The 536,423-nt window shown below is 56.6% G+C and overlaps 43 protein-coding genes across 75 annotated transcripts; 23 read left to right on the top strand and 20 right to left on the bottom strand.

The window, feature by feature from the left end:
- Positions 1-3,595: 3,595 nt before the first annotated feature.
- Positions 3,596-46,334, top strand: FASN (fatty acid synthase). Of its 3 annotated transcripts, none has more exons than XM_084218723.1 (43): positions 3,596-3,722; positions 9,563-9,709; positions 10,240-10,392; positions 11,927-12,100; positions 12,944-13,144; positions 13,578-13,700; positions 14,349-14,464; positions 14,703-14,837; positions 17,207-17,666; positions 18,024-18,211; positions 19,038-19,227; positions 20,666-20,760; positions 21,161-21,295; positions 21,581-21,784; positions 23,319-23,434; positions 23,878-24,053; positions 24,407-24,598; positions 25,498-25,578; positions 25,677-25,898; positions 26,164-26,343; positions 26,570-26,773; positions 28,000-28,310; positions 28,462-28,851; positions 30,581-30,745; positions 30,956-31,074; positions 31,179-31,333; positions 31,669-31,872; positions 32,859-33,009; positions 33,524-33,702; positions 34,242-34,361; positions 34,502-34,624; positions 35,435-35,658; positions 35,976-36,177; positions 37,231-37,382; positions 37,882-37,973; positions 38,119-38,270; positions 38,565-38,807; positions 40,334-40,522; positions 41,062-41,289; positions 41,682-41,902; positions 42,434-42,532; positions 42,660-42,911; positions 43,976-46,334. In XM_084218723.1, exons 2-43 carry the CDS (start codon positions 9,583-9,585, stop codon positions 44,111-44,113), a joined length of 7,581 nt encoding a protein of 2,526 aa, XP_084074849.1. In that variant the 5' UTR covers positions 3,596-3,722; positions 9,563-9,582; the 3' UTR covers positions 44,114-46,334. The 3 variants fall into 3 exon arrangements, with proteins under 3 accessions (XP_084074849.1, XP_084074850.1, XP_084074851.1); XM_084218724.1 differs by having other exon boundaries at positions 25,677-25,862; XM_084218725.1 differs by lacking the exons at positions 3,596-3,722; positions 9,563-9,709; positions 10,240-10,392; ... (3 more) ...; positions 14,349-14,464; positions 14,703-14,837 and adding an exon at positions 15,269-15,394 and having other exon boundaries at positions 43,976-46,333.
- A 2,325-nt stretch (positions 46,335-48,659) lies between these two features.
- Positions 48,660-69,134, top strand: DUS1L (dihydrouridine synthase 1 like). Of its 2 annotated transcripts, none has more exons than XM_084218582.1 (13): positions 48,660-49,033; positions 52,545-52,653; positions 53,542-53,592; positions 55,297-55,409; positions 56,172-56,254; positions 56,418-56,521; positions 57,448-57,592; positions 58,188-58,284; positions 58,653-58,741; positions 59,246-59,412; positions 59,969-60,006; positions 62,957-63,032; positions 63,359-69,134. In XM_084218582.1, exons 1-13 carry the CDS (start codon positions 48,797-48,799, stop codon positions 63,508-63,510), a joined length of 1,461 nt encoding a protein of 486 aa, XP_084074708.1. In that variant the 5' UTR covers positions 48,660-48,796; the 3' UTR covers positions 63,511-69,134. The 2 variants fall into 2 exon arrangements, with proteins under 2 accessions (XP_084074708.1, XP_084074709.1); XM_084218583.1 differs by having other exon boundaries at positions 55,357-55,409.
- A 150-nt stretch (positions 69,135-69,284) lies between these two features.
- Positions 69,285-78,545, bottom strand: GPS1 (G protein pathway suppressor 1). Its single transcript, XM_084218581.1, has 14 exons — positions 78,480-78,545; positions 75,923-76,015; positions 75,409-75,590; positions 74,457-74,621; positions 74,153-74,288; positions 73,921-73,998; positions 73,556-73,616; positions 73,090-73,175; positions 72,518-72,612; positions 71,323-71,428; positions 70,898-70,978; positions 70,637-70,774; positions 70,283-70,417; positions 69,285-69,554 (listed from the first exon to the last, which is right to left on the bottom strand). Exons 1-14 carry the CDS (start codon positions 78,510-78,512, stop codon positions 69,480-69,482), a joined length of 1,464 nt encoding a protein of 487 aa, XP_084074707.1. The 5' UTR covers positions 78,513-78,545; the 3' UTR covers positions 69,285-69,479.
- An 84-nt stretch (positions 78,546-78,629) lies between these two features.
- RFNG (RFNG O-fucosylpeptide 3-beta-N-acetylglucosaminyltransferase) lies at positions 78,630-86,574 on the top strand. The gene is made up of 8 exons (XM_084218292.1): positions 78,630-79,145; positions 79,976-80,024; positions 80,531-80,633; positions 81,030-81,183; positions 82,197-82,285; positions 82,376-82,541; positions 83,820-83,905; positions 84,134-86,574. Exons 1-8 carry the CDS (start codon positions 78,765-78,767, stop codon positions 84,198-84,200), a joined length of 1,095 nt encoding a protein of 364 aa, XP_084074418.1. The 5' UTR covers positions 78,630-78,764; the 3' UTR covers positions 84,201-86,574.
- Positions 86,575-87,035: 461 nt separating this feature from the next.
- Positions 87,036-91,236, top strand: DCXR (dicarbonyl and L-xylulose reductase). Its single transcript, XM_084218663.1, has 8 exons — positions 87,036-87,124; positions 87,217-87,314; positions 87,422-87,576; positions 88,803-88,845; positions 89,159-89,258; positions 89,406-89,470; positions 89,559-89,676; positions 90,141-91,236. The coding sequence occupies exons 1-8, from the start codon at positions 87,067-87,069 to the stop codon at positions 90,242-90,244; spliced, it is 741 nt and encodes a 246-aa protein (XP_084074789.1). The 5' UTR covers positions 87,036-87,066; the 3' UTR covers positions 90,245-91,236.
- Positions 87,674-95,554, bottom strand: RAC3 (Rac family small GTPase 3). 3 transcript variants are annotated; one of them, XM_084218665.1, is made up of 6 exons: positions 95,410-95,554; positions 93,325-93,396; positions 92,936-93,053; positions 92,241-92,303; positions 91,600-91,759; positions 87,674-89,087 (listed from the first exon to the last, which is right to left on the bottom strand). In XM_084218665.1, the coding sequence occupies exons 1-6, from the start codon at positions 95,442-95,444 to the stop codon at positions 88,969-88,971; spliced, it is 567 nt and encodes a 188-aa protein (XP_084074791.1). In that variant the 5' UTR covers positions 95,445-95,554; the 3' UTR covers positions 87,674-88,968. The 3 variants fall into 3 exon arrangements, with proteins under 3 accessions (XP_084074791.1, XP_084074790.1, XP_084074792.1); XM_084218664.1 differs by lacking the exon at positions 87,674-89,087 and adding an exon at positions 91,363-91,509; XM_084218666.1 differs by lacking the exon at positions 87,674-89,087 and adding an exon at positions 91,363-91,509 and having other exon boundaries at positions 95,431-95,478.
- Positions 95,555-96,164: 610 nt separating this feature from the next.
- On the bottom strand, positions 96,165-107,213 carry LRRC45 (leucine rich repeat containing 45). 4 transcript variants are annotated; one of them, XM_084218658.1, is made up of 18 exons: positions 106,991-107,213; positions 106,408-106,469; positions 105,498-105,568; positions 105,002-105,180; positions 104,257-104,385; positions 103,553-103,665; positions 103,030-103,088; positions 102,841-102,918; positions 101,770-101,905; positions 101,414-101,491; positions 101,129-101,240; positions 100,899-100,969; positions 99,931-100,023; positions 99,242-99,334; positions 98,155-98,328; positions 97,915-98,062; positions 97,284-97,523; positions 96,165-97,037 (listed from the first exon to the last, which is right to left on the bottom strand). In XM_084218658.1, exons 1-17 carry the CDS (start codon positions 107,208-107,210, stop codon positions 97,327-97,329), a joined length of 2,013 nt encoding a protein of 670 aa, XP_084074784.1. In that variant the 5' UTR covers positions 107,211-107,213; the 3' UTR covers positions 96,165-97,037; positions 97,284-97,326. The 4 variants fall into 4 exon arrangements, with proteins under 4 accessions (XP_084074784.1, XP_084074785.1, XP_084074783.1 ...); XM_084218659.1 differs by having other exon boundaries at positions 96,165-97,523; positions 98,155-98,325; XM_084218657.1 differs by having other exon boundaries at positions 96,165-97,523.
- Positions 107,214-107,259: 46 nt separating this feature from the next.
- Positions 107,260-108,646, top strand: CENPX (centromere protein X). Its single transcript, XM_084218667.1, has 5 exons — positions 107,260-107,370; positions 107,451-107,502; positions 107,586-107,639; positions 107,868-107,956; positions 108,091-108,646. Exons 1-5 carry the CDS (start codon positions 107,332-107,334, stop codon positions 108,103-108,105), a joined length of 249 nt encoding a protein of 82 aa, XP_084074793.1. The 5' UTR covers positions 107,260-107,331; the 3' UTR covers positions 108,106-108,646.
- A 238-nt stretch (positions 108,647-108,884) lies between these two features.
- ASPSCR1 (ASPSCR1 tether for SLC2A4, UBX domain containing) lies at positions 108,885-144,143 on the bottom strand (the record flags this gene model as incomplete). The annotated part of the gene is made up of 16 exons (XM_084218662.1): positions 108,885-112,083; positions 112,660-112,835; positions 113,174-113,243; positions 114,035-114,086; positions 124,079-124,131; positions 124,421-124,483; positions 125,220-125,286; positions 126,090-126,171; positions 127,486-127,625; positions 132,082-132,499; positions 133,288-133,361; positions 134,154-134,211; positions 139,301-139,401; positions 143,143-143,254; positions 143,906-143,961; positions 144,045-144,143. The coding sequence occupies 16 exons, from the start codon at positions 144,141-144,143 to the stop codon at positions 112,070-112,072; spliced, it is 1,635 nt and encodes a 544-aa protein (XP_084074788.1). The 3' UTR covers positions 108,885-112,069.
- A 5,243-nt stretch (positions 144,144-149,386) lies between these two features.
- NOTUM (notum, palmitoleoyl-protein carboxylesterase) lies at positions 149,387-155,980 on the top strand (the record flags this gene model as incomplete). Its single annotated transcript, XM_084218430.1, has 11 exons — positions 149,387-149,907; positions 150,165-150,217; positions 150,369-150,464; positions 150,996-151,056; positions 151,928-151,986; positions 152,989-153,091; positions 153,733-153,924; positions 154,258-154,358; positions 154,456-154,603; positions 154,854-154,901; positions 155,004-155,980. The coding sequence occupies 11 exons, from the start codon at positions 149,387-149,389 to the stop codon at positions 155,308-155,310; spliced, it is 1,689 nt and encodes a 562-aa protein (XP_084074556.1). The 3' UTR covers positions 155,311-155,980.
- A 2,947-nt stretch (positions 155,981-158,927) lies between these two features.
- On the top strand, positions 158,928-160,200 carry MYADML2 (myeloid associated differentiation marker like 2; the record flags this gene model as incomplete). Its single annotated transcript, XM_084218578.1, has 1 exon — positions 158,928-160,200. Exon 1 carries the CDS (start codon positions 159,292-159,294, stop codon positions 160,198-160,200), a length of 909 nt encoding a protein of 302 aa, XP_084074704.1. The 5' UTR covers positions 158,928-159,291.
- A 3,837-nt stretch (positions 160,201-164,037) lies between these two features.
- PYCR1 (pyrroline-5-carboxylate reductase 1) lies at positions 164,038-167,146 on the top strand. 2 transcript variants are annotated; one of them, XM_084218365.1, is made up of 8 exons: positions 164,038-164,135; positions 164,238-164,308; positions 164,404-164,583; positions 165,159-165,380; positions 165,810-165,902; positions 166,258-166,421; positions 166,518-166,587; positions 167,050-167,146. In XM_084218365.1, exons 1-8 carry the CDS (start codon positions 164,069-164,071, stop codon positions 167,095-167,097), a joined length of 915 nt encoding a protein of 304 aa, XP_084074491.1. In that variant the 5' UTR covers positions 164,038-164,068; the 3' UTR covers positions 167,098-167,146. The 2 variants fall into 2 exon arrangements, with proteins under 2 accessions (XP_084074491.1, XP_084074490.1); XM_084218364.1 differs by lacking the exon at positions 167,050-167,146 and having other exon boundaries at positions 166,518-166,776.
- Positions 167,147-168,968: 1,822 nt separating this feature from the next.
- On the top strand, positions 168,969-176,452 carry MAFG (MAF bZIP transcription factor G). The gene is made up of 3 exons (XM_084218552.1): positions 168,969-169,081; positions 172,670-172,731; positions 172,819-176,452. Exons 2-3 carry the CDS (start codon positions 172,696-172,698, stop codon positions 173,269-173,271), a joined length of 489 nt encoding a protein of 162 aa, XP_084074678.1. The 5' UTR covers positions 168,969-169,081; positions 172,670-172,695; the 3' UTR covers positions 173,272-176,452.
- Positions 176,453-176,637: 185 nt separating this feature from the next.
- On the top strand, positions 176,638-180,740 carry SIRT7 (sirtuin 7; the record flags this gene model as incomplete). Its single annotated transcript, XM_084218250.1, has 10 exons — positions 176,638-176,761; positions 176,837-176,974; positions 177,473-177,577; positions 178,405-178,475; positions 178,572-178,644; positions 179,089-179,187; positions 179,646-179,882; positions 180,126-180,206; positions 180,338-180,444; positions 180,530-180,740. Exons 1-10 carry the CDS (start codon positions 176,666-176,668, stop codon positions 180,738-180,740), a joined length of 1,218 nt encoding a protein of 405 aa, XP_084074376.1. The 5' UTR covers positions 176,638-176,665.
- Positions 180,727-191,255, top strand: PCYT2 (phosphate cytidylyltransferase 2, ethanolamine). 2 transcript variants are annotated; one of them, XM_084218251.1, is made up of 13 exons: positions 180,727-180,865; positions 181,304-181,392; positions 182,171-182,332; positions 184,078-184,144; positions 184,623-184,707; positions 185,707-185,751; positions 187,000-187,138; positions 187,732-187,814; positions 187,976-188,053; positions 188,649-188,714; positions 188,939-189,004; positions 189,405-189,493; positions 190,131-191,255. In XM_084218251.1, exons 1-13 carry the CDS (start codon positions 180,780-180,782, stop codon positions 190,219-190,221), a joined length of 1,146 nt encoding a protein of 381 aa, XP_084074377.1. In that variant the 5' UTR covers positions 180,727-180,779; the 3' UTR covers positions 190,222-191,255. The 2 variants fall into 2 exon arrangements, with proteins under 2 accessions (XP_084074377.1, XP_084074378.1); XM_084218252.1 differs by lacking the exon at positions 185,707-185,751.
- A 1,343-nt stretch (positions 191,256-192,598) lies between these two features.
- Positions 192,599-193,084, bottom strand: ANAPC11 (anaphase promoting complex subunit 11). Of its 2 annotated transcripts, none has more exons than XM_084218422.1 (2): positions 192,819-193,084; positions 192,599-192,726 (listed from the first exon to the last, which is right to left on the bottom strand). In XM_084218422.1, the coding sequence occupies exons 1-2, from the start codon at positions 192,996-192,998 to the stop codon at positions 192,673-192,675; spliced, it is 234 nt and encodes a 77-aa protein (XP_084074548.1). In that variant the 5' UTR covers positions 192,999-193,084; the 3' UTR covers positions 192,599-192,672. The 2 variants fall into 2 exon arrangements, with proteins under 2 accessions (XP_084074548.1, XP_084074547.1); XM_084218421.1 differs by having other exon boundaries at positions 192,627-192,818; positions 192,890-193,084.
- Positions 193,085-193,152: 68 nt separating this feature from the next.
- Positions 193,153-197,641, top strand: ALYREF (Aly/REF export factor; the record flags this gene model as incomplete). Its single annotated transcript, XM_084218420.1, has 6 exons — positions 193,153-193,380; positions 193,546-193,677; positions 195,445-195,592; positions 196,260-196,323; positions 196,441-196,618; positions 197,366-197,641. The coding sequence occupies 6 exons, from the start codon at positions 193,153-193,155 to the stop codon at positions 197,378-197,380; spliced, it is 765 nt and encodes a 254-aa protein (XP_084074546.1). The 3' UTR covers positions 197,381-197,641.
- Positions 197,642-197,876: 235 nt separating this feature from the next.
- On the bottom strand, positions 197,877-199,551 carry LOC311161182 (uncharacterized protein; the record flags this gene model as incomplete). Its single annotated transcript, XM_084218532.1, has 2 exons — positions 197,877-198,898; positions 199,098-199,551. 2 exons carry the CDS (start codon positions 199,549-199,551, stop codon positions 197,877-197,879), a joined length of 1,476 nt encoding a protein of 491 aa, XP_084074658.1.
- ARHGDIA (Rho GDP dissociation inhibitor alpha) lies at positions 197,933-205,385 on the top strand. The gene is made up of 6 exons (XM_084218481.1): positions 197,933-198,021; positions 201,910-202,119; positions 202,429-202,512; positions 202,962-203,038; positions 203,215-203,278; positions 203,754-205,385. Exons 2-6 carry the CDS (start codon positions 201,930-201,932, stop codon positions 203,951-203,953), a joined length of 615 nt encoding a protein of 204 aa, XP_084074607.1. The 5' UTR covers positions 197,933-198,021; positions 201,910-201,929; the 3' UTR covers positions 203,954-205,385.
- Positions 205,386-208,067: 2,682 nt separating this feature from the next.
- Positions 208,068-215,832, top strand: P4HB (prolyl 4-hydroxylase subunit beta). Its single transcript, XM_084218554.1, has 11 exons — positions 208,068-208,250; positions 208,510-208,716; positions 209,470-209,603; positions 209,805-209,942; positions 212,099-212,203; positions 212,482-212,607; positions 212,835-213,035; positions 213,267-213,387; positions 213,593-213,774; positions 214,190-214,276; positions 214,801-215,832. Exons 1-11 carry the CDS (start codon positions 208,094-208,096, stop codon positions 214,885-214,887), a joined length of 1,545 nt encoding a protein of 514 aa, XP_084074680.1. The 5' UTR covers positions 208,068-208,093; the 3' UTR covers positions 214,888-215,832.
- Positions 215,833-218,176: 2,344 nt separating this feature from the next.
- PPP1R27 (protein phosphatase 1 regulatory subunit 27) lies at positions 218,177-219,723 on the top strand (the record flags this gene model as incomplete). The annotated part of the gene is made up of 3 exons (XM_084218495.1): positions 218,177-218,390; positions 219,330-219,480; positions 219,600-219,723. 3 exons carry the CDS (start codon positions 218,177-218,179, stop codon positions 219,721-219,723), a joined length of 489 nt encoding a protein of 162 aa, XP_084074621.1.
- Positions 219,724-220,158: 435 nt separating this feature from the next.
- On the top strand, positions 220,159-222,117 carry MCRIP1 (MAPK regulated corepressor interacting protein 1). Of its 2 annotated transcripts, XM_084218332.1 has the most exons (5): positions 220,159-220,336; positions 220,408-220,526; positions 220,621-220,719; positions 220,828-220,928; positions 221,720-222,117. In XM_084218332.1, the coding sequence occupies exons 1-4, from the start codon at positions 220,329-220,331 to the stop codon at positions 220,890-220,892; spliced, it is 291 nt and encodes a 96-aa protein (XP_084074458.1). In that variant the 5' UTR covers positions 220,159-220,328; the 3' UTR covers positions 220,893-220,928; positions 221,720-222,117. The 2 variants fall into 2 exon arrangements, with proteins under 2 accessions (XP_084074458.1, XP_084074457.1); XM_084218331.1 differs by having other exon boundaries at positions 220,828-222,117.
- A 4,436-nt stretch (positions 222,118-226,553) lies between these two features.
- On the bottom strand, positions 226,554-235,769 carry GCGR (glucagon receptor). Its single transcript, XM_084218236.1, has 14 exons — positions 235,706-235,769; positions 229,759-229,917; positions 229,382-229,478; positions 229,130-229,237; positions 228,810-228,931; positions 228,606-228,712; positions 228,362-228,515; positions 228,070-228,229; positions 227,933-227,993; positions 227,630-227,699; positions 227,389-227,477; positions 227,154-227,292; positions 227,005-227,046; positions 226,554-226,938 (listed from the first exon to the last, which is right to left on the bottom strand). Exons 2-14 carry the CDS (start codon positions 229,825-229,827, stop codon positions 226,645-226,647), a joined length of 1,512 nt encoding a protein of 503 aa, XP_084074362.1. The 5' UTR covers positions 229,828-229,917; positions 235,706-235,769; the 3' UTR covers positions 226,554-226,644.
- Positions 235,770-237,662: 1,893 nt separating this feature from the next.
- SLC25A10 (solute carrier family 25 member 10) lies at positions 237,663-244,171 on the bottom strand. Its single transcript, XM_084218295.1, has 11 exons — positions 244,059-244,171; positions 241,213-241,332; positions 241,031-241,139; positions 240,904-240,952; positions 240,572-240,613; positions 240,274-240,317; positions 239,717-239,787; positions 239,524-239,616; positions 239,228-239,305; positions 239,064-239,120; positions 237,663-238,633 (listed from the first exon to the last, which is right to left on the bottom strand). The coding sequence occupies exons 1-11, from the start codon at positions 244,146-244,148 to the stop codon at positions 238,532-238,534; spliced, it is 855 nt and encodes a 284-aa protein (XP_084074421.1). The 5' UTR covers positions 244,149-244,171; the 3' UTR covers positions 237,663-238,531.
- Positions 244,172-244,757: 586 nt separating this feature from the next.
- Positions 244,758-248,058, bottom strand: MRPL12 (mitochondrial ribosomal protein L12). The gene is made up of 4 exons (XM_084218300.1): positions 247,774-248,058; positions 247,588-247,668; positions 247,355-247,489; positions 244,758-245,287 (listed from the first exon to the last, which is right to left on the bottom strand). Exons 1-4 carry the CDS (start codon positions 248,041-248,043, stop codon positions 245,171-245,173), a joined length of 603 nt encoding a protein of 200 aa, XP_084074426.1. The 5' UTR covers positions 248,044-248,058; the 3' UTR covers positions 244,758-245,170.
- Positions 248,059-248,359: 301 nt separating this feature from the next.
- On the bottom strand, positions 248,360-257,835 carry HGS (hepatocyte growth factor-regulated tyrosine kinase substrate). The gene is made up of 21 exons (XM_084218567.1): positions 257,707-257,835; positions 257,302-257,386; positions 256,859-256,934; positions 256,360-256,452; positions 254,458-254,581; positions 253,523-253,575; positions 253,007-253,075; positions 252,686-252,810; positions 252,375-252,453; positions 252,189-252,287; positions 251,886-251,981; positions 251,484-251,522; positions 251,257-251,400; positions 250,904-251,117; positions 250,550-250,722; positions 250,272-250,412; positions 250,023-250,194; positions 249,811-249,944; positions 249,508-249,624; positions 249,266-249,361; positions 248,360-249,175 (listed from the first exon to the last, which is right to left on the bottom strand). The coding sequence occupies exons 1-21, from the start codon at positions 257,741-257,743 to the stop codon at positions 249,071-249,073; spliced, it is 2,271 nt and encodes a 756-aa protein (XP_084074693.1). The 5' UTR covers positions 257,744-257,835; the 3' UTR covers positions 248,360-249,070.
- Positions 257,836-257,851: 16 nt separating this feature from the next.
- On the top strand, positions 257,852-259,130 carry ARL16 (ARF like GTPase 16). 3 transcript variants are annotated; one of them, XM_084218569.1, is made up of 5 exons: positions 257,852-257,958; positions 258,105-258,161; positions 258,247-258,360; positions 258,537-258,652; positions 258,804-259,130. In XM_084218569.1, the coding sequence occupies exons 1-5, from the start codon at positions 257,875-257,877 to the stop codon at positions 258,973-258,975; spliced, it is 543 nt and encodes a 180-aa protein (XP_084074695.1). In that variant the 5' UTR covers positions 257,852-257,874; the 3' UTR covers positions 258,976-259,130. The 3 variants fall into 3 exon arrangements, with proteins under 3 accessions (XP_084074695.1, XP_084074696.1, XP_084074694.1); XM_084218570.1 differs by having other exon boundaries at positions 258,567-258,652; XM_084218568.1 differs by having other exon boundaries at positions 258,247-258,652.
- Positions 259,131-260,647: 1,517 nt separating this feature from the next.
- On the bottom strand, positions 260,648-267,814 carry TMC6 (transmembrane channel like 6). 4 transcript variants are annotated; one of them, XM_084218549.1, is made up of 21 exons: positions 267,676-267,814; positions 266,946-267,211; positions 266,703-266,821; positions 266,278-266,409; positions 266,024-266,182; positions 265,809-265,914; positions 265,616-265,712; positions 265,273-265,527; positions 264,825-265,015; positions 264,606-264,744; positions 264,300-264,455; positions 263,928-264,103; positions 263,697-263,778; positions 263,279-263,376; positions 263,032-263,127; positions 262,818-262,893; positions 262,443-262,576; positions 261,928-262,104; positions 261,661-261,739; positions 261,446-261,524; positions 260,648-261,223 (listed from the first exon to the last, which is right to left on the bottom strand). In XM_084218549.1, the coding sequence occupies exons 2-20, from the start codon at positions 266,999-267,001 to the stop codon at positions 261,453-261,455; spliced, it is 2,400 nt and encodes a 799-aa protein (XP_084074675.1). In that variant the 5' UTR covers positions 267,002-267,211; positions 267,676-267,814; the 3' UTR covers positions 260,648-261,223; positions 261,446-261,452. The 4 variants fall into 4 exon arrangements, with proteins under 4 accessions (XP_084074675.1, XP_084074672.1, XP_084074674.1 ...); XM_084218546.1 differs by having other exon boundaries at positions 260,648-261,271; XM_084218548.1 differs by lacking the exon at positions 267,676-267,814 and adding an exon at positions 267,503-267,581 and having other exon boundaries at positions 260,648-261,271.
- On the top strand, positions 267,485-269,157 carry SYNGR2 (synaptogyrin 2). The gene is made up of 4 exons (XM_084218550.1): positions 267,485-268,017; positions 268,184-268,421; positions 268,682-268,821; positions 268,913-269,157. The coding sequence occupies exons 1-4, from the start codon at positions 267,913-267,915 to the stop codon at positions 269,108-269,110; spliced, it is 681 nt and encodes a 226-aa protein (XP_084074676.1). The 5' UTR covers positions 267,485-267,912; the 3' UTR covers positions 269,111-269,157.
- Positions 269,158-270,363: 1,206 nt separating this feature from the next.
- TK1 (thymidine kinase 1) lies at positions 270,364-273,196 on the bottom strand. The gene is made up of 7 exons (XM_084218561.1): positions 273,124-273,196; positions 272,817-272,848; positions 272,621-272,734; positions 272,449-272,542; positions 272,055-272,144; positions 271,851-271,970; positions 270,364-271,741 (listed from the first exon to the last, which is right to left on the bottom strand). Exons 1-7 carry the CDS (start codon positions 273,187-273,189, stop codon positions 271,586-271,588), a joined length of 672 nt encoding a protein of 223 aa, XP_084074687.1. The 5' UTR covers positions 273,190-273,196; the 3' UTR covers positions 270,364-271,585.
- A 331-nt stretch (positions 273,197-273,527) lies between these two features.
- Positions 273,528-276,266, top strand: AFMID (arylformamidase). 6 transcript variants are annotated; one of them, XM_084218432.1, is made up of 11 exons: positions 273,528-273,649; positions 273,746-273,836; positions 273,910-274,014; positions 274,086-274,134; positions 274,289-274,540; positions 274,777-274,874; positions 275,035-275,113; positions 275,262-275,391; positions 275,755-275,859; positions 275,963-276,013; positions 276,090-276,266. In XM_084218432.1, the coding sequence occupies exons 1-10, from the start codon at positions 273,572-273,574 to the stop codon at positions 275,990-275,992; spliced, it is 1,017 nt and encodes a 338-aa protein (XP_084074558.1). In that variant the 5' UTR covers positions 273,528-273,571; the 3' UTR covers positions 275,993-276,013; positions 276,090-276,266. The 6 variants fall into 6 exon arrangements, 5 of the variants coding, with proteins under 5 accessions (XP_084074558.1, XP_084074560.1, XP_084074561.1 ...); XM_084218434.1 differs by having other exon boundaries at positions 274,289-274,389; positions 274,468-274,540; positions 275,963-276,266; XM_084218435.1 differs by having other exon boundaries at positions 274,304-274,389; positions 274,468-274,540; positions 275,963-276,266.
- Positions 276,267-276,687: 421 nt separating this feature from the next.
- Positions 276,688-279,373, bottom strand: LOC311161108 (uncharacterized protein). The gene is made up of 7 exons (XM_084218404.1): positions 279,055-279,373; positions 278,803-278,886; positions 278,629-278,717; positions 278,181-278,366; positions 277,885-278,022; positions 277,534-277,726; positions 276,688-277,232 (listed from the first exon to the last, which is right to left on the bottom strand). Exons 1-7 carry the CDS (start codon positions 279,257-279,259, stop codon positions 276,895-276,897), a joined length of 1,233 nt encoding a protein of 410 aa, XP_084074530.1. The 5' UTR covers positions 279,260-279,373; the 3' UTR covers positions 276,688-276,894.
- An 11,413-nt stretch (positions 279,374-290,786) lies between these two features.
- Positions 290,787-293,211, bottom strand: SOCS3 (suppressor of cytokine signaling 3). Its single transcript, XM_084218299.1, has 2 exons — positions 293,140-293,211; positions 290,787-292,579 (listed from the first exon to the last, which is right to left on the bottom strand). Exon 2 carries the CDS (start codon positions 292,510-292,512, stop codon positions 291,883-291,885), a length of 630 nt encoding a protein of 209 aa, XP_084074425.1. The 5' UTR covers positions 292,513-292,579; positions 293,140-293,211; the 3' UTR covers positions 290,787-291,882.
- A 1,418-nt stretch (positions 293,212-294,629) lies between these two features.
- Positions 294,630-310,646, top strand: PGS1 (phosphatidylglycerophosphate synthase 1; the record flags this gene model as incomplete). Of its 2 annotated transcripts, none has more annotated exons than XM_084218392.1 (10): positions 294,630-294,790; positions 298,439-298,628; positions 298,998-299,075; positions 299,967-300,066; positions 300,709-300,898; positions 301,224-301,402; positions 302,299-302,832; positions 306,212-306,360; positions 308,392-308,534; positions 310,269-310,646. In XM_084218392.1, 9 exons carry the CDS (start codon positions 294,630-294,632, stop codon positions 308,509-308,511), a joined length of 1,701 nt encoding a protein of 566 aa, XP_084074518.1. In that variant the 3' UTR covers positions 308,512-308,534; positions 310,269-310,646. The 2 variants fall into 2 exon arrangements, with proteins under 2 accessions (XP_084074518.1, XP_084074519.1); XM_084218393.1 differs by lacking the exon at positions 310,269-310,646 and adding an exon at positions 310,207-310,248.
- Positions 310,203-342,868, bottom strand: DNAH17 (dynein axonemal heavy chain 17; the record flags this gene model as incomplete). The annotated part of the gene is made up of 79 exons (XM_084218533.1): positions 310,203-310,450; positions 311,191-311,416; positions 311,908-312,051; positions 312,251-312,433; positions 312,810-312,992; positions 313,318-313,497; positions 314,077-314,268; positions 314,794-315,021; positions 315,263-315,390; positions 315,496-315,644; positions 315,754-315,947; positions 316,083-316,205; positions 316,357-316,527; positions 316,668-316,808; positions 316,935-317,099; positions 317,427-317,631; positions 318,118-318,234; positions 318,535-318,770; positions 318,874-319,066; positions 319,332-319,447; positions 319,628-319,835; positions 320,039-320,256; positions 320,349-320,444; positions 320,539-320,703; positions 320,898-321,131; positions 321,647-321,808; positions 322,259-322,525; positions 322,944-323,135; positions 323,261-323,425; positions 323,516-323,677; positions 323,852-323,943; positions 324,046-324,193; positions 324,350-324,452; positions 324,535-324,700; positions 324,794-325,001; positions 325,557-325,730; positions 325,820-326,102; positions 326,216-326,364; positions 326,453-326,580; positions 326,764-326,896; positions 327,393-327,530; positions 327,677-327,904; positions 328,414-328,552; positions 329,001-329,158; positions 329,603-329,707; positions 329,973-330,129; positions 330,201-330,361; positions 330,655-330,786; positions 330,906-331,013; positions 331,158-331,283; positions 331,661-331,813; positions 332,032-332,158; positions 332,301-332,392; positions 332,472-332,819; positions 333,042-333,164; positions 333,393-333,641; positions 334,000-334,152; positions 334,376-334,462; positions 334,575-334,691; positions 334,772-334,994; positions 335,233-335,402; positions 335,509-335,757; positions 335,854-336,036; positions 336,207-336,350; positions 336,463-336,603; positions 336,707-336,810; positions 336,951-337,059; positions 337,173-337,755; positions 337,873-338,372; positions 338,626-338,793; positions 339,132-339,215; positions 339,293-339,448; positions 339,697-339,822; positions 339,940-340,025; positions 340,108-340,207; positions 340,282-340,474; positions 340,749-340,942; positions 341,627-341,999; positions 342,804-342,868. The coding sequence occupies 79 exons, from the start codon at positions 342,866-342,868 to the stop codon at positions 310,203-310,205; spliced, it is 13,827 nt and encodes a 4,608-aa protein (XP_084074659.1).
- Positions 342,869-343,195: 327 nt separating this feature from the next.
- Positions 343,196-358,835, bottom strand: CYTH1 (cytohesin 1). 3 transcript variants are annotated; one of them, XM_084218409.1, is made up of 13 exons: positions 358,739-358,835; positions 350,280-350,362; positions 349,562-349,626; positions 348,847-348,913; positions 348,564-348,682; positions 348,186-348,266; positions 347,988-348,100; positions 347,766-347,914; positions 347,558-347,670; positions 345,185-345,263; positions 345,015-345,086; positions 344,547-344,701; positions 343,196-344,324 (listed from the first exon to the last, which is right to left on the bottom strand). In XM_084218409.1, exons 1-13 carry the CDS (start codon positions 358,764-358,766, stop codon positions 344,246-344,248), a joined length of 1,203 nt encoding a protein of 400 aa, XP_084074535.1. In that variant the 5' UTR covers positions 358,767-358,835; the 3' UTR covers positions 343,196-344,245. The 3 variants fall into 3 exon arrangements, with proteins under 3 accessions (XP_084074535.1, XP_084074534.1, XP_084074536.1); XM_084218408.1 differs by lacking the exon at positions 358,739-358,835 and adding an exon at positions 354,841-355,593 and having other exon boundaries at positions 345,185-345,261; positions 347,559-347,670; XM_084218410.1 differs by lacking the exon at positions 358,739-358,835 and adding an exon at positions 352,697-352,813.
- A 119-nt stretch (positions 358,836-358,954) lies between these two features.
- On the bottom strand, positions 358,955-368,958 carry USP36 (ubiquitin specific peptidase 36). Of its 3 annotated transcripts, none has more exons than XM_084218356.1 (20): positions 368,844-368,958; positions 368,218-368,506; positions 367,928-368,152; positions 367,151-367,261; positions 366,781-366,883; positions 366,115-366,182; positions 365,675-365,745; positions 365,263-365,345; positions 364,846-364,966; positions 364,433-364,573; positions 364,003-364,103; positions 363,666-363,804; positions 362,809-363,453; positions 362,125-362,228; positions 361,024-361,530; positions 360,644-360,786; positions 360,159-360,323; positions 359,771-359,886; positions 359,559-359,691; positions 358,955-359,470 (listed from the first exon to the last, which is right to left on the bottom strand). In XM_084218356.1, exons 1-20 carry the CDS (start codon positions 368,844-368,846, stop codon positions 359,466-359,468), a joined length of 3,273 nt encoding a protein of 1,090 aa, XP_084074482.1. In that variant the 5' UTR covers positions 368,847-368,958; the 3' UTR covers positions 358,955-359,465. The 3 variants fall into 3 exon arrangements, with proteins under 3 accessions (XP_084074482.1, XP_084074481.1, XP_084074480.1); XM_084218355.1 differs by having other exon boundaries at positions 361,024-361,641; XM_084218354.1 differs by having other exon boundaries at positions 361,024-361,671.
- A 161-nt stretch (positions 368,959-369,119) lies between these two features.
- TIMP2 (TIMP metallopeptidase inhibitor 2) lies at positions 369,120-377,941 on the bottom strand. The gene is made up of 5 exons (XM_084218573.1): positions 377,628-377,941; positions 372,079-372,179; positions 371,887-371,995; positions 371,424-371,548; positions 369,120-371,037 (listed from the first exon to the last, which is right to left on the bottom strand). Exons 1-5 carry the CDS (start codon positions 377,752-377,754, stop codon positions 370,837-370,839), a joined length of 663 nt encoding a protein of 220 aa, XP_084074699.1. The 5' UTR covers positions 377,755-377,941; the 3' UTR covers positions 369,120-370,836.
- A 3,253-nt stretch (positions 377,942-381,194) lies between these two features.
- On the bottom strand, positions 381,195-384,781 carry CANT1 (calcium activated nucleotidase 1). 2 transcript variants are annotated; one of them, XM_084218639.1, is made up of 4 exons: positions 384,699-384,781; positions 382,569-383,208; positions 382,124-382,327; positions 381,195-381,712 (listed from the first exon to the last, which is right to left on the bottom strand). In XM_084218639.1, the coding sequence occupies exons 2-4, from the start codon at positions 383,185-383,187 to the stop codon at positions 381,342-381,344; spliced, it is 1,194 nt and encodes a 397-aa protein (XP_084074765.1). In that variant the 5' UTR covers positions 383,188-383,208; positions 384,699-384,781; the 3' UTR covers positions 381,195-381,341. The 2 variants fall into 2 exon arrangements, with proteins under 2 accessions (XP_084074765.1, XP_084074764.1); XM_084218638.1 differs by having other exon boundaries at positions 382,569-383,211; positions 384,699-384,749.
- A 677-nt stretch (positions 384,782-385,458) lies between these two features.
- C1QTNF1 (C1q and TNF related 1) lies at positions 385,459-390,282 on the top strand. Of its 3 annotated transcripts, XM_084218720.1 has the most exons (6): positions 385,466-385,587; positions 386,590-386,678; positions 387,843-387,979; positions 388,213-388,363; positions 388,478-388,620; positions 388,964-390,282. In XM_084218720.1, the coding sequence occupies exons 4-6, from the start codon at positions 388,227-388,229 to the stop codon at positions 389,512-389,514; spliced, it is 831 nt and encodes a 276-aa protein (XP_084074846.1). In that variant the 5' UTR covers positions 385,466-385,587; positions 386,590-386,678; positions 387,843-387,979; positions 388,213-388,226; the 3' UTR covers positions 389,515-390,282. The 3 variants fall into 3 exon arrangements, with proteins under 3 accessions (XP_084074845.1, XP_084074844.1, XP_084074846.1); XM_084218719.1 differs by lacking the exon at positions 386,590-386,678 and having other exon boundaries at positions 385,459-385,587; positions 388,193-388,363; XM_084218718.1 differs by lacking the exon at positions 386,590-386,678 and having other exon boundaries at positions 385,459-385,587.
- A 968-nt stretch (positions 390,283-391,250) lies between these two features.
- On the top strand, positions 391,251-395,458 carry ENGASE (endo-beta-N-acetylglucosaminidase; the record flags this gene model as incomplete). Its single annotated transcript, XM_084218427.1, has 14 exons — positions 391,251-391,375; positions 391,525-391,601; positions 391,721-391,922; positions 392,211-392,359; positions 392,446-392,603; positions 392,711-392,859; positions 393,001-393,166; positions 393,485-393,588; positions 393,791-393,899; positions 394,006-394,178; positions 394,403-394,557; positions 394,638-394,740; positions 394,832-394,946; positions 395,054-395,458. Exons 1-14 carry the CDS (start codon positions 391,263-391,265, stop codon positions 395,456-395,458), a joined length of 2,178 nt encoding a protein of 725 aa, XP_084074553.1. The 5' UTR covers positions 391,251-391,262.
- Positions 395,459-396,440: 982 nt separating this feature from the next.
- RBFOX3 (RNA binding fox-1 homolog 3) lies at positions 396,441-415,350 on the bottom strand (the record flags this gene model as incomplete). 3 transcript variants are annotated; one of them, XM_084218285.1, is made up of 12 exons in its annotated part: positions 396,441-397,541; positions 398,984-399,062; positions 399,351-399,412; positions 399,980-400,019; positions 400,567-400,699; positions 401,192-401,245; positions 401,492-401,552; positions 402,494-402,586; positions 403,090-403,143; positions 403,387-403,524; positions 404,172-404,423; positions 415,249-415,350. In XM_084218285.1, the coding sequence occupies 12 exons, from the start codon at positions 415,348-415,350 to the stop codon at positions 397,539-397,541; spliced, it is 1,071 nt and encodes a 356-aa protein (XP_084074411.1). In that variant the 3' UTR covers positions 396,441-397,538. The 3 variants fall into 3 exon arrangements, with proteins under 3 accessions (XP_084074411.1, XP_084074410.1, XP_084074412.1); XM_084218284.1 differs by lacking the exon at positions 396,441-397,541 and adding an exon at positions 398,126-398,204; XM_084218286.1 differs by lacking the exon at positions 396,441-397,541 and adding an exon at positions 398,126-398,204 and having other exon boundaries at positions 403,387-403,521; positions 415,249-415,329.
- A 113,910-nt stretch (positions 415,351-529,260) lies between these two features.
- CBX2 (chromobox 2) lies at positions 529,261-533,215 on the top strand (the record flags this gene model as incomplete). The annotated part of the gene is made up of 5 exons (XM_084218530.1): positions 529,261-529,335; positions 529,418-529,461; positions 529,981-530,046; positions 531,573-531,642; positions 531,860-533,215. The coding sequence occupies exons 1-5, from the start codon at positions 529,264-529,266 to the stop codon at positions 533,213-533,215; spliced, it is 1,608 nt and encodes a 535-aa protein (XP_084074656.1). The 5' UTR covers positions 529,261-529,263.
- Positions 533,216-536,423: the final 3,208 nt, after the last annotated feature.

Consider the following 536,423-nt stretch of genomic DNA (forward strand, 5'->3'; position numbering starts at 1 on the left):
ACTGATTTATTTTAATTATATATGTTAAGATGTTCTTACATCATGGATTTAGAAATGCTCAGTTAACACATCGGCAAAGCCTTGTGCCTTCAGGCAGGACTTGCAGGACTTCAGCAGATGTTTTGTTGAGAAACTGTAGATCTGATTTAAGCTTAGAAGTGGGATGCCTCAACCTACTTGTCTTCTAAATAACAATGCAACCGTTAATCCTGTGCAGCTATCTTTCTACTTGATAGAAAAGGGTTTCAAAAGATTGCATCTGAGTCTGTATTATTTATCATCTTCTGTAGCTCTTTGCACTTGTTCAGAGAGCATGAAAGAATATAAAATTAAATTTCTATTGTCACACCAGTGATTGCATTTTCCCTTGACAAGAGATTGTATAGACTTCAAAGCAGTGAGAAACACTGCTACAATGTCAGAATCATATATTCATAATAATACAGACATGTTGTAAGAAATAAGTCTTAAAATAGATGAAACTAAAAGACAACTTGAATGAGTTGGGATGTAAGAAAGGATAACTATGTAGTAATGATCATGCCAGGACACTTACAAGTAATCAGTGTATTTTTGTAGCATTTCCAGTAATGCTGAGTTGTCCTGGGATATTACAGAGATGAACTTTCATATAAGTAAAGGAAATGCACATGAAAAATTCAATAAAAATCTTTCAATTGTGGGGGTGATCAAGCACTGGAACAGATTGCCCAGATGAGTTATGAAGTCCCTGTCTATGGAGATACTCAAAACCCAGCTGGACATGGGCCTGGCCAGACTGTTCCAGCTGACCCTTGAGCTGAGGGCTTGGACTAAGTGATGTCAAGAGGTACCTTACAATCTAAGAGATTCTGTGATTCTGCAAGTGGTAGCACTGAAGTGAATAATACTTATCAGTTGCTGTGAAATATATAAAATCTAAAAAGGATAAATGAAGGAAGAGAGCTACTTGTTCATGAGTGTCATTTTTTGTGGAGTTTTTTTAGAAATGCTTGCCTGATACTCTCTGCAAAGAGGTGTTCTCTTCAGCACCTGATAATGTGGTAGTAATCCATTTGAGAATTTGAATAGTTATTTTGTACTACCTGCTGAAAATATTTTGCTTTAGTGCAAAGGTGCAGTGATATTGTAAACAGATGCTAAATCTGCAAGAAATTTTGCGAGATGTTGCTAAGCTAACATAAGGCCTGAGAGACCTTGTGAGCTTCTTTCTAATCATTTTCATTACTTGAAAATCCTGTCATTTGATTCAACATTGTTCATGAGCCAGGACAACATGATGCACTCCCTTGAACCAGGCCCTGAATGAGTTCTTTCTGTAGCACAAAGCATAGTGGTTTCTAACAACTACAGGAATTTTGGCCCAGATCACACCAGTTAAAGAACTCAGTGGTTATTTCTAGAACTCAATGTGTAAATTCTAGATTTTATAATAGCTGTTGATCATCCTGAAAATGTTTTGTTATTTACATATTTAATATTGACCTACAGAGATGCACAATAGTTAGGTGTTATGAGATTCTGTGCATGTGTTAAAAGCAGCATAAAAGAGCAGTTCATTCCAGGATATTGTAATACTGCATTGAACCTACACTGTGGGTGTAAGCTGATGGGCTGCAGACTTCAGAAATGTCATTCTGTACGTTTGTATGAAGGTTTCTGTGGCTTGTTTGTTTGTTTGTTTGTTTTAGGGTTTTCTGTTGTTTAGGGTTTTTTTTTTTGGGGGGGTGGGTTTTTTTTGTTTTGGTTTGGGTTTTTGGAGGGGTTTTTTGGGTTTTTTTTGTGGTTGTTTGGTGTGGTGTCCCACTTACTCCCCCTACCATGTCAACTGGAGTGCCTGTTCATGCAGACCTCTTGCCAGTAATGCAGCTTTAATTTATTCAGTTTCCCTGAAAAACAGGTTTCCTTAAGTCAACTGTAGGTAAGGAAAGATGCTGGCTGGTTTGTTTCATTTTATTTTACTTGTGGTAGAAAAAAAAGTAGTTCGGTTATTGAACATTTGTTTCAGAGTACTTCTGAGAACATAGCATGTAAGTATGAAAATTAACAAAATATGCATAATAATAAATAGTATGGACATACTCTGTGGGGGCAGTTGTGCTAAGGGTGTATTAATACAGCAGGAAAATACTCATACATTTCTCTTATGACCAAAATATTTAACAAACTGGGCACTGATTTCTAAGAAGCAGATTAGAAGAGTGGCAGCAAGGTACTAATGTGGATACTAGTGTGGATAGTATTGAATTGTACAAAGAAAGGAATGCCTACAAAGATAATTTAGGCAGATCACAGAGTACTGAAAAGGTAAAAGAGGACATTATTTATTGCTGTCCTTATCAAAGGTTTTTAAACCTGTTCTGTTGAGGAATATATAGATACAGGCGAAAAGTCTGCCCCGAGAAGGTCTAAATGGAGCTGTATTGCGAAGCGGCAGTGCAAGCGCGACCCGGGAGCGGAGCCAGTTCAAAGCCATGAAGGAGAGACAAGGCGGGGGGACTTTCTTGCATCCCCGTGTTCAAGCCCACATTTGCCGACCGAAAGGCTTTTTTGTTTAGGAGTGGCAGTCGTAGGCAATACAGAAGAAAATAGAGATTCGTTACTGCTCGGGTTTAACCGAAGGAGTGCAAGTTAAGGGAAAGTGGACGAGAGGTGCCCACACGCAGAGGGACCCGCCCCGTTCCGGTGGGAAGGGGGGCGTAGCAGGGGCACGGCAGGGAGGGAACCTCTGGCGCCCGCCCCCCGCCTCCGGACTCGCTCTGCTGCCGCCAGTGAGGGCGGCGCGACGGGTCTGGGCACGGGGCAGCGCATCCCTGGCCGGCGTGCCTGCTGCCCTGTGGTAACCCCGGGACTGCGCTCCACTGGGGTGAACGACCGCCGCCGCCGGAGAGCGACGGGCGCTGCTCGCTCTGCCGGCGGCCCCAGCCACCCCTCAGCCGTCACTACATCGCCTTATCACTTAGCAACACCGCGCGGGCCCCGCGATTGGCAGGGCCGCGCCCCCGCCCACGTGCCCCCGCCTCCGCATTGGGTGCCGTCCCGGGATTGCGCGTCCTGCCCCGCGTCCTTTCCCTTTGTGCGCCGCGGGTGCGCGCGGGCGCTGCGCGATCCGACCGCGCTTGGACTGGCGCCCTGAGCCTTCGCCTCAGTCGCCGAGCCACGGTGCCGGCACGGCGCGGTGGTACGCCCTACAGTGTACCTACCCGCGGGGAGGTGGGAGAGGGACAAGACAAGGTCCGCGTCCACGGGGGGTCGGCGCTGCCCCGTCCCCGGCCAGGCCAGGCCAAAGCCAGGCACGCCCCTAGCGCCTAGCCTTCCACGGCCTCCAGTACGGGGCGGGGCGGGGCGCGAGAGCTTGGCCGGGTGCCGCGGGCAAGCGGGCCAGCCTGTGTCTGCCCCGGCCTGGCCAGGGCCCCCTCCTCCCGTGGAGCGGCTCCGGCGGGCAGGGGTTGGCATCACCCCGGGTCTGACCGGGGCGGCCCTGCCCCGGCTCTCATTGGACTGCGGCGAGGCGTAAACTGTCAGCCCATGTGGCGTGGCCGCTGGAGGTGGCGACTGCTTAAATAGGAGTGGGAGCTAGAGGGAGATAGTGAGGAGAGCGCGGAGTATCGGCCGTGCGCAGACCGACACTAGCCGCCGCAGCGTCCACCCCGCATCATCTCGATCCCGCACTGAGCTGACGACACAGTCTTACCGACACGAAGCCATCCGCACTTGTGCAGGTATCGGCGGGACAGCGGGTGCGGCGTGGTCAGGAGAGCGGCAGCTTCTGCGCCAGGCTCCGTGGGCCGCTGCGCCCCGCGGGTGCGCTGGGGAGGCTCCATCTTGCCCTCTACGCCGGGCAGGCGATGAGGGTCCCTGGGGTCGGCGGGAGGCCGCGGGCTCGGTCCGCGCGACGGGAAGGTTCTGCTCCCCGGCCCTGGGGTCGCCGCGCCCTGTTGCTGCGGGTCGCTCTCCCGTGGCCCAGCGCGGTCGCTCTGGGGAGAGTCCCCCACCTCAGCGGCTGGTTACCGCGCCGCAGCCTCCCACTCCACCGCCCGGCAAGGTGGTTGCATTGTGGTGCTGGCGCTCGGCCATCTTGGCGGCGGGCGGGGACTGTCCCGCGGCCGCGACCCCTCGCAGCCGGGCCGAGCGGGATCGGGGACGCGGCCGCGCCCCGCTGCCCGCAGTCCTCGCGCGCGCCCGGCGGCAGCCGCTGCGTGAGGGGCCGCGCCCGCCGCGAGCCGGGCGGCCTCGCGCTGCCGCAGCTCGGGCGCCGAGCTCCGCACTGCCTCAGGTGGGCGCCACGGCCGTACGGGCCGCTCGGCCCGGGCAGCGGGGCCACGGCGCTGCGTTCTGCACGCCGTACCGGGTTAGCGCGAAGGCACGGTCGTGGCAGACTGAAGAAGCTTGTACGAGGGGATATCGGCGCTCGATATTGGGAAGGGAGACTCACCAATAGGCTCTGGGAATCCATCTGAGAAAACGTGCTGTATATTTTACTAAACTGTTTTTTCCCCCTTCGGTATAAACCAATGGCCCACACGAAGTAGGCCGGTGATTGTTCACCAGTATGGATTTGACGACGCGATTCTGTTAGTAATGTGATCATATTTTCTCTTTGGTTGTTTTTGCACCTGCTTGGTTCTTAGTCCACATTCTTTCTCTGGAATGCAGCCCTATAAGATACTGAATGCATATCGTCCTGGTTAATAGCTTTATTTGGATGCTTAAATTTAAACAGGCAGTATTAAGGGTGTGTAAATTAACTTGCCTACTCCATCAGATCACCTTTGGGGGCTTTGGAGCATCTCTTGTCTTAAAAAATGGGAGAAGAAACCTCAAGCCACATGAGCAAAGGATTTTCCTGCAGCCTCTATCCTCCTTGAAACAAAGTGAAAAGAATAGTACCTTGTTGAAGGCTGCATTTAGTGGGTGAATTAAGAGAATGAGAGCCATTATGAACAGTTATTTTACAAATGTGATATAGGCATACTGAGGACTTATATTTTTATGCGGATAACTTCTGACCACTTGGGAATCAACCATGGTGTGTTGATTCCATGAGTAAAGCCTAACTTACTATTTCTTCAGTAACAGATTTGAGCCAGATTGTGTTTCCCCCTAAGTAGTGCTTTTTCAATATATACACTGCTGCTTTTCGTTTGTGTTGTGGTTGACAGGACAAATACTTACCTGAAGCAGAGGCATTTGAAAGGTCTTTGTTAAATTGAATCTGTAACATACAGATTGATGGTAGCCAAATGCTGTCAAAACCATGAAAGCCAGACTTTTTGCCTCTATTCTGTGAATGGGGTTTTTGGAGGCAAGCATTATAACTCTTCATAAGTGAAATTTCCATGTAAGGACAGTTTATTACAAATTTTAGAAATGATAGCCAGAGATTAGGAAACCTGGGTTGTGGTGTAATCATACTGAAAAAAACCAAAGAAAACAGTCCATTTGTCAATATCTGTGCTGAGGAAAGCTATGGAGGAGTCGTGAGTGTTTCATTTTACAATAAAGAGAGATCCAGAGAAGATGAAGATTTGGACTGTCTAGAAACAATAGCACAGCTGACTTTAGGGATTCTGTCCCACCATGATGACAGCTATCAAAATAACAGTGAAGTAAATATTCTGATCCTCTCTAAAAAACCGAAATATGCATCAGGCAAAACAAGATTTGGGTTTTATTTGTCATTTCTTTGGAAACAGCTGTTTCTCCCTCCCTTTCCCTGTCCTTTCTACACCAAACCATAGGTGAACAACAGAACAACATTTACGGCAGAATAAGTGTGTCCAGTGGTTGGCAAGTCAGGTATGAGTGAGCAAAGGCATCAGATTTTACCTTCACTTTGTTTGTAGTTTGGTTTTGGATTTTTTGGCTTTTGTTTCCCTCTGTAAGCTTCTATGCTTAATGGTCAGAGGGTTATTTCTGTAGGGAAACAGTAGATAAAAGTATTGTAAAAAAGTTGTACTAGCTGCCAGGGATGGTAGAAAATGATGGTTAATACTTTTAAAATTAATTTTTGGTGCCAAATTAGTGAGGGACTGGAAAAAAATGTTTTAAATGCAATAGAAAACAGTATTTCAATTTAAGAGTAGCTTTGATACCAGAAGGGATTGTTAGTTATTACTAGTCGCAAACTGAATGAGTCAGCAACACAATAGAATTGCTAAAAAATATTGTGCAAATCCAGCAAGATGGTGGTTTAGGCTTAACTGAGGTGTCTACTGCACTGATACCTCCGCAGAGGGAAGAAGGTTGACTGTGTTGTGTTTGCTTCTTTCCACTCAAAAACACTAGCTGTCTGAGGAGAATTCATGCAACTCAATTTAAGCAAAAGCATAGGATAAACTGAGGAAGAAGAATGTTAGATGTCTGATTGGATTCAGAAAATACAGCCTTAAGAAATAGAAGAGTCCTGTTTGTCCCTCTTTATCTTCTTTGTCTCCTGTTTGGACCTGTTGCTTTTGAAGACTTCATTCATCAGAGGTAGTAGGAACAGTCTGTATGTTTTCCGTAGCCTAATCTCCTTTAAAACATCTCTAGAATTAAATGCTCTTTCTTGATCTGTGCTATGCCCTATACTTGAAAATCTGTCAATGTACTGCATATAGTCAAAAAGTGCTCTGTGGAAAACAGGTCTCTAATATAGTAAAATAATAATGCAATACACCATCTGGGGGCAAAGTCAATCAACGTTAAAATGGTTTACCTGCTTACTATCTGTCAAGGAAGACTGAAAACATTGTTGGTAGCTGTAACAACTACTGTAATCACTGTTTAATTGGGGATGGCTTAATATTCATGACTTTTCTTCGGACCACTATTGTTTTCCAACAGCATATCCTCTCTGCTGTCTGCTGCTTAATCCATAATTTGTATTTTATCTTAGATGTATGCATTTGGAGCTCTATGTGGCACGTCTAAATCTTTCTGGTTCTTTGTGTATTAGAATATTTTAATTTCTGGCTCTTCTTACCCAAGTTAAAATTATCTTCTTGGCTCTTATTCTTCTAATTTTGATTACTGCAGCATCTTTTTCTCCACCTTTGACATAGTCTTGCTCAACTACATTCATAACAAGTTGGCAAAAATTGTTTTGTTGATGAATTTCATTACTTCACTGTCTGAAAGCAATGTTTCGTCAGTTGGTTTTACCTGGATAGAGTTTTTCTGATACTCCAGGGAAAGAGATGTGGGATGAGAAGGAACAATCAAATAAAGAATGTTTCAGTCCCCTGAAACAGAAATTATATTTCTCTCCCTAGAGATCATCACCCAAAGAGCTGAGGTATAAAATTGAGTCATACTTAATTTATCATTTTTGTATCTCATGCCTTAAGCCTAAATAGTTAACTTTGTGCTTAAGATCTCTCTTTCCCCGCCCCAGCACAGAAATGCTGAAAGTGTAGTAGACTTGTGACCCTTGGTTGGTTTTTACAGGTACAGTGGTGAAGCCAGTAATAAAACTGACTTACTAGTTTTGTGTGAGTAGAAAAGCTCTTCAGCTCTGAGTGGACTGGGCCTACTTAAATTTTGGGGACTAGTTTCTCACTAAGGGCCTTGCTCAATTTGGCCCTTAATGTTTCTTTTTTTAAATGAAAAAAAGAGCAGAATAGACCTTCTGTTGTTTGGGTGTTTGACACAAGACCTAGAAATCCAAGATGTCCTTGTGGGAGCACTTCTGTTTCTGCTCCCAGAAGGAATGGACTGGGTGAAGTAATCAGCTCTTCTGCTTCAGTGTTAGGTATTGCATAATTGCACAATTACTCCACAGATCTGAATCAAGATTACCGCTGAAGGAAAGAAGGGTGAAAGAAATCGGGCAGCCTCTGTGGTTTTACATTCTGGCAGAGCTACACCTCAGCTGTGCAGAGGTGTAGGCTCTGCTTTCCTTCTGCACAGCCCAGCAACCTCATGCAGCTATGGGAAAGTGTCATTTTGCCTGAGTAATGTAGTCCCTGGGTAGAAGAGGGGCCTGTTTCTTGTTCAAAGCATCAGGAAGTCCCAAAAGAGGCTGCAAAACAATGCCCAAGTGAAACATCTTGAGTTGGAAAAACAGCCACTAAGCACTCATCAGAGCGTACCCATTAGTGCAGTATTTTGGAGAAGATGATCAAGCACCAGCAGCACTTAAGCAATGGGTTTGCATGCCACTAGGTAGCATAATACCTGATGGAAGTCAGACTTCAGGTGTTTTGTAACAAACCTTTTCCTTTAAAGTTATTAAGGCACACTTGTAGTTGTTTGAATGCCTAGTTTCCTTTGTGTTTAAAATCCCACACAGTAAAGAATATTTTGCCCCTGCTTACCAGAAAGATTATTTAAAGTACGGCGCATGCTTACTTTCTCTTTGGTTCCTTCAGCTGCAACTTTTATTTATTTTCATATTAAAAAAAAAACTCCCACCATATATATGGGTATTTCCCCTACTCTTTTAACTTGTCTACTTAGGATCTAAAATTATAATTTGAATTTGACTGAAACATCAAGTTTATTTGCCTCCTCTCTACTTAGTTGTTTATCTTCTACTACTTTTTTACTACAGTAAAAAATATATTAAGGAGTGTAGTATACGAGCTATCATTTGGTGCCGTGGTCTGATACAGGTGCCCTGCCATGCTATGTTACGTAGCATGATGCTCTCCTGTGGTATTTGAGATTGGGGTCTTGAATGCAAATTTCTTGGGACAGCAGCTGATGGTCTTCATCGTGTCTGTATTCCAGATCTGTTCTGCCGAAGCATATCTTAAAGCACCACCCTCTATTGTATAGTCAGTACCACATTCTCAGTTCTTTAAACGTCACAGTGCAGGGTCCAGTTAGGAAACACTTTAGATGTAACACTTAGTTCTTTGGTTTTAACATTTAAAATTTTGCTGAATTGTACTGTAATCTTTGTGCTTTGTGTGGGTTTTCTCCTCTGTGTGTGTATGGGGGGGTTTGTTTAGTTTTTTGTTGGTTAGTAGGTTTGGTTTGGGTTTTCAGTCAGGTATTTGTTTGCTCAGACTTAATGGAGGGGGGTTAGGGTTGTGTTACTTACTTGGGGGATGATTTTGTGCAGTCTTGTAGTTTTGTTTGGGGTTTCTTTTTTTTCACATCCAACAAATCTTTTGATTATTGATTCTTAAGTTAGCATCTAACTTTGGAATGATTGTAGAACTTGTTTTGCTACCTGTTAGGTTTGCCTTGTAATTATGTATTTTACTATGTGTATTTCATAATTTCTCCACCCACCTGTGCTCCAGCATGTTAATCTTTCTTTGCTGACTTCACAGAGGCTCTGCATTTAGTAGAGGTAGACCTACTCATTTTCTGGTTGTCGTATAGAAACTGGTGGTTCTCAAAGCGTTTTTTTTCATCCTTATCAACCCCGTGTGTCTTATGGTCCATTTGATTAGTTGGTTTTCTTTTTTTTTTTTTTCTTTTTTTTTAATAGTAGAGACTCCATGGGCTGTTCCTGTGTGGGTGTTCCTGCAAATATGCTTGTTTGTCACAACATGTCAGGAAGACAAGACACATATACTTTCCTCTGTGTGAAATCTTACTAGCCTTATTGCTTTGTGGATCTCAGGAACAGGGAGAAGTTAAGAGATGGAAGACGTGGTGATTGCAGGCATTGCAGGAAGGCTGCCAGAATCTGAGAACTTGCAAGAGTTTTGGGAGAACCTGCTTAATGGGGTTGATATGGTCACAGAGGATGATCGGAGGTGGAAACCAGGTGAGTTCTTATTGTCCCTCTTTTTGGAACCCTGAGTTCTGAGTGTTTTAGAGGAATTATCCTATGAAAAGAGAATTTGTGAGATTGAAATCCTTCCAGACCTGAATTAACTTCTGATGAATCATGAAGAAATTCAGTAACAGAATACTTTTATGAAGTGATTTGCAGGAGTCAAAAGCAGCTTTTCTTTTTCTTCTAGTTGGTGACTGACTGGAACCACCTTTAGACTATATGTGCTTGGTGCAATTTGCCAAAGTAAAAATGGTTAAACTAGATAGATGTCTTTTTCTGCTATATCCAGGAGAGTCCTAAAAATTACATTTGTTTTTGCTAATGCAGCATTCTCATTCCCAGATGAGGTAGGTTGGTAGATACTCATGCAGCCCTCTGAGTACTGCACAGGGAAGTGAGGTTTCATGTGCAATTGAAAATCAACTGTGGTCATTCTGGTCATTCTGTACTGTGTCTCAGCTTGTAGCTGCTTCGCCATTTTTGTATTTTGGGATTTAGTGTCAAATTTTTCTTCACAGGAATTTATGGACTGCCCAAGAGAAATGGAAAGCTCAAGGACCTAAGCAAATTTGATGCATCATTTTTTGGGGTTCACCCCAAACAAGCTAACACAATGGATCCTCAACTTCGCTTGCTGTTGGAAGTTTCTTATGAAGCTATTTTGGATGGAGGTAAGTGGATGAATGACTGAAGAGGGAGAATTAAGCTGTATTGTCTCTGTGTAACAAGTGTAGGCATGCACTTGTATGATAAGAACTCTAACAAGGGAAAGCCATCACATTAGAGAGGAGATCCAAGACATGCTATGGGGTTACCAGATCCCAGTACAAGGGTTAGAACAAAGCTGTTGTCTCTGGAATGCAAACAAAGAAATCAGTGCTGACTGCTAACAAATCTGTACCTGCATCATCTGGTACAACCGCAAACCAGTATGACAGAATCACTTCAACAGTCAATGGTTCTAGAGCTTTTCTATGTTTTGCTCTACCCTAACATTCTATAATAATTCCTTTGTAAAAGGAAAAGAAGGATGACTTGATGATAATTCTCATGCATGGTCTAAAAGAATGACAGATGGCCTGATGTATTCCTGTCTATTGCCCTGATTCTTGGAAAACCTGTAGCATTTGATCTGTTTCTAAAGAAGGTTTTCCTAGGAAATGTGCTTTCAGAAATAGGAGCCTCTCTCTTCTGTCACTGCCAGTGCTTTGAGATTTTGAGTTACTTGTCCACCAGGCCAAGAAGTTTATTCTTCATGTTGATCAGTTTCATGTCAGAATATAAGCAGATGGGGAAAAAGTTGGAACCACCTCACTAGTACTGACTAGTTACAAATTGAAAGAGGGCAAATTTAGGTTAGATATGAGGAAAAAATTCTTTATTTTTAGGGTGGTGAGGTTTTGGAACAGGTTGTCCAGAGAAGCTGTGGATGCCCCAACCCTGGCAGTGTTCAAGACTACGTTGGGTAGGGTCTTGAGCAGTCTGGTATAGTGTAAGATGTCCCTGCCTGTGGCAGTGGGGGTTGGGACTAGGTGATCTTTTAAAGTTCCTTCTAACACTTAACATTCTGTGACTTACAGAAATGAACTTTTGCTTCTCTGCTTCTAAGCCTCCATCTGGAGATTGAATATTTGTCTCCAGGACGCCTTAAGCACAGAGAAGAAACAGCAGAGATTTCTGACAGTTGACCTTGCTACGTGTTTTTTTTAGAGCAAAGTTGTTTCTTGTTCTGATTGTTTGTTGGCTGTTTTTATACTTAAGAATTCTCATTTCTGTCTTGTACTCCAGATCTCGGCTGGAGATAGATATTGATGTGCTCACATGACATTTCATGTGCCGTGATTTTTCTCCTATTCAGTCTGCTCCTTTTCTCTCTGCTGGAAATCAACTGTTAGCTTCTCCTGTCAGCATTTGTACTTTTCGTAGCCCATGCACTTTTTTACACAAGACTCTAGCAATGCCCAGCTAGGCTGAAAAGCTTTGTTGGGGCAAAGTATGTTCTGGCTGAAAGACAATACCAAACTTCTGATGGACTCTGAAGTAAGACATGTAAGGTCTGCAGTTGAAAGGTTAGTAAAGGTAAGGGAACAACACTGCAGGCCTGCCAGAAAGGGGCAATAAATAGTTCTTGGTGAACTGGTACCTGATATCTCCCCAGTTTGCCCTTCATTTTGTTTACTGTAATCTACCTTCCAATCCCCATAGGTATTAATCCGGGCACCCTCCGTGGCACAGACACAGGTGTATGGGTTGGTGCCAGTGGGTCAGAAGCTGGTGAAGCCCTTAGCCAAGATCCAGAAGAGCTTTTGGGATACAGTATGACTGGCTGTCAGCGTGCTATGTTTGCCAACAGGATTTCCTACTTCTTTGACTTTAAAGGTGAGTGTCCCCCAAACCTGTTGATGCTGATCAGCAATTGCAATTTCAACATGATTGTACCACAGTTGCTGTAGAGGACTGGATGGATATTATGGCACAGACCCCTTTTGGGAAGAGAAAATAGCATGTAACTGTTCTTAGGAGGCATGTGAAAAGTAAAAAAATACATAGTGACTATATGATAGGACTCCCTGTAAGGGTTTATAACTCAGCTGCTGCTGCTGGGCATAGCTGGTGTCAATTTGAAATTTGGTGATGTCAGGAAGCCTTTATGGTCTCTAGACTGCCGTTTGGTACCAAGATATGTGGAAGTTGGCTAGACCAGAGATAAACTGCTACTGACTGTAGCAGTTGGCTTTTTTTTTGAGTAAAGTGGAAGAAGTAGGTGAGCCGTGGAAATGATGTGATTGCCAGGATGGGTATGATTCAATCCATGTATGGTATTGAAGGGAATGGAGAAATGGTAGTTGATGTGGATTGCAGCAGAGAACAGAGATAATGACAAAGGCAGCATCAGGAAGGACGAGGGATTTTTATTGATGAGAATGGGTAATTAGATGAGACTTCCTGTAAAGCTGTGTTCTCTTTTTGATGGAGAGACAGAATTTTTAAAAATGCTCTTAAAGCAAATCTGTTCACAATTTTTTCCCATTTTTCTCATGCCTTACCTTCTAAGTAGGCAGAGATGGTGATTGTAGCCTCCCATTGCATCAGGCTTATGTGGTATGTTCCAAAGCAACTCTTATTTAACATTGTTTTTAATATGTTTTTTGTAATCCCATCCTGGTAGTCTTTGGAGAAGAATCTAGGAAATTAAGGTTGTTTTTCCTTATGTTTCTTAAGGACCGAGCCTAACTGTTGACACAGCCTGTTCCTCTAGTCTCGTTGCTCTGGAAAACGCTTATAAGGCAATTCGTCATGGGCAGTGCAGTGCAGCCCTAGTAGGTGGGGTCAATCTCTTGCTGAAACCCAACACATCTGTGCAGTTCATGAAACTGGGTCTTCTTAGTCCTGATGGTGCCTGCAAGGCTTTTGATGCTTCAGGTAAGGCATAAGTACAAAAGCTTACGTTGTATGAGAATAACTTACTGTACAATCTGTGACCAGCTACTCTTTCAATACAGCAAAGAGCTAACCTTGTCGTTGTTCCAATGTGCACTGTTTGGGCCATACCCTGATCTATGTTGCATCCTCCACTGAACCTGGAAAACTAACTGTGAGGAAGAAACTGATACCATATGGTTTGTCCCTCTGCCTCTGGAGAGAAAAATTAGCTGTCTCTTGATGCAAAATTTCTGTTGTGAAATTTGTGATGAGCACTGTGTCTTCCTAGGTCATGACATTTTTCTTTAAAAGAAATAGATATGTCAGATTCTCAAAACAGTCTGTTATAAGCAGTAATCTTCCTGCATGGTGTTTGGCAACATTTTACAAAGCAGAGCAGCAGTCGTGACTTGTTCTCTCTCTCTGTTCTCAGGAAATGGATATTGTCGCTCTGAAGCTGCTGTTGTTGTTCTTTTGACCAAGAGATCTATGGCTAAGAGGATCTATGCCACAATCATAAATGCTGGAGTTAACACTGATGGCTTTAAGGAGCAAGGTAGGTCTTGAGCTGTTGAAAAGTGAGATACCTACAGAACTGTTCAGTCTAGAGTCTTTGCCGTAAAGAATGATCTGTTGTAGGGTTCTTCAGATGTTTTAGAATGTTTTTTTGTGTTTGGGATTTTGGGGTTTTTTTTCATTTTCTGCTTTTGATAATGCAAAGTTCAGGACCCTGTTTTGTAAAGAACTTAAAGGAGAAAAGTGGTGGTTTTTACTGAACTAACAGCAAAGTTCTCTTGCTAGTTTAGCATTCCTCAGGACATGTCTGCAGTAGCTTCTGCAGTGATGGTAGAAATGTAGGTATGGTATTATGACTGTAAAGCTCTTACCCTACTGTTGTCCAGCTTCTCCTGCTCTCCAGTTGTGGTGACACAAAGCTTCACATGTTTTACTTAACCTAGACATCTAGTATTCTGTTAACCAGCATCTTTCCACCCTAGTCTAACTCACTGCTTTAGGTTAATTTCTGGTTCCTCTGCTCTTCTTAAAAAGAGCCTGAGAGTTTGGTGCTAAGAACATGGTGAAAAGGTCTTTAGTTTGATTTTTTGGGGAGAGACCTGGCTGCCCAAAGTAAATGAAAGGATGCTAAAATCAGAACAGGAAGCACCTGATAGGAGAGTGGAATTGATGGCAATTTTGATCCTAGGTGTGACATTCCCATCTGGAGAGATGCAGAATAAATTGATCAGATCTTTGTACAGCGAAAGTGGTGTCAAACCTCAAGAAGTGGAGTATATTGAAGCTCATGGGACAGGCACCAAGGTCAGCATGGTCCCTTAGGGACTGAGTGTTTTCTTCCTTTGCATTTCTTGCCACACTTTCCATTAAATTATTCTTTGTTTTCACAAAGTAAAATCCTTTTGCTTTCTACCAATTAGTAGAGTATATTCTGCTTCACAACTTTTGGGCTTTGCCCAAACACCATAATCTTTCAGATTTCTCTTTTGGGGTGTGTTTTGGAAGTGTTGGCTAATAGCCATCCTGATTCTCTTCATACTAGGTTGGAGATCCACAGGAACTAAACAGCATTACAAGTATCTTCTGTGACTGTGAGCGGGAGCCACTGTTAATTGGATCAACCAAGTCAAATATGGGTCATCCAGAGCCTGCCTCAGGGCTTGCTGCATTAGCCAAGGTAACAGGAGACTTGTGAAGGAAAATTTGTAATGGTGGGTAACACCAGTGTGTGGGGGTTTGTTTGCTTGGTTGGTTTAGGGAAAATCTTCATCGATTCAGGGGAAAGTGTTCACTGATGATATTAAGAACTCGGGTGTTTCTCATTAACTAGTTGCCTCACATGTGAATACTTTTAAAAGCACCGGTGGCTGTCCTGCAAACCACCAAATGTTCAGGTGGCCCTCTGCTGTGTTCACACAGACTTCAATTCCCGCTTCCTACTGAATTCTGTAGGAGTGTAGCTCTGCTCAGAATGAAGGCTTTGGGATCCTTTTGTTAATCCTTGTTGTTTACTTTGTCAGTCCTTACACTGGAACTTCCAACAGAGCTCTGCTGCAAGTCGTTTGAGTTTGAGGCATATACATGTAGAGGGATTTAGATGTTTGGAGTAGATGACAGTGACCAAAGATGAGAGGCAGTGTGGGCTTTCAGTGCCAAAAGAGCAGCTGATCTTCTGGCTTTCTGCCAGGGATGTATCATCTCTTCCTCTTCTCTCTTAGGATGGCAGGAAGCCAGGTGAGTTCTCTGGGATGAGGCTACCAGCATGAATAACTGTCTGTCTTAGCAACCAGCTTGCTAACTACTGCTGTAGGCAGACAGTCATCTATTGGCTCTGGCTGCTAAACTGCTTAGCAGAGAGCTAGCTAATGTTCACACTTGCTTGTAAGCCTATTACCATAGAACCCTGCAAACCAAAGTCACATATACTGCCACTGCTAGAATTTTAGACTCTTCAAAGTGGTTGCTTGTGACCCAAATACAACTCACTGTGTAGTAGCCTCACCTGCATGGCAATAGCAGTATCCACCTCTCTGTAGAGAAAAGTTTAGGGTTTTTTAGTGCCTTTATCTCTGACTGACACATTCTTCATAAAAAGAATGATAGCCTAGTCACAAAATAAGCTTCTCAATCCATACTGTGTTATATAACTGTTTAGTGTGGTTCTGTGATCTGTCAGGACAGGATCATAACTTTGATGTACTGTTGCCCCCCACCTCTACACCAAAACAAGTGTTTCTTAATAACTGTCTCAGTATGTCTTCAATTTGTGAAAGTGTTTTCTTCTGGAATTCCACAAAATGCTGCTATGTGAGGTATCAGGAAATTTGATCTTGAAAGTATCAGATTTCAGACTTGAAGCGAATCCATTAATTATATGGATAGGTAGGAATGAAACTAAGGCTTGCTGAGGCCTCTTCAGTCAAATTCTGATAAGGAAGGGAAAACTCACCCACATCTTTGAATTACTCAGCCAGTCTAATCACTTGCTTTGCAGCAAAGACAAAACTTGTTGGTGGCACTGGTGGTATGCTCACTGTACTGTGCTATCAAACCTAGGTAGAAACCATGGCAAACCTAAAGTACAGTATATATCAGTGTAAAGCAGCGGCACATTCAAAGAGCATAGTATTGTAGGTGTAGGACAGTGTGCATGAAAATCCTTACAGCTTTAAACATGTTGACCATGAGTTGAAGTTGTATATTTATACTGGTTGTTCTCCCAGGTAAGCTGCCATGTCTGATAGTCAACTTGAAAGAGCAGTTCCCAAGACAGTATGTCTCTCTGACCATTCTGGGGTGATGAAGGAACTGCTGAACATACAGAGCACACTGTGTTTGCAGCTGACCTTGTTGCTGCAATTTGCTGGGCTTGTTCTGCAGATGAATGTGGGCTTAGTGCTGTGAGCTGTATGTAGAGAGAAACTACTGATACTGATTGCTTTTTTTGGCATAGATATTTTGTTCCTCACACTGTTTCAGTACTTCCGTTTGGGTCTGCCAGTTCTGCCCAGTCTGCTGTTTCTGCTTTTTTGAATCAAGAAGACAAAAAATGGGTGTAAAGCAGCAAGCAGACTTCTTTACCAGCGCTTCAGCTTGATTCTTTTGCAGCAAAGCAAGAAATAGGAGCATTTTGTTGCAATAAGGAAGAGGATTTGTGACTGTGTGTGACTGGGGATGGATGAAGTGGGATGTGGTAAAGAGATGGGATCTGAAAGGGGAAAAAGATGATGTGATAGTCTTAGTACCTCGGCTGCTTTTCCAGTGAGACTGCATGGCTTGCCAGTTAGAAAGAGACTGGAAGCTAAACTCTATGCTACTACGCTCAACTTCCCTGCTGACTTCCTGCATGGTCTGAAAATTTCCCTAGGCAGTGCAGTTGCTACCTCAGTAACATCAATAATGCTGTTCTCTGAAATGTCCCTTCATCCAAACATAGAGAACTGCTTCAGAGTATGCTACATGGTCATTTGTAGTAAAATAAAAACAACAAAAGTATGTTTGTCATGAGACAATGTGGAGCACAGAGCACTCTGTTTTTTCTTTCAGGTCATTCTCTCTCTAGAACATGGGCTATGGACTCCAAATCTTCATTTCAATACCCCAAATCCAGACATTCCTGCCTTACAAGATGGCTCCCTGGAGGTAGTTTGTAAACCAACACCAGTGAAAGGTGGCTTTATCGGTATCAACTCTTTTGGTTTTGGGGGTGCTAATGCTCACGTCATTCTGAGGCCAAATAAGAACAAATGCCAACCTCTGGAGACTAGTAACATGCCAAGGCTGGTTCAGATTTCTGGCAGAACCCAGGAGGCTGTGGAAACACTAATTCAAGAGAGCAGAAAACATGGAGAATGCAGCCCATTTGTAAGCCTGCTCAGCGATATCTCTGCAGTTCCTGTGTCCTTCATGCCCTACAGGGGCTACACACTGGTTGGCACTGAAAGTGACATAAAAGAGATTCAGCAGGTTCAAGCATCTGGTAGACCACTCTGGTACATATGCTCAGGTAGGTGCGCAGCATTGAGTCCAGGCTTTTCTATTCCTCTTTAAGATCTGAGGCTTGAGCAATTGTATTCTGTGCTCTTATGTTATTTTACAGTGTAGCATGAGGAAATATTTTGCAACTCTGACATGTTTAGGAGTCTTGTGTTTTCTGTGTTTTATCAAAACCTTCCAACTTAACTGTCTTCTGATTACAGCGAAGCCCAGTAAATAACAAGCAGTTCCCGGTTTAAAGAATGTAAGAAATGTAAAATGCTTTGCTCTTAGTTAGAATTCTTTAACTGCCAGAGGAAAGTGTGTTGTGTCTGCTCCTGTTTCAGAGTATTACTAAAAGTTCACTTTCTCCTTGCCTATCCTGCAGGCATGGGAACACAGTGGAAAGGCATGGGCCTGAGCCTTATGAAGCTGGATCTGTTTCGCCAGTCTATATTGCGTTCAGATCAGGCTTTGAAGAGCACAGGCCTTAAGGTCTCAGACCTGCTGCTGCAAGCAAATGAGAACACTTTCGATGACACTGTTCATGCATTTGTTGGACTAGCTGCTATTCAGGCAAGACTCAATGGGCTAGGGGAGGGGGGTAGTGGACTCAATCTACATGAGCACCTTCTGCTAATGTGTCTGTTTGGCTGGTAACACTTTATACCAATTAATGGCAGCTTGTTTTGTGTAATCAGCAAGTGTCAGCTGTTGGAAATATCTCTCTGAGAGGAGGGAGCGCATTGTGCCCTTGACAGTTTCGGGCTTTGCCACTTCCAAGTACATAACAAACTTTTTGGTACAGATGGTCTTGGCTTCACTGCTTTTTTCTTACAAGATGTTTGGACTATTTGTCTAAACTGATTTGCATGTGTATCCATGTGTATATGTGGCGCAGTCTCTTCCATTAAGAGGTTTAGGAATGTCTTTTTAAGTTTTAGGCAAATGTTTGTGCCAAGGAGCAAGGTTCCATTTAATGTCTTCTAAAATTTGTTCTGCAAATGAACTAAGTCAAGCTGGATGAACATCTTCATGATTCTGAGTGTCAATGTGGTATTCATGGTTTCTTAATAAACTAGAGGCCAAGCTTTTAAAGTGATCTGGAAAGCTGGTCTTAGACTCTTACTTTGTACAGATACATTCTTGGCAGCTTCGTGTTGTTGGAAATATTTTCTTAGTGAAAAATTACATTGTGAAGAGGCCCAGGCAATACTGGAGTTGCATGATGATTCTTGGGATTGCTTTGAAAGGAGGATGGAGCTGTAGTTGTGGGGGAAAAAAAAGGCAGTGAGGCCAAGAATGTCTGTACCAAAAAGTTTATTATTTACTTGCTACTGCTGTGTACCTTTAAGGCCTGCTTGCTCTGGCATGGAATCAGTAATTTTACTTCTGCTTGCAGATTGCTCAGATTGATATGCTGAAGGCTGCAGGTCTGCATCCCGATGGCATTTTGGGCCACTCAGTGGGAGAACTAGCTTGTGGCTATGCAGACAACTCCTTAAGTCATGAAGAAGCCATTCTTGCTGCTTATTGGCGGGGACGATGCGTTAAAGAGGCCAAATTGCCACCTGGAGGAATGGCTGCTGTTGGTAGGTACACCCTTACCAAAAGAGTGATACAGGAATGTGCACCTAATCTCTGTTGTATGTCATAGGGATAAAACTGGTCTCTGATACTATCATGTCTGTAAAATCTTGGCCACTGTTGCCTCTTCTTTGTTTTCTTCTGATGTAGAACAAGTTCTTAAATATTTAGGTGGATAAAATGGTAGCGATTTCTGTCCTGGAATACATCAGGATTCTGGTAACCATCCAGAATTTAAGTAGAAATGGAGACATTTATTGTCAAGTGGCCAATGACAGGCTTCATAAATAATACCTTGAAACAAGGTAAAAATGTAAAGCACTGAGTTTTTTGGCTCTTGATAGATATGTATCATACACACACAGGTATGTGCGTGTGTGTGTGTATGTATGTTGGGGGTTTTTTTGTAATTTTTTTCAAAACGAGAGTTCTGATTGTCTGCAGGAGTAATGAGATGTGAAAACAGTAAGCCACTGTGATGTGGTGGGCAGCTGGCTAGTGGAATTAACTACTAATAGCCTAATAGCATTTGGGAATAAGCTTTTCTCCTGAACAAGCTTTACTTTGTGTTTGTGTAAGTCATATAGTTTTGCCCACTGTCATGTAAAATTTTGGACCCAGCAGTTTTGCTTTGTAGTGTGACTTTATAGTGACTTACATGCTTAAAAGTAAAATTATTCTTGGTAGCACTGTTGTTGTTCTGTTTCTTCTTGTACCCAGCGGTCAATTAAAACCACTGAAACACTTTGGAGAAAAGTTGTTGCAGGTATAATGCAGTCTGTTGGATTAGAACACTTGTTATAATCTCAGATTTCTTAATTTAGGTAATGCTACAAAGGACTACCTACCTAATTTAGCTTTTTTCCCCCCTTGAGATTAAATAAATTGCACTCTTATCATAGAACTTGGAAATCTGCATATAGTATGTTTTTGATAATCTGATGTTGAGTTCAAGTTCTTCCTGTGACTTGTATCTGTGTAATGGATGACCAGATGCTTCATATTTAACGTGGCATGCCACTAGAGTTTCTGATTTGTATGGCTATTTTGTGTCTCAGCAATCCAAGCTAGATGAGGGGAGAGAACACATGGGCTTGGCTCCTAGAAACTAATGGCAACATGAAACTAAACAACCACTTCTGTAGCTTCTTTGAAAGTGTGGGGGTTACCCGCACCTCATTCATTAATGGGATGGTGCAAAAATTTGGCCTTGTGTTCATCTTAACTGTGATACATGTCATGGTAAAACTCCAGGGTAATTATTCTTAGCTTTTTCAGAATTGCTTTGGAGGGGAGAGGGAGGTACCTGTCAGTCTCTTGCAAGTATTTCCCAATTTTGCAAAGTGCTGAATTGAGCACAGTGACTGTGCACTTAAGATTTCCTCCTCTTATGAGGCTCCTAACTGGAAACTCTTTTGTTGTCCTGTGGCCTTCCTTCTGCAGGTCTGACATGGGAGGAGTGTAAACAACGCTGTCCTCCGAATGTGGTACCAGCCTGTCACAACTCTGAGGACACTGTCACTGTTTCGGGGCCTCTGGTGAGAATGGAAGTGATACAGTGTGTACTGGGATTGTCAGTAGGATCTGTGAAGTTCAAGTTTGAAGAAAGCATGAAGCTTACTTAGAGTTCAGCTGCTTGGAAAAGGGAGCTGGATTGAAGTGGTGCAGTGGACATAAGACATTGTATAAACTTACACACTCAAATAGTCTGTGAGAGGAAATGATATTAGTGCCTCAGTAAGCTAGTAATACAATCTCTCATATCCATGGGCATAGAGGATGATAAATTATAAGACTGAGAGGGGCAATAACCTCATCGCTGCTGTGGCTCCCCTTAAATGGTAACTGATGAAGGGTATGGAGGGACTACAGTGGCTTGTACAGATACCTGGTATTTTCTGAGCTACTCTCTTAGTTCACTTATGTTTCTCTTCTTAGGACTCTGTAAATGAGTTTGTTGCCAAACTGAAGAAAGAGGGTGTGTTCGCAAAGGAGGTGCGCAGTGCTGGCGTCGCATTTCACTCCCATTACATGGCATCTATTGCACCAGCACTGTTCAGTGCTCTGAAGAAGGTAATATTGCCAAACCGTGGTTTGCATGGCTTATGCTCTGACACCTAGCTTGCCTATAGGTTATGTTGAGCTTAAGGGGACTCCTTTTTTCAGAAGGAAGAGAAAATCTCTTGAAGAGCATGTAGACCTCTCTGAGATCTAATGTTTGAAATCGCTTGGCCTGGAGCAGGAGGATGTCTTGAGCAATCAACCTGCGAAAAGGAAGAACTGCTTGCTTTTGCTAATCCTGTTGTTCTCTATGACTTGTAACTCTTTCTCCTGTCCTTCTTTCTTGACTATTTGTAGGTCATTCCACACCCTAAACCTCGCTCAGCACGATGGATCAGTACATCTATCCCTGAATCTCAGTGGCAAGGTGATCTGGCTAGGAATTCCTCTGCAGAGTACCATGTGAACAACCTTGTGAATCCAGTGCTGTTCCATGAAGGTCTGAAGCATGTTCCAGAGAATGCCGTTGTTGTAGAGATTGCTCCACATGCTCTTTTACAGGTATCATATTTGATTGTTACAGTATTACACTATATTGATAGCATCATGCTGTTACAAGGAGTTTAAGGATCTGATGACTAGGGAAGACTGCAGCTTTTTTTTTTGCCCTCGTTCTGAGAGTATTTGCTTCCCTCAGTACTTCTGAGCTTTTCCCAGTTTTAATGTTTGGGGTTTTTTTGTTTCTTTGTGGTTTTTTAGGGGGTAGTGTATGTTAATATTTAAAATAAAAAATCCCTAACACACTACCACTTTGTCACCCAGACATTCACATTACTGCTGCTATTTGTTCCTATGCACTTCAGATAACTGATAGCCAGCTTTCTGAACTGCATAATGAGTAAGGAAAGCATTTCATTGTTTGGATCTAATGGAGAGTGTGTGCAAAAATTATGGTGGAGTGAGACATGCAAAGACTTAACAGACCTTCTCTATGAAAAAAATCTTTTACCATCTGTACTCTAAATTTGGGTTGAGGTTTTGTCTTAAAAGGTGGTGGATAACAGTGGTGTTTTCCCCTCTTCTCCTAGACCAAGTAGACTGAAACCACAGGAGCTTACTTTCTTCTTAAACTCCTTTCTCTGTTGAGATCAGATCATTATTCTTTTCTCCCCGCCCTATAAAAATTGATTCTTGTGGAATTGGCTCTGTAGTAGAGAACATAGAACATGAGGTGCATTGGGAAATACTTGCTCCTCAGGATCAGTGGTGTGGTCTTGTCTCTGTTCTTTAAGTGTCAAGGACTGGTCATTTTTATTTGGTAAGTGGCACACAAGAGGAGAAGTCTTAGGAAGAATAATACTTACTCATGATCAAGATTAATAGTTACACAGTGTTTCTTAGTGTCAATCCAGTGTATTTTTACTATGTCATGTTAGTCTTATGCTTTGGAAGTGACTTGAAGGGAGAATCGAGAGTGCAGTTTTTAAATTGGGCATATATTTTTTCTATAGAGAAAACCTGTATGCTTCAGGTTGAAATCATTGAACAATTTTGGACTCTAATGCAAGTGACTAAGACTTCATTGTCTGGGTTTAAGTATGCTGATTTTCTCATGTAAAGACCACAGGATCAAATTGAAGAGAATATAAAAATTGGGTCAGGTGTTCAAGGCTGAGTTTTCTGGTCTAATAGCTTTTGCTTGAAAAATGCTCTAGGATACTTCAGACTATAAGGTGTTGCTCCTGGCAAGGGAGTGTGTGCAAGTGGGAGGCATGAAAAGGTGACTTAGCAGTTCTTCAAGTGCAGGTTTTGGTTTCACCTTACGGTCTGCTTGGGAAAGGGATATTTGTGTTTTGGCAGAATTACATTAATGTTCTGTAGGTTCTACTTTATTAGATGTGCAACAGCTTGGGTTGCCGGAAGGGTACTCTTCCCTGTTAAAGTGGTGTGTGTGCCAGCAGCTAGCACAGAACTCTTGGCACACACACCACTTCAACACAGATACGTAAGTGGTTTGGAACCTATAGACAAAAATTCAGAGACAAAGTAGTAATTAATGCCTTCCACCAGTGATTTATGGATTCTGCTTGACCAGGCTATCTTGAAGAGAAGTTTGAAACCAACTTGCACCATTCTGCCTTTGATGAAGAAAGATCACAAAAATAATTTGGAGTTCTTCCTAACACAGATTGGCAAGATTCATTTAACTGGGTAAGGAGACTAGGGGAGGAGGGTGAGTGGGATAACAGAAGGGAATTCAGGTCTCTTCTCTAATATGCATGTCTTCACATGGAGTCAAACACTCCTTCAAGAACCCTTGAAATAAATGGGATGTGCATTTGTGCTTTACATACTTAGGATGCTCACTTGTGAAGTGTTCCTGTGGGTTAGAGACTGCTTGGGCAGGGAAGGTGCCTTCTAAAGGGAAGTCCCATTTTAAAGGCCTAGGAACCTGGCACTAGCTTCTGGAAATAAATTTTGCATCTTATAGACTGCTAATTAAAAATTTGGCTGCAGTAAGTGTTCATGGTACATCTCAGACATGGAGTCTGAGACCAACTGCTGCCTGACCTCTTAAGTATTATAACCAATTTTTTTCCTTACTTTTTCTTCCCATCCCTTCCCCCATGTCTTGATTCTTTTTGTCTTTTTAGGATAAATGTTCTTGGAAATAATTTGTTCCCATCTGTGGAATACCCTGTCCCTGTGGGAACACCCCTTATTTCTCCATGCATCAAATGGGACCACAGTCAGGACTGGGATGTTCCGAAAGCTGAAGACTTCCCAGCAGGTTCCAAAGGCTCTGCATCTGCTTCAGTCTACAATATTGGTGTGTTGCTCCTTTGGGGTTTATTATATGTTTGTCACTTTCTTGCTTTACCTGTGTGTTTCCTTTTTTAAAAGTAAGAAAAGAATACTCAAAACAGCATCCTGGAAGCCATCCTCTGAAGCTTAAATATTTGGTCTGGATTGACAAAAACATGTATCTGTTTCTGAAGTGGGATGACAGAACATGAACAAACCAGGAACCTCTGTTGCTTTAGACTAAGAGTAATTCTAAGAGCTGCATATTGTCAGGCGGGATAGTTGGAGAAACTAGAGCCTCTTGTAGATAATTGAGGAGGAAAAACCTCTTTGTTAGTGTTTTTATTGGGTTTTTTTCTGCTTTTTGTTTTTTGACAGATGTGAGTCCTGACTCTCCTGACCACTACTTGATTGGTCACTGCATTGATGGCAGAGTTTTGTACCCTGCTACTGGGTACCTTGTGCTGGCTTGGCGAACACTGGCACGGTCTCTTGGTGTGGCCATGGACGAAATGGCTGTTACATTCGAAGATGTCACAATTCATCAGGCAACTATCATTCCCAAAAAGGGTGAGTGAGGAGTGCTGGTATTACTGTACAATTGTGTAGTGAAGTGTGGGAGCTCAGCGCACCTCTCCTGACACCCAGAGCTACTGAGAGAACCCTTGGGGGGCTCGGGAGCCTTGGAATGTTGCCAAAAGTACCTGGTGGCTCAACTTTGACCCTTCGAGAGATGTACCACCTGTATATGGGGATATAAGAATCACTGGTGTTTAAAGGATATAGAAATAGCACAATTACAGGTCAAAGCACAGATTTTAAGATTTTGGTACAGGGGGGTTGGAAAAACAAGATGGAGGGAGTTGGGGCCTGCCACATGGTTCTTCCTCCTTCTTCATGTCTTCCATTTTCTGTGTGACGTAGATATTTTTGATAGGTTCTTAGTAAAAGTACACTTAGTAATAAAAATGATAAGTATTGGGGACAAAAGATAAATATAGTTTACGTAGTCTTTGTTATAAAAAGATGCGACCACCCTGTGGGCAGTCAGAGTGCCTTTGGCTGCTTTGCTAGTCGGACCCCGGCTGGGCAGAAAGAAAAACTTTGTGGATAAGAAATAATAAACAACCTTGAAGACCGAACCTGAGAGTCCAGCCTCGTCCTTTGAAGCCCAGGGAGCGAACCCATCTCACCCTTGTCTGGGCAGAGACAAATAACAGCCGGCCCGGACAGTGAAGATGGAGGGAGTGGGAGGAAAGGAATGCATGGGAAAAGTGAGGAGGAATGCAAGAGAGAGACTAGAGAGGAGTGCAGCATGACTGAGCAAAGGAATGGATTCATACAGCATTATGGTCATCTTTATTATATTTGTGAGCAGTAGGTCTAGAGACAGTGAAAGAAGAAGTTCTGCTTGAGGATGTTAGAGATAAATAACCTCACAGTCCTGTCTTCCTCAATGTTTCTTGCAGGATCAGTACAGCTGGAAGTAAGACTCATGCCTGCTTCCCGCTGCTTTGAGGTGTCAGGAAATGGGAATCTGGCTGTGAGTGGTAAGTGAAGGAAGTGTAAGCGTATATACACAATCTTAGTAAATACATTATTTATAAATAATGATAATGATCATTATTCTTGTTTCTGTGCCCTGCAGGGAAGATTTCACTTCTGGAAAACACTGCTCAGAACAATTTCTGTAACCAGCCAGATGGCCTTTGGACTCAAGCAGACAGGACCTCAAAGCCTAGGCTCTTGAAAGATGACATTTATCAAGAGCTGCATCTGCGTGGATATAATTATGGACCAACTTTCCAGGGTGTTCTAGAATGCAACAGTGAAGGTGAATTTCCTCTCAAAAGAAGCACAATGAGCCTGGGTATCGTAATGATGAACTATTTGATCTTTTAATTCTATTGGTATTAACAGTTCACCTGACTGTGCCTTGTGAGGTAATTATGCTTTGTGTGATAAGAGGGAACAACCAAGAGCATTGAGAAAGCTGTTCTCTCCAATGTAGAACTGTGTGGTGGAGTTTACAGGGGAAGCTGGGTACATACACCAAACTTGGCATTTAATAAGCAGTGACATTCTAGCATCTGATGAGTGATGAAATAGTGAAATAGTGAAATCCTCTTCTGCAGCAAGTGCGGGAAAAGTTCTGTGGAATGGGAACTGGGTGACCTTCCTTGACACTCTGCTGCATATGCTGATCTTACCTGAGACTGGCCGCAGTCTGCGCTTACCCACGAGGATTCGCTCAGTCTGTATTGATCCAGTGCTGCATCGTGAGCAGGTGTGCCAATACCAGGACAATATAGAAGGTAATGTCTCTCATGCTTGAACTTCTGCTGGTTGCTTTGACTACTGGGTGAATGTGTGAATTCTGAAGTAGTAGGATGAACTTCGATGGGGGGCCTCTTAGTCTCCAAGCTCTTCTGCAACTCTGTAACCTCTCTGTGAAAGAGCCTGATAAAGCACTGTTCATCAAATCACCTTGAGCAAAATATTTTTTTGTTTTCCAACTTACATTTCTTTCCTGACTTTCAGCTTTTGAAGTTGTTGTGGACCGCTGTCTTGATAGCCTTAAAGCAGGAGGTGTTCAGATCAATGGTCTTCATGCTTCTGTGGCACCACGGCGACAACAGGAACAGATACCTCCCACCCTGGAAAAATTCTGCTTTGTGCCCTACACTGAGAGTAGCTGTTTGTCTTCGAGTGCCCATCTTCATGCCTATCTGGAGCAATGCAAAGGTAGAGTTAGGATTGCTTTCTTGTCATACTAGGAGAATCTTCTAGCCCGAGAGAAGCTGTTCATACTCCTTCAGAATATCCAAGATATTAAATGTTGGTCTATGTAGAAGACTTCAGCAAGGATTCTCTGTATGATTGCTGGAAGCTAAAAGCTAGTTCTGCCTGAGATCTCTAGAATGTGGGAAAAAGTAAAAAGCCATGAAGAAGAACATCTTTCCTTCTATAATAGTCAGATGTGGTGTCAGATGGCACAACCCCTTCTACAAGCAGAGACACAAATTGTCTTTAAGGAGAAATCCAACCTAGTTGCTTTAGACACTGACGGGAGAGCTTACTTAAGTGAGTTTTTAACCTTGGTTTGCTTTTCCCTGTGAACTGCTAAGATAGTCAAGGTTCCCATTTGATTGTGGGCACATATCCAAACAGGCAAAATTATTTAGTGAGGCAGACATCAAAGCAAATGTTTGCCACAAGAATAGAATAGGAGCAGTTCAGTCTGTGTGAAACTGGTGGCTAAATACATTGTTTTTTGATGGGGTGACATCCACTAAACTAATCACCTTAAGTGCCCTTTCATCAAAGAGAAAAATGTTACTTTTAAAAAAAATTTTACTCTAGTGGTGAATTTTGCTTCATCTTGAGAGAATATTTTTTTTCATTCTCTGTTGGTGGAGTGTCTTCATGCTCATCCCTAGATTTGGCAATAGATTTTAAAGATTTCCCCTTTTTTTTTTTTTCTGCTTAGTTTTCCCCTGCAGCATCCAAATACTGCCCCGAGAGGGTATTTTTTCTAGGCTGTGGTGGGAATATTTTATTTTTTGTAATCCAGTTCCTGATCCTCAGTCAGGATTAACTATTTCCCGCCAGTTTATAAAGCAAAAAGGCATTTTAGTATTTTTGTATCTTCAGAAACTTAAAATTTTCCTCCACAGCTCCCTAAATCAATCAGAGGTTTTCTGTTAGTTGCCCTCTTTCAGTCAGTCTTAGCACAGGATATTGAGGGGTTTAGTTTGTTTTACTACAAAGCCTACTTATTTGGGGCAACTACTGCACAATACATAATCATGTGAATGTAACAGGCTGCACTGTATCTGTGTGGCTGGGCTAATGATAAAGGATGCTGTAATATGTGGTGCTGATCAGCTGGTATAGCAAATGGAGGCAAAGAGGAAAAGAATTCTTGGAAAATCTTGACTCTTCCTTTTATTTCCCCTTCTATTCCAAAGGTCTGATCCAGAAGTTACAGTCTAAGGTGGCAGTGCATGGGGTCAAATTAGTCATCCCTGGACTAGAAAATGCAGTGGCTGCTACGGGGTCCTCGTCCACACAGAACGGCCTTCAGCATATCCTCGCTGAGATCTGCCGTCTGGAACTGAATGGAAACCTCCATTCTGAGCTGCAACAAGTTGTGATTCGAGAGAAAATGCACTTCCAAAAGGACCCTCTTCTCAGTGGATTGCTGGATTCTGCAGAGTTGAGGACTTGCCTGGATGTGGCATTGGAGAACATGATCAGTCATAGGATGAAGATAGTAGAGGTTAGTTGGAGGCCTGGGATGGGACCGTAGCTACTGTTTCTAGGCCTTACAGTAACCTGATTACATACTGCTGTTTTTCTGGTTATATTTCTGGATATTACTCATGTTTTGATTTGGTTTCTGCTTTTCTTTCCCCTTCTTTCTCTCACAGGCTGATGCAGGAAGTGGACAGCTGTTTTCTCGTGTGAAAAGTATTCTGAATGCTCAGCCCCTGTTGCAGGTGGACTACATTGCCACTGACTGCATCCTGGAAAACCTTTCAGCTATTGAAACAGAGCTACAAGATGCTGGTGTTGTCTCTAGCCGGTGGGATCCATCTAACCCTCCCTCTGGAAATCTGACCAATGCTGACCTGGTGGTATACAACTGTTCAACAAGTATTTTAGTGAATACCACTGAAATACTCTCTAATTTGGCAGCTGCTGTGAAAGAAGGAGGGTTTGTTTTGCTACATACTCTTCTTAAGGGAGAAACTCTTGGAGAAATTGTCAGTTTCCTTACAAGCCCAGATCTGCAGCAGAAACACAGCTTCCTAAGTGAGGTAAGCCTCTTGGAAGGACAGATACTTTCACCATGGATAGTCTGAGTCTGCTGCTTGCAGCTGCCCTGAGGGTAAATGTATAGTAGGCATTGCTTGCATGCCTTTCCATTGAGGACTTCTGCAGAAATATCTAATAAACACTTCTTAAGAAGAGAGGACTTGCAAATTACTACATATATAGGTTGAGAGAGTAAACTGTAGGTTCAATCAGGAAAGCCTTTCTTAATGCACTGAAAATTATTAATTGTCTTTTGTACATCTGTCTAATCTGTATGAAAACACTGGCCAGGACAATTCCTTTATCGTTAAAATCAGGTTGCTGGGTGGGGTATAGCTTTATCACTGTAGGATCCTGAAATGCTTCGGTATCAGAATATCTCTCTTACTTTTGATACTACTGCTTGGAGTGCGATTTTACAAGTTAGTTAATTTCTTCTAACATTAAGGTGCTCCCAGAAGGAAGGCTTTTCTCTTGTATTTTTCTTTTCTTCCTTTCCTCTTCCCTATGTTATCTGATCCCATAATGAGATACAGTATAATAAGCCCTGAGAAGCTGGAGGAGGGAGAGAAGACTGTCAGCATTATATCTTCAAACCAGTATGTCATACAGATAAACTAATGCCAAAGCTGGTGCAAGAGGAGGAGAGTAAAAGGCAAGGGTAAGGGTGGAAACTGGGGCATCATCTTCTCTTGGCATCTGTTGGACCAAGCAGTAATGGAAAAATGCGCCTCTACAGGGCTTACCTATTTTTCGTGATTTGAGGGGATGCAGCCTCTCAGCTCTCTTATTTTAGAATAAGACGAGAGTAGCAATTCCAAGAGTTTGGGTTTTGTTTATAATTCTGGGATGGGGTTGTTGGATTTTGAATTTTGCAATTACATGGATTCTAGCCCTTCACTTCCTGCAGACATTTTTTCAAGGGGACTGCAGAAGAAATATTAAGTTCTTTGCTCTGCATCTTTCCCGGCGAACAGGAGGATAAAGAGAAGGCACTGAGATGCTACTGGCACCAATAACAAAAACCATAAATCTTTCATTAGTATCAGTAGCCTGGTTGTAGCAAATCCCTGGGAGAAGATACCTGTCTGTTGAATGTTCCTTCTCTGAAGGAAATTATACAAGCCAGGCAAGAGTGTACAGGACTTATATAGTTCTCAAAGTTTTCTAGATACAGACACTGTCTCTGGCCCTTGATAGAAGGGATCACGCTGTAAAAACCTTCTGCTGGTCTGTGTCTGGCACAGGAAAAGCAAACAGATGCTTTTCTGAGAGCCTGCAGTCATCTTCATTTCATTCAGATAGTAATCCTTAAGTGTTTCTGGATATATCATACATGCATTTTCATTCTTTTATTTTCCTGAAATGCCATTTCAGTGTAGCTTAGACATATGGGTGCTTCTCCCCATCTTTGTGCAAACAGGGCTTATATGGCATAGGGTAGACACATTCAGATACACTGTGGAATTTGGTGGCATGGTCACAGCTCAGGTTTTTTGCACACCTGCTGGTGTGCCAAGACTGGTTCCCTAACCTGGACTTTGAGATACTTGTACTCGCACTTTTGGAAGATCCTTTGGGGAAGGAGTAGTCTAGATGTGGACAAAACACTGTTATGTTTATCAAACCTGTATTTGTACTGCAACAATACAGAGCAAGTTTTCAGGAAAAAGCAAGAAAAATTGACTTTTGACTTCGCTATTAATTTTGTTCCTTTGCCTGATTTGACAGGCACAGTGGGAGGACTTATTCAACAAAGCTTCATTGAATCTTGTTGCCATGAAGAAGTCATTCTTTGGCTCAGTTATTTTCCTGTGCCGTCGGCAAGCTCCTGTCAAAACACCTGTTTTTCTGCCAGTAGATGAGATGAACTATAAGTGGGTTGAATCCTTAAAGGTGAGAATTCCTGTGTCCTATGTATCTGAATTTCCAAATCATTATACTTTCTAAATGAGGTATTCACTAGTGTTGAAAGAAGACTCTGTGTGTGTGTGTTCAGTTACTTTTAATAAAATAGAAGTTACTAATCTCTGCCAAGGATAGGAGGGCTATTTTCTTTGTAGTTCCTAGTAAAACAGTTTGGGGTTTGTCCTCTTTGTCCGGTAGGAGATCTTGGCTGATCCATCAGAGAAGCCTGTGTGGTTGACTGCCACCAGTTGTGCGAACTCAGGAATTTTGGGAATGGTGAACTGCCTTCGCCTTGAAGCAGAAGGCCACCGAATCAGGTACGCAAGCATGCTCTTGAGTCACATTTGGGAGATGAGATATTTGTGTTAGCTTCTTCTCAGACCTATAGCAAAACAAACAAAATGACAACTCTTGTCTTCAGGTGTGTGTTCATTTCCAACTTGAACCCTTCATCTGCTGTCCCACCCACAAGTCTTTCTTCTCTGGAGATGCAGAAGATTGTTCAGAAGGACCTGGTGATGAATGTGTATCGTGATGGAAAGTGGGGCTCCTTCAGGCATCTTACATTGCAGCAAGGTACAGTCTTTGAGAGCTGAGGATCACTTGCAAGGCCTTGAATCTGAATGAACTTTGAAGAGAAAATGAGTAGCTGTTGTTCCTACAGTTACCTTTTATTATTATTTTTAAAGAACAATTTTGAATTCTGCTTCAGCTCAAAGTGAACAGTAGAACACTGTGGTGCTAGGAGGAGGGATAGGCTATTTAGGACATCAGTAGTATTGCAAAGCAAGAAAGGGCTCTCTGGATAGCAAATGGAGGAGGAGGTAGAAATTGCACAAGGAATTTACTTTCTTTGGAAAGCATGTACCTTTGTTAATGTGTGTAAGTTCTTACTGTGCCTTCTTCTGCAGCACAACCTCAGGAGCTGACAGAATATGCCTATGTAAATGTGCTAACTCGTGGAGATCTCTCATCTCTTCGCTGGATTGTCTCCCCACTTCGACACTTCCACACAACTGATCCAAATGTTTTACTCTGCAAAGTCTATTACGCATCTCTCAACTTCCGGGACATTATGCTGGCCACAGGGAAGCTTTCTCCAGATGCTATCCCTGGTGAGTTAAAGTTACACTAGAAGGATATGTATTGTTGTTCTAGAATTAATCTCTTGATTGTTAGTTGTGCACGGGCTAGATTGTATGCTTTTGAGAAGGAAGTACAGCTCTGCTGCAGGGCTGTACACCAAAAAGTTCCCAAGTTCTACTTCCAGTTACAGTTCCATTTTTTCCGATTAAAAAGCTCTGCTCTGAGAAATGTTGCTTGCCACATTGCACAGATACCAAGTGTGAGATAAAACATGTTGATAGAGGTTCCAGAGATGGGCATGGTAAATAGTAAGGTGAGAATGTTGAAGTTTCCTTTTGTCCTGCTGATGGACATGCTTGAATTTCAGGAAGAAAAAATGCACAATGAAGTAATTGTTTACAAAATGGAGGTGGTATTATCTTCATAGTGAATTAAGAATTAATGTAATGTGTATGAAATGGTTTTAAAATATGTATTTAAAAGAGAGGGGATGGAACATGTTAAAATTTAGTGATTTGAGTAGGGTTGGGTTCCCCTTCATGATTGAACCATCTGGCATAATGGAAGTTGTCCCTGTGCATGGCAGAAGGTTGGAAGCAGATGATCTTCAAGGTCTCTTCCAACACAAACCATTCTATGATTCTATGACTGACATAAGTGTCTGCCTAAAACATGAATTATCAAAAACTCATATTTTGCAGTGATCATCTTTCTAGTTTATGTATCATTCTTTTTCTGAGGGACAGAATTGCCTCTGAAACAAAGTGTTTTCATGAAATTTCTCAGATGAAAACTGGAAACTAATGTAATATCGTCAAGGATAAGTGCTTGTGATTTAATGAGACCAAGTCCTTTTCCACTACTCTTGCAGTGAGTCATTAACTATGACAAATTACGAATTATGTACAGAAGAGACAAATCTCAGAGGTTTAGACTTTCAGGGACTGCTGCTGTAGAACAAGAGTTTTAGAAGAGAATTTTCTTTTTTTTGTAAAAGGTGTTAATGTTCTTTCAGGTAACTGGGCTTTGCAGCAGTGCATGCTGGGCATGGAGTTCTCAGGACGAGACACGGCTGGAAGAAGAGTAATGGGATTGCTGCCAGCAAAGGGGCTGGCCACAGTGGTAGACTGTGAAAAAAGGTTTCTATGGGAGGTGCCTGAAAACTGGTAGGTCAGCTTTTGTTTTCTGGTTAAGATTTGCCTTCCTGCCTGAGGCTGATCAGGCAGCCCTGATCAAACCTGAGTGCTGTACAATGGCTAGATTCCCCTCTGGCAAATGTTAACAGGGCTATAGTGTCCGAAGCAACTGTAGGATTTTGGATTAGATTCACTGCAGGAGTTCAGCACTAGTTTGTGTACAGTGGCTTACACAAGGTTCTCATCTCTTTTTGGGCTCTTAGCTTCACATGTTTCAGTATACACTGGGATATCAGTGTTCATTATGTTACTGGTTAGTTACTGAAATATTTTTGCAGAATAATGAAACCTGGCTGTGTTTGGCAGCTGTGGTAGTCTGCTGCATGATTGACACCTTCTTATCTATCTTTTCTATCTATCTTATCTTACACATTCTTATCTGTCTCAGCAGTGGAACCTTTCCGTTGCAGAAAGGCGGATTTCATCAGGAGAATCTAGTAGTCTTTCTAAGGCTAAAGATACCTCTTCCACTTTTGCTTCTTAGGACTCTAGAGGAAGCAGCTTCAGTGCCTGTGGTTTATGCCACTGCTTATTATGCTTTGGTGGTTCGAGGTGGTATGAAGAAGGGTGAGAGTGTCCTGATTCACTCTGGCTCAGGAGGTGTGGGCCAAGCAGCCATTGCCATTGCCCTGAGCATGGGCTGCCGTGTCTTTACTACTGTAGGTGAGTACTGAGGGCCCAAACTCATGGGGAGAAAGAGATTATAGCTAATAGAGAAAGCATGTGTGTGTACACATATAGAAGGATATATACCTATTTAGGTATATACTTATTCCCCTCCCAATGTGATCTGCTGTAGCTTTGATCTAGTTTCCAGTCTGAGAACTGGTTACACAGTAAATACAGCTACCAACTCTGTGCTTGAAAATTCCACAGCACAGTCAAATTTATCTGTCTCTCTACACTATATAATCAAAAGTCCAGAAGAAGATCATGGCTTCCTCATTTTACATTTAGTAATATGAATCCAATGCCTGTCCATTGAAAGGCTCTCATCTGTTTCTGGTCCTTGCTCTATCTCATAAATGAGCAGTAGCAACCAGACAGCCTTTGTTCTAGAGTCTGACATCTTGAGAGACTGAAAGCTTGGAGATGGCTTCTCAGATTTACAATCCTTGTGGGAAAGATGTGCAATGGAAAATGGGCTGTTTCATCATAAAAATGAAATTAGTGACATCTTTCAACCTGTCTTCTACCTCCAGGTTCTGCTGAGAAACGTAAGTATCTCCAAGCAAGATTCCCACAGCTAGATGCTAACAGCTTTTCCAGCTCCAGAGATACTGCCTTTGAACAACATATACTTCGAGTTACCAATGGAAAAGGTGAAGTTCAATAAATATTTTTCCTTTTTTTGTCAGCTAAGCCACATTATCAGTTGTGCATTCTAAGGACAATGTGAGTCACTAGAAGACAGGGTTAGGCTCTCAGCAGAGTTAAGTAGGTGCTTCTCCTTTCATTGCAGGTGTCAACCTCGTGTTAAATTCCTTGGCAGAAGAGAAACTCCAAGCCAGTTTGCGTTGTCTTGCTCGACATGGGCGCTTCTTGGAAATAGGCAAATTTGATCTATCTAACAACAGTCAGCTTGGTAAGATGGGGCATTGGGAAGCACCTCTCATTAGATTTTAGCTCCTGCCCAGCACCCCTAGGTGCCCTTTTCTACAGGACAGCTCTCCAGCCTCCCCAAAATTTATACTTATGTCTGGTGTTACTAGGGCTCAGGTGCACAACTGACACTTGTTAAATTTTGTATCACTTATGATTGCCTGGTGTTCCAGTCTATCCAGACCCCTCTGCAAGGCCTCTTGTCCCTCAAGGCAGTCAACAGCATCTACCAGTTTTGAAGGCACAGGGCAAGATAGTCCTGATTTCTCTTAGATGGGGAAAAAAATTTTGAATGTTGTAAGGTGAGGTGTCAGTGAAAAATTACAGCAATGTTCTCCTGTTGTAGATTGATTGCATATAGCATTGACAGCCTGCTTCCTTATTCTAATTAAATTTCAAAAAATCCTATCATATTGGAAAACCTTGCTATGAGGAAGAGTTTCCTGTGGAGGTAGACATGATGTATGTAGGATTCTAGCTCTCCTGTGACTCTAACTCAGCTGTCACTAGACAAAAAGATATTCTTTTTAATATCAGACTGACCATGATATAGCTTGTCCTCTCAACACACAATTTTTTGGAGTGGCATTTCTGTGAAACTGGTCTGCTTGTAAGAGAACAACGTAATGTTATGTATTGGAGAATATATGCAAGAATGAGTTTGGGAAATGTAGAATTCAAGCATCTGACTGCTTTACTCCTGTAACCTGCCCAGAAATGTTTCTGAAGCTCAGGGTAGGCTCCATTTTGAGATGTCAGCAGCATCAGGTCATAACCAAGTTGCTTTTTCTAGGAATGTCTCTCTTCCTCAAGAATGTGGCATTTCATGGGATCCTACTAGATTCAATATTTGATGAGGGAAACCAAGAGTGGGAAGTGGTATCAGAACTGTTGCAGAAAGGCATAAGAGATGGTGTAGTAAAGCCCCTGAGGAGTACAGTCTTCAACAAAGAAGAGGTAGAAGCTGCCTTCAGATTCATGGCACAAGGAAAACACATTGGCAAAGTTATCATCAAGGTAATGCAATAATGATTTTGAGTCTCTGATGCCTCTGGCCATCCTCTGGTGACTATTGGATATTTTGATCTATTTTGAGTTGAAGGTCTATGAATAGGGCAGTACAGGGTCAATTTTTACTGCTGACACTGTCACAATTGTAACTGTCAAGTCTGACGCTGATTCTACAAATGCTCGTTCCCACTGACTGGAGGAGCATAGCATGAAAAGATAAGAAATGCATTATGTATCTGATTATCTAATTGTAACTACCATTTTTTTGTGTGTGTTTGTGTGTTGTTTCTGGTTCTTGGTTGTTTTTTTTTTTGTGGGGGAAGGTCCAAGAAGAGGAAAAGGAATATCCTTTAAGAAAGTCTGAACCAGTTAAAATCTCCGCAATCTCCCGAACCTCCTGTCCACCTACGAAGTCCTACATCATCACAGGGGGCCTGGGAGGATTTGGGCTGGAGTTGGCACAGTGGCTAGTTGAGAGAGGAGCACAGAAAATTATACTGACATCTCGTTCTGGCATACGAACTGGTAAGCAAAAATTGTAAGGGAGCAGGGAATATGACTGCTTTTCAACAGACCTCAGTTTGTAGTTTCTCTCCATTTTAAGTGTCCTGTTGGTGACTAATAATGTCTTGATCTCTTTTCTTTCCTGTATTATCTCACTTCAAGCTGTTATCTCCTTTATGGTAAAGGAGGAACAATCTTTTAGCTTGACCTTTTTTTCCAATTACTACTTTCCCCCTTTTATGCTTCCTATTTCTATCAACCCATTTTCTCTCTTATACAGGGTTTTTTCTGTAGCCTTTCTTTTACCTTTACGCCCTCTGCAAAGTCTGGCTACCTCACTGACTTGTCCACTGGCTGTAGCATGTTAGATCACATGCCGCAAGGAAGGGCCCATAAACTCCTTGTTAAAGATACTTTGTTCCTCAAGGTACATGTGTGGATGCTCACTCTTGCTCCTTAGATAGCTCATCTCTAAAGAGGGACCTTACTCTCTGATAGCATCCATGAACATTTTTATTCACATTCAAGGCATTAGTTTGATTACAGTGGTAGCATTGAGATTTATCAGTGATAGTCTTCAGTATTTCCTCATACAAATTCACTCATAACTCAACTTCTCTCTGTCTCTACAGGTTTCTTCTCTCTTTGGCAAGTTCACAATCATACCACTTGTGTGTACAAACCCATAGATCAAATACAACTTTTCAAGTTCTGGCTGTGCTACTATAATCTGTTGCTTTGATTTAATCTAGCTGATTTTCCCAATCTCAGTACCCAAATTTTTTTTAATTTCTCTTCACAGTTGTATTTTTCTTTCCTTCCTTCCCCCCACCACCACCTCAACCCTTAGGTTCTCCCAGTGCTGGTCTCCACTTGATCTATGTAGAATTTCTGAAATTCAAATGATTTCTAGCTGCTGTTCAAATTTTGTCCAATTTTTATCTTGTAGCTGAATCAGCAATTATTTAGCTATTCAGTCCCTCTCTGGTCAGAAAAGCATAAAGGAGCAGCTTAATCAAAGCCTTATGGCTGGGATTCTTCATCCAAGGCACTGTCTACCTTTATTTCTCCTAGGCTATCAGGCTAAACGTGTTCAAGAGTGGAAGGCACTGGGAATCAAAGTGCTGGTATCTACCAGTGATATTGGAACACTAGAAGGAACACAGCAATTGATAGAAGAAGCTTTGAAGCTTGGACCAGTTGGAGGCATCTTTAATTTGGCTGTGGTAAGTGACAAAAATGCCCAGGACTTGTAAGAAGCAACATCTATTCATGTGACATTTTTACTAAATGCAGTCAGGCTTCTTACAATTTTAGTAAAGTTCTCTGTGTTTCAAAGGACACTATGCTTCGGTCTTACCTGGTGACTAAAGGCTTATGGGTCTGTTCCCTTGACCTGAGAAGCAACACTATTTGGCCAGTGAGTTCAGTTTTGTGATAGGAAAAATGTTGTCCTAGCCTCCTATGGACAAGAAAAACCCCATGTAGAGCTTGCCAGAATTTTTGCAGTGTCAATGCAGAAAAAATACTAAAAAAAGCAGACTTGGCAAAATGCATGTTGTCATATTTTGGGATATTCAGGATATGTCTGTACTGCGAAGTTACGAAAATACATTGTGTAGTGATATCCTCTCATATCTCAAGCCATGTGGCATATTTAAACAGAGAAACTAGAGATACTGAAACTACACTTTCTTTTTTAATCCTTCTTCCCACCCCCCATAGGTCCTTAGAGATGGCATGATTGAAAATCAGACCCCGGAATTATTCTGGGAGGTCAACAAGCCAAAGTATTCAGGCACCCTTCATTTGGATTGGTAAGTGTCTGTAGAAGGGACAAATAAGAACTGTTTTTAAAGTCAAGGAACTGATCAAGCTTAGTTGTTCTAGTCTTGCACTAGCCTTTGACAATAATACACTTAGCAGGTTTTTCTGATGAGGTTTCTCCTGCTCTGTTCCAAGGGTGACTCGTAAGAAGTGTCCAGACCTGGACTATTTCGTTGTATTCTCCTCTGTAAGCTGTGGAAGAGGAAATGCTGGGCAAAGTAATTACGGCTTTGCTAATTCTACCATGGAGCGTATCTGTGAGCAGCGGCATCATGATGGACTCCCAGGTAAGATGATTTTACTCATTGCACAGTATAAACTATCTTGCCAAACATCCAGATGAGGACCACCAGAAACCTGTGCACTTATCTGGAGTGATAAAGTATGTTGAAGGCTGTTTTCTGCTCCTAGATGTTACCCTGAGTCATTCATGTGTGAATGAATACTCACCATTTAACAGTACAAAGGAAATGCAGGCCTTAGCATAGCTCGTTATTACGTTCCTTTTTTATTAACTCACTCCTGTTCCTGCCATGTGCTTTAGTTAGCTGCTTAGTGGGTTGTTCTAATTTCTTCTCCAGGCCTGGCAATCCAGTGGGGAGCCATTGGTGATGTGGGTATCTTGATGAAGACAATGGGAAACAAAGACATCGTGGTGGGGGGAACAATTCCCCAGCAAATGAGCTCATGCCTGGAGGTGCTCGATGTTTTCCTGAATCAACCTCATCCTGTCATGTCGAGTTTTGTCCTAGCAGAGAAGGTCTCAGCAAAAGCTGAAGGAGGGAGTCAGCGGGATCTTGTAGAAGCTGTTGCTCACATCCTGGGTAAGTGCTGTCACTCAAGCACGACTGGATGGTGCCTACTCTCTCATTACTTTTGAAAAGCAGTGGTGCTGCTGTAGGTCCTCTGCCCAGCATCTCTTCCCGATCTCCTGTGGTGTGGCAATGTTGCTGTTGTGAGACTGCTTTTTTTTTTCCCTTTACTCTGCTCCTTCTCTCAAATAAGGACTGTTTCTTTTATGGATTTTTTCCCATTACTGTGTTTACATAGATACGCATATATACTCCAGAGTCTTGGGTTTTATTTAGAGTGAGCTGGTACCTTTCTCCAAATGGAGAATCAACAGGAGCAATCCCCAAGAGCAAAATTCTGGGACAGGACGTAAGACAGAAAATACATAACTAACTTTCTGAGTACTGTTCCAGCTTTCAAACATTCACCTTGATATGTCCCCATGCCACAAAAAGTAGCTTTTCTCTACTTCTTGCTGGTATTTTCTCTACTTATTGCTGGTATTTTATTCACTTACCAGCTCTGTTATCCCAGCTGAGCATCTAGTAACCATAGCTTAGCTATGCATTCATTACAAGTGCCATGTCCTTCTGTCTGTCTTGAATCTGCTTTCTTTTACCATTGTGTCTGTTATTTTTGTGTTGGTACTGGATAATCGCTGTCAACTCTGTCTACTATGTCCCACTTCAGTTGTCTCTATTTCACACAGAACGGTCTAGTGACCCTTTGTTTTCTACCAAAAAAGGAACTGTTAAATGAAAGACAGTCTCCTGAGCGTTACTTAAGGAGTTGTGTGCAACTCACTGACAGCAAATCTGATCTCTCAGGGGAGATGCAGCTTTTAGAAGCAATAGGAAGGGGTCTGGGAAACCACACCAGCTACAGGGTTAGTTTGGAAGAAGAGAGTATGAAAGCAACAAAGGGAGGAGCTAGTAGTGAAGCCTAATAGTGGGAAGGGCGGCAACATGGGGCTGCAAGAGGTGGAGGAAGGGACAAAGAGCTGAAGATGCAGGTGTTATTATGAGAGACCGCCTACGGGTAAGAAAAGGGTGAGAGATTGAATAGTGTGAAAATTGAAGGGGAAAGGGGAAATGAAGCCTAAACATCTCACCTCCTCCTCCAGTGCCGTAGACATCAAGTGTTGCAGTCAACCATCACTGACACTGATAACTTTCATCCTTGCTGAGGATTAGGTCTAGGACTGCTGTTTCAATTAGAGCCTCCAGTGTGTGGAATCTGTCTAGCTGAGTGTCTGTTCTGTATTTGGTCTAGAGTTGATGTGAAAATATTCACAGCTATTTATTTGAGACTGACATATCCCCTGTCATAAATCTGTGCACATTAATATGTATTCTAAATACTAGATCCCATATGACAAGGTGGGAGTTGTAGAAGAGGTGGTTTATGAAAGTACTAGATGATCCTGAAAGGTAAACTGCAGTTCTACAGCTGCTGTTTATTGAGATTTTAGGAGATAGAAGAAAGTGGAGAAGGCTGCTAGAGGGGCCAAGAGCTGAAAAGAAATTGACCTTTTGCTAGTATGCTCTTTTGTTCTCAGGGGTCCGTGATGTGAGTAGTGTGAATGCTGAGAGTTCCTTGGCTGACTTGGGCTTGGATTCCTTGATGGGTGTGGAGGTGCGCCAGACACTGGAGAGAGACTATGACATCGTTATGACCATGAGAGAAATTCGACTCCTTACAATCAAAAAACTGCGTGAACTTTCTTCCAAGTCCAAGACAGCAGAGGGTAAAGTGTCTGGATTAAGGTTGCTACCAGTTACCTGAGTCCAAATAATTAGGCTTCCAATCTGTTGCTTTCATCTCTAGTGACATAAACCTCTATCAGATCACGAAATAAGGTTATAATTGAATAGCTTTTAAGTGACAGACATGTCACAGAAGTATATTGACCACTAGGACAGGCCCATCATTTCTGGGGGCAGGGTGTACAAGCAAGGCAAGTGTACAAGCTGCTTTCTTGCTTGGCTAATAGCTGCATGCATGAGTACTCTTATGTAGCTATTTGTGAGATGCAATTTGAGACCTTTTACTTGTCTGGGGAATAAACAATGTAATATCATGCTCACCGGAAGCTAAAAGCATATGCTGTTTCTGCAGAGTCACTGACAGTAGGAAGATTCCTGCTTCTATGACCTGATGATGTAGTGAGGCAACAGGCTAATCTAGGGCAGCCCTAGCCCTGAAGTTGTCCTTTAGGAGTATGGCTACATGACCAAGACTGACCCTGAAGCTAATTGGGTTTGTTTGGTGTGCTTTCCTTCAAAGAGCTGAAGTCATCCCCACTGATGAAGGCAGGCCCAGGTGGACCTCCAAAACTAGATTTGAACAACTTACTGGTGAACCCAGAAGCACCAACAATCACTCGTCTCAATGATGTTCAGAGCATGGAGCGCCCTCTTTTCCTTGTTCACCCCATTGAAGGATCCATTGCAGTTTTCTACACTCTGGCCTCCAGACTTCACATGCCCTGCTATGGGCTCCAGTGCACAAAAGGTATCTCAGTTCTTCAGGATCTTGAATTTACAAACATAACATTCTGAACTGTCGTTGCTTTTAGAGAGGGCTTTGTTTCTAGACTATTAATATAATAGGTATCAGGCCTATTAGTCTGCCGAGGGTCATGTCAAACATCCCCGGTATCAAGAGGAATAATAGATTAAATTTAAGAGTTTACGTATACAAAAGTCAAAGCATCCTGTTCAACCTTGGAAAGCAGCAATATTACTATTACTTGTCCTAAATGCAAGTTGTTAACAATAATTTAGTAATTTACCTGCAAAGTAACCTAGATGTTTCCAACAGGATTGTTTCTGAGTGCATGAAAACATAATTTGTCTCTGCCAGTGTCTTTTCACAAGTCTTTCTAACTCTCTTCTATGTTCTAGCTGCTCCTTTGGACAGCATCCAAAGCATGGCAACATATTACATTGATTGCATGAAGCAGATACAGCCTGAAGGACCTTACCGCATTGCTGGATACTCTTTTGGTGCCTGTGTAGCCTTTGAAATGTGTTCCCAGCTGCAAGCACAACAAAATGCTTCCCATGCACTCAACAGTTTATTCCTTTTTGATGGGTCTCATTCCTTTGTGGCAGCATATACCCAGGTAAGGGGCACAAAGAGAATCTTGTTTTTGGGGACCATCCTCTCTCATCAGGGCTCATTTTTCTCAAAGTTTACTATTCTGGATATGAGCAATCTGAAAAGCTGGCAGACTTTTATTCACAAAGATTTTGGAAGACAACTGTAGACAGTGGATGCTTAGAGATGGCTGAAGGGTAGAAGCACATGAGAGGTGATCTTCATTAAATGGAAAGAGTTCAAGCACAAATGCTTTTGCTGTGATAAATCATAATATTCATATGTCTTCTGGAAGAACCTGGTGCAAGTCAAGATCCTCTTGTAGTGGTGGGAGGAAACCTTGTTTAAGGGTTCCCTTTCATTTTCATTGTACTTTAGAGAATGCTAGGCTCTTGGCAATTGCCGCCTGTGGATTTGCTTTCTAATCTGTCTTGAAGGGATTTCCCCTCTTCCTTTTTTTCCCAGTTCACACTTTTGGTTCTATAATTGTTTCTATCTGACTTTTAATATCAGGCATATTCTTCTCATGTTCACATTGTATTCTTCTCTCTTCCAGAGCTACAGAGCCAAACTGACCGAAGGAAATGAGGCTGCACTGGAGACTGAAGCATTGTGTGCCTTTGTTCAGCAATTTACGGGCACCGAATACAATAAGGTACTGTTTCTTATCTTCAAGATCCGTATGTCTTGATATTGCACAAGAGGGTGTATGTTTTTTTTGTTTAATGGAGATGGATTCTCAGCTGTTGAGACTAATGTGAAAAAAATGTTATTATTTCCAGCTGCTGGAGGTTCTTCTGCCCCTGAAAGATCTGGAGGCTCGTGTGAATGCTGCTGTAGACCTAATAACTGAGATTCATACAAACATCAATCGTGAAGTACTCAGCTTTGCTGCTACTTCATTTTACCATAAGCTGAAGGCTGCTGACAAGTATATACCAGACTCCAAGTATCATGGGAACGTGACACTGATGCGGGCAAAGTCTTGCAATGAATACGAGGAAGGTCTGGGTAGCGACTATAAACTTTCAGAGGTCAGTCACAGCCCCACTGATGACTGTTGAATTTCTTCTGATATTTGGGGAAGCCAAAGGAAATCATCCTTACTGAGAAAAAAAGGACAAAACCAACCTGAAATAAATTATTCTTCTGCAGCTGCTGTACTCTAACAAGAATTAGAAGTCTCCAAAAGCAAATGAGTTAATTGGTTTCAGGCATTTTTTGTGGGTAGTGAAGGCCAGAAAGTCTTGCCTGTATATAGGATATGTTTTCTCTAGCTGATTTGTGCAGCTCTCTAGAATTCCAAATAGACTATTTGGATAATAATGATGTTAAAAGAGAGCAGTCTCGTTTCATTGTAGACCCTGAACTAATTCACGGAATGAGGGCAGCCTTCTGAAGAGCAAGTGTCAGTCTTATGACAATAAAGGCAGCTTTTTCTCAGTTACCTTTTTTTTCACTTAAAAGCTAGTAGTTAGAAGTGGGTTTCTTTTCAGCTAAAAAAAGTTGGGGTTTGGCCCATAGTACAGATAAGGTTTTTAAAGGTTCTTTAGCCCCCACTCACATACAAGGCTTAAGTTGGTGCAAATACCAGAGAAAAGGAAGTCATTGTCAGAATTCCCTTCCTGCTTCTGGCATCTCCTATCCTTTTAGATGTCTAGCTTAGTCATTATTGATTCCAGGCTAACTTATATATTATTGAAGTTACATAATGACCTTAAAGGAAGATTTCTGGTGGTAGGAGAAGGGGGTGATGGGGTGGGTAGGGGGTGTTTATTTTATTTACTTAAGGGCTTGGAAGTAGCTACTTTATCATTCATTCTTTGATATTGTTGGTTAACTTCCTGCCCAGCTTATATTTGAGTGAATCACCTGTCAGGCTGTCAGACTATTGTGCTTCAAAACACTGGTTCCAAACAGTGCACCACAGCTGATCTGTGAAAATGTGTCAGAGTAAAACCGGTGCCATTTTTAACTGAGTTCGATAGAGAAAGTGGTCTAAATTATGAGTAACTTAGATTAACAAACTCAAAATGGCTAGGGGACCAGCTGCTTGTAAATTGTGAATGAAAAGTTTTTCTTTTTCATACTTACGCAGGTATGTGATGGGAAGGTATTTGTCCACGTTGTTGAAGGAGATCACCGCACCTTGCTGGAGGGAAATGGTGTTGAATCAATTATTGGGATCATCCACAGCTCACTGGCAGAGCCACGTGTCAGTGTCAGAGAGGGTTAACTTCTACTTCCTCACTGTCGATGAAGAAAATGCCAACAACATTCCTAGTTATGACAGGCCCCAAGGAACTCTTCCTGTTCAACATCTCATCTGCTCTGCTGCCAGAACTGGGAAGTCCAGCTGGACTCAATTGGTCTTTTTCTGTCTCTTTCTTGCTTATCTTTTCCCACATTTATGGGTTCTATCTCCTTCCTTTCCTATGGCTGTTTTTCCCCCTAGTTTCCCTGTCCATGTTACCTGCAGTGCTGTGACTCTGTCACTGTGCACTGCAGTGAGGGTTCCCCACAGATGGTTGCTTCCTACACCCTTGGCAGTATAAAAAAAAACAAATTTAGGAGTAGATTTCTTGTGCTTTATATTGTTTTTGTCTTAACAAAAGTATTCCAAAGGGTATGTGTTAGCACTTGTTGACCAAGCCTAGTGAACAGGGAGAGGAGAGGAGCTGCAGCTGATTTTGGAGATACTTTTTATCTGTGAAGAATCTGTCTGCAGTTAAGGTCAGAAAGAGAATTCCATTGAGGGTTTTGTAACTATATTTTTTAATTTGCTATATTCTAAGTATTTATTGTGTCAAACCAGAGACTTCTTACTTGGTTTTAATTTATCGTGGGTTATAGGAGCAAAGAAACATCCCTTTTTGGAGGGGAAAGTTTATTCTACAAGGGAAAGTTGCCCATCTTTGAAATAATCTAATTTCTTGTTGGTTTTGTTGGTTTTTTTTTTTCTTTCTCCCACTGCCCTACCCTTTTCAGAAAGCATTAGGTAGAAGGAAGGATTCTTGCCATCGTGTACTCTTCAGGGGAGAGAGGGGCCTGGGGGATAGAGTGGATGGTTTGACAGATGCCGCTGTATTGAACAGCCATAACTTGGGCATGATAAAAACAGGCAAAGCTGTCCCTAGGCAGGTACTTTGTTTATATTTGTGCAAGGTTCTGTGGCCTGCTCTATCAGAACCTTAGTAAAGCATTAAGATTATTGCTTTACCTTATTCCCTCTCACCTCCAGTCTTGCCACCCGATTAAGAGTTTGGAATGGGGAGGGCAGGGAATAGAATTCCTTAACAATACTGAACAAATCCTCCCATCCCTGCTCTCCCATAATCAAAGCTCAGGCAAACATACAAATATTATTTACCACAGGGCTTGCTTAAGCCTTGTATTCATTTTCCTTTCAGTAATGAATCTGGAAATCCCACATAAGTTAGCTAAGTAATCAGTTTGATGGTCTGATTTTAAAATACAGTAGTACCTTTTTAAAGGAAATTTGCATAAAATTGCATTGAAAAATTTCTTGCCTTTGCTATGCTGGATCTGTCCTTTCAAAAATCAGTAAATCCTTGATACACTTATGATACAGAGGAGACCTGGGTAGCAACAAAGCACCAGCTAGGAGGAGCTATTGTGCGTCTCCAAACTGCTGTAAAACCCCTCTTCTCTCCATCCCCCAGTGAAGTATTCTGGTGGTACAGGAGCATTCTCCAGTGACAGGAACAGATGGCTCTTCACTGCAGGTTCTGACCTAGCGTCTTTTGCTTATACCACCCTCTGTTGATAGTGGCTGGGTTAACTGATTTTAGTTTTATAAAGTATTTCTTTTGTGAAATTGAAATAAAACAACATAATGTCAGCTTAAACCATTTTGAAATGTCTTGTTCTTTTTTCTTTTTTTTTTCCTTTTAATTAATACTTTTTGGTCTGAAGAGTGGTTTTTTTTGGTTTTTCTGGTATTAAACAGAATTCATCACTGGTTGGGTTTTGAATTATTTTCTACCATCATTTCTTAATCCCATGTTTCATCTGGAGTCTCTTCCTTCTTGGTATAAAGCAAAAAAACTGCTGCTAACATATCTGATTTGTAGTCTATAGAAATTATAATAGTAATAATAATAAAATAATAACAATGGAAGGCTTAGTATTCTGAAGCATGGCTTCTTGTTGCCATGATTTTGGTAGCTTTTACTAATTTGGTACCAATTTACAGCTATAATATTGAAGTGGGAACTTTTAGATGGGCTTTTATTTGCAGTATCGGACAAGCCATTAATACTCCTGCCTCAATTTCCCCATATGTAAAATGTGACAATAGCATCTGCCTCAGGGCCTGTCTGAGAGTTAGGCAATGGCTATAAATGCTCTGAAGTTTTAGGTATGATGTCTAAGTGTTAGACAGTAACAGGAGGAGGAAAGTGTGTGCTGTGTGAGGGATGCTGCATACTGATACTGGAATGGCTGTGTAAGCTGCGTGCATACACCACGGGACTTCATGACATCTACTGCACACTGTCCCTGCACGTGCTGGTGTTGGGTGCTACATAAAGCAAAACCAATGGGGACTAGTTGGTTTGGTTTAACTACTGGCAGTTGTAGTGAGCCTGAAAAAAAGGGGAAAGAATCCTACTTTTGTGTTGGTTATATTAAACTGGGAGGAATAAGAAAGGATTAAATGTAAAGCAAACAGGTACAATAGTGCTTTGCTAATGTGTGTAACATCTGAATGGACTGTGTGGAAGGAGCAAGGACTAATGCTGTCCCATCTGTTGAAGCAGGAGTTTGATGAGCTCTCTGTATAAACAAATCTGTATGGTTTCATCTAAGCCGAGCTTAAAAATACTGTTTTAGTCATAGAAGTTGCTGAAGAATAACTTACAGCTTATATACTGTTAATGTTCTTGTGGTTATTTGAAAAGCAGAAGGTTGTTATGTTTAGGGCTTTTTTTCCCCCATAATTATCTGATTATGAGCTGCTGCCATGTAACCTATTATAACTGGCTGCTGAACACAGTGTGCCAAAAATAAAAACCTTATTAGTGCTGTTATTGCTTGTTTCTCAGTAGCCCACCAGATTAGACAGGTAGAATAATATCAGAAGGCAAAATCCAATATTGCAGCTTCTTGTTTTGAGAAGACAAGAACAGAAGTGAAGTCCCTCATACCTACCCTTTTCTGTGAAACTGAAGTGGGGAATTCTTGTCAGCTGATGCATTCTATCCTTTTCAGATACCTTCTCACAGGCTAAAACCATGCTGATCTCAATCTCAAGACTGCAGAGTAGTTCTCTGATCGGGGAACTGTTTAGGGTCACAAATGCATATTGCCATTTTGAAATGATGGACCATGTACCTTAAATCTGCAATAGAAAGCATTCAAGAATGTATAGCACACAGCATATGTTGTCACCAGTATTAAAGCTATTATTTTCCTTTTCTAATCTACCACCTTAGAAGGCAAAGAAATGCACCTCTCTTGCTGAACATAGCAGTAAAAATAATGCAAGAAGGGCCACAGTTTAATAGAACTGGTTACATAAAATAGCATTACCAGAAAGCAGAAGCACTACCAGAAAGTGAAGTTCTCTCATGCTGAGATGGATAGAGGTCAAGTAAAACCCAAAAGATTTAAGGTAGAATAGGAAGCAGGTGTTTGTTTCTTTTGCATTTAAGTTACCAGACATTATGCCTGCAAATCAGGGTCAAAAGAAAGAAAAAATTACCCCTGGAGCAGTTTCATCAGAGGAAAGGGGAGTGCTGATAGCAGGGGGGCAGAGGCTGTATATTTAAAATAGCAACCTCGTTCTTTAGGCTGCAGAGAGGTAATAAAAGATGGGAAAAATCATTAGAAGCTTGAAACATTTATTGCAGCGAGCTCATCACAGCCATGAGTGCTAGAAAGCTGGAGAAGGGAGGAAATAGAGGCTTGGACAAGGAGCTTGCAATGTGAAGGCCTGTCAATGGATAGACTAATAGGCTTATTTTGAGTAATGGGAGTTTACATGTAACTCTGCTTAGGCTACGGTGCTTTGTTACATGATTTTGTTGGAGTTTTTCTCTTCTGAAGAAGTCCTGTAACTCAAGTTACATTGCTGTTTTGACTGGAGTAGAGGTGTAGCCTTTTTTATATGCTGGAAGGTATTGGCTGAGAAGCAGAACTCCTCCACTGTACTCATCCTGGTGATGATATGTAGCTTTATAATATGATGCAAAGTGAACGATATTGTCATGGATGCTGTTACATTTGGTTCAGTCATGTGGACCAATCCGACACCGAGGACAAGGCAGGCCTCTCACTTTGTCCGAGCTCTTGCAATGCTCAGTCACGGCGCTTCCGGTCGGCACCGGCTGCGGCGGAGGCCCAAGTGCTCAAAGATGCCTGGTTTATGCTCGGGGACCAAGGACGGGAGTTGCTGCCGCCCGGGCCGCACTGCGCGAGGCGCGTACCGGCCGAGCGCCGGGGCTCCGTGCGCCGCCGCGGCACTCGAGGGGAGACCGCCCACGCACGGCGCCCCGGCAGCCGCCCCTCAGCTGCCCTCCTGCGGCTGCTCAGCCGCCCCTCAGCTGCCCTCCTGCGGCTGCTCAGCCGCCCCTCAGCTGCCCTCCTGCGGCTCCTCAGCAGCCCCTCAGCAGCCCCTCTGCAGCTCCTCAGCCGCCCCGGGCAGCGCGGAGCGCCGCAGCTGCTGCGCCTCGCCCGCGCGCGGCCCCTGTTGGCAGCGCCTCGGTTTCTGGAGGGGACGGCGCGCGGCTGCACCGCTGAGCCGGCCGGAGCGAGATGGCGGTGGCACCGTCCGGCTGCGCCGGTGCCCGGCCCGGGCGCAGCGGTCGCGGCTGCCTGCGGGCCTCAGGCCGCGAGCCCCGGCGCGGCGGCGCGGGCCGCCAGCAGCCGCAACGCTGCACGGGCGAGCAAGCGGGAGATGCCGAAGCTGCGCGGGGAAGCCTTCTGGAGGGAGACGCTGCGGAGCGCCCACTACGTGGTGGCGCCCATGGTGGACCAGAGCGAGCTGGCCTGGAGGCTGCTCAGCCGCCGCCACGGCGCCCAGCTCTGCTACACACCGATGCTGCACGCCCAGGTCTTCCTCAGGGACGCCAACTACCGCCGCGAGAACCTCTACGACGAGGCCTGTCCCGAGGACCGCCCGCTCATCGTGCAGGTGAGCGCGGCCCCCGCCCCGGCTCCCCCTGTCAGCCCCAGCACCGGGAGCGACGGCGGCGGCGGCTGCCGGGAGCAGCTTCCCGGGGCTCCCCTTGCGGTGCCATTCTCGGGTAACGTTGAGGACGCGAGTCAGCGTTGCCAAACGCACGCGCACCTAACGCCCCGCTCGTGCTAACAAATCCAGGCGTTTCCCAAATGTGCATAAGTTGAAGGTAGTCAGCCTCATCCACATTTTAACGTGGTTATATAGGATGACAGAAATCTCATTTTCTTCATCTAAATACCGCTGATAGTTCATGAAGATGTGTGTTTTTCTGTTTATCCCATGTTTAGCAGAGGATTTGCTGTCTTAATCACAGGGGCCTGGAGCACTGGACTTCTCAGACGGTTTCAGTCCCCTGCACCTCATCTTTAGAAACAGCTTACAGTTGGTCTTGTAGAGTCAGGGTGTGTCCTGCATCTGGTGCCACTCGAGGATCACAGCTTTTTTGGGTAGTAATCTGAAACCCTGAGCTCAGTGTTCAGCTTTAGAGAAAGGATGCGAGGAAAACAGGACAGACTTTAAAGCATGTGTTGCTTCTGCTTCTGGACTACTGTGTGATATTATGGTATTTCACTCTATCCAAAAGAGGGAAAGTGGACCTGGAGAATAATGTAGGCAAAGACGATTGTGATGAGCAGAGGAATGACTGATTTCCATACATGGAGCAGTTAAATGGATGAGGAGTCTTTACCCTGGAAAAAAGTGTCTCTCTTGACTGAGGGGAGAGATAAGAGAAGCCTGTGGAAGTATTCCTGGCTTGAAGATGATGAATAGAACCCAAGTAAGCGTAGTGGTAGTTATAAACTGTGAAATTCATTGCTGTGGGATGTACTGGAACATTACATGAGTTTAGAAAGCAAAGGAAAACACTTCAGGGTCTCTAGGTGCAACAAACACACCTTCTGTTTCCAAAGTCCATAAAGACACTTTTTCAACTTCTGCTGTTCCGTAGACGTTTTGGTGTTGACCTTTGTTCTGTCTCAGTACAGCTTTCACAGAATCATGGAGTATTCTGGGTTGGAAGAGACTCACGAGTCCACAACCCACAAGTACGTTGAGACCAACTCTGAAGTGAATTGTCTATACAGGGATAGAACTCACAGCCTTAGTGGTTTTAGCTATACCATGTTCTAACCAAATGAGCTAATCTCAGCATCTGGTACATTCTTCTTCTGTGGGAGGTAGTTTCTTTTGACACAGAAAAGTAAAAGTGGCAGAAGTTCAAGTAATCTTAGAAAGCTGTAAGTCACAGATCTTCAGCTCAGTAAGCTGTGTGTCCTGGGTGACACTGCCAGAACAGGATCAGTTGCTGTGAGCTTGCTGTGTTACCCTTCTTCCCACTGACCACTATTGGATATAAAGTATGGAACTAACTGATCTTTAGCTTGATCTTGTGCAACAGTCCTTAAAGATTTGGTCAGAGACTTGGAATTAGATTAGACAGAGGTACACCTGAGCTCAGCCTGCTCTGAAGACTTTGCTTACTGTGCTAACATTCTCATTATATGACATGGTTGAAGGCTTTCTGTAGTTTCAGTTTTCTCAGAGAAAGCAAATTACTTTTTTATTTTAGTTGGTGTCAGTCATAATGTTATGTAGTGCTGTAGGGTTTAAGTAGCACCTTCTGCTCAGAAGCGTTTAAATTTTTTTTCAAGTTTATTAAAGACATGATGGAATTGGTTTTTCTGAAAAATGAGGTTCAGAAAATCTGTTTAAAACCATAAATGAGAAGAAAAGTCTGTCTCTATCCTCTTCAACAAAGAAGCTTCAAAATAACTTATTTTATTAATTTGCTTTTTGCACTTTTAAATATAGTATTAATTACATTCAGTTAAGACTAAGCATTTGACTGTAGCCCATGTGTCTGTTTCACATTTCATGGGAATTCATTTTAGAGGCAGTTGTGCTTATTGGTATCTACAATTTTGAGCTGTCTCAAGGCCCAGAGACATTATGGGTGACTCTTTCCTTAAGCACTGCCTTTCTATATTAAAATGCTATAGCTGTTTGTTCTGCAGAGGATTTTAAAAGTTGTTTCCACTTATTCTTGGGTACAACACGTGAAATACTCATCTGATGTTTCTTTGCCTCTTGAATGCTCATTTTTCTCATTTTGTCATTTGAAGGTTGAGAATCTTTAGCTGGTAAGTGTCACAGATTTTGTTTCAATTTTTTTTTAATAGAATCATAGAATATCCTCAGCTGTAAGGGATTCATGAAGTCCAACTCCTGCACAGAACAGCTACCAGAATCCCACCAGTGTTGTCCAGACGCTCCTTGAGTTCTGGCAGGTTTAGGGCCATGACCACTGCACTTGAGATCCTTTTTCAGTGCCTGACCACCCTCTGGGGAAGAACTTTTCCCTGACATCCAGCCAGAACCTCTCCTGGCACAGCCCAGGCATTCCCTCAGGACCTGTCACTGCTCACAGAGAGCAGAGACTAGAGCCTTCCCTCTGCTGCCCCTTGTGAGGAAGTTATGGACTTCTATGGAGTCTCCCCTCTGTCTCCTCTTCTCTAGGCTGAACAAGCCAAGTGACCTCAGCCACTCCTCATATGGCCCCTCCAGACCTTTCACCATCTCTGTAAGCTCCTTTGGGCACTCCCTAACAGTTTTGGATCTTTCTAATATTGTGGTGTCCCAAACTGTCCCCAGGACTTGAGGTGAAGCAGCCCCAGTGCAGAGCAGAGCAGGACAATCCTTTCCATGGCCCAGCTGGTGATGCTGGACCAGATGCCCCCCAAGGACTCAGCTGGCCTTCCTGGCTGCCAGGGCACTGCTGACTCATATTCAGCTTGCCATCAACCAGGACCCCCAGGTCCCTTTCTGCAGCACTGCTCTCCGGCCTTTTGTTCCCCTCTCTGTCCATACATGCAGAGTCACCCTGTCCCAGGCTCAGAATAGGCCGCTTGTCTTTATTGAACTTCATATGGTCTATGATTGCCTAGCACTCTGATTGTCATGGTCCTTCTGCAGGGCCTCTGTGCTCCCAGGGCGTGGACAGTTCTTTCCAATTTAGTATCCTCAGCAAGGTTACAAATGTCAGCAAGGTTACAGGTCATTTGTGAAGCTGTTGAAGAGCTCTGGCCCTATCTAAGATGGAGCCCTGAGGAACCCTACTCATGACAGGTCACCAGCCTAATGTCATCCCAGTTGCTATAATAACCCTTTGCACTTAACTCATTGTTGATTGCCCATCACACAATGTGTTTATCCTGCTGTGGGCTGGACATTTTGTCCAGAACCATCCTGTGAGAAACAGTATCAAATGCTTTACTGAGATCCAGAAAGATTACATCACATGGCTTCCCTTGATCATTTTGAGAAATAGTGTTTGGTATTCTTAACTGTGCATATTTGCCTGTTTTCTGTAGCAGGTAGTTGCTTCATAACTACATCATAACTTTTTGTCAGTACTTGAAGAAAGCTATTGTCTGATTATTCCACTTCTCTTTGGTTTTCACAGTTCTGTGCCAATGATCCTGAAGTGTTTGTCCAAGCAGCACTGTTGGCTCAGGATTACTGTGATGCCATAGACCTAAATTTGGGTTGCCCCCAAATGATTGCAAAGAGAGGTATGTGCAAATCTGAACCCTGGATAAGCAGAGAAATGGCAAATGGTGTTTCAAATGGGAATGTTGGCAGTAAAATATCAAGAGGGCTGAGTCATGCCTTGGGGAGGCTGCAGTACTGCTGAAGTCAGACTTAGGTATACCCAATGTAGCAGGTAATGCTTTTTGTAGTACCTAAAGCAAAAATTAGATATAATTAATTCTGATTTCTCTTAAGTGGCAGCTCTCGTGTCCAGAGTATCCTTCAGAAACATTATTTCTAGTAAGAGCTTGATTTTCTTTCTGATTTTTGCTCAAACAGCCTATTTTTGAAAAACTGCATTTTGAAAAACTTAACATTAGATCATTTAGACCCTTAGGATCTCCTTTTTCCCTGATACATGCAGAGTTTTTTCACAGTAGTGTAGAAGAGGATGACACCTACTGAATCCCTTAGATACTGCATGTTTGAAGACCAGAGGCAGTGTTTGAAAATTTTGGATCAGTTAAGGTGTTGAGGAAATATTTGTTCAGTAACTGTTCATTCTTTTTCTAAAATAGCTTTCAAAGACTAATAGGAAATCATTAGTGGTACAAATAGATCTTTCAGTCTGATCATCTGTTATATATCTGAGATAACCCCTTAGAAGCTGGACCTTGAGCTGCAAGTGTCAACACATAGCCTTGGGGAGTACCAGGGAAAGTAGGGTGTGGGTATTCCTTGTTTATCCTGTAAATTTAGGGTGGCAGGGAGAACAGAATGATCCCACTCTTCCAGTTGGGGCAGGACAGAGCAACTCTGTTTCTGCCACTGAGGCATATGAGTGTCTGTATCTTTGTGAGAGTTTATGAAAACTGTGCTTCAGGATCTTACTCTTCTGCACAAGTCTGTCATATGCTATTTTATCATAGGTCACTATGGAGCATTTCTGCAAGAGGAGTGGGATCTTCTTCAGAGAATGAGTAAGTATTTAGAGAGGGAATAGGATAAACTAATTATTGAGAGGAGGTTTAGGGATTTTGGGGGAAAGGAGGTGCATCATATTTCTTTGGGCAGAGTTGTGTTTGGGCTTTGAAGGGGCAGTTGTATTCTTTTTTTTCTTTTTTTTTTTTTTGTATTTCTTACTGTATTCCAGTGGCACCCTCAGGATACTTGGTGGTATCCCACTGCAAACTCACACTAGATCTGCTAAAAGACTTTTGTACCTGAAACAGACTTCAGGTGAAAGTGAGTCAATTAAGTCCCAGTTTCATATGATAGCTTAGTGTCTCTTCAGCTCTAGAAACAGTAGAAGTCCCAGTGCCTTACTTTGTCACATTGAAGTTCTCAGGTGCCAAGGGTCGTGTTTCTGCTTGAAGCCACAGTTTCCCTTTTCTGATCAACTCCCTGTACTCTTTTTGTCCAGAGTATAGCAAATTATTCCTTTCTTTTCCTAATTTGTGTAGGTTATTTTCAGGCTATCAGTTGTGAACAGTATCATATTTTTTTAAGAAATACATTTGTAACTGATACAAAAAGCAAGGTTTTGGTCATTTTGTAGAACTGAGACTGTGCCTTCATCCCACTTCAAAGCCAGTGTTGGAACCATGAACTTAGACAGTCCTATTTCTGTTTGCATTCCCAGTGGTCTGGGGAATCTTGAGTGATGTTTGGTACAAAGACACTGCTGGGAACCTGGAAGATAGGACAGTGCATCCTTGTCCAGCATGTAATGTGGCTGTTGAGAAATATGCAAATCAGAATAGCCTCAAGGTGTGAAGAGAACCCAGGTCATCTAGTTGGGTGAACCCAGGCTGTCTAGTAAGAGAGGTATCTTAGGCTGTCCTCTTCCTCCTTCTTTCCCCAGCTGCCTTTAAAATGGTGGAGCACTCTTTTCTGCTTGCACCTGTATACACCTTGCTTGCTCCTTTGAAAGGGTGATGGGAAGTACCTATCATTAGAGCTCATAGGATTTGGACTGGAAGACAGCAGGTGACTTCCTACATTGTATATCCAAGCTCTGGAAGAGAAGAGAATTTCAAACACAATATTGCTCAGTGTTTTCCTGTTGGTTCTCTTTGTTAGCTCTCTTTTTGGTATTTTTGTGATTCCATGTATTGTGTACTGGGAGTTTACCATGTTCTAGATTTCACCCTGACTTTATAACCTACATTTACTACTTGACTGCATCCGCAGCCTACCTCACTTGATAAGCCTCTGCTTGCCATGGATAAGACTCCACTTATAATGATTTTTTTGGCGATAATTTGCGAAGAAGTGAAGCACCTTTTTGTGGGAAAGACAGACAAGCAAGTGTTACTGTTGGAGGAGTACAATAGCCTGTGAAGATAATAAACTTGTATCAGTAATTAAGTTGTGAGGAGGTGATCTTTGAAAGTGATGGCTTAATGCAGTGGAAGCATTAGGGCAGTTAAATGGGTGACTATTTTATGCTACCTTGTTAGGATGCAGATTTTGTGTTTCATGTGTGTGTTACTGTTACATGATTAAACTATGCAGTAAAGATTGCAGAGGAAGGACACTGCTAATTTTTTAAGCTGTGAGAACTGCCTAGCAGTAACTTCTTAGGCTTTTTCCATACCCTACCCAGTATCAGATCTTGAGGAGAGCAGACACTTTTCATAGCATTGTGCAGCCCACTTACCTGTCTTTTCAATCTTTCTCAGTTTTACTGGCTAACGAGAAGCTCTCTGTTCCCATCACATGCAAAATCCGCGTTTTCCCAGACATTGACAAGACAGTGAAGTATGCACAGATGCTGGAGAAAGCTGGCTGCCAGGTAAGAAGGCAGCTGCTCCCTCTACTTCTGCACTGGACACGCATCATTGTGTAAAGTATCTGACGACCAGTTCTTGGTATGCTGTGGATATGAATAGGCTGCCTTATTTTGCAGGCAGAGCAAACAGGATGCAGACAGATCCTGTGTGTTTGCAGCCCTAGGCTGCAGATCAGTGGTGTGGTACGAATGACACAATGATTTCAGTCTCTTGTAATCACTGCACTGTGCAGCATCCTTCACTGTGGTTGAGCATCTCAATATTCATATAGTACTGCAGGAGGCAGGTGTGAATGCATGAAATCCACAGTACTGTAGAAGAAAAAGGGTTCAAAAGGTATCACTAGAAGAAATAGGCAGCCTTCTAGGATTTAACTCAAATTAAATTGGAAGAGATGGTCTATAGTTGGATACCGTACTGACAGTATTTGGACCTTCTGCTGAGGAGAAAGCTAGATCAGTATATCACAAATTCCAAAGTGAATCACAAATGGAATCCTGTAGGAAAGGGAAAGGAAACCTGTAAGTTCTCCCGTGATAGAATCTTGTCATGCCATGGAATAGCAAGATGAAAGGAGCCTAAGACCATACCACGGTAGGTGAGCTGCTGATACCTTTCTGTGTTCCTAAATTCACTGCGCTGTTGAAATAGCAGCAGGAACTCAGTGCCATCCCTGAAGTGTAGGGAGTGAAAGGAAGTATTTTTCAGTGGATTTATTCTAGTGGTTCATACATGTGGAAAGCAAATGTAATGTTGTGTTCCAGCTGCTGACTGTGCATGGCCGTACTAAAGAACAGAAAGGACCACTTGCTGGTGTGGCATCTTGGGAGCACATTCAAGCTGTAAGGTTAGTGAGCAATACCAGTCTTAGTGAATTCCTGCTAACACACTGGATTTTAAACACAGTGTACAGTGGCATTGAAGAGCAAGCAAATTTAGGTGACAGGAGGAGAATTTCTGGGTTGACTCTAATTCTCAATTTGATGCATCTGTTTTGTTCATTGGAATAGAAAAGCTGTAAACATTCCTGTATTTGCAAATGGAAACATCCAGTGTCTCAGCGATGTGGAAGAATGCATCCGTAAGACAGGAGTACATGGTGTCATGAGTGCAGGTAAAGAAAATTAACTTCTACTCTGATGAGAATACAAGCAGCCCCACATACATTTATTAAAAACTTATGTCAGATTGACTTGGTGAACAGCTTTGCTTAACAGCTGAGTGGCCACTCTCCCTTTTCTTACACTGGCCAGGTCATACCCTGAATAGGAATCCCTTAAGATTGGTAAGGGGTTGCTGTGTTGGACTTGCAATACCATTGACTCATTGAGCTCAAATGTAATTACTTGACATATGGGAGGCATATGGGGCTCCTGTGGTCCTGGAATATTTTTGTGACATCTGTTAATCAATGGAAACAGTTTTTGAATGGTTCTCAATGAACCAAGTGCATCTGTGGGTTAATATTCCTGCAGGTGGTTCATGTTGGGTTGAGACAAGAAAGAATTGACATAACTTCCTACAGGAAGAGCTAGGATAGGCATCAGAAAAGCTTCTAATCACTCACACACTTAAAGAAGGGTTGTAGAATCTTGGTTTTAGAAAATATTTGTTAGCAAAAGGCTTGTGAAGCCAGTGGAGAAAAGCACAGTGAGAAGCTGTATCTGTGAACGTGGGCCAGACTAATATCAATACAGACATAAGGCAAGACACCTGTCATTTCCATATTTAACCACTGGGCAACAAAAGCAGTGATTTCTCTAATTGGTTTACTGTCTTCCTGTCAAGGTTAGATGCCTTTCTAGAAATGGTACTTTAATTAGATATGAGCTGTTCAGCACAATTAGGAATTGCATAGTGAAATACAGTATCCCAAGGTCAGGCTGGAGCATTACGGACCCTGTGTTCCTTTTGAGAGTATGTGCGTGATGTGTCTGTAGCTGCAGAATCACAAAAGAGATGATCAAACTCCAGAGCAGAGATTTTGACCTTTGTTTCTATCCTGAAATGAAAGTTTGAGTATTTCTTTTTGTTCCCTAGAAGGTAATCTTCATAACCCAGCTTTGTTTGAGGGCCGGAACCCATTGGTGTGGGAGATGGCTGAGGAGTACCTGGAGATCGTGCAGAAATACCCTTGTCCATTGTCTTATGTTAGGGCTCATCTCTTCAAGCTCTGGCATCACACGTGAGTATCTCCATAGAACTCTTTAATGTTTTCAGGGCTCGTCCTGCTTAGAAAGTGTCTGGGCTTTCTGGACAAGGATTTGTTTGGCCAGAATGAGTATGCTGCAAAGTTTGCTTTCCTGGACCTGGCTGGAGAGTGTGTGGGCCGAGGCCTTTACCCTTTATTTCATATCTGGGAAACAGGGCATGGGGAATGAACAAGTTGCCACAAGATCAGCCAGGGTATGATCTCACAGCACACCAGTTGCAATGTGGTAATTGCCCATATGCACACACTTCATGGCAAACACAAGTTAACTATCTCCTTGTTCATTGTGAGGCAGAGTGCTGTAGCATTTATTGTGGAGTAAGAGCATAGCTATGGGCAGTTACTGAGAAGCAGCTGATGCACTGTACATTCATGTTAGCTTATGTCAAAGTACCTTGGTTGTGTGCCAAGTCTTTATCTGGAAGAGACATGTGTGCTTTTTTCTGGACTTACAGAGTAAGCTTCTACCAAAGGCAAATGAATCAGGAAAACTGTATAAAATGCTTTTATGCAGTTATTTTTAGTTGATTGCAGTCTAAATATAACTGATGTTTGGGCTTTGCCTCAGGCTTCAAGTTTACCAGCAACTGCGTGAAGAATTAGCAAAAGTGAAGACTCTAGAGGGCATTGTAGATGTCAACAGGGAGCTGAAACTGCGATGCCAGGTACCAAGATGGGCCCTAATCTCCCAGAACAGCACTGCCTGCACTTGGTGGGAATGTACCAAGTATGTCATAGAGTTGACATCCATCCATTAGTCACTTCTGTGGGATTTGTGGCTTACTAACCTTGATATTCGTAGCTTACTACAGTAGCATCCCCTTAAGCCTGGACAACTTTATGTGGGATGAAGTTGATTTAGGAGTTACAAATGTGCTTCAGTTCATCTGTCGTAGTAGATGGTTTTTTAGCCTACATGTAACTGTCAGTAATTGTTGCTTAAATTTCCATTTGTGTTTTCCTGGAGTTTGAAGTGTTATTTAGCGTATTTTCTGACAACTCCAGGAAGACTGACTGTAACTCTATGCTGCAGGAAGAAATAGCTAATCAGAAAGAAGGAGAAAAGCCAAAAGAAGGGTTGCCTTTTTTCCACTGGATCTGTCAGCCATACATCAGGCCAGGGTGAGTTACTTATTTTGATACTTACAGGTACTCATAGGCCTTTCCCACCCATTCCATTAAAAAAAAAAAAAAAGAAAGTGAAGACTGAAGAAGACTTTGGATTATTTGTATTCTAGTGTTTCCTTGTTATTGCTTTGTTTGTGGGAATGTTGCTCATTGTTTGCATCTTCTCCTTTGCATCCTCCTCAAATTTCTCTCTCTGTCTGGAAAGTAAAAATTAGAAATCCCACAGCAGCTGAGAACAAGAACCTGATGTGCATAATTTAGCTGACTAACTTTAATTGGCTTTCCAACTGATATATCTGATAGTGTGTCAGTTATTAACTGTCAGTATTAACCAAAACAGCTAGGTTTTTCTATCCCATTTCTAACGACAATGACACTTTTACGGTCATTGTTATGTTATGGTTTACGGTTTGCCCAGATTTCTGTAAACCAAAATAATGGTCAGGGAACAGCTACTTCTTCCCTCCAGTCAATTTATGATGAAATTCACTGTTTCAGGCCAAAGGAGAGATGCAGGGAGAATGGAGATAGTGGAACTGAAAAAGGTGTGCGAGGAAAACGTGCTCTGGAAGAAGAGGAAGATGGAAATTCTGATCTTCTTTCAAAGAATAAACAAAAAAAGAAGTTAAGAAATCCAAATAAAAGCTTTGATCCATCTTTAAAACGTAAGTTCCATTTATTGCCATAAATGTATGGAGATATGTTGATATCACCTTTGACATAACTTGCCACTAAGAATTTTCCTGGCTTGTGTACTTCGAGAAACTTCTTTGAAGAGAGGAGGAATTGTTGCTATTGAAATTTCAGTAGCAGGCAACATGATTCAAATAATGTTCACTAGTAAAGGAAACAAGGATGAAAGTAGTAGGTCACTGATTCTCTCTAAGCATCTTTTTAAGATCAAAATTATTTACCAACTGCATTATAACTATCACTAGCATTTGAAATGGAAATTATGTATGAATTTCAAGCTGATGTCCTCCTGTTTTATGTTTGACTTGAGGATTAAAATTTTCAATGTTTGGATTTTAGCATAGGCACTTAAAAATTCAAAGTATTTTTACCTTTGCACTGTTATTGGAGGTACTGTATTTTTATTTCAAAAAGAGTCTCTGGCTAGAAAAGCACCAAGCTTTTCCCGTTCTGATTTTTTTTTTAACTTACTTCTTCCACATAAAAGTACCATTGGTGAAATCAGGTTTCTCTCTCTCTCTTTCTCAGCCAAGTATGCAAAATGTGATCAGTGTGGAAACCCTAAGGTAAGTCAATAAAGGCATCTATCAAAGCATTTCCGTTAAATGGAAATAAAATGTCCATGTAAGGATCAGTCGTGCAGTGTCTGGATGGAGATCAGTGACACGTGGTGTCCCTCAGGGGTCTGTACTGGGACCAGCACTGCTCAATGTCTCCATCAATGATGTGCACAGTGGGATCAAGAGTATCCTCAGCACACTGGCAGATGACACCAAGCTGAGTGGAGTGATGACACACCTGAGGGACAGGGCCATCCAGAGGGACCTGGACAAGCTCAAGCAGTGGCCCGTGGGAACCTCTGAGGTTTAACAAGGCCAAGTGCAAGATTCTGCACTTGTGTCAGGGCAATTGTGGTATCAAATCCAGGCTGGGGGGAGGAACAGATTGAGAGCAGCCCTGCCCATGACTTTGGGGTGCTGGTGCATGAGAGGCTGGTCATGACTTACCAATGTGCACTCACAGCCCAGAAAAGCCCCTGTGTTCTAGGCTGCATCAAAAGCAGCATGGATAGCAGGTCATGGGGTGGGGGGATTCTGTGCCTTTGCTCTGGTGAGACCCCACCTGGCACTCTGCATCCTGCTCTGGGGCCCTTAGTGCAGGAGACACAGGGAGCTGTTAGGGCAGGCCCAGAGGAGGTTACAAAGATGATTGGGGATGGAGTCCCTCTGCCAAGGAGACAGGCTAAGGGACTGGGGGCTGTCCCGCCTGGAGGAGAGAAGGCTCTGGGGAGCCTCACTGCCCCTTCCAGTGCCTAAAGGGGACTTAAAGACAGCAATGGAATTTTTAGCAGGGCTTTGTTGGAGTAGGACAAGGGGCAGTGGGTTTGAACAGAGTAGATTCAGACTAGATGCGCCTTAGATTAGAAGTCATTTTTTATGGTGAGGCAGTGGCCCAGGTTTCCCAGAGAGGTTGTGGATGCCCCATTCCTGGAAATAGTCAAGGTTAGTTTGAACAGGGCTCTGAGCCTGCTCTTTGCAAGGGATTGGAGTAGATGACCTCTAAATGCCCCTTCCAACCCAAACTATTCTATGATTCTATTCTGTTATTCCAAATCCTGAGGTAGGTCTGTGCCAGTGCCCAGTCACACAGGTGCATGCCAAGTCCCACTGATAAGTGAGTGTGTGGGGAGGAAAGTCCATACTCGGGCAAAAGCTTTTTAACCATTAACTGTAACCAATCTTTGAGGTTGAAGACGCTGCACAAAAATCCTTAACATACATAGGTTCTTTGAGAGAATTTGCCTTCCTCTCCAAGAAAGTGCAGTCCTGCTGCTGCTGAGGGTATTTATTGCTGAGACAATTGAGTGACTTAATTGAATTTCTGAAGATATCTTTGAAACAAATCTCCAGACTTCTACACATGTATGACATGTATATTTTACTGTGAAATGAAAAACAACCCCCTCTTACTGGGGTTAGTGGTGGGTGGAATTTTTCTGCAAAGGGAAAATTTGAATAACTGGTGTGGTTCTTAGTTTAAAATAAAAATACTTCAAATGTCATCACAGTACAGCCTGCAGTGTCAGGCAGCACCTGCAGCTCTGTTTTGTGTTGAGTTTGGATCTCTGCCTTTATCAAAACAAGCCTAAGCACCTCCTCATCCTCAGTCCTGCCTTTGCAATAGATTAACATTGACTTTCACTATTAGCAAAGTGAAATGAGGTAGCTGGTTTTACAGGTTCTGTATTGAAATTTCAAATATTTTGATATTTGCAAAGAGTTCATTTTGCTTTTGCTTGTTTATTTTTTCCCTTGGGGAACATAGCTGTTTGCTTGACAGGGTATGTTGCTGAGCTGTGTAAGCAGAGTGTATTTATTGCTGCTAATATACCTGTAAAGTGGGGTGTAAGATGCAAGTAATTTTGTGTTCTAGCTTAAAAATTAGCATTACAGACACCTCAGGGGGCGGGGGAGCCTGCAACACAAGCATGATGTTGCTCCCTGTTGTAACACTGTTACTGCAGCAAAGCAGTGGCAGCCAGCTGGGGCTCAGTTTGAAGTTGCAGCTGCTGAAAAAAATGGATTTTTTTTGCTGTGTTCAATATTGGGAAAGCATTGAGCACTAGGCTGGCCTGCTTTCAAAGCCATCCTGTTTCATAGCTAATCCAGGTGACATTGCTTGGTGCATAAAGCAAGACTCTCTGCACCAGGGCTTAGACTTATTTTTGTTTTGCTGTTGCATCACTGTAATGTTGCAGGTAGCTCTTGAAATCTTCTGACTAGGCCTGTAATTATTTTTTTTCCCCTAGATTATGTGTTTCTGAGCTATGTCATGAAATGGGTTGGGGGGGGAGTGGAGAAGAAAAATGATAACTCAACTAAAGCCTCCCTAAACATGAAGGATTTTCTGACTGGGGTGAAGGGAACCATGGTAAACAGTATCAACCCCCTTTTCTAAACTGTGTGTGAGCAAAGCACCCCAGAGACCCAGGCTCATTCTGCTACCTCATCAGTTAGCCAAGACTCAGCTGCTGCTGTCCCCTAAGGGTCATACATTATACTTTAATAAATATGCAGGGGTATTTTAAGATGCAAGTAGGGAAGTAATTCTGGTGGTAACATATTGTAGGCATAGCTGCAGATGGTAGCACTGTGTTTCATGCTGCAGAGAACTAGAGCAAGCTCGCCAGCACCAAATGTGTTCATGCTTGTTCCAGAGGGCTTATGGCATGTGGCTGCTTGTGGTGGGTAACTCAGGCTGCCCAACAGGCTATGGGGGCTGTACAAGTTGAATTTGGATTTTTTTTTTCTGGTTGGTTGGGGTTCTTTTGTTCTTTATGTGCAAACAGCAGATAGCGCCCAATATGACATCAACTCCATCATCTTCATTAGGTTGAGTACATGGGTTTTTTCCCAAAGATCTGAAAGTGCAGAGCTGAATTGTTATTATTATAGTAAACAGTAATAATTTTATTTTCACTGACACAAGCTTCTTTATACCGCTATCCCAACCCAGGGCACTAAATGTGTGTTTAACATGTGCCGAGGATGCTGTAAGAAAAGAGCATTCAAGGAGGTAGCAGATTGCCCAGGTAAGTGCATCTGGCCTTACCAGGCATCAAGCAAACATCTCCCATCTATATTCATGACTTAATCTTTGGGTTATGGGGTGTAGGTGGGTGTTAAAATCTACATACTACTTAAAATGCTACATGCTATCTAAAAGTTTGTAGTACCATTTTAAAAGACTGCTCTTCCTTCTCTGTATGTCATTGCTCCTGCTTCCCAAGCCTCGGGATGCAGTTTCCGGTCTGTAAAGACCCATTCTTTATAAGGAAATTAGGTATTCTGCTTACCACTGTAGTCATCTCATTTCAGGATGTTGGTTTGGGGTTTTTGCCCCCTTTTGCTTTTTCAGGTCATGGATTACTTTTTAAGACCAAGTATGAAAAATCCCTTGCATGGCAGCACAGTCAAAGAGGAATTCAGACCCCAGAGATCAGTCAGAGAGGAGATGCAGAGGTAGGGGAGACAGCAGTGCTGAAGGAGGCTGGTGACAGTACAGGGTGAAGCTTTGGAAATGAACAGTCCAAGAGCTCCTACCAGACCACTACACTACTTCCCTGGGCCAAAGAATGTGTCATCTCCAGCTCCCTGTCAGCTGTGTGAACTTCTTCCACATAATTAAGTTCTGGAAAAGTTTTATTTAAGTAAAAAACTGCTTACTCAGGGAATTATCCTGCATTTGAAATAAAAGAGATGCAATTAAATGTCTAATGCTGTATTTGAAAGATGGAAAATGCTGCATTTTTGGGTGGAGACAATTTCTGTAAGCTGCCGTTACACTCTGCCTCCTGTATGCTTACTATCCCTGCATGTTCTGTTTTAAATACTAGCAACTAAATTTACTGTATTAGAACAGCCTTCTGGCATGCTAAAAATAGCAGTGTCAGTGACTTCCTCACTGCCAGAAAACGTGTCACATTTGTTAGTGTTTTAGTAGGCCACATTTTTAATGCAGAAAGGAAAGCAGCAGTACCTGGAAAATGTGAATGTAAAACTGTAAGATCTTGCTATATCCACATTAACAATTATTAGTTTCTTACAGTATGATCAAACTTAACAGTCTTCCATGAGCCAAAGGTTGGGGGAGGATGAAATCTCTATTTTAACACAGAGGGTTGTCTAAAAATATGTGGGAAGTTTGAACCAAGTCCATTAATATTTCCCTGCTCAAGGTCTCATACTTCATTATGTGGTCATTTGTCTTCACACGTGATAAATTCTGAGAGACGTGTGACCAGATGCAGGTCCTACACATGCCTTTTTGAAAGATGGGAACTTGAAACCACCTCTTCCACGTCATGTGAAAATAGTCCATTTCTTCCCTCGCCCAGGCATACATGCTAAAGCTGTCAAGTATTCTGAGTTTCCTGGTCCATTCCCCGCTCGTGTAGTAAAAACCTGAAATATTTATTATCCTAGAATTTCAAACAGTTTAATTGACCTCTCCCCATAAACAGTTTCCCAAAAAGAACAGAAAACTCAGTCATTCTCCTGCTCAAAGTCTTCAAAAGCAAAACAGCCAGTTCCGGCACAAGAGAACTGGGGCTGTGTGAAACATTCAGCTTCTTACTCACACAGGGAGATTTAGATCACACCTCCCTCTCATAAGTACAGTGTCATCACAGAAGCAACAGTCGGGAGGGGCCTTACATTTGAGAGTGCTAATTAGATACCTTTCTATAAAGAATTAGTATTTAAGGTATATTTGTCCCTCCCTCCATGCCAAGGCATTTCTTAACAAGCACAATGGAGAAATGCAGATAGACCTTATCTTGTCCACTCCTGTCCATGGCATGGCTGGAGGCTGCCACACTCCTGACACAGGGCTGAAAAACTGCTCAGTTTGGCACTGCAACATAGACCCACCTCTGTGCATCAAGCTACAAATCACCACACTAATGGAAAAAAGCTTCAACCTGAACTTTCAGCAGCCGTGAAAGAAGATGCCAGCATTGCAGTTATTACGGCAGAGCCATTCAGATGAGCCACAGCTCACTAAGCAATACTTGTGAACTCAGAGGCCAAATTACAACATAAGCAAAGCTAAGCCACTTACTGTTCACACTGAGGACACCTGCACTAACAAGGGATTACTTTCAGGCTAGGCAATATGCTAATTATTCTGTTTATCTCTAATCAAAAAATTGTAGTTTGCCAGCTCAGCAAGGTCAAGGCCTGTTTTGCTTCTGTTTCATAGGCCCTTAAGGAGATATACACTATTTAATTTTCTTGGAGTAGGGGGAAGAAAAGGTAGTGCCCTGAATGTAGAATGATGCTGAAAATGGTGCTCTGTCTTCAGGAAAATGAGTTCTCACATCTAAATTATTTTCAGAGGCAGACAAGAAAAAGCTGGGGTACTTCACCTGCCAAAAAAGAAAGCCAATTGCCTTTATTTGAGAAACAGGTTATGAAATGAGCTATGAGAAAGATCTAAAAAAAAAATTTAAAGACAAAAAGTGCATCAAAACAAAGACTGAAACTCTGAGATTTCAGCATGTATTTATGGGGTACAAACTTTGAAGTGCAGAGAGTTCACAGTTGTAGACTACAGGCACAGGGAGTACAATAGTCAAAGCTAGAGCTGAAGGCTTAGAGAACTGAAACAGTGGTACCTGTAGGGTCAGGGACAAAAAGAATACCCAGCCTGATCTACCACCTAAACCAGATTTTTCAGGACCCACCACTTGAGTTCTTGTTTGAATTAGACTATCTCTTGCTAATGCAGCTGTCCTTCAGTCTGTAGCTTTAGTAACTCTACCAAGGCCTAAGCTTTAATTATTTCTTTGATGTCAAGAGACTTAATTGCATTATGAATTTACCAAGCTTCTAATTAGTGAATCTTGTACATTTTCTCTTAGAGCTTGACATGACCTATTAGCCAGTTTCTGTTCCCCTTTCTAACTAATTTAGCCTAATCACGTTATCCTATGAGAGAATCTAAAGCTACACAGCAACCCTATGAAATGTTGAATGGAGTTCACAGATCCTTAAGAACACAGAAGCCAAAATAACATTAAGTATAAAGCTCATTTGCAAAGCAGACAATAATCCTTTCCCTATTCTCTAAAAGCATCAGAGGATGCAGAATTCAGTTCCACACCAGTTTGGTGTTTTTCACCCTACTGCAAATTCACAGCTGATGGAATACCAGAGAAGTGAAACACTGACTTGTCTCAGCCTCAGCTGTCACAAGCAGATGGTATAAAAAATACTTAGAGCACTGTCCCATGCACCACACTGCTGCCCCACTGCTATCTGCATGAAGATGGCAGAAGAATCTCAAATAGTCAAATTAATTTGGCTGAGACTTAAAAAGAAAAATGATTCAGTGCTTGACAAGCACTTTCTACCAATACACAATGGGTCTTCGTCAGATTGAAGTTTCCTCTTTTTTCTTTCCCTGAAAGTTTATATTACATAGCACATATCAGAAATAATACCTTATTCAGTGTCAGTTTTGGGAGTTATCCAGAGGATGAAACAATGCTGAGACCTTTGCTGCAGAGTCACGGAGAGATGTACAGGTCACACTCACATGGCCTGGGGCAAAGACTGAGCTCTGTTATTTTCTCCCTCACCCACTGACGCCTTTCAGCCAAAAGCAGCTCACAGATGATGCTGCACCAGCCATGGTCCATAATCACCTCTAAACAGACCTCCCCCTGCAAAACTTAGCAACACAGACCACTGTGTTGGACAAGTTCTGGGTAGATAATTACCAATCACCCCAAAGTAAAACAAATCTCACAGTGGCAGCTTCTACATTACCACTTAGAGTGACTTAGAGTGATTATGCTAATTAAAACTGCCTTTGCCAAAAGAACAAGGTTCTTTTCAACTATTTTTCCTATAGTCCATGTAAAGAAAGCAGGATTTACACTGCATGAGGAACCTGTCATGGCCTACCACTGGCAGTTCCTTAACAAAAAGGTGCTGCACAAGTTCATTAAATCCCTACAAATGGGCCCCTCCGATCATATCTTAGACATACCAACATGCTACACATTCCACAAAACTTCATCCACTGAATGGCCTTGGTGGTCACAGGGAATCCCTTAAAATTCAATCTATGTGGGTCACCATTTCTCTGTTTATTACTTGGGAAATTACATAGAAATTTAAGGTAAGATTCATTTTTACTGGGGGACACTGCTTATGAATGCAATTTACCTAGAACTATATCCATACTGTGTTGTATTTTGTGGGGTTTGAGACAGGCAGGCAGTTAGGACTGAGGCAGGTGTTGGAAAATGTCTAGAGGAAACATGCCTGGACAGCCCTGACTCCCACCTACAAGATCCAAAAGCAACAGGAGCTTCTTTCACAGGCTAAAGGAGAGAGTTACATGCCAGTAATTCTGCACAAAGCATCCATGATGCCAATGTAATAAAAGAGAAATGCTCCATCACTCCCAAAGAGGCTGCAAGCATTTTTGTCTGGGGGGATGAAAAGTTAACCACGCCTGCCAGCGCTACAGAATGGCCTCGGGCCATAGCCGGAGCTGGAAACTGCTGTTGCCACCTTACGGGCCCCTTGTGGCTGCTAAGGGATGTGTGATGCTGCTGGTGTCTGGAAGTACAGACTCCAGTCAGCTCAGGACACCACTGAGGAGTCCTGCAGCAGAAATCCTCCAGCAAGGCACTGATATAAATAAATAAAATAAAAATTCTGAAAGCAGGAGCACAGCCAGCCACCTGGCATGGTGCACTTCACTGGGATGTAAAACCATCTCCTGAAGAGCAGAGTGTAACATTTTTTCCTTATAAATAGTATCACTGGCCAATCTGGGGAAGAAAGCAAGAATATTTGAGTAGCATTTTAGGACTGAAAAGCTTCCCTTCAGCACAAACAAAAAGTATAACAGCACTTTCCCTGCATTTCTTATAAGGATGTACAGCAATTTACCCAAGGACTCAACTCGCCTTTCTCACTAAACTGGCCATTAGCAAACGCTTGACACTAAGTTCTTCCCTCAAAAATGGGAGAATTTTTCCATGCCAAATGTAACCAAAGATCTCACAGAAACTACTACTTCCATTTTCAGCATCTAAGTAATAAAAAGCATGGAAAGCCAGGAGAGATCACTGTTGCTACAGGAATTTTGCTGTTCAAATGCTCCTTCAAACTGCACTTTCTTTACATTTCATCCAATCTGCATCTCCAACCAGATCACAAAGCAAAACAATTGCCTAGGAAACATCATGAAGCTTAGCAAAAAATCAATGGCTTGAGATCAAAACACCTACTCCCAACTTTACCACAAAATTCCAAATACTCAGTAGTTTTTTAATCCTGCTGTTTAATGCACTAGATATAACAACTTATTAAAAAAAAAAAAAGCATGAACACATTAAAAGTAACATCTGTAGTCACTTGCTAGACCAGTCAGGGCTGGATCAAAATTCTCAGCTTGCCTTATGGATTATATGAATACAAGGCTGAAGTGACTTCAGAAAATTCAGTGCATATCTCTTTTCATTAACACAGGAAGAACACACACACACACACACACACACACACACACACACACACACTGGGCTGCCACCTTTAACCCCTTCATAAAAAGAAAAGCAGAATAAATGCACCTGGAGAGTGGGCACTAGACTGACTCTTTTTAGGGCTTCCACAAGACTTGAGTGGTGTTTTATGGCATTTATCCATTCTACCCAAAACAACTGTTGCACGTGTGGGGAAACCATCACACACTATGGCAGTAAGACTGGGCAAGCAGCAATATTTGCATGAAGTAGAGATTTACTGCTATGATAACATTGGAACCTAAAGCCAGGTCACACACAAGAGGGAAACATATCAGGAAACAGTTCTTTGAAAACAGAGACCAGAGAGAGAGAGAGAACCTGGCTGCAGGTAAACATAAAACCCTAAAATAAAGGCCTGTGACTGAATGCATGGAAGCAATGCCATGTTTTCTGGTACAGGTGAAAATTCTCCAAGAGTTTCTCAAAGGAAATCTCCTCCCCCATCAGAACTCTAGCTCCATAATTGAGAGCAATGCACTTGTAAGTTTATTTGGAAAACAGAAAGCTCAGCATTGCTCAAAATTGAGGCAATACTTTCGGGCCAGCAAAATTCATCTTATATTGTGCCTGTCCATTCAACTAACTATTTTTGCAGCTTTCAAACAAGAAAAACTATTAGCAGCTGAAAAACTCTCAACTCAGCATCTGTATGGATAACCTGAAGCTCTTTATGGAGTGGTGGAAGGAAAGTGAAGGTTTTCTACCAAAACTGAAATGATGACCCATTTGCAGGGATGCTGTTTTTAAAAAGAATTTCTTTTCAAGGAGAATTGAGTTATTGGAATATTCATATTATCCACCACCAACCCTGACTCTCTCAATCCGAGCAAGAAGTGAGGGAGATAGGGACAGTTTGTGAAGCTCAGCAGTTAGTGGGTGAGACACTGGGTACAGTCCTGAGGGACCATTTCTTTTGGTAGTGCACGAAGTTTTTCACATGTTGGTGCTCATTCTGGATTGGCTGTTAGCTGGAGTGAGCTCCCCTTGGCTACCTTCCCTCGGAGGAGACTGCAACAAGACCAAAACACATCCTAGTTAGTGATGTGTAAATATTCTGCAGCCTGCTTCCTGAGAGACAAAATAAAGCACAGGTGAAGCACAGCAGGATGGCAACAGGGGGAGAGCATACCCCCAGGTTCATTAATGATGGTTTTGTATTAACAACTTCTAGAGTTCACAAAAACTTTTTGTAGAGAAGTCAAACCAGAACTTTTAAGCCACTCTTATTTAGTATGTACAAGGTGCTGTTGACACCAGAAATTGAATCCTATCTGACATTTAGTAATCATGGGGATTAATATACTAGAGGAATTAATACATTTTGTGCAGATGGCCTATCCTCTCTAAAGGCATCCTTTTCAAACTGCAATCCAGCAGGAATACTCCTAACAATTAATGCTTTTTTTACTTCCTCTGCTGAAAAAATTACTTCAAACAATCTTTATTGAGAAGGTAAAATATATGTCTACCAAGGACTGGACCAAAGGAGTTATTCAGAGTTAACCCAACAACATAAACTTCAAAGGAGATTCTGAGCTGTACAAACAGGTTAATCTACAGACTAAAAACACTTGTTCCTTATATATTAAGTATTTACTACTGTAAGAATTTGTCCAATCAGGAACATGATAGATTCACTCCCTTCCAGAATCCTCCATTCACCAACTTTCACAGTTTTAGTTAAAAAAAAAAAAAACTTAACCCTGCCTTTAAGTCTCTGTTGAGCAGGGCCATACCTTGACGTGGATCTGGTTGCGCAGGACTGCGGCTCGCAGGATCATCGCTTTGGCACGGCGCTGAAACTCTTTGCCCATCAGTAAAGACTTCTCAAAAGTTGTGCTGCGCTGATCTACATCTCGAGCATACAGAATCTGTAACCAATACAGAGAACTGAACATGGTTTCCTGCTGTGCCAGGGTTCCACAGCAGGAAAACGGCTAAGGCATTATGGAGCCTGAGGTCACACACAGCTCACCCCTACTGAACACATCAGGCCCAAGAGATGAGTGCAAGTCCAAGTGTGTCAGGAATGGAGTTTCTAAACTTAGTAAACCTGTTCAGTCTCTAATCCATGGGTGAAATGCACTCACCTTACTGTGTGAGTCTATTCTGGCATTGATCAGGCCCTCCAAGATCAGCTGAGTGAGTTCATCTTCCAGAGCAGCCACTGTGGTGTTAAAAGCAGTGGCCATCTTGCGCATGTCTGCCGACACATAGGGGCTGAAGTACTAAGAAGAAGAAGAAAATATTCAGTTGCACACTCCACCCTCTAAGAAACTAGGGGAAAAGCAATTGCAAAGAAATGGCCTATCTCCCTGTTTATCCACCTCTGGGATGACAGGAACAATTACCTGGATAAGGGCACGATTTCGAATCTGGGTATAAAGTGTCCTCACATGAGGTGCAAGGTACATATCTAGCAGCAGGTTGTCCTGTGCAAAACAATAAACCACATCAGAAGCGGAGAAGCAATCTGGAAAAATATATTATTCCTGTGTTCTGAAACATTTATCTGTATATACTTCAACCTTAAGAATATTATACTACAGCAAGACAATACAATACAAGAAAAATGAATTAAAAAATTAGGAATATGTTTTAAATGTTTGTAATTTCTCTCTACAAATAAACTACTCCTAATTTCCATGCACCACACCAAGAGACACAGAAGAGCTGAACATTTAGTATCTACTTTTGACAATCACTGCTTCTCACAAAAGGCTAGGCAAAGGGAACTTTTAGGGTCTGCTCTGCATTGCTCTCTCCTGCAACTCACCTTCATCTCATCCAGCATCTTCAGGCATGAAGCATACTTAGATTCATAAAACTTGAAGATGATGTCACGAACCTGTGGCTCCAGCTCCAGAAACAATTTGAAGGAGCTACAGACAAAGATGGCAGTGATCAGACATTGGGACCACTTAAATACCCATAACCTCATCACTCTGAGTTGCAAGGTTAAAAACTCTCACTATCATTCAAAGATTCCAAGAATTTACCCTCTAACAGATCAGACAGCCCATTTTCACCAGGGCTGGGAGCCTGGAACACAGAGAGATGGAGCACAGCATCAGAGCTGTGATGAAGGAAGACAAAAGACTTTTGACAAACCAAGTAGTAGAAGTGTTTGTTCACACAAAACAAAATCATGAATGTGAATAGGTCAAAATCAGGCAAACAAATGCCATACTGTAGTCCGTGCTGGCCAGCTCTGTGTCCCCTTTCAAAGCGCAGCCTTCATTAAGTACAGCATGCCATAGACAAGTCAGTCGAGCATGCCAATTTCTCTGAGAAACAACCTATTGTGAGTGTGGTAGATCTTAGGGATGTACACTTCTACTCAGCACACTCCCAGTTCACCATCACAGATTTTTAAACCTTGGGATCTCACCCTATGTATCAGCCCATAAAAAAGGGTAACAATGCCTTTTCCAAAGCAATTTAAGATTACTGCCTCTGTACATCTAGCTGACAGGAATTCAGTGTCATTGCAATTCAATATATGGCACTCAATATCCACTTTCTTCCAAAGACCATAATTCTCTTAACCTTCTGGATGTCATAGTTAGATTACATTCCAAGGTGTACTAATAATTACTAAACTGTTTTAACAATTAATGTACACCACAACAAGGGGCAATATGAAGGCAAATTATCCTAACAGCTGCCTTTGACAGAGGACTGTGTTCCTCGATTTAATATCTGATAAGAAGTACTGATGGAGACAGACAACTGGGCTATGTAGATGCTGGATTCAACCTGGGCAGGAAATTTATACTAAGAAAATTTCAGCTGTGATTAACCACTGTGTTTTTACAGTGAAACAGCACTTAATGCTAAAGCCAAATTAAGGCTCAGTGATTCTTTCTCTCCTGTATGAGAAATACTCCTGCCAGAATCCAATCTTAACCAAAGTCCCATGTTCCAAAAGATGTCCAGTACATACAAACATCATTCAAGGCATCACTCACCTACTGGAGATCACATTTCGTTGCAGTTCCTGACGGTCAAATGTAGCAAGGGCACAGAGCCCACCATACACAGCCACATTGCTGGGAGATAACAGCTACAGAGAGAGGGAGAGACAGAGAGCAAGCTGTCACTGACTACCAAAATGGCGCAAGGGTGGCATTGAGTGTTCTACCCCAGGCCTTTCTTTCAAGCAGTGACAAGATTGGTCCTTATCAAATGCAGTGGAAGCACTCAGCTTGCTCTCACCCACTGTGTGGGGTGACAAGAGTCAGAGCAGTAACACTGCTAAGAGAGCAGGCATCAATTTCAGGAGCTTTTGGTTGATTGAACAACACAGAATTATAAATCTCACAGATAACTCTTATATGATCTAGAACAGAACATTCAGAGAAGCCAAGAAGAGAGACTTTAAAAAAACAGAAACAAACCAACCAACCAGCACAGTTCATAGCACCACCAAACTATATAGGAATGCTGCAAGAATAACTACAATATCCAAATTTTACAACCTAACACTTAGAAGAACTGCATCTCCTCCAAGACCTGCACACAGCTCCCTCTTGGTCCTCACCTCAGGGAAATCACAGTGATCAAATGATGCCAACAAGAAGCACTTTGCTGCTTGTTTGTACTTCCGGGCAGCTAGTTCAGCCAGGCCTAGGAACCAGAAAAAGTTAGTCTTTTTTTTATGACAGTATACAAATTAGGGAAAATTGAAAAATCTAGGGAGTAGGAAAGGCCCCCACATGGTTGCTAGTGCCTTCACTAGTGAAGGAAAACAAGATCCTCAGACTGTATCAAGCATCCTTTGAACTACATTGACTCACACAGGTATCCTCTCTGAAGAAACTCAGGGAGAAGAAAGAGATGGCAAAAACCAGCAGTTCTATCTCACCAGCTTAATTAAATTTTGCATGTCTGGTATGGAAATACAAAGTCTGTCAAATATGAGAGAAAAAACAAACCCAAGAGCCCTACGGACAGCTAACAGGTATAAAGACAGGCAAACCATACAGGAAGCTGAAGGACTCACTCACCTGCTGCACATTTCAGTTTGGTGAGAATTGCTTGTGTCTGGCTATCTCTTTCTCCTCTTTGCTAAAGCATAAAACAAAGCAGTAGTGAGCAAGCAGTATGAAAGCTATTTTGCTTAAAACTGTCCCCAAGATATTTCACCCTGATAATTAACTTGCCAATCTCAATGGCAAGATAACTTAACCTTATTTGTCTTAGGAAATATGGCAAAACTGAGGATGGGAAGTATCCACTTTTACCATAAGTCAGATTTTGTACACATATATCATGAGAGAAATCATAAAGGGGGAAAGGAAGAAATAATTTTATAAATTTGGAAACAGAAAACAAAGGGAAAATTTATGCAAGTTAAAGAGCAAGAGCTTACTTCTGCAATTTCTGGTGTAGACTCAGCCTTGCTTACATAGCTCAGAACATGAGACCAATTCTGGAGGTAGACACTGACCTGTAGAGAGCCAGAAACAGTGTGGGGCAGGCATGGATAAATGGCACTCCTCAGCTAAGCCGCATCATTGCGGACACAAGAGCCAAGTACGGGGGGCAACTTCACAGCAGGTATCACAAAGACACCAGGTACCTTTGCCTACAAATCCTCCTACCTTGATAACATTGAGACACATGTTGATGACATGTTTAGCACTGGTGCAGTAATCACGGGCTCGCGAGTAACACTTGAGAGCATTGCTGAGGTCTCCACAGTCCAGGTAATGATCACCCAAATCATCGTGGCCTCTCCTGGAGGATGGGAATTAAAACAGCAATGAACGGTATGCTCAGAAAGGGACAAAGGCAGTTTGCTCTGAACAAGTAACTCAACACACTGACCTAAGGGCACATCCCATGTTACGTACATGGAGGACCAAAATGCTCTTCCTTGCTCTAGCAGAGCCTTTTGCATCTCACCTGATACTCTCCTTGATGGAGTTCCCTTTGTAATTTTTCAGATCTGTATCGAGTTTCTCCAGTTTAAGAAGAGCTTTTTTGCGTGTAGCTTCAACCCAAGCTGTGTCAAGAGGAGGGGGTTCAATTCCACTATCAGGGACAGCATCAGGTGTATTTTGCAGTTCTCTGAAAGAAAAGTATTTTAATGAGGCTATTAGGCTAATGGGTTTCAAAACAGAAGTCTGCTAAGTGCCTGGCAATGCTACGCAAACAGTACTGCATACACAAAATAGACCAAAGAGAATATAAGGGTAGTGGGGGAAAAGAAACATATTGGTAAAATGTCCAGTGCAAACAGTAACACAAGCATCACAGATGTTTACAAATACTTCACAAAATTATCCTAATGATCTTAGGATGAACATACTATCACACACATGGTAAAGACTCCCCATGCAAAACAGACAAGAAATCATGAAATAAGCATAGCAACAAAAATAATGCAAAGATGGGAAGCATGGATGGATAAGTGAGATATCGATGGTTATCCTTAACATCAAGCCTGTTTTTAGAGCGGGAGGGAGAAAGGAAGAAAGGAAACAATAAACCAAAACAAGGCAAAGAGTTAGATTAGGTATTAACTTATGAAAACAAAAGCATCTAGAACATGTCTCCATAATCTACCTCAGGAAAAAAAATCTATTCATTAATATTTGAAGCAGTTGCAAGGACTAAACTCACCTCAATATCTACCAGCAGCTTTTTAAAGCACAAAGATTTCAGAATGAGATAATGCCTTCTGTGCTCTATCTTTTAAAAAAGCATGAACACACATTTCGCTGCTATTAAATCCTAAGGGCAAAGACAATTTGCATAAGGTACGTGCTGGTATTACATGCAAAGTCCTCCACGGCAGCACATCACTCTTAACTCTGTCAGGAAAGCTCCCCAGGTTCCCAGGGCCTCTAAGTACCTCGTGGCCTCAGACAGCTTTCTGTGGATTTCTTCATACACATCAACATTGAAAGTTCTCTGGACAAATGACAGAGCCATCTTGAGAGCTTCCACCCGCAGCTGTGGGCAGTGATCAGCAATGAACTGCAGCCGCTCGATTCGCATCAGCCCACTGTAGCTGGACGCATACTGCTCCAAATCCTGCCAACAAAACCTGGCCTCAGAAGGTGAAAATGGACACACTGCATCAGACTACTATATTGTGAACTGCACAGCTTTTCTTACAGACCTGACCCCCTCATGGAGGGCAAAAAAAAATCCATAAGATTAGTCCATGTCTGCTTTTTTCAAACATAAGTAATTTCCTCAGAAATATGCTCTACATTACAATTTACCTTTTTAAAATTTCAGTTATGATGCTTTTGTGGTTAGGACTAACCAGCTTTAAGATTTTTCAGAAGGGTTTTTTTCAAAAATCTTAAAGGAAGAAACCACAGGCAAGAAATGTACCCACAGCCCTCAGCAGCACATACCAGCGTGGGGTTCTCCACCACATAGTTGATATCAGGTGAATTTTGCTGATCTTCTTGTGGATCTACGTCAATCTGCATGGGCTCCACTGCACCCTAAAAGAGCAAAACTAGGTCAAAAGCAGCTTATTACATTTGAGCAGGAAATAACTATGTTATTCAATCTATTAAGGACTTGCTTAAATTGGTGTTAAATTTTAAAAATGAAGAAGCACTCCTCAGTCTTTTGATATCCTTAGGATTTTTCTCTAGCAGCACCATGCTTGGTCTAGTACAAGCAGCAGCATGGCTTAGCATTCACACAGTTTATTTGGGTTGGTAAATTATCAAATGAAAAAACTAAGGGGTTAATAAATCTGATTCCACAAAGTATCTGAGGTATGTATATTCCATTTCTCTTCTCTGAGCAAGAGCAGGTGTTAACACTCAGATCAAGAAGTTCCAAAAGGCAAAATGTACCAAAAAACTCACCACAACCTTTCAAAATTGCTTTAATGCTTAAAAATAATATTTCTGGGAGGGGAAAGAGGCAAAAACTGTTACACTTCTTAGAAGTATTAAAAACCATAAAGAACAGAATGCCAAATGACAATTTCAGAGTTTCCAATAGAGCAAGGAACAATCTGACTGCACTGCCGGGGTCTGCCATTGGTCAAACTATCTTACTATAGTTTTCGAGTTCGATTGCTCAGATAGAGCCTCTTTTGGAGAAACAACAGAATTTTACTCTCCCAGTATATCCTGCACCGCTCTGAGCCATAAGGACTCACACCAATGCAGTGACTTCAGCACAGCTGCATCGCTACAGCCCCTGCATGTACTCCAGGTAAGGCCAGCTTGCTATCCCATTCCACAAACTAACTGCTCTGCTGGCACAAAATTCAATGTCTCCTCCTAGTCCAAGTGTGCTGAACAGTCCTCCTAGGAATTACTGTGAGGAAATAAAGTGAGGAAAACTTAGCAGACTATCTTCTTAAAAAATGCTGATTTTGTGCACATAGTATATAAGCCTGATTTGGTGTAAATTGCAAAAGTGGATCTCACAAAAGACAGACATGCCAACCACCTTACCCCCATACACATCTGATTATTTAGACATTTTTACTGATTTTACTGTCCGTTAAGAAATCAAAGATTGAGGGGTTTTTTTGGACTGGGTTGATTGTTTGTTTGGTTGGGTTTTTTTGTGAGAAGGAACGGGGCAGATCCAGATTTCCTATCTCTAAAAATTACACTCACCCACAGTCAGGAGGTCTTATTCTTTCACAAACTGATACATATCAAATACACATCTCACCACTGAAATATCCCAAAATCTGAAGTAAGAGCAAGTGTAGCATAAAAACATTTGTTTCCTAGTTTACTAACCTCTCCATGAAGGAAAGGGAGGGAGGGAGGGAGGGAGGGAGGGAGGGAGGGCGGGAGCAGAGGAAATTTTGATTGTCTAGATCACCCCTCAGGCAAACTGTGCATAAAAACAGGTAATTCACCACATGCTGAGACCATTACTTTTCCCACTTTTATCTACCGTCTATCTTTTCTTATATCACAAACACTAAGTGCCAAGGTTAGCTTGTTTAGGCTGCACTTGCCTACCATAGTAAAAACTCAATTACGGATTCCTTAGAAAACAGCATTACAAAGGTAATTGGAATTCCAGCTGGTGGAACAGAACAATTTGTGTCTTGCTATGCTGAGAGTCTGCACTGCATTTCTCACTTAACTCCCAGACAAGGAAAAACACAAGTGGGCTGAAAGCCCCAGCAGGACAAGCAAACTCAAACATTTTCAAGCTCTGAATTTTGAAAGAAAGCTGCAAGGTCGACTTAAAAACTACTCAGAGAGCAAATAATAAACAGCCACTCCCCAAGATTTCCTGAGCCCCCAGGGGTACTCTGCTGAGGGTACCTCACAAGGCCTCACACGAGCAGATACGCTGGTGCCTCTCCTGCTGCACTCGACAGAACAGGTGCGATCTGTTGCTGGGCGGGGTGCAGTACAGATCTGTCACTAACGAGGGAGCTGGGTTGTATGCTGAACTGTCCCTCGCCCTCTCCTCTCTGCCCTAAGTCCCGTGCCCTGACACAGATATGTTACTGCTAAAACTAGCAAAGGACAGCCTCTGCAGGTACCTGGTGTCACCGACCCGCTCGGCGCTCCCGGGGCTCTCCCTGCACTACAGACTCTCAGCTCCTCCTCACTGGGCCACCTCACCGTACTCTCCGGCACAAGTCCAGCCCTGCCCACGGCACGTACAACGCGGGGATCAAACACGGGGCCACCGCAGCGGCGGGGACGCCACGGGTGCCGAAGGATGCTCGGGGGAGCACTGCTCCTCGAGAACGGCGGCGGAGGCGACAGAGACGCGACGGAAGGGCGAGCGAGGGCCCAAGGCCAGCCGATAGCCGCTCCCTTCCCGTGGAGCGCAAGAAGAAGGCCGCACGGCGCCCCCGGAGGCCGCGGTCGAGCAGGGGTCTCAGACCGCGCGTGGGAGGGACGCGGAACGTGGAGCGCGGCAAGGCCTGAGGGGCCGGGCCGGCGGAACACAGCAGCCCCATACCTGCAGGTTAAAGACCTGAACGGGCAGCGGCATCCTCCCCTCACGCCGCCGCTTCCGGCCGCCCGCCCCTCCCGCTCCGCTTCCGCTTCCGTTTCCGGGCCGCGCGTCGCGGCGAGGCCGCGGCCGACAGGTGAAGCTCTTAAAGGGGCCGCGGCCCCGCTCGGCCCCGCGGCGGCGGCGGCTCGACGAGCTCCGGGCGCTCCCTCCGCGGGGCCGCCGCCACCTCCCGGACCGCGGGGCCATGAGGTGGCCGCACCCTGCGGCGGGGGCCCGCGGGGCTGCAGCATGAGCGGTCCTTGCCTGGGGCTGCGCAGGGCCGGGGTTCTGCTGTCCCTGGGCGCCGCCGCCCTCCTGCTGCTGCTGCTGCCGCGGGGGCAGCGCCCCGCCGCGCCCCGCCCGCCGCCCGCCGCCGGGCCCAGCGCGCCCCCGCCGCACCGCGCGGGCCCCGCCGGCTCCGCCGGAGCGCCGGGCGGCGGGCCCGGGGCCGGCGGCCTCGCGGGGAGCGCGCAGCTTGCGCGGAGCGGCCGCCTCGGGACTGCCGGCAGCGCGGCCAGGGAGAGCCTCGAGCTGAAGGACATCTTCATTGCCGTGAAGACCACGAGGAAATACCACAAGAGCCGGCTGGACTTGCTCCTCCAAACCTGGATCTCCCAGGCGAGAGGACAGGTGAGAGACTTTGCCAGCGGGCAGGGCCAGCCGGGAGCCCCGGCCCTGCGCTCTCCAGGACATACTGCGCTCCCACGGAGTTTTTCTCTCATGTTAAAAGAGGCTTTCTTTGTAAGACTGTGGAAACTCGTTTTGTATAAACGCTTGGTGTGAGCATACTTCCAAAAGAGTTCGTTGCTGACTAGGCCAGTCACCTGCAATATGGGATCGGTAGTCCAAGCAGACATAGTGTGCTGATTTTTGTATGACTGTAGAAAGTGCTTTCATGATACTGAAAGATTCCTGGTGATGATGCATCTAAGCTGATATTTTGGACTAAGTACTTAAGTTTTTCTGTAGAACATAAAGTTTGTTCCCTTGTTTCAGAATTTCGGTCAGTTCAAATATATTTATGGGATTTTATCCAGCAATTGGAACAAGACTGTGTTAACCACCTCCCACTTCCCACCCTGACTTGCATTCTTTCTTCTTTACCTGCTTGGCAGCTGTGGATGATTCCTAGCCAGAGAGAGGAGGTAGTAACAAAACAGACCAAAATCCTTTCTGTCTGGAAATCAGTTTTCTGTACAGCGAGAAAAGGAGGGTAAAATGCAGCCTGCTTTATTAAAATGACATTCTTCTGGTTTGTAATGAAAAAATGTAACAAATAAGGCAGAGGTTGATGTTGGTGGGGGGTCTCTGCACCTCTACTCCCTCCCCTTTTCCAGTGGCTACTGTGAAACAAACTACCAAGAGTGACAGAACATTCTGACTTCTAACTGAAACTGAGCAAATTTAAAATTAGAATCTGAAGTTCTTAAATGTGGATGCATGGTTTTTGTCTCCCATAGACGTTTATATTCACGGACTGGGAGGATCAGGAGCTACGCCTGAAAGCAGGTGAGCTGTGTGGCAGCATAGGTGCATGCTGTGTATTATAACTGAGTTTTGTTTCTGTAATACTCTCTATAGAAGTCCTTATTTCATGCTGTACAAGCAACTAGGGAAGTTGGAGAAAACAGAGAAAATTTCTCTGTAACTGCCACCTGGACAAGATGCCTGGAACTCCCAGAATACTGGGCTCACTTTTGCACCCCTTTTCTTCTTGTCAGTCAGCTTAAGCTTATGTGGTCCAAAGTCCTAGTAGGTATTTCTTTCGCACACATGCCATGACACTGCTTATATACCCTCGCTTGTTTTAATGCAGTCACACAATTTCATGACACTGCAGCTTACATGCCAGATGGGTAACCTGTGAGCCCTTCCTGTCCTTCAGCTTCTTCTCCATGTGTGCACCATGTGCACCTCAGATGTACAGCATTGGTGCCAAATGTGCGCTTCTTTTGTAGTCTTTTTTGACTACACATGCTCCTCAGACCTGAAAGGGCTGATCTTTATTCTTCTAGGGGATCATATGATCAACACCAACTGTTCTGCTGTCCATACCCGACAAGCTCTCTGCTGCAAGATGTCTGTGGAATATGATAAATTCCTGGAATCTGGGCAAAAGTAAGTGAAACGCATTGTTCTGATTGACTTTGTTTCTTCCAGTTCTGTGCTTACAGGAAACTTGAGTAACCGTCTCTGTTCCAGTAAGGAATGTAGCATTAGCTAAAGTGTAGGGATGAGTGCAGGAAAGGGAGCACAGCGTGACGCCATGTTTATAAACAAGCATCATCTGAAAGGTGGATTATAAGGATTATAGGAAAGGATTATAATCTAAGGAGGTTATTCATTTCAGCCTCTTTGCAGACTTAGCATCTCTGGGTGCTTTCATCTTTCCTATTCTGTAATTTGGGGCAATGAGAAATACTTTCTGCTTCAAGCCCGAAAGACTATGACTCAGTTGTAAACCTATAACTCATTTCTTTGTCCCTATAACTTCTTGGTTTGTTTTGTTTGAAGGTGGTTTTGCCATGTGGATGATGACAACTATGTGAACCCTCGGACTCTCCTGCATCTCCTGTCTGCCTTCTCACACAGCCAGGATGTGTATGTGGGGCGACCGAGCCTCGACCATCCCATCGAAGCAGCTGACCATGTCCAAAGTGATGGATCAGTAAGCAAACTTTTCAGTTTGTCTGAGAGACATTCCAATCCTTTAAGCCTTTAAAACCATGACAATTCATAGGATTTCGCCATAAACCCAAGTGATTTAATCTGCAGGAAATGAACCTCATTTTCAGAGGCAGGATGCTGGCTTAAATGCACCTTCAGTCTGATGTTGCATGCATATGTATGCACAATGGAGGTTGTCTCCTGGATGGCTGGCTGTTTCTGTTCCTTTACTCATGTATGCTGTGATCTCCCTCACACTGAACTTAGTAGGGCCTCCCCACTTTGACTCTTCCTTTAGTGGCGGCTTTGGGGGCAGTTGTCCTTATTTTAGGACTTGGGAGTTTGGGTGGGAGTTGAAAGGGGTTTTTTATTTGTTTTGAGTGCCGTATCACACACATTGTCATCATCTTGAACCAACTTCACATGGGTGACAAAAGCTTTCTGGATAGATAAAGCATTTCCAATATAAAGTTGTTACTAGGTTTCCAAGAACTGGAAGCAAAAATATCTCAATCACAAGATACATGTGCTAAGGAGAAAATCCTAACCAGGTCGACGGCACTGGCAGGTCTGTTTAAAGATATATCAATCCACTGGCCAGAACACCATAAAAAGTTATAAAGCAGCTTGTTAGGGAAGACTGCACAACAAAATAGTCTCCTTGGACATAGAGACAATATATATGGACCACCTTTGACATCCTCAGTAACACTGAGCTGGCTATGACCCTTAGTAATTGTGTGGAAGTGGGACTATCCTTTTCCATTTCATGTGTGCTACCTCCCTTATGCTAATTTGATGGTTCACCTGCTGTCTGTTTCAAGATAGTTTCATTTGAGAGAACAGCTAGCTGCTTTCAGCAGCCTAAGCAAATAGGGATTCATCTGTAGGCTTGTTTTGACTCAGATGTAATATGTGATATCAAATAGAACCTTGAGTTCCCTTCCCTGCCCAGCCAAATGCAAAAAGCTGATTATCAGTAACTGCTGTGTGTTTTTTCTTTTTGCTCTTCAGAAGACAACCGTGAAATTCTGGTTTGCCACAGGTGGAGCTGGGTTTTGTATCAGCCGAGGTCTTGCCCTGAAGATGAGTCCCTGGGCCAGGTAAGCATTGTTCCTAGCTGAGCTCCATCAATACATGTCTGGGAGGTTTTAAAACACATTTTGGCTTGTCTCTTATTCTCTCTGTCACAGCCTGGGCAATTTCATTAGTACTGCAGAAAGAGTACGTCTTCCTGACGACTGCACGATTGGCTACATCATCGAAGGGCTGCTGGAGGTAAAGCTGCTACACAGCCCATTGTTCCACTCCCACCTGGAAAATCTGCAGAGACTGCAAGGGGAGTCTGTGCTGCAGCAGGTAGGGCTATGCTTCATGTCCTGTTCTTATAGTTACACCTCAGTCTGATCAGAGAGAACAGACTGTGTAGACTTAGCACTCTTCAGCAAAGAAGAATATCTACAGACTCACTTGGAGCACAGTTTCACTCTAGCCAACTAGGTCATACAGCTGTCCCCTCCTTTGGGGACACATTCTGCTACATGAAGCCCAGGTAGGGTGTACCCCATCTCCTCCTAAACCCTGATTTTTTGTGTGTAGCTTTAGCAGAAAGTGTAGAAGTTTGCTAATAGTGTTCCTGGTTGTGCCTAACCAAGTTTCAGTCTTAATTCATGCTGTTCAGAAAGCTATATAAGTACTTGACCTAATTAAATGTTTGATCATTTTGAAGAGCAATTTATATGAATCTCAAGAAACTTAAAGTTTCTTCTGAAAAATCAATTTGCTTTTTAGTTGCTGGGCTACATTTTACCTCCCTGGCAGCAGATGGAGCCATAAGGCCATCCAGCAGTGTTGCCTGCATCACACTGCTTGGCACCATAAGTAAACAGGAGTGTGGTTTTGCCCCTGCATGCTGGGTGGTAATATTTTTCTGGCAATTGTATTAGGCAGCAGAAATGTGTGCCTGGGGCCAAATTCCACCATGATGTCACCTCCCTTTATGTTAGTGAATTTGACTGTAGCAACAGTCCACCAACTGACCATCGTTTCACTGGTCATCACTGGTTCCATGAGATGTAGACAGCTAACCCAAAACCCAGGAAATGTACAATTATAAAGAAAATGTACGTCTTCTTGTACCTGACACCTGAAAAATTCTTAATGCAGTGCTTGTGTGGAGGAACCCGGGGTTCCAAAGATCTAAATTTTGTTTCAGATTTGAAACATGACAATCTTTTCCATGCTACTTAATATGCAAATATTTATATTTTCCCCCTGTGCTAAAATAATGCTATTGCAGACTTCAGGCAATGTCTGGTAAGGATGAACGTATTATTTAGTGAAGGTACAAACAGTAGCAGAATTCATGTCCTTACAAAGCTTGCAGCTGAAACTCATCTTGTCCTTCAGTGCAATGCACCTTTCAGATCTTCTGTGTATTCTCCCATGTTGCCCTTAGTGCCTCCAGTGCCAGGTTTGCTTGCATCAGAACTAACTACTGTCCTCCAGATGTGATCCATGTTCAGATTAGACAGCATCTTTGGAGACTTTCTTGGTACCTCATTAATAATTCTGCTATCTCCACTCTGGTTTTCTGCATTAGTGTTCCGAGTTTTGAATACTTACTTGTTTTTACAGGTAACCCTGAGTTACGGTGACCCTGAGAACAAACACAATGTCGTGAGTGTGGGAGGAGTGTTTGGCCTTCAGCAAGATCCAACCCGGTTAGTGTCCACTTCCAAAACAAGATCTCCCTACCTTGTTCATGTTTGTCATCTGTAAGATGATCAGACCCACTGATGGGCTTGTTTTGTCATGTCAGCTCATTACTGTGCCAAAAGCAGGTAGACCCATCCCTTGCTCCATCAGCCTGCTGCACATTCAATGCTAGTATGTTCCATATGTGGAGAATTCCAATCTAATGCTGTCTTTTTTTTTCTTTTTTAATATAGATTTAAATCTGTCCATTGTCTGCTTTATCCTGACACTATTTGGTGCCCTGCTAAGAAGATGTCATAATTCTTGACGAGCCACTGACACCTGTGTCTTAGCTAGTTTGCATAAGGCAGGAGTTGCGGAGTTTTTTGGTGATTTTGTTCTTCTTCTGGGAGACAACCAGTGGTATCTACAAAGGAGGTAGACAGACTCTGTTTAGAAAAGCAATAATGTATGGTTTGTTCAGCTGCAGCCTGGGACATTCCAAGAAGAATCTTTGTTCTTTTGTCTAGTGGCTCTTCATAAGATGACCACAGTCCTGTGTGTATGAGTCACTTTATACTTTCATCTGATGTCATGTGGACCTGTGCTTGGGCACATCTGAGGCAAATGCAGTACTGGGAGTGAGAGTGTTTTTACTACCCTTAGGGGTTACTAGGAGCCACTGTGTTGAAGCTGGAGTGCTAGAGCAGACTGTAGTCCCCATGGTGACAAGAGAGGGGAAGTTTTCACACATCTTTCTTGGGAGCAGAATTATTTAAGAGCTTCTGTGGCCTGACAGATTAAAACTGCAGCTGGCTAGAATACAGAAATCCTGGAATCACTAGGGTAAACAAGGCTGAAAGCCTTTGTCATGAGAAAGCCCTGTGTGAGAGTAAGCTTACTCAAGACTAGATGAGTTGCTTACAATGTACATTCTCCCCTGTCATCCATGTGTACCTCCTGTGGAGGTAATTGTCAGACCTGGCTCGCATGCAACTGAATTGCAATGGTTGATGATTATGATCTATTCCCTTGATATTCGATATTGAAAAAATATTTGCCTGACAAGATGGTAATTGTTCCTCCCACTGGGCTGGTCACATGAGCTGGAGAAGCTTGTGCTGGTGAAACACGCCCTGTTTCTGAAACAGTGGGAGAGGGGAGAAATGCTAGATAGCTGCAATGCATCAAGGAGAGTTTTGATGGTATCAGTTGAGGACCTTTAATTGTATGACCGTGGTTACTCCAGCTTCTTCAGATAATCTTTTAATTACCATAAAGCCAAGATCAGTGCTTGTGTTTACTCCTTAATATTTCAACAAGTAGTTCATGCAGTCACTAAAAGGAGATTGCACACTTACAAGCAGAAGTTCAGTACTCTAGCAGTATCATGTGCTGCTGCTTTTTAAAGAAAGTTAACTTAATTTTTAAAGTGGAAGGAATGGGGCTCCATATCTTTACTTTTTTGTTAGCCCAGACTTTGGCCATGTGCAAACCCTACCTGACCTGAAGAACACCTTACAAAAACATACCTTTGCAAAATTACTGTTTACTCTTACAAAAAATACTTGCTGGTTTAGTACTAGAGTTTGAGGCCAAATTAAGGGAAGAATAACAGAATGCCATTGTATGATCTGGAGCTGTGATTATTGGTTTGGTTGTGGATCTAGCAGAGGTTTCAGGTTTCTAAATAGCTGCACTCAGCTATACTGTGGGATTCACCTAGTTATTTAACTTCCTGGCAAATGCCTGTAGTGTATTCAAGTGTGCCACTTACCACAGGGATCAGCTTCCTCAAATGTACCATGTTCCCTGCATTTTAACAAACCTTTCAGTGTTTACCTCGGTACATTGTCCTCTTTGCATGATTTTAGGTAGTTCTGCTGAGGAGCAAACAAGCTGACTGCTGCTCACTACAGTCCTGCAGCTCATTCTTGTAGTTCTCCTTTCTCTCATATGTACTAAGGTACACATGAGGTATGGAAATGAGAAAGCTGCAGGCAGCTGGATCAAAGCCCAGCTAGCACACTGGCTGTTCCATAATGGGCTGTCAGTGTTACAGGTGTGCCTGTCACAGAAAACAGAGGAGGATTTGTGACACAGTAGGTTCTACCTCTTTATTAGGTCTTCTGCTAACTAGAATTGAGGCATCCTGTGGTTTAATTATTTTGTCATTAATAGTTCTGGAAATTCCTGGTATCCATATATTTTTTAGATTTGGTTTTAAAGTCCTGTAGCAGAAAACTGTGAAACTGCATGAGCTCTTGAGGTGATTTTATCTTCAAGCACTGCTTTTGAACTCTTCTTTTGGAAATCTTCCCCTTTCACTGGAAGCACCCTTTTGTAAGATGACAGAGACCAAGCAAGGACTGGGCAGCAATTGTGGGAAACTGCAGTTAAAATAAAAACCACAACACTTTATATTGATGGCAGCAAAACTAAATGGTAGAAGTTTCACACTGTGGTCACTGGTCACACTAGGTATGCCAAAGAGGCCCTCAAAGCTAGGGAGGTGTTTATGGAACTTAAAAAGGACCATATTCTCCTGCAGGGCAACAGGAAACTGTTCAGTGTGTACAGACTTGTTCCAAGGTTTCTTGTGTTGAGAATGCAGTAAGCTGTGTGGATCTATCGGGATGCAGCTGTTTTATCAAACTACTTTTTTCATACATAAAGTGATTCTATAAAATAAATATTTAAATATGTCAAAGGCTGTGTTATATTTCTTCACATGTGCTCTGTATCAAAAATGGACCATAAACCTGATAATCCAGAAAACTATGCCCTCCTGTCAGGCTTATGTGATGCCATGGGCCAAAAAGCAAGTAAGCTCAATGACTGGGATGTGGAGAACAGAGATGGATGAGAAGAATCCTTGCAGCTGCTTCTTAACAGAGTACAATCAAAATAATTGAGATAATGAGGATTTTAATTGTCATCTTCAGCAGCAACGTCGAGGGGGCAGAGCTGGTAGGTTTTTTTCATCAGACTCTAAAAAGCCTGCTTTTCTGTGGTCGCTGAGATGGGTGACGAAACTTCACCTTTGCCTGTCTCGGTGGATGAGTCGAGCCAGCTTCGTGCTGCGCTCCCTCGGCGGAGGCGGGGAAAGATTGCTCGGCCCGCGGGGCCGCCCCGCTCCCGGCCCGCCCCGGCCTCGGGCCCGCCCCGGCCACAGTCCGGCCGAGGCATGGAGCCGCAGCTCAGCTTCCGCGGCCGGCGGGCGCTGGTGACCGGGGCCGGCAAAGGTGCCCGCGGGCGGAGGGTCGGGCCGGGGCGGCTCTGAGGCCGTGTCCCCGCAGGGATCGGCCGGGGCGGCTCTGACGCCGTATCCCCGCAGGGATCGGCCGCGCCGTGGCCGTGGCGCTGAGCAGGGCCGGGGCCCGTGTGACCGCGCTGAGCCGAACGGCGGCGGACCTGGAGAGCCTCGCGCGGGAGGTACCGGTACCGAACCCCTCCTCCTGCCCCCTCCCGCCCCGATATCCCCGCACCGGGCCCCGCGCTCCCTCGCGGCCCCCCTCCCACCGCGGCCGCCCTCGCCGCAGTGCCCGGGCATCGAGACCCTCTGCGTGGACCTGGCGGACTGGGAGGCTGTGGAGGCGGCGCTGGGCGCGGCGGGGCCGTTCGAGCTGCTGGTGAACAACGCGGCCGTGGCGGAGCTGCAGCCGTTCCTGCAGGTGACGCGCTCGGCCCTGCAGCGGTGAGTGCCCGGCCCCGGCCCGCACGGCACCGCAGCTCCACAGGGAGCTCTGGGGCCGCTGCCCGCCGAGGTCTCACAAAGCCCTGAACGTCAAAAACGGCGGCAGAGCTTTCCAGAAAAGGCTGTTACTAGAGGGGAAGCAGCTGGAAAGAACAAAGTCAGCAACTGGTGTATAGACACTGGACAGGCTGACATGCACACTTTTAAGCAATGCCCAGTGGTCGATTGTTACCGCGTATGTCCTTTTTCTTTACTGTCTTTCCATTCTTTACATCATCACCTTTCACCCCTTAAACAGCAAAAGGAAACAAAGTGGCTCTTACATTCATTTCTAAGTAGCCAGAACCTGCAGTGTCACCTCCAGAACGGCGGGGTGCACCTGTCATCCCGCTGGCATGGGAGGAGAGTGCTTTTGCTACTCATCAAGAAGCTCAGAGCTTCCAGTCTAGTTCCAGCTCGGTTAAATTGAAAGCCAGTTGTTGCTAAGACAATTCAGAAATAGAGACAACAAAGCCAGGTAAGGAAGCAAAACATGGTCATGGTGGGAAATTAAATTTGCTAACTACAATAACATGACTTCTTTATTCTCTGAAAAGGTCCATAGTTTTGTTGTGAGTATGCTTTAGGATACAGGCTATCTTGACCACATCCTCCTGGGAAAATGGGTCATGCTGTGTCCCTGTGTTAAAAATGGTTGTTGAGAATCTACAATAAAGGTTTGTGACTAGAACATCAAATGTATGGATTCTACTAAGATCATTCTGCAGAACTGGCAGGTGGAAGCCTGACTAAGGAAGCACGATGTGGCAAACAAAAGAAATGCTGCCTCTACCCATCTTACAGCAACTTTGCTTTGTAAATCTGTGCGAAGGGTTTGTGTGACCTAAGAGTCATCTGCCCTGGCTGAAGCCCAGGGCTCTGTTTAAACTTTGACAGAGGAATTCCATTACGCTGCAGAAGAGCAGAGTCCTGTGCAAAATGCACCTGATGCATGCATGCACCTCCTCACACACTGACAGGTTTGCAGCCAATGGATGGTTCTGGTTCGTTGCTGAGATCCCACCTGGCCATTCTGGCTCTCCTGACAACTTGGCATTTCTGTCCACGTCCTAGAGTATCACCAGTGTTTCCAAAAGACCAGCAGCACTTGTCCTCTTCTGCCTCCCAAAACAGCTCCCTGGGCTGGGCTACAACCACTTGGTAACTTAAATTTGATTTATTTGTAGGTCTCTTGATGTGAATTTTGGGGCTGTGCTTCATGTTTCCCAGGTGAGGAAGAACTGTCACTACAGTTGCCTCCAAGAATAGCAGCGACTAAATTGTTGTACATAGCAGGGGTATGTGTCCACTCTGGGGGCTGAAAGGACTGCAGTCCAAAGTCAATCCAAGAAACTACATGTACAGTCCCTTCACACTCTTGCTTTGACTCTCTCGTAAGCAGGAGGCAGTGAGGACATGGTTCCTCCAGATGGTTTTGTTCTTTGGTCTACCACAATAGCCCAGCAAGATTCCTATGGAGTGAAATAATGATTTCTCTTGTTAGGATTCTGGCTTTTTTTTTTTTCTCTCCTTCCCCTCTCAGATAGTTGCTCGGCAGATGATTGCACAAGGAGTGCCAGGGGCCATTGTGAATGTCTCCAGCCAGGCATCAAAGCGTGCACTGAGGGATCATGCTGTTTATTGTAAGTGCTTTAGCAGTGCCCCTCTCAGGTTTGACCAGCTGGACACCCACAGTCAGCAAGCTGCCAGTTTTGGGCAGTGTGTTCCGTAGCACCTCCAGACTAGGTGCTGTGCAGTTAAATATCTCCTCTTCTTCCCTTCTCTTAAAGGTTCCACAAAAAGTGCTCTGGATATGCTGAGCAAAGTAATGGCAATGGAACTGGGACCCCACAAGGTAGGAGTCTGTGAGAGAGAAGTGTGAAAGCTGAACCTGAGCACAAGCACAGCAGTTGGATTAGACTGTTTGTTGCTCCTGGTCCCAGATTAGGGTGAACACTGTGAACCCCACCGTGGTTATGACTGACATGGGGAGAATTAACTGGAGTGACCCTCAGAAATCTGCTGCCATGATTAATCGGATTCCCCTGGGAAAGTTTGCAGGTCAGTGGTGTATGTCTGTCCCTAGGCTGTGCTCTCATGTTTTCTCCAAGCCTGCCTTCTCACTGACATCACAGCTGGAAGTTTCTGATTTTTGGACAGAGTGACAGTTCTGCTGAATGGCTTTTGGCTGAATTCCTGCAGTATTTTATGAGGACAGGGTGAGAATCAACCCTCCTCTAGCTTTTTCTACAGCCTCCTCAGCCTGGGACAAGTGAAATGAACTTACTCTATTGTCCATAAACCTGACAGGATGTTTGCTGTCACCTAAGCCCCATTTGATCACAAGGACACTTTGATGTCCAGCTCTCAGCCACACTGTCCCAGACACTTGAGCAAGCAGTTTGAAGGCAGAAACACTTTCCAGCTCTAATTACCTGTAGGTGTCAAAGGCACACCTTTTTAAGTGCTTGTTTTTCTGGTACACTTTGAGGTGGGCATCAGATGTCCTCTGTGTTTGATTGCAGAGGTGGATGATGTGGTGAACAGCATTCTCTTCCTGCTGAGTGACAAGAGTGCTATGACAACTGGCAGCTCACTGATGATTGACGGGGGCTTTCTTGTCTCCTAAGATGATACCTGCATTTCACCCCTGGCCTCAATTTTCATATGAATACTGCCTAGATGTAAACTGGATAGAAAACAATGACTCACTTCTTGCTGAAGGGGCAGCAGGGCTGAAGGGCCTCATTAGAAGTGAGGCAGAAAATCAGCTTTGCAAGGCCTGCTATATAATAAAGCTCACATACACCTTCATGGAGAATGTTTATTGCACCAAATAAGGTTTTATCTTGTCACTCTACATGATGATTAGAAATTGGACCTCTCTTCCAACCCTGTTCCCCCCCCACAACCCTTCAGAAGCTCTCCCTGTTCCATCCAAATCCACAGTCTGCATTTTCAGTGGGAAGGGAAAGAAGTTAGCAGACTCCTCACTGCTTCCTTTGTTGTCTTTAGTAGAAAAAAAAAATAGAGGCAACAACCCCAGCCCTGCTCTGCAGAGACTGGATTTTGGGGGGAGGCCCTGCTAAAGACTAATGGGGGGGAGCAGCACCATGCTGTCCTAGGGTGTGCACACACAAAAAGGCAAATGCATTGATTGCACAGAGCTGTTTCACTCAGAGTTTGGCTAGTACCCAATAAAGCACCTAATGATTCATTTTTCAGCTTCTCATTTACTTTGACCCCTTCCAGGGCTGGTTATGATTTCTTTAACAGTCTCAGGAACATTCTGCTAGAGCACCAGTTTGTTAACTGTTAGCCACAGCAGGCTGGGCAAGGAGACCCTCCTCCCAGCTACTCTTGTCTTTCAGCACCATTGAAATCAGCTCCCTCCCCACTCCCACCAGGATGTTCACCACCTGTTTCACCTGCAGGTTGAAAACAGGTGATTCCAGAACAGGATGGATGTCTCAGCCCTTTCCACTTGGAGTTCAGGAGAGCCAAAACAGCTTGTTGCCTGAAGGAGCTACCTTGCCTTCCCCGCTGTACCTCCCCTGGGGGCTGTATAGTCCCCAGCTGGTCTCCTGTCCCCACTGCCCCTTCACATCAACACTGACGTTAAATCAAAGAGACATTTAAAAAACACTGACTTCGTACATGATGAAGGGCCCTACACATCCCAGCCCCCTTCAGAAACACCCAGCTTAATATGCAATCTGTCAGAGGATGACAGCATGCTGAGCCAACACCAAGGCCACAGCCCTCAAAACATGGTACACTTTTTGCCAGGCTTCTTCACAGGTGGTGGGCAGAGCACAGCCCGGATGGCTTCATCAAACACCGTCTTCAAGCCCCGCTGTGTCAGGGCAGAGCATTCGAGGTACTTTACCGACCCTAGGGAAAGAGAGCTGCAGCTCAACCACTCCAGTTCCACCACCACACAAAGTGCAGTGCCACCAACATCTGTCTGCTCACGAGACTCACCGATCTCCCGAGCCATGGCCAAGCCTTGGGGATAGGTGATGGGGGCCAGTTTCTTATCACGTAACCTTTCAATGGTGTCCTTATCGTCCCTCAAGTCCAGCTTGGTGCCCACCAGGATAATAGGTGTATTTGGGCAGTGGTGTCGGACCTCAGGGTACCACTGAAACAGAGAGGCATGATAAGAAAAGTAGTTATATGAGTGGCCATAACCATGAGGATGCACTCCTACTATTGGGAATGAAGAGGTTCACTACTGACATGGTGGCACCACCTGAACAGGATACTGCTCCTACAGTTCTGATATGCTCTGCAAAGAGACTGGTGCAGATGTAATGATGAAGGCACTGAGACACAGAATCCTGACAGACACTGCCAGCCAACACTGTGCAAAATGCTTTCCTAACTACATGTTAGCTTCTAAGACATCCCTTATCTTAAAACACAGATTTGGAAAGGCAATAACTTAGCCAAAGAAGTCATTAATAAAAAGCAGGCGCAACTTAAAACCTGCAGACTATGATTTTCCCTCACTAAAACATTACTGCTTGAAGTTTTGGGCTTGTAGGTGTGGTGCTGGGTGGGGCAGAGAGTGTCACTGGTTCTTCCCTTCTACTGTTTCACCCAAGAGGAGAATACTTTACCTTAGCTCGGACATTCTCAAAGGAGGCTGGACTCACAAGGGAGAAGCAGATCAAGAAAACATCCTGTGTAGAAACAAGAGGGTCAGCTGTGCAGACAGAAACAGCTAGAGTGAAGGGAGGCTGCAGAGGGGGCCTGAAAAAGGACAACCTCCTCCCACAACCAAAGGCTGCTCTAGCCGTAAAAAATTCTTTCCCATTAAGGGTGTGAAACTAATTCAGAGAGGGAAGAAATGGACCATGAGTGTATGATTACATCTTCTTTCACAATGCTGGGCTCTGCATGTTAAGAGCCTGAGGCCTCAAACATCTTAACAGTACTAAGGGCTTCACCAGCAGCACACCTGCTTAGGAACTGCTACACCCAGAAACACTCCTAGGGCAGCCCAACAGGGATCTGCCCTGCTGAGAGAGAATGGGAATATGGAACTGGCTAGGCTACACAGCAGCCCTACAGCATTCCTTTTACTTGAGCCTCCCTGGGGCACCCATAACTCTTCAAAGACCATTACAAAGAAGAGACTAGAACAGGACAATGTCTTAGGAGAAAATCAGCTGTAATACTTTTTAAACAACCAGAATTATGGGTGTAGCTGCAGGAACTCACTTTCCTCAAAGGAAAGAAGCATGCCTGTCCTTGGGAGCCTCCCTGTCTCTGAGAGGGAGCAGTCCCAAGCCAGTCCAAGCCCAGCACTCACCGTCTGTGGATAGGAAAGAGGTCGCAGTCGGTCATAGTCTTCTTGCCCTGCTGTGTCCCAGAGGCCCAGGTTCACCGGCTTTCCATCTACCATCACATTGGCAGAATAATTATCAAACCTGCCAATGAGGAGTCCCCATCAGTGACAATTTTGTGGTGACCTTCACATCTTTATATGGAATTCAAAGGGGCAGTGAATCAGGAAAGGATATGCAGCACAGTTCCAGTGGGGAACTGTGTGCCTTCCTCACACACACAGCCATAGCATCATCCTTACCTGTCAAGTTCACAGTCTGATTTGCAACAGCCACCTCCTCACATACAAACCAAACTTTTACACACACAAGCATAGAGATCAAAAAGCAACTGAAGCCCAAGGCCATTACTTACACGGTGGGAATATATTCTCCAGGAAAGGCATTTGTGGTGTAACTGATCAGCAAGCAGGTCTTCCCTACAGCTCTGCAGAGGGTAAGAGTGACAAGCATAAAGAAGGGCACAGCATGGAGCACTAAGGCAGTAAAACTTACCCTTCCCCCAGTGAAAACACACGGTTAGGTAAAAAGCTACCATGTGCTTTCCAGCCTGTTGCAGGCTGGAATTCCCTAGTTGTCACAGACATGGCCTGAACTCAAAAAGTGCACCTTGCCTGAGCGCTTCCTAACCCTGCTCTCCGCCACTCCTTTTCCCTACCCATTCAGCCCTCAGCAAGACATCAGTCAAAATATAGTTGTTTCATGAACCAAGAAAGGGAATAAATTAGAGTTGTGCGCTGGGCTCAACAGATGCACAATAATTCAGCAAAATGGATAAACAGTGAGGTTAAAAAACATGCAACATTGCAGATCTGCAAGCTCCTCAGATTCAGAAATTCAGTATCAATGAACACAAAAGAGAAAAAATAAGTATCCATAAACAAAAATGGACTTTAAAACTGACTGCAGGCAGTTTGGAAAAGATTAGTGAAAAAGGATAAAAAGCAGCGCAGGGCTTTACTGAAGGTTGGTGGGATTGGTCAGCCCAACAGTGGCAGCTGGCAAAGGCCAGCCCGGCAATAGAGTGAGCACAGGGACTTTAACCAGCCCTGCGATTTCCTAACGGAGAGCTTCGCTGTAAGAACAGAGGAGTACCAGCAGTGTGAGCAACCTCTTTATCACGGAGAATGCTGTGAACTGCGGACAACCTTCCAGAAAAACACTGTGAGTGCTGGTGCCAGGGAAAGCTGGCTTTGAGGTGCCGGGGTGAAGCTGAATAGCTAGCAGAAATGGGTATCCCCTACCCAATTCTGCAGCCAAACTGACGTAAGAGAGGATGTCAGAAGAGAGGAACAGAGTTGACAGTTCCCTTCACACACCAGGATGACAGAAAGAACAGAGAGAACAAACCACTACTACAACTTTTCCTTTGGATTAGGTCCCCTCGGTCTGAGAAGAGAATTTTTGTCATGAACCACTCAGCTGACTGGTCCAACTTTCCTCCTGAAGTGTGACTTCACTTTCCCATCAAACAGGGACACTTGTAATACACAAAAACCTGCATATCTATGTGTTTCTTTCAGCCTGCACTGTTGATTTAGTCTTAAGGCAAAACACAGGACCAGCAAACCTTCAGCTGAACTCCATTTTCAACATCCTGAGCTCCCACTCTCCCCTCTGCAATAAGGCTGTACTTTCTCCTACTCCCTTCTTTAGCCCTCACAGGCTGGAACCTGGAAGGCATCACCACGAATGTGTATTTGAAGGGGTGGCAGGCACGAGAAGGGGGAAGTCTAGTCCCTGCGTAAGACCAGTTCACATCTAGGTCTGAGTACCTCAGCTCTGTTCTTGCTGAGGTGATCAAAAAAGTAAACTGGAATTGTGAGGAAAAATATACAGGATGAGCTAGGAAAGTTACAAAGCAGCATTAATCTAGTGCATGCCTGCATTCAGGAAGAGCCCTAAGAAAAAAGCAAAAAGGGTGACAAGGAGCACATGGTGAAATCGGAAAGAGCAATGCGTTTCCCCTCAGAACAATCAACAATAGGACACGCGAGACCTGCGAACATCAAGATTTTCGGGAGGACTCTGTCAGAAATCAAGCAGGTACAATGAAAAATAGCAAAATACCGGCACCCAAATGAAACAACAAGGAGGCAAACGTATAACCCAGGAGAAGCCTGTGTTTGCTACCCAGGCAGCACCCAAGTTCACGAACTACGAAAGGAGCAGGGCAGGGTTGCGGGGCCGCCGCAAGGCCCCCCTCTCCCGCCGGGACTCCCCGGCAGCCCGGCCCGCCGGCCCCGGCCCGGCCCCACCCGAGCCAGGCCCCGGCCGATCCAGGCCGGAGCGAGCCTCGCCGCCCGAGGGGCCTCCCACCGCCGGAGCGGCTCTGCCGGGCGCAGGCCCGGGCCGGCCCCACCTCCCTCCTCCCCTCGGCGCCGCCCGGCCCGCTCGGTGCGGGGCTGCGGGGCCGGGGCGCGGCCCCTCCCGCACTCACCCGTCGCCCACCACCACACACTTGATCGCCTGCATCTGCCCGCGATGGCGGCGCCGCGACTGCGCCGCAGTGACCGCCCGCGGGGTGGGGCGGGCCGAGCCGAGCCGAGCCGAGCCGAGCACCAGGCAGGGCCGAGCCGAGCCGAGCCGAGCCGAGCCGAGCCGAGCCGAGCACCGGGCAGGGTCCCGCCGGCTCCGCCCTCGCCGCTCGCCCGGGGCCGGCCCGGCTCCGCCCAGCCAGAGGAGCAGCGGGCGCCGCTCGGGGCCGGTAACCGCACCGGTGTTAACACCGGGGCCCGCCGGCTCAGGGACAAAGCTTTAAACCTGGTTACGTTGTAGCTGCATAGCTCACCGTCATCTGCCCGGAGCTGCTGAGGAACAAAGATGGAGCAGGGAAAATCCTGCAGGAAGATGGCTTTTGGCTTCCCCCACCTCCCCTGCCAGGAAAAGAGGTGCTCCAGCAGCGGCCCTGTCTACAAACCACAGCCTTTGCTTCTCCCTGACCTGTGAGTCTGCGTCATTGCCCAGCACCACAAACTAAGTGGCTATTGCCGCAGGTTCTCGAGGTTATAAATAGGGAACAGCTCTCCAGCTTCTTTGCTTTTATCATAGTCCTGAACCAAAGCCATCCCCATCTCATCCAGCCTCTTAGTTGCAGGACAGGCTGACAGGGTCTCCAGGAGAGTAACAAACAGCAGAAGGCCCCACCCTCCACATCAGCCAAACATCCAGTGCGCCACTGTCCAGTGCTAACGGCAAAATGCAAAAGTTCTTTATTAAGCAGAGCAAAACCCAGTTCAAGAAATGAACACAACGCAACTAGCCCACACAGAAACTTTCGTTTTCCAGGTGTCTCCTTAAATATGTACTCTAAGATATGTTCCCAGCCCAGACTCACAGGAAGAATTCCCTCGAGGCTCAGTACTGCTGGCCTGACAACAGCTCCTGCTTTCTCCAATTCAGGCTCTAGTAACCCTTCCTTTTCTCCAGGTCATGCAAGGACTTGCGCTGTCAGGAGAGGAACCACCTTCCTGCCTTTGTGCTCTGAGAAGCAACTCTCCAGTGTCACACCAGAAGCATCACTCCTCTCCAGGTTAAGGCCACAGCACTCAGTTCTAGGAGCCTGAGAAGCCAGGAGAACAGCTCTGCCATTTGCCATGGTGAAACTAAATCCTGTAGCAATACTGGCCACAACATCTTCAGCTAAGGGCTGCAGTTCACAGTGAAGAAGCACAATCACCCATTCACCTTTCCCTGCCACTCACTGCTGCAGAAGTAGAACCACTGCCAAAGCCCAGCTGTCCCACAGGGACATGGACAGCACTGCACTGAAGCCCCTCGGTGCACCTGTTTCTGTCTATGCCAAATGTGTTTCTACAGCACACCAATATGGCCAGAGCCACAGAGGGAGGGTACACAAGCAGAGAGGGCCCCATCAGACTCTGCTTCTGTCTGTAAACACTGGGTGAAAAAGCACAAGTGGATAATATCTGGTGTTTCCAGCAGCTTCAGGATCCCATTAGCAAGGCAAGTTGCTCCGGCCCACAGGGAACTGTAAACACTCCTGTTGCCTTTTCTCACATTTCTCTCTGAACAGCCCTGGCATCCAAACATATGCTGCAGCAGGACCTTACAGGGAACACAGAAACCCCCCAGTAACCCCCTGTACTAATAGGCTGTGGCAGTGCAGGGGAGGGGGCTCGACACCATGGACTCAGACCCTCGGGCCTGGACGGTTGTTTCTTCCTCTCCTTTATGCTGTCAGGAGGAAGATTTCTGAACAGCAAGAGCATTGGACTATTTGCAAGCCTTTGTGTCACCCACCCTGACAGAACTGTCCATTTAGGAAGAAGGAGCTGTACTTGAGTTGCTCACCCTTTCCCTGACAGCAGATATTTGGATCCTCTAAGCCACAGTCTCACTTCCTAGAACTGTGGGTTCCCAAGGGAGATCCCTGCACGTATGCCATGATGGCATTCTGCAAGAAACTTGCTCGCTGGGCCTCCTCTTCCCTCATCCTGGAGATCTCAGCCTCCTTCATTCTCAGCTTCTCCAGCAGCAGAGAGATCTCACCCTCCTTGTCCAGCAGTGCTTCACGGTGATTACTGGATAGGGCTGTGGAAAAGCAGCATTAGTAAAGAAAATCAAGGTATCCCTAGAATAAATAGGGGCAGGCCAAAGGCAATGGAACTGTTACAGCCAGCAAGCACACAAGAGGAGCTGCATGAGACAACATGAGAGGTTTTGCACAGGCAGTAGGCACACTTCACTGTGCAGGAAATCCAAATTTTGCCTGCTATGCAGCTTTGGGTGGTCATCTGAGTCTTGGTCTCTACAAAATGACAGCAGAAATCCCTGTAAATACATGTGGGTGGAGAGTACAACTCACAGATGTACTCACGGGCAGGAAGCACTTGCTGTCACTACCTGTGAGCACAGCTCAGTTCCAGGCCCAATGCAGGGTAATTCAGAGCTACCACTGGAGAAGCAGGAAAGGACCTGTCACCTTTCAGCTGTCTTTCCTGAGCTGCAATCTTCTCTCTCAGCCCATCCTGGGCTGTGCGTTCAGCCTCCAGGCGCCCAATCTGCTCCTGTAATTCCACTTTCATCTTATTTAGCTCTGTCACTTTCTCCTCTTCCTTCCTGTCCAGGTCCTGACACACAAAGACAAATCCATGAACAACCGAACAACTTCAGCAACTTGTTCTGGCCCTGTGGTGACTATCTCTACTCCAGTCCAAACTACCTGCTGAAGTTCCTCCAACCTCCTCTTGAGTCCATCAGCATACAGGCTCAACTGTTTGGCTTTGGCCTGGGCCTCAGCAACCATTTCCTTTTGCTTAAGGCAGCAGTTCTGAGCTTCATCCCTTGACTCAGTCATCAGTCGCAGCTTCTCTTCCAGGTGCTCTAGGCGTTGCTGCTGTAAGACACGAAGGAAAGTGAAAATTAAACAGTCCCACTTCATTCCTGTGAAGAGATTCTCCCCTCTCTGTTCCTAATACAGTGAACCCTTTATTGAATCAACTGGAACTGACAAGCACAGGACACAGTCCTGCTCCTTGCACTCAGGAGTGACTCCAACCTGCGTCCCCTTGCCAGGGAGGACACTGGCAGAGACCAAAACACTCAGCTGAGAAACAGAGACAGATGGCTGGCAGATGCCACCACCAGTGTTTACAACCAATGCTCCACCTCTACTTCCTCCATCCCTCAAATGGCTCTGCAGCACCACGGCATGCAACGCAGCAACTGCTGGATCCCACGCGTCAGATTTCTATGTCTGTAACTCAGTGAAGCATTTTCTTCTGTGATGCTACAAATAAGTAAATATTCTAATAGTTTTTGTGTATTTTCCTCATCCCTTGTTGTGTTTCACTATTAATATAGTGAATATTAATAGTTCATATACTGACTATTAATAATTATTAATATTAATATCCTATTATATAGGATATTAACTTCATTGCCGTTTCCACAGAGTTCAATACTACAGTGACTTTATTTACCTAGCAGCAGTAGCCACCTGAAGAAATTTCTCAGTGTTCAGAGAAACAGGAGCACCCCATTAAAACTGTCATTAAAAAGAAGGATCAACATCTGGCTGTTGGCTTCAGCTGTTGGCAACTTAAATTAAATCTGCCATGCCAATATTGACGTCAGTTCTGTTACTACTGAAGACAGTTCCAATTAGACTTTTCAGGGCTCCTTCCTCAGCAATCACACCATCTGTGGGTCAGTAAAACCCAGAGAGGAGTGAGTTAGCAGCTCCCCAAGACTAAGACACAGCCTGGGTAGCCAAACCACTTCATTCCCACAGACAGGTCTGTCCTTACCTCCTCCAAGCGCGCCTGACTCCGCACTTTGATCAACTCCTCCTCTGCCCGTCCTCGCTCAGCTAGCGCAGCTGCTTTGACTTGGCTCAGCTCCTGCCACAGAAACACGGAAAATCATTCCAGACAGAGAAGCTGCATTGCTGCCACACTGACCAGAAAACATGAGCAGCTTCCAGCCACAGGCTATAAAACGACACAGCTCTCCTTCCAACTCAGGGGCAGCAAAAGCAAACAAAGATACAAACCTTTCCTCAGTTCAAGACTGCTATCTAAGTTCAATGTGAATTTCAGTTATATGAGGGCAAGTATTGGTTAAACCTTTCCAAAACAAGGGAATAGGAAAGAGCACTGCTGGATGTAGCTGTGGAAATAGATATGGATAAACATGCTACACTACTTGCAACAGCATGAGAATCCTGTAAAGTCAAATCTTAGTAAGACTCTAACCATATTCAATTGAATCCTTATTCCTTAATCTGAATTTACAAGTTTCTCCTTGGAACTTTCTTCTTTAGTCCAAAGAAGTAAAAATCATTTTAGCTGGTATACTGCTGTTTTCTGTTCCTCCTTACAGCGCATGACAATCTTTACAAAGGTCTGCAGTCAGAGACTCTACAAAGTTTTCCTGGCACCCTTCTCTGTGCACTGCTCTATGAGTGTTCAAATGTGCCCAGAGCTCTTTTTCTCACCTCATCCAGAGATATCCTGATGGCCTCCAGCCTCTGGATCCTGTCATGCATGGAACGTTCACTGGCCTCCATCTGCTGTGCCACACGATCCACCTGCAAAGCAGCAGAAACCAGCAAGTGACGGGAAACCATTCCACCTCCAGGCAAAGCAAGCAGCAGGACTACTCATCACGACAGTGAAGCATCCTCTCACTGACCCACCTACCAGCAAAGCAAAATTTTTACCTCCCCCAGAACTCCATTAGGAAACAGTAGTACAGATGGAATCTGCCCTCTAGAAACTAGGAATTCTTAGACAGAGATCCCTCCCAGGCCACAAGGAGGGAGTCCGAGCTCTCATTGTCAAGTGATACAAAACACAATAGATTCATTTTCTAGCGGTAATGTTGGTAAAATCTTCCCGGCCTGTGACTTTTCTTAAAAGATTTCAGTATCTTCAGAGAAATCTATTAGTATAATTTTATTTTGGAGAGATTTCAAACCTCAGTAACACTGCAAAGAGAATTGGTTCTAGTCTATTGGCCTGTCCACACTCAGACACAACCCCCTTTGAAACATAACAGAGAAGGAACTAGCATGCTGAGCCTTGTTAAAGGACTGCTTCTGTATAAGCAATTAAACCATTAAAATGCATTTATTTCAAAAGCAGGAAAATATTCTTTATTTGTAATTACCTCTGTGCACAGACCAACACAAAGGCCAGCCTCCCAGCCTCTCTTGTAGCATCACATACCACTGCAGCCCATACTCTTTAAAGCTAGAAAATCTTACTAGCTAGTAGAAAGTCTTGTGATCTCTTCAGTCAGACTTTGCTTGAAGAAATGGCCCATTATTCCCACAATAAATCTGAGCCCACTAACTTTTAAACTTTTTTAAGAGCACATTACAGCAAACAATGACCTCCCCTGGTGATGCATGTCAGGACCAAAGAAAGACTAACCAGGACGCTGCAGAAACCCCATCCTTACCTCTTTTACCCGAAGGGATTCCATGTCTTCCAGGCTTTGTTTAAACCTTCTTTTCTCTGTTTCCAGACGTTCTGCAGATTAAAAGCAGGCATATCACAACTCTGGCATGCCTGCCACACAGCTGGATTCATACTTTTTCACACTCTGCCAACCTTTTCTCCTCAGCTGCCTGTGCAGGAACAATGATTCCAGCCACAGGTGTCCACAACTGTTTCTACTCCTCTACTCACCTTCAGCCTCCACAGCCCGCAGCTTCAGCTCTGCTGTTGTGTTGGTCAAGTCTTGTTTCACCTGGAACAGCTGATCCTGCTGAACTTTGCACTTCCTCTCCAATTCATCCACCTACATAAGGAAATAACCACCACAAAGGTTTTTCTTTTCTATTAGCACAAAAAGTTGGCTGTACAGAACAATGAAGAGACACCCAACCAAGGATCAAAGTAGAGACCATATCTACGGAGCAGATGTTATACATGTTCAAGTGCCACTTCTCAGACTTCGACTTGATTTCCCACCTGATTTCTCAGCAGCAGATTTTTCTCACTAGCAGCAGACAAGTCATGCAAAAGCTTGCCTTCCCGATCAGCACCTTCCTGCAAACAGAACCAAAATTAAAAACCTGTACTCCCCCTAGTCCTTGCACTACCAACCTGTGCCAACCAACACCATAAACACCGGGGCTCCTCATCACAGCTGGCAACTATCTATCTAATTTACACAAGAATTTTGGCATAGTGGCTTTAGCTAAGCAGTAGTGGTAAAAATCATGCTTGCCTATTGCATCCAGCATCCCCTATGGCTATGGGTCATAACCCCACAGTTATGACCTATAGCCCTGTTCTCAAATGTAACTAGGACTTATCCAGCTCACCTGCTTTTGTTGCTGGAGCTCCCTGAAGTGGCACTCAGCCACAGAGTTCTGTTCCTGTTTCATGGCACTCAGCAGCTCTCCCAAAGTGCGCACCTTCTGCTCAGACAGAGCCAGGGCAGCTTCAGTCATCTGCAGCCTATAAAGAAAAGCACTTTATGGAGTCTTTCCAAGGCAGACACTGCAGCAAGCTCTCTGTGCCACTTGGTAACAGGTGCTAATGTCCATCTTGCAGTAGGTAAAATCAGGCTACCTAAATGAGGCATTTTTTGCTTCTAGGAAAAGGACACCACTGACCTCTGTACACAGCAGCACTGCAGTGACCTGGGACTTCTCAGAGCCCAGTGTTCTGGCACCCATTGCATTTGCCCTGCATTGTCTTCCATGAGCCAATTTCCCTGCCCAGACCCCTCCAGGATTTGTCTGCTCCCACAGAACAAAGCTGGCTATTTTGTATCACTGCAAAGTTGTTTAAAATTAGAGACGGGATTTTAAATGTGAGTAGCAGAAGCAATTTACTGGTTCTGTCCAAGAGGGACATGTCCACATCACTGCATGGCATAAAACACTGCCTTTACCTGGCAGAATTAAACTAGGCAGGCTCAGCAGTGTTTGAAGTCAAACTATGGCCATGCGCATAGGGTTCTGGATAATCTAACACTCCTTTTGAACACCTCTTCCTCATTGTTCCCAAGCCAGGCTCCTCCATACCTGCAGTGGCTCCCAGAGAACACTGTCAGCTGCCGGGGGAAGCAGGCAGAGATTCCTGCCAGGCGGTAAACCATGCAAGGAACATGTCCCCATCCCTCTGCACAATCCTTTTTCTTTCTTCCCACCTTCTGTAATTCACTGGCTCTCACACCAATGCACTGTCATTTTACTTAAAAGCAGGCTAAGTATCTAGTGTGGCAAACTCAAAGGCTTGATCTGACTGTAATTTATGGATATTATTGCAGAACTAACCAAAATAGTAATCCAGCCACCCTACAAGATTATCCCCCTTCTCAGAAGCACTGCTTGGTACTGCTTATACAGCACAAACAGTGGGAAGACAAAGGTTATCCTCCTCCATACTTGGTTTTCAGTGAATTCATAATGGAGCACTGCTCATCCAATGCTTCCTGCAGCTGGCTGACTCGTGCTGCAGACATTCTGCATTTGAGAGGAAAAAAAAGGAAAAAAAAGATGGGCAATTTCTGCCAGGAAATGGAGAGGGCTCAATTCTGCCATCAAAGAGTAGAAAACATTTAGAATTTAACTCACTTCTCACTCCTGGCTCTTTCTTCCTTCTGCTTGTCTACAGTATCCACAAAATCCATGAACTGTGAGCAAGGCAAAATTCAGTGAGAAAATTAACTGCATCAGCTACAAACCTTTCCATTTCTCATCTGGAAGCAAACTGGAAGTCTAATTCGTTTATTAGTACATCTGAATAAGGTCATCAGCTACAGGGACTCTGCATCCTGAGGTGTCAGATGGAAAAACAGATTTCTAGGTTTACACCACTTGGAAAATATCAAACCAATTGCAAAGGAAGAAACAAAAGCACAAATAACCAAAACTCCTCCAGAACCCAGAGTGACAGAGATGTGTCCATACTCACTGTCACTTGAATAACCCAGCTCAGAGGACGGCCTCAATGTAGTAAATCATGCTGTGTGCCTGCCCATAAAAATGTACGTACAACTTCAGGTGCACATTAATACTGTCACTGAGTGTTCTGGGGGACCTCAGGGGAAAGCAAAGGATTCCAGTTACCCCATTTGAACTGCCAACATCTGCTGACCTGCTTGTTCTTCTCATCCTTCAGACTCAAAACCTCCTTGCTGAGGATGTTCACTTGGTTCTGGGCCTCACTCAGGATAGCCTCACGGTCTTGGTTGTGATCCAAGGCTTGTTCTGATGCAGAGAGAGCAGGAGAATGTGCACAAGTTTCTAAAGCAACAGAATAGCAAGCACAGCTGGAAGAGACAGCACTCAGGATGACCACTGGATATCAGAAGCACCAGAACAGCTGCCCTTCTCAGGCTGGCCCATGTAGAGATAGTCACACCTTACATCACAAGGTGGGATGGGATCAAAGAGAGCAGTGTGTGTGGGGCAATCAACACCCCAGCCTCAGGAAAGCTGTTAACTCTGCTGTGGGACAATGACACAGGATGTGCTGCATAAGCCACATCAAAACTTGGCTCATCAGAGGCAAACTACAAGCAAGTCTCAGGTTCTCCCACATTCACATGGCACATCAATCTCTAATAATTCAATCCAAATTTTTTTTTTTTGCCTTTGCTGGTGAAAGCAACACTTCCAATTTGATTAGCCCTCACTAAAGGACAATAGGCAGTGATACAGGGCACTGTGGAAATGCGATTGAGAAAGAGAGGGAAAGAGGGTTAGCTCTCTTCTGCAGCAGCAAGTGCCCTATATCTCCCAAGTGCTGGACTGGGAACGGAGTTAAATGATTCATTACTGTACACACATCACACTTACCCACAGCTCTCAGGATGTCACCAGGAATATTGTTCCCTGCCAGCTCCAGCCTCTTCAGGGTCTTGTTGTGATGCAAGCAGTTCAGCAAAGCTCGGCCACCCAAAAGCCCAATGTTATTCCATCGCAAATCTACACAGAAAGCAAACTTTCACCATGGCAGTCACACATCTGCTGAGATCTCAAATGGCCCTAACACAAACACAGGTGAATACTGTGGCCCCTTTCAAGACAAACGACAGGGAGAGAAAGTGACAAAGCAGGAAAGGCAAGGATAAATTTTTAGTAAACTGCAGGAACCCATGACAGTTATAAATCTGTGTCTCGCTTTTGGCTGTCACGAGCCTTCCTTCCACAGACAGAATCTGTGGATGAGAAAGAATCAGCGACAAAAGCCACATTCTCCTGAAATTCCAGCAAAATTCCATATAAGGACACAGTGAGTGTGAATTAAGTATCAAGAGTCTGTCATGGGTCATGCCACAAATAGGAATGAAAACACTTCTTCCTCCACTAAAAACTGTTCTGCCCCAGGTACACAGTTTTTCATCTGTAGGTTTGGTTCCAGAGATTCCGTTTTCAGTTCCCACTCCCCAAAGGCCATGGGGCTGTGACCACTCCCTGCACAAAGCCAGCAAAGCACTCCAGACTGACAGGAATTGGGAATGACACCGACCAGTTGGAAGAAAGTGAGGCAAGAAACCTGAAGCTACATGTGTGCCTGCATGCATGGGCAAAGAACTCTTACCCAACTCCTGAAGGCTGGTATTTTGTGTCAGTGCCATGGCCAGCTCTCCAGCCCCTTGATGGTTAATCTGGTTATTGCGCAGATCCAGACGCTGAAGAAAGTTGTTTGCTCTCAGTCCTTGGCAGAAAAAGGAGAAGCCCTCCTCCCACATGCCGAGGCTGTTCCATTCTAAGGTCAGGCTAGGGAAATCAGGCAGGATTGGTGTTTGTGGAGTCAGTGGACAGCTGCGTGAACTTGAATGACATACGGATCATGGCACACCTGGTCACACACCAGCTCTGGGAGCAGACTTGGCTTCAGAGAGCAGGATGCTGCCAGGGCCCAGCATCCTCCAAAAGAGCACCTCCAGTTTTCATGCCTTTGCCTGTCCTACCCTTCACAAGAAATTGCTCCACTTGGCATTCCTCCCACCCCAACAAAATCACCCTCAACCTTTTTTAAATGTTGTGCTCCATCCGGCAGGAATAGCACAAAGAGAGGTAGATATATTTTTTACCTCCTGATGGATTTGTTCTGCCTGAGAAGTTTTCCCAAAGCCTCAGCTCCCATGGTTCGCAGGTTATTTCCCTGAAACAGAAGCCCCAGGTGATCAGTAAGCTAAGCCTGTCCCAGTCCACTTAGACCACCAACACCACCAGACACATCCTAGCTGTAACGCCAATTTCAGCTGGGCAAAAATGGTCCAATCAACGCTTGTTCCACATATCAATCAGCCTTCCACAAAATTAAAAACCCTGGAGGAACACTGGATCCATACACACCACTGGTCTTATGAGGGCACCATGACTGGGAGCTTGCAAAAATCACAGAATTGCACAGGATCAGCATGGACCACGATGGGGCAGAAAACAGCAATTCCAGATAAGCATAACTATTTTTGCACACTTCATTAAGAAGGACTCTCTTAACACTAGCACAAACGAGTAAGAAAGTTATGATGCAGTTTGTGACTGTAGAAATAGCTGTATGCCAGAGGAATACAGACAGAAAGCCACTCTCAGTAGAGAGACAATCACATCTGAAGGCAGATGCTTAGTTCAAAGCACACGCTAGTCAAAAGAAAGAAACACAAGTAGAACAGCTCATAACTCACTGATCAATACAGAAATCCCCAAATAAGCCTACATACGCCTCATCAGCCCAAGCAGCAACTGACAAAAGGTATATAGCAATAGCTTCCTATCAAACTAGAGTCACTGAATAAAAGTGGATAAAGATTATCTGCAAAGTAACTTTGGAAAATTGTGACGTGGTGTTAATGAGTCACTTGAGAACAAAAGACTTACAGAAGTATGCATCTTGTTGAACAATCCTGCACCAGGACTGTCCAGTTCTCTTTCTCATTAAGCCTGTGCTTTTTCCTTCTCCACCACAGAACACTCTTAATTCTTTTCAAACACACTCACCTTCAGATCCAAAGATTTGACTGTGGTATTGGTGCAAAGACCATTCAACAGAAGTCTCACACCTGAGCAGAAAAAAAAAAAGAAGCTGTTTATTTCATCTGTGAAACCCTCTGCCTAAACCAGCAGCATATCATCCCAGCGTATCACTCTGTTAAACAGCCAGTTCAGGAGACGCGGCTGCGATAAACAAATTGATAAACTGCCACTGCTGCTGTAAAGCTTCAGCCTGAGCTTTCAGGGCAGGAGACTGTTTGTATGTTCTCAAAAAGGTGCCCGGGCAGAGAACTACCTGTCAGCTTGTACATCTACCCGACTCAGCCCTGAAAAAACCCCAGGTCCAGAGAGGCTGAGCGGACACGGGCGTGCTGCCCTCGGAGCCCCCCCAGTGCGGGCGCCACTTTAACGGGCCGGGCCGGGCCGGGCCGTCCGCGGCCAGCAGAGGCAGAGCTGCCCTCGCCGCCGGAGGGAGAACCGAGGGTGCGCGCCCAGCGCACGGCCACGGACCGGGCACCTTCGCCGGCCTCCCGCCCCCCGGCACCACAGAGAGAGCGGCCCCGCCGGTCCCGCTCGGGGCAGCGCGCACCTTCCTCGCTCAGGCCGCAGTCGCCGAGCGCCAGCGCGGCGAAGGGCGCAGCCCCGGGCAGCAGCCGGCCCAGCGCGCTGCACGTGGGCAGCGAGAGGCTCTGCGCCGCCAGGTCCAGGAGGCCCCCGCCGGGCTCCCGCAGCCGCCGCAGCACGGCCTCCTGCGGGGCCGCGCCCGCCGCCGCGCACAGCCGCGCGTACTCGCGCCCGAGCTGCTCCATGGCCGCGCGCGCTCCCCCGGAACCGCTCCCCGCCCGCGCGCGCTCCCCCGGAACCGCTCCCCGCCCGCGCGCGCTCCCGCCCGGCGCGCCCCAGGGAGGCGGGCCCGGCCGCGCGCGGGACATGGAGGAGCGGGGCGGCCGCGCCGGCGGCTTCAGGAAGGTGCGGCGGCCCCGGGCGCTGCCCCGAGCGGCGGGCGCGGCCCCGGCCCCGGCCCCACTCACCCGTTCCTCTCTCCGCAGGACACCGTGGATCGGCTTCTCCGCCTCCATTTCCGGGACGGGAGGACCCGAGGTACCGGGGCGGCGGGCGGCGGCGGGCGGCGGCGGGCGGGTCGGGCCGCGCCCCCGCCTCCCGTAACTGCCTTGTCCTTGCAGTTAACGCGGACGCGCAGCTGCTGATGGCCGAGCTGCTGAAGGTCTTCGTCCGAGGTGAGCGCGCAGGGCCGCCCCAGCCCAGGAGCGATGGGCTCCCGGCTCCTCCCGAGCACCGGGCCGCCCCGCGCTGCTCCCGTCCCGACCCAGCGTGCGGACTCATCCGGGGCCCCGGGCCGCCTCCCTCCTCCCAGGACAGCAGCCCGGTGCCCCGGACGAGACGCCCCAAGTGCCAGCTCCCAGACCCCTCTCACTGCCCTTTTCTTTCTTTCACTTGCGCTGCAGAAGCAGCGGCACGGGCAGCTCGGCAGGCTCAGGCAGAGGACCTGCAGAAGGTGGATACTGAACAGCTGGAGAAAGTATTGCCACAGCTGGTATGTAACTGGGAGCCTGAACTGCATGGGAGCAGGAGGAGGATACAGGCTGAACAGCCTAATCCTCATCCTTTCAGGAGCTGCTTTGAGAACCCAGCTTTTGTCCTGACTTGCTTCCTGCTCTTCCCTTGCAGCTTCTGGATTTCTAGAGGCCTCCTGAAGCACATGTCGCCTGTCAGCAAACAGTCCTGGACTGACACATGTCTCAGCCTCCGAGACACTCTGGGACAAACAGTCTCAACTTTTTCTTCCTCTGCCATTTTGCTTCTGTTTCCTCTCTCCTTTACCAAGCACAACACAGCCCAAAGCAACGATGCTGTCAGATACCATTTTTGAGAAGAGGGTGCCACAGGCTTATTTTGTTCAGCTGAGTACAAAACTGGTTTCCAGCTCTTTGCATCTCATGCTGCCTTACTCCTGTAATAGAGGCCTGTATTTCACAACATCGTGAGAAGCTGTTGGTTTCTCAGCTCATGTGAGAAAGAGGTGCTGCTCCACATAGATGCAGGGAAAGACTTAATGGCTGGAAATACCATTCAGGCTCTCATTGCCTCAAGCAGGCAGCTGTAACAGCAACTCCAGGTACAGCTCCAAGCCTTCCTAATGAATAGGTCATTAACAGGAGCTTAGTCACAGGCTCTTGCCAAAAGCAGGTAACTGATCTTTATTTTATAAATAAACAGTGTCTGTCCCTCACTACCTTCCAGTATTTCTTGGGCTGTGACATCAAAGAATGCTTGAAACCTTTTAACCATTCAATATTCTCCTCAGAGGCTGCTTCCCCTCTGCTATAAATTTCTTCTCACAAAGAAACATCAGTAAGTTAAAAACAAGTCTCCCTTCCTTGTGTAGGCTCTTTGCTGCAATTCATCATCAAAAGTCAAGTTGCTTCAAAGACTTGCAGAGCTTCCCCCTCACCCACCCTCTTCCCTAAATCTTTGTAGGACGAAAGGAAAAAAGGACAAAATAACAAACAGCATGTGTGAGAATCCCACATCACGGGAGAGCCTGGCCCCTCTGGCAGCGGGGGGGCCACTGTGAAATAAGAAACCTTACACATGTGGGCAGGACCCACAGAGCCCGAGTGGCTTTGCTGGAAGTGCAGGGCTGGCTGCACCGAGCGCTCTGGCCGCTGCCTCGCTGCAGGAGCAGCCAGAGCCAGCAGTCCTTGGCTCAGGAGCAGCTGTGACAGGCAGAGGCTCAGTGGGTCACTGTGCACTGTGAGCTAGGAGCTATCAGGGTCATCCCTCAGGACACCAGCCACTTGGAAACCTCCCAAAAACTGCTGTTCCAGTACGTGTTCTGTGACAGTACCAGCCTAAGCAGTGCCTGGCCCTCAGCACTGGAGCTTCTCAGCCAAAACAACTGTTCAGCTCTACAACACATGCAATGAAGGAACTGGCCTAGTTCAGTCTTCAACCCCACAACCACTGGTAAAAAAAAAAGGCAATAGCAAAAAAACCCCCAATTGATACTACCTTTGAATGCCCTAAAACTGCAGAGGTGAGTTCAGCTACTATAGCAGAACTGAAACTGAAACAAAACCAGTTCATCAGGTTCATCATGCAGGTACTGTTCTTCAGCAGGGCAGGAATCCTTGTAGCAATCCCTCCCTTAGTGAAGAGCCCACCATTTTATATGTGGGGGTGTCCTGTCCCCCTTAAAGAATTCACTCCTTTGCCTTTTCCAGATTTCAGGTCCTTGTCTCTGCCTCCAACCTGATACCTACTGAAACAGCAATCCCAAAGTTGCCATCCTAAAAAGGCTCAAGTTCCCTTCCCTGACACACAGAGAACTGCTGATGTGGACATCCACAGTAAAGCAGCAATTGAATAGCAGCAGCAACAGCTAAAAGTAACTTTGTATAGGGAAAGGGAATAAGACCTCTTGTCTAGCTATTGAAGGTAGCAATTTTTCATTCTTGTGGTTAAACTGGGTCTGATGCACAGCTGAGTTACACAAGGGACAAGCACAGAACTGCCTGAGGGAACACAGTCCGCAATGCAAAGCCCTTACACTTAACCCATGAAACTGCCCCAGGAATACTGATATTGCTGCTTGTGTACCTAAACTTGTTTTTCCATGTCAGATACTTGCAGGGGATAGTTATGGTCCTAACCCTTTACAAAAACTGACATAATTAGAGCAGCTAAGAAAATCAGTTAAGCAGATCATAATTTGATGTCACCTGTGCTCTTCAAAAAACAAGGACTAGCACATCTGAAGGCACACTGCAGCTTCCTCCCAACCACACTGCTTCTGCATATTCCAATCCTGGAAACCAAAAACACCAGCACAAGTATTTCACCACCTATCATTAGCAACAGCTCCTGGTTTCCCCACAGGATATCCGGTACAAATTCAGCAAGGCAGCTCTAGCTACTGTCTACCTCTGATTTCTGTGACATGAATAAGCCTGATACCGCACCTGAACCAAGATACTGACAGTCCTATGTAGCATGGGCTCAGCTCACGCTTAATCCACTAAAGAGTAATGAACTTCAAACATTATTTGACTGTATTTTTTGCTTGCTGTGGTATCATAGGGAGGGTTGAGTGCAGGAGCTGTACACAGTGCTCTCACGCTCCCTGTTCCCGTCTGGGTGTCATATAAGAAATCAATTTTTTTTGCTAAAGCATTCTGCGCTCCTTCTGCTTTGAGTCTCCTTCTTCCTCTTCCACCTTTCTTTCATGCCTCCCCCTCCCTCCAAATTTCTTCAAAGCATCTGAGAGCATTTGGAAGTAATTAGACCTGAAGGGAAATGTTGGCCAGGCAGGGAGACAATGACAAGTGCCAGGAACCCAGGGTGCCCTTTCTAGCCACTTTGAAGTTCATTCAGATGGTACAAAGCTCTGTTTTGCTTTGTTGAAAAAAAATGGGAGGAAGGGAACGAGGCATGACAGGCCAATTGAAAGGAGAGCAGGTTCCTGTGAAATGACAGCCATACCAAGTGCCAGGGCAAGAAGCTATTAAAGGCACTGACCAAAAGGGCCCCCGTGGCCACTCAGCTTTATTACATCTACAAATTGTGCAGATGCACACCTAGTGCAGGGAGGAAACAAGGAAAATGGAAAACATGGCATTACTGTACCATGGAACACAGATCACTGATCACTGATCCACGGAGAAGACTTCAAATAAAACCCAGCACCATGACTGCCATGGCACAACAGAGTTCATCTTCAGTGTAAGGGCAATTCTAACCAATATTTATCCTCCCACAACGTCTGCAGGAGACAAGGATCTGGACTGGGCCTTTTCCCTGTAGACCAACAGCAGTGCAGAGCACAGCTACCCTGCTCTGGGAATACTCAGGCCACCAACCAACTGCTATTTGAAGAGACCCTTCAACTGGATGTTTTTTCGCTGGCTGTAACTAATTACAGATGGTAATTATACACAGTGAAAATAAAACTAGAGCTTAGGGCAGAAACAAGCTCAACAGGCATTCCACAAACAGACACCTGTGCTCCTTGTTAACAAGATTCTGGCAACTGAACACAATATGACTGCAGGAGCCCGGGTGCTTCACAGGAAAGTCCACTGATCTGAACTGGTTTAAGTAACTTAAGTGCTTCCTCTTCATTCATTTTCCAGTCATCTATGTCCAGAATTATCAGCAGCCCTAACCCTAATCACTAAGAAGCAGAGAGAAGTCTTGTTCTAGGCACCACTTAACAATTATAGGTAAAGCTGAACCAGATTTTATCTTGCCACTAGAATACAGGCTAGACTCAGGCTAGAATACAGGCCAGTGATCTCTGAAGGTGGAACTGAGAGGATTTGAATTTAAAAATATGGATAGAAACAAAGTCCTTTGTAGAAAGTATATAGGAATCATGTCCCCCTTAATTCTCTATTCTTAATATTTGCATGCAAGAAACCTTAAATTTAACCTCTAACCCTGCTTCTGTAGTCACAAAGACCACAAACAGGCCCTCCACTCCTCCACCAGCTGCAACTGGTATCTGAAATAGCCATTCTCTTTTTATAACTAATGTTCATACAGATTAGATCTCTCCAGGGCCACCAACACCTTTTACATATTCTTAGTAAGTTAGTGGAGAAGAGGGCACAGCTGACAATCCAGTGATCCAGCAGCTCAGGATGCTTCATCTCTTTCCACCTGCAAAATAAACACAGCACCATTAAAACACTTAACGTGTAATTATCACTTACTCATTTCTCAATAAAACAAGAAAAAAATACAATGGACACTTAGTTGCAATCTTAATTATGGAAAACCCCTACTGGTTTGCAGTGAAGATTAAAAAAAGGAAGACCAACTAAAAATTCAAGAGCAGTAAAAGTACTAAAACAGACTACAGCAGCAAAAGGAAAGTTATGCCAGAGACTTAACAGATTACATGGGCCAGGCATGTAGAATATCCTGCCTATTAGTATTTGAACTACACTGGCAGAGTGTAGAGCTCAGCACACCAAGTGCAGAACACAGATAAAAATGGTACAAGCATATGGATTGGATATCAGACTTCCCAGTGTTCAGAATCTGCATTCATATGCATCTCCAGTGAAGGCTGAGGTTCAAGTCACCAAAAATTTGTGACTGACAAGCAGTGAACCAAATGTCCTGCAAGCATAAGCTGACATCTGCAACAATACCATCAATATCCAACACGCTTGGCAGAGAGAAGGCTGCCTTTTGGGGCACTTCACAAGGAGCAGAGCTCTCCACTCATACCTGGAAGCTTCAGCCATTTGGGTATTTTCCCAGGGGCTTTTCTAAGCACTTGTGGAGCTCCCTGAGTGCTGGCCGCTTCTGGCTGCCCAATGGTCTCTTTGTCACTTCCCACTCCTGGTTCAGATAGGGATGGAACCACTGATGGTAAAGTTGATGAAGCAGAAGGAGCTAGTGATCTGGACAAACATCAGAGAAAGGAAATAAGCAAATAGAATTAAGGTTCATTTTTCATAATAACCCCCTGTACCACCACCACCTTTAAACCTTTCAAGTTAGATTGAAAAAGCTCTTCTTTTCCCATGATAGAAGCAGTAGTATTTACTAAGTCACTGAAATCCTACTTTGCAAAGGACTCACAAAGCTATGAAGTCGAGTATGACAGTACAACTCCTTCTGGACAGAAGGAAGTCCTAGTATCTCCAAAGCACTTTTCTTTGTAGTAAGATGGGTTCATTTCATGCTTCCCACTCCTGAAAGACTAAGGCATTTGCAACTCTACTGAATCCCAACATACCTGGCTACTAATAAATCAGCTGCAGAAGGAGAAACTGCAGAGCTCAGCAGGTCTGATTTCAGGTAACAAGCTGTTTAGAAATGAAACCAAATCACTTATTTGGTAACATAGATAGATAGATAGATAGATAGATAGATAGATAGATAGATAGATAGATAGATCACCACAGTATCACACAGCTCGCAGCTCAAAAAATACCTGTTGTATACTACAGCAAACCTACATCCAAAGCAACCTGTTGTATACATCCAGCAAACCTACCTTCCTCCAAATGACACAGAACATTACTAAACCATGCCAGTTTCTTTCACGACTCAGAGGTGTTCTATTTCATCATTCAAACCTCAAGACCATGGCATTTCAGTGCTCACTGCATCTAGGAACTTTTCTGTGAAGCCACGGCATACTTTGGTCTCTGGGAGAAACAGGGATTCTAAGCATAAACCAGAGATGCCAAAGAACCTAAGATTCAGATCTGTCCTACCATCTTCAGCCAGTCCACTACCACAGGAGCTCTCAGGAGCTCTGCAAAAGCATTTCATAGACATTTGTCTGGTTAACATTTTGAACAGGATTTTTTTTCCTATGGAGTCATTCTTCCACCATTCTGATCCCATGGCAGACCATGCCTACTCCCCAGCCTCTGAAATCCCATAACAGAGGTACAATGTCTACGTCTGTGCTCAAGCTAACTAACCAAACCAGCTCTGGAGAGCTTTTGCCAGTCAAAACAGGGACATTCACCAGCACCCTCAAGGACTGCAGTTTCTTTTGACAGAAGAACTCTGACAGAAAGCATGCAATACTGACTCTACTGCAGGAACTATACAGTCAGCTGCATGAGAAAGGAAATGCACTCACCCCTGCGCTCCTCAGATCCAAAATGAATGACAGCAGTTGGGAAAAGGTTAGCCTGCAGCAAAAGGGGAAAAGAAGGTATCACTGTCTGTAGGTGCTTTCACAGTTCACATTAGAGGCAGGTTAGACAGCTACAGACAAATTCATGGAGTTCAAGGCAAGTGTTACCAAGGGAAACACAGAGCAAGAGAGTCAAAGTTATTAAATTTCATTCTAAAAACAGACACTACTGCAAGCTCAGGCTTAGATTTTTTAAAGGGTATGATATGCAGAAGATTAATATGATATGGTATAACCAGCTATTCCAGAAAGGATTCTGAAAAAATAACCATCATATTTATTACATACATTATTTGCCAGTATAATACCACATAAAGAATAACTAGCTGAAACAATTCTGTTAAGCTTTAGGGAAGCCTTATACTAAGAGACAGGTAAAGAAACCAATTCATTATGGTGTAAGAGGCAAGTACCACTATAGCCAGAAACTGTACAGCAAATGTTAATTAATGGTCTACATTTTCCCTGGCAAAATGGTAACACTAAACTTGTCATACTGATCCAATAAATAAATAACCAGATAAAAGCAAGGCACTGCCCCACTTGGTATCACTCATACGTGCTTGGGAACTGTGCAGGGCAGACTGACTGCTCTGCAGTTTTCTTGAGCCTCTGTTGCCACCATCAGCCCAAGCTGGATACTGGAATGATGGTCTTTGGACCCAATCCAGCAGAGCAATTACCAGAACTCAAAAGAACCCTGATCTTCACAGAGGAGGCTGTGGACTCCTGCCTAATATGGAGACTAATAAAATTGTATTAACTGAAGGCAAAATGAAATAGCTTCACCTCTCTTCCTGCCTCCAAGCTTCAGAGGAGCATATGGTGTTACGCATTTCTTTGACATTAATCCAGAGGCCACAGGAGACTGTGTCATGCAGCACAGTCAACATCACGCTAGGCTGAAACAGGACACATTTATCACTCTGCTCCAAGACTCAGCTCCTGCTAAGGCATCCAGGCAAATTCACATCCTTGCACTGACATTTTAGCAAAATAATTATTTATTAGGTCTTTTAACATTTCATTCCTCAATCAACAGGGCCTAAGGTTGCCTGCTCCAGTCACAAAGACAGCTCTCCATAAACTTTTTTAATTACAAAGTACCAGACATGGTTTAGAAATCCCAGAAAAAACTCTCAAAAGAGCTTTGATGTTCCAACAGCATTCGTCTATTTAGGAAATGGGTGCCTTAAAAAAAGGCCCCCCCCAACACACATACACTCAAGCCCTTTTACACACAACATCCTTTTCATGCCAGCTGCAAGTTGGAAAATGAGGTTTTTGTAGTGTGTTAGTGTTGGAATTTTTTAATAACCTCCCCTCTCTTTTTTTTGCCTCCCGACCAATTATCTTGGTAAATAATTAACATTCTGAAGGAGATAAGTAAGCACAGAAACTCAGAACTCAAAGCCCTTTAGTTCAAAGCCCTGCCCTTTTCTCTTCCTTTCCCTGCTGCTGCCACTGAAACTTCCTTGTCAATCAAGCTCTGGGCACACACATCAAAGCCTTATGTGGGAATGGCCCCAAGGGGTCAGAGAAAATTCATGGCAGGGCCTGTGTGAGGCACAAAGAGAGAAAGAGAGCGAGAAATACAGACCAAGAGCTAGACAGACTCACTCAACAAACGAACATATAGACAGACTGTGCCCCAATATAAACCTCTACCCTATTTACTCACAGGTCGTCAAATAACCATAGTTCACAGTTTCAGGATCCACGTTCACAACCCTTTCCTACTGCTGGCAAAACATCAGTTCGAATGTTTCGGTTCAAAATCTTAACTGAAAGAAACTTAAAGGGGCTAGACAGCAGCCCTGCAGTACACAGAACACAACATCCTTCCCAAGGCTCCTTTCCCTGCATCCCTATCCTTTCCTACGGGTCAGCCAACATGGAGCCCCTTCTTTCCAAACCTCCATCCAATAAGGTTTTTTCCTCCAATTCAGACTATTGTTCATGCACAGAACCTTTGGTCTAGCTTTCTTTGTGGGGGAATTGTCAGGTACCACCCCAACCCCAGCACTCCCTGAGGGTGCAGCACAGAAGGTAGCCAGCTACACCTCACCTGGGAATTCTCCAGCCAGTCACTGGCAGGACCTAACACTGTCCCAGAGTTTTTTGTAATCTAAAGTATTTAAATCAGCAGCTTTTTCACATGAAAAAATAAAAGCAGACCAGTAGAATGATCCACTGTCCAAGGACTGTCTTGGCGTAAAGATGAGAAGGTTTTAGTAGATTCTGTCCATGAAAACACAGGAGCCCAAAGTCAAATCCCTCAGCATTCTCTAACACACCTACAAATGTAATGATCAAACACTGGGCAGACCATCACCTGAAAACTGTATCCTCAAGTCAGCTGTTCAAATGTTTGCAGTTGTTCTAATGCATCTGACAACGTTCCTAGAACAACTCTGCAGTTCTTCACTGCATAGGGTTCCTGCAAGAACATCTGTGAATCAGAGCAGATTTTGAGAACTCTTAGGAGCCCCTGCCAGGTTGACCAAAAGAATCAAAGGATGTTCTAAACAAGTAACTAAAAAAACTCCACTCACTTATGTGCAGAGAATTACTACAATAGGACTGAGCCAACAGCCAGCTACTACACTCTGACACTCAGCATTTCTCTTTCTTGCTGCTCTGATTTCCAGCCAAAAAACCTGCCATTCTGACTGGGGAAAAAGATGCTGTTAATCTATTGAACCATAATGTTCAAATCACGCTGTCCAAGATGTATTGACAACATGCAGTCAGATTTACTGCACCAATACCTTGAAATCCAACTGAAAATGGTGTCCCATTGTGCAATTATATAGATGCAATGTAAATAAAAATACTTTGAGTTTGTGGGTTGTTTTTATTTTTGTGGGCTTCCTGTGTTTGTTTTTTGGGTTTCTTTTTTATACAGATGAAAAGCTGAGACCTAAAGAGATAACTTACTCAAGGTCACACAGGATGGCAGCAGCAGCAATGAGAACTAAGCATGCAAGTCTCAAGAACCCCATCCAAGGTTATAATCACAGGACAGCGTTCTTCTGAAGGGATTAGAAAGTGACTGAGGCAAGGAGGAAAAGAAGTCAATGTCCTGTTTATTACCCTGCTCATTTAATAAGTATCATTCTAAATGATACTTACTTTTTAAAATCTCCTCAGATTTTAAAAAGATGTAACACAGCTCCATCCATCTGCTTGGTTACAGTTGCAGAAGTTTAAATGAACACTTTCTATTTCAGAGCTCTGCAGACCAGCCTGTTACTCAAAAAGCCCCATTTAGTCTGAAACTACAGCTGAGTAACTCCAGTTTCACCCAGAGATAGCGAACAGCTTCTCGGACACTGCAGTGGTGAGCGTGGTTTGTGACAGCACGGCAGCCTGGCTGTGGAGTGGCCCTGGGGCTGCTGCATCTCACATTCCACGATAAAAATATCCACTTCAGAACAACAGTCCCTGGTGAATCCAGCTGTGATAGAGCAGAGAGACATTTCTGCTTTGTTTTACTGCATGTTTTAGTAACTTGTTCTCTAGAACACAGAAAATATTTCAGGCAGAACCCTCCCCAAAAAACACCTCAATACTTCCTGTTTCTCAGACATACATATGCAAAAAAATCCTAGAACAGAGTATTGCAGATGATGCGCATTGTTCTCGGGAAGCTGTTCTCTTCTCTGACAGCAATAATGTCAGCCAGGCAGAGGCTGCTGCTGAAGGGAGCTTGCAGCTGCCAGAAGGAGCAGCATTCTTTCCATTACACAATCCCAGAAGATCAGAGTGCCACAGGTCTGCTGCTAGACTGCCGTTAGGAAGATGAATAAGAACATAAGCACTTCAAAGGACCACGCGCATGGAAGGAGAAACCCAAGCTACCAACATGAAATACTGCATAGTACACACACCCCAAACACATAAACTAGCTCTTGGAAAAGTCAACTGGAAGGCCGGTGGATCAAAAGTTTCTCCAGCAAGACTGCACAGCATTGCTGAGACAGAAATAAACACCACGGTCATGGTGAAAGAGGCAGATCAAGCGGTTCAAGTTTATAACCTGAGAACAAAGCTGCCCAATGTGGGCTTCAACTGCCAGAAGAGATGGATATTCTGTGGCCAACATGGAGGAGATCTCATCCAGCTAGGGCAGGGGACCCTTGAAATTCATAAGGCAAAGATAAGATTTAAAAACATTGTTTTGAGAAGGCTACTTATGAAGGCATCCAAGTACAAGGAGCATTCATTGCGACCTTCATAGCTGAGATCAGAAAGATCCGGCCTTCAAAACTGACCGTAGCAGTGAACATTTTGGGCAGGATTTCCTCTTCAAATTCAGTTGTGCAAGGAGCCTCTCGCTGGACCGAAGAACCCAGCTGTCCTGGAAGTCAGCATCATGAGGAAAGCATAAGTAACAGACCTTACCACAAAGGGAAGGTGAGGTTGCTACCAAATGCAGTCAGATGATAAAATCCGGGATGGAGAAGACCAAAAGTTTCAGGTGAATGCCATCCTCTGTGCTGGATGAATTTCAGTATTAACTGCAATTTTCTTTGCCAGTGAGTGCAATAACCACAAGGCCTGCCACAGGAAATGCCTCTGGTGGACTGACTCTGATGAAGTAATTTTTTCTGAAATTGCATTCAGGCTCTTGCCAAAGGGGAAGGCTTCGTACTGCCCGAGTCACAGTCAGGTTCACTGAAGAAGCCTGCCAGACATGCTGCCCAAACTGGCATTAACGAGCAGGATATGGAACGAGAACCAGAGACAAAGAAAGGAACAAACAGCTCATCTGGATTTCTGCCTCATGGTATGTGACAGAGGAAACACTCAGTGCACTCTAAGATCTGACTAGAAGACCTAAGTATTTGTGTGGAAGCCTGTGGATTCCTGTAGCTCCTCTGTAAGCAGAGGATGGCCTCCTGCCCTCTCTGCTGCCTCGACTTTTCCAGTGACTGGTACTCCTACTTTCTGCTAAATCTTTCCTAGTATTAACACAGCAACCAATGATTTTTTTTCCACTAATCCACCCCAGGAAAGCACTACAAAACTGCCTGTTTCTGGGAGGAGAAAGAAGCTAAGAAGCAACTCTGAAAAGCTCAGACAGCCTAGAAAAAACACAAACAAGCCACTGGAGCTACAAGGAACCCAAAGCCAAGTGCTACAACAGGGAAGCCTGTGGTTGATCAGCTCTGGAGAGCAGAACATTATAAAACACTTCAAGGGACATGAGGAGAAGGCCGCCAGCAAAAACAGCAACAACAAAAAATCAAAGCAATGCCTTGAAGTCTTTATGGGTTCCAAAAACTCCACATTGCTGCCAATTTGTGTGTTCACTATACTGTAAATACACACAGATTTTGGGAGCATTCACTTCAGACAGTTCTTTCATTCCAAGTATCTTGGCAAACAAGTCAACAACAGTTGTCTTTTTTCCTGGTTTTGCTAGCAGCATAAAGGTTCTCCCTTCATTGTAAGTGATCAAATGTAATGAATGTGGTGCCAAACTTGTCAACTTGAATGGAGGGAGAGGGTGGAAAGAGCAGAAGTATTGGTAACATGGTATTCCACCATCTGCAGTCACTTCTGCTATTGGCTTCAGCACAAATTTCAGTAATTTATAAATATCTGAATGCTCAGATGTGCCCACATTACTGCCTCAGACACCATCCATTTTTCCTTACCAACAGCACCAACATAGTCTTTAGAGTGGAGGATAACCTACTGCTAACTTAGGACCTGGGATAACATGAAATTAAATGTTGGAAAAAAATCCAGAATGGCTAGATACACTGCGGTAGTACCTGCTTTGGAAAAATCAAGAGTCAGGTTATGTGCAGGCATCTCTGCAAGGGGAGCACATCAAGTGCCAAGCATCCCAAGAGGCCACAGCTACCACAAGTGACATGCAGCATTTGGGGCAAAAGTGGTCAATTTTGGCAGTTGCATGATACAACCTGAACCCTTAAAGAGATGTATTACCCCTAAAGGCAAATTTCTTCCAGAACCTTTCACACATCCTCCAAACCCAACAAAGACACATCAAAAAACTTGAGCAATTAGTTGTATTGTTACTTTACCCAAGCTCTTTTTCCTATATGTCTGGAAGAACTGCATACTCCGCAGCACTTCATTCACAGTCACATCCTATGCACCACAACACTGTTATTCCAGAACAAGCTTTCTCACTACGGGGGTGCTGTTTCTCACTACAGGGGTGCTGCGTACTGCCAGGTCACCTTAGAGCAAAAGCTCCTCTATCCCCAGCCCCAAAGGCACATTATTTTACAAAGTACCTTAACCATCTCTCTCCTGTCTTTACAGCTTTGTCCTTTCACCTCCCTCCTTCCAGATCAGGGAAGAGAAGGGGAGCTCTGACTAAAGTACAAGACGTTTCCCTTCCATGGACACAAGATGAATGAAAAGGGAAAGGTCTCTACAACCCCCCCTGCACAGAGCCTAGCCCCACGCAGGGCAGAGTCAGGCACAACAGCCTGCTCAACAGCACTCGGTTCCACAGCCAGTGGGGACCCTTGGCCCACAGAAACCTCTTCCCAGACTGAACATTTCTCAGTTTGGAAGGCCACAGCCTCCTGTGAGAAGCAGTGAGCAGGTCCCACCCCCAGTGCTGCCCCTCCTACCCCAGTACCACAAAGATTACCTCTTTCGTTCTTATTTCTGCTGAGAGCCCCGAGGCTCAGGCAGTGCAGCCTCATTGGGACAGACACCTCCAAACACGGCATCCAACAATGACACAGCGGGCATGGACACAACAGCTGGAGTGATTCCCACACCTGTCTCTGTCTCTGACCAGAGCAGAAAGGCCCTTCAGCCCCTTTCTCCCAGGCACCCCGACCCCAGCAGAAGGGAAAACTTACCCAAGCAGGAAAATTATGGCATGGGGCCTGCACTAATGTGCTGCAAGTTAAAGAGGAATAAGGATTTACGTTGGTTAACAGCAGCAAAGCTTCTCCCACAATCAGCCAGGCCAAACAGGGATAAGGCACCATCCTCACAGGTCAGAGTTCTGTGGTCTTTGACAGCAGTTTGGGGAACCAGAAAAGCATGACAAGTTCTTGTCAGGAATTGTTTCTTTCATGTTTGATGCTTCATCCAAGTAAAATGTTTATAAACACACAGAATCATTCCTGCCATAACAGACCGTGACCTGAAAGGGCTGAAGGGCCCCCAGCAAGGGACACAGGCTACACAGCCACTGGCATTAAACACAGCTCTCCCAAGGACAGAAGAACCACAGGCAGAGCAGAAGTCGATTCAATCCAGCCAGTACCCTAACAGTGAACAAAAACCAGATGAACAAAAAAGAGTATCCTTGCTTATAAGTGATTAGCTAGCAATGGTTTTCAGTTTAGAAGCTTTCCTGAAAAGGTTTCTAGATATTAAGACACACTTACTAAATATCTTCCTTGAACTTGTCCAAATTTCTCTCAATTCACTACATCCTTTCAGGATATGGCACCCTGTGACAAGGAATTCTACGCCTCAGTTTTCTGACACACAACCAACCACCTTCTTCCATCTATTCTAGCTCCTGCTTGCCTCACTTGATGCCACTCATACTCAAGAACTCAACGCAATTCCAGCTTCTCCTTGGCACGTTATTCCCTTTCCAGTCACAGCTTTTACAGACTGGCAAGTCCTGACCTAGTCAGTCTTTCTTTGGACAGGAGACATTGCAGATCTCAGATGAACTTCATTCCCCTTCTCTGCACTTTCAGAAGTTCCTTCTGAAGATGTGAGACCAGATCTGGATGTTATTCAGACAAACCCTGGTCCGTACACAGCGATGTTCTCTATTTTGCTCTGAATACTTTGCTTTTGGAAGGAGGCTGTTTTCGATTTGACTGCTATTCAGTAATGAACTGATGATTTCACCACCTTAAGACTTTGCTGCAAAGCCATAATGATCAATGCAAGAGCTCACTGAGCTGTGTATGAAGCTCAAATTACTTTCCCTGCACATCATCACATTTATCTATGTAGAGCTAGCTAGATAAGCCAAAAATGCAAAGCCATGCAACTGTCAACTAATGTGATAGTAATCTCTTTGTAATGTCATGTCACAATCCCTAAAAAATATTCTAAGGATGAGATTTTACTTGCTTTCCACATTTGGCAAGTAATCGTACAGATTCTATATAGTTAATATTGTGCTTAAAAACTCCATTTTACTTTAATTACACCCAAATTTTCAACATAACCACTAGTTTAATTTGACTATGGTGTGATTACACATGGCATGAATAAAAACGTATGTTAAATCAGGTTTGGATTTGACACCCTTTATCTTAGTTGGACATTATTCCTCTTTCATGGTGACAGAGAGGATATGAGAAATGAGAAAAAATATTTTCCTTAAAACAGTCCATTTGCAAAGAATTCTCCACTTTCGAGCATAACATCTTGAGCAGCCCCAGTTCTGTATCAAAGCCAAGGCTTTGCACCTTTGCCATGTGCCACAGCAAGCACTGCAGTCCACGGAAAGCCACTGCAGACTGGAGATGTCTGACACTAACATCGACCAGGTCCTTCACAAAGCTGTGATTTCTAATGAAGTCCCTAAGACTGGCCCGTAAGGCACCTCCAAGTCTTCAAAGAGCACTAATTTAACATGTGTTCATGTCTCAGGGAGCTGCCACGAAGAATGAATTTCACAGTAAATGTCACAACTAGGAAACCGGGAAATTGCCACACGTATAACAAGCACCAGTAATGGTGCCAGGTACAGAACAAAGGCTTTAACGCAGCAGATTAAACAAAATTCCTGCCAAAAGGTTTCTTATTTCAAAGACAACGAGATGTAATTATTCCTGTGGTGTTTTTACTGAAAAAGTCATGTTTCAGGAGACCTCCAGAGAAACATGAGATGTGCACTGAGAAAGAGAAAATAAAAGAACACTACTGCAGGACAGGGGAAGCAGGCAAGGAGTAAACAGTAAGAAAGACAGTAAGTAGAGGATTTAGAACATTTTAGAAAACAGACCAAGGTTAACAAGGGAGACCAGAACCAGCATCAGAGGATCATCAGGAGGCAGACACAGGTCTGAATATTCAATCATCTAAAAGCATCTGCATGTGTATTTCTTCCACATGGCCTGGTCAGCAAGTTGTGGAACTTGGAAAACTCCATTGCAAATAACTTCCAAGGCATGTTAATCACTACCTAATTCACCATGCTGCCTGAAAAGTCCTTTCCTCTATCCCTCTCCCCACCCCAGCCTTTCTGCTCCCTCAAGGGCATCAAACAAGAATTCTCACTGCTGCTGAGTGAGCCTTTACTCTGAAGGATCTCTGGTGCACCAGTCTGGAATGGTCCATGCAGTTCTGAATGACAGAACATTTTAAACAGCTTGAGTCTGGGGCAAAGTAACTGGCAAAATCACTCAATTGCTCCTAATGTAGATGTGTGACCTCCACAGCCAGTAGTCTCTGGCCAGGGACATCAAGAGCACCTTATCTGACACTTGCAAAAAATCTCCAGGAATCTGAATTTGAACACCTGTATTTCAGTGTTTTTACAGAAAAATTACAAAAGAGAATGCATATCCCTCAGTGCACATTGACTCTCCCGTAGTGATTTCAAAGAAGTCAGATTTTTGTCTAATATGGCCTCTAGCTCCCACTGTAGCGATTGAAAACAGTTCCCTGTCCACACTGAGTCTCATCTCTTACTATCCTAGTCCAGCTACAGATAAAGCACACTCAGCTCAGCCCAGCTCTCACAACAACATTCCAGGTTAACTGCAGTGTGTGTACCAAACAATGTGAATCCCCACCCCTGCCCCAGTGTGCCTCTGCCTATTGCTGCACAAGGTGGACCTCTTCTGGTGAAGAGCTTGTGCTCCAAAACACCTGGTTCCACTAGCCTGGGCTGAGCAGAAGCCTACAGCATTACCCAGCTTCTTCTAAAAGTAACTAAAGCCTGAGGCAGGGTTAAGGGGAGCACAAACCAGAGAGAATCAGAGCCCATGTGTGAGTCCTTACCTCAAACAGCGTCAGACTTTCATCGTTCAAGATGATTCTGGGAGGTGCAACAACTGAAGTTAAAAAACAAGTTATAAAACAGGACCACCTAGCAACAGAAGATCAAACAGAGGTATGGGAGGCATCCCTGCTCTCTGAAGGGGTGACACATTCATATGCCCACAGAGGCTGCCTCTTAGACAGAAGCATAACACAGCTAAGGGAGCAGGTTACACCTTCTTTGCACTGTGAAGCTGTGTTTTAGGGAAGGCATTCCCTTCCAGGTCATCTCTCAGGCATCAACATCCCACAGCTAGAAACAGGCATTATAAAGTAAGGCCAAATATTACCAACAGCACTCACACAAGTAAAATGGCAACTCTGCATCGGCAAGGTGGCTTCTTACAAAGTCTCTCAAAATGCCAACTGTGGAAAAAGGAGAGAAAGGTTTGCTAAATTACATTTGGTTCTTCAAATGTAACAGCAGAACTTGTAACAGCAGAAATGCCCTCTAGAAGGTATGGAGATTGCCATTTACTCCAAAGTACACAGTTGCTTGCATAAATTTCTTGTAGAAAAAACAAACAAAACAAGTCACTTTGATGTGCTGGTCCCTTGGGAAAATCTGAGGATGCCTACAAAATTATCCAAAAATGTTTGTGCAGGTAACCATGGCTGACAGCTGAAAATAAGAGGATCTCCAGTAATAACAGTAAGAACTACTTGGTGCATGGTCTGATTGCCTTTTGTGAACTGACAGAACCATAAAGGTACATCCTCTCTTAGTAGAGTTGCTGAAGTTGGTTTTTTTCTTCCTTCCTGCTTTTTGGGGTAGGTTTTGGATTGGGGAAGGGGGTGAAAAATGTTTTACACACTAACTGAGAGGAAGTCTCCAAATACATCCCAGTAATACATCATTTAGACACAAACGAGGGGATAGCAAGTGGGACAGCTTCCTGTCCACACAAGGACAAGTATTTTGCCATCTCCACCAAGCAGCCCTTAGCTAACTGAACTAGCCCAAAGTCCCTCCTTAGTCCATTCAGGGCCCTACAAGGACAGTGTAACTACCTTCTGCTGCTTCTTCAGAGCAGCTTTATTTTGCCAGGCAACAGTGTGACCTGTTCAGACACACTCCCACTATGTGATTGATCGGTCTTACCAGTCTCAGTGGGATGGAAGCAGCCCTGCAGAACGTGGCGGTCTGGAAAACGAACTCTCACCACCACCTGAAGCAGAGACAACACCCGTCAGGACAGTGGTTCATCCTGCTCTGTAACACCTGTCCTTGCCTCAGAACCTGCAAGTTGTTTATTTGTTGGTTTTCTTTAATGGGGAGATCTGAGGTATGTACAGGGACAGAAAAGCAACCTGGCTGACAGTGCTGTGCACCTCCTCAGGGAACAAGGGCTGTCTGGCTTTCAGAGGGGCACAGGAGCTCATCCGTCAAAGCCCTGTGATGTGAAATGCAGCAGCACTTGATCAGAGGGCAGGAGCTCCCTGTGCTAAATGATGCACCATCACCAAAGACAGACCCTTATGGACAGGTGCAGACAGTTTACTGGCATCCTAATGTGTCCACAGCAGTAGGAATCCTCCTCACACACCCCTGACCTTTGTACCTCAGCTTGGTCAGAAAGCATGGCACTTGGAAACTGCACAAGGATCAGAGTTACCGAGCAAAATAAAACCAACTTGTAACATTGACTCATTTAACTTTCAATGAGTTTCTAACAAAATGTCTACAGAGAGCAGGCAGGAAGGCTCAGTCATGCAGACTGATGTGCACACCACAGAAAGGTTTGGAGACATCTGGAACAGAACAGAAGCAACTCTACTGCCTGTCACTCAACCAGTGACATATTACCATATTACAGTACAGCTGTTTTCACATGGCACAGCTGTTATGCAATTAATAGGGATGGGAATTTGAAAAATCTCCCTCTAAGTAGCTTAAGGGCCTGTTAATCCCAAGGTACTCAATCCCCAAGTTTGGACTAGCCAGAGGGACTGGAAAATGAACAAATACTACCTTGGGGTAACGCTCCAACTTCTCCTTCAGCTGGGACTCCTTCAAGGACTTTGTCATCAGTGGAGCTTCTTCCAGGCATTTCCTACAGACATGGGAAGAAGGCGAGTTGCCTGTAATTTTACAATGTATTTTTACTTTATTAAGCTAGCAGGGCTGATGAGAACTGCTCAATTGTTTGATGCCTCTCTCACAGCATTTTCCCTACCTCCTGAAACTACTGAGCATCAGCAACAATACTATATAAAATTATTTTATTGTACAAGTTCATGAGAGCAGATGCATGAAAAGATCCTAAGAGGACAGGAAAGTCTGCTTAGACTACTCAAGAAGAGGTGGACTTATTAACCCAATAAACCAGAGAGAGACTACGGTTGGACATGATTACTCCACAGGGGCAGAAGAGCTACTGAACTTGAAAAATGCTAGCACAAAAAATTAATAAGTATTAATTAGCAACAGGGGGAAAAAAATTTAAAGTTTCAAATCATTCAAGAACTGGCATTGTAGATGGCTATTAAAATAAATAGTGGGTACAAAATAAAAATCTACTGGTATTTAAGAGGAAAAAAATAAATAAAAGAAAACAATTACATATTTTCCCATAAGCAAGGAAACTAGCTTAGACCCAACAGATCCCATGCTCAGCTTTAATACATTTTCTTTGTATCTGAGTAACTGATGTGTAACTTGCCTTTATTTTTATCCCTGGCTGTAAGGGGAAAACATCAGCAAATTTGGAACTTGGGTCTTTTTGGGGGGCCACTATTCCAGTAATCCCCAACCAAATGACTCTACATTTGTACCACTAAATACTCCAGACCCACAAACAGCAGAGCAATTTTCAGGCCGTATTCTGTGTACTCAGTGGCCTGTGGGAAAAAAATCAACTCTAAGTAAAAAGTTCAACTTGGACTTGGCTATAGCATAAAAGAGACTGTTTCACAGTTCTGGAGAGTTATTGCAATGTTTAGAGGAATGCTTTGACCCACTTGAAACTAAATACTTTCATGACATTAATTTCTTCAAGGAACATACAGACAGCAAAATGGTGCTGTGACAGGAAGGGCAGTTTATCTTCTTCTGAGTTTTTACTGAACTGAAGTCTCATGAAGTAAAATCATGAATATTTGAAAGCAAGCTACCTGAACAGTGCAATACATTGTTAGCTTCCTATAATTTCCATATGTGTGTGTGTGTATGCCTCTTCCAAACATTCTCAGGTCTTGACTTGTGGCTAACTTGGTCTTTCTGAAGAGGTCTAAAAAGGGTTAATTCTGTTACTTAGAAGATAAGGTGTTTCTTACCGGCCAAAAATAAAACAAGCTCTGTTGATGACTGTCACTCTGCTCAACAACAGGACACAGCAAATCTCACCCACAGCAGAAAGGGAACTTGCCTCTCATTCTGCAGCTGTGCCAAACGTTTCCGTACATCATCCACTGTCACTTCAAAAAATTCATCAGGAAGCTCTTCTGGGCCATCAGGAAGTTGTTCCAGTAGGTCCAGGTGACATATAAGGGGCTCACGCTCTACAAGCTACAGAAAAAAAGTGAGCTCTAATTAGTTTAAATGCATTGCTCTGCTTATCTTATAAGGTTCCTGAAAAAGAGTAAAAGGACAGTATCTACAAACTGTCTTTTGACCTGTTCAGCTCTCCAAACTAAACCACTGCAGGGTTTCATTGCACACCTTCCAAAATTTTACCCTGGTTTCTTGTGTGCAGAAAGATCCCTTAAACAGTGAAACTCTTTTGTTTTGCACTTACAAAGTGAGAGATCAGCCTTTGCTGCAACCAGAGCACACAGATCCAGGAGAGCAGTTCTCTCTAGGTATCAGCTGCAACAAAGGTACTTAAAACATTTGCTGGCCACCTTCCCTACACAGCAGAGCCGAGAGCAGGCACTCCAAGCTGCACACAGACACCTTCTCACCTGCCCAGCAGGGCACAGAGAGCCTGGCTGCCTGCTCCCCCAGCCTCCAGAGCCCAGAGCTGGGTGTCATGATGAAAAACCTTCCAGTGCAACTGGGCCTAGCCTACAGCTGTGGCTGCACTTACGAAAAAACCAAAACAAAACAAGCCAATACCCACAATCCCCTAAAAAACCCAAGCCGGAGCCCCAAACACTGAGATCAAGAGCATTTGCCTTCTCTGCAGGCAGCAGGATTTTAATGGATACCTCCCCAGGAAAGGCTATGGGCTGGCTACTGTCTCTTTTGCCCAAAGCAGCAGCTGTGCCTGTGTGAATACAAACCATGACCAGAGTCAAGCAATGGAGAGGCAGCTACACCTCCTGGATCTCAAACAAGCCAAACTTTTTAAATTCCAAAACTGTTAAAAGGAACAAAGCTTGCAAACAGACAAAGGTGTCCTGAAGGCTACAGGAGATGCAAGGAGGACACAGCTCGTGCTGAAGAGGCTCACAGGAACAAAAATTTTGGTAGTTAATCCAGCATTTCTTCCTAGTCAGCTGCCAGCTTAACAATGCCACAGGCTCTGTGAATGAACTTGCTGCCCATTTCTTCTCTCCCCGTTCTCTCATACACTCTTTCCAATCCTAATTAACACCCAGATGTCCTCCCTCCATCCACTCACCCCTCCCCCAGGCGCTGGCCACTTGGGAACAGGAGTCTTCTCAATTGTCTAAAGTACAACACAAATTACAAGGCAATGTTCACTCTACTTGTGGGCACTAAAGGGTAATTTGAGAAATTAAAAGATCGAGGTTGTGTGGGTGGGACCTTTGGCTACTTTTAGAAAGTTGAGCAGGGTCAGCCCTAACGAGCGGGTACAGGAGCCTGGCTGCAGCTTTCCCCAGGCCCGGGGTGGGGTGGGGGTGCCAGTGCTGCAGGAAGGACCCCAAGTGCCCAGGACCATCTGCTGGGAAGCAGGTCGCACCATGATCCAACCACTGCCCACTGATGCTCCAGTGAGGGCACATCTGTGTCAGAGGCCAGAGGAGAATTAATCAGGCCTCCCCAAGAACCCAGTGTACTTTAATCTCCTCAAACAGGCTTGAGTTTCATTTCATTCTAAACATGTAGTGAAAACAGATGACTTCTGAAAAAACCCAAACCCAAAAGACTGAGGAGGCATATCCTGTGGCGTGTTGTGAAGGGTGCTAGGATACGATGGAGAGAACTCCAAAGTATCCAAACTCTGCATTAGCAAATCCTGAAGTTACCATTTAGAATTGGCTCAAACAAGGACTTTAGTTAATCCCAACAGCAGTGGGATTCCACAGGGAAAGGGCCAGCCCCCATCCAAATTATGGTGACAGTTAATGGCATCTGCCAAGGCATTGGGAATCACAAGATGGCACAAGGCAAACATATATTCCAGTCCTAAGTGTTCCCTCTTCTTTCTTGCTGTGGGCTCCAACAATCCTAAAGCGTGGACAGAATCCAAAAATTAACTTCCCACAATGATTATGAAAGAGACTCCAGGAATACTAACCCACTTCCCAGCCCACTGCACATGCAGTGTTTCCTGCAACTGCGATAAAAGATAACCATCGCCTGTAACAATAAATGGCCACCACAGGGATGTTCTACTTTCCAATATGTAAACAGCAAGCTGTGCATTTTGCTGTCCTATTTCTTCCAGAGCCAAAGCTGCTGTGCTAAGGTTTGGCATCTTCCTTCTTCAAAGTCTATTGTTCCGCCAAAGCTGAAATGTCAGGCACTTTCCACCATGAGGCTGAAGCCGTATGTTCACAGCAGCATCTACGGAAGTGCAGCCTATGTGACAAAGCCAGGTGTCAGGAAGAGTGCAGCTCACTCTGCAGTCACCATCCTGCTCCCAGGGAAGCAGGTAAGCTGAGGAAAACTCTTATGATTTAAGTGAAACAGGGGTCATTGTGCTTTCCACAGCAGCGAGCTCTCCCCAGAGACCCACTTCCTCCCCACCACCTCTGGGAGCTCTAATCTCATGCTGAATCTGGTTTAAAGTTACCTTCTAATAATTAACATTCTGACATCAAAGTCAGCTTGCAGCTGTCTGTAAACCATCTTTAGCCCAAGAAACGAAGGGATGCCGGCACAGATTTTATCCAGCCTCTCTTCAGCTTCAAAAACCACACACAGGCAAAGCATTAATGGGAAGATTCTTTTACAAAAATGGACCTTTGATGTTTAAAAATAATTTGTTTTGTTTTGGGTTTTTTTTTTCCTCGGGACTGAAAAAGGACAAAAAGCAGATGCCATGTGGCTAGCCCTACTTGGCTGTTGCCGCTGGGAGGAGAGTGGAAGATGGCAGGAGTGGAGGAGGGAACAAAATGTAATCAATCAGCAGCAAAAGTACCAGAGATCAAAGGGCTTGAAAGCAGCCGTCAAAATCACATGCTGTTTAACACAAGGACACAACTCCCCCAACAGAATCTGCAGCTGCTTCCAAAGCTGCTCTCAGAATGGAAGGGCGGCTGGCTCCAGAAGTGGTTTGAACTGGACTGCAACTCTGAGAAAGACATTGCTTCATGTGAGTCCTTCAGTCACCACCACTCAGCCATGCCCAAAAGCACAGCTACACATCAGACTATGGAGTCAGTGAAATGATGGAGCTCTGCCTCTCCCACCAGTGCACAGAGAAGTGTGGGCAACGAGACTGGTGAAGGGTACCACCACAAACCCAGGCACTTCTTCTCCCTTCCCAGACACAGCAGAAACTCCTCCTTTCCAAACCCCTCATAGACAAGAGTGCAACTGAAGCAAGCAATGGACTGGACAAATAACCCAGCCTACTGTTTAATTCTCCACGTTAAGGGTCTGCTCCAAAAGGTTAAATAACACTGATCGGGCAGACCCAAACATGTTTCTAATACACTCAAATATTCACCACTGCAGGTTGGCATGCCCTCTTTCTGCTAACTTGTGCAGTCCATAACTGCTCCAGATTCCTTCCAGGGTCTGGCTTCTGTTCCTCAACAATTCAGAACTCATCAAAAATAGGCTGCAACCACAAAGAAGTCAACTAAGGTAGAGTCTCTACGTCGACGTGAAAGCATCCACAGTCTTGCTAAATTCCTCCTGGACTAAGCATCCTTTGAAGCTCCCCAGGCATCCTTTCTCTCTACTTACAGCTTTCTATTGTTCAATCCTGGCTGGATCAGACCAGAGCAGATTCAAACCTCCAACTCTAGGAGGTACCAAAGAGTTGGAAACAACAAAGGGGATCTCTGAAGATGAAAGGCGGCCCCAGTGATGAGCCAAAGGAGCAAGAAAAGAGCTGCTCACTGAGAATCCAGAATGGGAAACTCTCAGTGCACAATAACAAATTAATTAATTAATTATTAATTAAACAGCTCCTGTACTTCATGCTATGCTACTTGCCAGACATACCCAGTCTTCCTGAAGGCATTCAATTCCATACAGCTGCCCTACAGAAAAGACAGTTCAATGTCATTCCCAGGAGACTCTGGAACGGCATCACAGCACTTTTCAGCCATCAGTTCTGGTACCTCAACATGGGTTCAAGCACTTTGACAAACAAAGTTTGATTTCAGACACACCAACAATGGTGAGATGTGCAATCTGTCTTTCTGGGAGACAGAGACAGGTAGACTACTTCAGAGGCAAGATATTTTAGATTAAGACAAAAACCACTTCTATAAGCAAGCAGAAATACAATAGGACCAGGATGGGAGGTTTCTGCTTCATCTGCAATACTAAGAAAATTAAGTCACAGGGTCAGGTAACAAAGTGGGCATTTGTTCATGAAATCTGTGGCACTGAGGTGCAGGACCTTCTGGACTGTGATTTAATGTAGCTGCGTTGTTTCTATTGCCTAACTCTGGACAGCAACTTCTTAAACTCAAATCCTTCCTACTTCCTTTCTAAACTCAAGCAGAACTGTGTCATTAAGGCACCAAATCCTGTGACAAAGGGAATAAGTCCTAAATCTGGAAACATCTTTTTCCTCATGGGAGTACAGCCTCAGGCAAGGCAGGATAGAAAAAAAAGCCCTTGTTGCCCAAACTGCAAATACATTTTCCCTTACCTGTTCTTGCTCCTTTCGCAGTTCTTGGCTGTTCTTAGACTTCTTTGGCTTAGAAGGACCTCCAGGGCTTGAAAAAGTTGTTGGCAGCTTTGAAGATGGTGCAGCTACAGGAGAGTGCTCCAGATGCTCTCCATCTCCAAAAAAAGGGACAAATGGGGTAGGCTCAGGCTCTGGGGAATGCCACAGCTCCTCCAAGCTAGCATGAGCATCTTTAATCGAGTCTTGCTTGTGTGTGCAGCTGTTTAAAGATATAGCCACATCCCTGTGCTCCGAGTCCTTTGGAAATGTGTTTGCTTGAGGTAGAGGCACATCCATTGCTTCTTCCATAGAGCCTTGCCTCACTGTTGGCTCATTACAAGGCACCGTGGCACCCACAACTTCCTCCCCACCAGATGAACTGCATTTCTTCATGACAACTCTTGAAGAAGACACCAAAAGGAATAAAAATAAAATCACAATCCTAGTAGCACTAGCACTGCCCTCCCTATTCTCAACGTGTCCATGACACAAAGACAGCAGCTGACTCAAATACACCCTGATTTAACAACTTTCTTCTTCCAGATGCTTACAGAGAACAAGCTCCATTTGCTGTGAAGTGTGGGGTAGAGGGTCAGGGGGTTGTGCAGAACAACAGAACAGGGACCCACTCCTCTGGAAGAAAACTGCCTTCTAGAGAAAACCAGCAGTCAGTTGTAAAGCCTAGCTTCTAATCTTGCTTGCCTTCTGTATATACCGCAAAGAGCTGGTCAGGAGATCACAGAAAGGTTGCCCCTGTCCCAAACTCACCCCCCAGCAGCAACCAGGGCCTGCAGCAGCTGGGAGTTAAGTGCCTGAGATCCAGAGCAGGGAAGAATGAAGTGCTAGCTGATTACCCTCTCTGAGAGACTTTTAACTTTGAATTGTCTGTTCCACTCAAAGGAGGAAGACAAAAAAAGGGAAAAAAAAGGAAACAAACAAACAAGCTCTTTTATGACTGGTCAGTGCCAGCATCTGCTGCTGTGCTAAGCACATCTGGGCAGCAGTTTGAGATAAACAGGCAAATGCAATAATTTCTGAATGCCGCAATGTTTTAATTTGGTGTCTTTTCTTGTGACTTTTCTTTTTCTTTTTTTTTTTTTTTGTCTTTCTTTTGGTACTTGAAATACAATAAATTCACCATCAGAGTGGAAAGGGAAAATAAAGAGCCCAAACTTTGTTTCTCCCAACCTGATAATGGCATTGCCTCCAATCAGGCCAAGTGATTTCAGTGTTGTCTTCTCCAGGGCATCTTTTCCTGATATCTACAACAAAACCAGAGGAGAGTAGTTATGGCCTCTGATTTCCCAGGAAAGCATGTAAAGCTCTTTATAGAAAGAAACCTGTATCCAAAGAAACACCACACAACACAAGAAACAGGTGAAAACACACTCCTGCAGTTGAAAATCAGGCCTGAATCCATCTGTATCAACTTGTACTGTTTCACCAAATTCACAGCTTATTAAATCATCTCAATGGAAGGTGACCTACATATATTTTCATCCCATACACACATCCAAGTGGGATCCAACTACAGCAAAGCTACTTTTCTGTCAGGAGTTAAACAACAGGCAACATCTGAGAGCTGCAAGACAGATGATTTCCTCACATACACCTCCTATCTGTCCGTAATGACCTATTCCAGAATAAAGACGATCTGTCCACAGAGGTCAGTGGGAAGTAAAGGGGACAGCTAGGGAGAGCAAATTCCATAATATCCACATACAAAACATTAATAGCAAAAGATCAAAACAGAGAAAAGCAAATATTTATTAAAATGAAAACACTGTTTTGACTCAAGCTTTAAAAGAAGCTGGAAAGAAAAACACAAATAGGTCATTGAGCTCATTTTATGGGCTCAGAGGTCTCAACGGCACAAGGTTACGTTCCAAGAGAGCTTTTTTCCATACAGACACGTCATGCGTTGAAAAGACCAACATTTTTCTACTTCCCCTCTCAAGAAAGTTCAAAAGAAACACTTTCCAGGTTGGAAAGCAGAACTAAGTTTTCATATGTTTTAGGGACATGAGACAGTTGAGAGGCCTTTGCTGCCTTACCTCATCCCGCATGTAAATACAGACTGGAGACAATTCACCATCCTGTTCCATCAACTCCCTGCAAGAAAGAGCAAAACACTGCAGCATCTGCAGAACAGCCTACCCCCTCCAAAACCAGCGCAGAATAACAGTACAAAGTGAAATCAGCAGGAAACACTGTCCTCCGTTTTGCTCCAGCAATAACCACTACACAGTTCACAGGATCACTATTAGACATTAAGTAAACAATTTGCTTCAATGCATTCACTTTTCCTTAAACACAGCCTAAAAGTTTAAAAACAAAAAAAATAATTAAAGTAAATTCTGAAATTAGGTGATCATTCTAGATAAATTTAAACTCCCCACTGTTCGTGTGCCTCAGTACCCAATCTGAAACATTATTTAATTATATTTGCTCTTTTTAATCCAAGTTAAAAACTTCACTACGGCTTAGACTGAATTCACTGGGGAGAGGTCAATTTCTTTTTACATATGCACAGCAACAAACAAAATTGAATACCACTCTAAAGCAGATCAACTAAGGACAAGAAACTTGCCTTAGTATCATTTTTTAAAAAGAAAAGAGAAAGTAGACAAACAAAAACAAAGAGCATGAACTTTCAGATTCTGGAGACCATGAAACAAGTTAAACCAAATGAAAGGCTGCCACCGTAGACAAAGTGAAAATCAAGCCATATTTAAGCATTTCAGTGATGTAGGACACATATGAGCAATGATGCAAACTCCCAACAGCCCACCTCCAGAGGAAGACAGAAGTGAAGGACCCTTAGCATCGAGATGTGGAAAAGCCAGTAAGATACTATTCTTTCCATCTTCCTCTAGATAAGCAATACTGAGGCATTCCAGTAAAAGAGAAGCTTTATTATATGTTCATTTGATCAAATACAAAAGACAGGGAAAGGACAATCACAGCCTATCACAGCAATTCTCAGTTCTCATCCAGCCAAGATAAGATCTCCTCCTGAGACCTCTGGAGGCAGTTCCCAAAGTCAGCCTGCCATTTTATGCCTGAAAAAAATTCCAGTAGTTTTCAGTGAAAAGTAGAAGTTTTGGAAAGGTATTTCTACTTCATATTACCCTGCATTGTTTGTAATTCCCCACTAGCAGTAATAACTGCACTTTCTCCTAAATGCAGCTGCAAAACATTGATCAACTTGGCATTCAAGTGTCCCAAAATTTAAGCAGAAACTCAGACTGCTTCTATCTAGTACATCACTTATACCTACACTTTTACATTCAGGGTACATTCCCTATCTTGTGCCTAAATCTGTGAGCATCTTAATGGGGGCATGAAACAGGGTTAACTCTAAGAACATGTCAGTGATCAATGCTTGCTGCATTGTGACTTTTCCTGGAAAGGAATTTAATGAACAGAGTTCCGTCGCTTAAAACATTGTGCCTTCAGCATCACATAATTTAAACACTTATGTTTTGAGATGCAATATTACCAGAAACAAAGTTATGTCAAGGAGTTATGTAGGAAAAGGATCCCTTAAGTAACAGCCAAAATCCACTCAGCCAATGAAGTGTGTGGGTCTGAAGTGACTATACACTACACGGTCTGTCTACTGCTCTTAGAAAAGCTTGGAACTCCACAAACACACATGCAATATACCCAGGCAGCAGGGAAAGACCACCTTAGGACACAGGTAGACTTTTCTGTTATGGTAACAGGGAAATCACCTTTTGTACTTTAACAACCTGCTTGCCCAGCAGAAGACCGGAGTCTGCATAACCAAACTTAGCCCAGCACGAAGTAACAAAAGAAACTGAACTGAGAGGGAGTCAACCAGCCTATGAAGTGGAAAATGAAGGGAAATAGCCATTAAATTCCATGAAAATTCATCAAGGACATTTAAACTGAGACTCAAAACTCAGCTACAATGACATGTAAGTGAAACCAGAAGCCACTCAGGATCGAGAGAGCCACTGGAAAATTATGATATTCAATCTTTGAGTAATTCTCAAGAGCCAGAGAACATCAATGGTTTCCAGTTGAAGGATGTGAGGGACTAAATCTGTTAAGCACAAACCACAACTAAGATGTCTGGTTTAATTGTAGCAGTCTATATGCCATCTTGATCAAATGGTTAAAAGCTTGCAACAGCACAGTGGTATGGGACAAGGCGAGTCACAATGAAACCCAGAGGTAGAGCAAATCCAAATAGAGCAAACTATAAAACCAGTCCTGAGGGTCAGGTCTATTTTAGGAAAGTCAGCAGCAACTGCTTCCAGACCAGTTGCAACATATTCCAGGGAGTTATAGTACCAAGACTGTAAGACCACTATTTCAGAACACTTCTCCCAGCCACCACAACAAATCCCATTGTGCAGAAAGCAACAGACACACCAGAGCATCCAAAATAATATATTCAAGTTTCAGATTATGAAACACTGTTAACTTCAAGGTGAACAACCAAACCGACACTACAATAGGTTTGCCTCCATTTGTGATTCTGCAATTAGTTATTCTCTTTCAGGAACAAAACACACTATACAATGCCCTGCAGGAATCAAGAGATTAAGTTGCTCATACAAAAGAACACTGTCTTGTGATATAAAGACCCAGGCTCCAACTTCCCTCAATCCTCTGGCAGCAGTACCTGAGACAATTCCCAAAGCCAATGCCTGATGATGAAAGGCAAGGGAAAAAAAAAATCTTGTCTCAATTGGAGAATTGGAACAAAAGATCACCAGAGAGTGCCTTTAGCACACCATAGCAGGTTACTGCACTCAGACTTCTCCAGAAAATCCCGCAAAGATACTCATCCCCACCTTATTTTCAATAGGTTGTGCTTCCAATTAAGATTAGCTGTATCCCTTGATGAATCCTCAATAATGGTGCACAAAAGATAAAGGACTGATGAGACACAGAGAAACAGTACAGAAACACAGAAAAGGCAGACAGAACAGGCCACGGAATACAAGCTTGAACCTCAAGCTGCTGTCTGTCAGGAAAGGTGGATGACAACCATTTAAAAGAAAAAAATCTTAGGTAGAGTGGAACATGTCCTCACCGAAGACCAATAGAGAGGAAGCCAGTTTGACTTATAGAACTTATTTTCATTCACTTTTCCAAAAACCGCTTTCCACTTCAATCCAAGCAACTCTCTGAAGAGTCTTCTAAAAACGTATGGAAATATCTGAACCGAATGAATGACCAGTATAGAAGAAGCAGCAGTGAAGCAGTGAAGTGAAGAAGCAGTGAGGAATCATAATGACCATCAAAGATGCCTCTGAGTCTCTGAATTGCAACTGCTCTATGGAGAACAGCCCATAAAGCTGCTGAAGCTGCAAGAGTGGGAGACAGAAACGCAAGCCTCTTGCTCATAGGGCAAACAACACTGTGCCCTCAACCAGCCTCTGCAGCACAGACTCCACACAAAGATCCCCAGAGACTTGTTTTTGTCTAACTCTTGGAAGCGGCAGGCTCCTCCTCCAGCTGCTGCTAATCCATTACATGCACCCACTGAGGCAAGCACACACATCAAACATACTGTCCTCTCTTTGATGTGCTGCTCTTCAGAAGGGGAACGGCAAGCAGATTAGATTCCTTCATGTAGTGATCTGACAGGGCCTGTAAACATCTTGTGCAAGGACTGCCGCACGCTGAGAGGAGGAGCAGCCCTACAATAGCTTCCAGACCTTCTTCAGACCCAATTAGCCAAGATGGATGCTGGAAACCCAGGGGAAATTCCAGTGGATTTAGAATACTTCCCCTCACGCACTTAGAGCGGCCGAACATTCCAGGAAAACGTCTCCACTTGGAAAGTCCAAAGAAGGATTCAGCAAACATCAACAACTAGCTGACTAGTTAGTCAACTGAATCAAAACACATTGAACAGCAACTCAGCCCATTAAATCCATACAGATGCCTGTAGATTCTGTGACTAAACCACACACAGCACCTTTGCTGCTTGTTGAACTTAATCAAGATTGTAAAGTCCATCCAAACATCTGAAGTCACCTTCCAGAGGCCAGAAAAGAGCAGCTATGCTCTGAAGTTATGAATGCTTAGCATACTGCAGCAGTTAGAAGCTTAAGAAGAGCAACATGTATATGAACGAGTAGTTTTACAATGACTTGTAACCAATAAAATCACTTCAAAAGAGCAAAATTATATGAAAAGCTCAAAATTTAAACCAAAAAAAAATCAACTAATATGTGAGAAAGCCACACAAAGGTTATTTGTCATTGTCAGTAATTACCACCTTCCATCAGTCTAGCAATCCCCAAACTGCAACAAGCACTCCTCTCCTCACTGAGGATATAGTAAGGGACAAGAGGGGACTTAAAACACTCAGGAAAATGATACCTGTGTTTTTTGTCCTACCTCTTTCCTAGATTAAAAGAAAAATAATTCTTTTATCTCTAGCATTTACATGAATACTGTTCCTTTACTTATGAATATATGTCACATTGTAGACATGGTCCATGATTAAAAACAGAACGGCTGTCCCAGCTTCAAGGCTTCCTCTTCCAAACCATGAAAAACAGAAAAGAAGTGCCTCTCTCCGAGAAAAGTTTATTAGCTTGACATTTCAAAACAATACAGCTTTCTAAAATCAAAACTAAAGACAAGAGGTAGCACTCAATATAGACTGGACCAAATAATAAGATTTCTAACCCATGCACACGTTCAATAAATATAGAACCAGAAATACTTCCATTTAAACAAGATCTAATCAGTCTTTTGAAGATTCCACATTAACCTGCTGAGAGCTCCAAATTTCCTTGAAGAACTTGCACAACAGCAAGCCTCAAAAGCAACAGCAACCCATACAAAAGAACCCCCTGCACTACAGGGAACTGCAGCACAGAAATACTGGGGATCGAGATCATCCAGGCTTGACACACACATCTCTAGCAGTAACCCGACTTCAAACAGATTTGTGTAAAAGGAAGGTGCTGCAACGTATCCCAGTATCTTCACAGCTTTAGCAGTTTGTTACCAGTTTACGCCCTGAAACAGGAGCGGTACTCCTGGAATAAAAAACAATAATAAAACTATGGATTGTCAAATCTGAAACAGCAAGGAAAATGCAAACATCACCGTTATTTGAAGGTTTTAGCTGGGTCACCATAACAAGTAATTAGTGGCATGCAGAGATCCATCCAAACAAGTATTTTCTCACTGCATTGCTCACCTGATCTTTGCAAAATTGTTGAGAAGTTCCCACAAGGTCTGTTGACAGAGGAAGGTGTCTTGCAAACGGGAGCCATCATCTAGTTGTAATGCTATCCGAACCTATAAGAACACCACAATTAATTCATCCGAAAATTGAATGAAAACTTATTTTTTCTTCACAACTTTTTAAAACATTTTGGTGCTTTTTGTTCATCAGTACAGGCATTCTGGCCTGAATTCCTGTTTGTTGGGATGAATGGCTCCTGAGCATGGGGGAGGCCATCCTGGAATACTAACCAACTTTCATGGGCCCCTCTCCCCTGCTGTATCTTGAACTGGAACATATTCAGAGAAAAGCCAATGCAAACATCCCAAATAATGTACCATCATGAGCAACAGAGGTGTTCTGTTTTATACCAGGTGAAACTTTACAGTAAGGGTCTTCACAGCTACATAAACAAATTCCACTAACCCAGACATGCCTGATGCAGCTGCACCATCTAAAACACCAACACAGAGCTCTGTCTACTTCAGCATCATTTTGCAGAACAACTTTCCTGGGACAAAACAGCTCACTTGCATATCCACACACACAGAAACAAGGAACACATTCCCATCCATCCCTGCTTTACTGAAGACCTAAACAACTGTTATCAGTCCGAAGGAATGATGTTTGTAACTTGCAACTCACTAACGCTTCCTAACCACCACATTTTGACACACAATTTAAAAGTAACAAAAAATCTCAACAATAATTCTGGTCATTAAATTATCGAGTTCTTGAACACCTGCAGAAAAAGGCAAGAGCTAGCTAGCTGCTGATTTTAACAGGTCTTTTCCAACCTGGAATGCAAACATCCACATACATTATCAGGCACGACACAGTCTTTAGAGAATTGCTTCCCTACCTCTCCCTCACAAAAAAAAAAAAAAACCCCAAAAAAAACCCACCAAGACATTTCTAAAGTGAACACATCCTGGGGTCAGTCCTGAAGAACTTCAAACTCCTGACTGTCCCAGGCAATAAGTTTAGCAGCTAACCAAGAGATAGAAAATTATCTATTCTCAAAATAATATTCTGCAGAGCACTTTAGGTGTTATCTTAACCTTTTAGAGAATATTCAGCCTTTTCCAGAATGTCTAACTCTTACGTTTTCCCAATTAGTTCACTTGTCTAAAGAAAAATCACAGAGTTCTGTAGCCACTAGATACAACCTGGTTTCTCCAGTCAGCTTGAGTTTTCAGAAGTCCACAAAAACTGGCCTTCCAAAGCCTGAGAAGGACATTAGCCCAAGACAGCCAAAGCCACTTTCTTTCATTCAGTGTTTTCATGTGTCCCTACTAATACCCAGTGCAGCCTCTCACTGGGTGCAAGGTGTGTGTGCAAGCATGAGGGTAGGAGCAACAGAGAGGTGGGAAAGAGACATCACACGTTCCAGCAATTCACTGTGATTTCCATGGAGGAATATATTTGTCATCTGCCTTGGCTCCCACCAGTCCCCACAGGACTGCAAATGCTGATCTGCTGGAGACAGGAATTTTTCTACATAAAGGAAACAGTGGCGTCATCAATAATGAGCCAACAGTACAATGTCATTTCATCCCACCACTAACACAGTCTCCTGGTTTCTCCTACACGGGAGACAAGCTTTAGATTATTCTCAGCTACAGCAGAGCGATGACAGCTGACATCACCATTCTGTAAGAATCCAGGCCAGAAATTCAGACTACCAGTTGCATCAGTTTTTGGGCAACAGTTCAAAGCTAAACATGTCACGAAAGTCCTGTTCATTCCAGTAGAAAAGTCTCTTCGAAAACCCCAGGTGTATTAGTATTCCAACAACCAGTGCCAGTTATCGTCTAAGTTTACAAACATTTAAACAGGAGGCTGACAGCTTTAACACCAGAGCTGTACCGATGGTGCTCCTGTGTCACCTGCCATCACAAAGGGAATTTGTGCCATTTTTCACTAAAGAACTGTCTTACAGGAAACAATGCTTTCCATAAGCAAAGGCAAATCCAAAAGCTTTCTATTTTTAAAACATCAGATTTGCTGAACAAACTCATGATTTATCAAAACCTGTATTCTGTCTCTAGGGTAACTGCTGTCACTAAAGGAAAGCACACCTACTTCCACACACATGATCTTAACAGAACATACAGTAACAAAAGACACAGAATTAAATTCATCCCAACATTACTGCAACCAGCGGGCGTGACTGAGTCTGCATCTGAATTGCCACTACATCCCAGTCACAGTCACCTGGCTGTTACAGAATTCCCTGTTTTTTAACACATACTCCCTGTGGGAGGGAATTCTTTTCAGTCAGTTGTTCTGTACAAAGTCTTTTCTTACACTGTGAAATTCTCCCAAGTAAAATGTGCTCAAGTTTGTGGGGCAGGGACTCTTTAGACTCCACTCTTCACATGCACATTTGCTGCGTCTTCTCACCTTCATGACACAGCAACCAGCATGCCCAGGAAGCCTCACTTCTGTATATTGTGCTGTCGAACTGCAACTACATAGTAACAACTTACACTTCCATTAGCTCTTCTCTTTTGTGATCTAGTGTAACAATTCCACACTATAACTCCTCTCCTAACAGTGAATAGTCCTTCTTGCCCTCTCTTGCAATGTAAGTTCAGGGGAAAAAAAATAAAATCATTGTTTTCCTTCAGTACCTCCTAAACTGGATGCAAATATCAGATAGTCATCACTGCACCATTTCAAGAGAAACGCTTTTCTCTGGAAGACAACATCCATTCTGCCACAACATTTCACTGAAAATTTCAAGCAGATGCTACTGGTTTGTGGTATTTTTTAAAGTAAAGACATTATTTCAAGCACAAATGTCTTTCTACCCCCAAATCAGAAAAAAGGCATGAGTGCCAAAGCAAAGAACATGGAGGTTTTACAGAGAAAAGTATGAACATCAGGGACGCCCAAAACTAATGTTACAGAGTGAACTAAAGCAGAGATTCCAAAGCCTTCTCACACCACAAAGTTCACTTATCAGTTTCTCTCAGTTTCTCTCAGCTAGAGCAACTGCCTATAACAAACACCACTAACATTGCTTGGCTGACAGACCTGAAGAGATCAGCACCAATAGACCTGAAACTTACATGAAAACGGAGAAACTTCCTATGAGGAAATTAACAAATAGCAACATGACTTAGCAATAGACAAATTTCCACTCCCAGGCTACTTAAGTAAGACCACACATCATTTTTACACCGTGAAAAGTTCACAATCAGTAACACCAATGCATTGCTTGAAAAGTTAGGCCTATGGCACAGGGGTATGTATAGAAGATTTTTACACTCCTAAAAGTGGCCATAATTTCTGGAGAAAACACCATCCAAAAGTCTTTTGCAAATAATACTAAATAGGGACATTTGGCCACTGATGAACACAGAACATGTCACTGAAGACTCTAAAGCTGTGTAAACACACCATGAACACCATGCTGGGAAAGCAGCAAAACAGGATTCTGTAAGAATCTGAGATTTAGTCAAAATCCAGAGCTGGACAACAGCAACTGAAACAGAAATTAGGAAAGGGAACTGAATTAGTCATCACTGATGTTGAACTTCTTTGCTCTCCATGACCACTAGTTTTTCAGCTCCCCAAACCACCCCACTCTCCTCTAGCACAGCTGGTATCCCATGCTCATGCAGGCTGTAAGTAAAGACTCAGCTATTTAATTACTATTTTCAAAAGCACTGCAACCAGTCTTCAGCTGATCTCTCACAGGGGCACTGGCCACGCCGGCCTGTGCTCTTGGTCATTAGATCTGATGGGATCCTATCAGCACGACTGGTAACTGAACAAAACAGGTCACGCTGTGTAAATGAACATACCGTGGTTCCAGCTCCTGCTCTGCTGGAGACTGGCACCATCTCCAGTTTGGCATTGTTGGGCAGCCTAGCAAATCTCCACTGCAAAGACAGGTCCAACACATTCCTCTGAAACCTGAAGGAGAACACAACCTATGAGCAATACAAAGTCCAGGTACTGTGCAAGAGAATTCCCAGGGGTATGACTAGAAGCCATAGAACACGACTCATTAAAGAACAACTGGCAATTATAAAAGCATCATCAACAAAAGCTATTCTGCACACCAAAGGAGTTGCAGTTCATAGAAGTCACAGAGAAGATACCCAAATCTATGCTCTTCCTTTAAAGGTTTTAAAGGGACAAACAGCAACCAACTACATAACCAAGCCTGGTTAAATACCAATGTACGCTTTTTTTTTTTTTTTTTTTTTTTTTTTTTTAGTGCTACTCAGACAAACGTGTTCTTAATTAAAACACCATAAAAGCAGAGGGTCAAGCCCCCAGGTAAGAGGGGAGACGGGCGTTGCTGGTCTGCGCTCTGGAAGAGGTGCACGCGTGGGTGTCCCGTAGCAGGGACATGGGGCCTCGCCGTCTGTCCCAGCACCGAAAGGAGCGTGGCACAGGGGAACCGGGGCGAGCCGACGTGACCGGAGCTCAGTGTGTGTCCCGGCCCCTCGCACTCCCACCGCCCGCCGCGGATACAGCCCGGCTCCGGCGGCGCCGGGCCCGGCGCGGAGAACGGCCGCGGGCAGCCGGAGCCGGGCGCGGCCCCACGGCGACACTCACTTCAGGCCGTACTCGCCAGGGCTGCCGCCCTGCTTCCTGCAGACCTCCTCGAGGACCTGCGGAAAGAACAGAGGCGTCACGGCCGGCCTGCGGCCCTGCCACCGCCTTCCCCTCCGCCCCCTCCCCGCCGCGGACCCACCTGGAGCAGGACCGTGCCGGGCCCCACCCGCACCGTGACCCGCCGCCCGCTGGGCGCCAGCACCGACACCGCGGCGCCGCCCCCGCCCGCCGCCGCCATCTTCCCCTGCCGTGCCAGCCCCGCGCGGCCGGGGCGGAGCCGGCCCGGGGCCGCCCTGCTGCCGGCCCGCCCCGCCGCGCCGCGCCCCGACCGCACCGGAGGGGAGGAGGACAGGGGCGCTGGCCCGGCCCGGCCCGGCGGCTGCGGGAGCGAGCGGTCGCGGACGGGTCCCTGCCTGGCGGAGCCGGCCCCCGGCGGGACGGGACGGCGGCTCTGCGGGCGGAGCGGAGCGGTTCGGTTCACCCGCGGCGAGTGCGGCTCCCGGGGCGCGAGGGGGGCTGGCGGCAGAGGCGGCCCCTAGGCACGGCGCACGGTGGACGGCCCGGGCGGCTCCCCCGGCGCTGGGCGGGGGCCGCCCCCGGCCCTGCCCGCTGGGCCGCGGTGGGGGCGGCTCCGGAGCCGCCGCCGCCGTCTCGCAGCCCCGCGGGGAGCGGGACGGGAGCCAGGCGCACCTCCCGCTGTGGCTGTCGGCGTCTGTGCTGTCCCTTGGGTTTCCAGCGTCGGCATCCTCCACCAGCGAAATAAAACATTTTCTCGTTTTACCGGGACCCTGGCCGAGGGCCGGCGGGCCCGGGCAGCGCCGGGGCCAGAAATGCCTTGGGCTGAAGGGCTCGTATGTCCCTCCCAAGCAGGGGCACCGCAAATCCCTGCGCCTCTAGGGAAAGCTGTCCTGGGCCAAAAAGCAGCCCTGGCGAGCGCCGCAGGGCGATGGGGACCATCCTGCCGCCTTCCCAGTGCCACAGGAGTGTCCAGGCAGCGTCACAATCGGGGCGCCGTTGGTCAGACAAAGCACAGCATCCTGCTGCCCCGGAGAGACAGTTCCCCTGGCAAAAAAAGGGGGAAAATGTTCATTTGGAACCTCGTGGTCAGTGCTGCAAACTCAGATGGTCAGGACAGATGGCTGCAGCCAAGGAACCGAAATTATCATACATTTCACAACACACATTTTCTCAGAGTCTTTATTTCATTTATGGGTTTCCCCTTCAGTCTCAGCACGGCCTCTGCATCAAAGGCACGCTCAGATTTGATGACAGTCTGTTTAGTTTGCTATCATAGAAAGAAAACAAAACAACTCACCAAAAAAAACAAAACAAAACAAAAAACCACCAAAAAAAACCCCACAAAACAAAACCCCAAACTTTTAGTTTGAGTAACCACTGGAATTTATTTAGCCTAAGTTGTAACCACATACCAAATACTTTCTCCTTTCTCTACTTCTTCTATATTTATCCTATATGTTAAGTCTCCACCTCTACCCCAGCACCCACAAAAATGTCTGGCTTGCTTGGCTTATAAAAGAAAAAGATCCTTTCAAGGAAAGACACTTTCATAAAATATAACAGTTGCTTGTGTTAACCATATCAGTAGTGTCAGAGAAGGGAGAAAAATGGGAATTTTAATGATGGAGAGACTTCCCCTAGCTTAGGCGTATGGAGTCCTAAGTCCACCCATAGGTGTTGTTTAGTGAAATGTAGAAATAATAGTAAAGTATGTCCAGGTGTAAAATGTTTAAAACAATGCTTAGAAAGGTCTATGTTTAGTTCATTCCATTGGGCAGTATCACTGCCATTACATTTATAGAGCTACAGTGTTCAGGATATATAGTTTTCTACCTTTTCAATTGCCTTGTGCTGTAAATATACATGAAGAGGTGTGAGCACTTAAGGGAAAGATTTTCTCAAAGTTGACACATTTGTCTAAAAAAGGGTGCGGCAAATATCTGATATTCAAGTACTTCTTAGTCTTTAAAACAGGGAGAGATCCAAAGCTCTGCAACTATCTCACACATAATGAAGATGTCCCATTCTTCCACTAATTAATACTTTTGCTGGAGGCAAAGAAGCAATTAAGATGACTTTGTTAACTGCAGTGACTATCCCCAGCTCAGGCAGAGCAGCCTTCCAATCTGAAAGATGCACTTTGGGTTTCATGGCCCAAAACAATCGTCTCGTTTCTGGATGGGTGTAGCTCTTACTGATGTCTGAAGCAGGCAGCTGTTTCATCTTTTGCACCTTTTTTGCATCTGGAAGTGACACATCCCTTAAAGAGACGTTGCTCCTGTTAAAAAGACACCAATGTAATTGGAGCTGAACGTTTCCAAGTTGTGGGATTAGAGGTGATTGTGGTTATTAATAGCATGTCATAATCATAAAGTTGCATGGAGGAGAAGGGCCACATTTCATACCCAGAACCACTTCTAATCTCAAATGTTTATCAGAAATTACAAGCATTCAGGAGAGAAAGGGGGGAGGTGATTATAACCTAGAGTCTATTATAAAGTGCCACAAAGAAAGAGGACCTCATTTGGGAATGGCTGAAAACACCCTTATATCTGATTTCTGCCACTGTCAGGCTGGAGGATGCCTGCAAATCTACCAGGTGAGCCCCAGCCAAACATCCTCCAAAAGTTTGTCTTAAATTGCATTTTTTTGGTAATTAGAGTGAACACACTGCAGAATGACTTTCCCTCATCCCACTTTTCAGGCAGCTGGTGCTTTACATTCAATACATAGCCCTGGCACACTCTGCCTCTGCATTGTCACAGGCATACAGGGAATAACACATATATGCTGTACCAAAGTCTCATAAACTTTGGTACAGCATAGTCGAATACACTGAACATATAGGGACAAATCTCAGGACATAATGGAACACATTACGCAGGACATTTCACTTTCAAGGGTATTAAATGAAAACAATACCTCCCATAACATTACTCTCAATCATTAAAAATCTCCTGCTTGCCTCCTATGCACTTCACTCCTACCAATAAAAATGCCAAATCTCCAGTGCCTGGAGCAGGACTCCAATTCTTCCAGCTTTCTCTGGGCTTCTTTTTGTACTGAGGCCAATCTATTCAATGTAGGGAGGCTCTTATCAAAAGATTACAACTCGGTGAACCTCTCATTCTGAACTGTTATAAAATTACCAAAAATCTGTGTCACTTTGATGTTCAATGAAGTTCAGTATGTCAAGGAGTTGAACGGTACCAGATTTAAATGTTTAGAGATCAGAAAGGCTGTTACACCACACCTACAGACTTACATTCTTCCTCATAGCCCCTTGCTCAGCCATGAAAAGTAATACAACATTTTCCTGAGCTTTGGAAGGATAGCAGGAGTGCCCTGAACGAACCCTCCCCTGAGCGACCTGAGCCAGAGGTCAGAAAGCTGAAGAGGGCTCAGTAAAGCCAAGCCACACAAAATCTGAATTTCTTTGCTTCACTTCTCAGGACAAAGATCTGCAACTTTAACATGCATTCCTCTCTGCCATAAGATGCCTCCCTGGTGCATCATCATCGGTCACCCCTCAGTGTGCCAGCTGGTTACCAAGCAAGGCGTTACAGAGAACAGGAACTCAGCCCTCCATGGAGAGAAAGAGCAGGGACACCAGGAGGAATGCAAGCCTGGCAACGGGAGGCACAGCAGCTTTACTGCGAAGGATGCGGCTCAGCAGCCTCGCCCCTTCTGGTTTCGTGCTGCACCTAGCGGGCTGCGAGGTGACCAAGTTGTTTATGCCGTATTTTCCACGGATCCTGGAGCACTCCGAGGACTCACTGCTTCAGAATGTGCACGAACTGACCAGGTTCCAGATAAGGCTCTGCTTGGGCTGCTGAAGAGGTGTTTGCCTTGCCGTAACTAGCCTCAGTGATCCATTGCTTGGACCTGGCAGGGACAGTGAGGAAGGGAGGGTTAGGCCAGCATAGAGAAAGATACAACGATGCAGAAATGCTGCGCTGGGACCAAAAACTTGTCAGGGGTGAATGTAGTGCACAGAGGAGGTGCACAGTCAATTGAGTAGCTTTTCTTGGCTTTAAAGATACTGTTGTCAGTATTAGCATTTAAATAAAACATTTGGAGTTAAAAGTCTGAGCGAGAGCAAAGTAAGAACTGAGAGTACGTAAGAGTAACAGAAAGATAAAAAAACCAACATAGCAAGCAAACCAAAACCACATGCTACGTGTGTAGGAAACATAGAGCTGAGCCTACATTCAGAAAGTCCAAACACAGTAAGGTAAAAAATGTAGTTGCAGCAGTTGGACAGCCCTAATTCCAGCTTGACAAAAAAACCTTCCACGTGCTATTTTAAGATTATACTATTTTCACCTTTTCTGATCCCAGATAGATTATATTTCCCAGTAAAGACAATCCTCCTGTTCCTTTCTGGAGGGCTGGTGAGGAGCGTATTATTCAAAGCGTAGGATTTTCTCTGTTTTTCCTCGGTGTTTAACTCCGAGGTCTGCAATAAGGCCATTTCCAGGGAATTCCCCCTCTCCCAGATGACCAGCACTCTGGTGACAACAAGGCTTTTTCTCCAGGATTTTTCTTGCAATTCCTGGAAACGTCCGCGCCTCGGGGGAGAGCGCCCGGCGGTAAACCTCGGGAGCTGCGGGGAGCAACGGGGCGCAGCCTCTACGGCGCGGAGACTCCGACCCCCGGGCAACGGCGGCGGCGGCCGGGGGCTGCAGGGGGCCGGAACCGCCGCCTCCGGCCTGCCGTGGCTCCAGCGCGCCTGGGGCCTCCGCGTCCCCTCCTGTTCCCGGCAGCAGCATCCTCCAGCCGGGGGCGACCCGCCGCCGGCCCCGGTCACCCGCGGAAGCTGAGCAGACCGGACGCCGATGTCTGGGACCAAAGGGCGGCTTCCCGCTGCCCTGTGGGAGCCGGGACCAGGCCGGAGCGCGGCATCGCGGGCCGGCGTGCGGGACCCCGCACGGGAGCGATCGGGAGACGCGGGGCTGAGCTCCGCCGGTGGAGCGGCGGTGGCACGTCCCGGGGCGGGGCGGGCAGTGCCGCCGACGCGGAGCCGGGGAGGAGCTGCCGTCGGGGCTCTGGGGGGAGAGGGGCGGGTCGGGGGGCGCGGCGCGGGCCTGGGGCGCCGCCACGGGGGCTGCCACGTGCGGGGTCTCGCGCTCGGGCGGCCCGGCCGCCCCCCCGGCCCCGGAGAGAGGCCGCCCCGGGCCCCCGCCGACCTGCGGGCGAGGCTGTCGGGCGCCGCCGCCACCGCCGCGGCCCCGGCGCCGGCAGGGGCGGCGATGGCGTCGCCGTCGAGCGCGGGGCGCGCCCCGACGGAGCGGCCCACCGTGCCGGTGCGGTGCGGCGCGGCGCAGACCCCCCGCTCCCTCCGCCTCGCTCCGAGGGGGCGGAGGGCAGGGCAGGGCGGGGGCTGGCCGGCTGCTGCCCCACGCGGCGCCCGGGCTGGCGGCGCCCCCGGCGCGCTCCCCGCGCACTCCGTGCCCCTCTGTCATGCTCGCCGCCTGGGAGCGGGCGGTGGGCTCCTGTGCCGGCAGCCGCGCCGCCGAGCCCGCGCCGCCGGCGCTGCCCTCTTCGCCCACCGCCGCCGACCCCCGTCCCCGCGGGTGGCGCGGCGGGGCGCGGCGGAGCGCGGGCGGCGCTGCCCGCCGCCGGGGACTGGCTGCTGCCGCGGCGAACGGCGGGTGGCGGCGGGCGGCGATGGGCACGGCAGCGGTGCACCTCCTGCTGCTGCTGGGGCTGCTGCACGCCGGGCCCGGCGGCGAGGGCAGGAAGGGCTGGCGGCGGCGAGGCCCGGCGGTCCGCGAGCGCGGCGAGGCGGCGGCGGCGGCGGCAGCCGAGAGTTTCCCGCTGGACTTCACCGCCGTGGAGGGCAACATGGACAGCTTCATGGCGCAGGTCAAGAGCCTGGCGCAGTCGCTGTACCCCTGCTCGGCCCAGGCACTGCCGCACGACCTGCGCCTGCACCTCCTGCACAACTCCTCGGTCACCTGCAACGACGGCAGCCCGGCCGGGTGAGTCCCCGCGCCGCGCCGGCCCCTCCGGGCGCCCCGGGGCTGCCCCGCGCGGCCGCCGCCGCTCCCCGCGGCCCCGGCCCCGAGGGCTGCGGCGCCACCGCGCGGCGGCGCGCGGCACCGGCGGCGACAGGTGCAGCGAGCGCCTCCCGGGCGGCGGCCCCGGCGCGGCCCCGCCGCCCCGGCCCGACCGGCAGCAGAGCGTCGCGGCCGGGCCCGGCTCCCGCTGAGGCGCTGCCCCTTGTCTGTGCCCGCAGCTACTACCTGAAGGAGTCCAAAGGCAGTCGGCGGTGGCTGCTGTTCCTGGAAGGTGAGCGCCGGCGCCCCCGAGTTCCGCAACGGCGGCCACGAGCGGGGCGGCGACCCGAGGCTGCCCTCGGTGCCCCGGCCCCCGAGGGCCGCCGTCCCTCGCCCGCGAGCCCCCGGCCCTGCGGGGCGGCTGACCCCTGTCCCCTCGCCAGGAGGGTGGTACTGCTTCAACAGGGAGAACTGCGACACCCGCTACGACACCATGCGGCGGCTGATGAGCTCCCGGGAGTGGCCCGCGACCCGCGTGGGTGAGTCGCCCCCTCCACCCCGTGGGGCAGCCCCGAGGGACTGGGACTGGGACCGGGCTGAGGCAGCGCCCGCCGTCACCAGCCTGGGAGGTGCCCGGTTGCTGCCCCGTGAGGAGGCTTTGGGTGCACAGGTACCGCCGGTAATGAGTGCTGCTCTCTTCGCTCTCTTCTCGTGCTGCAGCCTCCTGGGTACCCAAAGCTCCATCACTCACGCAGATCGTCTAACTGAGTGTATTGGAGTTTACCTGCTAGGATTTGTCTTTTGGGGAGGTACTTAAATAGGCATCACAGGTCTTTTCTGTGCTACAAGAAGCTTCTAGACGGGCTTCATCTGTAGCATGAATCAAATTCTGAATGTCAAATCTGCTTAAGGGCAAATTTAGAAATGTTCCTTCCACTTCCCTTGCCAATGTTTTTCATCGTGGATGTTTGTTTCTGTGTGGTCAGAGGTCTTGCATGAGGCTCCTACGATTCCTCTGAAATCACAGACTGTCATCTGTATGTTTTTTGTTTCTTTGTGCCCATCTGCAGGAACTGGGATCCTGTCCTCTCAGCCAGAAGAAAATCCCCACTGGTGGAATGCAAACATGGTGTAAGGAGGGACAACGGAGGGAAATAGCTTTATACTTAAACAGCATCTCCTGCCTTTTAGGCTAGCAAGAGTGCTGCAGAGACAGGTTAAGACTAATACTTGGAAAAGGAAATTGTGTGATTCCTCATTTGCTGCAGTTCAGCTCTCTAACATTTAGGGCTAACAAGGTCAAGAAACTCAAGTTCAATCTCCTTGGAGTTGTGGGGTAATCTAATGAAGAAAAACTGGGGATAGCTTAGAGAGCTTTCTCAAACAGCTGCAGTGGTGAATCCATCATGAGTGCTGGGCTGATAGTGTGTTACACATCTGACAATTTGAGAAGAATGTGGAGCAGCTCTCCTAGTTCAAAGAAGAGAAATGAGAGACACCAGTTTATATATGCATCTATACAGAAGGGATGTTAATTTGTCTTATGCAAAACAGAGACATGTGAAGTTAACAGCAAAAACCTCCAGTGGTTGCAGTCAGCATTTACACTGCACTGACTAGAGTCTTCTCATTTTTCGTGTGAAAAACTGAAGCACAGAGAGTTGCCCTGTGACAGGCCATCCACTGTGTTGGCAGAATAGCTGAGAGCAAAGTCATGCTCCATCGTTCTGTCCACTGAGCTTAGTGATTCAATTAGATTGATAAAAGACATATTATTTATTGATTTAACTCAGTATAACTATTAGTGTTCAGGAGAAAACTCAAGAAAATTACGGTTGTCACTTGGTGTGCAGGAAGGTAAGTTGTCAAACTGGACAGAAACTTTTCCCTTTTCCCCTTCCCTTTTCCCCAGGATTTAATTTTCTTCCAGTTAAGTGACCGCATCCTCACCCTGTTGTGCGTGTCAGAGGCACAGCAGGACTCACACAGCTCTCTCTTACAGATTCATCCCATATTGCTCAAGTGATGTTTGGAGCGGTGCCTCTTCCAAGTCTGAGAAAAGTGAGTGTTGCTGATGGGCCGTTGCTGCCCCAGACATCACACATTAAAGGATGTGGCCAGACTTCTGTGAAACCACGCGGACGAGAAACAGGCTTTTTCTTGCTGAAGGGCAGGAAAGAATATCAAGCTACTTCCAGATAAAACATCCTGATCTCTTTAGCTCAGGCTGTTTTGACATAGTTCAGAGCCACTGCTTGAAGAGATGTTACACTGATGCAGTATGCAAGGATTAGAAGACCAGAATTCCTTTTAGATGAATCTCCAGGTTCCAGCACGTAGCAAATTAATTGCTGTAGCTGAGGGACCGTGGACTGTTGCAGGCAGCTTTAGCATGGCTGACCTGAGAGGCAGGACTGGGAATTTAGTGTCAGACTTTTATCAGGAGGATATTTGGCCTTAGGCAGGAGCCACTGTGTGTCAAGCTAAATCTGTCTGCAGGTTTCTTTGGGAAACAGCACGGTTGATATTAATGCAGGCTGTATTGCCATCTGCTGTCATGCTGGTGGTGTCACAGTAAGGGAGGGCCCTTTCCACTCCATCCCAGCTCCTTGGCACTGTTCCTGTGGAGCAGTTACACATCGGCAACCACGGATGGGAGCAGCATCTTGGTACATGTAACGTCTTGTGAAGCATTGTTTCTCTGAATTGGCTTGATGAACTGGGAAAAAGGGGAAGCAGTAAGCTGGAACTGAGATTCCAGGTGATAGGAAGGTCTGCGTTCGTTTCTCCAGCACCTTCCTTGTTTTCCAAGTTTACTCATTTCTGAGCACGGCCATAGGAAGGTGCTTGTGTAATTGAGTTCACTTGGTTCTCTTTCAGGGCAGCACATTTTGTACAAGGTGGAGGAAGATCTCTTGTTGGGGGTATTTCATATAGGTGGATAAAACGAGCCGGAGTTTAAGTTCATAATCCCTTCGGGAAGTTCTTAAGCATTTTCAGAGAGGAAATAGAAGTCTGAGCCTGGACAGGAAGCAATTTTGTTGACACTGAGCTGTCTTCCAGATGAATATGCCTTCATGGGAGCGCTGATCATACAGGAAGTTATAAAGGAACTGGTGGGAAAAGGTCTGAGCACTGCGAAAGTATTGCTGCTAGCAGGGAGCAGGTAGGTATCCACAAGATTCTGTTTCGTGAAGACAGGAGATTTCCACAGTAGGAAGCTGTTAAGGGAGGATTTCCAGCAGCTCCTGGAACATTTCTCCTAGGAGTACAGTAACACTAACACAGCAAACCCTGTATCTCTGGTCAGTTTTCTCATGTCTGCACCAAGAATTCTAGTTCCTGTTGGCCCAAATCATGAGACACACGCCTTCTGTGTATTGATTCAGAACACTGAAATGAAAACCAAACTTGCCTCACACAGGTGCTCTGGATCATCCTATGTTGCAGAAAGCTCTGGCACAATCAGTGTAATAGAGAAGTTGCCAAGAGTGAATTTGTCTCATTTCAGATTCTTTTCATTTTTGAGCAGCCAACCCCCTTGGAAATGATAGAGAGCACGTGTATTTCCCAGGAAAGAGAGTAACAACTGGACTTTGTTTCTGAGCTACCAGACTATTACTCAGCATTGGCTTTATTTCTGAGTGCTGAAAAGCAAGGAAATAATGTGTCTACCAAGTGTGAGGTGAATGGTTGGGTGTCTCTGCTGTGGCAGATGCAGGTGTTTATAGCATGTCCCTGCTGAGGAAGGTGTTCTGCTGGCACACCGTGTGCCCCATGAGTGCAGTGCTGATGTTGCTGTTGCAGTGCTGGAGGGACAGGAGTGCTCCTGAACGTGGATCGAGTGGCAGAGCAGCTGGAGGAGATGGGTTACCAGGGGATTCAGGTGCGAGGCTTGGCAGACTCTGGATGGTTCCTGGATAACAAACAGTACCGCAGGACCGACTGCATCGATACCATAACGTGTGCTCCCACAGAGGCCATCAGGAGGGGAATAAGGTACGGTCAGATGCTCTAAAGTGCACCACTGTGAGTGGTTAGAGTGTGGAAAAGATGTCTCCTTCACTGTGTTCCTTCGTTTCGATACTTAAGGAGTAGCTATTGTCTACATCAGTGTTTTTTCAATGATTTTATTGGAAAAGAAAATAAGGTCTAAATGTGCAAAAGAATGTGTACAATTACAGATGCTCTAAAATGTGTTGATGGGACAGTGCTGCCGAGAAAGCTGTTCTATCAGTTGAAATTCTAGTCAGAACAGGAACTAGGATATGGAGAGGATACGTTGTTAGGATTTCCCTGTGCCTCCCATTCTTTTATTGCTTCGTCTTCTAGATACTGGAATGGCGTTGTTCCCGAACGCTGTAAGCTGCAGTTTAAAGAGGGGGAGGAATGGAATTGCTTTTTTGGATATAAGATTTACCCCACTCTTCGATGTAAGTACCAAAGGAGAGAGATCAAATGGTTTAGGGTTCCCTCTGTATTTGTAAGTACCTTGGACAAATTCCTTTTCCAAACTTTTTGCCTTTCTAGGCCCAGTCTTTGTTGTCCAGTGGCTGTTTGATGAGGCCCAGCTTACTGTAGACAATGTACACCTCACTGGCCAGCCTGTTCAAGAAGGGCAGTGGCTCTACATCCAGAATTTAGGTAGAGAGCTGAGAAACACCTTGAAGGATGTGACGTAAGTGTTTCGTTGAGAAAAACCTGGTGTACTTGTTTCTAAGGGACGTTCTTATCTAGTTCCTTGTGTTCTCAGACCTCTGCTGAAAAAGGAGAGTTGTAAATTTAGTAACTATTAGTTCATCTACATCAAGAATCTTGCCTTTTTCATTTTTGTGTAAAATTCCACCCTTTCTCTAGTCTGGAAGGTTCAATTCAGCAGGACTTACTTTGTCCTTCAAGATGTAATCCATGTTTCTGTTTTCCTTTAGTGCGAGCTTTGCTCCTGCCTGTCTGTCCCACGAGATCATCACACGCAAGTAAGTGCTTGTGCAGATCCTGCAGAGGTGAACAGGGATGGGAATGACCCTGTCCTGGCAGCCTGACCCCTCTGATGTGATCTGTGTGCTTTGTCTTTTCAGTCACTGGACTGACATCCAGGTGAAGGGGACATCACTACCCCGTGCCCTGCACTGTTGGGATCGGAGCCTCCATGAGAGCAACAAAAATGGGAAGGCTCCTCTGAAAGGCTGCCCAATTCACCTGATTGACAGCTGTCCATGGCCTCACTGCAACCCCTCGTGCCCCACGATCAGGGACCAGTTCACAGGGCAGGAGATGAATGTGATCCAGTTCCTCATGCACATGGGTTTTGATGTTCAGAAGATGGCACAGCAGCAGGGCCTGGAGCCGAGCAAACTCCTGGGGATGCTCAGCAGTGGTAACTAGAAAGGTCAGAGGGGCAGAGATTAGACCAGGAGGAGAGAGACTCTCAGCCCTTCTCCCAAACTTTCTAATCTTCTTCCTAATGTTCCTGCAGGCAGATGCATGCTCATACCCATGGCACACTCACACCTGTGCACTCACATGCTCCCACACTCTTGCACGCTTCTGGTGTGTCAAGAAAAAAAAAGAAAAAAGGAAAAAAAAAAAAAAAAAGGCAAGCAGCAATTTCTTGCTTACACTGTTTGGCTGGAACTTGTTCCCTCCCTCCAAACTCCAGGGCTGAGTTTCAGCTGGTCACATCCTCTTCTGTGCTACACAAGGCAATCAGATACAGGGAGTAGCAAAGCCATAAATAGCAGCGATGAGAACTTTCCCCAGATCTGGGACATCTTCCCTTGCCATGAATTTTACATCATAGACTTGTTACAAGTGGTGAAAAAAGCAAGCACTGGATTTCTTCTGTCCAACTAGGAGCGAAGGAATGATTACATTACTTCCTGGAGGTTAGCATCTCATGCTGAATCACAGTATACAGACCCAGGACACGTGCTAGGGATGGACACTCTTGTACTCAATTTATTCATATTATTTTATAAAATGACTTTTTAATTACTTTTTTAAACTAAGCAAAAAATATAAAGGATATTGTAACATATTTTTTTTTAAATAACGAAGAAACCTCTTGCTACTTTGGCAACGTGGACATATTTATTTTAATATGTAAAACGCTATTTATAAGGGCTGACCAGAGAACCATACCTATGTCTTTGTAAAGTTGTATATGCTGCTCATTTGGATGGGTTATCCTGATGGTCACTTGTGCCTGGGAGAGGGCTAAGGGTGGTGTCGATGTTTTGTATTAATTAGATTTCTGTGTTCCCCTTGCAGTGTGCCTTGTCATTGTTTCTCTGATGAAGAGGTTGTAACATAAGGTTTAAGTACAGAGCCTTTCACCCAGCACCTGATGTTTGCAGACTTTCACTGTGATTCCCCAGCTAGTCCAGGGCATTGCACTGTAAGGTAGAGGGAGATCTGGCTTTGCTGCGAAGGCCTCTCTTCCAGTGAGGGAAATGTTTGATCCGAGCATCAGAAGCATTTGGAGCAGAAAGGGCAGAGAACACGAGACAAGCACCAACATACTTCTCTTCTGATAGTTTGGGAACACACCCACCACAGCAGGGAGAATCCCCTTTGATGGGAGTGGGAGGAGAACACGGGAGGGATGGAGAATGCAGGGCTGAGGCTGGAGAGGAGCCGTTCCTGGGCTGGGAGCAGCGGGGGCTGGAGCAGAGCCTCACCCTGCAGGGCAGGGCAGGTGCGAGGGAGCCCTGCCCCAGCAGCAGCTGCACGGCTGCTGCATGTCTGCTGCACAGCTCCTGCCTCACCTGTGTGTGCTGTGCATGGCTGCACCTGTGTGTGCCTGCACTGCTGTGCATGGCTGAGGCTGCACCTGTGTGTGCCTGCACTGCTGTGCATGGCTGCACCTGTGTGAGCCTGCACTGCTGTGCATGGCTGAGGCTGCACCTGTGTGTGCCTGCAGTGCTGTGCATGGCTGAGGCTGCACCTGTGTGTGCCTGCAGTGCTGTGCATGGCTGAGGCTGCACCTGTGTGTGCCTGCACTGCTGTGCACAGCTCCTGCCTCACCTGTGTGTGCCTGCACTGCTGTGAGTGGATGCACAGCATGTCGGCCATGGAGACTTTGGGCCTGATTTGAGAAAAATTCCCTGTCCTTTGAGACCTTGCCAGGTAAGAACAGTGGTGCTGCGTGTGAGATCCCTTGTTCTGGGTAAGTAAACCCCAAAAATGAACCAAGCCCTTTGGTTCCTCTTCTTGACTTCAGGAAAAGTCTGGCAGGACCACACACAGAGCATCACAATCAGCTGTCCTGCTGTGCATGATGGGATTAACACAGACTGAAGATAAAGAAAAACTAAAGAGAAAATGGTTGGTGCTCCCAGTGAAACCGAAAAGCAGGAAAACACCAGTGGAGTTTGCCTATGATCAGTTTGGAGATTACTGATATCCTTCATGTTTTAATGACTTGGGTATAGAAGTAGAATTGTCCTGACTACACTTTTCATCTGTTTTCTGCTGTGCAGAAGCCAGATGGGGCAAAGATTGGGCAGAAGGGCAAGGCTGGAAGAATGCAGTGCCATGTGTTTGTATTCTGTGATCTTTTGACTAGATCAGGTTCTTTATTTCTAGGGGGAGGTGGCCGTGCTCTGTGCGCTGCCCCGCCCGTGTGAGCTCTGATTTCGGGCACCTTTGCCCTCTGCCAGCCCCGACTGCTGCTGAGGGCTCTCCAGAGAGCTCCACTTCCCATGGGAAGCGGAGGCTGAGCAGCAGGGGCAGCTCTGCCTTGAGCCATGGAGTGTCCCTGTGCCGCAGGGCAGAAAGTGACCCCCTGCCAAAGAGGCCTGGGAAACTGCTGGAGGTGAAGGATTAATGGACAGTCAGATGGGGCAAGGTGTGGGTTTCGGGATGACACCCTCTTCACCTGAAGTTCCTCAGCTCTACTGCTGCATTTCCTGGTTATTGTGATGTTAATTGCGCAACTTCCACCCCAAATGAATGCAGGCTTTTGTACTTTTAGCACCAGAGGCCTCTCAAAGGAAAATGGAAGGGACTTGAGACGAATGAAAGAGATACTGAGGTTACAAGATGGTGACAAAGCTGAAGGTAGGCACATTTTATCATTACAGCCAAAAATACGTACTGTTCTCATGTGAGCCATTCCAGCAGGGAAGTTTTGCTGCTTCCATACTGAGATGAGTACTGCAGGTGAGGAGTCAGCAATGCTGCTGTGGGGTAAGGGAGGAATTTTTCTGCTATGTTGTGGTGAAAACATTCACGCATTCCCGTTCTGAAATTACATCAGAAATTTTGTTTGGGGCTTTTAGAGATATAATTAAGAGACTTCTGGGTAGAGATGAAGTCTGGGAGGCACTGTATACCAGGAGTGGCTCATTGTGAAAGCTTTGATCTCACAGGAGGGAGAGTTTGACACTATTTATTATTAAAATCTGTTTTCCAAAACAGTGCTAAGAATATCAAAGCAATTTTTTTAAACAGTTGTATTCAGTTACTGCATTCAGAGATACAAGAGAAACTGATTTCCACATAAAGTAAAAGAGAGACAGGGAAGAGTTTAAGGAAATGTTGAGGATGAGTGCTTTTCAACCTTCACAGCCGCAAGCTGTCACACAAAGCACAGCAGGTAAATCTATCACTGCTCCAGTTCAACTGCAGCAAAGTGAGTCAGCTTTTATTCAGCCTCTGGCCTAAATCCCCTCTTTTATGGGGCTAGTGCTGCCTCTGGGCTTGTGCCCCCACTCAGGGGCTCTTGGGTCTGCAGGACTGAGCTCTGGTTCCTGCAGCAGGGCTGGATCACAGCCCGCTGCCACAGCCAGAGCCTCCCCTCGGCGCGGGGGGCTGCGGAGAGCGGCAGCATTCCAGCGACCCCAGAGCTTCTAGAAGAACAGCAGAAGGAAAATCAAGAGCCTTTGATGGAGCTCGCAGCTTCAGTGTTAAATAACACCCGCTCCCAACAGCTGAGTGGGGGCAGGACTCATTCCAGAACTATTAATAAAGCCCCTATTTATACTCCAGGTTCCTGTGAACGGTGCAGCAGAAAGCTACAGCTGCGGAGCTAAAATGGAATAAATGTCAGCCTCCGGCTAAAAGTACCATCCTGTGGGAAAGGAGACAGCCGAAGGACAGCCCTGGGGCAGGTTTCGGAGCCGAGGAAGCAGAGGGCGAGCGGCAGCGCCCCGAGCTTGCAGGCAGTGGGCAGAGCCAGCCCTGAGCTCCCTGCAGCCGCAGGTCCGTGCAGAGCCGCCAGAGATGCAGCGTCAGAGGCGGCTCCCGCTGCTGCCAGAGGGACCGGCGGGGCTCGAGCCGAGCCGGCACCAGGTGTGACTCAGGCAAAGAGGCAGAAAGGACCTTTGGGGAGGCTCGCGGTGCCGAGTCCGCTGGAGCGGCAGGATGATGGAGAGCACGGGAGGGCCGTACCTGAACGCGGCCGCGGTGACCTCCCCGGTGGGAATAGCCCGGCTGCTGCAGATGACCTTCGGATGCGCCACCTTCAGCCTGGTCGCCCACCAAGGGGGGTTCAGTGCCGCCTACGGCACCTTCTGCATGTTCGTCTGGACCTTCTGCTTCGCCGTCACCGTGTTCATCATCGCCTGCGAGTTCACGCGCCTGCACAGCTGCCTGAGCCTCTCCTGGGGGAACTTCACGGCCGCTTTTGCCATGCTGGCCACGCTCATGTCCATCACGGCGGCGGTGATCTACCCGCTCTACTTCGTGCAGGTGGGCTGCTACCCCATCGGCTGCCAGGTCAGGGATTTCCGCATCGCCGCCAGCGTCTTCGCGGGCCTCCTGTTCGTCACCTACGCCGCCGAGGTGTTCTTAACCAGGGCCAAAGCGGGACAGGTCACCAGCTACATGGCCACTGTCTCTGGCCTCCTGAAAATCGTCCAGGCCTTTGTGGCCTGCATCATCTTTGGGGCGCTGGTGAACGACAGCCAGTACGGTAAATACGTGGCGACCCAGTGGTGTGTGGCTGTCTACAGCTTTTGCTTTGTGGTGACAGTGGTGGTGGTGGCCTTCAGTGTCACAGGTAAGACTGCCTTGCTGTGGTTCCCTTTTGAGCGTTCTGTGGTCATCTACACCTTCGGGGCAGTGCTGCTCTACGCGAGTGCCGCGGTCATCTGGCCAGTGTTCTGCTTTGACAGCAAGTACGGCTCCCCACGACGCCCCGGCCTCTGTGCCAAGGGCAAGTGCCCCTGGGACAGCCAGCTGGTGATTGCCATCTTCACCTATGTCAACCTGCTGCTCTATGTCTTGGACCTGGCGTACTCCCAGCGCATCCGCTTTGTCTCACACATCTGAACCGTGGGCCGGCCTCTGTGGAGGCTGTGTGTGAATCCCTGCAGGTGCAGAGAGGTGCTGGGCAGGCATGCACACACCACCATCGGCCAAGCTTCAAGTGAGGACTGACTACACTAAGGAATTAATGACCTGGAGCAGGTGGGCTGCAGCTGACACAGCCCAGCCCGACTGCCCCATGGTTCTGCCTCACCTGCCCGGGGCCAGCATGAAGGAATGGCACAGCTCCACGTGCAGACAGCAGGGGTGCTTGTAGCCACAGCAGTGGGGCTGCAGGCTACCAGGTTACTGAGCCAAACATTAGGAAAGACATCAAAGATTTTGAAACTGTTAAACCAGCGCCTAACGTAACCAAGTGACTGCTCAGGAAGTGGAAAAGTTAAAAGCTGCATGAAGGAACACCAGTTCAGGAGATGAAAATCATTCCCTCGGAGTTTGGGTTAGTTGGACTGGGTTGGGAGACGTGGAATGCCTGCAAGTGTGGGCAGTTCCAGTCTGGGTGTTTCTGAGAAGATCACCACAGCCATAACAGTATTTTGAAGGTTGCCAGTCTTTTCCCTTCCTCTCCTTTGCTGTCTATCATAGAAAAGGAATATCCTCAAGTGCACACTTTGGAGGAGGCCTATTTAATGTAATACTCCTATTTAGCAAACACTGAGTCACTACAGAAATGAATATTTGTAAAGTCGGGGCTCTGCTGCTGAGAGTCAGGGTGCAGAGCAGAGCCAGCCTGCAAAGTGACCGAGTGTGACCTGCCATCCTCCTTGAGCAGCGCAGAAAATACCTTGGCACGTGCTCTGTCTTAGTCCATGGGCCACCATTTCTTTACGCTGGGGTCAAGGGGTTTTTTTTCTGGAGGCTTGAAGATAAATTCTGGGGCATGGCAAAGGGGAGGCAGAGCCTGATTGATCTCACAGTGCCACACAAGAGACGCAGCCGGGCGGGGAGGGGGCACGGGCAGGACGGGACATGGCAGAACTTGTGCATGGTACCCCGGAGCAGCTCGGGATTCCTGAGCACTCTCTATCACTAGGGAGCCAAATTTCCCAGACCCACCCCTGACAAAACACCCACTTTAAAGTTCCAGACTTCTCAGCTCAGATTTCAGGCCCCACAGGAATCTTCATTTGTTGCAGGGAGAAGCCAGAGTGTCCAAGTGCTTGTGCAGCACATGCAGACTTGAGTGCTTTGATTAAAATCTCCAGTAGCTGCCTGTCAGAAGCAAGATTTATTTTTTAACCAAAACAAAATAAAGCTGAATGGCAGATGTATACTTATATCTCCTGAGATCTGTGTACTGTCATCATCCTCTCCACACTCACTGCAGCGGACGCAGCCCTTCCTGCACAAAGGCAGAGCTCACTTCATTCCAGTGTACAAAGCCTGAACACAGACCCCAAAAACAACAGACACAACACAGCAAGACCTCTGAGGGGATTCTAGGCAGCAGAATGACTCAGGAATAAGGAAGCAAACTTACTTTTCATCACTGCTTTGTGTGGGGTTTGAAAAGCGAAGGGAAAACTTGTTGGGACAGATGATGTGGAATAATTCTGAGCAAGGAGCAGCCCTTAGCAGTGAGGAGCATCAGCCAGGACGTGGGACAAGAATCAGGATCCAGCACAGAGGAACAGCCTGCCCAGGGGGTTTTCTCTTCTGTGAGTTCCAGTGAAGGGCAGGAAATCTGGAAGATGTGGTCCAAGAGGAGGCTGGCAGGGCAAGTCCCAAGGCTATCTGCTATAGATATAAACCAGGAGCTTTATTTCTTGCCACCCAAACAAATTATGGGTTGTACAAGAACAAAATGCTAACTTAGGAAAGGAAATCTACTTGTGCTGGAGGAGTCAATTTACAAGAGCCACTGCATACAAAGGGACCCTGAGCATTTATGATGTACTCCTGTTAAACCCATCAATACGGACAACTTAAGCTGTGTAACACTTGAAAATTACTTTGTTTTTAGTTGTTGTTATTTCAGATCACTAAAAACCAAACAGGTGCCTGTGAAGGACCATGGCTTTTGTGATAAAACCCAACGCAGTGGGCGCAGGAACACTGCTTGAGGAAAGCCCCGTCCTGGTGTGGCTCGGGGGGCTGGGGGCCCGCGGGGCAGGCGCCCAGGCAGGGGGTGCCTGTCCCCAGGGATGGCACCAACCGTGCTCAGGCAGCAGCAGCTCTTGGCTGCCAGCGTGGGGCTGAGCAGGCACTCCTGGCTTCTGCTGGGAAGACAGCGGGAGCAAGAGCAGAAACACGGTGAAACTGACAGTGCCATGGGTTGATGCAACTTACACCCAGCCAGGGTCAAAGGGCCAGAGAGGAACTGGTACTTGGGAAACAGTGAGGGCAAAATGGAGCGTCTTCACAATAAGGGGAAAGAGAATTTAACATGGAAATCATGATCCCACTGACTGGAGGAGTGGAAACACAAGTCATTGCCAAGAACAGTGTGTTCAGATTTAGCTTTCTCATCTGCCAGCCAAAGACTGAGCAAAAAATGTGAACATGGTCAAAATGGCAAAAAAAGATTGTGTGGACAACAATCCTCTCTTTTAGGAGAAAAAAAATAATAAAAAAAAAAATCAAAACCTCATGCTTCAGTGGTTAAAACATTCCCCAACCATTGGAAACTATGAGATTGCCCAATCCAGAACAGAGAACATCTGATATCTACTCATCAGGATTTACCAACCAGCTCTGTCACCATTCAGTTCTCCGAACCCCCTTAATTTCCAGAGTGCATCTCCCCCCTTAATTAACAGATGATGATCAAGTAGCTCCCCATGAACCAGGTTGCCGTAGTCACCAACCATTCCCAACCTCTTCTGGTAAACTAAAGTTAGGATTTATGTGTGTTCATTAATTATGGACTTGTGGCTGCAGCCAATCTAGACTGCACCCAGAGGGTTCCAGCATGGACAGATTAAATTGGAATTGTTAATGGGGTTGGATTGGGTTTTTCCCTTCTTTTTTGGAAGTCTGGGATTCAGTACCCACGAAAGATCAGTATTTAGGAACATTTACCAACAGAAAAAACACTGAGCTTTATTTCTGTCAATGAAGAAGCAAGGAAAAAAAAATAAAAACAGTCAGGTAAGATGATACTTAGGGGAAAAAAAATCACCGCCTGCTGCCTGGGTTTTACAGGAACGCTTCACTCCGGCCCGGCCTCTCCGCAGCCCAGCGCCGCCAGGCTCCGACGGGGCCGCTCGGGAGGGCGGCCGGGACACCGGGGGACGGTGCTGGGACCACAACCCCGGCAGCGGCTCGGCCCGGCCCGCGGGGCTCAGCACGGCACGGCACAGCCCGGCCCGGCCCGCGGGGCTCAGCACGGCACGGCTCGGCCCGGCCCGGCCCGCGGGGCTCGGGGAAGCACGGACGGCACGGCCCGGCACGGCCCGGCCCGCGGGGCTCAGCACGGCCCGGCCCGGCCCGGCCCGCGGGGCTCGGGGAAGCACGGACGGCACGGCCCGGCACGGCCCGGCCCGCGGGGCTCGGGGAAGCACGGCCCGGCCCGGCCCGGCCCGCGGGGCTCGGGGAAGCACGGCTCGGCCCGGCGCAGCCCGCGGGGCTCAGCACGGCACGGCCCGGCCCGGCCCGCGGGGCTCGGCGGGAGCAGGGCGCCGCCTGGCGGCGCGGCCGGCGCGGGGCGGCGCCGCGGGCGCTGAATGATGCAACACCGGGCGCCGGTTGCCCCAATCGCTGGCGGGCGCCGTGCCGCTGGCCCCGCCCCCGCCCGCTGAGTGGCGGAGTGCCGGCGCTGCCCCGCCCCCCTGCCCGCCGATTGGCTGCGCGCCCCCGTCCCGCCGCGCGGCCTCGCCTCCGTGCGCGCGGCCACGTGTACGGCGGCGGGGCCGGGGCCGGCGGCACCGGGATGAGCGTGGGCTTCATCGGCGCGGGGCAGCTCGCCTTCGCCCTGGCCCGCGGCTTCACCGCGGCAGGTGGGCGCGGGGCAGCTCGCCCTCGCCCTGGCTCCGTGGGGGCGGGTGGGCGCGGGGCGGGTGGTGCCGGTCCCTCGGGCTGACACGCGGGGTCGTTCGCAGGGGTCCTGGCTGCGCACAAGATCACGGCGAGCTCCCCGGACACTGACCTGCCCACCGTGAGCGGACTGCGGGTGAGTGCGGCCGGGTAGCGGGCACCGCGGGGCGGCGCTCCCCTCCCGGGCCATCCCGGGCCTGAACGGTCCCGTTTCTCCCCGAACCGGTGCAGAAAATGGGAGTGAACTTCACGGTGAGCAACAAGGACACGGTGAAGAGCAGCGATGTGCTCTTCCTGGCCGTAAAGCCGCCCATCATTCCCTTCATCCTGGAGGAGGTGGGCCCCGACATCGAGGCCCGGCACATCGTGGTGTCCTGCGCGGCCGGCGTCACCATCAGCTCCATCGAGAAGGTGAGCGGGGACCGGGCACGGCCCTGAGCCGGCTCCGCTCCTCTGGCCCCCAGGAGCCCGTGCCACGGACTCGTGCTACTCAGGACTAAAGTCACACAGCAGCAGCCAGCTTGGTTTTGGTCACCTTTGCCTGTCTTCTTCGGCAAATGCTATTAGAGGCTTTATCCAGCTCTTCTCTCACATGAGGTGCTGTCCAGTCATGTTTCTTTTAACAGCAGTGGGTCATCTCCCCTGAATTTCTGCAGATTTTATGCTAAGTGTCTGCAGGAGCTCTTTTGGAGATCTGTGGGTTGATGTGGGATTGAGGCCTTTGGGATACTGTTTCCAACCCGGCTTTGCCCAGCTCCTGCTTTGCTGGTACTGACTAAGGCTTCACTTTCCTGGATGGGCTGCTGTGGCTCAAAGCCGGACGTTTGATATACACAGGTCTCTCTTTTCCTTCTGCTTGTGTTGTTCTCGCCCCTGGGGGGTCCTTTCCTAAACAGCCCATTGATGAAACATATGCACTAAATCTTTTTTTTGTCCCCTCTTTCTTTCTTTCTTACTTTCTATCTTCAATGATTTTCTGCCCTAAGAAACTCTCTACCTTCTGCCCTACACCAAAAGTGATCAGGTGCATGACCAACACCCCTGTGATAGTCCGGGAAGGCGCCACAGTCTATGCCACTGGCACTCATGCGGATGTGGAAGATGGGAAGCTTTTGGAGCAGCTGATGGCCAGCGTGGGCTTCTGCACCGAGGTGGAAGAGGACCTCATCGATGCTGTAACGGGGCTCAGTGGCAGTGGCCCTGCGTATGTATGTGCTGCTGTTTCCTCAGCTAGTGCCATCTCAGGGAGAGCAGTTGGCTTTTCCTGCCATAAAGTCTGTGCAATTTGCAATGGGACATGTATTCCAGGTGTCCAGTTTGGGACAGCAGGAATTTTTTTTTAAGAGTCAGATGAGTCTGAAGTCCGTAGCCAGTGTGCAGTGCCCACATGTCCATGTTGCAAAACTTGGGCCTGTAGTTTGCATGATCAGAAGTTGAATTTCTCTCATTCCCCAACTCCTGAGCTGGAACTAGTGGGAGGGAAGCCTGGCGTGGCATCCGTGAAGGAAAGGGGGAGGCTTTTGTCAGGTCTGTGGGTGACAGGAGTCACGGAACAGTCCTGAAGCCCTGGATTCTCTCTTCCCTAAGCCTTACCAGCCCTGCAGCAGTCTTTCCGTGCCCTTCTCCCCCTCTCTCAGGCATTCACTGCCCTGGACGCTCTTGCGGACGGAGGAGTGAAGATGGGCCTTCCGCGCAGGCTGGCGGTTCGGCTGGGAGCACAGGCCTTGCTGGTCAGTACTGCCTCCTGCACGGCACGTCTGTGCCTGCTCCTTGCAGAGCAATCTGCATGTCACAGTCTGAGATGGTGCTCTGGCAGAGCCTGCTTTAAGGGACGCGTTTGGTTTGGATGCGCACGCGTTCCTGGTGGGGGGCTGTAGGAGGTGTCTGCAGCAGTCTGGTGCTGCTGGTGGTGTGGGAGCTGGGGCCTGGGAAACTCTGCTCCTTTGCAGGCCTCATCAGTCTGAAGAGTGTTTGGGCAGCTGCAGGAGCCCAGGTGTGCCTGTTGTGAGTGTTGGTGCTGCTCTGTGCAGTGGAGAACAGTGCCCTCCTCAGTCGGGGCTCTGGCAGGTGTTGTCCTTGCTACAGGGTGCTGCCAAAATGCTGTTAGAATCTGAGCAGCATCCGGGTCAGCTGAAGGACCATGTCTGCTCGCCCGGGGGAGCCACCATCCATGCCCTGCACTTCCTGGAGAGTGGTGGCTTTCGCTCTCTCCTCATCAATGCTGTGGAGGCTTCCTGTATCCGGACAAGGTGAGCAACTAGGAGCTAAAGAGCTTGCAAGACTTGCCCCACCACCCTCCCCATCTTATTTTTTCTATGTCTTCCTCTCCCACTACCCCATTGTAGGGAGCTGCAGCATTTGGCAGACCAAGAGAAGATTTCCCCAGCAGCCATAAAGAAAACGTTGCTGGACAAGGTGAAGCTGGAGTCTCCTTCTCTGTCTGTGGCATCTGCTAGCAAAGTCAGTCTGTTCACCAGCAAGAGCAAGAAGAACTGACCAGACTGCTGTATTCTGGCAGTGCTGAATGTCAGTGTCCTGGCTGCAGCCAGGACAGGGTTAATCTTTGCAGTAGCAGGAATGGTGGCCAGGACCCTGGTTATTCTACACACGTGGGCAAAAGGGAGGGGAGGGATTGCAGCAGGGGAGAGGGGCTGAAGAGGGATGGGGAGAAGGGGTCCCTCTGGCTGGGTGCATGAAGTGAGCAGCGGGAGCAGCATCATGTTACACGTGGTGAGCAATCGTGTGTGAATCAATCTTCACCTCTCTTCTACACTCTTCTTGGTATTGTCGCTGTTATTATTTGTTTTCTTATCTCATTACTGCTTCCAGTAAATTGTTCTTGTAGCAAACCATGATCTCTACCTTTCGTGCCTCCAGATCTCCTCTCCAGCCCACCACAGAGGGAGAGGGACAAGAGGGCAGTGAGTGAGCAGCATGTGTTTTTGAGTATTTCAGTGGGAATGCTAATACAGGAATACCATTCCTAAGCCACAACCGTTAGTGTTCTCTGTGTTATTTCTCTTTTGTCCAAGGAAAAACGCTCGCTCAGCCTGTTGGTGTCCCCTGTACCAGGCTTGTGGCTTGCAGCAGCTGTAGCAGAGGGTCTTTAACCTGTAGTGGGGTTGGTGAGCTGTCCCTGGCACTGGTGTTTTCTTGGGCAGGGGTGATACTCTCATCAGAGCTTTGTCAAGGAAATCATTTGTCCAGTAGCCTTGGGTACTTCCAGGACTCAGGCAGTGTTTGTGGTGTCCCATGCAGAAATTTTTTTAACAGGGTTTTTTAAAGCTGTTTCAGAACTTTTGGTTTCAAAGGTTTAATCCTCTCTGGCCCTGTCTTGCATCTGCTGTCAGAGCTTATGTCCTGTCACTGCTGTCACTAGCTGGAGCAGATGCTGCCATACAAACAAACACCGTGCTGCATGGTGCATCAGGGGCTGGGCCCAGAATCACCTCTTGGAATGGACCAAGTGCCTCTGCCTGATCTCCCACCCCTCAGAGAGACGTGTGGTGTGAACATGGGACTGCGCTCCTTTTCTCTCCAGCGGCCACCCTTCTCTCTGCTCAGTCTGGTTTGGGGGTCCGTGACCTCTCACTGCCCCTCCTTACTGCCAGCCTTGCTTGGGTGCTTTGGCAGGTGGAGGGCTAGTGAGTTTTTACATTTCCTGCTGTCTCTGAGGTGCTGGTGATGGTAAGGTATTTTTAGTGTTAGGCTTTTGGCTGCCAGCAAGGTATGACCCTGTATGTGTGACAAATGGTCACTCCTCTTCCCTCTTTACATAAAAAACTGCGTTTCTGATGAGAGCTGTGGCTAATCCCAGCTGTTTTGACTGGGGGTGTCCCTTGCCACTGGCAGTGGCCACTAGGTCAGGAGTCCTTGGGTGTCATACGTTCCTCCCTTTTCTGCTCAGGATCCGTAATACCTGTGCAGACAGGCCAAGCTGTAAGTCAGATGGATGAAGTACTGCCTGGTGCAAGATGCAAGGGAATGTTGTGGAAAGAGTTCCCACTTGGCTGAAAAAGTGGGACGTGGAATGAATGGATGCCTGAGCTTGAGCCCCTCTGCAGGGAGATGCAGGGGATGCCCCCGGCTCCTCCCAGAGAGACAGAGCTACAGATGAACTTCCTAGATGGTTATAGACCTGTAACTAGCCGCAGCAGATGGAAACCCAGCCATCAGGGGCTACCAGAGCCCTGCAAGGCTGGCGGCCGCATCGCCTGTGCACAGAGCAGAGAGCGGCCGCGCTGCTGCTGGATCCGGGCCCGCCAAGCCCCTGCCGCTCCCACGGGCACGGCTTCTCCTTAACCCCTGTCCTAACCCTGCCGTCCCCTCTCTTAACCCCGCTTTCACTGCTGCGCCTTCCGCTCGCCCCTCGCCCTTCTCTGCTGCGCTCATCTTGTCCGGCCGGCCTTGCCTGCGGCATGGCAGCAAACAGTGGGCACCGGGGTCAGTGTCACGGGCCTGAGGTCGTAGCAGAAGGGCTGGGAACACATCTGGGGCGAGCCCGGCGGCACCGGGGAGAGCAGCGCTCCAGGGCAGAGGAGCGGCCCCGGCCCGAGGGACTGCGCGCTCTGAAACGCGCGATGTGCAACGGGGACACCGGCAGGCGCCGCTGGCTGCTGCCAGAGGCGGCGGGAGCTGATCCGCGGCCGACCCCGTACTTCGGCGGAGCGGCAGCGCTCGCCCCGGGGCCGGGCCGGGCGCTCCCCCGGGCCCGGCGCGCGGCCCCCTTAAGGCCCGGGGCGGTTGCGCCGGGCGCTTCATGAATGGAGCCACGTGACCCAAATATCACGTGACGAGTCCGTGAGCGGCGGCGGCGGCGGCGGCGGTGGCGGCTCGTGAGTCCCGGTCCCTCCCAGCGCGGCCTCCCCGCCCCGCCCGGCCCGGCCCGGCCCGGCGGCCCCGGCAGGAGGTGAGGGCCACCGGCAGCGGGGGCGGGCGCGGCCCTGGCACCGGCCGGGGCGGGGCGGGCCGGTCCCCGGGGGCGGGCCGGGGCGGGGCGGGCACGGCGGGCCCCGGGATGGTGGCCGGGGCCGCCGCGGGGTCGACAGGTGCCTAACGGGGCCGCCATCGCTGACTCACGGCGGGGCTTTGGGGTCGCGGCCGCCTGGCCCCCGCCCCGCCCCGGCGCGCCCGGGCCCCGCTCGGCGGGCGAGCAACAGGTGCGCGGGGCGCTGGCCCGGGGCCTGCCCCGCCCCGCCCGCCGCCTCCCGGCTCCACCCGCAGCCAGCGCGGGCGCATCCGGCCCCTCCCTCCCGCCGCTGCCGGGCGCCCCGATCGTGTTGCAGCCCGGCTGCCCTCGGGCCGAGCCCGCTCTGCTCAACCCCGCCGCACCTCCGGGCGCTCCGGCTCCGCCGGTACGGCCGCGACCCGGCCCCCGGCGGGGCCTCGGGTTCCCCCTCCCGCCGGGCGGCCGCCTCCCGCCGCGGGTGTTCGCCGCGGTCTGTCATTCTTCTCCCGCGGACGGGAGGGCCGGGAGGCTGAGGAGCCGTCGGGGCGGCTCGCCCGGTGCCCAGAGCGGAGGCAGGCAGGCCAGCCCCGCTGCCCGCAGTCGGTACCGTGTCCTCGGGCTGCTCGGCGGCTGCAGCCGTGCGGGCGGAGTCCCCGAGCGGAGCGGGCTCCTGCAGGACTGCGGTGTCTGACCCGCACGGAGGGGCCGCGTCCGTCCGTGCCGGGCACGGCTCGGTCACGCTGTTCAGAGCCGGGCACGTCTCCGGCTGTCCGGGATGTGTGAGCCCTGTGGTCGCGGGAGGGCACCGCCTGGGGTGGGGGGGAGTCTCTCTGAGCTGGCCCTTTGCTTTAGCAGTGTGAGCAGAGCTAAAACCAGCCGGGTGGGCAGATTCCTTGAGGAAAAAATTGCTGTGGAAGTGCCCAGGGTTGGATGACATCACCAGGGGACCCCCAGGGTGGGGAACACCGGTGGCAGTGTCTTGGCTACGCAGGTAATTTGGGCAGTCATTGGATGAGACAGTGTGAGCCAATTTGCCAGCAAGCAAATAAACAGTATGAAATCCACGCTGGGAGAGAGTGTTTCTGTGCGGTGTGCCCCGTCGCTGCTGACAGACCATGCTGCCGTGCCTGCTGGAGCCCCTGGGGGAGCACAGCCCTCCCTCTGCCCCGCTGGAGCAGGGACATCACCGTGTTTACACGGGGCTCCAGGGTTCTGCACCAGGAGCGTGGAGAAGGGCCCGTGCTGGATCATGCGTGCTGCTGTCAGCTCCCGTGTGCTGCTGCTGAGCTGAGGGGAGAATTGGCTGTGCTTGTGCTGAGTTCAGGCCTTTTGAGCTCTGGGGAAATGTGTCGAGGCTGCAGTTTCTTCATTGCAGCCATAGCGTTTGGCACTTTTCAGTGTGATCTTTCTTCAGGAAGCTATCAAAAGCTGATCCATCAGCAGTCTGGAGAGTTAAGGCAAAGTTTGGTCTCTGCTATGTCGCCCGTTCTCTGGGTGTCCTCTTTGTGAGCTGCCAAACAGCCAGGTTAAAACAGGACCCAGGAAACTCTTCAGGTTGTTCTCTCCATTCTACTGACTGCTGCTCCTTGGAGAGGTGGGATCACTAGGTTTTTGGGGATACTCCTGTTGCTCTGATGGCTGTTGAGAGAGGCTCCTGCCTGGGGGAGTGTTGTGTTAGAGTGTGCAGAGGCAGGAATGAGTGGCTGCCTCTGCTGTGTCCAGCTCTGCCAGCGCCAGCCATTCCCCAGCCTGCAGAGGAGCACTCTTCCCAGTGCCCTGCCTGATGCAGCATGCGTGTGCCCTGTTTGCTTCATTTTGGATCTGCTGTAATGAAGGCAGCCTGTGTGCTTGCCAGGCAGCTGTAAATTCTTTAGTGCCACAGGGCAGGCAAATTCCTATGTCCCATGCCTGCCCTTGACTCCTTCCACTTGCAAGAGGATGGGGCACAGAAGTGCTGCAAGGGCAGGGACGTTGGTCTCTCCAGCTATTCCCTTTCCTCTCCCTTTTTCCCAGCAGACATGTTGTTTACCAGGTAGGAACAGAAGGAATAAACAGCAGTCTGGGAAGGAGGGAAGAATTGATTTTGTGCAGCAGTTGCTTGCCTGCTGCCTGTCCTGCCTCACTGCAGCTGCCTTCCTTGGGCAGCAAGTGACCATGGCTATGCCAGTGTGGTTGGGTGTAGCAGACATCTTGTTGGAAGGAGCATTGTCCTCTAGGTATATATAAATAGCCTGGCTCCTGGCAGGCTGCGAGCTTCAGGAATATCTCTGCTGGTGTTCTGGGCACTGCTGGTCCTGTTCACCTCCCGTAGGTCGTAGATGCGCTGGAGAGAGCCTGTGCCACAGCTGCTGGAAGAGCACTAAGCCATATTTGCTGGTGTGTGCATTTGGTTCTGGTCCGTAACTGGACATGAGTCCTACTGGGAGTAAAGGCAGGGGCAAACAAAATTGTTGTTTGACACCTGTGAGATGAAAGGGGCAGAGGCACCTGAAGGCTGCACGGGAATCCTGGCAGGGCTGCTTGGGGGCAGTCTGGGCTGAGATGGGAGTGCAGTTTGGGCTGTTTAAGCACAGCCATGTCTGTCAGGGAGTATCTGTGTGGATCAATTCCTTGGGCAGTGTAGTAGCAGTCTGAACTGAAAAGTCTGGGTGGAGGAGGTATGTGGGGAAGGAAGCAGGAGCCTGGCTATAAGTCTCTGTAAAGCAGGCCTGGGAATTACTCTTACCAGTTCTGAAGTCTTGTCTTCCATGGCAGGGAAGGAGTCTGCTCTGCTCTGGTTTTTGGCACCTTAAATCTTTGTTTGCTTGTGAGCACACCTTGGCTCTTAAGATAAGGAGGAAGAAGGTGTTTCTGGGCACTGGCTTGCCAGGGATTGACAGGTACTTTCTCATAGAAAAGACCTACAACTGGGGTCAGTTTTGCATGACTGGGAGAGGTGAAGGCTGCTGAGGCATCAGCCCAGATTTGTGGTGGAATTCCAGTGTGTCCAAGGCTTGCCCTGTACCCCTTGCTCAGGGTTATGTCTTATTGAACCATCCTTGGGAGCATCTGGAGTCTGGTGGGACTGGGGAGCTCCTGGGCTGTGCTTGGGCACCTGTTGGAAGGGCGTGTTAAGGTAAGCTGCCCTGCTTGGGAGTGACAAGGACGAGGCTGGGAGCGAGTGGTGCAGAGTGCCAGCCTGCTGAGTCAGCATGACTGGCTTGGAGCAGCCATGCTCTGGACCCTGCCTGCTGCTTGCAAGAAGGCTATTTTTAAAAATGTGGCTTCCATGTGTTCTGACTCCTCCTAGTTCTTTAATTTCCCCCCCCAATAAACAAAAAGCAGCATTGCCACAGAGTCTCCGTGGCAGCAGAGGTGTGTAAGGGCGGCAGTTTCTGCTCAGGGACACTGCTCATTGTGAGTGCAGCCCAGCTGGCTGCTTGTTGGTTGCCTTCCACGGCAGGGGCCAGCATGCGGAGCACGGCGGGGCGTTGCTGCTGGACCCTGCCAGAGGAATGCCGTGGGCTCTGCTGTGTCCCAGGCGCTAATGTGACCTTCCTTCCCTTGCAGAACCCAGCTGCCAAGGCTGTCGTGTTATGACGACCCCCAACAAAGGAAACAAGGCCTTGAAGGTAAGGTGGCGGGGGGAGGAAAGGGGCGCGGGGACGGGCGTAGGCATCCGCCTCAGGCTTCACAGGTGTGTGCTGCCTCTCCCCCAGGTGAAGAGGGAGCCAGGCGAGAATGGGACCAGCTTGACAGACGAGGAGCTGGTGACCATGTCCGTGCGAGAGCTGAACCAGCACCTGCGGGGCCTGTCCAAGGAGGAGATCATCCAGCTGAAGCAGCGTCGGCGCACGCTGAAGAACCGGGGCTACGCGGCCAGCTGCAGAGTGAAGCGCGTCACCCAGAAGGAGGAACTGGAGAAGCAGAAGGCAGAGCTGCAGCAAGAAGTGGAGAAGCTGGCCTCAGAGAACGCCAGCATGAAAATGGAACTTGATGCTCTCCGCTCCAAATACGAGGCCCTCCAGAACTTCGCCAGAACCGTGGCCCGGAGCCCCATGACCCCTGCACGGGGGCCTCTCACTTCCAGTATGGGGCCCCTCGTCCCTGGCAAGGTTGCTACTACCAGTGTCATCACAATAGTGAAATCCAAAACGGACGCCCGGTCTTAGTGAAGCGAGCGTTGCCTGAGCTTGTCTGTGCAGGGCAGTTAGGCACAAAACCAGCCTGGAATCCCCAAAGCACAAGCCCTCCCCACATGGGTCCGGGTTCCTTTGACTTGGCCCAGGACTGGCCTGCTGATCGCTCCAGTTTATTTTGTTGTGTCCAGATTGGTATGAGCAGTGGTGATGCATCCCTTGTCCTGTGCAGACAGAGCTTCCCACCCAGCAGTCTGTAGCCCTCGGGTGCCCTGGGGACAGACTGTGAGATTTTGGTTTTCTACCCAAAGAAAATCTGTGCAGCGTGGCTGAGAGAAGGGTGGAGGAGTGGCCCGAGGAAAGCTTTCTTCCTGGGGGCTGGGAACCCTAATTTTCGGTCACTTCCAAAGGCTTTATTTCATGACTCTTCCAGGTGGTGCATCTCAGCGCCTGAACCTGCTGCTTTTGTCTCCTTTGGTACCTGTAGTTACAGTTGGGGTGTTCTGTGTCCTAGGTTTTATTCCTTTCTAGGTGTGCCTCTGTGCCCTAGCCGTGGGTTTCCCTCAGACCACGCCGTTGGCTGTGTGAGCTGGCAGTGCTGGGGGACGGCGCTGCCGCGTCCTGAGCCCCGCGGGGAAGGGAAGGAGGGAGCAGCGGGACTGTGTTGACTGCAGGCCGGTTTTGTGCCTAATGTGTTGCACTGAACAAGACCAAAATCACTAGTTGTTCCCGTGTTTTGAGGGTATCAAGTGTCTCTAGTGTGATGGTTTACACAACCAGTTTATGTGGTTAAATAGCCCTTTATTTAAAAAGAGAAACATCGTTTTAAGAATTATTAAATTATCTAAGTTTAAAATTGGACAGAAGAGAGAGCGTATTTATAGTCAGCTTTTTTACCTGAGAAGGCGAGAATATTTGACCATATGAGTGGGGAAATATTCTCAGAGACTTTGCTAGTTAAAAGTTAATAAATAAATAATTTTAAAGTTTCTCATGAACCTCCCGCAAACTGTTTGTGGCTCTGAGGTTAGTTTTTATAAAGAGTTATCAGACTTTATTTATAAAACTTAGAAAAAGACAAAAAAAGAGGCAAATCCAGTTTGATATCTTTTTGCAATTGTACCAAAAGTGACTTATTCTTGACCTTGCTAGTTCCTGTGGTGTCCCCCTGTGTTGGGCGCTCTGCTCCCCGAGCTCTCGAGCGGCGCTGTGGTGTGCCGGTGCCTTTGCCATGTGCTGTCCTTTCACACTGTTGTCGTTTTCCCTAAACTCGACTGAGAGAGTGAGTCGGAATCTCTCTGAATTCTCCAGAAGGGTTCTGGTGCACAGGCGAAGGTGCTGCTGTTTTTGGAGACAGGGATGGCTGGCTGGTGCAGCGAGGTGTGGGGGCAGCACAGGCAGCCCCTGCTCAGCAGCCAGTGCCAGGCTAGCTTGGTTCTCTGGAGAGGAAAAATGCTGCACTCTTCATGCAGCAAACCTGTCAGGGAAGTAACGTGAGGGAGACTTGTCCAGGCTTAGGAGAACACTGATGGGATTTAGCTCTGGAATTAGATCCTGTGGTCAGAACTTGTGTTGTGCTCATGGCTCACCTGAACAAGAGGGGCAAGTCTGCAACCAGAGGGGCAACGTGGGACAGCCTAGTCCCTGGTGTCTGCACATTGCTGGCCAGTGCTGTGGCAGGATCGCTGTCCTTCCTGGGGTGGCTTCTGCCCAGGGCTTTTAGGAGAGGGCTCAGACGCACAGCTGGGATGCAGCTGAGAAGCTGTTTGTGGCCAGGTTCCACTTCCACAAACACTTAGACTCCCCTCTCCCCTTCCCAAAGATTTGAGCTGATTTATTGAGTTTTAGAGGAGCAGGACATGAGGGGGAAGCCCATGTGATCTCCTGGCTGCTGAAGGTCTGAGTGGAGGGGGCAGACTGGGGTAACACGAGTGAAGCCACATTCTCATGACGAGGCATGGCTGTGCTGGATAGGTTTTGGGGATGTTTCTCTCTGCTGAACTGATACTGCTGTCCCCTGAGCGGAGGGGCAGGTCAGCCTGAGAAAAGCTGCAGTGTGGCAGGAGAGGAGCAGGTAGCTGATGGGGATCTGCTGGAGGAGATCAGCTTTGCTCTGATTGATAGGGAGTTTAAGGAGTTATTTGGGATGCTTTTCCAAGTAAACTTCCCAAAGGAGGAGCAGGTTAGAACCTCCAGACATCCCCCTTCTGGCCCTGGACTTATTCTTCTCTTCTCTGAAGTGTCTGATGTGCCACTTCCAGCCATTCACCACGCAGGCCACACTCTGCACAGCACTCAGCAGTCTCTGGTCTTCCAGCTGGTTGTGTGGTGACTGGGAGAAGTGAGATTTTACAGAACACAGAGACGTCCAGTTGTCCTGGGGTGTCATTCCTAACCCTGTCCCTCTTGGAGCCAGGCTGAGATTGAACCAGGCAGAGCCCTTGGAGCACAGCTGAGTCCTGATCTGGGCCAGCGGAGCGGGCAAGGCGTGCATGGGGCTGGCTAGGATCTTGGTTCCACAGCTGGAACACAGCAGGCAAGGACGGGCAGCCCTGCAGCCGCGGAGAACTTCCCTTTGTGTGTGCTCGGTGTCAGGGAGGGTGCAGCCCGGGCCGGCGGCAGCCGCTGCTGTGCTGGGCTGGCAGCCGTGCCCAGGGACCAGCCGTCCTCGCTGCTGCCTCCCACGGCCCCGGTGTGTTCGGGAGCGCGGCAAGGGCCGGAGCCAGCCCTGTGCCGAACGAGCCCTGCTTGCCGCGCTGCGTGTCGGCGAGGCCGCGGTGCCCTGAGCGTGGCTTGGTTTTGTTCTCAGTGCAGTGTAGGAGCCAGTGATGGATGTGTCTCCGCAGTGTCCGAGCGGTCCGGTCCGGCTCCGGGCTGCCGTGTCCTGCCCGTGCCCGTGCCGGAGCCGTCACGCCGAATTCTCTCTCGTATATAGTGTTCTGGAGTGTGACAGTTCTTGTTCCTGAGGTGCTCGTCCGTTTGGTTTTCTGCTGTGAAGGGTGTCGTGTTCCCTTTCTCCTTTTCCTGGTGCCGTTCCGGGCCGTCGGGGAGGGGTCGGTCCTGCGCCAGCCCCACCGGGAGCGACCCCGGCCCGCCCGGGATTTGTGTATTGTGAATTGTGTGCAGTCGCTCCCGGCCGGAGCCGGGGCTGGCGGACGGAAGGGTCACGCGGAGGGCTCCGGGCTCGGTGCAGGCGGTATTTATTGCTAAGTTATTGCCGTTATTTATTCTGTACAGTGTCCGCCGCCTGTGTACGCGACAATAAAGCGCTTCAACAGCCGCCGCCTGCGCGTCCTTGGGGGCCGCCCGGCGCCAGGGGGCGCTGCCGCGGGGGGGCGCTGCCGGAAGCGGCGCGCGCGCGCTCCGGCCGGAAGGCGGAAGCGGCGGAGCCGAGCCCGGTGCGGCGGAGGCGCGGCGGTTCCGGGTGATGGCGGCGGGCGGCAGCCTGAGCCGCTCCGAGCGGAAAGCGGCGGCGCGCGCCGAGATCCTGAAGCAAGAGGAGCAGCGGGACCGCCGGAGACAGGTACGGTACGACGCGGCCCGACCCGCTCCACCTCGCCGCTGCGGGCCGCCGTGACCACGCGTGTGCACCGGACAGGTATCCCGCATCTGGAGGAAGCCGCCGGCGGAGCGGAGCCCCGAGGAGTGCCAGGTGCTGAGTGAGAGCGAGGACATCGTCAGGGAGCTGGAGCGGCGCCGCAAGCGGCGCGAGCGGCTGCGGCGGCGGCAGGAGGAGGTGGGCGGCGGGGCCACGGCGGGAGCGGGGCAGCCGTGCCGGGGACGGCAGGGAGCGGGGCAGCCGTGCCGCGGACGGCAGGGAGCGGGGCAGCCGTGCCGCGGACGGCAGGGAGCGGCCCCGGCCGAGGAGAGGCGCGGCGGAGGCCGCCGGGCTGGCTGCCGCCGGGCTCTGCAGCCGCAGCAGGTGAACAACCGCTGTGCCCCGGGACCGGGAACGCGCCTGCCCTGCGGGCACTGCCGGTGTTTGTCTCCGGTCAGCCGTGCTCCAGGCGCGTGTGGCTGTGCGGACCGGTCTCCCGAGAGGCTGGGTCAGCAGCTTCGGCGAGTCTTTTGCCGTGATCCTCCCACGAACAGTGCCCATGTCCTTTTCGTCTGGAAATCACCGTTGATGTTGTGCTTGTGTTGCTTTTCCTGCTTGGCCCAAGCCCATCTTCAGACTCGTGGGGAGATCCCTGCTCTGTGTGCTCGGCGTGACCCTGCTGGGTGTGTTTTGCAGGTGTGTGATGAGCCCGAGGAGCTGAGCAGGAAGGTGGCAGAGCTGGCAGCGGCCGTGCGCAGCGCCAGGCACCTCGTCATCTACACGGGCGCTGGGATCAGCACGGTGCGTGGGGGCAGCGCCGCGCCCTGCAGGGCTGCTCCGGGCTGGGGCTGCCTCCCGACGGGTCCCTGCAGCTGCCAGGCTGCAGCCCAGGGTCCTTCCTGCTGCCCCCGAGATCCTGTGGCTCCAGGATTGCCTCTGACCATGCAGGAGGCACGGCCTGGGCAAGAGGACACTGCTCTGGCTTCACTCAAGTCTCTTGCATGACTTGGTGTAAAACCTCAGGCCAGTTAGCTCAGGAATGCTATAGGTGTACATGCCGAGACAGCTGGGGATTACTGGAATTTATAAACAGCAGTTGGAGAATTGTTTTGTTGCGGTAGCCTGGGGCAAAGCAGCAGTCTGGTTCTACCTCTTGTAATGTGTCATCTCCCCCTTTGTGTGAGCTCTGTCACTCCATTCTCTGCTGAAATGGAGCATGGCTCAGGGCAAGGGGCTGGGTGCTCATGTTCACTAGAGATGCTGAGTGTGACGGGCCAGAACTGGAGTCCAGGCAAAATAAGAAAAGGCTCAAGAATGGAGTTCTGTGTAGCGAAATGGGAAGTACCAGGGATGAAAAAGAGTTCTGGAGGGATTCCATAATCATAAAATTGGAGAAAGCTGACACTAGAAGTGCAAATGAGAGCTGAAATGTAGAAGAGAGAGAAAACAGATGAGGAGGTTTCCCTGTGTTCAGGGAACAGCTGTGCTGGAAAACTCAGGAGTGAATGAAAAAGCAGCCGTGGCTGGAGTTTGTGTTGGTTGGCTGTGCCTGGCTGTCCTGGGGTGGCTGTGTCTGTGCAGAGCTGTGACAGCCCCGCCCGTCAGGCCTGCTGTTCTCTCTGTGACAGGCGGCTTCGATCCCAGACTACAGAGGCCCCAATGGCATCTGGACACTGCTGCAGAAGGGCAGGAGCATCAGGTGAGGAGCCAAATTCCCAGCTCTGGGACAGAAAGCTGATACTGGAAGAGGTTAATGGCAATTCCAACTTTTTTTTTTTCCCTTGCTTCTTGTCAGGGCTGCAGACCTGAGTGAGGCAGAGCCCACACTCACTCATATGAGCATTGCCTGCCTGCACAAGCACAACCTGGTAAGGTATTTTTACCTCACCTCACTCATGTTCCTCTGCCTAAGAATGATAGACCCAGCAGGGAGTAGTCAGAGAATATTGCCTGACTGCATTTTTGGCTCAAGTGGCTGCATATCCATGTAGGAAAATGTGTCCAAGCCTTCCTCAGTCAGCTGCAGGCTCCAGCTCTGGCACGTTTTCCCTGGTGCCTTTTCTTTAACATGTTGTATTTGTCCCTGGTGAGGCTGGTCTGGGGAGCTGGTCACAAATCAGCCAGCCCTAGAAATGTTCATTTTAGCAGGAGGAGGTTTCCATTTAGCTTTCACAAAGGTCTGTTCACCACGCTCTTCCCCTGTGGGTCCTGCTCTGATGTACAGGCTGTTGGTGTGGTTTGGGACACGTGCATCACTGCTTGGAGGGATGCCTGTGTGGTTCGCAGGAGCTCAGTGTTGTGTTCCCTTCAAGGTGCAGCACGTGGTGTCTCAGAACTGTGACGGGCTGCACCTGCGGAGCGGGCTGCCCCGAGCTGCAATATCTGAGCTGCACGGGAACATGTACATAGAGGTGAGTGGCAAGAGCAGGAAAATTCAACATTAAATGGCCTCACAAAAAGCGAGTGTAAACTCTTGGTCTGCCACTAGCTCAGAAGGAATCAGTACAAGGGCTGGGCCTGTGTGTGGTCCCTGCCTTCAGACCATCAGGTTTGGGGTGAACTACTTAGGAAATGCCAAACCCAGCTCTGTAGCTCTTCCTCTGTACATACTGCAACCTCGTGCTTCTGACATCTCTTCCTCAGCCCTTCTCTGAAATCCCTCCTAGCATGTAGCCAAAGGCTGCCTGTGGCTGGTTTTTAAAAAAACCTTGAGGTTTTCCAAGTTAGCATCTGATCCCTGATGCTTCTGTCTACAACTTGTGTGTTGTCCTCAAAAATGCTTTTCTTCCAAGAGAAGAGGCTTGCTCCTGGCCTGCAGTAGGTGGGATGCTGATGATGCGATGGGGTTTCTGCTTTCGTCCTGCAACAGGTCTGCACTTCCTGCACACCCAACAGAGAGTACGTGCGAGTGTTTGATGTGACGGAGCGCACGGCCCTGCACAGGCACCACACGGGCAGGATGTGCCACAAGTGTGGGGCGCAGTTGAGAGATACAATCGTCCACTTTGGGGAGAAGGGGACATTGAGACAGCCCCTGAACTGGGAAGCAGCAACAGAAGCTGCAAGCAAAGCAGATGTGATTCTTTGTCTGGGTTCCAGCTTAAAGGTAACTTTAGAGACTCGGTGAAGATTGTTAGCAGCATTCCCTCTTGGTGATACACCTTGGTGCTGAGCAGTCTCCTCCCAAACAGACAACTGTAAACTCTGGTGTCAGGATTCGCCCAACATCTGTGATAGTCTCTCTTCCTCCCTCTTTCCCCTCCTGGTAATACATTCCTTTTCCTCTCGCTGATACGGTCCACGGCTGCGTGTGCCTGTGGCTGTGCTGATCCTCTGTGCTTTGTGGCAGGTTTTGAAAAAATACCCGCGGCTCTGGTGCATGAGCAAGCCCCCCACACGCCGGCCCAAGCTGTATATTGTGAACCTGCAGGTGAGATAAAGCCCTCGGCGCTGGGTTGGCCAGGTGTGAGCCGAGGGGCTGCGGATGTGCGGGGCCCGGGGCGGGAGCCGCCGCTGCCGCCGCGGGGAGCTGCCTGCAGCCGGCTCTGCTCTCGCTCGCAGTGGACCCCGAAGGACGACCTGGCCGCCCTGAAGCTGCACGGCCGCTGCGACGACGTGATGCGGCTGCTGATGGCGGAGCTGGGGCTGGAAATCCCGCGCTACGACCGGTGAGCGGCGCGGGCCGTGCGCGGCGGGAGCCCCGGCCCGGGGCCGCCCGCAGCGCCCACCGCCGCCCTCTCCTTCCTTCCGCAGGGCGCGGGACCCGATCTTCGCGCTGGCCGAGCCGCTGCGCCCCGGGGAGGAGGGCACGCACTCGCGGAAACCCGTGGCGCCGCCCCGGGAGCGGGAGGAGCCCCGGGAGCAGGAGCAGCCCCGGGAGCGGGCGGAGGCGGCGGTCGGGCGGCCCGGGGGGTGGCTCGGCCGCGGCTGCGCCAAGGGCGCCCGGCGCAGGAAGAGCCGCTGAGCGCGGGGCGGGGCGGGCGCCGCCGGTGACAGCGCGGCCATGCTGCGCAACGGGGCGGCGGGCGGCGGCGGGGCCGCGGCGGGCGGCGGCGGCCACCGACCCGTGCGCGTCTGGTGCGATGGATGGTGAGTGGGGCGGGCGCGGGGCCGGGTGATGTCGTGGCGCCGCAGAAATAAACCGTGTTGGCTACGCCGGTGCCTCCGCCTCCTCTGTCACCGCGGCGGGACGGGCCGGGCCCGCGGCTCGGCGGCGCTCTCCGCGTTGAGCCGCCTCGGGGCGCCGGGCGACCGGCGGCCGACGGGGCTGGGAGCGCCCTTGGGCTCGGCCGCTTAACGGGCGTCGGTGCGGCCGGTCCGTTCCCCCGGGCTGCGGCCGGCGCCTGCCGGGCAGGTGCGCGGAGGGACCGGCCCCTGAAGCACCGGGGCCCCGGTGACCGGGCCGTACCGGCACAGCCCTGCCCGGCAGCAGAGACCTTCAGCCCCGCAGCCTGGGGCGGGTCGCCCGCAGGTTGGCGGGGAGCGCGTCCCGGGGTGCCCGGGCTGACCCGGCCCTTCTCTTTGCAGCTATGACATGGTGCACTATGGCCACTCGAACCAGCTGCGCCAGGCACGGGCCATGGGCGATTACCTGATCGTTGGGGTCCACACGGATGGTAAGAGGCTTTACCAGGATTCATCTCCTGCAGCCCCTCAGATTGCCCAGCAGCATTCGCCCCAGGAGAACCCAGAGTTCTTTATAGGGTCAGGCTTCATCCTACATCTGCTCCAGGATCAGTAGCCTCCAAGAGAAAGATGGCCCTTCTCTGGGAGTGGAGTTAGCCCTGTCACACTTTTGGACTGAGGGTTAGGTGGGTCAGATCTTGCAGGCTCCGAGGGTTAATCTGCCTTCTGTGCTATAAGAACAGTTGAAACGGCTGAAAAGCAGTCTGCTTTTGCTGGTAGGAGGTGCAGAATTTACATTTCAAAACAAGTTACCTCGTGGAGAAAACTCATTTCAAGGCCATCTGGAAGTTAAGTGTCAGAAACAAGTTCTGGCACGTGAAGATGTATTTTAAATGGGTTTATGGATGCAGAATTTCCACTGTGAACCAGGTGTAGTATTAAGTTACTGTTTAAGAGGGAAATTTCTCCTAGAGGGAGGCTGGGGGGCCCAGCTCATCCCCTCAGGAAGAAGTATCTGGATACATGGAAGTACTGAGACCTTTTGCCCTCTGAGTGAATTCCAGGGCCCTTGTTAAATGTTTAGGAAATGCAACGAAATCAAAATATTTTCTGATTTATCTGGGGGCTTCCTTTGCTTCCACAGACTGATCCAAATCTGAGGATAAGCCTGCAGTGAAGTTCACCTGCCCAGGAAAAGAGAGGGGCAGTGACTGAGGGTCACTGTAGCTGCAGGACATGCTCCTAACTGGAATTTTGTTTCCCCCCCAGAGGAGATTTCCAAGCACAAGGGTCCCCCCGTCTTTACACAGGAGGAGAGGTACAAAATGGTGCAGGCCATCAAGTGGGTGGATGAGATTGCTCCTGGAGCTCCTTATGTCACCACGCTGGAAACCCTGGACAAGTACAGCTGTGACTTCTGCGTGCACGGGGGTGAGTGGTGATGGGGCAGTGGCTGTGCCAACGTGGGCCCTTGGGGGCTCCAGGTGTGCTCCAGGTGCCCTCTGCCAACCAGCAGGGTCAGGGCTTCCTGCTGCCTGCAGAGCTCTGCCTTCTCAACGCCTGCACTGGGCAGCACAGCTGCTTCTGGTCTTGTGGTGTGGAGAAACATCAGTGTGCTCAGCATCTCGAGAGTGCCAGGGCCCTCGGTTTTAACTTACAAAGGTGAAATGTGTCATTTAAAATTATCCCGAGGTTGCCCTTAACACCGGCAGAAATTTGTGCAAAGGGGAAAGCCATTTACAAAACTTAACTGTGAAAAACACAATTGGAAAGGAAAGCATGCAGAAATACAACTATGTTTATTTCTACTTATCCTGGGACAAGGTTAGATCTGAAAAGCTTCTCTCTTTATCCAGCTGATAAGCTGTTCAGTGGCTCAGCTGACTGCATGGCCAGAGACCTAGTTCTTAGTGTGAACACTTTTTGGTGTACTGTTGCTAAAGAGAACCAGTGTTCTGAGGAAATGTTCTTGCTCTGGGACTCTGTCCCTTCTTGGGCTGCTGCCAATGCTCATTAAGCCTCAGCCCTTCTTCCCTGCCCCTCTGAAGCAATTTTGTTACTTTGACCAGGAGTAGTCTTTGCACTCCCTCGGTGTATCTCTCATCTGATCCCAGCCACCTGCTGTTGATAAGCCAAGTGTTTCACAAAGTGTAAATAAATCCTTAATCTTTAGAAGATAAATATTCTTTTTTCACGTGGATGGAGTGGTTATCAAATTCCTCATTAACTTCATTGCCTGCCTGAATGTGTTAGGTGTACGTGATCCTCACAGGGGTGCTGAGGGGTTATGGCAGCAGAGGAGCCTCGTGGCCCCTGCTGCAGCTGCTTGCATTTGTCCCCTCTGCCACTTGCTGGCCTGTTGCAATCATCCCGTGCTTCTCCTGAGCAACACCCTGCACCGGCAGCTTTGCCAGGTTGTGTTTGTGCAAAAGCTGAATTTGGCAATAGCTGAGCTTACCCAGAGGGTGACAGCAGCCCTGCAGAGTGTGCCTCTCTGGCGTGCCAGGCTGTCCTGCAGCGTGTGCCCTCCTGTGCCTGTGCTCTGAGGGGAGGCTGGGGGGTTTGGGGGGAACTGAGCAGCACTGAGGCACCCCACTGTGTAGGCACGCTCAGGGCTGCCCTCGGGCTGTTTTGGCCAAGGGAAACCAGCTTAGCTTTTGCTTGTGAAGGCTTTGCACCATCACCAAAAGTATGAGAGGTGTTTCTGCAGGGGGAGTTGGGAGCTGTGTGCCAGAGGTGAACCAGAATGGCCTCTGCAGAAGGGTCCTGGATGTGGGAGTGCAGCCCCTGAGAGGAAGAACTTTCCACTGGATTAACTGTTTCACTGACTGAAAAATTGTAACATGAGCCAAGGGTTAAAACCAGTCCCAGAAGAGCTAAAAGGTTCATTTTTAAAGCTTGTTTATTGTCACTCAGACAATAATCAGCAGTGCCTGCTGAGGCAGGGCACCCAGCAGTGCACCAGATGGGTAATGGTGTTAATGTCCAGGAATTTCCTTGTCTCCACAGACACAGGAGTCTTAAAAACCCCCGACATCTTTGTGGGGCACAGGACACGTCCCCTGTGGATGCACAGGGATTTGGATTGCAGAGTTGTGGGTGTGTGGGACCTGCACAGCTGCTGCTTTTGTGCAGGAGAGCTTGGGTGCAGCTCTGAGGCTTTTCTCTCTCTGCAGATGACATCACCTTAACTATCGATGGCAAGGACACCTATGAGGAAGTAAAGACAGCAGGGCGATACAGGTAACCTCTTGCTTACCTGTTTATCTTGTTTTGGGCAGAGTTTCTGGGTTAGGGTTAGACTTTGTGCCTTGAAGGGAAGTCACATGAAACATACCATTCTTGGGTCACACCTGAATTTGGCTGTATGCGTGCCAGAGCTTCAATTGCTGCCGGCATTTTGGCTCCAGGGGAGTGGGGCAGGCATTCCTGCCCAGTGGGGCTGTCTGGTTCCTGGCAGAGGCTGGTTCTGGTTTCAAAGCCTCACCGAGAGCTGGCTCTGGTGGGAAGCCTGGGTGAGGGAAGCGTTCACACGAGCAGTGGCTGTGGCGCGAGGCCGATGCAGAGGCTCTGCAAATAAATGCTGTTCTTGAGAAGGAAGGCTAAGGAGGAGAGCCCCGGTTTGTGTTTATCAGGTGTCACAGGTGCCCTGTGGCAGTGGTGGGAGGACAGAGCCTTTGCTCCTGTGCCTTCTGCCTCATCCTTTGCTTGTGTCCCGCAGGGAATGCAAACGCACCCAGGGCGTGTCCACCACTGACCTCGTTGGCCGCATGCTGCTCATGACCAAGGCCCACCACAGCAACATAGTGAGTCAGGGGGCTCTGGGGGAGGGGGAGCACGGGGCACGGACAGCTCTGCCCCTCTGCTGCCCCGCACCGAGCTCCTGGGCCCGGCTCCCGGCTGTGTGGAGAACGGGCAGCGGCAGCAGAACAACCTGCTGGTGTTTGCTTCAGCGTCTCTGAGATCGCACTGTCATGGGACAGACTGCGGTGCCTCGTGATCAGTGGGGGCCTCGGGAGCGTTAGGGGAGCTGCAGGCAAGCCCATGACTCCTCCCAGGGTGAAACAACACAGTGCAGGCACGTTGATCTGTCAGCCAGGTGCTGCCAGAGTTGGAAACTCCTCTCCCTTCCCACTGAGCTTCACGCTTCTGCCTTCTGTTGTCTCTAATCTAATCAGACCTTTCTTGAGTCTCCTCAGCTCACTCTCTGGCTGGGAGCTAACCTAACCAGGGAAAAGTAAAGTCAGTGGTTTTATGTCAGGTAATGACTTGAATTTACTGAGTAATGAAGGAATCTGTGAATAGAATCACCTGGATAACTGCAGAAACAAGTGACCCAGAGGCGAATGGAGGGACAGAGGGAGATGTTTTGGTGTGCTGAGCTGTTAAATTGGCTTAGCTGTAGCACAGGAGTTGACACTGAGATCTACCCAGTGCTGTTGCCTGCTGCAGATACCTGAACCTACCTCTTGTGAGGGTCTTTGGCAGGAAAAGGGATGCTGTCCTGTCAGGGGCTTGCTGGGCTGAGGGAGGATGCAGCTGTGCAGCACTCTTGGGGCTGCAAGTTGGGCAAGAGCCACCTTTGCTGGTGGTGCCAAGCCGGGATCAGATAAGGACACATTTCCTCTGACTCATGCTGGGACAGGACTCTGGTTTAGGTATTAACCAGTTTGGCAGCATTCAGTGCCCGGATCCCTGGTGTGCGTTTTGAGCCTGGCCTTCCCAGCACTTCCCACACACAAGCATATCTTGGTTGGATGAGCTGTGCAAGTGCTTAAACATTTTGACTCTTTATCTCCCTTCAGGATGAGGACCTAGACTATCGGAAGCACACTGACAACTTTGGGAAGGTAATGTGAGTTCTGGTCGTGGACGTCTGGTTGTTGTCCTGCCTGAGAAGGATTCCCAGTGTGCTTTCTGGCCTGTTGCAGGCTTGTTTGTCCTCCCACATGTAGCAGTAATGTCTCAGTGAACGTCTGCTGTCCCCACATGGCAGTGCCTGCAGTGGGTGTGATGGGCAGGTGTGGCACAGGGCAGCATGAGCTGTCCTTCAGTGGGACCACAGGGCTGCTGTGCCCTCTGAGCCTGGGCTGGGCTCCTTCCTTGCTTGTAAATTCCTTCCTGCCACTTCCCAAGTGCCTGTGGTTCCAGCCTGGGACAGCCTCTGTGGGTGCTCCTCTCAGTGCTTGTGTTGTTTTGCAGGTGCTGTGTTAGGTCTGGGAGGTGTGGACATGGCAGGTGTGTGGCCACCCTGCTGCAGAGCTTGAGGGCAGCGCAGCCCTCTCGGTGCTCCAGCTGCCAGCTCCAGCCTGAGGCTCACACTGCCCCTAAAGAGCCAGCCCTGTTTATTTCCAGCTGGACTGTCCCTGCTGAATGAGCTGCACCAGCAGCTTGAGCAAGTCTTTTTTTACTCACAGGGGGTTTGCTGACCTGTCTGAATCTTCCTTAGTTCCCCACTATTTTGGGGGTTTTGAGAAGGTGTTTTGGGGCATATTGCTCTAGCATGGCTGTTTCCTGGGGCTTGGATCTGGGTAGGATGGATCAGGGCTGGGTACCCTACGTGACCCTGACAGCTGAGCTGTCTGCGTGCTGCCCTTTGTAGGGCCTGCTCTGGCCTCAGCTGCAGCGTGTATGTCCTGCCAAGTCCGGTGGAGCAGCTTTGGGTGGCAGAGCAGGAGCAGGTGACTTGTGGCTGTTTGCACAGCTGCCACGTGGTGGGGACCGAGCTCTGTCCCAGAGCTGAGGGGCCAGACAGGTGCCCTGGGGCTTGGCAGAGCAGAGGTTGGAAGGTGTCGTCTCCTGAGCATGTCTTGCTTCTCATGGAAATTCAGACCTGCCCTGTTGTCTTCCTCCTTCCTGAGCTTTCCTCTTGGCATCTCCTGAGCTGTCTGCTGAGGTGATGATTTAGACAGGGCACAAAGGGCTTTTGCGAAATTATCTAAACACTCGATGCCAGGAATGTAGAAAGTCCAAGGTGCTGGGAGTTGTTACAGTTGCCAGCAAATTCAGATGAGCAGATTGCCCAGCACTGTGCTCTGTGTTGTCCAAACCCCCTCCAGAGCCTGAAAAGAAGCTGTGTCTGGTGTATGTTTCCACAGGGCCCCAAAGGTCACAGTCCCTGGACTGGTGTCTCGCAGTTCCTGCAGACATCCCAGAAGATCATCCAGTTTGCCTCGGGGAAGGAGCCACAGCCAGGAGACACCATCATCTACGTGGCCGGAGCCTTCGACCTGTTCCGTATCCTTGGCTCTCTTGGGTTGCACCACTGGTCTTTGTCTGATGTTCTCATTTTGGGAGGCACCACACTGCATATTTGCCTCTTTTTTTTTTTCCCTTTCTGTAGCTGCACGTGAGGGAGGAGTCAGGAGTGAGTTCTTCCTGGCAGTTTCTTAGTCACAGGATGCTGAGAAAGAAGCTATAGCCCCCATGTGGAGCAATCTGTGGGCTGTTGGATTTCAGGAAGGCAGATGGGTACTCTCCACACTCTAATGATTGTGGTGAAGACTGGCTGCCACAGCACCTGGAGCTGACACGCTGTTCCTGGGGCAGGCTTTGAGGCTTGGTGCCGGAACATCTGGGACAAGTAGAAATTCTGGATAGAGGCAAAGCTGAGTCCATGTAAGGGGGAGCTGAAAAAGTCTCTGGCTTTTGCCCAGAGCCAGTGGAACCTGAGGAGGGAGGCAGCAGCTGTTCTTGGAAATAGGCAATAAGTAGTGCAAGAATAAAATCCTAGGGATTCCTGTCTCCCACTGTTGTTTTTGAGTGACTCTATTTCTGTCTTCTTTCCTCTATTTTCCATGTGAGCTTCAGTTCCTTAAACAGATCTGCAGATGTTGGTCACGTGGATTTCCTGGAGAAGGTTCACCAGCTGGCAGAGAAGCCCTACATCATTGCTGGGCTGCATTTCGATCAGGTCTGTGTGGAACCTGTCCCAGGGCAGAGCAGCTGGGGCCTGTTCTCTGAACCAGGCAGGCTGTGCTCCCAGAGACAGGACAGGGATGTCATTTTGGGAGAGAGCAGGAGGGAAGGGAGTTGCTCTGTCCCCCCTCTGACTTGCCTGGTGCTTTGCCCTAGGAGGTGAATCGCTACAAAGGGAAGAACTATCCCATCATGAACATCCACGAGAGAACCCTCAGTGTCCTGGCCTGCAGGGTGAGTGGTGTCTCTGCACTCTGAGAACTGCCCAGAGCCTCGTGGGGCCACCTGTGCTCAGTGACCCTGCATGAGCTCCTTGGTGTGCCCTGAGAGAACAGACAAGATGAATCACTTGAGGCTGCCACAGGTGCTGCTCCTCTTGGGAGGCTCTGCTGGGCTCTTTTGCCATCCTGGCTGATCCCAGCTGGTGCCCCATCCAGCTGCTCTGCTGGCAGTGACTGAGCTGGATGCCACGGAGGGAGCTGTGTGGTCAGATGTGCCACTAGAAAACTCTGCTCCCTGCAGCAGGGGAGAAAATGCTAGGACAAAATCGTGGGGAGCCCCAGAAATGTGTGCCTGGAGCAATTAACTTTTGGATTTGCTCTATAGGCACAAAAAAGACATCCTGTAGAGGAAGAAAAAGCTGTTGTGTGACAAGCAGTTGCTGCTGAACCCACTTCTCTGTTCCCTTATTTGAACTTCTGACTCTGTAGCCAGATGACCTGCTCAGGTCTCTTTAAGAAGCAGCTGCCTTCTGGCTTGGGATTGGGTTTTGGGTTTTTGTTTGTTGGTTTTTTTTTCAAATCTGGACTCTACCTGGTTCCTTTTTCAGTATGTCTCAGAGGTGGTGATTGGAGCTCCCTATGCTGTCACTGCTGATCTGTTGGATCACTTCAGGGTGAGTCCTTGCACACGGATGGACATGAAGGTGTGTGTGGGGAGCTGAAGTGGTGCAGGACAGCACAGGGGTGCAGGGAGGGACTGTCCTGCTCAGACTGGGACTGCCAGGCTGTGCAGGAGGGTGGCTTTGCTGGTCTCCAGGCTGTGCTCAGTGGGAGTAGTGGCAGGAAATATCCCTGTCATCTTTTGGATCTTGTCAGTGACTTTTGTGTCCTCCTTCAGGTAGCACTTGTTTGTCATGGGATGACTGAGGTGGTGCCGGACAAGGACGGTTCTGATCCATATGAGGTAAAGTTCCAGTTGCTCTGTCAGCATTTGACAGCCAGAGCCTGGCTCTGGTTGTGTTCCTGGTCTGAGAAGGTGTACTGCAGAGGAGGCTTTGGCAGCTTTTCATCCACCCCTGAGGGCAGCTAGGTGGAGCACTCAGTAAACCATTCCCAGCAGCTCCAGTCTCCCAAGCACTGTTCTGCTCTGCCTGTCTCTGATGCCTTCATGGCAGAGTGAGAAATCCTGTGTGCTTTGCTCTCTGTCCTGGGCAGCCCCTGTGTACGTGGAGCTTTGCTTGCGAGTGTTTGCTGTGCCTCCGAGGAGATCGCTGTGCATCCTGCCTGCCACCCTGCCACGGCTCAGCTCAGCTGCACACCCAGCTCCCACGTGTTTTCACAGCCCTGTCTGTGTCTGTTTGCAGGAACCAAAGCAACGTGGCATTTTCCAGCTGGTGGACAGTGGCAGCAATCTCACCACAGATCTAATTGTGCAAAGAATCATCAAGAACAGGTTGGATTTCTTTGTCTCCCGGTTCTGTCACGTACTGTTCCATCCAGAGTGTCTGGGGACTGATGGATGGGACCAGACAGGGAGATAAGGTGTTTTCTGAAGGCATAGAGAAGCAAACTTGGCTTCCTCTTTCATGGCTTGGGCAGGCTGTAAATGTGATTGTACCAATCTGAACAGGGAGAGGAACAGCTGATCTCTCTGTGTCAGAACGTGCTGCACTGCACATTTATTGGTTTTTCTCCTTTGATGATAAATTTTCTTTGCTGTATCCCAGGGAAAGAGCATGTGGCTTCTTTCAGAGCTTTGGTTTTTTAGGCCTGAGTCCTTCACTTTCAGCACCTCGGCTCACATCAGTGCTAAATTTGATTTTGGTGTTACAACACCCAGGACAGCCCAAGAATGGAATAGCAGCTTCTTCCACAGAGGGAGAAAGAAGTTGTGTGTGACCAGTGTGGGGAGTGCAGGACTGCAGAGTGCTGGCAACAGCCATGGGAAGCTCTGGGAGAGGCTCTGGGGAGTTTCTGAAGTGCTCTCAGAACCGAGCAGCACAGAAGGCAATGCTCCCCTGCTCCAGGTGCTTTTGTCTACAAGCAGTATGGGTGAATGAGAATCTTAGGGCATTGTGTGATATTTGCAGGCTGGAGTTTGAAGCTCGCAACCAGAAGAAAGAAGCAAAAGAGCTGGCTGTGCTGGAGGCCATGAGAAGGCTGGAGGAGGAGAAGCACTAGGCTGCAGAGCGGGCATGTGAGAGCCACAGAGTGCTGCAGCTTCAGCCTCTGGGAGAGCAGCTGCTCTTCAGGAAAGGACCCCTGAAGGGGGGCAGCCCTGCTGGCACGCAGGATGTGCTGTCCTACCCTCTGCTGTCCTAGCTCCTCCTGCACTAATTATGCAGACATAACGAGTTGGGATTCCGTTGCCTAGTTTTATCTCCGTTAATCAGTCCCTGTCCCTTTTCCCAGGAGGAGATTTGACAAAACAAAAAGGTTTTAATTATAACTAATGTTTTAACATGTTGATGTGCTTTTACCTTCTGCCATTTCTGGCTCTTAGTAGGAGGGGAGTGGAGGAGCTGCCTGTGCCCCCCTGCCCTGCCAGCCCCTGCTGTCCTGCCTGGGCTCTGCAGTCCAGAGCAGCCCCTGGGCAGGGCTTGGGTGGCTGCACAGGCACCGAGAGCAGCCTCGGGGACAGGACGGGGCTCCTGGGGTTCCTCCTGCAGCTCTTGCTCAGGAACCAGGGGCTGGCTGCCAGAGGTGGTGCTGGGCTCTGGGGTTCACTGTGCTGCCTCTTCTCAGCTCCTGCCCCTGCCCACACCCAAAGCTACCCTGGGCTGAGCTGGATAAAGGCAAATCCTTTGCTGCAGGGGGCAGGTGGTGCTGGCTCCAGGCATTTCTCCACACAAGGCACAGGGATCCTGGGGCCCTTCCCCAAAGGCTCTCCCTTTGCAAGGCAGCAGGACCCGATGCCGTGTGTGGACTGTGCTCGGAGCCCGCCGAGTGCTGATGGATTACCTGAGGGCAGGACCTGGCCAGGTGAAGGCTTAGGGTTGTTTTCTGATGGCTGACATGCAGCGTGCCTGCCTCTAAGGGGAGGTGCAGGCTGCGAGAATGGGTCCTGAGCTGTGAGCCCCTTTTGCCTCTTACATTCCAGGATACGGTGGTGGGTATCCTGATCAGCTCACTGCACTGTGCCAGACGGTCCTTCCAGGCTGTGTCTGGTGTCCTCTCTCTTGTAAACTTTTGTTGCTGATCATTAATAAAATGTTGAAGAGTTGTGCGTTGGTCTTTTTGGGGCTGGAGCCCAGGTAGCAGAAGGGTGGGAACTGGGCACACATGCACTGAGAGGGAGCCCCACACTCACTGCATCCCTGCAGTTCCGTGGCACAAGGGCTGCTCAGGCCCAGGGCAGCCACCACTCACCCCGGCTGGCCCTTCCTGGGCTCTGGCTGGCACAGCAGGGCAGGTCTGTGTGTGTCAGAGCTGCAGGCGGGGGCACTGGTGGCACTCCCTGGCTCTGTTGCTAATGGGCATGGCAGCCCCGGCACCAGCACTGGCATGGCACTGCAGCCAGGCTGGGTGCTGAGCTCTGGACTCCCCTGTGGGGAGGTGGTGACCCAGGGGTGCCCCTGCCAGGGAGCAGCTGCCAGCCCACTGTCCCCAGCCTGTCCTGCTGCCAGAGCTGCCCCAGGGCTGGGCAGAGGCTGTGCCAGGCCCCCTGCAGCACAAGGGGCAGCAGGGCCTTTGGGGGCACATAGGGACAGAAGCCCCATGCCTGCAGCCACCCTGCACAGCCCTTTGTCCCTGCTGGCCCTGCACTGTGCCCTGCAGCTCCTGCCTCACGCCCAAGGGATTTGGCTCTGCTGGGTACCTGAGCAGCCTCAGCACCACAGGAGGGACTGGAGGGCTCAGCAGCCCAGAGCTCCCAGGTCTGAGTGGGTTCCCCCCTCCCCAGCAAGGATGGACAAGACAGAGCCAGCCCAAGCACATTTTTATTATCGCCCCAGAGCCACCAGCCCTGCTCAGGCAGCCGCACACTCCACGGGATCCAGGGACAGAGTCGGGCCTGCCTTGCACCGGAGAGCTCCGGGCAGCTCCACGGCCACAGCTCACACACGGCACCTGCGGGAGCACCGGCACACCGGGTGGGAGGGGGCTGCAGAGAGGGGCAGCCCCAGCCCGCGCCCTGCTCCGCCGCTCGCTGCAGAGCACGGCGGGGCTGAGGGGCCTCCGGAACCCGCGGAGGGAGCACGAACCGCGCCCCGGGGGAGTGGGCCGAGCTGGGCAGCAGCGCAGCGAGGTCGGGTTCGGCAGAGCCGCCGGTGTCGGAGCTGGCGAGCGGCACCGGTCGGAGAGCGGCCCCGAGGTCCTGCCCACCGGGCAGCGGCGGGGCCGGGCCGTCCGCAGGAACGGGGCTCGGCGGGGCGGCGCAGCGCGAGCAGCGCGCACGGTGCCGGGGCGGCAGCAGCACCCGGGCGGGGGTCCGTCCTCGCCCGCCCCGCCGCAGCGGCGCCGCTCGGCTTTCCGGGGCGGCGGAGCCACTGCCCGGCCCCGCTCCGAGCACCGACCCCGAGCGCGGGACACCGGACACAGACACGGGCACGCGACTGGCGTCGCACATTTATTGGGCGGGCCCGGGCCGGCCGGGGGCGGGTCACGGCCCGTGCCCGGTGCCCGGTGCCGCCCTTACTCGCGGAACTTCCACTCCTGGCGGCACATGGGGCAGTGCTGCTGCACCTGCTGCGAGTTCAGCCACTTGAGGATGCAGTGCATGTGGAAGCAGTGCGAACACTGCCCCCACACCAACGGGCAGTCGTCTCCAGGAACCTTACCTGCGGCACGGACACACCGTCAGCCCCGCCCGGCGCGCAGCGCCCGGTGTCGGTGCCGGTCCCGCACTCACAGTCGGGGCAGCAGCCGTTGAAGGCCATCCGACAGATGCCGCAGTTCTCGTCGTTCGCCACCCACAGCCAGGACGCGACTCCGTGCCAGCTCCGCACGCGCACCCGCATGTCGCGCTCCCGGCCCCGGCCCCGGCCCCGCCGGAAGTGCCGTCCGCCCCACAGAGCTCCGCGTGCCCGCCGCCCCGCGCCGCAGCCCCGCCTCTTCCGCTTCCGGCGCGGGCGCAGCGCGGCCGGAAGTGCGGGCGGGAGCGGTGCCGCCATCATGGCCGACAAGATGGACATGTCCCTGGACGACATCATTAAGCTCAACCGGAGCCAGCGCGGGGCCAACCGGGGCGGCCGGGGAGGCCGGGGCCGGGGCGGCACCGCACGTGGGGGCGGGCCCGGCCGGGGCGGCGTCGGCGGCGGGCGCGCGGGCGGCGGCCCCGTGCGGAACCGGCCGGTGATGGCCCGGGGCGGCGGCAGGAACCGGCCCGCGCCCTACAGCCGGGTACGGACCGGGCAGGCGGGGCTTGGGCCGCGGCGGCGCGGCGGGCTGGGGTGGCGGGTCCGCGCGGGGCGGGGGCGCGGGCGCGGGCGGCCCTTTGTCCGGTCCCGGCGCGGCCGCGGGCGGCGAGGCCCCGGCGCCGGTCAGCGAGCTCCGGTCTCATTGCAGCCGAAGCAGCTCCCGGAGAAGTGGCAGCACGACCTGTTCGACAGCGGCTTCGGGGCGGGGGCCGGCGTGGAGACCGGCGGAAAGCTTCTCGTCTCCAACCTGGACTTCGGCGTTTCGGATGCGGACATCCAGGTGCGGCTCGGGGAGAGGGAGCGGGGCCCCGTTCATCGGCCCGGCCGGGGGCCCGGGGAGCCCCGCCGGCCCTGCTCTGGCTGGCGCTCGGGGCCGAGCATTCCCGGGTGAATCCCTGGTGATGGGGTTCGCACTACGTGTGCCTGCTTTGGTGGTCTCCAGGGGGCTGGGAAATTCGGTTTATAGTGCTCTGTAAGTGACTGGCCCGTGCACGGGGAGCGATGCCCTGACTGCTGGGTCACGCCGTGATGGGTGGGTGCACTGTGAACTCTGTGAGCTCCTGCTCTGCAGCTGTACTATCCCTAACGGTGCCATGGCTCTGCTGCTTTGCCAAACGCCACTCTGGTGGGGGTCAGGGGCTTCCCAAGGATGAACCCATCAGTGCAGCCAGGCAGGTATTTGTCACAGCTCCCCTGTGCTGGTGCCCTGTCCTCCACCTGTCATGGTCTTGCCCCTTTGTGCTGGTCAGAGCAGCCCACAGTGGCTGCAGGTGGGTGCTTGGGGCATTGGCCTCAGGGCTGGAGACTGAGGGGTGTCCCAGCGTCAGGAGTGGGCTGTGAGCTGTGCAGGAGTTCAGTGCCACAGAGGGCTGCCATCACCCTGGCCTCTGGCTCTCGTGGCCTCGCCAGGGAGAACCAGACCACTGCTGCCAGACTTTCCTCATCAGTTCACTCCTTCAGCCTCTCACACACCCATCTGGCTGCGAGTGGGGAACTGGAAAGGAGCTCTGTCAGTCACCTACTCACTGGGTAGTGTGCTGCACTCCACCTCTTTCCCTCGTGTAAGTTCAGATTGGGTTTAAATAAGTTCCTGTTTGTTGCACTGAAGCAGCAGCGTGTTAAACTCAGCCCTGTGCCTTGTGTGCAGCCAGGACTCACCTTCCTGCTGCTGCTGCACAAGCTCCCACTGGGGTTTGTTTAGCAGCAGGGCTGACAATGCCTTTGGGCCCCAGCCCTATAATTTAGCATTGCCTTAGATGTGGTTTTGTTCCGGTGCCAATGCCTCTTTCTGTGGTGTGAGAGGCCCAAGGTGCTCTGGTTGCTTTTGGTGTCCCCTGAGGCAGGAGCAGCTGACCCCAGGCTCTGGGCAGAGCTGACACAGCCTTGCTTGCCACATTCTGTCCAGAAAGCATCTGCCAGGTGCCCTTTGCAGCCCTGCTGAGAGCCCTGTTGTGCCTCGGGAGCAGGCTGACACAGGCAGTGCAGTAACCCTGTTGGCTTCCCAAATGAAGTGCCTGAGAAACAAAATTGGTGGCTCTGTTGGTGCCTCTTTATTTCCAGCCTTTGTGGCAGCACAGGACAGAGCTCAGCAGAGGACTGGGCTGGTCTCCATTTTTGGGGTATGTTCTTAAGGGTCACGAGCCCAGCACAGTAAAAGTGCCATGGTCTTGTGGATCCCTGCACTCACATGGCCATTGTGCTCTGAGAAAGGTGTCTGGGGTCTGGAGTATTTTCAGTTGTTGCTGCTTTGACTCATCTTCAACAAAGACCCCAGTTCCCCTGGGGAAAAAACAAAAACAACAGGTCAGCGTCCCCTGAATCTGCTTCCCTGGCTGTGAATGTGCCTCCTGCAGGACATGAGCATGGAGTCCTGCTTGGTTTTGCCACTTGTGACAATGCCTGGACCCTTGCTGACAGGCTGTGCTGTGCCTCTGAGAGTTTTTCCAGGCTGTCTGAGGTGGCTGGACGAGCCCTGACCCTGAGTGTGGGGCACTGCGGTGTTTGCAGCATTGATGGATGGGCATGCTCCTTTCCCTCTCGTTCCCAGGAGCTCTTTGCGGAGTTTGGGACCTTGAAGAAGGCAGCTGTGCACTATGACAGGTCTGGCCGCAGCCTAGGAACGGCAGACGTGCATTTTGAGAGGAAGGCTGATGCACTGAAGGCCATGAAGCAGTACAACGGGGTGCCCTTGGACGGTGAGGCTGCCTGGCCCGGCCCCACGGCCAGCTCGCGTGGCTGGGGCGGAGCCTGGCACATCCCTGTCCCTCCTGCGTGTCCCTGTCCCTCTTGCACATCCCTGTCCCTCCTGCACATCCCTGTCCCTCCCCTCGTGTCCCTGTCCCTCCTGCGTGTCCCTGTCCCTCCTGCGTGTCCCTGTCCCTCCCCTCGTGTCCCTGTCCCTCCTGCGTGTCCCTGTCCCTCCTGCACATCCCTGTCCTTCCCCTCGTGTCCCTGTCCCTCCTGCGTGTCCCTGTCCCTCTTGCACATCCCTGTCCCTCCGGCGTGTCCCTGTCCCTCTTGCACATCCCTGTCCCTCCCCTCGTGTCCCTGTCCCTCCTGCACTTCCCTGTCCCTCCCCTCGTGTCCCTGTCCCTCCTGCACATCCCTGTCCCTCCCCTCGTGTCCCTGTCCCTCCTGCACTTCCCTGTCCCTCCCCTCGTGTCCCTGTCCCTCCTGCGTGTCCCTGTCCCTCTTGCACGTCCCTGTCCCTCCTGCGTGTCCCTGTCCCTCCTGCACATCCCTGCCCCTCCCCTCGTGCCCATTTCCCCTCACCCCCGTGTCCCCCTGCCCATCCCCGTGCCCCTGCCCCGTGTGTGTCCTGCACAGGCTCACCGCTGCTCTCCCTGCTGCTCTCCCCCGCAGGGCGCCCCATGAACATCCAGCTGGTCACGTCACAGATCGACACGCAGCGGAGACCAGCACAGAGGTGGGGGAGCCCTGCCTGAGCAGGGGGGCAGGAGGGGCAGGACCCCTCCCTGCTGGGAACGTGGGTCCTGTTCAGCTTCACTGAAGGCACTAAAACAGTTGCTTTTCAAACTTACAGTGTAAACAGAGGTGGCATGACCAGGAACCGCGGGGTCTTGGGGGGATTTGGAGGTGGAGGCAACAGGCGAGGGACTCGTGGCGGGAACAGAGGGAGAGGCAGAGGAGCTGGAAGAACTTCCAAACAGCAGCTCTCTGCAGAAGAACTAGATGCACAGCTGGATGCTTACAATGCCAGGGTAAGTGCTGCTTGGGCATGGTAATGGGCTCCCCACAGCATCTCATCCTGGAAAGCACTGGCAGTCTGGAGCTGGCAGAAAAGGGAAAGCATTTTCCAGGTCCTTGGGCTGAAGCAGTCTGGCCCTGAAGCTGAGCTGTGCCTTGGCTTGGCCCTGAGCTTCGCTTTCCAGAGCAGTTTGTCACCTCTTCCTGATGGCTGAGGAACAGGCTCTGCTCTCGCCAGGCTCCATAGCTGTAACAGCCACTCTGAGCAGCAGCTGCAGAACAAAACCCACAGAGCTGATGGGACTCAGGAATGGGAAAACAAAGGAGAATCTCATGTGGAAGAACTGTGTGGTGTGCTGCTGGGGAAGGGTGTTGTGTTGGTGGCAGAAATGAGCCCCAGCCTGGGGAGCCACGGGCAGGTTGCAGCTGTAGCTGGAACCTGCTCAGCCTGTGCTGTAGCTGCGCCAGGATCCCAGCAAAGCTGAGGCCACAGGGACACCATGACAGTGGAGTGGGAGGTTCAGGATGGGACGGGGCAGGGCGAGAGCGCGGACAGGGTGGGACGAGCAGGATTCCAGGAGCAGCCTCGGAGCAGTGTGGGATGCTGCAGTGCTCAGCACGGTGTGCCGTGGCCTGGACCCACCTGTCCCTGTGCCCCATGCTCGGGGGTCACCAGAGCCAGGCTGCAAAGAGGGGGTGGGCTTGGGTGGGGGGGTGCTGCAGGGTGCCGGGGCCGCGGTGACACTGCTCCTCTCTTGCAGATGGACACCAGCTAAAGCGGCAGCAGTGGGCCAGGGAAGGACTCCAATCTTGCTCCACACTCCCGGCAGGGGCTGCGGCTGTGGCTACTACTACCGAGGATGGGATTTGTTTTACTTTTACGTTCTGGGATAGGTTTTAACTCCTGTAAAGGTTTTTTTTAATTCTCAGCAGACCTGTTTTGTACCGAGTTATTTTTGGGATAAATTTTTCTGGTTGCCTGTTGGGCCAAGGTGGCTTTTTCACCTTTGCCGTAATAAAATAGAACCATGTCTAGAGCTGTGGCTGCTGCCTTGCCGCGCTGGGCCCCGCGCCCCGTCCCGCTCCCACACGTACCGTGATGCTCTGCGCCCCTCTGCCGTGCCCCGGTGCCGGTGCCGGTCCCGTCCTGCCCCGCTAGTCCCGTCCGTGCTCCCGGGCCGCTCTCCGGGTCCCGCTCCCTGCGTGCCCCGCCCTGCCGGTCCCGCCCCCCGCTCCGTTCCGCCCCGCCTGCGCGCGCTCCCCCCGGGCCAATCAGCGCGCGGTCCGCGGCCGGAAGCGCGGCGGCGGCGCGGCGGCGAGTAACGGGAAGTGCCGGGCGTGTCCCGGAAGTGCGGGGGCGCGCGGGGCCTGGGCGGATCCGCGGCGTTGGCAGCGCAGCGCGGAACGAGCGAGCCCGGTACGGCGGGAGCGGGCGGGAGCGGCGGGCGGGGGTGCGGTACGGCCGGCGGGGCCGGGCCGGGCGCCCCGCGCTGGCCGCGGGCCGCGGGAAGGGCCGGGCGCGGCCGAGGGGCGGGCGCGGGGCCCCGGGTGCCCTTGCGCGACCTTCCGAAGGCCGGGGGAGCCGCCGCCCCCCCGGTGGGGCCGTCCCGGAGCGGAGCGCGTGGGGCGAGGGCGGGGCGGGGCGGCCCGGGCGGCCCGGAGGGGCTGGGGCGGCGCCCGGCGGGCCTGCCCGGTGCCCGGGGCTCGGTCCGAGGCACGGTGCGGGGGATCGCCCGGCCCGACGCGTCCCGAGGTCGGCCGTGCCTCCGGCGCGTACGGGTTGTCCATAAATGGCCGCTGGGCGCGGAATGAGGAACTGGGAGACGGCACCGGGGTCGGGCTGTTCCGTGTCAGGGCAGGGCCCTTCCACCCCGACCGCCGCGGACCGGGTGCGCCTCCGGGGCTTGCACGGGAGCCGCGGCTCCTGCGCTGCCCCGCCAGTACGGCCCCGCCGGGAGCAGCGGCGTTTTCCCGAGAGCTGGCCGAGAACCGCGACCGCCGCTTGTTTGGGGTGAGAAAAGCCCCCGGCCGCCCTTGTTCACTGGAGGGTTTCAGGTCCGCTCTGTTGCTCCGGCTGTCCAAGCATTTTTCCAGTGTAGAGGATCTCATTCCCTGACTGCAGACTGGGGACAGTTTCACTGCCATCAGTTCGGCTGCTGACACACAGGGCTGGGTCACAGTCCCGGCTTCAGGTACCCACGGTGCTGGTTTCATCCCTGGTGCAGTGCTGCCAGCAGCCTTCATGCTTCTGGAGTTGATTGTGAGCCCTCTGCCTGGCTCTGCACGGTTCAGCCCTGCAGGTGAACGACAGGTCAGGGATATGTCAAAGCAAGAAGAAAAAAACATGAAACCATCCTCCATGCTCAGACGGCTGAGTCCCCGCTGGGCAGCAGTGTGTCCTCCTGTTCCTGGGCCTGTGAGACGGCCCAGGGGATCGGGTGGGATGGGAATTCCCTGGATGCTCTTACAAAGTGACTGGTGCAGCAGTGGTACCTGGATATGCCCCGACAGCGCCCGGCCTCAGGAGGTGCCAGCTGGGCTCCTGTCCCCTCTGTGCTGCCCTGGGAACGTCTGAGCTGTCTGTGTGCAGCAGCCAGGCTGTTTGGGCTGTCCTGGCAGAGCAGCTGGGACAGGGCCCTGGAGAAGCACTGACTGCTGGCTCACATTCCAGCGAGTTCTCCGGGTGGCTGCGCGGGAAGGAGGAAGGGTGGGGACTGCTGGAACTGGCCGTGCAGTCCGAGGCCTGACGGGGTCGGAAGCTGATGAGCTCATCCGACACACTCTGACTAATGCTGGCTTCGCTGCTGCCCCGGGATGGGATTCCAGGAGTCAGTGTTCCCACTGTGTGCCTGGACACCAGCAGGGATATTCCCGCTGGTGTTGCTGCCTGGCAGGAGGTGGGGCTCTCGCCTTGGCTGCTGCAGCTGCTCTGTCCTGCACAAAACATGCTGAGAATCCGGAAGAGTCTGCTGGGTTGAGGGAGCAGTGAAGGCAGAGTGCAAAGTCCCAGGTAGGGCTTCAGCCTCCTGCTGCCTTCTACAGGCTGCTGAGGTCCTGAGTACCTGCTGGGAGTTAGGGTCTGTTTCTGAAGGTCCAGGAGCCCTTCTGTACCCTGCTTCCAGCACAGGCTGGGGTCCCTTCCTGCAGCCCTGGCAGTTCCTGGGGGCTGTGCTGTTCCACGGAGCAGGGGGATCCCCAGGACCTGTGGGTAAGCTGATAGGAAAGGTGAGGGCTGTTTCCCCAGAGCTTAACCCAGCCTGGCCTGCAGTGCTGACTGGAGTCATGCTGGTTCTGGTCCCCACTGGTGTTTTCAGTCCTGGTGGGCTCCTGCCACCTTAGAAATCCCAAGAAAGTTGGGGTGGGTTGTGATTAATCTATGTGCTAGGTATGCATGATTCTTTAGCTCTGGGTCACAGAAGTAAGGCTGGAACACAGGAACATGACCAACAAGCTGGGGATTTGGGGTTTTGGTTGGCTTGGGCTTTCTTCTGTGCCCTCTGTGTCGTGGTTGTTGCTAAATACCAGTTTGTGGCAGGGGCTCTTGGGTCTCTGGTGGAGATGGGGCTCGTGATGTGCGGCAGAAAACTGTCACCATTGTGTTACCCTGGGGGCTCAGCTGTCGAGGAGTGGCAGCTCTATGCTGACACCAAACCAGGGCATTTCCAAACTGCCCAGGAGAGGATTCTGGCTCTTGGAGGTGACCAGCTGCTGGCAGTCAGGGCTGTGAGCGCCGAGGCTGTTCCCAGTCAGTGCAGCTGTCTCCCAGCCATGGGAGCTGCGCTGGGACTGGTGCTGTTGTTCATGGCTCCAAGAACTTCAGAACTTCAGGAGCAGAGGCTGCCTCATGGCTCCTGCTGTCCCTGATCTGGCTGTCTGTGAGAGATTTTGCTTGGTCTGAAAATTGGAAGCTGGAGTGTGCTCATACACAGAAGTGTACCTACCGCTGCTGGAGATAGGTGTGTGGATGCTAGTGGATCCTCTGCCATTAGTGTCCTCTCACAGAAGGCTCAGTCACAGAATTTGGAAGTCACCACAAGTTTGGGACTTTGATTCTGTGAAACTGACATTCTGTCACATTCCTGGAAGCTGCAGGTATCCTCAGAGCAAGGTGGGAGAGTTAGAAAAAACTGTGACCCATGGGAGGTATAATCTAGGCCAGAGGTGAGCCAAAGGACATGAGGAGGGGATTTGGCAGGATGCAGCGAGGAGATGGAGCAGTGCAGGGTGTGTAAGTGAGTGTTTGCTCAGTGCTTCTGGGGGTCCTCAAGCCTGGCAGCTGTTTGGGTTTGATATGGAGATACTGGCTTGAAATCTCATCAGTTGTTCATCTGTGACATGAGACTAAATGCCCTTTTGAAGACAAATTTCCACATCATTCGGTGTGAGGATGTTGGAAGATGCCATGTGGAAGGGCCAGCTGTTTGCTGTGCAGCTACAGCAGGAAAAGCTCCTGGCACAGATGCTTGTGCCACGCAAGGCCAGAGCCCTGGTATAGCCCCGTGGTGTCCCTTCATCCCCCAGTGCCTTTCTAAAGCTGTGCCAGGGTGTTGTGAGGCTTTAGAGAGTCCAAGGTGATATTTGCCATAGGAAAGCCCTTCAGACAACGTGTCCTGTGGAACCGAGAATTCCTGAATGTGTCATTGGCATTTACGAGGATTTTAGTAGAGTGTTGGCATCACCTTTGCCTTGCCCTTGGTGTGGCTGGGCATTTCCTGGGCAGAGTCCTGGGCAGGTTCCACATCTTGTTTATTTCATTGCCTGTTTCCCTGGCTGTGTGTGTGCCACAGATCCTTGCAAAAGGCTGAGCCAGGTGTCTCATCCCACTCGGCCAAGGCACAGAGCACTGATGTGACAGTTACAAAACGTGGGCACCAGATCCCAGCAGAGGCTCCTGGCATCCGTGCCAGTGGTGAGACAGAGGCCTATTCTTAGCTGGTATCCTGTTGTGGAGAGCAGAACTGGGTTTATTCTGGGCTCTGGCTTATTCCAATTGAAAGCCTCAGCTGGTTGATCTTGTGGAGGAGAATGTCTTCCCTATGGCTTTGGGGTATTTATATTACAAGCAAAGCACTGAGGTTGAATTTTTTCTCACTCTTGCCTGGGCCTCTGTGGGCTGGAGATGAGACCTGGCCTCTGGAAGGTTCTGCAGGGGCCAGGGGCCCTTGGCAGGGCTGTGTCTCCCAGGGGCCAGGGTGAAGGGCCCCAGTGAGAGTGGGAGCCTGCAGAGTGACAGCAGAGGAGTTCTGGGGAGCCCTGCTGCTGGGGTGGGTGGTCTGGGCAGTCACACCTCTCCTCTCTGCTTCAGTGTGGAGCACGTGTGCCAGGATGGCGGAGCAGGAGCCCACGGCAGAGCAGCTGGCCCAGATTGCAGCTGAGAATGAGGAGGATGAACACTCTGTCAACTACAAGCCACCTGCCCAGAAGAGCATCCAGGAGATCCAGGAGCTGGACAAGGACGATGAGAGCCTGCGCAAGTACAAGGAGGCCCTGCTGGGCGCCGTCACCATCAGTGCAGGTGAGCCCTGGCACGGGCTGGTCCCTTCTGGCCTTGCCTCTGCTCCCACGTGGGAGCTGTTCTCCCAGCTCAGGCTGTGTCTGTGCTCCCCCGTGCCTGTGGCTGGCCAGGGACTGAAGGGTGGGGTGGCACTCTGCCTTTGCAGGGACTGTGGGCTGGGCCTGCTGTGAGGGGAGCCCAGACCCTTACAGAGTTGGAGGCTGGTTTTGCTGCTTTTTGTGCTCTTTCAAGAAGTTCTCTGGAAGGAAAAGGAGCTGTGTTGGCCAGTGTCAGGGATGAGTGTTTAACAGCTTTGTCTCTTGTCTCTAGATCCCAACGCTCCAAATGTGGTGGTGACCAAACTGACCTTGGTCTGCGCTACTGCTCCAGGCCCCCTGGAGCTGGACCTGACAGGTGAGCTGGGAGGGAATGCCAACCCTGCTCCTGGGCAGAGCTGGCAGGGCCACTGCTGGCAAGGTGGGTGGGCCTTCCTGTGTCAGAAGGGCTGGCAGCAGAGCACAGTGCTTGGGCCCCAGCGGGTTCTGTATCTGGAGCCCAGCAGCAGTTCCATGGCACCGGGGTGTTGTGTAGAGGTGTGAGGGGCCAGATGGGGCAGGCAGATTCTTCCAGCCTGCACGGTGACGTTCATGGCAGCTTCAAAATGGTGACAGCCTGGGAGCAAAGACTGCAAAGAAACAGCCTGGAATTAACTGCAGGGTTGTGCTTGCAGTGTCCTGTTGCGGGGCATTGCTTGCCTGCCGGCAGCAGAGGGGGCCCTGCAGCTCCTGCCCCAGCTGCTCCTGCCGCGGAAATTCACAGCACAGCACAAAGGAGCTCTGAGCAACCCTCTCCTGTCTCTGCAGGTGATCTGGAAAGCTACAAGAAGCAAGCATTTGTGCTGAAGGAGGGTGTGGAATACCGGATAAAAATCTCCTTTAGGGTAAGCATTCCGATCTGGAAACGGAACAAATGGAACACCAGACTGCTGCAGTCCCAGCCTTGGGAGTGCCCCTGCCCTGCAAGTAGGGTTGTGCTGAAGGAATGGGCTCTTCCTGCACGTGGGGTGGGCAGCATGAATGGAGACGTGCTGCTCAGTCCCCACTCCTCTCTCTGCAGGTAAACAGGGAGATTGTGTCAGGATTGAAGTACATCCAGCACACGTTCCGGAAAGGCGTGAAAAGTAAGTGCTTCTCTTGACTTGGTACTGCTCTGTGTCAGTGAGGGCTTCCTCTCTTCTTGCTGCTGTGACAGGGGCTGCCCTGCAGCTCCTCAGGGAGGGGACAGTCCTCAGTGCCGCGGCCCGTGGAGCTCTGTGGAGCTCCTGGGCCTGTGGTGCTGGGGCAGCCCATGGTCCTGGCTGCGCAGCATGTGATCTCAATCCCCACCGAGCACATTTACCCCCTGAGTTTGGCAGGAAGCAGGTCACAGCTGGCAGCATTGCCATGCTTACAGGTCACTCCCCGCAGGAGGGGCCTATTCCTGGGGAGAAGGGAGCTCTGAACTGGGTGAGATTCCGATTGTTACAGATGTTCTAGAAATTGTTGTAACAGTAACAGACCTTTCATTTGCTTCAGCCTTGCCTCAGACGCAAGGGAGGCTCCTGAACCTCTTGGTGCCTCTATGAAGCCTCCACGCAGCTCTTTTTGTCTTTTTAGTTGACAAGACCGAATACATGGTTGGGAGCTATGGCCCCCGAGCAGAGGAGTACGAGTTTCTGACCCCCATGGAAGAGGCCCCGAAGGGCATGCTGGCCCGGGGCAGCTACAACATCAAATCCAAGTTCACAGATGATGATAAGACTGACCACCTGTCCTGGGAGTGGAACCTGACCATCAAGAAGGATTGGAAGGACTAGCCCTTCCTGAGGCCAAACCCCAGAGAGCGTGAATCAGACAGTGGCTACCGTAGAATTCCCCCCCTGTACCAAAGTGCTGACATTGGAACCCTCTTACCTGTCACCCCCTTTATCATTTGACCAGACAGCTCAGTTTTTTATGTGCCCCCTCCCCAGAGAATTGCTGAGTGCATTGACCAAACCATGCTGTCTGCATCTGGTCTCCAGCTGCCCGTCCTGGGGCTGTGCTGCCCCAGCACTGATGGGAGTGCCCACTCCCTTGCCAGGCCCTTTCTTGCTTCCCACCTTCCTTTATCCAGGAGGTGCCAAAGGGGACGAGCCCCTGTTAGGATCCTGTGCTTGGCTTTCCTGCGCACAGCTCAGGGTAGCTACTGCCTCCAAGTAGCTGAAGAATTTTGGTGCCAGGCAGCTGTCGAATCAGTTTATTGGCTCAAGTGTTGTCTGCCTGCCCTTTCCGCCCTGTCAGTGTCCTGGGCAACTTCATTTGTGGATGTTCCCTGTAACCATGATGCCTTAAATGTGTAACATGTATCCTCTAGGGAGGGGGTCCTGCCTCTGTTACACTTTTTAAACGCCATCTGCCCTCCCTGTCTGTTGGCATGGGCTCAGTTTTGTCACGCCCCTCATGTGTTATTAGGAAAGATTCACAACTTCCCACTTCACTGCTGGTCCGTTCCTCACCCGAGACAGGACATCTCCAGAGGGAGAGGGTGTGGCATCCCGGGTGACGCCTGGCCGCCCTCCCTGGCCTGGCTGGCCCCAGCCTGGCCTGCAGAGCCCCCTCAGAGCTCTCTGGGTGCCCTGAAGGGCAGGGCGTGCAGGGGTCACCAGGGCTGCCACCATCTCGCACTTCTCACTGCAGCCCAGGGAGCTGCAAAGCACTGAGATTCCAGGACAGTACCTGCCCTCCTGGCTGCTTTGGGCTGAGGATGGGCGAGTCTGTCTCTGCAGCTGCTCCTGATGAGATCAACAAAGAGCTTGCGATGGACAAGCGTTCTGAAGCGGTTAATGCCTTATGTATCTGTTCTGCCTTTAAAATCTGTGCCTGGCCTGTAGTTACTGCCTTGACACTCGGCCCCGTGCCTGCCGCAGACCCGCAGCGTGCCGGCCTCCACCCTTGGCTGCACAGCTGCAGCTCTTGGGGCAAAGCAGCCCCAGGGCCCTGCGAGGCCCCGGGGCTGGGCAGGCGTGTGCCACCTCTGCAGCCCTCCGATCCGGATCTACCACACCGAGGTTACAACTGGGACCAAGTACATGTGGCTTCTCGTAGCTACGTCTTTGCCTCTAACTGCCCTCGCCCTGCCCCTAGAGAGGTTTTTTTGTTAATTTGATTTGGTGCGTATTGTCTGTAAGTCCTAGACCCAGGTTAACAGGTTTGGAATCATCGTCTGCTTCTCCTTTTATGACAGTTAAATAAAATCTTTGAACTGACCGTGTACTGTCCATGCTGGATCTTCAGCATGAAGTGGCTGAATGGGATTTCTGCAGACACTTAGGGTGGGAGAAGTCCAGGATCTCTGGGTTTGCTAGAATGTGAAATGGGATCTGGGACAGGAGAGGCCCCGTGGCAGTATGTGTGCAGGATCTGTCCCTTGCTGTTTGCCCAGTTCTGCACTGCCCACAGTGCGAGGGGTGGGAGTGTGTGAGGCTGTGAAAACAGGGATTTCCAAGGGGGGCCTCTTGCCAGCAGAGGAACAGGCAGGCTCTGAACCCGCAGCACGACTGCTCCAGCTGCACTCACAAAGGGAAATTCCCCATGCAGTCACAGGAATGAGGGAGGTGATTAGAAAACAGTCCAGGAGAGGCAGCAGATAAGAGCCTGCGGATGTTTACAGAGCATGTGGCATGTTTGTGTTAAGGATAAAGGAAAGTGTTGCCATGAAAAGCTCTTTACAGAATCCATGGTGTGAGAGAACCTGGAGGAGGGGGCTCTGGTCAGACTCATGAAGGTAACTGAGAACTCCATAGGCTCCCTCTTGTATTTGGAGCTCACAGCACAGGCCCCTTTCTTGGGCCTTGGAAAACTGCTAAAGGAGATGATGGACTTGGAAAGGACAAGGACTGAAGGCAGCAGTCTGGGCTGGGTAGGAGCTGGCTTGTGGCCAGTGCCCACTCCAGCAGGCAGGTCACTCGTTCTGCTGGCTAGGGAGCACAGCCCCCAGCCCTCTGCACAGTGTGGGGCTGTGGAGGGCAGCGTGGGGACTGGAGCAGGGAGCAGCCCTCACCCTCAGCGTGTCAGTTAGACAGAGCCCAGATGTGCCTGATAGCTGAACAAAGGCCCCCTGTGCTGGCCCCCAACAGCCACTCTGCGGGCAGGCGATGAGCACCCAGCTGATGCAACCCCAGCGCTTTGGCAAGAGTTTCAACACCCAGGGTGTCAAGGTTTCTGTTAGATCGTTTTGCCGTGGAAGGAGGCCTGCAGGGGCAGGACGGCTGTGCTGTGCTCCAGCTTTGGGGATCCTCTGCCTCTCTTCTCTGGCACGTTCCTCCCACAGGGAGCCAGCTGGGCTCCTGTGCCCAGTGCATGCCATGAGTGCACTGGGGAATGGGTGGCTCCAGTCACAGGCTGGGTGGGACAGACCAGTCACATGAACTGTGGTTCCCAAAGTAAAGCCTTAGCCCCTTCCAGGTGATGCATCTTAAGAACCTCGGCCAGAAGTTGTGCAGGAGCAGCCCAGGCCGTTCCCCTTTTCCAGCGCTGCAGCAGCTCCCTCTGACACCACAGCCCTGTGTGAGCAGCTGAGTCGGAGCAGCAGCGCTCCTGCAGAGCTACTCCGGGCAAGGTGGGCCCTTTCAGAGCATCGCTGCAGGGCCCTCCGGCAGAGCCAGGAGCCGGGGCTCTCTGGGCAGTGGCTTCCAGCCCTGGAACCCGACAGGCTCCGAGGTGGCCTGGACTAATGCAGCGCTGATTTCCTCCCTGCCAGCCCAGCCCTGGGTGGCCGCTGTGCCCTCACCGCGTGCTCAGCTTTGCCTTCCAAAACCTCGCTGGACTCTCCCCGGGCCTGACAAGAGCGTGCGGTTCGGCACCGGCCGCAGCTCCCGAACGGGGAGCAGCTCCTGGCAGCACTCGGGTTCTCCACGGGGAGCTGGCGAGCTCCGGGCGCGGCCCCTGCCCAGAACACAGAGCAGCGGCTCTGAGCAGCCCAGGGCTGGCGATCCCCGGGGCGCGGCCCGCAGCCCGGCCCCGCTCCGGCCCCTGCGTGCGCGGGAGCGGCGGCGCCGGTAGCCCGGCAGGGGCAGCGCCCGGGGCCTTCCCCGCCCGGCGCACACCAGCAGCAGCCGGGGCCCTCGGCAGTGCCGGGGCAGCGCAGGCAGACCGGAGCGACGGGATTTTGCCCCGCCACGGTCACCGGGCTCCTCCGTGCCGGCTCCCGGCAGGCTCCGCACGGAGCCGTGCCCTGACCGGGAACCGCACGGGCCCTGCTCGGCCTGGGCCACGAGGAGCCGCCGCCGGTGCCTTCGCCCTGAGGGCGCGTGTGCCGCGGGAACGCCATCGCCGCCCGCGCTCCCCGGCCCGTCTCCGTGACCGGCGAGCTTGCAGCAGAGCGAACGGGGCGGTGCCCGGCCGGAGCCCCGCGCCGGCGGACAGACAGGGTCAGGACAGGCAGCGCTGCTGCCATGACCCCGAGGGGAAGGCCGTGCCTAGGGGAGGTACGAGCGGAGAGGGGCCGGACCGGACCGAACCGAACCGAACCGCGGCCGCGCCGGGGCGGGCCGGGCCTCGCGCGCCGGGCTGGTCACGTGGGGCGCACGGCCCAGTCAGGATCCACCACGCGCTCGTGGCCGTGCGCACGCGCAGTGCCGCCCGGCGGCGCTTCCCGAGTGCCACGTTCGAGGGCAGGGGCCACGCGAGACGGCGGCGCCGACCAATCGCGAGCGGCATCGCAGGGAAAGGAGCCAATGGAGACCTGCGGGCGGGGAGCGCGGCCGCCGGCCAACCCAAGGCGGCTGCCGAGGGGCGTGCCCGGACCGCCAGCCAATGGGCGGCGCGCAGTGGCCGGGGCAGAGGCGCCAGCCAATGGCAGGCGGGCGGCGCAACCAATAGCGCGCGGCAGCGGCCGGCGGGGGCGGGTTTATAAGGGGGAGGCGGCGCCGCGGCCGCGCGTCCGAGCCAGCCCGTCCCTGAGGCCGCCATCAGCCATGGCGGCGGTGCGCGCTCTGCTCCCGCTGCTCTGCACGGCCCTGCTGCTGCCTGCCCGCGCCGCCGCCCAGGAGGAGGAGGACGGTGTCCTGGTGCTGCGCGCCAACTCCTTCGAGCAGGCGCTGGCTGATCACCGATACCTGCTCGTCGAGTTCTGTGAGCGCGGCGGGGCCGGGCCGGGCCGGGGGGAACGGGCGGGCGGGGACCGAGGGCGCGGCCGGGGACGGAAGGGTCGGGCCGGGAAGAGGCGCTGAGGGACGGGCTCCCCCGGGCGGGTGTGGGGCCGGGCTGGGGCGGGGGTCTGCGCGGCCCCCTGGCCCGCCCCTCCCCGGGGCTCCGTGAGTCCCGGCGGGCCTCGGTCCGCCCGGGACTGGAGTCGGGGAGGCCCGGCCGCCGCTGACGCCCCATCCCGCAGACGCCCCGTGGTGCGGGCACTGCAAAGCGCTGGCGCCCGAGTACGCGAAGGCGGCGGCGAAGCTGAAGGCGGAGGGCTCGGAAATCCGGCTGGCCAAGGTGGACGCCACGGAGGAGTCGGAGCTGGCGCAGCAGTTCGGCGTGCGCGGGTATCCCACCATCAAGTTCTTCAAGAACGGCGACAAAGCTGCGCCCAAGGAGTACACGGGTGAGGAGGGGCAGGACGCAGGTGAAGCGGGCCTGGATGTGCCGCCAGGGTGCAGAGGGCAGCAACGTGGCGCCGGGTCCCAGCGCATGGCCCCGTGCTGGAGCTGTGCTGCTGTGCCTGGACAAGGTCCACTGTGACAACGACCTGGGAATGGTGCTGGGCCCGTGGGGAACAGGCCAGCCTTCAATGGCCTCCCTCTGGAGAGATCCCTGAGGTCAGCCAGAGTGGAGGAACTTGCTTTTAGCAGAGTGACTTTAGCTTGGTTTTTTGTGTGGCTTAACTTGACTCAAGCCTTTCCAGAGTTGGAAACACATCTGGGCCATTGGGTGAGGAGGCAAACGTGGGGTGTGAGAGGGCTGTAAGGAAGGCCAAGACAGAATTCAGCTCAGCCAGGCCACAGAGTGCTGGTAACAGAGGGTAACATCCAGAATAGAGATCTTGGAAGGAAAAGGTGCTGTGATAGCATAAGTAATACTAAGGTCATGGAGAAGTGCTGCATTGCTGGTCAAAGTTTAAGGACGGGGGCAGGAGGTGAGAGAAGAATGGATTCCTGGGTGTCCCTTGTACCTTGACTTATCAATTAGGGATAAGCTTAATTACACTGTGAGTGAAAGGGAAAGAGTTGCGCAAATGAGATCCCGAGTCTTGCTGATCTCTTGACCAGCTCCTGAAAGGTCTTCTCTCTCAAAGCTTGAGGGCTTTGTGCTCTTGGCTTTAGCTGGGGGGAAAGTGACTCCTTGTTCTCTCCTGTAGCTGGCAGGGAGGCAGATGACATCGTCAGCTGGCTGAGGAAGCGCACGGGCCCAGCTGCTGCCAGCCTGGCTGATGTGGCTGCTGCCGAGGCACTGGTGGACTCCAGTGAAGTGGTGGTGATTGGTTTCTTCAAGGTAGAGTTTGTCTTTCTACTGGAGATGGTCTTGTGTGTGTCCAGGGCCTTCCCTGCTCCCTCCTGGCTGGGGAAGGTTCTGTGCCTTATGCAATACTTGCTGTCTTGCCTTCCTTGAAGTTCCAGTTCTTTGGGCTGGGCCCTGGGATGTGACTGCTTCAGGTGATGTGGCTTCTCTGAGACACCTTTCTTTGCTCCCCAGGATTCAGCATCAGAGGCAGCAAAGGAGTTCCTGCAGGCAGCAGAAGCTGTGGATGATATTCCTTTTGGGATTTCCTCCAGTGCTGATGTCTTCACCAAGTACCAGATTAGTAAGGACAGCGTCATCCTCTTCAAGAAGGTACTGGCTGGTGCCAAGCCTGAGCACCACACTGGGCTCTGCTGTCTCTTTCCCTTTCTTTAATTAGTCAAACTCCATCAAGGTCAGTCCTGGATGAAACAGCAAAGGCCCCATGCTGCTGGTGTAGCTGTTCTTGGGCCTCAGAGCCCTTTGTGGGGTGGGGGAGCCTCAGGGGCCCACAGCGTGCAGCTGTGTCAGTCTCCCAGTCCTGTGCTGTTCTCCCAGAGCTGCTCAGCTTTGGGTGCAGATTGTTCCTTCACTCACTTCCCCTTTGCCCAGCTCTCTGCAGTGCAGCAGTGGTCACACAGCCTTGGACAGGCCCAAGAGAACAGTAGATGAGCTCTCTGACTGCCATAGTGCTGTTTGGTTGTGTCTTAGCAGAGTGGCTTTTCATTGCCCACTGCTGACCTCTGCTGCTATTGCTCCCTGCTATGTCCAAGAGCTGTTCTGTCTCACTGCTGTGGGTTCTGCAGTGCAGGGATTCCAAAGAAGCTCCTAAGAGGATTTGCAGTTCCAGCTGACTGGGCTGGGGCAGTGGATTATGTGCAGAGGGATGCTGACTACCTACAGAATCACAGATGCTCTAATGGAGGCATGAGAATCCCTGTCACTGGGATGGATTTCCAAGTCTGAGCAGACAAGAAGAGGGTCTTGAGGTTTGGTGCCTCCTCACCCAGAGGTGCTGTGAGGCAGGACAGAGTGCTTTGGGTTCAGATTTACTACACCTGTAATGTCATCAATTGTGACTTTGCCCAGCCTGACCTAACACCAGACTTTCTTTTGTTCACCTGAAATAATTGTTTTATTATACTATACCTCTGACACTGTAGGTTTTTTTATGGTGGTAGAAGTTTGGAGACTTAAATTCTGAGTCAGAGTCCCTCAGGTTAATGTGGCTGAGGACATATCTGGCTAATGAGCTCAAAATGCATTAGCAAAATGGGGGGAAAAGGGAGGGAGGAGTGTTTTGTTCTTGTCTCATTTGATAGTTGTGTGCTATTACATGAGTAGCTCTGTATGTCAGCTTTGTGTCTCGCTCTGGGCAGAGTTCTGGGCCTGGCAGCCTTTTGTGTGTGCTGGGAACAGGAGTGACCATGCTGTGCCAGGCTGGGGTGGGGCAGGAGTGCTCAGTTCTGTGGAAGGAGCAGCCTAGATCTGCCCAGCCATTGTTCCTGTGCAATGCCATGGGAGCTCCTGCATAGATCTACTCTGAACCAGGGAGAAAAGGAATACCCACAGTAATCAAACACCAGGGCAGGAGACCTTGATGGCCTGCTTTGATTTTGGGCTTTGGCTCCATACCATCAGTTGGGGCTGAACTGAGAGGGTTTGGCTCATTGTTCTTCTCTTACTCTGTGAGAGTTGTCCAGACTTGCACAGGCCCTCACACAGCTGTCCTGATGGCGCTGAGGCAATCTGCAGAACTCTTCAGCGTGTTTGCAGAGTTATTTTCCGATGCTAAGTGTTTTCCTCAGCTTTTCCATTGAGGCTGGTGTGCCTCCTCTCAACAGAAGGTTATCTGAGTCCACACTCTTCCTTCTGTCAACAGCTTGAGTACGGCCTCGCCAGGGCACTGCTGTGCCCTTCTGCACATCCTCCCTTTAGCCTTGATGGGCCCTCTGCAGCTGTTGCTGTTTCAGGCTGCCAGAGGGTTCTGGAAATCCTGCTCAGGGATGGCACGGGTGATGGCCCTGTAGAACAGGACCTGACATCTCCAGTGTGATGTGCAACGTGTGCTGTTGTCCCTAACAGAGACTGGAATGAATTCCCCAGAGCTGAGGAAGTCACTGTTTGGTGTCAGACGTTCCCAGCACTGTGTGGCTGCAGTGTCTGCTCTGGCCATTGGCTGCTGCAGGGCTGGAGGCAGCTGCTCAGGCTCCTTCTTGGTGACTTGCACCATTAGGGCTCTCACAGTGGTGCAGAGCAAGGCTGAGATCAAGCCTGGCTGTTGTTGCTGCTTACCTTCTGGTGGGGGGTGATTGAAAGCTTTGCTTGCAAGGAAGATGGACACCTTGATGCAGACTTTATGTGGCTATTTGGTAACCTTGTTGAGATGGAAGTCTGCTCAGAAGGAGTGCAGCTGGAGATCCCTTGGGGCAGTGAGAGATTTGTGTGGGATGCACAAGTGTTCTAATGAGAAATGTCTGTTCTTGCAGTTCGATGAAGGCCAGAACAACTTTGAAGGGGATCTCACAAAAGATAATCTGCTGAACTTCATCAAGTCTAATTCATTGCCTCTGGTCATAGAGTTCACTGAGCAGGTGGGTCTTTAGATGTGTGACAAGGCTTTTCCCATTGCTGCTGCAAGAGTATAGCAAAGGTCCAATTGTAGACTGCATGGTCATGTTTTATTGTGGAGCTGACTCTGGGGGTATGGAGGAGTGGGAAGGACACAGAATGCAGGAAGTGGGAGCTTGCTGTGCAGAGCAGTCCTGCAGTATTGGAGGGTGCTGTGGGCTGCTCAGCATAGTGGAGTTAAACTGGTCTGGATACTGATTTGCCTCTTTTCCAAAAATAAAGTTTATTTTTTACTCCTCAGACTGCTCCTAAAATATTTGGAGGAGAGATCAAGACTCATATTCTGCTTTTCCTACCAAAAAGTGTCTCTGACTATCAAGGGAAGCTGGACAACTTCAAGAGTGCAGCTGGGGACTTCAAAGGGAAGGTGAGCTGGATTTCTTGGATCATGAGCTAGGAGACCACCCACCTCCTGCAGAGAAGTGTAGCACTGTCCTTATCCATGGAGCAGCTGTGGAGGAGGACTTTAGGCCAGCTCTCTCCTCTGGGACAGGGGAGGAAAAGAGCCAATTTAGCTACACTTGGTGCAGCAAAGTGTCAGTAGCTACAAGGTACTCATGTTCACCTCCTGCCTTTCCCTTTTTTCCTCCCAAGATCCTGTTCATCTTCATAGACAGTGACCACAGTGACAACCAGAGGATTTTGGAGTTCTTTGGCCTAAAGAAGGAAGAGTGCCCAGCTGTACGTCTGATCACGCTGGAGGAAGAAATGACCAAATACAAACCTGAATCTGATGAGCTTACAGCAGACAAGATCAAAGAGTTCTGTAACAAATTCCTGGCAGGCAAGATCAAGGTATGTGGATAAACAGTAGTGGTGGTGAACAAGGTAGCTGCTATTCCCACTGGGTCAGGGTGGGAAGGAGACTCTCTGTGGGAGAAGAGGAGTGACAATTCATCTAGTTGCTTACAGCCTGTGACTGAGGCACCGTGGGGTGGGGAAAGCTGGCTTTTCCAGGATGTGTGATTGCACGATCAGTCCGAGTAGCTATGTAGCAGTTTGTCTGAATTTCACTTTTTATTCCAGCCCCACCTAATGAGTCAGGATCTTCCTGAAGACTGGGACAAGCAGCCTGTCAAAGTTCTGGTTGGGAAGAACTTTGAAGAAGTAGCTTTTGATGAGAATAAGAATGTCTTTGTGGAGTTCTGTGAGTATCTTTCTACAGCTGATTCCAAGTAACTGGTGTGAAAGGATTGCCAAAACAATGTGTGACCAGGATTAGGGAAAAAGCCTTTTGCAGTCTGGGCCCCAAAAGCAGTGCCTTGATTGCAGAGATGTGTGAGAACTGTCTGGCTGGGGAGGAGTGGCACTTCGTTAGATTGTTGGTGCAACTGTGTCTCTGTAATTAACAGATGCCCCGTGGTGTGGTCACTGCAAGCAGCTGGCCCCAATTTGGGACAAGCTGGGAGAAACCTACAGGGACCACGAGAACATTGTCATTGCCAAGATGGACTCGACGGCTAACGAAGTGGAGGCAGTGAAAATCCACAGTTTCCCCACGCTCAAGTTCTTCCCTGCAGGCTCTGGCAGAAATGTAAGCAGGCAGCCAGGCTGGCAGCCGCCTGCCAGGGAGCGCAGAGCTCGCTCTGCACAGGACTGGGGGAGGGATCTGCATCCTGTGGGCATGGAACACAGCAAGTCTACAGGACACCCACGACCCTCTGTGGGGTCTGGGCTCTAGGGAAAGAGTTTGGGGGGCAGTGGGAAGGGGAATGGGGAAAAGAGGGAGCATAGAGGACAGTGTGCTCATCTGCAGGCTATTCTTTCCTCGCAGTGATCTCTGAAGTCTAGTGGCTGAGCTGTTTTCCTTCGTCTCATATGGGTGAAGGTGAATTTTTAAATTCCCTTTTGCTTGGCATGTTCACTGTTGCTCAGAAAGAGAATTCTCCTCTCCAGGGGTGTGGGTCTGTGGTGCCCATAACCAGCATCCTTGTGTTTTCCCTGTGTAGGTAATTGACTATAATGGGGAGAGGACACTAGAAGGCTTCAAGAAATTCCTGGAGAGTGGAGGTCAGGATGGGGCAGCAGCTGATGATGTGAGTAATGTGCATGGAGTACTCTGGGCCTTTGGGAACAGGGAGCGTGGTTCTGTGCCTGAATCCTCAGTCTTAAATAAGATCCTGTGTTGCTCCATATTGGGAGAGCATACTGCTGGTGAGCAAAGTGCCCCCATCGGTGTGATCTGTTCAGGTCCTGTGGGCCTGCACTGGGCTCCTGTCCTGGAGAACACCCTGTGGGTGCCAAGTAGCACTGCTGGGGCACTCAGCGCCTGGAACTGGGCTGTGTGATCAGTGCCACATACCTGTGTATCTGCTTGGAAGCTCTCACCTGCTGGGGCTGGGGAGGGAGGGTGTGTGGAGGCTACTACAGGTTTACAGCTGCCCTCTTCCAGGGCTTCCTCATCCTTAATGTCCTGAGTCTGAAGCTCTTGATAGAAGTCTCTGGTTGTTTTGTTAGCATGGCAGCAGAGAGCAGTGACCCGATGAGGGGTGCTGCTCAGTGCTGGGTTCTGGGTGTGCCTCATGTGCCAGAAACCAGGAGCTGTCTGTAACATCCACAGGATCTGGAGGACCTGGAGATGGATGAAGAAACTGAACTTGAGGAAGGTGATGAGGATGAGCAGAAACTCCAAAAGGATGAATTGTAAAGAGAAGACTGATCTACATCACCCAAAAAAATCAGACACTAAATTGGCTGCTGTGATGCAGCCCAGTGAGTCAGAAACCCATTAAGATTTAAAGCAGAAGGTAAATGACTGGAAATCCAGGGATTGGCTTCTAAAGTAACACTTTACCCTCACTTGTCTGTACACTTACCTTTTCTTTCTTTTTGGCTTTTGAAAAGGGAACTGTCACTAGGGAGCCAGCCCAGCAGCTGGGCTCTTTTTTCTATTGTGATGTACTTTTTTGTACACAGCTTTTGTCTGGAGAACTCTGTTCTTCTGGGCAGCAGGAGGTTGTGAGGTGGTACCAGGAGTTCAGTAGCCTGACAATCTGGAGCCTTGCCACTAACATCTTCCAGACAGCTTTTTTTTTTTTCTTTTTCTTTTAAAACTAAAGCCCCTAATTGATTTCTGCACCTGGCAGGGTCCTTAATGGTGTCAGCTGTTGTTCCCTGGAGCTGGCCTTCAGTATATGTGGGGGCAGAAGGCTGATGGCTTCCTGGGGAAAGGTGTGTGTGAAGGTGCTTCTCTTCATGCTAGCCAGACGTTTCCTTTCCCTTCTCCTTTAAGACACTTGGAGATGACTATTCCAAACTCCTGGAGGGGTGGAATACTGTGTGCGCTGGCTGTGGCAGGCTCTGAGGGTGGAGGTGGCTGCTGGCTCACCAGCTGTGTTGACATCCTTTTGATCAAAGACAAGAGTTGCAATCCCTTTCATGAATTATTTTGAGTGGGTTGACCCGGCAGGTGGGTGGTGGGGGAGGGCCTGATAAACAGATCAAACAGGACATTTGCAATTACTGGGGTTTGGGAATGTGACTGAGGGAGTGCCTCACAGGCCTGAGCTGCATCAGGCTGGTTCTTAGCATTCTGCTACAATAACATTGGTACTGAATTTGATGGCCAAATAAAGTTGAGATTTTAATACTATTATGTCTCTTTGTCTCTATCAGAGTGTAGAATATTTGAACCTACCCTGGAGATCAGAGTTGTAGGATGATTCTCAAGGGCCTCTGCTGCAATGGGATGTGTGTCACTTTCTCCAAGTAATTAGTAAAGGAAAAGAACATTCCAGTGCCTGCCTCCTGTCCGGATTCTGGGGCTGGTGCAGGTGTGAGCGGGCCGTGGCTTGGCTCTGAGAGTGGGCAGCCCCTGGGCCAGCTGGCTGGGCTGAGGGGACATTGCTCTGCAGCAGGGCACGCCAGGGCTGCTGGGCTCTGCGAGTCAGGCTCACATGACCCCCTGAGCCACGCTGCTATTTCCAAACCTGCTGCTTGCTGCTGAAGGTATTTTGGTTAGAAAATATGCTATAAATGTCACAGAGAGGGCATGGTGAGGCTAGAGGACAAGTGGGGGCACCTCTGTGTCTCAGCGGGTGGGATGTGTGCTGGAGCAGTGGCACAGGGGTGTTGGACAACACTTGTGTCTGTCTCCAGCTGCAGCCTTCTGCTGGGCCCCAGCAGAGCCCTGATGTGTTCCCAAACTTTGGGCACAGCAGCACCAGGGCTGGGGCTGAGCAGGCCCCCACTCACCATGGGATCAGGAAGGGCTGTCCCTGACAGAGCAGCAGCCAGGTGTGTGTGAGACCTGTACCTGCAGTTACAGGGAGGAGGACCTTTGAAGCCCCCTCCCTCCAGGGCTGCATGACTGAAGGTAGGCAGTGGCCACTGCTGCACCCCACAAACCCAGCAGTGCTGGTGCCCTGGGCTGGGTGACAGCTGCTTTGTCTTTTGGAATGAGGAGGAAGGGAATCTCATGAGTGAAGTTCCACTGAAAGGAGCTGTCTAGAATTTGACTCCAATAGGTCTGTTTTGCACAGCCAGTTGAACTGTGACTGAGTCAGAGCTCTGCAGTGGATCCTCTCTCCCTGGGCTGAGACCCACTGTGTCCAGCTTAGAGGAGGTGCCTCTCCTAGCCCAAGGCTCCCTGTGGCAGGGCAGGAGCTTAGCAGCCATCTGATGTACATGCCTAATTGCTGTTCCAAGAAAGCAGGCTGGAAGTGTTCTGTCCCCAGCGTTGAGCTTGGATGCCCTGTGCCGTGTTCAGGCTCATCCACAAGCAGATGCTTGGCCAAGAGATCGATGCATTTGCCAGCAGATAAACAAGTGCAGCAGTTCTAAGGTGTGTGCCTGACTGTGCTGCTGGGGTCAGGGCAAGGGTCTGCAGCAGGAGGGGCAGAGTGAAACCCCTAACTCCTAAAGCAGCACAGGGATTTTTTCTGACACACCTGCCTGGACAATCCCCATCAGCATGACAGAGCACAAAATGCTTAAGTGTCTGACATGCCCAAACTTTGATGGGAGAAAACAGTGGTTGCTTAAACCCTTGCTGGACCCGAATGACTCCTCTGTGGCAGATGGTTCTGTTTTGGGTCATGACAGAGTGTCTGGAGAGTATCAGAGGCAGGAGCTGTCTGGTGGTGGTGCTGTTCTTCTGCTGTTCCCCTAAGGCTACTTGTAGTACCTGCTCTCAGCAGCAGCTCCTTCCCTGTCTCAAGTAGGACAAGGAACACCAGGGACCAGCAGTGGTTCTGGTTCTGGGATTGCCAGCAGCACCTCTGTCCTCGCAAGGGCACGGGGCCATCAGACACTCAGGCTGTGCTTCCTTGCTGGGCTGTGTGCTGTCACAGTTGTGCCGGGCAGCACAGCTCCTCCTGCTCCTTTCGGGCTGTCCTGCAGGTACAGGAGGGTGACAGCTCTGGATGGGATTGTGCCCACAGCGCTGGCACACCCACGCTGCACTGACCAGCTGGGACACGAGTGGCCGGTGCCTTGTGTTGCTGGTTGTGCCTTTCCCCAGAAGGGCTTGATGTTGGGAAATTGCTTCCAGGCTCCCCTGAAGGGCTACCCATGCAAGAGTAGATTTGACCCCTTGGATGGGGCACATCAACAGGTGGGTGGTAAGATGAGACACCAACTTCTGCCCAAAAGTGGGAGGCTGCAGGCCCGGGCGGCTCGATTACGAAGCATCATGGCAAATAGCATGAGCTGCATGTCCCCAAAATAGCCCAGGGCAGTCTTTATAACGTGGTGCGCCCAGAGAACCATCAGTCCTGGGCCAAGGGCTGTAGGTGAGCTGCGAGGGCCGGTGCCACGTCCTGCATGTGACCCAGGAGTGCGGGAGAGCACGGCGGCTGCCGCGGCCCTGTGGCACGGGGACACGGACACGGCGGGACACGGCGGGCCAGCACAGACCGGCAGCCAGGAGGGCCCGTGAGGGCAGGAGAGGAGGCAGCAGGGCAGCGAGGGGCCGGGCTGCGTGCTGAGCAGCGTCCATGCCGCTGTGCCTGAGGGCTGCCGTCAGCATGAGGGACTATTGCCCCGCGGTGCCGCGCTACGGCCGGTACACGCCGCGGCTGAGGGCCTCCCGCACCGTGCGCTTCCCCAACGACGTCGTCTTTCAGGACCACATCAAGCAGGGGGACCTGGAGCAGGTGGGCAGGTTCATCCGAGCCAGGAAGGTGACACTGGACACCATCTACCCTTCTGGTGAGTGCTGCTGGTCGGCAGAGCTGGGCAGAGCAGCGGCACAGCCTGGGGGCTGTGAGGGACAGCGCAGTGGGGCTGTGGGCCACCCTCAGCTGGACTGGAGCAAGCTGGGCCCCTCAGCAAGAAGAAGTGCCCTGCAGGGCCTAAGAGCCCCAGGGTGGCCCCAGCATCTCCCCTCAGCAGCAGAGTCAGCGCACACTATGTTAACGGGAACCTGGTCCCCGGGTCCCTGTAAGGCACCACTGAGCCCCCACAGTGTGGTGGGACCCCAAAGGGCAGCAGCACGCACAGGCTGTGAGCTCTGAGCAGCACCCTGACGCTCCTGCCTTTTCCCCTGACTGGGGGATCTGCATTTCTTCCTGGCTCCGCCTGTTTCTCACAGGCACTGCTTGCTCCCTCTTGTATGTCTGACTCTGGGGACTCGGGGAAAGCTTCGTGTTCTGTGTGCACAGCCTCACCAGAAACTGTTTATGGAATGCCTTGATCTGTACAGGCTGACGCAGAGCCCAGATCTGTCCTTTTCTTGTGCTTGGCTTCAGCTCTCACAAGGCCATGGAGACAGGCTCAAATGACCCCGGGCTTCTTTCTGCCCTTCGTGATTATTTGTTAGTGATGGGCTTCTGAAACTCAGGCAGAGCACGACGCCAGAGACTCTTCTTGTGTCTCCACATGGGTCCTGTCCAGGACTCAGAGCAGCTGCTCTAAGGGGCAGTTCCCCTTCCCTCCCTCTGTCCTGCCTACCTGGGGCAGTGGGTGCTGCACCATCCCAGACAGGGTATTCATGCTGCAGAACGGCAACAGGAACCCACAGCAGCTCCTCTGGCTTTCTCAGTCTGTGTGTCCTTCCCTGAGAAGGAGCGTCCCCGCACCCCTGTCCTGAGCCGTGAATTCAGCATGGAGAGCCCTTCCCGGCCAGGGCTAACACCCCTGTCCCTGCAGGCATGGCAGCGCTGCACGAAGCCGTGCTGACGGGAAACCTGGACTGCGTCAAGCTGCTGGTCAAATACGGCGCTGACATCCACCAGAGGGACGAGAACGGCTGGACGCCCCTGCACATGGCCTGCAGCGACGGCTACGCCGACATCGCCAGGTACGGCCGCGGGGGCACCGTGCGGCTCCTCGGGCTGCCCGGGCCGGGCCGCTCCCGGCCGTGGAGCCGGCGGCACCGGGGCTGCCCGGCCCGGCCCGGCTCAGCTCCGCGCCCTGCAGGTACCTCCTGTCCCTTGGGGCCAGCCTGGAGGCCACCACGGACGACGGGGAGAAACCCTCGGACCTCATCGACCCCGAGTACGAGGACCTGGTGCAGCTGCTGGGAGGCGCCGCGCTGCGCTGAGCCGGGCACGGCCAACACCGAGCGCCTGGGGCCGGCCGGGGGGCTGCGCCTGCCCGGGACCGGGGCTGCGCCCGGGCTGGGCCCGGGTCAACGGGCAGCAGCGCCCGGTACTGCGAATCGCGAACCACTTTGTACTTTTCCAATAAAGCATCTCGGTTACCACCTCCGGTACCATGTCCGGTACCATCTCCGGTGCCGCCTCCGGTACCATTGTCCGGTTCCATGCCCGGTACCGCCTCCGATATCATGTCCGGTGCCGCGTCCGGTACCATCTCCGGTACCATGCCCGGTACCGCCTCCGGTACCGCCTCCGGTACCATCTCCGGTACCGCCGGGGCGGGGCTGTGCCGGGCGGGGGGCGTGGCCAGCGCGGTGCGCAGGGCCGGCGCGGGGGGTGTGACCGTCGCCGCGAGGGGGCGGGGCTGCGCCTGCGCGCTGCGGCGCTTCCGTCTGTGCGGCTGGCGCAGGCGGGAGGGCCCAGGTGAGGGGCGCGCGTTGCCCGGCGACGGGCGGGGGGCGCCGCGCGGCCTAGCCCGGCCTCGCCCTCGCCTTCCTCCCGCAGCCCCGCCGAGCCCCTTCCGGCCCCGCCGAGCGCCGCTGCCGACATGGCCAGGTGAGCCCCGCCCGGCCCCGGGCCCAGCGCGGCCCCGGGCCCGGCTCAGTTCCCCCGCGCTCCGCTTGCAGCTCCCCCGTCTCCCGGGTGGTGTACAACGGAAAGCGGAGCGGCGGCCCGCGCTCCCCCGGCGCCGGCAGCGAGATCTTCACGCCGGCCCACGAGGAGAACGTGCGCTTCATCTACGAGGGTGAGCGGGGCGGCGACGCGGGGTGGGGGCGCGGGCGGCTCGGGGCGGCCGAGGCGAGCGGCCCCTGGCCCTGGCCCTGGCCCTGTCCCTGCAGCCTGGCAGTGCGTGGAGCGCGACCTGCGCAGCCAGATGGGCTCCGAGCGCGGCCTGGTCGAGGAATACGTGGAGAAGATGCCGAACCCCAGCCTGAAAGGTGCGGGGGACGGGGGCACCGCGCCGGCCGGGCCGGCCCGGGCGTTGCGCGCGCCGGGCAGGGGCTGTGCTGCCTCTGCCCCCAGAATCTCTCCTGTCTCCCTTGCAGCGTTTAAACCCGTCGACCTGGGTGATCTGAAGAGGAGGAACACACAGGATGCAAAGAAGTCCTAAAGCGGGTCTTCCCTGCGGGTCGGCTGCTTTCCTGAGGTCCTCAAGCAGATTTAATTTCAGATTTTGTGTTGATTTCCTCCTCTGGTCTGTCCTTCTAAAAGCCCGCGGGAGAGCCAGTCAGCTCTGGGGTTGGCTCTGAAGCTGCCTGAGGTTGAGGATGCTCAGGGCCTCACTGAGACTGCCCAGAGCCTGTTGCAAAGGATTCCAGCCCCCCGCTCATAGCTTTCTCTGGCCTCAAACTGCCCTTCCCCACTTCATGCTGAGCAACCCGGTCCCCTGTTCCCCTCCTGTCGCTGCCCTCTGTGCCAGGCTGGGCAGGGCCGAGGCAGATGCGCTGTTGGATCGGGCAGCATGGGGTCTTGCTATCCCCTGTGCACCTCAGCTCCACTGCTGCTGGGGCTGGCCGAGGGCAGGTGGCTGTTCCTGTGCCTCCCGACACAGGGGCAAGCCCTGTCCAGCCCCGCTGTGCAGCTGAGGGCTGGGAGGCCATAGCCAGGCTCCTCCCAGTTCCACTGTGGCAGCAGGTTGCTGCCTGGGCTGCTTGCTGCCAGAGCACGTGGGCCACATCTGAGGCCGTATTTTCTACCTGCTTAGATCAGGCCTGGTCCCTGTGGTGCTGGAGGGGAAGGTGTTCCTCTCCCTACAGATGGAGAGGTGGAGTGTCAGCACCAGCCCCAGGCTTCTGAGAGGTGCTCAGAGGGACCTGGGCCACCTGCAGCCCCACAGGAGACAGTGGTGGTGGGGGCAGCCGTGGGGTTGCACGGAGCAAGGCTCAGGAGCTCCTTGCCCTGGCAACGCTGCAGTTTTGTACTAACACCATTTTCCAGATACGCAACCCTTGGAAGAGACCTGGCCCCTCAGCTCGCCCTGGGTGGCCACAGTGGTGGAACCACGCCAGGGCACTTCCTTAAGCCACTTGCTCCTGGCACTGCGTGGATGGTTCCTGTGTCCTTGCCTGAGCCAGAGAGAGTGACTGTGTCAGCTTTGCCCACCCGAGCTGCTGGGCTGCTCCGTGGGGAGGGCTGGCAGCCCCCTGCCCGCCTGAGCTCCAGACTGGCGGGGATGGGGCTGCCAGGCCCGTGCAGCACCAGTGGCTGTGGGGAGGGCTGCAGGGACTTGGGGCTGCCAATACCTTTCCTTTGTTGAGTCCTTGAGTTGTACTGTACCCTTTCCTTTCTGTGGTATGTCACTTGAGGAGTGTTGTAAATAAACGCTGGTGTCCTTTTGGGGCTGCCTCGGTGTGGTGCTGCAGCCTGGTGCAGCTCTGGGGCGTGGACGAGGGGCAGAGAGCAGGAGCTGTATTTGTTTTTTGCACTTGCTGGCCTGTTGGTTTCCCTGCGGGCAGGTGCAGCGTGTCGGTGGCACAGTGCCCTTGGGCTCGGGCAGCCAGCATCCCGGGAGCTGTCGCTGCACCCAGGATTTAAATGTTGAGACTATTAATACCCTCATATCCTCTTCCCTCTCCTGCTTTAATGGCATTTAGGCTATACTTAGCATTGCTAGAATTTCTGCTTGAGTGCATCTTGACACTTGCCACGACCCTGTTTACCTCCCATCACCAAAACATTCCTCCTGCTTGGTTCTGGCACAGCAAGATGGGAACTCAGCCCCTATTGCCTCCCGAGCCACCCCAGGCCCTGCGTCGCTGCAGCTGCAGGCAGTGGGGGACAGGGAGTGATGGTGTCGCTGTCACAGACCCTCTCCTTTCACTCTTCAGGCGGGATGGGCCCTATGGTGTGTTCAGGGAGCCTGACAGGCCAGTGCGGTGCCCTGGCTCGAAGCCCTTAGCATGTCCAGGGCTGTGGCCGGTGTCCGGGCAGGCTGCTTGCTGTTCAGCTGCCAGGGAGCCCAGCACTGCCCCCCTGTCTGAGCACCCGTCTGGGGCCATCCCAGGTCTGCCGGACCCCCGCATGCCCCTGGGCACGAGGGCCCCGCTGCAGCCCCACCAGCCTCTGCCTTGTTTTCCTCTCTGCTCGGGCACAGTAAAGCCAGAGGCAAAGAGCTGCTCAAGCTCTAATGAAATGTACAAAAAACATTCTATAAGCAGGTGATTTTTATAAAGACTGATGCCAAATTGCAGGGCAGGGATGGTGAGGCAGTAGGGGGAAGTGGTGGGTGTTAGGGGTGTGAGGAGTGAGGCCACAGGCCAGAGAAATCAGGCTGTTTACCTATAAAAATCGACCTCATCAGGGTTTATTTCCCTGTGCCTTGGACACAGTGCTCTTCATTAGATTAAAGGGTGGGAGGAGGAGAGGAACGTGTTTGTCATCAAATTAGGTGGTGGGGAAGAGGCCTGGCAGCAGGCAGAATCGACTTAGGAGACCAATTTGTGGTGCTCAATTCCCTTGATAAAGTGGGAATTTTCCTGCGAGGCGCCGTGCCTAGGGGTGCTTGGCTGTGCTGGGGTGGGGGGCACTGCCCGCCGTGCCTGGCTGTGTCAGGAGGGCACTGCCCGCCGTGCCTGGCTGTGCTGGGGTGGGGGGCACTGCCCACCGTGCCTGGCTGTGCTGGGGTGGGGGGCACTGCCTGCCGTGCCTGGCTGTGCTGGGGTGGGGGGCACTGGCTGGGGGACACAGCTCTGGCCACCAGTCTGGGCGTAAGGAACTGCCTCAGCCCCATTCCATGCCTTAGGACCAACTCCACAGCCAGGGGCTGGCTCCATGGCTGCGCTGTGCGTCTGCAGAGTCTCTGCTTAGGGCAGAGAGGTTCCAGCACGGGCTGCCTGGAAAGGCAGGGGGTGCCTGCGTGCTCCACCCCTGGAAACACTCAGTGCCAGCCTGGTCTGCTGCAGGTGTCCCTGCTCGCTGCGGGGGCTGGGCCAGGAGACATTTAAAGGTCCCTTCCCACCCAAAGCATCCTGCAAGTCTGGCCAGGCTGCTGTCAGCACCTTCATCCCTCTGGATACCAGGAGCGAGCAGCTCCCGTCGGGCCGGGTGCCTGTGTGCGTACACGTGTGTGCGTGTGCACGTGTGTCTGTGTGTGTGGTATACATGTGTGGTGTTCGTGTGTGTGTCTGTATGTCTGTGTGGGTGTCTGTGTGTGTGGTATACATGTGTGGTGTACGTGTGTGTGTCTGTATGTCTGTGTGGGTGTCTGTGTGTGTGGTATACATGTGTGGTGTTCGTGTCTGTGTCTCTGTGTGTGGTGTACATGTGTGTGTGTGCACACACGCTCTCAGGCTGTGCTGCCTGAGCTGTTCCTCGGGGTGGGGGTGCCCGTGCCGCTGGCAGGATGGACACGGGTGACAGCACTGCTGGCAGTGCCAGGCCAAGGCAGGCAGGGGTGCTGTTCCAGCAGCTCTGCACTGATGGGGAAGGATTGTGCTGCAGTCCCACAAGGGCTGTGTCCTTGGGCCAGGGCCAGCCCCACTTCCAGAGAGGTGCCAGGAGCGGTGTTGCCTCCCGACCCAGCCGTCCTGGGGGCTGGCTGTAGTTACTGTGATTATTGGGAGCTGCTGGCCAGAGCACGTGGGAGTTGGAGGGGACCAGGGCCCAGGACTGCTGATTCAGCTCTGCAGCACAGGCAGTGCCCAGCCCTGGGACACACCTGGCTGGCACGGGTGCTGTGGGACATGGCCTGGTGCAGGCAGACATGGTGTGCTTGCACGGGGCTCCTGGACACCAGCAGACACCATCCCTCCTTGGGACTCTTAGGGGTTTGTGGGACATGGGGCAGTGCTGGGGGCTGCCCCTCAGCGCCAGGGGACACAGAACATTTCCACAGCACACCCACGGGCTGGGGCTGGCTTGAGGTCCCTGAAGGGTCCCCATCATTGTGCGGGCCACATAGGGCCGCCCTTGCTGGGCAAGGTCTGGGGACCAGCCTGGCCCCCGCGGGGTTAGGGGTCCACAGTGGGGTTTTGCCACAGCAACACTGCAGCAACAGGCACAGGGCACAGCTCCGTGCCATGACCATATTTACCTTCCCAGAAACTGCTTGGTGCTCCAGCAATTTGCCTCAATTAGGCTCGTTACCACGTCAGGAAGGCCGCAGTGACGGCAGCGGCTGTAGGGCCGCTGGCTCCGCGGGGGCTGCCGGGGCCGCTCTGGCACCATGGCTGTGAGCGGGGCAATCCCTGTGCCCCCCTCTATTCCTGTTCCCATCCCTGCACGTGGGGGTCTGCCCAACACTGTGCTCCCCTCCCCTCGCGCGTTCTGCCGGAGCCCCCCGGTGCTGCTGCCCCCGCCCCACAGCCCCGAGCCCCGCAGCCCAGCCCCTCTGTGCCCGTCTCTGCTGCTCCCATCCCCGCTGCCAGCGCCGCTCTGCCTCTCGGGCGCCGGGGCCCGCTCGGCCAGGGCAGACAGCAAGTTGTCGAGTAAACAGAGGAAAATTACTGTGGGCTGGGCTCTGCTGCCAGAGCCAAGCTCTGCGTGGCCCGGGCCATCGCTTCTTTGGCCGTGCCACGCCAGCCCCGCCGGTGCCTCGCTGTGGCTGGGGACCCCGAGGGTGCCACGGGAGCCGTGGGTGTCAGGAGAGCCGTGGGTGTCAGGGGAGCCGTGGGTGCCAGGGGAGCCGTGGGTGCCGGGGGAGGTGGGGTGCCAGGGGAGGTGTGGGTGTAAGGGGAGCCGTGGGTGCCGTGGGTGTCGGGGCCGCGGCCGTGCGGGCGGCAGTGCTGCGGCTGGGTGCGATTTACCGAGGGCGCGGCCGCCTGCCCCGTATTCACTGGACTCCCAGCTCTCAGCCGCTGCTCAGCGCGTCCCCTGTGCCGGGCCGTGTACGGGACTTGGGCAGGCGGGGACCGTCACCCGCTCGGGGCCAGCTGGGGCGGCGGAGTGATGGGTGACGGGCAGTGCCCATGGCCAGGTCCGGGGGCGCTGGGGGTCACGGCAGGGCGGCTGTCCGTCCCGCCGCCACCCCTCGGGCAGGGTGAACCCAGCCGGGGAGCAGCACCGGCCTAATCCCCACACACCAGGCGATTGTGGTGCCCAAAGCTGCGGCATCCGGGCTTAGCGCTCATGTGCGCAGCACAAGCCTCTTAGGCCACGGCCGTGAGCCCGCCCCAGGCAGCCCGGCCGGTCGGCACAGGGGTCTCGCAGCCCCACACCCCACTGCGCTCACCGAGTCAGCGCTGCCGCCGGCTGATGCCCGGCCACGGCCTGGGCCAGCCACCGGGAGAGCGGGGGTGCCGCGGGCAGAGCCAAATGATTTAATTAAGGGCTCCTGGCAGCGAGAGGACAGAGCCGATTAGCGGCCAAAGGAAAGCGCGTGCTGGGGGAGCTGGAGCCCCGGCCGGCAGCGCTGTAGCGGCTGCCGCTGCACGTCTGCCCCCCTCACTTGTGCTGGGCTGGGGGCAGGCAGTGGGGCAGGCAGCGGGGCTGTCTTCTGGAGCAGCCCTCCCTGCCGGGTGACTCAGCTCCCCATCCGTGGCTGTGGCTTGGGAGCATCCACGGGGTGCTTGGGAGCATGGTCCACACATGTCCAGTGTCCCCGGTGTCCCCAGTCCCCACAGCCCGCAGCAAGGCACACACAGAGCTGGCCCTGCAGCCCGGCACGGGCCCACACCTATTTACAGATATGACAGATAAATTACAGCACTGTGCACAGGGACTCGAAGGTGCACGAGGAAGCACCGCAGGACAAACTCCCACCCCTACAGATCCCCCTGGCCCACAGTTCTCCCTTCCAGAGGTCCAGGTCCCACTTGCCTGCCTCACTGTGTCCATTGTCCATGTGCCCAGGCACCAGGGGAGGATGGGGCAGGGCTCGGCGGCATCCCAGCGGCTCAGCACAGCCCTCCCAGCCGGCGGCGGGCTCAGAAGTGGCTCTCGGCCGTGGTCTCAGGAAACTCATAGCAGTGGTGATGGCCGCCCAGGGCGAGGTGCTCGGCAGGGCTGCGCCCGCTCCTCTCCAGGCGCTGGGAGCCGGGCGGGGGGGCCAGGCTGCGCCCCAGCCCGTTGGTGCAGCCACTCACCAGCTGGTGCTTCTCGCAGGTGCTGCCGGCGCCGTTGCGGGCACTGGGTGCGTGGCTGTAGGTGTGCTTGTACTCCTCAGCCAGGTCCTTCCCCAGCTTCCAGCGCTGCCACCGCTTCAGCAGCTCTGCCTGCACCTGCGGGCAGCAGCTGTCAGTGTGAGCCCGTGCCCCTGCTGCCCGTGTCCCCGCTGTCCTGCTCACCTCCTTGTTGACGAAGCAGTAGAGAATGGCCACCAGCAAACCCTGGGAAGGGGGAGGAGAGGCGTGAAGAGCGCAACCAGACCTCAGTCTAGCCCCTCCTGAGACTGAGTGTCCCCATGGAGGGCTGGTCCTGTGAGGGCTGGGCTCACCTGGAAGGAGCTCAGGAAGAGGTCAAAGAAGAGCTTGACGTAGCGCAGGGTGCCCTGGGCGTGCTCGTCCGTGATGAAGGCAAAGACCACCTCGTGGATGCCCAGCAGCGGGATGAGCGTCAGCGTGGACCTGGCCAGCCTGTGGGACGGGGTCACGGGTGGGCACACAGCCGTGTGAGCACAGGGTCCACACCACAGTGTACCCCCACAGTGCGCAGCCACGTCCAGCACCCACCTGAACTTGTAGTCAGTGTAGCGCATCTGGTGTGCACGGAGCTTGGAAACAAGGATCTGAATGATGCGGATGAAGATGAAGAAGTTGATCTGCAATGGAATGGAGTGAGCCCTCAGGGGCACAGGCAGAGCCAGAGGAGGGGCAGACAGGACACCTCTGTTCCCCTGCCCTGAGCAGCCCCTCCCACAGCCATCCTGGGGCTGTGGCACAGACGTGGAGCAGGGGGCTGCAGTGGGCTCACCAGGATGGCCAGGAACACAGGGAAGCGAAGGATCCACCAGAAGCCCATGTTGTTGTTCGTGGACCAGCACCTGCAGAATGGAGGGATGGAGACTGCCAGGAAGCCCCTTGACCAGGCAGCTGCTGGAGACTGGCATGGCATTGGCAGCCTGAATCAAGCAAGCACTAAGGCCCAGAACCTTGCTCCTTGCCGTGGACAATGGTGTGGAGTGACTCCAGGATCAGCACAATGTCCCTAGAATCCCACATGCACCTACCTGTGCCCTGTGCCCCCCTCCAGCCAGAAGCTAGAGCCGGTACTCACTGTATGTTTTCGTAGAGGAACTTCACAATGACCCAGGGAATGAGGAACAGCATGGGTGCCCCTGAGGGGAGGAGAGCAGAGTACAGGTGAGGCACAGCGGGGCACAGGGTCAGGGGGCCTAGCACACCCACACTCACCCCAGCCGATGCACAGGTAGAGGGTGAAGTAGCTCCTCTCGGAGAAGACGGCCACCACCAGCAGGTTGTGCAGGTAGATGCCTTCCACCAGCAGCCAGCAGTAGTTGGCCACGATGCCATACTGCATGAAGACCGTGGCTGCCCGGCAGCCTGCAGCTGCCTGTGGGCAGGGGTCAGGGCTGCAGCACTGCCTGTGTGTGTGCCCGTGCCCCCAGCCCCACAGCACTGCCTGTCCCTGTCCCTGTCCCTGTCCCTGTCCCTGTCCCTGTCCCTGTCCCCTGCCAGCACTCACCTCGTCGCTCAGCCACACTTGCACGTTGTAGCCGTCGATCTTGTCGCTGTAGTGGGTTTTGAGCAGGGCGTCAATGACCAGCACGGAGACGCCCTTCAGGATGAAGGAGGCGAAGAGGTTCATGTGGATGTAGTTCCTCATGCAGTGCAACTTGCTGTGGATTTGGGGTTCATTGTCAATGCCCGTGTGTGGTCCCCTGGCCTCCACCTGCCCAGCCTGTGGACAGCCATGCCCAAACTCCCACCTGAAGCCCAGCAGCAGGGCCAGGGCAAGCAGCAGCGCACACAGGGACACGGAGTAGCCCACAGTGTACATCACCTTGAAGCTGCCATAGGTCTTGGCAAATTTTTCCTGGAAGAGGAGGGAGCAAGTGAGGGCAGGGGCAGACAGAGGGCAGGCAGGGGGGCAGGCAGGGACCCCCACACCCCTGCTGCCCAGGTCTGCCCACCTGCGCCTTTAGGTCCTCGTCATCCTGCTCACACTGTGTGGCATCGCGCAGGGACTGTCCCCGCGGGCCTGTCACCCACTGTCCGTCTGGCCCACAGGTCTTGAAGACGTGTCTGTGCTTCACTGTGAGGGGAGGGGATGGTGAGGAATGCCAGCCCCAGCGCCCCCGTGGGCAGCGTGCACTGGCCCAGGTGTGACCGCCTGCAGCAGCACATGCACACAGCACACAGGTGTCCCTGCACAGCTGCACACACGTGTGAACACACTGCACAGCTGCACATGCTGCACAGGTGCACATGCACACGTGCCTCCCTGTGTTACCTTTCTGGTACCAGGGCAGGAACCAGGGGCAGGGCACACTGGCTGTGCTGTTGGGCATCGTGTCGGGCCAGCAGGAGAACTTGTCGAAGGTGCGGTTACAGACCAGCTCTGCAGGAGGACAGGAGCTGGTGGCGCTTTGGCCTCACCCTCCACTGCCCCCTCTGCTCTGTCCCCATCCTGCTGGGGCCCTGTGCTGGCTCCTGTGCCCCATCCCCATCCCAGCAGGACCCTCGGGACCCCAGGGGCACTGACCTGTGGGTGCGGGCAGGCGGCTCATGTTGCGCTGGCACTCCTCGCTGTACTCCTTCCATCTCTCCACCACGTTGTCCGTGATCTGGGCAGAGGGACCCTGCGGGCACCAGGGACCACCACCCATCACTCGTGTCCTGCTGGCAGGGGCACCGTGCTGTGCCAGGCAGTGACCCCAGCTGGGGACAGCCACAGGCGAGTGCAGGCAAACGTGCCGTGCCATGCCGTGCCGTGCCATGCCATGAGGAGGCACAAAGGGGCATCAGATGCTGTACCACGGTGAGGGGATGCAGTGGGAGGGGTGGCTCAGTGGCAGTCCAGCGTGGGTACTGGGCTGAGCGTGGGGCAGAGCACCCTCATGTGTGAGAGCTCATCCTTACCTGGCAGCAGAGCAGCAGCACCAGGAGGGTGAGGAGACGTGGCTGGGACATCCCTCCTCTGGACCACATGCATGGGACACAGCGCAGGGCACACGGCTTCCTACTGGCCCTCAGCAGCTTCTCCACCCTGGTGGTGACGGCCCTGGCATGTGGGCAGCCCTGCGCAAGACTCCTGGTCACGGGGACTCCTGGGACACAGCTGGGGGACATGGGGCTAGGGCAGGTGGGGTTGGAGTCGCTCTGGCACAGAGCCAGGCACAGTCTTGGTGCCTCACTCCTGTCCCCCTCCCCACCCGACCCTGCTTGGTGCTCACATTCAGATATTTGTTCGCTCATCTTTGCACCAAGTGCCTGTATTATCCTCCCCAGGAAGGCACCGGGGCAGTGACCATGCGGGTTCTCTGCCTGCCAAGCCGGTTTCAGCCCCCGTGTGGCTGGAGTGCAGTGGCAGTGCTGCCTCCAGACCCTCACAGAAAACCTGGGCTGGTGCCACCGCACAGTGCTGCTGGGACCCAGCTGTGCATCACTGCTAAGTCCTGAGAATGCAGACCCCCATGGTAGAAGGGACCCCTCCTCAGACCTGGGCATCCTCGCAGGCAGAGAGGCTGGCACCTGGGCTCTGCCTGCCTCCTTGGACTCTCATGCCTGGGCCACTAACCCAGCCATGGTCTGGCAGCAGCACCCACCGGGGATAGCGGAGGCCAGGGAGCCACGGAGAGCACGGGGCCAGCAGGGATGGGACACTGGCCATCAACCCACGAGAATCCTGGCTCGTGGGGCTGCCGTGGCCCCAGGACAAGCTCAGCTGAGCTGTGCCCCTGTGAGTCCATCTGCCCCAGCTCCAGGCAGTGACGTGGGGCCGACATGGGGTCCGGGTGCTCCACAGGCCGTGGCTCACGAGGTGCCATAATTCCCTCCATCCCTAAGCCGGTTATGGGGCTCCTGAGCAGGATTTTGGCTCTTCCCACAAGGGCCCATTTTGGCAGCAGCCCCACGGCACAGCCCGGCTGTGTGGGGTGAGGGCAGCTGAGCCGGGGGATGGGAGGGACAGCACAGGCACTGCAGCCTCACCCCCAGCCCCTGGGCTCCCCCTGGGCACCAGCCAGAGCGTCGTGCTCCCCATCAGTCTGCTCCCAGGCCTTGCTGCTCTGCCTGTGCCTATTTTTATCCCTGGGAAAGTCGTGTTTCCTCCATCCGTGCAGACCCACTTGCCGTGTCCAAGTGGCTGCTGGAGCAGCTCATTAATCAGCACATGGGGCTCCAGATGCAGCTCGGGGAGCAGGACCTGCGATGGCCTTATTTAGCCAGTCCCAGGACAGAGGGAGCTGTCTCCTGGGACAGTTCTCACTGGGTGGGCTCTGTGAATAGGGACCTTTCTTGGGTGCCCACTGCCACCTCACCATTCCAGAATTCCTGTTTTTGTCATCACCCCAGCCCCACCCCAGCAACACTGTTGCCCAACCAGTATCCCTGTCCTAGTGCCTCTCCCATCCCACCTCGGGATCCCTGTCTCTTTCCCCCCACACCCCCATGCCAGCATCCCTGTCCCTGTTCCCCTGCTGGCCCCATCCCACCATCCCTGTGCCCCCGTCCAGCACACCATCCCTACCTGTCCCATACCACTGCCACCTATGTCCCAGCCCCACGGGAAGGTGCCAGTGCCAGTCCCTGGCCAAGCATCAGTCCCTGCCCTGGTTGGGAATGCTCCTCCAGGTCCACGGGTCACAGTGACTTGCTGTCAACCCCTCTGCGCAGCCGGGGAGCAACTTTGGGGCAGAGGTGTCGCTATTTTTAGTTGCTGCAGTGGGATTTAGCAGCAGGGAGGCCTCTGCCCTGGACTCCCCCCATCTGGCAGCCACTCCCCAGCCCTGGCCCCACTGTGGCCAAGCCGGGCAGACTGCACTGGGTGAGGGGTCCTGGCACGGGGGCCAGTCATGCTCCCAGCCCCGCCGTGGGGCTTCCCCTCTCCCTGCCCAGGCCCTTTGCCCCAGCTGCCTGTGGCGCTGCACAGCCGTGGCACCACGCCAGATCCCCACCACCCACAGGACGAGGGGTCCCTGCAGACAGGGGCTGTTTCCAGCAGAGACCTGGGAGTGCAGAAGTAGCTGTGGACCAGCTCTCCCTGGTCTGGTGCCAGTGGGCAATGGCAGAGAGGGAGCAGTGGCTCTGTGTGGCGGAACAGCAAGGTCTGGGGTGGCCGGGACCACTGGCAGCACGGGCACCTCCCCGGAGCTGGCACTGCCCAGCAGCAGCGCCTGCGGTGCCCCGGGAGTGGCTCTGCCAGCTGGACGTGCTGCAGCCCCTCTCAGCTGTGCCTGGGTGCCACAGGCAGCACTGCACAAGGGACCTGGCCCCACATCCTTACTGCCTGCTCTCACTCTGCTGTGCCCAGCCGGCTCCCAGAGCCACATTCCCTGCCCTGGCACCTCATCCCCGGCTGGGACCAGGCTTTGGGGGATCCCCCACCACACCAAGTCACAAGCAGTGGGTGGAAGTGCCTGGCCTGTGAATCGGTGCCTCTGAGGGGCTGCAGTGCATGACAGCAGGTGTCCAGGGGACTTTTGCCCCACGCTGGTGTTGGACAGCGGGGTATGTTCCTGTGTCACGGTCCTGTGGCTGCTGACCTTCGTGGAGCCAGGCTACAAACACCCAGTACGACTCCATTTGGAGCCGTAGCTGTGAAGAGACCTTGTGCCAGGAGAGCAGGAACAAGGAGACAACACTGGGTTGGCTACATGCAACACCACTGCTGGTAGCCCCAGTGCTGGGTGCCAGAGGGGTCACACACAGGCACCACCATCGGCCCTCAGAGGCGGCTGCAGCTGCATTTGCCTTTCCCGAGCCAGCAGTGCCAACCCCTGCAGCCACAGGGGCAAAGCAAGGACCCCCACTCCCCGTGGCTGGTGCCCCTGTGGCTCCCAGCTGATCTGCAGCTCATGGCAGCTGCCACTGGCCCAGGGGCCAGCCCGGACAGGGTGCAGGGCAAATCGAGGACCTGGGTGCACTGCTGCCACGGCATTGCACCGAGACACAGGGCATGGATGGGAAAGGGCTTGTGTTGGGATTTTGCTCCCCACTGATGGGTGTGCAGCCTCCATGCTACCCTGCAGCAGCTCTGTACCAGCATGGGCCCCCACTGGTGGCTGAGTGCCCAGCCCTGCCTAAGAAGGGACTCTCTCCTCATCCCATCATGGCCAGTTTCCCCTGAGGATTTTGCCACCCCAGCCCCTCTGGCATTGCTGCCATTGCACGTGTGAGAGAAGGAGCTCCACATCTGGGATCTCTGCGGCCGAGAGTCATGTGGATCAGGGGCTTGGTAAAGTCCCCACAGGACACTCATGGGCATCTGCAACGTGACCTGGGAGCACCTTGGCACAGCCACAGCCCTGCACAAGTGCAGAGAGGCTGGCGCAGCCCCCAGAGCCTGGTCCCACAGGACTCTTGCCTCCGGTGGGGTGGGGACGTGGCCTCGTGTGAGCACAGCCCTGCACCCAGCACAGCCCCGCTGCCTTGGAGGCAGCTGTGGGTCTGTGGGGCTGTGCAGCCTCTGGACACAGGGATTAGCCCCCCGTGCACTAATGCGGTGCTTTCCACGGCTGGCTTGGCTTGGAGCTTGGAGCTACATGCCAGCACGGCAGGGGCTTTGGCACTTGGCAGGGGAGGGGACGGTGCTGGGCCAGAGCTGATGCAATGCCAGTGCCAGCCTGGCCCTGCAGATGCTGCTCCACTTTCCACCCGGGCCCACGGCAAGCAGGGCAGGGCTAGGGGACATGGCCCTGGCAGGGAGGCCCAGGAGGTCTGTCCTGCACTGTTCCTGCCCTGTGTCCCTGCTGGAAACTTGGGGATGTTTCCTACTCCCCTTCTCCATTCTTTCCTTGAGAATGAAGTACGAGGAACTTCGGCAGCAAAGGAGCAGCTGAGCAGCCCAGAACAGTCCTTGTGCTGCAAGGCTGTGACTTGTTTGCACAGAGCTACATGATTGTGGAAGCCCTGAGCAGTGGCACATGGAGAGTCAACGTCACCGGGCACTGGTGATGTCGGATTCTGTCTCACCTTGGACCAAGGAAACCCAAACCAGCCCTGACAGTGTTTTTGTCAGCAGGAGCATAGGATGCAAAGAGGACAAATGCTCTTTGCATCACCTCCAGTCTGCCTGGTCACCACAAGGCCTGGTCATGGGGCATCTGCACAGCTGCCCTGTACCAAAGGGGGACCATGATACAGCCTGGCAGCAGCCAAATTATCTTGCTGCCCAGCTGGCTCTGGCATGGGGATGCTGAGCCACACAGCACCTCATCCCTGGCTCAAGGAAACGGGTGTTTTTGTTGATCACGTTGCATGAAAACCTGTGAAACATAGACGGAAGGTACAAGAGGCACGGTGTGACACGTGTGGTTAGCATGTCACAGGGGAGGCACGGGGCTGGGAAAAGCCTAGGAAAAGGTCAGTGCAGACAGGCTGGTGCGCACTCCCCTGCACTGGGAGCTCCCCACCCGAGCAGCAGATCTGCAGCCCTGGGTGCAGCCAGGCAGCAGCCCCAGCAAGGCGGGAGTGCTGTGGGGGCCACACGTGCCCAGCCATCCACTGGCACCACAGGCATGTGCACTCAACCCCAGTGCTGGGGTAGATAAACAAGGACGTGGGGATGCAGGACAAAGCAGGATTCAGTGGTGGAGCACAGGGGGATGGAGCTGAGCAGCCATCCCATCTCCCCCATGTCCAGCTTCTCCTGCCCCTGTCCCTGCCTGGCAGAGCAAGGTGCATGGAGATGCTGTGCTCAGTGGCTGGTTTTAGCCCTGTGCTGCTGATCAGGGTTTGTGGTCACATTTTTTCATTAACTATTTTTAATCCACATTTTGCCTATTCTCTGTTCAGCCTTTTCTCTTTTCCCCTCTCTAGGCAACAGAACATTAAAAAAAAAAAAAGAAATGCACCGCAGCGTGCGGAAAGGAGCAGGATTGGTGGGAAGCCACAGGAGCTGGCAGCTGGGGCAGCACTAACACGCTGACGAGGGGTCCTGCAGGCCCTAAATTTTCCTGTTGATGCACAGACAAAATCACAGGGGCAATCACTGAATTTGGTGTGGGTCAGGACACCCGCGGCAGGCGCTGCATGGCCAGGGTGCTGTGCCGTGGGGTGCACGGCAAGGGCTCAGCAGAGCTGATGCTCCGTCCTCAGGCCATTCTGTGCCAAGGGAGCAGGCTGACCCGCGGTCCCTGCTTCCCTCACCACCCCGAGGGAAGTGCAGTGCCAGGCAGAGGGGACCCGCAGCAGTTTTGGAGATGCACTTGCACCCAGGAGGACGGCAAGGTCACATACCCGACATGTCCTGGTTAAACAAAGCCATTTACCAACACCGTGTTGACACAGCAGAGCTCGGGACAGAGTCACAAAGGGCACTCGCACCAGGCCCCCGTAATACCCAGAGAGCTTGGGGAGGGCTGGGACCTGGCAAAGTGTCCCCTGTTTCGGCCCCTCGGCAGGAGACCCATGGGCACTGCCGTGCCCACAGCAGGGAGACCACGCGCAGCCCACCCCGACCGAGGGCTGCTCCGGGAATTGCTCCCAAAGCGGCGGAGTTCAGCTGGAATGGCTGGCCGGGGTTCGCCGCAGCCGGGGCAGAGCCAGGGGTGCTGTGAGTCTGACGGCAGCGCCCCTGCCCAGGGATGCCAGCGGCAGCGGGACGGGACGGGAAGCGGGCACAGCCTTGCGGGAACCCCAGGCCCAGAACACCCAGGGGCTCATTTTCCCCGGGGCCGGCGCCCGGCATCGGGGCAGCTCTGGGAGCTGCTGCTCTGGGGTCCCGGGGCTCAATTCGTGAGCCCGGGGTTGCGCAGTCGTCACTCGAATCCACATCCCCGCGACGGGACATGCGACATCCCGAGCTCCGAGACCGCGGCTGTGGGCGCTCCCTGCCCTCCTCCCTCCTTCCCTCCCTTCCCCGTACCTGTCGGGGCTGGGCTCGCGGCGGCTCCCGAACGCATCTCGGGACCGGCGGGGACCGGGTCCGGCGCGCTCGGCGAAAACTTCAGCGGAGCCGCGACGGCAGCGGCTGTGGCGACTCAGGGGGAGGGACCGGCTCGGGGGGAGGGACCGCGGGCACGGAGCCGCGTCCCGCCGCCCCGCTCCTCCCGCCGGCACGAGGGGGGCACAGCCCGGTGCCCCAGCCCCGCCCGAGTGCTTGGCGCTGCCCCCCGCATCACCGGCAGTCGCTCCCAGGAGCTGCGGGAGCGCCGCCGCTTGTCCCTGCCCCGCCTCACTCCCGGGCACCGGCTCGGCTCGGCGGCAGGGACGGGCGGAGCGGCGGGGGCAGCTAGACCGCGCCAGCCCCGGGGGAGCGGGCCGGGGACCCGTTCCCCGGGCGGTTTCCCCGGTCCCAGCGCGCCGCCGCGGGAGCGGGGGCTGCTCGGACCCTCAGGGACCCGGGTGGGTCTCGGCCGCGCCGCCGCCGGCCGCCTCAACACCCGCGCTCCGGCCGCTGCCGGCGGGGACGGGTCAGTGTCTGCCGCCGCTGTCCCGATGCAGGTAAACACAGCCCAGGAACACCGACGCACCGGGATCGGCTGGCTGGGACGGCAGAGGGACCCGGAGGAGCCCCGGCCTGGGGGTGTCCTGTGCCGGCTCCCGGCGCGAACACAATCACCCTGGGCCGTGCCGGCCGTGGCAGCAGCGGTACAGCCTGCACGTTCCCCGGTGGGCGCTCAGAGCAGCCCCGGACCCCCCGGCGCTGCCTCCGCGGGCTCCCGCTCCGCGCGGCCGCCGCTGGCTGCCAGTCCCCTGGCTGCGGGCAGAGGAGCGCAGGCACACGCTGGGGCCCGCGGGGGTCTGGCCATTGGAGCCACAGTGCCCCCCTGGAGATGGCCCGGAACGCTTCCAGGCCAGGAGGGGGCTTTGGGGAGGACGGGCAGCCCCCAGCCCGACCCGGCGCGGGCAGAGGTGCCCTGGGGAGGCCCTGCAGGCAGCGGCGGGCCCTGGGCGAGGGCCGGGTGGGAGCCGGGGCAGGCGGCACCGGCACGGCCACAGGCTGCTGCCAGCCCCGCGTTGTCTGGTGCGCAGGAGGTAATTAGTGCCCTCGCACTGCAGCTGTGGGCGCTGTGCTCGCGGCCGTGTCTGGCACATGCTGTCCTGCCTGCCAGTGTGACTGCTGCAGTTCAGCTGCCACAGGGGATGCGGTGAGAGGGAATGTGCACACGGGAGCGCAGGGCTGGCGCGGCTGGTGGGACCACAGCGCAGCTGGAACGCCCGCAGGCCATCTTGGGGCTGAGCAGGGCTCATGGCTTTCCTGCTCCATGCTGTCCCTTTGCATGGCACAGAGCAGCAGCCGTCAGCCCCCAGAGCCATGCTGCAGGATGTGGGGGATGAGGAAGCACAGCCTGGCAGGGCAGCCCCCAGCTACTTGTGAGGAGAGGGCTCAGCTCCCTGAGCGTTCACCTGCCCGTGGCCTCTGCTGCAGCTGGGCATAAGCCCAGAGTGGTGATGCCAGCTAGCATCATTAGGCCTCGTTAAGGTGACGAGCTTTCACTGCTCTGCTGTGCCAGTCTGCCGGAGCCCAATTAGTGTCACATCCAGGAGGCAGCTCCCGCAGGGCTGACGGGCGCCCTTGGCACAGCACTACCCTGGAGCTGCTGTCCAGCTGAGACCGGGCACAGCTCAGCTGTGGAGCCTGCCCACAGCTCCCTCTGCACACAGGGCCAGGGGTGCTGGGCACAGAGTGGGGTGAAGACCCCCTTGGCATAGCGCCAGGGGCCAAGCCTTGCCAGCCCCTCTCAGCTCTGGGGCCTCAGCTCCCAGCCCATGCCCCCAGCCATGAAAAGGGGGTGCAGCATCTCTCCCCTCCTAACAGGACAGCAGGGCTTGCACCACCTTCATTCTTTATTATACATCAAGGTCTCAGATATTCCAGTTCTTTGATTCCTTGGGGCCAGCACACACAGGGGTGCCATAGCAGAGGGGCTGGTGCTCACAGCCCCCACAGACTGGGTGGTGTGGGGTGAGGGGCTGTGAGGAGTGGGGGTCTGCCCAGCCCCAAGGTGAGAGAGGCTGCAGAGTGGTGGTGGGGGATGCCCCACAGAGAGCAGATGCAGTGTGGGGTGGGTGCATTGTGGTAAGGGAGCACTGGGTCCCCGAGCAGGCTTCAGCAGGCCCTGCCAGAGCAAGGCCCTGTTCCCCACCATCATTGGTATGAGGCACGATCCCTGAAGAGCCCAGCAGCCAGCGGTGCTGAGGGGGTTTGGCCAAGCAGGAGCAGAGGGTGGGAGGCCAGGAGCAGGGCAGGAGGTCCAAGCTGTGCTGGGGTTAGGGAGGAGCACGGGGGCTCAAGGCAGAGGGAGGACAGGGCCTCACACCCCTGCCCCAAGCCCCAGCCCACAGCTGCAGGGGCAGCAGCTCCCCAGCCCCATGGGCTCTGTGACAGAGCCAGGCATCTGATCTCCCTGCTCCCTGAGACAGCACAGTCCTGCTTCTGGGGCACATCAGGGACAAGGCTGAGGGGGGCAAGGACACAACTCAGAGCCAGTAGAGAAGTGGAAGACAGAAACCCCCCCCAAAACCCCCCAGAAGCAGTAATGCAGAGGTGGAGATGCTGAGGACGGGGGTGCGAGGAGGGGTGAGTTTGTGAGGGGGGGTTGGCCACAGGTGCTGGCAAGGCACAGGAGTAGAGTTGAGAGGAGGGGGAATGGCACTGGCCCCAGAGAGCAGAGAGGGGTTCTGGGATCTTGGGGGTGACCCACACGCTCACCCCCCCTGGGGCAAGGCAGGGTCCAGTCTCCCAGACTCAGGTGGTCACTTTGATCCCAAAATATTTGCGCAGCTGCTCCAGGAAGAGAAAGGTGAGAACGGTCTGAGGAACAAGCCGGACAGCGGCAGGAACGAAGCCCTGGAAGGGGACAGCAAGAAGGGGAAGAGTCAGTGTGTGCCTGCCACTGATTGTCCCAGCAGCCCAAGCCTGGCAGCAGCACGAGCGGGCAGGTGTGGGTCAGCACAGGCCGGGCTGTGGAGCAGGCACTGTCACACGGTGCACCAGGTGCACACAGGGCTCAGCACCATGTGCCAACCCCTCTGGCACCTGCACCGCTGTTTGGGAGCTCGATGGGTGCAACAGGGGCACAGCTGTGGTGCCATGGAGGCCAGGGCTTGCAACACCTTGGGGCCAAGCCTGGGCCGGGCAGACAAAGGCCCGATGCAGGCAGCAGCTGGGCTGCCACAGCAGAACCTGGAAGGTTCCCTGCCCCAGGACTGTTCTGGACCACAACCTCTGCTCCCAGCTCCGCCCAGCCTGCCCTACCCCTGCACCCCCAGCCAGGTACCTTGTAGAAGGCAAGTGGTCCGAGCTTGGCAGTTTCCATGGCACAGTGGACGACACCCTGGAGTGAGAGGGTGAGAGATGGGGTGGGAGGGGCGGGGAGGCAGAGGCTGGCACATAGAGATGGGAGGACGGGCAGCAGCAAGGTGGGCAAGGTGGGTGACTCACCTGGTACTCCCCGTGGGAGTTCATGAGGCGGGTCTTGAGCACATCCAGGGGCTGGCACAGGAATGTGGCACACAGGCCCTGCAGAGAGTCAGCCAAGTCAGAAGACCTCTGTGCCAGCAACTGCTGTGGTCACTGCGGAGACTCAGACCCACACTGGGACCCAACCTCAGCCAGGAGCCTCCTGGAGCCACTGTGCTGAGCCAAGCCCAGAGCATCAGCTCTGGCAGCCCCAGCCTGATGCCCTCACCCTGGCTGCAGGCAAGCCCAGCCCCAGTGCTGCCCCCGGCCCTACTCACAGCGATGACGCTGGACAGGAAGTGAGTGAAGACATTGTCTGACAGAAATCCAGTTGCAAGAACCAGCTGCTTGGCCTGGTCATAACAGGAAAGCTGCAGAGACATGGTGAATCAGTGACATGCTCCCCGTTCCTTGCCACACCAGGGACTATCCTTGTCCCTATCCCAGTCACCTACTGCAGAACTGTCCTACCTGTCCAACAGTAACAAGGGCCCCGCGGAGCGATGCCACTGATGCTCCTGAGAAGAGTTTCTTCACGCCCTCTGTGGACAGACAGATTTGGATCAGCACAGTTCTCTGACATCACTCAGACTCCATTACCCCGGGAGTCTCCTTCCATGCCCAGTCTGTGTCCATAACTCCTCACACAGCCCTGCCTGAAGCACACCATAGCAAACAGGCTGAAGGAGTAGGGAGTCCTTCAAAACACCATGACCTCCTCCCTGCCTCTGCTCATCCTCTGTTCCACCTGCTCCACCCTTCTGTGCTGTTCTGTGACAGCTCCCAGCAGATCACCCTTTCCCACCAAGTATGTGCAGGCTGCCAGGCCCTGGCAGACCCTGCCCAGCCCCTGCCCCAGCCAGATGATGAGGAGATGCCGGACCCTGCGCTCCCCTGGACACCCGCAGCCCCAAGGGCATCCCCCAGCCCCTCTCCCTGCCCCGGCTGAGCAAACTTCAAGGGTGCCCTGACCCGGCACCTGCTAGGACACCGGAGCAGGCTCACCCACACGGCTGGCACAGCCTCACCTTCCCGGAAGACACGGTACATGCCATCCAGGGCATGGGAATAACTGGAAGGAGCGAGAGGGGAAGGGGTCAGGGCCCGAGGCTCCCCAGCACGGCGGCAGCCCCGCCGCTCCCCCGGGCAGCTCCCGGGGCGGCGGCCCCGCCGCTCGGACCCCAGCGCCCCCGGTGCGGTGCTCGGCCCGCGCCGCCGGTGCGGTGCTGCCCCCCCGCGGCCGCGCGGACCCCGGCCCCGGTCCCGCCGGCCCCTCCAGGCCGCCACCCCTCTGCCCCAGCGCCCCTCGCCCTGCCCCTCACTCACTTGCGCCGCTGATCCGGCGGCTGCTTCATGTCGTTCTGCATCCTGGAAGGCAGAGCACCGCAGGTGAGGGGGCAGCCGGCAGCCCACTGTCCCCTGCAAGCACCGGGGATCCCAACACAGGGCAGTTGTGTTGCCCATTTATAAAGGGCCAAGAAAGTTGCCTTCAGTCCCACTCCCCCTGAGGGTCACACACAGCTGGGTGCTGTCACCAAAAGGCAGAACAGCTCTGGCCCTTCTGGGCTCCTGGCCCACTGAAGCCCAGCAGTAGCCACCACCCCAAATGCTGTCATGCACGGGGGGCCAAAAGCCCCAGTCGTGCAGACACAACTGACCTGACGTTCACCATGTCTGCTGGGGTTCCCACAAGCCCGCCAGTGAAACCTGTGGCCAAAGAAGAGTTGGGTCAGGGCTTATTTATTGTCAGGGAGCCAGGGACAAGGGCCCCGCTGCCTGGCTCACCTCCTGCTGCAGCCAAGAGCACTTTCTGGTAGAACGGGGGAGGCCCCTGGTTGCTCATGTAGTTCTTTGCACTCTCATAGATGCCAAAGCGAGTCATGGAATATGTCATCTGGATGGGGGGGAAATGAGGGGCTGTGTCCTGGCACAGGGCAGCAGGTGCTGCAGGAGCTCTGGGCACTCACCTGCCGGCACAGCGAGGCGCTGAGCCCGTTGTAGAGGGCCAGGAAGCCGTCGGTGCGGATCACGTGCATCGCCATCCCCGTCATCCTCATCTTCACCTCCTGCTGCGTCTGCAGGTGCACCTGGGGCAGAGCGCAGCGTGTCAGCCCAGCAGGGCTGGGCAGGGAGAGAGGGGCACTGAACAGGTGGGGTTGGAGCGTGTGTCAGGTTAGCAGCACTCGCACAGGAGCCAACCGCAAGAGCTCCGGACACCCCAGAGCAGACTGGCCCAGCCTGGCAGTGGAGGGGTGGAGGCAGTGAGGGAGGGAGGAGTGCCGGGGCGCCTGCCTGCAGCACCGCCCAGGCCCTGCCCTCACAGCCGCCCAAGGTGAAGGGTGGCGCCTGCCCTTCCGGGCCACCTCGGGGTGGAAGGTGTGTGTGAGTGAGTGAGCAAGTGCCCTGTGTGGGTTTGCTCTAGGGGATGCAGCTGGGCTGGTGAAATCACGGCCATGCAATGCAGCAGGCCTCCAGAGCCACTTCCCCTCCTCCTCCTCAGTGCAGGAGTCACACAGGCAGGAAGAGAACCCCACAGCAGGCCAGGCGCTCCCCTTCCTGCCTGTAGCAGCCCAACGCTTCCCACCATCACCAGGGGCAATGGCAATGGGCACAGAAGCTGGCTGGGACAGGGGAGCCGTGTGAGCTGATGCTGGAGCATGCTCTGAGCGCTGCGGAGACCACATGTGGGTCAAAGGCCCCAGGAGATAAGGAGAGCAAAGGGCTGCTGACAGGGGGTCAGGCCACTACGGAAGCTGTGGCACAGCTGGGTCGTGTGACACTCTGCAGGATGTTGGGAACAGCCACTGTCTCCCATATGGGGCAGCAGCGGGGGTGCAGCAGCCTGCTTGCAGTCCCCACAGGATTTTGGACGTCAGGGACCAGAGCTTGTGGCCGTTCACAGCCTGGGGCAGCTGAAGTGGGCAGGGCAGGCAGAGCCATGTAGGGACACGGTCCACTGCCTGCAGTCCCAGGTCTGCAGGAAGAGCAGGCAGGCATGGGACGGGCTGGCCAGGCTGTGGTCACTGCTGGTCACTGCAGGACCAGCAGCTGCAGAGTTGGCCTAAGGGGACAAGCGCTCTGCAGTTGGGTTGGCCAGGGCCTCTCACTGGGGCCAAAGTCCAGAGGTGCAATGAAGTGCCCTTCGTCCCCTGCCCTGCCAGAGCCTGAGGCCCCTCGTGTCTCCCCAGGCCTGGCACCAGCCTCTGCTGTGGGGGAACGCATGGCCAAAGACAGGTCTGTATTCGATAATCAGTGTGATTATTGATCTGGCTAAAATAGCTGGCCAGGTTGTGCTGCTCGCACTGCAGGAATGCAGGGGCTGCTCATCCACACAGGACAGCATGGGGATGCAGCCCAAACATCACAGCCATCACGCTGGCTCAGAGACAGACCTAGAGGCAGGTGCCAGACTAATTCCCTTTCTTAGCGCCTTGCCAGGCACCCCACACAAGCTCCCACGGGCTGGCAGCCACCTCCACTGGGCAGACAGGGCCAGCTGGGCAAGGCAACAGGCCGAGCACTGGGGAGGTGGCACTGCCCTGCCAGAGCTGGCTCCTCTCCTGGGCCTGTGCCTGGAACATCTTCCCCTCTCTCCATGGGGTGGGAAGGGGCTGTGTGTCCCAGCCTCACCCACAGGCATGGCCCTGGGAAGGGCAGGCCCTGTCCTGGGCTGCCTCTTCCCTCCCCCTCGGCAGCCTGCTCGGCTGCCAGGCTCGTCGCCGCTTGGCCGGCGCACAAGGCTCAGGGCAGCGCTGGCATTTGCCCCATGCGTGGGTGCTGGCAGCGCAGGGCTGCGCGCGGCGCCCTTTGTGCAGCGGCAGGCATGCCAGGTCATCTGTGGCGCCTAGGTGACATCTTGGCCGGAGGGCTCAGAGCCCAGTGGGCCAGCGTCCAACACTGCCGGCCTCAGAGTCACTGCCGTGGCCAGGCAGGGCTGCCCGAGGCACCCTCCACAGCTCCTGGAGCTGGCGCCCCGAGCTCCCCGGACCCCTCAGCCACACACCTACCCATGCCCCAGCGCAGGGTCTTTGTGACCCCTCAGCCATGTCCCTGCACAGCCACGAGTCAGCTCCTCAGAACAGCAGCTGTTTCCCCAGACCTCTACAGCTGTTCTCCAGCTCTCTCCGTTGCTCTGGGACCCTCACAGCCAGTCCCTGTCCCTTCACAAGCCTTCCCGAACCCTCAGACCTGCTTCCCAGACCCCCAGAGCAGCTCCCCATCCCCTCAAAGCTGCTCTGGGACCCTCACAGCCGCACCCAGGTCCCTCAGAACCGGTCTTGCAGCCGCTCTGGGACCCCCTGACCCGCTCCCCGTCCCGTCACGGCCGCTGCCCCCGCTGCAGCCCAGTCCCCTGCGGCCGCTCCCGGGACCCCCGGAGCGCCTCCCCATCCCTTTACAGCCACTCCAGTCCCCCAAAGCTGCTCCAGGACCCTCGGACCTATTCCCCGCTCCATCGCAGACTCTCCAGAACCCCTACAGTCAGTCCCAACTCCCAACCTCCTCCCCGTCCTCTCACAGCCTCTCCGGGACCCTCAGAACCAACACCTGCCCCCCTAACCGCCCCCCAGCCCCTCACCACTACCTGTCCCCCACAACGCTCCCCCAGCACTACCTGTCAACGTAACTGTCCCTGCAGCCCTTCACCCCTACCTGCCCCCATAACCGTCCCCTCACCACCACCCGTCCCCGTAACCGCCTCGCCATCCCCCCAGAGCCCCCCCGGAGCCCCGCAACCATTCTCAGCCTCTCTCACTCGCCCTCCATCCGCCCCGACGGCCTCCCCGCGCCGCCCCTCGCCCTGTCCTGCCCTCACCTTCAGCAGATCCAGAGGGTGCGTGCAGCAGGCGGCCCCGGCCGACGCGAGGCCGCCGAAGTACCAGCGCGAAACGCGCCGCTCCGCCATGGGCGCCGCTTCTGCCAGAAGCCACACCCTCACCGGGACAAGACCACGCCCCCTTCCGTTAAGCCACGCCCCCTCCCGGTACCGGAAGGGGGTGGGGCGGGCCCAGGGCTCGCATCTCCGAGTCTGCGGCGAACGCGGAACAGCAGGCTCCGGAATCCTCGTTCCCACCCCGCACGCATCCCCATCTCCAGCCCGGGGAAGGCCCTTCCCGCCAGTAATTAAGGCATTAATTAATGGGGAGGTGAAGCCATCAGCCAAGGGCAGAGCGAAGAGGTGCGGGACGCACAGGTACACACGGCAGCGTTCCAGCGTGCACACACTGAGCGCAGGGACAATCACAGCTCCATAATACACTTTCCCACCCCACACGCATCTCCACAACCTGTGGAAGTGTGTTCTTCTTGTAAATAATTAACAGAGAGGTGAGACATCAGCAAAAGGCAGTGTGAGGAGGTGGGTGATGCTCTGGTACAAACTTCCAGGACCTGAAGGGAGCCTACAAGAAAGATGGAGAGAGACTTTTTACAAGACCGTGTAGTGACAGGACAAGGGGGAACGGCTTCAAACTCAGAGAAGGTTTAGATTAGATATTAGGAAGAAATTTTTGCCTGTGAAAGTGGTGAGGGCCTGGCACAGGCTGCTGTGAAGAAAAGCTGTGACTGCCCCATCCTTGGAAGTGGTCAAGGCCAGGCTGGACAGGGCTTGGAGCAACCTTGTCAGGTGGAAGGTGTTCCTGCCCATAGCAAGGGGCTGGAATGAGGTATCTTTCAAGGTCACTTCCACCCTAAACCATTCTGATTCCATGAAACGGGGAGCACGGGGATAATCAACACTTGAGAAAGATGAATCACTTTACAGGTTTTTTTTTGGGTATTTATAAGGTAGAGTTCATGGTGATGGCAGGAAGTAGCAGCTCTGCCAAACCACACAGCATTCTCTGGGAGAGTGCCCCACTGTGCACTCGGAAAGGTCCAGAGCCCAGCCTGGGCAGCAGCTGCAGCACCAGTCCCTCCATGGTGAGGCTACTCCAGAACAACAGTCCCTCCTGCTGCCTCCAGCGCTGCTTTGATCTTCTCTGCTTCCTCCTTGGAGGCATTCGCCTTGATCTCCTGCGGAAGGGACTCCACCAGCTTCTTTGCCTGCGAGAGGGACAAAGTACAAGGCTGTAAACAGGCTTTCACTAACTGGATTATTGGATTTAGAGCCATGATCCTGACCTCTGCTTAAGCCAACCATGGAAACTCACTGACCAGCACAAGCCCCGAGACTTGCACTTGAACTACGGCACGTCCCACCAGAAGGCAGCTAACCCTGACTGCTAGTGATGACACATCAGCTGGGAAACCTCTTCCTGAAATTCCTCCACCAGGTGCTCGGGGGGTGCCCCCCAGCCTGCAGAGGTGTGGGTGCAGCAGAGCCCCGTGCAGTGCCCTGCTGGGGCAGCCCCCGCCCGGCGCTGCGCCGGCTCTGCTCAGGACCATGTTTTGTTCACATACTTGTGCCAGCAGGAGGGGAGGCCACTGCAGGGTGTGGACACAGCTCACTGCTAAAACACAGCTCCAGCACAGACTTCTTGACAACACAGTATTTTGACATTTCGGGGACTTTTAAAGCAAAACTACTGTTACGAAGCAGCACTGCAATGCTTAAGGTAAGCTGGAAAAACTGTTGAGCTCATTTAAAGAATTTACTGCAGTGCTGCTAGAGAGAAGAAAGTGAGCTAAGGGGAACAAGTCCCTGCTGCTCTTACACACAGCAGCTCTCTACCACAGCACTGCACGCACTGGACTGGCCACTGTGCTAGCAGGAAGGTTTTGTCCCTTGATTCCTGCTGAGTTCAATGCCTATGTATCTGTGGTGGAAGAAAAATGCTTTTTTTGCTGGGGTTGGAAGGCACAGATGTGTGAGCAGAGGGTTGGTGGGGCAGGAATGCCTTTGCCCACCAGGACAGGATTTGGACAGGACTGCAATGAGCACAGGCAACACAACACAGGTTATTAATTTCTGAACTCTGCTCAGGAAGGTGTGACTCCATTCTAAAGCAGCCCTGGTCAAGAGAAGCAGCTGTTCCTGATGTTCAGTGGGAAGAACAGAGCCCAAGCCAAGTGGGACCCATGCAGCAGCAGCAGTGGGGCAGAGGCAGCAGGCTCCCAGTGCAGCTAGAGCCCAGGGCTGGTGGTGACAGGATAAGCATCTGCTGGGCAGCTCCCATTGAGCTTCCTGAGGTGCAGCCAGCCCTGGTCCTGTGTGTGCTGGTCACACACTTGTCTCATCACGCAGTTGTTGCACAGAACTGATGTCTGGGTCCCACCAGTGCCCAAGGTAAGCACTGTATGTGCTTCCCTCCACACCACCAGCAGCCCTACAGGCCATGGGCAGATCCACCCACAAAACTCCGAAAAACACCTTGACTGGATGGAAGTAAAATTTACAATAAAAGGGCTCTGGCTCCACTTTGAACAGAGCCTCTGGAAGTAGAACCTCCACAGCTCTTTGTGTTGTGTGTGTGCTTCACCAGCGTGCTGGGCCTGGGTACATCACACTTGAGTTTAGCTGCAATAGCTGGCACTACCAACAGCTCATCCAGCAGGTGCCACGTGCAAAGCCAAGCTCACTGAGCATCACCCTGGAGGTGTGCAGCACATTACATGCTTCAGCAGTAGCAGCTTCATCACCCAACATGCTGAGCCCACATCCAAGGTCAAGGGCCCGAGCTCAGACACTGCCCAGGGCTGAGGCCCATCTCCTCCAAGGAAAGAAGCAGCATCACCTATAAAATGAAGGGCTTGAAAAGAGCTGGAAGCCTGGACTGCAAGATGTGTGAATTACAGAGGCTCATTTAACTTCAGAAATACACTGGCTTTGGGAAAGGCAAGCTGAACCCAGCTGCAACAAGGGATGCTGGCTACTCCTGAGCTCTGCAAGAAAGCTCACGCACGGCAGCTCTCAGGTTTGGAGAAGTTGAGGCTGGCACGGACATCTCTGAGTCCTTTGCTCTGAGCCTCCTCCTTCATCCCCCTGCTTCTGAACACGGGAAATGCCAGACGGAGGTGCAAACAAATGCCGCTCCTCCCAGTCTCTGCACTGAGATGCACACAGGCTGGCTGTGCTTCTGAAAGCACAAATCCAGGCCCCCCTCTGAACAGAGAGCCGAGGCTGCTGGACCTGGGGGCAAAACCCCAGAGCCTGGGGCAGCACCTCCTCACCTGCACGAGATTCACTCCAGGCACGAAGTTCTTCACCTCCTTGATCAGCTTCACCTTGTCAGCGGCCTTCAGCTCCGTCAGCCGGACGGTGAAATGAGTTTTCTCTTTCTTGATCTGGACCACTTCCTCCTCCTCCTGGAAGCAGCCGGAGCGCGGTGAAGCCCCGCGGCCGAGCCCACCGGCTGAGCCCGCCCCCGCGGTCCCCGCGGTCCCGCTCCCGCCCCTCCCGGTACCTGCGGAGCCGCCTGGGCGGGCAGGAGGGAGGCGGCGGCCGCCGCGGGCATCACCCCCACGTCCGGGATCTTCAGCGTCTCCTGCGGGAAGAGCGGCGGCACCAGCGGCCGGTCAGGCGGCGCACGCGGCCGGGCCGGGCCGGGCCGGGTCAGGCCGGGCCGAGCGGGGTCAGGCCCCGCACCCACCTTGAGCAGCGCGTTGAGATCGGCCACCTCCAGCAGCGTCAGCCCCGCGATGTCCTGCACCAGCTGCCGCACCTTGGGCGAGTACTCCTTGGCGGCCGTGTCCAGCGGCGCCCCGGCCAGCGCCTCCGAGCGCCGCGCGGGGCCGGTGCCGAGCGCCCGCAGCCCGGCGGGCGCCCCGCGGCGCGGCGGCAGCGGCGGGAGCAGCGGCAGCGGGCGCGGCAGCAGCGGGAGCAGCGCCCGGCGGGCGGCGGGCAGCGCGGCGGGCAGCATGGCGGCCCGAGGACACCGAGCGCTCCGCTCCGCCCGCGCGCCCGGCGGGCCCCGCGCGCCGCTCGCAGCCAATAGCGACACAGGGCGAGCGCAGCGGTGCGCCATGGGAGATGTAGGCCAAAGCGGGCCGATGGGAAAGCGACATCCCCCCTAATAAATCCATTCTTATTTATCATTTCTAAACGGAATAGAAAAAATTCATGTCTGAAAGAACAGAAACTGCTTTCTCTCTGGAATGTTTGGAAGGAGAATTGGTTATATTTCTACACTGTACAGCATGGTTAACAGTAAAATTGAAGCATAATGAATGCAAATTAAAAGAAACAAAAATAAAGCCTGAAAGCCTTGTCATTTTACCTTTTTGACTTTCACTAATTGCAGTAACACATTGTAATGCTCCATAAACCTTAATAATTTAGGACTATGCATCTACAGCACAGAAGCATTCTAGACCCTGTAGGGAGGAAATTTCAGCGGCCAGAGCTCAATTGGAGCTGCAGCTGGCAGGTGCTGCGGGTGAGGCACGAGGGATCTGTCCGAAGCTGCTGCCAGCCCTCGGCAAACACTGCCCCGCTCACGGGGGGACGCCCGGCGCCGCCCAGCACAGGAGCCGCGGTTCGTTCCAACACTTTATTGTCACCGATAGCGCTCGGTCTCCGCCGGGACGGGGCCCGGGCCGTGAGGGAGCGGGGCGCGGCGGGGCCGGGGCAGGGCTGGCACCGGGGCCGGGCAGGGCGGGAGGCTGCGCCCTCGGGCCGTGCCCAGCCCCGGGACGAGGAGAGGGGCAGGCCGAGCTCCCGCCCGGCCCCGGGGCCGCCGCGGGCGGGTGCGGGTGAGGGTGAGCCGGGGCTGCTGCCCCAGCCGCAGGGCATGGGGGCTGCCCCTGCCCCTTGGTTCCCAAAGCCGGCAGCAGGAGCCTCGGGCCCCACCGCCGCCGGGACACGGGGCCGGGGGGCAGCGCGAGTAGTCGAAGTACAGAGTGATTTCGGATGAAGAGTAGTGTTACACTGGAGCCCTGTTGCAGCCGTCAGTCAAAGGAGATGAGCTGGGCCTCCCCGCCGCCCGGGGGCTGCTGCCCGGGGGCAGGTGCTGGCGGGGGCTGCTGCTGGGGGGGGCCCCCGGCCGGGGCCACCTGCAGCAGAGGGAACAGCTTTGTTAGCGTGTGCCTTCGTTAGCACACGTGCCCCACTGGGTCCTGACGCCCCGGGCTCGTGGCACTCACCTGTTGGTAGAGGGGCTGCTGCCCGGGCAGGTAGGACTGCTGGGCAGGCAGGCTGCTCAGAGCTGTGTCCTGGCCTGGCAGGGTAGACATAAGACCCTATGGGAACAAGGGGGTGGGTATCAGAGGGGCTGGGGTACGTGCAGCACCCACAGGGCAGTGGTGGATGACTTCCTCCAGGATGGCTCTGTGGGCTAGAGCCCAGCCATGCCTTGTCCCCCCATGCCCAAGCAGGGAGTGCTCACCTGCATGCTGTAGGGCTGGTAGCCCATGGAGACAGACTGGCTGCCCATGTAGCCCATGGTGCCCGACTGGGGTGCCTGGGAGATGGCTGGGATGCTCTGCGACTGTGAGGCTGCAGTCTGTGGGGAGAGGCTGGTGAGAGGTGGCACAGACAGCAATGGCTCACTTCTCCAGACAAGGCCCTTGAGCCCAGAACTGGATCTAACTCCAACCCACTTCCACAGCAAGAGCAGCAGATCTGGAGATCTGGAACCAACCAGCCCATCCTCCCTCCTGCTCAGAGATCTCATTGCTGCCTCACTTGCCTGGTAGCCCTGTGTGGGTGTGGGCTGGTAGGATGAATATGCGGGGGTGGTGGTGGGCACCGCCGGCCCCTGCTGAGGCCCCTGCCCACTGCTGGCCCCCGGCTGGTACATGTAGGCATTCACCATGCTGGGATCTGGGTGGAGAGAGCAGAGTTTGGTGCCAACTGCCTTGGGCTCTCCCCTACGCCCAGAGGATCAGCTGCCTGACATACCAGTGCCGGGCATGGCAGCGTACGGCCCAGTTCCCCCTTGTGCAGCCTGGTTCATGTACACGCTGTGCATGGGAGAGCCCTCCACAGAGCCAGCTGGGCTGAATGTGCCAGGGAAGCTGGTGGGCCCAGAGGGCTGGTAGATCACCCCGCTGGCTGCAGGCATGGCCTGGAGCTGGTGGGAGAAGGAAAGTCAGCTTAAAGCTGCAGTCCCTGGAACCTGGCAGGGTGAGCCTAGCCCAGCAGCTGTACCTGAGCATAAGGCAGTGAGAAAGCTGGCATCTGGGCTCTCATCTGGATGGTCTGCTTCTGCTGCTCCAGACGCAGCTGCCTCTCCTTCTCCTGCTCCTGCAGTCTCTGGATGGCCAGCTGACGCTGCATCTCCAGGTACTCCTGTGGGAACGGGGCTGGGTGGCTGGGAGCCACCATACCACACACCCCTCCCACCAGGGCAGCCATCCCTGCCCGCCCTGGGCTGGGCCACAGAGCAGGCAGGCCTGCCATACCCCGGACATGCTTCCCTGCCTCACCTGCTTCTTCTGCCTCATGATCTCCAGCTTCTGTGCCAGCTGGATCTGGCGCTGCCGCTCTGCCTCCTCCGCTGCACGGCGCAGCTTCTCCTGGTGCTCCTCCCGCAGCGCGTTCAGAGCCCCGCGCGCATCCCGGATCTGGGCCAGCTTGTCCTGCAGGCCCTCATAGTACACTGGGGAGAGAAGGGACAGCCTCAGGAACACGGGGACAGAGCACCTGGACTGCCCCTGCACTGCACAGCAGCCTCTCTGCAGTGAGACTGTGCCACGGGAGTGCTGAGCCCTGACACTGTGGAAGCCCTGGCTGCCGCCCACCCACGCCCAGGGCCAGCAGCTCCCCCAGCTCCCACGCACGCCTGCGCTCATCCAGCTGGTTGAGCAGCTCCAGCAGCTGCGGGTGCATGTTGTTGATGGACTGGAAGAGGGACAACACGGCAGAGTCGTTGGTGATGCTGCGGCCTCGCATGTGGTTGCTCTTCATGCGGTTGACGAACGTGGTGACCGCGTTCTGCAATGCCTTCAGGAACTGCTCGTGGTTCTCCTCGGACTCACCGTTCTGGTACTGCTGCTGGAAGGAAGGAAGGATGGGGCAGCCAGTCAGCTGTGACCTCCCAGTGCCAAGAGCCAGCAGCCAGCCTGCAGAGCCCAAGAGTCGGGTGCTTCTTGCCCCCCGTGAGTGCCAGACACAGGCCCAGGCCCCCTCTTACCTCAACCACCCCAAGAGGGGCAGGGTGGGCTTCCCCAGGCTGCACAGCTGGCTCCGTCAGGGACAGGGGTGCTGACGGTGTGGGGCTCTTGCGAACCTCCTCCTGCTTCTTCTCCCAGTAGTTGCGATTCAGGTACCGAGCCAGCTGCCAGGAAGAGAAGGAAGATGAGCATCACTGCCTTACAGGAGCAAGCCTGTGCTAGAGACTAGCAGGGCCAGGATCCTTACCTCTGGGTCAATGTCCTCGGCCAAGGGAGCAGAGGAATTCTGGAAAGAGACAAATGGAGAAATGTAGTTCAGCAAAACCAGAGATCCCTGGGCCCCACACAATTGTTCAGCTCAGAGCTGGCCATGTATGACCACCAGTGAGAGCCTCAAAGGGGACACAAGCTGGGAGGCAGTGGAGGCACCCAAGTCCTGGCTGAGAACACACCTTCTTGCTCAAAACACAGTGAACGAGCAAGGGGTTGAACAGGGCAAATATTTTCCCTTGGTATGGGGATTAAATTGGACACAATTGGGGTAGACTCGGGCTCAGGAAGTGGCCTGTATCCAGCCAGCTCACGTGCAGGAGCTCAGGAAGGGGCTTGTGTCCAGCCAATTCATGTGCAGGAGCTGCCACGGACGTACCACAGGTGGGGAGTAGAGTGTGCTGACTGGGGGAGCCGAGGATGTGACAGGAGTGGGCTCAGCCTTGGGGTACATGGAGTAGTTTGTTTTCTGCCTCTGCAAAAGAGAAAATTGCTAACTCAGAGAGAGTCCAGGCTTCTCCAAACCAACCACAACACAGCCTGTGCCTGGCTCTGCTTTCACCCTCTCATTCCACAGGCTTTGAGCTTTGCTCACACCAGGACATGTCCAGAGATCAGTTATGGACCAGCACAGCTGGGCTGAAGAGCAACAACCCCTCCCAGACCCCAGCAGCCAACAAACCATTCTCTCCTTCTCCTCAGCCTCTGACTGAGACAAGGCAATAGCCAGCTGGAGCTCCTCTTCCTCTTGCAGAGCTGTCTCATCACGCTTTGGAGGCAGCTAGAAGAGGAAAGGTAAGGAGGTGGTCAGTAGTGGGATCAACAAACAGGTCAGGATCACCAGATCACCTATGGGGCAGCTGCTCACCTGGGACTGCTGAGAGAGGGGGCTGGTCAGGTACTCAGGGGGCAGTTCAGAGGTGGCAGCAGCTTTACCCTCAGTTTTCCTGTAGTGACAAGTGATAGTAAGGACTGAATGCTCCCTTCTCTGCACCAGAGCCCAGCTCTGCACCATGTTCCAGCAGCAAAGCCCACTCCCCAGGAAGGAGAGGGCCCAGCCCAGCCTGCAGCCTGGGAAGCCCCCGTTGTGCTCTGCAGGGAGCTAGCTCCACACCATGCTTCCCCCCCTCAATGTCCCAGCTGTCGCAGGCAAAGAAACCCACCACGAAGGGTACTGACTTGTTGAGATGCTCATAGCAGGGCTCACAGACTCTCACTTCCTTCTCAATCCCAAACTTGGGGATGGTGGAATACTTGGAGGAGCATTTTCCACAGAAGATCTGCCCACAGGCCCGGCAGTGGTGCTGTGAAGGACAGGAGAAGTGAGTGTGGTGGCAAGACATTCCTTCTCCTTTAGCCAACATCACTCAGACACTCATTTCCCTGCCAGCAGCCAGGAAACATGGTCTGTCCCCAGCACGCTTCACGCAGCAAGTCCTGCAGGGAGTTCTGCAGGTCCCAAGGGCTGCGTAGAGCAGGGAGCCCAGGAGCAGCACCCACCTTGCGCGTCACAACGCCAAACTGCACTCGGCACCTGTGACACTCCTCTGCATCCACCCAGTCTGGAGCCTGTAAGGGCCAAGGGAAATGGAATAAGGAGGGAGGAGTGCGTTGGCACCGGCCCTTTCAGGAGCTCTGGTGGCTAACAGGGCTCTCATGTCTCCTGGGGGAGACTGGGGGCATCTGCAGCTCAATGGGAAATATTAATCCCCTGTTATCTCCTCTTGTGTTCCTTAGAGACTGCGATGTTTTCCCAGTCAGTACAAGATTTACTAGGAAACTTTCTGCACAGAAATCACTTCAGCAACGCCCTGCTGCTACGTCCAGCCTGCCAAGCTGCTGCAAGGCCAGGGAGCAGGAGAAATGAAGGGTCTCACTCCCTGTCCTGGCCAGTTCTCCCAGCAAGGTCTCCAATCCGCACAAAACGGAGGAACATGAGACCTGCAGGTTTGCCAAAGGGGACAGGAAAGCAGGTCTGTCCCACAGCACCAGCTGCTCCCCCACCACAGAGCTCACCCTCTCTGCAGCGAACATGGCGTCGCTCTCCTTGAACTCGGGGAAGACGTGCCCTGCAGGAGAAGAAACGGAGAGAAAAGGGAGCCCTGTTGTGAGAGGAATCCTCTGGCACACGGAAGCCATGTGCCTGCAAGCTCATGCTACAGATGCCAGCTCAGCACCCCCTCTTGTCTTGCCCAGCCCCTCCCTCTGACACACCAGGAGCAGGCTCCCCTCAGCCATGGTCTGAAGACAATCCCCAATTGTCTCCCTTACACACCCACAAGGGACATCACAGGCATCTGGATAAGGCTTATTATTTCTCAGTACTTTGAACGGAGGGGGATAAAAAGCCCACTGGATGGGCAGGCAGGGCTGTGAGTTTCAGCCCTTCAAGGGCCAGAGCTTGGAAACACCAGCTCAGGATGCTGGATTGACCCTCCAAGCTTGTGCCACTGCCTGCAGAGTTTCTGGTGCACAGAAGGAAGCAGAGGCAGCAGCGTGTCTCTGCCCCAGAAGTGGACACTGCTATCCTGGGACAGAAAGGAAAATGTCACACCAACACTATGTCAGCAAGTGGGACTGCAGACCCATCCTGGGAGCAGGAAAAAAAGCCTGTGAGGAAGGAACTGCCCCACAGCAAATCCCTCCCAGAGGACAGGATGGCTTGCTGCCAGTCTCCCCAAGAACAGTTGCAGCTCCTGCTTTTCAGGTCTCCCTGCCAGCCCTGAAGGCTGGGCTGGAGGCCTAGAGCAAGGCTGCCCTGGTCCATTGGACTGTCCCATGTCTGCAGCAGGATTTAGTCACCCTGAAGGGTTCATCGGGTATTGGGAACCAAGGAAGAGCTCTGTGCCGCAAGTCCAGATTTTGCTCACACCAGGCACTGAACTGCCAAAGCTCTTGCAGAGCAGAGCTGCTTCACCAGGTGTCCCCTCACCTGTGGCCACAGTCCTCACCTTCAACCTTCATTATCTGATAGGTGTCCTGCACCACCTTGTACTTGGGCTCGTTGCGGAAGGCGTGTGCCCAGGCCTGGATGAGGTACAGGATCTTACTGCGGACACTTGTCTCCACTTGCCTCTGCACAGGAAGGGAGGAGAAAAAAGCATCTCAGAAAATGCCCCTGGAACCCAAAGGATGGTGTGAACCCCCTAAAGAGAAGCCAGAAATACCACTCAGAAAAGAGAGACTTTATAGCACCCAGGAGAGGTAAGAGCCGTCAGAAACCTGCACAAGGACAATGCACAGCACAAACAGACCCCTTCAGCTGCCCCACTGCCCCCTCCAGCACAAACAACACAATGTCCTTTGAGCAGCACAGACCAGCTGAACAGAGCTGTGGCCTTGATGCTTAGAGCAAGTGCCCAGCCCCTCACCAGAGCCAGCTATCCCACACTCAGAACTCGGTGGGAGCCCCAGCTGCCCAGGACAGCACAGCCCTCCCTGCCTGCCCCTGACAGTGCTGGGGGGTGCCTGGAGGGTGCCTGCACCTCCACTCCAGGAGTACTCAAAGCCATCTCAGGATGTGACAAAGTGAGGACAGCTGGGACAGCTGCCCTTTGGAGGCAGGGCAACTGCATCACACTTCAGGGAACTGGAGAAAAGTTGGCAAGCCTGTTCTGACCTCAGCCAGCCTCAGGGCCACCGTGTCATCAGCTGCCCAAGTGATCACATCCACATGACTGGCTGTTCCAGAAATCCCCAGGAAGCAAAGCAGCGCTGTCAAGCTCTGATTTTAGCCAAGACCTCGGCCCACACAGCATCACTTACTGACAATTCCTGGAGCTCAAACTTCGAGAACATTTGGCAAAATCCTGCATTCCATACATGTCACAGCCCTGAACCTCATCAGAACTTGGACTGTTTTACCAGCATTGGGTGTTCACAAGCAGCAAAGTTCCAAGTGTGGGAGGAGAATTGGGCAGTTGTGAAACTCCTGAGGCAGGCAAGGACTGAGAGAACCACAAAATCCCTGGATCTGATTCGATGTCAGCCCATGGAGTGGCTGTGCTACCACACCTGGCTGTCATGCTATGGCAGTGTTCCTGCCTCAGGAGGACATCCTGCAGGGAAACTGAGTCAGCCCTAACTGGAAAGTGACAGGAGAGACACCCTGCTCGGTGTGCAGGGTGACAGGACTCACAGAGCTCATCCTCCAAAGATCTGGGTCACCTGTTTGTTTATTTCTGGTGGAAGACAGAAGTACGATGCTAATGAGCTCTTGCCTGGGCATTGCTGTTCTGAGCTGGGAGCTGGAGACAGGAGTTCTCATTTCCACTTCACTAATGGAATTCCCCAGTCCAAGGACACATGAAGCTCCAGCATGCATCAGAGTGGTGACAGCTTGTAACAACAACTTGTCAGTGCCAGCAGCCATGGTCACATCCTGAACAACCCAACACGCCAGTGACACGGCTGTGACACAGAGGCAGCTCCAGCCGGTTTTTCCTTTGCTGCTTTACCCGCCTATGTGTCTCACACTGCTCCAGGAGAGGAAATTCACCTTGCCACTGTCCAGGTCCTTGGTACAGGTGCCAGGCCATCATCTGTTTTCCTCTGGTGTCCCAACCCAAGTGTTGCATCCAGGAGCATTTACCCAGGCCCCCACAGCACATTCCTGCCATTTCACAGCACGACAAACCTCTGCTCCCACCACATCTCCTTCTCCCAGAGGCGCTCCTTCACTGCCTACACTCATCCTTTCGCAGCACACGATAATCTGCTCTTTTCTGAAGTGCATTTCCAGCTTCCCTTCTGCTCCTTACCCAAAGAGGACACAAGAGAGGATACATACATTTCTTCCTCGCTGCTGCTTTTCCACAGAGAAAAAAAAAAGACAGTAAAATAAATCTATTTACCTTGAGTATTTCCTTCAGCTCCTCCATGGTCTGTTTATTGGCCACCTCGTCGTGGACTGTTTGGCCACAGTTCTTAACCACTGACTCCATGACCTGCAAGGGCCAAGACAACATCAGCCCACAGCTTCCTGCCTCCCCTGCAACTTGTGGGGGTCCCAGCACACATTGTAGGCTGAAAACGGGGCAGTGCTTAAGCAGTGAGGCGTGTTGGGGCCATGCCAATCCACTCCCTGCACTGGGAGCCAGCTGTCCTTTGCCTCCCTGGGGGGCTGGGGGCCTTCTGCTCTGTGCAAACCAACCCCAGGGAGAGCAGCTCAGGCCTCAGCTCTGCCTGTTCCAAAGCCAATACAGAACTAAAGCACGAACGTCCTGGCCTGATCACCCCAAAGCCTCAGTGCCAGAGTCAGGAAGAGGCTGGCTCCACGCCGGGCTGCAGGGAGATGTGCAGCCTGAAGCAATAGCGGGAAGCCCCTGCTTGCTCCCAGGCAGGTGCCGTTACCTCCAGCGCATACAGGGCCACGTGAGGATTCTTGTCATTCACCTTCTTCTTGATGGCGTTGACGGCGTATTTCGCCCTGGGCAGGGGAAGAAGGGACGTGTTCTCAGGGCATCAAGAATCCGAGGGGAGATCCCACCTGCTGCTGACAACCCACCAATCCCCACCCTGACACGAAGGGCACAGCTAGCTCAGGGGTGTACGATTCACTTAGTGAAACTGGCAAGGAATAAGCACACTCAAGCTTGCGTTTCCCTGAGGATTTCAGGCCAGGGGTAATCTGCAGCTCCCAGGCTCTGGGAAGCACTCCAGCACATCAGGGTGTGCTGTACAGCCCCTCCGATGCTGTTATGGAAGGGATAAGGATGTGTGTGTCTGACCCCCTGGAAGGGTGTCGGACCTTCCCTTCCTCGCGCAGACGGCAGAGCCGTGCCCGCAGCACTTACTGCGTGTCTCCCTGACGGATCATGTCGCAGATCTGCAGGATGGATTCCCAGTCTGTCTCCAGCAGGAGCTGGCTCGTGGCCTTATCTGCAATGAACAAACCCACGGGGCCGCCGTGAGCTGCGCTGCTGCCCGCGGCTCCGCTCCGCCGGTCCCGGGAGCGCTGCGGGCGTGGCGCTGCCCCGAGGCTCGGGGGTAAACAACCCCCCGATTGCACCCAGAAAGCACCAACCCTCCCGCTTCAGACACCCCGGACGCTCGGTGACCTCCCGGGCGGCACCGGCCCGCGGCACCGGCGCCCGGCCCGGCCGTGCCGTGCCCTGGGCCCGCCCGCTCCCGGGGCCGAGCGCTGCGGACCCCAACCCGCTTCCCTTCCCGTCCCGCCGCCGAGGGAGCCGCGCCGGTACCGAGGAGCCGCTCGAAGGTGCCGCCGCCGCGCCCCATGGTGTCCGCCCGCCGCCGGCCCGGCCCGCTCGCTCCGGCCCGGTCCGGTCCGGTCCGTTCCCCGCCCCGCCGCGGCCCTTCCGCTTCCGGCTTCCGCCGGGGCGGGGCCGCTTCCGCGGGGCGGCTCCGCCATGGCCGCGGGCCGCTCCCCGCCCACCTTCCTGCTGCTGGGGGCGGCGGGCGGCGGCAAGAGCCTCCTGGTGCGGCGGCTGCGCCATATCCGTGGGCACGGGGCACCGGGGAGCCGGGAGGGACGGGCTGGGCCGGGCCGGGCCGGGCCGGGCCGGCGGGGGCGGGCGGGGGCCGGGCGGAGCGCGCCCCCGGCCCGTTCCCGGAGCCGCCGTGTCCTTAACGCGAGGCACAGCTTAGCGCCGAGGAGCCCGCGGAGCTGGGCGAGCCCCCAGCCACGCTGCCTACGGTAGGTGCGGCCCGGCGGGCCCGAGCGGCTCCGGGGCGGGCGCGGGGCACGGCCGCAGCCCCCGGTGCCGGTGCCTGTCCCGCAGGTGGGCACCAACCTGACGGACCTGCGGCTGCCGCGGAGGGTGACCGTGCGGGAGCTGGGCGGCTGCATGGGCCCCATCTGGCCCAGCTACTACAGCGAGTGCAGCGCTCTCCTGGTGAGCCGCGGTCCCGAGGGGTGTTCCCGGCGAGAGGGGCTGCGGGGCGGGGGTCGGTCGGTCCCCCCGGTTTCGCCCCGTGGTGGGATTTCCCTCCCCCGTGCCCTGCTCTGGCCCAGCCCGGCCCGGGGTTGCTCCCGGCACACCCGCACCCTGCTTTCCCTTCTTCCCCCCAGTTCGTGGTGGATGCCTCCAACCCCACCCAGGTCTCCTCGTCCTGCATCCAGCTGCTCTCGGTCCTCTCCGCAGCGCCGCTCGCCTCTGTGCCCGTCCTGGTGCTCTTCAACAAGATGTGAGGAGGATGTCACCCGGAGGGCGGGGGTGCCAGGAGCAGCGGCTGTGCTTTGCTGCTCTTCCCAGGCTGGAGAGCCCTGAGCCGCGGCTGGCCCGGCAGGGGAGCCTCGTGCTTGGCTGGTGCTGCAGCTCCGGTCTCCCCCTTGCAGTGACCTGCCCTGCTACATGTCGCTGGTGGAGATGAAGTCGCTGTTCCGCATGCAGGACATCGTGTCCTGTGCCACGCAGCCCATCACCATGCTGGAGACCAGCGCCCGCGACGGCACCGGCCTGGCTGAGGTCCTGCAGTGGCTCCGGAGCGCCCTCAAAGAGCCCTGCTGACCCCAGCCCTGCAGCCCAGGACACTCCTGGCACACAAGGAGGTGGCCAAGGAGCAGCTGCCCTGCCTGGGACTGGGAGCAGAGCCCAGGACAGCGCCTTGGGCTGTTAGAGGACTGGATCCCTGTGGGACTTGGCAGTAAAACTCCCACCACACTGTCCTGACTGGTGGCTGCCGTGTGCTCAGAGGGAAATCCTGGGCTTCTAGGGAAGGGACAAGCAGAAGCCAGAGAGGCCAGATTGTGGTGGCAGCTCCAGGCACGGGAGGGGTTTCTGCAGCAGGGTTGGAGGCTGTAGCAGCACCTGAGCTGACCTCAGCGCGGCAGGGGTGGGAAAGGCTGAGTTCAAGACTGAGTGCATGGGGGGCTCCTGCCAGCAGCTCTGGCCATGTGAGCCTCATGCCAGCCCTGGCACAGTGGGGTGACCCTGGGGAAGCACTGGGTGACCTGGTGGATGTCAGGAGCTAGGGCAAGACCAGCGACGGGGCTGCTTCAGTAGGCATGTCTCACAAGCTGCAGCAAGTGCCGGCCCACAGCTGCTCTCCAGCACTCACCTGGGCTCAGGCAATTTCAGAATGGGTCAGGCTGGAAGGGACCACTGGTGGGTCATCTGGTCCAATCTCTGGTCAAGCAGGGTTCATCCCAGAGAACATGGCACAGGATTGCATCCAGGCAGTTCTGCACTATCTCCAGTGAGGAAGACACCACACTCTCTCTGGGCAATCTGTCCCAGTGTGCTGTCACTGGCAGAGGGAAATTCTAATAGAGTATCATAGAATCTTGGAGGGGATCCATCCAGATCATATTCAGGTGGAACTTCCTGTGCATCAGTTTCTGCCTGTTGCTTGTCCCACTGCTGGGCACCGTGGAGCAGAGCCTGGTCCATCCCCTGACACCTCCCTGCTGACAGAGGATGAGGTCCCCTGTCAGCTGTCTGTCCTCAAGGCTGAACAGGCCCCGTGCCTGTTCTCATTAGAGAGGTGCTTCAGTGCCTTCATTGTCTCTGTAGCCTCTGCTAGACCTGCTCCACGAGTTCCATGTCCCTCTTGTCCTGAGGAGCCCCGAACTGGACACAGCACTCCAGCTGCAGCCTCAGCAGGGCTGAGCAGAGGGGCAGGATCACCTCCCGTGTGAGCAATGCTTTTCCTGATGCACCCCAGAAGAGCTGGGGCTGTGTAGAGAACCTGCCCTGTGCCCACAGCACTAAGCACTGTCTATCCATGCTGATAACGCCCTGTGCCCTCACTGGTGGCCCAGCCCAGCCCAGCTGGGCAGGCAGCTGCCTCAGCTGGCAGCTCTGGTGCCAAGTCATAGGGGCCTGGTGGCTGCCTGTGCCTGGCACAGGCCACAGCAGACCCTGCCCTGGGCCTGTCAGTGCTGTGGCACCGGGGCAGCTCCATGCCAGGGCCTGCCAACATGTTGGGGAGTGACTCCTGGGGCTGGGGGTGCAGCTACTGCCCTGTGATGGTGAGTGGCAATGTGGGTGGCAGTGGCCTTGACTCCAGCAGTGTGGGCTGCACTGGGCTCTGCCCCAGGCAGCCCCAAGGGAAAGCAGGCTGTGCCAAGGAGCCCGAGCACACCCTGACACTGCTGCTGAGTCACCACCACCAACAGCACTGACACCAACCCTCCCTGCCTGCTTCCAGCCCAACAGGTCCAGACACCAGCCAGAGCACTCCTGCACAGCAGCACTTTAATTGAGCCCAGAGTCCCTGCCCAGCCCAGCACTCAGCAGCACGGTGACTCTCTCAAGTCTGTCCCACAGGCAGAGCAGTGGGTGCTGGGGGTGGCCCAGTGACCTTGTTTGTGGGACTGCAATCAGCTAGCTGCTCTCCTGGTGAGCCAGGCACTGGGCTGGAGCTGGCTCCATGCCTGCTGCCCATAGGCAGTGTGAAGGCGGTTGTGGAGAAAGCTCCATGGTCCCCAAAGGATTCTGAGAACAGCCCAGGGCACACTGGCAGGAGGGAGAGCTGAAGGGCAGTTCTCTGCAAGTAGTGAGCCCCCACAGAGCAGGGTTGTGAGGTGAGGCAGTCCTGCTTGGAGCTGTGCCCTGGGGTGTGTAGGCAGGCCTGGTCCTGTGCCTCCTGCACCGCAGCAGCTCCAGGCAGCCGGAGCACCTGCACCCCTGCCGTGCAGCATTGCCAGTGACACATCCCGGTGCGTCCTTGGCCATGGCAAGAGGAGGATCTCCCCCAGCACTCCATGGGCCCCAGCTTCCAGCGCTGTGTTGTGATGGACAGATTCAGTCCCAGCTGCAAGCAGAGTCCATTCTATCCCATTCCATCCTGCAGAGCTTGACACTAAGAGGACAGAGTCCCTATGATCCCAAATCCTTGTCCCAGACGTGCCTCCATCCTCTTCCCTGTCCCAGGGCCTCAGGAACACCAAGGACAGTGCAGAGGAGCATGTGTGCACATGGCTGAGCTCTGGGTGCCCTGGCAGCCCCTCCCCACTGCCCTTCCTGCTGGCCTCACCTGGCACTCAGGAACGCCTGCCTCTCTGCTCGTAAACGGAGCGAAGCTTCTGCATGAGAAATAGCTTATCCTCCCCTTCCTGCAACATCAGAGACAGCACAGTGAGCAGCACTGGGGTGGCTGAGTGCCTGCACTGCTGGGCCAGAGCCCACGCTGGCAGTCCTGGGGCTGGAGCAGGCTGTGAAGCAGCGGGGATGGGCAGGGGCAGTGCTCACGTTGGCAATCTGCTCCTGGAGCAGGCAGATGACCCTCTGGCGGCCTCTCACCACCTGGATGTTGAAGTAGATCACAGCTCTGTAATGACAGCAGGGTGGGATGGTGGCAGCCAGGCGGGAAGCTGAGGGACACTGTGCTCCGGGCACTGGGATGGGGCACAGGGCTCCAGGGTGACACCTGGGCTCCCAGCCTCACTCAGGGCTGTGACAGCAGGACGCTCAGAGTGAGGGCCTGGGGTTCAGCTTTGGGCTTGGGTCCATACTCACATCAAGGCCACAGACATGAAGAACAGGAGGCATGTGTTCTCCAACAGGTGCTGGTAGACCCAGGCAAACCAGGTGATGTTGGGGTTGGACTTCTCCAGCACTAGCACCCACATCTTCCCTGACTTGTAGATGGTTTCCAGCCCCCGGAAGGGACCGCAGGTTTCTGATGGCTGCACCCTGAGCAAACAGACCAAGATTGCATTCACGGCAACAGGCAGCCCAGCAACTGCTGGCCCCAGACCAGGCACTGCCTGTCTCAGATGTCCAGCCCTCCAGGGACCCAGCCTCACTGTTCCTAGCACCCCCAGGGCTGCACAAGGGAGTCCTCATCCCTGCCCCCTGCACCAGGAACAGCTGCAGGAAGTGAGCAGGGCCAGCAGCAGGGAGGCACCTCCCTTGCCTGGGGCAGCACCTCACAGCCTGCAGCTGGGAATGCCAGGGACAGGGGCCATGCTCTCCCCAACACTCCTTCTCCAGGCAGCAGGGGTCCTGTGCTCTGAGCCATGGGTACTCACGACCAGATGGTGTAGGAGAGGAAGGCAGCTGCGCCCAGGAAGGAGGGGAAGCACAGCAGTGTGATGAACACGGCGCTCATGCGTGATGCTTGCCAGGGCTTGCTGGGGGACTGGCAGTTCTGCATCAGGCTGGTCTGTGGATAGGGAGCAGTGTCCCGTGGGCTGCCAGCTCCTGAGAGCAGTCCCTGCTGTCCCCTCCCTCCTGCCCAAGGGAAGCCCAGTGAGCTCGGGCCGTGCTGTCCCCAGAAAGCCCCGCTCAGCCCCACAGGGACAAGGCCGCTCCATGTGGCACCACTGCTGCAGCAGAGGCTGACAGGGCACAGTGCCACCACAGTTTCACCCCGTGGGGAGTTGCAGGGGGTGGGGGAATCTCACCTTTTTGATATAGAACAACAGCAGCAGCTTCAGCATCTGCACAGCTGGCAGGAGTGGAGCGAAGAAAATGCCCAACCTGGGAGCAGGGGAGAGATGAGCTTGCCTGGGTCTGATCCCCAGGGGACACAGTGGTGGGCACAGCAACAGCACACACAGGGGACTACAAGGCATTTACAAGCAGAGGAAGGAGCCACACCAGGCAGAAACATCTCACCAGGTCAGGGTCTGCCCATAGATCAGCTCCAGCACATTTCGGGCGATGTCAAACTCCGGCCTCTGCTTTGTCTTCAGCCTCTTCTCCAGAATGAGCCTGGGTGGAAATGAACTCTGCCCCAGGCTGCCTGGGGACACTTCACACCCCACCTTCCCTCTCTGATGGCAGCAGAGCCTGGGTGCACCAGAGAGCTGGGGCCATGCAGGGCTGGCACACTGGTGGGGGGACATGTCTTGGGGTATGTTACCTCCAGATCAGCTCCCCGAAGAGTGTGTCCAGCAGGGTGAATATGAAATCCATCACCATGAAGCGATACAGGTCCTGCCCCACACACGTCTCCCAGCACTGGGGAGAAAATCAAGCATGGCATAGAATCACAGAATGGTTTGGATTGGGAGGATCCCCAAAGCTCATCTCTTTCCCCACCCTCCCAAGGGCAGAGACACCCTTCCACTAGACCAGGTTGCTCCAGGTCCTGTCCAACCTGGCCTTTTACAGTTCCTGGGATGGGGCACCCACAGCTTCTACGGGAACCTATGCCAGAGCCTCACCACCCTCACAGGGAAGAATTTCTTCCTGACATCTGATAGGGAAGATACCACCAGCTCCTTGCACAACCCCATGCTCAGTCCAGCCCTCCATGGCCCTGAGGCAGTGGTGCTGACCTCCTCTGTCGAGCAGATAACGCTCCGGCTGAGCCAGTGGTAGCACAGCAGGCTGAGAATCACCATCTTCAGGATGAGGTTCCTGGGGAGCAGGAGCAGTGCCAGGAGTCCCTGAGCCTGGAGGATGGAGAGGCCAAGCCCCACAGGTGGGGTGCCTGGCCCCAAAGCCTCCCTGCCAGCCTCAGGTGCAGGTGCAGAACGCTCCCTCCACCACAGCCCCGGCCAGCCCACCTGATGATGGCCACGGAGACCCGTGTCACTGGGGAGTCCTGCTTCTCCCACATCGCCAGCAAGTTGAACAGGTGGGGCATCAAGGCATTGAGGAGGGACACCACAAGGGGCACGACCAGCAGAACGGCTTCTTGCTGCCATCTGCCACTGCCCTGTGCTTGTTGCTCCTGCTGAACCTGGTGAGCCATGGTAAGCATACTGGGCTGAGTGCACAGCTGCTGGCAGCCAGGTGTGGCATCCTTGGGGAGAGCAGTAAATGCCCCGGCCAGGAGCAGAGCTGCAATGGGGCTGTCCCTGCCTCTCTCTCCAGTACCCCAGGCCTATCCCTCCAAGCCCAGGGCAGGGGATCCCAGGGTGAGAGGCAGCACTCACCGTGTGCATGTGCTCCAAGAAGTAGTGCACAGCCAGCACGCAGCCCGACACCCAGCCCAGGGCCAGCAGCCAGGCCAGCAGCAGCACGAGGCAGTGCCCCAGGCACTGGCAGCGGCTCTGGGAGCGGGAGCGGGAGCGGCGCTCCGCCAGCAGCTCCTGCAAGAGAGCAGCAGCAGAGCTGCCAAACCCACTCTGGGCCTGGAGCAAGGCTTTGTCCCACTGCAGCACAGCAGGACCCAGGGGGTGACGGACAAAGCACTAGCAAGGCTGGGGTCTGGGGTGCTTTGCATCGCCCAGCTCCTCCACCTTCAACTGGGTGCAGATCTTCTCGCACTGCAGCTTCACCGAGCGCCTCTGGATCACCTTGAAGTCCCAGGCACAGAAGACCTTGATGGCCAAGTCCCCTGCGGAGCTTTTCACGCTCTCCCGAAAAGAGCAGGACACACTGCAGCGAGGTGAAGGGCATCAGGGACTGGGGCTGGCCGAAGGGGAAGGCTGGCAGTGCCACAGGGGCCGCTGACCCACCTGTACACCAGCAGGATGCAGGTGACAAGGAAGGAGACCCCAACACTGAAGAGGTAGGCCAGTGGCAGGTTGTATGGGAGCAGGGGGGCGGGCAGGGGGCACACGCTGCCCTCAGGAGTGGAGGCGCAGGGGTCGTTCAGGGTGGCGTTGCTGTAGTAGCCGTAGTACAGCAGCGAGTGCGTGAAGTAGCCCTGTGGGAAAGCACACGAGGGGCCCACGGTGACCTCGGCAGTGCTCGCAGCACCCGCTTAGCCTGGCACTCTGTGCCAGCCCCAGGGACACAGAGCCTTGGGCTGGGGCAGCACCAGCTTGTGCACCCGCAGCACCGGTGGTCCTGGGGCCCAGGCTGTGCGAGGGCGAGAACTGGGGTATCGTTACAGTGGGAAAGTGGGGCTGCCCGCCAGGCTTGGCACAGCCCCTGAGCTGGGGGTGCCTGGGCCATGCTTACCGCTCCTGTGAGGAGCTCGAGGCCAGAGAAGGGCTGGGGGCTGACTGATGCAGTGGGGTACACGGCCTGCACGACCACCACGAAGGCCAGGAGGATGAAGAACGTAAAGAAGTTCAACATAAGGAGTGTCTTGAGGAAGAGGAAGTAGGACAGGACACTGGAGCCAAAGCGCCCACCAATCTGCTTCAGGGCATAGTGCCCAGGCTGTGCAGCACGGAGCAGGGAGAGGAGCCTGTACCAGAGACCTCGGCAGCCCTGGGGAGAGGAACATGGGGTGAGCAGTGGGGCTGGAGCCTGCCCTGAGCCCTCCCAGCCTCTGTGCAGACCTGTGCCTCTGACTTACGAGGCCGACGCAGACCCTGGACCAGGCACGGGGTGCGAAGGGGGCCCAGCGATGGGCGCGCTGCCTCACTGGGCCCCTCTGCCCGCTCAGCTGCCGCCTGCCCAGAAGAGAGGGGGGTCAGAGGGTCCCACAGGTCCTGGGACAGCTCCGGCTGTGGGGAGCCTGCCCAGCAAGCTGATGGAAGGGGTCCTACCGGAGGATGCGTTTCTCTGCCAGGCTGAGGGGCATGGTGAGCAGCATGTGGCTGCACTGGCTGGGCGAGAGGCTCAGCAGCTCCTTCACCAGCAGGCACCGCTTCTCTGGGGCACAAGGGGCTCAGTGGGACACGGCGCGCCACAGCCTGCCTGTCCCTAACTCCGCGCAGGGACAGTGGCCAGCACTGCCTTTCACAGTCCGGGGGACCCTCACCTTGCAGCGTGGCCCTGCTGGGGTCGGTCTCCAGGTCATAGTGGCGCAGGCTGGGCCGTGCCGCGCGGCACAGCTGCTGCAGGGGCGGGCGGCCGCTCCGGCGCCGCAGCCGCGCCGTGCGGTTGCAGTACTGCGAGATGATGGCGCCGAGGCTGCGTCCTGTGGGTCAGAGCAGGGCTTGGGCGGCCGCAGGACAGCACGGCAGGCAGAGCTCCAAGGGAGCTGGGGAAGGGTGGGATGTGGGTGGCACCTACCGATGGTGCGGCTGGGCATGCTGGCCAAGATCTGCAGGGAGGCAGAGGAGTGGCTGGGGTGCTCCTCACCTTGCCTGGGCTCTGGCCAGGCCATGGCACAGGCTTCTGGAACAGCCAGGTGGGCTGGGGACTCTGGGAGGGAGAAGGCAGGATGCAGAGAGGCCGTGGCTCATCCCTGCTGCTCTGCTCCAGCACAGAGGCTAGGTGTGTGCTCCTCCCAGGGTACCCCATTCTCCAGGGACGCTTTCTGTGTCCGTAAGATCCAATCTCCCCTGGATTGCCCTGCTTTGCACTGGCCAAGGCATCAGCAGGCTCCTATGAATGCTTTGGCCACAGCATTTTGACACAGCTGGCCCAAGCAGAGGGATGGCCCTGGGCACACACACTGTCCCCAGCCTGCCCTGGCTGAGGCTGCAGTGCTTTACCTCTGCCCCTCTCCTGCAACTCCATCTCCAGATCTGCCTCGATCAAGCTGCTCTGCTCCAGGATGAGCTGGTGGAATGAGGTGTGCAGGGCTCTCTCGTTGTCCGGACTGGGTTCCTGGCTGAAGGAACACAGGGACACGATGGCACGGACACCTGGTGCCTGCAGGGCACGAGGTCGTAGCCCATCGTACCTGGGCAGGAGGTCCCAGGGCACGGCAGGGCAGCGGGGGAGGTCACACTCACCCATCGCTCTCGGAGCCCTCGGGGACATGGAGGGTGATGGAGGGCGGCTGGGACATCCTGCGAGGCCGAACGGGTCCCTCCTACCCGGGCCCTGCCGTGGGGAGCATACGGGCACCGCTGCTCCGCGGCTCCCTGCTTTCCGCGGCTCCCCGGCGCTGCGGGACGGAGCCGGAGCCGGAGCCGCGGCGTGCGGGGCCGGAGGCAGCCGGGAGCGCGGAGTCCGCGGGGCTAAGCTGGGACGAACCCGGCTCCAGCCCAGCCCGGCCCTAGGAAGGAAGAGAGGGCGGATGGGGCGGTACCGCGGCCGAGATGTTCCGCCCGCCGTCCCGGGACCCTTCGGGTCGGGCACGAAGCCGCCGAACACCAGTCCCGGAGCTCGGCTCGGAACGGGCCCGGACCGGTCCTAAGAGGACACGTCGGAGCAGACCCCCGTGCCCCCCGCCCGCTGCCGTCTCCGTCCTCCCCTGCTCTCCCTCCTCCACCCCGGGACGGGCTAAGGCTGTTCGGGGCAGGTGGCTGCCCCGGGGCTCCCCGCCAGGTCCCGCTCGCCCCGGTACCAGGAACCGACGGAACGCTCCCCGGCGCTCCTGCCGCCCGGGCCGTGGGTGTGGATCTCCGGGGAACGGGGGCTGCTGAGCCCTGTCCGTCCCGTCCCTCCTGCCGCCTTCCGGTACCGGGCGGGGGCGCGGGAGGCCCCGCGAAGCCCCCGTTTCCCCTCGGCTCTGCTCACCGGGGCCCGTCGGCGGCCGAGGCATGGGGCCGGCGCTCCCGTCCCTCGTTACACCGGGGCGGAAGGAGGGACGGAGCAGGGCACGGGGATACGGTGCGGGACGGGCGCGGCGCTGTGTGCCCGGGCGGGGGAGCCCCTGTCCCGCCGGAGCCAGCCCGCCCGCCCCGCCCCGGCGTCCCGGACCGCCAGGACCGGCCCTCCCGGGGCGGTGCCGCGCAGGAGCGGCGGCCGAACGCCATGGAGGGCGGCGGAGGCGCCTACGGGGCGGCCAAGGCCGGCGGTGCCTTCGACCTGGTCCGCTTCGTGCAGCAGCCGCAGGTGGTGGCGCGGATCGTCAGCGCGGTGAGTCGGGACGGGACGGGACGGGACGGGACGGAACGGGACGGAACGGGACGGAACGGGAGAGCCCCGCCGCAGGCTGGTGCCCCTCACCCGCCGAGCCCGGCAGTCCCCAAAGGGCTCCCCCCGGCCTCGGTGCCGCCCACCGGTCACCGGCTCCGCCCCGCAGGTCTTCGCCCTGATCGTGTTCGCCTGCCTGGTCGGGGATGGCTACATGAGCCTGCCCGAGGAGCCGCAGCTCTTCTGCATCTTCAACCACAACGAGGACGCCTGTCGCTACGGCATCGGCATCGGCGTCCTCGCCTTCCTCGCCTGCATCTTCTTCTTCATGGTGGACGTCTATTTCCCCCAGATCAGCAACACTACGGACCGCAAGTACCTGGTCCTGGCCGACCTCGGCTTCTCAGGTACCGGGGCGCAGCGGGCAGGGCTGTGCCCGCCGTGGCTGCCACAATGGCCGCCTTGTCCCGTGACGTGGCTGCCGGTGCCTGGCGAAGGGAGCCGCTCCGAGTCGCTCCCGTCTGGCGTGCTGCCCGCTGCTGCTGCTGCTGCTGCTGTGTGCCCCGGGGAGCGGCTGCCCCTGGCCGGGTGCCTGCGCCAGCCTGCACGGTGGGGCAGGGTCTGGGCCCGGGACTGCCCTGGCCCCTCATGCCACTTCCCCCCACAGGTCTCTGGACCTTCCTGTGGTTCATCGGCTTCTGTTTCTTGACCAACCAGTGGTCCTGGACACGGGCTGAGGATGTGTACATCGGAGCAGACTCTGCCCGCGCTGCCATCACCTTCAGCTTCTTCTCCATCTTCTCCTGGGTGAGTGAAGCACTCTGCCCCCCTTGGGGGGCGTGCAGAGGGGCCCCCACAGCCTGGAACGGCCTTGATGCTGCTCCCCTTCTCTCTGCAGGCACTCCTGCTCACCTTCGCTTACAAGAGGTACAAAATGGGGGTGGAGGACTTTGCTCAAAGCTATGCCGACCCCAACCCGGGGGTTCCGACTCCCTACTCCAGCTACCCCAACATCAGCCATGAGAGCTACCAGCAGCCGCCCTTCACGCACACGGCGGAGGCCCCGGAGGGCTATCAGCCCCCGCCGGTGTACTGAGCCCCGGCTGGCACCCGCGGGACGGCTGTACCAGTGCAATTCCTTCCGCGGGGTGGGAGGGAGGGGTCTGCGACTTGGAGGGGGCAGTGGGGCGGGAGGGTGATGGCTGCTTTGTTCGAAGGTGACTGGGCCTTTTCTTGGGGTGCAGGAGGGGCTTCTGCCTGGTCCCAGAGCTGAGATCCTCACTGGAGGGTCCAGAGCCTGGCGTGTGGTTTGGTGGGTGTTTTGGCACACGATGATTGGCAGCTGCTGGGTGAGCAGTGCAGCTGCAGGAGGTTGGGTGTGCGGGCAGCCCCGGCACGTACCAGACTCTGCTTTTGCTGTGCTGCCTTGGTGGTGGGCTCGGTTCACGCCCCAACCCTGGCCAGGCTCTGCCCCTGTGACTGCTGCCCTGGCCCGTCCTGTCTCCAGTGCCTTTCAGCCCTGCTGGCTGCGTTCCCCCAGGGCCATCTCTCGCTGCTGCAGCACAGCCGGGCCCAGCTCTGCCTTCCTGTGCCTTCCCCCCCGTGGCTGCTTCTGGGCCAGCTCTTGCCAAAGCCCCCTCTTCCCTTCTCTAACGCTGTGCTGTGCCTTCCCCCAGCCTGCACTAGAGCTGCTGGTGCTTGGATGATGCGGTTTGGGGTCTGTGGGAGTGGTGAGCACTGAGATCCCTCAGCAGAGCCATGGCTGAGGACGTCCTGGAGCACTTTCTTTCCCTTGTGTGCCTGCCCGAGTGCTGCCGCGAGGCTGAGCTCCTGCACCCTGCCCGCGGCTCCTGCCTGCACTCCAGCCACACCAGGAGCCCGTGGGCCCTTGTCTCAGGTTGTGTTTGCTGCTGTGCTGTGGTAAAGCTGTTCCCAGCAGCCGTGTGGGCCATCCCTGCTGGGGCCAGCATTCAAGTAGTTGTCACTGTAGGGTTGGAATAAACTTTTTCACCAAGCCACCATGTGAGCCACCACGTGCCTTTTGTCTCAGGGAAGCAGAAAAGGCTCCTGCCTTCTGCCCCTCCAGGGCTCGGGGTGTCAGGTGGGGCAGTGCAGCCCCTGCCAACTGCTGTGCTGCAAACAGCACACTCATGCTGGTGCCTATTTTTAGGCCACCCTCCTCATGCTCCCTGGTCTGAGCAGAGCTCCAACCCCAGGCCTGTGAGCAGCCCTCCCACCCTGTGACCAGCCCATGCAGTCTCACTGGTCACTGCCAGGAAGACTTAGCAGAATGCTCTGGTAAAAAATACACACGGAGGTTCATTAAATTATTTATTAACCTAAAGCAGCAGCAGAGCCTTCCCCAGCCCTGGGGGAAAAGCCCAGGCCTGGTAGTCAAGTGCTTGTGAATACAGTAATTATCACCTGTAACATGGGGGCAGCAGGGGGGCGTTCAGGCAGCTCTTGGAGCCTTCCAGGGCACAGGCAAACAGCAGCCCTGGACTCAGATGCAGAGATCTGGCCTGGCCAGAACAAAGAGCTACTGCTTGGAGCCTGTGGATGCTTGAAAAAAACACTTCCAGGAAAAAAACACTTTTGCAGGCAATAAGGAAACAATAACCTTCCAGAATCTGAGTCTAACAAAGAGGGAAGAGGATCCTTCAGTCAGCCTCAAGAATTTTGGAAGGTTGAGGAGAAAGCAAGAGACATGACTAGACTGGAGAAGCAGCTCCTCAGGAGAGCCCCTGGAATAATTGTCCAGATCTTGGTAGATGAAACTCTGAGCCTCCAAACAGGTAACATAGCACCAAAGTGGCAGCACCAGCCTTGAACCTGAGAAAAACTGCCCTGAATTTGAAGGAGGCTCTTCCTGGGACCATCTCCAAACGAGTCTGTCACAGCCTGCTAGAACACAGCCAGCCCTTTGAGGCTCAGCACCTCAGAGGAGTCAGCTGCCAGGCCTCCTTCACCCCCTGTTTCAACAATAATTGACACCACTGAGCAGGCTGGCAGAGAGGCTGGGGGCCTGCCCAGGGCTGGGCTGACGTGTGTGTCAGTTTAAAAGCCGTGTCACAGCTCTGTGACAAGGGACACGTTACCTCAGACTGTTAAGGAAGGAAGTTAAAAATTGCATTAAAAATACGAATGGCTGTACAATGTCTTGAGAAAGCTGGAATTTAGCAACAGTGCACAAGAGAGAAGGGCTGCATTCACAGGCAGCAGAAGCAGCACTGGCGCCAGCCTGAGCACACTTAGAGCCCTGGGAGAGCTGGCCAGGGCCACAGTGAGCGGTGGCAGTGCTGCAGCCAGGCTCCACGTGCAGTGCCCCAGGGCCTGTGTGTGGCAGCACCAGTGACTGTGCTGGTCTCTCTCCTCGTCCTGAGATGGGAACTCACTCTAGCCAGGCTTGTGCTTCAGCTTCCGCCAGCATCAGGCGTGGTGGATCCTCAGTTGTGGTGCGTGGCGTGGGGAGCTTGGGCGGGGAGGGCTGAGGCACTGAACAGTTTGTTAAGGTACAGAGGGGCCTGTGAGCCACAGCACCGAGCTCCCTTCCCCTCCACTGTCCCAGCAGTCAAGTGAAGATCTTGCGAGGGGCAGCTGTCTCCAGCTGCCTCAGGCCCAGGGGCACGTTCTCCTTGTTCTCTGTCCCACCCTGCTGCGGTCGCAGGCGGAAGTAGCAGGCGCGGCACACGGAGTGGTACTTGTCAGCTCCCCCAATCACTTCAACCTGGCAGGGAAGTTTGGGGAGTGACTGCAGAGCCCAGCTCCCTGCGGGGAGTCTCTCTGTACCAGCAGGACTGGAAAAGTGAAACAGTTTCTGTTCCAAGGCCACTCACCTCCCGCTCTGCTCCCAGCCTCTTGGTGTAGGAGGCCTCCCGGAAGCACTCCATGCACACAGCGTTCAGCTTCACCACGCTCTCTGCCAGTGGCACCAGGTTCAGGATGCTCCCAAAGGCCTGTGTGAGACAGCACGGCAGATGCTGCTGGGTGGGTTCCACAAGGGTCCCAACGCAGCTGCAGTACCAAAGTGAGTGTTTAACCTTTCTCTGGAAGGTCCCATCCAGAGCAGCAACAATGACTGTTTTCCCAGTGTTGGCCATTGTCTCGCAGAACTCCACAATGTCTGGGAACTGGAGGGGCAAAGGCACATGGTAAAGAAGGACGGGGGCAGCACTTGGCTCCAGATCCCACAGTGCGTGCCCAGACAGCAGCACCAGGAACAAAGAAAGTCAGAGCCACGTGCCCTGTCTGTGAAAGGGGCTGCAGTCCCGTCCTGTCTGCAGGGACTGTAGGGAAGGAGGCTTTCACTGTAAGCACATGGACCAAACAGCCCAGGGCATTACCCCACCCTCTCCTGCAAAGGACACAGACCCTGCCCTGCACAGGGAGGGTGTCCCGCGGAGCCCAGCACACCCGGCCCAGCCGTGCACTTACGAACTGGCCCTCATCGATGCCGATGACGGCGGCACCCAGCGCCTCCTGGTAAACGTCCCGGAGGAGCCCGGCGGGCAGGGCCTCCATGGTGCTCCTGCGGGCAGGGAGGGAGTGAGCCGGGCAGGCCAGGCAGCCCCGGGAAGCGGGGAGTCCTCCTGCCCCGGGAGCTCACTTGTCGTGCGTGGAGACCCCGGAGGAGCTGTAGCGCGTGTCCTTGGCGTACTTCACCAGCAGGCACCGGTACTGGGCGAGCTGGAACCGCCGCACTCGTCGCATGAGCTCCGTGCTGCAAGACACGGTGTCAGCGGGCCCCGGCCCCAGCCCCGGCCCGCCGCCCTCCCGCCCTGCGCCCCCCGCTCCGCGCCTACCTCTTCCCGGAGAACATGGGCCCGAAGATCACCTGCGGGCGGAACGGAGCGCTCAGAACGGCGGCCAGCGGGCAGCCCCGGCCTCACCCCGTCGGGGGTCCCGGCAGCCCCTTTAGCCCGGCGCGGCACCTATACCTGCCCCCGGCCCGTGCCCAGGACAGTACCGTGCCCGGGGCAGCACCGTGCTCGTATCTGCCCCCAGCTCGATGCCCGGGAGCGTTGCCGTACCTGCATCTGCTCCCACACCGGTGCCCCAGGGTGGCACCTGTACCTACCCCCCCGCCCGTGCCCCGGGGCGACCCCGTACCTGGATCTGCCCGCGGGGCCGGCTGGGGGAGCCGGGGTGGACACCGGGCACCGTCAGGCAGTTCATGGCGGACTGCCGGCCCGAGCCCGCGCGCGCCGATCCGGTGCGGGCCCGTAGGCCAATCGGAGGAGGCCTCTCCCCCACGCGCCGCAGCGTTAGCCAATCGCGAAAGGGTCTGCTCCGCCGCGCGGAAACGTTGCCCAATGAGAGTCAAGGGCGCCAAAATTTTTATTTTCCTCTGCCGCTGGCTCCGCCCTCCCGATCCCCAGCGGCCAATGGGAGGCGGCCCTGCCCCCAGGCTCTGGCCTCGCCTCCACGGTCTGGCCCCGCCCCGGACTCGGGCCTCTCCTCCGGGACGGCCAATGGGAGCGCGCCCGCCACGCCCCCCGCTGAGGCCCCGCCCCTCGCGGGCAGGCGGCCCAGGAACGGCACCGGGAACGGGATCGGGATGGGCACCGGGAGCGGGATTGGGATCGGCACCGGGAGCGGCCCCACGATGGGCGGGTGGCGGGATATGTCCGCGGAGGTACGGCCCCGGGGCAGGGCAGGGCGGGGGTCTCGTCCAGGCCGCCGGCCGGGGGTGTTGGCGTGGCCCCGCCGCTGCCCCGCCGCCTCCCCGCAGGCGCTGGAGGACCATTACTCTCCCAGTCGCTGGTCCCCCCGCCTGGACCGGGACACCATCATCGACGCCCACCTCGCGGTGACGGCGGCAGGTGGGCATCGCGGCGCCGGAACGGGGGCTGCGCTCGGTGCCACCGCCGTGCTCCACCGCCTCCCCCCCCGCAGGAACCGAGCGGGCCCGGGCCAGCGGGCAGACCTTGCTGCACGTGCCCTACGGCGACGGGGACGGGGAGAAGCTGGACATCTACCTTCCCACGGAGCCTTCTGAAAGTGAGTGGCGGGGTGGCGGGGACGGGAGCGGGCAGGGCGGACACACGGCTCACCCGCGCTGTCCTGTGCAGCCTTCCCGGCTCTGGTCTACATCCACGGCGGATACTGGCAGTGCATGAGGTGAGCTGGGCTGGAGGTGGGGGGTTCCTGGGGAAGGGACCCCCCCAATCAACTCTCGCTGACCCCTTCTCCTGACACTGCGGCTTGCTCTGGGGACACGGGTGTGGCCAGTCCGCAGCTGGCCCTGCAGCCCCCGGCTCCCACAGCCTGTCAGCATCTCTCTCCCCAGTAAGGACGACTCGGGGTTTGCAGCCCCCCCGCTGGTGTCGCAGGGGGTGGCAGTGGTGGCTGTGGGGTACGACATAGCCCCTAAAGGTAGGTGCTGCCCTGCAGAGGCTGCAGCTCCCTGCGTAGCCCAGCGCCCTCCAGCCCTGCCCTTTGTCCTCTGCTCAGGCCACATGGACACCATGGTGCGGCAGGTGCGCCGCAGCCTCGTCTTCCTGGTGGAGCACTACCCCAGGATCAGGTGGGCAGCTCCCGGCTCAGGGTTGGTCTGTGGGAGTGGCTGGGGGGCTTTGGCACCTCGGTCCAAGCACTGGGCAGTGCCCGTGGCCACAATCCCCTGTCACTGCACAAGGCAGTGGCTGATGGATCGGGAAACTGACGCAGTCAGACTGTGCCACCTCCTCTGCACGGAGCAAAGCGTGCCTAGGTGTCCCTAGGTGTCCCCAGGTGTCCCTCTCAGTCGCTCCCTCCTTCCAGAGGCATTTACCTGTGCGGACACTCGGCAGGGGCCCACCTGGCAGCCATGGTGCTGTCCACAGACTGGACGGAATTCCAAGTGGTGCCAGATATCAAAGGTAGCGTTGCCACATCCCAGAACACGGTCGGGAGGAGAACTGGTCTCCACAACTGGGACAAGGCTGCAGGGCTGATTACGCTAACTGATTATGAGGTCCCAGGGCTGTGGGAGCCATCCAGGCTGCAGCTCCTCACGTGCAGCTCCTCCTCTGCCCCCAGGAGCGGTGCTGGTGAGCGGCCTGTATGACCTGGAGCCCATCCTGCACACCTACGTGAACGATGCTCTGAACATGAGCCGGTGAGCTCACAGGCTGTGGGGACAGAGCACGGGCAGGGGGTGTCAGTGGCTCTGCAGCCACTCTGCCCCTGTGCCTGCCTAGCTGGGGAGTGCAGCTGATGGCACAGAGCGAGGGCTGCATCAGCTGCCACCGGCGTGACTCCTGCAGGGAGGTGGCCCAGAGGAACAGCCCCATGAGACATGTCACCCCGGCAGTGCCAGCAGCCTGTGAGGTGCTCGTGGCTGTGGCCCAGCATGACTCCCCAGAGTTTCGCAGGCAGTCCCAGGAATACAGCCAGGTGAGCACCAGGCAGTCACAGGACATGGCCAGGTGAGCACCAGGCAGACACAGGACATGGCCAGGTGAGCACCAGGCAGACACAGGACATGGCCAGGCAGTCACAGGACATGGCCAGGTGAGCACCAGGCAGTTGCACGACTAAAGCCAGGTGAGCACCAGCAGCACCCTGCTCAGCTCTGGTGGGGACACTGCTGCAGGCAGCCCTCACCAACTTACCCAGCCGGGAGGAAGAGCTTCTGTGCTGATCCAGAGCAGTTTCTGGTTCACTGGAGGACACCAGTCCTGGCCAGGACATTATTGCTGCCCCTTGTCCAGGGCAGGTGGAGCTTGGCGTCCATCCTGCACGCCGTTCTCTCCGCAGGCCCTGCGTGCAGCAGGCTGGTCTGTCTCTGTGCTGGATCTGGCTGGTGTGGATCACTTTGATGTCATCGAGAGGCTGTCAGAGGACAGCTATGTCCTCACTCAGGTAGGCAGGAGCGCTGTGCCAAGGTGGATCAGGTGGGCTGCCACCTCCCTGCGGGGAGGTGCAGGGTCAGGGGCTTTTCACAGGGTTTGGTTCCTCATCCCAGGTGATTCTGAACATGATTTCAAGAGCATGATGGCACCTCAGGAGTAAAGAGGTGGGGACTATGGCCCTGTGTTCTGGCAACGGGCATCTGGCATCCCCCTGCCTGCTGCCTCCTCGGTCTAATGCAGGGCCACGGCTGTCTCAGACCCACACCATGCCCTCTCTGCTCAGCCCAGCCTAGGCTGGTGCCCCTTCCCTGCGGTGCTCTGCCTGCTGGAGCAGAGGGAACTGAGGGCTGCAAGGCTCTGACTGGGCAGCTGGATCATGAAGTTTGTTCCCTCAGTGTCCTTTAAACTGCACATTGGCAATACAAAATAAAATGGGAATTACTGCTGCCTGGGGTAGTGCTTCCCAGGGATCCAGTAGAGCACACCCAAAGCAACTGCTGCTGAGAGAATCCCTTCTTCCAGTGCAGAGTTCTGGGACTTGCTGACCCAGAACATGACAGGGAAGCCTGGGGAGCCCACCTGCTGCTCTGGGACTGAATGACATAAACCTCTATGAATGGGAGTGCCACAGCCATCTGGGCCAGGCTGGGCTCATGCTCCTGGGACAGTCCTGGCCGGACACAAACCTTGGCATTGCTGTGCAGCGACCCTGTGGCTGAGATGGTTCCATGTCCTCAGGAGCAACTGTCCTTCCACAGGGACCTTGGCTGTGATGATGTCCCTGATGCAGAGCAAGGAAAAGAGCACATTTGAGAGAAAACACCCTGCACAGCTACAGTACCACCAAAAGGTGTTTATTTTGTGCACAGACTGCCTCAAAGGCTGGGGTCTCCGCTAGGCTGGGCCCACATTGGTTTGTCAGGCTGCCTGTGAGGGCTGATGTCAAGTTTCAGATGGCTGGGCACACATCTGGAGCACAAAGGGGCTGGTCCCACTCCTCGCTCTGGGCTGCCTAACTGCTGCAGCTGCGGGGCTGGCAGGACGCTCAGGCTCCCCCTGTGCCTGGAGGCGCTGGATGCAGTCCCAAGGCCAACTCCTCCTGGCACTTCCTGGCCACAAACTCCAGCTTTCTCCTGGCGAGCTCGGTGTCCCGGGCGGAGATGTCGCGGTGCCAGACGGCGCGCAGGGTCCGTGCCGACCAGGGGAACAGCAGGACGCTGACAGCCCGCCCGGTCTCAGCCTCCTCCTCCTCGCTGACGGCGCGCAGGCGGTCGCAGAGCTCGGCGGGGGACGGCCAGGCCCCCTGGACATCCACCATCACAATGTTGGTCTCCACTGCTGCCAGGTTGACGGAGCAGAGGGGAGAGTCCAGCGCGTGGATACCTGTGGGAGGCCGAGGCCGTGCAAGCCCACTGCTACCTGGAAGAGGCTCCCTGCCCCAGGTTCTGGATGAAGGAGAGCCCTTTGTCCCCCCATGTGGTACCAGGGTCACTGAGCACAGCATGGGGACCGTCATGGCATGATCCTGGCACTCCAGCCAGGTGAGGATCCCAGCAGCATCCTCACCTGGCTGGAGACCCAGTGTGGCCATCCAGGGATGGTGCCCCAGCCACCAGTTCGGGGGTGCTGCCAGGCAGTGCCAGGCGTGCCGTTACAGCCCAGCACACTCGGGGCCCTGAGGTACCTTCGGCAAAGCGCCGGGCGTGCTCGTGGTCCCTGCGCAGCGTGGCCTCGGCGTGCTGCAGCCCGAGGCGGGCGGCGGCCGCCAGCACGCCCGCCTGCCGCATGCCCCCGCCCAGCAGCTTCCTCACACGCCAGGCCTCGGCCACAAACTGCCTGCACCCCGCCAGCACCGCGCCCGCCGGGGCGCCCAGGCCCTGCAGAGCCACCAGCGGGGTCACTCCAGCTGTCCCGGGGCAGCTGCCCCTCCCAGCCTGCCTGGGGTGCTCTTAGCCCAACACCTGCAAACAAGGGGCAGGCTCCGGCTTGTGCTGGCCCCTGCCAGCCCTGTGGATCCCTCCCCACACAAGCAGACCTTGGAGAAGCAGAGGGACACAGAGTCACAGTGCTGGGCAATCTGAGCTGGCTCCACACCCTGGGCCACTGCTGCATTCATCAGTCGTGCGCCGTCCATGTGCACCCGCAGCCCGTAATGGTCTGCGAGCCCACGGACCTGGGAGTCAGGAGGACAGCTGGTTTGGGAGGGACCCCTGGGGCATCTAGTGCCACCACGAGCCATCTCTGAGCTCCAGTGTCACCACAGTGCCATTGTGCAGGGCCCAGCTGCCCACGCCAGGCAGGATTGTGCCAGCACCGTCTGTGGGCTCCCACCTGCCTGAGATAGGTGAGGGGCAGTGCCCGGCCGCCCGCCGAGCTGTGCGTGTTCTCCAGACAGATGAGCTCAGGCCGCGGGTGGTACTGGCTGCCGTGGGCCTCACGGATGGTCAGCTCCAGCTGCTCCAGGTCGAATGTGCCATTCGGTAGATCTGGCAGAGCCTGGGAGTGCACACCGGCGACCTGTGCCCAGGGCAGGGGAGAGCACGGAGCTGACAGGGGACAGTGGTGGTGCACGGGGGCTCCAGCCCTCTGTGCCCTCCATCGGGTGTGTACAGCCCCCACTCGTGCTGCAGCCCGTGGCTCGGGACAGTGATCCAGGGGATGTCCTGGAGCGGATCCTCTGCCTGGCCGGGCCCTGGCAGCCAGAGGAGGGCAGCACGCAGCCGCCCTCCGGCACCGCCACCAGCGTCACCGCTGCCACCGCCACTGCCGCCGCGCTCACCTGCGCGACCCCGCCGTGCTCGTAGACGTGCAGGTGGGCGTCCTGGCCCAGGAAGAGCTGAGCTCCCCTGCGCTGGCAGTGGCACATCACTGGGAGAGAGAAGGGCCATGAGAGAGGGGGCCAAGAGCAGCACGCAACAGCCTGGGGGCACGGTGAGAGCAGCCCCGGACTCACCGGCGATGAGGTTGGCCATGGTGGCCGTGGGCACGAACAGAGCCGATTCCGTCCCCAGAGTCGCCGCGGCCCGGCGCTGCAGCTCTGCGGGGACACGGTCATCCTGGGGGGCTGGCGCTGGCCGGTCCCAGGAGCTTGGGGCCCCCACAGGTCCCGGCTCTCCCCGCAGTCCGGCTCCGGGCCCCCCATCCCGCTGCCCCCAGGTCGGGGCCGGCAGGCAGGGACCCCCGGAGGCCCGTTTCCCCCGCCCACCGTTCACCGCCGGGTCCTCCCCGTAGTCGTCGTCGCCCACGACGGCGCGGGCCATGGCCCGGCGCATCGCCGCGCACGGCCGGGTCACCGTGTCGCTCCGCAGGTCCACGACAAGCGGCGGGGCCGCGGCGGGACCCCGCGGCTGCCTCCCCCCGGGGACCCCCCTGGGCCCGGGCAGCCACCCCCGCCGCAGCACCGCCCGCATGGCCGGGACCGCCCCCCGCAAGGGCTCCCGGGCGGAGGCGGGATCGCCCTTCCCGGGAACACGGGGCGGGATCGGGGCAGCGGCTCCTGCGGGGCACCGCGCGCCTTCCGCTCCTGCCGCGGAGCGCCGGCCCCACGAGCCCCTTCGCTCCGTCCGCACCTCACACGGGAGGGTGGGGGCTGCTCCGACCCGGCACTGCCCCTCCCCATCCTGGGTGTCCGAGGGAGGGAGCGCAGGAGGATCCTCTTTCCATGGCTGAGCAGGAATCGCTCCCGCCCCGCTGCCAGCGAGGCTGCCCCGGGGCCGTCTGGGCGCTGGGAGCTGCTCCGGCTCTGGCTGCGTCTGGCCCGCCGCAGCCGCCGCGCAGCGCGATGGCACCGCGGGTGGGCTGGCGCTGCAGCGGTGCTCTGGGATCTCCGGGCAGCTTCACTGATCTCGGCGCTCTGCCTGCTCTAAGGGGACCCACCAGCCTCTTGGCAGAAATCCCCACTGCCCCTCGGCAGGAGGGCGTGTGTCCAAAGCAGTGGCAGACCCCATCGCCTCCCCGCGCTGGGCTGGACTAGCCGGACCACACTCCCTGCTCGCAGCACGGGGGGCACCACTCTGCAGCACCCAGCACCTCTCCCGGCGTTTGCAGGGGACCAGTAGGGCAGGTGCACTAAGGTGCCTCTTCCCCTCAGCCCCTGCCCTCCTGTGGGTGCTGCGTGCTCCAGCCACCTGTGCCATGCTGCTGCCTTTTCCCTCCCTCTGCCATGTGCCCCCCCAGCCTTGGGCACTCCAGGTCCCTTATCCTGAGCCCCCTGCAACTGCTCCGCTGGTGCCCACTCTGCCCATCCCCCTGCCTGTGCCCCTGTCCATGAACCCCCTCCCTCACTATTGCCCGTCGCCCCCCATGCTGTCAGCCCCGCAGATGAGTGAGCCATAAACAGTCCTTCATGAGACGTTTTTCACACGCAGGGCCACATGTTAACAGTTTTTCTTTATTTACTGCCTCCATTTCCTCTTTGTTCCAGGAACTTGTCCTCCAACTTCAAGCTGCTCATGATTAGGCAAAAAGGCCTCTAATCTCCCCGATCTGATTTACCGTCACTGAGAGCAGACGCTTCCCGTTACTGGCCCTGGACCTGGGAGCACGGACAGCTGAGCTGCGCCGGCTGCTGAGCCCAGCCGAGCCTCCCCAAAGCTGCCCCGCCACACACACCGCCTTCCCGGCAGCTTCCTCTTCCAGTAAGCGCTGGGCAGTGCAGCCGGTCACGCCGCAGGTGAAGGGCTGGGGGAGCAGCAGCTGTGGGGCCCCAGGGCAGGGATCCCCCCTCCACCTGGGGCGGCTGCTGTAGGGCAGGGCAGCCTTTGGAGCCGCTTTGTCTGCCTGGAAATGCTGGATGGCTGAAGCACCCCTCAGCATGGCTTTCCCAGACTCACCCATCCACTCCCGTGGCCCCTGACGGGCTGGTTAATTGCCCTGGTGCGCCCAAAGCTGAAGGGCAGCTCAGGGCTCTGCTCTGGGCAGCCCCCCCAGCCCAGTCAGGGTCCGCAGCCGAGCAGGGGCTCCTTCACTGGGCAGCAGCCGCAGCTTCTGCAGGACTGTGCAGCGTGGCTGGGTGTCTTCCACAGAGCCCCTCGTCCTTCAGCCCTGCGCCTTTCCCTGGAATTCATCTGGGACCTGCCTTGGGGTCCCCCCTTGCTACCAGCACCCAGCAGAGCCACAGCAGGGCCACACCAGCACCATGGAAGCGCTTGTGGCCTTACGTGGAGCGGCTGGATGGACACCACAGGAGCTGGACAGTGGGTGGCAGTGCCAGCCAGGGGCTTGGCTGGCACCTGGGGACTAGCAGGGGGCTCACCCAGGACCACAGTGCACCGCAGGACTGCAGTCACCACCTGCCCACACCAGCTCCTGTGGTGGGCTAAGCCCCTGCCCCGCTGGGCTCAGCTCCTGCTCCAGTTGTGCCTCCCCAGGGCTAAAATTAGCAGCTGAGGCCTGGCTGGGGAGCCGGGAGTGGAGCCCAGATCCCACCGCGGAGGATCGGGTTTCCCCCCTCCCTACCACAGGCCTGGCAACCACTGGGGCCGATTCCCGGAGCTGGGCCCCCCTGCTACCAGCCCCACTGGCAGCCCCATCCCAGCCTGCCAGCCCCAGCCGCTGGATCTGCACGTCTCCAGGGCTGAGCCTGGCGCATCCCGGCTGCAGGAGGGGCTGTGGGATGGGGGAGCACGGTGCTGTAGCTCCCGGGGCATCACCAGGCTGGGGCTGAGCCCTCTGCCCCTGGCACACACACCTGGCTGCCCTGGGACAGGCTGGCAGCGGGCGCTCAGCCTCCCAAGCAGAGCACAGCTGCGGCCAGGGAGCTGTCAGTGGCCAGACAATGCCCCGGGGGTCTCGTGCGGAGTGCCCAGGGCTGGCTCAGGGCTGGCAGTGACCACAACACGTTCACCGTGAGCTCGGCGTGCTTTTCGGGCTGCCTCAGCCCCGCGGCCACACTGCCCGTGCTGCTCAGCCTGTCCGCCCTTTGGGCTCCGCGGCTCGTCCCGGCGCGGCGGCACCGGCCCTGCCCGTTCCGGAGGGCCCCGCTCCCACCCGGGCCGAGGCAGCCGCCGTGCATCGCCCTCGAGGGACCCGAGCCACGGAACCGAGCACTTTCCTGCTGCCGGGAACGGCGGGCGATGCCCGGGAGCACCGGGAGCGCTGGCTCCAGACTCAGCGGGGTCGGGTCGGGCACCCGGGACCGGGACCCTGCCGGGGTGCCGGTGACATGTCCCGAGCTGCGGCAGTGGCCGAGCTTCGGCCCGGGACAGACCCCCGACGGACACGGTCCCGGGGCTGCCGGAGCCGTGCCCGGTGCGGGAGCCGCGGGCTGCCCGGGGAGCCTCGGTCGGGCCCCGCGGGCCGCCGCCGGAGCCCGGTGGCCGCGGGGTCCCGGCCGGTGCCCCGTCCCCAGCCTGCGAGGCCGCGGGTGCCCCCCCTCCGCCGGCAGCGACTTTTCCAGTAAAACCGCCGCAGAGATCCCGGCTTCCCGACAGGCCCGGCCTCCGCGCCGGGGGGGCGCCGGCCGCCCTTAACCCTTCCCGGCCCGGCCGGCCGCGCTGCCCGCCCCACCGGCGGCTCCGAGCCCGGGACTCGCCGGGCTCTGCCCGCCCGGCCCGGCTCGGCGCCTCCGGGGACTCTGCCCGCCAGGCCCGGGGCGGCGATGGCCCCGCTCCCCGGGGCCCCGGCGCCGCCAGTGCGGGGCCGGCCTGACCCGCCGGGCACCGGGACCGGCCGGGCTCCGGGGCGGTCGCGGCCGCTGCCCTCGTGGGCTCCGGCCGGGCCGGGAACGGCCCCCCCAGCCCAACCCCGTGCCGAGGGTTTCCCTTCTCAGGGTGCACCTGAACAGGGCCTGTTCTGCGCAGCACATGGGACATCCCAAGGGCCAAGGAGCCGGAGAACCGTCGGGGAGAAAGCCCCTGTGCCCGGGGTACCCCGGGAGCTGTGTGGAGGGAGCAGCCGGGGGTCCCTGCGAGAGCCTTGAGCTGGGGGAGCTCCGGGGCGCCCTGGGAGAGCGCTGGAGCCCGTCACGGCTAAAGGCTGGTGGCTGTGGCGGCTCCACATCCCTGCTCCAGCGCTCCGCGGGACGCCCCGGCCGGGTGGGCAAACGCGGGCATGGCTGGGCACCGGGGGTCCGTGCCGAGAGCCGTGCCGGGCCGTCCCCGCCCTGCCCTGCCTGCCACCAGCTGCTGCACTGGCTCAGCCAGGGCTGAGGTAAGTGCTCTAATTGTTTTCTCTGTGGCCCGAGATGAATAATTGAGAGGTCTTTGAGGAGAATTAATTAGCCCGTTTATTGGCAGTAAATGCTTTTCTCCAGATGATGAAATAGATCCTGAGCCACACGTGGGGCAGGCAGATGCAGGTCATTGATGCTGCTCTGGAGCACGCCGTGCTGGGTCCACAGGCCAGCCGTGCTGGTGTCCCGTGCCCACTGTGGACTGGGACACTGGTTCTGGCTCCCACAGCCTCCCACGCCGCCCGTCGTGCCCGGAGCTCACTGCACCCACGGCCAGCACTTGTGTTGGGGACCTGGTGTTGGCGGGAGCAGGGGGCACGGAGGGGCAGACAGGGTTCTGCGGTGCAGTGGAAGCCCTCTGCCCCCACCATGCCCATGTAGGTTCCCGCTTCCCCCGGCTCACATCCCATCCTAGGGCCTCCCTCCCTGTGCAGACCCTGATATGTCCCTTTGTGTCTTCTTCTTGGTTCTCCTGAATGCCAGGGTGGTGCCAGTTTGGGGCTTGTAGCCTGCACCTCCTCCTCACCTCCTTGTCTTCCTCCTTCTCCCCTGGGTTTGGGGTGAAGGGCCTTGCATGGGCAGAAATGCTTAAACAAGGATTTCCTTGTTGCTGCGTGAGCTGTTTGCCTTCTCCCGGGCCAGCCGTTAATGAGGTTTGGCAGGAGGCACCATCAGCCCCAGGCACTGAGTTTGTATAAATCAGCCTGGAGCTGATGTGTGGGGCTGGGATGGAGCTGCCCAATATTGGTGCATGGGACTTCGGCTTGTGGGTCCTGGGAGCCCCTCTGGGAGTGCAACATCCTGGCGTGGTGGACAGGGACAGGGGCTGAGTGGGACGAGGGGGCTGCTTCCCACCAGGGAAGGGCAGCCGCTTCACACATTTCCAGGAATGGCAGAAAGTGCAAAGCAAAAAATAAAGCAGTTGTCTATGGCTGAGGTGCTTTGTCCTGGTCTTTCCCACACGCCCACCTGGGTGCTCTGAACTGGGATGATGATCCTGCCCTGCCTTGGGGTGGGGGGCTGTGTGTCCCTGGGCAGCCTCAGGCATGCCAAGCGGGGCAGGAAAATCATCCAGGCTCCTGGGAAAGCATTTGCTGCTTCCTCCTGCTGGAAGCCACAGGGGCAGGGCTGGCATGCTGAAGCCGTGGTGGCCAATGTGCTGGCTGTCACTGGCACAGGGACACTGCAGGTCCTGTGGCCTGCTGGGCTGCCCCATCCCCGGGGGACACAGGGACGCCCCAAGTGTAGCAGGGAGCAGGTTCCCATTGCAAAGGGTCTCCTGAGAATGGCTGCTCCTGGCATCCCTGTGTCCAGGAAAGGAGATGTTGGGAAGTGGGGCGCTTGTCTCTGGGCTCCCACAGCCATTGGCTCTGCTCTCCTCACCTGTGGGACGATTTGGGAGCCAGCACAGCACATCTGTGCTGCGCCAGGCTGAGAGGAGCCACAAGTCTCAAAGGTGATGTTTCATTTCCTGCTCTGAGTGTGCTTCCCTTATCCAAAAACACCTCTGCTCTCACTGAGTTCTCACAGAGTTTCTACTGTGTGTTGAAACTGAGAGAATCCCCAGTCCCGGCGTGGCTGCAGGGCTCCTCGGGGTCACCACAGTCTGCTGGGAAAGCTCTGGCCCCTTCTCGCCTTCTCTCTGGTAGCCTGACCCATGGTGGGACAGCCCCTGGGCCAGTGGTGTCCCCCCACAGCAGGACAGCACCAGGATGGTGGCAGCGGCGGCTGGCAGGGGTTTTCCAGGAGCTGCCCCTCCATCTGCAGCCTCATGCCTCCACCCTGCCAGCATTCCCCGCTCTCAGCCTGAGGAACCATCAGTCCCGATGGGGGTGGGATGTGCCTGGTCGTGGCAGAGGGAAGATGCTCCATCGGAGCCCACGCTGCAGCTGACCCCCTCCACCTCCCCTCTCTGCCCCGCTGCTGGGTGCGAGTGCAGCTGGAGGCTCCGCGCTGCAGCACTGCCTGGCGACAGCGCAGCGCTGAGCGGGGCAGCCCTCGGCCCCGGGGAACCCACTCGCGACAGAGGCAGCTACGTCTGGCCCTGCCGTGTCTCCTCTGCACGGGCTGCGAAGTCGCGCTCTGGGCAGGGACCCTGGGCAGGGACCCCGGTGCCCCAGCCCCCGTGCCCGCGCTCCTCGGCGGCTGCTGTGGCTACAAGGCCGGGCTGGGAACAGCAACCCCGGCGAGAGGTTGTGCAAGAAGGGGGGACCCGGGAGGGCACGGGCGGCCAGTGTTGAAATTCCATGCTCTTACAGAAAAGCCCCCGGGCAGAATTCCTGACAGGGGTGATTCATCCCCCACTGGAAGCGATGACTTTGCCTCTCCAGTAAACACTCCTCAGTTCAGCGGGGTGCCACAGCTCCCGTCCTGCCATCCGCGGGGTGGCAGGGCTGCCCTGAGCGCTGCAGGCAGCACCGGGGGTGCTGAGGAGGGCCAGGGGGGCAGCGGGCGGCTGGGACCCAACTGCTGGGCAGCAGAGCGGTGGGCACCAAGGGCAGAACTGAATCCTTGGCTCCCTGCCCCGGCTGCCACCCAAACCCGGCGCAGGCCATTGCTGTTGCCAGGTGCTTTGGGGGCCCCATCTCCCGCTGGTGAGGGCACACGGGACAGCCTTTTCCAGGAAGCACGCGAGGGCAGCCAGGCTGTGGAGTTCCCGACAGCAGCTCTGGTTTTAATAACAGCAAATCAATGTGCTTCCTCCCTGGCCTCCCCCTCCAGTGGCTTCCCCATAAGGCAAAACAACACATATGAGAGCCCCAACTCTGGCCATAGTACATGGGGCTCTGAGTGCTGATGGCCCACGCCTGCCTGCCCTGCATGCTGCAGCCTGTTCCAGCATGCTGCCTGAACCCCAGCCCCCCTGTAGGGAGGGAAGGTTGGGGGTCCTCAGTGCCCCTGCCCACCTCTGCTGTGCCCACCCCCTACACAGGAGGTTGCTGCCTGCAGGGCTTCTCCATGGCTGGGCATTCCCAGCTGCTCCAGCATCTTGCCTCCCGAGTCCAGCCCCGTGCTGCGATTCCGCCTCCTCCCCGTGGGTTTGCACAAACCTCGCGCTTGCTTTGTGCTTGTTTTGAGAACAGATTAGTCATGGCTCTGAGCTGGCTTCCAGCAAATGCACAACAGCACCATGGAAAAACGAGAACAGTGAAGTGATGACTCAGCAGGGCTCCCACTCTGTCCCTGGGGTGCCAACTGTCCCTGCTCCTGGCTGGTCCTGAGCACCAGTGAAGACCACTCGGGGATGCCCCAGCTGAGCCAGGATGGGTGGGCGAAGGCAGGAAAGAGCCAGGGGCAGCGCCTGCCTGGCTGCCTGGAAGCTGCAATAGTGCTGGCAGGGTGGGATGCCAGCTCCTTGGGGGTGACAGGCAGCATCCTCCCCTTCCCCTGTCCCCTTCTGCCCCTGGCGGGTGGGGAGTCTCCTCCAAGGTGCCTGCTGGCACCTTGCTGCCCCAAACCCCCGCTGCGCGTGTGGCTGGAACATCCTGCTGCTGGCAGCTCCAGCTCAGTGCCCAGCAGGCCTGGTGTATTCTGGGGATGCCACAGCGGTGGTTGGCTGCTAGGATCCTGCCAGCGGGCTGGGGATCCCCGGCTGTGTGGGCTCAGCCCCGGACAGCAGGGCCCTCCCGGCCGCCACCTGCGCGGCAGTGACGGGAACTCCCGGGGCGGGCCCTTCCCGTACCTCACACCTTGCTCCAGCCCTTCCCTGCCCTGCCTTGGCTGGCTGCCCGGCGGCACAGCGGGTTGCCAAGCCTCATTGCCAGGTGGCTTATCGTGATCCCATGGCGCTGGACACCAACTGGTGTCGGCTGCCAAGGATGAACAATGTAATTACTGGAATTACAGTAAAGCGCTCCCATTCCCACTCATTAAATGCTGAGACAGGGCCCTTGGGTCCTTCTGGGGAGCATCTGCTCCACCTGTGCCCTTGGCCAGCCACGCTCCCCATCGTCGCCCAAGTGGCGCCACTGGCACCCATCACCCCGCGCCCGACCGGGGTGGCTGGAGCTGCTCTCTGCTGATGGCAGCCAGAGCCCCGGGGTGGGCAGAGCCCCCCCAGGCTGGTGGGCACCTTCAGGCCCCCCAGCAGTGTGTGCTGGTGAGGAGGGGGTGGGTAAGGAGGGCAGGGATTGCAGACACAGGGTCCCACATCCTGGAGCTCCATCCCTGGGCACGTGTGGCTCTGCCACTGCTGGCTCCTGTGCCGTGGCCGAGGCCAGGACTGATGTGAGGCCAAGGGATGCTCCAGGGCTAGGGTTTGGCACCTGCCCATGGCTGCTCTGCCAGGGTCATCTGAGGACTCTGTGCTGTGCTGGGCAAGCACACCCAGGCAGCTGGCAGCTTGCTGCTGGAGCACCCACAGGGACCTCCCGTGCCGTGCCGTGTGCCCAGGAGTGACCACAGCCAGTGCTGGCACACCACTGCTCCCTGCGAGTGCAGGTGCAAGAGCAGTGTAGCCCCAGGCATGGGGCTCTGCCAGGGAGCAGAGCTGGGCCGGGGGGGCCGGGGCAGAGCAGCTCTCGTAGCTGCTGATGGAAGGAGTGAGGAATCCACAGCTGCTGGCTCCCTGGAGCTGGCGCGGGTCTGGCTGGGGAAGCAGCAACAAAGTAGAGTTTCCATGGGGATGTACACAGCCTGCTGGGCTCAGCTGCATCCCAAAATACTTCCTGGCCTGGGCACAGCGTCCTGCTGCCACCCCTGCTCCCTGCCTGCTAATAGCCCTACCTGGCCCAGGGAGAGCCAGGGCCAAGCCAGCCCCCATGGCTCCCCCAGCCACCAAGGCTCTGCTGCAGGTCCCTTGCAGCTGAACTGCTACCAAGACAGGGACTTTGAGCAGTACCTTGAGTGCAGAGGCCCAAGATGAGGGGCAGTTGTGGAACTGAGGGGCTCTGGGGACATGGAGCTGCAGCCCTGCTCCTCCTCCAGCCCAAGCAGCTCTCTCTTGTCCTGCGCCTGCAGGGACCACCACTGCCAGCTCTGGGCTCTGCTGAGGAGCTCGTGCTTGTGCTTCCTGGCAGCTCACTGGGAGCAGATGTCCCAGTCCCTGTTCCCAAGTGTCCCCGTGGTCCTGGGCTAAAGAGCAATTGCCATGTAAGGAGCAGGTGGTGCCATTTACAGTAAGTCCCCAGCTGCTGCACAGCCCTTTCCTGCATTCTACTGGGAAACGTGGTTGTGGATGTGGGAATGTCCTGGCGCTGCAGAGCCAAGCAGGAAGAAGTGAGTGAAGGGAGTGCCGCGAGGTCGGGTGCTCATGGCGAGCTCCCTGCCTGCCTCTGCCGCCCCAGGGACCTCCAGTGCCCCGTCCCTGGGGTGCCACTGTGGGGCTGGGGGGTCCTCATGGGTCTGCCTTGCTTCCCTGTGACCAGCTGGATTTTCCGCATGGTTGGTGCAGCCACGACAGAGCCGTGGTGCCGGCCGAGCCCTCTGCTGCTGTGCCCGCAGCAATCTCCGGCTGCGATGGTTTCCTGTTTTGGCTCTGCAGAGGCTGGTACACACCAGAGCAGGTTTCCTGCGCCCCTGACCCCGCAGAGTTCAGGTCCACCATCCCGGTGGACGCTTCCTTCTTGTGCCAGTAATGAGCCAGCAGTGTGATGGGAAGCACTGGTGGCCACCCTGCACCCCATGGGGAGGCCAGGCTGAAGCAGGACGGGGGGCTGCAGGGACTGTCGGGCAGCAGCCTGCTCCTGCCTGACCACCCTTCTGTGCCCCAGCACCTTGTTGGGGGTCTCATTGGGGCGGGTGCCCTCAGCTTTGCATGGCCACCATCCCAGCATGGAGGAACTGATGGCACCGGGGGCATGCACTTACAGCTGCACTGGGTTCTGCTGGTGCTGCTTGGTGCCAGCCCCAGGAGATCTGGGGTGTGGAGAGCTGCAGGGCACTGATGTCCCAGCCCTGCCTCAGGAGCCCTGTGCAAATTCCAGCCTGGCTCCTGGCACCATCACACGGTGACAGGGTCGGATCACCCTGATAACATCTTCCCCATCAGGCACCCTCCCAGGGGGAGCTCAGCTGCCCCAGCGCTGGTGAAGGGCAGAGGGGAACTGGACACGTTTTATAGACTGCTTACGAAACGCAGGGCCAAGTCCGCTCAGCTGCTCTGGAGCACAGAGAGGTTTGTGAAACCTTCAGCAGGGATTTGCCCGCGGCCGCCGCGTCACTGCTGCCGCGAGCTTGGCTTTATTCCAAGAAAGCCGCGGGGCTGGCGGAGCTTCCCGGATTCTTGATTCAGCCGCGGGTTGCAGCACCGCGAGGGAAGAAAGAGGCCCTTGGTCGGCAATGCCAGGGCCCTTCTGGGAAGTGAAGAAGCTGGGGCTGTTCCCACAGAGATGGGAAGGCTGGGGTCTGGCTGGGAGGACATGGGCAGGGTCACTGCGGGCAGCCTGGCTGCTGTCCCCGGGGGCAGCTTCCCACTCTGCCCCACCCTGGGGTGCTGTGAACCCCTTGCTCTGCCAGGAGGGCTGGGTGTGCTCATAAACCCCCAGGGCCCTGCTTTTCATCCCCTGATTCACCTCATCCTGCCTGGGGGAGTGGTGATGCTCCTGCCAGCTGGGGGCTGCTGTGCCTGCAGCACTGCTCCCACCCCACCACTGGCACGGGCCGGGAGTCACCGGTGCTGCTGGGAGCCCTAAACTCAGGGATGTGCCTCGGCAGGGCCTGGCAGGTGGCCACCCGTGCGCGTGGGCATTCCTTGCATAGCTGCAGCGGGTGCCGGGCAGGCTGGGGCACTGCTGGCAGCACGCGTGCCACAGCCACACGTAGTGGCCCCAGAATAGCCACTGGGACTGTGCCATGCCCACAGCCTGGACCGGCACACTCACCATCCCTCTGGTCCAGGCTGATTCCTAAGGAAATCCTATTCCCAGCAGCCGGGGATCCCTGTGGGGGCGGGAGCACTGCTCGCGATGCCAGGCATGCTGCCTACAGTGCGGAGATTCAGACTGGGCCTGGGCAAAAAGCACCTTGGCACAGCCTGCTCCTCACAGGCAGGGGCTCTGGGGGAGTTCTGGGGGGCTGATCTGCTCCCAGGAGATCACCCACATCCCTGCATTCAGCTCTTCAGCCAGGAACTGCACCGCACACCAGCCAGAGAGAGCTGCAGGTTTATTCCCACGCCTGCTTCATGCCCCTAGCAGCATAGGACAGGCCCTTCTGGGGGCAAGGACATCCCCAGGAGAATTGAATCCTCTCCTCTCCCTTGAACATCTGTGCTTGGCCGGGGTTCTACACAGGACAGTTCTCTCTCTGGGCTGAAGGGGTGAGCACTACCTTGGCAACCCACTGCATTCCCAGAGGGAGCACCTGCAGACCCTTTCCTACCCACACCTCAAAGTGCCCTGCTCCTGCAGCTCCTCACCCTGGCACGTGCCAAAACAGGGCTGGGGGAAGGCAGGACTCGCTCGGCTCCCCAGGGGCCCTGCACTGGGGCTGCGTCCCAGGCCAGCCTTGGCCACCAGCTCGACCCCTCCTGTGCCCAGGGCCGTGTCTGCTGTGCCGTGTGTGTGAGCCGGGAGCAGATCCCATCCTCGTGGCCTGGCAGGCGGGGGACGTCGCAGGGCTCAGACATACCTGAGTGCTGGGACAGAGCTTACGCAGCAGCCGGGCTGAGTCACCGGCGGGATCACCCGGCGTGGACAGCGGCTCCAGGAAACGGTGCTTACGTGGTGTAAACACATCCCAGCACTGTGCCGGGGCCAAGCGGCCTCAGGGGTGCACGAGAGAAACCAAACCAAATCTGATGGTTTTCATTAAAAAATAGTGCTCTTTATTATAAATTATGGAAACATTTTCTTTCTGAATATAAATATAAATATGTGCAAAGTTTCATCTGAGTTTGGTTTTGGTTGAATTTTCAAGCATTGTTTTGCTCAGCCCTCAAGGCTGGAGGTGAAGATGGAATCTTTATAAAAGACAGTGATTCACGTTGGCCTGTAAACATCCCTTCGGTTAAAAAAATAAGAATAAAAATTAAAAAAAGCCAGAAAACCCAACCACTTCTCTGGGCGGACGCAGAAAAGCACTGACGAGATGACACGCTCCAGGGGATGGTCCTGCTGTGTTCCTGCAGGAATTGGTGCCCTGCAGAGCAGCACAGCCGGGGTCTGCGGGAGTGGCCAGGCAGAGGTGGGGTGTGACTGCAGGGAGTAGGGGCCCAGTGTCCTCGGGGTGATCCTGGCAGATGCGGTTTTGTGGGACTCAGCAGCATCGCTTCCCCTCCAGCTTCACAGCACATCAGCAGGACCATCACTGCAGCTGATGTGCACTAACCCAGACCGCGGGGCAGGGGGGATATTAAGGCTTAGTCCCCTGGAAAATGGCAACGCGGGGAAAAGGCATTGACCTCTTAGTCTGGGGCTTGATGTGAAAGGAGCTTTCACCCACAAGGAGGCAGCAAGAGGTACAGTATGGGCAAAAAACACCTTCCCCTTAAAACTGAGGAAAAGTGATCAGGCACTCCTGGGCTCCAGTACTTTCCATTTCTCAGGGTGGAAGGGGCTCTCACCAGGACACCCCCAGGATGGGGCTGGCGGGGCACACGTTCCCCCGTGCTGCGGGAGCTGTCCTGGCTGCCCGAGCCCACAGGGGCTTTGCAATGGGTTCACTGTAACATCCACAATCTGGTCGGAGCAATCTTCTTCCCCGTGGAGAGGACGCGTCACGCTTGATGAGGAGTCCCCCCAGCACCAAGGGTGCCCAGCTATGCTGGCCCCAGCCCTGAGCCCATGGCAGCGTGCCTCAGTTCCCCCTCTCCCTTCCCGGATGGAGAGGCTCGGCATGCCCTGCCAGCGCCTGTGCCGGTGGGGCATTGTGCCTGTCCCCTGCTCTTGTGCTTGTAGCATGTGACCTTGCTCCGCTGGCCCCCTAGAGAGGGGCATCGTACTGGTCCAGGAACTCCTTGATGGGGGCTGGCAGCTGAGTCATCTTCTCATAGGAGTCCAGGTGCCCGTTGACGGTCTTGCGGCAGAGGTGCTGCAGGGTGGAGACACTGGAGGAGAGCGGGCGGCTCAGCACCAGGGGGATCTTCTCGCCGCCTGAGTAGATGTAGTAGGTGCGCTTGGGGTGCAGGGCCCCCCCAGGCTGCTCCGGCACGGCGCAGGGTGTGGGTGGCATGTAGTGATGGACCAGCTTGAGCACGCAGTCGAAGCGGGGCACGGGCTGGCTGCTGTGGGGATCACTCTGCAGGGAGAAGCTGCCGCCCTCGCACTGGATGCGCAGGTTCTTGGTGCCCGACTCCGTCTTGACGCTCAGGGTGAAGAAGTGCCTCTGGTCTGAGCTGTCCCTGATGAGGAAGGTGCCAGCAGGCTCGGTGCTCAGCAGCAGGTTGGCCTCACCACCTGTCACCGTGCTCCAGTAGAAGCCGCTCTCCTGCAGCTTGCGTACGGTGTTCACCACCAGCTGGTACTCGCTCTTGGAGCTGAACGTCTTGAGGCGCAGGCTGGTGTCGAGGGGGCGGCTCATCCCGGCGGCGGGGAACTTGCTGTGGGTGACCATGGCGCAGGGAGCCAGCTTCGTGTGCTCTGGATGCTGCTGCCAGCAGCAGCCGCTGCTACACCATCACCTGCGGCAGAGAGAGCGGTGAGTCCCGGCACTCCGGTCCCCGACTCTCCCTTCCCGGGAACACTTGCACCCCCGGTCCTTGGCTGTTACCCTCCCGCAGCAACAGCGCTGCCGGTTCCCGGCAATCCCCTTCCCCAGCTCTCATTCCCAGAAAAGCCGGCAGCCCCCCTACCCAGATCTCTCTTCCCGGGAACCGGCAGCACCCATCCCTGGCTCTCCCTTCCCGGGGGAACCGGCAGCCCCCGTTCCCGGCGACTGTCCTCTCGCGACACGGCACTCCCGTGCCCGGCTCTTCCTTCCCGGGAGCACGGGCACACCTGCGGTCTCCCGCTCTCCCCCCTCTCTAGAGCACCGCTTCTGATGGTCTCCTGCTCTCTTACGCCCGGGGACACATCGTTCCCCCAGGCCACCGGTTATCGCCCCGCTGAGGCACCAACATCCCCGGCGATCCCCTTCCCTGGGCAGGACCGGCATCCCCGGTCCTCGGCGATCGCCCCCCACCCCGCGAAGGCATCCCCGCTGTCCCCCCGTCCTCTCCGGCACTCCCTCCCGCGGCCGTACCTGGGGCGCGGGAGCCGGTCTTGGCGGCAGAGTGGGGCCGGTGCGCGGCGGCGAAGCTGCCGAGGCGGCCCGGGGCGGCCTCTTATAGCAGGCGCAACGCCCGCCCTCGGGTTCCTGGAACTGCGCGGCTTCTTGTAACGCGGCGGCACCGCCCGCGCCCCGCCCGGCCCGGCCCGGCCCGGCCCCCCGGCGCCCCGCCAGCCCCGCTCTGCCAGCCCCGGGCCCCCGGCCTGGCCCCACCGGCCCAGCCCCGGCCCTTCCCGCTTCGGCCCCGGCCCGACAGCCCATTCTGGGCAGGGCGGCTGCCCCCGCCCCTCGGCCTGCGGAGAAGCGGAGAGCCCCGGGCCGGCCCCTGGGGGCCCTCGCCGTCCCCCGCCTCTGCTGGGGCAGCCGGGCCGCGGGCCCGCCCTGGCGAGAGTTTGGGCTCGGCCGATGGGAGTACGCCGGGGGTACACCGGAGCGGGGGCTGCCGGTCCCACGTTGCCAGCCCTGACTTCCGTGCAAGGCCAGCCTCGGCCCCGCTTCCTGGGGGACCCGCGGGTACCCTCGCACCAGAGACAAGGGGGAATCCGCGCCCGGGGCTGTGCGGGGGCTCCCGGCTCCGCAGCTGTTCGGTCCCCGCGCCCGAGCCCCCGGAGATCCGCGCGGTGGTGCTTTGGCCGGTCTGCAGACCATGTGGGTTGGTGGGGACCCCGGCAGGACCGGGGCCCCCTGCCCGTGGCTGGTCCCCGGGCTCGGTCCGAGGGGGCTCCTCAGCCCTCCGCCCCGTCCCGGTGGGGACGGTGCCCGGCGGGAGGAGCGGCGCCGGAGCTCCCCTCCCCACCCGTTTGGCAATTGTTGGTTCCGAGCTCGCACACAACCCGAGCTCTGTCCGTGGGTTTATTTTAAACAGTTTAATTTGCCCCGGAGGAGCGGCCGCTGCCCGGCAGAGACCAACCCAGTGCGGCAGTTCTGGGAAGCAGCGCCGGCGAACCGGCTGCTCTGAAATGCAAACGAGCCCCGGAGCGCTGCCGGGGCGGGCAGGGACAGCGGGGGAGGGACGGGACGGGCACGACGCGGCTCCAGGGCTCCCCGCCGGGACCGGTTTGGGGGGGGGGACCCGCGGTCCCCGGACTCTGCCCTGCACGGCGGGGCGGCGAACCGTGTACGGGCAGGCAAGAACCGTGTACGTCCCTTCGGAGCCGTTCAGCCGCACCGGGGCTCGCCCCGGGAGAAGAGACACCGGGGGGTTACACTGCGGGGCAGGCGATCGGGCTCCGCGTAAGCCCGTCCCACGTGTGCGGACCGGGGGAGCCCCGGCGCGGCCCCGCCGGACAAGGAGCCCTTCGTGAGCTCCTCCCGGAGCCTTCCCGGCCCTCCGCGGGCTCCGCGCTCGCAGGTCGGGCGGGACGACGGGGAAGGGCGGACACCCCGCGCGGCCGGGCCGGGGCTCCCGGGAGGCGCGGGGCGGCGGCGCGGGCGGCGGCGCGGAAGCGGAAGGCGGTGTCGCCATGGCAGCGCGGAAGCGGAAGGCGCGGGCGATGGCGGCGGGCGGCGCGGCGCTGTGGCGGCGGCTCTCGGCCTGGCTGCCGCGGGGCCGCCTCGGCCTGGCCGCGCTGCTCGGCCGCCTCTCCGACCGCTTCTCCCGCGGTCGCGACCGCCGCGCCCGCAGGTAAGGACCGGCCGGGACCTGCCGGCTCTCCCGGGGCTGCGAGGCAGCGGGAGCCCTCGGCCGCCCCCGCAGTCGGTGTCGCGTTACCGGGGCATCCCCCGCTCGCCGCTTCCCCTTTCCGGCCCGGCCCAGCCCCTTGGAAAAATCGCGTAGGGCTGAGGGGCGGCCCGGTACCCCGAGGCCGGGGTCGGAGCCGGGTTCGGCTCTGCTCTCGCAGACCCCTGCAGCTCGCCGCAGTGTCCGATCGCCCTCGGGGCAGCAGCTGAGCGTTATTTCCCCGTCATTTCCCACCCCCTTGCCTCCCGCTGTCCCCAGGCGCCCCGCGGCTGTCACAGCTCAGCCCTCGGGGCGGCACCGGCCGGGTTTGGGTGTTCGGCTCGGTCCCCCTGGGCCCGGTGGTCGCGGAGGGCGAGCGGGACGGGGCCGAAACAGGTGTCAGAGGTGTCACAGGTGTCACGGGTGTCAGCCTCCTCTGTGCCCGTGGGGCGGGAGCCGTGAGCGGCAGGAGCCGTGCCCCGCGGCCGTGCCCGGTGGCTGGCACCGGTGACAGTGGCCGGCGGCAGTGACCCGCCAGCGGCTGTCACCGCGCTCCTGGAGGAGCTGCATCATCAGTCTGTGCTCTTGTTCACACCAAGGAAATTCTTGCCACACTTCTCTTTTGGTCTCGCCAGTGCTTTTAGGGCAGATAAATTCGGCTGAGCCCTGGAAAGCAATCACTGAGTTGACAGCAGTGCTGTAGATCCCCCCGTGTGCTGCTGTGTGTGGGTGAAAGGACAGCACTGTGTTCTGCAGTTTCACTTCACCTCCAGCTCTGAAGATGAGGTTTTACAGTGAATAGGAGTTTCAGCTGCATTGTGAGTTTCGTATCAAACCTACGTTTTAAAAAATAGAACACACCTCAGAAAATCCGTTGTTTCTATTTAGGGTAAACTTTTTATTCAGAAGGGGTCTGAGGTGGTTCCTTTTGATTCCGTTTTCTCTTTCTGGTTAACTCAGTGATGTGAAGTACGTGGAAAGGGCTCCCCCTTAGTTCATTTTCTGTTCCTCTGAAACCTGTTTTGTCACAGTGTGGAATTTTGATGATTTCTTCATAATGTTACATGGTTTCTGGTAGTTGTGTGTGCGTGGTTGCAAGGGTTGGTTGTACTGGGTAGTCACTGGGCTGATGTCAGTCGCTGGTGGGTATAAGCTGCTGCTCTGGGAGCCAGTTCCTCTGCCAATGGCTCTGTGGCTGGAGCAAAATACAGATTTATTTGAAAATCCTAAAAGCCATAGGTTGTCAATGCTGAATAAGGTGTAAATTTCAGTATTGGGTTGAAAGACCAAACAACGTTGACACACTGTAACTTACTTAGGGAGTGAAAAATCTGGAGGATGCAATAAGTGAGGATAAATTGACCTATGCAGAATTAATCTGGACCAAACAAAATAGTGCTGGTGCTGCAGGTTGATGTTCCTCCAAATGTTCAGTCAGAGTCCAGATGCTCCAAGCTCAACCTGTTGTTGCCTGCAGCCTTCAGAGCTGCCCTGGGAGCTGCCCCTGGCTCCAGGCACGCATGTGTAGGGCCACAGGCAGGGGGCAGGTGCAGTTGGACTTCCATTTCCAACAATCCTTGCTAGAAAATGCCTTCTGGGAATCATGTTTCTGGCAAGTGTCTGCTTGTCCACTGGTCTGGCTTCTGGAAGGGTAATTGGGTTGGCCAATGGGATAATGAGGACAATATTCTTCTCTGTTGATTGTTATTGTAAAATGCATAAAATTTCCCACTGCTTCCTCCCTGGGAATAAGTCCAGAGGATGCTCTTTGTGACCTGTGGGGCTGGGTTAGAGCCCAGCGATGCCACTGCTCTGTGGGGTGAGCGTTGGGTGGGTTTTAAAGCCCTTTGTTTTTTGATCCAGTGTGAATTCCTGTAGCTCTGTGTGCCGTGCTCCCTTGCAGAGGTGGAACAGAGGGAATCTGCTCTCTGTGTGTGGCCTGTGAGGCTTGAGGTGAGCAAAAGTGTGTGGAGGTTGTGCTCAGGTTCTGTAGAGACTTAGGAGAATGTGCCTGAAAAGTGGTATTTCTTGTGCTTCTGTTCTGCTTTAATTTTTTTCTACGTCTTTTAGGGGATTTTTGCATTGTTTTTAGCAGTCTGTGCTGGTGATCTCTGTCAATTCTGAGTATTCAGGCTGAGCCCAGTCCACATGTTCTGTTAAAACCCACCATCCCAGGAATTCCTGCACTGACTGACTCAGATTTCGGTGCTCATGAATAGTCAGTGACAAACTCGTGGATTTGCCAGGAAACGCCACTATGAACTGGTTTCCTTGTAAGGATGTTTGGAAACCTTGTGAAGATCCAGGGTTGTATCATGAACCAGATGAGTGAAATCATCTTCCTGGAATCTGTGTTCATTTGGGCTCTGGATTGTGGTAAAAAGCCAGAAGTTCCTCGTAACAAATTCTGGTAAAGGTTGTGATCAAGTTTCCTCTCGGTGTGTGTTGATGGTGGAATCATCAGGATGGGCCACAGGACGGTGGCTGCCTGCTGGCCCAGGGACCTGCTGGTCCTCAGGGTGAGACAGCCAGCCTGCTTCCATCCCGAGAATCCCGGCTCCCATGAGTGGGGTTTGCAGACTGGAACGGTTCCTGTGGGTTCAGGGATGCAGTTCAGTCCCTTGCTCATGGATTCCTGGATCTCCTGGGACTGCTGCTGCTGCTAATTGTGCTGAAATGTGGTTTTGTCATGCGAACAGACTCCTGCCGGGGGTTATTCTATGACTGGATGAATTTGCATGTGTTAAACCTCGGAGAGGAGAAGTTGCCGATTGCTTCCTGTCACCCGCTGCGTGATGCTGGCAGTAAGCTGGTTTCTTCCCAAAGTGACTTCAAAGAAATTAAATTTGTTCCGAAATTTCTTTTTGAAGAATCAGTTTCCTGACGTCTCCTTCACAGGGAACGTGTGGAAACCTCCCCTTTTGTGAGGTTTGTGGGGGAAGTTGTGACCCTCTGTCGGTGGCATTGCTGGAGGGGGATGGATCCCTGTTATGGCCATTGCCACATTCCTGCTGGGACATAGTTGCTCCTTTTTCAGGTCATTCTCGGGGTGTGATTGCTCTGCCTTTACTAGGGCTTGCACTTGATCACCTTGTGTGCTATAGATCTGTTTTTGGCTAAGGTTGAGGGATGGAGGCATTTTTGATCTTTAAACCTGAAAGGTGGACTTCAGCCTAGCTGAGAACAAAGCTGACATGAAGGGAGTGTTGGCTGATATGTGTGTGATGGAGATAATTCAGAAGTGGCTGGTTACAGGTACAGGTGGTACCAGCACAGCACTGCCAGACACCTGAGCATCCCCACTCTCATTTTCTGCCGCTCCTGGCCTCCTTCCCCTCCCATGTTGTCCTGATGAAATAGTTGTTTCCCCTCATCTCCATGCCAGCTCAGGGGAGGAGCTGGTGGTGTTCAGATCTGTTCTCCCACATTTTGCCTGTTTCTACATTTGGCTCTGGTGATCCAGATCAGATTATGGAAAGGGAAAGGCATTCTTGCCGTTGTGGATCCCTGCTGTGTATTGGCCCTGGCTGCAGCTCTTCCTTTACCTGCTTGGAGTCTTGCTGGGAAGTAGAAGTTTGACTACAAAGAACTTCTCCATCTTTCTTTGCACAGATCATCATGGCTCCTTCTAGCCCCACTACTCACCCCTCCTGTTCCAGTGGTCACAGCTCCACCGTGTTCCCTCTGTCCAGAAGGAGCACACAAGTTCCAGTGGATCAGGAATCTAGTCCCAGAGTTTGGGATCTCCAGCTCTCATGTCAAGGTGCTTTCATCCCCGGCGGAATTCTATGAACTCCTGAAGGTAAGGTGTGGGCTGCAAGGCGTGGGAATGGTTTGATACAATCCCGGTTCTGCAGCTGCTGCCTGGTAACTGCTCTTGTATGGAGCAGGTTTAGCTGCAGGGAGTGTGCTCTTCAGTTTCCCAGAAAGCACTAGTTTCTTCCATCAGTTTTAGAGTCAGCAGTGGTGCTACTGTGGCTCCGCAGAGCTCCGTGTGTTTTGCATCACCACTGTCCATGTGTTACCTTTCCTCCCTCAAGCCAGGGATCCAGAGCAGAGATGTGGCTGAGGGCATCCTCCCAGGGGAGTGCAGCACTGCCAGGTCTGGGCTGATGGCTCCTCAGGCCCAGACACCCTGTGTGAAACTGAACTTGTGTTTTGCTGCTCCCAGGTGCAGATAAAAGCAGCCAAGCAGCGGGTGGTGATGGCCTCACTGTACCTGGGAACAGGACTCCTTGAGCAGGAGCTGGTGAGTGTGGAAGGGTTTGGGAAAGCCAGGAGGGGAATGCAGGGGAGGGATGTGCAAGGGAGGCACGCTTCTGGTTGAGGGCTGGTATAGAGTCGGGGATTGCTGCACTTCTTCAGGGGATAGTTAGCCTTAGCCTGTCAGGAGGGGACTGGTCTGGTGTTCAGAGTGCTTCGGGGGGCTTTGTAAAAGTCAGGTCATGGGAATCTATTTTTCCCTGGCATTTTTCTTGAATGGGATTTGAGCTGTAGGTGTGTAGTGCTGTGTTTGGTGCTCCAGGTGCAGGACACAGATGAAAGGTTGATTTTCTGCATTTGAGACTGAGATCAGCTTTGCTTCGTGGTATATGCCTCTTTTTTTGTTCTCTCCTCTGGAAACAAAAGCGTTTTTGCCCAAGGGCTTGAGGAAGAAGCCTGGCCTTGGCCAGGTTCTGATGTTAGGAAGCAAATGCCCTGGAAGGGTAAAGGTGGATAGAGCCTGCATAGGATTTATGCCCAGCTTTGTCTGGGCTTGCACACAGGATTTGAATTTGCATGTGACAAACAACCTTATAATTCAAGAATAAAACTGCAGTGAATTCTTGCCAATGTTTGTCTTTGGTGATGCGAGCCTGTGATTTGGGAATGATATTGAGACTTTTTCTGTGAACATTAATTGCTCTTGTGGGACCTGAAGAATGTGGACATGTAAAACTGAGGCCCTTTGATCTGTGGCTTTAGGCTGATGGAGTCTGCCAGGCTGGCAGATGCAAAGGCTGAAGTGGCTGTGCTTGGCACAAGGAGGAAGGACTCGCACCAGGGTGTGAGAGCTGTCTTGGCCACAGTCTCCTGCTGCTGAGCACTTCCCTTGGAAAGTGTATTTGCTTTTGTAATGAGGGGAGAACTCTCTCTGCAGGTGTATTGCTTAGAAGAAACACTGGAGAAATCGCTGCAAGCAAAAGGCTCACCTGACCTCAGAGTTTCCATTCTCCTCGACTACACCAGGGGTTCCCGGGGTAGGAATTGCTGCTCATTGCTTTTGTCAGAGCCTGATTTTACTGTTAGGCTAGAGAGACAGTTCTTTTCAGAGTGGGTATCTTGGCCAATTGGACTTACTTGCTTAAAGCATGCACATTTCAGGATTGGCCTTTTGTATTCCAGAACTGCATATTCCCAAAAAAATCTTCAAGCTGAACAGCTTTTCTTCCAAAAATAGGTGGTAGGGGCAAGAAAGGCCAAACTACTCTGTGCAACTTGTGTAGTCTTACTTGGTTTATTTGTTAGTGTATATGCCCTTACCCATCATGCTCACTTACATTTTCATTTTGAAAGGAGAATGGGAATTGTTGGAAGCAGCAGCACACTGAATCAGGAACCTGTGGTCATCTGCAGTGACTCTTGTAGATGTGTTGCCAGTGCTAGTGAGGCTTGGTTAAGAGGCTTGAAAAGTGTCAGACCTGCCCTGTGACTGATTCTGAATGTCAGTTTCAATATTGACATAGTGCAAATGAAAGTTATCTAAAAAAAACAAAGAAAAAAGGAAAACATGTGAAGTGCCAGTGGATGGGAGGGGTGCTCACCCTGTGACCAGCTGAAGAGCTGTGTCATGATGTGTCCTGTCTGTGTGATGTTTGTGTGAAACTCCCTTTCTGTCCCAGGCAGGAAGAATTCTCGAACAATGCTGATCCCGTTGCTGCAGCGATTTCCCGAGCAGGTCCGTGTGTCCCTCTTCCACACCCCAAACCTGCGGGGACTGCTCCGGCTCCTGATTCCAGAGCGTTTCAACGAGACCATCGGGCTGCAGCACATCAAGGTCTATCTCTTCGATGACAACGTGATCCTGAGCGGGTGAGTGCTGCTGCCTCTGGCCTTGGTGCCATCGTTCTCTGGCCTTTGGGCAGGGTGTCTGTGCTGCCAGCCTTGTCTGAACATCTGGACTCCATTGTGGTGCTATCAGTGCTCTTCTGAGAGGGGAGAGCAACCACAGTTCCTGCACATGAGATTCTCAAATGAAAGCGAGTCTGTCTTAACGGGAAAAATATTTTGAGATTCTGAAGGAAATGGCGAATTTGTGCTTTAGTGCAGCTATCCCAGAGTGAGGCCCATAGCCTGGCCTGGGAGGTTGAGAATCTTGTGCCCGTGCTCTGAACCCATCTCTTCCCTTTCTCTTCAGTGCAAACCTGAGTGATCTGTACTTCACCAATCGTCAGGACCGCTACGTCTTGCTGCGGGACTCTCCCGAGATTGCAGACTTCTTCACGGAGCTTGTGGATGCGATTGGAGATGTGTCCCTGCAGTTACAGCAGGATGATACAGTCCAGATGATGGAGGGAATGGTACACCCATACCAAGGTATGAGGGAGAGGAGGGAGTTGTCTCACCTGGCTGGGTGATGGGATCCAGAGGAGAGGAGTGACAGCCAGGGTTTAAGGATGACTTAGATTCCGTCCATGTGGGAATTGCTGGGTGTCTGACCATTGTTCAGGCTGTGGGGTGTCTGTTTTGTGCCATCCAATATTATAATCAAGATTGCTTGAGTTTCAGTACTGGGTCATTTGGGGTTTTCCCAGCACAGAGGCTGTCACAGGCTGATTTGACAGGGCATGCAGAGACTGGAAGTAAATCTGCTGCCTCATAAATGTGCTGCTTTTGGCCTTAAACAAGAACTTCAGTCCTTTGAGAAGTTTTTCTGATATTAGCAGCTGCAATTCCAGGTGCTCTGGGTGTGCATGTTCGGAAGGGTTTATGAATGTGCTGCTATTGTTGGTAATTAATCTTTTGTAGTAGAGTTTGTTCTGGGAATCAAATGGGACTCAGTTCAGGAAGACTGGGAACAAGCGTAAAATTGGGCAGAGAAGGACAGTGGAATGCCAGGCTGATTGCGTCATCAGTTTTTGTCCTGGCCTTGCACTGCTGGGTGATGTAAGTTCAGGCTGGGGGTGGGAGTTTATCTGTGTGTTCCAGCTCATTTTTGGTTGTCAGCATAGCCATGTCCTCATCCTTCCTTTCTCAGAGGATTTTTCAGGCTGCTGCCAGTTGCTGAGCATTTCTCTTCTGTAATGTAGCTCTGCTGACCTTGAAACAGCTGGTTTGGGCCTGAAGACAGAGAGTCATGTGCACTCTGTGTTGGCTCCTGTTTGTTTGTTCCTGTATCCATGTGCTGTCAGTGGTTTTCCCTGGTGTGTAAGAGGTGACATGTAGCTCTGTGCCTGTAGCCCTCAGACACATCTCTCTGACTTTTCCTGCAGGAGACAAAGTGGCTTACTGCGAGATTGCCAACCGGAGGGTCATGGAGGTCATCAACTCTGCCCGCACACGGCAGGAGCTCTTTCATGCAAAGACTTTCCACAGCAGCCAGCCAGGCAGCTCCCTCTTATCCCAGCAAGGCTCTCAAGCACCTGGGAGTCTGAAACCAGAACCCGACACCTGGATCTATCCCTTAATCCAAATGAAACCTTTTGGGATTCAAATAGACGAGATGGTCACAGAGACACTGCTGACAGAGGCTGAGCGGGATGCCAGGATATACCTCACCACTGGCTACTTCAACTTGACGCAGGCCTACATGGACCTCATCCTGGGCACAAGGGCCGAGTACCGGATCCTCCTGGCCTCGCCAGAGGTCAATGGGTTTTTTGGTGCCAAAGGGGTGGCAGGTGCCATCCCCGCTGCCTACGTTTACATTGAGCATCAGTTTTACAGTGAGGTCTGCTGCCTGCAGCAGCAGGAGAGGGTGCAGCTGCAGGAGTACTCCCGTGCTGGCTGGACGTTCCATGCCAAAGGTAAGGGGCCCTTATCCCCAGGGGTCTTGTTCAGACGTGTGTGAGAGCTGTGCACTTGGATTGCGAAAGGAGTAAGGGGCTGGCTGGGTGCCAGTCTGGGCTTAACCTTCAAAACACTCCTCCAAGGTTCAAACAGCGTGCTTGTGCAACCTGAGGGAGGGTTTGGATCACTTGGGGGATGCCTTGCCTTTGCCTTTGGTTCAATACAGTCACAGGGATGATGTGAGAGCTGTCCCTGTGGTGGCACTGAAGCACTGCCCAGATGAGAAGGGTGATGTGAAGGAAGAGAAGCATCTGGATGCGTTTATGATGCAGTCAGTGCCCTGGTGCAGTTTCTTGTATCCCTTGGGCTGGTTTCAGCAGGCAGGAGTGCTGGCTCTGCTGGGGACCCTGCAGGGGTATCGGGGGCAGGTGCTGGGAGGGAGCTGCTTCTGAGGCCTTCCCTGCAGCAGGTCTGTATGGGGACAATGTCAGTGTTGGGGGATTTGCACCAGCTCCCGTTCCCAGCTCACAGGGTGCAATGTGAGGAGCTGCAGCATGTGGTTATGGGAGTCAGGGCAGCCAGAGGGCAAGGGGCTGAGGAAGGAATATGGACTAACATGCAGTGATATAATGAATGCTGTCCTCGAGGTCTGCTCTGGGAGAGCCTGGATTCCTGCTGGATACGCTGTGCCCAGCTCCCACAGGCTCAGCACGGTGCTCCAGCTGGAGTGTTTGGGCTGTGATTGGAACACGGGGGCCCTGGCCATGCCTGTTTTGAAGAGAGCTGTTAGTAGGAATGGCTCCATCCCCCTGCTTCTCGTAGGGGTGCTCAAGGGAGGCTCAGAGGTGGCAGGGAGGAAGAGCTGCCCAGTCAGCCTTCTCTCGACTGTTGAAAATCTCTGGGTGCTGCTGGGTGCCTCTGTGTTGAAATGACAAACAGATCTCAGAGTGTCCCTCCCCAGCACAGCCAGGAGTGCAGGGAAAACCCTTATCTGACACAGGGCAGCAGGAGGGAGGGCCCTGCCTGTCTCTTGGGGTGTCCCGTGTCTTTCAGGATGCACGTGGTTGGGCAGTCTGTGGTTCCCAGGTTCTGCCTTTGTTGAGCACTGCTAATTCCCAGTGGGATGTGGTTTGGCATAAACTGAGCCCAGAAATAAGGGCTGCTTTTCCCAGCTACCAAAGTGCAGATGGTCACCGGTGCTATTTGGGCCAGCCAGGCCTCGTGGGACAGTGCTTTGGCCTCTCTGCTGTGTGGTGTTTGCTTGGAGAGGTATGCAGGGCTTGGAGTTCAGCAGCTCCTGTGCCTAGCAAGAGGGCCAGCTGGAGACATTTGCTGACTTGTTTCCATTCCCCTTCAGAGTGCTGATCAGTGTGCAGCTCCTCCTCTAGCATGCTCTGCCCTTGGCACAGGTTGGATTCACCTCATTTCCTTCTGCAGGAGCCACGTGGTGTGGCAGAGAGGACAAGGACAGAAGAGGGAAGGGAGGAAGCCTTGGAGATGTGAAGGGCATGTGCACAAGGAGCACATGGAGCCTAGCTCCTGGCTGAGGACAGGCTGAAATTCCCAGCAGCAAACAGTGCCTGTTGGTGCTTCCTCTCTGGGCTGAGACATGAGACACCCTTGAGTCTCCCATGGGATCCCCAAACACTGGGGCTGTGCTGCATGCCCCTCCCGCTCCCCTTAACCTGTTTGTATCTGCATGCAGAGAGTCAGGTGGTGGTCCCAGGGATGTCTCTTGTGGGTGCCCGTGCAGATGTGGCAGAGCTCTGCACAGATGGGGTGCACGTCTGAGCAGGACTGCCAGCAGCTGTCCATCCCAAAGCCCACCTGCCACTGCCCTGGGTGTAGTGTTGGGGGTGACAGGGGTGCATCCCTTGGGGTCAGGGTCCCTTGGACCACGTTGTGGTGGCAGGGTGCTGGCTGGTGGCGTGTGCTGTGGGATAAACCCTGTCACTGCTATTGACTGGCGCTGGGAAGCCGCGCTTCCCCTTGCTGGAAGGTGAGTCACTGTTGGAGCAGATCCTGCCAGATGGCCGTGAAACCAGAGACCTCTAAAGGCTGTGGGACTGCCACAGGACACTTGGGAAGGCAAGGAATCTGTTCCTCCTGGCTGCTGCTTGGGCAGAGGTCCAGCCTTTGGCTGGTCAGGCACCAGACAGCCCCTGGCAAGGTCCTGTTTGGTGGCAGAACGTGACAAAACTCTGTGCCATGTGGCTGCCAGGGCCCGTGGTGGGCTGTCCAGCCCTGCTGTGCTGGGGTGAGCCCACAGGGCTGGAGGCATTAGGGCAGTGCCAGCTCTGTGAGTGTGCTGTGGGGGCGGGGAGCAGCTTACAGGAACTGGCAGTGAATCGGCAGCATCTTACTCAAGGCATTCTTGGAACTGCTCTGGGGCTGAGTTGGGAAACCTGCTGCTATTTTAAGGCTGAGGTGGTTTTTATGCTAGGGTTCTTTGTTGCAGTCTGTGTGTGACCAGCCATGGGGATAAGCCTCTACCAGAGACTCACCCAGGGCTCTGCTGAGGAGAGCAAAGGCTTTCTGGCTCCATTTGTGCAGAGTGGCCACACAGCCTCTCCTTGGCAGCAGTCCTGATTCTCCTCTGGCTGTTCCTTCTTGCCCTGCTGCAGTGATGTGCTTGGGAATAACGTGATGCTTCCATCTTCCCCTTGAAAACCTGTCCTGGGCTCTGTCCTGCTCTCTGTGCTGGCAGAGCTGTGGGAGCTGTGTTGGTGGGTGGCAGTGACAGGTCCCCTGACAAGAGTCTGATCTCATTCCTGGTGGCTCCTCTGGAAGCAAGGGGGTGAAATAATTTGCACTTGTCATCTGTGTCTCTTCACGGTGGCATGTGAACTCACCTGCCAGAGCTGGGAGATGCCTCTTCATGTCATGGTCCTGGGATTGGGGCTGGTCCCTGGCCCTGGGACAGGCTGGACAGACTTAGCCTGTCTGGCTGGGACTTTGAGGCTGGTTCCTTCACTGAAAACCTGTTTGTCTTCTCTTGGTGTTTCTGAATTCACTGTGGTGCAAAACAGCCTCTAATGAAGTGACAGGACTTGTTCTGGGTTGTTTTGGGGCAACAACCTGTGTGTTCCTGGGGCACACTGGGGGTGCTGCTGTTCCTAGTCAGAACACTGATTTGGGCTGTGCCGGGGCACCCCTCACATGGCACACACCCCACACATGGCACACACCCCACACATGGCACACACCTGGCACACACTGCACACGCAGAGCAGCCCTACAGGCCCTGCTGGGCTGCTCTTTGCTCTTGAGCTCCTGTACAGAATCTGTAATCCATGTTTAGAGCATTTAATTCACTCTGAGTGAAGGGACCATGTGAGCCCACCCTGGCCATTCCCTTGGCTCTCACGCTGCCTCTCTTCCTCATTTTTCCTGCAGGCCTCTGGCTGTACCTGGCAGGGAGTGACCTGCCCTGCCTGACCCTGATTGGCTCTCCAAATTTCGGGTATCGCTCAGTTCATCGTGACTTGGAAGCTCAGGTTGCGATAGTGACAGAAAATAAAGCCTTGCAGCAGCAGCTGCATCAGGTAAGCAGCAGATTCTGGGGATGCAGTGGGGATGTACTTCTGGGTCACACAGGGAATGCTGAGGACGCAGTGGCAATAAAAACCTCCAGCTACAATAACTCAGAAGCTGCTGGAGCGTGGGGAGTCCTGAGGAGCTGTCAGTGAAGTGACTATTGATGAGCTGCCTGCTGCAAGTGCCCAGTGCTGGGAAATGAGGCCATAACGGGAAGGAATGTGTGTCCCCAGTGACCTCGGGTACCCAGAGTGCTCAGGGCTGGATGTGCACACAGCCTTTGGAGGACCTGCTGACTCCTCTGCCACTCACCAGCCACGCTGCCCCTCTTGGCCTTAACCCAGCATCTGAGCACTGCCCGGGGCATGGCAGGTTCTGGGCTAATGAGGCCGGGCCCTTCAGTGTCTGAGCTTGGACTGGAAGAGGGTTTCTGGACTGGCTGGGATGCCCGTGAAGTTTTATGACAAAATCCTTATCTTGATTAATAATGACATTATATAATCTTGACAAAAACATTTTTAAGTGGTTTGATATTTAGTGTCCCAGGGTTTTTCTGTGCTGTTTTTAATTAGGCAGCTTGTAATGCTCAGCAGTTCTGCTGCTGCTCCGAATCCTGCCTGGCTCTCCAGCTGTCTTGACTGAATCTTCTGCTGGAGCTGACTATCCCAAGTCATTTCTCCTGTAGTGTTCTCTTTCAAAGCAGATGTTTGGTGCTTCTGTGTGACTTGGGAGACCTCAGAAATGCACTGTGTGAGGCAGGTGCTGGCAGAGTTATCTGCAAGATCAATGGGAATTGCCCTCTTGCATCAGGGCTCTTCCCTGGGATGAGTCAGAGTGTATCTAATCAAAAACAATTCTATTACTGGAAGAGTTGCTTGAGTATTTCAATTCATATCTTGCCTCTGCTTGTTTCTAATGGAAGGGGAAAATCAATGGAAATGTGACACAAAGGAATTTTCTCACACGGGGCTGCAGTGATCTCATTCAAAGGGCTTTAAACCATTCCCGATTGCTGGAAGCTGATTCTGAGATGGGCTGGGTGTTTACTTTCTGTGGTCTTTTTTAGAAGACTTAATCCATTCCTGGGATGCTGCCATGAAATCACTTTGCCTGTGTAATGTTCAGTTCCATTTTAAAAATGTGTGCTGAGATTTGGGAAGAAATGTGAGTGGTCTGGGTGTCTTTGGGTGCTTCTGTGAATGAACTGAGATTGATTCAGGGAACTGGCCTTGCCTCTGGTGCTCAGATCTCACCATAATGGATGGTCATGGAGCAGAATCCTCACAGCAGGGCTGACTATAGCTCTTGGAGCATTTGAGGGCTCTCAAATTAGAGAGAATTGGCAGATTAATGTCCTGGTTCGTCTTTTTGGTGTTACTTTCCAGTACTTGGTTCCTGCTTCCCTGTTCCACCCTGAATTTAAATAGTGCAGAATATTTTCTGCTGTTTGTGACTGCTCCAATTATAAAAAAAGATGATGAACAAAGTAACAAACTTCCAGGAGCTGTTCCGCTCCCTGTTTGCCTGCAGATCCCGAAACCTGACTGTTTGTGCTGAAAACCCCACTTACCTGTGATCAAAGCACTTCTCTCACGTGCTGTGAGCAGGTTATCAGCAGGGTGGTTCATTTCCTCCCTCTGCAGTTGGGTGCAGGCTGGGGGGGCCCGAGTGTTTCTGGTAATTTAGCTGAGATCACGACTGCACATTCATCTGCAAACACGGCGCCTGAGCCGTGTCTAGAAAGAGCCGCATAAGCCAGTCCCAGGAGGTTTGGGTGAGGTTTCCTTTTCTGGCAATTACAGCCTGGCCTTGAGGAGTTTTCTGAAACTGAAGCTCAGCTCATGCAGCCGTGGGGCACAAAAAGGCAAAACCTTCAACCCTTGTTCTCTGTAGAGTTTTAATTGCAAATTTTTGAGGAGAAATGGTGCATACTTGTGGCAAGATCCCTGGTCAGCTTTATCTGAGTTTGCTTCTCTGAAAGACCATTATATAATTTAACACTTAGGATTTACTGTGATGATGTTTTTTTCCCTGTTCAGGAGCAAGAGCAGCTTTACCTCTGCTCAGGTGTGGTCTCAACATCAACGTTTGAGCAGCCAAGTCGTTATGTGAAACTGTGGGTGAAGCTGGTGACACCTTTGATCAAGAATTTCTTTTGAAAGGAGAAAAGTTGCTGCTTTGGGTGAGTTTGCTGCCATTATGGGGAATTATATTGCACTGGCTGTAGTGAATAGCTGCATTGCTCTGTCATGAAAGAAAGATTTGAACAATGGACATGCAGATGATGAGGGGAAAACCAGAACATCTTGATTCCTCTGGGGTACTGGCTGCCATGGACTGGGATCAGTGCTCAGGTCCTGACTGGGTTTTGTCTACTAGAATTTCTGGAAGGGCCACTGGCAGACAACCCATAAATTGGTGTTTTCCATGCATGGAAATGAAACCCTCTTTCTGAAATGTCTCTTTCAGAATTTCACAGAGAGAGACTATGTGCTGTCTTGACCAGCCAATCGAAAGCATTGCTGGAATACTTAAAATGTTTTGTCTTTGTATCCAGTCAGGGCTTTGCTTTGCCCCTGTAGTGTTGGTTAACGGGGGCAGTTGGTTTTGCTTTTCTGTTTTGTGGCGTCCTGGGGATCCTGGTGGTTCCACTGCCCCATGACTTGAGCCCTTGTGAGCTCCAGGCTGTGCCTCCTGCCTGTTCCTGTGCTGGGCACAGTCTGTGCAGTTGGCACTGCTGCACGTGTGCCAGGGTGCTGTGTGTTCCCACATCCCTTTCACTTACCTGGCCATGGCCTCCCCCTCAGCAGGGTTTGCCTGGCTCCTTCACAGTCAGGTACGTTACAAGTGTCTTTCCTGAGTCGTGAAAGGGCAGGAGAAGACTTTTGGTGCTGGTGTGGGTTTGGGATGTTCCTTGCTGGAAGTAGGAGGCTTGAACCATAACATCCTGCAAGGGAGGTGTTTGGAAGCCAGGTAAAAAGGTGTGGGAGTGCAGGGTGGGGTGTGAGCAAGGGCTTCTGGTCTGGCAGTGCCACAAGCAGGATTTCTGGCACCTGAAAAAAGCTGATGGTAGGTGTGAAAGTCAGTCATAACTGATTATAAATACTGCTGCTCTGTAAAGAAATGAGCTGCTCTTTGTGCATGCCCTTGGGGCTTGTCTGACTGTGAGCTGTGAGGGAAGTTTGAGGTAACTGTGTTTTAGAACTAATTGTTCAAATATTTCACAGGCTGGGATTTTGGTGAATTGTTTTATGCCAAAGGGACCAGCCTTGGCAGATCTACTCACCTTAATGTGTGTTACTGCTGATACAAATGATTTGTTGTGAAGAAAAGGGTGAGTAGGTTCTGTACCCTAGAAATAGAAATAACATACTTCAGAGAGGAGCCTGTTTGCAGCTGGACTTTCTCTGGGCTGTGCAGGTTGGGTGTGGGTGAACTGGACCAAATCTGCACCTTTCTTCTCCCGTCTGCTCCAGCCAGACAGATGCTCCGTGCAGGAGCGCGAGGAGTTTCTGCTCAGTTTGCACTGAGCCGTCACACAAAGAGCTGTGGCAAGATGGAGAGCCAGAAGAGGGGAAGGAGTCAGGCACTTGTGTGCAGTTGTTCTGTCTGGCTTCCCACGGTGGTCTGGCTCCCCACCAGCACCACGTCAGAAACCACCAGTGGAAAACCAGTATCCGCCCTGAGAACCCCGTGTGCTGCGAGAGCAGGCTCCTCACGGCAGCGCTTCCAGCACTGGTTTTATTGAAACTTTGCTAAAACGGTTCTGGTGCAATCAAACATAGACCGAGTTACACAACGGCGAGGTTTTTACAACTAAAACTACTGCTGTTCTCCATTGTCATTAAATCTAGGCCTCTAGGAGCAGAGCCACGCCAGCCAGGACCCACTTGGCAGCTTTTTCTTTTGTCTTCAGGTTGAAGGTCCAGACGTAGGTGGGCCCTCGCGTCCGTGTCTTGTAGACGGGGCATTCGTAGACGTTGACGGTGTCCATGCGGTCCACGGGGATGGCTCTGAGCAGGATCACCGGCATCTCGGGCGTCAGCTCCTTCATGCGCGCGTCGGCGATGGAGCCCGAGGGCACGTCCCAGCGCGCGCCTGCGGGGACAGCGGCACCTCCCTCAGGGACTGGCACCGCCCGGGGGCTCCCTGCCCGGGGCTGCTCCCCCACAGCCACGCATGGCTGGCAGCTCCGAAGTTAAGGGTGGGTGGAGTGGCTCCATGGGGGTTAGGTCTGACATGTTCTCATCTCACTGTGACCCACGACTGCATTTGCCTTACTGTGTGTGGGATGTCTGAATAAACTCTGTCCCCACCCCTCCCTTCAGCACGCCTTTATGTGGGAATTGCAAGTTTAAGGTGAACTGGCTGTGGTGGGATCTGTCACATGCTTTCCTGTGTGCTCTCTGCTTTTGTCTAAGTGGACCCCTCAGCTGCTCTGCTGAACTGCCTCCTTCCCTCTCATTAGCAGCAATTATTGTGGATTTAAGCTCCTCAATTTGTCATACTCGAGCATCAACTAAGAATGTGACATATGTATTCACTAGAGCCCTGTAGCTCCAGGAGCCTGGGGTTCATGAGCTGGAGCCTGAATTGCTAGAACACAATTCTCTGGTTAGGAAAGGCTGTGTGATCCGGGCAGTGCTGCCCTCAGCTGGCAGCTGAGCCTGGACCCAGGGGGACCCAGATGGACCCAGGAGCACCCAGGGCTCCCCGCTCTGGGCTGCCACCAGCACAGGGCAGAGCACACCGGCCAGCAAGTGCTGACACTGCACGAGGGAGGAGGGCTGAGCTGGGCCTGCTCCGTGTCTGAAACACCTCAGAGATGCAGTTTTTACCTTCCATGAACAGCCCATGCACGTAGGAGCCTTCTCTAGGGGGAAATGTTATTTCCTCGCGAGTTTTCTTGGTGACATCCGCTGCCAGACACATCTTATCCAGCGGCCACTGCTTTTTCCTGGCTGTGGACTGCATGATGGCTGTGAGGAAGGACTGGGGGTTGAAGAATCCCGCCAGCCACACTGTTGCAGGCAGCACAAAATCTGTTGACCAGACTTCCAGTTCCTGGAAAATAAACCAGTAGAGTCCTTTAGGGTGGAGGGCGTGCTGTGAGCTGCTGGACACTGGCAGAGCTGATGCTTTGCTGTGCGTAACCCAAGCTTCAGCTGATCTTGGCAGAACAGAGACTGGCTGGAGGTGGTGTGGGAGGAATAAGCAGCAGATTCCCCTGCAGCAATGAAGCTGAAACCCTGAATTCATAGCGCATAAAATGCTGCTGTTATTTTTTAACAAAGCCAGTTTTATTAATATTTTTTATAGGACACCCAGGGTTGTAATGGGGGGCGGGGGGCTGATGTTCTTTTGCTACAGTGATGTACTGTAATAGGAATCCTGGTCAGACTTGTGCTCCCATTCCTGGAGTAACAGCCCTTTTCAGGTACTTCAGACTGGTTAAATTGACACTGAGAAATAAACCAGTTACCAATAAAGCAGTGCACTGGTGGGGAGAGTCCTGGGGCACCCCAGACTCTGACAGTCACACCCGCTCTGCTCACCCTGATCCGCAGGAGCAGGTCCGCATACCAGTTGGCCAGGGTGAGGAGGGAGGGGTAGGCATAACGTGTCCATGACTCTGGAACATTGTCATAGAAGAGAGCATTTGACAGCTCTTCCATCTCGGATGTAATCGTCAGCTCTCCCTTTGAGAAAGAGAAAAGTCCAGGCAGTGTCACCTGCAGCCAGTGGCGGGACAGCCCGAGGGACGCGCATGGGCTCAGGGAGCAGAAGGCTGGGGCTGCCCGGCTGTGCCTGGCTCAGCTTGGTGGGTGGGAGCTGCAGCAAAGGCAGAGAGGGCTTTGGAATACTGGGAGGTGATCCAGGCAGCTGCCTGCTGTGTACCTGCAGTCCCAGGTCCAGCTCCTTCAGCGAGCGCCTGATCTCGTTGGTCAGGATGTTCATCCTTTCACACTCCTGGAGGGCTACAACCGTGTATGGAGTTTTTTCCTTTGCCTTTCCCATCATCTCCTCCATGTTGAACGGGTCTGGCAGCTGCTGGATGATTTCATCCAGGACTGCCTTCACCTGAAATGAGAATGCCATAAACTGCTCTTGCCCTGAGAAAGAAGTGCTGCAGGTTCCATTTCATTAAGTTGGTAAGATTTTTTTCTTTTTCTGCCCTGGTGTTTCTTTGTACCTCCTCCTCTGTTACTAACGCTCCATTCTGTTATTAACTGCTCTTGGATCTTAAAAAGCTGTAGTAGGGCTGGAATCCCCTCCCTCTGCTATCCCTTCCTTCCTGCTATGGGCCTGCTCTCTCAGTTCTCTCCAGACCTGTATCTGCCTCCCCTCTCTAGCCTCTCAGTTGTCACCCTTAAGAGGTTTTTTCCCCACTATAATTACTTCCCCCCACCTTAAAAAAAAAAAACAGTTAATTTCTACCATAAAGGACTTGACTTGCCTGTTCCTCTCGGGAGACACCTGCGCCTCCGGCAGCCTCGGATTCCTTGGGCTGCAGCTCCAGCACCGTGCGGAAGAGCCTGTCCGAGGTGACGGTCAGGAAACCCATCTCTGCATTGGGGTGCAGCCCATACAGGTGGGGGGTCTCTCCTGGCAGGTTGTCATCGATGTACTGGTGGTAGGCCTGAGTGCAGGGTCAGGGCCAGCCTTAGCTTGGAAGTGCAGGCAAAGGAGCCCAGAGTTCCCTGCAACCTTGAAAACCCATCGCCACTCTTGGGGCCCTTCATGGCACCTGCCCATGGGCACGGAGGCTCTTTTTTAACTTGTGTCTCAGCCAAGTTTTTCCCTTTCCATTTCAGCCACAGGAATTACTTTTGCAGCAATTCTGCACGTTCCCAGGGGACTGACACTCTCTCCCTACCTTCCCCTTGGTGAGCGAGAGGGAACGTGGGCTCATTCCCCTTTTTCCAGAGCAGGGGTTTTCTACAGCAAATTGCAATGTTTCTTACCTCATAATCCAAGCGGGGAGGGATCATAAACCCTGGAGCCAAGGACACCTCCCCGTCCAGCATCTCGGGCTGCACGTACTCGCTCAGGTAGGTGCGGCACAGCCGGCGGTCCCAGTCATCCGTGATGTGCCCCCCGTACATGATCTCCCCAAAGAGGTACCGCAGGTCATCCCACGGCACCTGCAGGGAGAGGCTCAAGCTGGGACTCTCCCCGGGAGTTCCCCATGCAACCACAGAGTGATGGCTCCAGGATTGACCTGTGCAGGGAGCTGACACTCCCCGGGACCCACAGAGGCTTGAGAAGAGGGGTGTCTCTCGGGATCACCCACAGATTTCTCCTTGTCCCAGTATGAACACAGCCATCTGTGGTTTGAATCCTGTCTTTTTTCCAGCCAGCACTGATCACATCTGTGAGGGCAGGTCTAAAGGTGAGACCAGCCCTGTTCACTGCACCTGCATTCTTGGGGCAGGCTTTGCTTTTTAGGTGGAACCATCTACCAACCACCAAGACATGGGTCAGGGCAGGCAGGTGGGCAAGGGCAGGCACTTTCCCTGGCTGGAGCCTGATGCCTTTTTCAGCCATCTCAGTCAGGCCAAGCACTCATCTCCTTCCCCTGCCTGAGCGTGAAGGGAGCAGGAGAGGAGCTGCTCCTGGCCCTGGGCTTCTTCATGAGAGTATTTGTGCTGCAAACTGGTGAATGTTCTAAGCAAGGCCAATTGTTGCAGCTGTGCTGAGGAGCATCACCTCGTCATCCTCACCTTGGCGTTGGCCTCCAGGTAGTTCTGCAGGACGTTGACAGAGACGGTCAGGTCGCCGTTGTTGAAGGGGTAGGACCTGTTCCAGCCCTGGGTCCCGAACCTGCGCCGCTCGGCCACCGCGGCGTGGAAGTAGCAAAGGGCAAACAGGATGCACCTGAACTCCGATTCCTTGCTGCACTGCTCCAGAATTTCCTGCAGAGGAACAGTGAGGGTGGGTTGCAGCTGAATACTGCTATCAGATGCCCCTCTCATGAAGAACATTCATAGGTAAAAGAGAACTGAAAATATTCACTAGAAAAAAAGGCACACAATTGTATTTTAATGATTTCCTAGTTGGTAATTTTTGCACTCATTTGTTTATGAAGGAATTAGGAGTTCACACCCCAATGCCCTGCTGACAGCTGAGGCAGCAGCTTGTTGATGGCAAAGCTGCAGCAGCTCCAGGTTCAGCCTCAGGAAAGGCACTGGCAACCTGGCACTTCCTTGTGTTGGAAACCCTCGGGCAGCTCTGGTTACCCCTAAACCCCTGCCACAGGGGGACCCTGGGCACTCCAGGAGGGTGTGCTGGTGAGGGCGGGCTCCAGGTGCAGTGTCCCTGGCAGCAGAGACACCCCCGAGGCGCTCAGCCTGTTGAGCCCAGGAGGGGATGAGCCGTACCTGGAGCCCAGAACAGCCCCAGGAGGCAGCTGTGGGAGGGCGGGGGTGGCACGGGGGTACCTGGTTGAAGAGGTCCAGGGCTCCGTGCAGGTTGGCACGCATGCCCGTGGGCGGCTCGCTGGTGATCTTGATGGAGTTGTCCAGCAGCCCCTGGGGGATGATGTGCGTCTCGGGGCTGGGGGCTGGCTCGGCGCTCATGAACAGTCGGTACTCGGGGTGGCTTTCCTGGCTGTGGTGCTCCACCAGCTTCTCCAGCGTGGCCAGCCACCGGGCCACTAGGTGGATGTTCTGTAAAAGAAACTCTCTGCACCTTGGGAATCTCACTTCCCCCCCCCCACCCCTATTCCTACTGTGGCTCCACAGGGGGAAGGCACTGGGTACAGCCAGCTGGCCCAGGCAGTGCCACTGCCATCACCAGTGAGGTGACCCTGCATGCTGTGCCTGGATGCTGGCAGGACTGTGTGCCCTGGTGTGCCCAGTTGCCATCAGGGCTGTGTGCCCTGTGCTGTGCCCCACTGCCCCCACGCACCTGCAGGATGACCCAGTGGCCCTCGGCAGCTGCCACCTCCATGGCGTGCTCTGCCACCACCTCCTGGCCTTGCCCCAGGGATACGTTGTGGATCTTCCCGTTTTCAATGGTGAATCCCAGCCTCGTGCCTGCCAGGGGAATGTCTGCTGTCAGTATCAGTACTGAGTGGGTCCATGCAGTTCTGGCTGCTTGGCTAGCGGGGCTGGTGCCAGTCTGGGTGGGCAGTGCCTCACCCAGTGCCTCCACGTCCTTCAGCGGGTCAACACCAGGGGAGAGGATGAAGAACAGGGGCGAGGAGGGGCTGCTCTCCTTGTACACCTCAGAGAGATCAATGCTCCTTCCTTTCACATACTTGCTTCCCATTTTCTCTTCCACAAATTTCCTACAGAAAAATAGAACCATCCTGTGAGATGGGAACAGCCCCTGGTTCCAGCTGGAGGGGTGACACTCTGGGGCTCTTGCAGGAGAGCCCTATGCTGGGCACCAGGTACTTGATGGCATAGGTCATCCTGTCAGGCCGCAGGCACCGCAGCACACACAGCTTCTGCAGGGCTGTCTTGTTCTTCCAGTCCATGGGGAACACCTCGTTCTCTGGTGCCTCCATCTCCACAAACCTTTTCCATCGCTTTGCTGAGTTCTCGATGTCGTTCTCTAGGCTGGTGAAGTCTTCCATTTCTGAAAGTGCCTTCAGGTCCCACAGAAAAGGACTAAATCACTCCTGGGCTCTGCTCATCCCCAGGGAGCCCCTGCAGGTGGCCCCGGACCCGCTGCACTCGGGGCTGGCATTGCCTTGGCACAGTGGGCGATTGCACAGACCCACCTTGACAGCACCCCAGTTCTGGTTCTGCAGGAAGTCCACGGGGGACGTGACACCAGTCTTGGAAGGGAAGCGCAGGAGAAAGTCCAGCTCTGCTGGGTTCACTTCTTTCTTGAGGGCCAGGACCTGAGAGTTGGGAGTGCAGCATCAGAGCCACCCAACGCCCACGGTCCCAGTGTGAGGGGCGAGAGGCTCTGAGCATCCACAGCAGCACCAGAGTAAGAGAACAAGCTGTCTAAAGCCATGTGAATGCCTGTTGTACAGCAGGAGGGATTACCTGGAAGGTAACCTGGGCCAGGAAGATGAGTTTGTCTCTCTCAAAGAGGCCCTGAGCAGTGTACACATAGACTGAGAAGGTGATCTGGTCTGTCAGGTTGACCACCCTTTCGCGGGTGTCGTCGCTGGGGACCGCACGCTGGATGGCTTTCTCAAAGACCCCGTTGAAGGCCTGAGGAAGATCGCAGCAGGCATCAGCATGTGGCTGCTGGGGTCTTGTCAGCAGCATGGAAGCTGAAACACCAAATTTCCGTGCTCCCCCAGCTCTGTCCCACCCACAGACATCTCTGTCCCTCCTCACTCCCCTTCTACCTTGAGAGAGAACTGGTAGATGGGGTTGATCTTGCAGAGGTCACTCAGGATGAAGTACAGCAGGGATGCGCGCTCTGCTGCCGGTCGGTAGTTCTCTCTCGCAACGTTTATTTGTACTTCAGTGACTTTAGCTTCTTTTACCTGGAGGTGCAGGGGGTGGGTGTCACCAGAACCCCATCACACACCAAAGCAGTGCTCACCGTCCTGCTGGGTGCCCAGCTGAGCTGTCCCTCTGCCTGTGGCACCAGCTCCAGCGAGCACATTTACCTTTTCCTCAATTTCCTTGGCTGTGCGCTTTGTTATCTCCAGGTTCTCCACCAGTGCGGTGTCCCGCAGGAAATCTCCCCCGGCAGCTGACAGCCGGGCGAGCAGGGAGTCCTCCAGCTCCTTCAGCTTGATCTTGAACTCGTTCTGGCTCTTGGTCAGGCTTGCCTGCAAGAGCAGCACCCAGGGACATGTCACTCAAGAGATCACAACAGAGGGCTGGCAGCAGTCCCGCTGTTGTAGGGCCACCAAGGTGCTGGTGTGAGGGAAGGTGGATGTGGCCCTGCTGGGTCCCAGCATCACCCCAGGGTGAGGTGATGAGCATGCCCAGGCAGTGCTGGCTGCGGGGACCTGCAGCTGCAGGGACTGCTCAGGGCTTCCTTGGCTCCCACAAACAGCAGCGGGCACAGAGGGGAGCTCTCACGCTCCCTGCCCAAACCCTCTGCAGTGCCCCAGCCTCCCCACCCCTCTAACCAGCGCCCCTAACCCCTGCACCTTCAGGGCCTCCAGGTCTGGCCGCTCCCGGGCCACCACAGCAGCCAGCAGCTGGTCCTCCAGGCCCTCCCGTGTCACCAAGAAGTTGATGAGAGTGCACTGAGCCTGCACCTCTGGCTTATAGTGCGGGTTGAAACTTCGGGTGTGCAGGATTAGGCGGAACTGCTGGTTATACTCTACTTCTTTATCTCCAATCCTTATGTATCTGTTAGTTAATTAAACAAATTAATCCCCACACACTGGGCAGTAACTCATCAGACAGATGCCCTCAGCCTGTGCGCTGCTCCTGGCCACTTGGGATGAATTTCTTTGGCTGGGAAAAGGCACAGCAAGGGCAGAAGTACCCAACCAGACTTGGCAGGGCAAGGATGGAGGAACAGGAGCTGGAGACTGCCCTGCCACAGCCCCTCATGGCCTCTAGGGTGCACTTCCTCCAGCTTTTCATGCCATATGGCAAGTGTCCCAGGGAACATGTCCTTGAGTCACTAAATGACCTGGATGCCAAGGACCAGGCCACATTCAGCACAGGTGTCCTCCACGGGACATACAGGAGAGCACTGGGGGATGTGGCCAAAGGAAAAGAAGGATCAGGCTCCCAAGCTGCCCACAGTGAAGGTGCATCTAGCAGCATGTTGGGCCAGCAGTGGCTGCTTGGGGCAGGTGAAACCCCTGGGCACTGGGGTGTGCTGACCTGCCCTTGAAGGTCCTGCCCAGCAGCGGGTCCAGCACTGCCTCTATCGTCTCCCCGATGTCCTCGATCAGCAGCGTCTGTCCTTCGGAGACCGCCTGGGCAATGATGTCCAGGTATCTGAGGGGAGACAGGGGAGGCGTCTATGGCAAGCCTGTGCACTGTGGGGGGCTTGGGCTGCTGTGGGGGGCTCACAGAGTGCTTTCCACCCACTGTGCCCTGTCGGGACCCCGTTGTGCTCTGCCAGTCCCGGCCCCCACAGAGCTTTTGGAAGTGTCGGGTGCACAATCAGGGCTGCTGCCCTCGGGTCCTCTGGCTCTGATGGGGGACGTGATTGCCCTGACTCTGCACCCTTCAATGGCAGGGAAAGGGGGGCCGGAGCAGGCTGGCTCCATGCCCACCCCACAGCCCCTGGCCCACCTTTTCTGGCCCAGGCGGACGATCTGCAGGTCCTCCCCAAACTTGTTCTTGATCCACTTGCCGCCCTGCAGCTGGGCGTCCACGAGCAGCGGCCAGCGCTGGGTGCTGCAGAGGATGGCCGCGTTCTCGGTGGAGGTGCGGTCGCTGGGCAGCCCCTGGTTGTTCCAGGCAGCCACGTCGGCAGAGTCCGTCAGGAGGCTGAGGGGGTCCAGGTCTGGGGTGATGGGGATGGGCACCTGCCGGGAGGGGCTGTTGGGTGCCTGGCGCGGAGGCATGGGAGCCCCCGGTGCTGCAGGGCACGGGGGAAGGCACTCTGGGGTGGGACCTGCGCCCCCTCACCGACTGCCCCTGGAGGAAGGGGACCCAGTGCTTCTCCAGAAGCTCAGCCCTGTACTTCTTGGTAAAGTATCCGATGTAGGACACGAAGGCGGAGACCAGCAGCACATCCCCGCACAGCGTCTTCTCCTGCTCTCTGAGCTCCTCCACTGACTCGGCCCAGCGGACGTTTTCGGACGCCAGGCCCCCAACGAGCCTAGGGGTAGGAGGGGATGGTGCTGGTCCTGTGACCAGGCCGGGGGTGGGTGGCAACTCAGCCACGGTGACCTGGGGCGTTGTCACCAAACATCTCCATGGCTGCCTCCCCCCTGAATGTTTGGCCCAAATAATCTCTGAATGTTTTAATTTGGGGAGGGTATGGGGGGCTCTGCTGCTCCCATAGCCTTGGTGTCAGGGCCACTAGGCAATGCCAGGGAGCAGCAGCCTGCCCTGATGCTTCAGAGCCAGTGTTTGCATGGTACCTGTTTGCCAAGTTGATGACTTTATTGGTTTCATCAGCCTCCTGCTGGCATTTGATCTTCTCTGCTGTGGCTTTCTCAAACTGAGCAGTCAGAGTTGCCAGATTTTGATTCAGAGCCTTTGGAAGAGAACAGCCCCAGAGCTATTCCCTGCCCAGATGGGAGGCTCCGTGGTCCCAGAGCTCTGCAGCATCTCCGGCCCAGCACAGTGCTTGAGCCGGCTCTGGGTTCACAGAGTTCTTTTGTTCATTTGGTGACTGAGGGGCTCGTGGCTGGCAGCTGTGGGGACACACACTTACCACAATTTTGCTCTTAATTTTACTCAGCCTCGCCTGCGCCTCTGCCAGCTCGGCATCAGCATCGGCCACTGCTTGTCTCTTGGGCTTCACCGTGCAGTGCACCTCGTAGAAGCGCACCATGTTGAGGCACCAGGAGCACAGCCCTGCTGCGGCCGTTGACTTGGACTTGATGAACTCAGGATTAAAGCTGGGGTCGTTCCGGTAGGGCCTGGAGAGGGAGGACAGCCGTGCTGTGGAGCTGCCGGCAGCCCGTCCCTCTCCTCCCGGCGCTCGGGCTGCCTCTGGGTGGGCCAGCGCCTGCATCCCACTCCTGTCCCTGAACCCTGCTGGGCTCTGCTTCCCCCCCGGCCTCCCTGCCAGGGCAGGTGGTGGCAGGGGCTGTGAAGGGGCAGGAACCAGCCATGGACTCACTCAAATGCCTTGAGACAGGCCTCAGGGATGTTTTCCCCATCATAGTTTTTTAAGCTTGCAAGGAAAGTGTCTGCTTTTCCTATCTTGACTTTTCCTGCTGTCCAGCTCTTGTCCTTCGGAATCTTGCCGTTTTCGGCCGTCAGAATCAACACAGCTGCCATCACATTCACTACCTCTGGTGGTGGGGCCCCAAAGGACTTCAGCTCTGTCAGGTTGTACTGGGGAGGGACCGCAGGGCCACTGAGCCTCCCCCTGGCCCAGGGCTGCCGGCCCTGGCTGGGCACCTGCTTCCCCCCGAGAGGTGACCCACCTTGTTGAGCGTGTCGAGGGCCTCGCGGGCGGCCGAGAGCACCACCTCTGCTTCTGCCAGGTCGCTCGCACAGGCTCGCTGCTTCTCAGCCACTATCTGGGGAGGGAGGACATGGCAGGGGGTAAGTGGCTGTAACCACAGAGCTCACGCTGCCCTGTCCCACACTGGACACCAGCTCAGCAATTTGCACCTTGTTGATGGCCTCGACTTTCAGCTCCTCCTCATCAGCAATGGCTTTCTCCTTGCTGACCTTCTCTGTCTCAACACCCACCACGTGGATCAGTTTGTCTGTGTCCTCATTCTTCTGCTTCAGCTCTATCTCCTGGACTGCCAGCATGGCTTTCAGGTCGTCCACCTCAATGAGGAAAGGAACAGAGCAGATAAAAGGGCTGATCCTGCCAAGCCCTGCCTGGTGGAGCAGCAGTGTCTTGGTATGGGGCTTGGGGACCTCACAGACACTGTGACCATCCTGCAGGGATATGCCTGCTCTCTCCCCCTGTGCCAGACCCAGAACAGGCATGATGCACAAGAGAGGCTGTGGGCAGGCACCTGTGATGCTGTGCTCCGCAGCTTCATCAGCCCCTTCTCCAGCCTGTCGATGCTGCTGGAGAGCATGCTCCTTTTATCTGCCAGCAGGTTCTGGTAGAGCTTTATCTGCTCCAGGAAGGTCTTTGGCGTGGTGTAGTTATAGCGTCTCTCCACAGCCAGGTAGGTCTTGGACATCTCCTTTGAGCTTGTGTGGACGAAGGACATGAACTGGCTGATGGAGGCCTTGACCTCTGGCTGCACAGAGAGCACAGACAGGGAGCTGCTGCAGCAGGTGGCTCTGTGTGCAGTGGCTGCACTGAGCCCTCCTGCAGGGCTGGCTCTGTGTGCAGCCACAGGGGCCGGAGCAAAGTGACCCCTTCCATCAGCAGCACAACGCAGAGCTGAGTTAGAGCTGGTGGTAAAGGCACTGGTGCTGGTTCCCATGCCCAGCTCTGTCCCTGACATCCCTGTGTGGGGAGGAGCTGCTGTCCCTGGGCTGTTGCCTGTGAGGGAGGTGTTTTAAGGACCGAATGGAAAGGGAGAGTTCATCCTCACCAGCATAGCACAGGCTGCAGGCTCTCATGCTGGAACCAGCTGTAAACTTATCCCAGACCAATTCCCAGCTTGCTGTTCCCAGCCCTCTGGGTCATACCAGACCCCCATCCCTGGGCACACTAAACACAGAGAGCAGCAGAGGAGCAGTTCACTGCCCAGTGCAGCCCGGGATCCCCAGTGCTCTAGGACAGCAGCTGTGCTGGGTCCCAGCTCACCTCGATGTCTGGTGTTTCCTCCAGGAACCTGCTGCTGACGGACACGAGAGCGTCCTCCGGCCACTCGTGGAACCAGTCGATGGCCGTGCAGTTGACCACAGCTGGGAACCTCCTGGCCCGCACACGCAGGGTTGAGCCCACGGGGGAGAAGCAGAGGACAACCTGGGGCAGAACAGCAGTGCCTGAGAGGGGTGTCCCTGCTGCCAGCGTGGGGGCAGTGTCTCTGGGGGCTCCACATGACTGCAAGGACTCTGCTGCAGACCTGAGCTTTGCTGCCTTCCCATTGACTCTCACCAGGGCTGGAACTGGGTTCCCTTTGGTGCCTGCAGTCAGCAGCTGAGCTCAGTGCTCCTGTGGGTGTTCCTGGGAGTGCCCAGCATGGTCTGTGGCCATGGCAGCCACTGACCTGCTCTGCCCCCAGGGAGGTCAATACAGGGAGGTTCTGCCCTGCGCCTCTGGGGCTGGGGGCACCTGGGGGGTCTCTGACAACACCTTCTGCCTAAACCCACCATCCTGGGATGAAACCTCGGTGTTCTGTGGCCTGTTGCAAAGAGGTTTTGGATGGGGCAAATCAGGGGCACAGACAAATCAACCTGGAGAGCAAACACTCACCTTTAACTGGCGCCTGACTTTTTCTATAAATAATTTCCAGCAATTTTCCTTTGTATCCTCCAATCCAAGGGACTTCACTTGAGGCCTCATGGACCCAATGATGGTTTCCAGGTCATTATCCTGAAAGAGGCCTGGCACCTCCCCAGACGCCAAGAAATCGTTGATCACAACCAGGAATGATTCTTCAGCCACCTGGGAGTCCGTCATCAGGAACACGCCGGGGATGTTCTTCACAGCTGCTTTGATGTACTGGGAGGCAAGGTCCAGCTGGGACAGAGAGAAACGGTCACCCCCCAGTTCAACCCCCATGAGGTCTCCAAAGTGACCAGTTTGGAGCAGCCCTGGGCTGCCCCAGAGAGCTGGAAGGGAGCCTTTGGGAAGGAGCCTTTGGGAAGGAGCCTTTGGGAAGGAGCCGGTGCCAGGGGCTCTGCCCAGGCACAGGTCCAGCACCAGGGCTCCCCACACCGCCACCCCCGGTGTCACCAGTAGCTCCTGCCCATGCTTGGCTGGGAAGCACTGCGGCCCCTTGGGGCAGGACTCAGGGTGTCACCTGTGGATCCTCGTGTGCAAACATAGTGTCACAAGGAGAGCAGAGCCTCGTGAGCCCCTCCAGGCACCGTCACTGCAGGTGCAGGACCCAGCCCCAAGCGGGTGGCACTGAGGCAGGGTCCAAAGCTGCTCCTACCTTCAGGTCTGGGATGCCGTAGCCTTTCCTCAGTGTGATCTGGAACACGGTCAAGTTGCTGATGTGAGCTGCCAGCCGTGCCAGGCTCTGCTTCCCACTGCCTCCCACCCCCACCAGCAGTGCGTTGCCCCGAGGAGACTCCAAGATCCGGCTGATTCTGCAAATGTGAGACACTGCGTCTTCAAAGAGCACCTGAGGAAAGCAGGAGGAGAAGGTTTGGTGTTCTGGATCAGGCAGAAAGAACAGTGAATGCCCCATAATGCACCAACCCAACCAAGCAGTGCAGTGCTGCAGTCCCATCTTTTCAGGGCACTCACCAGATTCATGGCTGCATTCACCTCATTGTAGCTGTCCAGGGCTTCCCCGAGCAGGCTACTCAGAGATGTCCAGCTTGTCACTGGCATGTACTTGGACTCATCCATGCCCTGGGCAAAGTGGCAGTAGATGTTGGGCTTGGCAAACATCAGCTCTTCATTGATCTCCTGGGAGAGGAAATTCCAGCTGTGGGTCTGAGCTGTGGGGCACCTGGGGGCACCACTGGGCTGGAGCACCCTACTTTCAGCACAACTCACTTGAAAGGAGGCTTTGCTGATGTCGGCCATCACCTTCTTGAAGCTGTACTGATCCTCTTCATCTACAAGCTTGTCTCCATACACCCTCTCTGCTTCATGGAGCCAGAGGCGCACCAAATCCACGGGGTTTTTCAGGCAGTCAGGGGTGGAGAAGAGCAGCCCCTGGCAAACAAATCCCACAGCCCTTAGTGTTACTTTAGTGCTGCTCAGAGCTGATTGCAAAGGTTTGCTCTGGGGAGAGGCCAAGGCCCTTTCCAGGGACATGGTATGCTGCAAGGATGGGGTCTCAGAAAAGGGAGGAACAAGGATGGTTTAGAAGAAACAGCTCTCCCATACCTGGAATATGTTGGAGAGGTCCCGCAGGTTGAAGATGTAGTGGAACTTGATGGCTGTCGGCAGAAAGTTGGTGGCAACCTTCTGGTGCAGGGCTGTTGGCAGGACAGGGCGGTGAGCAGGCTCCAGGCCCCCAGAGACCCCTGAGCAGGGCATTCCCCAGGGGCTCGTCCCACCCCAGCGTGGCAAAGGCTCACCCAGCGCTGCTGCTACCAGCCTGGGCTGCATCTTCTGGAGCGGCATTGGTATGTTGTGGCGGGCCAGGTGCTGCTGCAGGATGGTGCCATACACGGTGCTCAGAGCCTCGCGGCTGGGGAAGCACACGGCGAGCACGCAGAAGTGGCGCTGCAGAAAGGGCAGAAATGGACGTGGGCACTTGGTCCCACAGGGGCTGATGCAGCCAGCTGGCACTGCAGGGTCCCCTGCCTCATTCCACCCTCTGGGCTTCGGTGCCTGGAGGGTGAACGTGCCAGGCAGAGCCGCGCCCCAGGCCCCGCGCACCTGCAGCCGTGGGTCGATGGTGAAGGACCCCGCGGTGGGGTTCATGCACGCCACGTACTGGCAATTGCGAATGTCCTTCAGGGTCAGTTTGTTCCTGTCATACCTGCGGGGGACCAGCACCGTGACACTTTCCCCGGGGATGGGGACAGGTTCCCCCCATCGCGCCGTGCCCCTCCAGCACCCACCAGTGCCCGTGGTCCAGGTGCTGCCGAATAAGCGTGTGTGGTGCCACAGTGCCGTACTTGTCCACCTCTGGCATGTTCATGTCATCGATAAAGTAGATCAGCCTTTTGGTGCCAGGTGGGCCGAAAACTCTCCCTGATTTCTTCTCCAGAGGTTTCTCAAGGACGGCTGCAGCAAGAGGAGTAGGTGGGTGGGGGTCAGCACTGCAGGACCCTGCAGCACAGCCCAGTGTGGGCCAGCTGCTGGCTCTGTGAGCCTTACCCTGCAGCATGGCCGAGGTTGTGTAGAAGTTGAGGGGCACAGACTGCACCAGATATTCATCTGTGCCGAGTGCTTCCAGCTTGTCCCACATCAGGACTGACTTTCCCGTCCCTGCGTTCCCCACCAGCATCACCGGCTGCTGCTTCTCCATCAGCAGGTCCATGAAGTAGCGGAGGCGAATGGTCTCTGTGGTGTGCACCACGGCCGCCTGGGGAGAGGCTCTGTCAGTCCCTGCATTGCCCTGGCACTGGCAGAGCCCTGCACAGCACTCCTGGCAGCTCCAGCAGACGGTGCTCTCTGCAGGCAAGCCTGGTCCCTCTCTAAAGCAACATGCCTTGTGCGCTCTGTTGTTCTAAAGACTTTCTGACCAAAACCAAGTTATTACACAGAACAATGTGGACAGCTCCTGAAACCACCACACAGCCACAGCTCCTCGCCCTTTTCCCTCACAGCTTAGATAACCCCTGCAAGATGCCACTGCAGGAAACACAAATGGAGCACTAAAGGACATTTTGCACTCAGGCAATAGTCACAGGTATTTTGCGAGACTCTCTGAAGCTGCAGGTTAATCTGAAGGTAAAGGAGACACGGAAATCACAGCCCTTGCCTGAGGCTTCTGTGGAGTAAAGAGAACCACTGGAAGCCATTGGGTTTGATAGGTGCTACCGGTCTGAATCCTGATGATGCTCCACACATTGCTGAGGGGAAGACTGTGGAGTGACAGTCAAACAAACCAGATAAACACAGCGCTTGTGGGAAATACCTGTAAGGGGATGTCGGGGTCGAGCTCAAACTCTGGCACTCTTTCATCCCAAAGATTGAATGTCTTCGTTTTTGGATGAATGTAATAGTCAAAAACTGTCCCCTGATTAGGAAACTTGATGACTTTAAATTCTGACAGCCACCACTTGCTGAACTGCTGGCGGTGATCCACCAGCTGGAGGACAAAAGAGAGACACTCAGACCCCAGCCACAGGATGCGATGCAGAGAAGGGTGGCAGGTGCTGGGCAGTCCCTTGGCCGTACCTGGTCCTGGAACAAAGCCCCTCCAAAGGCCCAGATGCAGGCAAAGACAAAGAAGAGCTCGTATTGCTCCCGGGGTGAGTCTGGTGGGACATTCTGTGGTGTCAGAAAACATTCTAGCAGGGACAGAACTGTCTGTATGGCCGTGACGTCAGGAACAGGGGTGATTGTCTTGAACTCAGACTTGAGCTTCTCCAGGCATGGTGGCAGGTACTTGTCAAAGAGGATCATCAGAGCGGCCTTCTCAGACTTCTCTTTCCTTGTCTCAATCCAGCTGGCCACAATGCTGTGGGAGAGACAAAAGGGCTGCAGCAAGTATCCCATCCCATCCCATCCCACCCCGTCCCGTCCCATCCCGTCCCATCCCATCCATCCCATCCTTCTCCCTGCCCAGCTCACGGGCTCCAGCCCAGGTCTGCAGGGTTGATGTAGAGGATTCCAGCCCGGGACACGGTGGCCGGCGTGGCCGTCCGCAGGTGGCTGATCTCGAAGATGAGCCGCATGGAGGGAGTGAGGGGGATGCGCTCGTTGCTGGCCAAGGTGAGAACCTGGGGGAAGGGGCTCGTTGTGGGGATGTCTGGAGCTGGTCCACCCGAGATCACAATGAGCACGGCCCCTGGGTGTGATGGCACCGACCTTATTGTCGTCCATGACTGTGTTCAAGGACTCGATCCACATGGGATCAATGTCTCCATCAAGGATGATCCATTTGGGCCCATCATGTGTGATGTTGGCCAGGTCACGCATTGCTGTGGAGAACAGACCTGCCCCACAGAGAGACTCGGGTTGTTCCTCTCCACAACAGACACTTGCTGGAGGACACGTGGGATTGGTGCTCCCACTAAACACATTCCTTCTCCCTCCCGCTCCAGGAAAGAGCCCCAACGAAAAGTCTTCCCATTGCATCTCACATCCTATAAACTGAGCTCACAGCACTGGTGTCTCACCATCCTTCCATTCCCGTGTGGCTGGATGGATGATCCCAAACAGCTCATCACAGGTCACAGCCTTGGGGTCCAGGTCCATGGTGACTGGCCTCCTCTTCAGCATTTGGTAGGTCTTGTTGAGTGACTTCAGCACCTGTGCAGAGAGGATGATGCAGCCACAGGTGCTGATCCCACCAGGGCAATCACAGCCTTCAGCAGCCGCTGCCTGCGGTGGGGTCACGGGGCCCTGCTCCCACCTGGACTGCTGGGAGAGCCCCTGAGCTCCCTGAGCAGAGCCAGCCCCTGGACAGGGCACTGTGTGAGCCCAGGCCATGCCCGCAGCCCTGTCTGCCATCCTGCTGGCACCACAGCATGTCCAGGATCGATCCTGAGAGCGTGGCCCTGTCTGCTCTCTGTCTTTATCTCTGCTCTGCCCGGGGGTGTCTCTCTCAGGGCAGCCCCTGGGCTGTGATCCCAAACCTGCTCAGCTGCAGGGGCTGACACGCCGTGCCTGCGGGCCTGGCACGGCCGTGGCTGCGCTGCTGTGCTCCAAGCAGGGCAGGGCTGGGGGCGGCACAGCCCTCACCACGAAGCCGTGGGCGCCCTCGGGACATGCTTGGCCCCATGTCCTCAGGATGGTTTGGCCCTACCTGGGACTTGCCGCAGCCGGCGTTGCCGACGACAAAGACGGAGTGTCGCACTTGGAGCAGCTCCTCCAGCTGCACCACCTTCAGCACAAAGTTCTCCTCTGCCTGCAGCTTCAGCTCCAGCACGGACTCACGGATGACCTGGGAGGGAGAGCAGGCACTGACAACCAGCAGCCTTGCAGAGGCCCTGGAGATGAGCTGGCTGCACCCAGAAGCGCTGAATAGACCATCAGTCTCTGGATCCTGCCAGGACTGGGACATCTTGGTGCCCGTGCTTGGGCTTGCACCTTCTCAAATTCGAGGTTCCTCTTCCTGGGAACGTCCAGCGCTGGAAACAGGTCTCCAATCAGCCCCAAGAACACAGGCAAGTCATCTGTCACGATCTTGGGGATATTGAAGTCTCGTAAAGCTCTCATCAGGACCTGGTCCTCTGCAGAGCCGGGGTCCCCCCTCTTTAAGGAGCCTGCCACCACCAGCACAGACTTGATGGCCCGGAGCCCCCAGTCGTAGTGGTCCTGTAACAGGAAGCAGAGAATCACCATTTCACTTTGGTGAGGGAGAGCTGCTTCAAACAGCACTGCAGAGGAACACCCTGTCCATCAGCTAGGTCATGCACATGGCACCCACTGGGCTGGACCTAAACTGAGCTTCTCTAGAGGAGAAGCCTCTGGCAGTCATGGGGGTGGTTTGGAACTGCAAATCTGACTTCCTTCTTGGAGGCACGTTTATAGTGCAAATCACCTCTCTTGAGATGAATAATATCTGAATGCTCTCGCCTTAACTGACCTAATTCTAATTCTAACTCCATGCTATTCTACTTTTGGGCTTCTTGGCTCCTTCCTTAAGGCAGGAAAGTGCCACATGATGCACCTGGTAGAAGAGGATCTGTCCAGCCACAGACCCGAGCTGTGCAGAACTGTCACTCTGTGTGTCACCACCAGCAATCCAACCACAGTGTGTCAGCTTTGAGGATCAAACGGACTCTTTCCTCTCCCAGCCAGCACTGTGTAATATTGTTAATTACCTGTTTCGACAGCAGCTCTTTGCAGAGCGTGTAGAGAGTGATGAACTTTCTTGCCAGGAGCCTGGCATCGAGAAATCCCTCTGCCACAAGCATGATTTCGCAGATCAGTTCAAAATCAGGGACCACCATAGCGCAGGGTCTAGAGAGGAGCAGCTGCAGTTGTTGGGGCTGCTTACCACGTCCTTACCCTCCCACTGCTCCCAGGGCTTGCCCCCACATTTCTAGTGTGATGAACAGTGAGCTGCTGCAGTTACACCTGCTGGGGTCTCCTGCCCAGTCTCCTTCCGAGCAGGGCTCGTGTCCCACCAGCCCTTCTGCAGTCACAGGCTGAGATTCACCAAGGACAGGGGTCCCACAGCATCGCTGTGCCTCCCTCTCCAATGCTTCACCACCTTTTTGTCAACTCTCTATTGGATTTCAGTTGAGGGTGGCAATCCACCTGAGCACGCTGTCCCCTTGCTGGGCAGCCCAGCCCACCCCACCTGGCCACCCTCTGGGGATGACAGGACTGTCCTGTGGTGCCAAGGGCTCCCTCACACCAGGGCCACCACGCTTGGCTCAGGGTGTGCCAGCATGGAGGGACCCACCTGAACAGAGCTTTCAGGTTCTCGGGCAGCTCTGTGCGCCCGGCGTAGCCAGGGTTCATGGTGATGAAGATCCCCACCGATGGCACCAGCGAGATGGTCTCCCCAAGGAAGTTGAATTTTTTCTTCCTGCCACGGATTGCGTCCTGAATACATTTTACCTGCCAGGTGAGCAGAGGTGTTGGTGCTGGCAGTTCCCAGCTCCCTGCCCAGTGCTCTGGCTGGCCCTGACTGCTCCCCAAGGTGAGCCTGAGGGTTTGGCTTTGACAGGAGTAATATTGAGGTCTTGCTGAAGCCACAGCAGCAGGAGACCTGGCCTTAAACCAGCTCCTTCCTAATCACCTCAACTCCCTGTCCCAGGTGATGGCAGGGTTGGGGGGTGACAGGTCACCAGGATGGACACAGCTGGACTGCGAGGTTTAACTGTGCCCAAATCCCCTGCACTGCTGAGATTCCACCCCCCACCCTGTGTCCGAAGAGGACACAGTGGAGAGAACAGGGGCACACTGTCCTGCGAGTCAGGTTTAACCGGGGCAGCACGCAGGACGAGAGCTGGGAAGTCTCTCTGGCACCCAGCGCCAGTGTGTTGCGGGGACAGCACGCACCTGCACCGCAATGACAGACAGGACCTCCACCAAAATGCGATTGAACTCGTCAAAGCAGCCCCAGGCACCCGTCTGGGAAAGTCCTTTGTAGATGTTCCCACAGGACTGGAGAGAAACAGAGCAGTGGGACAGGGCTCAGGCACCGTGATCCCTCACGGCAGCTGCAATGGGGGATTTGGTGACAAAACCCGAGAGCCGAGAGCTGCTCGTGCCTTACGGATTGTGCCCTTCCCTAGGGAAACTCCCCCCAGGGATAAAACCCCCTGCCGAGGGTCCCCTGGGCTCCCACAGACCCAAACACAGGGTGCCTTGTCTCGGCCAGCCCGTGGTTCTCCCCTGGGTGCCACCACCTTGCTGCCCCGTGCCCTACCTTGTAGTCCATCTGCTCGGAGCAGTTGAACACGTAGACCATCATGCCCACGGCCCGGCCCAGGTCCTTGGTGGTCTCTGTCTTGCCAGTGCCCGCAGGGCCGGCGGGGGCGCCCCCCATGTAGAGGTGCAGGGACTGTGTCAGGGTGATGTAGCACCTGTGCGGGGCGGGCGGGGGCTGAGCGGGGCCGTGGCACGGCCGGGCGGGGCCGGGGGAGCCGAGCCTCACCTGTCGGTCAGGGGGGTGATGACCAGCCGGGGCGTGTTGCCCAGGTACTCGTAGGCGTACTGCAGCTGAGCGTCGCAGATGTTGGCGAAGCAGTGCTGCTCGCCGTCATCCCAGCGGTGCCGCAGCTGGGACTGCCAGGCAAACGCCTGCGAGGTCTCCACCTGCGGAGCAGCCGGCGGTGGAGGCGGGCGGGCACTGCCACTGCCCACCCTGGCCCGCGGGGACAGCCACACACCCTGCCTCGGGGCTGCTCGCCCCCTCCCAGCGCTAGGACAGGGGGCAAAGGGGTCCCAGGGCTGTGCTGGGCTGGGTGGGGACCACCCCTCCTCACGGCCCAGACCAGTCCACACCCGCCAACGGAGATGCCCAGCCTGAACGCAACGGGATGACAGGAAACCTGTGCTCCAGAGTTCTGAGGGACGCTGCACCAAAAATTCCCTCTGGTTACAAATACCTTTGTTTGGACCATTTTGCTTATAACGTCCCTTGCATGGACATCAATAGTACAGATTGTCATGATCTTCATTCTGTCTCCAGCACTCAGGTTCCCAAGGAGCAGGGAAATCAGGGCATTCAGCCGAGCAATCTGGGGAAGGACAGAAATATTGGGCACAGAGATGATGCCCTCGTTTGCCCACCTTTCGATGAGCCCTGGCCTGGCAGAGGGGCTCGGGCTGGCTCCAGGTGGGTGCAGAAGATGCCCACCTGCTTTTTGTTATAATCCTTCAGGGCATTCTCGTAACCTTTCTCCAGACTCGCAAAGGCAACTCCAACCTCTGTGGTCCAGGCGATCTGGGTGCACGTGAGAGCGATCTGCGGCAGACCATGGGGACAACACGGCCATGAAGAGGAACCTGCTGTGGCTCAGGGTGGGCACCTGTGCCTCCCGGGGCTCTCTGCCCCTCCTCCCGTTCCTCTCAGAGCCGGCTCAGCCTGGCCCCGTGCAGCAGCACCCACCTGGGCTGGGTAGTCAAACACCCACTCCTCGCGGGGCTTGTCCTCGTAGGTGCCCAGGGCCTGGGGCATGAGGTTGCGCAGAGTCGAGCGCATGCGCTCCAGCAGCCGGTTCAGCCACACCTCCACCTGAGGGGCACACCAGCCGAGCTCAGCCCAGCCGGGCTGCACAAACCTCTCCCTGCACACGGCAATGCCCCGCAGAGAGAGCCCGGGCCAGTCCTGCAGGGCACAGCCCACGGGATGTGACTGACGGGGGGTGGTCTGAAGGCAAACAGCCCGGGGCTAAGCACCCTGCAGCCCTCGAGGGACGGTGAGGCTGAGCAGCTTCACACCACTGTGCTCCTCTGTACCTACAATGCAGGTGCCAATTCTAGGGCTTTTGGCCAAAAATCTTTGTAATTGCATTTTTATACTCCTGCCAGGCTGATGGAGCACAACCAGCAAAAGGCTCATCCCCATCCTCAGCCTGGCCCCTGCCCCGGCCTCACGAAGCTCAAGCTGACCTGGCCAGACAGGTCACAGTCTGCATCAAATTCCATGTACTCCCCGTCCCGGCTGAACATCCCATGGGCCGCCTTCAGAGGCTTTTTGTCTGCATCTTCCAGGAACTTCAGCTTGGCCAAACTGTCAAACAGCTTCGTCAAGTGCCGGGACACCTGAGAGCAGAGGCACAGCCACTGTCAGGACCCCCGTCACGGGCAGAGGGGTGATCAGCACTTGGATCTAGCCCTGAGCACTCCCTGGGCACTGCACCCCCAGGAAGGCAGAGCAGGGATGGTGGTCTGCCCACAGGAGTGAAAAATGTTCTAAAACTGCTCAAACAAGTGCAGGGAAATGGCACAGGACCAGCCCCATGCTCACACGCAGCCTATACCTCAAGGGGCTCGGTCCCCTTGGATAAAATATCCAGTAGGTCCGCAGAGGAGACAAAATAGAAGCGGGGAAAAGCCAGTCTTTTGGTCTCCAGGTATTCAGCCAGGGCCTTCTCACAGACCGCCAGCCTGGCAGCAAACAGAAAAACCTGCATTAACCTCCATACATCGGCTTTACCCCTTCCTCAGTCCTTGTCCTGCTGATGCTCTGGAGGAACCAACCCCTTCCTTTGGCCTCCCAAATGCTTCACCAGGATCCCTGGATCCTTACCTGTCCTGCAGTGCTTCCAGCTTGGTGTGCAGCCCGGGCTTGTTGGTGCATTCAATCACGTTGGGAGTTTTTACTGCATCAGCCATTAGATCCTGAAGAGGAAAAACACTTCAGCCACCCCGAAGTGGCAGAGAGCTGCAGGGAAAAGGAGAGGGGGAATGGGCTTCGCACTCGGAAATCCTCGTCAATGGTGTCAAATTTCTTCGACTCCTCTGGCAGTTGACTTCGTGTGTCTTCAGATGCTATAAAGATTGTTTCCAGGTGACTCCACTTCCTCTGTACTTCAAACCAGGTGTTGATAACAGTGTCAGTGGTTGACAGCTTCTGCTGCCAGTCCTGTGCCCTCTCCAGGAAGAAGGCTCGGTACTTGGATGCCAACACGTTCTGCAGCTGCATTTGGTTGTCCTCCAGCGTCTCAATGAGCACCTCATCCATCTTGAGCATTGGGAGCTGGGTCCTGCCATGGGGCTCATACTCAAACTGCATTGCTGCCCAAGTAGTGTCCAGGGCATTCAGCACCTGCGGTTGGGGCAGGAGATGAGCTGGGTGCCGTGGGGTGGGCCCAGCCCTGTGGGGAAGCAGGGGGACGGAGGAGCACAGGCTCCAGGCACGGGCTCCACGAGCTCTGTGTGCTCCCTGTGGGCTCCAGCCCCAGGAACCAGAACACAGGGCCCTGGCAGCCACGGAGTCACGCTGGCACAGGGGTCTAGCAAAGCAGGGGAGGAGCTGAGCCCCATTTACCTTGTCCATGCCAGCCTCCTTTGTCGCTTTGTCCACAATGCCGCGAACCTCCTCCTCAAACTTGTGTAGGTTGAGCTGCAGCAGATCCGCCAGGATGGTATTCTCGGACATGGTGAATTCCACCTGGAGCAGAACCGGCGTGGTTGGGCCGTGGGCTCCCCTCCGCAGAGAGGCAGCTCACCCAGACGAGCTCATTAACACCCACATTTAGACACCCCACACAAATATTTGCATGTGGCCCGATTTAAACCTAAGGGCACCCTTCCCTTGCTGGGTGTGGATCTTGGGAGCCTCCTGGGCCGGGGGCTGGAGGCTCCTGGGCCAGGGATGGGCAGGAGGACTCGGGAGCACCTTGGTTGTCTGCACAAGCTCCTGCCAGTGCCGGTCCCTGATGGCTGGGTTCTGCAGCTCGCTCACGGCGCGCAGGGATGTTATCATGTTCTTCATGCTGCTGTCCAGCCCCGTGAACGCGTTCCAGCTCTTCACCTCCTTATCCAAACTACGGATGTCTTTAGCAAATTTCTTGCACTCAATATCCATATCCTCAACGTTAAGCTCTGACCACTTGGTTGTCTTCCAGCTGGCGATGCTCAGGTTCACCTGGACCCAGGATACATTTCCACAACATGGGATTAGCAGAAGCATAGCAGGAAGAGGAGCAGCATACCCAGCGCTGCACGCCCTGTGTGCCCACTGGGGCCCTGCTCATGCACAGGCCGTGCAGACCTGCTCTAAGTGTAACAGCCTGCCCCATGTCTCATCCTCCCTCTGATGGCAATGAGCTCTCTGAGAAGCTGCAACAGCTCCGCACCTTTGGCTGGCAATGGCCAGCTGGCACCGGGTGCCTGTGCCAGGTACCTGCACAGGGTGCCCAAGCCAGCCACGAGCAGCCTGCTGTCAGCCCTTGCCTGGACGCAGCGTTGGGCACTGTGCCCTGCTCCCAGAGCACAGCACATACCAGGTTGACCATGTCCCAGAGGTCCTTCAGCAGACGCAGCTCCCTGCGACACATTTTGAGCTGTTTGTAGTCTGGGACTGACACCTCAAACAGCGCAGCTGAGGCAGCCAGAGCTTCCAATTCCTTCTCCAAGATCGCGATGCCCTTATTTTGCTGGATGGAGGAAAGGGAAAGGTGTCAGCCAGGGACTGCATGCCAGGGACATATCTCTATTCCAGCAGGGGCTCCATTCCTGCTGCAGGTCCAGACCCTCCCTGTCAGCCTGGGAGCTGGAGCCAGACCTGGAGCAGCTGCCCCTCCCCAGCACCCAGTGTCAGGGGTGGCCAGGCAGTGCCACTGGGGACAGCAGTGGCCCTGGTGTCCTCCCCTTCCTTACCCTGTTGAGTGATTTGTAGGGGTCTGGTTCTGTGTATGAGAAAGGAGCATTTCCCTGGAAACTCTCCTGGAAGGCGAGCTGCCGGACCTGTGGGGAGCACGGGGCTCATGAGGGCAGCCAGGATCCGGCAGCCGGGAGGAGCAGCAGAGTCTTCCTTCCCAAAGCTGCCCAGGAGCTGCCTCCCCGTCCCAGCGGGCACCTCGAAGTCCTGGCACTTGTTGCGGAGGATGGCGGCCTCGGCCGCCTGCAGGGGCGCCGCGTTCTCCGCCACCCGCAGGCACAGCTTCTTGTTGTTGTCCCAGCTCTCGGGCAGCTTCTGCAGGGGACACCACGTGGGGTCAGCAGCCTGGCCCCAACAAGCCCCTGCCCGGCCCCCCCACACCCTAAGCAGCCCACCTGGAGCAGCAGGTGGATCTCCTCTGGCATCTTGTCGCCGTAAGACTTGAGCAGCGCCACCGTCTCCCTCAGGGGCTCAAACATCATGTCAGTCGCCTCCTGCCTCTCCCTGACCCTCGCCAGGTGCGCCATCACCTCCACCAGTCCGTCATAGTCTCCCTCCTCCAGAGGCTTACTCAAGCCGGCAGTGGACTCTTTGATGAAATCCTGCAACTCCTCGAGACTGAGAGGACAGGGATGCTTACCAGGTGTCCCTGGGGCTTGGGGCTCATTCTGCAGGCCATGACCCCCAGAAACTCACCACTGAAGGTGCCTGGAACCTTCCCCTGGAACCTACACTTCCAGGGCTGTCTCCCTGGGTCAGCCCTGCCCTGGCACACAGTGGTGCCCGTGCCACAGCTGAGCTGGGCTTCAGTCAGTGGGAGCACCCCGTCCCTGCGCCAGGGCTGGCCAGGCCTTACCTGCTGGTGACGTGTTTGGCGAGGTACTGCCGGAGCACCACGCTGTGGCCCTTGATGGCGCTCAGCAGCGCCTTCTTGAAGGGCCGGCAGTCGCTCTGCAGCCACCCCCCAAACACCCTGGTTTCCTCAAACTCCAGCACCTCTTCATGCAGTGTCTCGAGCATGTCGATCTGGGGACAAGATCGGCTCACAGTCTGTGGCTGGCACCTCTCTGGGCACCCGGTGTCATCTAGGGCACCCAAGCACCCAGCACATCTCAAGGCACCCATCCCACACCTCCTGTTGAAAGAGTGACAGGGGTGGGATCCCAGGCGCCAAGGGCTTGTCTGGCGGGGGCTCTGCCTCCCCGTCGTCAGGGTTCCAGGCGAGGAAGCGCTGCAGGAACTCCTCGGGGGCCTCCTTCCACAGGTGGGAGTGCTCCTCAAAGCTGGCACTGAATTCTTCACCTTCTGCCATGGTGCTGACCACCAGCGACATCAGCTGCTCCTGCATCCTCAGGAGATCTTGCTGCTCCTCCAGCGCCGCCTGAAGGGACAGGCAGGGCTCAGGGACGCGCTGGGGACACGGCCACCCTCGCCCCCTTCCTGCTGAGCTGGGAGCTGCTGCCTGTGATGGACTCACCTTGTAACTGACCGCCCCCTCCAGCAGCCGTGGCATGGAGGCTGCCACCCCCTCCGTGTCCCCGAGCAGCCCCTCCACCAGCACCAAGAAGCTGTCGCCGGCCCCCACCTCCAGGGAGGGCTGGTACTGCACCCGGCCCTCGGAGAGCTCCATGCGCACCTCGAACAGCGGGGACACCTGGGCCTGGAACGGGTCAGGGCCTGCTGCGGGCTTCGTGTCCCACAGCCCCACAGCCCTGCGAGCTGCGGGGAGCGCGGGGACAGCACGTTTGGCCACTGACCAAACTGGCAGCGAGCGGTGGGACCCCCCGAGCCCAGCACTGGGACACCCGCTGCCACTGCACCAGCACTTACCTCGGGGTCCATGTTGGTGAGCAGCAGCTGCAGCGATCTGTGAACGAGCCTGCAGAGCCCATCCAAAATAATTTTGTCGATGTGTGCCATGTAGCTGTGCCATATCCGTGAGGACACGTCGGCCTTAAACATCTGTGCGTTCTCCTGCCACGAGAAAACCAGCCAGGAGTGAACACCCAGCAAAGGCTCCTGACGCTGCCTCAAGTCCTTCCTCACGCCCCTGTGAGCCATGCAGGGCTCCAGGGCCGAGTCCCACCTGCACCATCCCCTGGATCTTCTCGCCCGTGCTCTCGATGAGAGCGCGGCGCTGAGCTATGGCGTTCTCTCTGCCTTCCAGGTCCAGGAGCGCGGTGTCCTTGTTGTCCTTTCTTCCAAACAAGGGAGTGGCTGAACAGGCCTGCAGGGAGGAGAGAACGGGGCTGCTCTGCTGAGCCAGGAAAAGGACAGTCCCGGCTGGATGTGTCCCAGAAAGATGCTTGTGAAGGGCCAGCAAACACTACCTCCATCAGCTGGGTGATGCTCTGCAGGTTCAGCTTCGCTGTCTGGACTCGTCTCTGCAGGTCGTGCAGGGTCTCCCTCATCTCCTGGATGTATTCCATGACACCTGGGAGGGAAGTGGGCACACGAGCACATTGTGGAGACACCCCCAGGGCAGTGGGAGGTTGGCTGGTGCTGGGGACCAGGGACCCCCAGAACGCACAATGAGGATCACCAGCTTTGGATGGCCAAGGTGGGGGTTTGTACCTTCATGGCTCCAGAACAGAGACTTCTCAGCACTGGCCAGACGGACGTCCAGGGCCTCCCGCTCCTTTGCCAGCAGCGGCTGCTCCACTGGCATCAGTTGCTGCTTTACCTGAGCCAACACACCCACAGGTGAGTGCTTCACCTGGGCCAGCACACCCACAGGTGAGTGCTTCACCTGGGCCAGCACACCCACCGGTGAGCACTGAGGAGCTGGGTCCCCACCCCACCAAGACAGTGGTGGATGGCAGCAGCCACGGCCGGGCTTGGCCTCAGGATGGGCAGGGACCCGAGGTGCCAGCGATGTACCTGTGGTACCCAAACCTCCCCAGTCCCTTTCAGCTGGGTCGTCTCCCCTTCAGAACCTGCCTCATTGTACCAGCCCACCATGAGCGCCAGGATGTCCCCTATCGTTTGGAAAGTCTCATTCTGGGCAAAGAGGTTCTCAGCATTGCTGGGGATGTCCTGCTGCTGCTGGATGTGCAGGTACTTCACCTCCCGCAGGACGGCCGAGAGCTGCGAGACACCGCGGCCGGGAGGGCTCGTTAGCGGCGCCCGGCGCGGCGGGGCAGCCCGGGAGGCGCTGCGGGGGCTGCCCGTGCCAGCACCCACCTCTTTGCTCAAGTTCACGCTGAGGAAGCCGGACTCGGGGTCCCTCCGCAGCAGGGGCTGCTCCAGGCTGAAGTGGCAGTCCTTGCCGGGCCCGCGCACCCATTCCTCGTAGATCCTCTTGCTGTACTGCTGCAGCAGCCCCACCATCTCCTCGTACTTCCCGGACACCACCTCAGCCTCAGCACCCATCATGGCTCTGTCAGAGCCACAATAAAGCTGCTGAAAGCAGCAGGGCGTGGGAGGGGACCCCTCCAGGCCGGGCCCGGCCCCACCGCTGCCCCGTGTCCCCGTGGGACGGGGGACCTGCACCTACGGGTGCTTCATGGCCAGCAAGTCCTCGCGTGGCCCCTCCAGGCGCTGCTGCAGCTCCAGAGCCCACTTCAGCTGCCTGGCCACCGGCGGCATGTTCTTGTGGATGGCTGGGCCGCCCCTGGGGGGCGGTGGGGACACGAACCGCGTGTCATACAGCATCTTCACGCTCTCCAGCTCCGCCTCGAACATTCCCAGCAGGGCCAGGTAGGAGGGGGCAGCCTCAGCCTTGATCAGGGGCCGCTCCAGCACGGTGGCAAACATGTGCACCAGCTGCAGGAGAGAGAGGCAGGCACAGGTTCCTGCACCCTGGAGCAGTCCCAGGACGGGAGAGACCCCCAGGTCCCGTGGGAGCTGCGTGCCCGTGCTGGGCTGGGGCACAGGTACCTTCACAGCAGCTGTCAGGCGGTTACAGTCATCAAAGCCCTGGATGAAGATGGCAGCCAGCTGCTTGTTTGCATCCTCAACTTTCTTCTGGAACTCTGCAAAGTCTCTGTTCCATTCCTGCCATCGAGAGCAAAATGGTTAAAGTGGCACAGCCCCTGTGCCTCCTTCTCCAATCCTTCAGGAAGGATTTGCTGAACCCAGAGGGTCCAGAGCCCCATGATGTGCTCCAGAACCAACCCTGTGCTGCTGTGGGGCAGTCCCATGTGTCCCTCTGCAGCACGTTCTCACAAGAGATGTTTTTCTTTTCACTTAGCAATGTTAACACCTCCATTCCAGCACCCCTTACATTTCCACTCCGGCACCTGCTCACCTCTTCATGGGGATCCAAGGGATCATATTTGCACTCAGCAAAAGCCTTGGTGACGTCACAGATCTCCTCAGAGATCCTCAACACCCAGGTCCCAAGGAAGTTTCCTCGCACCCCTCCCAGCACCGTCTTCTCCAGCCTCTGGAAGTCGATGGCTACCTGGAACAGCTCCTGGCAAGCATAAACCCCCTTTTACCTGGCTTCCCCTGTCCCAGGCTGCAGGTGCAGGAGCTGCAGCACCGGCACAGGGCTGCTCCTGCCAGCTCAGCAGTCCTGAGGAGCAGCCACACAGGGGTGGCCTGGCTAGGGCGTGCCCATCCTGCCGTGGGGGCTCGGGGCTGGGGAGGAACCTGCCCTGGGAATGGTGGCACTGGACTCCCAGTGATGTCCCACTGTGCCAGCAGCCCCAGCCCACCCCAGACTGCAGCTGAACCCCCCTGTGGCACTGCCTCCCCAGGGTCCCCAGGGCAGGGAAGGCCTGACTGTGCCCTGAAGGGCTGTGCTCTCACCTTGATGTCCTTGAGCCTGTGCAAGAAGGCATCCATCCTCCCAAAGATCTGTGGGGGGGGAAACTCCCAGAGCTCTTCCTGCTCCTGGGAGGGGAGAGGGGCTGTCAGCCTGGTGCTGGTGTGCAGGGGGTCAGAGGTTCCTGCACCATCCCTGCACCCACCGGGAAGAATGTGTTCGGTAGCTCACAGCAGTAAGTGCTGTAGGACTGGAAGAACTTCTCTGTGATGGAGATGGCATGTTTGAGTGCCACCAGTCCCTCCTGGGGCTCTCCTTGCAGCCCCTTCAGGATGTCCTCTGGGTTCAGGAATTTATTGGTCTGGGACAGACACAGGCAGGGGCCACTGTCAGGAGGATGTGGAGGCTCCTCCTGCCCCTTTCACCCCCACAGACTTGCTGGTGGTTGCCTGCAGCCCGTGCCTGCCCCAGACTCCCCCCAGCCCTATGGGGGGCTCTGCTGTTCCCTTGTCTGGGTGTCTCCACATCACCGTGACTGGACTCTCCACATCTGCCCCAGAGAGGCAACTGGAGGAGACAGGGTGGGTCAGTGCTGGCCAGGGGCTGTACCAGGTGGATGAAGAAGTTGCAGGTCTCCTGCAGGATGCGGGCTATGTTGGCAGGCGAGTGGTAGTGCACGCAGTGAGCCCGGAGCAGGCAGATGGTGCAGAGCACCTTGGGCACGAAGGGCCGCAGCTGCGGGAGCAGAGCCTCGTCAGTGGGGAGATGTGCCCCCCAGGGCCTCTGGGGCTCTGCTGCTGCCCAGATGAGGCCACCAGGCTGTCCCTGGTTATTTTGCCACACGTCAGTTACCTCGGGGTATTCCATTTGCTCCATGTCCTCCAGCAGCCCCTGCAGCGGCTGCAGGTGGAGGTTGACATCATTGGCTTCCTCCAGACCTAGGACATGTAGAAAGCCCGTGTTGGGATGGGATGAGGACACCTTGCTGGAGGCAGCCACCACCCTGTCGTGGGACCTCACCCCCGTTGACTGCCCGGAACATGTTCTGCAGCGATGGCCAGTAGCAGCTGTCAGCCTTCTCCAGGGCCTTGGACAGCACCGTCACCTGGGGTGTGAGCAGCTGAGGGAAGGGGCAGCAGGATCAGCACGGGCGGTCAGCACCAGCACGTGTGGCCACCAGGGGTGAGGCAGTACCTGCTCGCTGATGCACTCCAAGCTGGTCACCCTGGTCTGCCAGAAATCAAACTCAACCTTGGGCAGGGGGTGCAGCCCCTCCTGCAGTTGCTGCGCTGGGTCCTGGCCAAAGATCTCTTCAACCTGCTGGAACCACTCGATGACCACGGTCTCGATGGAGTGCAGCACTGTGCCATCCACGGGCCCCACCAGGCTGAAAGGAAGATGGGTTATGCCCCTTGGGAGGCCTGAACTACCCCAGGGGAACCCCAAACAGCCCTAGGGAAGCCCATCACTCCTGCTTGTGGCCATCTCTGCCGGGGCAGATGCCTGGCATGAACCCCTCAAACACCGTCTGCTGCAGGGGATGGCTGTGCCCAGGGCTGTGCAGGGACCCAGCCAGTGACCCAGCTCCCATCCCTCCCCGAGTGATTTATGCTGTCCTGGGCCCCTGCCAGACTGTTCTGGCACCAAGTGGTGCCACCCACCAGTCCAGGGCGGCGCCGGAGTCCTCCCAGCTGACCAGGTGCTCGGGCAGGGGGAGCAGTGGCTTTCCCTGGATCTTCCCAGTCATCATGAACATCTTGTTCTGCAGCTGCTGAGTCTGGCGCACGACGTCCTCCACCACAATCCTGGGCCAGCCCACCCCCTCATCCTGGCTCAGGAGCATAGGGGACACAACCTGCGAGACAGGGCTAGGTCAGGCGCTTGGCCATGACCCCCTGTGCACAGGGCACTGGGCATTTCCCTCTCGCTGCCCATTGAAGCAGTCCCAGCTCTGTTGGCCACAGATGGGTCTTGCTGGTATTTATCAGTGTGACCAGACAGCCCTTTGCTCTGGTTTCCAGCTCTCATTGCGTGGGAAGGACTGGAAGTGGCACAGCAAATGCATCTGGCAAAGTCAGGGGCTGGCACACGAGCAAAGGCCCCAGCAATGAGGGGGAATAGTGGGGGCTCCTGGAGCTGATGCAACTTTTGGGTGCTCTGGACTGGCCGCAGGAATATTTATGGGAAGTTTGAGGGAAATCCACTCAGACATTTCCCAGCTGCAGGGTAAAGGTAAGTGGGCATTATTATGAGTTTCTAAAATTGCAGGGAGGAAGTGATCCAGTAGGGGCCAGAAGCAAACCAGGTTGGTGACCTTCACCCAGCTCTCGTCCTTGTGGGGCTTGTTCAACATAGAATGGGAGCCACCGCAAGGGCGAGGACCTGGCACAAGTTTTCTTCTGTGAATTGTAGTTTATTTTGGTGCCCACCTGGAAATTTGGCTAGAGCAGCCCACAGCGGGGGTCCCAGCACAGCACTGTGCCCAGGGAGCTGCACTCACCCAGCTCACCCCAAGCCTGTGCCTGCACGGGCAACCCACCTCCAGCAGCACGGTGATGAGCTGCTCCACGGGCGAGGGGCCGATGTCTCCCACCAGCAGAGCGCTCCGACAGTTCTCCCCGGTGATGTTCTCCCCTGTCTTCTTCACGCAGTAGATTGCCTTGCCCTTTAGGGCAGGTGGGAAGGAGGTAGAGGGCAGGAGCTGCCCAGCAGGGTTCAGCCCCAGCACCAGCTCCAGCATTTCTGGCTGCTTGAAGAACTTGTCCAGCATGACTAAAGTCTCCTCGCTGACCGCAAACTTGGCCCACTTGTCCGGCCGGACACGCAGCAGGGCCGTGGCCAGGCTCTCGAGGAGGATCAGCCTCTCATCCTCCTTTTGCTCTGACATCCTGCCAGCATAGGCTCCCCAGCACCTGGGGTGGTCCAGAGCAAAAACCCCGCTCAGCCAGGGGCTGTGCCGACCCCACACCCAGACCTCCTGACACTGCCCTCGGCCTTCCCTCTGCCAGGGGAAGCTGCCATCCCATCCCTGCCTGCGCCCAGTGACCCCAAGCCAACCCCCTCCCTGCCTGCCCCATCCCTGCCTGGCCCTATTGCCCCCTGACCTGCCTCATCCCTGCCTGCTCCATCACCACCTGGACCTATTGCCCCCTGACCTGCCCCATCCCTGCCTGCCCCATCACCACCCAGCCCTATTGCCCCCTGACCTGCCCCATCCCTGCCTGGACCTATTGCCCCCTGACCTGCTCCATCCCTGCCCAGCCCTATCACTGCCCTGGCTCACCCCAACCTTACCTGGCTCTGCTGCTTCCCTGTTACACTCCTCAAGCCTCCAACAGCCTCCAGGCACTGTCTGCAGCCCACCTGGCACTGCCAGCAGTTCAACTGACGGTCTGCCCCAACCGACCCTGGCACCGGCCCAACGGGCACCAGCCCAACTGCAGGGCTGCCCTTCCCCCTGCACACCCCACTGCCCCAACCCTCAGCAAGGGCTCTCTGCCCACCCTGGCCAGACTCAGGCTGCAGTGCCAAAGGCTGCCCCATCCGAGGCACAGGATGGGCAAGGACTGCAGCAGGGAATGCTCTGGCAGATCCCCCCGTGGCACAAGGGTGTCTGACTGGACAACCCCCTCCAGCCTGATGGTACCAACACAGCTGGCACAGGCTTGGCACTCCCAGCTTGCCCTGAGCCCCAGCTTGGCTTTGATCCCACTCACCTGGCACCAGCGGGGTGTGCAGCCCCCAGCCCGGTGCAGAACACGGTACCCGAGGGTACCCCCATCCCCCCTGTCCCAGGCCCTCCACAGCGCCCTGAACGCCTCTGCCCAGCCAAGCTTGGTGCCCGCAGCAGGCTGCAGGACCAAGAGCGGTCCCAGCCTGGAACAGAACAGAACACACTGCCCTGTGTTCTGCAGTGAGACACCCCAGGCACTGCCCTGGTGGCCAGGGGCAGCTGGTGAAAGCACAAGGCTCACAAACACCCCTAGCACATCACGACCTCGGGCTGGGAGGAGCAAGAGCCCAGTCCAAGGCTGGGCACAGGGCAAGGGCTGACAGTGGCAGGGGACTCCTGCCCACCCCAAGCTGCACAGAGTACAGTAGGCCAAGGGAAGCGTGGTGCAAGTATTTATTTGTTGCTGATCTTCAGCACTAGTTTACAAGGCCATGGCAAATTAAAAAAAAAAAAAAAAAAGGTTAGAATAAAAAATCCTGCCCACCCGCCCCACTCCTGTGAGGCCTCTGCACTGAACCACCCACATACAAAATAATCTACAAGGAGAAAACTATACAGGAGTATTTACACCTCTGATAAATAGACTAATACTGATCCAGGCGCCTCCAGACCGTGCGTGGGGATGGGGACAGGACAAGACACAGGCGATTGTGAGGCAGAGAGGTGGGGCCACAGCCCCCACCCAGCCAGACCCCCAGCAGCAGCCATCCCGAGGGCAGGCTCCACCACGGCACCACGCCACCCTGGCACAAGGCCACGGCACAAGGATGCGCTGGGGCAATGCCACCGAGTGCTCCCACAGCTGGGTGAGGGCACATCCCGCCCTGCGTGGCACCACTGCTCATCACCAGAGTCCCTGCCCTTCGTCCCTCCTGTGTCTGGGGACCATTCCAGTGCAGGGGGTGGCTGGGAGGGTCCAAGGCAGCAGCGTGGGGACGCCCAGGACAGACCCAGGCCCGCTACAACGAGGGCCAGGAGCTGTATCCCTGCAGGGCCCCCTGGGGCTGACCGCCTGCACCCCAGCACCTGTGGCACCCCAAAACCGCCAGCTGCTCACCAACAGCTGCTCGCCCTCCTGCCACCCCAAGAGCATCTGAAGACGGGTGCTGGGGGGACCCAGAGCCATGAGGCTGCAGGCTTGCTAGGGGTCAGAGGCAGGGAGGGTGCCCGTGGTGCTGAGGCCAGGGCTCCCAGGGGTGCTGTGTTCCAACCTGAGCCTGTGAGGACGCTGTCAGGTGATGAGGCAGTGATGGGGGGCCAGAGTCACTGAGATGTCAGTGCCCCTTCCCTCCCCCCACAGTTAGGAAATGGCTAAGCTGAAGCTGGGCCCTGGGCCTCAAGGGCCAGCGTGCAGCGTGGCCCCCACCCCACATGCCCCCGTGACAGGGGAACACTTGGGCTGGCCTTGCAGGGCCAGTCTGGCTGCTAGTGCCTCTTGGTGGAGGAGACCTTCTTCTTCCTGGCAGCCAGCATCTCGTAGAAGGGGTCCCGGCTGATGGCTGCCCTGGCAGGGGAACAAGGGCTGGGTCAGGCCAGGCTGCTGCAGTGATGGGTGCCACCCGCCTGGCCTGGCCCTGGGCAGGTCCCTTTATATCCCTGGGGAAGCTTTCTTAGCCCGTCCCCTGCAGGATGCCCTGGGAAGCACTGTCCCCTTGAGGACAGCAGGCAGGTCCCTGCTGCGCCCCTGCCCAGTGCCCTGCCTCCACATGCTCCTCCAAGCACTCACTTGATGCACTTGATCCACTCCTCCTTCTCCTCAGGCGTGGGGGCAGAGATGCGATACACGGTGTGGTTCCCCTCCACCACACGCCCGTCTGCCTCTGTCTTGCAGGCCTTGATCACCTGGTCCTTGTTGTCAGGGATGTAGAGCTCAAAGCAGTTCTGGGAGGGAGAGATCGCTCAGACACAGCCCCCATTTCCAAAGGGGACCCCAGACTGGGAGGGACAAAGCAAAGCCACACACCCTGGCACAGCCACCCCAGCATGGCAGAGAGGGACAGACACACTGTGATTGTCACCCCCTGGCCCTGCATGTGCCCCTGTGGTGACCAGCCCCACTTTGATGAAGGCAATGACTGTTCTGGGACCCCCTGCCCCTCCTGTAGACACCTCAGGGTGCTGCAACAACTCCCAGCTTTTCCTGCCCAAGTCGAAGCTGCCCCCAAACCCCAGAAGACACTGCCACAGCACTCACGGGCTTCTTTGAGTCCTCCACCTCACGGATGCTCAGGTTCTCCAGGGGGATGATGCCACGGGGCTCCTTATCCTGGTGCAGCCAAGGAGAAGTTTAGCTGTGGGGCGGGACACCCCCAGTGCAGCCCCTTCCCTGCCCCAGCCCAGCTCACCCTGCAGGAGCCCACTCACCGTTGTGTACTCGAAGTAGTAAAGGCAGTTGTCGGTCAGGATGAACCAGCGCCGCTTCCACGTCTTCACCCTGCCTCCTGGGAGCAGAGAGGGCCAGTCGGGCACAGCCCTGCCGAGCGGGCCGGGCACACGGGCTCCAGCAGCGCAGCCCCGGCGGACACACAGAGCCAAGCAGAGGCAGGCAGCGGCGGGCAGCAGCAGCAGGCAGCGCACACCGCACCCACCCGAGCAGGAAGCGCACGGATGAGGATGGAGGCGAGGGCGGGACCGCTCCCACCCAAACACAGCTTCAGCACAGCTAGAGCAAACTGCGGCCAGGCAGCTCCCCGGGAGCACACGGGGACTTTCTGTCCACACTGACCACGGTCCCGCTCGTCCTGGACCCCGGGCAAGGCAGACCCAAGGCCACGGCCGAGCTCCACAGCTGCCAGCACAGCGGGAGAGGCTGCCCTGCTCCCCCCACCCGGGCCCAGCTCCCCTCCAGTGCAGCCATTGCAGCAGTGCTGAATGCAGGACGAGCACCCACCCTTGAAGGCTGGATCTGGCAGGGACACCAGAAGCCACGGTGTACACTGGGGCTCTTGCTCATCTCCTTCCCCTGCCAGGAAGGCCCTGTGGCCCCTGCTGCCCTGTGCCAGCTGGCAGCCCACCCCTGTCCCTGCCCCAGAGCAGTTCTGAGGGCCAGCACCAATGCTCCCCGACCTTGGGGTGCAGGCATTGGAGCAGTGCTGGTGCCTCATGGGGACTGCTGTGAGCCCTGAGCACAGGGCACCACGCAGACAGATCCCATCCAGCTCCAGCCACTTGGTATGCCCTAACCGCCCGTGCACAGGCTGGGGCCTCTCCTGGGGAGACCCCAAACCTGTCCCCATCCCTTGTGTCACCGGAGGCAAGGACCCACTGGCCAGGCTGAGCTGTCTGTGGACATGGTGGTGCACAGCTGGGCGGGTGGCAAGGTGCCACCACGGCCCCATCCTCCCCCAGGGTGGCAGAGCAGGCCACAGGCCTTGGGGAAGATGTGGCATGGGCAGGGCTGGCACCCCACGTCCCTGCCTGGAGGTGGAGAGGGGCTGTCTTGCAGCAGGCGAGGTCCCTGGGTGTGTGGGGTTAGCAGCAAGAGCAGCAGCAATGAGACTCATCACCAGCAATTAAAAACGCAAAGGAAACGAAGCCCCAGCAGTGTGAGCAGAGCAGGGAAAGGGGTACGTACCTCCTGGAGTTGGGGGCAAGGAAAGGAAGAGCCAAAATCATGGAAACATATAAATGAGGGAGAAAAGAAAATTAAAAAAAAAAAAGGAAAAAAAATAAAAAGAGGAACCCCAAAGCCCCCCCTTGCCCTGCGGGTCAGTGGGGCCGGGCTGCAGCAGGGAAGCTGTGAGGGGTTGGGCCAGCGGCAGGGCTGTGGGGGCTTGACTGCCCTGGCTCACTGTGGCTCTGTGGGATGGGGCTCCTTGGCTGCTGGGGACAGGGCCTGGCTCCCTCCACCCCCTGGCTGACCAGCAGGGTCCTTCCCTGCCCCCAAGACAGTTGGGGTCCACAGCCACTCTGCTGCCTCTCCTCCACCCCACTGGTGGTGACAACCTGAACCTGGGTGCGCAGGGTCCCTCTGGTCAGGGACAGGAGAGCCTGGCGCTGTGCTGTGTCCCCCCACCCCGGGCAGGGAGCAGGCAGCTCTCGCTCTCCCCTCCCAAGGGGCTGGCCACGTATCAGGAGTTCTGACCCCAGGCCGAACCCTGGGGAAACGCCCCACCGGACCCCGATCCTGCCAACACCCATTCCCCCTGCTAAACCCGGGCAGAGGATTCCCCAGAGGTGCCAAGAAGAGAAGCCACAGGAGCCAGGGCGCGGAGGCTCCGGCTGTGGAGCCGGGCGGTGCAGCAGGGATGCCATGCATGCTGCCTGCATGTGGAGCCGGGATGCGAGGTGGTAATGCTGTGGGAAGGTGAGGCAGGGGCTCGTCTGTGGTATGGAGGGGGACGCACGCAGCCTGGGGCAGCTCGCCGCTTGCTCCCGGGGGCCTGCTCCACATCCTGCTGTGACTCGGTGACCTGAAGGGCCTCGAGGTCTCTGTGCTCTGACACCAAACCCTGGTACCAGCTCCCAGGTGCCCCAGGGGCTTGCCCAGCCTAGAGGCAGAATCCCCCAGGACACCCACCCAGCCGCTCTGCAGGGCCTCATCAGCTCTGAGTCTGCTCCTGCTGCCCAGCCAAGGGAAGATGGAGGGCTGGATGTACAGCTGCCTTTCCCAGGAAGGCTGTGCCTGCCTCTGTAGCCTCCTCACGCTCTGAAGAGCCAGGCCAGCAGGAGACGTGTGGGAAGCCCAGGGGCACTGCACCCTGGCGACAGCCTGCCCTCCCTTGCTGCTGGCACTCACCGAGCTTCAGGAGCCAGCCCTCCCGGTCGGGGTTGAAGAAGGTGTGGGTGAGGTCATTGCCGTCATCCTCGGGGATTTTGAAGGGCTCATTCTTGATGCTCTCATACAGATTCTGGTACAATGACATGGAATCAGATCTGCTTTGCCCTGCAGCCCCGTGGTGGGCCCTGCTCTGGGCCAGCTTTGCAGCCTGGCCCTGGCCCTCACCTGGAGCAGCTCCTCAGGCAGGTCCCCCCCGTCATTGATGCCGCGGTTCATGGCGATGAATCGCTCTGCCGTGGGCTTGTCCTTCACGTTGGGATTGTGCAGGCTCGTGTTCAGCATGATGATGGCAAAGGACAGCACGTAGCAGGTGTCTGCAGGGGCAGAGGGGAAAGTCAGCTGTGGGGCAGGATGACACCAGGCACACCATGTGGGACAGGTGCTTACCTGTGGACTGGAAGACACCGGGGTTGCACTGGCAGTACCGCTGGGCAAAGGCCTCCATCATCCGGTCAATCTTCTGTGCCTCCCCTGGCAGCCGGAAGCTCCACAGGAACTGCCTGTGGAGAGCGAGCTGTGCTGCTGATCTGGGGGGGTCCCCAGCACCCTCCGTGGGCCACGCTCAGCTCCCAGCCCCTTACTCACCGCAGGGCCTGCACAAGGTTGAGGTCAGTGAATTCATGCAGCTCCACAAAGGCATGCAGGACTTGGATGTTAAACTCATCCCTGTGGGAACGAAGCCAGAGCACGAGGGATGCATGATCAGCAATCCTGTGACTGCTAAGTGGCTCCACTGTCCCTGCCCTTCTACAGAGTCTACTCATGCATGGGGGAAAGCTGCAGCTATCCCCTGCTTGATCCCTGGTCTGGTCTGCACGAATCACCCACTTGCAAGAGCCAGCCATGAACCGAATACCCCCAGCACCCCGGGTACCCCCAGTGAGCTGCCCCGTGAGCTCAGAGCTGCAGTGTCCCATCTCTCAGGCGGCAGGAGCCCCCCCAGGAAACCCGAGCCCAGTGCACCTCTCGCCCAGGTAGTCGCCGATGGCTGTCTTGTTGAGGCCCTCTCCCTTGTACAGGAACTGTGCAATGTCCTCACACGTGTTCTTCAGCAGGTCATTCTCAATCAAGAACTGGATGCCCTGGAGGGGTGCGAGAGAGGTGCTTGGGGGTCTGTGGCTGCCCCTGCCAGCCCCTGCCCTGGCTGCTGGCTCTGCCCCAGCCCCAGCAACCTGGACTAGGAGGTGGTAGAGCTGTGCACACACCCAGAGGCGGGTAACCAGCCCTGCTCCCCATCCCACAGTACCTTCTTGGGATCCATGTTGAACTTCTTCCTGCCCATGGCCACCTGCTTGTTCCTCTGCATGTTTTTCCTGCAAGGCATGAAGCAGCTCTGAGCACTCGGCAGGGCCCCACTGCCTCTGTGCAGCCCCTGGGGCAGTGCACTGTGGGGAGGGTCAGCCTGGACCGAGGGGACGCTGGACCCATGGAGGACAAAGGCAACACGCTGCTCTGTGTCTGCCCCACACCATGGCCCGGGGCTGCTCTTGGCCTGCCAGGCCCCAGAACAGAGTGGAGCTGCCACCCCATGTCCTTGGGGTCACCCTGAGCAGAGGGGGTGCAGGCACAGCACCTGTCAGATCACCCAGACACAGGCAGGCTTGGGCAAGCTGGCTGTGGCAGGGCTCTGGGGAGAGCAGTGGGGCTGGCAGAAGGGGACAGCCTTCATGCCCCAGTGGGTAACTGGGAATGATGCTGGGAGTCAGCTCCCACTGGGCCCCCTGATCCCGGCTGGCACTGACTGCACCAGCTCAGAATAACAAAGCTCGCCAGTGGCTGTGGCCAGACAGAGGGGCTGGGGCTTAGAAAAATAGACCTGGGAGCAGCAGATCATCCTGGAATCCTGCTCCCAGGAGCTCAGAGTGCCTGGGAAAGCGGCTCACAGCAGCACTCGTGGGCCAGGGCTCAGCTGCCCGAGGCTCCTGCGCAGCCCGAGGGGGCTCCATGGAGCTGGGACTCACCTCTCCTCCGTGGAGCCCAGGTTCTCGATCTCATTCGTCACTTCTGCTATCTCATCCTTCAGACGCTGTGGGGAGAGGGGGCAATGAGACAAGGAGAAGCCTCCCCCACAAACCCTCCAGCCCCCAATCCTGGAGACAGCCCCACTCCCCCCACAGCCCCTCCTTCTCCCCTCCACGCCCAAGCGCTGCCCAGGGGCTGAACCAGCTCAGAGGGCACCGGCAGTGGGGCTGGCTGCCCCCCACTGCTAATCCCTGCAGCACTGCCATGCTCCCAGCATGCAGGAAGGAAGAGATTCAGAGGTTAACAAAATTACCCCTAATCCCTTCAGATCATGCCCAGCATATGGCAGTAATTAGCCTCTGCTGCCTTAATCAGGGACACAACTGACAGTGTCCCAGATGAGCCCCGACCTCACAGACACTTGCCAGGGCAGTGGCCTGGCCCAGATACATGGTCCCTGCCCGTGCCAGGCAGGGGCTGGCACAGACTGGCACAACTGCACAGCCTGGAGCACTGGTGGGGACAGGAAAAGGCATGGCTGCTTTGGCAGGGCAGGGACAGCTGGCTGCCACCTGGGACCACATCCCAGCTGGGACCCTGTCCCCAGAGCCCCTCGGAGGAAGAGCTGTGGGGCAGCTGGATGGGGGTCCAGGGACCCTTCCAGCCAGGCTGCTGTCCCTGGGACAGGGGGAGTGTGTGGGTCCCTGGGCATCGTACCTGTATGTCAGCCAGCAGCTCCTGCTTTCGGCGGCGGATGTTCTCCAGCTCCTGGCACTCCTCTGGGGTCAGGTCACTGGGCACTGAGCAGAGACACGATCAGGTCAGCACGTGTGTTCCTGGCAATCAGGCCTGCCAGGCTCCTGGCACAGCCTCTGCTCCCAGCCAACAGCTGTGGGCATGGGTGGAGGCAGGACGTGGAGGTGCTGGGTGGCAGGAGGAGCTGGGCTGGCGAGCAGTGTCCCCAGCCCCCCACAGAGGCCAAGTGGCACCAATGGCATGAAAGGAATTTGAGGGCAAGGGCATCTGCTCCTTCAGACTGTGGCAGCTGCAGAGTTAGAACCAACACGGGCCCCCGCATCACCTCCAGCACTGCTTCTGCCAGCCCAGCTGGCCCCCTTTTCCCTCTGCTCTGCCTCAGCCAGGCTGCTGTGGGTGCCCATTCTGCTCCCCATGGCCGGGCAGCTCTGCTGCGCCCTGCAGCACAGGCTCCACACCGACCTGCAGCCCTGCAGGTTGTTCTGCTGCACCAGGTCAGCCCCAAACATCAACCAGCTCCTGCCCACCTTGCAGCTCCCTCTACAGTGGATTCATTATTCTGGGGCAGAGCCTGGAGCTGGTGCACCCTCCAGACAGACCTGACCTGCACACCACGACATCTACACCTTCCTGTCACTCTGGGGAGCCAGATACCCCCTCCCCAACACCATCACCCAGGGCCACCACATGGTCCCCCTTGCTTCAGGAGCATTCCTAGTGCTCCTTAGCATGTGACCTCCTTGCTTCAAGGTGACAAGGTATCCCATTCCTGTTCCCTCCAGTCCCCAAGGTCATTGGCTCCTTCAAGAGTGCTCCCAGCCCTCCTACTATGCTCATGTCTCCCACCTCTGCCAGCTGGTTCTGTGTGTTGCACCAAGGTGACTCGCAAGGACACCAAAACACCTTCCCCCCACAGCATTGTCCCCAAGGGAGGTGACAGCAGGATCTGTCAGCTCAGCTCTTGTGTCACCCCCACCTCCCGCCATGGGGTGCTGGGAACAGGCATCTGTAGAGCTGTCACCATCCTCCCCTGACCTGCTGAGGTCCCACGTGCCACCACGTACACAGCCACCACTGCCACCAGCCCGGACTCACCAGTGTCCCCAGCGCAGTCACTGCCCCTCGCCAGGGCCCAAAGACACCGTGTGCCTTTGGACCAGCACTATCCTCAGCTGTGCAACGATTCTGCCTGCACTGCCTCAGTGGGAGCTCCCTGGGTGACCCTGCACCCTGAATCTCTGAGCTCAGCACTTCCCCGGCTCTGCCCTGGGTCTGATCAGCTTCCTCCTTCACAGCCCCCTGTTGCCAAGGCTGAGGCGCCTCGGCTTGCGAAACCGTCCCTCAGACACGCCAACACTTCCCAATACTTTCGGTCTCCCATGTCGGGAAGCCCGAGCCAGACAGGTCGGCTGGTGGCACCAGGTTAAAAGTTACTTACAGTACCAGAGCTGTGTCGATGCATCCCAGCACCTTCAGCATGCCCCAGCGCCATTCTCACCATTCCCACCGGCACCAGCCCCCACTGCCAGGCCCCAGGGCGCCCAGCAAGCCCAGGCTCGCAGCGGGAGGGATGAGCTGTGTCACACCCGCTCACCAGACACAGAAACCCCCAAATCCCTGGGCTGCTGCCTGTGCCACAGGACCCTCCTGCCCAGCTGCAGGACCCTCTTGTCCAGCCACCAGATCCCCAGCCCGGCCGCAGGAAAAGCCAAATTCATGCCAGGCCTCAGGCAAGCCCTCAGCAATGCCTCTTCCTGCCCACCTGGGAGAGGACAGGGGCTCCAGCCGGGGCCGTGGCAGCCCCGGGACAGGCGTGGGGCAGATGAGAGGCTGCAGGGCAGCAGGACAGGACGGCAGGGCTGCTCCAGAGCCCCGGAAGGTCCCTCCCCGGCGGAGGCTGAGAACTCGTGACAAGCAGCCCAGCCATGTCAGCAGCAGCCAGAGGAAGAGAAACCCCAGACGCAGGAGCTTTTCTGGGGAAGGAAGGCGGCATTAACCCTTCCCTGGCTCTGCACAGCAACCGCCCTGGAGAGCCCCAGCGAGCCTGGCCGCAGGCAGAGCCGTGCCGGGGACGGGAGGCTGGAACAAACACTGGCACAGAAGTCGCACAGGGACCCACCAGACTGCAGGATCCCAGCACGGCCGGGCCTCCCCACCAGCACAGGAAGGCGGGGGTTCCCCCGGCAGGAGCCTGCCCAGGAGCAGCAGGATCTGTCCACGGGGCTCCGGGCAGCAACTGCATCCCCTCCGCAGCCACGGCCCCGCCGCACGGGGCCCTGCCGGCCTCGCCCTCTGCCCCAGCGCCGCCCGAGGGCAGCGGGGCACACACGGAGCCACGGCCACCCCCGCCCGGCCCCCCGCGCCCCGGCCCGGCTCACCGTTGCCCTCTGCCTTGAGCACCATGGTGCCAGGGCCCTCCCCGGCCCCGCCGGCCGTGCCCGAGCTGCCGTGCCCGAGCTGCCGTGCCGGGTGCGGACACCGGCAGCCTCGGTGCTTCCGCGGTGACTCAGGGCCCCCGTACCAATGAGCTCGGCGGCCTCTCGGGCGTCATCCCGGCCTCGCCAGGAGCCAGCACCAGCACCAGCACCACCCTGTTCCTGCCGCCATGAGCCACAGCCGCCAGCACCTTAACTCCTGTGCTCCCGGCTGGGTGGGAAATGGGCGCCAGGGCTGCTCCGGCTCCCTGGCTCAGGGCCGGGGGCCGGCCTGTGCCGGGGTCCCAGCCAGGCAGGCCCTGGGCTGGCCCGGCCCAGCCCTTCCTTCCTCGGAGCCTGCCAGGACACCCGACCCGGCACATCTTGAGCTCACTGCGCAGCGCCGGGCTCCCCTCCCTTCCCCTCCAGCAGCTGGGCAGCCCAGCAGACCCCCAGCCCTGCAGCTCCCCCGGCTCTGCCAGACCTCTCCACTGCAGGTCCAGGCCCTGTGCTGGCCGCGGTGACCGCTGGTGCCCGCTGCCCTCCACAGGCTCCACGGCATCTCCCACAGCTGGCTGGGACAAGAACTGGAAGCACGAGAAGGACTAGGAGCCATGCCAGCCCCCAGGGGATGTTGCTCCCCACCGTCCTGCCCCCGTGCTATGGGGTGTCTGTAGGGACCCCACTGCTCTGCACAGGACCCCTGTGTGCTGTGGGGCCGTGCCTGCAGCGGGAGCGAGCCCAGCACGTCCCTGTCCCCTGTCCCTGTCCATCCCCTGGAGAGGCTGCAATAGCTTCGGCTGCCTTGACTCAGCTAAATCCTGCTCAGCAGCACGAGATGGAGACACGGCACCCAGAATGCCAGCTATGGAGTAAGGGGAGGGTGGGATTGAGAAGCCTCGGGGTGTCCTTCGGCCCCCTGAGCCACCACAGAGCCAGCCCTGCTGCTGGCCCATGCTGTGCCACACCAGAGGGGCAACAGCCCCGGGGTCAGGCAGGCCATGGGGGTGAGCCCAGGGTCTCTGCGTGCTGCTGCGGGTGCCACCACCCCCACCCCTTGGTGGGGTCCCGTGGGGCCCCCAGAAACATCCTGCTTGTCTCCTCACACCACATCCTGTTTTCACCATGTGCACGCCCTGGGTTGCGTCAGCCCCGTCCTTCCCCACCGACAGCTGAGGTGCATCAGGAGGGAGGTTTGGGGACAGGCCCTCCTGGGCAGCTGGACCCTGTGCTCAGGACACACTCCTACTTTTGTGCAGCCCTGCCCAACACCCAATTAACCCTGCTTCCCTGACCCAGAGCCCACCAAGGAACCCCGTCCACAGCCACTACCTCGCTCCTGGTAGCCCAAGGCTCCAACATTCCCATGCACAGACCCCCAACCTCCAGCATGGCTGGGTGAGCACTAGCTCTGCCATGTCTACAGACACTGTGCATGTGCAAGGAAAGCAGCCAGGCAGGCACCTCACCTGCTCCCAGCACTGCTTATGGTGCCAGGCCTCGAGAGAAGCAGAGCCCAGCTCAGCCACAGGGGCCAAGGGGGTCCCGCAACCCCCTACCCCACTGCACAGCTCCCCAGTCCCACAGCTGGGCACGAGCCAGCAGACAGCAGCAGGTCACAGAGGAGGCTGACCTTCAGCACACCCTTCAGCGTGGCAGGAGCTGGGCTTTCCCACACAGAATTCCCTTTGGAGAGTGCCACCCTGCCCTCTGTAGCCACCGGCACTTGTTGTGATGAGGGCGACCAAGAACTCACACATGCTCTGGGGCAGGGCAGGGTAGAGGGGCTGGGGCAGGACTTGCCACGGCCATCCTGTGCTGCCTGTGACCTCCCAGCCACCACTGCTGGCTCCCCAACACCCCCGTGCCAGCACGGCACCAGCTCCAGACAGGGCAATGCCAGGCAATGGGCCCGCTGCTTTCAGAGGCCCGAGCTTGGGAAGGCCGGCAGAGGAAGGAGGCAGTGAGACGGTGAGGACACTCTGTGCTGCTTTCAGCAGGAGCCATATGGAGCCAGAGCCATATGGAGCCGGAGCCATGGGCCCCGCCGTGTCTGCTGGGGGATGGGAACCCCGCGGCACGGAGGGGAGGGGGCACGCAGTGCCTACCTGCCTTGGCAGCCACCGAGGGGCAGAGGAACGCCTGGAAACTGGAGGCGCAGAGCTCGCTGACCGTCCCCATGCTGCGGGGGTCCCACGCAGGATGCCACCAGCTCCGGGAGGGCAAGGCAGGGACAGGCAGAGGTCAGGCAGGAGCACACAGAGGCCAGACAGGTGCGCGTGGTCGAGCAGCGGGCTCCCCGGTACAAGGCAGGTAGCCAGTGCCCAGGGGAGCTCCCCGGTGCCTGGGGCAGGGCGCGAGCAGGGGAGCCGGAGCGGTCCCGGCTCTGTCTGGAGCTGGCTCTGGCTCTGCTAGGGGAGCTCCAGCCGCAGGAGCCCACGCGCCAGCCCCAGCCAATCCCCGCCGCACCGGCACACCAGCCCGTGCCACCGCCGGAGCCACAGTGGGCGCCTCAAAGCCACTTGGAGGACGAGGAGTTTCGGAACTTCCCAGCAGCCCCCCTGCCCGGGCTGCCTGCCCCCCGGCAGCCCCCTTGCCCCCGCGGGGGGCCGGCAGCGGGGTATTTTTAGAGAGGTTTTATCCCTCCGTATTAGAGCATTAAGCATCAGGAGCCGGCGGTCGCATAGCAACGAGCGCCGCATGAAGGAAGGTGCACCCAGAGAAGCGCGGCGGTGCGAGCGTGGGGGTGCCAGCACGGCCCCCGCTCCTGGGCTGCAGGGCCCGAGCCCCAGCCCTGACCCAGCCGACAGGCTCAGCCAACCCTGCGTGCCAGCACGAGCAGACAGCTCTGGTCATGCCCCAGAGGTACTGCCCACTCTGCTGTGGCCCTGGTGTGTGGGGGGCTCCTGCAGCAGGAGCCGGGGGTCATGCCCCGGGATCCCAGGCTGGGGGACAGCTGTGGAGCTGGGGAAATGCACAATATATTTCGGATATTTCGGACAGACTCTCACACCCTCCCAGCCTCCCACCCCACAGGCACTGAGCAAACCCAACCGGACTGACAGCTCCTTTCCTCAAAGCAAGAGCGATCTTGAGCACAGAGCATGGCCATGAGTAACAAACCCCAGGGCCTGTCAGGGCAGGAGCAGCTCGACAGCTCCGCTCACCCGCCCCTGCATCCACGGGGATCGCTGAGCCAGGAGTAACTTGAGCAGGGCAGGCAGAAGCCCAGACGGGGCGGGCAGTGGGGAAGGGCACCCTGGCAGGCAGGAGCAGTCCCTGATCCGAGGAGCAGTGTGACTGCAGAGAGGAGGAGAGAGTGGAGAAGGGCGGCTGACAGGGCTGCGAGGGCAGCCAGGCCCTCACTGCTGATGTGACTGACCTTCTGCTTTCAACACCACTTCCCCTTTCCCAGGGGCCAGAGCAGTGGTTGCCACATCACCAGAAGGCAAAAGGGCAAGCAAAGGGAGCCGGGGGCACAGGGGAGGCTGAGCTGGGCACGTGCTGTACAAGCGCCTGCCTGGCTCTGGACTGGCATCTGGAGAAACCCCAGTGTGGCACAGGCACGTGGGTGCTGTGACTGGATGAGGCAGGGCCAGGTGGCATCTCCCACACAGGGTGACCTGGATGTCTGGCTGGGTCCTTGCACCCTGTCCAGGTAAGGTGGGGTGTTTACAAACCATAGCTACAGCCCTGACATGACTGCAGGTGTCAGCAGCAGGGCTCATTGTTCTCTGCTCCAAACACCTCAGGAAAGGAACTGCACAACTGCCTCTGCCCAAGTCCCTGGCTCTGCTCTCCAAGCTGGTGCTACTCCAGCACTATCTTTCTTCCCCTGACTTGGGAGTCCATTCCTGAGCTCTGTACAAGAGCGGCTCCCCAAGCTGGGCCCAGCAATTTGCCCAGGCTGACCCCACACTGTGCAAGGGAAGGGCTGGGGCATCAGCAGCAGCTCCCCCAGCAGTGTTCCCTGGTGCCCAGGGACATGCCGTGGTCCCAGCATGGGACAGCCAAGCCTGTACCAAAGGGCTGCCAGCACCCTCTGGCAAAACAGGACTTTGCAGGCTGGTGGTGAGGAGGGCAGGGACTACCTGTGTGAGAAGCCCCTCAGCCAGCCTGTTGCAGAGCTGGCAGCCTCCTTTGGGAATCCCCCACACCTTGCACAGCCCACCCTGCCCCAGACAGCATGGCCCCCCTGGCACAAGCTGCTTTGCTGGAGGCTGCATCAACCCTGCTTAGAGAAATCCCTTAATCCCCAGGCCAGAGTGAGCAGTAATCCCTTGGGTGCTGCGGGATTACCAGCACTGCCCAATCCCCCTCTCCCTGGGGCCAGCCTGAGCCGCGATGGGGCCCAGCTCAGGACACAGTGCCAGGACAGCACCGTGCTCCCCACATCCTCTCACCGGTGCTGCAGCTCAGCAAGGCAGGAGCAGCCAGGATGGTTCCCCGGCAGGACACCTCTTCCTCACAGTCCAGCAGCGTTTGAGCCACACCACTGCTCTCGGTCAGTTCTGCTCCGGGATGGGTTCAGTCTCGCTGCTCTCCCCACGGGGAGATGCTGGGAAGGGGGTGGGAGTGCAGCCCCACGCCCCGGCAGGAGCAGGGGGAGCACACATCTGTGCTGCCAGCTGCTCACCCTGGGATTTGCTCTCTGCCTAGGCAGACGGCTGAAGAGAGGCCGTGAGCCGTGGGGCAGACACTGGCGTCAGCACAATCCCACCAGAAAGAGACTCCCCGTCAGCTCCCACCATGCTACAGCCTCGCAGAATGTCCTTGGCTAAACCAACTCGGCTTAAGGGCTTCAGGGCAGCTGTGGGCTGTGCTGCCCCCAGCACAGGAACAGTGGCAGGGGCTGGAGGAGGCTGTGCACTCCCTGCGTCTCCCGCGGCAGGATGAGCGGGACATTTCTAATGCTGAGAGATGACCCGGGATGTCCTCCAGGTGATTCCGGGAAGACTGAGAGGCTGCTGGCAGAACCACTCCCCACAGCGCTCTCCTGCTAATGGGTTGTATCTGACAACACCCGAGCCAGGCCGCAGCCGCCGGCACCTTCCTTATCTTACACAGTGAAGTCCTCGCAGCCCAGCTCTGTCACTTCTGGGGTGGAACAGCAGCTCCTAATCGGCCGTGTCGCACAGCTGGGCAGGAAACCGGCCATGAACCAGCACTGCCGGCAGTGGCACTTCGCTGGCACCAGCTGCTTCCAGGAAGAATGGTCACCAGCACGGCTCCAGCACTGGGGCCATGGCCCCAGACCTCACCCAGACTCCAGTCTCCCCGCAGCAAAGTCCTTGCCCAAGGAAAACCACCTGCCGACACACGGGCACCTGCCTGGGAGAGACCAGGCACAGGCAGGGTCTCCCTGCCCAGTCCCGTCCTCAGCACCGGGAGGAAGGAACGCTCTGCGGGCACGGAGGGTAAAAGGAAGCGGGAGGGGAATGCAGGGGCATGAGAGGGGAGACCCTGCAACCGCTGAGCTACCGCGGTCCGCCCTGGGAGCGGGTCCGGGCACACGCCGGGAGCTCCCGAACCGGGGGCTGTGACATTCAGCAGGCGCCATCGCGGCCAACCTGCCCCGAGCTCTGCGGGGCCGGGCTCGGCAGTGCCGGGGGAGCACCGGTGCAAAGTGCGAGCGGCCGACGGAAGGGGTGCGGGCAGCGGGCCACGGAGCTCCGCGGGCCTCGGGAGGGCGGCCCCGCGGCGCGCCCGCCCCCCGCGCTGCCGGCGGGCACCAGGTGCCAGTTCCGCCCGGCGCTTCCTCCGCCGCCGCCCGCACGATGCCGCCAAGGCCGCTCTGTCACTTGCGGGCGCACGTCCCGCCGCCACCGAATCCCCGCCCGTGCCGGAGCCACCGCCCCCGGTCCTGCACCTGGGAGCGGCCCGGCCCAAGCGCGCCCCGCCCGGTAGAGTCGCCGCCGCCCAGCGGGGACTACGGACTACCCCGGCGCCTCGCCCCGGCCAGGTGGGTGTCCCAGAGCCCCCCGCCCGCCCCCGGCCCGTACTGACCGCAGCCGCCGCCCTCCTCCTCCTCCATCCCGCCGCCGCCGCTCCGGCCCCGCCCGCGTGACGAGCGCGCCGCAGCCGCCACGGCCGGCACCACGTGACCCGGCGGGGCGGAGCCTGGCAGACCCCGCCCCCTGCCGCCCGTCCCGGTGCCCCCTCCCGGTGCCGGTGCCCCCTCCCGCCGCTCGCCCCTCGCGATCACAGCCGACCATGGCCGAATGACAAAGACCGGGATTTATTCAGTTCCGTCCTTCAATGCCCGTAGCCCCGGCGGCAGCGCTCCGGCCCCGCAGGGATCCCCCCGGTGCCCCCGCGCCAGCGCGGGACCGGGCCGACACGGGGCCGGGGGACGCTCTCCATGCAGCTCGTGCAGGGGATGGGGCGTCATGGAGTGAGGGTCGGTAACGCGGGCAAGGGGAGGCACAGCAGCACGGAGCAGCAGGGACGGGCTTGAGGCACTTGCCAGGAGCCCCCGCAGGTGCGGGCTGGGGCAGGAGGGGAAGAGGCACGGAGAAGCTGACCAGGAGCCCGGCCGGGGCAGGCTGGAGGCAAGGCAGAGGTGGCGGGCTCCTCTGCAGCTGGAAAGCAGCTCCCCGAAGGAAAAGGCACAACCCCAGGGCTGCAGCTGTATTCCCTCCCCTCTGAGTGTGCTCCACCGACAGCTCCCAGGACAGTGCTGCCCTCGGTCCTTGACCCGGGACTGCTCCCTGAGCAGGCGGGGACGCAGATCTCAACCTGCGAGGCAAAGAGCAGTGTCAGCCCCCACCAGGCTGCCACCCGACAGCCCCCAGGCTCACTGTGCTGTGCCCCCTGGCTCACTCACCTGACAGCCGGTGGCCCAGGCTGGCCATCTTGGCAGGATGTGACATCAACCAGAAGTTGCGCTTGTTCTGCAACTTCTGGAACGGATTTGAGTCTCTCCTCCGCTCCTGCTTCATCTTCTTCATTTTCTTTACCTGTGCAGAGGTAGGAGAGTGCTCAGGTCAGAGTGCAGAGGCCCCAGCCTCCTCCCACCTCCCCCAGCCCAGCACCCACCTTTCCTCTGTCGAACTCCTGGTCCCACTCGTCAATGACGGTCTTGCTTTGGGCCAGTGCTGTGTCCCGAATGGCATCCTGGCTCACGGCCGAAATCTCACCCTGCCAGGTCAAGACTGCAGAGCAGTGAAGTCAGCAGAAGGACCAGCCTGTGCCCTGCTGCACCCAGCTGCACCAGGCCCTGCCCCGAGCCCGAGGCTGGAGCCCCTTGCTGCCCACCCCGCGCCAGCCCCACGCCCGGGTGCACCTGCCTGCTTCCAAGAGCAGCCCCTGCCTGCGCTGGGGTCGGGGAGCTCAGGCCCTGCAGAGCTGAGGGGCTCTGCCCCCACCCAGCGCTTAGGGCAGGGGGGCTGCACAGCTGTTGCCCACCCAGGTGAGCCAGGATTACCTTGTTTGCCGTAAGCCTTGTCCAAGGAATTCTGGAGCAGCTTGTCTACCACACTGGACTCCTGGCCCTCAGGGGCTGTGCCAGCCCAGCTGCTGGCCGCAGGGCTCAGGGCAGCCACGGAGGGTCTCTCATCCCCAGTCTGGCTGTCACTGGGATGTGCTGCCACTGCAGAAAGAGGCAGGGTGAGGATGAGCCAGGGGGAGAAAGGACAGCTACCATGTCCCTCCCTCTCCAAAGGGATCCAATCCCAGGAAACACCATTTGGACAAAGTCCTCATGGCTGAGGGTGTCTGGGCACACAAGTGCCTGTCCTGGGGGTCAATCAAGGGGCCTGTCCCCACTTCCCCCTCCAGGACACAGGCGCTGCCAGGCAGCTGTGGGACCAGCAACACTGGGGATGGCACAGCAGTGCTCCAAGGGGGTTCCTGGGCAGACAAGTCACTGGCTTGCCCTTGCCAGGCACCAGACAGGGCACAGGGTCACACCTGGGGTGGTGGCAGTGGTGGCAGGGACAGTGCTGGCAGCCAGGCTGCTGAGGCTTTCCATCCTCTTGCGTTTGTGGTGCTTGTGCTCTCCAGCCTCCACGCTCTGATGTGTCCTACAGGGCTCTGGCTCAGCTGTCCTGGAGCTGGGGAAGGCAGCAGGGTCAGCTCACACCAGCCAGACCAGAGCAGGAGAGTCTGAGCTTCCCAGAGAGCAACAGGGCACAGAGACAGCTGCACTGCTCCCAGGAGAGATGAACCCACCCACAGACACCAGGTGGTCAGCTGGATGCATGCTGAGGTGCATCCCACCTGCACAAAGATGAGAAGCCCCCAACTCAGGGAACCTGGCCTCAGGCCCTCACATGCCCCTTGTCCCTCACCTGTCTGAAGACAGCATCCCAGAGCTGCACTCTTCTGTCTTCTTCAAAGGCCTGTCTTTGCTCCTATTCTTCTTTTTCTTCTTCTTCCTCTTGAGGGGTGAGGCTGGCTCCATGCCCAGGCCCATACTGGGCTCTGGCACATGTTGCTTGGGCCCATTCTTCATGTCCTGACAGACCAGACCATGGCCGAGACTCTTGTGTGCCACCTCCTTACCCATGACAGACACAAAGTCCCCTGGAGAGACAATTTTTTTCTTGGGGGGCCTGGAGTCATTATCAATGAAGTCCTTCTGAGAGGCAATGCTCTCCTTCTTGGGGAGCCTGGAGTCTTTGTCCTTGAAGCCCTCTGGAGAAACAACTCTCTCCTTCTTGGGAGGACTGGAGACTTCATCCTCATCCTTCATAGCCACAGCACAGGGGCTCCTGTCCGTGCTACGATGTTTCCTCTTCCTTCGCTTCTTTTTGAAGGGACCCTCTGGCTCCTCCTGGCCAGACCCCGTCTCCCTGCTGCCAGAAAGAAGGTGGTGTGAAGTGTGGGCAGTGCAACCACGGGTCAGCAGTGAGGCTGGGTGCTGAGCAGGCAAGTTGAGCACGAAGCTGGAGGCTGACTTTTCAGGACTGGGAAGATCAAGAGCAGATGAGGACAGGCTGAAGGACGGGAAAAGAGGATGATCCGAAAGCCTGGAAGCCTCAGTCTTCCTCCCTCCCCTGAGGTGCAGAAGCACAACACCCAGCAGCTGCCATCTTGTCCACAAAATGGGAATCAGATGCTGCTCTGCAAGCACTCACAGGTCCCACAGCAGACCAGGAAAGAGTGGGTGCTGCTGCAGCACATGCTGGTGCTGAAGGCTACAAGGGACACCCAGAGCAAGATCTAGACCAGGCTGGTGCCTCCTGATCCCATGGGACATTAGTACAGGGTCAGGACCTGCAAAGCTCCCTCCCTGCTGAAGTCAGCTCTTCTCAGACCTGGAGCAAGCCCTGCCAGCCCTGGAGAACAGAGAAGCTGGCTGCAGGGCTACACAGATACCCCGTGGAGCATCCAGGGCTGTCACTGACCTTCCTGCCATGTGGGAGCCTGGGAGCAATGGCACTGCTTACCTGGACTTGCCCAGAGGCCCAGGAGTGGAGTCAGGATGGGTGGTGGCTGAGGGCTGGGACTGTGCTTGGTGGTCACTCATGCTCACCTTCTGAGAGGGTTTGCCCTGCAGTTATTGACATAGATAAAAACTTGGCGGTCTAACACCAAGATTTCCATGAGCCAAGAGAAAAAGGGGAGCCCAGAGAAAGGGGAGGAGAACAGACACAGACAGGGGCAGGGAAGTGGGGGGTGGGAGAATCAGAAGTGTGTTCAGTTAGAAGAACAAAGGAAAAAAGGAAGGAGAGAAAATTAAAGACCTGGAACCCCAGTGCACCCTCCTGAGCCCACTCACTGCCTGTGGAGGAGGCACCCCCACATCTTCCTGCTGTGGCATCACCCCATGCCACTGGCCCCAGGGGACAGGTGACACCAAGGAGGTGCTAAGGTCCCCCCTGCAGGGACTGGCACAGTCACCCCTCTGTCCCAGGCAAGGGGGCAGGAGCCATCCCCTGCATCACTCCGGGATGTGGACAACAGCAAGGCCTGCTCCCACAGCCCGACCCAGAGAGGGGGGAGCAGCCACCACAGCCTGGGTTTGGAGCTGGGGGGCTCTGCCCACCCACCCCTGTCAGCAGGAGCCTACATAACCTGTTCAGAAGGCACAAGGTGTCAGCTGGAGTCTCTGGGCAGAAGCTCAGACTCACCTTTTTGGCTGAGAGCTCTGGTTTCCTGGCCAGCAGTGGTGCCGTGGTGCTGCCCAGCGGGGAGGGTTTCACAGGGGCTGTCCCAGAGCTTCTGGGGGCAGCCAGGTCAGAGTCTTTAGGGACAGCCGGCTTGGTGCCAGGGCCAGCAAGGAGGTGGGTGCCAGAGTCCCTTCCCTGAGAGGTGCAGAAGCTGTTGGAACTGCTCTTGGCCCTGTGGGTCTCCTTGGCCAGCTGCCCTACTGTGCTGCCCCAGGAATTCTTCTTCAGGGTGCTGGCCATCGCCCCGCAGCCACTGGGCTCCTGGCTGGGCTTCAGCAGCTTGGATGAGGTAGGTGGCTTCTCACTGTCTGAGCCCTGTGGGGGCAGCCCTGCTTTGGCCCTGCACATGGTGCTGGTGGCATGGAAGCCTGTTCTGGACATGCCAGGTGTCTGTGGCTTCTTGGGCCTCTGGCCTGTGTCACAGCCCAGCACTGTGGCCTCGTGGGTGGCTTTGTGGGGCAGTTTGGATGATGGGGTCTGAAAGGGTAGCTTTGACAGAGCAACTCCATTTGTCAGCTTTGACCCCATCCCAGGAGAGCTGCGGGCGACAGGGACTCCAACATCACCTGGGCCTGGCAGCCCCTTCCCCAGCAGCTTGTCTTGTTTCTAGACAGAAAGAGAGAAGTTCAGTGAGGAGAGCCAAGGAGCCACAGACACAATGATACCACCCTCCCCATGCCCAGCCAGGATCCCTGGGTTCAGCAGGATCAGGATTTCCCCTGCACAACACCCTCCCACTCATCCATCCCCTGGCCTGGCTGCAGCCCCCAGGGCCTGTGGAGCAGCAGCTCCTGGGAGCACCAACCTTCAGGACTCACCGGGCCCATGGGTGGCACACACAAGGTCCCATTAATGGCAGGTTTCTTCATTGGCTTGGAGTCACTTGCAGTGCAGCTGGGTGTGCTGAAGGCAGCCGTGGCCATGGGCCCTGCTGAGCTCTTCCTGGGGCTGCCCAGCCTGGGGAAGGCAAAGCACATCAGCCGTGGGGACGTGGGTGAGCAGCAGGCACACGAGGAAGGGGAGCCAGAGGCTGGAGGAGGTGAGGTGCTACAGCAAACCATGACAAGGGGCTGGACCACTCCCTGCCACCCCCCACCCTGGGCCAGCACAGATTGGGGGGGTTAGGGGACCAGGAGGCACAGGGTGCTCTCTTACCTCAGGTAGAACAGCACATAGGCCTGCTGGTTGAGAACCACCTTGATGTTGCTGGGGTGGACCTCGTGGTCGTTCATTCGATACCACTGCCCATTGCTGGCCTGTGGAAGGAGAACATGGACAGGCTGTGTCTGAGGAGAACGAGGTCAGGCTCTGGCCAGGGAGCCTCCTGGCCTGCAGAGCAGCAGGAACAGCACCCATCATCACAGCTCCTCTCCCCAAAACCCACAGATGGCCCAGGAACAGGCCAGAGAGCGCTGTCAGGGCAGACCTTCATGTTTCCTGCAGGGGAGCACAGTCTGTGCCCCATGTCCAGTGCTCCACACCACCCACCCTGCCAAGCACCCTCCTTTCTGCACCCTGAAGGGACCCACAAGCACCCACCAGGCCCCAGCCCAGACAGAGTCCCCAGGGAGCATGCCAAGCTCACCTTCACGTAGCAGAAGTAGTGGCCAGCGTTGCAGCTGTACCCAGAGTGCACCAGCACTGCATAGAGTCCATACGTGATGGGATCGCCCTTGGGCTCAGACATGTAGGGCCGGATGTCCAAGATCTCAGGGTATCCCACGTCCTGTGGAAAGAAGACGTTTCAGGAGCTGCCATGGCTTTCTTGCCAGAGCAAGAGCAGCTCTGCTGTGCTACCACTCCCATCTCTTGAGGGAGGGGACACGCTCTCCCCAGGCAGAGGCTGTGGCGAGGAAGATGCCGGGATGAACCCAACTTCCCCCCCCGGGAAGCAGTGGGAAATGGCCTCAGGACTGCACCAGGACCACCTCCTGCCTTGCTCGGGGGCAGGAGCTCGGGCCAGGACACAGCCCTGGCTGTGGATCACTGAGCTCTCACCTTGGTGATTTTCCTTCCACCTGAAGAGCCGCAACTGCCAAAGCGTTTCAGTGAAATGGTGAGAACGTTGGAGGCTCGGTGGATGGTGAAACGTTTGCTGGCTGACACTTTCTTCCTGCACCTGCCCAGGAAAGCTCAGGCTATTCAAGCTGTTCCAACATCCACATGGCTGCCTGCCCTGGCCACACAGCAATGGCAAACCCGATGGGAATGGTGCTGCTGGCACCAGGCACTGCTCCAGACACCTCCCCACGGCCATGCCTTTGAAGACAAGGCAGCTGAGGAGCAGCAGGCTTCATCACAGGCCCTGCACCTCATGGTTTAGCCACGCAGCAGGCACAGAAGGCCTCCCACATTGTGGCAGCCTTCCCACAGCACACCCATGGACCCCGTTATGCCCCAGCAGCCCATACTCACATGCTGCATCTGTAAGCGTTGTCCCCACCCAGCTGCTCTGGCTTCACAAACAGCTCCAAGGCCCGCACGATGTTTGCGGCTCGCTGCAAGGACAGGGTGGAGCTCAGGGCACGTAGGGCCTGCCCACAGCACGGCCCCACTCCCTGCAGAGGCGCTGGCCCAGGAGAGAGCACCCAGCACAGGGCTGCAGGCTGCCCCAGAGTCCTGAGCCTGCCCCACAGCACTGCCAGCCTGCACGGAGGGGTCACGGCTCACATTCAGGCAACAGGCACTGCCCCGTGAGACAGGGAAGGAGGAGCAACAGCAGGAGCTGCATCCCTCCTGCCAACACCTGTCTGCGGGTTAAGGAGCCTCAGAGCAGGAACATCCCCCTCAGGAGCAGAAAGCCCCATCCCCAACCCTGCAGCAGTACCTCAACCTCCAGGGTCACGTCCAAGTAGGGGTCATAGGTATCCGAGACAGTCTTGCACTCCAAGCATTTCACTGCAAAAGAGCCATGGGCACACCCTGTCACACCCCAGCACGGCACAGGCAGCTGCAGTGTCCCCCCAGCCCAGGCCTGGGCTCTGGGATGTCAGCACCAGGACTGCAGCCTTGCAGGGAGGAGGGCTGGCACATCCACTCTGTGCTGGGGAAGCAGGTGCTGCCAGACAGCTGGGAACACAGCTCCTTGGGCTGAGGGCAGTGAGCTGGGGACCCGCAGTCAGTGGCTTTTCCCGTTGCCACAGCAGGGGTGGTGCCCCACAAGTGCTGCAGGACTGACGGACTGCAGCTCTGGGTAAGTTAAACATGTGAGCTGTTTTCCCAAAGGGTTTTACTGCCCAGGCCCAGGCCCAGGCTGCTGGTACTCACCACGGGACCGCAGGTAACCACCGAAGATCTGGTGAACCAGAGTTGTGGCCTGGGTCTGGCGATCCAACCTACAGAGAGACAGCAGCACAGATCTCACACTGCAGCAGCCAGCCCTGTCGGACCCTCAGGACAGCCCCCCTCTCTCTGTGTTCTGGCCAGTGGCTGGGCTGTGGAGCCCCAGGGGCAGTGGGAAGTCACAGCCCCTGCCAGACTCCTCTCCCTGCGTCACAGCTAAGGGGTGACACCAGGCTTCCACACACACCTTCCTCTCGAGGAAGCAGAAGCTCCTGGTTGGAGCTCAGAGCAGAGGCAGCACTTCCCAGGACAAAGGGCCTAGGGGAAGCTGCCCAGCCACAGAGTTGGGGCTAGCTAGCAAGTAGGTCTGTATCCCTCAGCAAGTGGGATGTGATCCCAGCCTGTAGCAGCCTCGGAGGCAGGACTGTAAAATGCTGAGATGGAGGAGTCAGCAGAAGGTGAACAACAGCCCAGAGCCCTGTCCCTGCAGGGCACAGAGCTGGACCCTACACCCGAGGCCCCTGGAGTCAGAACCTCCCCACAATAAGGCTGACCTGGGGCACATGTTCACTCCACAGTCCACTCCCGTGAGTGCAGGGGACCAGCAAGGGAACAGCAAAGAGCAGTGATGGGCCATCAGGCCCCACATACTTGGTGTAGCCATTCAGGCAGGCCTTCTGCATGGCATCAATGGTGTAACGCAGGAACTCGTGTGCATCCTCCTGCCTGCCGAAACGCAAGTTATGGGAAATCTCTGCAAGAGAGAGAGAACTCAGCACGTGCTGCAACAGATGACATCCCTCCCTGGCTTCCCTGGGGCAAGGACTCTGGGGTCTGATTCCCCTCAACCCAAACCAGACACCAGACTCATGTCACAGAGGAAGCCCCCAGCAGCCCAAGAAGTCCCCAGGCACTCCGAGGCCCCATGAGCCATCTCAGTGGAGCTGTTTGCCAAAACATGCCCCAATCCCAACAGCTCTGCCCCCACATTAATCATGGGGAGGGGGGCAGCACTCCTTACTCTTGAGGTCTCGGATGATGGAGAGTGGCTTTATTGCATTGCCGCTGTTGGCAAAAGCCTGAATCGTGTGGTTCTGCATAGTGCACATCATGCAGAAGCTTCCGTGGGCACCTGGAGCAGGAGAGACAACACGATGTTGGGGACAAACCCAGGAGAGATGGAGGCAGGACAGGGGATCTCTGTTCCAATAGAGCTCAGCCACGCTCAGCTTTCCCTATGAGCTCGATGCCACATGGGGACCAGCCGGTGCCATCCCAGCTGGCACACCCCATCACAGGAGCAGCCAGGGCAGCTCCCCAGATCAGACAGCGCTCACATTGATAGAAAACAGGTCCCAGGTATGCACAGGACCAGCCCATAGCTCAGCCCTGAGGGGCAGATCCCACAGGCAATCCTGTGGATGGGGCTGTGTGTTCCCTGAGGTGACAGCTCACAGCAGTGCCTGCCACACTGCTCTTTCGCACTCCCCACAGTCAGGGGCTATTCAGGGTCCCCCAGCTGAGCCCCCGTGAAGCCAGCAGGCCCCATTGGGCCAATCTTAGTCTTGGCTACACCCAGCAGGGACAAAGATGCCAAGCTTGGGAACACTGCTATGGCCAGGAAAACCGAGTAGGACCCAGGAACAGCATCTTGACAGAGAAACAGGCAGAAAGGAGCAGGGCAGGGAAGGTGCATCCTCACAGACCCAGGCACAGAGGTGCTGAGCACAGCACTGTGAGCAGCACAGGCAGACGCTGTTTGTCGCTCTGGGCCCCCTGAACCAGGGTCCCCACTCACAGGTACGTCCATGCTCCCGGGAGAGCAGGTAGTTGGTGAGTGGCGGCGTGTAGGTCAGGCATTGCAGCGCCGAGTTCAGGAAGCAGGTGTTCCCCAGGTTACTCAGCCCGGCGCCCACTCGGTGGACCCGCTCCCACTTCATGGAGAGGCTCTGGGCTGGGAAGAGCACCTTCTGCGGCGGGGGGATCCCGTCCCCCGCGGCCCTCGGCGGGGCATGGCTGTGTCCTGCGGGGAACAGACGGTCAGCCGGGGCAGGAGCGCGGGGGTGTCCCTTCACCCTCTCCACTTACCCGGGGGGTTCTGCGGCCGCTCCGGAAGGCTGCCGGTGATGCCGAGGGGGCGGCCTCGGGCCTCGGCCCCGATGTGCTCGTACTTGTCCCGCAGGTGCCCCAGCTGCCCGGCCAGGCCGCGGCGGGCGGGCACGAACTCGATGCGCTGCTGCAGCACGGAGCGGGCGGCGGCGGCCAGCGGCCGGCCCAGCTCCGCCGCCGCCTCCCGCCGCCCCGGCTCCAGCGCCTCCCGCAGCTTCTCCGCGATCATCGCCGTGGGCGGCCGGCTCGGCGGGCCCGGCGGCCGCGACTGCGGAGAGGGCGGAAAGAGGCGGCTGAGCGGGGGGCACCGGCCCGGCAAGGCCGCTCCCGCTGCGCTCCGGCTCTCAGAGCAGCCGGCCGCCGCCGCGGCCCCCTCGGCGGGTCCCTCGGCCGCCGCGGGCACCGCAAAGCCCCCGCCGCCACCCGCGACCCCGAGCGCCGCCGCCGCGCGGTCTCGGCCCGGCCGCCGCCATGTGCGGCCCGGCCGGTCCCGGCGCTCCGCTCCCCGCGGGCGGCCCCGCCGGCAGGGCCGAGGAGCGCGGCGGGACGGGGGCGCAGGCCCCGGCGGCCCCCGGCCCGTCCCGCCCGGCCCCGGCAGCGCTCACCATCCGGGTCCCGCCGCACGCACGTGTCGCCACACCGCCAACAACTCCTTCCGCGCCGGCCCCGCGGGGCGGCCCCGCTCCGCCTGCGCGCGGCCGCGGCGCCTCGCCCGGCGCAGCCCGGAGCCGCGGGCGCTCCGCCCCTGCCTCGGGAGGACCAACGGAGACGCGAGCTCCGCCCGCTGCGAGCCCGGCGCGCACCGGGGCAGGACGCGGCTGCCGAGGCGAAGGCGGCCGGTAACGCCGCGCCCACAGCGGACGGTCCCACCAGGGGACGTTTCCACGCGGACCGGCCACCATGCGGTACCCCGGCCGCGCCCCGCGCCCGCCCTCGCCCCCTGAGTCACGGCCCCGCCCGGTCCCGCTCCCGGTCCCGCCGGATCCCGCCCGCATCCGAAGGTGGGCCCGCGGCAGCTCTTCCCCTCCCTGTCCCGTTCCCTTCCCTCCGGCGGCCCCGCGGGGTTCGCTTCTCTCCGCTGCTGAGCAGGGGCGGCGGAGGCCGGGGGTCCGGAGGGGTCTGAGGGGATCCCGGCCGAGCCGCCGCAGGGCCGAACCGGAGCAGCGTCCCCGCCCTCTTCCCCCTCGCTCTGGAGCTCCCGGCACGGACCCTCTGCGGGTACCGGGGCGGCTCCAGCGCCGGACGAGGAGACGGAAATCACGGCACAGGGACGACAGAGCCGGCGGCAAAACAAGTGGCGATATTGAAGTCAAAGACAGAGGAGCAGCAGCGACAGGAGCACAACGGGTACAGCCATACAGAGCGCCCGGGATGCGCGGTCGGGACTGAGTAAAGTTTGGGGTTTTTTTTTCTTTTTCTTTCTTTTTAATTTTTCTCTTTAATATGTTGAAATTGCCCAGACTGGTCCAGTACGACATCTCAAACCTTACAGGGACGCACAGCATGAAAACCCCACGGGCACAGGGCTGCAGGGAGCATTCCCGGCACGCTCCCAAAGCCATGGGTGCACGTGCCAGTGCCACAGCAGCTCCGTGGCACACGCCAGCATCGCTGTGGCACGGGGATGGCTCAGAGAACTCAGGGCCGAGGGGTGTGAGGCGGTCACCGGAGGGACAGGTTCTCCTGCAGTGCCCTGCTGCCAGTTCCAGGCTCCACTCTCACACCGCAGAGAAGGGAGCTTGCCTGGCTGCAGTGGTGCTGAGGGCCACGGCATGGCCCCGATCTGCACGAGGCGATGATGGACACCCTGTGCCCATGCAGCCAGAGCTCCGGCCCCTGGTGCCCTGCCAAGGGTTCCAGGTCGAGCCTGTCCAATGGTGGCATCTGCAGAAGGATCTGTAGGAGGTTGCAGGGGAACAGAGACCCCTGGAGAAAGGACCATGTGGAGAGAGAGGCAGCAGTGCAGGGGTGTATGTCAGGGGTCACCCCAGATATGCTAACATGCCCCTCCAGCTTTCTGGGATCAGGCACCTGGGCAGGAGTCGTCTGGCCCTGTGAAGGGCACGGAGCCCCTTGCTGGAGGCCGTGCCCCATGGTAAAGCCCCCCAGAGCCCCTGCCCAGAGGGGTACCCTTCTGGCACCCCAAAGGGAGAGGTAGGTGCTGGGGGGAGTGGTACAGCAGGGTTGCCAGGTGCTGTGGTGGGGAGGGCTGTGTATCTGGAGCTGTGGGGGAGGCTCCCGCAGCGGGGCACTGGTAGACCTGCTACGCAGCCTGGGCAGCTCCCACCACTCACAAGGGCTTGATTCCTTCACAGCTGCCAGAGCTGAGCATGGCTGGGGGATTGTGACCCTGGCAGGGAGGTCCCCACACCCTGCTCAGCCCTGCCACGAGCGAAGGATGCCCAGTGCAGCTGCGGGCTGCCAGGAGCCTGCAACAGAGCAGGTCCCTGGCCCTGGCCCCCACACACGGGTGGCAGCCACCGGGGCCCCCTGCAGCCGAGTGGATTTTCATGCTGTCTCCAGGATTTGATATCAGCGTGGACCAGTCTAACATCTCGCAGGTTTTTTCTACTGGCTACTGGAATGCGCTCGTTTGGCTTAGGGGTCCTCGATGTCGAGAAACTCTTGCTTGGGGGGGGCCATGCCGCGGTACCAGGCGCATGAGCCGTCGCTCCTCTTGATGCAGGCGTAGTGCTTCGCCTGCCGCCCATCCACGTTGTTCTTCTCCATCGCCCAGTCTGTCCACAGACACTCATCCGAGGAGGAGACGAAGCAGGGGATGGAGAGGCAGCGCGAGATCTGTGCGTAACAGAGACTGTCACCCACCACAACCCGAGGAGGCACAAGGCCAGGGGAAGCAGCATGCTGTGCTTCGTCCACCCCCAGCTCTGGACGGGGATGCCAGGCTGACCCTGCCCTGTGGGGCACGGTGGGGATGCAACCCCAATGCAGGGAACTGGGGAACCCTGGTTGCCAGTCGCAGGGCTGGCCTCGGTTCCCAGCCAGAGGAAGACAGAGGCAGGGCTGCCCTTCCTGTCTGCCCAGCCACGTGCTGTGACCCTGCACAACGTCACCCATGAAGGACGGGGAAGAACATCCCACTGTGGAGCCCACCCCTGGCTGGGGGCTGCAGACCCTCCCTGGTGTGGGGCATGGGGCATGTGGGAGGCAGCCTCGTTGCTCACCTTGCACTCGCAGCCCATCTGGTACCGCTGGTTTAGGCTCTTCTTCTGGGTTGGGGTCAGCGAGTCCCAGGTGGACACCAAGTCACAGAGCGTGATGTGCATCTTGCCATTGCCCTCTGACTTCCCTGGGGAGAGGCCAGACAGAGCACTCAAGGGGGTTGCCCAGGGCCTCAGGAGCCCACGCTGACTTATGGTGCCTGGGGCCCCTCACTGTGCCCTGTCCCTGGTGACTGGCGAGCAGAGGCTTGTCCCCAGCTGCCCCCACCATGGCTCGGGGCTGCCGAGCACAGCCAGGACACAGCCAGGGGGTTCCCCGAGGGCTGGCGGCAGGAGCAGGAGGGGCAAGGGGAGAATGTGCCCAGGGAGCAGGCACACATCAGGCATCTTGCAGGGCACACGGGGCATCCGAGCCAGCAGTGTCCCAATGCCCCCCGAGTGTCCCCCGCGTCCCCGCAGTGCTCACCTGCGATGAGATACTCCTTCTTCCCGCCGGTGTCCAGCAGCCGGCCGCACACGGCAGTGGATGGAGCCGTGTAGATGAACTCTATGTCCTGGTCGGGGCCCTTGAACATCTGGGGAGCAGAGTGGGGCATGAGTGGCGGTGAAGGGCCACCCCATGGCCCCAGCCTCCTGACCCGATGATGAGCCCCATTACCTTGATCTGCTTGATTTCATACTGGATGCGTTTGATTGGATTCCCGTATATGTCGTTCCCCGAATCCACCTCCTTTGCAGAGACGGCCTTGGCTCGGATCACTGGAAGGGAGAGGTGAGGTAAGGGGGTGACCAGTCCCACTCAGCCCCTGCATCTCACAGTGTCTCCCACCCTCACAGGGGACTACTGCCTGCAGCAGACCCCACTGCCTGCCTGGCTGCCCCCTTGGTGAGTGTCCTGCTGTCCCTAAAGGGCTCTAGCACGTGCAGGACAGTTACCAACAGCATTGCAGCAGCAGCCTCAAGGCAGGTGATTAGGAAAAGTTCACAACAGGATCACCTGGTCCCAGGGCTGGTGAGGCCATGGCACGGTGAGACAGGGGACAGCTCTGCTGTGGCAGGGTCCCTGCGGTCATGCTGCTGCCACAGCCCAGGATGTGTGCTCTGGCATGTGAGGGCTCGGCACGTGGCAGTGACCTGCAGGGGCCAGCGGGCAGGGCGGGCAGCCAGCTCAACCTTACTCACCGGCTGTGACATCGGGCTGGCTCATGCTGGGCACGGTGCCTGGGTCCTTGCACTGGGACCTGCAGCCCCCAGTTGTGCCCAGCTCCTTCCACCAGTGCGGGGACTGAAGCTCCCAGGCAGCACCAGGGACGCTGATGGTGAAGGGGACAGTGGCAGTGCCAAAGCTAGGGCTCCTGCTCAGCACTCAGAGGGTGGAGGGGGCCTGGCTGCAGGGCAGTGGCTGGCAGGGCTCCGTGCTTTCCCAGAGGTACCCCCATCCAAGGGAAGGGCTCCCACTGCCCTGCCAGCCCCCACCCTGCAGGGCTCCCCCTGCCCTGCCAGCCCCCCGAGCACTGTGGGGCAGGGAACAGGGAGCTGGGCATTCTCATGGAGTTCATCCTAGTTCATGTCCCCACTGAAGGGTGCTGGGCTGGGAGCAGCCAGGGACATGCAGAGGTCACCCACTGCCTGGCACAGAGGATCTTTCCCACCTGGCATGGCCAGGAGAGGGAATCTGACCACACTCTATAAATACCATGGGCTGAGGGGGCACGCAGGCAGGCTATTTAAGCTGAAGGTCAGGGGGGCATGGCCCCACGTGGGCACCAGCAAGTGCCAACAGAGTTTACTCTGGAAAGGTGACAGTGGCACCAACATGAGCAGGGACTAGGGGAGAGGTTTCCCAAAATGGCCATCCCCAGTCACCGGCAGCACTCGTTCTGTGCGGGGCTGGGGGAAGCAATGGCTGCACTGGGGGCTTTCCCAACTGCTCCCATCCCTTGGGAAGGGCTGGGCCGTCCAGCCACAGGGGCAGCACCTCAGCCGTGCCTGGGGACAGCGCCCACTCCTGTGTCAGCAGTGAGCTGGGATCACCGCAGACACAGCCACCCCTCGCCCCGCGGCCACCGCGTCTCCCCTGAGGCCAGCCCCGCGCACCGCCCGTGTAACTCGGGTGCAGCCAGTGCCGGCTCCCGTGCGGGGAATGGTTGCTGGTTCAGTGGGCTCCAGCCTTTTCCATTCACGTGCTGATGAATCACTTGACAAAAATGCAGCCCGATTCTGGGTGGATTTGTTCTGAACAGTGCGGCTTTGTGGAGGGGACGACTGTGCTGTGCTTTCCCCGCCAAGACCCCGCAGCGCAGCCAAGCTGCTCCACGCCCGCCAGGAGCCAGGGCAGCGGAGGGAGCCCTGAGGAGAGCCTGGGATGGGGAGGCTGGGCGAGGAATGGAGGAAACCCCCAGGTGCCCAAGAACCGGTAGTCAGACCTCCACAAATGCCAGTGCCCCCACTGGCCTTGTCACCCACCACTCCTGCTGCCAACGTGGGCAACCACCAGCCAGGTTTGGAGGCCAGACCCTCTGTGAAATGAGCCAAGGCTCTCTGGCTCCTGGGGTGCACGGCAGGCGCTGCACACAGTTGGCACTGGCTTGCCAACTTGGACCAGGGAAATGCTGGAAACGCTCCTTCCCCAGGCAGGCCAAGTAAGAAGGTGCTCCGTGGGAGCAGAGGGTCCCCTGGCAGAGTGGGACCCCCACTGCAGACATCTCCTGGGTGGGTGCCCAGGGCTGCCACTGTGGCCTCCCCACAGTGAGGACTCTGGACCCTCCAGGGACTGAGACCCTGCAAGGTAAGCAGGTCCCCTTGCTGCCCTCTGCCACCAGCATCACTTGGGTACACATAGAGTCATCCAGTGCCACAAAACACCAGGTTTGTCTCTCTGGGCTTGCCAGTGTTGGGTTTTGTGCTCCCTGGCCCCATGTGGAGCTATCCCACCTCAGGGCACCACTGTGCTCGCCTGTGCCCTGTGGGAAGAAGGGCAGCACAAGGACCCTTGGCCATGGGACCCCCCTTCTGGCCCAAGACTTGCAGAATAGCTGCCCCTTCCTCTGCTCTGCCACCCCAAACCCCACCGAGCCACGCTGCCCACACGCACCCAGCTGCCTGGGAAGCGCCAGTGCCCACGGACAGCAGGGGCCACTGCTGGGCTGGATGCCCGCAGAACAAAGCTCCCTTCTCCAGGGCTGCTGGCAGCAGAGGGGCTGGCTGCCAGTGCCAGCGCTGCCTGCTGCCTGCCTGGCACTGCCGGCCCAGGCACCTGACCCCATGGCGAGGGCAGCCCCGCGGTCACTCCAGCCCTGCTGGAGGCCGGCGGAGCTGGGGAGATAGCTAACCACCCTGGGAGGATTCCTGCACCCAGCCCTGCCCGGCGCAAGGGCAACAGCCACCGCCCAGGGGCTTGCTGGCATCCCGGTGCCCGCCCCGGCACAGCGGGGTGAGGATGCTGAGGCTGCAGGCACGCAGGGCTCAGCAGGGCAGCGGGGGGAAGCGGAGGCCGTGCAGACTCCCCGGTGCCCAGCGGTGCCCGCGGGGCGGCGGGCGGCAGAATGCCGGTCCCGCTCGCCCGCCGGCCTGCGCGGGAGCCACGGGCTGAGCGCTGCCGTGGCCGCGTGCGTCATCCCGGCCGCTGACGGGAGCGGGATGGAGCCCAATCAGCGGCAGCCCCCGCGTCAGCCCACGGCCCCTCTGCGCCAGCCGCACGGGAGGGCTCGGCTGCCGCGCTCGGCAGGGCGGCACCGGGCACCGGGCACCGGCCCCGCCAGGCTCGGCGGGGCTTGCGGGCAGCTGCACCCCCGCGGGGACAGCTCCCACCACGCCCCCGCAAATCCCCTCCTCTGCCCGGTCCCTGCTGGCTGCTGACAGCCCCCACACTCATCACCGTGCCCGTCCCGAGGAACCCAGCCCCGGGACGACTGGGATCGGTGCAATCCAGCTGCCCCCGGCCCAGCTGCACCGAGCCCTGCTCTCCCCTGCCCCAGCCACCGCCTGCTGCCTGGCAGGGGCAAAGCCGCAGCTTTGCCTGGAAGGGCTCAGCGTCACCCCCGCGCTGCTCCAGAGGAGATACAGCAGGAGCTGCGTGTCCTGCTGTGGCACCGCTGGGCAGCTGAGCATCTCCTGCAGCAGAGCAGCCCAGCAGAGCCCAGCAGGGCACAGCCCCAGTGAGGGATGGTGGATGGGGCAGCCCCAAGCCCTTGGGCCCTGCAGAAATGCCCTGCTCATCTCATGATGAGCCACCAGTGACACAACCCTAGCCCCTCTAAGACCCCCAGCCCCTCAGGCTCCCCCCACCCAATGCAGAGCTGCATCTGCCTGCCCTTGCACAGCAGGAAGTGCAGCTCTGGGCTGTGGCAGCCCCAGTCCCTGCACAGCAGAGCGAGTGCAGGGGCAGGTGCAAGGCCAGAGGGGCCATGGGGATGTGGCAGGCGCTGCCCACGCCATGGAGAGCAGATCCCAGGGCCCAGGGCCAGGACCCCACACTGTGCTCAGCCTGATACCCCTTACTGAGGGTTGAGCATGAGCCTTGGGGTCCCTTCACCTCGGGTGCACCCACCCAGCAGCGCAGGACATCAGCCATCCCCACACCACCACGTTTCTGTTAAGGGCCCAGCCTGAACACAGCTCCCTCAGCCACAGCAGCTGGGAAAGGTCCCAGCAGCACCGGGGACCCAGGTTCTCCCTGGGCTCCACACACCTGCTGGGATGAGGAACATCCCAACTCCAGAGAGCATCCCGGGAGAAGATCAGCAGCAGCAAAAGGCCAGGGCACACAGGACCATCCCAGGCTGTGCCCCGCTCTGTCGCCAAGCCCAGCACCGTTTTCACTTAGGCCCACACGAAGCACATTTGATACAGATGAGCTGCACAAGCGACTTGGGCTGGGAGCCAGAAGGTGCCAGCGCTGCCGGCAGTGCGGCTGGGAGTGCACTGCCTCGGCAGGATGGGCCCCAGGGCTGGCAGGATGGGCACCTGCTGAGGGCAGCGGGGCGGCTGGGGAGCAGAGCTCAGCTCAGCTCAGCAGTGCCCTGCCAGGGACGGTGCAGACAGCCAGGGCCGCCAAGACAGACAGTGACTCAGCAGCTGAGTCAGGGCTGAGCCGGCACCCCACGACGGGCAGTGAGTCACAAGTGCCCCGAAAGCTGATCCTGACAGCAGCGTGATGGGAAGCCACAGCCGCACTGCCCGAGCAGGCACAGGGCATCCTGTGCGCCAGGGACACCAGCTCCAGCAGCAGATACCAAAACCCAGTGCTCCATTTTGTCTCAAAACCTCCCTGTCCCCAGCACGCCTCGTGGCGAGGCTGGGCACCCGAGGCAGCAGCCAAGTGCTGTGGGAGTTGCCCTCACGGAAGACGCTGGGAGTGGGGTCTGGAAGAGACGCCCGTGAGGAACATCCTGGATGTGGAGCAGGGGACAGGGCAGGGCTATCCAGAGGTTGGGGCTGCCTCAGTGTTTGGGAATGTTACCTCTCCAGCTGAGCCTGGGAACGGGCCCGCAAAGGAAAGCGCCGGGAACTGGGGCCGGCCTGTTGGGTTCATATGTTAAAATTTAATAAGGGCATTATTCATAGAAAGAGGAATCCAGATCCCGGCGCTGCCAAGCCCTCCCTTTCAGCAGCATCCAAGCCGAACAAAGTGGGACGGGGGAAAGGAAATGCCTGGAAATAAGGCGCAGACAGGGGTGACCGAGCCGTGGCGGCGGCTGCCGGGGACAGGGGCTCCTCCGGGCTCCGGGCCGGTGCCGTGGCCGCACTCGGAGGGTCCCGGTCGCGTCCGGGCCCCAGCCCCGTGCTGCCACGTACCTCGCGGTGGCACCAGAGCCGGGGGAGGCCGGGCCCACCCGTGTCATTCACGGGGGGCGGCCAGTGGGGACCCGGCCCCGGCGTAGCCGCGCTCCGGTCGCCCCTCGCGGCGGCGGAGGCGCCCCCGGGAGCGCGGCCGGGCGCGGGACCCCCCCGGGACGGCGGGAGGAGGCGCGGGGCGGGACGGGCACAGCCCGCACGGACGGACCGCGCCCGGCCGCGCATCCGCGCCCGCCGACACACCCCCGGGCCGGGCGGGCGCTGCGGGCAGGTGCCGGGGCTCGGGGGGCTCTGCCCGCTCCCCGCCCGCCCCGCGCCAACTTTCCGGTGCTTCCCCCGCCGCGAAGTTGTCGCGGGCGGGGCCGGGCGGGGGCTCGGGGGGCTCGGGGCGGGGTTCCCCGCGGCGCTCACCTACGTCGGCGTTGCAGAAGGCCTGTTGCGGGTGGATGGGCGAGCAGCTGCAGGCGTCGGCCGGGCGGGCCCTGCCGAGCAGCAGCACCGCCAGCCAGGCCAGCAGGCTGGGCAGCGCGGCGGGCATGGTGCGGGGCTGCGGGCGCGGCCACCCGGCCCCGATCCCGCACGCTCCGCCGGGCCCGGCCGAGCCGCCGCCGGGAACTTGGGTCCGGCCGGGGCGGGCGCTCTGCGGCCGCCGCTCCGTTGCCTTCGCGGAGCCGTTCGCTTCCTCCCCGCCGCGCTCGGCCTCGCTCTTTAACGTGCTCCGGGGATCTGCTGCTCCTCCTCCGCGTGGCGCGGGGCCAGCCCGGCTGCGCCCGCCCTCCGCGGGATGCGGCTCCGCCGCGACCGCTGCCCCCGCCCCGGCACGGCCCCCGCCGCGGGCACCGGCCGCCCCCGCCCCGGCGCATCCCGCCCGCCCCCGGCCCCATCGCTCCCGGACCCCCGCCCACGGAGCCCAAAGCCCCGCGCCGTAGCTGCCCCCGCCCCCGCCGAGCAGAGCGGCGGATGGCCGGACAGGCGGCAGCTCTGGCTGTGCCCGGGACTCCCTCCCCACCTTCGGCCCCTCCATCCCAGCTTGTCCCACACCCGAGCTCCCCTGCCTGCTTCCTGCTCCCTCTGGGGGTCGGGTGCCCCAGGCCTCAGGCCTCTCCCCATGGCAGCAGCTCCTGTCCTGGAGCACAGCTCCAAAAACCCACCTTGCGTCTATCCTGGATGCAGATGGGGTTTAACCCCGGTGGGCAGCTCAGCCCCCAGCTGCTTTTGGTTCATTCTTCCCAGCTGGGTGGTGAGAGAACTGGGAAGGGGAAAGTGAGAAAACTGCTGGCTGAGATGAAGCTGAAGCAAAAGCCACACACAAGCAAAGCAAAGCAGGGAATTCTTTCACCCCTCGCCATGGCAGGCAGGTGCTCCCCATCCCCAGGGCGGCTGGGCTCCAGCACATGACGGTGATTTGGGACGACAAACACCATCAGTCCAAATGTTCCCCCATTCCTCCTCCTTCCCCCAGCTCTATACATCGAGTGTGATTCCATACAGTGTGGAATATCCCTTGGGTCAGCTGTTCTGTGTCCCCTCCCAAGTCCTTGTGCCCCCCAGCCCCTCACTAGTGGGATGAAGAGAACAGGCCTCAAGCTGTGCAAATGCTGCTCAGCAGTAATGAAAACATCCCTGTTATCAACACTGTTCCCAGCACAAATCCAAAACACTGCTCTATACCATCTAACATGGGAAAAAGAGTCCATCCCAGTCCAAACCCACTCGCTGTGTCACCACGGGGGTGTCAGGATGCTGCTGCTGTCACTGTATCTGCACTCTGTGCCTGGCTGGCTGCTGAGAGGGCTCCGTGTCCCCAGCAGTGCCTTGGTCCCAGCAGAGCAGCCAGGGCCACAGCTTTTGAGCACAGCTGGGCCAGGTGTCATGGGCACGTGTTGGCAGGACAGCCACAGCCACAAAACATGCTCCTGAGCCAGCCTCCTGCACAGCACTGCCATGGATACACACAGTAGAGGGAGGTAACAGAGATGCTCAACCTCCAGGATGAGAAGAAACAGCAAAACTGGGCAGCTGGACCTGGCCCAAACCCTGCCTGAGCCTGCAGGGAACACGTGGGAGGTGACAGCACTGACAGTGCTGGGTGCTAGATGACACCTGGAGATTGAGGGCCCACGGTCTGCAGAGGCTCCAGCAGCAGCAGGACTCCTGCTGGCCCAGCTGCCTGAGGCCCTGGTGCTGCTGCTCAGGGCAGGGGCCAGGGGTGCTCCGGCCCAGGGGACAAGAAGGGACCAGGTAGCAGGGACAGCCTCCGGCACAGCCCTGGGGCCACAACAGCTGCTGTGGAGCTGCCAGTGCTGGGCTGGGAGGGTGAGTGAGGCCAGGAGGGTGACTGAGGCCAGCAGGGATTGCCAAGTGCCAGTGACGGTCGAGTGGCCAGCATGGACTGTGGCCAGCTGGCGCCCAATGTGGGCTGCAAATGCACCCTGGGTGCCCTGGGCCAGGTGCTGCACAATCCCCAGGCCACGTGCAGGGGCCAAAGCCAGGCCTGTCTGCAGCACTGGGGACAGGTCCTGTCTAGAGACGAGCGCAGCCCAGCACTGGCCGAGTCATTGTCTGGGCTAAATGAAAACACATGTCTGGCCTGCAGCTCTGCATGGCTCACAGAGGTGCTGACACTGTAAACAGGGTGGGGGGAGCAGCCTGGCTGGGTTCTTGGGAGGGCCACAGCCCCTCTGCGGATCCTTCCACCCAACCACAGCCTGACTGCTGCCCCAACAGGCCCCCTCCCTCCCTGTGCACAGCTGGACTCCACAGCAGAGCAGTGCCAGGGCATGGCAGAGGATACAGGGGGCACCAGGGGCCCCCAAACCACAGTGGCCAGGCCCAGCTCTCTGAAGCCCTACCTGCTAGCAGACCTGCCCTAAGGGCAGAGTTAAAGGGGACCAAAGTGGGGACAGCACAGAGCCAAACAGCGGTCCTGGCGTGAGGATATCCTGCCCTGTCACCTGGGCAGGTCTGAGCGAGGTCAGCCTGGGCAGGCCAGGAGCCACAGCCCCCTTGGTCAGAGGGTCAGGAGGGCCCTGGGGCCACCAAATGCCCCTTTGACACTTGTGGCTTCTGAAACCACACAAGTTCCTCCTGGGGGCCACAGGCTGGGGCAGCAATTTCACAACATGCTGGCAAGCGTGGGGAGGGCTCCTTGGCCAAAGCCCTGGGCTGCTGCAAACTCTGGGAAGCAGAGCTGCAGCTCCTGGCTCTGCTCCTGCACCGGCATGGCAGCCCTTGCACAGCATGGCTGCACTGTCGCCAGCTCCGTGCAGCTCCTGCCCAGGGCTCAGCTCTTCCCAGGGCTGACAGTTCTGGGACTGGAAGCATTTCTGTGGTCAGAGCCGTGTGCAGCCAGGGCTTGGAGAAGACAGACAGCCAGGGCACACACACACCTCTCAGGGTGTGGCCTGGGAATGGCACCAGGATGGGCCCACTTTACATCTGGCCACAGCTGGTGGCCCCATCACCCACATCCCCTGCCCCACAGGCACAGCCACTGTGCTGGAGCCACAGTGGTGAGGGAACTGCTGCATCCCCCGTGGTTACAGGAGCAGAGGGACACAGGCACTGTCCCCTCCCATGTGAGACTTTTCTCTGGAACAGGTCACCCGTCACCCCAGCCACCACCTCACCCAGCTTATGGGAAAAGGGAAGGAAATCCAGCTTCTGAAGAAAAAGCCTGATGAAATCCCCCCAGTCTGACCCTTTCTGGCTGCACACCCCACTCCACCCAGGGAGCCCCACGGCACACAAGGCACAGCTGTCGAGCTGGGGCTCAGCTGCAGCCCCAGAGCATGGACGTCACCAGAGCCACCGAGCCACCACAGATGGTTCTGTCGCAATTCAGGGCTGGGCGCTAAGGGCTGCACCGGGGCCTGCCCAGGCTCCAGCACTCAGGACCTGGACGCTGTCCCGGGGCCGGGAGCACCCTGTGGTGGCGGTCCCTTGCCACCAGGTGCCACTGCCGAAACACTCGCACCACACCTGCTGCAGCTCAGTCAACATTTTACAGGAGAGCCCAGGGCCAAGGACAGAGCTGGGGGCGCTGCCTGACATCCCTCACCGACCCCGGGCTAGGAGCAGGCTAGCAGGGCCTGCCCACACGCCTCTGCTGGGTCCAGATGTCTGTTAAATAAACTCAATGCCCTCGTACTTGACACTGCCAATCCTGGTCTCGGGCAGGAGGAAGCGCCCGTCCAGCGTGAAGGCCATGATGTAGCTGGAGATCTTGCCGCTGTCCTCCTCCGATTTCAGCGCCACGATGATCTGGTCGTCTGTGTTCGGGATGAACTTGAAGGAGGAGAAGCCGTGGGTGGGAACCACGTCGCCCACGCGGCCCACGGTGACGTGCCCGAAGTCCTGGGTGGAGCTGAGCAGCAGGTTGGTGCCCCGCCGCTCGTCCGCCCGCTCGCTGTAGCGCTCGTGGCTGGCACGGCGCGGCAGGAAGAACCAGCGCTGCAGCGTGTCGCTCCACGAGGCCGACTCGTGGATCAGGTACCCTGGGCAGGAAGGGCAGTGTGACCACGCAGGCCACAGCCACGCTGGGGCAGGACCCTCCCCATCCCCTCCAAAACACCCCACAGCCCGCACAGGCATCCCCTGTGAACTCTTCCACCTGCTCCTGCCCCACTGCCTGGCAGCAGCCCCCCAGTTCCTCCCAGAGCCAGGCAGGGGCAGCCAGCACATCCCACTCTGCCCAGGGGCACAGCTGCCAGGCCCAGTGCCAGCTGAGCCACCCTTCAGCTGCTCCTGGCACAGGCAACAGAGGAAAAGGACCAGGACAAGGGGAGATCTCTGGCCTCTAGCAGCCTTTAAATCTCCACCAGTGCCAGTATCCCTAGGGAGGGCGACTGTATGGCTCTGGAGCCATCAAGAGAGTGGGATATGGGGTGCAGGAGGTTGCTCCATACCTGGGGGCCGGATCCCTGCCGCAGCCCTCAGCGTGTTGTAATTTGTCACCCAGTTCTCGTGGCTCACGTCACCCTTGTAGCCAATGACCTTCACCCACTGGGGGTTCTCGTTCACCACCTCCCCTGTCGTGGTGGTCCACTCCTTGCCCAGTCCTCCCACATACAGGTGCTCATCCTTCACTGCCAGCCACTCCGCCTTGAAGCCTGTGGTGGAAAGAAAGGCACGAGGGGGGTTCAGTCAGCACGTGGCCATCAGACTGTCCCACATACCCCACACCCTTCACCCCTGAGCCCGGTGCTGGGCACAGTGTCCCCCACGCAGCCAGCTGGTCTCTGGGCAGGAATTGCCCTCTCTTGGCCAGGCTCAGAGGTCACAAGAAAGGTACACCCCACCCCAGCAAGGTAAAAAGAGCCATGGGCTTCTCAGGGCAGGGCAGGAGCTCACCTTTGCCCACAGTGCCGTCCCCATCTGGGAGGATCACCCACGGCACCACCTTGTTGCCCTCGATCTGGTAGACCACACCTGTCCGGTCGTCCACCGCGTACAGCTTCCCGTTGAAAACCACCAGCTCCGAGAGCTCCATGCCCCGGCCCTTCTCAGCCAGGTGGGACTGCAACGTGCTCTCATCCTTGTCCCACTCCACCGTCACTCTGTCCCCACTGTCTGACAGTACCAGGTAGCCCTTCTTCAGGTAACTGAACCAGGTGTGCTCCTGGGAGCCGCGGGACTGCGTGTCCAGGTCGGCGATGAGGCCGATGCGGTAGCGCACGCCCTCGGGGTTCCTCTGCGGCGGGGACAGCGGGTAGGTGTCGTTGTAGCGCTCCCCTGCCCGCGGGCCGAGCTGCCAGGTGCGAGGGCTGGGGGGGCCATGCCGTGCTGGGGAGGAGCGGTGCAGGCAGAGCAGCAGCAGCAGGAGCCCCACGCAGGCCGAGGACAGCACGATGGCCTTCCAGCGCAGTCGGAAGCGCGGGTCGGCACCCTTGGTCATGGACGCGAGCACGGGCAGACCACCCACGCTGATCCGCAGCGGGCTCATAGACTCATGGCAGGGCGGGACTGGCATCAGACAGGGGGCGAGCAGAACCTGCTGGATAGAGGGGAGGGAGAAGGTCAAAGAGCTGGATTTGGTGCTGACTGAGCTCAGGGCACAGCAGAACACAGCCACGAGGGGCCCCTCCCCTCTCCTGCAGCAGAAGGTGCTCCCACCTCATGCAGGTAAGAGCCACCATGCCCAGGGTCTGTTTGCTGCTGGAACCACCCTCAGCCCCTCTCACCTGGCTCCCTCTGCGCCCCCTGACCAGGAGCCCCAGCATGTTGGCAGGATTGCATGACCTGCCTGGCAGCTCTATCTGCGCCATGGTCACTGCAGCTCAGGCGGCAAGCTGAGGCACCTGGCCCAAGGTGAGCTCCGTGTCACAGTGTCCTGGAGCACGTCCCCACATGGTCCTGGGAGGACGTGGGTTCCTCTTGGGTGGCAAGGATGACCCTTGCTGCCTCCAGAGTAGTGGAGCAGCCTGGCCCAGCTCCCATGGCCCTGAGAACCGACCCCACTGATGCCGTGAGCCTGTCCCCAAGCCACACAGGGACACGTGGCAGCTCCGCCCAAGCAGGATGCCAACACCTGAGCAGGAAGCGCAGTGCGCAAGGGACACACACCCTGACCTGCCCAGCCTCACAGACACGGGATGCCCTCAACCCTGCCCAGGCTCACAGCGTGTCCTCCACACGTGAGCAACGTGAGCCCACCCCAGGCTGTGTCCACCCACGGGTCCGGGGTGCCAGCAGTGCCCCTCGGTGCCACGTCCCTCCCTGCAGCACGGGGGACGTGGCAGCACCCCGGACTCCCGCAGACAGGCGCTCCGGACAAGCAGCCACCACTGGACTGGAGCCGTGCTCAACCCGTGTCATGCAGCCCGGGGCAGAGACCCCCACCCCGGGGCAGAGACCCCCAGCCGCCACCGCAGGGCTTCCACCAAGGGCCCATGCCGCAGGGTCTCAATGTGCCTTTCAGCAGGCGGGCTGGCGAACAGAGGCGGCATTGAGCGCGGGGGGCCGGCCCGGGCAGGGGAGCTGCGGCACAGGCACGGAGCCCTCGCCGGGGGCACGGGAGCGCCTCTCGTCCCGCCGGGATCCCGGAACCTGGGCCTCGCAGAGCCCCGGGGATCCCCTCGGTGCGCTGAGCCCCACCGCGCTTGCAGCCCGCTCTGAGCACGGCCACGGGGAGCCCTCGGAACGGCGGGGCACGATCACGGGCACCCCCGGGCAGGGACACGGGGACCCGCGGGTAGGGACACGGAACGCCCCTCTAAGGACAGGGGCACTGGCCGCCTGCGCCGGGCGCGCCCTGGGGACCCCCGCGCCCCCTCCCCGGCCGAGCTGCCGGGGCACCGCCCGGTCTGAGCGGGGCCCTGAGGTCTCCCGCGTCCCCGGGACCTCCACGCGGAGCACAGCCCCGAGGAGCCCGCCGCTGCCGCCCGGGCAGGCTGCTCGAGGTGCACGAAGCCCCCGTCCGGTACGGACCCCCGCCGAGCGGCCCGGCCCGGCCCGGCGCCCCCCACCCGTGTCCCCGCTCACCGCGGCGCCGCCTCCCCCGCGCGCAGCCGCCGCCGCCGCCGCCTACAGCTCCCGGCGGCCCCGCGCGCCGCCGCCGCGCCTGGCCGACAGCCCCGTCTGGCGCAGAAACTACAACTCCCAGGAGACACCGCGCGCCGCCGCGCCCCCGCCGCTCCGCCCGCTGTGCCGCGGGGCCTGCCGGGAGCTGTGGTCCGCGCTGAGCAGGGCCCGCCGGAGTCGGGCGCCGCGCACCGGCGGCTGGAGCCCAGCGGCGGGGGCAGTGCGGGGGCCGAGTCGGCTCTGCGGGGTGGGCACAGCCCGGCTGCTCAGCGGGCATGACCGCCGCGCTGCCCTGCTCCTGCCCGCAACGCATTCTGTCCTTGTCCCGGTTGCCCCCTGTGTCCCGCCGCCACTCGGGATGGGGAACGGGGCAGACCCAGCCCCGCGCCTTGGGACCCGTGTGCGTGTCCGGCTGTCAAGGGCTGCAGCCCGGTGGGGCTGTGCTGGCCGCGGTGCCCGCGGGGCTGGCAACGGCCTCGCCGCCGCCGGCACGGGGCAGGGTCCTGCGCCGGGGCCAGCCGCACCCTCCGGCATCCCGGGCCCCGCGGAAGCTCCGGGGAGCGCTCCCGGTGCGGCGGCCCCGGAGCACGAACGGCTGGGGCGGCCGGTCCCGGGAGCACCATGGTTAAGGCAGCCGCGGGCGCACATCTGGCGGGGGAGGGCTGCGAGCCTCGTCCCGTGCCTCGCTGCCTCCTGCGCTTCCCAAAAGTGTATTTCCGCCCGGGCCGGGCGAGCAGAGGCGGCTCCGGAGCGGGAGGCAGCAGCGGGCCGCGGGCAGGCTCTGCGCTGGCCCGGGCGATGCCCTAGGGCAGCAAAGGCAGCGCCGAGAGGGAGAAGCCGTGCCCCGGAGGTAGGTGAGGGGCAGCTTTGGGAGGCCTGCCGATCGCCCCCGGAGCTGCAAGGGGCCGTGCTCCCATCTGCGGGCGCTGCCGAGGCACCGGCAGGCGGCTCCGCCTCGCCGAGCGCTCGGGTGTCCGGGCACACGCCCAGCCAGGGGGGCCGGTCCCGGAGCCCCCCCAGCCGAGCGAGGCCCCTGCCCTGCCTGAGAGGGAAGGGTGGGGACCGCACGGCTGAGCCTCACAGTAGTCTGGGGGCACAGCCCGACCCACCGCGACTCTGGAGGACACAGATCCCCCCCAGCCCTGCCCCGGCTGCGTTCCCAAAAACCCCTTGGCTACAAACACATCAAACATCCGCTGGGCCACCTTCGGCACCTCTTTGGGGGCCACAGTCGCTGTTGGGGTCCCCAGCACAATGTCTTGCTGGTGCTACAAGAGCTGGAGGGCTGCACTACCCCGTGCTCCTTCCCCACACCTGCCCCATGCAGCCCCCACCCTGCTGCCTGCTGGGTCTGCCCTGCTCCAGGGAAAAAAGGGCTCTGCAAGCGTTCCAGCGTCTGCAGCAGCACACGGGGGACCTGGCCCACCAGCATGACCCCGGGGACACAGTGGTTCTGGCCGCTGTGCAGGGAAGTTTGTATCCACCACCCTAAACAGAGAGAGAGTGCAGGTGCTGCTGCCTCCACGCTGCCCCGAGCCCCTCATCCCTCCCCTGGGGTTTGCTCCATTCCATCCTAGTCTTCCTCTCCATCTGGAAGGTATTTTGGGATGTTTTGACTTGCAGTCCCGAGGCTCCTGCAGCCACTGAGTTTAAATCTCTGACTGCTCCTGGAGAGCAGCCAACCCCGAGGGAAAACGCGTGTCCCTGGCAGGGCTGTGTGTGCCCGTGCGCAGGTGGGCACACGACGCCCAGCACACCTGCAGGGTGCCGGGGGCACGCTGGGGGCCCAGCCATCCCTGTGTGCTGCTGGCAGCCCCCTGCGAGCACCGCACACTCCCTCTGTTCCCGACAGCCTGGGAAGCACTGCCTGCCACCATGGGAACTTCCTGCCGAAGGGTTTCTCCTCGCGCTGCGTTCTCCCCAGGGCCGAGCCTGCTCCAGGTCCCAGAGGAATGCCTGGTGTGACGGTCCCAGAGCTGAGGGAAAGCCACAGGCTGCTTCCCAAACCCCGGCACGCTCCGTGCTGCGCTCAGCGCTGCACATCTGGCACAGCTAGAGGCCAGGCAGGCTGGGCAGAGCCAGGGCCAAGGCTGCCCTGGTGACACCTGCTCACCTGGCCCTGGCTGGCCTCCCCCACGCTCTATCCGTGGGTCTGCTTCTCCCTCCACACCTGGCAAGACAACGGAGTGAGGGACAGGGGCACCGAGAAGTGTGTGCCGGGGCCAGGCCCTTGGCAGAGGGTTCGAGCAGCAGGAAAAGCCCTTTGGAGCCTTTCCCAATCCCTCCGCCCCTTCCCAGCTCCAGTGACTCACAATCCAGGCATCCGCCCCCGGCCTCGGACGCCCTCCGCACCCGCTGCGGGAGCACAAGTGGTGCCTCGGACCCCGCACCTGGGGACAATGGCAACGGCCACCGACCACCGGCTGTGAGCAGGCGCTCGCCAAAACCACAGGATTCTGCCCCAAAATCCGTCATGGCCTGGCTGAGCCGCAGAACACGGGGCTGAGACGGCGCTTTGCGCCCCGGGACCGGCGCTCCGGGGCCCCGGCGGAGCGCGGCCGGGCGGGCTTTGGGAGGGGACTACGGCCAAGGCCACACCCATGTCCCCACCCAGGGAGGCACCTGGCCGAGATAGGAGCCTGGGCAGCGGCCGTCCCCGTCCCGGCTCGGAGCCTGCTGCCGCGGGATGCCCACCCCTGTTTGGTCAAGGCTGTTCTGGTGCCACCGGGCCAAAGGGCGAGGTGCTGCGTGCCCGGGCCCACGTCTCCAGCAGATACGCTTCTGATAATAGAGGGAGGGGTCTCCAAGCGCCCGGGCTGGGCCACAGTGCCACCACCACTGCAAATATTAGATTTGGCCCCAGACAGGGTGTGGGCTGTCAGAAGGGTTTCAGCCAGCTCCCAGATAGGGCTGCCAGCCCACATCCCCCTTTCTGGAGGAGTGGGTGTTGTCCCCTTGCAATCCCTTGGGCTGGCAGCCCCCAGGGCACAGGAGCCCCTGGCAGGAGTGGGGTGCAGATGCCCTCTCTGGGCCCGGCTGGGGTCCCACACCCAGGCAGGGCTGTGCCCTGACATTTGCCCCACGGAGCTCGCTGTAATTTTTCAGGTGCTGACATCCCCAAATTGCTGCTTTTGGGCGCCCATGGGAGGCAGCTGAAGCCAGCCTGAGCAGGAGCAGCAGCACTTGGTCCAGGACTTGGCCCGCTCAGAGGCTGCTGCTCTGCTCCACTCTCAGCTCCTGAGGTAATTCCATCTGCAGTATGCGCCAGGGTTCAGGGGCTGCACAGAGCCCAGAGCCCCCTAACTGCTCCAGTGTGGGTCTCCACGGGTGCTCGCTGGGGTGACACTGTCCCATAGCCCAGCCAGAACCCGGGGCCTGTGCAGTGCACAGGTCCTGTCCCAGGACAGCTCGGGCCATGGCTGGGCTGGGAGTCTCCTCATTCCTGTCCCTCTCAGCTGTCCCTGGCACCTCACAGGGCACTGCCAAGGCATGGAGGGGCTGTGGGTGCACGGTGTCCTGCTGGTCTTCCTGCTGCCCTGCTCTGTGGGGAGTCAGAGCAGCTCCATGCCTGACCAGCGATGGTGGACAGACCCCAGTGAGGCCCCATCCCAGCACCAAGCTGCCAGGTGAGGGGACCCCAGAGCCAGGGTGCTCTGCAGCGGGGCCAGGGCAGCCCTGGCACTGCCGAGGGCCCCTGCCCCCCCGTAGCTTCTGCTGTGCTTTGCTTGCTGCCTTGCCAGGGCCACGCAGGAGCAGAAGGCTGATGGTGCCCAGGAGGGGCTGCCCCCACAGCCCCGCTGTGTCCGCTGCTGCCCCCAACCCGAAAAGCGCTTCTACCCCCAGTACCAGCCCGTGCCTCAGATCAACATGACCATCCTGAAAGGTGAGGGCTGGCAGGACCCCAGGCTGCGCTGCCAGCATTGCCCCAGGTCCAGGGCTGAGCTGGGCTCACGGTGGCAGCTCCTGCACAGACTGGGAATGAGAAACTGGGGGGGTGTCAGTGGTCCTGTGCCCTGCTCAGACAGGGCAGGAGCCACACTGGGGTGTGAGCAGCCCCTGCTCTGGTGGCTTCTGGGCAGCAGCATCAGAGCCTGGGGAGGGGCAGGGGCAGGACTGGTGGGTGCCTCCTCCCTCCATCCGCTTCTGGGGAAGGGGCTTTCGGGGTGCTGGGTCCAGCACCCAGGCCCTTGCCTGACAGCCCAACTATCCCAACTCTCTCTGCCCAGGAGAGAAGGGGGAGCGTGGTGAGCGTGGCATGCAGGGCAAGTTCGGCAAGACGGGGGTGGCTGGCAGCAGGGGCCACGTGGGGCCCAAGGGACAGAAGGGCAGCATGGGCGCCCCCGGGGAGCGCTGCAAGAGCCACTACGCCGCCTTCTCCGTGGGCCGCAAGAAGCCCCTGCACAGCAACGACTACTACCAGACCCTCATCTTTGACACCGAGTTTGTCAACCTCTACGACCACTTCAACATGTTCACGGGCAAGTTCTACTGCTACATCCCCGGGATCTACTACTTCAGCCTCAACGTGCACACCTGGAACCAGAAGGAGACGTACCTGCACATCATGCGCAACGGGGCGGAGGTGGTGATCCTCTACGCCCAGGTGAGCGACCGCAGCATCATGCAGAGCCAGAGCGTCATGCTGGAGCTGAAGGAGCAGGACGAGGTCTGGGTGCGGCTCTACAAGGGTGAGCGTGAGAACGCCGTCTTCAGCGACGAGTACGACACCTACATCACCTTCAGCGGCCACCTCATCAAGTACAGTGGGGACCCCTGAGCACCAGGCCCCCCACTCCTGCTGTGCCAGGCCAGGTGGCCAAGAAGCCCCTGTCCCTCTCACCCCAGCAGTGCCACCCCCATTATGCTGTTAGTCACCCTAGCGCCACTACCCCCAGCAGCTGCACCGGTGTGCGAGTTCCCTCACTCCAGCACCTCGAGGCTAACCAGACACACCTGGGAGAGTTGGAGCAACTGTAAGCCCCTGCCACATTGGTGACCAGGAAGCAGCTGCTCACCTGGGGCGGGCAGGGAGCTCACCCCCTCTCCCTGCTCCAGAGCTGGGTGCGCCAGGCTCAGCCTGTTGTGGCCCTGGCTGAGCTGGCACAGCAGGACAGTGTGACCGCTGGCGCCCTGGTGCGAGGCAGCGCAGACACCTGCACCGTGCCATGCTCCCCTCCCCGGCACAGCCCTGCTCCCCGGCCGGAATGGGCAGGAAGTGCTCAGCACCATCCAGAAAGGCAATAAACCACTGAGGGCCCTCCCTCCCTCCTTCCCTGGTGCAGATGTTGCAGTGGGGGGCTGGGTCCCCCTGCGGGGAGTGGGTTGTGTCAGTTCCCTTTGCAGGTTCCGTTGCTGCTCGCCGCAGCCTCTGCTCAGGAAGGGCTCTCTCCCCACCGGCAGCCCTGGGCGTGGGGCCTTGGCCTCAGCCACTTCCTCTTCCCTTAGGTTATCTGCTGGCCAGGCCTCATGTTTGTTAGATGCAGCAGCAGCATGGGCCAGCATGCTGAGCCCCCCGTTCTGCTCGTGCCACATTAAACACCTCACATTTCCAGCCTTGCTCGTACCCTCAGTGTCGTCTGGCTTTGTGTATGGGGAGGCCCCGAGGGGCTCCGGGCAAGGTTCTGCTCCTGGGGTGCAGGGGCTCCCCGAGAGCTGAGGGCTGTCATGGTGCTGCTGAGCTGGGGGTGAGAGCGCAGAGCAATCTGTCCCTGGAGAGCCGGGAGACCTGTGCCAGGCACTGCACGGGCCAGCTGGGCCCCAAGGGCCAGGAGCTGCAGTGACAGAACTGTCCGCCTGGGAACAGGACAGGTTGGGAAGGGTGGCAGGGTTTTCAGGAGTGCAGGTTATCTGGCACATCCATGGAGAGGAGAAAGGTCCGAGGTGAAGCCAGGTGTCAGGGTCTGGGTTGGCAGGTCCATGGCTGGGCTGAGCCGGGCTGCAGCTGGAAACCAGCACCCCAAGCACAGGAGGGAGGGGACCAGGCTGGGGGGACTCAGGATGACCTTAAAAAGAGCCCCGGACCCACAAGTGGGGAGTGGGTGGATGGTGGGGGCCAAGTGAGGCAGGTCAGGCCGCTCACTGCTGTGCCTGTGGGGTGGGGGCATCAGCCCAGGGCCCCCGCCCTGTCCCGTGGCATGGGCAGAGCTCCTTGGCCGCACTGGCCCTGGGGACCAGGCACCATCTCCATGCCGGACTGCACAGCAGGGCCGGGTACGGGCACAGGCGGCATCCCAGCACACGGATTGCCGTCCTGGCACAGCGCGCTCCCCCAGGACACGCAATCCATTCAGATTTATCCTGCGTTCATTCTCAGGACACGCGGTCCGTCCCAGGGCACGCTCCCTGCCCCGGGACACGCGGTCCGCCCCGGGACAGCCCGCCACGGCACCCGGGGGCGGGCGTGCCCGGGGCGGTGCGGGCCGGGCGGGCGGAGCTCCGGGGCCGCGCCCCCGGGAGAGCCGGGCCCGGTGGCGGCGGCGGCGGCACCGTCAGTGCGGCGGCGGCGGCGGCGGCGGCGGCAGCGCCATGGCGGAGGCGGCGGAGGGGCCGGCGCGGCGCGGGAAGCGGACGGGAGCCGAGGCCGGGGCCGCGGCGGAGGAGCCGGCGGAGGCGGAGCGGGCCGCGCGGCGGCGGCGGAGGTGGATGGCGGGGACCGGGGCCGAGGCCGCGCTCGGGACCAGGATGGGGACGGGGACGGTGATGGGGACCGGTGGCGGGGCTGGCAGGGCCCGGCGGGCGCTGGCCGCGGTGCTGGCCCAGCCCGGCCCTCACTCACCTCCCGGGGCAGCTTGCAGCCGGTGGCGGAGATCCAGGGCACCACTGTCCTGCACGACACCATCAGCGACCGCCCGCAGCCCCTGCCGGGTGAGTACCGGGAGCGGGGCCGGCCCAGCCGGGATGGGACGGTGTCGGTGCCGGTGCTGCGCCCAGCTGCACAGGCAGCGCTCGCCGCTGACCCTGTCCCGCCTCCCCATCGTTCCCAGCAAGGTACTTTGACACGAAGACCACGGAGCCCATCAGCTTCTTCTTGACCGGTCTGGAGGAGCTGCTGGCCTGGCAGCCCAACAGCAACGATGAGTTCAATGTGTCGGCCGTGCCTCTGGCCAAGCGCCAGCCCCCGCTCCAGAGCAGGAGGCCCCGGACGCTGGTGTGCCACGACATGCGTGGCGGCTACTTGGAGGACAGGTACGTGCGAGGTGGAAGGTGGAAGGGAGGTGTGACAGTGGAGCTCAACGTCTCCAACCCCAAGGCAGTTCTGTTTCTGCCTGACATGTCTCCTGCCGGCTCAGCCGCAGGTGAGCAGAGATGGGGTGTTTGGCTCAATGCTTGGGGAACCTTGCTCAGGCTGGGATGTTCGGAGGTGGCTCAGTGCCACAGCTCTGCCCAGCTCACGGCTGTGAGTCAGGCTCCTACCCAGCCCCACAGCGTCTGTCAGCGTCCTTCCTGCACTGCCCAACCCTTTTCCTTCTGCAGGTTCATCCAGGGCTCGGCCACACGCAACCCCTATGTCTTCTACCACTGGCGCTACATCGACATCTTTGTCTACTTCAGCCACCACACTGTCACCATCCCGCCCGTGGTCTGGACCAACGCGGCGCACCGGAACAGCGTCCCCGTGCTGGGTAGGCGCAGGGCTGGGCCTGGGGCAGCCCCAGCAGCGAGGTGGATTCACCAGGCCATGCGGCTGACGCTGCCCTGGCCTCCGCAGGCACATTCATCACGGAGTGGACAGACGGGGAGAAGCTGTGCGAGGCGTTCCTGGCCGGCGGGGAGGAGGCGTACGGCGCCGTGGCCGAGCAGCTGGCGCGCATCGCCCAGCACTTCCGCTTCGACGGCTGGCTGATCAACATCGAGAACACGCTGAGCGTGAGTCCTGCTGGCCTGCTCGCTGCCCTGCCTCTGCTGCTCCCGTGGGGAGGGAGCCCCCTGCCCCGTGCCCTCACCCACCTGTGTCTCTCTCTCTCTCCTGGCAGGCGGCAGCCGTGGGGAACCTGCCCCTCTTCCTGCGGGACCTGACGGCACGGGTGCACAGTGCCGTGCCAGGAGGGCTGGTGATCTGGTATGACAGTGTCCTGATGGATGGCACACTGAGGTGGCAGAACGAGCTGAACGATCAGAATAGGTGAGGCTGGCAAAACTGTCCCTGGGCGGGGGGCACGAGCCCACCCCAAACCCAGCATGGCAGCGGTCAGGCACAACCTGCACGGCCCTTGGTGAAGCCGTGTGTGGCCTTAGCGTCTGCCACTGTGCCCCTTGTCCCCAGGATATTCTTTGACGCCTGTGACGGGCTGTTCACCAACTACAACTGGAAGGAGGAGCAGCTGGAGCGCACACAGAGGCTGGCTGGTCCGCGCCTAAATGACGTCTATGTCGGCGTTGATGTCTTTGCCCGTGGGGATGTCATTGGTGGTGGCTTCGACACTGACAAGGTGGGTGTCACTGGGCTGGGCCAGAGTGTGACCCTGACCTCCCCCAGCACATGGCTCTGAGCTCCCACCGAGGGCCCTTCTGGGCTGTGCTGTGTTGGGCTGATAACCTGGGATGAACTGGTGAGGGGTGACGGATCCCAGAGTACTGGCCATGCATGAAAAGATCCCAGTGCTGCCATCCCTGGAGAGGGAGATGCTGCAGCACATCCCTCTGGTGTCCTGCCCCACCATGGGGCCAGTGGAGCCTGGGGGGTGGGGACAGGACAGGGGACAAGATGACCTGCCCTGGCCCATGCTGCTCACTGCCTGTTTCTGCAGTCCCTGCGCCTGATCCGCCAGTATGGCCTCTCTGCAGCCATCTTCGCTCCTGGCTGGGTCTATGAGCACCTGGGCAAGGAAAACTTCCTGCAGAACGAGAACAGGTGAGGGCAGCTCACAGGGCGGGTGTTGGGGGAGGAACGGGGCTAGGAGTGCCCTGGCTCAGGAAGGCTGTGGGGCGGTGGGACACAGCTACAGGGACACTGTGGCTGGCCCCTTTCTGCCCCAGCTGAGGTGATACCTGAGGCCGTGCAGGGCAGTGACCGTAACAGGGGTCTCTGCCTTGACACCCACCTTTGCCTCCAGGTTCTGGGGCTTGCTGGCAGAGTACCTGCCCACGCACAGCATTTGCACACTGCCCCTCACCACCTCCTTCAGCCTGGGCATGGGCATCAGCACGTTCCTGGATGGGAAGGTGGGTGCAGGGTGACAGCTCTGCTCTGGTCAGACTGGGCTGGGCTGGGCTGGGCAGGGAGGTCCCTGCTCTTGGCTCCCCCAGCTCAGCTCTCCCTGTGCTGTAGGATGAAGAGTCTGGGCCCTGGTATGACCTGAGCGCGCAGGACGTCCAGCCGCTGTACCCAGAGCAGCAGGGCATGCTGAGCACCAGCTGCTACCTGCAGGATGCCTGGTGTGGGGGCAGCTCCCTGCAGCTGCAGGCGATCATTCCCCCCGGCGAGGAGCGCGTGGCTGTCCGGTGAGTTGGGGCAAAGCCCTTTACCCCTCCTCAGCACTGGGCTGGCACCATGTCAGCCTGACATGGCCTGCATGGCCTGAGCTGTGTGGCCCCGGGCCTGGTGGCGAGTGTGCCCAGGCTCTGCCCACACTGCCCAGCAGAGCTAACATGATGCACCTTCTCTTTGTCTCTCTCTCTCTCTGTCTCTCTCTCTGTCTCTCTCTGGGTGGATTTGGGGTCATCAGCCTCTTCTCTTTGCAGATGCCGGCCCCCCCCAAGATCTTCCTGACCCTGCTCTACAAGCTGGAGGGGCCACAGCCTGATGACCTCACAGTGGCACTGGAGGTCACCACCTGGGACTCAGGGTTCTGCTTCGAGGGCAACCCCACCTCCCTGCCCGGTGAGAACCCTGTCCCCCCGTGCCCGGTGCAGTGAGCACCTGCTGCAGTCCCTTACCCCTGACCTGGCTCCCTCCGGCAGAGCCCAATGGCCGGTACCACCCCCGGTTCCTCCCGGCACCACCGCCCGGCCTCGCCAAGCTGCTCACCGCCTGCTTCCGTGCCTCCCACAGCTGGACCAGCCGGTGAGTGCCCTGCCTGCATCCTGTGTCCACAGGCAGCCGTGGGACGCCAGGGCTCCCTGGTACCATTCCTGCTCTGCCTCTTCCCTCTCAGGTGCTATGAGCTGGAGCTGCAGGACTGCAGCCTACGAGACCTCTCCCTGATTGTGTCCCGCCAGCAGCCCAGCCCGCAGGAGACATCCTTCACCTGCCTGCTCGGGGAGCTCCGGGTCAGTGCCTGTGCTGCTTGGTGGGGACACCTGCCCCGTGCCCCCCTTGTTCCGAGGAGGCGGGGGGTGCCTGCCCTGACCCTGACAGTGCTGTGGTTCCCTCTCAGGTGCTGGACACGGCCAGCGTGGCGGCCTCCCCGCCGCAGGTGCAGAGCGTGACGGCCTCGCAGATCTGGTGGCAGGAGGGCCCCGAGCCCGGGCTGCTCTCGCTCAGCCTCACCCTGCGCTGGTCCTTCCCGCCCGGCCGGGCCAGATGGTTCCGTGTCCTGAGCCAGGGTGCCCGGTGCCGCCTGGGCCAGACGGCGCCGCAGGTGCTGGGGCTGGCGCAGGGCTGCCTGTTCCGGGCCGTGGGGCTGTTGGTGCCGCAGCCGGCGCCCGCGCAGTCCTGCCGGCTGGAGCTGCTGGTGGAGCCTGTTCTGCAGGATGAGCTGCCTGTGGACCCCGAGCGCTGGGGCCGCCTCGTGCTGGTCTATTCCGCACCAGGCAGTGGCACCAGCTCAGATGGGCATTAAAGCAGCTGTGGTGCAGCCCGTGCCGTGTCTCCTCCATGGGGCGGGTGGGCTGTGGGTGGGGGACACACAGGGGGCTGTGTTTCATCACCCGGGGCTGGTGAGTCCCTTTCCTCCCACTGCTGTGGTTGTGCTCAGCCCTCACTGTGCGGGCCCCCAACATGTGACCCCAGACTGGGGCACCTGCCCCGAGAACCCCAACAGCTCCTGCAGCCCTCACTACCTCAGGCTGTCTGCCACAGGCTGGGGATACTGGCCCTGAGACCCCAAGGCACACAGCCCCCTCAGGGCTCAGCCTGGTGGGGAGCTGCCAGCACAGGCTCTGCAGCAGGCCAGCCTGGGTCACCGCTGTGCTCATTAACGTGGACCCAGCCCAGTGCCACCAGCCTACGCTGCCTCCCCTGAGCATCTTGTGAGGAGGAGAGAAAATTTATAGCAGCAATTATTTTCTCACAGTCTGGTGAGCAAGCAATTAGCAGGCAGGAGCAGCCGAGCGCTCCTGCAGTGGGGTCCCAAGCCCTGTCCCCAAACAATGCAGGCTCTGCCAGGGACACCAATGCCAGCAGTGGAGCTGCTGCTCCTGAGGCTCAGGAACGTATTACCTGATGGCTTGAAGAACGAAGGGCTAGGCCCAGCCAGGAGAGGGCTCTTCATGCAGCACCCTGCTCCCTCAACATGGCGAGGCTGGGGGCCCCGAGGGCTCCCCACTTGCCCACAGGCTGTGTCCCCCTGCCCAGCCAGATCCTGTAGCAGCCATGGCCCCGCGCAACCAGTCAAAACCTGAGTCGCCCTGATTGAAGAAAGAAATCTTTATTAATAATTTCAATAATAATAATAATCCTTGTAATAATAATAATAATAATAATAATAATAATAATAATAATAATACTGTTTATTAGAATGGTCACACTTTGAAGCATACAGGATGGGCCGGTGCCAGCCCGCACGCCAGGGCGGGGCGGTGCGGGGGTGCTGTCAGGGAGAAGCCAGTACAGCGATGGACGGAGCTTTGTACAGGGAGCGGGGCCGGGGCTATGTACACTGGGAATAGAAAAGGGGGAGCTCATCGCTGGGGCGTCGGGGGCGTCTGCAGACTATAAAGTGAGGTTTGAGGAGCGGCAGAGCCTGCAGGGCGCGGGACGGCGCTGCACCCCGGGATGGGCCCCGCAGTGCCCCGCGTGCCGGCGGCACGGGCTGTCTGCCACTCGCGGCTCGGGGGGGTCCCCTGTGGGTGACACAGCGGCCGAGACCCCGCGCCCAGGGCTGGGGGCATCCCGCTGCCTCGGGCAGGGACGGGTGGCCGTGAGCGTGTCCCGTGCCGCAGAGCAAGCGGGAGTGGGACTGGGGCTGGCCTGGCCCAGCTTTGGTCCGGGCTGGTCCAGGCAGGGCGGGAGCGCGGGTGTCAGGGAAGGAGGGAGGAAGAAGGGGAAGGGATCACAAGCGAGTTGCAAGCTCCTCTTAACAAAAATTCCCTTTAAAAGGCAGAGGGTCGTCCCCTGCAGTACCTCAGCACCGCATCCGCGCCGCCGCCCCAGTTCCGCGCTGGAGCTGAGGCCTCGCACACCTGACACGCCGATGGCCGCCAGCGCCGGGTGGCACCAAGCCAGGTCCCCACCCTGTCACCCGGTCCCACGAGCCGGGCAGGGCGCAGCGCTCTGCCGGCACCCCCAGCGCTGCCGCACCGGGGAAAGGAAGACGTGGAGCCCAGGCCCTGCGCCTGGGCGGGGGAGGGCCCCCGGACCCCCGCGGACCCTCACGCCTGCCCGCGCCGGCTCCCTCCCTGCGGGGCTGTGGGGCCGGGGCGCTGGGGGTCCCTCCGGCGCGTCCGCCCGCCGGGGCTCGCCGCGGCTCCTCTGGGACTCGCTCACTCCGTGTGTGTGGACAGTTGGGGCTCACTTGGCTGCTGCCGCTTGGCTTGGTTTCTCTTTTTTTTTGTTCGGTTTTTCTTTCTTTTTTTTTTTTTTTTTTTTTTTTCCTGCTTCGCTTTTAATTTTTATATTTTGGGGGGTTCTTTTTTTTTTTTTTTTTGTGTGTGTGTGGATATTTTTGCCCTTCCTGGTCCCAGAAGGAAACGGCCACGGGTTCACTACAACAGAAACAAGAGAGGCAGGTCTTTCGCTGGAGCACTCAGGCCGAGCTGGTGGCCGGGACACGCAGGCACCGTCCCAGCCCAGCCCGTCGCACCCAGCTCCGCAGCCAGCCCAGCCCATCACACCTGCCCGGCAGGCTGCCCCAGGATCCCGAACCCACCCCAGCCTCGCCAGGCCCCACAGCTGGCAGCAACCCCAGCCGGCTCCTCTCTCTCCTACGGGGGCAGAGGGGCTGCTCGGGGGCTGCTGTCCCCCCGAGCCCCAGCGCCTGTGGAGCGAGCATCCCTGCAGGCTGGGCGCCCCGCCTGCCCCGCGGGGGATGAGGCAGCGGGGGGACCCCGCACCCCGGCTGCGGGAACGGGGCGCTGCTGGGGCTCAGGGCTGGCCCCGGGGCGGGCGGATGCTGCAGGAGAGGCGGGCGGGCGGCAGGACGGAGCGGCTGAGGTAACCCTACGGGTGTGGGGTGCTGCGGCCCCACAGAGCCCGGCGCCAGCCCCGGCCACCCGGGCAGCACCCGCGGCTCCTCCGCAGGCTCGGCCTCGGCTCTGTCTGCCTGGTTTGGTTTGGTGCTAGTGAGCATCGGGGGCAGTGGTGGGGGGGCTGGGTCTGTCTTGCTAGTAGGGAGTGAAGCGGCTGTACCCTCCTCGGTATAGACTAGCCTGCAACATCAAAGATGAAAAAAAAGCCAATCAGTATTCAGAGATAGCCAAAGCCTAGATCTTCCCTTTTTTCTCTTCTTTTTTTTTCTTTTTTTTTTTTTTCTCTTTCAAATGACACCAAATCGCTGCTGTCCTTGGGATGTGAGGGGCAGGCAGGGCCAGGGTGCCCAGTGCTGCCTGGGCTCTGTGGTGGCCTGGGGCAGGGGCTGCCCTGTGCCTGCAGTGTGGCACTGCTGTGCCATGCCTGCCAAGGAGCTGCCCCCATCCCTGCTGTGGCACTGAGCTGAAAACCCCTAGGATGCCGTGCCCGTGGCCCCTCACTAGCAGCTGCCCAGTGAGCCAAAAGGCAGAAAAAGGCAGGTTGGCTTTGCGATCCCAGCCGTGAGTGCAATTTTTCATCTTTGATGCTGTCAGAGCTGGCCAAGAGCTGTGGTGTGTGAGGGGCTGCGGTGCCCCCCGTGTGTGGCTGCACGCGGGGCCCTGGGGACACTGTCCTGCACTGGGATGACAGAGAGGTCCTGAAGCCTGCCCAGGGGACAGCCAGGCCCCTGGAAGTGCCACGTGCGGGCAGGACTGCGCGGGGTGTGAGGGGAAGGTGGGGCAGGGTGCGGGGTGGGGGTTTCCTCTCCTGCAGACAGAGCCAGGCAGGGGCTGTGCCATTCCCACTGCCCTCCCACAGCCCCTGCCCTGTGCCCCACAGGCCCCACACTGTGCCAGACCCCTCCCCGGGCTGCCTGCAGCCCCCGGAAAGCAGAGGAAGGCCGAGGGGCTGCTCTTACCATGGTGCCAATGCTGTACGTGGCGGCGGGGCCGATGGTGTGGTGGTAGGGGTCTGCTGCTGCGTACACTCTGCCGTAGCTAGGAGCAAACAGCGGGGGTGTTAGTGACAGCAGCTGCGGTCCTGTGTCCCCTCCGAGCCCTCCCTCCCTCCCAGCCGCACCTGGGAGCCCCCCAGCATCTCCCTGCTCCCCCTGCAGTGGTGCCAACCCTTTCCGGCCGAGCCCTGAGGGGAGCGAGGGGTCCCTGTCTGCAGAACGCCCTCCCGTGCCTGACTCTGTCCTGTCCCACAGCGCTCAGAAGCCGGGCTGTCAGCGTGGCCGTGCAGGGTGGCGCGGGGCTCCCCCAGGTGCCGTGCCCGGTGCTCACCTGTCGCTGTAGGCGGCCGCTGCTGCTGCGGGCTGGGCGTACCTGTAGGCAGCATAGCCCCCCTGCAGGGAGAGACACTGGTCAGGGGGCTGCCCCCACCGGGGACTGGGGCTGGGGGCAGCTGGTGCCCCATGGCACTGCACAGAGAGCTGTGGGGCCCACAGGGGGCCGGTGCCAGTGCCACTGGGCACGCATCAGCCTCATTTTCATTCCCCAGGGGCTTTCACAAACATTAACCTTAAAAAATTAAATTTCCAGAGAAGAGACTGTCACCTCCCTGCTCGCTTTAATGAGGTGTCACGTTAGATAAATCCTTCAGTGCCCGCCTGAAATATCACTGCTGGCTCCTCAGACACGGAGGTTAAATGCGGGTGCAAGGAACTGAGGCCGTAAATCCTGTGTGGCACCAGCCCTGCAAGGGCTGGCAGGGGCACAGGACTGGGCACAGGATCCTGTGTGGTGTGTGCCACCCAGACTGCTCTGGGGAAGCTGTGCCGTGCTCATGCTCTTGCTGCCACTTAGGGGAAGGGGTTGGGGAGCATAGCCCACCAGGAACCTGTGTGATGCCGCCTGCGCCCTGTGCTGACATGGCGTTCCCATCACAGCCCAGCCCTGGCAGTGTCACTTACGTAGATCTCAGCTCCGTAGAACCCATCCTGGTAGACGACCCTGGAAATGAGGAGGAGGCGTCAGAGCCTGGCAAGAGCCCCGGGCCGGGGGCAGCGGGGTGAGGGCACTGAAAGGGGGAAGCTGCCTCAGCCCCATGGCTCATGGCAAGGACGGGCTGTCCAGGCCCCAAGGGCACCTCTGGGCTGGGATTCTGGGCAGGAACTCGGGCACACGCAGAGGGCACAGCCAAGGGCAGGGCGTGCCACAGGAGGATCCCAGGGCAGGATCTCTGCCGGGAGCAGCCAAGCAGCCACAGATGGCCACGGCTGTGTCTGTGACCAACGCCATCTCAGCCACATGTGCTGGGAGAGTTTCCACCAAACCAACCATCCTGGCTGCAATACCGTCCTGTGCCCCGGTGGGCAGGAGGCTGCTGAGCGTGCGGCTCACCCGAGGGCAGCAGAGTGGGGCTGGGACAGAGCCTGCGGCCAGGCAGGTGCTGCAGGAGCTGCAGCCCGCCCCTGCCGAGCCTGGCAATGCCAGCACAGGCCCGGGGTGGTGTGGCAGCACTCGCCCCCCGCCCCAGCAGCCCCCCGGGGGTACTCACGCGCCGTAGGTGGGGATGGGCGGCGGCGGCGGCGCGGCACGGAAGGTGTTGTACACAGCACGTCCCCGGCCCCGTAGGTGTGCCCCTCGGTAGGCCACGGCCGTCCCCGTGGCGGGGTACGGGAACCCCGTTACTGCAGGAGGCAGGGGACACCTGTGGGCTGTGCACAGCAGGAGCACACAGCCCCCACGGGGCACCTGTGGCACAGCCCACCCCTGAACCCTCAGGCTGGCAGGGACATGGCCCCGTGGGGACACTGGGCAAGGGAAGAGGATAGGATAGGATAGGATAGGATAGGATAGGATAGGATAGGATAGGATAGGATAGGATAGGATAGGATAGGATAGGATAGGATAGGATAGGGTAGGGTAGGATAGGGTAGGGTAGGGTAGGATAGGATAGGATAGGATAGGTTTAGGATAGGATAGGATAGGATAGGATAGGATAGGATAGGATAGGATAGGATAGGATAGGATAGGATAGGATAGGAGGAACTGTCCAGGCAGGTATGAAGGACAGGGAAGAGGAGCCAGGGGCTGCTCACTGCACGGAGCAGTGGCAGACACAGGGCAGAGCTGAAGTTTGAGGGAAACCCACAGCAGGTACTGCTGCAGCCCGACGTTACCTGCGTAGAATTCGGGGCCGTAGACTGCTCCCACCACCGGGTTCAGCTTCCAGCCTGTGGGCAGGGAGAGCCGGTGAGGACAGGGCACTCTCCGTGGTGCTCTGAGGGGCAACAGCCCCATCCCCAGGCAGGAGGAGGGCATGGGGGCTGCACTCCTGCACTGGGCAGGAGCAGCTGCTCTCCCATTTGCCTGCAGTGTGGAGGGCATTCACTGCCGGAGCTCCACGGAGCCAGACAGCGCTGGTGCCCGGAGGTGCCCCTGCCTGCTGCAGCCCCTGGTCCCTGGACACTGGCCCTTACCGTTGGTGTAGGGGTTGGCCACCTTCTTGTTGGTCATGACACGGGCCGTGGCGTTGTTCACCTGGAGAGAGAGGGACGGGGCTCAGTGCCTGAGGACGTGGAGCTGGCCAGGCTGGGGTCCAGGGCCCGCTCGGCTGCGCCCAGCGCCCGCTGCTGCTGCTGCTGCTTCGGGGGCCGGAGCAAAGGATGCCAGCTGCGCCAGAGACAGGAGACAAGGCTCTGCCTGCAGCACCCCGCTGAACACAGACCTTCCTGTGCCTCCAGCCAGCCCAGGCCTCCATGCTCCAGCTGTGAGCGTGGCTCAGGCTGCTGGCCAGTGCCCCGAGAGCTGCGGTGCCATGCTCAGGCTGAGCCCCGACATGCTGCCCGTGAGCTCCTGCCCAATTCTGTTGGATGATGTTTTCCTTGTCCATGGGGCATTGCTGTGCCCTGCCAGGCTCCCTCTCTGCCGTCAGCACTGCTGGGGACATTTTGTCCCACTCCTTGTGCCATGTGCCACCCTGTTCCCCACCACTTGCCAGCCACCAGTGGGGAGCTGCTGGCAAATGGGCAGAGCCTGATCCCTGTGCTAAGCTTGGAGAAATCAAAGCCTCCGGGGCTGGGCAGCTGCTGGCACTGCAGGTGTGGAGCTGCGGGTGGATTCTGCCTCCCAGCACAGAGCAGGGGGGGTGGCATGCGGGGCAGAGCCCCAGGGCTCCCAGCAGAGCCTGGGGCGGCTGCTGTGGGCACGGGGGTCTGCCAGCCTTGTCTGCAGCAGGCAGAATGCAGCCCCAGCTGGCACCCCAGCTCTCCGTGCAGCCGGGAGGTTCCTGTGGGCCAGACACTCCTTGTGCCAAGCGCCGACCTTCCCGCAGACATGCTCCCACCGTGCCACATTCAGGGACACATGCACGCGCCGGGCACAGCTCCCCGGGCACCCGGGGCTGCCCCAAGCGCCCCCCAGCCCGGGCAGGGACACGCACACGCAGGCATGGCACGGCACTAGCACACTTATCTGAGCACCTCAATCTTCCGGCCCTCTACGATGGTGCCATTCAGCTTCTCCCGTGCCCGGTCGGCATCTGTGCTAGTTTCAAAAGTTACAAACCCAAAACCCTGTGAGCAGAGGAGAAAAGGAGAAAGAAAGAGACAGAGAGAGACAGAGAGAGGGTGTGGGGACAGAGAGAGAGAGGGGGTGAATCAGGAGAGCTGGCGCAGGAGGTGAGGCTGCCACAGTGCAGAGATGAAGAGCCCAGACTGGGGTCCCCACAGGGGCCGGGGGTCCCGGCTGAGGCCCCAGAATCGCCCACGAGCTGGGAGAAGAGTCTGCGAGAGGGGCACAGAAAGCGGGGAAGATACAACAGAGACATCCAGACACAGAGGGACACGAGCTGCCCGTGGTGGGACACAGCAAGCCCTCTCCTCCCTCCAGTGCCGGGTGCAGGGACCCGCACCACCTCCCGAGTTGGCACCGGGGCTGCCCCACGGGGCACGGCATGCAAGGGTCCCATGGGACAGGAGAGGAGGGGAGAGCAGGTTACAGCACTGCTGGGCAACCTGGCTCCACTGACACCCTCCCCAGGACTGGCTGCACGGTGCTGGCCATGGGCATCACCCACCTTGGAGCCCCGCTCATTGAAAATGATCTCCACGTCCAGGATTTTCCCAAATTGCTGCAAGTGGAGAGAACAGAGGGGTGAGTGCCTGCAAAGCCCCTGGGCCTGCACCCAGAGCTGCTGGCACGGGGCTCTGTGCCAGGGATGGGCAGAGGGCTGCCTTGGGGGCCAGACCTGGGCACCCCCAGGGTCATGCAGGGGAAAGCCCTTGTCCCTCCCGTGGCTCCCACTCTGACAGGACTTGGTCCCGTTGGTGCAGCACTGAGCAGGGATGTGGTGGCTGGATGGAGCTGTACTCACCCCAAACATTTGCCGCAGGTCGGGGTCCCGGAATCGAAAGGGAATGTTGGAGACGTGTAACCTCTTGGGCTGCTGCTTGTCTGTGTTGTCTGAGGAGTGTAGCTGCTGGCTGTCTGTCTGTGCCGCCTCGTCTGTCTGCTGGGGGAGGCACCGCTGCCATCAGCCCCTGGCCATGCCAGCCCCTGTCCCCAGCAGGAGTGTCCCCCTGCCCTGGGCTTGGCCCTGCCTGCCCCCAGGGACACCCTGCACCCTGTGGTCCCCGGGTTCTGGGCAGTAACCCACGGGTGTCCCTCCCTCCTGTGAGCCAGGGGATGCTGGTGGGGCCGTGGGGATGCTCGGGTGGGGGTGCAGACGCTGCACTAAGGACCATGTGGGAGGACTGAAAAGTGCAGAGCTCAGCACCTTCCCAGTGCTGCATTCCAGCGCTGTAATTGCCACGATCTCCTAGAGCAGAGCCAAGCGAGTGGATTACGAGTGATGAGAAATGGTGGGGGGCTCTGAGGGGGAGTGATGGCAGGAACACCCAGCCTGGTACCCTGTGGGACTTTGGCCAGGCAGCACCACTGCCCCAGGACCCTCCTGGCAGCTCTGGCACTGCCCTGGACCCCGCAGCAGGACTGCCCCAGCACCCCCCGTGCCCCCAGCACTGCCCTGGACCCCGCAGCAGGACTGCCCCAGCACCCCCCGTGCCCCCAGCACTGCCCTGGACCCCGCAGCAGGATTGCCCCAGCACCCCCCGTGCCCCCGGCCCTGCCCCGAGCCCAGCCCAGCCCCAGGTGCCTCACCGGTACCGTCTGTGTCCCTGCTATGGACTGTGTGCTGGCGTCGCTGCCCGCCGGCTCGGGGTGGCTCTGTGCTGGTGTGTAGAGGCTCATGGCGTGCTCCGGGACCGTGCTCTGCCCCGAGTAGTCCTGCGTGGGGTGGGGGTGCGGCGGCGCGTACTCTGCGGGGATGCCATTCTGGGGGGGCGGGGGGTACTGGGCGGGGGGGTAGGGCTGGGCCATCGCGTCCGGCGGGGCCGTGGCGTCCTGGTTACCCTGCCGAGAGAGCGGCACCGTCCCCTCAGTGCTGCCGTACCTGGGCCGCCACCTGCCCCGGGGTGGGGTTCTGATCTCCGCAGCCCCACCCAGCCCACTGCCCCCCAGCCTGGGGTGTCTCCCTCCAACCCTGGGCTGTCCCAGTGCTGTGGTGGCTTTAGGGTCACGCTGCCAGCAGCTGAGCCCCATCCTCTCCCACTGCCATGCTCTGCCTGCCCATCGCGCTGGGCTTGGGTAGGAGGACGGAGGCCTCCGTGCGGGGTTTAACTCCTGAAGCTGGCACATCCCTCTCCTTGGGAAGGGAGAGCGGGTCAGGTCGTTTTGGAGCCCCACAGGGCATGGCAGAGCCCGGCTGGGAGCTGCACAGCACCAGCACCGGCTGGGCAGGCTGGGAGGGGCGTCAGGGAGGGATGCTGATGGCCCTTGGCAAACACCAGACAGGGATCAATTAACTGCTAAATATTTAATCAGGCCCTTTGCTCTAACGCAGCTGGCTTGGCAGCCTTGGTCAAACGGGGTGAACTGCACCCACGCCAAGGGGTTTGCGTGGGGCTGGGAGTGCGGCGTGGGGCTCCCAGGCAGCGCCTGCTCTGCACACCCACCCATCCACCGCCTGTCCATCCTCACAGCACAGCACACGCCCTCGGCCCGTCCCCCTCGCACAGGTGTGCGCTGCACCTGCGGCCGGCACGGCTGCAGCCCCCAGGGGCAGTGCCAGGGCGCGGGGGGCAGCGCCTGCAGCCCCTTGGATGCTTCACACCGTGCTGCAGCACCCCCGGCCTGTGAAACCCATCTGTGGCTCAGGCCGCAGAGACAAGCTCCTAAATTGTGCGTGTATGTGCCGCCGATTTATGTCGGGGAGGGATGGTGGGGGTGGCAGGGGGATGCGCTGGCAGCTGCCGTCCCCAGCCCGTGAGGGTGGCAGCAGAGCCGCACCGGGGACACGCGGAAACCCAGCGGGAACAGCCCCGCCGCAGATCTGCAAGTCATCGGCAGCACCGGCAGCGCCCGCCCGCGCTGACTCAGCTGCTCGGGACGCGCCAGCCTCACGCACCCGCCTGTGTGGGCCGGGGCTGTCAGGCTGCAGGAGCCCGGCCCAGGGACGGCCCTGCCCCGGGACGGGCAGCCGGGAGCTGCCCACGCCACTCCTGCCCACACCCCAGGTGCTCATTCCACCTGGCAGGCCACAGGCTCCATCCTGCGCTCGCCTGGGTCTCGGCACCCAACTCTTCTCCAGGGAGCTGGCAGACACCGACAGTCACCGAGTCACTCTCCCAGAGCCTGGTGCCCGTCCCTCCCTGCCTGATCCCCAGAGCCCTGTGCCCGTCCCTCCCTGCCTGATCCTGGTGTCCTGTGCCCGTCCCTCCCTGCCTGATCCTGGTGCCCTGTGCCCATCCCTCCCTGCCTGATCCTGGTGCCCTGTGCCCGTCCCTCCCTGCCTGATCCTGGTGCCCTGTGCCCGTCCCTCCCTGCCTGCACGGGCAGAAGCAGGAGCAGCCCACATCCCTCCTGCCTGCTCTGCACTGGATACACCCCTGCTGTCACTGCAGCCAGGATCAGCCACCAACACGCTGACCAGGATGTCAGCCGGGACTGTCCCACCTGCCAGGTCCTGGGCCCTCCCAGGCCCTCACCAGCCTGTCCCAGCAGCCACGTGTGTATCAGTTATTAATTAGGGCTGTCGCAGTGCTGCCAGCCCGGGCAGTATTTCATTCAGGGACCATTAGGCTCCCCTGGTTGCTGCTCATGGCGCTGGAGCTGCGGGTGCTGCAGACACAGACCCACAGACCCACGGCTTCCAGCACCTCCCGTCCCCTCCCAGGGCCTGGCCACCCCTCTGGGGACAGAGCTGCTCGGTCAGGGCTGCTGTGGGTGAGGTCCCATGGGAAGGGAACGCTGACAGGCTTGGCTGTGTGCTGCCCGTGGACATCACACTGCTCAGCTCACACCCCACGCTGCCTGCAGCGCTGAACAGCCCCATCCCGGGGCAGCCCCAAGCACTGAGGGTCCCTCTGCTCCTCCCAGGAGGTGGCTGGAGCCCCTTCTGGGGTGTCCCCCTGCACTGAGCACGCCGGGGGTCCCTGGGGACCCACCTCTGCACACATGGGATCCCCACCTCGGGGTGCCTGGCCATGCAGGGAGCCTGTGGCACAGTGCTGGCCTGTGGGTGCCAGGGACAGGGGCTCTGAGAGACACCCCTTGCTCTGCCAGCACCCAGCCCTCCTGGGGCACAGGGATGCTCCCACACGGCGCCTTTGACACTGAATTCTGGTCCTTAACAGCCCTTGGCCTCGCTCAAAATGAGAAAGATCAGTTCAGTGCCTGAGCCTGGAGCAAAGCTGGCAGCACGGGGGGCACAAGCAGGACCTGGCACCTCTGCTGCCCACCTGCTCGGGCAGGTACCAGCAGGACAGTGGCACGGCCCTGTGCTCAAACACCACTGCCCCAGGGATGGCAGCGGAGATGCTGGGACAGGGAGCCCAAGTTCCCCTGCCAGGTGTCCCCTGGGCAGTGTCCCCATGAGCTGTCCTCTGCCCCATGTCCCCTGCCAGGTGTCCCCTGGGCAGTGTCCTCTGCCCTGCCCATGGCTCAATCTTGCACCACCAGCCCTGTGCAGCGGCTGCCGCAGCAGGCAGGGGGTAGATATCATCTTTAGCTGATTAAATGTCCCTCATTAACGAGTTTCTTTAATTAATGAAGTTTTTTTGTTTGCTCCACTTGCTTCCTCCCCCCACACTCTGCCTCCTCAGCACAATCCAGGCCATTTCCTTTCAAGTCATTTAGCGTGGGGCCGGTTCCTGCCGACGCCGCATTTCGGTGATTGTGCCTGGCAGCGCGGGGCTGCCGACGCCGTTTCCCACTTTTGTTCCTTTTTAGGGAAATAACGGGCCAGGAGCCCCCGGATGCAGAGGGCCAGAGCAGTCACCTGGCGCAGAGCCCTGCACCAAGGATGAGGCAGCTGCCAGCCACGAGCACTTGCAGAGGGCCACCAAACCTGGGCTGTGACAGGCGTGCTGCCCGCCCGGTGTGACAGTGCCACCCAGGAGGGCTCAGGGGCACCACCAGTCCCCTGCTGCTGCCACGGACGTGCCAGTTTCCTCCAAGCCTCACGGCCATCCTGCTGCCTCGGCCTGACCCCAGCCCCATCTCCAACCCAGGGCAAGTCCCACCAGCCGCCTCTGCCCACGGCTGTGCCCTACCTGTGCTGCACGGTGCTGATGGCGCAGGGGTGGCACAGCACAGCATGGCCTGGCCACGGCATGGCACTGCCCAACCACGGCATGGCACTGCCCAACCATGGCATGGCACTGCCCAACCACGGCATGGCACTGCCCAACCACGGCATGGCACTGCCCAACCACGGCATGGCACTGCCCAGTCACAGCTGACCCTGCTTGGTCACAGCACCATTAGGTCACGGCACATGCACTGCTGGGTGAACCCACTTGTGGGGTGTTAGAGCAACAGGAGAGGGAAGACAGCGCTGTCACTACACACCTCCCCACCCTGACAGCAGTCCCCTCTGCCTGGGGCTGTCCTGCTCCTCCCGCTGGGAAGCAGACACCTGCTGGGGGGAAAGAGGGGCCCACAGCACCACAGCATCCACAGGGCAGGCAGAAAACACTTAGCTGTGACCTGGAATGGCTCCTGCCTGCTTGCTAATGCCAGGGCACACCCTTGCTACATCATGAGGGAGCCTGAGGTCACTGCCGAGCACAGGGACGGGTGTTCAGCAATTCCAAACCCTCCTGCGGGGGTCCCGCTGCGCCCACCAGCAGGAAACCGGAGCGAGCAGCAGCCAGGGAGACTGAGGGGGCCATCAGCCCTCACAGCCACTGCCCTGCACTGTGCTGAGCAGCAGAGACACATTCCAGAAACGCCCCAGTGCAGGCAGAAGGGCCCTGGCACGGCCCAAGGCAGCCCCCAGGCACCCTGGGCCACGCAGGCATCCCGTGCCCAGCAGGACTCATCTGCGTGACAGACGCAGAGCTCCCCCTCGGACCGGCCCTCGCTCCTGCTAATGACTGTCAACATGGAACACGGGCCACCGAGGGAAGAAAATTACTCCCTGAAAAGGAACTGACTGATCCCTGTCATTTCTCACAAAACCACTGACCTGTAAATATTTCATTAGCCCAAAGGCTGTGCCATCCATACAAAGCAGTGCCCAGCGCTGTGCAGGCTCCTGGCTGCGGGCAGGGGGGTCAGGGAGCCCCAGGAGGGACCAGCCCTGCCCACCGAGGGGATGCCAGGAGCTGGTGGCGGGGTCCCTTACCCCCAAAGCGGGGCCACAGTGGTCCCACAGAGGGCTGGGGGGCAGGACGGGGATGGAGCCTGTGGAGGAAGCAGGGAAGGAGTGAGGAGCTGCAGGGACCCGCGGCTGCTGCACTGAACGTCTTCATCAGCGGAGCAGGGAGGGGTGAGAGGTTGGTAACGGCATCTGCCAGGGATGCTGTGGTGGGAAAGGAGTGCTCCGGTGGGCAGGCAGCACCTGAGGGGGAGGAGGAGGAGCAGCTGGGGAAGCAGAGCAGCCTGTTGGCATGGGAAACACCATTTTTCTGGGCTGGCACACGTTTCCCGGCACTCTGTATCCCCCTGCCCTGCTCCTGCCCTTGGCTCCCTGAGCTCACAGAGCCAGGGTCGCTCTGCATCCCCCCGCCCTGCCCCTCGGCCCTGGCAGCGTGGGCAGGACGGGCGGAGCGATGGGACGCCAGGAGCGGGGGTGACACAGGGCACGCAGCAGCACGTGTGTCCCTGTCACCTCCGGCACGGGCAGCGGGGGCACGCTCCGGCCCCGGCTCCTGGCTCTGCCAGCTGGAAACTTCGGAGCTGAGGCTTCATGAAATATTCATGAAGTAAATGGTGCAATTTCATCTGCATTCAGCCAACTTCATGTATATTTCAGAGTATTATGAAATGATAATGTTGTGTAACCAAGGCGAGACGGGGGTGCTGGGGAGGGCTCCCGGCCACCCCCGCCTGCACGGCCGGCAGCTCCCGGCTCGCCGTGTGCCGGTGCCACCGCACCGGGAGGGACCGACGGCCGCGCCGCCGCCGGGACGCGGCAGCAGCAGGCACGGCGGTGGGAGGAACAGAGCTCCGGGATGCACAGCCCTCTGGCTCCCTCCTGACACAGCCCGACACCGGCACGGGGCCGGGCTCACCCACGGCAGCCCCCGGAACGCCAGCGGTGCCAGGGCACACCTGCGGGACTCCTTGGTGGCATCCCCGGCACGGCTCTGCCCCCAGGCACCACGGACCCATGTGTGTGCCCGGACAGTGCCTGCACGCAGCCCTCTCTAATAGGCAGCCAGGAGCATAATTTTTCCTCTAATTACATATTCAGCACTTCTGAGAAAATGAGATTTTGGTAATTCAATTGGACTGAGAAGCAGCGCTATAATAAAATGAAATTTGTAACAATCGTGCAGTTAAATTAGTTAAATGGAGAGGAAGGAGCTGTGGAAAATTGACCCCTCGATCTCCTAAAGACTAATCAGACATTTGAACCGGGCTGTGCTAACAGAACCCCCGGGGTGTGCGGCACAGAGCGAGGGGAAAGCAGCGGTGCCCCGAGGGAAGGGCTGGGAGCAGCCGGGTGTGTCACCTGGTGTGCCACGGAGGGGACATCCCTGCTCCTGGGGCTGGGAGCAGCCGGGTGTGTCACCTGGAGGGGCCACAGAGGGGACATCACTGCTCCTGGGGCTGGGAGCAGCCGGGTGTGTCACCTGGTGTGCCACGGAGGGGACATCCCGCTCTTGGGGCTGGGAGCAGCCGGGTGTGTCACCTGGAGGGGCCACAGAGGGGACATCCCGCTCTTGGGGCTGGGAGCAGCCGGGTGTGTCACCTGGTGTGCCACGGAGGGGACATCCCGCTCTTGGGGCTGGGAGCAGCCGGGTGTGTCACCTGGAGGGGCCACGGAGGGGATGTCCCTGCTCCGGCCTGGGGTGGGATGGGATGGCTTCGGCAGGGAGTGTGCCAGGCATGCTGCTGGGGCCATGCCCTCGGTGGCACTGCTGCTGCCAGGGCCTGCCACTGGTGCCCTGTGCCTGTCCCCAGCAGCTCCTGGACACACACTGTGTCCCTGCTGGGAGTGCAGGGGGTCCCTTTCTGCCAGAGGGGACCACAGGGACATGGCTGGCAGTGTGACCAGCCCTGAGTGGGGACAGCCACCGCAGGACACACGGACAGGGATGGCACCCAGGGCCGGGCTGGTGGGGAGAGAGGCCTCCCGTGGGCTGGAGGGGTCTGCAGCAGGTAGAACGTAATTAGCCTCAATATTTATCTTGTTGTTCGTCTTTTCTATTTTTTCTTGTAAAAAAAAAAAGGAGAAAAAGATGAGTTTCTCATTTGCAAGTTAATTAGTCTAATTACCTCTAATTAAGGGCTCCCCACACAATGCAGATCACAAATAAGCTGCCACTGTCGCTTGCTCCCACTCTTTTCTCCCCAGTTTTGATTTTCCACGGGAGCTGTTTGAAGGCTGTGGTGAGAACCCGGGTGTGGATGCTGGCTGGGCACAGCAGGGCTGGTGTGGAGCAGCGCCTGACCCCTGGCAGGCAGTGCCCACAGCGCTGTGGTGGCCACACAAACCCTTCCCCTGCTGGGACGCTCCAGGAGCCAGGGGCACACTGCTCACACTGCTCCCTCCCGACCCCTGGAACGCCAAGGGAGGGGGTGCAGCTGAAAGCCCTGCCAGGGCTGCCCATGGGCACTGGAGGGGTGAATCCTGCAGCTCCCAGAGCTCCAGCCCAGAGCTCCCAGCCTGCTCAATGGCACTGGCATGTCACTGGGTCACTGCACAGCCCCTGACCACATGCTGGCTCACACCAGCCCTGGAAGATCCACCTCCTTCCTTGGACATTTAGTTCTCCTGTGCCCAGGCACCCTTCCCAGCCTTCCCAACACTGGCACAGGTCCCCAAGCCCTCCTGGCACCCAGCCCCACAGCTGCCTACAAAAACCAGTGCCACTCAAGTGACTAATGGCCTTCCTGGAGGGGCTACAGTGCCCCTTGGTGCCCCTGACTCCTCCATGGAAGCCCACCATCCCACACAGGAGCCCCATCCCCGTGGGGACAGCAGCCAGGCAGCCAAGTGACCCTGGAGCTCCTGGAGGTGCCCAGGGTGCCCAGCTGCAGCACCCAGCACCCTGCCCAGCCCTGGCTGCAGCCCGTGGAGCTGGCCTGGCCCGAGGGGTGCACAGAAAACCATGTTCCAAAGCACCTTGCTATGTGGATGGTGGCCCCTGAGCAGGGGCAGCCCCAGGGCCAGGGGTGGTGCAGCTGGTGGAACTGCTGGGGGTGGCCTGCACCCGCTCTTCTAATTAGCCTTTCTTTGTTACACCCCCCTCCGACTGCATGTGATGCTTTAAAGAATGACAGATACTAAATCTAATTTAATCTACTCATTCACCCATCACTATAGCATAAAAATAGGAATATACCTATAAAAAGAGCATTGCCAGGCAGTGTGGGCCAAAATCACAGCTATTGTGGGAAAAGCAGCTTTGCAAAGCTAAAATTAATGTCAGTGTTTTCAGTATGAAAGAACCCGAAGCAGAAAACATGTTTGGGGGCTCTGAGGCCTGCGCTGACAGGGCAGGGCAGCTGGCACAGCCTGGCCAGAGCCGGGAGCTGCCGTGCTGGGTCTCGCAGCCGCGCGAGGCGCGGGCAGGGGGAGAAGCCCGGTTTGAAACGAACCCGCTGCTGCGAACCGCTCGGAATAGACCCGCTCCCTAAAAATACACCACGCTAAACTTGGCAGCAGCCCTTTTGGAAAGGAATTTTCCAAGCAGGATTTGCAGAGGCTGTTTCCCGGCGGGCCAGGCGCTGCTCAGCCAAGTCTCCTGTGCCGGGGTGTGACTGCGAGCAGCGGGGATGTTCCCGGCGAGGAGCGCCCCAGGGCCAGCCCTGCAGCGGCCTCAGCACACCTGGATGTCAGCCTGGGCTGGGCTCAGACCTGCACGTGGCTGGGGCTGCAGCAGGGCCCTGCAGGGCTCAGCACTGATGCTGAGCCTCAGAGCCCGGCTCTGCTCTGGGTCAGCACCGAGCCCCGTCCTGCCGCCACCACTGCTCACTCACAACAGCAGAGATGTGTTTTCAGCAGTGGCTGAATCCTCTGTTAACCAAAGGAAGGCACCAAAGGGTCCTTCCACACCCAGACCCTCACTGAGCCAGAGCCAATGTCCCTGCCAAGCACCGCGGAAGGATGCAGCGTTCCCACTGGCCCAGGCTGCTCTGCTGCAGACATGCACCCACCCTCCCGTGGCCCCTGCCCTCCAGCCCTCCAGAAGTCCCGCTCTCGGAGCACGGCAGTGCCAGGGGCAGCTCCCGGGCACAGTGTGGCTGCACAGCCCAGAATGCCACAGATCCACGGCTCCTGCAGCCAGGCCAGGGTGGCCACAGCGGGGAAGCGGAGCAGAGTGAGCTGAGAGGCACCCACAGCACCTGGAAGAGCCGCTGGCACTGCTGAGCCCTCCCTGGTGCTGGAAGAACTGAAGTTTTGCTGAGAGCTTCATTACTTGGTCATTCCTTCAAATCCCAACCCAGCTGCAAAGGCTGGGGCTGGGAGCCACGGAACATCAGCAGCATCCTCAAGAACCAACCCAGCCACAGGCTCCTGGTAGGGAGAGCGCTGTCTGAAGGGGATGAGGGCAGTCACTGCGTGCAGACCTTGGCATTACCCAGCTCCTGACCGACTGGCCAGCCCAGCAGACTCAGTCCTGGTCACTGGCACAGACACCCTCATGGTACACCTCCTTACAAACCCATAAAGGGTTTGGACAGGGACCTGTAACCCAGGGGGTCACAGCCAAGTCCCCCCAGACCCCACAGCACAGCCAGCTCAGGGAAAGTCAGGTGAACCCTCTCAGGTGCACAGAGGTGAGCCAGGCCAGCTGGCAGAGCCAGCTCTGGGGTGGGCACGTGCCCACAGACAGAAGCAGCATTGCTCCCGTGTGCTCCTGGGGTGCAGGTGGCACAGGTGGACAGTCTAAAACCCAGAGCAAATTCAGAGCTAAAGCAGGTGCCAGGCACACCCACTGAGGGGCCCATCAGCCACGCATGGCCCATCCCCTGCCCCTCGTGGGGCCTCCAGCGACGCCCCTCTCCCTGACACCTTGCTGTGACACGCATTGGGAACACCTGTCCCCAGGTGCTGGGTGCAGAACCTCAGCACAGGACAAACCCCAGGAAGGGGACGGAGATTTTCACCTCCATCCTGCTCACCAGCCGGGTGAAAATCCAACTCCAAATCCTGTAATAAAACCCTCCTCCTGGCTTGCAAGTCCAGAGCTGCTGCCAAGGAGCAGGAGGCTTCTGGGAGAGCAGGGAGGAAGAGATGCAGAACACAACGGTCAAAGCAAACCTGGCAGGGTGATGGGGGAACTGGGAGCTCCCAGGTGCAGAGCTGCACACCCAGGAAAGTTGCTGCCTCCCAGGGACCTGCAGCTCTGCTTTCCCAGCCCTGCAGGCACTGGGAGCACCCGTCGGGCCGTGCTGTCACCACCACTGCTGCCAGACCCAGGCCAACCCCTGCCAGAGTGCTCCGCAGGGCAAGAGAGCAGCACAGCTGAGCCCCTCGTGTGGCCAGGGACAGGGGGATCCCAGCTGGAGAGGGACATCCCCCATGCTGCAAGACAGGCCCTGGGCCCTGCACTGGCTGCCACTCCAAAGCATCCTTGTGCTCTCTTCCTAGGCACAGAAACCATCCCCCGGACAGGTGGGGGTTCAGGGACAGGTTTTGCTCAGTGTCAGATGTGCCACAGGGACCTCAGTGCAGCTTTGGGAAGGGTGAAATCCAGCGCAGCCCTGGCTGTCCCCGGGCTCTGGGTGCAATAAATCACGGGCCTGCCTTGGCAGCCCTGCCGCAGCCCCCGTGCCCACGGCCAGCACCGGCCTCCAGCACGGCAGAGAGACCTGGGCCTCGCCGTGCCCCCCACCGCCGGCCACGCTCCGGCCACGACCCCGCTCGGACACCGGCCACAGACACCCCGAGGGACCCGACACTCTCAGCCTCCCCCTGGGCGGAGGGTTGGCACCCTGCGCCCGTCCTCGCCGCCGGGTGAACCGCGCCGGCCACGCCAAGCGCAGCGAGGATGCCATGAATTTTTAAACTCCTGAAAGCACAAATGGAGCGGTTTGCCTGGCTGGGAGACGGGATTTCCGACGCAGCACGGAGGCATTTGAGGAAGATGCTGCCTCTCCCAAGGCGCGCTTCCCCCGGGATGATGGGCCCAGAAACCCGGCGCTCAGGGTCCAGCACAGGAATCAGGGCAGCCCCGTGGGACAGCGAAACCTCGGCCCAGGTGAAGGACCAAAGTGACGACCTCAGCAGCCTCCCTCTGGGCTGCCCAAGCCCGGCACCCGCCTGGCACCACGTGCCCCCGGTCCCTCTGCAGCACTTCCAGTGACAGCGGGACAGCCCCACGCCCGGCCGTGGGCACGCACGCACGGTGCACGCCCGAGCTCATCACCTTCCCTTCTGCTCAGGCCACGCAGGAGCCTCGTTCCTTCACCGAGCATCCATCATCGCCAAGCGGCAGCAGCGCCGAGGCGGGGGAGCGCTGGAGCCGCGCCGGCGGCTCTGCCTGCCGCACTGCCCGCGCCGCTGCCCTGGCCCTGCTCCCGCCGCCACGCCGGGGAAACCGGAGAACCCCCGAAAGCTGCGGCCGAGCCCCCCCGGCGGCACAGCTCCGGCTGCCGCGGGGCTGGAGCGGGGAGGCTGCGAGGAAGATGTCAAGCTCTTACCCTCTGCCGAGAGGGAACCAGCCAGAAACACGTGCGAACCGGAAAGCAAAAAAATCCCCTGGAGAGGGTGGCTTACCTGTTGGAGGTAGAGGAAGGCTGGAGGACAGGGGAGAGAGTGAGGAAGCATGCCTGAGTTGGAGACAAGGAGGCAGCCCGAGTTAGCCATGGAGCACAGCATGTGTCGACAGGTAGCCGTGGAGCTGTTCGCGGGTCCGTCCTCTTCCGCACACCGCTATCCACCGCTATCCTCGTCTTCCCGGCTGGCCCCTCGGGCTCTCCCCTGCTCGCCGTCCCTCCCGACCCCTCGGCGCTAGTTAGGAGGGTTCATCTGCGGCAGGCCGGCCGCGCCGCCGCCGGAGCAGCGCTTGGCTCTTCACTTCGGGGCCATTAGACACTGGCACTGAGCGCACGGTCTGCAAAGGGTGTGCGTGAGCCAGAGCGGAGCGGGAGAGAAAGGAAGGGGAGGAGGAAGGAGAGAGGGCTCGGGAGCGAAATAAAAGGGGTGGGAGTTGGAGGAGGAGGGGGAGTCCCCTGTGCATTCAGACATCAAACAGAGCTCTGTATAAAATGAAGAGAATCCGTAATGACATGAGAACAGCTGATCCCGCACTTAACCCCTCCACCGCCGCCGCGTTGCAGATGGCTTCCCCGCCGCCCTCGCGGCCCCGGCCGCAGGCTGGGGAAGCAGCCGGGCAGGATGGGGCCGGGCGGGCAGAGCCGGCTCCCCTCCCGGCGCCGGCTCCCGGGGCAGGAGGGTTCTTACCGGGAGTTGCGGTGCTGCAGCGCGGTGCCGCGGGGAGCCGTGCGGGCAGCGGCGGCGGCGGCGGCGGGGCTGCCGGGGATCCCCCGTGCACACTCCGCCGCACACGTGCGCACCGCCACGCTCTCGCTGCGAGACGCCGGCGCTGCCGGGCCGCGGGAGCCATGCGGCAGCCCCAGCTCCGCCTCCCCGGAGCCCCCGGCCCCGCACGGCCCCGCACGGCCCCGCACGGCCCCGCAGCCGCGGGCAGCCCGCAGCGTTCCCTGCCGGACCGGCCGCACCTCACCGCTGCCCGCACGCCCCGGGCACCACTGCTCACCCCTGCCAAGGTTGGGAGCCCCAGGCAGGGCCCCGTGAGCCCCAACCTGCCCGCCCGTCCCCCTGGCACGGAGGGCTACGGGGACCCCTGCCCCTTGGGGTGACATGGGGCCCTGCCCCTCGGGGTGACATGGGGGCCCTGCCCCCTGGCACTGCTTCCCTGCGCTCCCCAGAGCCGTGGGGACCCTCTGCCCCAAGATCTGCCCGCTGGCGGGCAGAGGTCAGCCCCGGCAGGGCTCCAGAGGTGCTTTGGCGTTTCCGAGGGCCCTGCGGTGCTGCCAGCAGCCCTGACGCATCCACACCACACTGGCCGCTGTCACAGCTGCCATGGCAATAGCCTACGTGCCAGTGCCCGCGAGGGACAGCCCTGCGTGCTCGCTCGGGTCCCGTCCCACCTTCTCCCATCCCGGCCCCGCGGCAGCCCCGGCGCTGCCGCGGGTCCCTCCCTGGTGCCCAGGCCTCGGCAGCGCCGTGCCCAGCTCCGGAGCCACGGCAGCGCCGAGGCTGCCAGGCTGGCATTGTGCTGGGGCATGTAGGAAACGAAACCTGGGCTCGGCTCAGTTTCCGTCTCGGCCAAATGTGATGCACAAAGGCAGGGCTGTGCCAGCAGCTGCTGATGCTCCGTCTCTGCCGGAGCCTCCAGCACACGACCAGCCGTTTGGAGCTGGGATTTTCCACAGTATCCCCAGGCAGAGTGACATGCTGCAGTGTCCTGGTACACTCGCAGCAGTTACGGCTCCTGCTGCAGACATCCAGAGCAGCAGTGTGTGGCACGGCCGGCCCAGAAGCACAGGGAGAACCTGCTGCAAACAGCTCGGGAAGAGCCATCCTGAGAGAGAGGTGTGTGGGGCCAAGGGGGGCCAGCCCCTCCCAGCGGGTCCTGAGACTGGGGGGACTGCACTCCAAGGGGACTGCAGGGACCCAGATTAGGGAGGGGATGCCAGGCCAGGGGGAGGCTTTGTCACCACCACCACCTTGTGGTACCGGGCGCCAAAAAGGTCCAGCGGTGACATCTGCTGCCAACAGCATCCCCAGGCACTGCTCCCTGTGGGTGCCCACCAGGGCCGCTCCCCCTCCGGCTCCAAGGACCACGAGAGATGCAGTGGCCCCTTGGGCACACCGTGGTGCTCAGACCCCGCTCTCCTGCTGGTGTCCAGCTTCCCTTCCAGGGACCCCCATGCCCCGGGTGCCCAGGGAAGAATGTGGCACAGCTCTGAAAGGACAAGTGTGCCCCCCCACAGCTCTTTGTGCAGCTGAGGGGAGAGGGGCTCCCCCAGGAACCTGCAGACACCCCACAGACCCTGTGCAGGGCAGGGGCACCCCGAGCAGGCCAACGGGCGGCCCCGAAGGCCCTGGGCCACTCTGGCTCCGCTGCAGCTCCTGGAGGTGACAACGGCAGGGCACTGCCTGGCACACTGGCCTTGCGGTGCCCAACCAGGCACACCACGTGAGGCAGGAATGGCTCCAGGATGAGGTAATCTGCCCATCCTCCCCCGCGCCGCTCCGGCCAGGGTGACTCAAAGGCATTCCTGGCCGGTGGCAGCACCACAAGTGCTGGCACTGCCCTGAGCCAGCAGCGAAATGGGCACAGCTCTGGGAGCTGAGGAGAGCTGGAGTCTCCTCTTCCCCTTCTCCCGCCATCACCAAGGCGTGTCTGGCCGCAGAGATGTCCCTCTGCAGCAGGGAGCCCTGGGGACACTGGCCGGGCAGGGTGACACCGAGCCCCCCGTCAGCTCCAGTGGGAACACCTTGCTGGCACGGCTGGCTGGGCTCCCTCACCCTGCTGCTCCCGGTGACACGGTGCCACAGTGCCAGCCAGCAGCACCGGTGGGGGCACCAGGGCTGTGCCCGGCCCCACAGAGCCGCAGCCCCCGAGGAGCCCCTCCGAAACTGAAGCCTCCTGGAATGAAAGTTTATTTATCTGTTTAATTAAGATGTGTTCACCAGGCGCACAGACCCCATTCCATCTGTCTCACTTACAGCCGTGTCCCAGTAAAATTAAACCTAATAAATATCAGCAGAGGGAAAGCAAAGGGCACGTGTGAGATATACGATCAAAGGCTGGAGTTGCACAGGGCTGCAGTTCTCAGCACATCTCTCTCTGCCCTTCGGGGCTGGGCTGGCGCTGCGCTCCCCCGCTCAGGATGGGGCTGCCTTTCCTTCAAATCAGCACAATTCCCAGTTTTTTATTTATTTTAAATGAACCCTTCAGGGCTCCTTGGTTTTGTTTTCTGGAAGAGGGAGAACAACATGGCACCGGGACAGGAGTGGTCTTGGCCACTGTTCTGGTGCTGGAGCCAAGGGACAGAGCCCGCACTGGGAGCACTGGTGGGCATGCACCCCCAGACCACTGAGGGAACTTGCCAGGGACAGCACAGCTCATCTGGCTGCTCCAGGCACTGGGATGGACCAGAGCTGCTGGGAGGTGCCCGAGGCAGCCAGAGTGGTGCCCTCCTCTCCCTGGGAAATGGCAGAAAAGCTCAGGCCTCCTCCAAGGGACACTCCACCACCTGGGAACTTCATCCACGAGGAACGAGGCCCAGGGGTCAGCCCGGAGCCCCCAGCCCCGCTGAGCAGGCGGTGGCACGGCTGTGACACATCCAGGTGCCAAGGGCTCTGCAGGGGCTGCACCCAGCCCTGAGCACCTGCCACAGAGCTGGCCCAGCTCCACGCCCAGATTCCGACCCGCAGGACGCACTGGGAACTCCAGTGCCCGGCAGCACGGTCCTTCCCGGGCGCCCCGCGTTTCCCCTCCCAGCAGAGGGGGAAGGTGCCCGTCCTGGACCTGCCGTGGGGGCACAGGGCACAGCCATGGGGGGACTGGGTGTCCCGGGGGCTGCTGGTGCTTGGTGGGACCCCTGGTCCCTGCAGCACTCTCCCACAGAGCAAAGCTGGGTGCTGAACTCGTGAGAGCTGCCAAGGAGGGCTGCAGATCAGGAAGGACACAGCCTCTGCTACGAGGGCCGTCGAGGCTGGACCAGGGAGATCAGGTGCTCCAGCCCCCCGGGGTCATCCTGTGAGTGCAGTGCTGGCAGCCCAGCAGCACCCAGGGACCGTGGTACCAGCCTAATCCTCTCCTCCCACCCACTCCAAAATGCCCCCGAGCCGAGGCATTCATTAATTAGAAGCTCATTAGCAGTTATTCAAAGACATCAAGCAATTAGATGAAGGCATTGACAGATCAGAGCTGCAGTGTGACAAGGAACATCCCATGGCAAGGATGGTCCCCAGTGCCACAGGGATGGCCCCAGCTCAGGGCACGGACCAGGACAGCGAGGAGGGACTGACAAGCTTCCCTGGCACCCTGTTAGACCTCTCCTTCTTTCCCTGATCCTTCCTCCTCCTCCTCCTCCAGCAGCTCTCAGAGGTCACTGAAGACACTCTGAGTGCCTGCTCTGAATTCCCAAAGACGGAGCACCCAGGTATGACCTCACCAGGTGAGGAGGGGACTGTGACTGAACCACAGGCAGCATCTGAGACAGCAGCTGGGGCAGCAGGAGGGGGGCAGGGATGGAGGAAAAGCACATGGAAATGCAATGGGATCCAGGGAAAAAAACACCCCATTAAGATGATCCTGACCCACGGTGGGGGGAACAGGTCTGGGCCTGGGGATCTGCCAGCCTCTGGCCAGAGCTACCAGCAGTGTGCAGAACAGGACAGCAGCTGGGATGTTCCACAGCCTCCCGTGCCACCCCTCCTCCTCTGCCCTTGAGCCACATGGGCAGCGACAGGGGCCTGGTGCTCTCCACAAAATGGCACCTCCTTGCAGCCATCCCCTGTCCCAGTCATCCAGCACAGACAGGGACACAGGGACCCCCAGCAGCCAGACCCATCCAGGACAAACAGGGACACAGGGACCCCCAGCAGCCAGACCCATCCAGGACAAACAGGGACACAGGCACCCCCAGCAGCCAGTCCGATCCAGGACAAACAGGGACCCCCAGCAGCCAGTCCCATCCAGGACAAACAGGGACCCCCAGCAGCCAGTCCCATCCAGGACAGACAGGGACCCCCAGCAGCCAGTCCCATCCAGGACAAACAGGGACACAGGGACCCCCAGCAGCCAGTCCCATCCATGCCCTGGCTCCCTGCAGGACACACAGGGGCAGCTCCTCGGGGCACAGCTCACACCCCTGGCTGGCAGCATGAGCCTGAGCCTGTCACCGTGCCTGGCTCCGCACCTCTGCCGGCATCACCCCTCCTCAACCCTTTCACTTGGCAAAGTATTTACATGAGATGGCAATTAGGCCCCTGGACTTAATGAGAATTAACCTGCAGGAACAGCACCGTGGCAGAGCAGCTGCTGCCGAGCACCTCCAGCCCACAGGGTGGGCAGTGCCAGGGGCCACAGCAGGGCAGTGGCTGTACCATGCTGGCAGGGCCACCAGGGCCACCATCGCCGGGGCCACGGCCACCACCACCAGCAGGCCCAGCACAGATGGAGAAGGAGGAAGGACTGATGCAGGATGATGCAAGGAAGGAGCAACTGCAGAGCAGGAACCTGAAATGCTGCATTCCCGGGGTCCCCCTCTTCCCTGAGACCAGCTGCACCGCCTGACAAAGGGTTCCCAAGGAATGCCCGCTCTGAACTGGCAGCCCTGTGCTTCACAGGCGGCTGGGGGGCTTTAGCAGCAGCCCCCTGGGTGCCAGCACATGGCACACAGCAGGAGGGGTCCAAGCCACCCCAAGCAGGAGGGCGTGTGGCACTGCCAGGGTGGCAGTGGCACTGGGCTGGGACCCGCCTGAGCAGCAGACAGGTGAGGTGGGCACGGGGAAACACCAGGCTGGAGGTGCTCCAGAGGCAAACACTCCATTCTCACAATAAATGCACACAAAGGATGCTAATGCTGAACAGGCGCTGTGACCCAGGGCACACTTCATAAACTGTAGCATTTACAGACCCCTTCTTCCCCTTGCCCCACACACACTTAATTTCTCTGGAATTACTGCTTGTTTGAAGACATTTTGCTGTGGCATCTGGGCCCGTTGAGGTGTTGATGACCGAGCCACCAGAGCTCTCCTGTCACGCAGGGATACCAGACCCTCTGCTTCCTCCCATGCCGCAGTGAGAGCTGCCCCCGATGCCAAGAAATGGCACTCACTGCTCTGCCAGGAGCACAGCCCTCGCCCTGCCCTTCCCAGCAGAGCTGGGGATGCCCCCACGCAGGGCTGGGATGGGCTGCCAGGGAACAGAGCCCCTGGAGTGCCCCTGCCCCGCAGCCAGGGCGGTGTGGGACGCTGGGCCGGGCACTCCCTTGGGAACCCCACGCTGGCCCTGCCTGCTCAGCCCGGCTCCCCAAAGCCACACAGCTCTGCTTTGCTCTCCAGCTGTGGTGGGACTCAGTCCCTGGGCAGAACTGGCACCGAGGCAGGAGGCTGTGCCAGCCCTGACAGGCGCTGGAGCCGTGGCAGCGCCGACATCCCTCATGACAAAGCACCTCACACCTGAGAGCTGCTTCCTGAGCCACGATGAATTCGCAGTATCCTCCTCCCCCTCCCCATGAGCCCCTCTCCCCACATCCCCCTTCGCCTGCCTCTGCCCGCTCTGTTCCCTGCTCCCAAATCCAGGTGAGCACAACTCCCTGGAGTGTGTAAGCCCCACCAGAGTGCTGCTGCCCCTCACCACCTCTGAGGGAGCAGGTGGAAGGAGCAGGTGCCACTGCCTTGCAGCCCCAGCTGGCAGGCTGGGATGCCATGGGAAGACCCCGGGGTGGTGCAGAGCCTGACACAGCCCAGCCCCTGCAGCTCTGAGGAGGGAGTGGAGCTCCACAGGGCACAGCTGGCTCCAGCTCCTCGCCCTCTGCTCGCTGTGCCAGCTGCACCCAGACTGGGGCTCATACCCACACTCAGTGCCCAGCCCCAAGCCAAGGGCCTGGACAGACCCTGTTCCCTGCTCTCCATCCCTGCCCCAAGCTCTGACATGTTTGGGTAGGTGTCAGCCTGTCCCCCCTCCAGCCATGGCCTTGTGCCCTGCTGGAGCAGGGAGAGCTCAGCCCCCGTGCCCAGCCCACTCCCCAGCCATGCCCCTAGCTCTGAGCATCCCCCCAAACCTCAGAACCCTGAGCAGGGACTGATGTGGAGGCACTTTGGGGTCCACAAGGGAATCTCAGGGGGCTCAGGATCCCCCTGGTAAGGTCCCCTCAGCAGCCTCGGGAATTTCAGGCCTGGGATAAAACGTGGGGGCTGCCCCACAAGCATCTGCCAAGATCCTGGGTGGGCACCGTGAGAGGGGGCTGCTGCTCAGCACAGACCTGTCACCTGAATGTCCCAATGGCACCACGGAGCTGTGCCCCCTCCCAGGACAGCCAGAGCCCACCAGGGACCCCCAAAGCACAGCTGGGGCAGGGATTTGCTGCTGGGCAGGGGAGGCAGCTTCTACCCACGGCCAGCACCACACGGAGCTCGGACAGGGCAGTGCTGGGGATGCCCAGGCAGGGACCCCTGCCCGCTGCCCTGCTGGTCCCAAGGCCAGCCTGTCCCCAGCACTGCAGCCCAGCTGCCAGCCCGGGCAGAGAGTGGCTGACCACGGGGGAAGCACAGCCAGGGAGTGCAGAACCACCCCAATTCCTGAGCGCAGCCTCAGCAGGCAGGGAGGGCAGCGCCCAGCCCTGGCAGCGGTACCTACCCAAAAATACATCATCGTGTCAGCTCGCTGCGAGGGCGAGGGGCTGCTCCCGACACCGGCCGCCGCTCCTCCTGGGCGGCTCTGATCCTTCGGCCGTCCGGCTCCAGCTCCGGTGGTCCCGGAGCCCGGCTCCCTCCCTCGGGGCTCAGAGCCGGCAGCCCCCGGAACGCGGCTGGGGCCCGCGGGGCACCGGGGCAGCGCCTTATCCACCCCGGCGAAACCGGGAGAGGAAGGAAAAATTAAATCCTCTCCAGTGTCTTCGAGGGCCAAAGGGAAGGGCGAGCGTGCGAGGGGTCGCCAGCCCCAGGGGTGAGCGGGGCGCGGGGTGAGGGTCGGGGCCCGGGCCGGGCGCGGGGGACACGGCAGCGGCAGCGTGGGCGCTCGCTGGCGCAGCGTGGGCTCCGCTGACACTCCGAGGAGCCGATGTCCTGCCTCAGCATTTTCCAAGCTACCCTGTCAATAAGGGAACCCGCCGCTCGCGGTTAACCTGCGAGGTGCCAGCCGGCTCCCGGCGCCGCGGGTGCCAGAGCCCGCCGCTCCCATCGCCGGCCGGGCCGGCGGGGATGCTCAGCCCTGCCCCGCCCGGGAGGGTCTGCCCCGGGAGGGTCTGTCCCGGGAGGCCAAGAGTCCCCCCGGGTTTTGGAGAAGCCGAGCAGCAGCCCGAGGGGGACAGAGCCAGCAGCCCCCATGTGCAATGGGGAGCCACGGGGACAGTCCCTGGAGCCCGGGATGGGGCCACCATCGACTGCTCGAGAGGGCACCCAGAAACCCCAACCAGAGCCAGGGCAGCCACTCCCTCCTTGAGCCGAGCCCCCCAGCAGACCCGGGACAGAGCAGCAGGACAGGACAGGGGACACAGCGAGGAGCTGGCCACGGCCTGGCCCCTGGGGATGGGTCAGGGGTCCTGCCCACGAGCCCCTGCTGCCCCTGGGGATGGCTCAGGGGTCCTGCCCACGAGCCCCTGCTGCCCCTGGCACACGGTGCAGGCTTGGCAGCCAGGCAGTGCTGCTCCTCAGGCACTAAATCTCTGTCCTCCAGGGGCACACGGTGGAAGGCGCAAGGGGACCATGAGTGCTGAACCAGGCGGGTAGGGAGGGAATAAATAAGGATAAGGGAAGCAGAGGAGTGAGGGGGGCAGCAGATTGGTCTCCGGGGCCCAGCTGGTTCTGACATCTACAGCCCCATAATCATATTCAGAGCAGCACCAGGCTGGAGGCAGCTCTCCTCCAGCACGGCAATAAACGAGAGCAACACTCTCAATAATTCAGCACCAGGAGAGGGTGATAAAGCAGCAGAGGCACCACTGCAGGCAGCTGGGGCGGGGGGCTCCCTGCTCCCTCTTATATCTCCGTGATCCAAACCCTTTCCTCTCTCTCTATGCCCAGTAAATGCAGCCTCAGCTGCGACTCGGGGTCCCCACCAGCCTGCCAGACCCCCCAGCCCTGCTGTATGGGACAGACAGACAGAGGGGCCCAGTGCAGCAGAATGAAGCCTCTCCATCACCAGCAGACAAACTGGGCAGGGCTCAGAGCCCTCCTGGAGCTGGGACAGGGGCAGCAGCACGAGCACCTCCCCAGCTCCCTGACCAGCACCATTCCACCTCTGCCACTGCAGCCCCCCACACCCAGACAAACAGAGCCAGAGCCCCTGTGCCAGACCCCAAACCTCCCACCCAGAGCGGGCAGGGGCAGCTGAGCCGCAGGACACCCACCCTGCTGCCCTCCCCTCCTCCAGACACAAGCAGTGGCCGCAGCAGATCCCCTGCAGCCCCGGGCTCACCCGTGCCCTCCCACCCCACACACAGCAGGGCACTGGGAGGAGCAAAGCCCCCTCCTCAGCGTGGGAGGTGAACCACCGAGACGTCAGCAAGCACAGGGCAGGGGGCAGCCCCGGCCCCACAGCCTGTCCCTGCAGCTGAGCAGCGTCCCCAGCCCACAGCCCAGCCCACAGCCCAGCCCAGCCCAGCCTTCCTCCCGTTCATCCCGGCTCCCTGCACGCCCTGCTCCCACCCAGCCTTCCTGCTCCTCCTAGCAGCTTTTTTTCCACATTTCCCACGGGATCTCAGGAGCCTTCCAGACCACGATCCCCTCCCAGCAGTTCCCCTCCATCCTCGTCCTGTCTGTGCCAAGGATGGGAGCGCTCCCCTGCCATACACCTCTCCACAGCTCCTGCAGCACAGTGCCACTGGCCGGCCCCATCACCCCCGGGTCCCAATGCCAGGGCCCAGAGCTGTGGGTGTGCCAGACTCATCCTCTGCAGCCCCTTGGCTTTCTCTGCCCCTCTGCTTCACTGCCTGTGATGGAGGAGCACGGTCCTCAGTGGGATGGACCTTGGGGGATGGATGCAGTGTCCCCTCTGTGATGGGGTCCTCCTGCTGCTGCAAAGTCCAGAAATGTGATGCTGGGACAGGAAGGAGCCACCCACACCTGGCCAGCGGGCACCAGGCTGGCAGAGGGCACCTGCTCCGGCCCACCTTCCACTCACATCAGCCATGCCCTGCCTCAGCCCAGGGACGTTGTGAGCTGCTGTGACACCTCCCAGAACCCTGGGGACAACCATCTCCTGTGCTGGGCAACTGCAGCAGGATGGGGCTGTGGGCTGCTCTTTGCCCCCAGTGAGGACAGGGACCCTGGCTCCTCCAGGGACCACAGGGACAGACAGACAGCAGGTCAGCACACACGGACACTCACAGGCACGTCACTCTCAGCTCTCCTCATGCAGGATCCACCTCACACCTGCGTGGGGCTCAGCACCAGGGGGAGCAGGGGTCAGAGGGGAGGGGGAGCCTTCCTCCCATGCCTGCCCCAAGCACGGCTCTGTGCCCCCAGCCCCTGCCCCATCCCTGAGCCCCGGGCTGGGTGCTGCCCTGCCCTGCCCTGCCCTGCCTGTGCCAAGCCCCCTGCCAGCCCCACACGTGCAGCTTTAGCGAGCAGGAGGGACCCGGGAGCAGCCAGGGCAGAGCCCGGGCAGCCCCTGGGATCCCAACCCTCCGTACCTGTTTCTGAGCCCAGCTCCTCCCGCGGCGCTTGCACCGGGCGCTCTAGGAAAGACAGGGAAGGGGAGGAAGAGTTAAAATCAATGATCATCATCACGAACCTGTTCCAGTCAGTGCTGTCTGCTCATGTCTGCACGCTGCTGGGATAGCAGCACGGGTGTGAGTGTTATTCCCCGGGCACTGGGAAGCCTGTGCTGGTCAGGAGCTGGTGGCCAGGCCAGGGGCTCAGCCAAGCAGCACCAGCACCCACCAGCACCATGCCCAGGGCACAGGATCCCCTCCCTTCAGCTCCACCAGTGCACGGGAACCCAACCCAGCTCCTGCAGACCAGGGACCCCTTCCTGGGCTCCCCAGAGCCCTGCAAGCCCAGCCCCACACACCCCCACGGGCTGGGACAGGGCACAGCTGCCATCCAAGGGCTGCCTGCACATCTGGATTGGTGCATCCTGAGCCTTCTGCCCAGAGCAGCACAGTGACACGCTCCTGTGAGGAGCAACCCCTGCAGCACTGCTCTCCTGGCTCTGGGCACTTCTTGGAAATTAAGCCAAATTTCAAAGAAAACTTCCTGAAAGCTGCACTTCAACTAATTGGCTTTTGCAGCATGGCCAAGGCAAACATTCATCAATCACGTTAGACCCTCAGAAATAATGAGAATGGCTGATACATCCCAGGAGTGGCTGAAGAATGAGGGGGGGGCTGTGTGTGCCTGTACCCACTGCTTTGGAGGCCAGCAGGTGCTGAGTCCCACCTGCCCAACAGCTCTGGAGATGCCCAGCCCCCAGTGCAGGGCCAGCACCCCCCGATGAGGGTCCCAAGGGGGGTGCAGGGACCCCTGGGGGTGCCTGGAGGCTGCTCTGAGCTCACGGCCGGCCCCAGGAGCGCCCGGCCAGGGACGGTCCGGCGGCTCAGGAGGCACAGAGACTGCTCCCAGGCACTCTGTTAGCAAACACGGCTCTCAGCTACGCAGCAGGATAATCAATTATGGTAATTCCTGCCTCAATGAATCAGATTCACGGAGGAGTACAGCTCATTAGGCTGGTGCTGACTTCCATTAGCACTCATGATAAAAACCCTCCAAACACTCTCACCCCGCAGGATGCGTTCACCAGGCTGGGGGTCTCCTCTCCCCCCAGGCCAGGCCAGACCCAGCTGTGGGATGTGGGTGTCCTAAAAGAGATGGCTGGGACCTCCCTGGTTCCCAGCAGCGTGCTGACAGCCCTGCAGGCCTGGCAGACCCTCCTGCCCCCAGCCACCACCCCGAGCTCTGCCACGGCTCGGCCGAGGAAGCTCCGGCCAGGATCCCAGCTGGGAGCAGGAGACGGCACAGCCGGCCCGGAGCACTCCGGCAGCAGGGCTGGCAGTGGGTGCTGGGAGGGCTGGGAGGGCTGGGAGGGCTGGGAGCGAGTGCTGGGAGCGCTGGGAGCCCAGCCTGCCCACTCTGCAATGAATAATTGACGCCCTGCTCCTGGGGGAGGCTCGGCGATGGGTAACGCCGCATTTCCCAAACACATTTCCCAGGAAAGGCGCCTTCTCAGAAGCTCCCCACGGACACGTGGGGCCTCACAGCCAGGATGTGCCTCGGCTGGGATGTGCCCCGCTCGCTGGCACACACAGGGACTCGCCAAGCCCAGCTCCAGTGCAGGCAGAGGCCTCTGGTGGTGCCGGCACACAGGGAGTGGGATGCTCAGCCACAGCCTCCCTGTCCACACCTGCTGACACAGGAGAGGGAAACCCCTGGCACAGCCTTGATGGGAGAGAGGCAGGAGCAGCTCTGGGCAGGATCTGGGGGGATCTTGGTCCAGTCTCTGCTTTTCTGGCACAGGTCTGGGCTGACTGACTCCACCTGGAACCTTGCACAGCCTCAAGGGGACCCGCTGCCAGAACAGGTGATCCCAGCCCAGCTAAACCCACCTGGATGAGAGTCGGGGGTCTGCACAGGAAATGCAATCCGTGTCACCCAGCTGCAGGGGTCCCATGAAAGCTGCACCTCATCACCCCCTATCCCCACTCTGCAACCGAGGCAGGCCTGGCTCTGATCTGCTGGGAAACTTCTTGGTAGTTTCTCAAAGAACATTTTAACCCCCATTCCCTCCACCAAAAATCCTAAATTAATTTTGCTTTTAATTAAATTCATTAGCAAAGATTATCTGGCTGAGGAACAATAATGTCCCACCCCTCCCCCCACAGCCCTCTCTATTTATATCCCCATATACAGAACAGCAGCGAAAATTTCTTTATGGGCCATTAAAGGTTTAATGTTTAATTTATAACCACCTTCTCTGGCGGGTGGGATGGCCAGGCACAATGTCAACATTTTTAATTAAATGAGAAGGGAATTTTTTTTTCCCAGCTAAGGAATATAAAACATCCCGTTCCCAGCAGCACTGGAGGCAGGGGCAGGAGGGGCAGGGGCTGGGGCAGAGGCTGGCTCCTGCACAGCAGCTCTCAGGACACATTTCCCCACGATCCTGCTCTGCCCAGGGCTGTTCCACACTGCTGGGCAGGAGCTGAGGCTCGGGCAGTGCCCAGAGGAGCCCTGGTGGGGCAGAAAGGAGCCAGCAGCAGGACAGCTCTAGGACTGCTCAGGAGAGCAGCAGCTCAGGCCTGGGAAGAGGGGTCCCATGCCGGGGACAGGGACAGCTCGTGGTGCTGCCCCCACTTTGCTGCGGCAGGTCCTGGCACAGGGCTGAGCACCGGCTCCTGTGCAGGTCCCTCGGGGGGCAGAGGTGAGAGGGTGGCACTGCCACACCCTGCACAGCCCACACCAACATCGCTGGCCACCAAACCCCACCTGAGGAACAGCTGTGACCTCCCAGCCAAAATCCTTCCTGCAGTTCCTGCTGGCCGCTGGCACCTCCTCCCAGCCCATCAGCACCTCCTTCCTGCTGGCCAGGAGATCAAAGCGCTTCCAGTGCTGTTCCTGGGAGCCGCCGTGAGCCAGGGGCACCTGCTGGCACAGCGGGCATGGCCGGAGGAGCCTGACACTCCTGGCACCCCTGGCACAGCATCCCATGGCACTCCTGGCCCCCCTGGCACCACTGGCACTCCTGGCACCCCTGGCACCCCTGGCACAGCCCCCCAGGGCACCCCCAGGCACGGGAGCTGCAGGGGAGCGTGTCCAGCCCCAGCAGGGCAGTGCAGCCCCTCCTGCCCGGACAGCGGCCAGGGGCAGCTGCGAGCAGGCAGCTTTCCACTAATGGAGTGTTTTATCTTGCAGGAGAGATGAAATCTCTGCACAAAAGCGCTGAATCAGCAGCTAGCTGGGGGTGGCAGGTTCAGCCATGAGCATTTGGCTCCAGCACAGCCTGTCAGTGCTTCATCCTCCTGCAGCCACACTCTGCCAGACAGCGCCAGCGCTGGGCACCCCCTGCACCCTGTGCCCTGCCCTTGCAAACACTGGCATGGCCCAAGGAGCCACACACAGCTCCTCACTCACCCTGGCCCCATGCCAGCCCCATGCCAGCCCCAGAGCAAGCCCAGCACCAGTGGCACGGGTGAGCTGCCTTCCTCCCTTCCTCCCTCGCCATCCTCTGCACGGCACGGATGGGCTGGCAGGAGGTGCCCAGCAGCATTCCAGGGCGCAGCCCGCCGGCAGCACGTCCCCAGCCCACCCCTCCCAGCTCAGCAGGGTCCCTCACAAAGGCACGTCCCTGCTCTCCTGCCCAGCGTGGCCGTGCTGGCTCCCGAGCCCAGGAGCAGGCAGAGCTGCTGCTCTCTGCCCATGTGCCCACACACGTGTGCTCACGGGAGCAGGCGAGCAAGGGCCGGCTGCAGGGAGCCAGCCACGGAGCAGGGATGGCACTGTGCTGCTCACTAAAAGCATGAGTGTCACTAAATCAATAATTCATTTACTTTAATGAGATAAGTACTTGGAAAACTAATTGCAAACCTGCTCCATTTACTCCAACCCATTATAGCCTTTAATGTAAATGGCAGGAACGCTGCCGGAGGAAGGGGAAGGGCTTTGGGTGGAAGATTGTCTTGTCCTTCCCCTTCTTCTAAGAAAGAGAAATATCAGTCACCAGCTGGGACAGCAGAAGCCAAAGGAGCCGGTGGAATCCCCGTGTGGAAGTGCTGATGGAGGAATCACCACTTGGAAGCACTGATGGCAGAGCAAGGGGAAAACCCAGCACCCCCCAGAGCCGCCAGCGTCCCTCTGCCCACGCTGCCACCACAGAGGGCTCTCCCAAGCCAGGATGTGGCTTCACGCTTCCCCTGCTCCACAGCCTCCCATCTGGAGCCCTGCTGGCCGTGCCCCTCTGCAGGTGGTCACTGCAGTGGTCTGTTATAAACAGATATAAACAGATATATAAACAGATATATCAACAGTGGCTGCATCTCCGGCGCGGCGTGCCCCGTGCCGGCCCTGCCAGCTCCTCTGCCTCAGCCAGTGCTGCCCCTTGCCACCCTGGCAGTGCCCAGGGAGCCAGAGTGGGCAGGGGTGTCCTGCCAGGCCCCAGCACTTTCCTGAAAAGGAGCCGTGGCTGCCGGCAGCGCAGCCGCTGCGTTCCTGAACCGCAGCAGGTTTCCGTGCCAAGGGCTCACTTCTCGCTTGCTGGAGCAAATGGCAGGTCATAAAAAGGAGCTGTGACAGAAGAGAAAATGTTCCAGAGTCCACAAGGACCAGTCCAGGGTAAATCCATCTGCTCAGCAATTTAGCTAGAAAATCCTTTCCAATCATCCGTGCTGTAGGTCCTTTGTCCCCAGCTGGTGGCTCTGGCCAGGGCCTTTCCCCCTCCGGCAGCTCACATGGGGTTTGTGGTGCTTGGTGATGCCAGAACCCCTCCCTCAGGGACACAGGGGAGGGCCACACCTCGGGGAGGGGTCACTCCAGCCCTTGCAGAGGCCCTGGCAGGGGCATGGGCCATGGGGACTCTTTCCCAAGCCGTTGGCTCACTCAGAAAAGCACGCCGTCCTTCCCAGGTCCCGTATCCAAGGCACCTTTTGGGGCATGCAGGAGGGCTTCCAGGGGGTGCAGACCCCACCTGCAGCTCCAGGACCAGCCCTCGCACCTGCCCTGGGCAGCAGCAGGAGGCTGCCCTGGGAGCAGGGCTGAGGAGAGCTGGGATAATCCTGCCTGGCTGAGAGCTCCGCAGCTCAGCCTCGCAGAGATCTCCCTGCAGGCATCCCCTGCATCCCACCTCAGCCACTCCTGTCGCACAGAAAATCGATGGCAAGCATCTCAATTAATCACACCGGGGGCAAATTGATTAGGAGCCTAAATAAGGTCAACATGGTTGTCTGCTTATAGGGTGGGACCCCTTAATCATCATTTTATCTGCAGCGGGCTGCAGAGCCGGCAGTCACGGCGGCTCAGGAGCACACAGGGATGTGCACTGAGCCCCCGCAGCTTGGAGGGCCGGTGGCACCAGAGCCATGGCTCTGCCACCAGGAGCTGCATTCCAGCGTGCAGCAGCACCAGGAGCCCTGAGTGGGGACAGTGAGAGCCCCAGGCAGAGACCCCGAGGCCCAGCTGTCACCTCCAGCTGCAAGGTGACAAAAGCAGCACTGCTCTGGGCACAGCACATCCCTGTGACCCCACACCAGCTGGGGGCTCCTTCGGCTTCTGCTGTCCCAGTGGATGACTGATACTTCTCTTCCTTAGGAGACACCATCTCCCACCCAAAAGTCCTTCCCCTTCCTCCAGCAGCATTCCTGCCACTTAGGTTAAAGGTCATGGTTGGGCTGGGGTAAGGGACAGAGCCATGACTGCTGCTCTGGTCCCCACGACCCCTGAGTGCTGCCCACAACCCCCTGGCACTGGACACACCTCACTCACCTGCCCCAGCCACCCACCGCCTCCTTTTGTTGTAAATACCGGTATAAATATTATAATTTGGTTTAATATTTAATATAGTCAGGTTAAATAAGCATTCCCAGCCCCATAAATAATCATTAACAGAGGATTCTAATTGTGCTGTTGGGATCTGGCTTCATGACTTATTTAGCGGGCAGAGCTCTTCCCCTCCCCTCCCCACACGCTGTAAATTAACCTGTGGCTCAGCCTCTCCCTGAGAACCTGGTGGGACATGGACAAGGAGATGGATCCACCCTGGGATGTGGAGCTGGGAGAACACCTGGGATGAAGCCAGCAGGGACAGGGGGACCAGAGAGGCTGGAGGTGCTGGCAGGAACATGGAGCAGCTGAGCAGGACACGACTGTGAGAGAAGATCTGGATTTCAGGGCATCCTTTGTGGATACCTGGGCACAGCACGAGCCCTGGAGCAGAGGTAGGTGAGCCATGGCCAAGGAGCACCCACCCACCCTGCTCACCCCGGGGTGGCATCAGCAGGGACACGGAGACACAAAACGCTGCCAGGCGAGCGGAGAGCAGGGAGTGCTTTTATCCCAACCACAAACCTACTGTGAAATGGATTGAAAACAATAGGAAAAAGGAAACAAACCCCAAGCACTAAAGCCAGTGCAGGGGAATTGGCCAGGGGTGAGCATTCTGAAAGCACTGAGTGGAGGCACGAGGACAAGCAGAGTGCAGGAAAACCTCCGTGTGAGTGTTTTCCCCTCCAGGGATGCACTGATGCAGGGCTGCAAAAAAAGGTTGGGGTTTTCTTTATGTAGCCCGATTTCTTCTTGAAATGAAAAATGACAAAAGTAAATGGAACGAGCCCCTCTCCGGGCCCGTGGGTGCCCTCAGCTCTGTGCCAGGCAGGAGCAGCTCTGTGTGCCAGCTCCAAAGGGCACAGCGTGCACCCCAGGAGCAGCAGGGATACCATCCCCAGGGAAACAGGCACGTCCTGCTCCCCAGACACCCTGGGGTGCTCCTGCTGCCACTGATCCCATCAGATGCTCACATTCAGGGTCTATCCCCACAGTGTGTCCCGTGCCCTCTGGGTTTTAAGCACGGAGAGACCCCTGGGAGGTCTCCTATCCACCTGAGAGATGCAGCAGAGGGGACCCAAAAGTGACAGTCCTTCTAGAGCAGCTTTCCTGTCCCTGGCACATCTGCTCCAGGCCCTGCTCATCCCGAGCAGGGGTGCCCCAAACAGTGCCAATCCTAACTCTGGGCTGCAGCTCCACGGGAAAGGCCCTGCTTTATCTTTATTTGTCAGGATTTATATGAAAAGGGGATAGTTCAGCTCTGAACCTAATGATTTGGAAGAACAGCCCTCCAGTGGCCTCCTCAGCTAGCATGGCATCAATACCATCGATTGCTAAAAATAACTGATAGCCCTGGCCCAGCGTGCTGGGGGAAAGCTCCTTCCTGCTCTGAGACCCCAAACAAGCCCTGCTCCAGGCCCCCAAACCACCTGGGCACTGAGTGCCCACACCACTCCCTGCACCTCGCCCGTGGGCAGCACGGCTCTTTGTGTACTCCAGAGGAGAGACAGTGAGAGCTGCCTGTCTGTGGGGATACAGCAGGATCACCTGGGCAGGTGACACCAGCACAGCACAGCGCTCTGTCCTGTCCTGTCCTGTCCTGCCATCCCTCTGACCTTCCAGGACAGGAACAGAACCCCCACGGGGAAGGAAACGATCAAACACAAGTCCGCAGTTAGGGAGAAGGAGTTATTCAGCTTGCTGAAAATTAGTCTGACTTAACAGGGAAGAAATAAAGTGTTTGAAAATTAACGACACAAATGTCAGCCCTATTGTGGGGACATTAAACTCTACAGTTATTTGACGGCCTTCCGCAGAGTTTCGTGCCTGCAGTGGGGACAGAACTGGGGTGGCAGCACCTGCTGCAGGGCAGGGAGGTCCCCAGCAGCTCCCTGGGGCTGGTGACAGCCCACCCAGCACAGCCTGCCTCCCTCACTGCCAGGATTCTCCGCTGACCCTCTGCAGGTGCTGCGCCAGGCAGCTGCTCCCTGGGCCAGTGCCCCCCAGCCACTGCCAGTGCTCAGCAGGGAAGCTGCTGCTCCTGAGAACACAAACCCCCTCCTCACAGCCTGCCCAGCACACGTGGGGGCATCCTGGTCACCTGTCCCCTTGGCCAGGTGAGCAAAGGGCACCGGGCAAAGCCTGGCCAGTTCTGGTGGCAGAGCAGCATCCCTCTGCCCCTCCAGCACTGAAAACACCCTCACAGAACCCATCCCTGAGCTGAGAAACACACACTGTTCCTGTAGAAGTGGCTTCAATTCCCCAAAGACTCATCCAGACGCCGACAGGGACTCTGCCGGAATCCGCCACTGGAAACAGGATCAGTGCATGGAGTGCAGGGCTCTGCGAGTGAGGGCACTGCGGCAAGGCAGCAGCACCACTGCTGCACGGCCAGGGGCACCTGGGGTCACACCGCGGGTCACAGGGAGGGTAACAGCTCGCCCCTGCATCCCCCTGCCCCAGCAAAGCCACCCCTGGGAGCTGGAGCAATGAGGAGATGCTGGGGGGCCGAGGGGCTCGGGGAGCACAGGTGAACATGCCTGAGACAGGAGGCAGAACACACCTGGGCACAGGGCACGTGTGCGGCACAGCCCGAGCAGAGTCACTGGTAAATAGTCCTTAATTAATACAATTCACAGGCCTGGATGGCTCAGTGGAACCCAGGCAGGGACAACGGCAACCTCCACTCTTCCACTTCTCAATTACAGCTTCGGGGAGGGAAGCAGGGACTGGCCAGGGTGAATTAGAGAGACTTTTGTCACGTTTAATATCACTTCATTTTGCAGACTGCTGACGCAGCGGGATTTCACAGCTTGGAATTTATGGTTCTTTTGAGAGACATGCGCAAGAAAGGAGAAAAAAATACCCTGCCATCAACAAAAACCCATCAACTCTGCTGGGAAAGAGCTGGGGTCCAGGGAACCCCCAGGGATCCCCAGGTGAGCAGAACTCGGCAGGGCTGGGGTGCAGCTTCAGGTGAGTGCATCAAGGGGTCTGGGGAGAGCTGGAGCTGCCTCTGGCTGGGCTGTCCATGTCCCCAGGCCCTGCTCCCTGCCCTCTGGCTGGGCTGTCCGTGTCCCCAGGCCCTGCTCCCTGCCCTCTGGCTGGGCTGTCCATGTCCCCAGGCCCTGCTCCCTGCCCTCTGGCTGGGCTGTCCGTGTCCCCAGACCCTGCTCCCTGCCCTCTGGCTGGGGTATCCGTGTCCCCAGGCCCTGCTCCCTGCCCTCTGGCTGGGCTGTCCGTGTCCCCAGGCCCTGCTCCCTGCCCTCCTGAGGAGCAGCAGTGCTGGCAGTGCCAGGGATGGTGCTGCACGGCGTTCTTCGGCCCCAGGGGGGTTTTATGCAAAATGACACACAATATAAATGACTGTTGTAAACAGAGAGTTTAATAAAGGGCTGTGTGCGAATTTTACAGCCTCCCCAAGGATAATTAAAATTATTTATCTACTTACCTAGCTTGCCACCAGAGCAGTCTATTAATTATTATCTATTACACAGGGCCTGCTTTGCATGCTGCTGGAGCACTGCCTGCCACCAGCACCCACAAGAACGCCCAGCAGCGCCGGGAGGGCTGCGAACCATCACCGTCCCAGGGTGATCCCGGGGCGCTCTGCACCCCTCACAAACCCTGTGGGAGCACGAGGTACTCGGGATCAGGTGTCTCTCTACCAACCTCTGGCCAGGTTTTTAAAACCTGCTTGGTTTTTAAACACAGCAGTTCCCCAGGGCCGGGAATGGAGCGGAGCCCCAGGCAGAGGGCGAGACAAAGCTCTCCCAGGGCAGCCGACGGCACCAAGGACGGTTGAGGAAGATGCCACCAGTATCCCCTGATTGTGCAGCCCCTTGAAGGCCAGAGGGCCCCAAGAGAGTGCGGAGGGACACGAGGGGCAGGGCAGAGAGGGCTCCCGAGCAGAGGCAGCCATGCCACAGGCAGCAGCCAGTGCCACCGCAGCCTGGCGCAGAGCTGCCCGCTCCTCTCCATCTCTGAGCGTGACAGAGCAACCACCGGCATGCCCGGCTCCTCTCGGCACATAAGGAGACCTCGGGGGCTCCACTGTGCGGGTACTTAGCGTTGCTTTATTAGCTTAATAAACCCGGCGATGCTGCCAGAGGGTCCGAACGGGCCCTCCCCTGGGCGGAAGCGGCCGGAGCGGGGAGAGCGGCCCCGGCAGGAGCAGCAGCACGGCGCCCAGAGCCCTTGGCCAGGGGGCCCAGAGCAGGGAGTGCAGGATGAAGCTGCTCCCTGCCATCGTGGGCACCCCGAGCTGTGCCCGTGTGTCTTTAATCCCTGCCGCAATCACTCTCCCTGCCCGCACCGCAGCCCCAGCGCCTGCCTGAGGGCTGCTGCCAGCACCAGCCCTGCTGGGATCCCCTGCAGCCCCCAGGACGGGCTGTGTCCCAGACCTTCCCTCTTGCTGACTGAGCTCCAGCGGGTCCAGGTCCAGGTCCTGAGGTCCTGGATGATGGCACAGGGCAGCGTGGCCCCAGAGCTGGTGGCAGCTCGTCAGGGGGGAGCCTGTTGTCCCTCAGCATCCATTGAGGCATCAGGGCTGACTGAGAGTGGCTCTGTCATGAGGAGCTGGAGTCCCTCAGCAGCCTGCTGGGGGCATTTTCATCTCCCAGGGTGGCTCCTCTCGCTCAGCCCTGCAGGTCCTCGTTCGTGGCAGTGCCGGCTTCTCTTTGATCCTGCACAGTTACACTTCCAGTCTCACCACCTAATAAAAGCCTCCTGATCGAATTCCAGGTCATTCCTCAAGGAAAGAGACCCCCCCACACTGGCAGCAAGAGCTCCAACCCAGTTACAGCATGCCCGGTGCTTCCAGCTGCCTGCCACGTGCCAGCCTCGGCGGGCCCTGCTGCCACAAGGTGCAGAAGTGTTGATGGAGGTGCCTGCAGGCTGTGCCAGGGCATTCTGGCCCTCTGGGTGAGGCAGGGGCAGCTGCTCATGCTCATCCCCCGCAGCACCAAAGCAGCTCTGAGCTCAGCACCCTCCTTCCCTCCTGCCCACCTCCAGCACTGCTGCCACGGGGCAGAACCACCCCATGGAATACGGGTGAGCCAGAGCAAGCAGGGCTCAGCCCCAGTCCTGCAACCTTCCCCTCAGTGCCTGCACCAGCCCCAGCCTCGGGGACACCCCCTGTTTGTCCCCCCTAACCCATGGGGCTGCTCGTGCTCCTGCTGCAGTTCTGTGGAGCTGCAGGAACAGCAGAGGAGAATCCCACCCTGGCACGGCCGCGCTGCCGGGGATGACGGACGGTTATGGACCATCTGCACCTGCAGGAGGGTATGGATTTATGGGCAGCACAGACACTCTGCAGAGTGTCCATCACTATAACTCACTGGCCTCTCCAAAGCTGTGCTGGCCCGCCCCTCCGCCGCTGCTGGGGGAAGTTTGGGTTAAGTGCTGGCAGGAAGGAAAAGTGATTTCCCAACTGTTCCTCACATCTGTGGAGCCGGGGAGAGCCACGGGTGTTTCTATCCAGGCTGCACTGCCTGTGATCACAACGGTTCCCTGATGGCAGCCCAGGTTCGCTCCAACAGCCCCAGCCCTGTCCCCCTGCTGCCCACGGGCCCCTGCCAGCAGCAGCTCCTCCCTCGTTCCCCCTTCCTGATCCCCCTTCCTGTCACCCACCACTTCCACCAGGAAGAATTCCCTACCAGCAGGCCCAAGGATTGACCAGCATGTCCCAGGAGCAAGTGGGTGGAAGGAAGCAGCAGATGGGACCTCTGAGCAGGGAGAGCGATACATGTTGAATAACAATGGTGAATTCCCCTGAGCTCTGGTGTTTTTAATGCTGGATTAGGCTGTCAGGCAGCAATTAAATGGGGTAATAAAAAGCTAAGTGCTCGTATTTCAAGGTTCCTGCCTCCTGCTCAGAGGGGAGGAGCAGGGCAGGGGGCTGCTCTGCTCCCCACGGGGTCCAGCCTGATGTTTCCAAGGAAGAGCAAGAAGAACTTTTCAAAGGAGGCTTGTAGGTGCTGCCGGGACCCCCCCAACCCCGCAGTGCTCCCAGCCTGCTCGTGCTGCCTCTCCCAGGGGCCAGGAGCAGGCTGGCTTGGCCTATTCTAACTCCCCCTCTCCCAGGACCCAGGAGCATCCCCACGGATGCCCCTTCCCATCCCAACAGCCAGCCCAGCCCGTCAGGCTGGATCAGATGTAATGAACCCCTGTGCTTTCTTAACCTCGTCCTGCAGCTCCTGGTTGGAGCCCAGCTTTATCAGTTTTTATCCTGTGTAATATTCATCACGCTGGTTTATTTATGGGCCCCCTCTTCGGGAAGGTATTTTTCAGGCCTGGTGAATAAAACATAAGGCTGTGCGGGTTGTCAGAGGGAATGCGGCTCCTCTGATGTCAGCCTGACTAACGGCCTTTAGTTTTCTCCAACGACTGCACTTTGAGAGAAATTTATTTGTATTTGGGTTCCCGTTGGTCGGTGAGATGTGAATTCTTTTCCCTTCAGAATAAATGAGGCTTCAGCTCCATGGCAAGGGGTGGGAGCGTGCTGGGTGGGTACAGACCCTGGGCTCTGGGGACAGCACAGGAGAGAGACCCCAGAGGGGCTCTCTGGACACCAGCACACACCAGGCAGCAGTTCCACATCCCCGGCACTGCAGCAGCCCAGCCAGGACACGAGGAAGAGGGCTCCTGCCTCAGCCATGCTCCCAGAAACACATTTGGTGTTAGAAAAGAGGGTTCCCTGGACAGCAGCTGCTTCTGCTGCAGGCAGGGAGCACAGGCACACACCTGTGGAGGAGGCAACCCCTCCACGCTGGGCACCACAACCTCCTCGAGCTCATGATGCTGTGTGTCCTGGCAGGAGGGACAGGGCTGGGTCCTGTCAGTGAACGCCAGCCTGCGCGCTCCCTGCCGCCAGTGCTTCACTGCTCTGAAGGTAGCCAGAGGGAGAAGGACACCTGAGAAGCTGCCCTGGCACCAGGAGCACGTGAGGGCAGGGAAAGAAGGCAGAATCCCCTTTTCCAGCTGAGACCATCACAGTAAACATCACCCACAGGCTGCAGCCCCCATCTGCCCCAGACACCCCATCCCTGTGGGATGTCCCACTGACCCAGCAGAGCCCCGTCCCACAGCCCAGCCAGCCTGCTCGCCTCTGCCCTCACACCCTGCCTGGGCAGACCCACGGGCATGGGGTGGGCACATGGAGCCCTCCACTCCCAGCACCCACGGCAGCAGCTCCCAGGGGTGACACCAGCAGCTCCCAGGGGTGACACCAGCTCCTGCCAGCCCAGCCTTGCACGGCCCAGCCCGGCCTCGCCACCGCGCCGTGGGGCAAACCCTTCCCTGAGCTGGGTAAGGAGTTCTGGCCGTGACCCAAAACTCCTATTAACAAATCAAACCATAAAAACCCACAGCTGCAGCCAGGAGATTTCCCTCCATCAGCTGCTAATTTATGGGGTTACTGGTGTCAGCGGTTTGAAAGCAGCAAAATCCCATCAAAGAGCCGCCCCAACTCGGCGCTGGGCGCTCGAAAACAATCACAAACACGCTTCTGAGGAGCTGCTTGGGATGCAACTCCTTGATGTTTAATTATTAATATTCCAGGCAAACAAGTTAAATTCCACTGAAGAGAAGGAGAAGCCAGAGTTCGAAGTGAGCTGAAGGAGCATCATAAATCATCCCGGGAAGTGTTTGGCAGGAGCCCCACTGGAGCCACTCGTGCCGACAGGGAAGAGAGGGTCTGGGAAGCTCGGCGGGGAGAGCAGGGGCCCAGCGGCACCCAGCGCCCCTGGGACACGGCAAGGCTGCGGAGCAGGTTCCGGAGCTCGGGACAGAGCGGAGCAGGGAGGGGACGGGCACGCAGCTCCGTGCACACACACACAGAGCGCTGCCTGCGGCTCTGCCCTCCCGGCGGCTCTCCCGCATCCCGCCCTGCCCCTCCTGCCAGCGCAGCCCTCCGGCAGCGACCGACGCACCTCGTGGCCCTGGGCAGCACAAAACCTGCCCTTTACAGGCGTGCTTCTCAGCCCGAGGACTTGGGGACGTCCCACTGGCTTTCCAGACTCCCCTGTCCCCCAGCACCCCAAGCTCTGCTTGCATGGGGGATGCTGGGGCTCCATTGGCACCCAGCCAGCGCCCAAATGCTGGCAGGGCAGCACCTCCTGCCTGTACCAATTCTGAGGCCAAACCCACGCTTTTCTACCCTTCTCCAGCTCCCAATTTCTTTCCCAACATGCCTTCTGAAACCCCTGCAAGCTCCCTCAGTGCAGTGCAGAGGGAGGATGACAGACAGCTCTGCTGAGCCACCTTGTACCTCTTACGGGGGTCACAGGAACCACTTACAACCACTCACTGGGGCACCCCTGTTCCCAGATCACGAACTTCAGCTTCTTCCCACTCTCCTGCCCCTCTCCTTTCCCTTCCTTGCAGTTTTGTTTCCCCCACCCAGCAGAAAGGACAGCAGCCAACACTTCTTGCTGCTTCATCTCGATTCAGTCAGTTTTATATCTCACAAATGCATGTGCAGATTTCTCCACTTCTTTATTTGTTCATTAAGCCTCCAATAAAAGTGTTGTAAAAACACCCTTTTCTGTTGGTAATTGCAATTCCTGGTTTAATATGCAGGCAGTGCTGGCTCTCCTCAGAGACTCCTGGGCTCTGTAAACAGCTCTGCTGCCCAGCGCTGCAGGTCCAGCCCCAGCCCCATCCTCCCTCGCCTCTGCCTTTCTGCAGAGCAAGGCTTTTCGCTCTGATGTTCCCCACACTGAGCATCTGCCTCGGGCTGAAATTTTCAGGGAAGTTTTAGCAAAAACAGTTCAAACATTTCCGAGAACAAGGCAGAGGAAAAATGCTGTTTTGACACATTGGGGAAAAAGAAGGTGTTCCAGAGCCCTGATGCTCAGGAGGCTTCCCAGCTCCTGTGGCCAGTAAGGAGCAGGAGCAGGGCTGGAGGCTGCAGGTGTCCCTGGTCCCCACTCCCCCCTGAGCCCCTGCCCACCCTGGCAGCCACACACAGTGCCCAGCACTTCTCCCTCTCCCCACAGAGTTCAGGGACAAGCCAGGAAAAGGCTGAAGCTGCAAAGCACCAGCAGAAGTCCCAGACTAGGCAGTGAGACAGCCCAGGCCCACCAGTCCTTCCGGGGGTTGTGCTTGGTGCTGAGCACCCAGCAACCCCGGCAGGGTCACACACAAGAAATGCATCCTGTGCTGTGAATCCCTGGCACGCTGGGTAACCTGTTCTCAGGAACCAGATCCTCTGTGCCCTGGCACTGGGGACAGCCAGGGGTCCACACCTGCACTCCCACTGCCAAACCCCCAGTGCCAGGAGGACCAGGAGAGCAGGGGGGCACAAAGAGAGCCCAGAGGGAACAGCAGCACAACAGCCCTGCAGTGGGTGCTCCCTTGGAGCAGAGGGATTTGGGAACCACAAGCAGAAACTCCAACTTGTGGACTGCAAACAGCTCCTGCCAGCGCTGCCAAAGGAGCAGAATGCACCCAGGAATCAGCTCGGTGTAAACTGCCTCCAACAGCCCCCACCGGCACGAAAACCAACCTTCTAGCTGCTAATTCTGGATGACTGAACTGTGCAAAGCTCAAGATGTCTTTATACCATCATTTTTCACTCTAAAAAAATCCTGAAAATGCTGGGCTCTGGTGGCAAATGCCTGTTCTGGAAGGAAGATGCTCCAGTGGATCAGATCGTTCTGGTACCGCATCATAATCTATCAAAGTCGGAGTCCCCAGAGCAAGAGAAATCAAAACATCATGAATAAAGTGCAACTTTGAGACTGGGGTAGTCTGACAGTGTCAGCCTGAGCTCCTGCCGTGCAGCGTGCTATCGATGCCTTCCCCTAATCAAGTCGATGCTGGCTGAGCGCTGCCGACAGCGCATTTGCTCAATTAGAGGAGAACAAATAAGGCAACAAGCCAAGATGGAAGTGGGAAGCACAGAGCAGGGCTCCTGTGCCCGCTCCCTGGGCAGCCAGGGGCTGGGATGGGGGATGCCCACCCCGCTCCCCTTCACCTCCCTGTCCCCATGCTCTGGGTACCAGCGCCCATCCAAGCTGGTCCTGCGGCCAGCCAGGGACTCACAGCTCAGGGCAAGGGTGAAGCCACAGCCATCATCCCGACGTGGCAGCAGTTCCACGACCTGTCCCTGCTGAAAGGGCACCACCACCGTCAGGATGTGGGACCAGCACTCACAGGGACAGGGATGGAAGTCCACGCAAACACGGCACAGAGTTGTGCTGCCATCCCTCCCAGAAGCACAAATCCTGTTTGTGCACAAGCCGCCGGTGCCACACTCCCTGTGCCGGAGCTCACGGCTGTTCCCAGCCTCCGGCTCCCCTCGGGGCTGCCCTGCTCACGGGCTCACCGCATCCCCCATCGCTCTGATCCTCCCAGCAGCTCCTGCTGCAGGCAGCGGGGGGTTCTGGCCCTCGTGGGGCGCCTCTGGCTCTCGGTTCACACTTTCAAAGGCAATTAGAAAAGCCCAAGATTTGTCAGCTGCGCCTGGAGCAGCCGGGCAGCGCAGGAGGGGAGGGCCGTGTGTCACACCTGCCCCTGCCCGGGTCACCCACCTTGGCACGTGGGCTGCAGGGAGCCCCAGGAGAGGGATGAGGCAGATCAATACCTGCGCAGCCCTGGGAGACAGGCCGGGCATAGAACCCACAGCCAGAACCATCCTGCAGCCCCGCTGGCCAGGCTGCAGCAGCACGGGCTGGCCAAGAGCCCGGCCCCACCAGGAGGGCACAGGGCAGTCCCCAGGGACCCCCAACCCTCACCCTGAGCACCCTGGAGCTGCTGGAGGAGGACACAGCCCTGCCACCTCCCACGCTGACACCGAGCAGCCCCCGGGGGTCACTGAGTGCTGCCATTCGGAGCATGGATGGAAGAACACAAAGGAAAACTCCCTCTCCCAGGGGAGACAGACAGCCACAGGCAGAGGAGCTGGGTGCATGGTCAATTGCATGGAGCTGGGCCAGTCAACATGGAGAACAGTGGGAAATATGGGCAGGTGTAGCAGAAGCTCCAGCAGGCTGGGGGAGCCAGGTGGATGGCAATGCAGGAGTTGGGATGGAGACCCAAGATCAAGGCAAAAGGGATGGAAACAAGTGGAGAGGAGAGCAGCCATGGGCAGGACTGGACACCTCATGCCCCAGGGCAGAGAACCTGATTTATGCCAGCCCTGTGGCTCATTCCTGGCCCATGTCCCCAAGGGAAGGGCGGCACAGCTTTGACAGCCCCCAGGGCCTGAGACCTTCACTGCCCAGGAGCGACCAGCAAAGAGCACTGCCAGTCCAGGCACCAGTGCAGAGCTGCTGCCAGGCACCTCCAGCAGCCCATCGGATTAAAAACCCTCCTGCATCACCTCTGAGCTGGGCTCCCTGGGCTGGCAAGGGGAAGAGCAGGGCTGTAACAGAAAATCTCCACGTGGCTCCATCCAGTCTGACAGCGTGAGATCAGTGCAGCCTGAAGCCCTGGGTGCCAGGAGCTCCCGGCCTCGCCGGCAGTGCCGAGCTGAGGAGAGGAGCAGGCAGGGTGTGGGGGCACCGCAGGATTCACCGAGACCTCAGAGAGGGCAGGGCAGCACCTAGCCTGCCAAACTGGCCCAGAGCTCTGAGCAGAGCAGGGAGCAGCGCTGCCAGCAGCACTGCAGAGGGTCTCAGAGAGAGCCCAGCCCGGGGAGTGCAGCACCAGCGGGCCCCGGGCTCCTCAGCCGCGCTGCCCCCTCTGCCCGGCCATCCACGGCTGCAGCACACAGAGCTCCTGCAGGCTCCTCAAGCTCCTCCTCACTGCGAGGCCTCTCTGCTCCTGCCCGAGGAGCCACTCAGACATTTTTTCACAGGTTTTAAAGCTCTGTCACATCCCACTGAGCCCCAGCTCTCAGTAACAGATCTAAACCCACAGCCCTGACTGTGGGATTTCCAGCTGGCCGCCGTCCCTGCCAGCGCAGTGGGGATGGATTAGGGCACCTCAGCCTGGCCACACCGATAATCCTCTGCCTGATCAGCACGGGGGGCAGCGGAGAGGAGGGGGCTGGAGCTCCCGGGGACCCCGTGCCAGCGCTGCCTGTGTGGGAGGGAGCTCCTGCCTGGCCGCGGGTGCCGATCCTGCGGCACAGCTCCTCTCCTGCTGCACCAAACCAGACCCTGCTCCCACCAACAGAGGGACTTCAGGGACAGCCCCAGGGGGAGCAGGCGCGGGGCTGTCTCTGCCCTAACGCAATTAGTTAAAGCACTTAAAGGACGGCTCCAAGTCAGTGCTAAACGCGCAGCATCGGCCTCACCAGACCCTTCTCATCCTGGTGCTCTGTCACGCCTGCCAGGCACCCAGAGTCCCTCTGTCCCCTGCCCTGCAGCCCCCAGCTCAGCCCCACCTCGTCCTGCAGACCCCCTGCCCGGCCACTCCGCTGCTGGGAGCGTGCAGGGCACCGGCACAGCAGAAGGATTTAATTGCGTGTCAAAATTAAATCTCTTTTGATGAAGAACAATCCAACGACGGCTCTGCCTAATCAAATTAACAAAGTCTTTTTTGATTTTCAATTATCTTCTTCGCTGGAACACTTTATCCGCCGCGGCGGCGATGCAGCTGACAAGCCCCGACTGACAATGGAGGTGTTTGCCGCACTTGAGGAGGCAGGGTGACCGCGGGGCCCCCCCGAGCCCAGCCGGCAGACAACTGCAGCAACCAGCAGGACAAACTGACAGCGGCAGCCCCTCCCTGCGGCACGGCTGGGGCCGGGCCGGCGCCGCTCCTCGCTGGGCTGGGGGGACCATCCCAGCCTCAGCACCCACACGAGCGCTGCAGCAACGCCTCCAGCACCCCACGGCAGCCTGGAGGTGGGGGGACAGCCAGCATCAGGGCCAGTGCCTCCCTGGGGATGTGGGGACAGACAGCAGTGAGGCCAGTGCCACCCTGGGGATGTGGGCACAGCCAGCAGTGAGGCCAGTGCCACCCTGGGGATGTGAGGACAGCCAGCAGTGAGGCCAGTGCCACCCTGGGGATGGGGGGACAGCCAGCATCAGGGCCAGTGGCACTGCACCGTGCCCTGACAGTGACAGTGACAGCAGGAAGGTGAGCCCGGGAGCCCCCTTGTCCCTTGCTGAGGAGGACACCCCGGACAGAAGCGCCCATGGCCCGTGCAGTGCCCCATCAGTGCTCACCTGGGGCTGTGGTGCCCCATCAGTGCCCACCTGGGGCTGCGGTGCCCCATCAGTGCCCACCTGGGGCTGCGGTGCCCCGTCAGTGCCCACCTGGGGCTGCAGTGCCCCGTCAGTGCCCACCTGGGGCTGCAGTGCCCCGTGCCCCCCAGGTGTGCCAGCCCTGCTGCAGCTCACTGAGGGGACAGCAGCAGGACGAGGGCTGGCCCTCCCTGCTGGCCAGCTGTCCCTCAGCTGTCACCCTCAAAGAGAAGTGACTCCTGTGAAGGTGTCAGAGGCTGGTGAAGCTGTCCCAGGGCACAGCGCCTGCCCTGTCCTGCCCTGGCAGGGGCTGCAGTGCAGACCGGTGGTGCTGAGCACCAGGACTTTGGAGGATGAGGAAGGCGGGAGATGCCTGAGCCTGCCTCCCCACCGTGATGGCAGGTCCTGGCAGTCTGCCGGCAGCAGGCAAGCACCGAGGCCGCCCAGTCCCCTCCAGGGACACCTCCACCCCTTCCCCTGCTTGCAGTGGCATCAGGCACCTGGTGAGGATGGCTCTCCCTGTGCTCCCACTCCCGACAGGCCCCAGGAAGCTGCAGGAGATGACAGATGGGAGCCAGGAGCCCCAGAATGGCTGGCTCATCCATCCCAGCGCCCCCCAGCCAGGCTGTGCACCCACCACAGGCCCTGGAGCTGCTCCGAGCTCCCTGCAGCTGCACAGACATTAAGCTGTGATGGCAGGACAAACTGTATTAAAAGATGCTAATTTAATTAAAAGAACTCAACAACAGCTAAATGAGCAAGAACACCTCTGTAAGCAGGGAACACGCAGCAGCACGGGGGGGATGCACAGCAGAAGCACAGAGCGAGCTCTGAGCTCCCTTCTGCACCAGGACAGGTTCCAGGGATCCTCTCACCTCCTCGTCCCTCCCTGGGTGCTCAGCACACCCACCCACGGCTCTCCCCGGGATTATCTGCCAGCTCACAGCCAGCACCTCCTCCTCCTCCTCCTCCCCGTGTTCCCAAGCACCGTCTGCAGGATCCCACCCTGCTGCAGCCCTGGGGAGGGAGCTGAGCCTCCCTGGTACCTGTGCCTGCCGTGGACCCGGAGCTGAGCTCAGCCTCCTGCAGGCAGGGGGACAGCGGGGTCCCCTGCACAGCACAGCCTGGGGTCCCCTGCACAGCACAGCTCTGCAGCCCAGAGCCGTCCTGCAGCGGCTCCAGCGCAGCTTTGGAGCCTTTTCTGCTTTATTAAGCTGTTTTGGAGGGAAACCTTCATCCACACCGATCTGGGGTGGAGCAGCGTCCCTGCCTGCCTGGAGCTGGCAAACAGCCAGTGCAGCCTGCTCTTTCTTCCCTGCTGCCAGGGGGGCCCTGTGGGATCCTCCTGTGCCCCAGAGCACGGGAGTCACACACAGGGTCACACCAGGGTCACACATGGGATCACACACCAGGGTCACACCAGGGTCACACATGGGATCACACACCAGGGTCACATACAGGGTCACACACCAGGGTCACACACCAGGGTCACACCAGGGTCACACACAGAGATCAGACACCAGGATCACACACAGAGATCACACACAGAGGTCACACACCAGGGTCACACCAGGGCCACACACAGGGTCACATACAGGGTCACACACCAGGGTCACACACAGAGGTCACAGACCAGGGTCACACACAGGGTCACACACTGGGGTCACACTCAGAGGTCACACATGGGTTCACACTGGGGATCACACCCAGATCACACCTGGGTCACACTGAGGGTCACACTGAGGGGTCACACCTGAACTCACACATGGGATCACACCCAGATCACACCTGGGTCACACTCAGGGATCACACCCGGGTCACACCCGGGTCACACCCGGGGTAAGGGGGTGGGGGGGGGTGTCCCCGCAGCCCCCATCGCGGGCACACACCGCCCCCTGCCGGCCCCAGCGCTGCCCGCAGCCGAGACCCCCGGGCCGAGACCCCCGGGCCGGACCCCCCTGCCCGCAGCCCGTTCCGGGGTCCCGGGCGGGGACAGCCCCACGCTGGATAGGTGCACCCCCAGGAGAGGAGCAGGGCGCACAGGAAGCTGAGCGCGGCTTTCAGAGCCTGGCCCGGAACGGTGCCAACATCCCCACGGCTGGGATGCTCTCTGAGAGCTGCCCCGCTGGGGAGGAGCAGCGCCCCGAGAGCCCACCTGGCTCTGCGGCACAGGGACACAGCACCACCCAGGCCACCAAACACAACCCAGTTCTGCCCCAGGGTGAGCTGGGCTGGTGGGGCAGCAGGGGCAGCAGGGGCAGAAGGGGCAGCAGGGACAACAGGGAGAGCAGGGGAAGCAGGGGCAGCACGAGCAGAAGGGGCAGAAAGGGCAGCAGGGGCAGCAGACCAGCAGGAGCAGCAGCCCCCTCCCCTCTCCCCACACCGGGCAGGGCAGGGGGGCTGGAGGAACGTGTGTGTGGATGCTGCTCCTCCACAGCACCGACTGCTTCCACAGGAGCATTGGATCCTCTCAGCATGGATGGAGGGATGGGCTCCCATTCCCAGGTCTCTCCACTTCCAATCCCTTTTGTGCCTTTTCCAAAGAGGGGTTGATCACATCCTGGCAGATGCTGGGAGCAGACGCCTAATGGAGGCCATCTGCCACATTTCACAGGGAAAATTATTCAAACTCGCTAGGACTTTAATTTAATCAGCTGGCTCTGAAGTGGGCACCGGGCAGTCGTGGGAGCAGGTGTGAGCCCGGGCCAGCGGAGGTGAGAGCTCAGCACAGCGAGAGCAGGAGCTCCTGGTGCTCTGAGCACACCTGGCAGCAGCACAAAGGCACCGTGCGCCCCAGCCCGGGCCGAGCCGGGACACCTCCCCACGGGAGAGCTCCTCGGGAGCCCCAGCGCTCGGGAAGCGCGGCGAGGAGGAGGATTCACGGCGGGCAGAGGGGCCGTGGGGTAGCGGCACTCACCCTGACCCTGCCCCTGACCCTGGCCCTAACCCTGACCCTGACCCTGACCCTGACCCTGACCCTGCCCCTGACCCTGGCCCTAACCCTGCCCCTGCCCCTGACCCTGACCATGACCCTGGCCCTGACCCTGGCACTCACCCTGACCCTGACCCTGGCCCTGGCCCTGGCCCTGACCCTGCCCCTGACCCTGGCCCTGACCCTGACCCTGCCCCTGACCCTGACCCTGACCCTGACCCTGACCCGCTGGCCCTGCTCGCCCTGCGGTGTCCCTGGGGACCCGGGCCGGGCTGTTGGGACGGAAAGGGCAGCAGGAGCCATGCCCAGGGTCACCCCGAGCGCTGCCCGGAGCTCACCCCACCCTTCCCACCGGGGACACGCTCCCACCCCTTCCACATGTGAGGAGACAGATCGGCTTGCTGCAAAGAGCCAGCCTGGCTCTGGGAAAAGGGACAGGAGGGTCAGGAGGGACAGGAGGGACAGGAGGAAAGGTGCCGTCCGTGCCGCATCCTCTGAAATCTCTCCTCACCCCAAGGCGGGGCAGCCTCCTCCCGCGCCCAGCGGCTCCCGGCTCAGACATCCCCGGTGCCCACGGGAACCCCCGAGGAGAAACCGAGCCCTGTCTGTCAGAGAGAGGAGGCAAATGCAGCCTGGCCGCTGCTCCAGGCACCTGCAGAGATCTGGGAGCTCTCCAAGCGTGTGGTGCCTCCTCGTTGCCTCTCTCACAAGCTGCAGAGGATGTGCAGAAGCATCCACAGCAGCCCCACACACCTGGACCACGGGCCCTGCCAGGAGCTGAAGGGGAAAAGGCCCAAGGGCAACACGACCCAGGAGGGGACAGGGCCAGAGCTCCTGGAAATCAGGCACTGAAGTCCCCATTTGGCCTCCAGGAGCAGAGCCTTCCTGCCCTGGGGGAAAGGAGAAAGCCTCCAGCTGCCCTTGCCACGCTGATCCCGGATTCTTCCCGAGCCCAAACCTGGGGCACATTCACACCCAAGCCATGAATCACCAATCACTGGTGGGGCATTAATCAGTCACACCACGCAAACACACGGCGGTGCCACCCCGGATCAGCTCCTCCCCGGTGCTACAGCAGGTCCAGACTCGCCCACCCAAACACATTCATCCAACCTGAGCTCCCCAGGCTGACCCACACAGGGAGGGACCCCGGGCTGGGCGGGCAGCCCCTGCCACAGCTCCCTTTTCCCTTCCAGCGCCTTCCATGGGGGCCCCAGGGAGCGTGACAGAGCAAAGCCAGCGGCTCTCACCCCTGGGAAACCACTGAGCCCTGCTCAGGACCTTCCCCAAGGCCCAGCCTCGCTGGGAGATCCACGGGACAGCGAGGCAAGGGGGTAACTTGGCAGCTGCTCACATTTAGTTTGCACCTTCTTTGCCAGTGTGGAAGGAAACAAACGACCTGTGAAGGGAACTGAGCTCGGTGATTCATTACCCCCGATGTGTGATGATGGCTTAATTATTTTTCTAACTGGGGAGAGACGTTTTCTGACAGCAGGTGCAAATTAATTCTCTACTGTTTTAAGGAGTGATCGGCCCAGGACAAGCAGAAAACTGGAAAACCTAATTAAATCGGGAGCTGGGTGAAATAAATGGAGCAGGGAGTTTGTTTGCACGGTGCGGATGGGTATTAAGGAGCACTGGGAAAGGCACCAGGGCTCCCAGCAGGAAACTGGGGCTGTCCCAGGGCTCCCTGTGCCCAGACAGCCTTGGGCAGTTCTGGGCAGGAGGTGCCATGGTGGGCACAGCCTGTGCTGCTGCTGCTGCTGCAGAGATGGGCAAAACCAGGGCTGTCCCCAGGGAGAGAAATCCAAGGGCCAGGAAAATCCAGGGCTGTCCCCAGGGAGAGAAATCCAAGGGCCAGGAAAATCCAGGGCTGTCCCCAGGGAGAGAAATCCAAGGGCCAGGAAAATCCAGGGCTGTCCCCAGGGAGAGAAATCCAAGGGCCAGGAAAATCCTGGGCTGTCCCCAGGGAGAGAAATCCAAGGGCCAGGAAAATCCTGGGCTGTCCAGAGGGAGAGGAATCCAAGGATGGGAAATCCAGGGTTATCCCCAGGGAGAGGAGTCCAAGGACCAAGAAAACCCAGGGTTGTCCCCTGGAAGAGGAGTCCAAGGATGGGAAATCCAGGGCTGTCCCAGGGACAGGGATCTGCAGGTGCTGCCTGGAGGAGGTGCCACTGGAGGCTGCCAGCCAGAAGTGGGGCTCCCCAAGTTCCTCCGGGCTCCACATCCCTCCAGGGCCACAGGACACCCAGTCCCTGAGCCAGCAGCACCCACGGGGCACTGGGGCTGGGCCAGCAGTCTGTGGCATCCCTGTGCAGGCAGGCAAGGCTGGTTACACATCCCTGGGCAGGCAGTGCCTAGCTCTGGAGCCCTGAGCAGGCAGGGCAAGGCTGGTTACACATCCCTGGGGGAGGCAGTGCCAGCTCTGGAGCCCTGAGCAGGCAGGGCAAGGCTGGTTACACATCCCTGGGGGAGGCAGTGCCTAGCTCTGGAGCCCTGTGCAGGCAGGCAAGGCTGGTTACACATCCCTGGGGGAGGCAGTGCCAGCTCTGGAGCCCTGTGCAGGCAGGGCAAGGCTGGTTACACATCCCTGGGCATGCAGTGCCAGCTCTGGAGCCCTGAGCAGGCAGGGCAAGGCTGGTTACACATCCCTGGGGGAGGCAGTGCCAGCTCTGGAGCCCCCACAGCCCCTGGAGCCCCCTGGGCCCCTCCAGTCCTGCCACCACCGCCAGCTCCTGCACCGAGGGATGAAAAATAACCAACACCGGAAGGGCTTTGCCACGGGGGGGAGCAGCCCGGGCTCCACAACCGGGGAAGAAGGAGTTTCTGTTGAACGGTCACCATGGAAACACTATTTATACTATTTATACTTTGCAGCAGCTCCGGCTCAGCTCTCCCAGCCTGCCCACCGCTGCTGCCCAGGCCGGCAGCTCCATCACCCCTGCCTCCAGCCTCACCTGCGGGCTGGAGCCCCTCTGGAACGCCCTGAGGGTGCTGAGCCCGCAGCTGCATCCCCAGAGCATCCCCAGAGCATCCCGAGCGCCTCGGGAATTCCAAGCGGAGCAGCGAGCGCTCGGGTCCCCGCTGGGACGGTGCAGAGGTGACAACGGGGCAGGTCGGCGGCCCCGGGGGGCGACACGGGTGTCCTGCTCGCCCTCCTGCCGCCGGAGGAGGCTGCTGCTGCTCGCAGCTCCCCGCCATCCCTGCCAGCCCCGAGGGTCCCTCCCTCCTCCCCCGACGCTGGGCTGCTCTGCCAGTCCTCCCCCTCCAACACGCCCGCGATGCTGGGAAAAAGAGCCCTAATTGCTTTTTGTTTTTCTGCTTCTCCCATCATTAAATCCCTTCTTCATCCCTAATAGTTTGGGATTCTGTGAAGGTTAATATGTTTCAGGTTCCACACAAGTACAGCTAATTAACAAACAGTCCCCTCAATTCCCTTTAATGCTACACATGGAATGCAATCGCTGCAATTACCTGCTTCCCAAAGCCATTACAAACCACAGAAAATTAGCTGGAACAGGTGATAAAAACCTTCTTTTATTGGTTCATGAAAGGAGCTGATCTCCAGGCAGCAGCTTCCCATCAGGCAGATGGAAGGGGCCAGTGCCCCCCGAGCAGCCTGGCCGGGATCACCCGGCTCCTCTGAGCCCTGAAACACCATCGACTGCAGGTCCCCTTCCTCCGGGGGCTGCAGGCTAGAATCAGCACCTTAGAGCCTGGCACTGAGAGCCAGCCCTGCTCCAGCTCTGAGAGGGAGGCTGGAACTAAAGCAAACTCCCCCTGGATGCCAGGGCAGGGGGCCCAAGGGACAGCAGGACAGAGCTCTGGGCCCAGGGACAGAAGGACAGAGCTCTGGGGCCAGGGACAGCAGGACAGAGCTCTGCCCCCAAGGGACAGCAGGACAGAGCTCTGGCCCCAAGGGACAGCAGGACAGAGCTCTGGCCCCAAGGGACAGCAGGACAGAGCTCTGGGGCCAGGGACAGCAGGACAGAGCTCTGGGCCCAGGGACAGCAGGACAGAGCTCTGCCCCCAAGGGACAGCGGGACACTGCCCTGCACAGGTGAGCAGAGGCAAAGCCTGACCCTCCCGGGTCCCCAGGGCTGGCGTGCTGCCCTGTCCTGGGGCAGGGCTGGGCCACAGTCCTGGGGACACACAGCCAGGAACGGGCACAAGGGGAGAACCTTCACATCCCCTCCCAGAGGAAAAAGAGGAGGGAAGGTAAAAAAATAAAAATAAATCAGGAGCACCTTCATCAGGAGAGCCTCACCATCCTCCCAGAGGAAGAGCATCCTGCACAGACTCCAGGAGGAGTCACAGCCAACCCCCCTTCATTCTCCATCCCAGGCTATTCCCACAGCCACTGCTCCACGTCTGCTTTGGGGAGGCCCAGAGCAGCCCAGGAAATGCAAGGAGCTCCCAGCAAATGGCTCCATTAGCCCTCATTAAACACCAGCCCCTCTCAGGCCAGCTTCAATCTCCAGCTCCTGGATCCTGCGCTGCTGCCAGCCAGCGAGCTCCTCAGCACCAGCACCAGCCTCCCTGCTGCTCCACCACTCCCAGCACTGGTGCCTGGGCTCACCCCAGAGCCCTGGGACACCCCCAGCTGCACCCCCAGCCCAGCCCAGCCCAGCCCCAGCTCAGCCTTCCCAAGGGACTGCACTGCTGGCCGTGCCCAGGGGCAGTGGGTGTCCCAGAGCAGTGTCCAGGAGCAGTGTGGGTGTCCCAGAGCAGTGTCCAGGAGCACTGTGGGGTCACCACGCACCCCCAGAGGCAGCTCTGAGCGTCCCCAGCTGGGCTTGGCCAGCCTTGGTGGCCCACAGCCCCCACAGGGCAGCCAGGGCTCATCACAGCCAGCCCCAGCAGCCTCTGCACAGCCCCATCTCTGCTCAGCATCCTCCCCACAGCCCCTTCTCCTCTCTCAGCATCCTCCCCACAGCCCCTTCTCCTCTCTCAACATCCTCCCCACAGCCCCTTCTCCTCTCTCAGCACTCTCCCCGAGCGCCAGAGCACCCTCCAGTGATGGGCCTCCCATGCAGGAGCTCCTCAAAAATGTAAATTGGGAACAGCCTCACAGCCCAGGAGGAAAATCACTGTAAACAAAATCGCAGTTGCTGTGGAAACCATTAAAAATAGATTCCCCACGCTCCCCCTTTTGTGCTGGGTATTATACAGCTGGGTTCCTTCGTTCTGCATTATTATTGCTTTTTAATTATGAATAATTTCCTCCCTTCTATAGGAAGATGGAGTAAAAAACAGAACTTTCCAAACGAGGGGCCTTTAGGATATGTTTCAATATGCAAATGAAGGCAAACACGAATTCGGAGCTGTTTATGCCAGGGGGTGAAAATCTTCCTGCATTAACCCTTCCCGTGCCACGTCCCCCTTACCCCAGCCAGGAAGGCCAATGCCCACAGTCCCACCAGCAGCTGGATCCAGGGTGAAGGGATGGGCAGCAGCACAGACCTGTGGGGTAGCAGCTCAGCCAGCCTGGCACCGTGCTGCCCTGCCAGCCCTGCCGGGCTGCCCACACTCCCCAAACGCCCTCAGAGCAGGGGCAGGGCGGCTCCACGGCAGGGACCAGCTCTGCCTTCACAGGAGACCTCCAGATCATGAGTTTCCAGGCTCAGACCTCTGAGTTTCCAGGCTCAGAAACACCAGGACCAGCACAGCCTGTGGTGTCAGCCTGGCACGGCGCCCACAAGTGCTGAGTGAGCACTGGCAGCAGGGAGAGGGGAGACACTGCCCCAGGGGACAGGAGTGACAGAAATCCACTGAGCTCCCCATCCTGTGGCACTGAGCTCCCCCTCCTGTGGCACTGAGCTCCCCCTCCTGTGGCACTGAGCTCCCTGTCCTGTGGCACTGAGCTCCCCATCCTGTGGCACTGAGCTCCCCATCCTGTGGCACTGAGCTCTCCATCCTGTGGCACTGAGCTTTCCATCCTGTGGCACTGAGATCCCCCTCCTGTGGCACTGCCCTGGCAGAGTCAGGGCAGAGGAAAGACTCAGAATTATCTGGATGGTACCTGGGAAGGTGCTCCCGTTCCAGAGTGTGACTCAGGGGCTATTTGCAGCCCTGCTCCACGGGGGAGGATGCTCCTGCCCCGTGTCACCCCGGTGCCACGCCGGGTGCCAGCTGCAGCCCTGGCAGCCCCTGCCCACGGGCACAAACGTGCCCTGCCACACAGGAGCAGATGGACGGGGCTGGGAACCCTCCAGGGCACGCTGAGCCTGTGTCCCACCCGCCCTGGCACCGTGCTGCCCCTGCCTGTGCCCAGGGCCGGAGCACCCAGAGCTGCGGGACAGACGGATCCGTCTGGTAGGAAAGGATTTTAAAATCATAGAAAATTCTGTGATAAAAGAGGTAGAAGAAGTTAGAGTTAGAAGAAAGGCTTAGGAGGCCCTGGGAAATGTCAGGCCTTGTGTTTGCTAGATCAGGTGAAACTGCACCTGTGCAGCCAGTATATGATAAATGATATAACTGTTAGATATGATTAGATATATTTATTGTCTAAAGAATCACGAGAAACTGTGTTGGGGGTTTGAGGGGGATCACGAGAAATCCATGCTTGGATGACATCAATGTATCCAATAGAACAATGTAAGTTTAATATTTAATATGTAAGTTGAGAGGCCTCAGGAACAAAATGTGAACAATGATTGTCTGCTGCTGTGGGGATGCAACAGGTGGATCTGGGATTGGTCTCATGTGGTTGTTTCTAATTAATGGCCAATCCCAGTCCAGCTGTCCAGACTGTCTCGGTCAGTCTGAACCTTTGTTATTCATTCCTTTTCTATTCTTAGCCAGCCTTCTGATGAAATCCTTCCTTCTACTCTTTTAGCATAGTTTTTAATATCGTCTATATAAAAAAATAATAAATCAAGCCTTCTAAAACATGGAGTCAACTTCCTCATCTCTTGCCTCATCCTGGGACCCCTGTGATCACTGTCACAGGTCCGGGCTCCAGCACAGGAGGAGCACAGCTTGCTTTGGCTTTGACTTTGTGGGCAGGTAATGCTGAGCAGTGCCAACGGGCCACAGGCATTACAGCAGGGGTACAAAAACAGGCTGGAAAACCCCAAACTGGCCTGGCTTTGGAGTGCGGGACTTTCACAGTCAAGAAGAGAAAGTTTTCTTTGGTTTTCTGCAGATTCTAAGCTGGGGCAGGGCCAGAACTGAGGGGAGAGGGCAGGTGCCTGACTTGAAGGCAACTTTAGTGCTGCCTCCTCCTAAGAATCCCTAGAGAAAACAAGACCCCTTCTCCACAGAGACAAACTCTCCCAGTTCCCATTTCAAGTGCTTTAGTGCTCATCTCTCCTGTACAACCCAGATTTCCAAGTACCCTCAAGCACCAGCACCGAGTGACCCAGCCCAGGGCCAGAGAGCCCTTAGACCTGGCGAGTGCATTCCTGGAACAGAGGCCAAAGGCTCCAGGGCTGTGTCCATCCACTGCCTGCCTTCCTCCCCCACAGATATCCCTGTCTGATCCACAGACAGCAAGCAAGAGAGAAACCCCCACAGGCTTAAGCCATTCCAGTGGTTAATTACCTTCCCTGATAAAAATACGCTCTTCGTTTCCAGTCAGGGTTTGTCTTCTGGAGCTTTCAGAGCCTGGCTGCTTTCAGAGCCTTTTCCTGCTAAATTAGAGCGCTCTGTACCCACAGACATCTCTTGATCACAAGCTAAAACAACCCACATCGTCAAGCCACCTCTTAAACTTCTCTTGGATGAAAAGTTCAACCTACTTAGGCTCTGTCTCCCACAACAGAGCAGCTTTTCCAGCCCATGAACCATTTCTGCAGCTCTTTCCTGCACACTTCCCGTGCCACCAGTGTTTTTCCAGCACAGGCCCAGCACACCTTTGCCCTTCACTGCCCCTTGCCCTTCACCCCAGCCAGAACGGGGGTGCAGCCACACTCAGCCTAAGGAGAAGGGGGACACCATCCCTGGGGCAGGGGGTGACAGCCATGGAGAGTGGCCAGCTGGCCCCCTCCCCTCTGAACAGGACGGTCCCCGAGCCCCTGTGACAGCCAGCAAGCCGTGCCTGTGCCAAGGGGACAGCTGACACCATTGTCACCCCAGCGCCGCGTCCTCCAGGCTCAGCAGGTCCAAGTCATGTGTTTGTCACCGCCACTCCAGGCAAGGAAACAGCCCCTCAGGGAGCACAGATGCCTTAAAATCCACCTGGGAGCTTTCCTTCAGGAGGGGGGGCAGCAACCAGAACTGGGGAGCCCCAGGGCAGATGTCCCAGAGAGCACCCCAAACCCAGAGGCACCGAGAGGTCCCCAGCAGTGCCCAGGCTCTGCTCCCCACCTGCCCCAGGCTCTGCTCCCCACCTGCCCCAGGCTCTGCTCTGCTCCCCACCTGCCCCAGGCTCTGCTCCCCACCTGCCCCAGGCTCTGCTCTGCTCCCCACCTGCCCCAGGCTCTGCTCCCCATCTGCCCCAGGCTCTGCTCCCCACCTGCCCCAGGCTCTGCTCTGCTCCCCACCTGCCCCAGGCTCTGCTCCCCACCTGCCCCAGGCTCTGCTCTGCTCCCCACCTGCCCCAGGCTCTGCTCCCCACCCTGCCCCAGGCTCTGCTCCCCACCCTGCCCCAGGCTCTGCTCCCCACCTGCCCCAGGCTCTGCTCTGCTCCCCACCTGCCCCAGGCTCTGCTCCCCACCTGCCCCAGGCTCTGCTCTGCTCCCCACCTGCCCCAGGCTCTGCTCTGCTCCCCATCTGCCCCAGGCTCTGCTCTGCTCCCCACCTGCCCCAGGCTCTGCTCCCCACCTGCCCCAGGCTCTGCTCTGCTCCCCACCTGCCCCAGGCTCTGCCCCCCGAGCCCCCAGCCGTGGGGCTGCAGGGTGGAGGTGACCTGGGGCTGGGGCTGGGGCTGGAGCCCAGAGCAGCAGGACAGGGGGACGCCAGGGCAGACCCCTCGGCAGAGAGCCCTGCTCCTGAGCACAGCTGGCAGTGTGGCACTGGTGTCCCCAGACACGCAGGGCAAGGCACACCAGCCCCAGCAGCCCCAGGGCTGGAGAGGGGCCTCACCTGCAGGTGCCCAGGAACACTCCCAGGCTGCCTGGCTCCTGCTGTCAGCACATCCATCCCAGTCAGGAGAGCAAGGGAGGGAAGGTCCTGGTGATGCCCAAGAACCCCCAAACCCCCCCAGCTCCACCTGGCAGCAGGGTCCCTGCCTGCCTGCACAGAGAGCCAGGGAGCAGCCTGGGGAGCCCCAGCTCCGTGTGCTCCCTGTCAGACGGGGTCCTGCCCCAGCCACAACTGCATTCCTATTTAATTCTCAGCAATTACACTCACATGCTGCAAGACAAATACATTTTAGAAGGCCTCAGTTAAATGTGGATAATTACGGCTGCCTGCACCAGGGGACAGCCCTGCCCAGGCTCAGGAGGAAGAATCACATCCCGATTCCACCAAGGCTGTAAATTAGCGAGGAGCATCCCAATGGCAGCAGAGTAATTACCAGCTCCCCCTTCCTCCCTTCCTGTGGGCTGCTGCTCCCCTGCTCCCCCACAGCACGGGTGTTCCCAGGCATATGCTGCTGTTAATGGGGCTTCTGTCACTTCAGCTGCTGGCAGAGATTATTTTATCTCGGGAACCCTCTCCCAGTGCCAGAGCCCAGGCTTTCAGCTCTAAATCATCCACAGGGGAACTCACAGGTGCGGGGGAGCACAAGATGGAAGCACCGACTTCGTGATTGTGCTTTGTGCCACAAGGGCAGTGGCACGGAGAGGGGGGACCCAGCAGGGCCACCCCTGGCAGAGCCCCAGGAATGCTCCCAAATCCAGCAGGCACAGAGGAGCATGGGAGTGAGGGAGAAAGGGGAACACAGCCACCTGGGTATGGGCAGGGAGACAGTGACAGGTGAGTGTGCAAGCCCAGATTTACCCAGCAGGGCACTGGCTCTGATTTGCCCAGATTTACCCAGATTTACCCAGCAGGGCACTGGACATCCTCCACCTGCACCGTGCTCCTCCGGGCAGCCCACGCCCAGCCCTGCTGCGGAGCCGGGCGATGGAGCAGGGGCTGTTCCTGCACCCCGGGCAGGCAGCACAGCAGCTCCCGCTCCCCCTGCAGCCCCGGAGCACCAGGGGCTCTGCAGGGCACTGCCAGGGTGTGCCAGAGCACCACCGACCCTGCCAGGGCCCGGGCACCACGCTCACACCCCGAGGAGAGGGGGCAGCTCCACGGCTGGCACGGCGGGCACGAGCAGACGGAGGCTCAGCACGGCTCCTGCCAGGGAAAGCTCGTGCACTTTACCACTGCTGAGCAGCTTCTGTGCTCCTGAAATATCCTCTTCCCCTGGGCAACTTCATATGTGAGTCTTGGGACTTGTCGGAGCATTAAACTGACATCTAGGTCACGGTAAGGAATAGCTCAACGCCTCCAGGAAAAAGGGTTTTCCTTCCACATCCCAGCACCTCCTCCACCAGCTCAGTGCTCAGCCCAGGAGCGAGCACTTAACAGGGGTGACCACTTCTAGCTGAGAATGAAGGAGGCCGTGGGGGTGGAAAGGGGATTAAAGCCACTTCTGAGGCATGGTCTGGAGATCAGCTGCCTTTTCTGAAGTTCTCTTGGCTCTTCATGGTCCCTGGAGCAGCACCTCTGCAGGAAAAGGCGCTGGCAGGATTTAAGGCCCAGGGAGCCTGGCTGGACGTGGGCCAGGGCCAGCAAACAGAGCCTCACCACGTTTAGCCTGGCAGATGCTGTGCCCGAGAACCATGGGTGATCCATCCTGACCACCAACACCATCACCTTGGTGGCAAACAGCCCCTGGGCTCATGCCAGCCCTGCCTGCAGCCCCTGGATGCTCCACAGCCCTGGGGCCCAGCCCTCAGCCCCCCTTTCTCCCCACGTGCCCCAGCCCCAGCTCACGGTCCCGGCGCCTCTGCCACAGCAGCACCAGCAGCACGGTGGGATGCTCTGGCTGTGGGACAGAGAGGGGACAGAGCTGGGGCACAGGGATCGTGGGACAGAGGGCTGGCCCTGCTTTCCTGGGGAGAGCTGAGCCCGTGGAGTGCCTGTCCCGGTCCCTGTCCCCATCCCTGTCCCCATCCCTGTCCCTGTCCCTGTCCCCAGAGTGTCACGGTGATGGAGTGCCGGATGCAGGCACCGTAATGGTTTCATCAACTTAGCTACTTTTTATGAGAAATTTGTTCCAATCCCTTCCCTCTCCCCGGCTGCTGTCACCTTAACAGATGTCAGACCGGAAAGAATAATAATCCTGGCAGGAACCCCTGAACCGGAGCGAGCGGCATCCCAGGGAGGAGGCCGGAGCACAGAGAAAACTCATTTCTGCAGCAGCTCAGGACCCCTTGGAGCTGCCCCAGCCTGACCCTGCCTGGGCTGGGAGATTGGCTTGTGCCCTCCTCCTCCTCCCTGGGGGAAACCTGCCCCAGGCAGATGTGTCCTGTGCTGGTGACACAGCCTGGGGAGGAGCCCCTCAGGCCCAGCCCGTGCACCCAGCTCCATCCAGACCCATCCCACCCCCCACCAGTGAACCCCTGAAATCCACCTCCTCTCCCCGACACAATTCCCACTCCTCCTCCTGTCCCTGGCGCTGTAAGAAGCTCCATCAAGGGAACCAGCACAGGCAGAACCAGTGCCAGCAGAATGGGCACACGTGTGCGGGCAGATCTCACCATGCCCCACATCCTGCTGCTGGACTGCCCCGGCCACTGCCTGGCAGGGCTAGGCACAGCCAGCCCGGGCAGAGATCCACCCCACCCTCAGTCCTGCTGCTCTGGGAGCTCACCTCATCCCCAGCCAGTGCCAGGGGACAGCACGGGCAGGAGGCAGCAGCACGGTGACACCATCACGGTGCCACCACTGGGGCGGCACGGCCCCTCCTGGCACTGCGGCTCTGCAGCCTCCAGGACACCCCCGAGGGCACCAGGGACCCCCTGGGCCGAGCCCACGAGCACTGGATGGGCAGCAGGATGGGCAGCAGGGACACCGGGGTGGCTTCCCCGGCACGCAGCGCAGCGCCGGGCACCGATCTGGGGATTCCCAAGGCTGCAAGTGCCAGACCTGCCCTCGTGCTGCCTTCTCCTGCGAGGAGCTGCTGCTCTGCGATGAGTCATTGCTGGAAGACGAATTCTATTTAAAGGATGTTATTCGTAGAAATCGAGTTTTAATAACGGGGCATCAAACAGGCAGAAAATCCCCAACTTCCAAGCGGAGCGAAGTTTCCCTCTGTTAATTTATACAGCACAAGCAGCGCTGGGAGCAACGACACCGCGCAGAGAGCTCCTCTCCCTGACACAGCGGCACGGGGAGCCCCCTCTGCTGCCCGGGGCACTCCCTGGGCAGGGAGAGCAGGGTGGGCACGGCAGCTGGCACGGCCGTGGCACAGGCCTGGGCTCGGTGCTGCTGCCGCGCTCCCAGGAGCCTTCGGGCTCTGTTTGGCTGCCAGTGGGAGGGCGGGAGGAGACAGCGCGGAGCTCGCTTTAAAAATAGATCAAACCCTCTGCTACGGAGCCATTTTATTAGAGCAGCACAAGCTGTCGGGCTGGTGACACCTCTGCGAGCACCCAGGGAAGTTTTCCCAGATGAATTTGAAAAGCGAGGGGAAGAAACAAAGACGGAGCAGACTTGTTTTCCAACAGAAAAAAAGAAAGTGTGGGGGAGAAGCCTGTCTGCACTGGAGCCCCTCGCCCCATCCCCAGCCCAAATCCCTGTCCCCAGCCCACATTTCCCCACACACACCTCCCAGGCATCTCCAGCTGCCTTGGTGCCAGCACTGCAGCAAGGGCTGAACCTCTCAGGCGAGCACGAGACTTTGGCTCATCCCAAATCTGCTCCTCTGCCCAGCGTGGTGATTCCCATGCCCCACGGGTCACGTACCACGTCCTCCATCCCAGAAAGCCCCCAGAACCAGCCCAGGACATCCTGTCAAGCTGCACTGGGCCACAGCACCGGAGAGCAGAGCAGGGAGACGAGAGGAGTCACGGCAGGGAAAGACCCCCGAGCCCCCACCATGCAGAACAGCAGCTCAGTGAAAACCAGCGTGGAAATACACGACAAACAGGTAAAACCTAATGTACCTCATGATCTGTGTCCAAGATCTGCCAGACCTAATGCAGCTCAGGCCACAGTAAGTTGGGAATGTGAGTGGCTGGGCCAGCAGCAGCATCCCAGCGGGATGGGGGGCAAGAGGAGGGGGTCAGCCCAGAGGGGGCCGCCAGGCCCTGAGACCGAGCAGCACAAAGTGCAAAGCACGGAACATGGGAGCATCTGCTGCAACCTGGGAACCGCATGGAGACACAACTCAGTGCATTACTCAGCCACAGGCTGACTCTGAGTCACCAGCTCCAGCATCTGGGAGGAGAGTGAGTGAGTGTGAGCGTGTGAGTGAGTGTGAGCGTGTGAGTGAGTGTGAGCGTGTGAGCGTGTGAGTGTGACTGCCACTGTCACCGTGCTCCCAGGCTGCCTGGCCCTGGAAGCTCTGGGGGAGGGCAGCTGTGCCAGCCTGGCTGGCGCTGGATCCATGCCATGGGATAGCCCTGTCTGGGAGGGTCAGGCTGCCAGGGGATGGAGAGCTGCTCCAGGAGCACACAGAAGGAGCAGGGCAGAGGAGCTGGTTCAGCCAAATCAAAGATTCTCTATAAATACACAGGGAATGGGCACTGGGAGGAGCTGGTCATGCGAAAGGACAAGGTTGGCACAAGAAAAATGGGTGTAAAAGGCTGCAGATAATGGGAGGCAGGAGGGAATGAGGAGGGACAGGCCTGGGTGAGCACAGGGGCTGTAGTGGGACTGCCCAGACAGTGGGACTGGGCTCAGGGCTCTGAGTCTCTTCCTAAGACACACCTTCATACACCTTCAAACACCACACAGATGTTTCACCACTTCCACCCAGAGGTGACAAGAGATGCCCACAGCAGAGCAGCCCTTGTCCCCACAGGCAGCGACCACCCACCACGGAGAGCCAGCAGAGGATGGGGTGGGACAAACACCTGCTGGCCACTCCACCAGACCCCTTCCCACCGGAGAGCATCCCCTGGGAAGCTGCTCCCTGCGCTGCCCAGACTGTTTTGCTAACTGTGCAGCAATCCAGGCTGCTGTTCAGATGGAAAGTCTCCATCCCATAATAAACAGTGTACTATTTATAAACCCGAAAACGTCTTTATTATTATTATTTTCCCCCACAAAAAAACCCAAAAACATAATAACCCCCCCCTGCACAGTGCTGTTAAACACACCCCGGCACGGCCCCGCAGGTCCGCAGCGCTGGTGCCGCTTCCCCAGGCAGTGCCCAGCAGAACAGATGGCAGTGTGGGCGTTAGGTACCAGCCTCCTGGCAATCCGAACATCTGTTACCGTTAGAAAATGCTAATTGCCATCAATCAGGACAGCACCTACCCACATTTACATGCAAGCACAAAAAAATTACGTCTAAATTTCTCCGAGTACAACACTTGCTGCATGTTAAGCGAGCGGAGCTGCTCAGATGCTGCGCGGCAGCCCCGGCACCGGCGCGGCGGGTGATGCGCCGCAGCTGAGCACCGGCAGCGCCCGCGGCACACGGGCCACGGCCCCGGGGCTCATCCCACCCTGCCCCGGCCCCGCACGGAGCTCCCCGCCCGCAGCCGCATCCCCGTCCCGCCCGGGACCCCTCGGGGGGACAGACCCGTGCCCCCGGCACTGCGGGGCACCCGCGTCCTGCTCCTCTGCGCAGCGCTCACCCCGACGCCGGGCACAGCGGAGCCTTTCGCTCCCAGCTCGCTCCCTCCAGGGCCCCCACAGCAGTTTGGGGTCCCGCGCCCCGGGCTGCTGCGCTCGGGGGCCACGGGAGCCCCGCACGCCCCGCCGCTCGCCTCGCCCGGCCCTCCGCACATCCCGGCTCAGAGGAGCCCGGCCGGATCTGCTCCCGCCTGCCCCGGGCCAGGGGCCGGCATCCCACGGGACACTGCCACGCACCGCCCGAAGCCATCCGTGGGCGCTGCCGGGGCCCGGCTGCCCCTCAGCCCGTGCACTTCTCCATCTCCGGAGAGCACAAACCCACGGGACACAGCCGGCTGCACCGCGGGTCATCAGAGATCCCGGCACAGGGCCCCGAAGCCAGACGGCCGTTCCCGCGTGAAGAAAGGCACAAATCTTGGACAGAGAACTTGGACACAAAGTTCAGCGAGAGAAGAACGAAAACAAGGAACCTGATGCACGGTGATCCCCAAGTCACAGCCCCCTCCGCAGCGGTCCCACGGGATGCTCCGGCAGCCGGAGCTGGCGAGCGGCCCCGCTCCTCACCCCGGGCTGCCGGGCCCCCGCCTCCCTCGCAGCCGGGAGCTGCGCCGGAATGCAAATGATGCTCCAGGCGAGTGCCAAGAGCTCCTTGTTCCTTCCCCAATTTAGGACACCTCTCGGTGCTGCAGCCCGCACGGAGTTCGTAGGAGGCTGCAAGGGTGCCAGAGGAGCTGAGCCTGCCCAGGGTGACTCTCGACAGCAAAGCTGCACCTTGCAGTGCAATTTCCCCTTCCCTTGGATGTGTTCCCTCAGGACCACAGCCCTGGATCGCAGCTCTGACAGAAACTTCACACGGCAGAAGCCTTTCTACCTGCTGCCCTCTGGGCACGACACGGACTCCCCGGTGTGTCCCCACGCACCACGGCTGTGGCTGCACCGAGCCAGCTACAGGCGCTGCTGCCCCAGCTCCTGGAGACAGCTCAGGCCCTTCCCAAGGGAGAACCCAGGGAGGGAGCCCGGAGCAGCGATCCCGGAGCCCGGAGCAGTGATCCCGCTGCCGAGGAAGAGCCAGGGACGCGGGCTGGAGGGGTGGCTGGAGCCCGGAGCAGCCTCCCCACCTACACCACACCCTTCCCGCAGCCGCGGGGAGCCGGGGATCGCAGTGCACACGGAATTTCCCCGCAGCCCTCACGTTAGGGCTGTCGGGCTCTGGCTCCATCCCCTGGTTCACCCCACATCCCTCCCAGCCCTGGCTCCCTGCCAGGCTCCCGCCTGCCTGAGCAGGTTGTGGCACCGCTGCCGCTTCCCGCGGCTCCCATCCCAGCGTTACTCAGCAGCCGAGGGAACGGCTCAGAGCTACAAGGTCACTCAAAAACACCATCTGTCCACGCACTGCTCCTCGCCCTGGGGAGAGCAGCAGAGAAATTATTTCAATGCACTGAAGGCCACTGTGCCCCTCCCCACCACCCTGCTGCACGCCAGCATCGCACGGTGCTCGCTCAGCCTCACTTCACAAGGGGGGACCACAGCATCAATGTCCACTGATGCCCCCACACCCTCCACACCACGAGGGCACCCAAGGGCTCCAAGGCTTCACGAGAACCCTCCCAGAGTGCTCGTCACAGGGCCAGGTGTTTGATGCTGGGGAGAGAGTGCCAGAGCTGTGCTGGCCAGAGCCACCTCTGTGACCCCTGGCTGGTGGCCTCTCCAGTACCATGGGGTGGGGGCAATGGTGGCAGTGTAGCCCACCTTGCATCAGGGGAGAAAGTCACAGGAGCACCCCAACATCCCCAGGAGCTGCAGCTCCAGGTCCCCTCCCCCTGCACTGCCCAGGGACTATTTCTGGGGAGCTGAAGTCACTTGCACTTGGGCTCTGAAGCCACATTCGTCTCTGCTTGTGCTACTTCTCCCACACCTAAAAGTGTCACAGCACGGTGCCGTCTCTGTCACAGCAGTTGTCCCCCACATGCCCCGTCCCAGATGCTCCTGTGCCCACAGCCAGGCGCTTCCCCAGCCCCGGTGGCTCACCAGGATGGCACAGGGCTGCCAGCACCAGCTGGGTGCATGGGGGACAGACTTACACCCAGCTGCAGCAGTAAATAAATACTTGATTTGAGCAAAGCCAATCCCAGGGAGCACGCCCGGCTGTGCCCTCATCACGGGCATCTCAGCAGCTGCCTCCTCCATCCCTGCTCTGCGTGGCCCCAGCTGCAGTGCTGACAGCAGAGGTGGGCACTGTCCCCAGGGCTGCCCAGCAGGAGTCCCCTGCATCCCAACGGGACCCTGCCACACCGGCCCCGCGGCCCCGCAGAGATCCCACTGTGTGCCAGATCCCTTCCATACAGCAGCAGCCAGCAGAGCTGCCAGCTCCCAGCTCCAGCGCTTGCCGCTACATCTGGAAACTCTTCTCACCCTTAATTGTTCCTAATGCCTTAACACGCGGAGTGACTAATAAGACACTAATTGGGCGGCGTTAGCAGCGAGCGGAGCCGGAGCGCTGGCAGTGCCCTCCGCGCCGAGCCGCCCGCTCCCGGCGCTGCGCTGCCGTGTGCTGCCATCGCCACAAATCCCGCCGGACTCCAGCGCCTTTCCCTGCTCAGCCTCTCCCAGCGCGGTGGGAAACCCGCCCCAGCAGTGGGGAGAGCCAAGAGACGCCGATTTCAGCTCTGCCGAACGGTCCCTGCGCTCCGGGAGCCAGGGCAGCGAGGGCACGAGGTACCCCCCAGCAGGGACGTCCCACACACCGTCACCCCCGAGCAGAAAGGCACCGGGAGACCCCAGCCGCTCCCCTCTGATTGCTCACCACCTCTGGGCACGCACTGGCACCGCTGGGACGGGCTCCTGCTGGGCATTGCCCACGCTGAGCCAGGGCGAGGAGACGAGTGATGAACGGCCAGGGGAATGCACCTGCTCCGGGTGATTTGTGGCAGGTGGGGAGCCAGGGCAGAGGACAGCTGCATTTGGGACCCTCCCGTGCCCCAGAGAGCTGTGGGGTGATGCCCCCAGCCCGTTTCTGGGGCTGCCCTGTCCCCCTGGGAGCTCCCGCGGGGCTGCCAGCCCTGCCCGCACATCTGCCGGCGGCGCTGCGCTCGCCAGAGCTGCTCAACAGCAGGAAAGAGGCACAAATCTTGTTACACACTGGCTAAGCCTCCCTGGGCATGTTTTCTATAAATCTCCTGGAATTTATTATATGATAACTAGCCTGGAAAAGCTAAATTAAATCCACAGCCAAGAAACTGACTTTCAAGTGTGACCTAATTTAGTTGCTGGAAAGGGAGGGAGGGAGGGAGGGGGGATCCCGGTGCCAGCCGTTCCCGGGATGACCTCCCGGTGCAGCCGCACACCCCCCGTCCTCCCCTCCGCCATGACTTTGGGGACGGAGCTGCGCAGCCTTTCATGTCTGAGCGGATCTCACACTCCCACTCGCTGGAACAAAAGCGCCTCAAGGGCTCCCCTGTCAGATGTTTTCCATTGCTCATCTCCAAGCCTTCCTTGAAGGAGCGCTCTCCTCCCGAGGGTGCTCCAGCAGGCCTGGGGATGATGGGGACAGTCGCTGCAGGGGCTCTGCACTGGCTCCAGGCTGCTCCCCACCAGCCCAGTGAGCCCCAAGCTCGGCACCAGCACCCACACACCCCATGGCCGGCAGCCCCGAGACCCACGCAGGGCCCAGCCAGGCTCCAGGAGAGGAGGAGGAAAGCAGCAGGGAGAAAAGCTGGGTAGGGAAGAGGCTTGGTGGCCCGAGCTCCAGTGAGCCCATTTCTGCCCTGGTGCCCAGCAGCAATGGCTGCACTGACCCCACGGACAAGGCACAGCCCTCCCAATGCAGGGCCACGACGGGCGCTATGGCCGGGGTGACAACCTGTCTGCCATCCCCTGAACAGCAGCACAGTCCCAGCCCCAGAGCCAGGCAAGGTCCTGGGAGAAACTCCCAGCGCTCCCACTTGGGCCAGGACGCTCACGACAGCTGGATCCACGTGATGGGGGGCTGGGCAGGAGCACACAGCCCCTCGCCCCAGAGTGCCCACCCGTGGGGCTGGGCAGGAGCAGCCAGCCCCTCGCCCCAGAGTGCCCACCCGTGGGGCTGGGCAGGAGCAGCCAGCCCCTCGCCCCAGAGTGCCCACCCGTGGGGCTGGGCAGGAGCAGCCAGCCCCTCACCCCAGAGTGCCCACCCGTGGGGCTGGGCAGGAGCACACAGCCCCTCGCCCCAGAGTGCCCACCCGTGGGGCAGCTGGCTCGGGGCTGAGCGGGCCCGGGAGGGGGAGCAGGCGCGGGCAGGGCCCGCGGGCAGGGCGGGGTGGGCACAGCAGGAGCCGGTGCTCCGGCAGACCCGGGGGTGGCTCGGGGCTGGCACGCGGACGCGTGCTGTTGTTCTGGAACGGAGTGCACTGGCAGAGCGGCATGTGGGAAGCTTGCATAATAGTGCCAGCCCACACTACGCCTGCTCCTTCCCAGCATGATCAGCCCCTTGCTTTCATGAGCAATAACATCCACCCAAAGTTTTCTAAAGACAAAAAAAAAAAAAAGAGCTTCAAGGTGATGCACAGAGCTCAGCTGCCTTTGCTGCCTCTGAACTGCTTAATGCAGCTGGGGAATCCATCTGCACGGCCACTCTAATCCCACATTCTGGACAACCTGTACCCCAGCAAGGGATGAGTAGCCTCAAGCTCCCATTTCATGATTCCTGAGCAGGCACTTGGGGCTGGGGCAGAGTGGAGGATCCAGTGTGCAGTGAGCAGTGCTGCAAGGGGGGCACACACAGCCCTCACACTGAGAGCCCTCCTGGTGCTGCACGGCCCCACGGGCACTCCCCCTGCCAGGCACTCCCCTTGGCTACTGCCAGCTGGGAGAAGAGCAGTCCCAACTCTGGGGGACTCCCTGGCACAGAAGTTGGTGGAGAGGGCACTGGAAGACAAATTCTGTGGCAGAACAGCCCCAAGCAGAGCCCAGTCCCTGGGCACCACGGCTGCCACAGCGTGGCCATGACTGTCTGAGCACTGCTGAATCTGTGGGTGCTCGCAGGGCTGGGAACAAACGGGGAAAACGCCTGGTCTGGAGGAGAGAGTCCCACTGCCTGCAGGAGTTTTAAATTTTAACTCCTCCTCAAGCTGGTGTGAGCTCCCAGAGCAGACTGGTGTCAGCACGAGGGGGGCTCCAGTCCGTGTAACGTGAACTGACGTTGGTGATGGGTTCAGCCCAGAGCACAGGAGCCGCACGCAGCCCTGAGGGGAGTCTGCAGCACGGCCGGGTCTCGGCGGCTCCAGCCAGGCTGCGACGTGCAGGGCTGTGTGCGCTCCATGGGCACACACCCCCTCCCAGCAGGGGCACCACCACAGTCCCACACGCTCCAGGACCTCCACACTGCTGCAGCCAGCAGGAGGGAGACGGCTGGGACTGATCAAAGCATCCCAGACCCCCCCAGGCCATATCCCACGAGGATCAGAGCACACGTGGCTGGTCCCAGCAACGCTCCCCTTTGCCGGGTCAGCACACGAGGGTCTGGACACACAGGATCTGTACCCAGGGCTGGTGCAAAGTCTCTGGTGGGCTGAATGTGAGCTGCTGCCCCAGGCACAGCCGTGGGAAGCAGCATCTTCATCCTCAACCAAAAAATATCTCCGTGCCCTCCCCTACCAGGACTGCTGGGTGGAAACGACATACCTGAAGACCAAGAGTAGGTGCCCCAGGTGCGGTGGCAGGTGGGAGCTCACGCTCGTGTTCACCCCTCCGAGCTGTCAGGAAGAGCTGTCAGGGTCTCACAGCAGCAGTTTCTCAGCCTGAAAGAGAGAGGGAGAGGCTCCAGTCCCGTCCCTGTGTGGGCACCGCTGCTGATCACGGAGGAGGACACGGCGGAGCTCGGAGCGCCACGGCCCCGGGGACTCGCGCTGCTTGGCCCCCTCCTTCAACAGCACAATTATCTCCTTCAACAGCACGGTTATCTCACGGCTGGGAGCAGCTCTGGAGCAGCCCCTGACGTGGGCAGACGCAGGGCCCAGGACTCCTAAGGAGAGGGAAGCGTGTTTGGCCCAGGGAGCAGGTTTGGCTGCACGGGGCACGCAGCAGGTCCCAGATTACTGTCCCCAGAGGGACACGTCCCAGCCTCTGCACTGACTCAAAATGCTGAGGCTGGTCTTGCCTCCCTGAGAGCACCAGCCCTTCCCTGTGACGAGTGCATGGGATGGAGGCAAGGAAAGGCAAAGGCTTCTTCCTAAAGGAATAAAGTCCCCAACCCGCCTGTTCTCCTGAAGGCTCTCTGGAGGCCACCGGCAGCTCCAGTTTGATTTTCCCCGACCCAGGTTGAGCAGGAGATAATTTAACAGCTTGTCCCCCACTGTAATGGGACTTTTTCCCTGTCCCCCCGGGCAGCCCATCCATCACAGCACCGAGCAGTGACGTCCCCTGGCACCTCGGCCAGGCAGCCCCCCCTGTGCCGTGAGTTACGGCACCTGCACCGTGCTGTGGGATGGGCTCAGAGCACCGGCTCCACACCGGGAGCTGAGATTTATCCCCTCGGTGGAGCAGGGGCAGAAGCTGGGAGATAAGTCACAGCAGAGCTGCAGGAGTGGCGCTCAAGGTCCTCCAAGGTTGGCTCACTAAAAACCCAGGAGAAGGGGAAGACAAGACCTGCCCACTGGTATCGCTGCAGATCCTCTCCTGATGCTGCACCAGCCATGGCCAAGAGGGAGGTGGGAAGGGAGCTGGGCCCCCAGGCTGGCTCTGCAGCAATCCCTGGGGCAGGCTGCTGCCAGGGCTGTGTGAAGCCACCAGTGTCTCCCAAACACCACTGGAACACGTGCCAGCACGTTCCAATAACCCCAGCAGACAGGGATGTGCTTCCCAGCAGTGCAGAGCCAGTAAAAATCCAAGAGGCAGCCTACAGAGGCACTTGGATGCTGGCCCCAGGAGCAGACTGGAGGCACCCACTTTGGGACTGGCACCTGCAGTCACCCAGCACACCAAGCATGCTGCTGGGAGTGGGCACCATCCCTGCCATGGGCACCGTCACTGGTTTGGGGACAGACCACAGGGGGCCCACAGAGACGCAGTGAACATCGCAGGCACTCCCCAGACTCGCTGGAATTCCCCTCCTGCTTCATTAGTGCTGCTCATTAGGCTCTGCTCCTGATCAGCAGGCACAGCTAGAGCTCAGCAGCGTTGCTCCCCAGCCCTTCCATCCCAGACTCCTCAATGCTGGTCTGTCACAGCCGGTCCCCTAACCCCCCTGGGTGTCCCCTAAACGCCCCTTGGCTGTTCCCTTCCACAGCCTCTGCCATCAGCCCCTCTTCCCTCCCCGCTGTGGTTTGTGAGTGACCAGAACCACGGTGGAGCTGGGGGCTCAGAGGGCACTCACACTGCGGGGTGTGCCCCACACTGAACCCCTCCAGTCATGGTCAGCAAGTGCAGGACGAGACGAACACTGGGAAAACCCAATTGCATCGCTGAAACAAACTGAACACAGCGGGATCTTTTCAGCACTTTCTGTTTTCAAAAGCAAACCCATGTGAGTGCAGGACAGGGGCTGGCACGTTCCCCACCGGTGCTGGGGGCCCAGCAGCATCCCTCACCATCAGCAGCATCCCTGCAGCACCCCGCCACTGGGAAGTGTTCCTTCCCCAGGAGGGATGGAAAGGGAATTGCAGATCCCTACGGGACATCTCCCCCAGGAGCCACCGGGCTTTTACTGCACACTAAACCACAGCGATTAGATCAACAAGCCAACCCCTGCAAGGCTGAGAGGTTTTATCAAAGCCAGCAGCACCTCAGGGAGGAGATGGGAAGATGATGCAGCTGCCCACAGCATCTGCAATCCCTGGGCCAGCCTGGCGGCTGCTGCAGGGGGCAGGACCAAGGCTGTGCCGGCTCATTTTCAGCAGGCTGAGCCTCAGCCGCTGCCTGCACGCTCCCAGGTCCTGGCCCCAGCCAGGTGCCTCCTGTCAGACCCCGCCGTGGCAGCCACAGAAAGGCCCCTCAGCAGGCAGGGCTGGGGGCAGCAGGAGCCTGGGGGGCAGCAGGAGCTTGGGGGGGGCAGCAGGAGCCTGGGGGGCAGCAGGAGCCTGGGGGGGGCAGGAGGAGCCTGGGGGGCAGCAGGAGCCCGCAGTGCTCTTCCCTGGATTGCAGAGGAGTGGGGAGAGGAATTTTCTTTCAGCAGCAAACTCGCTGAAGCAGCACTGGGCACCTGTGCAGCCCCAGCTCCTGCTCCAGCCCGAGCTGCAGCTATCTCCCACTTCTCTGCGCCACAGCTGATGTCTGTGCAGCGGCACACGGCGCTCACTAATAGGATTTTGATGCTAAACACAAGATGTTTTTTTCCCCGGGTCTCACTTACGTCACACCTGGAGGTATCCATGGCCATGGAGGTGACACTGAGGAAGGCTAAAGAGTTTCAACTCCTGCGCTGAGGGAGCAGCTTCTCCTTCAGCTGCCAAACAGCAGAATTACAGCGATCTAGCGCTGCCTGCCCTCGTCGTGCCCCCAGCTCAGCACAGCCCCGGGGAGGGGAGGGAGGAGAGCATGTCCCCACTGCCACAGCCCCACTGCCCCCTGGCTGGACGGACCCACTCCCCCCCGGCTCCCGTGGGAGTGAGCTGAGCCCCTTGATGCTGGGGCTGGGCTGGGGAAGCCTGCATCCCACGGGCACCATCTGCTCCCAGTGCTCCCAGTGCCTCAGGGGTGTGCTGGGGGAGCCTGAAACCCACAGGCATCACCTGCAGCCCACGGGCATCACCCACTCCCGTGGGCATCAGCTGCTGCCAGCACTCCCCCAGCCCCAGGCACCGCTGCCAGCTACAATCCCGTGCCACAGGGACCACCCACACGCCACAGCAGCAGCAGCAGCAGCACAGACAGGCTTGGGTGGCAGAGCCACGCTAGCAGCTGCCTCAGGGAAAGGGGAGGAAGGCTTGTCACCTCCCTGCCTCCTCCTCCCCACAGGAGCAGGAGGAAGGTACCACTCATCCCCACTGCTGGAGCTGGGAAAGTCTCTGCCTGCCACAGACAAAACCAGAGCAATGGAACCACCCCCACGGGTGTGGGTGACATCTCACCCGTGGGAACGCTGCTGGCATGGTGGCAGGGCTGGCACTGGGATGGCAGGGCTGGTACTGGAGTGGGAGGGCTGGTACCGGGGTGGCAGGGCTGGCACCGGGGTGGCAGGGCTGGTACCGGGGTGGGAGGGCTGGCACTGGGATGGCAGGGCTGGCACTGGGGTGGGAGGGCTGGTACCGGGGTGGGAGGGCTGGCACTGGGATGGCAGGGCTGGCACTGGGGTGGGAGGGCTGGTACTGGGGTGGCAGGGCTGGCACCAGGGTGGCAGGGCTGGCACCGCTCCCCCGGCACAGCCCGGGTGGCGAAGGGCACCAGCAGAAAAGCCACAGGCTGGCGTGGTGGGAGAGGCTGGCCAAGGCCAAGATCACCATGTCACGGCCAGGCCCTGGCACACTGGGCCAGGCTGAGCACACCCGGGCCTAGAGGTGCTCAGGGGTGCAGGGGGATTGGGGGGTGCACACTGACCATGGGGTGCACACTGACCACGGGGTGCACACTGACCATGGGGTCCTACACTGACCAGGAGGTGCACACTGACCACGGGGTCCTACACTGACCAGGAGGTGCACACTGACCACGGCGCCCCTGACCACTGCGGTGAGCAGCTCCGGCCGTGGCCGCAGCGGCGCCCAGGCCAGCCCCGCTCTGGCTGCCCCGAGGAGCACTGGCACTGCAGGAGGAAACAGAGCACTGTGCAGGCCAGCAGAGCCCCAGGGCAGCTGTGCCAGGGCTCATGCCCTCGGGCAGGGCAGTGCCAGCAGCCCCTGCAGCAGGACAGGTGCCAGCAGCCGGGGCAGCCCTCGCTGTGGCCATGGATGCCAGCAGCTGGTTGCAGTCTGTTTTCCTGCACAAGTGCATTAAGCATTCCACACGGCACTTTTGCTGTAAATCACTTCCTATTCAGGCTCACTGCTGAGGGTCTCTGAAGGTCGATTTTCCATGGTTATGACAACAAAAACTAAAATTGGGTCAAACCTGAAAGGTATTATCTTTCTCCAAGCTGCTAAATGCACAATAGTAATGAGGTTGGTTAAGCAGTTCACCCCCAGCCTGCATTATTTGCTCTGAAGATGTATTAACCAGTTAAATGAGCGTGATAAGGCAGCCCTGCACATTCCTCCCACCAGCCACACGGAAGATCTGAGGTTCTGGGTCTCCACATCCCTGTTAACAACCGAGACCGCGGCCCCAGGACAAAGGCGGCCGCGCCACGCGGCTCCGGGCCAGGCTCTGCCCAGCCTGACCCACGGGAACACAAAGGCAGCTTTAGAAGCACCCAGCAGCTCAGAGCCACTGGAAAAAATAATTATCCTTCCTCCTCCCCTCTCTCTTTCTTCTTCTTAACACTCTCCCTCCTCCAAGCTCCTGATGAAAGAACGAACCCACCACCTGCCCCATCAAAGGCGCTTTAGCAGCATCCCTGCACCAGGGTGGGGGATTAGCCCTGGCAAACACATGCAGCTGACCTGGCTGCCACCACCCGGCACGGGAGCAGGGCTGCGTGGAAAACCCACCCAAGCGCCCCGTAAGCACTGGAGGTCACTGCACAGCAGCCCCCAGAAGGTGCTGCCTGCCCGTGGCAGAGCTCCCCACGCAGACCTGCTGGCGGGGTGCAGGATGGGCTGCCCAGGGAGGCCCCACCCCAGTGGGGCTGTAGGACCAGTTGTGGGACACAAACGATATTTGTTTTTATGGGATTTCTGCTGTTTTTCCTAAAACAAACACCCATTAACGTAAATATAACCGATGTAAACAAGCATGACCCTAAAATCCATGTGCAGCTGTATGGAACAGGGAAAAGAGAGAGAGGGAGGTTGGTTGGGAGAGAGGGAGGGGAAACACTTTAATTAATCTGTAAAATGAATGAGATGGGAAAACTCGAACTGCAGGGGAAGCATCTGGTGCTGCTGCAGGAAGGGGCTGTGCTCTGCTGTGGAGCACCAGAGCCTTTGGCTCCCACACCGGGCACTCCACGGCCCCAGCCACGGCTGGGAGAGCCACAGCACACCCAGAGCACCCGGGGAGGGCAGCCTGCCCTGTGCAGTGCCATGTGCCAGAGCCAGGAGCTGGGAACATCCCCTTGGTGAGCTGCTGCAGCTCCCAGCTCCATCCCAGCCAGAGGAGGAGCATCCCCAGGATCCCCACGAGCAGCCTGTCCCCAGAGGGCAGGGGGCTTCACCTCCTGCAGGAGGGACCCTGCCACCAGTCACGGAGCACACGGGGGAAACATCCAGAGAGCCTCAGTGTCTCTCACGGTGATCCAGCTGGGGCTTTGCCAGGAGGAAGCTGCTGCATGGAGAAATGCCAGCACTTTCTAGCACAGAAGGATGGATGAAGATCCCAAGGTGGGATCTGTGCTGGCAGCTCTGGGACCAGCACTCTGGCCTCCAGGTACCACCTCCTGTGACCAAAACGTGGCTGTGGACAGTACCTGAGGACCAAGGGAGAGAGAGAAAGATCACAGAGCAGACCCAAGGAGCTCCAAGATGGAGGAAAGGGCCTGAGGGTCAACCAGAGGCAAGAGCAGATTCACAGTTCAAGGGGACAGCAGGGGACCCAGACTGGGCTCTCCCAGGTCTCCCCACAAGCAGCTCCCTGGCTGCCCCAGGCCACCCCAGCCCCAGCACAGCAGAGCTCAGCCACACTCACACCCTGCCCACCCCAGGCCAGCTCCTGAGGGATTGTCCTTCATGCCAACCCGGAGACCAAACACGCAACCTGGTGTTCTGGGAGAAACACCGAGCACCAGCACAGCTCCTCCCCAGGGCAGTGCTGCTCAGGAGCGATGGTAACACAGCCACACCAGCTCTGGTGCCCAGCTCTGCGTGGCAGTGCCCAGCTCTGCGTGGCAGCGCCCACCTGGCACGGCGCTCCGCTCTGGGAAGAGCCAGTCCCTTGTCCCCTCACCTGGGTGCCGCCCTCGTGCTGCCAGGCTCCTCAGTGGGGGAGGCTCTGCGATGGCAGGAGGGACGGTGGCACCCCCAGGACTCACCCAAGCCCCGAGCTGGCCCCACGCAGGGCTCTGCCAGCCCTCCTGGCCACCACACGGCCACAGCTCCCAGCACACGTCCTCCCCCTGCCCTTCCCAGCACCAGCAGTGAGGGCAGGGAGCTAGAAACGCCAGGGAAAGCATTCCTTATTTCAGAAAGGCAGAGCATCCAGCGACTGGCACCAGCCCAGTGCCCGGTGAGACCTCACCAGATTTACAGCCAGCACAGCTGAGGAGACGGAGGAGCTTTAGTGAACCTGGCTAAAGCCTCAAGGGAAAGTGACAGCAGGATCTGAGTGACCTGAGAGCTCCACCTCTCCGTCGGGAAAACAAAAGTGACACAAGAAAGGAGCCTGGCAGCCCCAGGGACTGCGGGGAGGGGGCTGCCAAGGGACAGGGCCAACAGGACAGCATTGGGACACCACACCCTGCCCAGGGAGCAGGGACCAGGCAGCTGCTGGGACAGCAGAGCATCGCTGCTGGAGCACCCTGCGCTGCCTGCAGCACTGATCCAGCCTCCCCCTCCTCCTCCAGGGCCTCTTCCTCTCCTTCCCCTCTTTGTCATTCCTCTCAGCTCACGCCTCTTCTCTGCTCTCCTTCAGCTGCTCACAGCAATAATCCAGGGCACTGCCGCCCCAGCAGATTGCTCAGCGCCGCTCCCCGCTGCTGACCGGGGTTTTAATGACTCCCCCGGCCGTGCCGGGGCTGGTCCCCACCTCCACCGGCTGCCGGGTTCTCCCCAACATCCCTCCTCCAAAAAACGCCTGCACCATCGGCAGGGAGAGGCGAGGAGCACCCGCCACCTCCGGTTCCGTGGGAGCTCAACTGGGATCTGCTCATCCTGCACGGGCTCTCAGCCCCTCTGAGGACCCGCAGGATTCTCTGGGCAGCCCCGGCCCCCAGGGCCCGGCAAGTGCAGCCAAGGGCAGCAGTGCAGCAGCCGGAGGGGCCGCAGGCTGCCAGCACGGCGCATTGCCGCGGGGACAGGGAAGGGACAGGCGCGGCTCAGTGTCCCTCAGGCGATGCTGCTCAGAGCCAGGCACGGGGCTCTGCAGAGGCAGGGACAGCACAGGGACCGGGCAGGGACTCGACAGGAGTTGGGGCTCTGCCTGCAGGGTCCACACAGCACCTGCCAGGGCAGGAGGCAGGCAGGAGCTGCGAGATTTCCTCCCCAGGGAGGAGGGTGGGTCTGACAGGGGAGCAGCTGCTGCTCAGGGGACCCTGAAATTCAGGAGGTGAATTGCTGAGCCCCACTCCCAGAGTGGAGCTGCCCAAGGCAGGACAGACTAACGCACGCCTGGGACCAAGGGACAGCAGTGTGACCCCAGCCAGCCCTGTCATCACCCCCCAAGGCCACGTCTGGATCCTGTGGCCAGCTTTGGGCTCCCCAGCGCAGATGGGACCAATATACAGGAGGGAACCTTGCAGAAATCTCGGTGATGCTCCAAGGCTGCAGCACAGGACAGAGACACAGTGGGAGCGAGGGGTGCTCAGTCCAGAGGAGAGGCTCGGGGGCATCAGGGAGGTTGGGGGAAATCGGGGCCAAGGCAGGAAGCAGGGAGGGCAGTGGAGCTCCAGCTGCATTACCCTGTTTCCCAACAAATGCATCATCCATCCATCCATCCATCCATCCATCCATCCATCCATCCATCCATCCATCCATCCATCCATCCATCCATCCATCCATATCAGCAAAGCAATTTTAGAGGAGAGCAGCAGCCGCCACAGAAGCACAAAGCAGAGGCAGTGCCAAGTGCCAGCAATCACGGCCTGCCTGCCCCCTGCCCGGCACGGCCCCAGCCCCTGTCCCACGCCCCCGCTCAGTGAGGGGGGCAGCAGTGACCCAGAGGTGCGGAGGGCGCCCCACGATCGCCAGCACCACTCACTGCCGGGCTGCAGATCCCCGTGTCCCGTCCTTTAATTAACATTCCACATGTAAAGTTGGGACTGTAATTACTGCGACTGATTAACAGGCCGAAGGTAGCCGGTCTCCGAGGGAGCAGATTAGCCGCGGCTCTCCGGAGCTGCCGCTCTCACCTCGGCGCTGCCGGCGCATCCCAAGCAGGGCCCGCTGCCCCCGGCAGGGATTATCGGGGCTGCTGCTCCCTGCTGGGGCACCGCGCACCCGCTCCCAGCGGCCCTGGGCTGGCACAGAGGAGGCTGCTGGATGTGAAAGGCGATTCCCAGAGCCTCCTCTCCCTGCTGTCCACACACCAGGCAGGGGATAAGGGGTACGATTCCAGAAGCCAAGGGCCCTGGCAGGGAGAGGAGCACACCACTCAGACCCTACGCTCCCTGGATGTGAAAACACAGGGAACATCCCACGTGCCCAGCTGGGCTCCTCTCTGCCCAGCAGCCACGGCCCTGGGGTGTGACAGGACCCTCCAGCCCACGGCTTCATCAGGCAGGGAAGGCAATCAGCTGTAATTAACGGCTGCAGCGGGCAAAGCGTGGCACAGGGACCTTTCTTCCTTCTTTTCCCCAAGACTGCAAAATAAATTATCCTGCAAAGTTAGCAGAGGCTGAGCTATGGAAACAATTAAACAAAAATTAAATCTAATTCATTTATACTCGGAGCACAAAGTGGATAATGTGGGGGTTTTCTTTGCTCTCCTCTCTTTGCCTTGGTGTTACAGAGGACTATTATGGGAAATTAATCACGGGGAAAAGCAATGAACGTGATCTATCGCTCTTTAAAAGTGCACTGTAGTGATTATATAAAAATCTATTAGAGAGGCCAGGAAATAGCAGAGTGACACCATTTAAAAGGAAAAAAGGAGACCGGGCTGGTGGCAAAGGGATCGATTTCTTAACTGACGGATCGTGGCAGAGGGAGCGGGAGGAGGTCGGGCCGCGGGGTGGCCGCAGGGCTGTGCACGCCCAAAATCCCGGCCACAGGCAGGGCTGGCCCGGGGGGCTCCCACCGAGCACAGCCCGCAGGGACGGCCCCAGGAGCTGCAGCATCCCCCGCGCCCTCCCCTGGTGGCACTGGCCCAGCTGAGGGTGCCCGGCGAAGTGCCCCCATCCCAGCAGCGATGGCAGAGCGGAGCTCCCTGGCCGGCCCCCGGCACACGCTCGGCTCCTGAGCAGCGGCGATAAAACCTTCACCGAGGCACGTTCCACCATAAATCCCAGCGGCAGCGGGGCCGGCCCCGGACCAGCCTGACGCTTTAACGACACCATCAATCCCTGAGGAGCCCGAGGAGGGGCGGAGGGACACCCGGGCTGCGGCCCCGGCACGGGCTGAGCCCCCCGACCCTCCGGGGCCGCAGCCCGGCACCGAGGCTGCGGCAGATCGGCCGCTGGCCACTCAGATCCGCGTGGGCAATCCCAGCCCAGCGATCCCGCATCTCCGGGCTCACCCACGGCCGCTGCACACACTCGGTGCCATCACCCCACGGCTACCACCTACAAACTGCCCCAGACCCGCACCAGCACGGGGAAACACCTTCACGGGGATTTAATGGCAGCTTCTCCTCCCCACCAGGTGTGTGGAAGGCAAACGCACCGCGCTCCCTCCACTGCATCGCTTAAACGATTTGGGGGAAAAAAAGAGTGGAAAAAAACCCCTTTGATCTCAGCAGCCCGCTTGTTTAGCCCATGCAGGGATTTAATTGAGAAGGGATGTCCTTGAATAAATGCAGAGATGTCCTCACTCCCCAGGAAGGCTGCCGCGAGTTGAACAATCCCCTGAACGAGGTTTTCCGCTCATCCAGGAATATTCTGGGACAGCACAGCCCCGGGGCCGCTGCCGCATGTCACCCATCCATCACGGGGAATGCCACGGTGGGCAGGCTGCCGCGGCACAAGGACGGGTGTGTGGGCCCCGGGGCCCGAGGGAGGGGTGCTCCGAGGGCTGGGGACACCGCTCTGCCCCAAACCCAGCACAGGGGGAGGCGGAGCAGCCCTGCACCCCGCGGGACGGGGAGCCGGGCTCCGTGGCACAGCAGAGGGGCTGCAGGAGGGACGCGGTGCCCGGAGAAGCCAACAGAAGGCAGGGGCAGCCGGTCTCCAGGAGCTGGCAGCCACACCCGGGGTGCCAGCCCCGGCCCCCGGCAGTGCCTTCCGCGCTGCCAGGCTGGGCAGGAGCGGAGGAGCCGCAGCCGCGGCGGGGAGCTCGGCACGGCGGCACGGCGGGCAGCTCCTGCCCATTTCCTCCCGGCCTGCGGGCCCTGCCAGTGCCCAGCACACGCCGGCATCGCTGCCCCTCCTCTGCCAGCTCGCTCCGGCCCAGCCCGGCTCCCTGCCAGCGCACAGCCTCCTGCCGAGGACGGGCACCAGCCCTGGGGATGCCCTTGTGCCACCACCTGCCAGGGGAACCAGGAGGGGTTCCTCAGCGCTGCACCCACAGATTTGGGTCTTTGCATCTCCTGCCCCTGCCCCAGCCGGTGTCAGGCGCCGATCAGCATCCTCCTCCTCCTCCTCCTCCTCCTCGGCGCAGCCGCGTGGGTGCCTTTGCCGCAAGGCTCCCTCGCCGGGAAGCGCCGCGCTATTTTAATCCGGCATCTCCCACCAGCCCAGCGAGGATGGCTGCGAGTGCAGCCCCAGGAGAGCTCTGCCCTGCACCCCCGCACCCTGCACCGCTCGGGATGGAGGAACACCCCGAGGCTGTGCTCGGAGAGAGGCAGGAGTGGGCTGGAGGGCCCTGAAACCCAGGGAGGAAGCTGCTTTTAGCCCGGGAGAGAATTCACGGTGATAAGAGCGCGGGGAGAGGACATGGGAATTCCCAGCTCGTTAAAGTGCTGGCATCTGTCAGCCCATGCTAACAGCAGCTCCTCTTCTCATCCATTTCAGTTCTTGTCCTCCCCCTGCCCGGGGGACTTGAGCTCAGCCCTGCAGTCGCCCCAGCACCGTCCCACGGCCGTGCCACCAGCTGTGCCACCAGCCTGTGCCAGAGCAGAGCCACAGGGATGCTGGTGCCCACAGGGACGCCGGGGACCTGCAGGGCTGGTGCCGGGTGCCCGCACGGACAGGAGCTGGGCGCTCACACCGCGCCTGGCCACAGCTGCGCTGGAGGAGCAGCAGAGCTCTCAGCCCCTGGGCTCGCTCGCTCGCTGGCTGCGGTGGCTAAAGGCGAGCTGATTAAAGCAATTAGGATTTTAAATAGTAACACCAAAGTGGCTCATCAGCGCTGAAGAGGCAGTCAACTGACAGGCTGAGGAGCCTATTTAGGGATCCTGTTTGGCCGAGGATCCTCAGCGGGGCCCCAGGGCTCCCTCGCAGAGAGGGTGCTGGCACAGGGGTGCCCCGGGCCCGCCCGGGGGGACAGAGCAGCCCTGTCAGGGAGTGCCAAAAGGGACAGCCGTGCACACGCAGCCAGCTCTGTCCCTGCCCTGCGGCCACAGGGACACCAAGGAGCACCTGGCACGGCCAAGGAGCACCAGAAGTGCCAAGGAGTGCTCCCTGCCCACTCCTCCCTTTCCTTGAGAGTGTTTATTTTCTGTAATAAAGGCTGGGGAAGGAGAATGGGGAAGGAATTTCGCAGCGTTTCCCAGGAGGCGCTGCCGTGCAGCAGCAGCCCCACAGCAGCAGATGAAGTGCCTTTGCAGCAGCTGAAGCCCCACACACGCTTTGGTGCTTGGGATCAAGGGCCGAGGTGCTGGAGATTAAGGCAGCCTGGTGGGAAATCCATCTGGTTGGGTGGATGTGGATCTCCAGTCACAAAGGAGCCCGGACTCACACACAGATGCAAGAGCAGCACAAACAGCCTTGAAACGCTCCCTGCCCTTCCCTCTGCTCATTCTCTACACCTGCTCCTGGCTGTGCTGCCCGACGCCAGGGTGCCCACGGGCACAGTGCCAGCCTGGGGACTCGCTGGGCCCCCAGGGACAACGGGGGGACAGGTGCAAGGAGCTCCCAGTCCTGCCCCGCGGGCCCTGCAGCCCTCCCTGCTCCTCCAGGCCCCCGTCTTCACTCCCAGCTGCATTCCAGCGGGATGGATGGCGAGAGCTCCGCACCCCCCGGCTGGATCCCCTCACCCTCAGGTGGGGAAAAGGGGCAAAAGAAAAGGGTAGGAGTGGGAATGAAGGGCAGGGGCAGAGAGGGGACAGGAACAGGGGCAGGGCAGGAGCTGCAGCCCAGCACAAGCCCCTTGCTGACTTTCGTGCGAGCTCCGAGGTGCCGTGGGAGGGAACTGGCACAGGCGCATTCCGTTTATTTATAGGCACTTCTGTGGCACTCCATTAAACGCTGTGGTGGAGATATTGCAGTGTGAGGAGTATTTAGAGCCGTTTAACACCTCTTAGTCGGCAAAAGCCCATCTAATTCCTGCTGCGAATTGGGAGAGCGCACACAGCAAGGGCAGGAGCAGGGAAGATGCCCTTTCAGCCCAGTTTCACCTGGGAAAGAGACCTTGCGGTCCTTGATGCACTTGTGGCAGTGCATCCATGAGCCCCATGTGATGTGTCCGGGTCAGCAGCCCCGGGGCCGTGCTCTGCAGCAGGACACACACCACACCCTGCCCAGCTCCCACGGAGCTGCCTCTCCCCAGCTGCTGCAGGGTGCTGGTGGCACAATTGCAGAGGGTGCTGGCCAGCCCTGGCACCCCCAGCCCCGGCACCCCCAAGTCCTGCTGAAGGACGGGGCCTGTCCAAGGGAGGGCACAGGAGTTCCTGATGCTCAGGAGAAGCTCAGTCCCAGCCTTCCCTGTGTCTCTGTAACTGCTCTGCAGAACCCCCCTGCGCCTTGTCAGGGCGGTGAGGGGCTGAGCTGGTAAACCCCCAGATCTCAGGAGAGCCGTCAGGGGACAGAGTTCAAAGGAAAGGCTGCCAAGTTCACGTCAAGGTGAGCTCTAATTGCACCGCTGCAAATCCACTGCTGGCCCTTTCGCCCTTGGATGGCTCTGTCCCCTGCTCTGTCCCCTGCTCCCCTCTGCTGCAGAGCTTGGCCTGCCCATCCCGCAGACAGGGGACAAGCCACGGGAGCACCCGGGACACCGGAGCTGCGTGGCCACGTGGCAAAGGGCCAATGGACCGAGGCTGAAACACAGGAGATCCCCCAGCCCTGGCAATGCCACCGAAGGCCTGCCAGCTCCTGGGGAAGCACATTGCCCCAGCAGAGGGACCCTGAGCCCGCGGGTCCCAGTGCCCGGACAGGAGCTGCCCTTTGCTCTGCCCCCTGAGGGACCCCCCGAGCCCAGCACGCCCTGGGCAGCCGGGGGCAGCGGCTGTGGGTGCCAGGGCTCGCCCTGCCAGCTGCTCCCGGCCCGTGCCGTTTGCAAATGGATGCAATTAAGTCGGTGCTGTGGCCGCCCGTAATTGCTGTTTCCTCAGCCTGGCAGCGCGACCCCGGCAGCCCCCATTATACTAATCACTGTCACAGGAACACAATCGCAGCACACATAAAAACCTGGTGTGCTCCGTGCTGAAATACAGCCCTGCCCAAGGCTGGGCCGTGCCATAAATCTGCTCAGCACTTAACACTGCCGGCTAAATGGCCCCGCTTAATTACAGCTCCATAAACAGGACTTTATAGCAGGATCAGTGCCGTCCAAAATCAATCCTGCTGATGGACAAAGGGATGCACTCGCTTCCTGCTGCCCCGGGGCTGGGACACCCCTGCTCCCCTCCAGCCCAGCTCAGGGAATCTCCATCCCAGCTCAGGGAATCTCCATCCCATGCCCGTCCCTGGGCCATGCTCCACCCAGCCTTGGCCTGGCACTGCCACAGAGCCACAGCCAGGGCATTAGCATGGCAACCCACACTGCTCTCTGTCAATTATGCTTCAGTATTTGAGCTCTAACCAGCCTCAAATTGAATCAGGGCAAAATCATCAGTATAAAAAGTGCCCGCACCAGCCCTTCAATTCCAGCACTGGGGAAAAAAAAGTTCTACATCTCATAATGGCTTTCTACCCCATAATGAACAGGAAAAATAAATTAGATTCCCAGCTAAGGGTATATTTATACAATTTCATTATGTGCCCATGAGCAAGTCTGGTTTTCACCAAGATAAAAATGAGCTCTCAGCAATGCTCGTGCTAAATAAATGGAGTGATTTAACAGCTTAACAAGGAGTGCGACAGAGGGGCTGCAGAACTGTGGCAAAAACGGAAAATAAAAATAAAAAACATCAAAATGCTTGTGTTTCCTGCACTGCACTGGCACTGCCGGGTCAGATCCACCCAGGAGGGAGGAGACAGCAGCACTGGGACTGTGGGAGCATCCCAGGCTGTGAGCACTCGTATGCCACCCAAATGAAGCAGTTGGGAGCAGCTCCTGACTGCTTCAGCTTCTGGGGCTCAGTGTCCAAGTGATCCTCATGAGCCAAAAGCAAAATCCCAGTCCCTCTCCTCGCTGGCAGCCCGTGGGTCCAGCTCACTCTCACACTGCCACAGCAGCCCAGGGATGCCAGGGCCGCGAGTGCCAGCTGCCTGCAGGAGCAGGGAAGATTCTTGTGGCAGTTTTGGGCCTGGAAAGGGATATTTGCAGCCTGGAAGTCGTTCCCAGACTCTGAAAGCATGGCTCCTCTCCCAGCGCTGCTGGGATATTCCCAATTCCTCCCTCCCTCCCTGCCAGTGGAAGGAACCTCCTGTTACCCAGCTCCCTTCCCCTGCTCCACCTGCAGCCCTTCTGCTGCTGGGGGCTGCAGCCCGTGTTCCCCCCACCCAGCAATGCCTCTCATGCAGCCAGGAGGGACCTGGCCAGGGTTTGGAAGAGCTCCTCACCCTTCCAAGGTCGTCTGCTCCCAGGGAAGGCTCCTCCATCCCACCTTCTGCTGCTCCTGAAAAGAGCCCCTCAGCCCTGCCCAGGCCCCGTATCCATCTGGGCTCAGCCCCGTGTGCCTCCTCCAGCACGGTCAGGCTGATCCCAGATCCATAACCCACACCTGAACAGCTCCTCCAGTTAATGGCAGAGCTGCCAGCAGGCAAATCTGTCCCCTCAGCATCAGCAGCAAAGCCAGAGTGAAGCAGTTGCCTTTTTTTTTTCCTCTCCTTTTAAAATCAATGGCGAGGCCACATGGTCCATCGGTGGGATCTGGAGACCAGGAGCCATCTCCAAGACAGAGCTGCTGCCTTGGCTGCCTGTCGCAGCCCTCCTGCCACAAGGTGACATTTCCCCCTCCATCCTCCCTGCCCCAGGAGCCGGCTGGATTAATGGTCCGGCGGGGCTTTGGAAATCGGTGTGCCGGGAGTTACGAGCCTGATTCATACCAGGAGTTCCCTCCCCTGCTACCGAGATTAATCACCGCTGCAAATGCAAGCAGGGGCCGGGCTCAGCGGCCCCAAGCGCGGCGCGGCTGGAGCCGAGCCGAGCCGAGCCGAGCCGAGCCGAGCCGGCTCCCTGCGCTGCTGCCGGCGGAGCCCGCACCTCCGGCGCTGTGGAAAACAAACGCATCGTGCGAATGGAAAGCAAATGCATTGTGCGAAGGGCTGCTTCCGAGTGCCTGCGTGCCCAGGAGCCGGCCTGCGCTGCCTCCTCCCGGGGGGAATCCCGGGGCAGCACCAGCTCCGCTCCAGCCCGGAGGAGCTCGGCCCCCACGGGCACAGCCTGGGCACAGCCCATTTATCCTTAAACACCTGGTTAAAGGCAGCAAGAGCCCCAACCCCGCACCGAGGATCCATCCCTGTCCATCCCTCCAGAGGTGCCCCTGCCTGCTGGGAAGCTGAGCTGGAGAACACCGAGCCCAGCCCTGCCCACCCTGCCCGGCCCCAGGGGCGCCCACCAGTGACCCTAAACTGCTTCCAGGGGCTCTCGCCCTGAGCTGAGCCAAGCTCTTCCCAGCCAAACCAGCCCTCCCAACTGCTGCCTCCCCGAGGAGAGAATGGAGATCTCCGTTCCCGAGGGGACAGGGACCATCCCTGCGCTGCTCTGGAATTCCTTCTTTCTGTCCCTCTAACATCCAAAACAACCAGATCATTTTCACCACACCATTTTCCCAGCCCCAAGCAGAGCTGTTTCCCAGGCTGACGGAATCCTTTACAACCCCCAGAGGATCAGCAAACGATTTTTCACTCTTCCCTTTGGTTTGGAGAGAAAAAGGATCTCGGCTCAATCACAATTAGAGCGAACTGCGGCTCGCAGGCGGGGAAAGCTGTGGTTCCACTGTGTGACGGGAATGATCTAATCAGGCACCGGGTCAGATGGCCAAAACACAAACCCCTGCAGAGATGATAAGGGCTCACTCCTGCCCGAGCCGAGCTGGCTGAGAGCACCGTGCCTGGGGAGGCGCAGGGAGGGGGTGATGGGGATCACACAGCAGCACAGGCACCACAGCACGGTGCTGCAAACCAGAGGTGAGGACCTCTGACTGTGCCTGGCCTTCCTCCTGGGAGGAGGAGGAGGACTCCCACATGTCCCTGCTGAGGTTGGCAAACCACCTCCCCAGCTGGCAGGGTGGGTCCGTGCCAGCTCCCCGGGGTGGAGGAGCAGGGGCAGCTCCTGGAGGACACCCCATCTCTCTCCAGCTCCCAGCCCCAGAGCTCCCCAGGCAGGCCCAGGGGCCACAGTGCCAGCGAAGGATCCCCCTGCAGCACTGGCACCAGAAGGGAAAAATAATCTGCCTACTCAGGAAACCCTTGCTCTGCCCTTCCCAGGTCCCCCTCTGCTGCCCAATCTGCTCCTCACCCCAAACCAGGGAGGCTGCAGGTTCAGTGGGGCTGGACACCACAGATTAGATTGCATCTGTCTGGGTATAAATAATTTACTGCTTGATGGTCAGAGTGAATTTAATTAGTTCTTGTTCTCCTGATAGAATCAGCCCACCGCTGCTAAAGCATTTCACTCCGAATTAGCCTGAGAAGCACTAACAAGGCAGCGCTAATTTTACACACACGACATCCCCCACAGTCTCTGAAAATACAGCTCCACAGAGCAGGGAGCAGCCCCAGGGGGCTGGGAGAGGGGCAGCGTGGGGGATGAACCCGGGCACAGCCTGGCCAAGGCGGGAGGTGGGGAGGTGGCAGGGGTGGGCACCAGCACACAAACCCCATCCCTTCCCCTTCCCTCTGCCCTGGCTTCCAGTTCCCCAGGGATTTGGAGAGGGGGCAAGGGGCAGGCAGCCTGTGGCTGGCAGGGAGGATGCTGCTGCCTGCCAGGTGCCCTCCTGCCTGGGGAGGGGCTCCCTGCCAGCTGAGTGCCCACCTCACCCCCTTCCTCCAGCTCCCGGGGTCATGCCAGGCCACTGCTGCTGGAATTGCTGCCACAGCCTTGGAGCAGCACCAGCGCACGTCAGCGCTCCAGGGGGATGTGTGCCCGCTCACCTGGAAGGGAGAGCAGGGGGGGAACGGGGGAGGGCAGCTGTGAGAGATGGCACAGAGCACTGGGCAGCACCCCCAGCCCCTGGCTGCACCCCCAGCCCCAAGAGAGGACTCTGGCACCCCACACTCAGCATCCTGTCCGAGCCCAGGCTGCACACTGACCTCGTGCAAGATGGAACCAGCCTAGGAGGGCTTCAGGCAGGACCCAAGGCACGGAAGGGGGCAGCAAGGCCCCTGCCGCACTGGCTGCACCACCCCAGGCCGAGCAGCACAGCCCCCAAACCCCGCTGTGTTCCTGCAGGCACCCCCAGAACATCCCCACCGCCCTTCCCTGTGCTCAGGCGGGAGCCCCCGGGCTCTCCTCGGGACGGAGCCGCTGTGCCCGCAGCACTCCAGCTCCTGCTCCTGCTCTGACCTCCCCTGTCGCAGCAGGATTTATGGTGCCCATTAAGAGCCTGCCCGAGCCGCCTCCCGCCGGGCCGAGCTGGCACCGCGGCCACGCCGAGCTGTGCCACACCGAGCTGTGCCACACCGAGCTGTGCCATGCCGAGCTGTGCCACACCGAGCCTGTGCCACACCGAGCTGTGCCACACCGAGCCTGTGCCACACCGAGCTGTGCCACACCGAGCCCTGCTGGGGACCCCCAAGCCCTCTGATCAGCGCGGGGTGACACCCCCCCAGTCACCCACATCCCTGCAGACACACATCTGGGGCATTCCCATTGAAATTGGGATTTTGGGATATGGGGCTGCATGGAAAGGCCCCAACAGAACGATGCTCTGCGTTGTGCCAGAGGGAACCTGCCTGAGAGGACCCTGTGGGAACTGATGCTCCTGCTGCTTGCTGCCTGGAGCAGAGGCACCTCACCACGGGTGTCCCCCAGCAGCCACCACTCCTGCTGGCACAGCCACACTCCTGCCCACAGAAACGCCCAGCTTGATCTCCCCGGCTGATGGGCAATGCTCTGAGCTGCCACTCCCCACTCAGTAAATCACCTGCAAAGGTGAGGTGCCCACAGCCACTGGCAGCTGCCAGGAGCCCCCCGGGCAGAGGCCACCCCTCAGTTCACCCCAGCCAGTGGCTGCTGGGCACTGGTGCCACAGACAGGGATCATCCCCAGGGCACAGCAGCACGGGGGGAGCAGCATCCCTCCTGCTTCCCTTTTTTCCTCCCCCCGTGAGCTCATCCTCTGCCCGAGTCACTCTGCCCCAGCAGGAACAGCCCGTCCGATCTCGCCCTCTCTCCTATTCACGCATAAGCCAGGCTGACAACTCCTCTTCATCACGGTGTCAGAGCCTTCCTCGGCAGCCATGCATCTCAAGCAGGACAGCACCATAAATATTGCATAGGAGGTGTTGCTAATCTAGTTACAGGCTCAGCCTCTCACGCTCTTCCATCAGGAAGCCTTGGATTGAAATTGAAGTGTATTAGTATAATTTTATCAGGTTTTATTAAGCCTGGGGTCTCACGTTTTTGATATATAGTTTTAATTAAATTTTAAGTCAAAGAATGCAGTTGTTCATATTTTATCTCGCCGTGGCACGTCGGGAGGAGGCAGTTAATCAGCACGCACCAAAACATCCCTTCGCCCGTGATGAACGGGAGGAAACTTTGCCAGCAGAGCCCAACTTCCCTCCCTCGCTCACAGCCCAGGGGAGCCCCCGCCCAGCTCCAGCCAAACGCCCCTTCCTGCGCCCTGCTGCCCTCCCGGCCCAGCATCCCGAGGAGCACTCGCAGGTGGGAGGAAGGAGAAGGCTCCGGGCTGAGCAGGGAAGAGCAGGATGGCCCCGGGGCAGCTGGCACCGGGGGCTGCTCCCGGCTGGGCTCAGCAGCTGCCACTGGCAGCAGGAGAGCAGGCAGGGACCCAGGAGCAGGGACAGAGCCAGGGGCTGGCTCCAGCACCAGGAGGGACCTTCAGCCTCCCCTCAGGGCAAGCAGGGCACTCTGAGCCGAGCCATGCACCGGCGCCAGCCGGGATAGCTCCCTCCATCCTGGGAAAAGGGAATCCCAGCCCTCGGCCGTGGGCACTGCCTACAGAGGGTCCCCGAGGGTGCAGCAGCCCCTCAGGGATGGTACAGCCCCCAGCAGCTGCCAGCTGCACTTCAGAGCCAGGAGCATCACCAGCACGGTGCCCTTCTTTCTGCTAGGAGCAGTTTGGGGACACAGACGTCGAGCTCTGTGCCTTCTGCCAGCAAGAGCAGCAGATGCCATCACAGCTGGCCCTGCTGCTGCCCTCACCTCGTGGCTCCCTGCCCAGGGAGGGCTGTGACTCCCCGGGGACACAAGGCCACAGTGGTGGCAGATTGCTCCCAGGTCCTTGGGAAAGGCTGATTCATCCTGGCTGGAAGGAGCCGCAGCTTAAGGCAGAGCAGAGGCAGCTCACCCACCCCAGCCCTTGGCCTGGGCACTGGGACACGTCTGGCTGCAGCTGTGCCCTCCCCAGGCACAGCTGGGGCAGCACAACTGCATCCCAGCCCCTGGTACCCCCATCTGCAGCACAGCAAACCCTCTGCTGGCAGCTCCAGCCGGGCTGGGGTCTCCAGAGAGCTGACCTAGAGCATCATCACCCCCAGGAGCAGAGCAGGGGGAATGGGGGCTTTGGGGACACAGACAACACCCCCCACACGTGCCACCAGTGCCTTAGCTGGGGCCAGAGATCTCAGAGGGTTCCTGAGCATGGAAACAGCTCAGCCCAGAAACAGCTCAAGTCCTGCAGCTTCCCTGGTGTGGAAGCAGAAGAGCTGAGCACAGACCTATCCCTCCCAGCTGAGATGGTGAAAAAAATTATCATCAAACTCGCCAAAATGTACTCAATTCAAAACCATGTGTAATGCTATTACCTTAAAAAAAAAAATGTCTCATCTTTCCCACATGGAGGTCCCCACCTGGAAGTGCAGCAGAAACCAGCAAGCACAGCACTGCAGGTGACAGGGACAGCCCTGCCAGTGACAGCCACATCACCAGAGCCCCCCAGCGGGGCCAGCTGCCCACAGACCGTGGTGGCCCCAGGGGAAAAAGGGACCACAGGAGCTCTCAGTGCTCCCCAGGGCTGCTCCAGCACTGCCCAGGTCTGTCCTGGGAGCAGCTGAGGCTGCAGCCAGCGTGACAAAACACGGCAGCGACGTCCTCGCACGAGGAGGGAGGGAATCCCAGGACGAGCAGGAATGGTTCTGCTCATCAGCTGCAAGACTGATAGACTTGGGGGGTGGGGAGCACGCTTTGCATTTCCTTCCTTCTCCTTTGCAAAGAAACAGGGATTTGGGGTTGGATTTGAACTTCATCCAGAAGAAAATAATTTCATTCGAAAAGGAAGCAGTTGGATTGCTGAACACGCTCTGTCCCTGCTCCCATTGGAACAGGATTGGAGGCACAGAGAGAGTTTCAGGCCAAGCAGCCCCGCTCCTGCTGCATCACAATGTGTGGGTTACCTACCCTGGGGCCCACGGGCACCTCAGCCTGACAGGAGGGACACCCTGGGCACAGGAACCCCAGCACAGCCAGCACTCAGCCCTGCACCAGCAAAGGCTTCCCACGCACCGGGGCTGCAGGAATCGCTGCTGGGGGGCTGCTGCCCCCAAACCCACAGCTCAGCACACACAACAGCCCTGCCCCGAGCCCACCGCAGCGAGGCAGCTGCCCACGGGCATCCCGCCACCCGCCCGGGCACTGCCAGGAGCTGTGGGTGCTGCGGTGCCACCAGGGGCCCCTGGGTGCCTGTGCCGAGGCTTCAGCTACATTTGAGCTGGGCAGCGAGGAGCAGGGCAGCAGAGCTCCCTCCCTGCGTGCCACTGCAAGGCGAGTATTTATATCCTCCCTGCCGCAGCATCCCTTTGTAAGGCACGGAGCGCGTACAGGCAGGGCTGTCACTTCAGCCGTGTGTTACAAGTGTTTGATATGGAGATTTTGGCAGTGGGAATGGATGTACCTCGCTGAGAGGTTTATGTAAAATGACAGCTTCTGGAAAATGAAGCACTCAGATATTAAAAAAAAAAAAAAAAAAGAAGAAAAGAAAAGTACAAACAAAAGGGAGGGAGGGGAGGCCTTCGCTCCACGAGGCCAAAGCAGAGCTCTCTCCTCCCCGCTGGCCCCGAGCAGCTGCCACCCAGCACAGCAGCGGCACAGCACCGACCCCACCGGCTCGGCGGGGCTGGTTCAGCTGCACACGGCCGGAGCTGCCCCATTTCCATCCCATGCCATGCCATCCCTCCTCCTCCTCGCCCCTGTTTACGGGCTGTGCCTTTCATCGCCGCTGCGCGGGCGTGCGTGGGCGGCGGGAGGAGGATGCCCGGGAGCGCTGCTGTCAGCGGGCCGGGAACGCGCTGCGACTCCTGCCTGGGACGGGGGACACGGCACCCACAGCGCCGGGCACCGCCTGGACCCCTCCCCGGGCTGGGACTGCCGGTGCCAACCCTCCCCGAGCCACAGCTGGGACGGGGGATGCGGCGCCCCCCGAGCCGGGCAGTGGCCGGGCCCCTGTCACCCTGTCACGGTGCCATGCCGGGGGACAGTGCCGAGGTCCACGCCCATCAAAGAGTCCGCACCGGCAGATGCTGCTGGTGGAGGCACTGCGAGGGGAACAGATCCCACCCCCAGACAGATCCAGGCCCATTTCCCGGGGAGTGGGGAGCGTTTGCTCCCTCGCTGACTCCCACCGCTCACCTCACCTCAGCCGCCCGCAGCTGCGGCACACATAGGCATCCCCAGCAGGGCCACCTCACCCAGGAAGGAACGTGGCAGCAGCACCCAGGGGGCTGGAGGCTGGCTCATCCTTCCAAAGGCACAGCCAGCTCCCCCCCTTGGCTTTACACCCTCCTCCAGCCCCGTGCCCAGCGGGGGGATCCGTGCCATGGCCGAGGTGGAAGCAATTCCTGCTGCAGCTATAATGATCCATAAAGAAGCTGACTTGTTTCTTACCTCTCTGAAATGAAGGATGGTGATTACCCTCCATCCCAGTCCACAAAGCCTAATCCAAATTGATGGCCTCCCAGAGATTGCTTCTCTTGCCTCTCACCAATCCAATACCCAGCTCCCCTACACACATCTACTCAGGAGCAAAACGTCAGCGTAATTCACGCAGGCTCCGGCTGGAAAGGCCATTTATCCTGCAGGAAAGGCTCCTGGACAAGGCATTACATTAACAGCACGTTAGGGAGAGGTGGCAGTGCCAGCCTTGCTCCTCCAGGCCACAGGCAGCAGGGCAGGCTCTGCTCCAACCCCCTCAGGGAGGAACCCCTGTCAGGGACCCCTCTGCAAGGTGTGGAGGTGCCGAGGAGCAGCAGAGCTGGGCACAGCTATAAATATCCTGGAGCAGGACTGACAACAAAGGCAGGAGCTGAAGCAGCACCAGGCCCGCCAGCAGCACAGCACGGCCACCCAGGGAGCCGCCCTGCCTGTCCCCACACCCCAGGGGACCTGGGGAAAACCCTCTCTGATGTCCCATGCTGGGCAGGACCCTGGCACGGTGTGTTTGCCCCCGGGGCACAGCGGGTCCTGCAGGTGCCCCAGCAGCAGGGCAGGCAGCGGGGGAGCCTCAGCCACGGGCCCAGGACACGAACCCCTGGGGATGGCAGCTCCAGGCGTCCCTGGAGCACCAGGCTCGGGCTCCACTTCACCGAGAGCCTCCGCCGACCGTGGGCATCGCTGAGCAGGAGCCCCGCAGCCCGGCCTCACACACGCGTCTGCCCTGCCTTTGCTGCTCCCATCTCCTCATCGCGCTGCAGCGCAGGTGTGCACGGCGCTCGGAGCCCCGCCGGGAGAGCCGGCTCTCTAATTACACAGATAACAGCAAATGATGACAACAGACCACCGCGGGGACCGGCGGGGCCGCTGCCGCTCCCGCAGCGCGGCTCCGGCCTTGGACAGCTCTGTGCGCGCTCCCCGCAGCCCTGGGGATGCGGCCGCGGAGAAAAAAACAGGAGAGGGAACGAGGGAGGGAGGGGAGCGGGGTCTCTTCACCTGCTGCCCACTGCAGCCTTCCCTGATCCCCAGCACCGCACTCGGCTGCTCCCCGCACACCCACCCGAGGTTCCGTCCATCGAGACGGGCGGGAGAGAGGGAAACGTGCCCTGCGCAGGGTGAGGCCAAAGCCACGGCACCACCTGCCCTGGGGGCACCGGGAGCCCTCACCTGCGTGTGCAGGGGCACCCCGGGCACACGGCACCCACAGCCAGCAGCGCGGCAGGGCGCCCACGGAGCCCGCACACCCCGCGCCAGGCAGGGACACCCATCCCGGCTCCGGCACCGACCCAGCACCCCCTCGGCCCGAGGGAAATGTCTGCGGTGAGCAGCTGGAGGAGGCTGCGCCGAGCCGGGGAGCCCGGGCAGCCTGACTCACCGGCTGCCATCGCTCCCGCCCCGCCGCAGGTGGGCGGCTGCGCCAGGAGGGCTGAGCGGGGGTGCAGGAGGGGGGGCTGCGGGGAGGGTATCCCCGGAGAACAAGGAAAACAAACCCCAAGCCGAGCGATATTGACGGAGCCGGCACAGCCACCAGCGCGCCCGAGCAGCAGGAGGATCCCGAGCAAAGCCAGGAGGACCCAAGCGCTGCCCCAATCCCTCATCCTCCCCAAAATTCTTCTTGAACCAGATGTGCCCTCAGCGCCAGGCCTCGGTGCATGCTCGCGCATGTGTTTTCATCCCAGTCTTTAAATGAGGTCTTTGCTGAGAATTTACAATTCCCTCATGGCCTCAATCTTGCAAAGATTGCTTTTTTAACACTGTTGGGCTTTAATTCTAATAAGCCTCCTCTTTATTACGGAACCAGGTCACATTGCCTTGACACTGCGAGAAAATCTTTCATCGGGAAGGAAAATGGAGAAGGGAAAAGAGAAATAAAGGAAAGGAGGAGGAGGAAGACGGGGAGACAAACAAATAGAAGCTGCTCCCCTCAGCCCGGGGACTTTGTGAGCCCAGGGAGGAGCCGGCGGGCAGGGGGGCAGAGCCTCCCCGCAGCGCCGCTCGCACCCCGGACGCGCAGGATTATTTCTGGTGCGGCTTCACTTCCCACGCACCCTCCCACCCTCCACTGCTGAAAACGCCAAGAGGAGCAGGGGGGAAGCTTGACAAAACTTTGACAGAATGAGGACAGAGTCCGACCCTGCCCGGACAGACGGCCAGCCCCGCCGGCCCGGCGCAAGGTGCCCGGTACCGGGCGGGAGCCGCGGGGACGGGGCGGCACAGCAGCAGCGCCAGGCACCGCCGGCCCTGCCGGCAGAGAGCACAGCCCCGCATGGCAGGGTGCAGCACAGCTTCACCTGGCCATCCAACACCCGCTCAACTGGCCACTGCCCCTTGTGGGGGCTCCGGAACCGGGCAGGGGGGTGGCTGCTGCCTCCCTGCTCCCCAGCCCGCTCGGCTCAAGGCACATAATCACAAACCACCTCTGTCAGTGTCTTACATCACGGCCGTGGTCCCAGAAACGGGCTGATCTCACACCCCACTGAGGTCCCCCGTGCCCACATCTGTCACCTCCCAGTGCTGGACTGGGGGCAACTCATCTGGGACTCGTTAAACCCCCTGCCTCCCCTGGCTCCTGGGCAGCGAGGCCCTGACAGCCAAAGCACAGGGAGACAGGACTCAGGGCACTGGCCCCTGCTCCCAGCGCCTCCCAGTGCCTCCCAGCAGCCCCAGTGCCTCCCGTGCCAGCTTTGTGCCACGCAGGGGGAGCATCCAGGCTGTGCTGGGGCACAGCAGCGTGTGACCGTGGCACATTTCATGTCACCAGTGACACCAACAGAGCAGCCTCCTTCCCCACCTGCTCAGTACAGAGCTCTTGGACAGCCCAGGCTGAGCTTTACCCCATCAAACAGCTCCAGCAGGAGCCTTTTCCAGGGTGGGCAGAGGGACAAGGCTCCAAAGCCCAGGATGGCAGTGGGGGAAGGCCACGGCTGCTCCAAATGTAGATGTTTAATTCTCAACACTGGCAGCTGCACTCAAGGCAGGAGAGGCAGGGAAGCCATGCACAGGGGTAACCATGGCAACTTCACGGAAGTTAAATAAAAACTTCTTTAAAAAAAGCTAACGAGGTCCCTGAATCATGCTTTATCAGCTGTGTTGCTATAAAGATCGAGATCCAGCCAGCTCAGGATTCCTAATTACTCCTGCAATATACTGGAGAGAGCTTTATTTAAAAAAAACCCTGGCTATGCACGGAACAATTTGGGCCTCTCTCCACGCCGGGATTGGCACAGTTGGTCCATGAAGCACCTTCCCAGATGCATCTGCTGCTCAGAGCCTTCCCAGCCTGCTCGTGGCTCGGGGGGCTCTGGGGCTGCACCCCAAGCCCTGTTCTCGTGGGGGAGGACCCAGGGAGAGCCCCGCCAGTGCTGCTGTCACATCCTGCCGTGCCACCACAGCACTGCCCCAGGAGCAGCCCCTGCACCCACCTGGGGCTGCATCCTGGCTCTGGGTGCCTGCAGCAGGGCTGCCCACGGCCCCCTGGCACAGGGGGTGTTCTCCAGCACCACCCACCACCCTGCACGCTAAACACCTGCACACAGAGCCCTGCAGCCCTGAGCCTGCCAGACAGGGACTCAGGCACCAGGGCAGGGACACCCTGGCCTCAGGGATCACCATGCCAGGGCCAGGAAGCAGCCAAGGCAGTGTCCACCCCCAGCAGCTCCCATCCCTAGGGCACAGGGCTGCCACCGCTGCCCACGAGCCAAAGCACAGCTCCTGAGAGCTCCCTAAACCATTTTTCCTGCAGAACAGGCTCTTGGACGAGCCCAGTAAGGCCAGGAGAGCAAACAGACCCTCCCAGCCCACAGACAGACAGTGCTGGAGCACACCCACGTCCCAGCAGCACCCACCCACCAGTGATGGCCCCAGCACTGCCTGGAAGTTCCATCAAATCCCATTTCCATCACCAGAGGCTGCTGGAGGACCCAGCAGAGCCAAAGGTTTGTCAGCAGTGACCAGGGACCCCCAAACCCATGGACCCAGGACAGCAGTGGCATCACCCCCAGCTGTCCCCTCCTGCCCCCACACAGCCTGAGCCCCAAAGAACTCGGGGGCACCAAGAGCTCCCTGACCCCGCTGGGCACAGACCCCTGAACCACCACACTGAGCCCAAGCATGCCAGGCTCTCTGCTGAGGAGAGGGCTGCACCACGAGCAGCTTTAGAGGGTTATTTGAGTCTTTATTTTCACAGCTTATGCTAAGAGTAAGTGAATTACAAGTATTATTTACTATATTTTTAAACTCGTTTAATTTAAGCTGATTCTGAATGGAAATTAGAATCCAATTAAAATGTGGGGGGAATGTCAGCGTTTTGAAGCAGATTATTAAGCAAAGCTACATTAAACATGTTGGAAGCATAAATATTGGGGAACAAGTTCTATATTTACAAGAGGATTTATTCAGCTAAGAAGTATCATCCATGGCCCAGGAACTGAGGAACCCGTTATCAAGGTCAAGATTTTATCAGCAGGTCTCAGATTCTCACATCTGTGTTTCACCCAGAGCTTGATTAAGAGTTTAGAAGCCTGGAAAACTCTCCCTTTTGCTCCAGCTCCTGCTTTAGAATTAATTGTTTATTGATCCAACAGGAGGAAAATATTCTCTCTTGCTGCAGAGGAGCTGCCTGGAGCTGAGCCTGTTGTCAAAAGCTGTTTTATCACTTCCATAAATTCCAGCTGTGGTGACTTCCCCTGTTTCTTCAGACACACTCACAGGTCCCTCTGGTAACTCTGGCAGATCCCAGCTCCCAGGCCAGCGCCCACATTCCCCCTTCCAGGAGCCCCCAAACCCTCCAGGCTGCCCAGAGGGAGCAGCAGTGGCTCCATTCCAAATCCACTAGTGCAGGTCCTCCTGCTTATGTAAATCCCATTTTACCTCCTGCCTGGGCAGCGCTGAATGCCAGAGGGGCACAGTGGCCCAGCAGGAGAGGAGGGAACCTGCTGGGGCTTGGAAACCCCCATCCTCATCCTCATCCCAGCACCTCACACCTCCCACAGCAGCACCAGCCCAGACTCCAGAAGAGCCTTTTTTTATATTTGTTTTTCTCCCCAGGTAGAAAAGCATCCCAGAGGGGAAATATGGATCCCCTTCCCCCCACTCAGGATCCCTCCTCTCAGCCCCTGAACCTCCCAGGTGACAAGGGTGCCAGGAGAAGGGGACACAGCCACAGCGGGTAACGGAACAGGAAAAGGGATCCTGCACTCCTGTGTGTTTTTACCTGTTAGAAATTCAATCTTGTCTCGTCAGGAAGAGACGAGGATGCCTGGAGCATCTGCGTGCGAGCGCAGCGAAGGGGAGAGCTGCCTTCAGACTGCTTTATCAGGGGTTCTCAGTAACTAACAAAATGACAGATTTCGCTTCCTCATCTGGTACCCCAGCCTGTCAATTAATCTGCAGGAACACAGATCCCAAAATACCTCCAACAATTCCAGCAGAAAGCACTGGAACGGCACCAACAGCAGCCTGGACAGCGAGAGGAGGAGGAAGGAGAAGCTGCTGTCAGCAGCACCGAGCGGCCCAGCCCGGCCAGGGATGGATGGAGCAGCCCCATGGAAGAGCTCTGGCCTGGCAGCAGCTCCCTGGTGATGCCCAAGGAGCTCCAGGCACAGCCTCAGCCACAGCTCCACGACTGCAGCACCTCCAGCAGTCCCCTCCACCTTGCCCGACCCAAACCTCCCCCCAGCTCCCCTTTCTCTGCCACGGCCCTTGGAAAGGAGCAGATCTGCCAGAAGGACTCATTATCCACCGAGCTCTCACCCCGTAAGGCTGTAAATTAAAAGAGAACTCAAATAAATTACGGAACTTCCCTCATGCCTTTTATTATCTCAATAACCTTCAGAGGGATTTATCCACCGTCAGCTGAGCAGCCGAGAGCTGCGCCGACAAACGAATTCAAGAAAGGCGCAGCTGAGAACCTTCACACACCACGGCAGGAATCTGGCCCAAGCTGCTGGAGAGGGCACTGAGGGGACCCTCACCCCCCAGTGCCTGAACACAGCCGGCTCACACCCACCAATGCACTCCCCCTCCAGCTGGGGAGATTCCCCTCGGCCACGGTGGCAAAAGAACTCGACTGTCCCATCCTGGGTGGCACAGAGAAATCCTGCTGGGCAGGGCAGGGGGACAAAGCAGCAGCAGCTGCGGGGAGGGACAGGCTCTGCCAGCAGCACAGGCTGCCCAGCCGTGCCAGCGCCTGGGATGTCACCCTGGTAATTCAGAACGACACGTTCCAGTGACAGGAGATGGAGAAACAGTGAAAGGGGAAAGGGAAAATCCCCAGCCCCTGTCACAGAGGGGCTGCGTGGAGGGCACGCTGCTGACCAAGGCTGGGGGAGGAAGACTGCAAGAGGGGGTTTTCCAAAGGGGGCATCACAGAGAGCAAGGGTCAGTATCCTAAAACATCCCAAAACCTCCCAGGCTGCCCAGGAGCAGCAGGAAAGGACAGGAGAGGCACTGCCACAGCCCTGTCACCGAGCACAGGGTGCCCAGCAGAGACGCCAGCCTCGCACCAAGCGGGCTCCCAGGGAGGTGCCTGTCAGTGGAGCTCCTTCAGCACCTCAGGCCTGCAGTGCCTGTCCCCACACCGTGCCCAGACTGCCAGGGAGGAGCAGGAGCTGCCACTGCCAGGCTGGGGCTCCCCAGCCCCTCCGTCCCCAAAAGCAGCCGGCAGAGGTTCACAGGCTGTGCCCTGTGCCAGGGCTCGCTGCCATGCCAAACAGTCACACAGATCGCTCCAAAGGAGGTGGGGGGAAATAAAAATGCTTCAGGATTTTCTGTGAACCAACAACCAGAGCCTCAGCACCTCTCCCCAGAGCCAGGAACGAGCTACGACCAACAGCCAGGTCCAGGCAGCCCTGCCAGCCCCAGCCACTGCAATCAGCCCTCCCTGAAAATTAGCAACTCCGGGCTCTTTCTCCATCTGTTAGTCAGAAAAAACAGCCTTAATTTCTTGCTTTGTGAGGCTTTATCAAGCCTCAACCATTTTAGCCTGAAAACAGGAAGCTGTTTGGGAAGCAGAGTGCCTTCATTTCTGCACTGTGCCCAGCACGACCAGGCCTCCAGCTCGGGGTATGACCAGATTGCAAACAGCACCGGGCAGCAGGATGCACCCCCAAAACACTGAGAGCTGAACCACAAGCCCTGGACATCCCAGGGCACATTAGAAGGGAAAATGAACGGGGCACTCACCGCTGGTGAGCTGTGCCCAGCCTGGGCCGTGCCCCACAGTGCACAACGCAGCAGCCAGAGCTGCCCTGCCCCAGCGCCAGGCATCGCTGGAGGCAGCGAGCGAGTGCCAAAGCTTCACCAAAAGCAGCCGAAAATAGCTGGGATTGTTAATGTCACGCTCACTGGAGTGAGAAGCTGAGAAATCCCTGCTCCCCCCATCCTTCCGCCTGCACACACGAGCGCTGCCAACGCCTTGCCAGGCTGCTCCCCCCCTTGCCAGGCTCCGGGCACGGCCCGGGCAGCGCCTGCCCCACACCGCGGCTCTTTGCTTCAGCTGTGCCCTGACGCCCTCGGGGCTGACGCTGCGCAGCTCCCAGCACGCACACTTCCAGGGACCAGGAAAAGGGCTGGAGAATGGCACTGGGCACTTCCACGGGGATAACGGCACCGGGCGGCCACACGCACCACACACAAACCCCGAGGGGCCTTTGCCATGCACCCGCCCCGCCCGGGGCACGAGCCCCACACGTACCTGCACAGGGAGCCCGTCCTGCAAAGCAATTCCTGGAGACAGGCAGGAATTCGGGAGAAGAAGAGCCCAGGGACAGCAGCCTCGCCTGCCTGACTCTGCCCCACAACTGGCCCAAGACCCTCGCTTTCGCCTCCTTTATCCGGACTCCACCTCACCCAACTTTTTCCTACAAATTACGTTCTCCTGGAGGCTGTGATGACAGCTAGCGCCAGGTTATTGTTAGCAGCTGTCCCTAAGGGGCATAACGAATCCTTAGCACAAATTAATGGGCCCCTGGCACATGGCGCGTCGCCCCCTTGACCGGGCCGGCTCAGCCACGAACCCTCAGGGCTCGGGCAGCGCCGCCGCGGAACCGGATCCCGGAGCGCAGCGGGGACCGCCCGGTGCCGGGGCGGACGCTGCCACCCCGGCCTCCCCCGCTCCGCCGGGATCCGCCAGCCTTCCCCCGGGATGCGCTCCGGCAGCGCCGCCCCGGGGCTGCCGCCGTGCCTCCCGCTGCGGCTCTCTCCCGGTGGGCATCCCTCCCCAGAGCCGCCCCGGCGGAACTTCGCCGCCCCCGCCCGCCGCCGCCCCCCCCCGCTCCCCTCCCCGGTGCCGCCGGGCGGGGGTGCCACGGTGCCGCCGCCCCCGGTAACTCACGCTCTCAGACGTCCCCGCCGCGGCGGCGCAGGGCGGCCGCGGGTCCCCGCCCGCCGAGCGGCATCTCCCGAGCAGCGGCGACCGGGGCGGCCCGGCGGCGGCTCGGGCTCTCCGGGCTGGCTCGGGCTCTCCGGGCTGCGCTCACCGGGCCGCCTCGCACGCGGCTGCGCCCGCGCCACCGGAGCCACCGAGCGCGCGCGCCCGCCCCCGGCCCCGCCCCGCGGCTGCCGCCCCCCGCCCGGGGTCCCCTCCCTCCCTCCCTCCCTCCCTCCCTCCCTCTGCGGGGAGACCCGAGCGGGATGGGGGGGTCGGGACCCTCTGCCCGCTCCGCACACGTTCCCGCCGCTGCGCCCGGAAAAGAGCCGCGTTTTGTCGTTTCCTCCCCCAAAAACGAGCCTCCAGCAGCGGCCCCGGCACGGAGCGGGCTGCCCGGGGCTTCCTCCCGGTTCCTCCCCGTCCTCAGCAGCACCGGGCACTGCGGCCCCGCGGGTGGCGAGGAGCAAAGACCCCCGGACAAGCCGGACCAGGGACACCGATTCCATCGCTGTGCATCCAGCGGGACACCGGGTGGGATGCCCGGGCACTGAGGGGGATGCCCGGGCTCGCGTCAGCCCCTGGCAGGACGGGAGCGGAGAAGGGGATTTCCAATCCTCACTGCAAACGCTGGGAAACGCGAGGCGGTGCCGGGAGCCCACGGGATGCGGGTCTGGAGCATCCCCCAGACTCACTAAAGCTCCGTGCGGGTCTCAGCCCCTTACCCTTTCTTCCCTTTCAATCACATGTAAGGATCTCCGGGCAGCGATCCGGGCATTCCCACCGCAGCTGGAAGCTTCCTGGGGTGTTATGCAAGAGCAGACCTCTGGCATTCACGGCTCTCTCGCTCTCCGGCTGCTCATCTCCTCCCCTGGGAAGCCGGCGGAGCGGCGCAGACCTGCGCTATCGGACCGAGCAGAGCCCGGCTGTCCGCGGTGCTGCTCTGCCCCTTCCTGGGCTCGCTGCCGGGAGCTTCCATCCCGGAGAGAGCCGGGAGCCGCTCTGGCAGCCAAACCCCCTGAATCCCACCGGCCTAGGGGATGTCACAGTGCTGTGACAGTGACCTGCTCCTGCTGGCGTTCCTGGAACGGGCTCAGCGCTTTTTCCCGGCTCAAACGATTTATTTGTGGTTCCCAATAGTTAAAACTGTGGTGAAGCTCCTCAAGATCTAGTTCGTGAGAAATATCTGGAATATTTACAGCCTGCTTGAGCAGGAAGTTATCTCCTATAACTTTAGCACAGATTCATCTCTGAGACTTTCTCAGGCTCCTGCAGAGCCCCCCAAACCAGGCACTGCTCCCCCTCCCCTCGCTGCTCCCCTTCCCTCCCCAGGGCTCTGAAGCCCACTCGGGAGAAAACCATCAGGGTTATGAGGAGCCACCGCGTGAGAGAGGACCGTGCACACCCGGGCTGCGTCTCACCCATCCCCACATCTATTTTGCATGATCCGCGGGTATTTTTAGCCCTCGGGGCCGCGGCAGCCTTGTTCTCCCGACAAAGGCAGCCAGGCCCGCTCTCGGCTCTGCCCCGCTGTGCCGCTTCCTCACGCTTCACTGAGGCTGAAGATGCTTTAGGCAGCAGATTTGGAGAACGAGGAGCTGGGAATGCGGGAGAGCTCGGCTCTGCAAACCTTCCCCGCACCCCGAGCCCCGCAGCCGTGTCCCGGCTGGCTGCCATCCCACCCATCCCATCCGTCCGCTCCTGGATGGGAGCGCACACCGGCTCCCGCTTGGGAGGCGCCGCGGGAGGGGCGCGGAGCGGGCTCGGGTGCCGGCACTGCCGAGCAGCCCTCCGGAACGGAACAGGCCCGGGCACCGGCACCGGCACCGGCACCGGCACCGGCACCGGGCCAGCCGGGCGGGGAGCGCCGCGGAGGAACCCTCGGGGGAGCCTGCCCGGGGATCTCCAGGAGGGCAAGCGGGGGAGTGTCCTTCCCGGCCGCGGGAGAGGAGGAGGAGGAGGAGCGGGCGGGGGATAATGGCTGAGGATGCACAGAGCGGCAGCGGAGGGAAGAGCAGCCGTTGGAAACGGCACAAGGCAACAAACCCCTGCAAGGCTGTGTGTGAACCGCGGGAACAAGTATTACTCTGGGAAAAAGACGGTTTTCCTTTTTTCTTAGCCGATTTCACAGCCTATTTGCCATCAGGGCCTTCATTTGGAGGCAGTCAGAGCTGTTTAAATTACTGCTGCTGGGATTTGTTTTATCTTTAAGGAAGACGAGGTTTTTCTCAGAGCTATGGCTGGAGTACAGACATGACAAGACCCCGTGTGGCTCCATCTGGGTTTTTCCCAGAACACAGCTGCTGGAATGCAGAGTCCCACAGCCCCAGCTCCGGGGATCCCCTCAGGCCCCAGGGCTGAGCCAGGGCACTGCCAGGCAGCCAGTCCTGGAATCTCCTCCACAAGGCAACAGAGGCCACTCAGCACCAGGGAGAGACACGAGACAATGAGGCAACAGCCCCCACACCCCCCCACGGCTCTCGGGGACCCCCAGCTTTGAGGTGCCCGAAGGATGTGCAGCCCCTCCTCAGGATCTGCCCAGAAAGGGGAGGTTTGCAGCGGGTTCAGCCCTGGCACAGCCCTGGCACAGCCCTGGCAGCTCGAGCCCGGACCTGCCAAGAGCTTCACCTGCCAGCGCCTGTCCCAGCAGCGGGCCGGGGGCACGGGGCCAGCTGGAGCCGTCCCCAGAGAGCTGCCAGAACAGCAGGTACCTGCAGCAGCCCCGGCCGCAGTGGGGAAGCTGCGATGACACGGCAGGAGCCGGGGTTGTTTTCTTGGCAAGCGTCAGGTGCCCTGACCCAAAAAACCCAGAGCGGAACGTGCAATCCCAGCGAGGCACTGGGCAGACACACTCAGACTGCAAAGCACCGTGGGAGGAGCAGGGAGAGCCACGCTGATGGGTTCTGCAATAATGCTTTTTTAAACATCATTTCCGATAGATATTATAGCTAAGTTATGTAACATAATGAGCAAATCTACAATGCAATTGTCACTGCACATTAACGGCGAAATCCTGAGCCTCTATTACACTAACAAACTTATTAAATCAGTGAACATTGCGCTGCATCAGTCAATTATTGAAACAATGCCAAGATCGGGAGAACAATCTGATATCCATTACAGGGAGCAGGAGCAGGGATGTGACCGGGGCTGCCCGCAGCGCTGCGTGCTTTAGAGCATTCCACGGATTTACGGCATGAGGGCCACCTCACCTGCCGGCATTCCACAGCTGCTTCCCCTCTCCAGGGAGGGAAGGGGCGCAGAGCCGGCCCTGGGCTCGCCCCCAGGTCCCTGCTGAGAGAGGAGCAGCGTGGGGGAAGCGCCGCTGGTCCCGCTGCTGGGCAAGGGATGGGGGCTGCGGTATCAGCCGCACTCGGGAACAGAAACCGCCCTGCAAAGAGGCAAAGAAAGCCCTTGGAAAAGCGAGGGGCACACGGCAGGGAGTGCTGCCAGCACTCGGACACCGCTGCCCCCTCCCAGGCACCGCCCCGGGCCCCACCACTGCACTGATCCCCCAGCCAAAGCCTCATCCCGGGCTGCCCACCCCGAGCCCCTGCCCAAAGCATCCCTGGAGCACCAGGGGAGCAGCAGTGGATGCAGCGTGGCCGGGATTCAGCTGCCACCTCGCTGCCCCTCTCCAGGGAGCTGGCATCAGCCAGAGCTGGCAGCTCTGTGCCCACAGCTGAGCTCATCCCTGGCTCCAGGACTGCAGCCACCCACTGCCACACAGATTTCCAGGGCAGGGCACTGCTCCAGCCCCAGGATGGGGCACGAGAGGGCTGGCAGGGGTTTGGCCCTGCAGACCCCCAGCTCTCACATCCCCCTCGACCCTGTGAAATGCCATCGACGCCAAAGTGACATCCTCAGGAGATTGTTAAATGTGAAATAAGGTGAGCTTGGGGAAACCTGTGAAGATGTCCATGCAAACACCTCAGCAGAGTGTGCCTTGCACCTCGGTGAAGTGATTTGACACAGCACTAATTATGCAAATTAATCATCAGTAAATTAGATCCTTGGTTATTTATTTATTTTGCATTCTGTGCTCAGCCCAGCAGGAGCAGCACCCGGAGAGAGGAGCAGCTCCATTCCGGCTGGGAAGGAATGTTTGGTAACATGTTGCATGATCTGGCCTCCCCACATTCCTTCTCAGATGAAATTTGGAATTGATTTGCTGGTATCACACCGCTCCCAGCCCTCAATATGTCATGGCAGCTAATGAACCGTGCCAGAGACACATTTATAACCCACTATTAGCTGCTTCCATCGTAAAGAGATTTTTTTTTTTTCCTCTTTGCTCTGATGGTCTAAAACTTGTAAAAACAAACCAAACATCACATACACAAAAAAAGCCCCAGTCGCCAGCAACACCAAAATCACCACAGCAAACACATCCCCTGAAAGTGAACTACTTGTGTGACTCCCACCTTCCCTCCTGGACCCAGCTCTCCAGCTACAGAAAAGGCCCTGGACAACCGCCCAAAACCGCCCTGATTTTCCCCCAGGTTCCTTCCCAGCCCCTGCTCCCTCCAGGCAGAGCAGACACCCCCAGCTCCCTCCTCACCCCAGCAGCAGCTGGAGCTGGGCTCTGGCTCCAGAGGAGGAGCAGGAGGTGATGCTGGGGACAGACCTGGACAGGCCCAGGAAGGCAGGGACATTCCCCTTCCTCCCCTTCCCTCCGAGCCTCATCCACTCCTCACGATGGCAGCGACAACTCTATCGGGGGAACGAGAGCTAATTCAATTTACCGGGATCACTGAGGAGGAAATGATTTCATATTCTGCGTGGAATTTCATATCTGAAAGCATGAACGGCCCTGTTTCATCAGAGATCTGTCCCTCCCAAACACTCAGCTTTACTTTTGGGAGTAGTGGGCCACCAGGGACGGGGCAGGAACGGGGCAGGAACAGAGGAGAGCCACGGGTGCTCCCCACGGAGCAGCAGCTCTGCCCCCAGGGACAGCAGCCTCCCAAGGGGATCTGTGCCTCCTCCGAGGGAGGATCCTCCCATTGCCACTCACCGTGTGCTCCCCACGGAGCTCCTGCTCCTCCCTCATCCCGAGGGGCCCTGGCTGGCGGCCGGGCACTGCCACCCAGTGACACTGAACTGCCAAAATAAAACGGTGCCACCTCTGAGCCCCCCAGTTTGCTCCTCTGTCCAAAGAGGAGCCTGGATTGTGCACACCAGGATCCAGGAGAGCAGAATTTTGCCCCAGGGAACCTTCACCTTGGCTGTGCTGCTCACCTGGATCAGCAGCAGGTGATCGCTGCAGGAGGATGCCAGCACTGAGTTCCCCAGCGGCTGCAGGGTGTGCCGCTCCCCAGGGCTGGTGCTGCAGGTGACTCCCAGGGCTGGGCACACGCCCTTGGCACAAAACCAGCATCTCTTTGGGGGAGCAAGAGCCACCAGGGCTGGGCTCCCCCCCAAAGACGCGCCAGCCTCGTGCCGGAGAGCCCCAGCTCCAGCCCCTCTGCTTCACTGCTTCCCTCTCTCTGCCCTGGCAACGTCTCTCTCCCCTCACACACACAGAAGCGATGATAAGTAGCAATAATTTTGCTTCTGTATTTGTGTCACCAAAACTTCCAGCTAATTCCTGTAGCTGCCAGCATGGAGGCACTAATACCTCTGTGAAAGACAAAGCAATTATTTCTAAACATAGCTTGTTCCTTGCATTGTCACCACCCGAACCACCCAACCCCTGGGCCGCTGTTAGCATCTTCCTCTAGCTAGCAGGGGAGAAAAAAAAGACTGTTTTTCCCCCAAACCAGATGCCTGCTCCTCCCCAGGTGACAGACACCCCACTGCCTGACCCAGACAGAGGCACAGCCGCTGTGCTCCAGCGTCTCCAGCTGGATGGAGACACCGTGTCTGCCGCAGGACCCTCTGCAGCACCAGACCTTGTTATGCTGTGGGTCTGCTCTCAAGACATTAAAGCGAGCCATAAAATGACAAGTGAAGTGAAATAAGGGATGTAAGCAGCAGGGAGAATGTAAATGGTGGCACTGGCACCAGCACAGCACCCTCCAAGCGCCTGTCCTCACTGCTCGGCACCCAGGAGGGGACACAGCTCGTGCATGGGGGTCCCTGCCCCTGCCTCAGGTGCCCACCCTATGGAGCTGTAAGGGTTCAGAGCCTTGAAGAAGACACGGTGCCCGCAGCTGGCACAAAGCCCCCGGAGCCGTGAGCAGCGCCTGCCCCGGCGGGCACAGGCGGGGGAGAGCTGCAGAGTCAAGGGGCAGGCACAGGCTCCCAGCAGGGCCGAGCTGAGGTAGTTCCTGCAGGCAGCACACCTGGTGACCCACACAGCACCGCTGATGGACACCCAACAGCTTTCCAAGGGCTCCAGACCCTCCTGGCTCTGGCACGGCATGACTCCCTGCCTCCATCCCTGCTGGCCTCAGCCCTCCGAGGGCTCCATGGGAGCAGGCAGAGGCTGAGCACGAGAACAGGAGCTGCACCCCTGCCCTGGGAGTTTGGGCAGATGCTCAGCAGCTCCCAAATGCTCACACAGCTCCCAAGGTGAGGGGCTCACAGCCCTGGGATCCTGCTCTGGCTGCTTCCCGCTCCGTGCCAGTGACATCCTCCACATCCCGCCCTGCCCAGAGCTGCCCAGGCACCCCCATCCCCAGCTGCCCCACGGGAAAGTGTCAGGGATGCTCCAGAGCCACCCACCCCAGGAGCTGTCCCAGGTGTGCTACACCTGCAGCTCCCAGGGGAGGGGAGCCTGGAGCAGCCCTGAGCCAGGAACAGGGACAGCTCCCTGGGAGCTGCCCTTAAAAATATTTCCATCACACTTCATAGTCAACCTGCGGTACCACCCCCAGTAATTAACTGCTACATTTTAATTAAACATTGATTAGCAACTAATTAGTCTAATGATTAGTCACCTGAAGGAGACAAAGCAAAATACTGGGGCTGCCAAGATAGGAGCCAGAGAAGGCAAATGATGAAAGATGAGAGGCAACTGAAATTCCTCCCCTGCTTCCCTCTGGGCCAAACACTTCCTCGTGGTTTGGCCCTTCACAGATGAAGCTTTGAGGTGAATTTTTCAACCGCCCCTGCGAGCCACCCACCCCACCGAGCCCTCCGCGGGACATCAACTCTGTCACCCCAAAGCAGCCCCCACGCTCCCAGCCCGGCGCGGCCGCGGCAGTGCACTCACAGGAGCCGGAGAGCCGGGCCAGGTCCCAGAGAGCAGCGGATCCGCGCCCCGCGGGCTCCCGGGGCCGCTCCCGCCCCGCCCGGGCTCCGCTCGGGGCTGTCCCCGCAGCCCCGCTCCGCGCCGGGGCGGTGCTGGATGAGATGTTTATTATTGCACCGGTCCCTTCTGTGAGATAATCCTATTTACCTCCATCACTTATGCCTCAGAAAATCACTCTGGCTGAGGGTTATGAAAGCGCTCCCACCACGCTCCCCCGGCGCTCCGCAGCTCCCTCCTCCCCGCGGCTCCTCTCCCCAGCATCGCCGGCAGCTCCGCAGCCCCTGTCCTCCCTCCCTCCCCCTTCTCCTCGCCCTCCCGCAGGTCCGAGCCTCGCCGGGTCTCTCCTCCCGCCCCTGCCCATTTCCAGCTCCTCTCGGCGGTTTGACGGGAAGCTGAAGCGATAACGCCGGGGTTATTGCTGGGGTGTTGAGCCGAGCCCACCCCGCACCGGACCCCTCTGGGAAGGGCCGGGGAGGCCACGGCTCGGCGGTGCTGCCTGAGAAGCCCATCGGCATCTCTCCCCCTGCTCAGGCACGGGAAAATCCCCCAGGGAGGTGACCCGACGGCAGAGGATGGGCAGGATGGGGTGGGCCAGGCCCACAGGGAATAATGCAGGTCAGGAGCCAGCCACGCTTCTGCAGCCCAGCCCGGCCGGCAGGAGCGGGGCAGGAGCCCCCGAGCCCCGGGGACCCGCACTGGGGTGCGAGAAGGGTTAAACCGAACCCTCGGGCCGTGCCTCCCCGGCAGGGCTGCGGGACATCGATCGCCTCGCACGTCTCCTCACGCCGGGATCGGTACAATCGACGGGGTCGGGCCAGGGGGAGGCAGCTGAGTGGATACTGACACCTTCCTCCCCTCCTCCTCCTCCTCCTCGTGCTGGGGAGCCCCCAGACCTCCTGTCGGGGCTTCCTCGGCTCTCCCAGCCCCTCGGAGCTGGAGGCAGAGCGGCAGCAGCGGGCAGGGGCTGCCCTGGCAGCAGGGCCGGGGCTGGGCTGTCTGCTGCTGCTGCGGACCGGCACAGCTGGGCACGGCCAGGAGATGTGCAGGCACGCTGGGGAGAGCCCCTGCCCGCCCTGCGCTGCCCGGGTGACCCAGCTCCAGCACTCCGACCCCGCAGCCTCACCCGGCCGCAGGCGCCGGGCTCCGGCAGCAGGAGGGGCAGCGGCTCTGGCTGTGGCTGTTTCATGCTTCTACAAAGCAATCTGCTCCTTGGGCTCCTCTGTTCCTCCCTCTTATGCAACCGCACAAAATGTAGAGGAAAACAATCCCCTGGATGCTAATTTATCTGAGGAGCTCGAGCAGCTTTGCACAAGGCAGCAGTTTCAGCAGGAAAAAAACAAAGGGAACAGCCATGTCTGAAAGGCTGCTCCTGAAATCTGCCCTGCCTTCTGGGATCCTGCCCTGCCCAGCTCCCACAGGGGTCCCTGCCCACATTTCTGCTTCCTACATCCATCCCTGCCCACATCCCTGCTTCCCATATCCACCCCTGCATCCCTGCCTGCATCCCTGCCTCCTGCTGCTCCCTGCACCCATCGTCCCCCTCCCTGCCTCATCCCCTCTGCTCTCTGGGCAGGTTCTGCCTCTGCTCACCCCCAGGGGCTGGGGGGATCCAGGATCAACCAGGACCAATCCAGGATCAACCCCCGCAGCTGCCCTGGGGCTCGGCTGCCCCGAGGTGCCGATGCCCAGGGATGCAGAGCCAGCCCAGCCTCTGCCCTCTGCCAGCCTGGCACGGGGCTGCCCCTCACCTGGGGGTACCTCAGGGCACCTGCCCTGCCCAGGCCCGGGCAGCAGCGCTGCCCTGACACTGCCCCACACACACAGCCCCCAGTGCCAGGCCCTCCTGGCACGGGCACCTCTGACAATCGCAGCTCTCACGGTGCAAACCAAGGGGTTTAGAGCAGCCGAGGCAAGGGATTGATTTCTCGCTTTGCTTTAAGTGCAGCTAATGTAATAGGTAATTTATTTAAATTGATAGCACGGAGAGAAACTTGGTTTTTCTCTCCTCTGAAAGGATTCTGCCGTGTTGGGTGACCCAGGTGAGCTGCAGAGCTGGGCTGAGGGCCCTGACACCTCCCAGTAGCTGCCTGGATCAGCTTGTCATATTTTTCAATTCATTACAGCCATTTTAGCAAACAACCACTATGGATTTTTCGTTACAACAGCTCTTTCTCTTAGTTGTGTGTGAGCTGGTAGCTGCCTTAACCACTCACAGTAAAGCTTTCCCCCCAGGAAGGGGTCAGGGAACCCCCCAGGCGAGCAGGGACAGGGGGTGAGGGGTCCCCCCATGCAGGCAACCCAGCCCAGGGACTCGTCCTTCACTGGAGCCCTTCTGGGACAGGCCAGGGGATGCTCAGAGCCCCTGGCATGGGCACAGCGGGGCACTGAGGGGAGGGAGGAGCACCCCTGGGTGCGAGAGGGGCTCTGACACCTCTGGGGATCCCCTGGCATGGGCACTGAGGGGAGGGAGGAGCACCCCTGGGTGCGAGAGTGGCTCTGACGCCTCTGGGGATCCCCCTCAGTGCTCCCCACAGGATCCTGGCGCGCTGAGCCCCCCCAGCAGCCCCCACAGTGACTGCACTCATGGGGAAATGCTGCCATTCCGTGCCCAGCTCCTCTGACCCGGCCTGAGGAGGAAGCGCCCCGGTGCCTCAGGCAGGGCTGTGGGCACACACCCTGCAGAGCCCAGGGGGGCGGGCAGGGCTTTGGGAGGGCCGAGGAGAGTCCTTCCCTCTGCAGAGCCCCGAGCTGATTACGCGATGGGGAACATCAGAAATGCAACTTGTTGCCTGTTTCCCAGAGTAATTAATTTCATCTGTATTGAACAAATGACATAATTTGAGGATTTCTGGGTTATGGATTAAGTAAAGACCAGATGAGAGCATCCTCATTGGCTCGGAGATTAATTAACGGTGTGAAGTGAAGCGAGCTCTCTCCTCTCCCGTGGCTGCTGCAGTTCCAATCCACCTGCCCTGCCCTGGCCTGCCCTGCCCTGCCGTGGGAAGCAGCACTGCCATCCATCGGGCCAGGGGAGCTCTGGCCAGCACTGCTTCCCACGCCAGGACACAGGGGAATGCCAAGGAACAGAGCCACACTTCAAGCCTCCTCCTCAAGGCTCCCTGCTCCCCTGCCTGGCTGAGCACTCTGTGATCTGTCCCCTCCATGCCCAGATCCGTCTCCCCCTCCTGCCCTGCTCCATCTCCTCCTGGGGCACAGGCTCAGGCCAGACATCTCCCCACACACACCTTCAGCCCCACTGAAGGCTTTCTGTGTGGGGCCAGGCAAACGGGGCTTGGTGCAGCTTTTATTCATGAGCCAGGCGTCGATTTAATGTGCCTTGCAATGCAGGATCTTTGATCCAGAGCAGCACCTAATTAATTATCTTTCCCTTCTTCTGCACCATCCCCTCACCAAGCGCCGAGGCCCCGAACGGAAAAGCTCCCTTCCAATGACTCTGCATAATGAGATGCATTTGGACTCCAGCAAATTTGTTCAGTTTTATGGAGTATTATATGAAAATGCTGTGAAATTAAGTTCTGTCTTTGCTATCACGCCACGGCCATCAGGGCGCTTTTATGTGCGGCGCTGAGACTGAGAGCTGGGAAAGGGAGTCCTTGCTGGAGGAATGGGGAGCCCAGGGAGAGGGAGGAGCCCTGCAATGAGGATGACACGGTGCAGGGTTACACTGGCACATAATGAAGCAAACAAGAAAGAGATGCAGATGAAGAGGGCTGCAAGCAGAGAACCTGGAACTGGAGCGGCAGCAGGAGGCTCCGGCAGCGGGGAGGATGGCGAGGACAGGAGGGATTCCTTCTTCCTCTTTTCCCTCTGAAAAGTGCTCCAGTAGCCACACTCATGGCCCGAGAAGGCAAATGCCACCATCCTGGGGGACACAGAAGGCTCCCCAAGGGGAGCTGACTCTTGCCCAGCACACCTCTGTCTGGCCTTTCTCCTCCTCCCCAGAGCTCCTTTTCTGAGCCAGCTCCTCCACTGCCTGCTGATCCCTTCCTGTTCTTTCTCTCTCCTCATCTCCTCCACCCCCAGCCTCCCGCCCCCTCCTCTTCTCATCAGCCCTGCTCCCCTGCATCTACCCCAGAGTGAGCTATTTTCTCCCTTGGCAACTTTATAACCCGTCTCCTTGCCTGACAGCAATTAAGTAGCTGCTTCACTTCCAATCCCATGGCCCATAAACATTGGGAAAAGAAAATGTTGTAGAGAAGCAAACAACCGGATCTGCACACAGATGTACACAAACATGTGCAGGCAGACAGGGACAAACGGGGGACACAGGGAGAAGCTGGGGGGGGACAGCTGAGCCCGGACACCTCACACGGGCTGCAGCCCCCAAAAAGCACAGCAGAGGGGAGAGATTTCCATAATGCAGGGCAAGGAGAGAGGCACCGTCCATCCCTAGGGCTCCCCAGCCCCCATGCCCAGGGCTGCCTTTCACACTGCTCCCCCTCACAGCTCCAGCACTCACAGAGAAATAAAATGGCCAAAAAACACACACGGGAAAAAAAAAATTAAAAAAAAGGAGGCAGCTCACCCCCCCCACTGTGATGGATGGGATTTTTTGGTGCCTGACAGGCCCTGAGCCTCTGGGGACCAGCACTGATAAATCACACCTTTCAGTGTGCCGTGAACATCTTCACTGCCCCAGCCTGGCCGGCTGCTGACACGGCAAAGCACGGCCCTGGCACGGCCCTTGCACGGCCCTGGCACAGCCCTGGCACGGCCCTGGCACGGCCCGGGCTCGGCCGCCCAGCGGGGCTGGGCAACATCGGCACAGAGGCGAACCCGGCCCGGCTAAAGCGAGCTCCGCCCCGAGGAGGTGAAGCGCAAACTGAGAAACCAGCAACCAGTCAGCAAGGGAGGACAAAATCCGGGCGATTACAGAGGAGCCCTGGACGTGCCTGTGAATCTAAGGGCTGCAACAGCATCTCCAAGCGATTAAGAGAAAAATCAAGATGTGGACAGAACTAGATTGGCCGTAGGTGAAAAATGGCTCAATTATTTCTAGTGCCAGGACCACAGAAGGACACTTCCCTCTGCTCCTGATCCACAACCTCCCAGTAATTAGCAGAGCCCGCAGAGAGAAAAATGCTCCGAGCTCCAGGAGGAGCCCCAGGGAGAGACCCATGTGCCTCACACATCCCAGCGTGCCGCGTGGGCCGGGACAGCCCCGACACCGCCCCGGCACGGCTCGGGGGCTGGGCCGGGTCCGGAGGGGGCTGGGACAGGCGGCTGTGCCCTCTGGCAGAGCGGTCAGGCTCATGGTGATGAGGACTGTCCTGGCTCTGTCCTGCTCCTGCCCACTCCAGCCGGCCTGATGTCCCTGCAGGGTAACAGCCTGCGGGAGCAGGGGCCTTGAGGAAGAAACAGGGATCCTTGAGGTTGGAATCAAGAACTCCTGAGCCTGGAGAGGCACTGAGCGGGACGGAGGAGCAGGGCTGACCTGTGAGAGCGGAGCTCTGAGCAGAATCCAGCCCAGCGAGGCTCTCTGTGGAGCTGGCTGGAGGACAGAGATAATCACAGGCATTTGCTCCCCAGCGTCTCCACTCTGCTCTTCGCAGGGATCTTTTAAAACTACCAGTGCACAAAACAACAACAAAAAAAGTTACCAGGAGGCCCTGTCCCCTCCCTGCCAAAGTTCGGAACATGCTGTCATCAAGAAAAATGATGCTGGCAAGAGAGAAACCCGCTGGGGTTGCTGGCAATTTCCCAGGCTCCAGCCCCGATGAGTGTTTATCAATAATTTCAGGATCTGGCTGTCGCAGGCGCTGACGGGAGCGCGGGCAGGGAGAGCGAGTGTCAGCACAGCCACGGGCGGCAGCGCCGGCGAGGGAAATCAATTAGCGGCTCCGCGGGAGCGGGGATTTGCCGCGTTACAGGGACAGGGCTGTTTGCCTGGCTGGGCACGGAACGCTGGAACCCTGCTCGGTGACACAGGCTCCCGAGCCGGGGATTTGCCGCGTTACAGGGACAGGGCTGTTTCCCTGGCTGGGCACGGAACGCTGCAACCCTGCTCGGTGACACAGGCTCCCGAGCCGGGCTGAGCGGGCTCCGCGGCCAGCCCAGCCCCAGGCAGAGCCGGGGATGCTCGGAGCCGGGTCCCGCGGGCCGGGCAGTGACGGAGCAGCAGCGCTGTGAGCGTTCAGCTGCCTCAGCCTGGCCCTGGCTGCAGGTCAGAGCTCCCGGGCTCCATCCCTGCCTCCCCAGCAGCCTCAGCGCCCTCACGGGGAAGTTTTGTCCAATTCCTAACCCAAACCTGCTCCCTTCCAGCTCCAAACCGCTCCCCTTGTCAGAAGAAAACAGAAGCAAAAGCTCGAGCACACCACAAACCTTGCGCAGGACAGCAGAGACCCACTGAGCCTCTCCAGATGGATGGCTCCAGGGGACTCCTGCAACTCCAGATCCCCTTCTTTAGGACCTGCCCATCCTGCTGCCCACAGGAGGACGTGTCCCTAGCACCCCGTGCCCCAGGCTGGCCTCCCCAGAACCAGCCAGCTCCCTACTGGAGGGAATTCTGTTCCCAGCATTTGTCCCAGCATCCTGCGGGGACCAGACTGGGAATGCTCATTCCTGCACTCTCTGTGCCAAGCTTCAGCTGTCCCTTCTGAAAGGAACATTCTTTAATTAATAGGAATTCTCTGCATCGTGTCAGACCTTCTCCTGTATTCCTGCTCTCCCCTGGAGCACCTTCCCTGCCTGTCCCAGGCCCAGAGCAAGGTGATTCTGCAGGCAGAGCTGCTGGGTTCTCTTGAGTCCCGGCGTGGCCCTAATGGATTGGTGACACTGTTACATTTATGGGTATTTCAGGAGGAAGGAAAAGGCTACTGGGTGTTCATACGTTTTTCCTGTATTATTTAAGAGAAACCATTTGAGAGCACAGGAGAAGCAGTGTCTGCTCCCAAAAGGAGGGAAAATAATGGAGGGGAATATTTGCAAAAAGCTCAGTTAAGTAAATATTTTATGCCAAATAATGTTATGGCTTTTGAATGATGCATGCAGGAGAGTTGAAAGGAGGTGAGGCACGGAGCAAGGAGCATGTGGTGAGCGTGGAGGTGTCGGGGAGGGAAGAACACAGTGCCTTGGGCAGGGCCTCTCACCCCAGCAGGGCTGTGCCACTGCATGGGAGCAGGGCCCAGGGAACACGGAACGGGCAGAGAGCAGGCAGAGGCACTGCCCTGGCCCAGGAGGAAGGGCAGCCAGGGTGGTGGCAGCGGGGAGGAGAGCAGGGCCAGCATGGAGCAGGGGTTCTCTGGGCAGAGGGATTCTCCTCCCGGCAGGGGCAGGGTGAGCAGCTGGCACGAGGGAAGCACAGAGAGGAGTAAAATACCATTAAGTGTAATAGGAAATGTAGTTAATCAATGAGCTCTGCAGCTGGGATCAATGGGAGGCAGACACAGCCATTAGCTGAGGAAGCTGAGCAGAGCCGCAGGCCCGGGGGGAGCGCTCGATGCCGGGATAACCAAGTGCAGAGGGAGGATCCCAGGGGGAGAGCAGAGCCAGGCTGCAGCCACAAGGCTGACCCTGCTCGGCTCCACGGGGCTCAGACCCCACCGAGGAGCAGGAGGAGGAGCCCAGGCTGAGCCCTGGCAATCAGCACGAGCATTCAGCAGCAGCGACCAGGGAATGGGACCCGACCCCCTCATCACCACCCAGGGACCTCGCCTGGCTGCAGAGAGCAAGAGACAGAGTCTTCCTCCCTGCTCTCTTCCTCTTGTCTCTCGCCTCACTTTGACTGCTGGCCAGATCGCTCCCCAAGGAGCCCAGCACGGGAGGAGCTCACTCTCAGCGTGAACAGCTCACCCTCCCGAGAAGGAAGGGGCTGCACCAGCACAGGTAAGCAGAGCTGCTGCTGACTCAGGGCTCGCCCAGCCTCCAGCGGTGCCCCGGTGTCCCCCCGGCTGGAGCCACCCGGCTGAGCCCCCGCACGGGGCTTCCTCAAGAGAGAGTCTTGATTTTCAGCCCATGAGCAAATTTAGTGCTAGGAAAGGCAGACAGCAAGTGGGCACAGCCTCTGGGGTTCTCACAACACCGCCAGTGACTCAGCCTTGGAGACGAGACCCTCCCCAGGCTCCATCAGACCCCGCTCCTCCAGCCAGCCCGACCCCAGTGCTGAACACCAGCGCCGTGCTCCAAGGCTGCCTCCCTCAATCCCGACCCCTGCTATTCCCTTCCCACGCCCGCCGAAGCTCCAGGCCACGGGCCGATCACCCCGAGCCAGCAGGGAGGAGCAGCAGGCGGAGAGTCTGCGGGGAGGGCAGAGCAGGCACGGGGGCAGAGCTGACTCAGAGCGTCCCAGCCCGGGCAGTGCTCGAGGAGGGGAGGGAAGGAAAGCAGCTGTGCCCCGGGCTGAAATCTCACCCCTGACCCCGGGAGGTGTTCCCGGCCCTCCTGCTGCTCTGGACACGGGCTCCATGCCCGCTCCATCCTCTCTCCATCCCGTCCCATCCCGGCCCCGCCGCTCCCGGGACTCTCCGGCCTCTCCCGCCCCCGCCGCGGCCGCGCAGCGCCCCCTGCCGGCCCGGATCGGCCATGCTGGGGGGGTGTCGGGGGTCCCCCCGGGGTCCCCCCCGAGGTCCTTCCCGGGGTCCCTCCGAGCACCCCCGGCCCGCAGCAGGTTCCTCGCCGAGTGCTGCGGCCCCGCGGACGCTGCCCGGCCCTTCACTGCAGGGGCTGAGGGTAAGGGGTCATTTCGGGGGTCTCTTCAGTCACCCCCATGCTGGAGAGCGAGTCCAGCGCCGCGGACGGGCCTGCCGGGACACCCCACAGCTCCCACACCTGCTCCCGCGGGCACCAAGGCAGCAGCTCAGGGGTAGGAGTCAAACTCCTGCCTGCGGGTACCGGCAGCCAGCTCCTGCCCAAAGAGCCCCCCACAGCACTCAAAGCTTCTTTTCCCACCTCCTTCCTCTTTTCCAGCCCTTCCAAGCAGCTTGGCTGGAGCACCTTCCTCCCTCCATCTGCTTCAGGGCTCGGGCCAAGTCCAGGGCTGCTCCCGGTTCCATCCCACACCCTGGCAGTGCTGCCCTGCTCCTCGGTGCACACCCATCGCACCATGCACCTGCCCAGGAGCATCCCATCCCCAACAGCTCCACACACCCCCCCAGCCACCCCAGATCCCCACAGCTCTGCTCCTGGGGCAGCAGAGGCTGCAGCAGAGGTTTTAGTGACGCTGATCCTGAGCTTATCCTGTCCTTGGGGCTCAGCAGCCGCTTGCCCCAGCACTGCCCGTGCACCCACGGTTCGCCCGTGCGGTGCTCAGCACATCACTTCTTCCAAAGGCTGGAAACAGGCTGGGACATCAAGCAGGACAGTTCCACTGGCAGGAGATTTCTCTGGGCTCATGTTCTCTATTTTTAGCCCCTTCATCAATCTTCAGAGAGCTAACTGGTGCACGAGTGCAGGATGGCCAGTGTCAGCCCCCGCAGGCTGGGGATAGGGATGACAGCTTGTGCTGCCCTTGGAGCTCCCTGCCTGCTCTCAGCATGTTTGCAAGGACGCAGGATTGGTGCCACCAGCCTGGAGCTGGGGCTCCAGAGGACGCTGAGCCGGACTGGTGGGCCCAGAGCAGCCGCAGCCCCTTGGGCACATCCGCACACGGAACCGGCGCCTGGGGCGTTGCTAGTGCAAAATCAGCCCTTCAGCTGGAGCTCGCAGTGTCCCCAGGCAGGGTGGCCAAAGGTGATGTTCTTTATCTGTGCCTCGTGCTCCTCAGATACCGATATCAAAATGTGCCTTGAAACACTCCTGACATCCAACATTCCTCGGAGACTGGCGCAGTGCCTCCTCCTCACTCATCGCTCCCCTCCCGGCGGAGCCGATGGACACGATACCTTATCAGCACCTTCTCTGCGCTGTTAGCAGGGCACAGGGACTGCTGACCCACCTCAGAACAGCACAGGGAATATTTAGGAATTTCCCTGAGCTGGGCAAGCGATAACATCTTTATCATGAGCCCTTTAAACCCTCGGTGCTGCCGGGAGGCTCTGTCCTCTCTGAAGGAAACTACCGAACCCAGGGCAACACATGCAGATAAAAAATAGTTCCTCGAGTAAACATCCCATGGAGTTCCTTGAGTAAACATGCGTGCTGGGCTGGCAGAGAAGGTGCTGGGCTGGCAGAGAGGAGGCTGAGCTGAGGGAGTGGAGGGTGGGGTGGCAGACACCAGTGCCGGGGTGCCGTTAGTCCAGCGCCCGCCCCATGCCCTCTGTGAGCAGGGGGGCTGGCTCAGGGCTGGGGGCTCGGGGCAGGACCCACCCCAGCATTTCCACCGCCTGCAAATGCCCAGGGCTGCCCTCCCAGCCGGTGTCAGCCCTGAGGTCCCTGCTGGGATCCCTTGGACCTCTCGCAGTGTCCTTGCAGGATTGTCCCATGTCACGCCGGGGAAACGCCCACACTGGAAGAGACCCCAACACCCCCTGACAAATTAGTCCAGGTGGGAATACTTGAGATGCTCAGGACTACAAAGAGGCTGTCATTCCATCCAGGCAGAACACACCCATGTGCCTAAGACTCATATACTCAGCTCAGTCTTGGGGAGAAACATCAAAGAATGACCCCAGACAGGGTGGGGAAAACCAGATGGAGACAGCTCTGCTTGGTGAGGAGAGGGTGTCAGGCAGGTAGGAAGCAAAGCACCGAGGAATAAATCTGCAACCTGAGCAGAGGAAGATCAGCAAAGACATAAAGGTTGTGAGTTCAGAGCCCAGGGAACCAAGGCAACCTCTGTTACATAACTCTACAAAAGCCTTAAACTCAGTTTTTCTGAGAAACGAGTCATCAGCAATGATTAAATTCCAGAGAAGCCATAAACCAGCAGATATTGATATGATGGGATGCTGATACAGCGAAGCTCAGCAGTGCATGAGAGGATGAGGGTCACCCGTGGGGAGCAGCAGAGCACAGAGGGACACAGGGACTTCAGAGCTGGGCTCACCCTCAGGAGCATCTCTGGGGCTTGATGCATGGCCAGGATCCAAGGAAGAGCCTCCTTCTCCAGTGAGCAGCTCAACAAAGCCACACTGGAAAATCCTGGGTAAATCCAAGCCCCTCCCGGAGCCTCTGGGCCTCCATCTCAAGGTGGACAAGCAGCCCTGGGGCATGAGTTGCCTTCTGAGGCTGAGCTGCTGAGCACAGAGCAGGGCACCGAGAGCCAGGAGTGGGGACAGGACACCACGGGGGGCTGAGAGGGGGCTGTGGAGGAGGTTCCCAGCCTCCCACCACACCAGCAACCTCCCTGTTCACACACACCAGAACGGCACCACCGCCGCTGAGGGAAGACACAGATTTGGTGTTTGACCCAGAAAGAACTTTAAGATAATCTATTGCAGAGGGACAAACAAGAGACACTTGTGCTGATAGCAAACGCTGGCTGAAGCCACACACCCCATCAGCAGAGTCAAGATTAGATAAGGACCGAACTTAGTCCCACCCTGCAGGTATTAATGCGAGCTCTGCAGACCTGGCCCTTCCAGCTCTAGGCCATGAGGATGCTCCTGTCCCTGGGGCTGCTCTTGGCCGCCCTGTCCTTGGGCAGCTGCCTCCCCCTGCCGCGGGCGCCCAACCGCAGCAAACTGCTCCTGGTGTCCTTCGATGGCTTCCGCTGGAACTACGACCAGGACGTGGACACCCCCAACCTGGACAGCATGGCTGCGGACGGGGTGAAGGCCAAGTACATGACCCCTGCCTTCATCACCCTCACCAGCCCCTGCCACTTCACGCTGCTGACCGGTGAGCGCCCCGGCCGCGGGAGCTGCAGGGGCTGGGCAGGGGCAGGGGCAGGGCTCGGGGCCAGGGAAGGACACGAGGTCAGCAGGGAGCCAGAACCTCCAGCAGCACACCGAGCTTCCCAGCAGACAAGGCGAGAGATGCAGAAATGGAGGTTTAAGCTAGATGCAAAGAAATTATTCCCTGGGAGGGTGGTGAGGCACAGGTTTCCCCATCCCTGGAAATGTCCAAGGCCAGGTTGGACAGGGCTTGGAGTCAGCCTGGTCCGGTGGTAGGTGTCCCTGCCAGTGGCACAGAGGGGGAATGGGACGGTTTTTAAGGTCCCTCCCAACTCAAACCATTCTGGAATTCCATGAACTGAACCTGTATTTATCAAAGGTAAATAGCACCAGACCAACTCAACAGCCTCCTTTGCTAAGTTAAATTATTTTTTAAACAAGGGAGATGCTCTAAATTTAATCTTTCTGGACTTCAGTAGTGCATTTGATACAGTGCCACATGGGAAATCATTAGTTAAGATGGAGAAGATGAAGATTAGTACAAAATCTGTAATGTGGGGAAGTGAGAGGCTACGGGAGGAGGACACAGTGGATGCTGAGAGGAGATTGTCAAGCTGGAGGGAGGGCACCAGGGGAATTCCTGAAGAATCGATTTTGGAGCCAATCTTATTTAAGATTTTAATTAATAACCTTGGCATAAAAGAGTGGAGCATGCTAATGAAATCTGCTGATGGGCAAAAGCAGGGAGGCAGCGTCAATACGAGGGAGGATGGGGACAGCGTGCAGAAAGGACTGCGCAGTCTTCGGGACCAGAATAATAAAAATAGCACAAAATGCGAGAGTCAAAGTGCATCTCTGCCTTCTAACAGAAACTTCTGCTCGCCGACCTCGCAGCCTGCGAGCAACAGCGAACATGAAACACCACGGGATTAGATACACCCAGATACTAAGTGAAACACCATGTGATTGATTAGATACACCCAGATAACGAACCTGCCCGTGCCCAGAGGGCAGCAACAACTGCAGGGGGTGCCAGGGCCTGGCTGGGTCCAGGTGAGACCCACCAGGCATCACCTAACCCACATAGGAAGCAGCACTCCCCCAGCATCTCCCTGCCTGCCCCGGGACCCCACCTGGTACAGGGCAAGGGTAGGAAGGGGAGGCCAAAGGTCCCCTCTGCCCTACCCCCAGTGTGGGGGTGAGACCCCCCAGCACAGCCTGGCTCACCCCCTCCTCTCATCTCTCCCCCAGGGCGGTACATGGAGAACCACGGGGTGATCCATAACATGTGGTTTGACACCAAGACGGGCGTGAAACTGCCCTACTACACCACACAAGGCATCAGCAGCTGGTGGGACAACGGCAGCCTCCCCATCTGGATCACTGCCCAGAGACAGGCAAGTGTGGCACCTCCTCACACACGCAGACCCCGCACAGACCCATCCAACCTGCCATCCCCCAGGAAAAGCTACAGGCAAGCCACGATCCCCAGTGGCCGTGAGATCCCAGCCTCCCGATGAACGTCAGGCTAATTAAACCAGCAAAAAACTGAAATCCCCAGGCTCTGGCAGGAATAATTATGATCATTCCACTAAAAATAGCAAAAAATAATGGATGCATTTCAGCTTTATTAAGACATTAATAAAGCAGGTTATGCTGTTCCTGTTTGAAGAAGCCTCAGCCAGCTCCTCAGGGAGCATCCTGAGCCAGGGAGCCCCACATAGCCCGAGGCATGTCCAGGGCAGTTGGGTGGTGGCAGCTACAGGGGCCACTCCCCTGGGAGCTGCAGCAAGCCCAGCAGGCTTTCCACCTGGCTTTGAGGCAGGACATGAAACCCAGCCCAAGACCTTTGCCCACATTTACCTGCCAAATTGGCTCCTCTGCCTTCAATAAAACACACCTGAATGTCTTGATGGTCAAGAGGCGGAGGGCCCACGCAAGGCGGAAATGGGTCACTGGTTTCAAAGTTTTCACTGGTGTTAAAACACAGTGCAGGAACCAGGTGCAAGGGCAGTGCTTTCAATTAATCACTTTTAATTGGCAATGAGCAAGAAAACCTCATTAGAGGCAGAGGCAGACATTGGGGACTGAATGAACTAATGGTGTTAGGAGGTGGCTGCACTGACAGATGGAAGGATGCTGCCGAGAGAGTTCAGGTGAGTTTATGGAATGCCTCCACTCACAGGGTTTGAAGACGGGCTCCATCCACTTCCCTGGAACCAAAGCGAAATACCAAAAGGAAGAAGTGTACAAGAAGTTGGTGGAACCCGCGTTGTTCAACTACAGCAACGAAGCCAACTGGCGGCAGAGCATCGACACCGTCATGGAATGGTTCACAGTGGACAACCTCGACTTCATCACGCTCTACTTCGGGGAGCCAGACTCCTCGGGACACAAGTTCGGCCCCGAATCCCCACAGAGGAAAAAGATGATCGAGCAGGTGGACAGAACCGTCGGTTACTTGAGGCAGCGCATCCGGGAGAGCGGCCTGGAGTCAAACCTGAACCTCATCATCACATCTGACCACGGCATGGAGACCGTGCTGAAAACCGACGAGATCCACCTCCGCACCGTCAGCAACTTCACCTTCCAGGACATCGACTTCGAGCTCCTGGATTACGGACCAAATGGACTCCTGGTGCCCAAGGAAGGGAAACTGGAGCACGTGTACTCAGTCCTGAAAAACGCCCACCCAAAGCTGCACGTTTACAAGAAGGAAGAGTTTCCAAAGAGGTTCCACTACGCCAACCATTCCCGGATCACCCCACTTCTGCTGTACAGCGATCCAGGCTACGTGATCCACGGGGTAAGGTGTATGCTCAGGCACATCCTACTGTCCTTTGGGATGTGCCCTGGCTCCTCCCCCCCCACAGCCCCCCAGCACGCACCCAGCTTTAGGCCCTCGTGTTAATTGGTCTCCATACATAGAGGTATAAATTCCAGCTCTTTGTGTAAAGATCTTCTCTGCTGTTGAGAAGAGAAAGTATCCAGAAACCTTGGAGTAGGAGTTGCATGAATGCAGAATATCCACTGCGGGATCCTCTCCCTAGCCTGACTGAAGGGGAGGCCCAGCATCAAGGCCAGCAGGCAGCTTCCCACTGGAAGCTCCTCAGTACAACAAAATTTGGCTGTGCCGACGTTTGGGGAGGGAACTTGCAGGATGTAATTGCTTGAGAGGGTGCCTGGAGGCACCTCCAGCTTAACACCAACAGATCATTCCCAAAACTGAAAGGAACCCACCAGACCATCAAACCCCAGAGCTCCAGGAGGTGGGGGAGGTGGGCATGCAGGGGCAGCGGGGCTGGGGGTCACCTCTGCTCTCCCCTGCAGAGGTACAAGGTCCAGTTCAATAAAGGGGAGCACGGCTTTGACAACGAGGCCATGAACATGAAAACCATCTTCCGAGCCGTGGGACCCGCCTTCAAGAAGGGGCTGGAGGTGGAGCCCTTCGAAAGCGTCAATGTCTACGCCCTCCTCTGCGAGCTGCTGGGCATCACCCCCGAGCCCCACGACGGCTCCCTGGAGGTCACCAAGCCCATGCTGAGGGATCCCATGGACGGTGGCAATGGCAATGGCAACGGCAATGGCAACGGCAATGGCAATGGCAGCAATGGTGAGCAGCGGGAGTCATGGGGGGCAGTGGGAGGGCAGCAGGCACCAGCAGTGACAGTGACACCAGGAACAGCAACAGGCACCAGAAGTGGCAGTGGGCAACGGGCAATGGGCATGGAGAACGGCACCGGGGAGCGGCACCAGGGGGAGCAATGGGCACGGGGAGCTCACCGAGAGCGGCACCGGGAACGGCACCGGGAACGACACCGGCAACGGCACCGGGAACGACACCGGGAACGACACCGGGAACGCACCGGGAGCGGTACCGGACACCGGGCGCGCTCCGCTCCGCCGGGATTCCCGCGGGAACAGCGACGCCTGGCGGCCGCCGCCGCTCCCGCCACCGCTCGGCGGCTCCGGGGCACCGGGCCGTGCCCCCCCCCGCCCATCCCCGCCGCCCCCTCCGCCGCTTGGCCCCCGCGCTCGGGAACCAGGCAGAGGTCCAGGAGCTGCTCCCGGCCGGGTGGAGGGAGCAGAAGGGGTGGCAGGAGGTGACAGTCACCTGTCACCGGTGGGTGCCAGCCCCGGAGCAGGGCTGGCACTCACCACCCTCTGGGCACGGCAGGTTCGGGTCCTTCTCTCCACCCCGCCGAGAAGCTGCCGCTGCTGCTGGGACTCGCTGTCGTTCTGGGATGCTGGGGAGGAGTTTTCTAATCGCCACCAGGTAACCGACCCCAAGGACCCCCGGAGGCGGCAAACTCCCCGGCAAACCGTGCCCCGTTTGGGCGTGGTCTCCCCGGGTTTCTCCGGTCTGTGGAGCCCCCGAAACCGCTCCCTGCAGGACACAGCAGGGTCTTCATACCTCACACAGGACTCTGGGTTTTTCTGCCCCGGGTCAGCGTTGACACCACGCAGGGCACGGGCTGGGCTGAAGAGAAGGGGTGGGCACCCTCTTGGACCCTGCCACTGCCCCCTGCCCTGTCCCCCCTGTCCTCTGCGTGCAGCCCGGTGTGGACCATGAGCAACCACGAAGAGTGAATCCTCCGCTGTTCATGGCTCTGCACGTGGCTGTGTGTGGCTGCCAGACCACAGTTTGTCACTTTCCCTCACAGTGCAAATTTGTCCGGAGAACTACAGAACAAGTAACTCCCGATCCAATTCCCCGGCACAACGCGCCTCCAGCCGACACCTGCAGGCTGCAGAGACCTGAAACAAGCACCAGCAGCGCCGCGCTCTCCTCTCCTGGCAGCCCCCAGGCTCCAGGCAACTCTGCCAGCACACGTGGGGAAGGACATGGCTCACAAAGACAAGCAGGCTCGGGAACGGGACAGAATTCCCAAAACCTCTCTAAATTCCTGAGCCACGCTCCTCCAGCACGCCTGAGTCTCCGGAGGAGATGCCTCTCCCGGGCTTTGGGGGACACCGGGATGCACTGCTGAGGGAGGTGGCACTGATCCAGCCTGGCACGGTCACCCGTGTTTGCATCCCCCCAGATACGGGCGGCACGGCAGCTCCAGGGTGGGTTTGGAGCAGAGACAGCTGATACACGTTGAGTGTTCATCCTAATTAAAATGTTCAGATCGAGCTGGGAGCCTCCCCTGAAAGGCGCCAGGCCCGGCCTAGGGTGGAGCCACTCAGCCTGGACCCGCACAGGACACTGAGAGGTCCCTTTTGTCCCTGCTGGCCGTGACACCCCCAGCCCCAAAACCTCAGGAGGGTCCCAAAGTCATTCAGCCCTTCCAGCTCCTGCCCCAAGAGCCCTGGGTGTGCTCAGCACCATCCTGCTTGTCCTTCTGTGATTTGTGGCTGTGGCCAAAACTGGGAATCACCCCCTGTGCCTGCCTGAGCAGCAAACCTGCAGGCAGGATGGGCCTGGCTGCCCTGCTCCAGGGCAGAACTGCCGAGACCTGCCCCCGCTGCAGCCGTGGCAGCTCCTGGGAGCTCTGGGAGAGGCACTGATGAATTCTGGAGACGGGGAACGTGGCAGTGCCAGGGCCAGGACTCACAGCAAACAGCCCTGTGACTCCTGAGCCAGGGGCTGGCAGAGCCTGGGCGGGTTGTGCCAGGCTGCCAGGAGCTCTCCCCAGCAGGGCTGAGGCAAAAGCTCCTGTACAAATCCAAACCTCCCTGTGCAGGAAGCAGCCCAGGGCCCTTCAGCCAGGCCGGGGTTTTGGGGACAGGGAGCAAGACCCCTCCCGTCCGGCAGCCCCCACTCCAGCCCTCCCAGCGCGGCATTCCAGCACCCCCAGACCCCTCCCAGATGCTGTGGTGCCTTTCCCCAGCCCTGTGCCTCATCTCAGGGGCTCGATAAACATCTGTTGCCATAGAGACTCGCTCACTGCATCGGCTTCACCCAACGAGATGAAACAAGAGCCGCACCCTCAGAAAAACAGGAAGAAAATGTTTGGCTTGAAACGGTGCTGGGGTGGGGGTCAGGGCAGCAGCAGCAGCAGGGAGGCTCTGAAAGGGGAGTGTGGCCAGCGCTGTGCACGCCATTGAAAACGGTATTAATGATAAGAGTGTGCACAGAAACCTTCCCAGTTCTGCTGCTGGTGACCTTGGGGCTTCCCCTGAGCTCAGCACAGCCACGGGCAGGGGCAGGCAGCTCTGCTGTATCCTGGAGATCCTGGCAAAGCCTGCAGGGCTCAGAACCCACTGGTGCAAGGCTGAGACCGTCCTCATGGCTGGCAGGTACAGAGCAGGATCACAAACCCATGGAATGGTTTGGGCTGGAAGGGACCTTAAAGGCCACCCAGTGCCACCCCTGCCATGGCAGGGACACCTCCCACTGTCCCAGGCTGCTCCAGCCCCAGTGTCCAGCCTGGCCTTGGGCACTGCCAGGGATCCAGGAGCAGCCCCAGATGCTCTGGGCACCCTGTGCCAGGGCCTGCCCACCCTCACAGGGAGGAATTTCCTCCTAACATTTAACCTAAATCTCTCCTCTCTGAAGTTGAAAACCACTTCCCTGTCCTATCACTCTCTGGCCATTTAAAATGTCACTCTCCCTCATTTTTATAAGCCTTTAAGTACTGACAAGCCACAGTGCTCATAGGGCTGGTCCCAGTCTCGCCCCCAGACCCACACAGGGAACATGGAGTTTGTGGTGCCCAACCTCCTGACACAAATCCTCATCTGAGAGCTGATTTTCCTCAGCTGGGAGCAGGAACTGAGCTCCCGACTCAGCAGCACTTGGGCGAGACAGAGCCCTGCCAGAAAAACCCACGGTGAGGACCATCGTGGAGAAAGGCTGAGCCCTGACACACCCCTGCAGGAATGTGTCCCTCCATCACAGGGATTGCCACGGGACACCCCTCGGTGGGGCTGTTCCCACTCGGGTCGCCGGGCGCAGCACACTGCTCAGGGAACTTGTGCAGCCGCATTCCCAGCACGGAGCATTCCCCGAGCCCCGGGCTTCTGAGCACGCCGGGGGATCCTCCTCCCTGGCCCAGGAGCTGCTCCTGTTCCTCCATTTCCCCCCGTATCCATCTCCCGCTGCCTCCCGCCCTGCCGGTGTGCCGGTGTCCCAATGTCCCAATGTCCCGGTATCCCAATGTCCCGGTGTCCCAATGTCCCGGTGTCCCAATGTCCCAATGTCCCGGTGTCCCAATGTCCCGGTGTGCCGGTGTCCCAATGTCCCGGTGTCCCGGTGCAGTACCGGCAGCCGGCGGCCGAGGGCTCCCGAGCCGCGCTCAGGTCCCCGAGCTCCCGGCACGGGCGGGGGAAGCGGCTCACGGTAAAAGCCCGGCCCGGAGCATCTCCCCGAACCCGCGGCGCCCGCAGCCGCCAGCCCCTTGCCCAGCGCCGGCCGCCGCCCCGGGGCCACCCAGCGCCCCGGTGGCTCCCCCGGAGCGGGATCCGCTCCTCGGCCTGAGGGACAAAGCCCGGGACCCACCCGCGGCTGCCGCCGGGCCCGGGGCGCTCCCCGGCACCCTCCGCAGCTCCGGCTGCCCCACCCCGCGCAGGGATGCTCCGAGGGATGCCCCGGAGATCCGCGACGCGCACCGGAACCTCACCATTCCCTCCTGGCCCTGACTACGGGCCCCGGGCTGAGGGATGCTTCCATGTCCCAGGCCAGAGAGGTTAGAGGGATCCTCCCCGCTGTGGGTGCGAGTTTTAACCCCACAGACACACGGAACCTAAACCAACTCCTGCTCCCCAGCCCGGGAGCCATCTCTAGCTCACCTCTTCCAAGGAAAACCCCAAACTGTCGCATTTTGCATCTCCTTGGAGCCCTTCCCAGCCCTTCCCGTTGCTGCTCACACCTCGTGCGTGGGCAATGTGGGACATTTTCAGCAAACATTTCCCGGTGACCAAGGCCAAAGCCCCGCCTGGCCATGCCCGGACACGGCTGCTGCCTGATCCCCGCGTCTCCTCCCGCCCTGCCATCCCCAGTAATTCATTCCCCACCGCCCCCCTGCCCGGGCTGGGGGTCACGCAGCAGGGAGAGCCCCGCTGTGTATTGCATCCCAATTTGCCATGCATTTCCACACCATTTGCTTCCTTTTCTTTTTCCTGCACTGGGAAGCTGCTCGCTGCCCAGGGGTCCCAGCCACTCCGGGATGGGAACATAACAACAAACATACAAGGACAGTATTTATTTATGGCACACGGTGTGTGGGGACGCTGCTGCCTCCCAAAATGCCTGCTCTGGGGGTGGCACAGGCCCCTCTGACCCCCGCACAGGGCCACAGAACTCAGACACCACGCGGTCCCCGGCCACCCCGTCCTGGAAGCTGCACAGCTCCATACCCGGCTGCAGTACCCAAATGAGATGCAGATCTCTGTGCTTTGATTGGCCGAGGCCTTGGAAAAACAGCCACCATTTGCCCACAACAAACATGGCCACCGTGGCCCGGCTGTTCCCTGGGCTGGCCCCAGCCTCACCCTCTGGGCTCAGGGACATCCTGCCCCCCCTCAGGCACCCCGTCACCGCTGCCACGGGGGTCCCAGGGCTGGAGGGAACGGGGCACCCCTGCAATGCACCTGCTTTGGGGGTTCCAGCACCAACACAGAGGCCAGGGGCCCCGTGGGACCCCCCCCGGCCTGGACCCCCCGGACCTGGACTCCCACCCTGCACCCAACAGGCCAGGGCTCCCTGCCGTGTCCCTCACTCAGCCTGGCAGGATGGGCAGAGCACAGAGCCCACGGCAGCTCAGGGGTGACCTGAACCAGCTCCCAGTAAAGCCCAGTTTAAACAGATTTCCAGTCCGGGAGCAGCACACCCGTTTCCCCTCAACACGCAAAGGGGACTCGGCTCATCCCCATCCCTTCCTTCAACACCAAACCTCCACTTCAGCCTGACAGCCCCTGCTACAGACACAACACAGGACCCACGGCATTCCTGGGATGCCTGGCCTGCTTGGGAAAAGCTACAAAATCAGGGTCCATCAGATTAGTTCAGGGGTCTGACTCTCATTTTTAAGATGATGAATATTTTCACGGTGATTGGTGAATTTATTGGCCTAATGTCACTTTGCCTGGTGGGGGTGTGGGGCCAAGTTGTTCATTCAGTGTGTGTTCCTGAGTTTTCCCAGAAAGGTGAAGTCCCTGTCGGGGATGGGAAACATTGAATTCATCAAAAAGGCACTCACAGGTGGAGCCACAGCTTTGTCAGCAGCAGGGGAGCATCTCATCCCACCCCAGGCAGCAGCCCCAGCAGCAGCACAGACCAGCAGTGCCCAGGGAAGCTTCAGGGCTGGGATGGTATCTTCTGGCTGACCAAGAGGGAACAGGCCATCCCAGAAGCCCTGGGGTACCCCACTCTGCCAGGGTAAAAGGCACAGAGCGCTCAGCAGCCCAGGGACTGCCCAGGACCAGTTTTCAGTAAAGCCCTGGGAGGAGAAAGGAGATTTCCAGCCCAGGGAGCAGCACAGTCCTTTCCACCCTCTGCAGGAACAGGACGCATGGCATGGGGGCTGAGCAGCATTAGGGATCATTCTGAGTCCCCAGCAGGGACCAGGGACAATGCTGATGGCACAGCCACACAAACGCTGTGGTCCCTAAGGAGACACCAATGTCAAGGGCTGCTCGCTCTTCTGAGCCCCAGCCCAGCAGCCAGCGGATGGAGCCTCTCCACTCACACGGCCTCCCCCTCCTGGCCCCGGGAAGGCAGAGAACACCGAGCCTAGCCCTGCATCCTCCTGGAGAGCACAGGAGCAGCAGCACCGAGGGGCGGCTGGGAGAGGAGCTCACCCAGCATCACCCGAATCACGGCTCCTTCCCAACAGGGGTCGTCTCTCAGAGCCGAATCCCCGCAGCCAGGAGAGCCCCACGGCTCCTCATGCCTCGGGCTGCCCCACACGGCCGGGATGGCCGCGCACGGCTCAGGCACACGGCGTGGGGAGGTCACACGGGGCTGCTTCTAAAACCTCAGAGGTGCCGCACACAAAGAGCCGAGCTGGCGCAAGGTAAATGAACTCGAACAAAAAGTGCGGCGCTGTTACAATTCTGTGTCACCTTCGGCTAAAGAAACGCTCCTACAGCTCTTCCCATCAGCGAACGGCCACGGTAATTGTCAAAGAAAACAATGAAAGGTGACAGCGCCCGAGCCAGGACAGCCCCCTGGCATCGACCCAGCGCCCCAGGCACGTCCACATCCCGCGGTGCCCGAGTCGGTCCCGCTCCCTGACGAAGCCTCCAGTCTCTCACTGCCTCGTACAGAGGGTCCCCCGTGGTGACATTCCCCCGCAGCGGGGACAGCCCAGCGCACCCGCTGCCGCTCCAAACGACCCGACACCGCTAAACCCGGCACGGCTAAACCCGGCACGGCTAAACCCGGCATCGCTTACCGGAGACGGCAGTGCCCGGGGTGCGGGCGAGGCCCCACGCAGGACACCCCATGGCCCGTCCGGCTCCTGCTCAGTCCCTGCGCGCCGCGGGCACCCAGGCGCCGGGGCGACGGCAATTCATATCCCTGCGGCTCCCGCACGGTTAACGGCAGGCTCCGGGCCCGCGGAGCAGAACTCCCTGAGGTGCTGACTCATCTTCTTCCATGCCTGTAAAGCACCATATTTCATCCTTCCACGCCCACAGCGCACAACCGCCGTGCAGCAGCTCCTCACGCAGCCCTGCACGCCTCGGTGCGTGCGGTGCCGGCGCGCTCGGTGCCGCCGCACCCCGGGTAGCGCGGCTCGGGAGGGATCGTGGGCCGGGCGGTACCGAGCTGCGAGCCGGCACCGCGCGAGGGTCACAACCGGCCCGCCCCCCGGGAAATCTTTTATTCTATTAGAATCAACTATTTTGGGACTAAAATGTGCCGGCGCTGCTGCCGCCTGTTCCGGCCCGGCGGGGACCGGCGGGGACCGGCGCTGGCTGCTCCGGCCCCAGGGTGCTTTGTCCCCAGGAGGGACCCCGGGCGGGGGACTCGGAGCCCGGGTCCTCGCAGCAGGATCCCCTCGCGGGGTCGGACCGGGGGATCCCCCCGCGGGGCCGGCCGGGGAAGCCCCCTGCGCTGCCCGGGCAAACAAAGCCCCGGGCCGGGCCACCCCATTGTCCCCGCTCCGGCCGGGCAGCGGCCGCCCCCGCGCGGGAGGAAGAGGAGGGGTCGCACACAGACAATGCCTCCCCCCACCCCCCACGCCGGATCGCCCCGCCCCCTGCTCCCCATTGGCCGGCGGGGAATTTGGGGACCCCCCGCCCGCCCCTCCGCCGTATTGTGCCGGGGGGCGCGCGTGGATCTGGGGGGGTCGGAGCGCGCGCGGCCGCCGTCGGGGGCGCGCCCGGGGGCTCCCCTTGTGTGTGAGTGCGCGGGGGTGTGCGCGGGGCCGGGGCCATGGAGGAGCTGAGCAGCGTGGGAGAGCAGGTCTTCGCCGCCGAGTGCATCCTCAGCAAGCGGCTCCGCAAGGTGGGACCCGCCGGCCCCGCACCCCCCGCTCTCCCCGCACCCCCCGCCGCCGCTAACGCCCCTCTCCCGTCTCTCTCCGCAGGGCAAGCTGGAGTACCTGGTCAAGTGGCGAGGCTGGTCCTCCAAGTGAGCGGGGCGGTGCGGGGCGCGGAGCGGTGCGGGGCGCGGTGCGGGGCCGCGCGGATCGCGGAACCATGCGGTGCGGAGCGGGGCGCGGGTACCGCCCGCCCGGCCGCTTTTGTTTGGGTCGTGCCGCTCCTTTTGTTTACAAATAAGCGCGGCCGCGGCCGGGCCCTCCCCGCCACCGCGTGGGGCTCCGCTCCCCCCCCCGGGCCGGTGCAGGCCCCCCCGGAGTCGCCGCACCCCCCCGGCCGTGCCGGCCCCGCGCCCCTCGCCCGCTCTGCTGAAACCGGAGCTCCCCCGGGATGCGCGGGGCTCGCCTCGCCCCGCGGCGGCGTGGCCGCCCCTTCCCGATCTCCCTCCCCCGGCCCCTCTCCCCTGCCCGCCCCCCGGCTGTGCCGGCCCCCGGTACCGGCATGCCCCGGTCCGTGCCAGGCCCGGGTGGCCCTGGGGGAAGCCCCCGGTGCCGGAGCGGCCGGGGGGGGTCCGGCCCCTGCTCTCACCGGTGCGTGTCCTCTGTTGCAGGCACAACAGCTGGGAGCCTGAGGAGAACATCCTGGACCCCCGGCTGCTCCTGGCTTTCCAAAAGAAGTGAGCACGCTCTAAATGTTTCTAAGCAAACTGTAAAGTCAATTAACTTCTAATTGGCTGCACGTGTGGTGGAAGCCGTTGGAAACAACAGCCTGGAGCCGGCGGGGCCCTTTGTGGCCAGGCCCTTTTGTTTGTCCCCGGAGTCACGGTCGGTCCAGGTCTACCTAGAGCCGCTCTGCCCCGGCCAGGCAGACCCCGAGGGTTCGGGGCCTCTGGGTGCACCCGGGGAATGGCGCAGCGCCTGGCACAGACCTGGGGCTCCCTGTCCCCATCCAGGGCTCAGGGACCTTGGCTGTGCTTGGGGGTGGGCAGCCAGAACCCCCCCGGGGGGAGGTGGTGCCCGGGCTTGTGAGGCGTTAAAGTGAACTTGTGGAGGCTGATGCTCTGGGAGGGCGAGGGAAATAATGTCTGGGAGAAAATCGTAGAGAATGTTGGGATTAGGAAGGATCTTAAAGCTCTTCCTGGTCCACCCCATCATTTCCACTGTCCCAGGCTGCTCCAAGTCCTGTCCAGCCTGGCCTTAGACATTACCATGGATGGGGCAGCCACAGCTTCTTTGGGCAGCCTGTGCCAGGGCCTCACCACCCTCACAGGGAAGAATTTCTTCTTAATCGCCCATCTAACCCTGCCCTCAGTCAGTTGGAAGCCATTTCCTGTGTCCTGTCACTCCAGGCCCTTGTCCAAGGTCCCTCTCCAGCTGTTTTGGAGCCTCTTTAAGTACTGGGAGATGCTCTGAAGTCTCCCTCGAGCCTTCTCCAGGCTGAGCCACCTGGAGGGCAGAACAAGATGGTGTCTGTCCTGTCAGGTCCGTGCTCCTGCCTGGAGCCAGGCTGAGAACAGCAATGAGAACAGCCCTGCACCCCAAATCACTCACGGGGCAGAGGGGCAGCCAGCTGGCCATGGCAGACATAGTGCTGCCAAGTACTTTGACATAGTAAGAATAAAAATCATTAAAGTTTATGATAGGATTCAATTATAACTGGCTTCTGGATCCATATTTTTCAAGAATAGGATCTGTAGTACAGACAGGGTGGTGTTTAATCAGCTGGATGTGTTCCATCTAAACACCATCCCATTTAAACAAACTAGGAAATGAGCACAGTGACCTGAAACATCCCAGCCTGGGCCACCATGGCCAGAACAGGAGGTGCAGGAGAGGAGGAAGGAGTCCAGCAAAGGAGAGGGCTCACTGAGCTTCCAGGGAATGCCTTTGCCTCTCCCACACTCAGCATTGAAGCTCAGCACAGCAGGGGCATAACCAAAGCAAGGCTTAGCAGAGCTGGGGGCAGATCCTTCCCTTTGCCTGATCCCCTTGTGCCAGAAAAATGGCAAATCTCACCAAGAGCTGGGAAAGGCACAGGTTTAGGATGGGTGACACCACGTGGTCCATCACTGACTGCTGGAAGCTGCAGGGATGTTGCTGATGCACACAGGGACGCTCTCCGGTCACTACCTGGCTGCCTCAGTTCCCCCAGGTGTTTTTTTTCTTCCCCATAAACATCATCCTTAATCCTTGTTTCCTCCAGGGAGCACGAGAAGGAAGTGCAGAATCGGAAGAGGGGCAAGCGGCCCCGGGGCAGGCCCAGGAAGAACGTGGTGAGTCCCAGCAGTGGTGGGGCAGCTCTGGAGGGGTTTGGGGGGGACCTCGAGCACACAGCTCATCCTGTTGGCCTGATGGACCCCTGAAGATCAGCTCTGCAGAGAACCTGGGTGTGTCTGAGGCCCCTGGCCAGGCCACCCTGGAGGGTTTGTAGCGCCCACAACCATTCCTTGGTCATTGCTGTTAACTCCTCCTGTCTCTGTTGCTTTGCAGGAACCAGAGATGCCTGCAAAAAGTAAGTCAAGTAGCTCCTCTTCCTCCACATCCTCCTCTTCCTCCTCCTCCGAGGAAGAGGATGAGAGTGATCTGGAAGCAAAGAGAGGTCCCCGCAGCAGAGAGACACACCCAGTGCCACAGAAGAAAGCTCAGATCCTGGTGGCCAAGCCCGACATGAAAGACGCCTCCAGGAAGAAGCGTGGCCGGAAACCTCTTCCCCCAGAGCAGAAAGCAGCTCGAAGGACTGTGAACCTGACAAAGGTGCTGAAAACGTCCCGGAAGGAGGTGGGGGGCAGCGCCAAGCTGGTGGGCAAGCTGCAGCCCCAGCACAGCACGCAGGGCTCAGGCATGGCCATGCTGAAGGACCCACCGGGCGCCTTGGCTGGGCTCAGCTCCGGGGGCTCCTCAGGGGAGACCCTGCCCAACATGATGAAGGGCGGCTCGGCGAGCCCCAGCCAGGCCATCAGCTGGCAGAGCTCCATCGTGCACTACATGAACAGGATGTCCCAAAGCCACAGCACGGCCGAGAGCTCGGCCCTGGGCAGGCTGGCGCTCAAGGCACAGGCAGCCAGTAAGGGCAGCTTAGGGCTGGACTTGAAAATGAGGAGCCAGAAGAGCTCTGGGGAGCTGGGGCTGAACGCGCAGGGACCCAAAACCGCAAAGGCTTCCGGCAGCGGCGCCGGAGGGGACCAGAAATCGGGGTTTGCAGCCGGAGGCCAAATGCTGCCCAATGGCAGCAAGACGCCATCGAGCTCATCTGGGGCCGGCAGCCAGCCAGCCTCCAGCCAGGAGCTGAACCTGCAGGCTCTGAACCTGCAGAGCGTCAGAAACGGGCCGAGCGCGGCCGGCGGGAGCGGCGTCCCCCGGCACCTCTGCGGCTCCCTGGCCAAGGGCTCTGCCGGCGGCACGGCCACCGCGGGTGCCAAGGGCGCCGGCAGCGCCAAGGGTGGCGCGGCAGGGGCCGGGCTGAACGCTGCCGGCGCTGCTGCGCTGCCGGGGGGGGACGGAGGCAAGAGCAAGAAGCAGACGCAGCGGGCAGGCGACAGGGACTCGGCCAAAGGTGGCTCGGCGGGCGCCCCAGAGGGACACGCGGGCACCGAGAGCCGCAAAGCCTCCGCCCTGTCCGAAGCCAGCACCGGCGAGGACACCAGCTCGGATTCGGACCGGGATTCAGCTTCCCTCCCGGGCGTGGGTCAGAACATGTCTGTGTCCATCCAGACCAGCCAGGACTGGAAACCCACGCGCAGCCTGATCGAGCACGTCTTTGTCACCGATGTCACCGCTAACCTGATCACAGTGACGGTCAAGGAGTCCCCCACCAGCGTCGGGTTCTTCAACCTGCGGCAGTACTGAGCCCAGGAGCCTGAGGGGAGGGAGAGGGCCCTTCAGCCTCACCCTCACCTTTGCCCAGCTTTCCATCCGGTGTTTTTCCTTCAAGTGAACGCAGAGCCCTCGTGAGACCTGCCGGAACTCGAGTCTGGAAAGGCTGGACCAGTAACGCGGTGAAACCCGCTCCAAACTGCCAGCAGGTCCTGGACTTCCTCCCTGGCTTCTCTCCATCCTCTTCTGGAGCCGTGCCCCACGTGGGGGTGTCGATGCCGTGCTCTGGGAGTGGGGCACAGGTGCTGCCAGGGTGTCAGGCTGGCCGGTTTCGAGCCAGGCTTCACTGCCCGCAGGTCTCTGCTTTGAAGCAGCAGATCCAAGGTCTGGCCACGGGGTGTGTGGAGCTGCCACGAGACACTCTCACACCTGGGAGATTCTCTTCTGGGCTTCCTGTGGATCTGTCTGTGAGCCGTGGGGAACTGCAAGTCAATCCAAATGAGGCAGCTGCTGCTCCCAGCCCTCGGGGCTGTGGGGGGCAGCTGCATTCGGGGGTTTTTCAGGGTACACTTAGCCCAGCCGCCCCCCTGGGCGAGGTCATTTCCAATGATGGGAAACCCACAGTGTTTCTGTTGGGGTTTCCAGCTGATAGGGAAATATTGTTTACATTTTTTCTTAAGGATTTTTTTTTTTGCCCATGAGGGAGGGAAATAACCCCAGTCTCAGACAGGTGAAGTCCTGGATGCCACTAAGAGAACAGGTGGCAGAGGTGCTTTTTTTTGGAGGGTGTTTCCTGTCTGCTGGAGGAAAGTCCTGCCTTGAGAACCAGCAAGATCCACCAGCTTCTCTGCAGCGACTTGACTTCCAGAAGAACATGAATTTCTGGGCAGCCCAGGGAACCCTCACACCCCACCTCTGCCTCGTGCTGGCATTGCCAGCATCTCCACCTCCTGCTCAGCAGGTTCCAGGCACTCACAGGGACTGAGCTGGGGAATATGTTTTAAGCCTTGCAGAATGTGTGAACCCTTCCAGCAGCAGGTGGGTTGATGCTGGGACACACTGCTGCTCCCTGGGTTAGACTCACCCTGATCATCCATGGTTTTCTCCAGAATGCTCAGAAGCTGGTCAAGGCCATCTGCAGAGGTGGTCTGGAGTGGTGGGAAGGGAGAGGAGAGGGAGAAGGGCTAAGGCCAGTGAGTACCTCAAGCTGCTGTTCACCTTCCCCTGCCATCCCAGCAGCTGGGGTGCTCCTTTTGGCATGTGATGGCACCCAGTAATGGCTTTTCCACTGCAGTGCTTTCCCTGCTGCAGATTTCTCCTAGAAGCCAAAATTAGCAGCAGTTCAGGCAGAGTTTAGTAGCATTCGAGGTCATTTTCGTTCTGTTGATGCTGAGTCCTTTTTTCAGAGGCCATGCACAGCTGGCAGCTGCCCACTCCCTGCATGGTTCTGATGTCCCTCCACCTGACCAGCAGGTCACTGCTTAGGGGGTCCCCAGGTGACTGAGGTGGCACCAGGGCAGGCATTTCCCTTTTCCCCAGGCAGGGCCACTCACAGGAGCGTGGGTGCATGGACCAAGCTGGGGTGCAGGTGCTTGTGACCCCCTGAGGCAGCAGCCTCCCATGGTCATGGCTGCTGCCCCTGCCTGGCAGCGGGGTCATTCTCAGGTGATGCCAAAATGTCACAATCTGCAGTTTGCCTTCTACTGTAACTTTGCCAAACGAGCCCCAAGGAAGTATTGACCTGTGTCAGCAGCAAGCAGAGCCCTGGGCAAGGTGTGTGCTGTGCCAGGGGTGCCAGGGGTGCCAGTGCTTTGGGAGAAGAACCAAGGACTCTGGGAGCGTGGGGTGATGCTCTCAGCCACACCACACACCAAACGTTTGCTACCCGGCCTTGGGCAATCCAAACTGATAACAATGTGCCTTTGGACCGTCCTTATCTCAGCCTTGGCTGTGGCACCGGTCCCACCACAGGTTTGTGCCTATGCAAAGCAGGCTGGTGGCAGGGTCTTGGGGACACGGTGACACCCATGGGGAGAGGTGTCCTGGTCCCCTGTGGGACACCAGCTGTGCAGAGCCCTGCTGAGCAATGCCCCTGAGGGGAAGCTGGCCGGGCAGGGATGCTCTTGCATCTGAAGATGCCAAGGAGGGGCCAAGGAGCTGAGCTGTGACAGCAGGTGAAGTGCTGGCTGCGCTTCACAGCAGCTCTGGGCTGGCTGCTCCCTTCAGAGCCGCTGTCTCAGCTCCCACGGGTTTCCCCCTGCAGGGCCTGGCTCCTGTCTGGCAAAGGGACATGTGTCCCCACAGCAGGCAGCCCCTCTGTCACCCAGCCTTCCCGGGCATGTCCCCTCTAGCAGCACAGGACTCTGCTGTCACCACTTGCTATTGTGCCTTTTGCTCACCAGCTGGTTCAATTCCAAAGGTCTAACGATGGTGAAAATGATAATCCAGGATTTTTTTTCCGGCTGTCTCGCTCTACATTTCTTCCCCAGCCCCTTTCTCACTTGCTGTGCTGGGATCTTGGCTCTCCCAGCAGCTGGGGGGGCTGAGTGCACGGTTCCCACTGGGGTTTGCTTCCCAAAGACACATCCTGTGATGAATTTACTGGAATCTTTGTGGACAGGGGTTGGAAGACCCCTGGTCGGTGCAGACCCTGGTTATGTACTGTTAGGATTCAAGTTCTACCTTTTTTTATTCTTTTTTTCTTTTTTTTTTTTTTTTTGAGTTTGCTGCTATGGGTTGGCATGTTCAGCCGGGTGTCAGACAGGCAATTAAAGGTTTGTCACTTGTCATTTTCTAAGGGGTTTCCGATGTGGAAAGTCCTGCGGTATTTGTATAGTGAATGGATATTTTCCCCAGGCGTAATCTGGTTAAGCATCCTTGTTGTTTTCCATTGGACTGGAAGAGGTGGCCGATTCAGCCATCATCCCGAGAAACTGAGTCTATTTTTATATATATATTTTGTACCAAAAAAAATCCCAGGAGTACATGGAGAGATGGAGATAGTTTAGGGGTTTGGTTTGTGTTGAGTTTCTGAGCTGTGTGTGATGGGCTCCAGAGCCAGGAGAAAGGTTTTACTGACAGAAATTTGAGATAGGTGAAAACAAACAATTGTTCTTGTAACTTGTGCCAGTCAGTGCTCTGATTTGTACGTTTTAATTAAAGAGAGAGCCAAATCGGTCCTGTATGACACTTATAATTGCTTTAAACTGCAGCTGTGTGTTTGCTTTTATTTTCTGAGAAC

Source organism: Fringilla coelebs (genome assembly GCF_963513975.1).
Source record: "Fringilla coelebs genome assembly, chromosome: 19".
Taxonomy (NCBI): Eukaryota; Metazoa; Chordata; class Aves; order Passeriformes; family Fringillidae; genus Fringilla; species Fringilla coelebs.

Coding starts and splice junctions, on each gene's coding strand:
- FASN (XM_084218723.1), top strand. CDS start 9,583: ATGGAAGACGTGGTGATTGCAGGCATTGCAGGAAGGCTGCCAGAATCT. Junction 10,393..11,926: donor TGAAGCTATTTTGGATGGAG/GTAAGTGGATGA, acceptor CAATCCCCATAG/GTATTAATCCGGGCACCCTC. Junction 13,701..14,348: donor TGATGGCTTTAAGGAGCAAG/GTAGGTCTTGAG, acceptor TTTTGATCCTAG/GTGTGACATTCCCATCTGGA.
- DUS1L (XM_084218582.1), top strand. CDS start 48,797: ATGCCGAAGCTGCGCGGGGAAGCCTTCTGGAGGGAGACGCTGCGGAGC. Junction 56,255..56,417: donor GAGCACATTCAAGCTGTAAG/GTTAGTGAGCAA, acceptor TCATTGGAATAG/AAAAGCTGTAAACATTCCTG. Junction 56,522..57,447: donor ACATGGTGTCATGAGTGCAG/GTAAAGAAAATT, acceptor TTTGTTCCCTAG/AAGGTAATCTTCATAACCCA.
- GPS1 (XM_084218581.1), bottom strand. CDS start 78,512: ATGCCGCTGCCCGTTCAGGTCTTTAACCTGCAG. Junction 74,289..74,456: donor TCCATCAAGGAGAGTATCAG/GTGAGATGCAAA, acceptor CCCATCCTCCAG/GAGAGGCCACGATGATTTGG. Junction 71,429..72,517: donor CGAAATGTGATCTCCAGTAG/GTGAGTGATGCC, acceptor CTTTGTCTGTAG/CTCCTTCAAATTGTTTCTGG.
- RFNG (XM_084218292.1), top strand. CDS start 78,765: ATGAGCGGTCCTTGCCTGGGGCTGCGCAGGGCCGGGGTTCTGCTGTCC. Junction 82,542..83,819: donor GGGAGTCTGTGCTGCAGCAG/GTAGGGCTATGC, acceptor TTGTTTTTACAG/GTAACCCTGAGTTACGGTGA. Junction 83,906..84,133: donor CTTCAGCAAGATCCAACCCG/GTTAGTGTCCAC, acceptor TTTTTAATATAG/ATTTAAATCTGTCCATTGTC.
- DCXR (XM_084218663.1), top strand. CDS start 87,067: ATGGAGCCGCAGCTCAGCTTCCGCGGCCGGCGGGCGCTGGTGACCGGG. Junction 88,846..89,158: donor CTGTGCTTCATGTTTCCCAG/GTGAGGAAGAAC, acceptor TTCCCCTCTCAG/ATAGTTGCTCGGCAGATGAT. Junction 89,471..89,558: donor TGGAACTGGGACCCCACAAG/GTAGGAGTCTGT, acceptor TCCTGGTCCCAG/ATTAGGGTGAACACTGTGAA.
- RAC3 (XM_084218664.1), bottom strand. CDS start 95,444: ATGCAGGCGATCAAGTGTGTGGTGGTGGGCGACGG. Junction 93,397..95,409: donor TGTGTGGTGGTGGGCGACGG/GTGAGTGCGGGA, acceptor TACCCTCTGCAG/AGCTGTAGGGAAGACCTGCT. Junction 93,054..93,324: donor GGAGAATATATTCCCACCGT/GTAAGTAATGGC, acceptor CCTCATTGGCAG/GTTTGATAATTATTCTGCCA.
- LRRC45 (XM_084218658.1), bottom strand. CDS start 107,210: ATGGAGCAGCTCGGGCGCGAGTACGCGCGGCTGTGCGCGGCGGCGGGC. Junction 106,470..106,990: donor CTGCGGCCTGAGCGAGGAAG/GTGCGCGCTGCC, acceptor TTTTCTGCTCAG/GTGTGAGACTTCTGTTGAAT. Junction 100,970..101,128: donor GCGGGCTGTGGAGGCTGAAG/GTGAGTAGAGGA, acceptor TTTAATCTGCAG/AACGTCTGGAAACAGAGAAA.
- CENPX (XM_084218667.1), top strand. CDS start 107,332: ATGGAGGAGCGGGGCGGCCGCGCCGGCGGCTTCAGGAAG. Junction 107,371..107,450: donor GCGCCGGCGGCTTCAGGAAG/GTGCGGCGGCCC, acceptor CTCTCTCCGCAG/GACACCGTGGATCGGCTTCT. Junction 107,640..107,867: donor GCTGAAGGTCTTCGTCCGAG/GTGAGCGCGCAG, acceptor CTTGCGCTGCAG/AAGCAGCGGCACGGGCAGCT.
- PYCR1 (XM_084218364.1), top strand. CDS start 164,069: ATGAGCGTGGGCTTCATCGGCGCGGGGCAGCTCGCCTTCGCCCTGGCC. Junction 164,584..165,158: donor CCATCAGCTCCATCGAGAAG/GTGAGCGGGGAC, acceptor TTCTGCCCTAAG/AAACTCTCTACCTTCTGCCC. Junction 166,422..166,517: donor GCTTCCTGTATCCGGACAAG/GTGAGCAACTAG, acceptor ACCCCATTGTAG/GGAGCTGCAGCATTTGGCAG.
- MAFG (XM_084218552.1), top strand. CDS start 172,696: ATGACGACCCCCAACAAAGGAAACAAGGCCTTGAAG. Junction 172,732..172,818: donor AAGGAAACAAGGCCTTGAAG/GTAAGGTGGCGG, acceptor CCTCTCCCCCAG/GTGAAGAGGGAGCCAGGCGA.
- PCYT2 (XM_084218251.1), top strand. CDS start 180,780: ATGCTGCGCAACGGGGCGGCGGGCGGCGGCGGGGCCGCGGCGGGCGGC. Junction 188,054..188,648: donor TCAGTGTCCTGGCCTGCAGG/GTGAGTGGTGTC, acceptor TTCCTTTTTCAG/TATGTCTCAGAGGTGGTGAT. Junction 188,715..188,938: donor ATCTGTTGGATCACTTCAGG/GTGAGTCCTTGC, acceptor GTCCTCCTTCAG/GTAGCACTTGTTTGTCATGG.
- ANAPC11 (XM_084218421.1), bottom strand. CDS start 192,998: ATGCGGGTGCGCGTGCGGAGCTGGCACGGAGTCGCGTCCTGGCTGTGG. Junction 192,819..192,889: donor CAACGGCTGCTGCCCCGACT/GTGAGTGCGGGA, acceptor TCCGTGCCGCAG/GTAAGGTTCCTGGAGACGAC.
- ARHGDIA (XM_084218481.1), top strand. CDS start 201,930: ATGGCGGAGCAGGAGCCCACGGCAGAGCAGCTGGCCCAGATTGCAGCT. Junction 202,513..202,961: donor CCTGGAGCTGGACCTGACAG/GTGAGCTGGGAG, acceptor CTGTCTCTGCAG/GTGATCTGGAAAGCTACAAG. Junction 203,039..203,214: donor GGATAAAAATCTCCTTTAGG/GTAAGCATTCCG, acceptor CTCTCTCTGCAG/GTAAACAGGGAGATTGTGTC.
- P4HB (XM_084218554.1), top strand. CDS start 208,094: ATGGCGGCGGTGCGCGCTCTGCTCCCGCTGCTCTGCACGGCCCTGCTG. Junction 212,204..212,481: donor TCATAGAGTTCACTGAGCAG/GTGGGTCTTTAG, acceptor TTTACTCCTCAG/ACTGCTCCTAAAATATTTGG. Junction 213,036..213,266: donor TCCTGGCAGGCAAGATCAAG/GTATGTGGATAA, acceptor TTTTTATTCCAG/CCCCACCTAATGAGTCAGGA.
- MCRIP1 (XM_084218331.1), top strand. Junction 220,527..220,620: donor CGTGCGCTTCATCTACGAGG/GTGAGCGGGGCG, acceptor CTGTCCCTGCAG/CCTGGCAGTGCGTGGAGCGC. Junction 220,720..220,827: donor GCCGAACCCCAGCCTGAAAG/GTGCGGGGGACG, acceptor TCTCCCTTGCAG/CGTTTAAACCCGTCGACCTG.
- GCGR (XM_084218236.1), bottom strand. CDS start 229,827: ATGTGGTCCAGAGGAGGGATGTCCCAGCCACGTCTCCTCACCCTCCTG. Junction 228,230..228,361: donor AAGTGTGGCTGAGCGACGAG/GTGAGTGCTGGC, acceptor CCCTGCCCACAG/GCAGCTGCAGGCTGCCGGGC. Junction 227,293..227,388: donor TACACTGACTACAAGTTCAG/GTGGGTGCTGGA, acceptor CCCGTCCCACAG/GCTGGCCAGGTCCACGCTGA.
- SLC25A10 (XM_084218295.1), bottom strand. CDS start 244,148: ATGGCGGAGCGGCGCGTTTCGCGCTGGTACTTCGGCGGCCTCGCGTCG. Junction 241,140..241,212: donor GCGCCTCGCTGTGCCGGCAG/GTGAGTGCCCAG, acceptor CCCCCCATCCAG/ATGACATATTCCATGACTCG. Junction 240,318..240,571: donor CCGCCGGATCAGCGGCGCAA/GTGAGTGAGGGG, acceptor CGCTCCTTCCAG/TTATTCCCATGCCCTGGATG.
- MRPL12 (XM_084218300.1), bottom strand. CDS start 248,043: ATGCTGCCCGCCGCGCTGCCCGCCGCCCGCCGGGCGCTGCTCCCGCTG. Junction 247,490..247,587: donor CCGCCCAGGCGGCTCCGCAG/GTACCGGGAGGG, acceptor GGCTGCTTCCAG/GAGGAGGAGGAAGTGGTCCA. Junction 245,288..247,354: donor CTGGAGTGAATCTCGTGCAG/GTGAGGAGGTGC, acceptor TCCCTCTCGCAG/GCAAAGAAGCTGGTGGAGTC.
- HGS (XM_084218567.1), bottom strand. CDS start 257,743: ATGGGGCGCGGCGGCGGCACCTTCGAGCGGCTCCTCG. Junction 257,387..257,706: donor CACCTTCGAGCGGCTCCTCG/GTACCGGCGCGG, acceptor TGTTCATTGCAG/ATAAGGCCACGAGCCAGCTC. Junction 249,362..249,507: donor ACCAGCCCTACAGCATGCAG/GTGAGCACTCCC, acceptor TTGTTCCCATAG/GGTCTTATGTCTACCCTGCC.
- ARL16 (XM_084218568.1), top strand. CDS start 257,875: ATGGCCGCGGGCCGCTCCCCGCCCACCTTCCTGCTGCTGGGGGCGGCG. Junction 258,162..258,246: donor CCCCAGCCACGCTGCCTACG/GTAGGTGCGGCC, acceptor CCTGTCCCGCAG/GTGGGCACCAACCTGACGGA. Junction 258,653..258,803: donor CTGGTGCTCTTCAACAAGAT/GTGAGGAGGATG, acceptor TCCCCCTTGCAG/TGACCTGCCCTGCTACATGT.
- TMC6 (XM_084218549.1), bottom strand. CDS start 267,001: ATGTCCCAGCCGCCCTCCATCACCCTCCATGTCCCCGAGGGCTCCGAG. Junction 265,528..265,615: donor CCAGGGTCTGCGTCGGCCTC/GTAAGTCAGAGG, acceptor TCCTCTCCCCAG/GGCTGCCGAGGTCTCTGGTA. Junction 262,577..262,817: donor TGTTGTTCTATATCAAAAAG/GTGAGATTCCCC, acceptor CCCTATCCACAG/ACCAGCCTGATGCAGAACTG.
- SYNGR2 (XM_084218550.1), top strand. CDS start 267,913: ATGGAGGGCGGCGGAGGCGCCTACGGGGCGGCCAAGGCCGGCGGTGCC. Junction 268,018..268,183: donor TGGCGCGGATCGTCAGCGCG/GTGAGTCGGGAC, acceptor TCCGCCCCGCAG/GTCTTCGCCCTGATCGTGTT. Junction 268,422..268,681: donor GGCCGACCTCGGCTTCTCAG/GTACCGGGGCGC, acceptor TTCCCCCCACAG/GTCTCTGGACCTTCCTGTGG.
- TK1 (XM_084218561.1), bottom strand. CDS start 273,189: ATGAACTGCCTGACGGTGCCCGGTGTCCACCCCGGCTCCCCCAGCCGG. Junction 272,543..272,620: donor GGGGTCTCCACGCACGACAA/GTGAGCTCCCGG, acceptor CCCTGCCCGCAG/GAGCACCATGGAGGCCCTGC. Junction 272,145..272,448: donor GCATCGATGAGGGCCAGTTC/GTAAGTGCACGG, acceptor TTGCCCCTCCAG/TTCCCAGACATTGTGGAGTT.
- AFMID (XM_084218431.1), top strand. CDS start 273,572: ATGGGCACCGGGAGCGGGATTGGGATCGGCACCGGGAGCGGCCCCACG. Junction 274,015..274,085: donor TCCCACGGAGCCTTCTGAAA/GTGAGTGGCGGG, acceptor TGTCCTGTGCAG/CCTTCCCGGCTCTGGTCTAC. Junction 275,392..275,754: donor AGTCCCAGGAATACAGCCAG/GTGAGCACCAGG, acceptor TTCTCTCCGCAG/GCCCTGCGTGCAGCAGGCTG.
- LOC311161108 (XM_084218404.1), bottom strand. CDS start 279,259: ATGCGGGCGGTGCTGCGGCGGGGGTGGCTGCCCGGGCCCAGGGGGGTC. Junction 278,367..278,628: donor AGCACGGCGGGGTCGCGCAG/GTGAGCGCGGCG, acceptor CCCTGGGCACAG/GTCGCCGGTGTGCACTCCCA. Junction 277,233..277,533: donor CGCCCGGCGCTTTGCCGAAG/GTACCTCAGGGC, acceptor GGCCTCCCACAG/GTATCCACGCGCTGGACTCT.
- SOCS3 (XM_084218299.1), bottom strand. CDS start 292,512: ATGGTCACCCACAGCAAGTTCCCCGCCGCCGGGATGAGCCGCCCCCTC.
- CYTH1 (XM_084218408.1), bottom strand. CDS start 354,913: ATGGGGACGGTCAGCGAGCTCTGCGCCTCCAGTTTCCAGGCGTTCCTC. Junction 344,702..345,014: donor TGGAGGACTCAAAGAAGCCC/GTGAGTGCTGTG, acceptor TCTCCCTCCCAG/AACTGCTTTGAGCTCTACAT. Junction 344,325..344,546: donor GAGTGGATCAAGTGCATCAA/GTGAGTGCTTGG, acceptor TTCCCCTGCCAG/GGCAGCCATCAGCCGGGACC.
- USP36 (XM_084218354.1), bottom strand. Junction 364,104..364,432: donor ACTACTTCTGCTACGTGAAG/GTGAGCTTGGCA, acceptor CTCCTTCCACAG/GCCAGCAATGGGCAGTGGTA. Junction 359,692..359,770: donor AGGAGTTCGACAGAGGAAAG/GTGGGTGCTGGG, acceptor ACCTCTGCACAG/GTAAAGAAAATGAAGAAGAT.
- TIMP2 (XM_084218573.1), bottom strand. CDS start 377,754: ATGCCCGCCGCGCTGCCCAGCCTGCTGGCCTGGCTGGCGGTGCTGCTG. Junction 371,549..371,886: donor GAAGGAGTATCTCATCGCAG/GTGAGCACTGCG, acceptor GCCTCTCCCCAG/GGAAGTCAGAGGGCAATGGC. Junction 371,038..371,423: donor AGATGGGCTGCGAGTGCAAG/GTGAGCAACGAG, acceptor TGTTACGCACAG/ATCTCGCGCTGCCTCTCCAT.
- CANT1 (XM_084218639.1), bottom strand. CDS start 383,187: ATGCCAGTCCCGCCCTGCCATGAGTCTATGAGCCCGCTGCGGATCAGC. Junction 382,328..382,568: donor GGACGGCACTGTGGGCAAAG/GTGAGCTCCTGC, acceptor TTTCCACCACAG/GCTTCAAGGCGGAGTGGCTG. Junction 381,713..382,123: donor GGCAGGGATCCGGCCCCCAG/GTATGGAGCAAC, acceptor CTTCCTGCCCAG/GGTACCTGATCCACGAGTCG.
- C1QTNF1 (XM_084218719.1), top strand. CDS start 388,227: ATGGAGGGGCTGTGGGTGCACGGTGTCCTGCTGGTCTTCCTGCTGCCC. Junction 388,364..388,477: donor TCCCAGCACCAAGCTGCCAG/GTGAGGGGACCC, acceptor CTGCCTTGCCAG/GGCCACGCAGGAGCAGAAGG. Junction 388,621..388,963: donor CAACATGACCATCCTGAAAG/GTGAGGGCTGGC, acceptor CTCTCTGCCCAG/GAGAGAAGGGGGAGCGTGGT.